Source organism: Caretta caretta, chromosome 4 (assembly GCF_965140235.1).
Source record: "Caretta caretta isolate rCarCar2 chromosome 4, rCarCar1.hap1, whole genome shotgun sequence".
NCBI lineage: Eukaryota > Metazoa > Chordata > Testudines > Cheloniidae > Caretta > Caretta caretta.
Window position 1 is genome coordinate 41,339,309 of NC_134209.1, and position 456,669 is coordinate 41,795,977.

Genomic DNA, 456,669 nt, shown 5'->3' on the forward strand with positions numbered 1-456,669 from the left:
CTGAGTACTTTGTCAACAGCAGTTTTCATCCTATTCAAATCAAAATAATACAAAATTTTTTGCAGGTGGCAGTGTCACCCCTTTCCAGTTATCACAAATAAGCTTGTCCCCCTTTTCAGGAATTTTGCAGATGATAATACCTCTTCCTCAATCTTTAGGAAAGATCTCCTTTTCCCAAACCAATCTGTACAACCTGCACATGTAATTTACCATCATTTTCTCCCTAGCTTTTAACATTTCAATATCTATATGGTCATAGCCTCATGCTTTACCACTCTTCGGTTGGTTTATAGCTTCATTTACTTCATCAAAGGCAATTATTTCTTGTGACATGAAGAAATAGCAGATTTTCCTCTCTCTCAATATGTGTTAATGGTTCTGGCTGGTCAAGCAGAGCCTGGAAATGTTTCATCCAACAGGCTCTCTGTGGTTAGAATTGTACCAACTCAAGCCTTCAACAGGACACAATGGTTCGAGAACTGTGATACCAGTTGTGTAGATACTAAAAAAAGCTTTTTAGAATCTCCTCTCTTGTACACCTCCTCAGCTTCTCTTGCTTAGTTTTCCATTCATTCTCTATTATCTCTTCTAGATGATCCTTTAACTTTCTTGTTTGTCCACATATTCTTGTTGCAGAATAGCTCCTTTTCTGCTGTCTTGTTCTTGAATTAGAGAATCCAACAAATCTCCATGTATTTGTTGGCACCATTCTTCTTTTTGAAAGCTTCTCACCCCCATTGTATTCCTGGCTGCATCCACAGTTGTTTCTCTGAAAAACTGTCATTATTCTTCTATGTTCTCCATCAGTGTCTTTAACTCTTCAAATCCATTGTGAAGTTGCAGCTCAATATGTGCTTACACAGATGGATCTACTAACTTTCTCGTATCATCCATATCCTCTACCTTGCATGCTGACACCTTTCTTGAGTTTTATTTTGATTGTCCCAATAACAAGATGGAGGTTACTTTTGATATCAGCACCTATAAGCACCCTGGCATCCAACAGAGATCTTCTCCACCGCCTACTAATAGCGACATGAGTATGCTGTTTCTGGGCGAAGCATCATTTGCTATCCATGTCAGTTTCGGGCTTTCCTTGTGTGGAAAAGTGTAATCCCAATGCAAAGATTGCTTAGCATGCAGAGTTCAACAAAATCATTCACCATTGTCATCTGTCTTGGGAATGCCACATCTGTCCATAATGTATTCATATCAGTATTATCATCACCAACCTGTGCATTTTGATCTTCCATAAGACAATGACATATTTACAGATCTTATCAAGGAGGCTCTGCAATCAATAGAAACTGTCTTTGAACCATCCTTTGCTAATGTTCGCTGGCACATACTACTGAACTGTGACTTTTGCGAGGTTTGTCACAAAGTGAGTAGTCATTATTCTTGAGTTTACAGGTTCCCATTCTTTCAGTAAGTTCTTTGCTAAATAATAAACCTACACATTCCCTGTGTGCATCATCCTCTCTTCCAGTATATAAAACAATCACACCTTCCAACAATAATTTGTCTCAATTTACCTCCTCTTACTCAATCCAAGTATACTTAGGCCAAATTTTCGTTTCTCTGATAACTTGTATCAGTCTACCTATGCTCCAAAGTGAGCTAACATTCCAACACCCAGTTCTTGTCTTAACCTTAATGCCATTTCAGATTAAGAACTTCCTTGCAACTTTGATTTTCCATCATCATCGTTTTGGCTGGATTGCTGGTTGGCCAGTAACTTGTCTTTTGTCCAACAGACTGTGGTTCTCCACTGTTAATGCCTGTATTGTCAAATCTGTGGCAGACTGGTCTTCTCTCTGCATTGTTTCTGTAACGGAAAGTATTTTTGCATAGATAGGTTGTTAGCCTCATTCACAACTCCCTACCAGGACTGGTGGACTGCCTTTAATCTGGCTCCTATTCTTTGACCTGTCTGATTTGGATGGCCCTTCCAGGAATTCTGTTCCCTCAAGCACAGCTCTCAGGGTCACTGGAGCATGCAAGCCTCCCACCACCTCAAGGTGCAGTCCTGGGGAAAAATGATTGATTGGAACCTGGCCTACATCTGCCTTGAGGTGAGTGGCACATCATAGTCATTTTTGGCTACTCCTAGATGAGTAAGGACCACCCTGAATTGGCAACATTTGACAGGACCATGGAGAACTTTCTCTGGAATCAGAGGAATGAGGTTGAGGAAGGGACAAAGTTATAGCCAGAAAGGAAGGGCCCTGCCAAGCATAAAGGCAGGAGAGAAATCAAGGATGTGAGAACTAACTGCCTTTGCCCAAAAAATTCACTACACAAATATCTTTGGGTGCCAGAAAAACCTTTGGAAGGAGAACATAATGAAAATATCAGAGGATGGTTCTGGGCCGAGTACTGGGGCTGCGGAGAACATATTGCAGAACAGCAATTACATAATGGCCTGTAAAGGCCAAGGGGGAATGGGACTGCTAGAAGAAGGGCATAGTGGATGTCATTTTTCTATTGCTTTCATTGGACATCCTGGCAGTTTGGCATACCTCCATGCCAACAGCAGGACTTCCCAGCAGTGCCAGAACTGGTGAAATAGATGTAGTGTGAGAATATCAATGACCAAAACACAGGTCTACTTTTCTCCTTTAAATCAGATAGCATAAAAACAGAACTCTGTAGCGAGAACAAGTTACCAAACAATTACAAGAATCTCACACTTCTAAGAGGAAAAGATAAAATCAAATTTTGTCACTGAGTGCTGGAACTGGCATAACAACAGAATCCAGATACACAAAGATTTCCATGAAGAGCTCTCAGACTGCAAGACTGATTGTGTGTGGTGATATTTTTTTAGTTGTAACAAATACTTATCTGCAGAGATGAAAGTAAGCCAGTAAGGTCTGGTATGGCATACCAGCAAGAGTCGGTGCGCCGTACGAGACCGGCTTCCCCAGGTGGTGATTTAAAGGGCCTGGGGCTCCCAGCAGTGGCTGGAGCCCCAGGCCCTTTAAATTGCCACCAGAGCCCTGCTGCCAGAGCCCTGGGGCTCCATCGGCGATTTAAAGGGTCCAGGGCTCCTCTGCAGTAGCGGTGGCTGGGAGCCCCTGGCCCTTTAAATCACCACCGGAGCCCTCAGCCGCCGCTACCCCAGGGCTCCGGCAGCGGGGCTCAGGCAGTGATTTAAAGTGCCCAGGGCTCTGGCCGCCACTACTGTCCGGGGCCCTTTAAACCTCTGCTGGCTCCAGCAACAGGGCTCCAGCAGCGATTTAAAGGGCTCGGGGCAGTAGCAGCAGCCAGAGCCCCGGGCCCTTTAAATTGCCGCCCGAGCCCTGCTGCCGTAGTGGCGGCTGAGGGCTCCGGTGGTGATTTAAATGGCCCAGGACTCCCAGCCGCCGCTACCACAGCAGAGCCCCGGGCCCTTTAAATCTCCGCCAGAGCCCTGAGGTAGCGGTGGCAGACGGGAGCCCCCAGGGCACTTGTAGGCAATTTAAAGGGCCCAGGAGCCCCAGACCCTTTAAATCACCACCAGAGACCCCGGCCACCGCCGCTACCCCAGGGGCTTCAGCAGCAGGGCTCGCACAGCAATTTAAAGGGCCCAGGGTGGTAGCAGTGACTGGAGCCCCAGGCCCTTTAAATCACCATCCGAGCCCTGCTGCCGGAGCCCCTGGGGCTCCTTCAGCAATTTAAAGGGCCCGGGGCTCCACTGTGGGTAGCAGTGGCCAGGAGCCCCGGGCCCTTTAAATCACTGCCGGAGCCCTCTGCCACTGCTCCTACCCCGGGGTTCTGGCAGCAGGGTTCGAGTGGTGATTTAAAGGGCCCGGGGCTCAGCTGCGGTAGCGGTGGCCGGAGCCCCAGGTCCTTTAAATGGCCCCCCGCGGCTCCCAGCCACCTCCGCAACTGGTAGCTCCGGCGGTGATTTAAAGGGCTCAGGGCTCCCAGCCGCCTCTACCGCAGCCGGAGCCCCATGCCCTTTAAATCTCAATTTAATCTCTAAAGGCCCCACCTCTTCCAGTCAAGGCCCCGCCCCCTGCTCAGGACTCCGGTGTAACGGTAAATCCTTTATATTACTTTCACCCCTGCCTATCTGAGACACACCAATAAAAGTGGAGTCTAGAAATGATGTGCAATTCCTTTCTTTAAAATGTCTCAAGTTTTGCATATCCTCATTCCATCTATTCAGCCTTTTAAAATGTCAGTAACAAAGTAATAAGTAGTGCTACACATTAGCAACTCAATCTAGTCCAGTTTAAGTTATACAAGTGTTAAGGTAAATGGCATAACACATTTCTAATTGCTTCACTGTAATTAGATGTTGCTCAATGATTCTGTGCATTTCCTGGTCTTGCACGTTTCTTTTTTTGTGACTCCTGTCCATGTAAATAATTTTTTTCTTGACATACATTTCCATGTATGAAGAATAATGCAGTATATAGGGCTGCTCAGATCACAGTCACCTGGTGATATCAAGAATTGCTAATGGTGTGCCACAAGTGAACCTCTGAAGCAACTTCAGAATAAAACTTTCTGCTCATTGAGCAGTCCAGATCCAAGTGCTCTGGTGGAACAGCTCCCTCTAGGACGCTGATCTTCCACGGTTTCAGTTATGAGATAATCTTGTCGGCGATCTACAGAAGAGCACATGGTCCGTATTTAGCCTTTCTTCAAATGGCTTAATATTGGAAATTAATCTTTTATGACATAAGGAAAGAAAAAATGTAAATATACTGAGCTGCTGCAATGCTCTATTTGCAAAGTTAAAACCAAATCATCACATGAATTCCCAAACTAGGGCAAGCACTAGTTTTAGTCACTTTTTCCAGAGTAAGTCCTTGTATACTAACACTGTACTTTTATTGTAAACCTTTATAGTTCATGGACCACTCTAAAAAAAGGAACATTGTGTCAACTCAAATGACAAACTCCCATCTGCTCACACTAACAAATCTTTAATGCTTTTTTATTTTACAAGCTACTTTAATATCTACAACCACATTATAAAATCAGATAATACTCAGAAGAATGCACAAGGAAGTTTTCTAATTTTAAAGTTATAGGAAGATTCTTAGTACCATCTCAAAGTTTTTTCCCTTTACACATCAGCCCTCCCTCACTGGCTCTTGCTCTCAGGGCATTAGAGCACAATACATTTATTTTAATGCTATTGATTTAGGGAGCCTACAGCCTGCATCACATCTTTTGGGATTAAAGATATTGTACTTTTATCAGTGATGTACAGGAAGATATAGATTATTGTAGATTTTTAGAGGTTTTTTTAAAAATTTTACTTAGAAAAATGAATTTTTGGAACCATAGCAAAGCTGGGGCTAAACTGTGGTTAAGCTAAAATTATGAGGCATAGAATTCAGATATTTTTCACCATAATCAAAAGGTGAGTCTCACACAAATAAAGCCTTTAATCAAACAAACAACAAAACAAAAAATAAAGTCACCCTCCCTTTTAGCTCCTTGGCAGCAGACAGACCCCATTTCCTGTTCCTATCTCTGATTTTGACACTCTTGGCTTCTGACTTCTGACAAAAGATTAATTAGCCAAACAATAATAATAGTGGTCCATGTTTGAAACACTGATGAAGGAAAAAAAGCAGTTCTGTTTTTTCACACGATAGGACTCCCCAACCTTTCATAGAAATGTACATTCTAATTGAAGGTGGAAAAGGTGTACTGGGTGATCTACTTTATTCCACCTGCCAATGTAGTCACTTTTTGAAGTCATTTCCAAATTCTCTTTACCCAAAACCATCTCATCCCACTTGTGGTACTTGGTTTCACAAAACTGCAGCACTGGCATATATTTTATTTTAGAGATATGACTGCTGAATCAGTGTGTCAGTTTTAAAGTTCAGACTCAAGAAGTGATCCTTCAAAAAGTGACTACATTGGCAGGTGGAATAAAGTAGATCACCCAGTACACCTTTTCCACCTTCAATTAGAATGTACATTTCTATGAAAGGTTGGGGAGTCCTATCGTGTGAAAAAACAGAACTGCTTTTTTTCCTTCATCAGTGTTTCAAACATGGACCACTATTATTATTGTTTGGCTAATTAATCTTTTGTCACTTCCCACAGTACAGTCAGAAGCCTACTTTTCCTGCATATTTTAAGAATTCTCATGTTTCAGGAAACGTCATTAAATTATTTGCACAGGATGAGGCCTACTCTGCAACAGCTACGGTAATAACAGAGCAAAGGAAATCTGAATGAACAATTCTCTAAAAGAAGGTATATATCTGGATATATTCAGCAGCACTCCGAACACTGATTTCCAGTTTGGGATTTATTTATTTTCTTTTCCTGCTCAGATCAGAAAACAGCTGCCCAGAGCAAAAGTGGATCATTAAATGCAGCATTTATTCTTTAAAGATTTGATAGAAAAAAAGTGTTCTTTGTAGTAAGATGTGTGTGATACAATTTCAGCCTATTACTTTCAATGTTCACTCTCTAAAATATTTCTAAAACAATCTATTTAATGCAACTGTGATCTCTCTGGCAATGGTTTCTCCTGTTTTGCTGAAATATGTATAGACCCTAAATATTTACCTGAGCTACACTGCTTTTCTACTGGAATCTGACAATGCTCGATGCAGATTTCATTGCTGCTGAAAGAAGTCCCTTGCCAGACTTAAAGCTTCACATTTTTCATCCAGTCCAATTGAAGTTCCATGTCAAATGATAAAATCAAAAGCTCTTTCACTCCAGATCCACATGGAAAGACACTAATAATCTGGATTTCTTGTATACTGCAGATGTCTTAATGCCCTTAGGGTTTATGATGCTCACACACAGTCGACAGAACCCTCTAACTTTAAATTCTCTCAAAATTTGTAGTGGTTCATATCTGTGGAGAAGGAACCGTCAGAAGACCAGTTGGCTTGATCTTGTTTATGCCTCCATCCAGAATGCAGACTCTTGGATATTTGATTTGCACTAGATGAGCTGCAAACTGAAACAGATACACATCGTTAGTATGCTGTCTATTGCACTCCTTTTTCTGAGCTAAGAAAGCGAAGTGAAACAGAGGATAACCTTAATAATATCCCTGTATAATATCTGCATTCACCTGTGAACCCCACAACAGAACTGCTTTCCTACTAACTACTATGGCATAGCAGCCTATAAGAGTTTGTTTGTTTGTATGCATTGCATTAAATTTGGTGGTCGTGAAAAGCCTCACATTGGTCGCTCTGAATTCTCTTTACAGATGATGTATTGTACAAACATCTGCAGGTCCAGTTTCCTCACTCATCACTATTCCTTAACATCTGATCCAGAGGAACCATCCTCTAGTGGTTTAAAAGTGGAGATAAAATTCTCCATAGTCATCCAATTGCCAGCATCTGTCATTATGATCAGTGCGTTACCCTGACATTCAATTTTCCCAACCAAATGTTGTTTGGAAAACACACAGCCAACTCCCACCCCCACAATTTAACAAGTCTGTACAACGTTTGCTTTCTTCCTGATTTTTTACCATTTACTATCCATTTGCACAACTCACAGGAAGTATAAAGCACTAAGAATTACTTCTGCCAGCCAACTAAATTACCAACTCCAACAGGGCAATAACTTCCATTCTAGTGCCACCATGTGAACTGAATTTGGCACACTAAACTGTAGCTGGAAGAATTTTTTTTGTCTACTTCCCATTTAAATGACCAGGACGCTATAATAGCTACCAAGGCTTAAGACTACGTGCTTCAGCATTACCTGCTCAATGCTAAAACAGAAAGACCGGGGCATTTCCTTTGAGGGCGACAAACAACAACAATTAATAGTAGCCAAGTATTAAACTTCCCCAGCTGGAATTTTCACCTTGTAATGTGTGTGTTTTATGTCACCCTTAAAAGGCATTTTAAATATGCACATAATTCATTTTTGTACATCTGTATGTCAAACAAAGTTACTGCATTCCTTTCCAAGTGATTCAGGTTAGACGTGAATAGGGAGTGAGAATTCAGCACATGCTCTCTGATCACTGAAGATTTGTTCAGATAATATAAGGGGTCACAGCTGATCAGTGTCAGGGAATTCCTAGGGTCATGTCTCGTGGAGGTACTACCCTAGGGAAGACCAAAGTCAGACTATGTTGATGTGTCTTTCTCCTTCCTCATTGGCTTCTGTCAGTCAGTGGAAGATTCAAAGGATCAAAAAGAAAAACATTACAGGCATTAAGCAAGATGGGATATGTAGCTGCCAAGTGATGTCAGCTTGCAACAGAGGAATAAATACCCCGCATCCATGGAAAGTTCTATGAACCAGAGCTTCTTGCGATATGCATTTGAACTATTCCTGAGGCATATTCAGACTCCCCCACTATCTTTACAGTCACTAACCACACACAAACACATATATGGATGTGTTTCTTTTTTTAAAAAGAAGTACCTGTGCTATATTCATCAAAAATATGCTGGAAAAATTACCATACGCTCTTAATGACATATATTTATCTCATCCCGTATCTATACCTCGTCATACCTACATCATATATCTATCACGTTTTACTCATCAATAACTCTTCAAAAGCTACATACAGTGTCTATTAATATTTTAAATTTTAACTATAAATAGGGATTTAGCACACATTGGTCTTAATATGACTGCCATTTCATTTTATTTAAAAAGTGAATCTAAATCACACATAATTGCTTCTCATTTAGGGTTTGTACATCATAAATCTTGTGCTACACAATACTTTTGCCATGCCCCAGTAATCAGGGTATAGTTAGAAATGAGCTTTCACTGCATATTTGACAAATGGCCCATGTAAATCCTGCTGGTGTGCTGAGGGAGCCCCATGGTAACCAGACTGGAGAGGCCTGTGACAACTGGGAAACAGCAGTTGGAGTGGGGAGACCATCAGAGAAACAGAGTCTGCTAGTTGGGTGATTTGAAGAAAGACGTGATATTGTAGAGAGAAGCAAGTATTCAAATAGTTAGGAGAGAGGCAGGGCAGCAAAAGTAACCGTGAGATGGGAACAAAGTGGCAGAGTAAGAGCTCTTGTAAGTAAAGAGCTGACAGGAATTTGAGGAGGAGGTACTGATTCTAATGAAATTTTAACAAAAAGTATATGCTTGTTCTGGGGGAGAGGCTGAAGGGGTCACGGGTAGATACGCTGGAGGGTAGGGACAGGATACAGAGGGCCCTAGACAAATTAGAGGATTGGGCCAAAAGAAATCTGATGAGGTTCAACAAGGACAAGTGCAGAGTCCTGCACTTAGGACGGAAGAATCCCATGCATCGCTACAAACTAGGGACCGAATGGCTTGGCAGCAGTTCGGCAGAGAAGGACCTAGGGGTTACAGTGGACGAGAAGCTGGAAATGAGTCAACAGTGTGCCCTTGTTGCCAAGAAGGCCAATGGCATTTTGGGATGTAAAAGTAGAGGCATTGCCAGCAGATCGAGGGACACGATCGTTCCCCTCTATTCGACACTGGTGAGGCCTCACCTGGAGTACTGTGTCCAGTTTTGGGCCCCACCCTACAAGAAGGATGTGGAAAAATTGGAAAGAGTCCAGCGGAGGGCAACAAAAATGATTAGGGGACTGGAACACATGACTTATGAGGAGAGGCTGAGGAAACTGGGATTGTTTAGTCTGCGGAAGAGAAGAATGAGGGGGGATTTGATAGCTGCTTTCAACTACCTGAAAGGGGGTTCGAAAGAGGATCGATCTAGACTGATCTCAGTGGTAGTTATGACAGAACAAGGAGTAATGGTCTCAAGTTGCAGTGGGGGAGGTTTAGGTTGGATATTAGGAAAAACTTTTTCACTAGGAGGGTGGTGAAACACTGGAATGCGTTACCTAGGGAGGTGGTGGAATCTCCTTCCTTAGATATTTTTAAGGTCAGGCTTGACAAAGCCCTGGCTGGGATGATTTAGTTGGGGATTGGTCCTGCTTTGAGCAAGGGGTTGGACTAGATGACCTCCTGAGGTCCCTTCCAACCCTGATATTCTCTGATTAGCATTTGGGAGAACTGTAGAGACCATTCATCAGGACACTCAAAGAAATCCATTGACAGGACTTATCAAAGACCACCAGGGACAAACATCTAGGACAATATCACGAACACAAACTGAAGCAGTTAGATCACATCAACCACCACACACTGATGTTTATATAGTCAGCTGCTAGTAGGCCTGGCCAGACAAAGGACACCCTGGTCAAAGCCTAAATCATAGCTCAGTCACACAGGAGCAAGACATATATTAGCCTTCTACCTGCATGTAATCAAGCTCCTCATAAGTCAACTAACTGAGGACAGTTGTTCCCAGTGTAGAAAGATGACAGAGGGGCTTTGTATTCAGTCTGCCAGAGCAAGGCACAGAATCTTTCAGGTTGGGGACTTACACAGTGACATTCCCACACCCTAATTGCTCTCTGAGGTTCCCTGTCCCCATTTTTCCATGTTTTGCCTGTGGAGGTTATTGCAACTCTTCCAGAACTGCCAGAGGGGAGAGCAGGGACCATAATCCTGGGTCCTTAAGTAGTATTTAAAATAAAACACACCAGAGAGTTTTGAATTACCATGCATGTGTTTTTCAACTCCTGATAAGCATAATAGGATGTTTTTGCTCTGCCAGACTATACCAGTGTAGAGTGGTCAACCAGGAGCTTGCTTTAGGTGCTGTTCAACCTATCTCATTTAACCACCAGCAGTCAGAGACACCCCATACTCTTCTTCTGGGAAACTGGAGATGTACTGTCTTCCCTTGATGTCATCCCCAGCACTCTCAACTTTGTGGGTGACAGCTGGAGGACAGGGGCACAAACATTACTATGAGGGAGCTTCCTGGCTATCATACAAGATCCCTCTCTAACTCCTAATCCCAACACACCAAGAGAACTCTGCAGCCCTGGGGAACATTTGTGCTCCACAGCATCAGATGGCTCCATGCTGCAGAGCTGGAGTGGGCCAGGGTTTGACCCTAGCTTAACAACTACCTGATCTGATTACTGGAGGGGGAAAAGAAAAGACAATGCCAATTTCATGTTCTGTTATTTGTATATTTTGTTCTAAAAGCAGAAACAGCTGTAGGATTCAGCATTAGATTATATTTGAAGTGTTTTGTTGGCATTATCAAAACTTCCTTCAGTCTCCCTAATTAAAATATTAACTTTTTATATTTCTCTTCTTGTATGCATTGGTTCCTGCTTCTTGCAGATAGGCAAGTCAGCCAGAGAGAGAAGAACAGGAGTTGTGCATCCCACATTAATTATAAGATTGGAGATGGAATTGTATGGAAAAATGTTCTAATGCCACCTGGAATCTTATCCTGCCAAGGTACACTGTATGCAGCTTGTATTATCAAAAAAGGTGAAAGGGTTATTTCTGGCATGTATACTGCTCAAAGGAACAGGGAGGAAAGATTATTTCAAATATTTACATCAACTTCAAGTCTTTTTCACAACTTAACAGTTATGAACAAATATCACGTAGTAAAACTTTAAAGACATGAGAAAACAAACAATACAAAGAGAAAATTAATGTTGCTCAAACACAGACTTTAAGAATTAACAGTCTAAAATGAGTAAAATTCCTGACATACAAATACCATGAAGTAGTGTGACCTTCTGAGCCACCGATAGATTTCTTCTATGGTGTCAGCAGCAGAAACTAATTTCAGAATGCTAAAAATTAGTCTCCCCCCATGTCCTCACATGATTGTGTCATTCTACCATATTATTCATTGTAGATGGGCTGATATTTTCTTTTTCAAATACTAAGACACACTATCAAAATAGGGGCCTAAAGTTAGCACCTAAATAGTTTATTTTGCAACTAAATAAAAGTAACCTGATTTACAGGGTACTGTGAGCACAGAAGCCAATTGGTGTTGGGGATGCTTAGTTTGGAATAACCTGTAAAACTTTTTTTTTTTTTAAAAAGGCTTCTTGGAATATACATAAATTGTGCAAGCATTATTCAAATCTCAATTCCAACTATCCTTGTGACATGTAAAATTCTTGTGTCCCCCTTTCTTATAAATCTCAATGTTCACAAACAGATCATGGTTTCCTCAAATGTATCAGTTACTCAGATAAAACAGTTATTTGCAAGAATTCACTAGTTAATATTCAAAATTTGAGGTATGTTTATTTGTCATTGAACAACAAAAGTGGAATGGCATTGTTTTTATTCCCTGACTGGAGAAGTATAACTTCAGGAAAAGGGCTTTAAGTCTCTCAAGGAGAGGCACCAGATAAATAGGATTTAGGAAATACTAAGAAATACTAGAAAAATTGACTGACTCTCTTTTCTAGGTCACATAGGCTTTGCTGAAGTCATTGTTCCAAAAATGTTAGGGCACTATGAAATTTACTAGCTGCATGCACAGTTCAATTTAATTTCCTCATGTCACATTCGCAGCAAATAATTGAGTGTGTGGAGGGTGCATGGAGATCTTTGAATGGATTGTTTAGCCACTACCATCCCAGGTTTCTGGTGACGGCTTTGGGAATCTGCCCATTTTCTGGGTTAAGCACCAATTAATTCCGCATAAAATACGCCCTTTTCAGTGTGAACTACTGAGCCTGCAAATATTTAATATTTAAGCATTCTTGTGACTAAAACTCCTTTACTCAAATGCTCAAAAAGAGGCACAGGCACAGCTGAAGCAAATTCATTTTAATTTAGTGTTGGATGCCATATTTCAGCAGCTCTACATAGAAATATACACAGTACGTTTGACCCTTCTTTCCATCATTTAAGTACCATCATGTATCAGGAGCCATAATGATCTCCATGGTTTAACTGGGAACCTTAGATCCCCCTAGGGATCATTTATCAAACTGTGTTTATACCAGACTACTCAAAGCAGTAAAACCACACAGCTTTCAAGGGTACCAGTTGTATTACACTAGACGCATCATGGTCTCAGAATGTATATAGTGGAGATTCCTGTGACAGAATGCAGTTTGAGCCATAATGGATTACAGTCAATTCCCAACTCTCTGCAGGCTGGCCATCATGATAGTGCTGTTTAAATTTCTTGCTTTCACAGACATTCCTGTGGCCAGGGAAAATTAAAGGGTGCATGGGGAAGGAAGGAGGAATAGCATAGTGTACCAGAATACTAAGTGAAAGAATGCTGTGACCAATCATCAGTACAAGGAAGCAAAGCCACACAAAGAATCGGAAGGCAATGAGATACTCACGTCAGATATCTCTCTCATCCAAACTTTGTACTACCTGTAGATTGTTACAAGATTCCTCAAATGTTCATTTCTTTCTATTGCTTTGTAAACATATGTTACAAAAGCTTCAGCTGGGGGACTGCAGGCTGTTCTACTGTAAAATGGAACCAGTAGGCTGCCCTTGATTCTAGTGAAGGAGAGTAGACATGAACCAAGCAAAGAAATTATTCACTAGTATCCATGAACAAGCTTTCTCTGTTGCACTAGCCAGACACTGAATCCCACTGCTTCAGAGAAGGTGTTTTTAGTACAACTACTTCTAAACACTAAGGGCTTGTCTACCTGGAGCCTTAGTGAGTTCAAGACAGGGTGCACACTAGCTTGCCACCCACAAACTGGCCATTTGGATCCTGCTATCGCATTCTGCCATGGGCTTTCACCTATTGCTGTCAAGATACTCCCGATAAATGACATTGCACTTTGATATTCAGGTGATGGACATTAAAAAATGCAATTAGCTAGGCACTGTTACTTGATAACTATTAAAGTAGCACCATATACTGAAAAGGAAGAAAGGGAAGGAGTTAAGGTATAAATTTAGTGTAAACACACAGTATGTTAAAAATGCACTTATTGTTCTAACAAGATCAAGGAAGAATTCTTTGCATACTGAAGATACACTTTCCATTCCATAACTTCAGCTACAAAGTGATAACTGAAAGGTGCTACACACAAGAGTTTGAATGAAAATATTCCATTCATCTACATAGATGGACAGCTATTATCTGGAAACAGATAAGGTTATATGAGTGTCAATGTACATGAAAGAGAATGATGCTGCCCTAAGCGTTGAATCTTCAATTTAGGAATGTGAAAATGCAATAGCAAACACAAACATTCCTGAGAACAGCTGAAAGTGAAAAGTAACCCAATTCCTGAGAATGTTCTTGTAACGCAGCTAATTTGTACCAACCAAAGCACTTCCACGAAATCTAACATCTCATATCAATATGGTTGAGTGGGCTGTGAAACAATAATGGGGAAAAATACCATTTTAGGATTCAACAGAAAACGTATCAATTGATAATAAAGTGTTTGGTATTTTTTGGTTGGTTGTTTTTTTTTTGTTTTTTGTTTTTTGTTTTTTAAGGCCCTTAGACATCCAGAATTTCCAAGAAGTTTCGTTTAGGGGATTTGTTTTTAAATGGGATATTGTTCTTTTGAAACATTTCCCCTCCCATCTCCAGCCCAAAAGTCAGACGTATGCTGGTTTAATTTTAACTTCAGTTATTTTCTTTTTTGTCTAAGAATTGCTTTATTTGTTTAAAAGTGTTTAAGAATTGCTCAATGACAGAAGTCCATCCAGGGCTTAAAGTTCCTGCTCAGAGAAGAGATCATGTTGAAGTCTAGTCTCCTTTTTCTGTACCATATGGATAGTGGAAGGCAAGGCCCACATGGAGCTTCCTAGTTCCAAAACATAACCTGCAAGGTTGACATCTCTGAAGGAACCCTTCGAGCATGGCATCTCCAGATCAAACTACTGGCTCAGCCCCATCAATCTTTCATGCCCTCACAGAGGGCTCAGCTCGCGGGAGGTGAAGCACCAGTCTCGCTTCCCTTATGTCAGTGTTTCCCCCAGAATTCATGGAAATTTCTGGGGAGGTAAAGCTCAGGGCTCCACAAGTGCCTATCAGTGCCTCCTAGAACCAGAAACATCTAATAAAACAGACAGACAGATCAAACTCCTCCTTAAAATAACCCAAACTTTCTAATAACTGTCAGAGGCATTAACCTCATCAGGGATAACAGAATAATACACATTTGGGGTTTCTAGGCCAGGCTGCTTTTGATTTATGAGCTGGCAAAGGAACAGCGGGGAAACTTCTCCTGACTCTGTTTCTTTTTTAACTTTATTTGTTTAACCTACTTGCTCAGGGCAACGTAAAGCCTAACTAAATAATGTCTGTGTAGTACTGCAAACTGTAAGTGCAAAGTAATTAAGGCCAGTTGTAGGGGTGAGATAAGAACTCAGGATGACCTCCTGGCTCACAGCCCTGTATCACTCTCCTGTGATCCTGTGGTGTTTGGAATTATAGAGTGGGGATGACAGCAGCTCTTTTTTTCCCAACTTCATAAAATGTCCACTGGGAATCATAAGGACTTTATCGTATTTGCACTGTGACCATGCACATTATATATTTGCTCCAGGGCCAGATTTACAAGGGTATTTAGTTGCTGCTAGATGCAGATAGGTGCCGACGAGTACGTCTACACTTTGAGCTGGAATTTATACCTCCACCTTGAAGAGACAGCTAAAATCAGAGGTGGTGCAAGTGACCTGAGGGGTCAGCCATCTTGAGCGTGTACCTAGTGTCTTGGAAGGATATGCTCTCAGGGCAGCTAGTCCCTCCCCCATCACTCACGGTGTCCAGCTACATTCTACTTTTAGCATGCTAATAGAATCAGAGCTAGCGCAGATATATCTCTTCAAGCTGGAACTGACATCTCCAGCTCAAAGTGTAGATGTACCCTAAGATGCTTAGGCTCTTTTGTAAATCCAGCTAGGCGCCTACCTGCACTTGTAAATCTGGCTCTCAGTCTTTTAAAAAAAAAAAAAGTGACCCTTGGTTAATATTTCACCCATGTGAAAGTTCAGAGATTTCTGTTTGTTTTTTAATTAAGTTAGTAGGGTGTGCATGTATCAAAATATGGGTTTTTAAACATGAAAGTAGCACCAACCTTTACCCTGAAGAGACTAGCCTCTTTGGCTGGGGTTTTCAAGAGAGCAAGTTAGGTATCAAAATCCAGTTGCAATTCAATGGAAGCTGGGCACTTAACACCCTTAGGTTCCTTTTAAAATTCCCAGCCTCCATATAATCGAAACCATCAAACTTTTCAGTAACAAATTCAATACTTTAAACATACAATGCAACATCTTTAGTGCAGTACTAAGATAATTAGGAACAAGAACATTCATTAATATTGGAAATTATACACTGACTACCTTACCTGCTGACTTGAACATAGATTTAAATGCAATGTAATTATTCAAAAATAATTATTTTAAAATTTAAATGTAACAGCTAGATGCTTATGTTTTAAATTTTGCTGACTTTCAGAAGTCTGGCAAGTAATTATCTAACAGTACCATGCTACACTCAGTCTTCAGTCATGTAAAGAATGTAGTCAGCAAAAATGCATTCTGGTAATTGTCTCTCAATGCTATAAAATAACCTGTTTTCAGTTGCTACCTATTTCCTCCCCACCTCATTTTTTTTTTTTTTTAAAGGAAAAGGAAAGGTTGCCATGTGAAAGCGTCACCAGGCAGATTCAGACAATATGTCATTTTCGTAAGGTAGAAGACATCATCTTGGGCCAGGAATGGGTCATACTAAAGAGAGGCTGAACTTAAATTTTTCTTTGTGCTTTGTAAAGAGTCAAGACCACCTCATACAAAACCCAGATTGCTTGTCTTTGCTTTGGGGATAATTCATAGATCTTATCTCATAGCTACTCTTGACTGGTGAGAATTATTACAGTATTATGGTACAACAGCTTGCAAGAGGAATTTAAAAAATGATCTACATAATGGATTAATAATAAAGCAATGACTTTACCAGGTCAAAATAATCAATGTAAAAACAATCAAAAGTTCAAACTCCATGACTGAGGATTCACTGTACAACTATAAAAACACAAGACTGATGGTTCATTTAGTTCTGCTCCATGGCTGACCAGCCATCTCTCTGTAGTGAGATCCTACACTATTCCCAGCATTCCATCCAACAATATTTTCCCACAGTAAGAAAAAGTCAGAGTCTAATTATTATCATCAACAGATTAAGAATGTTACTATATTAACATGCCTTCTTGTTAAAGAGATTGCTTCACTGCTGAGAAATGATCGGCTGGTGATTTAAGATTACAGAGTTAGGCTAATATAATCTGTGTATTTGTATTGCTATCAGGGAAAAAATGGTCTGAAAACATTTTTTTTCCAGTTAAACATTTAACTAAAAATAAGAGATGCATTAAATAATCTGGGCAAGTCAGGAAAATGGTAAATTTTCTCCAAGGACACCAGCCCAGGTAGAAGTGAATGTCACTATTGAGGCTAAGCCACTAACTCTCTCTCTGACATTGGTCAAGTCAATTGATCTCTTCTAACTTCAGTCAACTTGGCTGTAACACAGATAAAAGCAGGACTTCATTAAAAATAAACACCCCCCCCCACAGATAATGCATCAGAATTGATATTTTTGGATAAGTAAATAGTGACCTCCTCCCCACAAAACTAGCCCCTCGCCACATTTCTGTGACTTACACCATTGATCCATCTTTAGCTCACTGACTCTCAAACTTCGATCACTGATTTAAATATGTATTGAAATTCTATCAGCCACAAATTAAGCAAGAGCTGCTGTTGTGCATATCCAAATATCAGCTTAACCGTTATACACTCCACTTCAGTTATCCAGTATCCATGCTGGAATTTAAGAGTCCATTTCCCATGTACAAATGTAGGGAGGGGATATTTAAGACATAAATTAGCATGAGAATGTAAGGCATAAGAAGCATAAGAATATAATGTTATTTCAATCATTTAAAGGTTGTTTACTCAGACTCAATTCAGACTGTTTAACTCTCTCCCATCACCCTTTTTTCTTAGTGGTTTCTTGCTGTTGCAAGATATAGGCTATTATTTGGCCAGTAAGGAAGGCTCAGTAACCACCCAGAAGCGGCACATTCACATAAAATTACAGCCATCCTCAAGGCAACAAACATTCCAGGGGGGCCAGAACGCAGTGCATTGCATTAACTACACTCAGCTTCAACCTCAGTTTCTTTCCATGCTAATATTACTCTGCTAACAGCACATTCAGTCAGGCTCTCATATATCAGCCAACCTATTCGTTTAATCTTCAGGGTGAGTTAAATTAAGGGGTTATTGACAAGTAGGATTTAGCATGGCTTAATCCTGGCCTACGGAAGTGTTTAAATGAAGCCAAAACAGAACTAGTTTCTTTACCATTGCTGTGTTCCTGCTTCTCCTGCTGAAAGCAAATGTTTTTGTCTATATGGGAAGAAAGGACTTTCTAAAGCTAGTCTAAGTGTTTCATCATGTGGAAGCTAAACCAATAACAAAGGATGCATGTAGAAAAGGAAGAATTCTCTACAAATCAATTCAGGGACAGTCAACTTTGGATGCATTGTAATGATATAAAGCAAGGCATTAATGCAAATTAAAATGAGATCTTCCACTTTCTAATTACAGTTATTCAGTCACTTTGTTCAGCAGCATTTTTCATGTCCCTTCCTTCTGTCCTGTATTTAATCAATACATTTAAACATCTGATCATTTTAGTGCCTTTTTTGGATTAGGCACTAAAAAACACTAATTTCTTTTTTACTTGGAATAGTTTGACACAACACTTAAAATTAAGAGTTTATTACAACTTTTCATTGTGCAAAATTTTGTTTGGTTTTACACTTTTATTTTCTGTTTTTCATATTAGTGACTTTAACTAGCTCATTGTTCCATGTTCAACAATAAATTAATAGCTACTATTTTGGACAAGTTCAGTCCCATGCCCCCAATTTCAGCTTGGTGAAATACATCTTCAAACATTTGTATAGGATGAAGTTGGTATTGCCATGGTTTTTATAGAGAGATGCAGAAACACAAGTCGTTGAATTTATGAACCTTCTGAACAGAGGCAATCTGATACAGTTTTAACATGTACCAGCCATAAAGAGCTAACAGAGACAGTTTTAATCAGGCTCTACAAGTGAGGTTTCAGTACTCGAGTGATTTTTGGGGAAAAAATATTAGTCAGTGCAAGTATTTTATGAAAATCCTTTTCTTTGGTCAGTTTCTCTGTTGCTATTTAGAAAACCTCCCTGGACAGCAGTAATGTTATCAAGAATCATAAAACAAAACCAATATGAACAGAGTAAGTTACATTTTTCAAAATATATTAAATAGATTACTGACAATGGTACAGATAAACACAAAGACTGTTTTCTTAGATTGCAGAGAGCATGGCTTTGGGGACGGGGAGGCATCTTTCACCCTGGTTAGTGGGTTTAGTTCTGAGTCTAGTAGGGTGGGGTAAATTTTTCAAGCCCTGCCTACGGCAGTAGTGGACAATAAATAAAAACATGAATTTGAAATCGGATATGGCAGCAAGAAAGCCCAGGTTACTCTGGTTGGTATACAAAGCGGCATCATATCATGCAAAAAGGGAAGTACAGGACCCTTCATACAAATCTAGTGTGACTGATGGAGAGGTCAAATCCCTAAGCCTTTACCCAGTCTTTAGTTAAGACAACTCCCACTGGTAGCTTGATCAGTTTTTTTCTTTTTTTCTTTTCTTAAATTAGTACCCATGTTGCCTCTGTGTTTCAAATAAAGTGTTTCCAAAAATGATCCTTCAAGACAACTGCTGAGAACTGATTTGCAAATGTGTGGGATGTCTTCAATAATGAGACTCATCATTGATACACCAGGGCATTTTTATTTCCCTGTCCCCTTTTCCCAGGAAGTCGTTGAATGGTAAAGCTCTTATTAAGATAGATGATGATGTTTAGTGGTTTAAAATGTAATTGTTGAAAGCTTCTGCGTAACCCACCATCAAATGCTTAAAACTTCCATTAAATCATCTCCACTTGGCATTGAGCATTTTATGCATTCTGCACTTGTTCCTCCGGGAAAGGATTTATGTGTTCAGGCATTTAGTGAGCTACTGTGATTATTTAAATTGATTTTCACATTGAAATATTTATCATAGACTTATTCAGTTGTAATGCACATAACTGCATGTGCCAAGACACTCACTGATCTGAGACTACTCTAGATCTGCTGTATAGTCAGCCCACATACTACCTCTGTTTGGTACCATCCAAGTGAACAGATATTTATCACTGAATGTATCTTGTAAGTGACCAACACGGACGCTTCTATTTATTTTCCTCCTCCTTTAGGGATATAGTGAAGTGCTTCAAACAAATCCAAAAAACAGATGCATTCTGTTGCTATAAGCCATGTGAAGAGTCACTGGTAATTCACAGCATTCTAATCTTCCGTATCAGGCCTTTAACTCATGTCCTTTCTGAGTGCAGAGACTTCGAGATTTTGATGAAACTAAGTTATACTCTTTCTCAGAAAGGAATTTAGAGAGGGAAGATAATTTGTCAAAGAACTTTACTAACAAAAGGAAAGTTTCCAATTTAATTTCCCTTCAGAAGAAAAATGTCAAGAGAAGCACTTCCACTCCTCATTGGCTTGTAAAGTCATTAATGTTCAGCCACAGAAATAAAGAGGCAAGTCTGATCACTGCCTCCAAATGCTTAAAAACAGAGACACTTCACCACTGTCACCCAACAGTAGCATATTTAAAGGGATGTGCCTTTTTCTCCTTAGCACTTGGGGCAGAGTGGCCCAAGGATGCCCAGAATATTGGAAGCCTGATCAGTAAGTGCCAGTATTCTTCCTGGCTGGGTATAATATTTCATTTTGTTTAGACTTAAAACCGTTCTTCTTATTCCCCCTTTCCATGGATGTTGGAAATTTGGATGAATTTTATAATTCTACAGAGATGGCAAGATCACCAAGCCATTTCACAAAACTAGCTCTCTCCATTGCAAATTCAGAAATTGGTCATTTTGAAAATGAACTTTTTAAAGCTGTAAGACAATTACCTCTTTTTTAGCAATCCCTTTTCATCAAACACTGACATTTTCCAGACACTAAATGTTTAAAAGAAATACAAATCCTTTTCTCTTTAACTGGAAAGAGGCCAAAAACAAACAAAAAAACCCCACACAAACCAGGGCTTCCCAAAACATGTGTATGGCATCCATTTGCTAAGTAACAGACAGGGATATTTATTTTTTGGTGCCTAAAAATTAATATTCAGGGCCTGGACATTATTTAAGAAAGGCCATACTGAGTCAGACCAAAGGTCCATCAAGCTAAGTGTCCCGTCCTCTGACAGTGGCCAAAGCCATGTACCCCAGAGGGAATGAACAGAATAGGTAATCATCAAGTGATCCATCCGCTGCTGCCCACTCCCAGACTCTGGCAAACAGAGGCTAGGGGCACCATCACTGCCCATCTTGGTTAATAGCCACTGATGGACTTATCTTTCATGAATTTATTTAGAGTGAGTATATGTTATAGCTATAAACTTACAGAAGCCGTGCTCTTCACCACATGTCCTACAATCACAACAACTCTTCCTTTGAAGCTCTGGAGTGTGGCAGTAGCAGGGCACTGGACGAGCTCTCCTTCCGCAGTGAATGCTGAGCCAAATGGAATGTTGATGCTGCCTGAAATGTGGCCGCGATTAAAGCTGACGGGCAACACAGTTAAGGGAAACATGAAAAAAGAAACTGGATACACCCACACCTGCTGTAAAGCACATAGGTCAGTGGGGCTGGGGTCTCTAAGTGCTACCACAATATAAACAAACAAACCAGGAGTGAACCCAGCTCTCAGATTTGTATGTACGCACCACTCCCATTGAAGTCAATGTGACTTTCAATTTTAGCACAGAATTTGGATGGTACAGCTTTAACTCATAACTAAACAATGAACTTTTTTTGTATTTTTCTTTCTCTTCATTGCTAATGCCAATGATCTATGTAAGTGAAACAAACTATCTAATTTATAAGCAGCTCCCGCCTCCTCCCCAACGTCTGATGTGACACAGGCTAATTTGTTCTTACTGGATTAGTATATATCAAGAACCTCATTTATTGTTTACCCATTCTGAAAACAACAGCTGCCACCTCACAGGAAAACTAATAGCATGAAGATTTATTTGCTGTTTAAAAAGTGACAGATGGAATCATTTTGAATTCTGCAGTGGTCAATGAGTACTTAGTTTCACATGAGGAAGCAGAGATTTATGCTCAGGGACACGTCATTCTGTCTGTTTTATCAGCATGCAGCCTTGTAAAGGTTTAACTATGCTTAAACAGCCATGAAACTCTTCCGCGTAGAGCAACTACTTTGCCCTCACTACAGTAGTTAACCCTTTAGATATCAAGTACTATGAACTTTCCTCTAAAATCTTGAATACAGGGATATTCAGTCAAGCCGAGTAGCGTCTCACATTTCTGCATTGTTTTACGTTAGTTCTGCCATTCTGAAATTGCCCTCATTTAAACTTTAAGGTATGAAGTATGAACAAAATCTCAGCTAACTAAAAATGGAAGAACATTTCCCAAACTGAAATTGAACTCAAAACAAGGGCAGATTTGATTTAAATCACTAGTTAGGTAATTGAAGCAGATATTTATAAAGTCATTGGGAGGTGAACTATCTCCAATTCAACAGGTTAATCATCAATATTTGGAGGATTTTCTTGCCATGCTGTATTAGGAGGAGAACATCACCAGACAGACGTTTACATTGTTTTATTTAACGAAAACAACAATGTTAAATATTCTGGATTTTTTTCTTCAACAGCAAACATATAATATTTTAGCAAAACAAGCACATGTCCCTTGCTTCTCACATTTAGCTCCAGATTTCTTTTCCTTCTCTGGATCTATTCTGCTCCCAACAATCTTCTATTCATTGAACTTTCTGAAACTTTACACTTTTAGCGAGAGATAAAGGACTGACTCTGTGTACACAAATTTGCAGAAGGACAATAGAGTTGAGGTCTGTTATTTCTCACCTCTATATATTTATTTAAAAACATGTTTGCTGTTAACAAGCATGTTACCTCTGGAGACACAAATCCACAGTTTGAGAAATGCAAAACTAAGCATCTCTGATGGTATCTTCTAGACTGACCACTGAGTCCCACTGGGTAGATAGAAAGATCAACCTAAATAATCTATACAGAAGCCCATGGAACTACAAGATTGGGTCCCTAATCCATGAACTACTGGAAGTCATTTACAAAACTTTTCTTAAACATTATATGAATACATTGTGTCATACTAGAGAATTAGCATTTATAATCCCTATTCCATGATGAGATATCTTTGAGCTATAATGTATCTTAATTAAAACTATCTTTAGATAAAATGTTTTTTGAGGGAAAAACCTATCGAAAAAATCCAATTTAAATTAAAAAAATCTTTTTTTTTTTTAAAAGTCATTGATTTTTATCCACCCTGCTCAAAACTGCAGTTTGAAAGAGCTTGTTTAATTTATTATTTGCTTATTCTTAAAATTTTCACGAGCATCTGCATCTCTTAGTTTCAACAGAAACTTAAGCACTACAAGAAGGACCAATGAAATGTAGGACTGTTCTGGGGTTAATACACTGAACTGGGAATCAGATGATTGGAGTTCTATTCTTGGCTCCACTACCGACTAAATGAGAAGCATTTACTTCGTATATTTCAGTTTTCACATCTTTAAAATTGGGATATTATTTGCCTATTTCACAGAGGTTTTATGAGTGTTATTTAATATTTTAAAGTTTTTATAGGTTTTCAGACAAAAGGTGCTAGACAAATTCTTATTTACAACCTTATTAAAATCAAGAAATTCTGTGCATCGTATGGGACACACATGAAAGGGTTAGTATGTAAAAGCCAACAACTCCTAGAAGTTGTTAGGTAAAATCTGGATGCACAAAAGGAGTTACATGCCTAAATCCCAGTTTTGGCACCACTATGATGCACAAAACCTCTGCTGAAGCTTGTAGGTGCTTACCCTCAGTTTTTGTAGTTCAAGTTCCCTAGCTACCTATGTTCCTGTCTCTGCTTCCTCTCTCTGGGTGTCCAGACACCTAAGTCCCAGAATGATTCACAAGTCAAGGGAAGACAGGTGTTCAGCCACCTAAGTTGCCTGAAATGGTAGGTACAATCTGAGCATGCCTGCCAGATCAGTCCTCTCAGGGGAGTTCATACAAAACAGCTGGGGAGAAAAAGGAGAACCTTCCACATAAAACTTTTAGCCCAGTCATTAGGGTACTCATCTGGGATGTGGGAGAAACCTGGTTCAAGTCCCCACTTCATCTGAGGGAGAGAAGGGATTTCATCTGGTATCGTCTACCTTTCAGGTGAATGAATGCCTTAACTATTGGGCTATGGGATATTTTGGTGCTAATGTAAACAGTGAGTGGGCGACATTACACAATACCATATATCAAGCTGCTCTCGCCACCTTGAGTAGAGCAAAACAACGCCATCAAGATCAGTTTGATGAGAATGAAGCAGTAATTCAACAGCTACTCACTAAAAAACATGAGATGTATAATCACATTTTTTATCCCATGTCCCTGTAGGCACAGTTTTAACATACAGGCATCTGTGTCATGATATCCAATCTTAGCTCAGAAACATGCAAGATCAATCATGGAATGCCAAGGCAGATGAAGTCTATGCTGATTGTCGGGAGCCCAAAGATTTCTATGCTGCCTCAAAAGATGCATATGTCCTACATATAGCACTACAGTCTCTTTGAAGAGTGCAGATGGCCTAACACTGGTGACTGACAAAGGAGAAATCCTTCAGAGGTGGTGACAGCATTTCAGTGATCTTTTGAACATGCTGTCCAACATCACGGACAAGGCACCAATAAAAGCAATGGATCAGCCACCTTGTAATGACAACATGGATGCAGCCCCATCCTTTGATTAAGTCAGCACTGCAATCAGTACCATGAAGAATTACAGAGCTTCCAGATCTGATGGCTTTCCTACAGAAATATTCAAGTATGGAGCTGAGATCCTGCTGAGGTGACTACATGGACTATTTCTCAATATATGGAGCAATGAAGATTTACTGTAAGACTTCAAAGACTCTACTTTGTCATCATATACAGAAGAAAGCTGAAAAGTCTGACAATGGCAACTATTACTCTCCATCACTGGAAAGGTTCTGACTAGAATACTCTTTGATTGTCTGCTATGCAAAATCACTAAATGCGCGTTACTGGAGTTGCAATGTGATTTTAGGCCAACAGAAGGAATGGAAGACAAGATATTTGTAGCCTGCAAGAGAAATGCAGAGAACAACAACGTGACCTTTTACACTGTCTTTATTGAACTGACTAAAGCATCTGACACCATCAATAGACGTGGGTTTGGTGATTATTACATAAGTTTGGTTGTCTAGAAAAATTCACCAACATTCTGAGGCTATTTCATAACGGAATGCTCGTTTAAGTCTGCGTAGATGGTGTTCTGTCTGACCCATTTCATGTCACTAAAGGTTTTAAGCAGGCTGCATAATTGGTCCACTCTTGTTTAATATCTTCTATACAGCAATGCTTGATTATGCTACAAGAGCCCAGAATGCCAGTATCAAAATAGGTTTCCAGTTCTCTGGAACAGGCTGCGATCTTCCACAAAGGTCTTCGGGCAGTTGTTCATGAGCTGCTGTGTGCCAATGACTCTGCTCTAGACCAGATACAATTGAATATGAATGGATTTGCAAAGTCTGTAAAAAGATACGGGCTTATATTCTGAAAAAGACAGAGGCCATGTATCAACCTGCACTAGGGAAACCCTCCATGAAATCAAAAGTCACCATCAGAAACACACAGCTAAATGTTGTTACAGACTTCTGCTATCATGGTAGTATATTGTAGATTTATGTTAGTATAGACAAGGAACTGACAAATCATATCAGCAAAACCAATTCATCATTTGGTTGACTATCAGGAAGAATTTGGTGGCAACATGGTATTAAACTTCAAACCAAGTCTATAAATCAGTTGTGCTGTCCAACTTACCGTATGGGTGTGAAACCTGGACCTGCTACAGGCATTATATTAAGCTTCTAGATAAGTTCCATTTACGACATCTGCATTCCAGACTCTGTATCAAATGGCAGAATAAAGTTAGCAATAATGAAATTCTGGAATGTAGTCACTCCACAGGGATTGAAGCCAGGCTTGTCACAACACAGTTATGCTGGGCTGGTCATGTGCTGAGGATGGATGACACCAGGATGCCAAAGGAGTTGGAAAGCGAGCAATCACAAAGGAGGTGGCCAGAAGAAATGCTTCAAAAGACACACTGAAGCATAACTTGAAACAGCACGACATTGAGACTAACAGCTGTGAGTTATCAGCAACTGGAAGACCACACTGGCGAGCAGTAGTCAATGATGGGGTTACCCAGTTCAAGGTTAACTGTCGTATGGATCTTGAGGCACAGAGACTGAGTTGTAAACAGTGGCAGATTCAACAAGCACAGAATATAATCCCTTCCTCAGCATCAAGCTATGCACTTCATGTGGAAAGGACTGTCACTTGCGCATCGGTCTTTTAAACCACAACTGTACTCATAACCCATAATACAGTCATCAGCATCATCTTCCATCACGAAAGACAACAACATGCCATGTTCTGATGTCTCTCTCTCTCTCTTTCTCAATCTCTTCTCTTAAAGCTGTTCCACTTTGGTTAAATAATCCAAGAGTTACTTGGGCTAGAGAGCGCAACCCAGCAATGACTTTATAGCCTGGTGGTTAGAGCTTTCACCCAGGATGTAGGACACCCATGATACAGTCCTCTTGCTCCAAAGTCACAACAAACAACTCCTTTTATATATCCAGACCTAAATGTCCTGCTCCCAAGGTACAATAGTCTAATAAAGATTTTATGAACAGTTAATGAACATGAAAACCTGTGTGAAATCTTTTGGCTCCAATTAACAGAAAAACAACAACACTGAGCCATTCTTCCACTAGTTTGAATAAAATTATCAGAGAATTTACAACAGAAATGACTATTTGTGCATGTGAGCATGACAGATATCTTTTTTTCCCTAAGGTACAGGAGTAGGTTTGGGGGAGCACGGAAGTAAAAGTAGAATTTGCTTCAAAAGTATACCAGTCCCAAGTATGGAGATTAGTCACTATTTATGGCAGTACTTGTAGAAGGCTAGTAGACTGCAGGCTTTAATTACAAGAAGTTGCACTGGAAGGAGCTAAGAGTTAATCTTTTAAGATTAATACCGCAATACCTTTCTTAAATGTGATTAGTGTGAACAGTTCCAGTTTGATGACTATCACTGTTACATGATGGGAAAGCATTACAAAAAAACTTTTGAAAGATTAATGAGAGCAAGAACCCAATACCATTAATTACTGTCGTTTATTCGTGTCTAATTGGAAAGAAGAATCTCACCCCCACCACAAACTGTACAAAAAGTTCTTATTCACAGCTCCATTGTAAATAGTACTAAGTAAGATAAAAGTTTAAAAATAGGACAGTTCTTTTAGATAGAACATGACTTTGCCCATATTGAGTATGCTAAGCTGCTCAATGCAACAACTGACCTAACCTTTAAATAGAATAAAATACATTTACTTAGAGTAATGACATTAGTATCTAACTATGCAGACTGTTTTTTCTTGTGGTTTGTATTTCTAATCTTAAGTGACCATCTTAACCATTCCAGTTCTTAGCTGATTACAAAGGCAGAGATTTTGTGAAAGGCTGAAAGACCATAAAGTACTTAGCTAGGACCTTCATAAAAGGAATGGAATACTGCCAGTATTTCTGTTAACATGTTTAATCAAAAGAGGCTACGACAGAACTGTTGGCTTTCTACTGCAATAGAGAACGCTAAGAGTACATTACCTTGTCATTACAAAGTTTTCTCTTGGTAAAATAATCTTGGAAGAAAGGGGTCACTAGATCTCACAATATGTACTTCATTACAATACAGCAATTCCTTAGTATCCAAGGACAGCCTTATAGTGAAGTTATGCTGGACACTGTTTAAAAAAATTTAATGAACAAGAAACCTGTTGAAAGTCCTCTGTTTCCCACCAAATCACATTAAAAGCTACTCTGCTCTTTCTTTCCTGTAAAACAATAAAGTTGTGTATGAAAGGGCATCATATGAGTAAAATATTAAAATAAATTACAAAATGGTTCTCTTATGGAGAGATTCTCTTATAATTGCGCATATTGAGATATTCTCTTATAAAACTCACAAAGCGGTATAGCATTTTTCTGAAGATAGGTAACAGTAATATATAACAGGAAACACAGTGATAATATACAGACTTTTTTGCATTGAGATGAAAATATTTGAAGGTTGAGTACCTCCCATCCCTGAGTGGATATACAATAGCATAGGTGAGGCACTCTTCTTCTTCGCATTTCACCTACATGTTCAGAATACCCGACAGTCAGTCAACTTCTTATGTATAGTGTGTTCTCCAGGAGATATTGGGACATTCCCAGACAACAGGTCAACTAACTCAGTGGATTATTTTATTTCCAGTACGAGCTCACTTTTGAGCAAGGAGACTCCTCACTTCTTACAACCCTGGAGACTGATGTCTGTCTGCTGTTTATCTACAGAATAGGTACAGCATGAGTAACTGCAGCTTCCCACACTGAACCACCCATTAATATGCCTCAGACGGACCAGAAAAATAGACCAGGGTCTTGGAACAGTGAGTCTGATAACAAGAGAACCACTTAGTGAAATTCGGATGAGGATTTATTATGAGAATAATAGCTACATTCTTTATGATAAAGAGTCTATTTCCTGTATAATAGCTCAAGTTTCTGCTGGCCTTCTAAATAACACGGTAGATAGAAAAGAGGACCAAATTAAAAGTCTTTCCTTTGACCTTTACTATGAATATAGCTTAAAAATTAACCTTAATTCTGTGAGGGAAAAAAAGTCACTGAAGTTCGGACAATGATGAGTCAAATGATTCAGATACTTGAGCCTTTGACTAACTTGAAAATCAACTGATTCATGAAATTAATAAATACAAGGAAAAAATTACACTTCCATGCTTTGATCTTCTTTATTTTATCTAGACAGTAGATCGTGTTGAGCATTCAAGTTTCGGCATATTTCCAGTTATGCTTTGGAATAGTCTCCCAATTCTACCAAGCTCTGTTTTGCAGTAAAAAGTCTCAAATATTAAACACTGAGGAAAATACTTTTAGCACTGCTTCTTCCTAAGTTTACCATTCTCCTTAAAAGAAAGGATTTATCAAGCTGTAAACTCCTGAAAAAGCCAGTAACAAAGATTTTAAAAGATTAAGACATTTGATACGTATGTCATGGGACACTTTCTAGCAATCCTACTCTTCTAGATCACCATACTTGTGTAAAAGAAAGCTTATATAGGTATTCTATAGTTTAAAATTCACAGCTCTTTTCTCAGATGCATACAGCATGGTACATTTTGCATAGTACAGAATATATACTTGCAATATGTATTAATTCTGTGGATGTCTAAACTGCAATAAAATCTGCACTAACATTTTGTGACAAGTCATGTTACTGTGAGCTGTTTGCTGGTATACAAAAGAAGGAACTTTGGACCTGACCCTTTAACTGAGACATTACAGCCTGTTACCTAGAAAAATGAGGTACATATCCTTTAAAAGCAATAATCTGCATCAGCTTTACTGTTATGAAAGGAACTTTTTATAAAATGGTACATAAGTAATTACAAATAAATAATTATACTGTAAAATGCTGCCTAGGACATTAAGAGACTCACCTAACAATGTGTTGTGATTTATCCCACTTTTTGATGGAAACTGCTGACAGAGATATGCTCCTTGCTGAAAGAATCACATAACGGAAGGAAGAAAGAAGGAAAGAAGGAAAGAAGGAAAGAAAGAAAGGAAAGAAAGAAAGAAACCCAACAAAAAAATCCTTGAAGTTGTATATGTTGAATTAAAAGCCATATTTGAAGGACATAATGAAAAATATATTGGGTACAGTCCTCAGCTGCACTGAGAAAAAAGGTGGCTGTAGGCTGCCTTTATACCTTCCCTGATTGTGAGTCAGCTGGGTAGCTGAACAAGCCTCCCTACATAAGTCAGAGCAGCCACAGGGCTACTTTAACTTATGCCAATACTCTCCTTAGGAAATTTTTTTCTAGATGAGGATTGGCAGAACACATCATATACCAACGCTTCCGCTTCCCCTCTAGCCCCCAAAAGCTCATCCCCTCTTTGCACACCCATTGCACCAATGGAGGGGAAGGAGTGGAGCAGAGAGCTACTGATGTAAAACCAGCTATGCCAACTTTCCACCAGTCCAAGATTCTATCATGTCAGGAGAATCCTTAGGTGCCCCTGGCAGCTTTAACGTCACTGTGTGCTGCTCCAGTGGTACAAAGTGATCTCATTGGGATCGAGGATCCAGCCCACAGCCTGAGGAGCAAGAGAGACTAACTTATAGGGAAAATTCTTTGCCCTCTTTTCCACAGAGAAAGTGTTTCCACTATCAACCCTACCTTCAGACTCTCTGCTGCATATCTATAGCTCTATTTAAAATATTTATCATGCCCAATTAAAATAGGTAGCAGTAGTGGTGAATGGGCCAATTTGAAGGATACTCTTCGCTATTACGGATGTCAACTACAAGTAGTTTTGGCTTGCTATTTTTGGTTTTCTTTGTAGGCGTTTTGAAGTGACTAGGTCCCGTCAGCTCACACAAGTCAATCAGATCTTCTGCTGAAATCCGCGGTGACATTTCTGCCTTCAGGTCATTCAACTGGATAGAGTCCCTAGACTTTAAAGAGAGAAAAATAAAATCTTTACAATGATGTAACTATTTATTTGTGGTGTTACTGTAGCTGTTGGTCCCTGGTTGTTAGAGGGACAAAGTGTGTAAGGTTAATATCTTCTATTGGTCCAACTTCTGTTGGTGAAAGATGAGCTTTCGAGCTTACAAAGACCTGAAGAAAATCTCTATGCAAGCTTGAAAGCTTTTCTCTTTCATTAACAAAAGTTGCTGCAAAAAAAAGATATAACCTCACCTACCTAGTTTCTCACTTAACTGTTTAGGCATTATCCAGCATTCATTGCAACTTCTGCTTTATATGATTATCCTAAATATAAAAGTGAAGTTTTGCATAGAAACATTCCTTTCTTGTAACTACAGACAAGTTTGAGATAAGCCATATAGCACTGTATCTAGAACTTTTCAAATTATTCCTTGTAGACAGTTTATCTGAAAAACTTAGCTCTATTTTCTGTTTGAAAATTATCCATAAATAGATTTTTTACGAACATGTCATTTACAATTGTTTGAGGAATAGCTTGTGAAAACAAATTTTCACCTGTTCTTGGTTCATGAAGTGTTCACATCTGATGAAGTGAGCTGTAGCTCATGAAAGCTTATGCTCAAATAAATTGGTTAGTCTCTAAGGTGCCACAAGTACTCCTTTTCTTTTTGCGAATACAGACTAACACGGCTGTTACTCTGAATACTGATAAGATGTTCTCCTTCACTCTGGCCACTTTATGCAAGGTAAAGAGGCCCTAAAAGCCTTGGGACTCTCCAGTGGAGGACTTTCCCAGTTCAAAAACTGATGTAGACAGCACAAGTTGTCCTTCAAGGATCCCCTTGAAAGCCCTCATGTAGAGGACATGTCAGCAATGGGATGGATGTGTAGTGAGTGGGGAGGATATTCTGGGCAGCAGGAGGGCCCACAGATCAACTAGGAAACCCACCATAATTTAGACTGTTCCATGGAGCTGTCTAAATTACGCCAGAGGCTACTCCAGTCCCCAGAGGATGCAAAGATGACTTAAAGCTACCTTAACCTCCCCTTATCTGTGAGTTCTGTCCTGCATCTTTGAGGTGCAGCACAGAATCTCTCCCTGTGCCCTTTCACTATTTATTATTCCCTCACTGAACCATACTATTTGTCAAATAAGTCACTTGGTATTGTTTCTGGATGAGCTAAGCTTTATAAAAATTATTTGGGAACACTTAGCTAATTTATTGTGGTGACACAGAAATACTCTATTATTTGCTTAACAGCCTTTCCATTGTGAATGTTCTCACAAATATTCACAAGCACTAGAATCCATGGTGCTTTTGCTTTTTATTATTGTGAAAAAACATGTAATTGAGCCCGCACACACAAAAAAAGAACAAAATAATGCATCCTGAATCCCAGAAAAGTGAATCAGTGCATCTTATTCACAAATATATTGATAATTGATGATGAATACAAAACCACTAAATTATAGCCGAGTTTATGTACAGTGAATTTCAGTGAGAATTACAAAATGCAGAAAGCTGGGCCACAAAGTGTGGTAGAGCTTTCCCAGCCATAATCCCTATTTATAATTGTGAAATTGCTGAATTTTTAAGAAGTTAACTTTAAAACAGCTCCTCACTGTAGAAGAACCACCTCTACCCAATCCAACACATTCCATCAAACCTCCCCCCCCGCCAAAAAAACCACACCATGACACACAGATATACTTTGCAGAATGCTCAAAAGGCCAGGAAACTCAGGCTCTGTAAGAGTGATGCAGGGACGTGAATTCCAGTCATGCAAACTCATGGAGAATGTTCAGTTACGAACACCCTGGTGTTTAAATCTAGGGACTGTTGAAAATCCCAGCTGATCTCATGAGAGATGGTAACATATCCAAGGACTTAAAATAGTAGAATGCATTACACCCACCGTGTTATCATCTCTAAACAGGACTGAGCCAAAGTGAGTTAGATCATTTTCACCAGTAACCCCTCTATGCAGAGCAATTTTGCCTCAGCAGCTAATGGAACCCTATGGGGAAGTCTCAATACTTCAGCTTCAAATGTTACCAGCTTTTCAAAGCACCCATACCGAGGCAAACATTAATTTTTTCTACATTTAGAAAATCCAGCACAGGACATGTGGTTCAGAGGCTTCAATGCACCACTGCATTGTGCTTTACTGTAGTCTGCAGAAGTAGCATGTACCTACCACCACTTTGTCCAGCTTGTCTCATTGCCTAGTAATGAGGTGTCTGATCTGCATAATATTTTATCCTAGCAGTAAAGAGTTAATGAAGTCAGTCACCAATGGACAAAGGCTAAATTCAGCTCCATTGTGCCAAAATGTAGCCCTGCTGTATGTGACTCCAGTGGAGCTTTTATTGCTTACACCAGGGCTGAATTTGTCTCTGTGCAACTGTTGTGCTCCTACTGTGTTTGAGGTCAAACACAGGCAAAAGTTGTTTATAACTTCTGAGTGTTCAGCTGTTTCCAGTGAATTATTCTGGCTTGTCTGGAGATGAATCTGTATGGGATAGCTGGGAACTGCTACAGTGAGCATCTTCTCGAAGCTGTTCAGACTACTGTTTTGGTGACTGTTACTGGTGGAATACTTTTTCTGTGTAAATTAAAAGGTAGCTATTTTGTTTAGAAAATCCAAACGTGTGCTTTGCAATTCTTCCATACCCAACAAAGATGCTTGGGCCACTTCTCCCCAGTGCAGGTATTACTCCCTTTTACATTACTGGACATTATAAGCAGATTATACAGTAAATACAGCCCAGATGTAAAATACAAAATAGAAAAATAAAAAATTTAAAAAGTGTTCCTACATTACTGGTGAATTTTACTGGATTGATTTTAAGAGTTAAATATAGAAAGTGCTGTTTAAAAGCAGGATTATTCTAAGAGTATCAGGGGGCTGAATTTTATGCTTAGAGAAAAACAGAACCATAGTTCATAGGATTATTTTTTGCCATCTAGTCTCTTGTATATATGTAGGAAATGTTCATACCGATTCAGTACCTAGCTTATCATTTGCTTTGCAATTTTCACTTCTCAATGAGGAAACAGTAGTGTTAGCAATCAGGAGAGCTGTAGCTCACGAAAGCTTATGCTCAAATAAATTGGTTAGTCTCTAAGGTGCCACAAGTACTGCTTTTCTTATTGAGGCACTTGTAATCAGAGTATTAAATAGAGCTGAGGAGAAGATGGTTTTCCTGTCCCATGAATATTTTGAAGATATCAAAACATTTTCCCATCTCAAATTGGGATGAAAAGTCAAAATCTTGACAATTTTTGCAAATCAAAAATTCGAAAAAAAATTTGCTCTGGTTCATTCAAAACAATTTCAAAACATTTCATTTTGGTTTTGATCTTCTTTCTTTTTTTAAGTTTTAAGTCTAAATTCACTAAAACGTCAAAATAAAAAGTAATTTAAACTCAGAAAAATGAAATTTATTCCCCCCCAAAATTTCAAGTCAGATTTGTCAAAACCATCAACTGTTTTGCAAACAGTTTCAGTTCTTATGAATCAACATTTTCCAGCAAAAAAACCCCAGTGCAATGAAAAATTAGTGATCAAGTCTAGTGTTAATTAACTCAAGTAATTACTGCTAGCGCTAGCCCTTGCTTCAGTGGTGCATTGTAAACATGTGCCAGCTTCCATTGATATAGCAGAACGTCAAAGATATGAACACCAGAGTTACAGACAGACCTATCAACTGGACACCATGTGACACCAGAAGTAACCAATCAGGCAGCAGCAGGGACCCCCCCACCCAAAAAAAAAAAAAGAAAGAAAGAAAAAGCAAATACTATACTGTGCCTGTATTGAATCTTAAAGGTAGGCACATCTGGGCTGCATGTCCCTACATGCAGGACAGCCATTTACAGCTAGGATGTGAAGACACTGGGGCTTCCAGCCCAAGGCAGCTGGAGTTGGCAGAGCAGGAGCAGCGCTGGGATCTGTGCTGCTTTCACACACACACACACACACACACACACACACACACTCCCCGCCGAAATGGGGATGCGCTGTTTTACCCTCTTCCCCTGGCCAGGAGGGGGACAAGGTTACAAACTCAGTCTGAAAGAAGCTGCCAGTGCTGAGGAGCGAGCAGAGCTGCTGCTGGACCTTGGCCTGGAGTGTCAGCTGCTGGAGCCCAAATTGCACTTTGTTTTGAGTTACAAACATTTTAGAAAAAGAACAGGAGTACTTGTGACACCTTAGAGACTAACAAATTTATTAGAGCATAAGCTTTCGTGAGCTACAGCCCACTTCATCGGATGCATAGAATGGAACATATAGTAAGAAGAAATATATATACAATCAGATAAGTTGGAAGTTGCCATACAAACTGTGAGAGGCTAATTAGTTAAGATGAGCTATTATCAGCAGGAGAAAAAAAACTTTCGCAGTGATAATCAAGATGGCCCATTTAGACAGTTGACAAGAAGGTGTGAAGATACTTAACTTTAGGGAAATAGATTCTATATGTGTAATGACCCAGCCACTCCGAGTCTCTATTCAAACCCAAGTTAATGGTATCTAGTTTGCATATTAATTCAAGCTCAGCAGTTTCTGGTTGGAGTCTGTTTTTGAAGCTTTTCTGTTGCAAAATTGCCACCCTTAAAGCCACGAAAGCTTATGCTCTAATGACTTTGTTAGTCTCTAAGGTGCTAAAAGTACTCCTGTTCTTTTTGCGAATACAGACTAACACGGCTGCTACTCTGAAACATTTTAGAGTTACAGACAACCTCCATTCCCGAGGTGTCTGTAACTCTGAGGTTCTACTGTATTATTGATTTCCCACTCAAATTGTAGTTTATGACCTTCTGTACAGTTTTGCTACTAACTAGGAAAAGAATTACATGAATGTGCTGGAGAAACAGTAAAGGCAAAATTAAGCTACACAACAAAGGAATATAGTGGTGTGGTACAGTATACCTCCAAAAACAGTCCTTAGGCAACCTATGTACAATTACACTTACCTTTGCTATGATCAGGGAATCAAAAGGTATTCATAATTATAGACAGCATCTACTGGACTAACGAAACCATGCTAAATTACTACACGGTTTTTTCTGGTCTCTCTGTTACAGTCTGCAGAACACAATGACTTAGAAATCTGTGGTCTCTATTATGAGATATACTCAGCGTGCAGGATTTTTTTACCCCAGTGAAAATAATAAAGGACACTTTATGACAAAAAGACACCCCTGAGTTTCTAGATACTGTACTGTTAATTTAAGTACAATAGAATACTCAAACGTGAAAGAGTATTGTAACCTTAATTCAAGCACCCAAGTATCTTTGCATTAGAACAGTTTTTAATTATATGACCACATACTATTCCCTCCCCCCCACCAAGATACCTGCCTAATTCAGTGCACAGGATGGATGCACACAGGGGAAGAATTAAGGTTGAATTGGCAACCTTAAATGTGGCATTTCCTATGCTTGTATAATAGAAGTCATAATCATCAAAATTCTACATTATCCCCAAAGGGTAAACAGTAAACAAGTGCTCCATAAGTAAGACTATGGCTACACTATGAGCTAAGGATGCCATATCCCTGCTCACATACATATACTCGTGCAAGCACTCAGTGAGCTACCAGGAGAACAAATAGCCTTGTAGCCACAGTAGCATGGGTAGCAGCAGTAGAAGCATGGCTGAGCTGTGTTCAGTACATATTCAGTGGTTTCAGGAGAGTTTGTATTTGACCCAACTCAGCTGTGCCTCCGCTGCCACTGCCTGGGCTACCCATCTATTTGTATTCAAGCTAGCTTGATGAGAGCTACCCTACACAAGCAGGGAAACCATATTCCTAGCTCACAGTGTAGACATAGCCTAAGAAATCATCTCCAGTTAACAGCTGAGTAACCACTAACATAACTGCAACTCAATTAAAATAAATATCCTAAGTGGCGTTAGCCACCTGTAAAGTTCATTACTATCTTTCTTATGATTCCTTCTCTTCCTTTTCTGATCTAGGATACCCAATTTCCATCTGTACTGTATGATGTCCCAGAATATCAAGGTGTGGCCCGTAATTCATGCACAGTTTTGCAGGAAATAGAACTGTTGAATCAATTCCTTCATTTACAACTGTTTTAATTAAAGTCATTTCTTCTTTCAAAGACTGTGTTAATGAAAATACAACTGGAAAAAGGAACAGCTCTACTCTCCATATATAAAACTGGTGTTTTTTTGGAGGTGGGGAGGGGGTTGGCTACCTTTAAAAGTTTGTCTGTATCTGCTAATGCCTGCATACTTCTCATTCACAGAGAAAGATTCTTCATGGAGATTCTCTAAAAAAACTGTCAACATATAAAGCACTTTTCTCTAAATTTATGTCTAGAACTTGAGTTTATAACGTCTCAAGGAGTCTACCAAGTCTGTTCAGTTCTTCTTCTCAGGTATTTCCTGTATATGTTTTGTATCACTTCCACTCCTCAGGGCACTCTAGGTGCAAGAGAGCAATATGGGCACAGAGCCCTCACTCCAAAGACTATTGCTCACAGCTAAAAAATATGTTTACTCTCAAGCTTGATTTTCTGCTTGGGACAGTCCAACCAAAATCTTTATACTCTTTTCTGCACACTAAATATAGTTTCACATCTTCCACAATCTGCTGTGACAGCAGTGATATTTGGTTTTAACTAGAGCTCCACCTGATTATCATCATCATTTATTTGCATTACCATAACGTCTACCGGCCCTACTCAGGGGCCAAGATCCACGTGCTCGGCTCTGTACAAACAGAACAAAAAGACGGTCCCTGCTCCAAAGCACTTATAGTTTAAGAGCATGTCTAAACGAAGCATAAGTGTGAGGCAAGCTGTGGTGTAAATCTGCAGTGCACTTACATGCTGCACTCTAACTGTCCATGTGGACCGTGCTGCTGCACCCTGAATGTTTGAAACAGCAGTATGCAAATCACACTGGGGAACTTTCAGAGTGCAGCAGCACGGTCCACATGGACAGTTAGAGTGCACAGCATGCTGGAGTACTGTAGATTTGCTATGTGCTAATTTGCTGTTTAGACATGCCCTAAATCTATGGCAAGCAACAACCAATATAGAAAGGCAGACAGAGAAGTTCATGGAAAAAATAAGACCGTATTGGTCAGTATAACAGGCAGTGGTATTAGTACACCAGCAGCATAACTATTGTCATATTTACTGTAGGCATCACGGAAAAGGAAAGTTTTAAGGAGGGATTTGAATGAAGGTAATGAGGTGGCTTTGCGGATATTTATGGGGAGCTCCTCCCAAGCACAAGGGGTCTGAGAGAAAATATGCTTGTCTGAAAATTTAACAAATGGGTGATAGAGACTGCTATGATTGACCAATTGGAGGCAGGAATTGACCTCTTGATGCTGAATGAGACACAGCAGGTAGCTTGGGGATTGGCTGTGAAGGACCTTGATAATGAAGACAAGTTGCTTATGTTTGATGTGATAGAAGGGGGAGCCAATGACAGGACAAAAAAGAGAGGGGTGACTGTGCTAGGCTAGTAGAATAATCTTTTCAGCAGCATTCTGAATGAATATGAGCGGTGCAAAATTGCATTTGTCAAGGCCAGAGAAAAGGAAGTTGCTGTAATTGAGACATGAGACAACAAGAGCCTGGCTGAGCATTTTAGCTGTGTGGATACATAGGAAAGGCCTTATCTTAGAGATGTGATGCAGAAAGAATCTTCAAGATTTAGACATAGCCTGATATAAGGACTTGGATACCCGAGTCGAAGATGATGCCCACATTATGGGCCAGAGTGACAGGCAGGATGGTGGTGCTGTTCACAATGACTGAGAAAGAAGGTGCAGAGGAGGTCTCAGGAGGAAGATTAAGAGCACCGCTAGAGCCATGTTTAGCTTAGGCTGACAGCTAGACTTTTAGACAGAATTCTTAACTGTACCCAGTGATTGGCCTCATTCCTCGTTTAGGTCTTTTGGTGGTGTCATAGCTAGGCACCAGTTTCCAGCTGTGGGGGAAAGGAGTACTTGTGGCACCTTAGAGACTAACCAATTTATTTGAGCATGAGCTTTCGTGAGCTACAGCTCACTTCATCAGATGTTTACCGTGGAAACTGCAGCAGACTTTATATACACACAGAAATCATGAAACAATACCTCCTCCCACCCCACTGTCCTGCTGGTAATAGCTTATCTAAAGTGATCAACAGGTGGGCCATTTCCAGCACAAATCCAGGTTTTCTCACCCTCCACCCCCCCCCACAAATTCACTCTCCTGCTGGTGCTAGCCCATCCAAAGTGACAACTCTTTACATAATCAAGTCGGGCTATTTCCTGCATAGATCAAGGTTTTCTCACATCCCCCCCACCCCCATACACACACAAACTCACTCTCCTGCTGGTAATAGCTCATCTAAACTGACCATTCTCCAGGTTTAAATCCAAGTTAAACCAGAACATCTGGGGGGGGGGTAGGAAAAAACAAGAAGAAACAAGAAGCCCACATATCTATTCAGGGGACACCATCACAGGGCCTAATAACATCAGCCACACTATCAGAGGCTCGTTCACCTGCACATCCACCAATGTGATATATGCCATCATGTGCCAGCAATGCCCCTCTGCCATGTACATTGGTCAAACTGGACAGTCTCTACGTAAAAGAATAAATGGACACAAATCAGATGTCAAGAATTATAACATTCATAAACCAGTCGGAGAACACTTCAATCTCTCTGGTCACGCAATCACAGACATGAAGGTCGCTATCTTAAAACAAAAAAACTTCAAATCCAGACTCCAGCGAGAAACTGCTGAATTGGAATTCATTTGCAAATTGGATACTATTAATTTAGGCTTAAATAGAGACTGGGAGTGGCTAAGTCATTATGCAAGGTAGCCTGTTTCTTCTTGTTTTTTCCTACCCCCCCCCAGATGTTCTGGTTTAACTTGGATTTAAACCTGGAGAATGGTCAGTTTAGATGAGCTATTACCAGCAGGAGAGTGAGTTTGTGTGTGTATGGGGGTGGGGGGGATGTGAGAAAACCTTGATCTATGCAGGAAATAGCCCGACTTGATTATGTAAAGAGTTGTCACTTTGGATGGGCTAGCACCAGCAGGAGAGTGAATTTGTGTGGGGGGGTGGAGGGTGAGAAAACCTGGATTTGTGCTGGAAATGGCCCACCTGTTGATCACTTTAGATAAGCTATTACCAGCAGGACAGTGGGGTGGGAGGAGGTATTGTTTCATGATTTCTGTGTGTATATAAAGTCTGCTGCAGTTTCCACGGTAAACATCTGATGAAGTGAGCTGTAGCTCACGAAAGCTCATGCTCAAATAAATTGGTTAGTCTCTAAGGTGCCACAAGTACTCCTTTTCTTTTTGCGAATACAGACTAACACGGCTGTTCCTCTGACAGCTGTGGGGGAGGGGAGAGAGAGACCATTTGAAAATAAGCCTCCAGAAAGATTACTTGTCCTCTCAGCAGCAATTTGTGATCACCGGACATTTTAAATTCATTTAAAAAACCCACCAAGCTGTGAATATAAAACAGCTCCCAATTAAGAGCCTGATTCAGCCAGGTACTTAAGCACTTGTCTAACGTTAAGCTGCAAATAGTCCCATGGACATCCTTGGGACTACTTACATACTTAAAGTTAAAACATGTACTTGCTGAATCAATGCCTACTTAAAAAAAAACAATAGAAAGTGAGAGCTGAAAGAAGCCACTAGGCTACAAACTGCAGCTCTAAGGGCAGTAAGGCTCATTGGCAGGCAGGTGTAAAAAAAGAAGGGGTCCAATAGACCAGGACACCTAGGAGAAAAAATTAACAAATACAGTCCAAATAGCATAGGAGGATGCATTTATAACTTACTCTCTTCTGTTACCCTTCTGATATGACCTATTTAGGGTTTTCCATACTGCATACAGAGAAAAATTACCAGAAAAACTTTTTTTTTAAAATAATGGAAAGTAATGACACATCCACTCCCAGTCTTTATTCAAGCCTAAATTAATTGTATCCAGTTTGCAAATTAATTCCAATTCAGCAGTCTCTCATTGGAATCTGTTTTTGAAGTTTTTTTGTTGAAGAATTGCCACTACATGCATCCGACGAAGTGAGCTGTAGCTCACGAAAGCTCATGCTCAAATAAATTTGTTAGTCTCTAAGGTGCCACAAGTCCTCCTTTTCTTTTTGCGGATACAGACTAACACGCCTGCCACTCTGAAAAGTGAGCAGAACGTTGTTGTAAAAGCTCTATCTACTGTCTTTCATTTTTCTGAGCAACGTTGTTTAATTCATCCCTATATTTTGGTTGCAGTTTTCTGTCTGCTAGTTTTGACCTTTAAACACATCTTTTTAAATAACTATAACCCACAACTCTGTGTGTGCGTGCATGCGGCTTTTTAATGCATACCCTGATATTGCTCACAGACAACAGATTCTTAAAAAGAAAAGGAGTACTTGTGGCACCTGAGAGACTAACCAATTTATTTGAGCATGAGCTTTCGTGAGCTACAGCTCACTTCATCGGATGCATACCGTGGAAACTGCAGCAGACTTTATATACATACAGAGATCATAAAACAATACCTCCTCCCACCCCACTGTCCTGCTGGTAATAGCTTATCTAAAGTGATCATCAAGTTGGGCCATTTCCAGAAAAAATCCAGGTTTTCTCACCCTCCACCCCCCCACACACAAACTCACTCTCCTGCTGGTAATACCTCACCTTACCTGATCACTCTTGTTACAGTGTATATGGTAACACCCATTGTTTCATGTTCTCTGTGTATATAAATCTCCCCACTGTATTTTCCACTGGATGCATCCGATGAAGTGAGCTGTAGCTCACGAAAGCTTATGCTCAAATAAATTTGTTAGTCTCTAAGGTGCCACAAGTACTCCTTTTCGTTCTGTTCTTGGTAGTGACCTTACTGCCTGAGCCGGGAAACGCTTGCAAATCACTGACTATCCTGTCCTTTTCTTTAAAAGTCCTTTCAAATCTGCTCCTAGTTACACTGTAGTAAAATTTCTGAACTTTTAATTTTCCCGTATCCTAACGTTAGTGTGGAATCTCATTTTAGAAAATTCACCTATGAGAAGTTGTTCACCAGGGAAGGTTGCTTAACAGACAGCACGATTTAGAAAAAAGATTTATATGGGCTGGCTTTAGAAGTCTACTCTCATCCTATGTGTTTCCTTGACTACCCCCTAAATCCTTTAAATTAGAGCACTTGTTCTTCTCACCCCATTAGCTTTTAAACAGGACTGGGAATTACTAAGCTGTATGCATTTACTGCTCTTAATAAAAAGGAGGCATTAGGAATTTTAATGTTTTTAATATTAGAAATTAAAGCTACATAAATATTCTGAAATTAGAAGTTGAGCTTCAGAAAGATTAAAGAGCTCTAGCACCGGTAGGCCACACAATCAGAACTTCCATCTCAATTTCCATTAAGCCGTAATTTCCGATTCGCATTTCATCCTGGCTTTCACATGCAGATACACCCTTTATGGAAAAGAAATTAAGTTTTTCTGATTCTGCTGGACCTGCACTTAGCAGTTCCATCTGATAATAGCTCTTGCATTTAGCTGAGTTTTGGTCCAGGAAACAGAATGGCTTAAAATAGGCTGCAGGTTTTTTGCTTTTTGTTTTTAAATGAACATGGCATTCCTTATCACATTAAAAAAAAAAAAAGCCTTTTTTAAACAAAGGTATTTCAGCATTGAATTAAATCAGCAGTTCTCAACCTGGGGGTCAGGGCTTCAAAGTGGGTCACGACCCCTTTTTAATGGGGTCACCAGGGCTGGCGTTAGACTTTCTGTGGCCTGGGGCCGAAGCCCCACCGCCTGGGACCAAAGATGAAGCCTGAGGACTTCAGCTCTGGATGGCGGGGCTCAGGTTACAGGCTTTGGGTCAGGGTTTGGGCTTTGCCTCCCCTCCACCCACAGGGCGGTAGGGCTCAGGCTTCCGTCCTACCCTCCCGGAGTCGTGTGGTAATTTTTGTTGTTAAAAGGGGGTCATGATGCAATGAAGTTTGAGAACCCCTGAATTAAATCAATTTCTATGTAAGCAAGGGACCAAGTACGATTTTTTGCATAATTTCAAATGCCTTAGGAACCGTGTGTTCTGCTGAAGGTGGCATTCCACACAATCTATTTAACTGTGCAATACCTATGTGTCTATGTTCAGAAACGAAAGACAATGACTTTTAAAGTTGAGATAAGCTTATACCATGTTTTTAGCCAAGTAGATTTCCTAGAGCTTGATCTGATAATTGCTTTTTATTTCACCCAGGAAACAAGAAAGCAGAAGACCACAAGCAACTACGAATATACTGTAAACTGGAAAAGACTGCTGCAGACCAATGATGACTCTTACTACAAAGATGTCACTGACCATACCAGTTGCGTCCCTCTCATTTAACATATACAAAACCAAAGAAGGCTCTCTTACCATGCATGATGCTTTACACCTAAATGTAACAGGCTTTAAAACAAGTTAGAGCCCCCCTGTACTCGGTGCTGTACAAACACACTGTATATGACAGCCCCTTCTCGGAAGAGTTCACAATCTAAACAGACAAGACCTAACAGGTGTGTGAAATAATAAGGAGACAGGGGAGACGGAGGACGGGGGGTGGAGTGCTATATTCACAGCAAAATGCCAATCAGCACCAGTCAGTCATCATAATCACAATTCACCATTGTCACATAACAGAGTGTAAGCGGTGTGACCTAGTGGTCAGAACCGGAGTCTGGCCTAGCAAAACCAAATGACAAAGAACCAAAGACATGGGCAGGAGATAAGTCAATGGTTGGAGTCAGGAGTTCTAAGGAAGGTAGCAACTAGGGCTGGAGCGCGAGCAGGCACAGCTTGGAACAAGGGCTGGTGCGGGAAGATGGTCTGGCACAGCTGCAGGTACGGAATGCATTGAGCAGCCACTGTACGGTCATTGCTGCAAGGCTTAAGTGACCTGTTGGCCCTTTTTTCCCTGATCAGGGAACACAGCCATTTAGTGAGGGTTTATTAGGCCCAGCCAAGTACGCTGGTTTGCTAGGCGACTGGGCCCAGAGCCAGCTGACTTCCTGTCAACTTATCTAGATATTATCAGATGGCAGTTTTCTGTATACATCACAGGTGAAGTCAGTCTTAAGGATGAGAAGGTGGTAGCTTTATGCATTTTGCCTCTATCCCAAAAAGAGCGTTACACATTCTAAACTCTCTTCAACAACTACTTGGATGTTGCTACTGCATATTATTCAAACGAATTCAAAATCTGTAGTCTCTATAATTAGGCAGGTATAGTCTGCTAAGAACTTCTGCAAGGGGTAGTGGGCCCTTACTAATAATGTCCTTTTTGTTTATAAACAAAATACTTTTAATATTACAAACTGATGGCCTTGAAATTGTAAAGTGCTTTACCAGCATACCACCGCTGAAGATGTTCATGCTTAAGTCCACTATTAATGACATTAGGGAAGGGGAGGTAAGTTAAATCAGAAAAACAAGAAAAGGATGTCTGGCAGAAGGGACAAGGAGAAAAAGTAAATTGTTAAAGATGAGTCTTAGAAAGACACTTTCATGTTATTCTCTCATATTCAATCAAGAATGCACAGATCTTATAAAATGGTAAACAACACACACACTTTTCACAATATACAAAGCATGAACAAACTCTGCCATTTTGCCAGAACTCCTTGTTACCAAGCAAATCCACCTCTTTCTCCTTGGAATAAAAAAATTGGATGATTCGGCTGATTTTGCACAGCAGAAAGGAAAATACTCCACTATATGCTGGGTGGGCATGCTGCAAAGTCTCATTTACTGCTGGTTCAGTAAAAGGTTAAATACCTCTCCCTACCACTGTGGGAAACCATTTTAAATTATAAAACTTAGCTGCAGTCTAGCTGTGTCTTAAACACACAAAGCACAGGTTAATGTAAATCAACTCAACGGGAAACCGTGCAAGTGATGACACTGGAATGAAGTGACAACTTCCTCTTGCACTTTCAACCAGTGACTAATTTCTTACATTGCTGGATACTGTTTCCTTTGGAAATTATAAGTAATTAGACTTATTAGCAAGTTATGCTACTTAGCTTTAGGAAAGAAATGTTCCTGGAAGAATACTTGTTTTGTTAAGTAGTTTTAAATTGTTGTTTTATATCCCACTTAAAAAAACTGTATTAGCATGAACAAAGATTCCCCCCTCCAATTATGACCAGTTCCATTTGGCAGATATTTATTTTTTCTGGGGTTCTAATAGAGTCCCTTCTATTTTATGGATAAGCATTAGCAACATCAGCACAGCTTTGGAAAGTGTGTTAGCTGCTACTAGGGCCTGCTGAAAGACAACAATACACTGTTTATGTCCTACATTAGCAGTGACAAATTTAAATATTTTTCAGTAAAGTATTTAGGATCCATACTTCATCTGCAGGATTCTCAAAGTTTAAAAATATGGTTATAATCAGAAAAGGTAATCAAAATGATATCCGTGCTCCACATTTATCCTCTCTGTGACTTTGATATATTTTCTCAATTTACAAATTAGGGTCTCAATACTATGAACTTTTACACATATGAATAGTTCCATTAATGTCAACGTGCATGTACAAAGTTAAGCATGTGCATAAGTATTTGCATGATTAGGCCCCCAACCAAGATTTTTCTGCCTACGTTTATTGCAAGCTCAGCCTGGAATCTGAAAACCAAGCAGGGTTCTTTCTTCCACTTACATTGCCATCCAAAGTACAGAACTTTAGTTGATAACGTTGCCAGATGAGATGGAGATGCGAAAATACAGCTTCCTTTTTCACAGCTTGACTCACTCTAGAATGTTCACAGCAGTAATAGTGTATTGCTAGTGTATTAAAAGGACATGAATGCGATAAGATAGACCTTGTCTACACCACAGAAATTTTGTAAAAATTGCCCACCATTCTTAACACCAATTTAGATCCTTCAACGTTAGAACCCCTATTCCAGACATGCTTTGGTTGCTACTGGTGTTTTAAGTCCCTTGTCATCTAGCTCTGCTTGTGGAAGTCTAATTGACAGCGTGCTTCAAACACCAGTGGCTGCTGGTGGAGATATACTGGTATTACTATTGGCTAAAATAGGGAGAAGACTGATGCAGAAACAGTGTTACTTTCACAGTACTGCTTTTTAAATCATCACAAAATTTTAAGGCATAGTAAATATGATCAAAATAATTTCAATCAAAAACAAAGCAGGTTAAATCATGGATAGTTCAGCCACCAAAAGACAAAGTGTCAATTAAGGACCTGTGTATTCAACATCATTAATAATACCATGGCTTCTTTCTATCACAGGTACACAGTTACAAGAGATTGGCACTGGTGTGGTGTATCAATCCAACCTTACCTTGGCTCACAAGCTCTACAGTTTGGATGGGTTTCCTTCTTCCCACACTGTCTTTGGATATTATGCAATATTGATTAAAATATCCTGTTTATTATTAGAGGACTGTTAGTCAGGGAGGTGGTGGAACCTCCTTCCTTAGATATTTTTAAGGTCAGGCTTGACAAAGCCCTGGCTAGGATGATTTAGTTGGGGATTGGTCCTGCTTTGAGCAGGGGGTTGGACTAGATGACCGCCTGAGGTCCCTTCCAACCCTGATATCCTATGATTCTATGATTTGAGAGTAGTGATCAGCTGTAGTTAGAAAAATGGAAGTTGTAGGTAGGGAAGAACTGTATTTATTTATTTTGATAATCCAGATACACCAGTCTGGAAACCCTACCAATTATCTTGAGTTTGTTTGTTGCTAAAGCACATTAGACTGTTTTGATCCCTTATAAACTAACTGCTACAAAACTCTTCAGTAGTTATAACCAAATGGTTATACTGCAGAGTTCAGGAATGATCACGTCCCTCCATCTGCTGGCAATGCCTCTACTTTTACATCCCAAAATGCCATTGGCCTTCTTGGCAACAAGGGCACACTGTTGACTCATACCCAGCTTCTCGTCCACTGTAACCCCTAGGTCCTTTTCTGCAGAACTGCTGCCGAGCCATTCGGTCCCTAGCCTGTAGCGGTGCATGGGATTCTTCCGTCCTAAGTGCAGGACTCTGTACTTGTCCTTGTTGAACCTCATCAGATTTCTTTTGGCCCAATCCTCTAATTTGTCTAGGGCCCTCTGTATCCTATCCCTACCCTCCAGCATATTTACCTCTCCTCCCAGTTTAGTGTCATCTGCAAACTTGCTGAGGGTGCAATCTACACCATCCTCCAGATCATTTATGAAGATATTGAACAAAACTGGCCCCAGGACTGACCCTTGGGGCACTCCACTTGATACCGGCTGCCAACTAGACATGGAGCCATTGATCACTACCCGTTGAGCTCGACAATCTAGCCAACTTTCTATCCACCTTACAGTCCATTCATCCAGCCCATACTTCTTTAACTTGCTGGCAAGAATACTGTGGGAGACAGTGTCAAAAGCTTTGCTCAAGTCAAGGAACAACAAGTCCACCGCTTTCCTCTCATCCACAGAGCCAGTTATCTCGTCATAGAAGGCAATTAGATTAGTCAGGCATGACTTGCCCTTGGTGAATCCATGCTGACTGTTCCTGATCACTTTCCTCTCCTCTAAGTGCTTCAGAATTGATTCCTTGCGGACCTGCTCCATGATTTTTCCAGGGACGGAGGTGAGGCTGACTGGCCTGTAGTTCACAGGATCCCCCTTCTTCCCTTTTTTAAAGATGGGCACTACATTAGCCTTTTTCCAGTCGTCCGGGACCTCCCCCGATCGACATGAGTTTTCAAAGATAATGGCCAATGGCTCTGCAATCACATCCGCCAACTCCTTTAGCACTCTCGGATGCAGCGCATCCGGCCCCATGGACTTGTGCTCCTCCAGCTTTTCTAAATAATCCCGAACCACTTCTTTCTCCACAGAGAGCTGGTCACCTCCTCCCTATGCTGTGCTGCCCAGGGCAGTAGTCTGGGACCTGACCTTGTTCTTGAAGACAGAGGCAAAAAAAGCATTGAGTACATTAGCTTTTTCCACATCCTCTGTCACTAGGTTGCCTCCCTCATTCAGTAAGGGGCCCACACTTTCTTTGACTTTCTTCTTGTTGCTAACATACCTGAAAACCCTTCTTGTTACTCTTAACATCCTGAAAATCTATTTAGCTTTAAGGAAGCAGTAGAAGTCCCATTTGTTTGAGACATTTTAAATTAGAGAATGTAAATATAGCCTAAGGACCCATTCTGCAATGGCAGGAGAAGGACCTGGTTGACCCAGTAGATTTTTCCTAACCTGATTTTTACGAAGAGCTTCTATCCTGGGATACTTGGAACCAGAGTGATCTATTGATTCACTCCCATCTAGCATGGTATGCAGTGCATGCTCTCTCTATTACCACATGTAATAATATAACAAGTGTAACAATTCAAGTGTAAAAATTCAATCATTACAGAGTGCTCATTAGAGGTTTAAAAAGATAAAAGGGTGGTCCTAATAAGCGGAAGTATTGTTTCTCATATTCAGAAAAAGATTTTTTTTAAAACACTACAAATTAAAATTCCAAGTTTGGTTAAGAGAGTTTTCTGTGTTGTCCCTGTCACAGTTTGCTGTGGGTTGCTAGAGAAAAATTTTTATTGGCCCAATCATGGGATTACTTGTAATGCAGTAATCCCCAAACTACGGTAATAGAAATGTATATCTCACAACCTCATGTTTGTATATGGTGCTAGTAAAGCCTCGAGAGTAAAGACTGTTCAACATTTTCCATTTTAAGACACTGTTTTCATTTACTTATAACTTAGTAAAACTTCACCATTCAGGACAAAGTTTTCCATGCTGGATGTCTGCCTCAGGCTGACTTATTTTTTTTAAATTTCAGAAAAACATGCTCAGGGGTTTCTCAGAATGAGGTTGCGGAGGGGAGGGGGGAGAAATACATTGCTTTTCCCGTGTTAACCAATTTTTACAACCGTTTTGTTGAGAAGCTCTAATGCCTTCATGCATTTGAGCAGGGAGTTGAAATTTGGAAGGAGGGTTGCCCTGGTCTCAGGGGTGCTGCAACAATTTTCATAGTGGGGGGCGCTGATGATGGAAACCATATATTTAGTGTTTGTTATTACTACTTCAAGAAAGGAGTTGCGGAAGCCCCCAGTACCCGTAGTTCTAGCACCACTGCCTGCTGTTGCGGGATGTGCCTTTTACTATTCCTGTGAAAATATGCCTACATTTGGCCAAGTTATAAACCCCTGAAAATCTCAGTTGCCATGTGTTTAGCAGAGACTGGTTAGCGATTGACAGCTAAATTCTCTGAAGATTCCATCTGCACTGAGCATGCCTAATCCTGGGGGTACAGGGGATAAGCAGGACTTTCCTTGCAATTTCTTGACTGCACAAGGCTAGCTGTGGCATCAAGCAAAGAAATTGAGAACTGGGAGACTGTATCTTCCATGCTCTCAGTGCTCCTCCTGCTGGCACTTAGACACCAAGCAGGAGAAAGCAGAAAAAGCCTGACTCAAACGCAGGGAGGGGTGAGGAGCCAAGTCCAGGACACAGAGCCATAGGATGCTGGAAATGGAATCTGGAGCGGAGGCTGGATGAGGGGAGGACTGGGACAAGAGAAGGGTGGAACTGAGAGAAGGGGACAGAGAGGTTGCAGGGTGCACAGGAACGGAGACATGGAGCCTGGGGAAAGGGGCACATTGGGGGGATGGGAGAAATGAAACCCTATTGTTCTTTTAGTGTAGGGTGGTTTTATTTATTTATTATATTATACATATTATCCCACATATTACCCAACTTCAACTGTTTGCTCCACCACACCTTTATTATGTCTTTACAACACTAGCTATATCTAGGACAGGAATCTAGGTCTTCACTAAAATGACCCCCAAAATCTAGTGATGATACACGCTGCATACGAGAAAATTATTCCAGGCTGATTTGGGGGTGGGGGGAGGGGTGTGTGTGTGTTTTTTATACAGTTATTAGGACTCTGAAAGCCATTTTCCCATGTCACCTTACACAGAAAAAACTGTTTCTGTTAATCTCCAATATTTTACTATGCTATCGGTATAGAACAGAAAATAACAAAATGGACCAGGTCTGTTTTTGGAAACAAACTTGGCTTACCAGAAGTAGATCAAAGCTGAAGGCAAATTCTATAACCAATTCCAATCTTAAAGCATATTTTTAGCACACCCAGTGGATTTACTCAGTGAATTATTTCTGAACTAAAACGAAACCTAATAGGCACTGTGGTGCTCTTCTCGTTTTCCTTTTGTAGACACAGACTACTATTTTTATGATAAAAATATGGCCTCTTTAATCAAATATGAAATAAAACTGTCATACTCAGGAAACTGCGCCACACACACATATTAGCTGCCAAAAGATTTATTTCTAGTAGTGATGTCTCTCAAAGAAATAGCCAGGGTTAATGCTCAAATGTAAGAAACGTGTATTCCTTAAACAACTATGCATCCAGTTCTGAATCTGGCACTTCCAACAGGCTTACACAAGTATGCTATCTGTTGGTTCCCATGGGCATATTTTCTTATGTGGTGTTCATGACATATTTCTAACTGTTCTTTTAAAACAAATGTCAGAGAAAAAAAATCACACTATTTTCAGTGTTTCACGGTTTGTTGTACAATACCTGTGGATGGAGAGTAACATGAAATAAAGTTATACACTGTAGAGCAAAAAGCACTAAACAATTATTTAGTAAGTCGTTATCAAAAGTAATGCACTTTAAAAAAAATTAATTTTGTAATTAAACAATATGTCAGAATGGAGAACGTGCCCAACAGCTATTAGTCAAAGGATTACACAGCTAACACTACCAAGTTATTTGATTTCAGGACAAGAACCTCTAATTATTTTTCTTCTTAATGTGTCTCAGGCTTTAATGATGAACATTTTCAGTTCTAAGAGAAACAAGTAGAATTTATTGCTGCAAAAACAAGGGATAGATAAGAAGCATACAAAGCTGTTTGGACATCTTCAGAGAGTTATAGCATTAGAAGATGCCATAGAGAAACAATTCACTCTAACTGGCAAGTCCAGTCCAAGATATGCCACAGAATGACTTTTGCTTACGACAAACCTACTACTTGCTTGGTCAAGAAAGCAGAAAGGAGACTACCTTCCTTCTACCAACCCAGCTAAAACGTCTGCAGGATCTTGATCCAGTTGCAGTGGTACACAGTGAGATCCACACAGCGTCATATCACCAAGAGGGGACATAAAATAATTAATCTAGCAATTGGGCACCAGCTGAGAAACAGATCATCCAGTAATTAGCAGCTAGTCAACGAGCATTAACCAAGATAAATGGCAAAAACCACCCTTGTCATTTAGCAGAGCCCACAAGCTAAACTATACCTGTGACCATAATTAAAATTCAGTGTGCATGGGCATGCAATTTATTGGCCAGAGAGACTTTCTGGATTCTGGAAAGCTTTTCTAACATCCTGATACTATATTTTCTTGTGCTGCATGTGGTCAGAGACTGTCATCGCTGTGGTAACCAGCTACGACCAAATTACACAGGAAGCTCGGAGAATGACATAACCCATTCAGCTCAACCATGATGAATATTTTTATTTTAGTTCTTTCAATATTTGCCATCAACATTTCTTGGCTGTGCATGTTTAATGCACGTTTAATGTATTATTACAGACCTGATCCTTCATTTCTCCAGCATACAACTCCTTCCTTCAATGAGTTCCAGGCATGGGAGGAGAGAAAGATTAGGTCCCATATTTTTATTCTCCACTATACCAGTTACCGTTTGTTCCTTCTCTTCCTTGAAATCCTGCAAAATGAAACCCTGAAGCAGAGGGGAAGGAGGCCAGGAGGTGGAGCATCCAGAAGGACACACAGCTCAAGTAGCTCCAGTTACTGAAGAAGGTGGAGTAACCCCTCCTTCTCTGAGTAGTGTTCCAATGGGTAGTCCACTTTACCAAACTCCTGAGCAGTATGCCTGGAGAGAAGAAGGGGCTTCTGAGTGGATCTAACACTGAAGAGAGATTACTACATTGCCAACCACAGTGTCTGATCTGGAAGTATGAACCAAACCATAATGCTTGGAGGAACTGTGTACTGAGGTCCAGGCTGCAGCTCTACAAATTTCAGAAACTAGAATATCTTTCAATAGTGCCACAGAAGTAGATTGGGATCTTGTAGAAATGGGCTAGTACTCTAGAAGGAGGTTGAATGTTGGGAGCCTCATAAGAAGAGACAATACACGCACTGTGAGAGTCTGGAGTGGAAACTGTGGCTCATTTGGATCTGTTTGCAAATGAAACAAGACAGTCTGGGAGATTTTCTAAATGGTTGGTTCTGACAAGATAGAAGGTTAACACTCTTCTGACATATAAGGAATGGAGGCAGCTTCCTCCTTGGTCTGGTACAGGTTCGGGGTGGAAAAAAGACCTGGAAGGTGATTAATCGGATTAATTGAGAAAATACTTGAGAGGTAAAAAACTAAGGATGTGTTTGCAACAAAACTTCTTCTCTGAAGAATACTGTAAAGAGAGAATTAAAGCTCACATTTCACCAATTCTTTGAGCAGAAGGGAGAGCCACCAAGAAAGCCATCTTCATAGACAGGTGAAGGTATGGAAGAGGTAGCCAATGAAGGGAGCATTCATAAGGCAATTAAGGACCAAGTTTAAATCCATTACAGGGGCGGTATCTCTAATCTAAGGGAAAAGGTTGGTCAACCCTTTGATGAATTTTGCTGTCATGGGGTGGGCAAACACTGAGAATCCCTCTACAGATGAATGAAAGGCTGTAATAGCCACTGCGTGAACCCTGATAGAACTCATGAAAGGATTTGACATTTTTAATTCCAACAAATAATCAAGAACCATGGAGAGGGAAGAATGAACAGGCAAAAACGGTAAAAAGACATACCAGGGGAAAAATCATTTTCATTTCTGAAGGTTTTTCACATAAATACCTTCTTACAGGTTAATATTACCTGTCGTACTTCTGCCAAACACAAAATCTCTATCCCTGAGAACCACTGAGGAGCCAAGCTCTGAGTCAAAGAATGCTCAGGTTGGGATGGAGTGTCTGACTGGAATTCTGCAACAGCAGATGGGGAATGGTTGGGAGGAGTAAAGTTCATCAAGAAGCAAGATAAATCAGGTAAAGGTCTCAGGCAAATCGATGCAGTTAGAAGGAACCTGACTTTGTCCTGCTTGATCTTGTTTAAGAGGAGGGGTGTGGGTGGATATATGTAGAGGAGGCCCTGTGTCCAAGAATCCAAGGACTAAAGACCCAGTCTTCCCTTCAAGCAGAATTTCTTGAACTTTCTGTTGGAAGAAGTTGCAAAGCAGTCCATTTCTGGGAACCTCAAAGTTAGAAATGTCTGTCTGATAGTCAAGTTCCCGCTCATAATCTTGAGAGAAGTGCTGACTCAAATTGTCAGCCATGGTAGTATGAATGCCTGGAAGTTAAGAGACTGAGATGAGGATGTGGATGGCTATACACCAGTTCCATAGTTTTATTATTTTGGCACTGAGGGATGGAGATCTCACTCCCCCTGGTGGTTTATGTAAAACATGCAGGCTATGTTCACGATCATGATTTTTACAGATTAGCCCCTGAAGAGTGGAAGAAAGTCTAGACAGGTGTTCCAGACTGCTCTTAATTCCAGGAGGCTGACGCAGAGATGTCCATTTGCCCTGAATGATTGTGAAGGGGCAGAGGGGCAGGTGCACTCACCATCCCATAAAGGATGCATCTGAAGTTATGGTGACAGAGTCGATTGGTTGAACAGAATTTCTGCACACACTTTGGATAGGTTCTTCCACTAATTGCATGAGTCCAGAACCCAATGAGGGTCAGAAACCATCCCGTCCACACTGTGTGCGTTCTGGGTATAAACTGTTTTTAGCTGTCCATGGAAACAGTGCAGATGTAACCTAAAGGTACATGCTGCCATGTACCCTAGCAGTTGGAGGCAATTCTTTAAAAATGTCTGTGGACTTATTTGAATCTTTATAATATCGTAAACCTATTCGAAGAAAGGTAAGCCCTGGCTTTTATGTCATCTAGAGAGGCCCCTAAAAACAGTCAGTCTGTTGAAGTGGACTTTTCAAAAGTGAGTTGAAGACCTAATCTGTCGAACAGGGACATAGCTGTCTTCGCTGCAGAACAAACTTAATTGTAAGACCAGCCTTTGCAAATCAATCATTACAGTATGGAAAGACTATTATCCCCACACAATGAAGGTAGGTGGCACCTACTGCCAGGACCTTTAAGAGTACCTTTGGGGAGGCAGATAGGTCAAAAGGAAGCACTTAGATACTGAAAGTGGTCCTGATCGACTGTGATGTGGAGAAACCTTTTGTGAGAGGGGTGAACTGTGATGTGAAAAATATACGTCCTGAAGGTCAAGGGCCGAGAACTGATCACTGTAATCTAATGATAGAATTACCGCTGCGAGAGTCACCATCCTGAATTTCTGTGATTTCACAAAGGTGTTCAGGAGTCTAAGATCTAAAATCGATCTCCATTCCCTGTTCTTTTTTGGAACCAGACAATACTTGAAAAGAAACCATTCCCTCTGTGCTGGAGTGGAACTGGTTGTGTGGTCCCTATGCTTAGGAAAGGGATGAATTCATGTCTCAGCAAGTCTGTGAGATGCGTCCCTGAAACGGGACAGGGTTAGGAGATAGGATGGGGAGATGGAGGTAAAATGGATGGAGTAACCGGATGTTATAAGCTCCAATGTGTTGTATATCGACAACGTGTTCCCATGCTGGTCAAAAATGGGAAAGCTTATCTATGAAGGTAGTGCAGCTGAAGCTACTTGACATGGGGAAGTTCTGGACCCTCGACCCAGCCATCAAAATAGTCATTTGGTTGAAGATGACAGTTGGGTAGTGTTGTTAGTTGTGGTAGGAGGTTTCTTCTTCTGATATCTCAGCCTCTTTCTAGGTGGTTCTGTAAATCTATGATAGTTAGAAAATTGGGCTAGTCAGGGTCTCTGCACTCTACTAAATTTCCTTTTATTTGCAGGCATATATATTCCAAGAGACCGGAGTGTGGCCGTGGGATCTTTTTAAAGGATATACAAATTTGTCTGTGGAGTCTGAAAAGAGTTCATCAAAAGGGAGATCGTCTGCAGTATATCGGACCTCCCAAGCAAAACTGGACATCTGCAGATGCTCAACACATGCAACCACAGTGGAGACTGATTTAGCCATAGCATTAGCTGCATCTAGGGAGGTCTGCAATGAGGTTCTTGCTGAAAGCTGACCTTCGGCTATGATGGCCTTGAGCAGTTCTCAATGTTCCCAAGGAAGATGTTCAATAAAGCTGTTGGAATCTGCCATAATTGGTGTGACTGTGCTTTGTCATTAGAATTTGACAATTCGTGATCCTGAACTGCAGGGTTCCTGAAAACTCTTACGACCTAACAGATTGAGTCACTTCAGTTCTGATTGTAAGGCGTAGACTTTGCATGGTGTTGGCTGCCACACTCATTGACTGCCTCCACAACTAAAGAATTTGGTGGTGGATGGGGGAAACAAAAACTGCCCACTTAAATGGAAGGGGAGCCATGGCAAGAGTCTTCCAGACGGTAGTGGCAGTTTCCAGTAATAAAATAACTAATTCACTGGTAACACTACTTGTGCAGAAAGCATCAAGTATATATGCTTTCTCAGCTCCTAAACCTGCTTAAGTCATCTACGAAAGTAGGTAATGGAGGCTTTATAGCCTCATCTGGCTATGACAATGAGATATTTGCTTAAGGTGTCACCTCTTCGTGATCCTTTTGTGATGCCTTGTTCCTCAAAATTTTCTTCCTGAGGCTGAGGCTGTTGAGAAGTGAAGGAACAGGCAAATGTCTTTCTCTGCTCCCTACAGGAGTAGCTAGGAGCTCTCAAGAGCTGCTGGCAATAAGCAAGCCACAATTCTCAATGTGGCCGCTGAGGGGAACCATAAGGTACAGAAGGTGGCATCCAGCATTGCTTAAACCAACGAGAAGGTGCACAAAATTGTTTCTCCCTTGGAAATTTCTTTTCTGGGTAGGTGACAGAAGAGACATCCCTTTTGTGGTACACAGAGATCCCTGGACAGAAATCTGAGAATCAGAGGAATCATCTTCAACACAGACCACAGGTGGGGCAGACAATATGAGTTAAGATGACTGCCTGCCCCACGTGATAAGTACCAGGGAGCTGAGAGGTACTGGAGAAAGACGAGGTCTCGGTGAGCCACTATATTTCAGTACCAGCAAATGTTTGATACCATTACAGATGAAGACTATAGCTCATCTGAAACAAAGATGTGTCTGGAGTATCTGAACCCTTGCAGTACTGGAGCATACTTGAGCTGAGGTTAAAGGCTCCGCAATTTGCATAGAAACCAAGGGTGCTGACTGCTTTGGTTGATCTGCTCTGAAAGATGGTGCTGGTGCCAAGTACACTGCTTGGATGGAACATGTCTGATGTTGATGGTTTCTGGGGCATCAGTTTAAGTATCCTGGGTAGTTCAGAGGGGTCCAGAGATGGCACCAGTTTTTTAAGGGCAGAGTGCTTAGAATCGCTGGTGGAGCAATCATATTTAGTTTGCACTAACAATGGATTGGATACCGAAGTATGCTTGGTACTGTGGCTCCTGGGGAATGTGCCTCAATGGTACCTGAGGTCTCCAAAATTATTATTTTTTTGAAAAAGGCTCTCGGGTGGGAGATCTAGAACTTCTCTTCCTTGGAGACTTTTAGTTCCCTTTGGTGCCCTCCTCTTGCAAAGATCTCGGTGAGCAGGACCTGGTATTGGATGGAGCACTGAAGTACATTCAAAAGCCATTGTATAGGTTCCTCTGAACCTGGATCAGAGGCTGGCCTCAGGGCTTGCTCCCTCATGAGGGGTCTAAATTTGATTTTCCTGTTTTTTCTAGATCTGCTTTTAAAAGATGTGCACGTTACACTATTAGGTATGTGGGTCTCTTTCAAACAGTGGAGGCACCTAGAACATCCATCACTAACTGAAATGAACTCCTGGCAGGTGGCAGCTCTTCAAGCCTGGGGATCCTGGCATACCATGGTGACGGCAATGACAACAGCCCCCAAGAAGAGAGGTGGGGAAGGAAGAGGGGTCTGAAAGGGGAAAAATGGTCACCTTTAGTCAAATAAAAGACCCACAAACCAATAAAATAACTAAACTACAATAACACTAAAAGGCTAAGCTGTACCTAAGCTGAAAGTAGGCTTGGTAGATACTCCATCTGAGGCCATATTGCATCCTCTTGAAAGGGGACACATTTCTCTCTCCTTTTTAGATAATATCTCAGTAGAAACATGTTTTATGGCTGAAAGAGTAAAAGATTAAGCTACATATTTGGGACGTCTAGGGAGGAGGTAGGTTTCTGAGCCTTCTAAAGCAGCTGCAATTATATGTCACTAACAAGAAAGTTAAGTAAGGGTAAAAAACAGGTTTAATTTTACCAGCTGATAGTTTGGGGAGAAAAATACTTACCCGGGGCAAACACTTCTAATTTTATTGGTAACCAAAGTACTGTAACATTCTGACATATACTATGCAAATATTTGGATCGTCAATAAAAAGCACTCAAGAGACCAAGTCAAGCAGCTTAAAGAAAAATACAAATACATGGTGAGACAGTCAGTGTTTAGAATTAAACACTGAAATTTTAAAAAGTCATAATAAAGCCTGTGTTTTTTCCATCAAGGGTGCTATTTTCCATCTGTTCCCACTCCTAAACACCCAACCTCAAAAGATAAATGTCATTATGAAACTGGAGACCAGGTTAGTGGAGAAACAAGCATACTGCAGAAGTAGTGCCTTGTTTCAGGGAGTGGAAAGGCAGTTAGGAGGGGTCATGAGAAATTTGCTTGTAAGAGCTAGATTTGCAATACATTGGATTTTCTGAAATCCACTACTGATTGTGCTGTACACTGAAGATTAGAATCTGGCCCCATTACTGGCAATGGCAGCAAATTCTCCCTGGCAGCAAATCTTATTACGAAAGGTAGGTGAGGAAGTCAAAGGAAAGATGGCCCTAGGATTAAGAGAACAACAACATTACTTTGTACTTACATATACCTTTCATCTAAAGATCTCAAAGAACTTTTAGAAACATTACTTGAAGACTAACATGACTCCTGCTGGCCAGTGACAGACTAAATTGGTTTCAGGAGTCTAAACTCCCCAGATGCCTCTTATGATCACTAGACACACTAACTTCCATACCCGCATGACTGGAAGTCTGCCAAAAAACTACAGTACATAAAAATGAACATGTTTATAGACTACACCTTCCTATTGAATAGCTCCCTCATGGTACAATTGTCCACATTATTCATATTCTCATAATCATTAAAACAACTGAGTATATTCATAAGTCTTTACCATGTTAGAATGTACAGGTAAACTAGTATGCTGCAGTAGTACCTGGAAAGCCTGATTTCCCTTCAGTTTCAGAAGGGACACAGCCCTCACACTGAAGCACTCCTCATAAAATACAACATGTGTTAGGAGGGAGAAGGAAAAATAAAAACAACAAAAAGGAAAGCAGCTGAAACTACAATACTAATTTTTTCTCTTTTGTGTTACATAGCATAAACATTTGCTTAACTCCTTGGCACTGGTAGATTGGATGAGTCTATTGCTGGCTTCAGGGGAAATACAGCTCATGGCATGAAAAGAATTATATAAAAATAAGAGAGTTCCAATATAAATCTAGTATAATCCAGAGTCCTTTAGGGGTGTGAAAGGAATTGTGGAGCAACATCAAAGAGGCTTTTCTGATAAAACCAGTACTTTGGCTCAGACAGTGGAACTTTTTTCGAGGTTAAGAAAAATGTCTTACCAGACTATTTCACACATGCCTACTGTTCTCTTAGTTTTGGATCTCCTTGTGCTGACTGACCACAGGCAAGCAAAAGTTGTCTATATGGACAAGCCCTCTGCAAAGAAGGCCCTTGTTCACTTACTACCAGAGGGAACAGTTTTAAAAAAGCTATTATAATCTCTTTGCATCCCTCCATTGGCTTCCCCTTCTCTTTCGCATTAAACACCTGCAACTTGTCTTCAGTTTCAGGGGTCTTCAAGGCTCATCTATCCCTACCTTACCTATCATCTCTCATTCACTATGGAGAGGTCAACTCCTGCCTTCAATTGGCCAAGGATGCCAGCCTCCATCTCTCACTTGTTACATTTTCAAACAAGCACCGTCAGGGGAAAACCCCACTACCCATCACGCTCAGGGGGACTCCTGTAACCATCCAGAAAGCTACCTCATCATCTCCTTGAAATCCCTCAACACTCTGCTTTGTCATGATGCCTATAAAAAGCTTGACAACAGTGAGGCTGCAAGTGTGCTTTGACCACTGCCTATCATGCTGACCAATGACTCATTGCTTTCTTGTATTCCCAGGTGTGTCTGTATCCCTGTGTTGTCTCTTGTTAGGATATAGATATTCAGGCCTGTCTGTAAAGGCCTGTACTTTAAGAATTTAGGTGTATTCTTATCACTTGGCTAGTTAGAGGTATAAAAGAAAGAATCAAAATCACTGTCTGCCAGTGTAAGGTCCTTCTCTTACTGTGACAGTCTGAAGCCCTGTTCTTAGGCTAAGGCCTTTGGGTAAGCGACAGAGGCAGCCATAAGCTGGGAAGCGACCGGTCACATCCTCACATTCCAAAGTAGTCACACTGAAAGAAGGTGCTATTGGGCTGTTAGGAATACAATGCTGTCCTGATAGTGCCTATCACCTCCAGAGAAAGGGATGTGCCTAGAAGATGTAAAAGAAAATTGAGGTTGATAGTTTTCTGACAGGTAAGAACTCACTTATCAATAGACACAGCTGGGAAACTCTTATGTCTTTATAGATGTAGTTGTGAAATCCTCACTTCTGTATTGTTTTGTCATTATAGTTCCCACTTTGCTATTGTTTATTGGCATGGTCTCTGTCTGGTTCTGTGATTGTTTCTGTCTGCTGTATAATTAATTTTGCTGGGTGTAAACTAATTAAGGTGGTGGGGTATAATTGGTTAGCTAATCATGTTACAATATGTTAGGATTGGTTAGTTAAATTTCAGTAGAATTAAGGTATAGCTAAGAATATTACTATATAATTAGGGGCAAACAGGAAGTAAGTTGGGATTCGAAAATAAGGAAAAAGGAACTTGTATTGAAGCTTGCTGGAAGTTCACCCCAATAAACATTGAATTGTTTGCACCTTCGGACTTCGGGTGTTGTTGCTCTCTGTTCATGCGAGAAGGACCAGGGAAGTGGGAGAGTGAAGGAAGAAGCTCTCTAACATCTCTTACCTTATATTTCAATTGTAAGCTCTCTGGAGCCAGGACCCTTTTTGTTCTGTGTTTGTACAGCACCTAGCAGAACAGAGTTCTGGTCCATGTCTAGGTAATACAAATAAATGTATGCTAGATGTTGCAATAATACAAATCATAATTTAAAAACAAATGTGGTTCAGTGGTTTAAGCACTGGATGGGGAATCAAGAAGTCCCAATATCTGGTCATGGCTTTAACAATAGCGTTCTCTGTGGCCTTGAGCAAGTTACAAGCTCTATGCCTTGGCTTCCCCCTTCTGTAAAACACAGAATGGAAAATTCCTTACACAATAATTTCCTTTCTGCTAGCAGCATCCCCCACAATTCTGTTATGTCCGGGCTGCTCCCCAACACACTGAAGTTTCCAGAAGTGGATCAAAGCTGCAGCACAGTGTGTGCTGGCCATGTCTCCTTTGTCGCCAGATGAGTCATTCCAAAGCCGGGTGAAACTTGTAGAAATAGATTTACATCATCAAATGCCAACTTATTAACCACGTACAGCAGGCAATTGTCTTTATTTGGACATTACTATGCAAAGCTGACCCCTTGGCTTAAGAGCCATGCAGGCTGGGTAGAATTGTGGGAGATGCTACTAGCAGAAAGGAAATTATCTGGTACGAAATTTTCCATTCTGCAGCCCAGCGTCTGCCACAACTCTGTCTGGGAAGTAGTAAGCAGTGAAACAGTAGTAGGGAGGGATAAGGAAAAAGTAAATAGAATGAGCTAGAAAAGGAATCCCACCCACTAATGTTAGTCAAAAGGCAATACTGGGCCACCACCTGTAGCACCTTCCTGCCAAAGAAGGCCTCTGCAAATGACTGGAACTCCACTTTATAGTGTCTGATAAACATGTTAGTCGATGCCCATGTGGTGCTCTGCATATCTCCATGGTGGAAGCACTTGCTTGTTCATCCCATGAGGTTTCTATAGATCTCCTGGACTGTGCTTTGATTTCTTCTGGAACAGGGATGCTTGATACCCTTATAGGCGCCCAGGATGCACAGTGTGAGCCACATAGCAATGGATAGCTTGAAAGCTCCGAGTCCTTGACACTTTGGATGAAAGGAGACAGTGTGTCTGCCCTTCTTGTGGATTCTGTATGTTTAGTGCAATTCTTTAGTGCTCCTCTGATGCTCAAGTTGTATCACGGCTTCTTGGCCGGATGCTGTGGCCTGGGACAGAACAAGGGAAGAATAATCTCCTGAGAGGCATGGAAAAAAGAGTGAACTTTGGGGAGAAATGATTGTGGAGTTCCCAGCACCACTTCGGCATTGTGGAACATGCATGGAGGACGTTGCCACCCCTGACACTCGCTTTGCAAATGTAATGGTGACCAGAAAACAAGTTTGGTTGGAGGGACAGAATGCCGATATTGAAGTCAGAGGTTCAAAAGGGTGAATTGTTAAGGCTTTCAACACCAGTGATTAAGTGAGATATACCCAGATCATCCTGGCAAGTGACATACACCCATACATACACTGCAGGGAAAGATGAAAAACAAGCTCATTGCCAATCTGATGTGCAGGGAAATGCCTTCCCAACCCCCATAGAGTGATCTGTTAGATCCTCAGCATGTGAGCAAGAACCAGCCAGACAAGAGCCTGAGAAAGAATGCTTACCTCAGAGCCCCTCTCAGACACTGTCTCATCTCCAGCCATAGCCATCCCTAAAGCTTCAGAAGGAGGGGACAAACAGAATTAAATGGAGCAGGGAATCCCTTCCTGACTCCTGCAGGTGGCCAGCTGAAGCTCTGAAGCATGAGCTTTTAGGACCATAAGACAAACCAGAAGTGAGCTTGCAGGGTTGCTGAGCTCTGTCTGCCCTCTACTATCACAGGCAACCTAGTCATACAAGCAAACTCACACATTTGTCCTGCTCTCTCTCAAAACTAAATTACGTATTTTGCCCCCACAACACCTACTGGGAGACTGTTCAAGAACTTCACCTCTGAAGATTAGAAAATTATTCATGGCCAGTTTATATCCATTTATTCTTCATCCTTCCTGGTATTTACCCTCCCTAATGTATTAACAGAGAACAATCATATCTCCTTGCAGACTTCTTTTTGCTAGCCTAAACAAGCCAGTCTCTTTCAATGTCCTTTCCTAAGACAGGCCCAAAAAATTGTCAGGACACTCTCCCATATGGTTCAAGACATTCCCCCATCCCCATCTAGCCATAAGGAAAGGGGAAAGTGTCTGCAACTCCTCAGATTGGAAACAAATGTGCTACAGGAACATTTTTATTATAACAATTACATTGATGTGAAAATTACTGAAATGATCGTAACTATGTACACTATGGATAAACATACTGGACAAAGCCTTGCATGAGAATACAGCTCTGTCAGTGAACAGTAGACACTTGAGGTGAAAAAATTCAAAAGAAAACCTTCTCAAAAATAAAAGGGGTCAGATCATTGCCATCTCAGAAAAGAGAAAAGGACAGTTAGGATAACATTTTCTTTGGATTCAGAGTAACAGCCGTGTTAGTCTGTATTCGCAAAAAGAAAAGGAGTACTTGTGGCACCTTAGAGACTAACCAATTTATTTGAGCATGAGCTTTCGTGAGCTACAGCTTTTTCTTTGGAGATGCAAGTCTCTACATCCTTTATTTTTGGGAAGCAACCAGTTGTGGTTAATGAACAGAGAGCAAAAAAGAGATTGTGTCTAGCAGAATAGGGAAGGGGGACACAGGTTATCTGCACATTACTGAGTCCTGGACATTGAGTATGTAGTGTTTTAAGAATGTTGGGCCTTGAAGGTCTTCGAGACTATTCAGTCCAGGATATCATAACTGATCTGGAAGAGTACATGCTGTGTCAGAAGGTCCCTTAGCCTTGTACATCTCCCTGACACAATTACATATCCATTTGGAAATAGAACCCTAGTGAATTCTTTCCTCTGTTTCAGCTGGAAGCTTATCAATAAGTCAGTAGTTTTTCCAAATTGTTCAGTTTTGTTGAAGTACAGTACATCTCCAGTGTCTGGCCAATGCCCAAAGTATGCCATTTGTGTTTCTTCTTGGAGTTTGGGTTTGAGTAAAAGGTAGAAGTCTTATAACATGTGAAATAACTGCTCCAGGTAGTTAATTTTTCCATGTTTCTCAGTACTATTTTACCTTAATGGAAAATAAAATATTCAAGTTAAATGGATAAAGACCCTGTCTTTAAAACCCTTGTAGCTCAAGTGAGGACCACTAACATGGCCACCTTGATATTTCAGAAATAAAGAGATACCATCTTTAGGAGCTCATATATATTACAGGCAAGTGCCCAAAACACACTGATGTGACTCCACAGCCAAATATTTCATGACCTGAGCAGGGGATGAATTCTTCAACTTAAAGAAGCAGATCCCACGACTATGATATGCTAAGCACTCTTCCATCTCAGAGCAGAGGACTGACCAAAATGCAGAAATGTGGACTTTTAAAGTAGTGCTGCCAGGCCTAGGGAAAAAACAGTTTGAAGAAACTGTAAACCTACTGGTATTTGAACCCTAATCTCAACTGTAGCCTTAATAACTATAATGAGAAATAAGCAGCTGGAGCTCCTGTTATTAAGTTATTACTGTGAAAGATTATAGTCCACAAGGGCTAAGCCAATGTGTTGCTCCTCTTCAGTTTTATATTTTGCTTTTCACTTTTGTAAAGAGATTATAGAAGTTCCATCCTTCATTTTTGTATTACAATGTAAAACAAAAATATTGAAATATTTGTGCTTGTCAGAGGATGATACTGAGGTTGAAAAACCTATTTGCGATAGTAAGGTACATTTAAGCCACACACTTTATTGCCTTGACTTCTGAATGGTTAAGAAAGAACAGATGGAAGCAACTCTAATGGCCTAACATAACTTACTGAATAATAATGTACTTTGTGTAAGCAACTGCAATGCCGGCTCTGCAAAAATTCTGATTCAAGATGTGATACAAATTCAAATTATTTTAAAATCTTTTGCAAAACTCAACAGGAGATTTGAGCATTTGCTGAAGAAGGAAAGTTTAAAATAGCCCGATGTCCTTAATCTAAGGTGGCATATTTGACAATGAAATAACTATCAGGCTAGAGTAAGAGAAGCTACAAGGGAACATCTGGAAATTATTTTTGCCAAGCAAAATTGCTACAGAATACAAATCTATTCTTTGTGAAAAAATGTAACAGAAAACACAGGGACTCATTCACACACTATTACCCAAGATCTGCTCACTTACAAGATTTGAACAGCAACTGTAACGTGACATGCCAGATGGAAAAAGCAATCAAAAGTGACCACAGCCTGTCTTGCATTAGTGCAAAGTTTCCTGACCCTCTCAAGGAAACTTTACTCCCTTCACTATTCTTCTTCAGTAGCAAGAGCTTGCTCATAGTCCTGCAGACTGGCCCTTGATAATACTCTGTTATGGAAATAAAACGCTTACAGAGCCGAAAGAGTGGAGATGGGGTAGGAGGATGTCCTGGCACAAGATAAAATAATTTTACTGGCACATTTCTTACAGCAGCTTTAGGATCAAAATGGTACTGAAACAAAAATTAAAAGATCACCTTGATATCAAAACCAGAGCAAAAATCAGAAGGTTCAACACGTACAGGTGGGGAGGAAGGCACTGCCTCCCACAAGGAGCTGTTTTCATTCACTGCAATAAACTGTTCCTCAAAACAAACACACCTCTCAACCTTCAACAGTTCCAGGTGTTTGGAGCAGCAGTTGCAGGCAGGACTCCCAGCCCCACAGATTTGGCAGAACAGCAGGCTGAGCGGAAGAGACTTGGGTCTTCTGTACTGGAGACCTCAGGCTCTACTCCTAGCTCTGCTTGAAATGAATTTGTGCAACTTCTGCATTACCATATTTGTAAAATGTGCTAGAATGACACTTTGTTACCTTGTAGGGAAGGTCACGAGGTCTTACTCATTATGTAGGACAGGAAGTACATAGACATATACGCAGCAGGTATGCGAGGACTTTGAAACTAAAAGCCACGATTGGGGTGGGAAAAAAAATTCACATAGCAGAGGAAAATAAGGGTGATACCCAATTGGATCCAGTACACACACCAATGTTGTCCCCTTTCCATTTTTACTGTTGAGGCACATACTCCAACAATAAAATATTTTAATCAAGTAAACCACCATTCTCTCTCTTAGAAGTACACACTTTTCACTCACCACTCATACGAGTGCTCTTTGAAGGGAAAAATTTTGGGTTTTGTAACCATAAACGTTATTGGGACTGTAACAATATCAGTCATGAAAACCATGATTACAGAGATGTCAGGTTAAGCAATACTTTTCATCTATGGAGAGTTAAAATCTATCTTGGGTCACCAGGGGAAAGGAGATAGGTGTAGTCTCATCTGGTCACATCACAAAACCATTCAGAACAATTAGTCTCTGCTTGAGGAAATCCAACAACAAAAGAGTAAGGATGTTTCAAGTAAGGATTGAAGTGCACTGGCAAAGCCAAGTGGAGAATTTTAACACATCCCTTTTCTGCACTGTGGTTAGATCAAACCAACACCACTAATCCCTCACTTTTATGGGCACTAAATGCAATACAAAGTGTAGAAAGAAATCAATTAATATACAAACAGTTTATTACACACACATTCTTGTCAGTTGGTTAGGATAATCGGTGCAACTCATTTCTAGTTTCACTAACTCACAAGTTGTAATACTGCCAATCTTGTATGATGAACATAATACACCTTTTCCAGAAAACCTGTTTTAGGAAGATCTAAGGCATTTTAAAATATTACATTTAAAGATTCTGTATTTTAGACCGCAAATTCTTAGGGGCAGGGACTGTCACTTATTATGTGTATACATAATGACTAGCACAATGAGATCCCAACATATTTGAGGTCTTTAGGAGCTAACAATATACATGTTTATTAATGAATAATAATACAGTATTGCATTAAAAGAAGCCAAACCTGAATTACAATATAACAACAGATAATAATAACAACAACAACAGAGGTGTGATTTTCTTAATAAAGTTTTTTTTTGTAGTGTTACCCTTAACACTACACCTTTTTCTCAAGGAGCCAGGAAAGCATAATCCCAAAACACTCACCAGGTCACTTTTAGGTGCATCCTGATAATCTGTTGTGAAGCAGGACATTGAACCTCTTGAGCCATTGCCCTCACTGGCTTGCTTTGGAGGCTGTGCATGTTGCCTGTATGTTGCACTCTTAGGGGTCCAGCAAAAAAGGTTGACTGATTCACGGACACAACGTTCAATGTCAATTTCTGACCAAGGATTGAAGAACAAGCAAAAACCCAGATGTGAAAGTTAGTAAAATCAGAAAGTTAGACCAGTGAAACAACTGCTGAAAACACATCTTCAATTTTTAGTAACTATTTAGTTAATTTTTATTCAAAAGACATCCAAGAGACTTTACAGACAAATTATATAGGGATTAATTTTATCCACCTCTGAAATGCTGCCACCTCAGGAATGTAAAGTGGCAGCAAAGTTACATTTATACAACTGTTTAAGACAGGAAGTGAAAAAGTACCATAACCAATTGAAGCTATAGGGATATTTTAATAGATTAATAGAATTACTTATATAGTAAAGATACTTCAGTAAAATTTGTTGGCATACTGTAAACCAAAATGCTCATAAATGTAGATGTACAATGGAAAGCAAGTCAAGTAACATCTATTTACATGATGCATGAACTTTCAGCTGATCCAAAAATCAATGCCCTCTTTGTCATGGTTACAGTTGTTAAAAGCTATTACTTCCCAGATTAAAAGAGTCCAGTGAAACTTGACTTTGAACTTGAATTTGAACTTTGTGTTGCCTGCTATTTTTGACAAAATTATATGCTGTCTACTGGAAAACAGGAAATCTCAACATTATTTCGTGCTTGATGGCACACAAAATGGATTTGTCTTAGTCTTACTTTGAATTCAATCCAAAAATGGCTGCAGCTCACAGGGCAGCATACTGGTTGAAGTACATGACACAACATGACTGAACTTGGGAATGTTTTAAAATATAAAATAAGCTATCACCAGTTGCAAATTATCAAAGCAGAATGAAGAAATGTGTAACCAAAAGTGATCCTATGACAAACATCATTTCAGAAGTGATAACATCAGGGCTATGTATGTTTTGAAAGCAAGGGTGTTGCAGTTCTGACCAAAGCAGTTAATAAGAGTATATGGTTTCTTGAGCACAGCAAAAGGACCAGTTGATTTGTTTCACCAGACCTTCAGTCTCATAAACGGGACAAATTAACAAGTGTGTAGAATTACCATAACCTTCATCTTATAACAGTGCACAAGACATGACATAAGTACGACCGGCACTGGATGTATCAGTTCTAGATATCTCTGGGATGGACAACAATTCATTATGACACTACCAAGTTTAGGCTGGAACTTAAGGTAGAATATTTTAGTTAGACAGGACTACTTACTCCAATTTTTTTTTTTGATGTTTAAAGAGAAAGACTTGGACTATTTAGGAAGCCATCCTTATTCAGGAAAAGTACTTAACTTTTAAGCACACGCTTAAGTCCCCTTAAAGTCACTGTGTTAAAATGCTTTCTTGACTGAGGGACTTAACGAGTACAGGCTGGGAGCTAAGAATTCCTGGGTTCTAATGCCAGCTCTAACAAGCATCCTGCTGTGGCCATGGATAAAATCACAGCCTCCGTTCTTCCAACTCAAGGGTTTTCATGCAGGATCATTCTTCTCAGGGGTATTGTATGTCAAGTTCTTTGACAACAAAATGTGCTCTTTTATATAATGTATTACTAGTCAATTTAATTACTAATTTTTCATTTTACAGGTGACTTGGTAAAAAGTTTCTGTTTAGTAATATCTTCCAGGAAAATCTGAGAAAGTGGCAAAACTAATGCAGGCTTTCTGATTTAAGCAAAGTTTGCAAAACTTCACCAATTCTATGGCTCAGAATACAGGTTCCAAGTCATTGATATTACACAGATTTTGCTCACATTTTAAAAGGCTCAGTTTATTTGTATGGAGATGAGAACTTCAACTAAATTCTCTGACATGTTTACAACCTCTTATTTTTCCGTAGGGAGACAGTTCCAGCCTGATTCTATCATGAATTATATCCCCTACACCTGGGATTCTTGGCATGTTTTACACGACTGTTAGGAAAACTTCAGCAATACTTGTGTGTGAAGGGAGATAAAAGTAGGATGCCTTAGCAAGTGTAAAAAGGCATCTGAGCACCTCCACCTCCAACAGTGCCCAAGTAAACAGAGAGAATTGTGGGAGGACATAAGAGTCTACATATACCCCTAAGCTGTTAAAACAAAAAAGTCAAGGAAGGAGAGGAATTTTAAACCGGCATGAAAATATTTGACATTTGGGCTTAGATTTTCAAAAGTGACAAGTGATTTTGGTTGCCTACATATTTGGTGTACACCTGGAGACATCTTAAGGGAGCCTGCTAAACACATACTCTCTGAAAACTGAGCCCCTACAAGAAGTCTCAAAAGATGGGCATCTAAAAATTGAGGCACTCAAAAAAATCACAAGTCACTTTTGGAAATCTTGGCCCGTAGCAATGGCCCTCTCCTCCCTAAATTTTAATTTTTTACAATAAACCAACAACCTTCTAGTAAAAAGGAATTGACTGCCCTTTAATGTAGAGTAGCCACTACTCTACATTAAAAACTTTTTTGTCTCCTAAATTTACTAGAGTTTTACATTTATGAAAATAATTTGGTCAGTAAAAGAGAGAGACCTTTTTGTGTGCTGCTAACATTATATGTCAAATGTCATTCCCACTTCCAAATATAAATGATCTAACACACACAACAGGCATTTTGCTACACTTTCAAAAAATACTAAGCCCACAAAAATATTTCACTTATTTTCCTAAACCTTATTTTCCTATTTTGTTCCCCTTTTGAACCTTATATACTGAATTCTCCTCTCCAGACATAACTACTGCCTCCTTCTTCTGTTAACACAATCAATCTGAAGTGAGAAGGATGCCTCAGTGTGACGACTGGCTAATATGGACACGGCTAGTTTTTATGAATATGTCTAATGAATATTATCACAGAAAGAGGCGAGCACATTTAGGGCATTCTGTCATAAAAAAGATGGATGGCTTTTCTTCTGTATCAGGATGTAAGAACTTTCTTCCACAAATCAAAACATTTGTCGTCCTATTTTTGGGGCAAAATTAAAATATAACCTCAAGCTTTCTCCCCTAGCGGCTCCTCTTTAGGCTGGAAAGTTGCTAAAGGCTATTGTGTACCATTAAATATACCCAGTTAATAAATTTATTTCCTGAAGGTTTGATGAGCTGGATAAACTAATCTTTTAAGTAAACACGGGCAAATTAGCTGCTATATTTTCTAACAAAACCAATCATTAATCTCTCTAGGTTGATAAAGTCTGGAAGGCATGGATGACATGCATTGCTGCTCTAACTCAAAACCGTGTCATTAATATAACTCCATCCAATAAGCCATATATTCTATTCACAAACTGAAGTCTTAAAAGCTTGTGAAAAATAACTGATATCAGTAATGCAACATGAACTTTATGGAATATCTGAGATTCAGTACAATACAGCAACCTTTGTAAATCTCCAACTGTCTGCATTTTGAGTGGATGTCAAAAAACACAAAGCACCAACTTAAGGGAATATGCCTGGGTCAACTGCATATGGAAGATTTTTTTGTTTTTTGTTTTGGTTTTAACTGTTCACAGAAAAAGCGTGCTGAACAAATGATTACTCAAGCAAATCCTGTCATAAATGGTATTTATTTAGTGAAGAATTATACTGAATAGGTCTTTGTGCACAATTTAATCCATCTCAGAAACCTTTTCCTTTGGGTTGAGGACACATGTCAAGAAGAAATGTGGACAAGATAAATTGCATCTACTTATTTTGGAGAAAAGCTAAGGTTAAGATTGTGGTTTGACCTCTCTCTCACAAGCATTCTACTACTGTCCTGCCACCCCTCCCCCCGCACACCCAAAACACCTTATACTTATGTGCCCAAGGACACCACTATGCTGCAAGCAAAGGAGTTGAACAGGTCAGACAGCTTGATCTTGTGACCTTTCCATAGAGAGGACAGCATAGAGATAAACGATTACAAGCTACCTACGTATGCCATACAAAAATACTAAGGTAACATAATGAAAGGGACACAATCAATTTAAAACAAAAATCACATTTCGATCTGATATTTCTTTACTTATTATTATTGTTACTAATACTTGAGGACTGTAACTGAAAGGCCAGAGAAAAACAATGTCCTCTTTTTTTAAGCTTACTTTCTGCATTTGTGAACATTTTGTGTAGTTGTCTGTCTCCACTGCTTTGTTAATGGTCATTTGCTCTTCCTCTCTCATGGACTGGCATGATGACATAAGTCTCATGCACCATGGACGAAAGCTGTCACCAGACTTACTCCTTTTTTTGTTCATTTTTTAAATCTCTCACTCTGGCTGGTAGGTGGGGAAGGGATCTGAGCCTAAAGATATATTCAGATTCTTAGCTGCATACAGAATGCTTAGTTCTGGATTGCTGTGAGGGAAGAGTAATATTTTTTTCCCCTTAAGGAGCCATCAGTCTTTCTGTCTACAGCATCGGGAGAAGAGGAATTGCTTCTTTTTAAAAAATGTGAACAGGAGATTAGTTTAGCCCAGAAACAACAAAGGAATCAACCATAGGATTGTGCCCCCAAATAAATTATAAATTGTCCAGAAATGAACACAGTTCAAAGGCCGGCTTGTGGCAAAAAAATTTATATCTGGATGTTTCTGGGTACAGACCCTTGGGAAGTGACGGCCCAATGGACTGGGAGCAGTTTCTCGGGGGGGGGGGGGGAAGAGGGGTGTCCCTTTGGATTTAACTGGTGGGTGTTAGAAAAGAGTTAATAAAGGTAGGCTAAATCTTCATATTTAAATATTCTCACTGACTTTTGAGAGTCTGCAGGCTCCACAAGTGAATCTCAGAAACTACCCTCCTTCTTGGAACAGAATGGAGAAAAAAAAATCCAGAATGTCTGTTCTTGTGTGTGGAAATCTGTAAATTCTAAATATTAGATGAGGCTTACTTCAGCTACTAGCCATCAGAACATTCTACTTCCCTCTAACTCTACTCTGCACAGAGGCACACATGGGGAGTGTGGTTTCAAAGCTCATCATGCCTATCACAAAGTTTATGCCAGCCAGACATCAGGTCTCTAGCCGGAGACAAGTAGGGTCTGCTGTACCACTGGTATAGGTCACCTGAGCTGCGTCATGGATCCTACACCGATCTCTTAGTGCATAATTGGGAAGTAGGCCCAGGAAAATCCAGCTGGCTGGAAGACTCCCCAGATCAGTCCAAATCCTTGCAGGCTGAACCAATCAGTGAGGCTCCGCATTTTGGGGCTTTTTTTTCCACTGTCTGGTGCGCTGTTCAACCCGATTAATTAATTTAAAAAAGTAAAGGAGTTTAGAACTGCTTCTCTCTCTCTCTGAGGAAGAAAAATAATTGAGCTCAAAAATTAGGATGCAGGGAAACGATGAGCACACCAAAATCCTCAACCTCGGATTTGTTTTGCTGCCAGCTGCTATACTGAGAATGGAGATGGCAACTCAGGCATTCTGAATCAAGTTACACGTGAAAATATTGGTCTAAAAAGCACACCATTAAAAACATATCTGTCATAATTGTAACTGAAACTGACAATCATTTATTCTTTATCTTTCACAATGTTATTTTAGGGTGGGTTACTAGCAGATAAGTTTATGTTCATCTTTTTTTCCTAGCCTAACTGATTGCTGAAGACATTTGCTAAAACTACTATAATCTTACCAGTTAGATATAACGGTTTTAGAAGGCAGTAGCTAGGAAAATGTTGAGATTAGGTAGAAATCACCTCCATATAAAGATACTTTGCTTTTTTTCTTCTTGAAATATATTTCCAAATAAGCACCTCACATATAGCTGCAAGTTCATATATTCATTTGTGCACAGTGGAGAAATAAACCAAGAAAGAAGCAATCAGTACACATTTAATTGAATACAGTACAACATATGGCTATATGAACAATATGCAAAATGCTATTAATTTCAATTCAATTTTTCATGCCAACATTTTTATAACTTTTCCTTCATTACTGCCATTGTGTCAGCAATTCCTTGGACTATCTGTATTAAGGATACAACATAAATTACTTAAAGTGAAAAAAGTATGTCTAAGAGTACTAATATCACGACACAAAATACTATCCAAATGCTGGCTTTTGTGCATTTAATGAATAGCATATCGGATTAGAAGGATCTATGGATCCAACAATTACTTGTTATGCTTTCAAAACATTTTTGACTCCTATGTATAATTCATAAAATGAGAAATTAAATACCACCACGTGGCATGTTCATAGAGTAAGAATTGCAGGGCTGGAAGGGACCGTTAGAAGTCACCAACTCCAGCTTCCTGTGCTGAGGCAGCAACAAGTAAACCTAGATCATCCTTGACAGGTGTTCGTCTAACCTGTCCTTAAAAACCTCCAATGATGGGGATTCCACAACCTCCCTTAGAAGCCTATTCGAGAGCTCAAATTCCCTTATAGTTAGAAAGTTTTTCCAAATACCTAACCTAAATCTCCCTTGTTGCAGATTAAGCCCATTGCTTTTTGTCCTATCTTCAGTGCACTTGGAAAACACTTGATTACCTTCCTCTTTATAACAGCCTTTAACATATTTTAATACTGTTTTCTGGTGTCCCCTAAATTTTCTTTTCTCGAGACTAAACATGCCCAGTTTTTTTAACCTTTCCTCATAGATCAGGTTTTCTAAACCTTTTATCAATTTTGTTGCTCTCCTCTCTCCAATTTGTCCACATCTTTCCTAAAGTGTGGCACCCAGAATTGGACACAGTACTCCAGTTGAGGCCTGACCAGTGCTAAGTACAATAGGAGAATTACCTCCCGTGTCCTATTAATATACCCCAAAATAATGGTTTGCCTTTTATGCAACTGCATTACAATGTTGACTTATATTCAATTTGTGATCTATTATACCCCCACATCATTTTCAGCAGTATTATTGCCCAGCCAGTTATTCACCATTTTCTAATTGTTCATTTGATTTTTCCTTCTTAAATGAAGTACTTTGCACTTGTCTTCACTGAATTTCTTTGTTGATTTCAGACCAATTCTCCAATTTGTCAAGGTTGTTTTGAATTCTAATCCTGTCCTCCAAAGTGCTTGCAACCCCTCCAAGCTTGGTGTCATCTGCAAATTTTATAAGCATACTCCCCACTCCATTATCCAAGTCATTAATTGAAATGCGGAATTAACTGAAATATTGGAACCAGGACTGACCCCCTTAAGGATACCACTAAATACACGTTCCCAGTTTGATAATGAACCACTGATAACTATTTGGAGTATACTCTTTCAACCAGCTCTGCACCCACTTTATAGTAATTTCATCTAAACCAAATTTCCCTGGTTAGTTTATGAGAAAGTCATGTGGGACTGAATCAAAAGCCTTACTAAAAAGCATGATATATCATGTCTACTGGTTCCTCCCTATCCACTATCCACTATCAAAGAAGGAAATTAGGTTTGTTTCGTATGATTTGTTCTTGATAAATCTATGTTGGCTATTCCTTACAACCCTATTATCCTCAAGGTGCTTAGAAACTGATTGTTTAACAATTTGTTCCAGTATCTTCCAGGTTTCAAAAGTTAGGCTGACCGGTCTGTAATTCCCAGTGTCCTCTTTGTTCCCCTTTCTAAAGATAGGTCCTATGTTTGCCCTAATCCAGTCTCCTCACCTCTTCTCCCTGAGTTCTCAAAGATAACTGCTAATGTTTGATTGTTTCAGCTAGTTCCTTATATACCGTAGGATGACTTTCAAAAGGCCCTGCTGACTTGAATACATCTAACTTATCTAAATATTCTTTAATCTGTTCTTTTCCTATTTTGGCTTGCAATCCTTCCCCCTTATGGGTAATATTGCTAGTAACCTGCTCGTGGCCCCCTAAGGGGCTCCAATCTATTCACACATTCTTCCTTTTGCTGTAAAGAAAATACAGAGATAGTATTAAAAAAGGAGAGATGTAACCTGTTCAACAACAGCTGTTTTAAAGAAGGCTCTAGCTATATAATGACTTTTTCCTTGTTTACTGTCTACCAACCTCTTTAAAATGAATATACCTTTTAGCTAGAGCTGTCTTTTAGAAAAAAGAGTATACATGTGATTTTCTTCTGCTAGTAATAACTACACAGTAACAAAAGCACAAATAAATATAAATAAAATAATGGATGTTTCTTTAGTGTTTTTCCTTTGTTTTTTTAATCCCATCATAGTGAAAGTTATAAATAAAGATGCATGAACATCATGTAGCTACAAGTGGAAAATGTGAATAATTAAAGGAGTTGCAGCTTCAGGTAAAATTACATCAATCTTGCAGGTTTTGACACTGCAGAACAACCTTGGTGAGCAGGTGTGCACTAACAAATCGCTCTGCTCCTGTACCAAAGCCAGCTCCCCACCTCATTTCTACCAGCAAGCAATAAAAAAAGAATTACTGGCAAATATGCATGGCTTCTGTTTCACAAATACCATTATTTATCAGTGATGAATCTTCATAAATTGCTTTATAAACACCCCTGCCACTTGCATCTCAACAAAGCCATCAAACACAAAACAGGTACTGGGAATATGTGGGACCAAGATGTTTCCACAAATGTCAATCCAGACTGTTTCTTCTTCTTGAAATGGAAAAATAAAGAATGCAGCATTGTTTGTTGTTGTCTTATGGTATTTTCAATCTAATTTTTATATGAAACTACCAAAGTATAGTATAATACCATGGCTACTGTATGTGTATGTATTTGACAGAGTCCAAAATTGTTTTTTTCTTCACAGGTATACAGTCATTTGGTACAGCAGGATAGCCCCACTAACTCTGTGACAATCACCTTGCAAAACGTTTTGCACAAGAGGCAAATTTCTTTAGCTTGGGGACATTATTTCGGAGATGCCTGTCGTGACTGCATAGTTAAGGTGTTACAAGGGCTTCATTATTAAAAGACTTGTTCTAACCTCCTCTTCCCTCAGCCCCTGAATCTAAAGGAGGAAATTTTTAAAGATTTTTCAAAAATGTAGTACAAAAAGTTGAAAGAAGCCCTTTTAAAAAAGGTAAAAATACTCTGTCATGATCCTTCAACCCCTAACTTTAAAGTTAAATACTCTACAAACTTCAAAATTCTCACATATGCACATTTCTCTACAACATACAGGCATTTAATAATATAAAACATTAATATCTTCACGGTTTTTAATTAGAGCTACACTAGCTGCTTAGAGCGTTGCATTTTAATTACCTCACAATTAATATCTTAATTGTTATTGGGGAAATGTTCAAAAGGCACAAAAGGAAGTTAGGCACTCATCTGCCACAAACTCCATGGGAGCTGGGCATTGGATAGCCGTCTGTGCCTTTGACAGACTTCCGCAGTTAGAGCTGAATGGGTCATGGATAGGGGTGAGCAGAGCATGTCCCGGGAGACAGGGAATTAGAAGTTAGGTGGCTCACCAAAAGGGAGAGATTCTCACCTCAAGGTGTGCACCCAGCAGACCCAAGCTCTGATGTGCAAGTATCTTTAGCAGTTAGTTCTGGTTCCGTCAGTGAAAATGTGCATGTCAGAATTGTTTATGTAACCTCAGTTTAGAATTTCCATAGTTTTTTTTAGTATTTGGGTTCTTTTAGAGCTGTGAGATCCATCTAAGTGTTTATTCGACCCTCACCACCACTGGTAGTGCATCTGTGGTAAGTCAATTTTTGAACAGTTAGCAGCTTTAACTACAACAAATTTTTAATATTCAAATAACTCAGTTTCTGGAGGAATAACCTATAGTCATGATTCAGGGCTAGCTGAACCTTTGCCCCTTCTTCGGTCTCTCTCTGAGTGCACCCCCTTCAGTTTTAGGCCTTGTGTCTGCTAGTGAGAGAACTCAATATATGCATATGCAGTGAAGAATAGTAACCTGGTCAAGATACAGTAGTAATAAATTACAGGCAACTCCAAATCCATCACACCAGTGTTAAGGGTTCACAGTTAAGCACTCTGATGTGACAAATGCCAAAGCTGTGTTTATCTGTACAACCTTATCTCTGTCTCCTTGTGCACACACACCATTGGATGTGCTGGAGTGAACTGTTCTAAATCTCAAATTCTCACATTCTACAAACAAAACAAAGTTTGCAGCTGAAAGGTTGGCTTTGCTTTTTGGTCAATTGATGTTTTTCTGGTGCTTACATTATTGGAATGAATAAGAAACCCGTGGACCTGTGTTACACAAGTCTCACAAAAAGAGAAGAGGACTTTTGCATATTTGTATGGTCTTTCTGAAAGCAAAAATTAGAGTAGACAGAAAGACAACGTAATATGCATAAACATTCCCATAAACTTAATCTAAGTTAATATAATTTTATATATATTGTACCAGCCTTGTCAGTATCCTTTTAAAGCTAGATATTCCAATCAGGATACATGGTACTGGCACCTCATTATAGATAGTTAAAAAAAAAAAAATCTGTATCTTGTCAGAAACTTGTAATACAAATTACTAACATATGAGGAAATTACTATTATGCTAAAACTGCATAGATTACCAAAGAATGTGAAGTGGCTATTGAGTGGCCACAAATTTGCTGCTTCTACAAAACTGTAATACTACAGTTAATTACAAGTCTTATCAATAACATGACTGACTTGCTCAGAAAATAAAAGTCCACCTTGAACTAAGCAGCATATTCATATCTACAGGTTTCAGAGTAGCAGCCGTGTTAGTCTGTATTCGCAAAAAGAAAAGGAGGACTTGTGGCACCTACAGTTATAGGCATGGAAAGTTAGAGAATGAGAGAGAAACCCTGATAAACTGACAGAGTTGTCAGAAACTGTAGGAGACACGTCTCCCCAAAATGCTAGACATGCATGCAAGTATAGGAAAAGGGGATGGATAACAATGAGCTTGGGATGCTGCTTGTTGGTCACAAGACAAGGAATTCATGGGCCAATGAAATGTGTTTTGACAACAAAGATGTACCGTCCTAGTCAAGAATATGGCTAGCACCTATCTTTACAACAAGGCCAAATATTTGTGTGGAGCTATTTCCAACATGTTAATTTTTTCTTGGCTTGAGGTAAACATTGTAATATTATGGGTTCCATTAGTAAGATTTGTGTTCAGATAGTTTAGCTTAGAGTACAGTGCTGTCAGACGCGGGATTCAAAACTTTAACAAACTGTGATATTACACAATACAGGCTCTCTCAGTGCTGTGGCATCTTAATGGTTTTACTATAGGTATTGTTTGAGTAATGTGATATATACGGCTTGACAGCTGCACGAACTGAAAGTTTACAGACAAGCAAAAGAGCAATAGTCATTTTTAGAAGAAAATATAGCGGGATGAAATCTGACTTTTTTTTAAACCTTTACAGGGGAAACACTCCCTTTATACAGAGTCAATTTTAAATGACTGTTAGAAACAAACACTTAATGCATTTACAAAGATGGATTACCAAATAAGAAAATCAAACCCTAAAATGTGATTTACTGGTGGTATGTTTCCAAAATTAAAGTAAGTATTTTTAATTAGCCTGTTTCTCTCTTGCTCATAAAGGTTAACTTTACTATGAAGCCATGTGATATAAATTGCATAAAATGGTTTGATAACTTTGGATGAATATTCTGTCCCCAAAATTATTCTTGGCAGATTGTTAAATTCAGGTATAAAGAGATCTCCCAGAAAATACCAAGCACTGTCCATCATAGGAAAAAACACAGCCAACACATCAAGAAAGTCACTGCCTTTGTAAAAAGTTTTCAAGATAATTTTCTAGTATCATATGGTGACATGCTGTACCACAGAGTAGCACCCTGTAATGCCCATATCCATCATTTATATATGGGTATGATATTTCATATGAAACATGCTATGTAAGATATCATATGAAAGGTCATGATCTGCTGAAATCCATTATTCTGTTAAAATATGTATATTGTTAGCATGTATGAAGTCATGAAAATTTGCTATATGGTTGTTATTGAAATATGTTGTAAATTTGGGAGTTGTCCGCTGCTATTTCTCTAGTGACAACAAAGGAAGTGATCTACACACAGGTGGGTGTTAAACCACCATTAATCAGAAGGGGTGTTGTAAGCAAGGGATTTATAGTTCTGTAAGAGAGTTGCACAAGCATCACACAATGGGGGACTGTTCAACTCTGACTCAGCAAAGCACACCAGGACATTTCTGGGCTAGCGTTTTCCAGGCACCTGGACTGAGGATATATCATAGGGGACAGTGGCATCATGCTTTTACCTTTCTTTCCTCCCACCTATACTGAAGGTTGGCTCCAAGGTTAAAGGGAAAACCTGTGTATTAAGGTGTAGGAAAAACTGCTTGATCCGAATACTGCTTAGTCTAATCAGGGTTAGGATTTAGACTGCATGCTTACCTTTCAGTTTCTTTGGTAATTATCTCTGACCTTTTGTGCCTACCACTATAATCACTTAAAAGCTATCTTTCTGTAGTTAATAAATCTGTTTTATATTTTACCTAAAACAGTGTGTTTTGGTTGAAGTGCTTAGGAAATCTCACCTCAGTTTACAAAAGCTAGTGTGTGTCCCCCTCCACGTGGAGGTAGGGCCGGACTGGGTAATGAACGTACGCACTGGTTAGGCTTCTAACCAGGGCAAGATGGTACAGTTCTGGGGCGCAAGGCTGGGGGCTTGGAGATTTGCTGGTGCCTTTTACTGTATTATTCATGAGTGGTTCAGGGAGCATTCATGCAATTTAGCAGTGTGGGGCTCCACGTCCTGTTGTACTGAGTGATAACAGCACCTGGAGGGGTTTGCTGCTTGTCACTAGCAAAGCATTGTGAGAGACAGCCCAGGCTGGAGAGTTAAGAGGGCACTGCACAGTTCCAGGTTGCGCCCCAGGGATCCCATCTCACACATAGGATGGCATTACATATGCCCCTCCTTTTACTGGCATTGTTAACTTTCCCAAACAGCTATGGAAACTGCATTATTACTCAGTGGCCTGGGGAAGGTGGCTTCTGCTCTTGGGGGTTAGACTAGATGGCCCTTGAGGTCCCTTCTAACCCTGTGAGTATATAATTACCAGTGCACCGGATAGAACATGTGGCCCTTTGTTATTAATATACAGATTTTGAGAACTCAGTGAGCTTTTATTTAAATTATAAAACAAGAAAATGTTAAAAAACTATAATCTTACAATTTTGAGGAGCAATAAAATAGACTTAGACTGGAAAGCAAGTAATTTTCACTGGCAGTCTGAGATAATCCATTCAGGTATGCAGCAAATTTAAAACCACAGGAATTTTAGGCTGCTGAGTAACAATTGATTTTGGATTGAAATTATTGCAGATGTTTTCAACAGTGTAATTTTTTTCTCAGAGTGACCCAGTTTTAGGTGAAAGCTGTCTATGAATTAGTCTCAGAAAAATTTCAGCCATGGCATAAAGGTTATTTCAATCAAAATAGTGAAAACCCTGCTTGGGGCATACAGATGACTAAGAGCATAATCAGGCTATTCCTTTAAACCAAAAATAAGATTTATGTAGGAAAGTCAGACATATAACCATAATCATTATATGTTAAGAGAAGATATTGATTACTTCACTTTTAGCTATACTAATGGTGTATTTTATTTCCAAATAATGCTGATATTGTCTTACTTTATGATTATCTTACTGGTTTTTTTTTCCAAGACGCCAATTTGGGTTGCATTTTGAATTCACGTCAGAACTCTGATCTATACTGTGTTATTACCTACGATATTTTCTATGGCACAAAAAACCCCAACTCATACAATCTGCATTTGTTATCACCTATACCTCCTTTTAAAATGCTTCTCAGAGGTTACCTGGCATATTATCATGCTACTGCAATTTGATTCCTCCAGTAACATCAGAAAAATTAATAAAAAAACTCTGTTAACAAATAGCTTAGTATAATGTGATAACCTTGCTAAAAGCAGTGTATGTCATAATTAATATTTATTAACATTCCCATATTGACAGTCAGTGAACTATGACAAGGCTCACGGGCATTCATGGCAGCTTGAGGCAAAATTAAGTATGGGCAGACATGGCTGAAGTTGAAGTTGTATTCTATTACACACATGCAAATAGACATGTTTTCATAAATAAGCAGCTAAGATGGTGTAAACAAAAGAACTGTAAAGATATTTGTTGAATGCACCCCATTCTGTGATGCAGGTCATTAAGAAAGGTCAGAAGCACTCTTACTGGCATCTTTGGAGCACCAACGATTTTCTGCAACAGTTACTATCAATGGAGCTCTTCACATATTATGGTTCTAAATATGTGTTTTCAATCTTCAAAAAACAGGGTCAGATATTTCATACAGTCTCTCTCTTTTTTTTCAGTATACATACATTGGTGACTCACTATTTCTCTGAATAGAAAGCCAACTAGTAATTCCTGGTGTAGTCTATATTTAATGTGTTCTAACACAGGGTGGGGTGGACAGCGTTCTTACTTGACGTATCTAATATTTTATTATAAAATTAATAATGTTTTGAAAGTGCTTTGAACATGACATATTTATGGTTTCTGGAACTCTTGCACCACACAAAATAAATCTCAATAATCCTAAATAATTTCAGGGTCATACACCATAAGATTAAACAATACTTCAGTATATCGTACTTTAAATCTTCAAAATTCCTTACAATACTCTATAATTTGAAAATGGTTATCATAAAAAGAGTCATAAGCATATTTCAAGTCTATAGTACTATGAAAGCTAATAACTTCTTATTCATACACAATGCTACTACAATGTACAGTACACCTATAAGAACGTAAGAACAATTTATTTGGCTTAAGATTAATTGAACTACTTAATTAAGATACACTCAGGGAAATAAATCAGGAGAAATGACCTGGGCAAGAAAATAATTATAATATTTTTCAACTGAGCTCTAGCCAAAGCATTTAGCCAAACAGCCATGGAATGGGAGAAGGAGATCCTCTGAACTGGCCCACACCTTCCAGAACTTCAAAGGATATTCTTGAACTTTAAGAAAGGCATTTGAATTGACCAAGAATGCAGAAGGAAATTAAAATACAATATGGAACAGGATATCAAATTAAATTAAGGTTTACATAAAATCTGATTTTGTTCTTGTTTCTTTACAAAAAAAAAAAGAACCCACAATTTTTATTTAACCTGCAGCTCCCTGTTTTGAGAAGTTTAGCATCTTAAAGCCCTGATCCTGTAAATACTTATGAATTTGCTTAATCTTATTACTGGGGGTAGTCCCACTGATTTAATTTACTCACAGTAATAAAGTTTTAAGCATGTTTCTGTTTATAGGACTGGGGTATACATGACAAAATTAACAGAGAATCAACAATAAAATATATACCAGGAAGGAGGGGAGTCTAGAAATGACTGATTATGGAGACAAGATTATTTAGTTTTAACTTGTGTGTGTCTTGATGAATCAAAAAAGGTATGTTTTTTCTTTTACCACTGAACATAGTGGTAAAATTGGGGTGATGCTATTAAAGCAAATTGCTGTGCCAAAGAAATAACAATGTATAATTATGCAGTGTAATGTTTTACATGTTCAGTGAGCTATCTGAATGTTGATTAAACACAAGTGCATGGAAATGCATATTCCAGTCTACTTAAGCTTATTTAATTCAAATGTTTTTTTATTAACCAGTAACGCTTTTGCTCACAAGTAAGGTTGAAGCCTCATGCTGGACTATTATATTTTCAGGAGACACAAGTTTGTACTGAGCTAAGTCACATCAGTATCCATTGAATAAGATGGCAGAGTTGCTGACCAGTGGCTAAAGAAACCTGAAGCAGCCTGCACTTTTATGGCTGTAGCTCACGAAAGCTTATGCTCAAATAAATTGGTTAGTCTCTAAGGTGCCACAAGTACTCCTTTTCTTTTTGCGAATACAGACTAACACGGCTGCTACTCTGAAACCTTTTATGTAAACAGTCTCATAAGTTTTGAATTTCAAGTGCAGACTGCTTTAAATAGTGCTTCTTTATTGGCTTTTAAACAACTTTTTGCATTTCTGCTCTAGTGACTGCTTCTGTAGCAAGAAATGCACTCCCAAAGGAGGGAAGGATAGAGCTATCATCATATAATGAGATAACCATAGTAATAGCATACGGAGCAAATCTGAACGAGTAATTCATTGAGGATAAATTTGACTAACTGCACCACTTCCTGTTTGTAGTATGTCAATCAGTGATTCAAATTTTTCAATTCATTAATTATTTTAAATTATTCTAAAGTTGACTGAGTTCTCCATGCTTTACTTGAACCCTGATAATGGACCTTACCCAAGCACTAGTGAAGACAATGGAGACTTTCTTGACTTCAGTGGGCTGTGATCCAGGCCCCAAACACTATCATAGGTTCACATAAGCCTAATTTTCCAAACCTATAAAATATTTGACATAAACATACATATGTTCAACAGAATGCTTAAAAATAGGACACCAGAAAAGAAAAAAAAATTGCCATTTATATACCTGGTAAATCTGAAAAGAGCAGAATGCATTCATTGAATCCATTAGCCAGAAGCCGGTCCCGCAGCTGTTGCAGAATAGCCACTCCAATACAGAATGGGAAGGAAGAATTGCCAAGCAGTAATGTATCCCACAGATGAAAAATCTTGTGCAGTGGAAAGACATCTGCAAGATGGCACGGGCAACAAAATATTAATTATAACACACAATGTTAAGGTTTAAAAATATACATGACTAACCTTCTATAAGTTTTATTGTTGCCTCAAAGTTACCGCTTTTTAATTTGGGAACAAACGAGACTAAACTTGCTTAGCCTCAGATTTGTTTTCATATGTAGATTTATTACTCCCTATGGCAATCAACACTTCATTTCAATATTAAATATCTACTTCTGCGGATTATTTTCTTTTTTGCTGCTAAGTACACACTTTAGTGATATTTCTTTCTCTTTTGGAACAATCTGTAATTATGCATGAGTATACTACTGGAGGTGGGGGGAAGGGTGAGAGTGAAAAACAAATGTATGCAATGCTTCTTAGCAGACTGAGCTTTCAGAAGGGATTTTTCTCCTTTGAAAACAAACGGTTACTTACTTTCTCGTAACTGTTATTCTTCAAGATGTATTATTCACGTCCATTCCACATTAGCTGTGCGCGCGGTGTGTGCACGAGCGTTGGAAACTTTTCCCCTTAGCGGCTCCCGACGGGCCCCCCCGAGTGGCGCCACTGCGCCGTGCATATATACCCCCGCCGGCCCGACCCCCTCCAGTTCCTTCTTGCCAGTGACTCTGACAGAGGGTGGGTGGTGGAATGGATGTGAACAACACATCTCAAAGAACAACAGTTACAAGAAAGTAAGTAACGTTTTTTTCTTCTTCAAGTGCTTGTTCACGTCCATTCCACATTAGGTGAATTACAAGCTTACCTCTGGAGGAGGGTAGGAGTCATGGAACAACTGCTTGGAGGACCGCTCTGCCAACTGCCGCATCTCTGGCCTGCTGGTTGACCACATAGTGGGTCATGAAGGTGTGCACCGAGGACCAGGTGGCTGCTCTGCAGATCTCCTGGATCGGGACCTGTGCCAGGAATGCTGTGGAAGCCGCCTGCGCCCTGGTCGAGTGGGCCGTGACCGGAACACCTGCGAGCTCATAGAACGCCTGGATGCAGCTTGTAATCCAAGATGAAAACTGCTGCGCTGTCACTGGGAGGCTTTTTACCCTCTCGGCTACACTCACAAACAGCTGTGCGGATTTGTAAAAGGGTTTGGTGCGCTTGAAATAGAATGCCAGCACTCGATGCACATCCAGGGTGCGCTAGGTGTGGTGACTCAGGTCCGTATGGGGTTTCGGGAAGAACACCGGCAGACAAATGTCCTGGCCCAGATGGAATTGGGAGACCACCTTAGGGAGGAACTTGGGATGCGGCCGGAGCTGCACCTTGTCCTTGTGAAATACTGCGTATGGTGGCTCAGAGGTGAGGGCCCTCAGTTCGGACACCCTTCTGGCCAAGGTAATGGCAACCATAAACGTTACCTTCCAGGAAAGGTGGAGGAGGGAAACAGGTAGTGAGGGACTCGAAAGGGGGTCCCATGAGTTTAGAAAGGACCAGGTTAAGGTTCCATGGAGGGACTGTGGGGTGGGAGTACGGGAACACCCCCTCCAACCCTTTAAGGAACCGCCCCACCATTGGGTGGGAAAACACCGAGCCCCCCGAGAACCCTGGATGGAAGGCGGAGATGGCTGCCAGGTGCACTCTGAGTGAGGTCGGGGCTAGCCCTTGCTGCTTGAGATGCAGGAGGTACTCCAGAATGGCTTGCACCAGGGCCTGGCCCGGCTGCACCTGTCGGCGTTCACACCAACCCAAGAACCTTTTCCACTTGGCCTTGTAGGCCACCCTGGTAGAGGGCTTTCTACTGCCAAGCAGAATCTGCTGCACAGGAAGGGAGCACTGGCTCTCCAGGGCATTTAGCCACAGAGCCTCCAAGCCATCAGATGCAGTGACTGCAGGTCGGGGTGGAGAAGCCGCCCGCCGTCCTGTGTAATGAGGCCCTAGTGTAGGGGCGGCACTACTGGGGCCTCCACCGACAGCTCTAGGAGCGATGTGTACCAGTGTTGGCAGGCCCAGGCTGGGGCTATGAAGATCACCACCACCCTGTCCCTGCGCACCTTGAGTAGGACTTTGTGCACCAAGGGGAGCGGGGAGAAGGCATACATCAAGGCCCCTCTCCACAGGATTGCAAACGCGTCCGCAAGTGAGCCCGGGCTGCGGCCCTGGAATAAGCAAAACCATGGGCACTGGGCATTGGCCCTGGTGGCAAACAGATCTACCTGGGGAAACCCCACCTGCAGAAGAGCGAAAGCACCACGTCCGCCCTGAGCATCCACTCATGCATGTGATACGACCTGCTGAGGGAGTCCGCCAGCTCATTCCGCACCCCAGGGAGATAGGACGCCTCGAGGTGAATCGCATGGGCTATGCAAAGGTCCTAGAGGAGGAGACCCTCGCGACAAAGTGGCGAGGAAGGAGCCCCGCCCTATGTAGTGTTGTCTGTCAGAACTGTCATGCTGTGACCACTCAGAGTGGTGTGAAAGATCTGGCAGGTGAGACGAACTGCCCTGAGCTCCTTCACGTTGAAATGGAGTGACCACTCTGCCTCGGACCACAACCCCTACGTCATGAGGTCCTCCAGGTGAGCCCCCCCATCCACACCAGCGTCAGGTCCGGAAGTGGGGCGGCAAAGGGTTCCCTTCGCAAACCACAGGTTGGGACTGCCACCACAGCAGGGAGTCCAGCACATCCCTTGGGGCTGTCACTACCAAGTCCAGGGGGCCCCTGCCTGGGCGGTACACCTGAGTGAGCCACACCTGCAGAGTCCTGAGTCTCAGTCTGGCATGCCTGACCACGTGCATGCATGCTGCCATGTGGCCCAGCAGCCGCAGGCAGCACCTGGCCATTATTGTTGGAAACTGGCGCAGGGAGGCCACTGCTTGTTGGATAGCCCGGAATTGGGATACCGGAAGGCTTGCCCTGGCTTGCATCACGTCCAGGACCGCCCCTATGAATTCCACTTTCTGCGTGAGTACGAGCATGGACTTGGAGACGTTGACCAGGAGCCCCAGCTCGCGGAACAATCTCAGGGCCACCTCCACATGGCCCCGCACCTCCACCTCGGATTGGCCCACCAGGAGCCAATCATCAAGGTACGGGTACACCCGGATTCTCTGCCTCCGTAAGAAGGCCACCACCACCGCCATGCACTTCGTGAACATGCTTGAGGCTAGACCGAACGGGAGAACCACAAACGGATAACGTTCTCAGCCCACGGTGAAGCGTAGGAACCGCCGATGTGCTGGGAAAATGGCGATATGAAAGTATGCGTCCTTCACTTCGAGGGCGGCTTATCAGTCCCCCGGATCCAGGGAAGGGATGATGGTGCCCAGAGAGACCATGTGGAACCAGGCCTTGATCAGGAATTTGTTGAGCCTGCGCAGGTTTAGGATTGGGCGAAGGCCCCATTTGGCCTTGGGAATGAGGAAGTATCGGGAGTAGAACCCTTTTCCCCTTAGGCCGTGAGGCACTGCCTCTACCGCCCCCGCCCATAGCAGCGAGCGGACTTCCTCCTCTAGGAGATGCTCGTGAGAGGGGTCCCTAAGAGGGACAGGGAAGGGGGGGGGTCGGAGGGGAGGAGGAAGGCGAACTGCAGAGAGTACCCGTTCCGCACCGTGCGTAAGACCCAACGGTCCGATGTCATGGTGGACCACGCATGGGAGAAACGGGACAGGCAGTTCAGGAAACAAAGGGACGGATCCGGTGACTGGTCTGGTATGCTGTCGTCGAGCACACCTTCAAAAGCCTGGCTTAGTGTCCGGCTAAGGTTTGTGCTGGCCTTGGTTCTGGCCTGGCGCATTACTGTTATTATTGTTGTTGCACCGTCGCCTGTTATCCCTGCCTCGCCTACGGTAAGGCTCATGCCTATGGCCAGGCTGGTACTGGCGTTGAGGGGGAGGCTATGGCTTAAAGGGCTTCCTCTGGGTCGCTGGGGTGTGCATACCCAGCGACTTGAGCGTAGCCCACGAGTCCTTGAGGCTATGCAGCCTCGCGTCTGTCTGGTCTGAGAAGAGCCCAGACCCTCCAAATATGCAGCCTCGCGTATTCTGGACTTCGTGGGGCAGCCTGACTCCTGGAGCCACGCAGAGCGCCTCATGACCACCCCTGAGGTGACTGTTCTAGCCACCGTGTCTGCGGAATCCAGGGAGGCCTGGAGAGAGGTCTTCGCTACTGCCTTGCCCTCATCCACCAGGGCCGTGAACTCCTGTTGGGAACCTTGCAGGAGGTTGTCCTTAAACTTCCCCACAGCTGCTCAGGGGTTGAAATTGTGCCTGTTGAGGATGGCCTGCTGGTTAGCAATCCTTAACGGAAGGCCCCCAGATGAGTACACCTTTCTACCAAAAAGGTCCAGGGGTTTCACCTCCTTGGCCTTAGGGGCCGGGGTCTGCTGTCCATGGCGCTCCCTTTTGTGCACCGCCGAAACCACTAGGGAGCATGGGACTCAGGTGGCAGAACAGGAACTCATAGTCCTTAGATGGGGCAAAGTATTTATGCTCCACTCCTTTAGCCGTTGGAGCGCTGGAGGCCGGGGTCTGCCATATAGTCTTATAGTTAGACTGAATGGTCTTAATGAGCGGGAGCGCTATTCTGGATGGCCCTTTGGGGATCAAAATGTCCACCATGGGGTCCCCTGCTCAACCGTCTCCTCGGCCTGCAACCCCAAATTTTGGGCAACTCTGTCTATTGACAGAGGGCCGGATACCTCTGTACCGGCCACTGCCTCATCGGGGGAAGACGAGAAGGTCAGCTGCTGCTCGATCCCCTCTGGTTAGTCCTCCTGCTCCCCATCTCCTGTGGCAGGGGCCCCCGGCTCAGGCTGGGGCGGGAGTCCATGGGACAGCACCGGGCTCGGTGCCAGACTCTCCGGTCTACGCTGGGGAGATGCTGGAGGCCTGGATACTGTTGCTCCCGGCACTGTCTGGCGTCGGTGCGGGGACTGGGACCGCTGCACCAAATAACTTGCCCTGGAAGGGGCCCTTTGGTGCTCCTAATAGGCCCAGGGGGTCCCGAAGGGCCAATGGCCTGGCGGCCCCCATTGAGGTTACCAGCTCCCCTGAGGGTCTCTGCTGTCCGGGCCCCGGTACAGGTAGCTATAGCGGCCGGAGCCAGTGCCGGACTGTGGAAACGCTGATCGCGAAGGCCATGGCGGTGCCAACAATCTGCACCAGTGGGAGAACGAGTGGCTCCTGGCTGAGCAGGATCGGGAGCAGTACCAGTATCCCCAGGACTGGGACCAGCGTTCCCTGGACCGGGACCATCTGTGGGAGACCTCCGACGAGGGTAGTCTCAACTCCTCCTGGTGCTGGTCTCTGGGTGGTGCCGGAGAGCGGTGTGCCCTTCCTGGCGCTTCTTCGCAATTGACCCACTGCCGGTGCTGCAACCTCCTTCTGGGCCGCTGACAAGTGCGAGTCTGCAGAGTCGGAGCTCGACCAGGACCAACTGCAGGAGCAGTGCCGGGACGGTGTCTTCGAGCGGCACACCATTGCCGGCTTACCCCTCGACGGTGCCAGAGGAATGGGTGCCAGAGGGTTCTCCCCATACAGGAGGGGACTCGCCGCCGAATGCTCGATGAGGTCCTATGCGGCCTCAAAGGTGCCGGGCGTGGAGGGCTGATCCCATTGTCCGCACTGAGCTCACTTAGGTCTGGGCTCGGTGGGGCTTGTGCCGCCGGGACTGCCTGTGTCAGCACCAGTACCGTGGCCTTCCCGCTCTTGTCAGTGCTCGGGGCCTTGGGAGGCGCCAGCCTCCTGTGCGGGGAACGACCAGGCCTTCCTTTCGGCTGCGCCGGGGGCCGCACCGGGGAGGACGATCAATGCCGGGGCCTAGCCTGGCGCTCTGGGGCCAACAGTTTACGTTGCTTCGCCAGTGCTGGGTCTCCCGACGGCTCCAGGGCACTACGCACCAAGGAAGCCTGAGCCAGCGTTGGGTGCTCCGGGCCCGGCGGCTGAAGTGCGGCCTCCATCAACAGTTGTTTTAGGCGAAAGTCTCTTTCTTTCCTTGTCCTTCGCTTGAACGTCTTGCTAATCCTACACCTTTCAGTTTGATGTCCGTCCCCCAGGCAACGTAGACATGAGTCGTGGGGGTCACTAACTGGCACAAGCTTTGAAGCCGTGGGCTTGTGACATGCCCCACAGCCGGTGCTGGAGGCCTCCAAGCACCTAATCACTTAAGTTTTCACAATCTATATGTAAACGAACTGATAATAGCTACTCTAAAGGCTAAGGGACTGCTCTTCTGCCAGAGAGAGAGAGAGAGAACTTGTTCCAGTGCCGCCACAAACCGTAAGAAGGAACTGGAGGGGGTTGGGCCAGCGGGCGTATATATGCGAGGTGCAGTGGCACCACTCAGGTGGCCCGCCGGGAGCCGCTAAGGGAAAAAGTTTCTGACGCTCGTGCACGCAGCGCGCGCACGCCTAATGTGGAATGGACGTGAACAAGCACTCGAAGAAGAACCTTTTCTTTCAGGAAAAAAAAGACTAATGGCAATCTGCACATAAAATACTCCAGATGACTTTATCCTATCCAGCATGCTTAAATAATCTTTTTTTTAAACTATCTGTGAATAGAGGAAAAATGGGTAGAATTGCTATGCTCACAAAAGGTTTAACTGAATGGACCAACAGTAGTCAATAGACAACACTGCTTCATTGCACAGGCAATCTTTAACTCTTTGATATTTCATCAGTATATAAAACTTACATTCTTTTCCTAATAGGAAAACTGATCAATTATTTTTTAATTAACTCCAGTGCCATCTGATATGAAATTGGAAACCATATCTCAGAGGGGAAGAGGAAGTATAATGGATTATTCCTACTTTACAATTGAAATAATGCATTATCTCCATATAGAATCATCTCTATCATTTAACCTTACTCAGGTACAATACTCCTTTTGTCCAAGGAACAACATAAAATCATGGTAGGGTAGTAACAGATCTGTGCAATAGTAAAGTATTGGTTTATACAATTAAGGTGTATTTGCATATGCTGGCCTTTAACCCAATAAAGTCACTATCATTTTCTCACCTCAAAAAATTGGCTCTACTTTTTTTAAAATGTGACAAATTATATATGAAGGTTTTCTGTCTAGGTAAGGGCTTCCTCCTTCAGTACTGATCCCTGGTTTCAGGAATAAGAAAAAGTACCAGTTGCCATGGAATCTATATAGAGTATGACACAACAGAGGTCTATAAAATCAGGAACAGTATAGAGAAAGTGAATAGGGAAGTGTTACCTCTTCACATAAAACAGAAGGAGGGATCACCTGATTAAATAAGTAGGCAGAAGCTTTAAAACAAACATAGGGCAGTTCTTCTTGACATAATGCAGTGAATTCATTGCCATGGATATTGGGATGTATAACTTGGTTCAAAAAATAATTAAATAAGTTCATGGAGGATACAAATTACAACTAGGGGAAGCCTGGAACATGTAACAGATCTCTGAAATGGGAGGCTCCCCCCTCCCAAAAGCTGGAAGAGGCCAGTTTTCTCATAGATGCATGGAACTGAAAAGACTGGTTTTCAGTGTACTAAACCAAAGTCCCTGTGGACTCCAGTTAACCTGGGGTGAATCTGAACTAGCCATCTAGGAGTGAAGGGTCTATATTCTTCCCTTTTAAACTGAAATGTATATTCTATGGAAAAATGGGAGAAGTTAAACATACAGTGTTGATATTTAACCAAAGAAAAAAAATATACTCACGTGTAAACATTGTGAGAAACCAAGGAATAGCATACAGCTACAAGAGAAAGAGAAGGGATAAAAAACACATTTTGTTATGTGCTGAAGGCCTTGTCAAGGTTGATTTTCTATTACATTTAAAGCTGTATAGCATTTCAAGTTTCAGTGATAAGACCATTTTCACATAAATGTAACTTATACAGAACTTCACGTTTGGGGCTGAATTTTCCTTTGCTTAAAGGCTGAGCAGAATCGTCTCAGCCACTTTTAAGTTTCATGGAAATTAAAAAACCAAAGCCTTGTTTGATTAAATGATCACAGTTCCCATCCCACTTACACATACAGATAACTCAAAAATGACTGATCTTGGACATCTGAAAGTTGGCATTCAATGAATCTTCATTGAAGAGTACATAGCCAAGTATGAAAAACCACACAGTTTAGATAATGAAGTTATGAACAACAGGAAATTGTTCCTTGCAGTAGAACATTCAGCAAGATGTGGGTATTCACACTTATTGAGAAGAGCACTGGGCATATCTGCTTCCCCCCACACCCCCTGTATGGACATCTATTAAATGTGATCCTAATGTACCAAGGGAACATTTTTCAATGAATGGCAATAGGTACAATTCAGCCTTAAGGACTTAAAGCACTTATCAACGTATTGTATGCATTTAGCAGTTTAGGTGTTTATGCCTAATGTTTATGTCATGTGAAGGATTTGAGGTGGCGTAGGCACTTATCCTGCTATGAGGAGCTTAAGCATTTATGTTGCTTTAAGGGCTCTCTGGGCTGTAAAAACTTTATGCTACTGTAAGCTTTCGAACAGTTTACGTTATGCATGTATAGCACTGTAAATATGAAAGGCAGTTAAAAAGGTATGCCCTCTTCAGTAACTGAGACAGTTTAAGTGCTTATGCCACTTCAAGCATAATTCTTAATTTTAAAGAAAATACTAAGAAAATTAAATCTATGTGGATACTATGTTGAAGTTGCACAGAAAGTCACTGCAAGTCAGGAATGCAAAAGTTAAAAATCCAATATCAAATTTAATTCAACTGTACATACAGTATTTTCCATTTCTGGAGAGGTTCTTTTTAGTTAGTTAAATGTATAGCTTAGTATATTACTCTTTATGTCATGAAATGCACAAGTTAGTGTTGCTAATGAACCTTCATTTTGCATTTCCTTATGTCTAGTGACTAAATGAACAAGCTTAATATTGCAGTAGTGTGTTTTTTGTATTAAATACACTCTTAACTGGTCAGGCTGATAAATGTATGTCTGTTGCAGTACTCCTTGGCATAGAGCTCTCCAAAATTTATTATAATAGCTACTCTATGTGTACCTTTCTTCTAACCAACTATTCATAACAGCAGCAGAAAAGCTGAGAGGACTAAACTTGCCAGTATTTTCAGCATTCACACAGGTCTTTATGAATGGACCTCACTATACAGAAAGGTTCCGTTTCTGATAGTAAAAATTCCTCTACCATTGTTGATGGGATACACCAGCACAATCCACTTCCACACGTGTATTTTTGTAAAGCATTCCATCAACAACTTCATATTCCCCACTACCATCTGAAAAGCCTGCAATAGTGCTTTTGCCCTGCCATTACGTTTGAAATAATTTGTTCAAATGCAAGAATGTGCAGTATATCCACTAGAAAAGACGACTCCAGATATGCTGAATGCTTTGTCTTTAGGTATATCTACATGGAGATTAAAGCTCCATGGCATGGACCTGGCTGACCTGGGTCAGCTGACTCAGGCTTGTGGGGCTTGGGCTGTGGACCAAAAATTGTTGTGTAAACATTCATGCTTGGGCTGCAGCCTGAACTCTGGGACTCTCCACCCTCACGGAGTCCCAGAGCTTGGGCTCCAGCCTGAGTCCGAATATCCACACAGCAATTATTCAGCCCCACTGCCCAAGCCCCATGAGCCCAAGTCAGCTGGCTCAGGCCAGCTGCAGGTTTTTATCCCCATGTAGACATACCTTTTGCTTTCGAGATAGAAATTGACCACAGCAAAATACCTGAGCCCCCCTTGTTCATAAATTATTTTGTTGAGAACTGGAAGTAGATCAGTTCAGACTCACAATTTGATTTTTAAAAAAACTGTATTAGCCAAGTAGACTTGCATACATTCAAAATTACACACACAGAAATGTAAATACCAACACCTATAGCTTTAGCTGTGTACACATTTTTTCAACACACAAGTAAAAGAAATATACAAAACTATTGGACATAACAGAAAACACTAACATGCTATAAATATGACAAATAGTAAAAAACTTTATCCCTAAAACACAGACCTGGCTACAAATATCACTCACCAATCCTGACAACTACCTAATATGTCAAAAAATTAGGCCAGACAATCTTTAAGTAGTAGGTAGTTATTAGGGAAATTGCAATAGGAGTTGAAGGGGAAATTATCCTTGTTATTTTCTACAATATAATGCTACAACAAGAAGGGGTAGAGGTAAGAATAAAAATATGATAATTTATCTCCAGTGCTTTTATTGCAAAGAGAGCTACCGCATTGTTCAGCATCCCTCCTTCATGTCTTATTATTCCACTGTAACAGGTCAAAAGTGGAAAATGAAGATCCAAAAGGAGAACAACATGTATCTGGTTTAAAGTACTTGCCTCACAAACGTGAATTTAAAACAAATATGCTGCCATATGTACATAGTCAAACCACTATACTCTAAATAAAGATATTCTTAGTAAATATTGCCCCCTAGCAACATCTGGGAAGAATAACTGCATGGTAGGACTGGCTAAAACTTTCACCGCAGTGATTTTCAACCTTTTTCCACTGGAGCTCAAACTGCAATGGGTTTGCAGACTGGTGGGTCTCCCTGTATCTTCCCTTCAAATGAGTATTGCTCAGTATTTTAAAGAAAATTTACACAGTACTCAATAAGAGCAATATTTGAACTTCATAGACACTAAGTCACATGAAAAAACAGATCAGCTGAACTTCCACATCAAAAGAGAATTAGTAAAAACAATGAATCAAAATATATACTTTCATTACAACTGTAAAAGTACATTTATCTGAGAAACAGCCTGAGATCATGAGTTGCAGTCCCATAATTATCAATGTTTAATAGATAAGGTTGAGTTCAGCTGTACACATAAAATCAGCGATACAACCACTTTTTTTAAATCTATGAAGAATACGGCCTATCCTCCCCAAAATTAATGCAATCATCATTTGAATGCACAACGAGTTTTCTGAGAATTTACAAAAAGTAGATTTACCCATTAGGTATACATTTTGAGAAGGAAACTTCCAGACAAAAACTTTGTTAAGATAGAGTTAAGGTTGAGAGTATCTATTACTACTTAGGAGTAAAATATATTACAGGATAATCATCATCAACATAATCTACAAAACAACCCAAGTCTGAAGACAATTGGTTCAGTATTTTTTATTAATTGGCAAGGCAATTCTTAAAAGAGAAAACTTAATTACTGTAACTGCCAACACATGTGATATACATTTCTTTAAGTAAGTGGCAAATTTATAAACTGAACAAACATATCTACTATACATATTTAGTGTGATTTTCAAACACTCACAACTTTGGTAAATTTAAACATTTTTCCTCACAAACCAAATACAGGAACATATGAATTGCCATACTAGATCAGACCCAAGGTCCATCAACTCTCTGTACCCTGTCTCTTAAAAAGGCTACTCCAGATGCTACAGAAAGCATAAGAATCCTAAAGAGGACAAACGTAAGATAGTCTGCCTCCCACATCAGGTCTCCTCCTCCTAGTTAGAGACTGGCTTAAACCCTGAAGCATCAGGTTTAATGTCCCTTCCAAGGTTTTTATAATTGTGACAACCCCGCGTATTCCTGATAGCCATATAAACATTGAGTCCTTTTCTGAATCTTGGTAAGTTTTTGGCCTCACTGACTTCTTGTGAAGAAGTGGAAGCCAAGCACAGAGAATTAAAAATTACTTGCCCCAGGTTACCGAGCAATATTGTGGCAGAATGGCAGGACTAAAACTCAAATTTTATACCTCCTATTTCAGTGCCCTATCCAGATACTGGTAATGAAGGCCCTGAAACTCTAAACACTTTAGCACATGCTTAATTTTAATTTCTATAGCACTGTGTAAGTGCTTAAATGAACTATTCATATGCTTAAAGTTAAGCACATGTATAAATGTTTGAAGGACTGGGGACAGAGTACCCATAAGCGGGCAAGATAAATGTAAAGGATTAAACCCAATTCCATCCATCCCCATCTCTCATTCCAAATATGTAAAACACAAAACAATTGCTTTCCTATTAAATAAAAATTAAAAACCAGCCGTCAAACACTCCTGACTGAACAAGTGCGTGCTTGCAAGACAGAAAAGTATATTTCAGTAAGGACAATTTAATTCAGGCTTCCAAATGTAGTTACAAACAAACAGGAAAATAAAAAGAACGAAAAATATGTTGGCAACGGTGTTCTTTTAACTCTAGTTAGATAAAGCCTTATTACAGATACCTCCTGCATATCACTGAATCCAATTTGAGGTCTGTCTACAACAGCACCATTACCAAGATGATATTAAGTAACTGCAGCCAGACCTTGTCATCTCTGTTAATGGCCAGCTGACAACTGTGTCTAGCTTCTATTATTTGCAGTTGAAAGCTATTCAGAATAATTTATGGATACAGTTTCCCTTATAGTAAAGTGGCTCATTTCCTTGTCTCTCTTCCCTTAAAAATGGACGGATTTTGATGTTAGAATTATTTAGTAAAATACAGAACAGATGTTATAAAACATTATATAAGTTCATACTCCACAACAGTGAAAAAGAAAAAAAACCCTGTAAAATTCACCTTACGGATATCTCCATTTACATGTAAATCACATAGCCACTGCAATATATTTAATCCAGGCACCACATCAGCTAACAATATTCACAACTATTCAAGCTTCAGCAGCGTTCAATATTCTGAGAGCTACATGACCCAAAGTAAATGGAAGGGTGCCAGGAAACACAATCCTTCCTGCAGCGGGAGCCTGCCTTTCAATGATGAAAGATTAATCAGGGTTTACTTTGATAGGATTAGTACTCAAGCACGAAACTCTGGTTCGGATCTCATTACTGAAGTGCATATCCTTCACCTTGATGGATCTGGGCTGTCTTGCTACAGGTGCAAAAACACTCCTCTCTCTTACTAATCTAAAAGGCAGAACCCAGAACAGAAATATTTTGATGTGACAGGTGATTTAGGAAGAATGACTCCTCTTAGGAGGTGTAGCTAGCCTTTAGAACAGTCGGGGATTGCCAATACATTTATTTGTATGATGCAAATACTTTTTAAAAAAAATTTATAGTTGTACATCCTAATTGGTATATATTTTGGATTCTCTAGTCTACTCCCTTCATTTGTCATCTATCTTAGGCTTTCGGGTCTCTGGGACAGGGCCTGAGTATGCCTGTGCATCTGTATAGCAACCAGCATAGTGGAGTCTTGATACTGATGAGGACTCCTGGCTACTACCATAATACAAATAATTAAAAATATGTACAAATAAATGGTTTGTTTATTCATATCTCATCTACAATTTGTCTGAAGGCCCATAAGAGGCCCATGATTGGAGTCATTGTCTGAGGAGCTCTGCAGATGGTTTTCTGCAGTGGGTCCACGTAGGATGGTATGGATGGCAATGATAGGGATAGGCAAAAGGATGGGTCAGGGAACGTACATATGTACACGTTCTATATTGCTATTCCAATTCACATACTGAATTAATGGCCAAAGTGTGTTTGGATGGCTATGCTGTAGCCCTGTGCCCCAGCCCCATGTTGGGAGCTTGCATTTTGCTTTTTCAAAGTCCTGTGCATTTCATCTACATAAAACCCTGATTTCACCGGCTTTATATAGATGAATAGATTTCTTCCCCCCTTGACACTAGCCTGAAGTGATGCATATGGCCTAGTAAGGTCTTTTCTACACCGAAGTAAGTTTAACCCATCCGTGTGTAACCCACTACATTAGCCGGTCTCTTCAGCTGACTGGACGTATTACGTTAGTTTTTAAGTGTCGCAATATCCCGTCTGAAGTTGGATCATTTATAAACAACCCTATTTATCACCCTGAAACACTGTTATCAAAAAGAAAAAAAACTGTACAACAGACTTAATTTACGCTTTCCTGGCAAAAGCTTCATTTGAGGCCACAAACCTGATAATTACATGCATAAGTATCCTTTAAATATGAAACTCCTGATCACTTCATGAGTATACACAAATTCATACAGAAGTTGTGTTTGAAAAAATCAGTTCTGCAAATTTGGCCCTGTAACAGCAGGCAATTTCTGCAAAAGCACTGATTTACCTTTAACATTTTTGAAGGAACATAGTTTTTTAATAAAATGATAATCATGACTGTTCAGAAAATATATTCCTGAACCAAACACCTTATATTTCCCCTCTTTCCACTGAACCTGTATTCCCCTCTTCCATGGTGATGATTCCCTCCTTTCTCCCCGCCCACACTGATTATTACATGTACTGTCATGAAGCTTGCCATGTATTTTTAATGACTTCTTTTTATAACCTGACCAGACTTTTTGAAGAGTGCCGCCCGTATCAGTTAACAATGCTTCTCTTTAGAGTCTTCAATGTGTCACCTCAGTACAGGCTTAAGGTATATCTACAATACAGAGACTATGTCACTATAGCTATGCAGGCATAATCCTGTAGTGTTGATGTAGCCTAGTTTGATGGAAATGTTTTTTCCATTGGTGTAGGAAAACTACCACCTTGGAATGAAAACATTTTTCTACCAACATAGCTGTGTCTACAGTGAGGATTAGGTGAGCATTATGTCGTCGATCAGGGGTGTGATTTTTGATATTGATATTTTTCTTTTAAGAATGAAGTTGAACAACAACAAAAAGTTTAACTATCTCATCATAAGTGAGGCTACGATTTTGACACGGAGGTCGCAGAAGGTATGGAATCTGTGACTTCCAAAGAGCTCCGTGACTTCAGCCCCGGCAGCTGGGAGCTGCATGGTCCTGCCGCCTCCCGCAGCAACAGGGAGCCACCTGAGACAATGGCCCCCAAGCCCCCGGCCGCCGAAGGCAGGGGAGTACCCTAGCAGCTCCACTGCTGCCGCAGCAGGGGACACCGGCAGTTCCTCCCCAATAGGGAGTGGACAGGGGAACCCTGCAGCTCTAAGCTCCCTTGAGCTCCCAGCCACTCCGCATCTGCCCAGTCCCTTCCCACTTTATCATGGATAATTTTAGTAAAAGTCAGGGACAGGTCACGGGCTAATGTGAATTTTTCTATCTTGCCCACGACCTGTCCATGACTTTTACTAAAAATATCCATGACAAAATTTTAGCCTTAATCATAAGCCCTTCGAGAAGTGCCACCCACCAGAATCAACGGGTAGGGGCCAGCGGTGAAAGGGAAGCAGTCCCAGTAGCAAGGGAGGGAGACACTCGCCAAGGGACAATAAATAGCTCCTACCCTGGGAATCTCCAGCACCCATTGGCCAGCTGTGGGAGAGGCGTGCTGATTGGACAGCACTCCCCAGGTCCCAGGGTTTAGCCCAAGGCAGGGACCATATGGAGCATCTTTTGGCTCGGTTCAAGCAGACCATTCTATCCACCCAAAATAGGGATGGGAACCTGGCCTGACAGATGCTGTGGGACTATCCCATTGCCTGTTCAGGGGGTCATGAAGGAATTTTTTCTCCCATGGGACAACTGGCGGAGGACCATGAAGATTTTTGCCTTCCTCGTAGCACCTGCAAGCCACAGTGGGTTGTAAGTAGGAACTCACTTAGGCCTGATCTACACTGGGGGGAGAAGGGGTGTTGATCTAAGCTACGCAACTTCAGATATGTGAATAACGTAGCTAAGTCAACGTACTTAGACCTACTCACCGCGGTGTCTTCACTGCGGTGAGTCGACTGCTGCTGCTCCCCCATTGACTCTGCCTGAGCCTCTCGCGGCAGTGGAGTACAGGAGTCAACGGGAGAGCGCTAGGGGGTCCATTTATTGTGTCTAGATTAGATGCAATAAATCGACCCCCGCTGGATTGATCGCTGCTTGCCGATCTGAGGGGTAGTACAGGCATATCCTTAGTTCCTACTGAGGTTCTGGGGTAGAGTTGTTTATTTGCTGCAACTTGTAGCCAGTTTCCAGTGTAGTTAAGAGAATAAAAATGAACAGTTCCCAGGAGGTAAAAGACCTGGGATTTTGGTGGTGAGCTTTGGGCTCATGTGATAGGGTGAGACCTTGTGGCCTTCATTGTCTGAGGTCCCCACCCTGCTGCACCCTCGTACCTACCTCGAATTATGGTAAGGAGTCCTGTAATCCTGGTGCCAGCTACCGGGTTATATGGTAAGGAGTCTTGTAGCCCTCTCCCCTGCTGCCCACATGAGCTAAGTAAATGCCTAGTATAAGAGATTATGAGTAATGTCAGGTAGTGCCCCTCCCTTGTGTTGAAATTTAATAAAAGCTGTGGCCTGCCACTTAATTATATGCATGTCTCTGTCCTCATTTTGCCACTGTGTCCAGATCAAACTTCCAGTGACAGAGGTAAAGTTCTTCTGTAGGCAACTTTCATTGTGTCAGCAACAATCTAGAAACACCCTATTAGAATTACCCTCTCTTCCTTTTTTCTTCTCTTTACCTTTATTATACAGCATTTACAAGAACCCTTAGCACTTACATCTGGAATAAAGCCAATTTCATTGAGATGGTTACTCAGCTCTGGGTCATGGAATGCAATCATCTGGGAGAACACTGTCAGGTATTCTGAAATGACAAAAATGTTTAAGATCATTGCCAAAAAAAAGAGAACACACAACGGCACACTTAACTCACACACAAGGAATACACGTGCTTAGAACAGAATTAATTATGAAGCTTGCACTTTTCTTTATACATACACCACCATTTTAACTATTATATTACCCATTAGGACAAATATATTTTTTAAAATCCATTTAAAGTTTTTTCTCCACTCCCTGTTTATACCATGTGCATCTTCAACAGTACACAGCTGCTATCTTCTTTACACTTATGCTTGGTCTAAAACACTAGGAACTTATGCTGGTATAACTATGTTGCTCAGGGGTATGGAAAATCCATACCCCTGAGTGATGTAGTTATATCGACCTAACCCCCAATGTAGACAGGACCAGCTTCTCCTGTCGACACAGCTACCATCCTTCAAGGAGATGGAGTATCTACGCCAACAGGAGAAGCTCTCCCATCGATGTAAGAAGCATCTTCACTAAGCGCTACAACGGTGCAGTGCTGTACATGTACATAAGTCCTTAGGACTTTCCATACTTCCTTTTCCACTCAGATACAGCTAAAACAAATGGAATACTTCATTGGTGCTCATAGCCTGATGTGTTACACACTTGCAAATTACACAATTTAAAAAACAGCAAATATTTCAGCATGAATATGAACTAGGCCTTGGGCATATCACACTGATTAAAGTAAATTAGAACAAGGTTCTTCCAGTAATTTCCAGGAACTGACATGCACTGAAAACTACAAAGATATCACCATACTAAATGTATTTGCTACAAAGTGAACTTGTTTACATCATTATGTGGATTGAAGTGTTAAGTCTCTCCTCCCTTTATTAACACCTATCTTCTTTATTTTCCTTTCTGGAGAGGGAAAAGAATTATTACAGGACAGATTTAATAATATATCCCCAGTTCTACACATCAAGCTGAAAGGCACAGTTTAACTCAATCGCCTCAATCATCATTCACATTTAATTTCGGAGAAGCCAAAATGGAAACTCATCCCCGAAAGGCTTCTCTCCTCTTCCTCCCCCTTACACACAATTTCATTTGCCTTCTATCTGCAAGTGGAGCCTTTCTTAGGCTCAGAATCAAGAGACTTTATCCTTGCAATTTCATGACAGGTTGAATTTCCCTTTCCCTTTCCCTTCCACAAAGTTCTCAAATTTCCAACAGTGCTGCTGCCTGACACTACATAACCCTGCCCCAATGGCAGAGATTTCCAGGCCCCTCCATCAAAGACTCTGCTAAGGCAGCATCTTCATGCGAAGGAGTCATAGCCAGGCACCCTTTAATAAAAGCTTCTGAAGTGAACGGTCAATAAGTGCTGCTACAGTGCCTTAGGAAGTCCCCTAACTGCCCCTCCTTAATTTGCAAACATTCCATGTACAAACACCAGCATCAGGGCTTGTCTTTTGTCTTGAGTTATCTTAATTTAGGGTGACCAGATAGCAAGTGTGAAAAATCGGGGGGGGGGGGGGGAAATAGGTGCCTATACAAGAAAAAACTTGATCTGCACAATGGATCAGCAGCACAGAATGACTGGATGTAGCAATATAGGGCTTGATTTCACTGACCAAAAAAGTGTGTGTTTTACCCGAGGATAACTAATGCCCATCAGCTATCCCACTGTAAAACATAGTGAACACAAGGCACTTTGGTTTTACTGTGAAATAAACTAGATGAGGTTAATCACAGGCTGGGGGGGGGGGGGGGTGGAGGCATAATGCTGACCTCACCAATCTATCTCGCCATGAATACTACAAGTGCCCCATCTCCACTTAAGATTTTGCAACAAGATAACAATCACGTGTTTGCTGGCCATAACATCACACCTTTTTAAGCAGTGAAAACTATGACAGCGTAGCTGCATCCTCACTGCATTACTAGCTCCAGTATCACTCAAGTTTTAACTCACATATTCTGATAGAACAGCTAGCTAAAGTTTAAAGTACCACTTAATTTGAGCTAGAGATTTTTATGCATCAACAGGAGTCATGTTAGGGGCAACACTCAAGTTATACTTTGAGCTAATACTGCAATGAAGACAAGCCCCCAATCTCATTGTATGCATGTATTATCCACATAAGCTGATTGGACAAGCCAGGCTTAATTTAGCTTTTCCCACATTCAGTGCTGACACATTTGAGTTAATAAAATACCCAGCAACCATAGGTAAGGTACAGGGCTTTTCTACACTTACAGCACTGCAGCGGCACAGCTGCACGCTCTGCGCTGCTGTATCGCTTAGTGAAGACGCTACCTATGTCGACGGGAGAGCTTCTCCCCATCGACATAGCTCTGTCTACACCAGGGGTTAGGCTGGTATAATAATGTCACTCAGGGGTGTGGATAGCATAGTTATACTGTGATAAATTGGTAGTGCAGACCAAGCCATATAAAGCCAGTAATCACATATAGTCATATGCGTGCTGATGAAAACAGATTCACAATTAACTTCCTTAAAGCACATTTCCTTTTAAACAAGAAATTTGTGCCTATGGTGGTTCTGCACAGATATACTATAGTTTGTTAAATATCGTTTTTATTTGTATAGCCAGACTCATAAAATATAATTATTGTGTGAGATTACATGATTAATGAAGGGTCTATTGAAGACACACAATCCTTCATGAAAACACATTATTTAGGTCCTGCCAAACACTGTTGGCTGGAATTTTATGATATGAATTATTCTTTTGCATAATCTGATATTCTATAGCTATAAACCTTTAATTGCTCTTACATCTTACTTCATATGGGGAAATGCATCTGATAAATCTGACAAACTGTGCTTTAACTGCTTAGGGCAGGCTCAGAAATGAGATATGCTGAACCTTTCTGCACTGGGAAAGATTTTTATTCCATTAAGGGGTGAGGTGCTAAAATTGCAGTGATGTAATCAGACACGATCCATCCTGCCATGTTCCTCACAGTGTCTCCAGAGAACAGGAAAAAGCTCAGCACACCAAACTAAACAAAACCATCACAAAACCTTCCTTTAAAACTATATTAATATGTTGATATTGAACACCAACAGCTAGAAATCAAATCAGAACACACCAACAGTCCAGCTAGTCTAATATCCTCATACCAGATGCTGCAGTGCAAGATGTAAAGACCACATCATACATTTACTTGAGCAATATCATACTATGTGCCTATCCCCATCTGGTAATTTTTTCAGGTCTGGACACATGACGATCAATAACTCTCATTGTATCCTAGTTAGCAACACTACAAATGATATTCTTCTACATATCACTGTCTCAACCTTTAAAAAAAATCTCACTAAGCTACACTGGCCTTAAAAAACCCTAAAGCAGTTAATCCCACAGGCAAATTATTTATTGTATAAAATAACAGTTTACTTTATTCTTTAAAAATATGCTCCTTTAGTTTCATCAGGTGCCCCTTTGCCTTTATATTATGATAGAGTGCAAACAGGAAATCTCCTGACTGGCCTTCTCCACGTCATTCATTATGTCATATGTCCGGGTCACACCCCCACTCTCACTTATCTCCATACCAAACTATGCAGTCCTAATCTTTTAGTCTCTCCTCATATTACCGCCTACCCCAAATCTTAATGTCCAATCATTTTGCTGACCTTCTGAGAACTTTCCCATATCTTTTTGGAGATGAGGGGAGGAAATAAATGCTGTTCCTCAGCAGAAGACATACAGGGAAAGTATTGTAATAACGTTTATTTGTGGATTATAAGTGCATATGGTGCATTTCAGTAAGATGTATTATTTGTTAAACAGGTACAAATCGTCGTAACCAATGAAAAAAAGTGAGAAGCTATGCATCATGATTATTAACATCTACCTTTTTAGCATTAATTTTCCATCTCTCTCTTTCTCCCCTCTGCTAAAAAAAAAAAAAAAAAAAAAAAAAGGGCAAGAGACTTCTTGGAGTCTACACTTGGGACTACAGGAGTATTTTCCTGTATGCTCTAACTAAAGTTTCTGAAGAATAATTTTTTGTTCCTTTTCATACAGCTGCCAACTTGACTCCCAAGACAAAAAACATTGTTAGGTCAACAGAGACAATGCCCTAACCAAGCTATTAAGACACACTTCTGACTCACGAATCTCACAAACAGCACGAGGTGTTAAATCATTCAAATCAGAATAATGCTTGTTAGAATTGCTGTCAACTGCGCATCTGATGGCTAGTGATGCGGGAAAGGATGACAAGAAGGACATCAGAGTGTGGATTGAAGTAAAGATCCTCTATGTTTTTAAATTTGTTATTCAGATAGGATGGCTTCAGCAAATCTTCTCTGGGAGGCTTCCTAATCCTCCCAAATTTCTTCTCCACTTTGTCTCCATTTTAAAAGGAACTGACAGCCCACTCCTCCTCCTATTTACTTATAGGGCTGTTGAGGCTAAGAAACAACAACCAGGAGCTATGGAGCAGTTTCCTTAGGAAGACTTGTCCTCAGATCAGTCATACAACTGATCTACTAACTGGTTTATGTTGAAATGTTACATCCACATAGCTAGTTCTCTCAGGAGTGTGAAAAATCTACAACCCTGGCAGATATAGGCTATGGTTACACTACAGCTTAAGTTGACACAAGTTATGTCATTCAGGGGTATGAATTAGCCATTTATTAATTTATGCCAATTTAAGCGCCAGTGTGCATGGTGCTATGCCAGCAGGAGAGCTTCTCCTGCCGACACAGCTACCATTGCTCATGGGCACTGGAGTAATTAAACCGACAGGAGAGCTCTCTCCTGTAGGCGTAGAGTGGCTATACTAGACTGACACTAGATGCAAGTTAATAAATGGCTAATAAATGGCTGTAAGCTCTCTAGTGTAGCTATAGCCATAGTTAAGCCAAAATAACCTCTGGAGTAGACAGGACTAGGTACACCCAAAAATTCTTCCATACACCTGGGCCACCACCTTTCAGGAAGGTGGATTACCTACAGTGAGGGGATGATCCCTCTGTCGTAGCAAGTGTCTTCCCTTAAATGCTGCAGCTGTGCCACTGTAGCGTTTTAAGTATAGGCATAGGGCACTCCCATCAAACTCTTGACCCTCTACTAAAGTAAATGTATTCTCTAAACACCCACTGATATCTGCTGCTCCTCTCACCTTCTGTTCTGAAGCAGAATGGCAGTCTGCAATAAAGTGGCTTTGAGTTGCCTCAATGATAGACCACCATGATACGAAGTGCAGAGAGAGTCTTTTTAGCATTCTTATTTCATTACATTGATTGGTTCCTGCTTAAAACTGCTTCAGAGAGCAACAAGTGTTTTTTTGCTGCTGCTGCTTGGTTAGTTTTTCATCTTCACACACTTTCCTACTTATTTTTGTTTTGGTTTTGCCGTTGTTCCTTCGATTACTACCCTGGTCTCCTAATAAGCTACTTGAAGATATAAGTGGGTATTTCTATAATACTGAAAGGGTATGCTTCTACTTCTGTCAATTAAAAAACCACTGAAGAAAAAACAAAATTTACTTGAAAACACAGCATTAATAACTACTCCATAAACTCTCTTATTAGAAGAAAAGGGAAACAAACATCAACCTACCTTGAATGACATGAGAATTATCCTTCAAGAAGAAGTTATACAGGTACTTGGGAATAAAAGCAGACATGCAGGCATATGCAAGAGCTAAAAGAGAATTAGGACAAGACACCATTAGCTAGGAAGGTAGAATCTGCAAAAAACATCTTTACACTGGAAAACATTCATTACTAAAGAAGTGTTTATACCTGATTTGTTATCAGTCTGTGCAGATGGTAACTAACGGTGTAAAATGCATGAAAAACAACACTTTTCCTTTTAAAAAATATTTTAAAAGGTACTCAAGAAATATCCTATTGCTACTGACTATGGAATGAACAATCCAAATAAATTCAGTTTTACCATGTATTAGTTTTGAGGCGAAGTACAAAAATTTGGGACTTTCAGATCAGTAGTGTTCCCATATCAATTACTGTAATATAGGCATTAACCTTGTCCAAGTTCCAAAACTTGAGTGACCACATCTGTCTACCTCAAGTCTGCTTGCAGTTGCAATGGAATTTTTTAGAAAGAATTCTTTAGGAATGAAGGATAATCTTGTGGCTCTTGCGCTAAACTGAAACTCAAGAGATCAATTACACATTCTGCCACAGACTTCTTGACACTGGACAAGACATTTCATCTCAGTGACTCAGTTGCCTCACATTTTTTCCTACCTCTTCTAATTACATTTTGATTGTTAGACTGTTTCTATTATATAGAAATTCTTAGTCCACCCTCACCACCATAGTACCTGGGTGCCTTCCAAAAGGCGCAATAAGTGATGTGACTAACATCTGCCCTGTGTGATTTGGTCTCCCTCGCTCTCTCCCTAGTACCTACAGCATCTAGCAAAATGGGATTCTGATCTAGGTTGTGGCGTCAAGCCTTACTAGAACACAAAACTGCTAAATCAAATCTTTACTTCCAACCCTACACTGTTATATTTTTACTATGCACTGATAAAAGTTGCTCTTGATTGGTTTATGATGTCCTAACAATGGCAAAGAAATGACAAAGTATGTGTAACTGTACCGCTGTCTGCAAATGACAGGAAAGTTACAACTTCTAAACTAGCAGAATATGAGAGAGAGACAGCTTTGGAATGCTGCAGTGATATAAGAATCCAGGGGCTGGGATGGCCCACTAAGCCCATCAAGATTGTGAACCACCAAGACAAAAGGTAGATATATACTGTTGATAGATGGAGCAGTCACAACCCCTCTCAATTCCTCTCTCCCAACAAATCTTTGTTTTGCCTGGACTGAGACTAAGCTATCTGGTTTTCATGTAGGATCTTACTTGAGCTAGGGACTTGGAAAGCTAGAATCAAGAAAGTAGAAACCAGGCTCCACTACAGAACATTCACAGAAAAAGAGGCATATGTATATTATGGAAGTGCTGCTGGCAGGTCTATAGGTAAAAACAAATTTTGTACCTGAAGTAGGGATTCAACCACTTTGTTACCTGAAGAATACAGTGTATTATCCCCCAAATTTCAGCACTTACTCTTTCAGTAAGAAAAGAGACAGTTACCTACCTGTACAGTAACTGTTGTTCAAGATATGGGTGCAGACATGTATTCCACTTAGGCGTATGTGACCCCGTGCACCAAAGTCAGAGAACTTTCCCTAGCAGTACCATAGGGGTGGTGCGAACACCTTCTGAACCCTTCTCCCCGCCCTTTCCTGGCTAATTAAGGGCTAAACCCCAAACCCCCTCAGTTCCTTCACACAGAACATCAGAGTTGAAACTTTGATTCAGAGGGGAGGAAAGGAGGGCCATGGAATACCCGCCTGCACCTGCATTTCAAAGAACAACAGTTACCTGACAGGTAGGTCTTTTCTTCAAGATGTTGCAGACGTCTGTGTATTCCACTCAGATGACTCTCAAGCAGTATCACAAGGAGGTGACGTGCGGAGTTAACTGAACTAATAACTGCCTTCCCAAAATTTACATCTGATCTAGATGCAGTTGTAATAGCATAACGCTTGGTAAAAGTATGCATGGAAGACCAAGTCTACAAACGTACAATATCAAAAAGTCACTGAAAAATGCATTTGATTTCGCAAAGGCCTTTGTCAAATGAGCTCTTAAGCCAGAGGTGGGAAAACTATGACCCGGGGGCTGAATCCGGCCCTTAGGACATTTTAATCTGGCCCTCAAGCTTCCGCTAGGGACCAGGGTCCAGGGCCTTCCCCGCTCCAGCCAGGAAGTGGGGTCAGAGGCTTGCCCCGTTCCGCGCGGCTCCTAGAAACAGCGGCATGTCCCCACTCTGGCTCCTACACACAGGGGCAGCCAGGGGGCTCTGCATGCTGCCCCCACTGCAAGCACTGCCTCCACAGTTCCCATTGGCTGGGAACTGTGATCAATGGGAGATGCAGGGGTGGCACCCTGCAGATGGGGCAGCGCACAGAGCTGCCTGGCCATGCCTCCGTGTAGGAACTGGAGAGGTACATTCTACTGCTTCCGGGAGCTGCTTGAGGTAAGCGCCACCCAGAGCCTGCACACCTGACCCCCACTCGCGCCCCGACCCCCTCCCACGCCCCAGCCCTGATCCCCATCCCACCCTCCAAATCCCTCAGTCCCAGCCCAGAGTACCCTCCTGCACCCCCAACCCCTCATTCCCAGCCCCACCCGAAGCCCACACCTCCAGCCAGAGTTACACCCCTGTGCACTCCAACCTCCTACCCCAGGCTGGAGCCTCCTCCTGCACCCTGAACTCCTCATTTCTGGCCTCACCCCGGAGCCCTCACCCCACCTACACACCTCAACCCCCAATTTCATGAGCATTCATGGCCTGCCATACAATTTCCATACTCAGATGTGGCCCTCGGGTCAAAAAGTTTGCCCACCTGTGTCTTAACCTCTGTGGAGGCCAATTCTGAGTTGTCCCGCTGTAATACAGGATGTTATCCACCCAGAAATTGTTTGCAGGGAGACCACTTGACCCTTCATTTGAGCCACAAAGGAAACAAAAAGATGAGTGTGACAAGCTGCTGGAGATACCCAGAGCTGTGAGACACAGTTATTCCTCTCAGCCTCAGGAAGTAGTGGGAGCTTTGCTGCAGTTAAGCTATGCCAGCTCCCTGACACACCTTTGTCTTTGCCTTGCCAGCAAATGCGCAGGGCTCTCCAAGCCCCAACCTTACCTAGTAGGTAACAGTCAGCTCTCCAGCACCTGAGTTCCTCAGAGATGTCTCTGCAATGCACAGCCCTATCACTGTCCATATACAGCAGATTTTAAGTTTGGTGCTCCTTTAAACAGACAAACAGCTGCTTGACTGGAGTTAACAACCACTTCAAGTCAATCAAAGCACAGGTTTGGTTTAGATAAAAAGTAAAACAGGTTTATTCAATCAAAAAGAGATTTTAAGTGAGTTCAAGTTATAAGAGATAAAGATAGAAAAGGTTACAAACAAACAAAATGATCAGCTTAACAAGTATAGTCTTTGTTCAAGCTCATTTCCTGGCCAATCTTCCTTTTCCAGCAATGGCTGAGTAGCTCTTACCTAGGATGCCCACAAAGCCTAAGGTGCTGGTTTTACTGGTCTCTTCAAGTGGAGGATAATTTAGGGGTTCACCACTCCTCTCTTTGCAATCCAGTAATCTTTTGAAAATCCTCTCTCTGTCAAAGTTGATTGCCTCTGCTTCAACAGGCAGGAAGGGTTCCTAGTAGTGCAATTTCCAATCCCCCATTGAGACTATTAAGTGATCAGTTTTTCTCCACTTGCTTTCCTAATAGCTTTGTTTGCATGGCATGCAAATATGCTTTTCTTTGTCTTTGGTCACAACTTGCTCAATTACTGCATTCCTTTGTCTTGAAAAAAAACATTTAATGCCTGGTTTAAACATATTTTAGCTACTGTATAATCCTTTGTAGGTTGAATGTACAAACATCACACAAGCATATTAATGAGTAGTGAATTATTGGTTTTCCAATGACCTATTACATGACACCTTATAGATATAATAATAGTGAGTTGGGGTACACTGAGCTGGTCAAGCCAGCTGAAACTCACTGCTAGACACAAATAAGTCTCTTACATTGTGGCACAGAGATGCTCTTAGGGACACACTGAGATGATGAAAGAAATGACTTTGTTCTTTCCGAGTCAAATGCCAAGCATCACCTCATATCCAAGGAATGAAGATGCTGCATCTGCATTTGAATGAGGCTTGGGAAAAAATACAGGTAAAAATTTGTCGACTTAACATGAAATTGTGAAACACCTTTAGACAAAAAACTTAGGATGAGGCCTGAAGGGTATTCAGAAGGTTGACCATTAGGGCCTGCAGCTCACTAACTCTTCTTATAGAAGTTGTGGCCACAAGAACGCTGCTTTTTGGCACAGGAGAGAGAGAAAACAAGTTTCCAAGGGCTCCAATGGAGGACCCATAAGGACAGTCAATTCAGTGTTAAGGTCCCACTGAGGAATCATTTCCTTTACTGGAGGAAAGAAATGAATGATTCCTCTCAAAATCTGACTACCACGGAGTTCAAGATAACAGATTTCCTGGCGTAGTGAGATGCAAAGGATCAGAGGCTGAAACACCAAAATTGCCATTAAATGGACTCTCAACGAACTGACCGACAGACCAGAGGACTGACGAAATAACAGGTACTCCAAAATGTCCGGAATGCAGGCCTGCACTGGTTGAATTCCCCAGGCCACGGATCAAATAGAGAAACATTTCCACTCACTCAAATACGTAGCTGCAGTAGATAGCTTTGTACTAACAAGTAGAACTTGTTGAACAGCTTTGGAACAGTGCTCCTCTGCTATCTAGCAACACAGCATCCATGCTGCGAGATGCAAGCTGCTCAGCGCTGGATGCGAAATCCGACGATGGCCCTGTGTCAGTAGATAGAGACAACAAGGAAGAGGAATAGGCAGATGAACAGAAGGATTGAGAAGGTCAGAAAACCAACACTGTTTCAGCCAAGTTGGTACAACAAGAATCAGTCTGGCATGATCCATCTTCAGCTTGAGGATGACCTGAGGAATGACTGGGATTGGGGGAGAAGCATATGTCGGAGCATATTCCCAATTCAGATGAAATGTGATGGCTGAGACTCACTCAAAAGCAAAGTTGTTGGCACTTTTTGTTGTCCTTTTGTTGCAAACAGGTCAAGAACAAGAATGCCCTTATCCAAAGACAAACCTCAGCACACTACTCTTCAGAGACTACTGGTGATTCTGGGACAAAGTCATGCCAAGACAATCGGTCAAGCAATTCTGGGACCCTAGTAAATGAGTAGCTGTTGGGAAAGATATTCTCTTTGATGCAGAACTGCCCGAACTTTATCACCTCTGGACAAAGCTGGCTAGAGTGGGCTACTCCCTGCCTGTTCACATAATGTATCATGGTGGTGTTGCTGGTGAGTATATGAATCACTGTGCCTTTGATCTGCACTTGAAATACCCTACGCACTCTGTAAATGGTTTGACATTCCAGGATGCTGATATGAAAAAATGGTTACTAACATTTCGTAACTGTTGTTCTTTGAGATGTGTTGCTCATGTCGATTCCACAACCCACCCTTCTACCACTCTGTCAGAGATAACCCGCAAGAAGAAACAGAGGGTACGTGGCCAGCGACGCTCCCACCAGAGGGCAGTAAAACTGGTCTGATGGGTACAACTGAGGAAAAAAATCTCTGGCTAGGTGTGTGCGCACCGCATGCACTGTTGTCAAAACTTTTTTCTTGGTGGCATCCATCAGACCGGTTTTACTGCCCTCTGGTGCCACGCTCTTATGCGCCGGTTTAAGGGGCGCTGCTGGCCATGCACCCTCTCAGTTCTTTCTTGTGGGTTAACTCCGACATAGGGGTAGGAAGGTGGGTTGTGGAATTGACATGTGCAACGCATCTCAAAGTACAACAGTTAGAAAATGTTAATAACCATTTTTTCTTCTTCGAGTGTTTTCTCATGTCCATTCCATGGGTGACTCACAAGCAGTACCCTAGAAGATGGGCTCAGAGATCACGGACATGCTGACTGCAACACTAGTCTCCCAAAACTGGCGTTATCTCGGGCCTGTTAGGTGATGGCGTAGTGAGATGCAAAGGTATGCACCAACGACCAGGTTGTGACCCTGCAGATGTCCTGGATTAGGACCTGCAAAAGAAATGCTGCTGACGGAGCCTGGGCTCTTGGGGAGTGGTTAAGATGGCTGGAAGCAGGACATTTGCCTGTTTGTAGCAAGCCCAAATACAGGTGGTTATCCAGGACAAGATCTTCTCGGCTGACACATAGCCCTCTCATTCTTTCTGCTACTGCTACAAAGAGTTGCATGGATTTGTGGAAGGGGTTAGTCCTCTCGATATAGAAGGCAAGTGAAGCCGCTGTTCCTCAGAGTTCTTGTGAGGCATTGGGAAGAAGACTGGCAGGAAAATTGCCTGGTTGCTATGGAATTGTGACACCACCTTTGGCAGGAAGGCCAGGGAGGGGGGCAGTTGGACCTTGTCCTTGAAGGACACCATGTAAGGTGGTTCTGACATAAGGGCCTTGATTTCAGAGACCCTTCTAGCTGAAGTGATCACCACCAAGAAAGCAACCTTCCAAAAGAGAAGCAGCAGGGGGCACGATGCTAGTGTTTCAAAGCTGGAACCCAAGCTTTAAATGGAGGAAGTAGTCCAAGACAGACTGAAGGGAAAAACAAGTTGGGGGGGGGGGGGGGGGGGAGGAAGGGAGAGAGAGACAGACAGAGAGATAGATTGAGATGCTCATATCGAAAAAAGTGCTTCCACTTGGTCAGGTAGGTAGCCCTTGTGCATGGTTTTCTACTACCTAGCAAGAGCTCCCTAACCTGTTTTGAACAGGCCTGTTCTTCTGGGTTCAGTCATGTAGCATTCATGCAGTTAGGTGTAGGGAGACAAGGTTCGGGTGAAGCAGTCAGCCGTGGTCTTGTGAGATTGGGTCCAGTCGGAGTGGGAGCAAGAGTTGGATTGCTATTGACAGATCCAGGAGCATGCCGAACCAGAGTTGACATGGCCATGCTAGGGCTATAAGAATAATTCTCACCTTGTCCTGCTTGACTTTTAGGAAGACGTTGTGAACCAGAGGGATTGGTGGAAAAGCGTGAAACAGGCAACCTGTCCATGGAAGCAAAAAGGCCTTAGAGAGGGATTCCGGGCTGTGCATACATAGTGAGCAAAACTGATGGCATTTCCTGTTCTGCTTGGTCGCAAACAGGTCTACCTGGGGAGACCCCCACCTTTGGAAGATGAATCTGGTGACCTCCAGGTGAAGGGAACACTTGTGATGAGAGGAAACGGATCTGCTGAGATGATCCACCATTACATTCTGGGCTGCTTGCTTGATGATGGGCGGGCTGGCTGGCTAAAACTGGATTCAGAAAGCCTCCTTCTCTGTGAAATATGTTCCTTCCTGCTGCCTAACAGGGAAGGATGAATGTCCAAAAAAGAGATGTGAGCAATATTACTGCAGTTGCTCTTGCCCTCCGTAATGACATCTCTTTGTGGCTAGGGTATAAACCCCAACGAACGTAAACTAAGTCCTCTATGCTCAGACAGAATTCTGTAACCATAAGGCCCTTCTTATAGTCACAGCTGATGCCATAATTCTGGAGAAAGTGTCTGACGTGATCAGAGCCAAATGCAACAACTTTTTGGCCACCCGGTAGCCCCCTGCAATAAATGCATCAAACTCTTCTTTGGAGGATTTCATTAACTCATCTGCAAATATGGACATAGTATCCCAATGGACAAAGTCATATTTAGATAACAGCGCCTGCTGATTTGCAATACACATCTGTAATGATGAAATAGAGTAAATTTTTCTCCCCATCAAGTCCAGCCTTTTAGACTCTTTGTCCTTAGGCATGGACTTGTATCTCCCCAGCTGTAATCTGTTATTCACTGCTGTCACAAAGAGAGAGTTTGGGAATGGATGGGAATACAAACACTCAAAGCCCTTCATAGGGACATAATACCATTTCTCAGAATGCTTTGTGGTAGGTGGGATATGCTAAGCTTCATATAATCGGTAGAGCCATCTTCCCTGGAGCTAAGGACTGGAGAATATCTAGCAATTTATGCATATTCTCCTGCACAAACTCAGCCTGAATACACAAGGCAGAAGCCATATGCTTCAAGAGGTCCTGGCATGACATCTTCAGGGACAGGAAAAGAAGAGTCCGGTACCATGGAGTCAAGCGGTGAGGAGGAAGAAGGGAGCAGGATGAATGGAGGTTCCTGAGGGAGAACTTTGTTCCTGTATGATAGGATCAGGCTGGAGCAGCTCAGGAGGAATGACTGTGTCTGAAATAGAGGTAGCTCGGGAAGACAGACTGCAGCCAAGATTGGTGACCTTGTCCCAGAATGGGTCGAAGAACGGGATCTTGCAGACTGAGGAATGTCCCAAAAATTCCAAGGCCAATGGGAAGAAGGGTAAGACAGTAGTAGTCACTAGGTACTAGACCAGGAGTGTCTACCCCTGCTGCAGAAAAGGTGCAGATCTTAGTACCAATAGTGAATTGAGGATGGTCTTAAGGATTTCCAAGAGCATTGCTTGCAAGGTGAGGGAGAGGAGGAAGATGACTCTGAACTTGATCTTGATATGCGCTTGACGTCACACAATGGTAGCAGAAGAACCACCCCTAACGGAGCAAGCAAATGACCAGCCTTGTCCAAAAACCATTATAGAGATAGTATTGATATGGAGGATGGACGAGCAGTTGACGCTTTCAGTACTGAAAGAAGCATCGCACTTCCACTCAGAGCAAACAATAGTGCAGGAGCAGAGAGTGGTACCAATCCCCAAAACAGTGTCAGTGCCAAGGGAATGTCTGCACTGCTGGACCCATGAGTGCTTAAAAGGAGGATGACCTCAAGTCTGCACCGAGATTTACATGTTGTAGAACATGTTGCTGATGAATGAGACAACTCTGTGACCAAACCAGACGGCACCAAGGACACAGCAGAAAAAGCAGCGGCAGCCATGGTAGGCGAATGCTCCTGGATTATTGGGGAAATCAGGAACAGAGAGGCAGAGCAAGTCAGATGCCACCTGGTATGCCAATGGCATAGAGACAGTTATTGCTGACACCAGTACCATCAGTAATGGACTCAATGGACGCCCCATGGTCAGGACCAGAGTTGATGGTATGGTATCCAGCTGATCTTGGCATGGTACTGGGGCGCAGTTACACAGCCTAGCTCTATCCTTTGTCCCCGAGGAATCACAGTGCCGGTCAGCACTCCTCTTAGAAGACAAAGAGGAATATCCCTGAGGCCTGGTATGGCCTCAGTCCATTTTAGGGGACCGCTTCCTTGGAGAATAAGAGGAAGGAGAATGACTCATCTTCCTAATAGGGGAAAGTGACCTCAAATCTGGAGCAACATCTTGGGTTGGTTCCGAAGGGTTCTGTGGCACTGAACAAAGTGACGAGTGCTGAAATGGGCCTCATGGCCTGCTCCATGAGGTGCTGCTTAACAAGCCCCTCACCACTTGCATTCTCTTATTTAAATGACTTGCAGAGAGAGCACCTTTCATTAATGTGTTCCTCTCCCAGGCGCACACATGATGGGCAATATTTAAAACCTGGTGAGGGCATCCCACCAGGCTAAAGACTGCTGCTAACGAAAAACCTAAGGTGGTACTACTAAGCTGCTAACTATGTACAGAAAACTCCAAAAATACTGGACAGAATGAAAGTTGAGGTAAATACCACACAGAATGCTCCGAATCAAACACGGGACATGAAAAGGAACTGAGGAGAGTCCAAGTGGCACCAACCTTAAATAGCCAGGGGAAAGACAAACCAGAAGGCACAAGAGGCAGCCCTATGAGTACTACTAGACAAAGTTTTCTGACTTTGGTGCACTGAGCGTGCACACACTTAAGTGGAATACACATCTGCAACCACTCGAAGAAGAATAAACGTTCTCAGTATCTGCAAGTGAATCTGGTAATTAGTTTGAGAGTTAAAATGATTTAAAAATAAATCCTTCAGGAAAATTTAGCACTGGGCAACAGACCATTTGTTCCGAATGCTTTTAGCTTCAAACTTCCCTTGTAGTTAAAAACTCACTGAAATCTTGTTTATACCTGTTTGTGATATATAACGTGGTATATATAGCACATGTGTACATATGTATGTGTGGGCACACGAGGCGGATGGAGATATGGTTTTATTCTAGAGAGAAGGTACTCACCTTCATTGTTAAAATTCAAGTACAGAAATGGTGCACAAAGCGAATCAAGACCTGAGGGAAGAAAAAAATGCGAAGAAACTATGAAAAGCTTCTCTTTCACTATCATAACACATAAGATAAATGCATTCATTTATCAGAGAGACTTACATATTTAAGATGGATTAAGACACCTGTAATGTTACCCTTAATGTACTATACAGAGAAAAAATATGAAAACTGCAGGCAAATAAAAATATTTTAAAACCTAGAAGTACAGCACTTAGTAGATTATTTGGACTTTTTCCAGTTTCGTCACAGTTTTCAGGAATGCTCCAGCAAATTACTCTTAAAAAAAAATCTAACTTAATAACTGTTCAGTGCAGTTTAACTTTGCACTAAATAGCATTAGCCAACAGAACATTTTAAAAACAAAGTGTATGAAGTTTAAGGAATGCTAAAATGCACGACGAAAGATCAATTTTTATAAAACACAATTGAGGCAAATTTACATTACAAATAGAATGGAATATATAAGAATACTAAATTTTCAGTAATTCACAGATATATTCTCCAGACATTTCTATATTGACATCTGTAAATGAACAACTGAATCGAAGTTCAAATTCTCCTGAACAAAAAAAAAAAGAAATAGCAGAGAAAAGAAGTGTGTGTGTTTGGTTTTGATCTACTTAGGAAGTGTCTATATATTTTAAAGTAAATCTTCCCTTTTATACAGATTTTCAACTGAATGGTTAAACTTACTAACGTGTTGAACGCACCTTGCCAGTACACAAGATCAGGATGGGAAACTACCCATGCCTTTAATACCCGTCTAAACTTTGCATGACCCTCTGGTGATGACAGCAGCTCATCGTACTGATGACAGCGAGGAATATCAACCTCAATCTGCAATACAGACAAACATTTAAAAAAAAAAAAAAAAGAACAGCGATATTTGAGGTGGCACCACAGAAGTTCCACAACATTGACAGAACTGGAATGCAGCCAATGCATTTAGGTCAAACCACCGACATAAACAATCTGTTTTCTTCCTCACCTTCCAAAACAGAACTGGGGGAAAAGGGAGCATTCCATGAGCTGCACACACAGATTAAAAATACAAAAGAACTCTTGAAATACAGCTCCTTCCCCTCAAAAATAAAAAGGGCATTTTTTGCTGTACTGATTTCTAGCTCAACTCTCATATTGCGTCTCTCAGGATGCTAATGTCACTTTGTTCTTTATTACAATAAAAGGCCCAATTCGATGAAAAAAATTTCTTGGGCTAGTTGAAAAGCCATTTGGTAGGACTTTAGCCATTTACCATTTGACAGAACTTCTTGGAGAACCTAACTGAACAGGAACCCATTTTCGCCAAGTACTGTGTGCCTTCAGCGTCAGTTGAAGCCGATGGGATTTGGGGATGACGTGTGTCTTTCAGAATCTAAATCCAAGGTGCATAATAAGTACTGAAGGGAAAGGGACTTTTTTTTAAATGTTTGCTACGTTGTTAATGACATCTTTACCTTTGTTGTTTCAAAATACTGTTTTTGACTCAAATGCAAGATTTCATTTTACGTATTTGTTAAATTTGGGTTACTATTGTTTGTTTTTGGTGGCCCTCCAATTTGCTTTGTGCTGAACAAACATATTACAAAACTGGGAGAAAAATTTTTAATATTAAATAATAATCAGCAGCATCAGCTGCAGTAAAACAGCTGACTTACAGTTAATAGGAGGAAAAACCTTTGGCACTATCTTAAGTGACAGTACTTGAAACTAAAAAGGAATCTTACTTGTCTATCTGTAGGAATTGGAGTGTCCTTATCAATGGCATCATACTTTGCTTGAATGGCACCCTAAAGTGTAAGAAGAACATGTCAAATAAACAAAAAAAGCCCTTACAATATATAGAATCATAGAAGTGTAGGACTAGAAGGGACCTCAAGCAGTCTTCTAGTCCAGACCACTGCACTCACAGCAGGACTAAGTATTATCCTGACAGGTGTTTGTCATCCAAAGATGGAGATTCCACAACTTCCCTAGGCAATTTATTCCAGTGTTTAACCACCCTGACAATTAGGAACTTTTTCCTAATGTCCAACCTAAATCTCCCTTGCTTCTTGTCCTAGCCTCAGAGGTTAAAGAGAACAATTTTTCTCCCTCTTCCCTGTAACAACCTTTTATGTACTGGAAAACTGTTATCATAACCACCCCTCAGTCTTTTCTTCTCCAGGCTAAACAAACCTATTTTTTCCAATCTTCCCTCATACATCATGTTTTCCAGACTTTTAATCATTTTTGTTGCTCTTCTCTGGACTTTCTCCAATTTGTCCATATATTTCCTGAAATGTGACACCCAGAACTGGACACAATACTCCAGCTGAAGCCTAATCAGCATGGAGCAGAGCAGAAGAATTACTTCTCGTGCCTTGCTTACAACAGTCCTGCTAATACATCCCAGAATGATGTTTGCTTTTTTTGCACTGTTGTCTCATATTTAGCTGGTGATCCACTATGACCCCCAGATCCCTCTCCGCAGTACTCGTTCCTAGGCAGTCATTTCCCATTTTGTATGTTTGCAACTGACTGCTCCTTCCTAAGGAGAGTACTTTTCATTTGCCCTTACTGAATTTCATCCTATTTACTTCAGACCATTTCTTCAGTTTGTCCAGATCACTTAAAATGTTAATCCTATCCTCCAAAGCACTTGCAACCCCTCCCAGCTTGGTATCGTCCGCAAACTTTGTAAGTGTACTCTCTATGCCATTCTCTAAATCACTGATGAAGATATTGAACAGATTCGGACCCAGAACTGATCCATGTGGGACCCCACTCAATATGCCCTTCCAGCTTGATGGTTAACCACGGATTACTCTCTGGGAATGGCTTTCCAACCAGTTATGCACTCACGTTATAGTTGCATCAAGGTTGTATTTCCCTAGTTTTTTTATGAGACGGTCATGTGAGACAATATCAAAAGCATTACTAAAGTCACGATATATCTCACCTACTGCTTCCCCTCCTATCCACAAGGCTTGTTACCCTGTCAAAGAAAGCTATCGGGTTGGTTTGATGCAATTTGTTCATGACAAATCCATGCTGACTGTTACTTATCACCTTATTATTGTCTAAATATTTGCAAATTGATTGCTTAATTACTTGCTCCATTATCTTTCGGGAGTACTGAAGTTAAGCTGACTGGTCTGTAATTCCCCAGGTTGCCCTCATTCCCCTCTTTATAGACTGGCACTATACTTCCCTTTTCGGAATCTGTCCTGTCTTCCATGACTTTTCAAAGATAATAGCTAATGGTTCAGATATCTCCTCTGTCAATTCCTTGAGAATTCTAGGATGTATTTCATCAGGCCCTGGTGACTTGAAGACATCTAACTTGTCTAAGTAATTTCTAACTTGTTCTTTCCCTGTTTTAGCCTTTGATTCTACCTCATTTTCACTGTCATTAAGTTAGATGTCCAATTGCTACTAAACTCATTTAGCACTTCTGCCATTTCCACATTTTGTGTTATTGTCATCTCCCCCACCCCACCGCACCCCCCGGCCCCCACTGAATAACAGACCTACCCTATCCTCTGTCTTCCTCTTGCTTCTAATGTCTTTGTAGATGTTTCCTTGTTATCCTTTATATCTCTAGCTGGTTTAATCTCATTTTGTGCCTTTATGATTTTGTCCCTACCTACCTGTGTTATTTGTTTATATTCACCCTTTGTAATTTGACCTAGTTTCCACTTTTTGTAGGACTTTTTTTTCAGTTTCAGATCATTGAAGATCTCCTGGTCAAGCCAGTGTGGTCCCTTGCCATACTTCCTATCTTTCCTACACAGTGGGACAGTTTGCTTTTGTGCACTTAATAATGTCTCTTTGAAAAATTGCCAACTCTTTTGAACTGTTTCCCCCCTTAAACTTGCTTCCCATGGGATCTTATCTTACCTTAAAAAAGCAATGGACCTAATATATCTGGACTGTCCAGAAGAGGTTTGCACACTCCAAAACACATGTTTTTTGGGGAAAACCCAGGACTGGGAGTATGGTGGGGTCACCCTGCAAGTAGTAACCAAGGCTGCTGGAAGCCAGACTGTGGCTGGTGTTTGCTGACAGGCTGCTGGGGTCAGAGCTATTGGACCAGGACTGTGGATATAAACAGACACTCAGGATATGACCTGCATGCTGTTTGGCTGTTTGTAAATAGCCTAGGTTGGGAGCTACAGCAGAAAAGCATTGAGAAGCAGCCCAGGTTGCACGGCAAATAGTGACACAACCCTTCAGTGGTCTGAATTGAACCCCGGAATGTCATAGTGGGATGGAAAGGAGATTTTTTTTTTCCTCAGAGTTTTTATTTTTTTTTTAGCCCTTGTTGATTGGGCAGGAGATTGCTAAATGTATTTGCTGGAGTTATTATATTATAATAATAATAATAATAATATATTGTTTTTAAACAGCAGTGGCATTTTTAAATATTGCCAAGGATGCCTAGGCACTTATCATTTTTGGAAAAGTCAAAAATAAACTAAAACCCAGGCAAGTTCAACATTCCTTGACTGTACAGAAAGGAAATCATGAAGTGAAGCAAAAATTGCCCCAACATTGTATTTATTCACATAGTTTCAAATATTATTCTCATTTCATTTTTCCCTAGTATGCGTAATTAGTGTGAATCATCCTTTCTCTTACTCTTACCTCAACACCCAGCAGGGCAGCCCAGGTTAAACCTCTCATAAGTGGAGGAATGTCAACTCTGGCTTCCTTCCAGACTTGATTTTTTTTGTATGGATAAGCCTGCAAAAAAACAAACAAACAAAAAAACCCCCCACGACTTCCTTGAAATGAACAAGATCCTTCCTTTAGGAAAAATTTCTCGGCCACTGGAGACAAACACAGTAAATCTGCTTATACTTAATTAATGTATATAAATTTTACAATCTAAAAGGGGTGCAATTCCTCTCTAAAAAACAAGGATTAAGCATCTACTTATATTGATTCAGATAATCCAGTCCAACACCTTTTTACAGGAAAGAAAGTGCCTATCATGTTTTGTTACATTTGAAAGGTTTAAATATAAGTAATGTCTGCAGAGTTTCTAATTTCTTCTGCATTAAGTATTCCTTTTCATAGTATATATACCTGACTTCTTAAAAAAGTCTCAGAGTTAGTGCAATACTTATTACAATGTGTAAAAAAAATCTGAATGAACCCATCACTTATCTCATGAGTACTTATGTGTATTCTTACACACACGAGCCACACGAAAATGTGTACAATCATATTGCTGAGAAAATTCAAAATACCCTGGCATAAGAATAAACCTCTCCCCCTCCACAGTGATATCACAGTTTTGACTAGTTTGAATGTGCAAGACCAGTGTTCAGTCCAGAATGTGCAATGCAAAAGTGTTACTGTCCTATCTGAGGATACACCACTTGTGTTTAATTTGGTAGCTGTGTGCACTGCCCACTGCTGTTAGAAAATATACGAGATGCTTCAGTGTCCTCTCTCATATGCAACTGTGTTAACAGTAATGACTCATTGTATTTCTATTTTTAAGGCCTTTCTTATTGTAGGGGTTTCTAGAATTGCCTCTTCTTTTTGTAGTTTCTCCTAACTCCTATTTTCCCTCTTCTCTTGGATTTACTTCTGCATCTAGTTCTCTTCTATTTTCCTCTCTCCTTATTCTCTCTTACTTCTCTGCTTCCACTTGCAATTGCTTAGTTCTTTAGTTAATCCATTCGATTAATGGATAACTGAGGTTATTGCAGTACTGTTAAGAATCCATACCTTCAGTAGCCTGTCAAACAGAACAATTCTGTGTAGCTGGTACTCTGTGTCCCTCTCTCGGATGATCAGAGGAAGATTGGTCGCTGCAGATAGCTCATTATTACTGTTTGAATGGGATAAATTTGACTGCCTGGAATAGAGTGAGAAAGCAGTGAAGACTGGCTAAATAACAATACCTGCAATCAGATGTAAAAAGAAGAATGTATAATGGAAAGAGTTTTTAAGTTAGAAAACAATTTTGAAAGGAAAAGTTACTATCTACTGATCAGCATTTGTGCACTCAGTGCTATACAGTAAATACCAAAGTCCAGATTTTCAAGACCAAGTAACTAAAGTTACACTTCTCAGTTCACATTTAGACACCTAAATAAGCAGACCTATTTTCTGAAGTGCTGAGCAGACAGCAGCTCCTATTGGCTTCAGGAATCTAAATAGGATATAGGAGGTTAACACTAGATTTCTCTTTATGAAATCCTTGATCCAATTGTGCAATGTTCTGCTAGAATACAAACCACCACTCAAAAATAATTAATGCTATTATATATACTTACTCGTCCTCAAGCAACGGATAAAATGCTTCCCCACCAACATCTTTCAGTCTCTGAAATTAAGATTAAAAAAAAGTATTTAATATCAAAATGCTTCTCAGTACCTTAACTGGTACAGTTGAGGAATATGAAAAATATTAACTTAGAACTAGTCACTTTTAACTGTTTGTACTAATATTTGCCTAAATATTAATTTAGTTCTGATAAAGAAGGAATGTCCACCCTTAAATGATAAGTAGCATGCAAAATTTAATAATATGACTCTTAAAAAAAAAAATCAATGGAAGCCATTCTGTTTACACTTTGAGCAACTCTGAAAATTAATCCTGTTCACATAAACATCCCCACATATTAATAGGTTAACACTGTTAAATGGCTGGTTTTTTTTTCTTTGACAAGGACTTTGATTCAGGTAGTTATAAACCAACAACAGAATCTGGTACTTCTTGTTACATAAAAATTAAAATTATGCTAATTAAATCTCTTTTAGTAATGACTTCTGAGAGACAGACAGTAATAGAGACGTTCTGGGGAAAGGTGACAGGCAGGTGAGACGGAAGTTTATAGACATCAACGTGCTTAAAGTTTAATACCATCTTCCCTGTAGTGTTCTGTTATGCAGGTCAATCTCTAACTTGAAGGTATAGTGCCATCTCCCCTGGGGATTGACAGAGCAGTTCAGAGTCTCAGTTCACTCATCACTGATCCTTTTTTTATTACAATCATTGTGCTCTGTTCCATGAGTTGTGTTTGGAAGATTCCAAAAGATAAATATAAATCTTTCAACTAACACTGCAAGTTTGGCTAAGAGATTAGCAAGATTCAGGCTAGTATCCTCTCAAAAATGAAAGCTCTGTATATTTATCCACTACTGCATTTGTATCTGTAGGCACAGATATTTGATTTTATATGCCAGAAACTCACCCCAATGCAGTTGCTGCATGTTGTAATAAAACACTTATTTGATCAGTTTTCATGTATTAATGTAAAATAGTGCAGTTTTGTTGGTTCATCAGCATGTTTTTATGCAGAGTGCACAGACTTGATTACCTCATGCTTCATTTCCTGTAACACTCTAGAAAGTAAAGGGATTCAAGCCAAAATGGACCAAAATTCTGAGTTATCCATTTGTAACATCCATTTAATTTTTGTATGGCATCTTCCCTCAAACTAATACTGGATACTATTTATTGCTTTAAATACAAAATACCAATTGTGCAGCGTTAACATAGAACTCTAAAATAAAAACCGCATGTGAATGAACACGTAAACTGACAATGAGAAAAAATAACATTTCAGTAAGAAATATGGTAAACCCTGGAATCAGCAATCACCCGAAGCACCCTAACAATAATTTGATTAGTTATTGTTTAATCAATGTGGTTTTCTAATGGAGGTGAAACAGAACTATATTCAGTAATTTTGAGGGAATCTTTGAGGTGATCTCTTAAAACCGGTTGCCTAACAGCTGCAGACTTGATTCAAGTTTCCAAAGACTGAGGTTAAACCATGGGAAACTCAGCAACCGTAGTAAACATGTCATTTAGTAAAGTCAGCTGATCTGAGACAGAAATGAAACTTCTGAAAGATGTATCATCTGAAGCAAAAATAGATAACTCGTTCTTTATTATTAACTTAAGCCACCACTGGATGTCACAATTACCCAGTAAAAACATAGCTACTGCAACATAATGCACCGAGTAGCACACACAAAACAAAAAAAACCCAGTTCAGTAATTTCTCCCAGACAAAATGGTTTCTTTTTTATTTTATATCTAATTCAGAATCTAATTAACTTGGGGCAAGGAGTTTTCCACTGGATCCAGAGCAGCCAAATGCCCAGGAGAGAATGTCTGAAATGGTATTTTGAAAGAACAGCAGCACTTGTTACTCTTACATTCTTTCAAATATAAACTGTTTCTGCAATTGAGTTACAAGCAGCTAAGAAGGTATGCAGTACTGTTTTAGCCATGTCCGTTTCAGGATATTAGAGAGACAACATGGGTGAGGTAGTATCTTTTACGGGACCAACTTCTGTTGGTGAGAGAGACAAGCTTTTGGCTTACACAGTGCTCTTCTTCAGGTCTGGGAAACGTACACAGAATGTCACAGCTAAATGTATTTAGTAAAAAGTAAAATGTATGTAGCTGTGACACTGAGTACATTTGCCAGCCCTGAAGAAAAAAGCTGTAAGCTCGAAAGCTTGTCTCTCTCACCAACAGAAGCTGGTCCAATAAAGGTACTACCTTTTCCCCCTTGTCTCTCTCTAGGCAGCAGGGAATGCATTTTGCTTACATTTCTGAGTTGACACAGCGACAGTATCACAGTTGTATCATCTAGGAGAGAACTTCTATCTCGTCCTTGCCCAAAGCTCTCACCATCTTCAAACAAAAAGCTTCAAAGAGAAAGACAGAACCCCAATTCCTGGTTATTTTAAAGGACATAATAATATTGCATACTAAAAAACAAACAAACAAAAAGAGCAAAATTCTACAATAATCAGCTGTTTAACAACAACAACAAAAAAAACCACTAACTCCTAGAATTATACTGTACTGTACTCCTGACTACACTGAACTGCCTTCAAAAGCAGTGTGCAAAAAGCTAGTAATATTTGAATAATTCTGAATGAAAAAAATCTTATTCATCTTTTTTTCTAGATACTGAACACATATTAGAATACCATTTACACCTTCTTCAAAGCAGAACAGAACTAGATTAACATTCCCTTCTGTTCCTCATCCTTGCACACAACATGATTAACAGGGGGAAATACACGAGCTTCTTGCATTGTGAGGGAAGGAGGAAATAAATATCTCTGTCATTCAAAAGGATCTTATAAGGTGTTTATCTGTGTGGCTGTAGCAGAGTAATTCTTCAGAACTATGGATACATCCAAATGAGGGTGATCCAACAGAATGAGTATTTTAGAACATACTGTACTGAGCTGTTTTTCAAGAAACTAAGTTCACATGGATCTAGGCAGGCTATGGGCACAGGTGTAAGGCTCCCACCTTCTACACCAGAAGTCACGGGTTCAAATCCTGGGAGCACTTGGCCATGTCGTTTTTTTTTTCCCCTGTGTTATACAGGATGGAGGTCAAACTAGATCACAATGGTCCCTTCTGGCCTTGGAAACTATGAATCTATAATACCAGAGTCTCTATTTGCTTCTCACTAATGAGATGAAATTAGGATCTGCCCATTGAATGAAGAAATATTTCATCGTCAGTATAGATATTAATGGGACTAATTAAACTCAGAGGCAGAAATGTGTGTGTGTGTGTGTATATTTTATATATAAAAAATAAAGAGAGAGAGAGAGATTACAATCCAAATAATACAGAAAGTCATTTAAATGTAAAAAATGTGACTAAAAACAAAAGGATGGAAGTGTGTTTTAATGGAGGCCAACTAACCCACAAAATGATTTTCATCACAAAAATTCTACTGCTTAAACACACTCTCCACCCCTTTCCCCACCCTGAAACTCTGGAAATTAACAGATAAAGAGCTGAGTCAGTTATCTGCTGTCATATAATCACTCATAAGAACAGCCATATTGGGTCAGATCAATGGTCCATCTAGCCCAGTATCCTGTCTTCTGAGAGTGGCCAGTGCAAGATGCTTCAGAAGGAATGAACAGAACAGGGTGATCTTGAGTAATCCATCCCCTGTCATCCAGTCTCAGATTTTGGCAATTGGAGGTTTAGGGACACCCAGAGCATGGGGTTGTGTCCCTGACCATCTTGGCTAATAGCCATTGGTGGACCTATCCTCCAGGAACTTATCTAATTCTTTTTTTAACCCAGTTATACTTTTGGCCTTCACAAACCCTCTTGCAACATGTACCACACGCTGACTGTACATTGTGTGAAGAAATACTTTGTACGTATAGTTGGGGTTATTTTTTCTAGTGTGTGTTATTTTGTACTAATTACTTTGCACTCACTAAAACATCACTCATCTCATGCCACCAACCAAACCCTAACTTTGTCGTTATCTTTTGCTCTGTAAAAATAAATATGCTGTTGGAAATACACAGTTGATTTTACATATTACTTAAATACCTGATCCTGCAATCTGATCTGCAGGGGCACAGGGATCCACCCACTTATATTATATTGTAGGACCAGAGCCTAAACACATTGTAAAGATTTCAAAAAGGATATAGTTCCAGGGTACATTAAGTTATGTCATAATTCCATAAATCCTGCACAGTAGAATATCATTTTTATGAAAAGAAAATGATTGATCAATCTCTGGTGAAATGTGTTGACTGTATGGGATTGTAGGTCTATGTAAATGTAAACAGAACTGGCAAGTTTTTATTTTAATTTACTATATTGTATAGTAACTAAATATGCAGCTTTTCGTACTGAGTAATGTAGCATAATTTAGTGCTATGGTATACTGGAAATGGATCATGCGATTAAGAAATGGAATCTTATAGCCTGTTGATAATTTGTATTTTGAACCTTCCAGACACTACTGCAAATTTTTCAGAGGCAATATTAAGCGTGTGTGGGTGGTGTAAAATCAAGTGGGATAACAGTGATGATAGTAGCTTATATGGGGAAGTGTTGAGGCTTTTACTATTGCTCAGGATGTTGTTTTCAAATTGCTCTCTGAAACTAAGAAGTTGGAACTTCTAAAAACACTTTTTTTTTTTTTGGAAACATTACACTTCTCTGTCCACCCCTTTCCTCGTGTTTCCATCCCCAAGAAGTGTTTTCCTTTCCTTACTTGGGGAGCGTGCAGATGGGTGGTTTTGATCGAATGATTTCCTTGTTGACAAGTTCTTTCTCCAAGTCTCCTCCAGCCAAACACCAGAGATAATACACCTCTTCAATCGATCTTTCTGCTAGGTAGTCACAGTCTTCATCTATTAACAAAAGCCAAATTAAAATGAATTACAGCTTTTTAAGCAGTTCATATTTTTCATAATCATTCTAAACACATTTTAGTTAGAGGTTATTAGATTTGAAGGGTCATATGGCCTACTGCAGAGTTAGAAGAAAAGTGATCTTCCCATTGCAATATCCTAAAGCAAGGCTCATGGGAAGACAAAGGCAGCTGGACACACTATAGGGTTGTCTTGCATTCGAAAAAAAAAGTGAAAGAATGTCTGCAGTTTGATTTGGTGCCAGAAAACTGAACAAGTCAGATAAGTACACTGAGTGAAAGTGTGTTTTTTGCTTATTTTACCCATAATATAAAATTTTATTTCTTTTCTACAATACAAAGAGCTAAGAGTAAACAGCAACCACTGAACCAGTGATTCACATTTAAAAGCCTCAATTTACCAAAATATTACATGCAGCACACACATGCTGGTACTGGCTTCAGCTTCAATTTTAACAATTGTAACTTTAGCTTCACAATATTAATAAACAAGAATATCCAAAATAAAAAGAAACTTCTGAGCTTATCGGAAAGGGTAATGGCAGCCCATTCACTCATGTGGGGATTTCAAACAAGGGTAAAAGAAAATTCCATCTCTTTTGAACATACTGTCAGGTAAGTGCAAAGTTTTAACATAGACTTTTATAAATGTAGCCTCTCCCACACAGATTGTGCTTTATAACAATTGCTAACAGCCTATAATTTCCACTACTTCCAACACCTGCTGCCTATGTAAATTTTAATAATGGAGCTACAGCCAATCTTCACATGATATTTCCAAGGAGCCCCGTCTGCAAATGACCACATAGTAATATGAGAAAAAAAAATAATCAGCACCTCAGAACTATGCTGAAAAACGTCATAAAAAAACCCTCACCCTGCAGATCAAGGACAATGAATAGGTGACTATTATAGAGGATCATGCATAAAGTGAACATACCCTCTCTCTGTCCTCTAGTGTCCCCACAGACACATAAGCCCTTAATACTACTCACTAACCATTAGGAAACAATAAGATCTTGCTACAAGAATGTAATATTAATACTTTAGCAATCTGTAAGCAGAAAAAAAAAATCAATTCCTTCATGTTCTGTCCTCTACAGGCAACATTTTTTATTTCCCTTTTCTCTCTGCCACACCCCATCCCTGCTACCCACCTTTACCTTTACACAGCTGAGTGATGTCCTCTGGAAGAGTTAAATTAGCACATCTCAGAGAGGATGAGAACAGACTGGCAGGTTTGTGGAAGGGAGGGTATACAGAGGCCACTTCACTGAACACATTGTCACACAGTAACTGGTCTGGAGTTGGCCTTGAGTAAAGCATTTTAAAAAGTGGAAAAAAGAACAGTAAGAAAAAAAAAGTAAAGCCCTTTTAAAAAAATCTAGCTAATATAAAAAAAATGAAAAGTGGTAAGATCGTGGACTCTCATATCACTAAAGAAATGTTCTTGTTAATCAAATCAAAATGTAAAGCTTCATATGGTAATCAGTTCACTGTGAGCCATTTTATTTACAATAATTCTGTATATTCTACATCTTACAGCCTATCTATGATCAAGCATTCTCAACCAAAGTAAGGCTCTTCTGTCTTTACTGAAGATATAAACTAATTAACAAAGGTAACGCAATGAGATATTCCAGTGTTCTTTTGGTCATAAATGAGACTTTTTTCACCTTTGGTTAGTGAGTAGCTCTATGCTGTAGTTAAAATGTTTTTTTAAAAGAGAGGTCACTCATGCCAGTGCACATTAGAAACAATGTGGATGAGATAGTATCATTTATTGGACCAATTTCTGTTGGTGAGACACACAAACTTTCAAATTTACACAGAGCTCTTTTTCAAGTCACCTGAAGAAGAGCTCTGTGTAAGCTCTGTGAAAGTTTGTGTCTCTTTCTCCAACAGAAGTTGGCCCAGTAAAAGTTATTACCTCACCCACCTCTTCTTTCTAATATACTGAGACCAAGAATGCTACCAATCATGTTGGTTATGGTACAGCTACAATAAACACCTCAAATTTCCAAAGAGGGAAAACCTGTCAACTTAAAAGTGACGAAATAGTTTACTTCCAAACACCAAGATTCAATCTTGCTTTTTTAAAAAAATAAAGCTCGTCTTACTTTTCATTAAAATAAAAATAAACTGGAGTCCTGATTCAAATAACTCATTTTTAGACATCAAGCATCATAAATGTGCTTATTTCCCCTTTTCCCCAAACAAAGTTGATTAGTATCAGTTCTGATTAATTACCCACAGCGCTTCATCCTGCAATGCAATTGTTCCAAATATTTTTTCTTGGAGTTTAAAAGAAACAATCATATATGGTAAACCGCTCTATTGGATGGTCATTTTTGGTACTGTTCTGTTTAGTCATGGGCTGGGAAAACACAAGCCTGTTTGGAAAAATTCATCCAAATTTTTGGATGCTCTAATTCTGGTTTAATCTAACAGTATTCTTTCACTTTTTACTCACAATATATTATTCCAACACATATAAAAGAAATGTTAAATGATGATGGAAAGTAGTACACAAGTAATAAATTGATGTATTACTATATGGATGAGCATACATGCATACACTTTTATGTAACTCATGTCAATATTAATACTGAATGCAGTTCAGATTCATCTAGTTAATTACTTTAGGCCCAGAAGAAGTATTCAATTTCCTGTAAATCTGTATTGACTATTTACCTTTTGGAAGGTTGAAATGTAAGGAATTTCTTCAGTAGAGCTATGGCATTTTCAGGAAGCTCCTAGAACATAAAAGGTGAAAAAAATAATAGTCAACAATTGATTACTACTACACTGATCCAGCAAGCCACATAAGCATACATGAAACTTTAAGTATGTAAGTAGTTTTACTGAAGTCAATGGAACTACATATTTACTTAAGGCTTTAGCTACTCTGTCATGCGTATAGTTTTTAGTTTGGACAAAATGTTCTAGAAGTCAGAATTAATATATTAAAGCCAAGATTTTCAAAACTGACTAGTGATTTTGGGTGTCCAATTTCAGAAGCCTTAAAACATGCGGCATTCTCACCCCTGAAAAAAAACCCATTCTACCCCTTTACAGTTTTTCAGTCCAGTCACCCCAAAACTGAGCCACACACAGTCACAAGTTGCTTTTGAAAATCTGGACTCAGCTGTGTAATTATATACCAATAGAATTATTACAGCATCGCGGATTAGCTCACCAATCATTACAACACCAAAACCAGATTTTAAAAATCTGCATCACTTGAAGCCTGGGTCTTCTACTAATGTACCATGAGAGTCTGAAAAGTATTGTCTACATTTTATTTGGATTGTCAGTAATTTTGGGAAAGGATGGAGGTCTTCTGAATAGTGATGGCCCTACGCATTTCAGCATCTAAAGTCTAAACTATCACTATAGTAAAAAAATACTATGGAAATCAAAGTAATCAAATAAGTTACAAATCTTTTGGACTGAATTCACTTCAGCAAAGAAGAAAAAAGTATCCCATAAAATGTACAAAACAAATAATTTCAGTTAAGAAAACACTGATGAGTAGACTAGTTCACCAACCTTAATGATGTCCAGACAACCATGTTCTTCAGCTAATACGATTACAATGTCATCCATGCAGCCTATAAAATAGAACAGTAGGAAGAACAAAGGTTATAATGAAAATGTGTTACTGTTTAAAAAGACACAAAGAAAGTTTCCTCTCCTCCCAATTTCTTAAAGTATTTATTTGACTGACTGGCTTTATCTCAAGTATCAGCAGGATAGCCGTGTTAGTCTGTATCCACAAAAACAACGAGGAGTCTGTTGGCACCTTAAAGACTAACAGATTGATTTGGACATAAGCATCTAAAGAAGTGGGTTTTTTACCCACAAAAGCTTATGCCCAAATCAATCTGTTAGTCTTTAAGGTGCCACTGGACTCCTTGTTGGCTTTATGGTGGCTCATCATAATAGCATCTGAGAGCTTTACAATTTCTAGGTTTTTTTCCTTTAAAAACAGGAATCCCATGAAATATCCCATGAATCCCCTCCACTGTGTGAGGTTTACCACAACTCTTCTGGGAACCATAGACAGTATGTGTATGGGAGGGTGGTTAAGGTGAATCACTTAGTCTGTAAACACCTCCAGAGAGAAACCATGGCCTGGGGAGGCTTGCATATCCTGGCTCAGATTGGGTTTTCCGGAGACCAACAGTCTTTTGGCATAAAAAGGCTGTGTTTAAACTGACTCAGGACCTTCTTTCTGATCCTACACACCAACAGGACCTGCTGTCCAATGGGGGCACAGATCCTTGAGGAAGGATTGGACAGTCTTCGGCCTCCTTGAGCTCCATAAGACTGCCAGGTGCCTCCTGATATATTTAGTGTGTGTTTAGTCTGTGTATTGTTTTTATTATGCTTTCTTCATAATACTTTCACCTTAAGAATAAATGTACTTATTTAGAAAGAACTGTGTGGTAATTTGTCACTGCCCACAATACACTGTTCATAATCCTCAGGGAGAAAGCAAAGCACAGGTGCTGGCCTTTAGGCAAACTGACTTGCTGGGGATATCACAGTGTAAGACAGGGACCTGGGCTGTCTTAAAACCCAGCTCAAAGACAGGTAAAGGCTAGAGACCTGACTAGGCTCTCTTGGAGTGGACCATGGTGAAGAGGAATATAGGTGCATTCTGAAACAGTGACAGATTCCATGGGTTTTATTTTGTGATCTAATAACTATTCAAAATAGTGAGAGATTTAGAAAGAAAACAATTTGCTGAAGAAAAAGGATATTTGCATTAACAGTAGTTAACCTTACAGGTACTGCAGTCAGCTTTAGACCAATTTAACATGCGTCCTCAGGTCTCAATTTGAGGACCTGCCTCTTTTCCCTCACACTTGATCGTTCCCAGGCCAGTCTGTCACAGCAATACTTTGCTGCAGGTCTTTCTTTTTAAAGAAGCTTGAATGTCATTTCAAAAACTGCTAGTCTTTCTACGAGCCTCGTCTCATTCAAATCACGCCTACACCTCCATGTCTACAGCACTATTGACAAATTAAAAAAAAGAAGGACTATAAGAAAAACAATCTGGAACTAGCAAGACATGCCTGTCACTGCCTGAACAGTTATCTTTCCATTCAATCCTTTATCTGTTTAGTGTCTTGCATACTTATATCTTTGGCACAGAGACCGTGTTCTTGACTTGTTCATACCAAGTAACAAATAACCATCAGAACTGGCTCCTCTCAGCAACTCCTCCTCTACCCCACCATTCACCACTCATTCAACAGACTACAAGCACAATGCTCCTTTGCTGTGCATATCTGGCACGCAGTTGCTGCTTCTCCCCTATACCAGCTCAAGTGAAGCTGCTAGATGCCCATGATCTTTCCAAAATTGCATCTCCAAAATTAATTTATCTTAGGCCTGTGCATCCTGAGCTTACTTATCGCCCTAGTTACAGACTTATTTGGGAAGTTAGGAAGACCAGCACTGAACCCTGTACTTACATTTAGGTCACTCACCTAATGTAAGCAGAAGTTTTAGTTTTTCAGCTATATCCAAGCTCTGGAACAGTTTTCTACCCTAAATGGAACAGAAAATTATGTCAACAGTTAAATGTCAGTCTGTCACAAGTACATGCCCTGTGCAACTTTAGGTATATATAAAGAAAATCAGAGTCAGCATGTAGATTTTAGAGTTCTTAGAAGCTACCATTCCACTATCATGACCGTAAGGTTTATTTTTGTTTGTTTGTTTACCTTTTGGGTTGCTGTTTTTTAAAACAGGAAGTAAATTCAGGGAGGTGAATGAGCTTTCTTAATGTATCTGATTTTTTTCTTTAACTCAAAAAGAATAGGATTTTAAAAACCACACACATTACCATGGAAATATTGTGTAATCTTTCACATCACTATGAACAACTACAATTAAGATTTAGTTTTTAATGTCTATGACAAATAGTCATAGTTTGCTCTTATATAGTGGCTTTCAACTAATGTTATTCCAATTTTACAGAGGAGGAAGCAATTCAAAGAGGTTAAATAACTTGTCTGAGGTCACAGAGCAAGTTAGCAAAGCAGGAAACCAAAGCTAAGATTCCAGATTTCCAATGGCTTGTTCTAACCATTAGATTCCACTGCCCTGACAATGCAATTCAGATAACTTAAATTCTGTTTAATGTAATAAGATTAAAGACAAACATTTTTACTGTCTGAATAATAGTACATCATCATCTTTGTGATAAAGAAGTCCAATTTATCATGTACAGTTAGTGAAAACTAAGTAGCTGGAATTTATCTGAAGTCACAGAGCCAACAGGCAACATCTTCTGTTTAAATCCGTGACACCATACAGGAACTCAATGCTTTGGTAACAGGATGAGTTTTCCCAGTGTTATGCTCCAATAGTAAGCATCATTAGTATCCACTGAATAGTTATTGTTAATTTAACCATTACTTGCAAAACAGCTTTTCTTGAGTTGACATAGGTATGAAGTGAAAACACATGTACACAAAATTCTTCACTGAGTGTCATACGATAAAAACACACAAGAATTATTCAGTAACATACCACACAAAGCTCAAATAATATAATACCAAGAGACCACACGTCTGATTTAGGGCCAGAAGGCAGCAGCTTCTCACACTGAGTGTGATCACTAGGTTTGACAAATCCCTGTGCAATTACTTCAGGTGCCAGGTATGATGGGTACCTATAACAATGCAACAAGAATTTGTACATTAAGACATTTGTCAACTACACTAGTTAAAATAAGTTCTTGTACTGAAAAAAAACTGGATAAAAGCAAACTCACTAAAAGTGCACAGCAACTTAGAATGCCCAGAAAGCATAGTAGGTCAAACTGTGCAGACAGAGCTACTGTAATATCTACTATATGAAAAATCAATTTTTTCTTTATATAAGTGTTTTTTGTGAGGAGTGAATGGTAGCAACATTTTAAAAAAAAAAAAAAAAGTGTCCTACACAACACAGAAAATGTTCATTAAACTTCACCATATGCTTGTATTTAACCTAATATTACAAGTGCTTTTTCAGTATGTGTTCTTCCTTGTTGATTTCTTTATAATGTCACCAGTTATATCATTCCCAATATTTAGTTCATAGCCATCAAACAACTATTAAGTTAATTTAGCAACAGATGGAAAATAAACCAAATAAAAAACAACAATGGCCTCAACAACTCATCTTAATTTTTTCCATTTAAAGTTCAGTATGAATCAGCCATAGATAGTACAGTACTTAAAACTGAGAAGTCAACTTTTTGGGGTAGAGAGGCCACAGCTGCTGATGTATGTAGCTGCAGAAGCCAAAGGTCCATTGTTAGTTAAAAAATGTCCCAAAGATTACAAGGCATCAAAAGAAGCCTGACTACAGAAGCTAGAGAGATACTGAAGTGAAACAATTTCATTTTGTGTGTACAAAAAGAGACATATACAGGAAGTTACTAATAAGGACAAAGGGGAAAAAGCAAGGGGATAACAGAGAATGAGACCATAAAACTTTGAGGACCAATATAATTCAGAAGTTGAAGAAACCGTTCTCTCACTTACAGGGAACTACAAAAGATTTTGAAACAATAGGTTCTTGGAAGTGAACATGGAAGAAGCAACCAGGGGGGCAGCCCTCCTCATGCAAAGAGGAATTGGTTGCAAATCTGAAGGTAGAGGACCATAGACAAATTGCTAAAGATGAGGTCCAAAAGAATAATGCCAGTATGTTGGGACAAAGAAAAGCTAAGACACAAAATGAATTACACATACCAAGGGGCATAAAAGAAGTTATATTCATATATTAGGAGTAAGAGAAAGACAAAGAAAAGGAGAGGACCACTACTTATTGGGGAAGGAGAACTAATAGTGGACAACACCAAGATATCTTTTTCTCACTCATGGGCACATCAATACATGAAACATTACCCAGAAAAATGAAGTGATTAAGTAACATGGAAAAAAATAAAAATGAACCAAAATAAATTTGCAGATGATTAAAACATAAATTTTAGGCAAGTTAAAAGTAACTTAAATCTTAATATCTAAGGACACTTTTAGAACTAGAAATTGCGGTTTATTTAAGCTGTCCAACTGGTTTATTGTTAAAGTATTTGGCTAAATGGTGGTGAAATTATGTGAGATTTGCCTTGCCATCCTAGTTACTCTCAAAAGGCTAAAGTTTAAAATTGTATTGTTAATTAACTTTTTTTTAAACTTTGTGTTTGAAAAACAATGATGAAACTGTGGGTGAAAAAAATTCCTTAATTATAGTTACCTACATTGTTTCTATTACAGTTAGACAGCCCAGTGTGATCCCATTCAGGCATCTCAGGTTGGACACCCCAAATGAATAGATTTAAGCATGTTGCATTCAGCTATAACTTGAATGGGTGTTTGTAAGTATTATTTAATTTCATTCTCTTTTATGTATTACATTTCTTGGTGTACTCTGATTTTGTAAAAGTTTTGTTATTCATTTTCTACCCATTTCCTGTGTCTGGCCTGCATACCAGGCTCATAATTATATTATCTGGGGGCTGAAAGTAGATGTCACATTAACAACTTCTACAAAGGAATATAACTACTGTTATATAACACAGCGGATCAGACAAGAGGGCCACTGTGTCTGAAAGTGGCCAGCAACAGATGTTTCAGAGGAAAGTGTGTAAGAATCCCACAGAAGGCATATGTGGTATAATCTGTCTCCACAAACATAAATCTAACCTCTAATAATTAGTTGTTAGGTTAAGCCAAAACTTTGTAATTGTATTATCTGGATATTCTTGTTATCCATATATGTACCCATTTCCTCTTTGACTCTTATTAGGTGTCACAGTTACAGAGAGAACTGCATCTTAACTCCTTTTAGTCCCTCCGAAGAGTATCCCCTCAGCTGACAGGGATGGTTTCCTGCACCTCTCATTGGGTAGAACCCTGTGGTCAAACCACTCCTAGATTGGATCTCCAAGCTGCAGATCCCTGGTTCCCAACCATGTTAATGTGACAGGCCCAGCCATCTTTAGCACCTCAGACTCCAGGAACCAATGACAACTGAGGTGGTTGAAGTGACTCAAAAACATTTTCTTCAAAATGAATTATTTATTCACTCACCCAAAAGTACGAAGCACACAGAGTTACAGATTAAAAAAAGTTCTAAGGGAATGTTTCCCTTTAACTAATGTTTAATCTTTCCTTGCAAGCTTTCATACATTTCAATGCGTGCGCCCAACAATTTACTATCAAATATACAATGCCTAAGATGTCTATATTGCATGTATGTATCCTTACCCTATAGGAAAATCAACATCAACACCATGAGCTGTCATGTGGTATAGTCCAAATTTAGCCAATTTAATATGTCCCTGTAAAACAAAAAATATATTAGCAATGGAACTTTACATATTACATAAGCCACAGAAAAAATTAAAAATATATAAATTCTTTTAAATTGTGCTAGCAACCTGATGAGTGTCAGAAAGAGCTGGAGACTGACATTTTCTAGTGTCCCAAGTGTTTTTAAAAAATACAAAACCTAGCTTCTCAGGTCCCAATTCCTATATGCAGACAAAACTTTACTGAAAATTAATGAGAGCCTTTACTTGTGTGGGAAATAAAATGCACACCACACTAAAAGAATATTAAGCTAAGTTTCCTTACTTTCTATGCAGTCATAAGCAATGTTCCTTCATTCTTTTCTTCTTGCATCCAAACTACATTTTTTCCCCAACTACTTCTACTCAGGTTTAAAAATCTGAGTGCATTCTGTCTTCTCTTCTCCCTCATTCCATTTATCACTTCATTTATTCAGTCCTTCTCCTTCCTCCATTCCCATTAATTCCATACCTAACTTTCATTACCAGCCTCCTCTCCAGCACTAACTCATTCCTTTTCATTCATCTCCCATCCATAATGATGTTAGAAGAACATTTTCTGCATATTACCCCTATACATTACCACAGTTCCTTCCTCTCTGAAGTCAGAGCAGTGACATCTGTGCTGCTTTAGAGAAGGTTACGTTAACGCTCCCAATATAAAGCCAGGTTTTCCGGGGTTATTTAGTTATAAAGAAATAACTGCAGGCCCAAGCCTGACATACAAATTCTCATTTTACCATGGTCACAAGTCAGGCTGCACCCAAATGACTTTGATGTCTGGGTGAAGACTACAACACATCAGGTTTTTAAGCAATTTAAGGGGGGGTGGGGGGAATCAACCCTTTAAAAGTCCATGTAACTGCTCTCTCCAGTTCCCCGTCTCCTGTCATCTATTTTAAGTCTTTAATATCATCTTAAAATCCTGAGTATTTTTGTTCCTCAGGGATTTCATTTTCTATTAACTCAGTTTTCACCAAATTGAAATACATGTCATTTATCCAAAGCAAGGAAACAGAACAACAGAAGTGTTTCTGCTTGTTCCCTTTCCCACTTTATTGCAAAGGTAGGATTTGAGATGAGAGGTACTGGTAGCCCCATTACTATCTGGTTCCTTTAAAGAGGAGTTTAAAAAAAAAGCACAATTAGGCTCCTTAGTTTCAGTGCACTGATGTGACTGCTCTGACTACATCCTTATGTTTTTCTTGCTTTTTGTGCATGGCATCTATATTCCTTTCTGCAAACTAGAAAATCTGTGACAGATGAGAGAGAGTGATCAGAATTTGGGATTGTACTGATCCACTCAGATTATGAAACAAATAAATACACCACCATTTAAAAAGCAAATACTAAATTCTGTTCGCGAGAGAGAGAGAGGGGAGGAGATATACGCAGCATTACCCACAACTACACTTAAGGGTTAAATTATCCTACAGCAGTAGTCAAGGTGGTCTAGGAATGCCAATACAAAAAAAAAAGAAAAAGTCACAATTGTACAACTTCCTTTAAAAAAAAAAAAAAGACAAAGGGTAAAAAGCCTGGGCTGGGAGATGTGGACAAAAGAGACGAAGCTGTAAACACATCTGAAATTCTATACATTTTGAGAACACTTGTTGTTTTGACTGTAAAAATGTCTCAATTATAGAAAAATTTCATCCAGAAGGATCCCACAGCTATTTCTCACTGGCCAGGCCCCAAAATGTACAACGTGGCACTAACTTTGATTGCTTAATAGGATATTCCAGTAGCCTTACCTCTCGATCCAGGAGAATATTGTGAGGGGAGAGTGCTCGGTGGACCATTCCATGTTTGTTCATATATTGCAAACCCTGCAATACCTCAAATGCTATGCGTAAAATCCTTGAAAAGCTGCAAAGTAGAACAACATTCTGTACCCATTTCCTTTTTAAAAAAATCGCAAATAAGTATGTAAGTTATGGACACCGATGATTTGATTTCCTTTTGTTACACTGCTACTCTAATTGAGCTATTCCTTCTCATCTGACGATGAAGTTTTTGTGAGCGGGGATTATTTGCATCAGGTTGAGGGGGGCAATTTTTTTCCACACAATCCTCCACACTTGCAAAGTTTAGGCTTCATAAGGAGCTTGCAAATCTCTTTCCCAATCTGAGGCAAAGTTTAAATAAGCAAAACCAAAATATATTTTTTCATATTGTTCAGTTATGTTTGTTTGCTGCTTCCTAGTTGTAGTTTAGTTGATGTCACCAGATTTCCTCAGCCAGTTTATTTTTCACATCTAGCAGCAGCACTCATTCTTCACCAAAGGTGGTGGTGGTGGTGGTGGGGGGGGGTTCAGTCACCAAAAAACTAGTACTCAGAACATTCTGGAGCATATCACAAGCATCAGTGAGGGTAGAGGTAGGAGGGGAAGGTAAATAGTTGATCAGCTAGGGTAGGGAACACAAGCAAGAGGTGCAAAGCAAGTTTGCTGGGATAAAGTAGGTGTATAATAGTAGGACGGTGTCTGAGCTATGGCAATTATATTGGGGAGAGGGCAAGGAAAAACAAAAATAATGCCAGGAGAAGCAGCATCCAGAAAGTCAGTTAATTACTCCATCTTGCAGCTCAGTCCCGTATTCTACTTGAAGCTAGATTAATTCCTTAAATCTTTTGATTCTCATATTCTTCATACTCAGACTGAAGGATTTGTTCTGAATGCTGTGCACTCTCCACCCCCGCGAACTCTTAATCACCCCTTCATATAATTGCCCTTGGCCAGAGACAGTTCCTCCTACATGGTATTACCAACTCTACTTTAGAATTTACCTCCAAAATGAACCAATGAAATAAATTCAAGTGGCTGGAAGACGGAATCCCCCCAGGTTTAATGGAGGTGGTACACAAGGTGTATCAAAATGGTTAGCCTAACAAGAGGGGAATAAAAAATGTTACTCCTTCAGTAACTGCAGTAGCACACTCCTCCAACTGGAGTGAGAGACAGCATATTGTCTAAGCTGGTAGCACAGAGGGCAGGAAAAAACACAGTGATCGCTGCAATTACTTGAGACGCAGATAACTAGAGTACTCCATTTCCAGAAAGGTTATAAGACTGTAGTATGTACCTCGTATATTAAGTGCCATTTATAAATCCTCAGTATTCAAAGTACAAATTCTCCATCTTGCCTTAGTCATCAATATCCCCTTAAGGAGAGGCTGACATCAGTGACAAATTGTACTGAATTCTGTGCAATTTTATCCCACATATTATTAACAGTATTATCCCACAAGGAACTGAAAATGAACTACCACACTAATCTCACTTGCAACAAAATAGACTAGTGCTGCTGCCAGCCTCCCTGGACAGATTTAATTTGAACAAATGTTCTACGGCACCCATACACTACGGTGTTGAACTTGTCAGGAATCTGCAGGATACAGCATAGTTTACGTGCTTATAAAACAGTATGTAGCACACTCACCTCACCTTTAAAAAATAAAAATAACTGCATTAAAACTGATCCTTGTTTTGTGCAATTTTTCTCCGTGGATATAATAGTGAAACTTGAAGTAGTCACTCCAACATGTGCTTGCACCCCAAGAGAGTTACCAATTACTGTGACAGCTTTAATAGACTCTTATTGCCTTCCCTGCAGTAAAAAAGAATCTCTCTCTCTCTCTCACACACACTCCACAACTGTGTGGTCAAAAACCATGGAAAACATCAGAATGATAAACAGATTGCTCTTCGCTAGCCCTCTGCACAGATACTTGTTTATAAAGAGAGACCATCAGAGTTAGGCCCTTAAATTTAGAGGGCAAGATCCAGATGCAAGTCTTCCAGATTCCAATAATTTATTTATTTTTATTTTGAATAAATTCTCACACTGTTTGGCCACTCAAACTTTCTAGACCAGTAGTTCTCAAACTTTTGTACTGGTGTCCCCTTTCACATAGCAAGCCTCTGAGTGCGACCCTCCCTCCTCCCCCCATATAAATTAAAACACTTTCTTATATATTTAACACCATTATAAATGCTGGATGCAAAGCGGGGTTTGGAATGGAGGCTGACAGCTTGCGAGCCCCCATGTAAAACCTCGTGACCCCCTGAGGGGTCCCGACCCCCAGTTTGAGAACCCCTGTTCTAGACTTTAGATGAAAACAAAAACCAAACAAATATCCACATTTCAGGGCCTGTCCCTGATTTAAAAAAACAAAACAAAACAAAACCAGCATGTCCCAGGTTGGCTGATTGTCAAGGTGAGCCTCTTGTTTAAGATACACACTTAGATGTTGCTAATAACAGTTTTAAACCAGTGAAGTCACATAGCAGTTCCACAGCAACAGATGGACATCATAAATAAAAATTTAAAATTTCATTGCAGACAGAGTAAGAAAACATTGTGGTTTGTTAGAGACATCTTCATTAGTAACAAAGGAAACAGAAGAGCACTAGCTATTTAAATTCCCTTATGTATGAATATTCTCAGTCTCCCAAGTAGTTCCAGCAAAAATGTTTATCTTTACTGGATGTGACAGGAATTTTAAATTTATGAAGTCTTTAATAATGGTGCAACAGACACTTGTTTATAAAGAGACACCACCAGAGTTAGGCCCATAAATTTAGAGGGCAAGGCCCACATGCAAAAGTCTTCCAGATTCACTAATTTAATTTTTATTTTTAATAATGGTGCAAGGTAGCGAATACACAAATGCAGTTCTGGAAGCAATGCTACCACCTGAACACCAAGGGTGAAGAGCTTGATCAATGTAAGGATACCAGGTCCCTCCTAGTCATTCCTGGGACAAACACAAGGAATATGACTACTGAAACTTAGCATTATGTAGTTGATAGTTGAAAAAATAGTTTCTTCACATTTTCAGTGTGCTAGTCGTTCCTAAGCTCTCATAATAAAACACAAAATAAAAGCTATTAAAAATCTTCTTTCATTCTAACAGAGCTTAAAAATATTTATATAATTAGAAAAGGGGTCTTTGGATGACCAGTGATTTGTCAAGCAAAACACTGAGAATGAAGTAGCAGGTAGAAGATTTCACAGTCAGGTAGAAGATTTCACAGCGAAGTAGGGATATGGTGTGAATGGTAATCTATCTTACAAAGCGGACAAATGCACCATGTAGCTGAGCTATATAGATATTTTCATCCTCTGAACAGATGACAAACTCCTTCATAGATTTTCACCACAACTTCAACCACCACCACCCATCCATTAAACTCTCTCTGGAACACTCACATACCAGCATCAACTTCCTGGACACCACGATCTGCTTCAGCAATGAACAACCACCCAAGAAATCTTATCTTCAGCCAGGCACTCAGATACCACAGAATATGCTCCGAGGAGAAAGACCAGGATATACACTGTAACACATTCAAAATCACTTTTACCAAACAAGGATGATCCACAGAAAAGTAGATCGCACCATGGAACAGGTCACCCAAATACCCTGAGAGAACCTGCTTCAATACAAGGAATAAACCCCCCTTCAACCGCCTACCCCTAGTTGTCAACTACCACCCGACACTGGAACCCAAACAGGGTATCATCAAACAATGACAACCCATACTCGATGGAGACCCCATCCTGAAAGAAATCTTTCCTGAACCCCCTCTTCTGGCCTTCAAACAACCCCCAACCTCTCCAAGTTCATCATCAGAAACAAGCTCCCCACAGACCAGGACACACCAACTCAAAGGGGCACCAGACCCTGCCAGAACAACAGATGCAAAACCTATAGACATATCTCCACTGCTACAATGATCGACACCCCAATAACGCACCTTTCAAGATCAATGGCTCCTTCCCATGCCTATAAAAACATGTGGTTTACCTCAAACAGTGTACTAAATACTCAAACAGCAACTACAGGGGTGAAACCTGATAATCACTATGCTCTCAAATGAATTCACACAGGAAAATGATAAAAACACCGTATTATCTGTGGATATATATATGGAGTGATCACAAAGTGATCTCTCTATATCCAACCTATTAGTACTCAACCTCAAAGAAAACCTGCACAACACATTTAAAAGATAAGCCTGGGACCTTATATTAAAGTTAAATTCATACCTTTGCTAGACACTAAAAATTATGGACTGAATAGAGAGACTGGATTTATGGCTTATTACAACAATGTATATAAACCCATTAACACAACCCCCGGCCCCTCTGCCAACAGCTCTCCATTCCTTCCTTTCCCTCCTCTGACTGGGGGCTAACTAACCACTTCACTTTGAATGGTCCCTTGAAAAATGTATTGACCATCTGTTAAACAATCTGTTCCATCTTGTATTTAGCTGTGACATTCAGAGTAAGTCACCCAGATGTCAAGAAGAACTCAAAAGTTTGACTCTCTCACTAACAGAAGCTGGTCCAATAAAAAAACATTACCTCACCTGTCTTGTCTCTCTTAATAGGTCATCAGACACATTGTAGGACAAAGTGGTCCCTTGAACAGAGGGCCTTAGAATGACTGCATTTGAAATAAATTTCTTAAATGGGTATCTGCCTGAGTAAAGATATACTCAACTGTTACACTAGAGGGCCTCAGCTGCACACCTATCATTCTTGAATTGAGTGACCACACAGAATGGGTAAAAGCGTGGCCACAAAACTACTCCAAGAATGCCTGAAAATGTCTTCAGATTTTTCTGTCATTAAATACCAGTTCCAGAATGATGAAACATAAAAGTATCAGAGGGATAGCCGTGTTAGTCTGTATCCGCAAAAACAACAAGGAGCCCGGTGGCACTTTAAAGACTAACAGATTTATTTGGGCATAAGCTTTCGTGGGTAAAAAACCGACTTCTTCAGAGGCATGGATAAACATCCATACACTCCATGCATCTGAAGAGGTGGGTTTTATTTTTTTTACCCACGAAAGCTTATGCCCAAATAAATCTGTTAGTCTTTAAGGTGCCACAGGACTCCTCGTTGTTTTTAAACATAAAAGAGAAGGTCTGCCATCCTGATCTCTGTAGTTTCATTGACTGACAAAATGGATTAAAAATTTATATGTAAAAATACGAGCACATTTGCTTTTCATATTGATCAACCTTTAAATGGTGAAAAAAATAATCAATTCAAACTCCACTGCATCCCAGTAGCCAAAAGCTATCACCATAGCATCTCAGTGCAATGGTCACTGAGAAACAGAGTATGCACATCTTCCATAAGTAAACAAATACTCTATTACCAAAACTTTAATGCTGTGCATATCAGATACCCTTCTTTAGGAAAGGGTATTGCTTGTGGTTATTACCACTATGATTTACGTTTAACTTCTATTAGCCTGACAATCGTATGCAAACTTGAATGATTGCAAGTGAGTGAGAAATAGGCAGAAGAGGCACTTTATGCACCGACATAAGGCTGGTCACAACAGCAGTCCTTGTGCTCCCCAAGCAAACTGCTTCAGGCTAGCGATGCGTCTGGCCTCCTCAGATTGCTTTGGGTCCTTCCAAGTCTCTCCAGGTACGAATGGAACTGTCCCACCAGTGGGTGCACAAGCTGTACCCTCCCAACTTACACTGCCACCTGGAGATCCCACTGACCTTGCATTACCCCTTCGATGATAATGGGTTTTAGTCACATTTGATTCCTTAGTAAGCATTTACTTACTTGCTCCAAGTGAATAAGATGACTTGGGCTACATCAGTGTTCCTCAGGATGGGGAGGGGCCTGAGAAGCGGTACTTGTCCAGAGTACCGCTGTTCCAAAGTCTTTAGCTATTACAGACATAGAGAAAGCTTCAAAACACAAACAAATGTAACTTATAAAGAGAGGTCTGCCCAAATTTGCAGAGAGTTTGAAACAATAGCTCCATGGTGTAAACTGCCCCATGCATTTTAATGGATGCTCACTTAGCAAGTGTCATAATATCATCATGTCAACCATCATTAATATCATCATGTCAACCACTTCATTGCTCATCAAAGCAGGTAAGAAATAAGTACCACCATATTATGAAGACCTATCCCAGCCTCTCTTAAAAGCAGTGGTTATCAAACTTATTTGACTTCTTTGTGTCTGTAGTGATTTATGCTCCCGCCCCCCCCAGTACATATATTGCCACCCAGCTCTGAAAGCAGCGCCATGCCAGCAGCAGCACAGAAGTCAGGGTGGCAACGTGAAAAGTGATATTCATCAATATCACTTTTCACAGCAGACTGAATGCCCCATTGCCACCCTTACTTCTGAGCTGCTGCTGCCACCCTGGGGTTGACAGCCAGAGCCCCGCCACCTGCAAATGAGTGATTGGGGATGGGGGGGGTGCAGGAAGGAGAGCCTGAACTGCCTCCTGGTGAGGAACTGAGGGGGAGGACAGCCCGAGCCCAGATGACGGGGCTCTGGCTGTCGGCCCCAGAACGGTGGAGTTCCAGTTGTCTCCTTTATCCCCGCCTCCCAGGTGTTCTCAACCCTTCTGCACAAGCCACAGCCACATGGGACTGAAAGCCAGAGCTCTTTAAAAAAAAACAAACAAAAAAAACCACACATAGCTTCTGCCTCCCTTAACACATTCCCGTGCCTCCTCTGGGAGGCCCACCCTACAGTTTGAGAACCACTGTCTTGAAGTTTGTACGCACATGTGGGAGGATATATGAAGGACTAGCAAGGGGGATCGAAGATATATAAATTAAGATATGTAGGCCTTTAAAGACCACATGTTAGGGTGTCAGGTGAAGGTCACCCATGGTTTCCCTTTCCTAAGGGGGCAAGGAGGAGACTTCTAATGGGACTTGTGATCTTAAGTCACTTAGATGCTTCTGAATTTACCACCTTCTATAACCATGTAAAAAAAATATTTCAGAATTCATCTAAAAGTATTGTTCTTGCTTAGAAGGCCATTACAGATGTTAATATCAACAAGATAAATTGTCAGTACACAAACTACAACTAAAGCGTCTTTGGAAAGCCTTAAAACTTTTTTTCACTTGGGCATCACACTACAAGAGAGACAAGAATGATATTACTGAACACTCCGGCCTACCATGAAACCTTGCTTCTGGGAAGTAAAATGGATTATGGATCTTAAAAGTTGTTTAACAATGAAATTGGTGTGTTAAAAAGATGTGCAACGTTTTATACAGTTACCATTATGGCACGTGATTAAATATGAAGACATTCTGCATATATATTTATAAAAAGATGACACCCATTAGATCATCCAGCCAATGCAGGGTATTCCCTCCAGAACATACATTGCTGCTTAAGCCAATCTATTTTTAAGTTCCTCAAGGGTCAGAATTCTACTTTTTCTGGGAGACTGTTCACCAATAACATCATAGCATGAGCAAGTATTGCCTAATGTTCAGTCTAAATCAGAGGTGAGCAAACTACGGCACGCAGGACCCTCCTGCCCGGCCTGGGAGGCTCACCCCCAGCCCCTTCCCCCTTCGGGGGAAGGGGTGGTTGGATGGGGCAGGGGTCCTGGGGGGGGAGCCTGTCAGAGAACGGGGGGGTTGGATGGGGCAGGAGTCCCGGGGGAGGGGACTGTCAGGGGGCGAGAAGAGGGGGTGAGGGGGCACGGATAGGGTGTGGGGGCCGGGCCACGTCACCTTCCCCTAACCGGCCCTCCATACAATTTTCGAAACCCGATGCAGCCCTCAGGCCAAAAAGTTTGCCCGCCCCTGGTCTAAATAAACATACACCATTACATTAAGAACACCACCCAAGCAATACACTTTGTACTGCTATAAATGATTCTTCTTCATCCTGGAGGTTTACTTCAGTCACTTCAAGAATATCCTTGAAGCAATTGGCTCAATGTAGCAATAAACCATGGTAGGCTTTTGGGGGATACCTCAGATGCAGTAGATCAGCTTCATGCCAACCACCCATGAAGTGCACCAATATCATACTCACTAATGAACACCACTGTTTTTCTTGTTACAGTGGAGCAGGATTTTTTTTTTAATTAAAATTAAGTTTTGAATTTTATTATATATATAGATATATTCAAAAATTACATATAGAATTTCCACTTATAGCTGTTTGCAGGAGAAAGAAAAGTAGGGAAAACTTATAAAAAGAACCCACATACTAATTTTCTACTATTAATGTTTTTCAATTTTTTAAAAATAGGTGTTGGATTAATCCAACAAACCTCTTTCTCCTGCAACCTCCAAAGAATTCATCTAATGGTCAGATCCTCCAATGGTCCTTCACTGCCAATGCATATATTTAAATTTATATATTGTATCCTTGTTGATGCACAAAGTTAGATGTTACATTTATCATTCTTTATTAGCATTCTAAACCAGCAATCTTCCATCAACACTGTCTTCAGTGTTATTTTTTGCACTAGTCCAAACATTTCTTGAAAGATGGGATGTCTGAGTGGTATTAATATCAGGTCCAAAAATCTTAAATTCCCTAGAATTATAGATACTGACAGGACCAAAGACTCAAAGATCAGAGTTTCATCCTTATGGAGGTAGATAAGTGAAACACCATGCAGTTTACTGTGTGAACATCTTTCAGGCAAGACCTCAAGAGGTATCTATGCTTGGTGTAGTCTTAACAGTCCATAGCTTTGTTTGGGTTTTGCCACAGATAGGTGTTTGCTATACATGTTGTGCATCAGGTCTTGTCTACACACTTAGGTCATAGCAAACTGGGTGGTAAATCTACCCTGAACAAGCCTTCCTCACACAAAGTGTCCATATGGACCCTCTTGAGGTTCACTAAAAGTTCCATAAAGCACTCTGATCTACCCTGCTCTGAAGCGAGATAGATCAAGACACACTATGGACATTTTAGTGCACAACACCATGGTCCAGACAGCATGCAGAAGGCTAGTGCAGAGTAGATTTACATCCCAGCTTGTCGCAGTTTGTATAGACAAACCTTAAGTGAGACTGTGCTCACCCATCCCAGAGACAACTGCATTTTCGTGGTGTTGTATGAATATTCTTTGTGAAACATTTTTGGAAGTTGGGATGAAAAGCGAATTTTTCTCCAGGGGTTCCCGAGAGTTGCCCCAGTAAGCCTTATTATTGGGTTCTTCTCTCTTCACAATAGACTGACAGGCAGTTGGACAGTCAGAAGAAACGAGTTTTTCTGCAAAGGGGTGCTGCACAGATGAACCAAGAATACAGATTCTCAATAATTTCCAACAAGAGTTGTTTTTTTTTGGGGTGGGGGTGGGGGGAAGAGGTTTGTTTCTTGGGGTTTTTTTAATTTTTATTACAGTTCCCTCCCTCCAGCCCCAGTCTGAAATACTCTAAATCTGTTAAAAAGAAAAAGAGTACTAGGGGCACCTTAGAGACTAACCAATATATTTGAGCATAAGCTTTCGTGAGCTACAGCTCATTTCATCTGATGCATGTTGAGCTTCAGGACGTGCTTCAAATGTTATCTCTTTATTAAGGCTTTTTGAGAAGGGAGGAGCAATAACAAGGGATGATATGTCTAGGTGAAGGCAGAGTACTGTAGGTTTGATTTTTATCTCTGGGTAGGGGATGAGGGGAAGTATCTAAAAGGTGCTTTATCTTTTATGTCACCGCACTTTTAATTATGTCAAAAGATACTTAAGGTACAGGATACGCTTTTTAAGAATTAGTTATAAACAAAAATAAAAAAACTGAACTGGGTAACATCAACGGTACAGAACACCAGCAGAATGAGTACAGGGATTACTGGAGCTGCTCTCTCAGAAATCCATTTTAGAAGGAGGAAAAAAATTCCCATTCTTAAGCAAGTAGCTCCAAAAATCCATACTAGCAAGCTCTCAAAAGTAATATAAATGAGCTGAATTAGACTGGGGAAAAGAAGAGTTTTTAAGACTAATAAAAATGATGAATACTATATTACAGCCTTCAGAATTTATCAGCCAAAAACTGCACCTAATGATTAATGTGTCCACACTCATGATTAGAAAACAAATGGATGGAATTACAGATTTATAGAGGCCATTTCCATTTCTATCCAGGAGTCAGCCTGACCTCTGGTCTAATGAGTTTTTAACAGACTGGAGATAAGAGAACCTTTCCTGGAAGTATGCTCAACTAAACCACCAAAGCAACAGTTGCTTTGGAAGTGGTTTGCCTTTTTGTGCTACTTCAAAGGAAATGATAGGGTAATCCGTTTCTCAGAGCGTTTGTCCTTCCCAGATAACATTTAAGAGTTCAGACCACATATTCAAGATTCTTCTTTTGTCACATTTTGTGTTGAGGGAGAGATACTGCTTGATTAATGTCTAGGCATTTTTCTTTGGAATGAACCAAGGCACAGTTCTAAACTCTGCTGTGTCAGGATAAAAAAAAAAAATACTGAAATCCAAGTATGAAGTAGAATGAGAAGCAACAGACACAGAGTGCTTACCTTTTCCTACAGGTCTTATCAATCTTAGCGAGAAGTCTGCCCCCTTGGAAGAGGAGAAGAGGACATTACAGATTGTACATGTGGTTAGGATTTTGGGTTAGACATCTGACCGTCTACATTTCAGGACAAACAACATGGTGCATCTGGTTGCTGTCCATTTTAGAAAGATGTTATCAAGGGCCCTTTTAATTTTTCTGCATTTTCAGGCATCTTCAAAAGAAAAACAAAAGTTGTCCTTAAGACCAGCATGTCAACATCTGCTTCTCCCTAAGCTAGAGCAGAAAGTAACTCCTGTGTGAACTAACAGCAATCACCCTTTATAACAGGTCACTCATTATTCCAAGTCCTCCATCTCTTTGGCAATTGACTGTGCAGAGGATGACCTATTACTTTAGCGTTATCTGAAGCTATTTTCTACAGAAAGACACTGTATAAGAGTCAGCTATTATTATTACCATTTTTTTTTTTTTACTATTCAGTTTCACAACAGTATTTGATGATATTACCAGCACTGTCCATTTTATTGTGTGACATTCCATTGTTCTAGCTTCCAGGAAGTTATTTCAAATACCACTGTTTAATGAACAAAGAAAACAATTTCTTTTCCCGGGAGTGGGAAAAGGGAATTTGCAAGATACATTTGACAGCTGGCGGCAGCACCACAGATGGCTCAGAGGCTGAAGTAAAAATTCCTCAATACGTGCATTATGAATTCTTAGACCGCAAGGACCAGTAATCACACAACTGGAATTCTGAGATAGTTGGATTCAAGAGATAGACCTATGAAGTTGTTGAAAAGAAAATGACATGAGAAAATAAATAGCCAAAAGAAGACAAAGCAAATATTTTTGCAAGCCAGAATGATAATAAGCAGGTTGTAGGTTCATACAAGCACACTGAAAAAGAAAGTTAATGGCAGCCTGAATATGGAACCTGTACATTGTACCACTTAGCAAAAGCATATTCAGAGCATTAACTGAAAAATATACTCCTTTCTTTTTCAGTCCTAACATAGCTGTCTGCTCCCACACTTATGTGATGCCGCAACATACAAGCTGGACCCACAGAGATTTTTGGGCTGTAATAATCAGAAGACACACACCAGTTTAAGATTCCCAGCAGCACTTCCTTTTCCTAGACAAAGCATTCACACCATTGTCAAGACAGATGAATACTGGGTGCTGCAGAACAGCCAGAGCTGGCGTCATAATCCTACTGGGATTAGGAGTTGGTTGGAAAAAAAAAACCAAACGCCTATATTCTTTGGCAGTGGCTAGTACACTATGGGAAAGCTAGTCAGAATGCACTGATAGACATACGCTAAGGTGATCTAGTACTCGTGGCTGCAAATACAAGGTTGGAACAGTAGAAAACATGATGTACTAACACAAACCAAATCACGTTATTTGTAATTGGTTAAGATGACTGTCTTTCACTAGCTACAATGTCATGACTGCTGTGACAGTTTGAATATCTCTGTGTCCAGTTATGAACCATATGTGGTTTTATTAATGCTATTTGTAAGCACAATAGTCACTGAGAATTAGATCATCCATTTTGTAGCAGGAATTTGAAACATGAGGAAGCTATGTCTGGAAAGTGGTGAAAAAGCAATCAAGGGCCATTAGCATTAACATTAATTGGCTCTCTCATGCTTGAACAATGGGTTTTTGCCAGCTGGGCCTTTCCTTTGAATGGACTCTTCACCAAAACCTCATTTGGGAGAAGGGAGCTGGAACTCTCTCTGATCCACTTACATAGATGGGAAAGCTGCAGCTTTTTCTGCTTGACAGACACAGAGATTGGTTTTAAACGTGTGCTTCTCCAAGCCAAAGGAAGCCATTTCATCACCTGAAACAAGAGACCCAGGAGGAGGACAGCTTTCAGAGGGGTAGCCGTGTTAATCTGCATCAGCACAACAAGGAGTCCTTGCGGCACCTTAGAGACTAACAAATTTATTTGGGCATAAGCTTTCGTGGGCTACAACCCACTTCATCAGACACATGGAGTGGAAAATACAGTAGGCAGGTATAAATACATAGCATATGAAAAGATGGGAGTTGCCTTAGTGAGTGGGGGGTCAGAACTAACGAGGCCAATTCAATTAGGGTGGATGTGGCCCATTTCCAACAGTTGACAAGAAGGTCTGAGTAACAACAGAGAGAAAATTATTTTTTGTAGTGACCCAGCCACTCCCAGTCTATTCAGGACTAATTTGATGGTGTCAAGTTGCAAATTAACTCCAGTTCTGCAGTTTCTCATTGGAGTCTGTTTTTGAAGGTATTTTTGGTTGAAGAATTGCAGCTGTTAAGTCTGTTATTGAGTGTCCAGGGAGACTGAAGTGCTCTCCTACTGGTTTTTGAATGTTACAATTCTTGAGGTCTGATTTGTGTCCATTTATTCATTTGCATAGAGATTGTCTGGTTTGTCCAAAGTAATGGCAGAGGGGCATTGCTAGCACATGATGGCATATATCACATGGTAGATGTGCAGGTGAATGAGCCCCTGATGGTGTGGCTGATGTGGTTAGGTCCTATGATGGTGTCCCTTGAACAGAGTTGGCAACGCAGTTTGTTGCAGGGATTGGTTCCTGAGTTAGTATTTCTGTTGCGTGGTGTGTAGTTGCTGGTATTTGCTTTAGGTTGGGGGGCTGTCGGTAAGCGAGGACTGGCCTGTCTCCCAAGGTCTGTAAGAGTGTTGGGTCATCCTTCAGGATAGCTTGTAGATCCTTGATGATGTGCTGGAGAGGTTTTAGTTGGGGGCTGTAGGTGATGGCTAGTGGCATTCTGATACTTTCTTTGTTGGACCTGTCCTGTATTAGGTGACTTCTGGGTACCCTTCTGGCTCTGTCAATCTGTTTCTTCACTTCCCTAGGTGGGTATTGTAGTTTTAAGAACGCTTGATAGAGATCCTGTAGGTGTTTGTCTCTGCCTGAGGGACTGGAGCAAATGTGGTTGTATCTTTAGAGCTTGGCTGTAGACAATGGATCATGTGATGTGGTCTGGATGAAAGCTGGAGGCATGTAGGTAAGTACAGCGGTCAGTAGGTTTCGGGAATAGGGTGGTGTTTATTTGACCATCGCTTATTTGCACAATAGCGTCCAGGAAGTAGATGTCTTATGTTGACTGGTCCAGGCTGAGCTTGATGGTGGGATGGAAATTGTTGAAATCCTGGTAGAATTCCTCAAGGGCCTCCTTCCCATGGGTCCAGATGAAGATGTCATCAATGTAGCGCAACTAGAGTAGGGGCGCTAGGGGACAAGAGCTGAGGAAGCATTGTTCTAAGTTAGCCATAAAAGGAAGGAACACAGAAGGAACACAGAAGGAACATGCCTATACAATTCTGGGGGTTGGGAGGATTGAGACACTGGTTCCAGGGTCTAGGTGGCAGGATTGCGGGGTTCCACAGGGTCTGCACCTAGAGAGGGCGCCTGAGTGACCTGGAGCAGAAACACTGACATTAACTACACCCAGATCCCAGGAGCTTAGCAGCACATGGGATCTGATCACAACAGACTTGAATCTTCTCCAAGAACAGGACTGGACGAGGCCGTGACTGTTGTAACGGGAATAAGTCCTTTATGTGACATTACTGTAGCACATGCAAAACTATAAGCAATAGGAAGGGAAGTTTGCAGTTAGCTTGCAGAATACCATGCAGATAGACTACTAACTTGTTCACCCCCTGTAGAGGAGTTTAGAATACAGAGTTTGTGTGGTCCAATGGTTACAGCAGCCTGGTTCTAATCCCAGCTGAGATGCTGAATCACTATGTGACCTTGAGGAAGTCATTTGACCTCCTTATGTCTTCATCAACCCAGCTGGAAAATTGGATAAAAAGCAGGACCTGGTTGAAAACCAGATGTACATCTGACATGAGTCTTCCTGGGTAAGTAAATTACAAAAAACCCTACACAGAACAACAAGAGTTTGATGCAGGTGGGAATGCCTTTATTTAGCACTTTATTATGTGTTTGATTAAAAAAGATGCACTGAGATTGTGACGGTAAACATAGCTAATTTAGTTGGGAAAGAATTTATACTATCAATTATATGAACTGGAAGGAAATGTAGCAGACAGAATATAACACAAAAATTAAGTTTATTATAGAACTCCTCAGGAAACCTCTAACTTATGCACATGGGTATTTGGTGTACCACATCTTCATCTGACTCACACCAATTGTGATGAGAGGATTCAAAATACTGCTGGGTTTTATTATACTTTTCAAAAGCATAAGGATGACTTTGAAGGCAATATTTAAGTGTCTAAATGAGTGAAATCACATCACAGGCTGTGAAGCATTCAGCAGGCAGACCTACCACTCTACAGTATTAATCCGGTGCTAATGTAAATCATGAGGAAAATGAACAAAGGTATAATTAGAAAAGGAAAAGTTGCTTCCAATACATAGCATACTGTACTTCAGGATGTTTTAATAAATGTGCTATTTTTCTTTTTCACTGCATTGTCACTATGAATGTTTTAAGGGGCCTGACTGCTTATAAAGCAGAAGTTTTAAAGCTTAACACCTTGAGTTTCTTTAAGGTCTACAGCATTCATCCTACAAAAAGGGCAAGTGAATGAATAAAGTCCTTTGGAAAACAACAGATACTCCTTATAAAGAATTATCCTAATGACATCTGCAAAGCCATGTGGTTTAGTGCTTAGACCAAAAATACTTGTGATCCATGTTACCAGTTTTTGATCCTGACTCTGCCACTGACTGACCAGGGACAAACCACTTCTCCTACGCCTTAGTCTGAGTCAGCCCAGATGTATAAGGTAAAATAATAAGATACTTTTTATTGGACCAACAAATAAAACAATGCAACCGACAAGATTTTCGGCCAAAACGGTCACCAGATGGAAAAATTAGGTAAAAACAGACTTCTCTGAAAACCAGATGCTGGTCTACGCATTCCTAGGTAAAAAATTTACCAATATGACAGGATGTGATGGGGACAATAGGGGAAAAAACATTAAATAAAATCTCTCACTAAAAGGCCATGTAATGACATCTGAACATACAATAACAAGCTAAATTTAACAAGGATTATTAACATACCTCACGCTTCACATGGACACCCTTTCCTTAATGGAAATGAGAGCCATACAAACCTCTCACATCCTCCTGCACTCCCCTCCTCCAAAGAGAGCAAACTAGTGACAGAAAAGCAAAACTAACATCAAAGAGGGTCAGGGTTTCACCCCATTTTAGAGGTTATTTTATCGTGGGCTTCAGCTAAATCAAAATATAAGTACATCTACTAGGCCTGCACATTTTAGAGTTAATGTTGCTGGCATAGTTTCCATCATGATTCGATTACAACCCACAAGCAAACACAGCAATTCTCCTTAATACTTTCAATCGCCAGGATACACTTACCAGGGAGACTGTGGTTAAGGATATTCTTGTTTTAAAATAAAACTTTATTGGAGAAATTAAACTCCACACGGATTCCCAGACTCTGAGGAGTCTCATCATCTGTAGTCTGGCCTGGCCCGGACAACTAGACCTATTCACCAGTGTGAAGGCTATGAGGCACACTGTGCTGCAATGCACTAGCCATTTACTTATAAAGCTCAGAATTTTAAATCCCAACTGAGGTCATAAGGAAAAAAAAATTGTGATCTCCCTTGTAGTCCCTAGTGGGCATCTGCCCACAAAACAAAACCACCACACAACTTGGTACAATTAGCAGTCTTATGAGAGTTTAGTACTGGGATAGCAGGGGTTTTGAAGGACAAGCCTCAGGTTCTGTGGGGAGGGGGGGAGGGAAGCCTGCACAGTGCCTGTGTGTACCTATTAATCTCTCTTTTTCCTCAAGATAAAATTACATACACTTTTGAAAATTAAGTCCAATCTGCACCTATAAATCCCAGTGGCATTAGTGGGCTTTCTGACTGTAGATCAGTTTTCAAAAAGTCATTGGAAGACAAAATTGACAAATGACATCAGGGAGAAAGTCACAAGTCACAACCATTTTCGGTTATTTTATAAATATTAACCCTTCTCTTAAAAGTACAATTATCAGAGTAACGTACTATTGCCACAGTTTCAAACTTCAGTGCCTAATATTAGGCACCTAAATCCTACTTAAGCATTTACATGAAGAACTGGCCCAGATTAAGCCTAAATTAACTTAATTTGGGGGTTTTGGAAAAATAAACAAGGCTTTTGATTTTATAGTATAAGTCTTATTAGTGAAAAAATACAGTCACATAATTTTGAACTGTTGGAATACAAAGCAACAGAATCACTATTGCCAATCACAAGTATTCAAAAATAATGAATCAGGCCCCCAAAATCATAACTCCTCTTACGGTTGTTAAGCCAAAAACAAACTCCTCTGGGTTTCAAGGCTTTTAAGGTGCACATTATCAAGCTTTTCTCTACAACCAAGAGGACTAGAAACTAACAAAATAAAATAAAAGATTCTCACATGATCAAATAACTCTAGAAGCTTTTCAAAAGCACCAAATATCATGAGACTCACAATAAGGTGGCAAAAGTTGGCAATGTAATGAAGTATTACATAAAAGAATACGGGGCATTCCAGAGTGCATAAAGGATCTGCAATTCCATCTCAAACCATTAGTGAGATCAGAAAGCAAACAATCCCAACCAATTAAAAAGGTCAGCAGAAACCAAAGTGGAATGACAAGTTTATAAGAAGTTTTGATGTCCTGTATTCAGAATACACAGCCACAAATAAGTGCGAAACTGCCTATTCCCATTTTGTTGATGCGATGCACTACAAGATTCCCACACTATGCCCCCATTACCAGGAGAACAAAGTTCACCATCAAGAGAAGAATGGCATCATTATATTAGGAACACTGAGAAAAGAGGGTCAAGGTAGAAATAAGTCCCAGTACCCATACGAACCCCAAAGCTCTCAGTGTAGGAGGAGATAAAAACTAAGCTGATACAAATGAAGATATTCCGCTTTGGTTTTTTTGCAGTTTGAACGGTGAAGTTTGGGGGCAAGGAGACAAAGGCAATTATAAGAAGCAGTAAAGATGAAAAATAAGCAATCTCCACCTTCTTTTGACACTACTTTGTATATGTACAAAAATAGAGATACTGCTTTGGAATTAGTGTGTCCTTGTGACTTTTACGCGTTTCATAAAAGGGTCCAGGATTCTGAAGTACCCATAGCGTCTGGACATTTTCCACTGCTGTTTTGATTGACCCAAAGTTACATATGGAAGAGGACAACTTTTGCTGGTACTCTCACATCTCTGCATATTAAGTTCGTCTTGAGAAGGCAGTGAAAAAAAGTCAAGATCACTGAATTTAAACAGGGGATAGGGAAAAAGAAGGAAGAGACCAGGTCTCAGGAATTGCTCCCACTGGGCCAAAATCTTGCTCTTAGTTACATGGATGCAAATCTCACTGAGATCAATCATGGTCACATCCATGTAACAAAACAGGTTTTGGTCTATTATTTCTATTTCACCACTGATGATGAAACTTCAAGAATATTAAGTACACATCGGATGCCAAGTCTTTCAACATTGTAAATCTGATATAATTATAATAGGTGAAACATCCATATAGGATCATCACAAATGAATACATTCTTCCAGGTATCAGGAGAACTATAATTGGGAGAAATAATACCTTACATTTACACTACTTATCAGCTAATACCTTGTGTCAGCATCAAGTGTGGCTTATTATGTTATTTCTCAATTAAGGCAATACAACATGATCCAGCCACCTACAACCATCACAATATTTTGTGTTAAAAGTTAAAAAAAGTGGTACAGTTTCCTTTCCTCTCTCCTCAAATGAATGGTTGAGCTCAAATGATATTTTAAAATATTGGCTGAAGTCTGTATCAAGAAACAGGAATAGTAATAACTGCTCAGCATCAAGACAGGTTTGCCACAATGAACCAATAAGGACAGTTATCAGAAACCATAACGATTAAAAAAAACAAACCTACCTATCCTTGGTTACTCTTCAGCTGAATGAATACCCAAAAACCACTCAAAAGTTTTAAATAGTAAATTTTAGAACTAGAGGAGTCCATATGCTTATTCAGCTGTGAAACTGTTAAAACAGCAAACCTTAGTATTACTTGCATTAGTCAACCAAAGTTATTACTTTTCAAAAAGATTTCCTGCCAGGAAATTGCTGATTAATTCCATCACTATTTTTCTTGCCTCCCTACAACCACCTCTTTTTTTTCCTTGAGAGAAAGAGAAAGAAATTATTGCATAGAGTTACCAGTTGCAGCCTTTGCTGCAGCCTCTTCAAGAAAAATCACCAAATATGTTTTACTGTGCCATGGTTAATTTAGCACAGCTTCTCTCTTTATACTGAGGCCAGAAGGATTATATTTACTTAATCAAAGGAAAAGCCATGAGTGAATGAAAGAGTGTTGTCACAGAAGGCCGCCAGGGTTATGTACTGGAAGTCTTGTTTTAATGTAACACATTTTAATAGCTGCATATAATTTTGAGTTTAAACTTATTCCAATAATTTCTCTTTCAAATCCCAACTGCCTTCACAACTACTATACCACTCAAGCTTAATTTGATGCAAGTATAAAGAAAAGGGATATGTGGATATTATCTTTTTTTCTTAAAGTAAGGAATGACCAAGAAGGAACTAAGTCTTAGAGATGTAATGATAAATGTACTTATTCCTAAGGAATTCTAAAGACAGGACTGGGGCCATAGTGAGATCCTTTATAGTACGTGACCAACAATGAAGTAACAGTTTGCATACTGTCATTCTGGCAGCAGGTTTCAGATGCTTCATTTGCAAAGGAATATAGAACTTCCAGTAGGACTATGCAATCTGTGCCAATGAGACTTGAGTTCACATGCCATATTGTATTTACTGGGCACAGTATTTATTTGATGACTTCACTAACAGGGCATGGGTCTCTGGAGAGTTTATATTTAGACTGATACCTTATTAGAAAAGCTTTAAGAACAGAAGAACAGCCATACTAGGTCAGACCAAAAGATCCATCTAGCCCAGTAACCTGTCTTCCAACAGTGGCCAATGCCAGGTGTTTCAGAGGGAATGAGCAGAACAGGTAATAATCAAGTGATCCATTCCCTGTCACTCATTCCCAGCTTCTGGCAAACAGAGGCTAGGGACACCATCCCTGGCCATCCTGGCTACTAGCCATTGATGGACCTATCCTTCATGAATTTATCTAGTTCTTTTTTTGAACCCTGTTAATAGTCTTGGCCTTCACAATATCCTCTGGCAAGGAGTTCCACATGTTGACTGTGCGTTGTGTGAAGAAATACTTCCTTTTGTTTGTTTTAAACCTGCTGCCTATTAAAAAATTTAGTGATATGTGCAGAAGACTGTGAGACCCTACAAACCAGCTTTGAACAGTGGCAATACAGTTTTGAACCCATGGGACTTAGAGCAAACATTGGTAAGACTGAGGCTATGATAACCGAAGGAGGAGAAATCACCATAAAAGGCTATTACAGATCTAAAAGAGTGAAAGAATTTAAATACCTAGGATCAATGGCTGCAATCAATGGTGTCTTCATGAGTGATGCCTGGCATTGTACCAAAGCTGCTTAGTGCAAATGGCGGAAGCACCCCAGTTCTCTGTGACAAAGAAGATGCTAATAAAGTTAAAAAGTAGAGTGTATAAAACTGTAAGTCAGCCCATCCCAACGTATAGACAGATTTGGCCAGCCACAAGAAAAGAAATCAATATGCTCTCCTCAACAGAAATGAAGATGTTGAGATGGTCAAATGGTTGGACACACTGAGTTAGGAAAAAATTGAGGCTGTGAGGGACCTAATGAGAGTTGCCCCAATTGAAGACACGTTGAGGCAAGATACGCTATGTTGGTATGGACATGTCTAGTAGAGACCTGAAAGGGTTATATTGGTAAGATGGCCCTTGCAATGATCGTGGATAAAAGAAAATCAACAGGGAGGCCAAGTATTTGGTGAACCTTAGAGAGACAGCCAGGTGTGCAGTGATAAGTTTTGGAGGAAGGCTATAAAAACTGCCAACCTGAATAGCGAAGTGGCAATAAGGAAAACAACATCCTAAGGAAGAAATAAACCTACTGAAAGAAACTACCAAATATACCATTTCTAGATATGAAGTATTTTTTCAAAATCAATAATTATCAATGAAATAAATCTACTAGAGAATACCAACTATATTCTAAATCTGTTTTATCCACTTTAACGTTGTACTACTAGTGAAGTAATAAAATAAAAGCAAGGTAAGTTTAAGGCCAAAATGGTAATCTAACTCTGTGTGCATTTTTTGCGATTATAAAAATAGCCTTTGAACAGCTCCTTTCATGAAAAAGTTGAGAATGGCTGGCACTAACGGTAATTGTTTAGCATCTTTTGACCAAGTTAAAAAGGTAGATGCAGGGGAGAGGCTTTTGGGGAATTAGTACATATAGGTTAGAATATGAGACCATGATAGAGCTGTCTCCTCATGGATTTGAGGGAAATTTTCCATATAAAGGCATCAAATACCCATCCCCGATATAAAAAAAGAGCACGTCTACAGCACTCATTTAAAAGCTTGCTGAATTAAAAGTTAATTCTGTAGATCTCCAGAGATCACAGATCAAAGCATATCATTTGCAATTGTATCACAAGCTTATGCAAGCAGCTATAGGATGTAGATTTTTTTACTTTCTTTTTTTTTTTTTTAAAGCAAGAATAATTTCTTTTGGAAACTACTAAAATTACCACTAGCAGACAGTCACTATATAGGATTTCAGTCATCTAGAAAAGAAGATTGACATGCATGCCCTTCATATTTTCATCATAATCTACATTCATGAAGTTAAATCATACCTGGAAGCCAAATTACTCACAGACTAAGTAAGCCTGACACTACCCAATACATCCCCTCATCTTTCAAGCTCTCCCAACAGCAAAATATATGCCACCCTTTACTATGTTGAAGGAAAAATGTATTTAACTCATTCCTCAATATGTAAATATTGAGTTCCTCATTCAGGCACATAAAATTAGGGTTACTAGCTCAGCACTCAAGCACTTAACTGAATTTCAAGATCACTAAAATTGTTTTGGCCACTCTCAAACATTCTATATTGGGGAACAGGGAAAGGGAAAAATTACTTATCTGTAATTCTGCTTCTTTGAAGTTCCCACAGGATTTTCTTAATACTTTCAGCATAAATCTAGAGATTTTGTTTTGTTTTTCTTAAAAGAAGATAATGTTCCTCCCCAATTCAATAAATGGTGAAAGAGAATAAGCCCAAATGAAGAAAAACAAAACTATCAAAACTTGACCAAGAGACATCTTCCCCCCTCCCACCTCCAAGAAAGGAGCAAAGCGCTAAGAAGCTTCCTTAACTTTGAACCACGTTGTTTTGCACTGAGAAACAAAACTGACTCCTTGCTCCAGAATCAAACACATGCTAGCCATGTCATCGTAGAAGTGAGAAATAAGATCAGACAACCACAGAGACACAGTTCTTATTATGACAGCAATAGATAACGAACCAATGCCAAAGGAAACAAGAAAAATTACAAGTGCCTTGGATGGTCCAAAACACAACAAATAAACATACAAAAGAAAATCAACAAAATGCAAGACAAACTTGGAAGCTCCCAAAGCTTTCACTCTAAGTGGCACAACAAGACTAAAGCATGAGAAAATTGTGCCAACAGTATCTTTAAAGAATGGAGAATACATAGAGGTATGGAAACAAAATTATTCTAAAAGCACAGACTAATGGGGCTGTCACACAAGGAAAATGCTTATTTTCGCCCCTCCTGGAATAAATTATGTAAGAACTAATTTATTTGACCAGTTTTCAGTATTTACTTTACTATTATTCAAAGTATTTTGTAGTGAAGTCCCTGGAGAATTATGACATATTATGGAATACCAGCAAACATAATTAGAAAAATCAAGGATCTACATGATAATGCCAAATGTGCATTTGTAGACAGCAACACTTGAGTCAATGGTCTGAAATGACAGCTGTAGTAAGGCCAGGTAGGTCTCTACTCTTGTCTGAATTGGTCATTGACCACGTTATGAAGAAAGTAACTACAGAAGGCAACAGAGGAATTTTATGGACAAATAATAAAACACAATTGGATGACCTCATTGTCCTGCTTAGTTCAATACATCACTTAAAGGAAGAAAAGAAACAGCAAAACAAGTTGGTTTGTTCATCAACAAGGCAAAAACAAAATATATGGCTATCACTGTCCCAAAAGTAACCATTAGAATAAACGAAGAAAAAGTCCTTTTGCCTATCTATGGAGTGAAATGTGCAATGATGGGGACCCCATGCTACATGTCAAGCAACAAATAGCAAAAGCAGCAAACAACTTGCATAAACTTGAAAAGATTTAGAAAAATAAAGTGTCTGGCACTGACACAAAGAATTTTTAACACTGGCATAAAATCAGCCTCCCTTATGAAGCAGAGTAAGAAATCTACAACAGAGATTGATAAAAATCAACTCATAAGAACAGCCACACTATGTGAGACCAAAGATCCACCAGCCCAGTATCCTGCCTTCCGACAGCGGCCCATGCCAGGTTCCCCAGAGTGAATGAACAGAACAGGTAACCATCAAGTGATGCATACCCTATCACCCATTCCCAGCTTCTGGCAAACAGAGGCTAGGGACATCATCCCTGCCCATCTTGGCTAATGATGGACCTATCCTCCATGAACTTATCTAGTTCTTTTTTGAACCCTGTTATAGTCTTGGCCTTCACAATATCCTCTGACAAAGAGTGCCACTGGTTGAGTGCATTGTGTGAAGAAATACTTCCCTTTGTTTGTTTTAAACTTGCTGCCTATTAATTTCATTTGGTGACCCTCATTCCAAAGTAAATGCCTGCGGGAGATCTTCAGAGTCGATTGCAAAGAGTTTTTTGCAATGTCAGAATTTCTAAGAAGAGCAAATCGATCTAAAGTATCAAATATGGAAAGAGGATGGAGGTGATATTTAGGGCATGACTTAAGGATGCCACCAACATGGCTTCCACAGCAACTGATAATATGAACACAACCCAGAAAAAGAGGGTGACCTAAAGAAACATTACACAAAATAGAGAAAGAAGTCATATTCCTCAACGTGACACTCAGAAGCCTGAACAGATGAGCACAAGACTGAAATAAATAGCAGAAACTGGTGGACCCCTTGCACCAGAAGGCGTTGGAGGATAAAGAACAGAACAAAAAACTTTTTCCTTCACTGCTCAATTTCTTTTGTTCAATTCTGCAGTTAAATAATAATCCTGCATTTATTACTTTTTTATATTAATGACATTTAGGAACCTAATTTAGTATCATGTAATTGAAGAACCAAGTAGGAAGAGGAGAACAGAGAGAAGTGAGTTACCCTTGCTTAAAATAAAAGTCTTTTTGATAGATAATGAGCAAAGATGGCAAAGGAAATTATGAGTGACATATGAAAGGAGCTTGGTTTAACTCTAATCATGTTGAAAACTTCCCGCATCTAATTTTGGTACAGGAACCACCCACCCGCCCACACTTTATTTCCACTTTTTGTCCCTAAGCAGTCAGCAGAGTCCCACTAAAAATCTCACTAATGAAAATGTTTCTTCAAAAAAAACGTCACCAATTTAAAAATAAATTACTGCAGTGTTTTTTGTGGGGTTAAACTGATAGTACTGAAAACAATATCTCCCATCAATCATATACTAAACAATACTGCATTAGCAGGGAGATGGTAAAATCAACTAGATCTCGTCTAGCTCTGGTTTCTGTGATTATGTGAAGCAGTGCCAGTTCATAAAGAACAGGCCCGGTGGACTCACTGTAGACCGAAAACATTCGAAGAGAATTATTATTATTATTTTTAATAAAGGCAGCTGAAACCAAATAAAATAAAAAAGACAAGTACAACCTTAAATAAAAAAGGTTAAATGCATAACCTTAGTTCTCTGTCATTTCCTAATTTTTGAGAACTTGACTTTGTAACCTTAGTGTTCTTTTAATGTCACTGACCACCCAATATTAAGATTAAAAGCTAAGCTCGGTGCACCTGGCAGGCTCAAAATTGAACCCATGTGAAATGGCATGCAGGCATAACAGATGCTACTCAGTAGTTTGAACTAGTGGAACAGAAAGTCACATGTGCTTTGGTTGAAGAACAGTCTGCAAGTGCAGGTGATCGAGTGGATGCATAATAACTTACCAACTGATTCAGATTTAAATTCTTAAAGAATTTAATAAGGTGTTTAACAGACGAAATGTGTTAAAGAATAAATCACACTGATATAGATCCCAATGTTTTGCCAAAAATACAAACAGATACACAGTGATTAAGGAGTTTGACTGCACCCAAGAAAAGGGGAGGCAAATGTACAAACAAAAAGATCACAAATCAAGAAACCCTTAGAGAGGCTCATGAGCATGCTAACATATCCAAATAAATTCATCCCTAATTTGTAAGTTCAGTGCTCCATTCAGAATACTATTTTAGGAACATATGTAAAGAACTGGACAGAATACCACAAGAAATACTTTTGGGAATTTTACAGAAGAACTGAGACAGACCTATTCTGAGATTCACAGAAGACTTAAGGTCTGAGCTGATGTAAACTCACTTGGGTTCAGGACTTCCCTATAAGCATTTACAATTAGAAGTCATTGATGGGTACAAATTCATTGACCAAAAAAAGTAATCTGGACTTAGAGGGAGAAGGCTAGATACGCATTAATTGAGAGGCTGTTCTCAATATGAGGGGCTACACTGCAGAAAGCACAAAGACAGACAAAGCAGAAGGTGACTGATATACTGCCACCTTTACTTAAAATCTCAAAACCCTGGGGCCAGGGAGGTGAACTAATGGAATGTGTGCGCACCTATTTACATTTAATTTTAAACAGCAAGACACAATAGCAAAAGCAGGTTCATGAGTCAAATAAGAGAGTGGTGGCAGAGTTAAATTTCAAGTTATCTGATGCACATTTTAAGTTGTGTATCCATTAAGTTAGTGAGTGATGCTAAATTTGATGGTGTTTCTGTGTGTAATGTTCTGTGATCTCACTTCTCAGGAGACACCGTAGCTTGCAAGTTAATACTAGTCACCAACTTGCCACTTGCTCAAGAAGACAGAAACAAAGGTAAAGCATACACCATGTGTTAAGTTTAATGGGTTGGTCAGTTCCTCATGCTAGATAACCTATATAGAAAAAAATAGGACAAGCATTGAAAACTAACCACTTCTTGGGATCTCAAGTTGAGATCTGAAGTTTATATTACCCATTGACTCAATGAATCAAGCTGAAAAACACTACCAGCTTTCTATGACACTGTAGCTTATGTAAACTAGTAAGATTTCAACATTCACAAATCTGATGTTCATTGGCACATTATTTGTCCAGTCTGGTGGTTTGCTAGGGATAACATGCGCACTTATACAAAACGGGATTCTACTTATACCCTTACAAAGTCTGTGGCAGAAACGTGTCAACAGGATCAAGATACCTCCCCTCAGGAGGATGGCGCTGCTCTGCTAGGATTTTTGGAGAGAGGATGGTTTAAAACTCTGTCCACTCAAAATTTCTGACAGGAGCATTAAGTATATTTTCCTTCCTCCACATTTGAATGAATGAAAAATTGTCCCACTGATCTTGACCAACTTTTCTTCCTCCAAAAATTGGGCACTGACAGTTTCAGCACAAAAGAAATTTGTTAGAATATTTGTATTAGTTCCTCTATCATCTGAGGAAAGAAAAACTATACCCTGAATACAGGTCTGTGAAGAGAAACCCTATAGTTCACACACAGGACATGTTTAGAATGAAAGAAAAGCGTAACTTACATGGCATATAGTAAATTGTATACACACACACACACACACTCTCTCTCTCTCTCCCCCCCCCCCCCCCCCATGGCTTACTACTGCACCCATTGTACAAAACGGTAAAACACCATTGACTTAAATGGAACAGAACTGGGCAAGTATTCAATACCTCACGTATGCAATACCTCATGTAAGCTACTTTTTGTTGTCGTTGTTTAACACCCTGAACATTCGTAATTACTCACATAAAAGACCAAATGCAAAATATATCTATTATATAGAAGGAATGCTACAGTTAATTATATTTTACAATATAGCTCCAACTCCAATTTCTTTGGTTACAAAAGTGTTTGATTTCTATATTAAGAAAATTAGCTTTAGATAATGAATAAACAAGCTTTGACTAATGTTATTCTTACATCGTGTTTTCACTAAAATACATTTTGTTTTGGAAATAAACCTCTGGTAGAGAATTAAAAGGAAAACTCGGAAGCTAGTAAATGCCCCAAAGTATACTATCTTATACATGGCAAGAGAGAAACTACTTTTTAAAAGGTTCTGTTTGTTAATGCTAGTGTGTTTTACTACTCCATCACCTACCCTTGTTCAGTATACCTTCATTATAGCACATGGGTTTCTCATGGAAAGTTTGAGCCCACTGTCTTGATTCAAAGCAGAGAACATGCATCCCTTGATGCCCTGGTCATGTGCAGCTTTTAAACTCAAACCATAGGAAAGACTTTAGAAGACCTGCACCCATCTGTAAGTCCAGGTTTTTTAAAAGCGATAGCTATATGGAAGTTATCTTTTTCTCTACAGTATCTTTCATACTGTAATTTCACCCCAAGAACTGCATTCTTTCCAGAACAGAATGAAGAAATCTAATCGAGTAGACAATAGTTCACAAGCGCAAATAAAAGTTACTCATCCAAGACAGTCAGATCATGTTTTCCACCAAGCAAATAAGCAGCTGCAGACATAGCCTGCTTCCTATCAAAGAGTCCATGTACAACATACTATACCTCTGTATCTCTGATGGTTCGCTGGTAGTTTTTTAAACATAACTTTCAAAATATATGAAAACTGTTTTGTATTAAAGAAAGAAATATGCATAGACTGTCCTAGTCACAAATTTAAGACCAATCCAGAAACACTACTGGAGGTGCCAGAAGTCTGCTAAATGTCTGAATGCTACATTTGTTGGCATTTTTATTATTAAGGATACAAGTGCAGATCAACTTCATCAAAGAATGAAAAAGAAAACCACTTCAAGTATGACATGCAAGGAAAAATACACATATTTCATATTATAACATCAATGAAGTGTTGTTTATAGCTTCTTTAATATTGTCTGGAAAAATGATCCCAAAGGAATAGTTCTAAAATAGCTTTAAAAAAAAGTTAATTTCCCATCTTTTAATATCTTAACTTGTCATCTGTTGGTATCAAAGTGGTGGTAAGCAGACATAACTTTACAAACCTAATAAAGCTTTAAACAATGGTGAGAACTGACCTTACTGAACTTGATGGACTTTGGAATTTTATTATTCCCCCTTCAGATTTTTCAGGTATTTTGTTTAGCTCATTTTGAAGATGTTTGAGAAGCATATTCACAAGAACCCTTACATACACAGGCATTGCTACAGGCAATTCACTAGATGCTTAGGGCCAAGTTTTTGGGGCCTAATCTCTGCACATACAAATCAGGAGTGCAACTATTGTGTATACAAATGCCAGGCCCTTTAAAAAAAACTGGTAGTAAGATGTCTCCAGAAGATACTTCTCAAAACTGATTTTGTGTTAGCAATTGTTAAGAAAATTAAAGCTACAGTGAGGAAAACTACACTGCAAGTTACTATGATTAGGTGAAAAAGAAACTATTATCTAGATCATGCCTTCCCATACTGAGAAGCCCATAAACACTACCTCTAGAAACTGAATGGGTTACGTAGAATAATCTACTTGTACATGTTCTCTCAAGAGGACAAAATTGGTGGACAGGTGTGGCATAAAAAGAGGACATGGCTGCCCAAATGCTCCAGGATAAGAAAGTCACCAGAGACTCCCACATCAATGCCTATCACTAGACCATTGCTATTGCTTACCTTCCTGATGGCACTACAGTTTCAAATGGAGCTGTGCTGCTGCTACCAGAATCCCATGTGATGTCATCACAGCAGCCAGGAAGAGAACTCACAGGAATTAATGCTGCTTCAAACAGTACTAATTCCAGGTGAACTATCCATATGAATATTTCCATGGTAAACAAGGGAGAATACTGAAGAGAGTAGATGGTCTAACTCCAAACCTTCCTGCACCTGGCTCCACCCCAAAAATTCTACAAAGCCTGGCCACGCCAAAGCAGTGGCAGGGGAATTCTAAGAGTTTCCAAACGTGTGAAGGTGGCACTCTCTCCCTTCTCTACTCCCACCATGCAGCATGATCTTTCAGTTTTTCACCTCCTCTCCTCAGAGTGGAGGGATCCGAACTATTACCACACAAATAAGAGTTATTTTAATTAGATTTTGAGAGAGCAGATGAGTTGGAGTAACAACCCATTTTACAGATGCTTAGAAGAGAGGCAAGATGGGTGAGGTAATACATTTTATTGGACCAAATACTGTTGGTGGAAGGGACAAGCTTGAGCTTCACAAAGCTCTTCTTCAGGTCTAGAAAAGGTAATCTGAGTGTCTGAGCTAAACAGAAGTTAGGACACTCATACTAGTTAGGATACTCATTTGCAGCTCCAACCATAAAAGAAAGTTCTATCAAGCTTTCTGATTGTTATTTATGTTACAACAATCCCTGGAAGACCCATCGCATAGCCACATAGCGAAAGACAACCCATGCTGCAGAACATACTCAAACAGAAAAGACAAAGGATGGAAAAAAAGATTATCATCCCCATTTTACAGATGGGTAACTGAGGCCAGAAAGAGAAAGTGATTGATCTAAACACACACTGCGTCAGTGGCTGAGCCTGGAACTCAGCAATGACTAACTGAACTCCCGTCTCCTGAGTTCCAGTCATTGCTATGAAGGCCAACCCTCCCCAACACAAGTAAAGGCTAATCAACAGTCTGGAATAGGCTAGTTCATGATTCAGCAGTTAACAATACAGGGAACTAATATTGTTGTTTTCTAGAGATGAACAACTGCTTTGTTATTTAAAATACAGCAGGCTCCCGAGACATATGACAAACCAGAGAATATAGAAAAAAAGAGACAGGACGGAACAAAGCCAACCAGTGTTCTGGACCACACCTCTGCAGTGTTATAGAATAGTGCATGGAAGCCTAATATGCAATCCCAACTCAGTACTTCAAAAGGTGACAATATTGCCAAGTTCCTGCCAATGTGCCCCAGGGAAATTCTTTCCCATCCACAAATTTGGAGAACAGTTTATTCATAGATTCCAAGGCCAGAAGGGACCATTGTGATCACCCAGTCTGAGTTCTTGTATAACACAGGCCATACAACTTCCCCCAAATAATTCCTAGAGCATGTCTTTTAGACAAACATCCAATTTTGATTTAAAAATTGTCAGTGGTGGAGAATCCATCACTGGTTAGCCATAAGGACTCTTGACCATTTGCACAGGATTCTTCTCCTAACCCCACTCACACCTCGATCCACTGTTGGAAGTTGTTAATTTATTCTCCGCTAAGGGGATTCTGAAAGTCGCAGGATGTGAGGCATTTGCCCATATGTGATAGGAAGGAAGTTCTCAGAACTTTTGTTCTGTTTCATTGGGAGGTATCTGGAACCTAATGTGTGTGTGAGCATGCGTGTGCACACATTTGACTGGCTTTTTCTAGTGTCTCAAGGTCCTGTGTAGCCATGCTGCACATTCTATGGAAATGTTGTCATAAATGCAATGTAATGTTGATCTTCTCTGAATCTATCGACTCCTGGTACTGCCTGAACCGTACCCCATGACTAACATAACTGAGATATTTTTAATTTGTCTCCCAGGCTATAGTGAGCATGGAAGGGATAGTTTTGTCTCTGTCTCTTGACAGAGTCTGGCCTGAGCCATAGGACAGTGGTGGTAAGTATCGGCACTTTGCAGGCAGCCCTTCATCATTTAAACTCTCCTTTAAAATAAGAATTAAATTTCTAATCCTTCAGGTTCTGGAAATCTCCATTTCACACAGAAAAAATTAAGACTGTATGAGTCCAGCAGCGTGGTCAGCCCCAGGGCCAGCAGCAGCGGCTCCATACTCCCATTTCCCAGTACAAGTAGTTACCACACTGTGCTTATCCCACAACAGAGCAGAGCCCAGGAGTCCAAAAAACTTAATTCTGATGAACACCTCCCCCCCCGCCCACAGGGTATGAGGTCCTGGTCAAACTTTGAGGATAGTTAACCTTAAACATGAAGGATGCTCTTGTTCACTTTTTTAGAAAAAAATGTAAATCAGACTGTAAGTAATGTATGCCGTAAGTGATGCATGACTTTAGATGATTAACTGCAAATAACTACCAGACAGCTGGACAGCCTGTTGTTTTGCAATATGTATGGAAAGCTGGACAGTCCACAATGGTAGGTCTTGAATTTCAACACTAACCTAATAGAAGATTTCCTGCTGACTTTACATCAAAGTGTGGTACAGGTGCAAAGGACTTAGTTTCTGGCAAGTGTGGGAAAAACTAATCTAGAAACCATAAGAGCAGCTCCTCCATTCCATAAACAGTTTATGAAATTAATTACAATAGCATACTCATCAGCTCTGGGTATTAAATGTGCTCTGCTATCATAGACTAATGCAATCAGAATACGTGGAAAAAGCCAAACAGTTCTCTATAAAGCTAATAGACATAGACAGATCAAATAACTGGGAATTGCTCCTGTCCAAATTATTTCTGGCTATTGATGGGTCTCACAAAGGACAAGTAAAGGGAAAATATTTGTCTTAGTCTAACTGGAAACGTTGCTTGAAGAGAACTTATCTTTTAGCTTCTACTACATATGCTATCAACTGCAACGTTTGAAGCAGAAGCACCTACTATACTGAGGATATAGGAATTACTTTCCATTTCATAAGCTCGTTATTTCTTTAAAAATTCCTGTTTGGAAATAAATTTCAATACCTGAACTCAGATTTACTTTAACGTCTCAGTAGAAACTTTTCAGCATTTTTGTGTTAATGGAAAAAAATCCAAACCCCTACATCATATTTCCTCCCCACTCAAAAAAACCCACCCAAAAAACAAAAACAAAAAAACACCACACAAACTTCTCCCATTTTTGGGACAAGGCCACAGCAAAAATGGCTGAAATTCTGAATACTAATGCAGTTAGCCATTACTGAGGATGAACTTTGCCTGTTGTGAAGACAAACCATAACAACTGAACAAAGTTAGGGAATTTCAAAAATGAGGTACTAAGATACCTAGCAAATCTTCAAGTGCTGTAAAAATGAACAGTAGTCGAGGGGCTTGAGAAATGCATTGCACAAGCAAATGAGCCAGGAGCCACTGCTGCAAAAGCTATTACTTAATTGAGAAGATTTTTAGAGAAGACTGAGGCTATTTTTCTAAAAGGAGAGAAAACAGGATTTTGTTTTTGATTTTTTTTTGGAGGGCTGGGAGAGGGTTGTTTGAACAACTGTTTTATTGTTGCTGGGGTTATTGTAAAATTAACTGCCAAGGCACCTACGCCTTTGTACAGGCATCTTTTTATTATTTAATTCAAAACAAATAGCTATTTTGTTTTAAGTGGACTTTCAAAACTAGCTCACAGGCAGTAGTCAATCTGTGCTCCCTCGCATCCCAAACTAAAACATTCGTTTCTGGGAGGACCATGAGAGAGTGGTACAGTAGAGCAAGGTGGGGAGGGGGGAGGTTTTCCTCCTGCTTTAATTATTTCTAGAGCTTTGTAGGACTATGAAAGGGACTGATCCAAAACCCACCAAAGTTAATGGAAAGTTTCCCATCGAGTTTGATGGGCACTGGATCAGGCCCCATATGAATACACAGCATATATACAGGTATGAAAGCATTAAAGTTAAGGTTCTGCATTCAACCTTTAACTTTGCTCCTTAAAAAGATATGGTGTTTAATTACCTTACAGAGTACCAAAAACTTTATAATATTTGAGAATTAGTATTTAATTATGTAAATACTGTATTGTAATACTTATGGATATGCACAAAGGGAAAATGGCATGTTCATTCTTTACCGTCACAGATACAGACCAGCATGGTTAACTGTGCAACCTTAGAGTTAACAATGAATTATTATGGAAATATAATATGGACACATAGTGCCCACAGAAACTACTTAACTCACATAATAAATAGATTTCAGAGTAGCAGCGAGGATGGTTCATGTTGTATATAAACCTTCTACATATACAGATAAAGTCAGATTTATGTGCTAAGTCATAGGAACATATCTGGATAGTACCTTACCTGAAATATGCCCTTCTGAAACTACTAACGATAATATTTATTTCCTTACAGTAATTACTTTAAAGTTGCAATAAAAGTCACAGTAGTGACCATGGAATGCATTACTGTAGTATCTTCAATGACCAAACTTGATGGAGATCTTCACATTGGAACTGTGGTGTGTGAGTTTTTGCACACAGCTACATTTATATTACTTGTGTAGAAATGTATTGTGAACTTTTTTGTATTTGTATCAGAACTGCATTTTGCAAATGTGATATACCTGGCATAAAAATGAGCAGAGAAGCAATTAATATTTTTAATGCACAGAAATGCAAACGAAAGATATCAGAATAAACTGTTTATAATTACTTTTCCTTGAAAGTGGTATTTTCATCAAGAAGATTAAACCTCAACTGCCAAATCTTTGTAAACACTGTTTTTACATTTTAATTTATGTAAATTCTAACCCCTTAACTTTCACTCTATTCCAAACAGCATTTATTAAAATAAAAACAAGGTTTAGTGTGCAGAAAAGTATTTCTTAATTTTAAACATTTCTCTTTAAAATTCTTCACCTTTTAGACTCTGAAGAAATATACACAAACCCTCCTAAGCAAGTGTTAAGTCTGGTAGACAGTGCTTTAAGGGTTAAACATTAGCCAATATAAGTATTAAATTCATATGGACCTATAAAAGTAGTTTGTTTTGTTAAAGAAAATTTGTGTCTGGACTTTAAATGATAAGGTATCTGAAGCTTTTAATTAGTGTGTTCTCTTCCTGTGTTTTCCCTGATACTGTACCTCACAGGTTTCCTGTCTCGCAGCAAATCTTCCAGACTCTTTTCACAGTGTTCAGCAGTCACCACCAGCCTCTCTAATTAAAAGAATATACCAACAGCAATTTTAGAATCCGGACACACAGCATTATCTCAACATTTCATAAGCTAGTGACTAAGAGAATGCCTTATTTTAAAGAACTGTAAATATCTTGGCATACACTGAATATAGCCACATTATACATCCTTCAAAATGCTTACAACTCAGATTGCACAGAAACAAAATTGCTTTATTTTTATATATAAAATACAGCAGATTTTTTTAAATGCTCACAGATAAATTTAAAACACCAAGACCTGTCACCTTTTCAATTGTTACTAAAGAAACATTTTTGTGAATAGTGAAGACTACCTATATTAGAGATGCCTCCATGTTTAATTTTCACTACAACATACCTTTCTGACAGCTTTCTGTAATATGAAACACACTTGCAAAAACAAAAATACTTTCCAAGAACATATCAAAATTCACCAAACATTGACCTTGCTATTTTTAATGAGGAATGCTCTGCACCTGCCAGGCATATTAGTGTCAGCCTAGTCACCATACTATTTTAGTAGGAAAGTGTTAGTTTATTTGGAAGTATAACCTTAAATAGTTATAACAGAGTTATCACAGAGTACAAGCACAATACATCCATTGTTTCTGCCTTGATAGTTAATAGTTTTAAAAAGGGCTGTGAAACAATTAAAAAAAATAATCGTGCAGTTAATCACACTGCTAAACAATAATAGAATACCATTTATTTAAATAGTTTTGGATGTTTTTCTACATTTTCAAATATATTGATTTCAATTACAACACAGTATACAAAGTAGACATTGCTCTCTTTATACTGTTATTTTTTATTACAAATATTGGCACTGTAAAAATGATAAACAAAATAAATAGTATTTTTCAATACACCTCGTACAAATACTGTAGTACAATCTCTTTATGGTGAAAGTGCAACTTACAAATATAGGGGTTTTTTTGTTACATAACTGCACTCAACAACAAAACAATGTAAAACTTTAAAGCCTACAAGTCCACTCAGTCCAACTCCTTGTTCAGCCCATTACTAAGAGAAACAAGTTTGTTTACATTTACGTGAGATAAGGCTGCCTGCTTCTTATTTACAATGTCACCTAACAGTGAAAACAGGAGGTTGCATGGCAACTTCCATGAAAAAGAGATTGCACTACAGTACTTGTATTAGCCGAACTGAAAAATACTATTCTTTTTGTTTTTTACAGTGCAAATATTTTTAATCATAAATAAATATAAAGTGAGCACTGCACACTTTGTGTTCTGTGTTGTAATTGAAACCAATATATTTGAAAATGCAGAAATCATCCAAAATATTTTAATGATATTCTATTATTGTTTAACAGCGCGATTAATAACGATTAATTTTTTAATCGATTGACAGCCCTAGTTTCTACTTTAAAGTCAATTTGCCTTACAAAATTCACACTCCTTTTTAAGATTCAAGACATAATAGAAGATTGGGAGGGAATTGCTGGGCTCTCCTTCTGTAGAACATATTTCTTTTAAAGGTTAAAGATTAAAAGAAAGGCTAAAGAAATTAAAATATGTAAAAAAATTGAGACAAATTGATGAATTCCAGAAACCCACAAGGCAAGTGAATGAAGAAATCTGCAGATTTCAATGAAAAAAAAAAATTGGACGGGCAGGGAGGGGCAGTGAAAGAAAAGAGAGCGATGAGAACTTTGTGAAAAAGAAAAGGAAATACCTAAAAGTTATCACTCCTTGTTATGCGGATAACCAGATTACAGAGACCTTCAGCCAAACCACCTACATCTGCTTTTATGGAGCGTTAAGGTAGCCATGTCAGACTCAGAATATTAAAGAGACAGGGTGAGTGAGATAATATCTTTTTACTGGACCAACATCTGTTGGCGAAAGAGACAAGCTTTCGAGTTACACAGAGGTCTTCTTCAGGTATGGGAAAGTTACTAAGAGTGACACTTGTCTCTTTCATCAACAGACGGTCCAATAAAAGATATCACCTCACCCACCTTGTCTCTCTTACATGTGCTTTTGTTATGTGTAATGACAGAGCAATAAGACTGCTACAGAGTCAGTCCAGATAGAGCCACACTGCTGTCCTGAAAACAAAATGTGCACGCTTTCTCCAATGTAAGCCACAAAGGAAAAATTTTTACTGGGGCAGTTAACTTCAAACATCAACAAAATCATTACTGTAAAATATCTTCTTGCATAAAAATGCAATTTCCCTAGGAAAGAAAACACTCACCATGCTTTCCTCTAGAAATGTCCACATACTGACAAAGTCTGGGATGAGTGATTGTCTTAAGGATTTGAAAACGGCCCAAAATTTTGATGGAGTTTGGTGTCAGAGGAAGACCATTGCTTCCACAAACATCGTGTGGCAGAGCTGAAGCAAAGAAAGTGGAGGCACCCATCACAGCATCCTTCAAGGGAAACATTTTTTCCCCTTAAATTCTTCCAAGCAGTGCACACACCTGAAAAGAAAATGAAGAATTTCACCTAAAATCTGAAGTATGGCAAAAAGGGTTTTGTGATTAACAAATTATTAATACTGCCAAAATATTAGATAGAATAGATTTAAAGTAATAAAGCCACTAAAGCATAATTCTTAGTAAAACAAAAAAAAATACACTTGTGCATCAGTATCACAATTATGCAGCCCTGTTGCATTACAAAAGTAATAGGGAAGCTAGACAGTGTTAAACAATGTTCAGGGATTAAAATAAACTTTAGATTTATAGTGAAGACTGTGTTAATATCAAGTTAAATAAAGCAACCAACAAAAGAAGCTAAGCAGTCTTAAAATAAAACAGAGTCTGCATTATCTTGATGGTTAAGGATGGATTTTAAATGGAATGAAAGAAAAATATATTCTTAAAACCACATCACATACTAGCAGACCACAAGTTACGTTTCTCAAAATTCAACACCGTTTGTTGAGGTGTCCTTAGTACCTCAAATAACCCTTCATCACTGGAGTATATTAACATCTCATAAGTATCCAAAAATAGAAAATAAGAGTTTCTCTTCCCCCTCCCCACTTCTTTCCCAGCCAAGTATGAGAAACAGCTTGATTAGGTGGTAGGTTTGGTTTGCTTCTTTATGTTCATGTGTAAGAGTGGCAGTGAAGTGTCCGTATGTGAAAAAGTTATTGGAAACACCGATTCAAAGAAATGCGTTTTGCTTTTAGTTCCAGAAGTGGTGAGTTCCATCATCATTCTTATCTCTTGGGGAAGCAAGTTTCCTAGTCTGGGCCAAGCATTACATGGCATTTCAATTAATTTACAGTTAAAATTTCACTCACGCTTTTTTGGAAAAATATGTCACCGCTGTGCAATACAAGAATAAAACAAAAACAAAAAACAACATGTCCCCCGCCCTCCCCCCCCGCCAATAAATACATGTTTGACAGGTTAAGTCACAAATTCTCCCTCTTCAGCTGGCCTGCTAACATCTTGACATGAAGGACCAAGTATCAGAATCTAATGCAGCTGAGGGTATGACTTTGCTTAACCCATTTCCCCAATCAGTTTTGGGCTGTGAAGCCTGGCAGCATAGGCCATCGTTAGACATGACTGTCCCTGTTGCCAGCATGTGTGAAAGAGACAGCATGTGCATGTGTGTGCACATGGCATGTGAGAAACAGATTACAGAAGTGAGTGGAAGGACAGAAAGGAAGATAGAGTAAGGAATAAAATAAGTAATACAGAATTTTAACTTGGCATTCAGGGTGGACGGATTTTAAATCAAGGCGATTTAAATCACCAAGTGGAATGTCTCAATTTAAATAAATGATTCTGATCAACATTTCAATTTGTACTTCAGTTATTTTCGAAAGAAAAAGGTACATTTTTTTCTACTTAGGAGGCGACTCTATAAATATATAGATCTATTTAAACAACTCTATACCTTAATATTTCAGATGCTTATTAATTGTACATTTTAGTATTTAAATACGTAATAATTCATTCATGATTTTCTATTACATAAACTTTTTGCTCATGATTTGTGTCAAGCCGCATTAGGAATTTAATTAAACACACAAGACCGCATATAATATTTATATTTATTAAACAAAACCACCTGAAATGCTTTGAATACATAAACTTCTCTTATCAAAACATGTTTCCTATTTACAACTAAAATGATTTATTAAAGAAACAGAAGGATTAACTGCAGTCAGTGAACCAAACTGATCATTTCAGGTCAGCCTGGGAAAACTTTTAAATATGCCTAAGTAAAAGTGACTAGAGTTCCTACTTGCCAAAGGCCTGGTCTATAGTACATGATTACTTCGAAATTAGTCGAGTTGCTTCGAAATAAAACTGATTCCATCCACACGACGGAACCAGTTTTTCCGATATAAAGGGCTCTTTAATCCAATTTCTGTACTCCACCTCGGCAAGTGGAGTAGCGCTAAAATCGAAATCGCAGTTCTGGGTTACAGGTAATGTGGACACAATTAGACGTTATTGGCCTCCGGGACCTATCCCAGAATGCTCCCTTGTGACCGTTCTGGACAACACTCTCAACTCCGATGCACTAGCCAGGTAGGCAGTAAAAGCCCCGGAAACTTTTGAATTTCCTGTTTGGTTACCACCAACACAGGTGACCATCAGCACAGTCCACCATCACAGGCGACCATGCAGAATCCACCATCACAGGCGACCATGTGGTCCTGGATTCGCAGATGAGCTCCAGCATGGTCTGAACGGGAGGTACTGGATCTCATCGTATGTTGGGGAGATGTATCTGTTATGGCAGAACTACGTTCCAAAAAAAGAAACGTAAATATGTACACTAAAGTCTCCAGGGCCATGATGGAAAGAGGCTACTCCAGGGACACAGAGCAGTGTTGTACAAAAATCAAGGAGCTCAGGCAAGCATACCAAAAAGCCAGGGAGGCGAACAGGCGCTCTGGGTCACAGCCCCATACATGCCACTTCTACCGTGAGCTGCATTCAATTATGGGGGGGTGACGACCACTACCCCACCACTGTCCGTCGACATCTGCAAGGGGGGAGTAGCACGGAACGAGGAGGAGGAGGAGAGTACACATGCAGCAAGTGGGGAATCCGTTTTCCCCCCAAGCCAGGAACTATTCTTAATGCTGGAACCAATAGCTTCCCCCCACTCCCAAGGCATGCTCCCAGACCATGGCCCTGGAGAAGGCACTTCTGATGAGTGAGAGCTTGATAGGAGCCACGCGGTGGGGGGCGGGGGGAAACCGCGTTTGCGTTTAGTTTAAAGGGCTCATCCCTGCTCAGAGCCTCATCAGAGCCATGTGGTGGGTCGGTTTGTGTGGGGGTGGGGAGGGAAAGAGGGTGTTGTGTGAAGTGATCATCCTAGAGAGCCCACAGGCTCTCCTTTTAAATGGCAAATCCACCAGGCATTGCTTGCTATGGGAAAGGGGGCCCAGCAGTTTGAAAGCACTGAAATGAATGCGGAAGAAGCAGAACCCCGCATGCCCCTAGGGCTTACCATGGCTGCCTGCAAGCTGAATTCTGTTGCCCAGCTGCATGTGATGGCTTGCAAGTGGCAGGCACTTCAGTACAAAAGGCAAAATGCGACCTTGTACAGAAAGAACATGTGCTGTGTACTATGAATTGCCTATTTCACTGAGAAAGAGAGTGTCCCCTTTGTTCTCTAAAAATGTATCTTAAAATACTACCCTCCCTTTTTCTCCTCCCGCAGGGGCAAATGTTTCAACGCGGCCTCTATCTAGTCCGTCCCACAGGCTGGTCCAGATTAAAAGGTGGAAAAACGAAGTCAGGACGACATGTTCGCCGAGCTCATGCAGTCCTCCCGCACTGATAGGGCCCAGCTGAATGCATGGAGGTGAACAATTGCCGAGTCCCGTAAAGCGTTACATGAACACAAAGAGAGGAGGGACATGCGTGATGAGAGCAGGCAGGATGCTATGGTCAAGCTCATGGGGGAGCAAACTGACATGCTCTGCTGTATGGTGGATCTAATGCGGGAAAGGCAGCAAGACCACAGATTGCCGCTGTAGCCCCTGTATAACCGTCCTCCCTCCTCTCCAAGTTCCATAGCCTCTTCACCCAGACGTCCAAGAACATGGCAGGGGGAGGCTACGGGGACCCACACACTCAACCCCAGAGGATTGCACAAGCAGCAGAAAGCTGGCATATCCGAAGTTTTGATTTGGTTTCTGGACTTGTCCTTCCCTCCTCCTCCTCCTCCACTCCCCTCCCCCAGTAACCCCCCCTCCCCCACGGGTGTACCTTCTTATTTCTCTAAGTGTGTTGTGCAACAAATAATAAAGAACAGTTTTTAAACAATTGTGACTTTATTTCCTTTCATATATACAGGGGTCGGGTAACTTAAAGAGAAACAAACAACTCTCACACCGTACCCTGGCCAGTCATGAAACTGGCTTTCAAAGCTTCTCAGATGTGCAGTGCGCCCTGCTGCGCTCTTCTAAATCACCCTGTTGTCTGTCTGTGCAAAACTAGCCACCAGGCGAGTTGCCTCAACCTCCCACCCCACTATAAACATCTCCCCATTACTCTCACAGATATTGTGGCGCACACAACAAGCAGCAGTTACAATTGGAATATTGGTTGTGCTGAGATCTGAGTCAGTAAACTGCGCCAGCACGCTTTTAAACATCCAAAAGCACATTCTACCACCATTCTGCACTTGCTCAGCCTATAGTTGAACTGCTCCTTACTACTGTCCTGGGTGCCTGTGTACGGCTTCATGAGCCATGGCATTAAGGGGTAGGCTGGGTCCCCAAGGATAACTATAGGCATTTCAACATCCCCAACAGTAATTTTCTGGTCTTGAAAGTAAGCTCCTTCCTTCAGCTGTTCAAACAGACCAGAGTTCCTGAAGATGCAAGCGTCATGCACTTTTCCCGGCCATCCCACGTTGATGTCGATGAAACGTCCCTTGTGATCCACCAGTGCTTGCAGCACCATGGAAAAGTACCCCCTGCAGTTTGTGTACTGGCCGCTTTGGTGTTCTGGGGCCAAGATAGTGATATGCGTTCCGTCTATCAGCCCGCCGCAGTTAGGGAAGCCCAGCGGATTAAAGCCATCCACAATGGTCTGCACATTTCCCAAAGTCACTACCCTTGATAGCAGCTGGTCAATGATTGCGTTGGCTACTTGTAGCACAGCAGCCCCCACAGTAGATTTGCCCACTCCAAACTGATTCCCGACTGACCGGTAGCTGTCGGGTGTTGCAAGCTTCCACAGGGCTATGGCCACTCACTTCTCAACTGTGAGGGCTGCTTTCATTTTGGTGTCTTTGCGCTTCAGGGCAGGGGACAGTAAGTCACAAAGTTCCATGAAAGTGGCTCTATGCATACAAAAGTTTCGCAGCCACTGGGAATCATCCCATACCTGCAATACTATGTGGTCGCACCAGTCTGTGCTCGTTTCCCAGGCCCAGAATCAGCATTCCATGGCATGAACCTGGCCCATCATGGCAAGAACCTGGCCCATCACCACCATGATCTCCCAATCGCCACATGCTGTGCTTCTAGGAACGTTTGTGTCCATGTCCTCATCACTATCGTAATCGCGCAGTCGTCACTTCCTTGGCCGGTTTTGCAGGCACTGCACATACTGCTGAATAATGTGCTAGGTATTTACAATGGTCAAAACTGCAGTGGGAGATCTGAGCGGGCTCCATGGCTATGGCACGTGTATGGGTAATCCTGGAAAAAGGGTGCAAAATGTAGGAGTGCAAAGTGGCAGTGGAAGAGGTGCTGTTCGGTTCATGATAGCCAAAAAGAGGTGGAAAATGGTTGTCTTCTGTAGCTTTCACGGAGGTGGGAGCCCAGGACAGACAACATGGAGAAGCTCAGAAGCGCAGCAATGGCAGGAGAGCAGAGTTGGCGGCGGAAGCTGTGCTGCTCGGTTCATGATGGCCGAGCAGAGTTGGCAGCGGAACCGTTCGTTGAGGAAGAGAAAGAGTAGATAGTAGAGATTACGTAGGAAGATGAGAGGAAATGAGAGGTGGATTCATAGAAGCAGGAGAGCAGCGGTGCACCGTCTGCTGAAAGCAATATGATGTCTGCACACCAAAAAGGCGTGAAACAATTGTCTGCCGTAGCTTTCACAAAGGGAGGAGCGACTGACGACACACACCCAGAAACGCCCGCGAGAATGTTTTTGCCCCATGATGCACTGGGAGCTTAACCCAGAATTCCAATGGGCGGTGGGGACTGCAGGAACTGTGGGATAGCTCCCCACAGTGCACCGCTCCGACATTCGATACTAGCCTTGGTACTGTGGATGCACTCCACCGAATTCACGCGCTTTAGTGGGGACACGGAAGACCGAATATATAAAATCGCTTCCAAAAATTGGAATAGAATAATTTCGAAATAATTTTGTACTGTAGACGTACCCTAAGTCTCTTCAAAATGAGACAGTCTCAAACACAATACTCCTTCAAACTTTTACAATTAGTACATCCCCACCCTCCTTGTTTTTATTCATACACTGGAAGAGAAAAACCAAGTATTCCTCCTTTTTCAACCCTCTAGGTGCTTAGCTAGTGACTTTCACCAGTTGAATGGGGACTCTCTAAAACATCAGCAAAAATGTACTACTTGAATGGTTCACCTCCAGCCCTGAAATTTAATATGGTTGGCATAACTGATGAGTGCTTATTAGATGCCCATGGCATAGCAGCAGCAGCATGTTTTTCAGCAGTTAGGCACCTACCCGTTGTACTTTGGGTTGACAATACTGGCAAGAAAATCTGCTTCTTTGCTGCCTACAATTTAAGTTTGTTGTTGGGTATTTCTTCCATGTTTCTTGAAGTCCTTTCCAAATTTCAGCAGCATCAACCAATACGGCAACAATTTTTCTGCAATTTGTCCAGGGCTATGGAAATATGTTTCAGTATATTCAGCGTATCTTTACATTTCTGTTTAGTCCCATGTTAACTACTTTGCTTGTGATAGTTCCATCAATTTTGTCACAGTTTTCTTCACAAATTGTCATCTGAATAGGCCTGCTCCTAATAAATAGCTCAAAACAGTCAAACACTGAATTCCATCGCACATCTTGGGGAAGAATTAATTTGGATCCTCCTGCTCTCTTCAGAGAAAATGAAACAAAGTGGTTGTTGTAGAAATAATTTCAGCAACTTTGTCCATTATTCTTAAATTGTACTTAAGTCTTTGGGTAAAAGATGCATCAAATGAGCACTGCACTCGTAGGTTATAAGTGTCAGGTTCCTTTCATTCTTTTTATCCTAAATTCCTTCTTATCTTTGCTACCAACGCTTTGCGGCATTATCTGTGAGAAAACTACACACTTGAATTTTAGTTCACAGTTTTAAATATTCTTCGAAATAGGCCTTTCCTGATGTGTCAATTGTTTCTGAGAGATAAACAACCCCATCTTCTGTTGTCACACAAGCACATAATACTAGGTCATTGTGTACACTGAGTCTTGATTGATGGAGAAGATTAAGAAATTTTCCCATCAATGTTTTTTGCACTCTGTTCAATTTCCTTCTTATACGCTATATCCAGCAACTTTCTAGCAATGTCTACTTTGCTAGGTAGAGAGTAGCTTGGTCATAATAACTGAACTAGGTCACTGAATTGTTTGTTCTGAACAAGACAAAGAGAAGAATCTGTTGCATAAATGAACTGAACAATCTATGGAAGTTTGCTGCAATTTGCTGGTCCTGATTATGATCGGTGGTTTTACAGGATGATGTAGCTTTTGGGGTTTTTTTAAACACAAACACAGGTAATTTATTGTCTGACATATGTTTAGTTGCAGTACTGTTGGTGGTACAGTAGAACCTCAGGACTTATGAACACCTCAGGAACATTTGTAACTCTGACATGTTCGAAACTCTGAACAATACATCATGGTTGTTCTTTCAAAAGCTTACAACTGAACGTTGACTTAATATAGCTTTGAAATTTTACAATACAGAAGAAAAATGCTGCTTTCCCCTTATTTTTTTAGTAGTTTAACACAGTACTGTATTTGTTTATTTTTTTTCCTTTGGTCTCTGCTACTACCTGGTTGTGTACTTCTGGTTACAAATGAGGTATGTGGTTGACTGGTCAGTTTGTAACTCTGGTGTTTGTATCTTTGAGGTTCTACTGTACCTGCAGATGACACTGAAGTTGTAGATACTGCAGATGATGGAGATTTAGATTCTTATGCTAAAAGAAATCAGTAAAAAAAAAAAAAAAAAAAAGAATTAATTAAATTTGTGACTGAACTCCTTGGGGAGAATTGTATGTCTCCTGTTCTGTTTTTCCCACATTCTGCCATAAATTTCATGTTATTGCAGTCTTGGATGATGACCCAACACATGTTCGTTTTAAGAACACTTTCACTGCAAATTTGACAAAATGCAAAAAGGTACCAATGTGAGATTTCTAAAAATAGCTACAGCATTTGACCCAAGGTTTAAGAATCTGAAGTGCCGTCCAAAATCTGAGAGGGATGAGGTGTGGAGCATGCTTTTGGAAGTCTTAAAAAAGAGCAACCCTCGGATGTGGAAACTACAGAATCCAAACCACCAAAAAAGAAAATCAGCCTTCTGCTAGTGGCATCTGACTCAGGTGATGAAAATGAACATGCGTCAGTCCACTCTGCTTTGGATCGTTATCAAGCAGAACCCATCATCAGCATGGACGCATGTCTTCTGGAATGGTGGCTGAAGCATGAGGGGACATATGAATCGTTAGCGTATCTGGCACAAAAATATCTTACGATGCTGGCTAGAACAGTGCCATGCAAACGCCTGTTCTCACTTTCAGGTGACATTGTAAGCAAGTAGCAGGCAGTATTATCTCCTGCAAATTGTAACCAAACTTGTTTGAGCGATTGGCTGAAGTAGGACTGAGTGGACTTGTAGGCTCTAAAGTTGTACACTGTTTTACTTTTGAATGCAGTTTTTTTCTGTACATAATTCTACATTTGTAAGTTCAACTTTCATGATAAAGAGACTGCACTACACTACTTGTATTAGGTGAATTGAAAAATACTATTTCTTTTGTTTTTTACATTACAAATATTTGTAATAAAAAGATAAAGTGAGCACTGTCCACTTTGTGTTCTGTGTTGTAATTGAAATCAATATATTTGAAAATGTAGAAAATATCCAAAAATATTTAAATAAATTGCATTCTGTTATTGTTTAACAGCGTGATTAATCACGCGATTAATTTTTTTAATAGCTTGACAGCCCTAAAAAAGAAAATCACACTCACCCACTGAAGTGGTACTGAGTTCACTGCTTTAAAAAACTAAGGTTGTAAATAAACAATTCCTCATACTGCAGCTGCTTGTACCACTGATATAATTTATTCTAAAGCCAGTTTTAAAGGGAATATAATTAACAAGAAAGGATTATCTATATCTATTTAAACCCTTATCTCTAGCACCATACCAAACAGTTTGAAAAAAAATTAAACCTTAAAATTAATAACTTCCCAATAAAACTTTACTTTTAAATAGGAAATCTTCACCTAGGATGTCTGATCATCAATAAAATAAAAATTAGCAATAAAATAAGTAAGTTGAGGAGTAACAGTAAAAACGTAACTGATAAATACTCCCATAACAAAGTAACATACCAATTATATTTTGAAAACATTTTGAAATTCATAAGTGAAGAAATCCACCCAAAACACAAGTATATAATAATAATCTAAGTTATCATTTACTAGCATAATAAAATATGGTAGGCAGTCCATAAGAATGGTGCAAAATAAATTTACTAACTAGCTGATCCAGACTATTCAAGCATGTCCGCATAATCATCTTCAAAGTCACTGCCCTCTGAAGAGCCTTTTTCATAATCTTGTTTTATTCGGACAGCCAGACCTTGCATCTCTTTGTTGCACTGTTTACGTTTGGCATGTGTTCCTTTTTTACCTAGCGGTACAGAAATTTCTTGAAAATATTCCCAAATAGGGTCTTTTTTACAATCTGCAGCCACAGCAGGTTTTTTTTGGTCCAGTTCCCAGGTACTCTGAAGATTGTGGTCCCTTCTTCCTATTGTTCTGCTCTGATATAAGCACTGCTTCTTTCTGGCTGCACACTCTGCTATTTCTCCCTTTTTACATAACTCCCACCCCCGAAAAAATCAAAAACAATCCACATACCTTTTGCATTGCAGAATTTTATTTATTTAGAGACAAAGGGAGGTCGCTGAGAAATTAACTGTGTTTGTTTGTATCTCTGTCTGTGTACACATGCAGTAAGACACAGTAAGACCATTTACCTGAAGTGCCCAGAACCATCCAGAAGTTAAGGGCTGGTAGTCATTGGGTGGATCAGTATTTCCATGATCAAATTCCCCCGGTATGTGGAGTCATAAATATTCAAAATTTGAGAACTGAGCCATCAGAGCTCAGGTAAGGAGAAGCTATAAAATAGGTCAGGCATGCTCAGTAGATGATTCTGATGAGATACATGCTGGAATCAGAAGCTGAGTTCCAATGTGTGTGATGACTTTGCCAGTCTCTTGCACCCAGAAGCCCAGCCCCCCGTGTTTCCTACATTTCAACAGTGACATGAAACAACACACTTAGTAAAATAAAATTGTTTAGAAAGAACTGAGGAGTCTGAAAACTAGTTAGTTTTTTTCCTTTCTGTCTTAATATTGCCCTGTAGCATTTCACTAACACTGAGAAAGTTATCCAAGAAAAATAAAGCACATAATACTAAAAAAATATGCCAGTCAAGAGTAGCTCTTTACTGAAGGAATGCCACCTTGTTCATAGCATGGGCTTCTCAGCTTCCCTTTGTGAATCACTCTCCCTCCAGTTAAAAAAAATTGAACAAACATACACTGAATGTAGAAACAATAGACTAGAGTGTAAATATAACAAATCTATGGGCTGTATATTTAATGTTTAGCTAATGTGTGCTGTATTTAAGCTAATGCTGCCTAACTTTACACACTGAAACTTATGTTGGACAAAAGAAATTGAACTTCTTACTAAAGTTTCAGATTTGACTTTTCTTTATATTTTGAAAATCCTGATTTGCAACAACAAAAATTAGAAGATGTGGCACCATTTTGGTTTAAATTTTAAACAAGGTTGTTGTACACAGCAAATATAATCTACAAACACATGACAGAATTAAGCATTTGTTCCACCACAAATGAATGCATTAAAAATACTAACTTCAGAAGTAATCAGATACATATTCTGTGCCATTATATAGTTGCTATCTTAAGAAAATAAATGAGAAACAGCATAGACTAAGGTTTTTATAGTAATGCTTTATTCTATTACTCAACACAGTTTTAAAAAGATATACTTTTTTTGTATTTCTTCAGTTAAGTGTATATTTATTTGACCCTGATCCTTCACAAATAGACATTAGCGCCTCACTGACTTCAAAGGGGCTCTGTGTGAGTGCAAGGGTCTGCCTGTTTCGAGTAAGTCACAATATCAACACTTTAACTGTATGCCTTCTATAAATTAAGGCCCTGATCCTGCGAACACTTACACACACAGTCTTACGCTTACAGTTAAGCACATGCGTAAGTGCTTGCAGGACTGGAGACTTAACATATTCACCCCATAAGCACTTGTTTGGTTTTGATTGTACACAAAACCTTTTTGCTAGAGAAATTTAACAATTCTATAAGTTATAAGAACCAATTATGATAAAAAAGAAGAAGATGCTTTGCTTTTTTTTTTTTGCAATACAACTAGACATGAATAAAACTTTAAATAAGCAACTGTAGTTGGGTGGGGGAGGGAAAAGAAGATGATTATGTTTACTTGTACTTTGGCATTTTCAAAATGGCAAAAAACTAAGTAGTTGCTTCCAGGTCTGATATGCTAAGTATCTGAGGTAGAAAAGAGGCATGATAGGCTAACACAACTGCTAAGAAGATCTTGCACAGAAACTTTAGTCTCAGAAGTGAACTATGCTGCATCCCATGCCTAGAACATACTCCCAATTCCATTATCTCCATTCAAATACATCTTAAAATTCCACTTCCATTACAGGACCCACAAACACTAACCAACACCAATAATATCCTATTACAACCCTAATATTTTTTAAGAGGTTCATATGTGAGGTGAACACTATCTTATGGGTCTCACTGTACCTTTTTCTTTTAATGCCAAATCCTGCAAATACTTACTACAAGGTAGAGCGCACACTACCATAACTAGTCCCATTTAGTGATTATTACAGCTGGCAATAAATGTTTGCCGGCTCAAGCCCTAAGCTGGAAAGTCTCCACAGTACACAAACCATGGATGAATAAGTCTTCCTCAGCAAATGTAGTAGGTATTAGGACTTGAATGTCCACCTCTAATTATAGGAAAAGGAAATACAAATATAAGTTTCAAAATTTTGCAAATATAGGTATTTTGTTTCTTGTTTAAAGCATGCAGTTTTCTAGAATTAAAATAGACTAAAACAATCCTGCCTTTAAAGTGATAATTTAAAAAATAGTTAAGGAACAATTCTAGGAGCAACTAAACAACGTGTCTAATGTAGTTGATTCTTTTAACCAAATCCATAACTTAATAGAAATTGTATTATGAACCATCCTCTGTTCCATTCCCAATCCCAATAACATTCCCACTGTAACTACAGCAATTGCAAATTTAGAAAAAGCAAGATTAAGAAAAAGCATTTTTAACTGTCTATATTAAAATTTAGCAGCTGGAAGCAAGAAAGGACAACCAGACCATGTGATCAACCAGCTATCAATGACCATGAGCAAGCACTCCACAGGCCTCAGTTTGGGAAGCACTCATTTAAAATGGTATTCATAGTAAAAATATGCAAAAATAGTTAACAGGCTGGACAAAACTCAGTTTCAATAATGTTCTAAAAGTACAAGAGATACAGAAGAGCCTCTTTGGACATAAAAGACAGTGAATTGGGCTCTGGTGGTCAAATGCATCATACGAACACTTAAAATTACTACCTTGACATTCCCCCCCCCCCTTGTAAACTAGTTAGATATACTGAAATGGAATTATGAAGTGTAAAGTTTAATGGAAACAATACTGCTTCATTAAATCGCTTTTACCGAAAGTTTCAGAAATCTGAATGTGCCCAAGAACTTGTCACTGTAAAGATTTTTCTTGAGAATGAAAATGTGATAGCACTTAAGTATGCTGAAATATGCTTACCATATATACTCGATCATAAGCTGGTTTGTTTATAAGCCGACCCCCACAAGATAGACAAGTAAAAATGGTAAAAATGAATGACTCTTTCATAAGCCGACCCTATATTTCAGGGATTGGCAAACTTTGGCTCCCAGCCCGTCAGGGTAAGCCGCTGGCGGGTCAGGACATTTTGTTTACCTGGAGCGTTTGCAAACATGGAGCCCCTCAGCTCCCAGTGGCCGCCATTTGCATTCCCAGCCAATGGGAGCTGCAGGAAGTGACTGGGAACAACTGGGAATGGCAAACCGCGGCCACAGGGAACTGAGGGGCTCCATATCTGCAGACGCTCCAGGTAAACAAAAAGACAATGTATTAGATATTCAATTCAATGATTTCATAGAGCTTAAAATCATCAAATTTTGGTGTAGACCCGTTTATAAGCCGACTCCCGCTCTTTGATGAGTCACTTTTTTACCAAAAATATTCGGCTTATGAACGAGTATATATGGTACTTCCTCTTTTTAAAAGTTTGTTGGCTATCCAGATGATCTTTGAAATTAAAAGCCTCTTTCTCAATCCACAAATATTCAGGGAATAAAAGACATGAAGCAGCTTCCCAGGGTGAAGATTTATTTTAATTAGTTTGTTGAACTGCTGCTGGAAAGCTTGCAAGTCTCAGACTGGTCGAGGACATGATACACGTAGCCGTTTCCTACTAGCTAGCAGCAGATAGGAATTTGAGAGTAGGCCCAGCAGAATAGCCAAAGGCAACACATTGTGACAAGGCAGTCTCACCCCAAGAATATGGGCAATGGAAATATTGTTTTCCCTAGACCCCGATCGGGGGCCTCTATCTTGGTTTAGGTAACAGTTGGGTGATAAATTTGATGCCTCTCCCCTCATTATAGACTGCTGGAAGGAAGTAGCTCTCTGCCCCTTCATTCTTCTTGGCAGTTAGGGATCCAGTACTGCTACTCCCCAAACTCCCCTCTACTCCAGCTGGGGTCATTTTGGGGTCATCCTCACCCATAAATAGTTGGACTCCGTCTCTGCCCTTGCTCTCATATTACCAGGCAACAGCATTAATTGACCTGAGTCTTATGAGTTTCGCTGTGCTTCCTAGGGTTTTGAAAAGCAGAAGAGAAAGTGACAGGAAGTCATGTAAATTTACTCTGTACCTACTTGGCAAAGCTACTAAGGCAATAGCGTCTCTGGTTTCAGAGTAGCAGCTGTGTTAGTCTGTATCCACAAAAAGAAAAGGAGTACTTGTAGCACCTTAGAGACTAACAAATTTATTTGAGCTGTAGCTCATGAAAGCTTATGCTCAAATAAATTTGTTAGTCTCTAAGATGCCACAAGTACTCCTATTCTTTTTAATAGAATCTCTGTAGCTTTCTATCTGCAGACTCAGGAAAGCAGCTCACTACAAGCTTAACCTTCTTACCATGAAGTGCATACATCTTCCAAAGGATAATGACCTGAAACTTCTTTTCATTAGTTTTGCAAAAATTAATGCACTGGCCTCCACACTCTCGAGATGGTTTTCCCCTCACCACTAGCAGGTGGATTTCTTCAGTCCTTGAAGCAATTAGCAAGAAAAATCACTTCTTGAAAGACGGATAGATTTGTCGTGGGGGAGGGCGAGGGCATACCGAAGTGCTCTAAAGGCATCAGTCTGAAAAGCACAAACAGCAACATCCTGCAAGGAAGAATCCTGCACTGGCTCCCAGGAAGAGGATAGGCTAGATACAATCATATACATCTTTTCTTTCTCCAAAGAACATAATTGTATTCATTTTAATTTGGGAAAGGGGAAAAAAAGGGATCAGAAGGTGGAAAGCTTTGGTGAACGGGCACTAGAATATGGTGCACAGGGCGCATCAGAGCCTGGCTGCAAGGACACCCCTTGGGGGTAGGGCGCGCGGGGCCCAGCAGCGCAGTGGCTGCAAGGACCCTCCCCGCCCGGGGAGCACGGCGCGCGGGGAGCAGCGAGTCCCTGCAGCGGAGCTGGGCGAGACAGGGCACAAGGGTGGGTACCTGCTACAGCTGCTGGGCGTGAGGCACGAGCCACCTACAGGGGCCCTCGCGCCGCCGCTGCTACTCCAATCATTGCCGTGTGTCTCCGAAACTCCCCGACCCTTGACGAGGACGCCACTGCCTCCCGAGCGCGAGGGCCCACCCCTCTGTGCGCGACTAGGTGCCGCCGAACTGGCTGCCCGCCCTCGCGTCTCTTACCTCACCACTCAGCGCCGGCGCTAGGAGAAGGACCCTGGTTTCCGGGAAAGCGGGCGACACTGCGGATGCCTAGCAACTGCAATTATTTGTAACGTGAGGTACAGACGCGGGCTCTGTGCGGAGGGTATGTAACTGCTGTAAATGGCTCATTTGGGGAGCTAAGGTTGCACAATCCATTTTAATGGCAGGCGCCTTTCAGGGCAGCCCTGAAGGGTCCTTTCTCTCGTGCCTCCTCTGGGCGCTGCGGCGGAGGCGGTGACCTCGGTTCCGGCTTCCCCCGGTTCATGTGAGTTTCTTTCGGGCCGAGCCGTGTTCTCTCGTGCTGATCCGCGGGGGAGAAAGGGATGAGACCTCCATTATTCCTTCCCCTCCTCCCACCGTGTGCGCGCGGAGCCGCGAGCCGGGCTCAGCCCCGCCCTGGAGCGCGCACATCCCAGGGGACCCCCCCGGAGCAGTTCTCGAGCGTAGTGGCTCGGCTCTGCCGTCGGAGGTGTCGGCACTGTGGGCATCGTGGGGCCGGCCGTTACTGAGCCCGGCCCGGCCCGGCCCTTCGCGTTGTGACGGGCTCTGCAGGCCGCTTTCTCGGTGGTTGTGCTTCCCCGCGGCCGGCTGCGCTGGCGGTTAGGAGCGCTCCGCTCAGCCGATACTGCGCCAGAGCGGCGGGGCTCCGGCTCAACTCGCCGCTGCGCCGGCCCGGGCGCCAACGGCAGCAGGCGCGCGCTGCTGGCATTGTTGCTCGCAGCGCCTGGTGCTCGCGGGGCAGGCGGCGCCTACTCTGTCCTGCCTCCTGCTGCAGGGACCTGGGTGCTGCCGTGCAGGCGCCACAGTAGCTTCCCTTTCATCAGACCACAGGCTCCAGATGGAGTGTGACAGTCGGTCGCCGTTAGGGCAGCCCCCGTGTTACTGTGGTGTTTCACGCTATTCAGTGACCCGCATGTCTTTGTACCAGCCGCCATAATAGGAGTTAACTGGGGAAGCTGTAGGCTTGGACGTTTTAAGCAGCTGGGGCTGTGTGGGACCACGTGTGGGAACTATAGAGGTAAACACCTTAGGTATATGTTTAAGGTTAAACGATGAGTAGTGAAATAGTTAAACGCTCACGTTTATGTTGTTAATCTTCACGTTTCAGGGCTAACAATCCACCAAATGACATAATGCTCCTCTGAGTTACCCTTTCAGACTATCTGCAGGCTCAGGAAGTCAATACTATTTTGATTAACATTTGGGTTATAGTTTTAAGGTTCTTTTTGTATTAGAGGCATTATTTTGTAAATGAAAGCTTAAATTCTGGAAGACAATGTGTGCTGAAGGATGGATGAGTATCTACCATAGCCACAAAATACATGGGGCCTTGAATGTCATTTAGAACGCAGACACAGAACAGATCTGCTGACTGCAAAGGCATCATTTTGTGTACGAACTTTTCTGACTACAACTATGTTTTTATACATTTGAACTGTTTTGCTTAATATAGTACAAATATGAATGAATGAAGTAATATCACAGCTCCTTCACCCCACCCTCAGAAGAGACATTTGAAAAGATTTAAAATGTATGAATACATATATACATTTTAAATCTTAGCATATATTGTGGGTTACGTAAGTGATATGGGAATATGATTTACTGGGAGTCAGATGTTAAGGTTCTGTTCCCAGCTCTGTCACTGGCATCCTTTAGGCAAGTCAATTAATATATCTATGCCTCGTTTTTCCTATTCCTAAAATACTTATTTTGCAGTAGTGTTGTTGGGATTCATTCCACATCCCATGCAGTTTACTGTGTCAGAATAGCAGCCTTGTTAGTCTGTATCCGCAGAAAGAAAAGGAGTACTTGTGGCACCTTACTACAAAAGGTTTCCCCCCCCCCCCGCTTTCCTTGCGGTAATACCTCACCTTACCTGATCACTCTTGTTACAGTGTGTATGGTAACACCCATTGTTTCATGTTCTCTGTGTATATAAATCTCCTCACTGTATTTTCCACTGCTTGCATCCGATGAAATGAGCTGTAGCTCACGAAAGCTTATGCTCAGATAAATTTGTTAGTCTCTAAGGTGCCACAAGTACTCCTTTTCAGTTTACTATGTGTGGCTCTTTTATTGGAGATCATAAAAAACAATTTCCCTCTGCCCTTCATGAATAGACAGATGTCGTGAATGCTTTTAATAAAACTTTGAATAATCCCCAGTGCCTTTGGTCAGAAATATCATCTTGCCTTTGTTATGCACTCTTGATGTTCTCCACCTGCTGGCTGCCATCCTCAATTGAAAGGATAGTTGCATTTGGTTTAACATGGTTTAATATATATGTGGATGTAAGACAGGGCATAAGTATACAATTTTATAATATTCAGTAAGAGAGAATGATAGCTGCCTTGCTGTGGCCTGCCAAGATCACCTTTCCCTCTCCCTCCAACGTGACCTTGTAAGAATTTCATTTCACTGTCTTGCAAGTTGTAAACATGACACTGGTCATGGCCAATAATCAGGTTTCCTGTTTTATTGCTCTTTACTCTCACTTCTAATCTTGTCATTTTAGCACAGTTCAGTCCACAGAATTTTCATTATGCTTTGAGGAGGTTGGAAATTATGAAGAAAGAATTACCAGAGCCTCCATTAGGAATCAAAGTGTTTGTCTACACTACCTGCAGGATCAACGGGCAGCGATCGATCCAGCAGGGGTCAATTTATCGTGTCTAGTATAGACATGAGAAATCGACCTCTGAGTGCTCTCCTGTCAACTCCTGTTCTCCATCAGAATGAGACGTGCAAACGGAGTCAACAGGAGAGCGTCAGCTGTCGATTTACAGCAGTGAAGACACCGCGGTAAGTAGATCTAAGTACGTCGACTTCAGCCATGCTATTCACGAAGCTGAAGTTGCGTATCTTAGATCGACCCCGTGCGGTAGTGCAGACAAGCCCCTTGGTTCATAGGTGATGCAATTTATGTATAATTAGCCAGCCATTAGTCTGTAAAGCATGATGTGGCTAATCTTTCTTCAGCTGTTATGTCCAGTGTCTCCAGAAACCTGTCTAATCTTAATTCAATACGTGATTATTTTTCATATCTATGGTAGCTATTCTATCCATCCCCACCAGAGGTATCAGTACTTCCCATTACTTTAATTCCATATAGAAATACAGGACTTGAAGATGTCATATGCTTCACTGGTTGTGGGTAATGACAAGATTTCCTTTCAGAACTTGGAGGGACGGTATTTTAAACTGAAATGTAATAAGGTTATGCAGCCTTTTTAAAGTGATTTTAAAATACACTTTTGTATTTGTTATACAATATTCCACTTAATATTTTGCTAACTCCAGTGAAGGGGCTGGTAGCATAAAATGTTCCAGTTCTGAAACAGTGAGTGGAGCTGCATGTTTAATTTTAACAGATGTAATTCAGAAAATTAGTAATGAAAATCTTAGAGCCAATCAACTGGGGCATAGTTGTTTCCTTTTTCTCTTGCTACCTTTACTTCATTGGGAGTTATTTTGTTTCTTTTGAGAGAATAATAGGGCCCTATGGGTCTTGAATTGTCTTGCGCATCAGACATGGATATGTGGTGATATAGGATAAATGTTCCTATGATAGGAAATGACGTACTAGCAAATATTTCATAAAATTAAAGATGTTAGACATGGAAAAGACCTTTGGCCTTGTCTTATTCCCTATTATACGTTTTAGTACCTTCTGTAAAAGCTATTTTAAAAAATATTCGGGATAAAATGGGAACACAACTTTTCACTCCTAATGCTGAGACCAGGAGATAAATTTAGAGGGACAGATTAGAAATGAAATATTATGCTTTTTCAAGAAGGAAAATAAAGATGTCTGGCATATATGAAAATAGCAAGAGAAGCAGCTGGAAATATTGTAGTCTTCTCTGACTTTTTTGTAGTTGCTTATATTCTTTATTTCAAGATTCAGTGTTACAGTTCATAAAATTTGTGAGTTGGAAATAAATTTGGGCATAAAATGGACAAGAAAACAATTAAACTTGGAAAAATAGGAGCCTTAACTGAGGTAATTTGACATGATTATAGCTATAATTTTAACATCTGACTCAACAGTGATAGTCTATGATTTGAGACCTTTTATTAGATGAGAAGTCTATAGGATGGAAAAGGGCTAAACAATCCAAGTGTCTGTCCATTTTTGCAAGTTAGCCGATGTTCTCCATAATAGTTGCATGAGTTCTTAAATCCATTTAGTTAAGTTGTTGTTACTGCTATGTATTTTACCTGACAGAGATTGGAGCCACTACAGCTACAAACTTACATCGATTTCATACCTGAGTGATGTAGTTATACCAACCTAACACCGATGTAGACCTTCTCCTGTTGACATAGATACCGCATCTCGTGCAGGTGGATTTACTGCACTGACAGGAGAAGCTCTCCTATCAGTGCAGTAGCATCTTCACTGAAGCACTAGAATGGCGCAGCTGCACTGGTGCAGCTTTTTAAGTGTAGACCTGCCCTAAGTTAATTGCCTGACATTATAAAGAGAAAACCAACCCCCTCCTGAAGCTTACCAGGCTCTTGCTAAATGCGACAGATCAATTCAGGCTATCTTAAAATTCCATGTGAACTTGAGTAAAGGAGATCCCAGTATATTGGAAGCTTTTGTGGCATCCTAGTTAGTTAGTGGTATGCCTTTGCCAAATTTTGCTGTAAAGTAAATTTTAATATTCAATGTGGTTGATGCCATATAATGTAAGCTGCCGTGCATTCCTAGAATTTCTCTGGTCACGTCCTTAATGTTAGATATCCTTGTTTTATTTTTTAAATATTTTTGAAGAGCATGAAGTCTTATTTCAAAAACATCTTACCATGCAAATACCACACTTTATGCTGATTCTCAAAACTGGTAATTTTACTGATGTTGACATCCTAAAGAGTTTGAGCAACTAGTGGTGCAAGAGGGTCTCATTTTTCTTTAATTTTCTTCATAAAATCAGTGAAACCCTGCTGTTTGCAATTTTTGGATAATAAGAATTCTAATTTATTTAAGCATTCTGTAATTTTTTAGAAATGTGTTCCTCTCTCCGTAAGTATGCAGGCCCATCTAATCTGCCTTCCTGTCCCCATTTCCAATCCTGGCTTTTATCTTTTTTCTTTGATGTGTCTTGCATGTAATAATTTATTTGCTCAGCAACTCATAAACAGTCTCTGCGTATATAACTCTGGATACAATTTTCAAAAAATGTCTCTTTGGAGCATACTCCAATGATTCCCTTTGTTGATTTATGGCGATTTATTTTGTATATTTTGACATGACATTGACATTGTTTTAACTGTTTATAAAGTTTTAATTTTTTGAACCTCAATGTCTTCCATCATTAAATAATTGTGTGCCCCCCCCATAATTTCCTGCTATTAAAATTTATATTATAAAAATCTAAAAAGTGCTTAAAATAAACGTTGATTAATTTCAACAGATAATACAAAATAAATTCAGCTAAGCCTAATTATAATGAAAATATGTTGCCTTCAGATTTTTTTTAAAAAAAGCATATCTACATTAATGGTTGTTTCCATATCTTTTTGTCAAATATAGGGCCTCTTCATGCATCAGGAAGGTATAAAATCCACAAAATGTAGCTTAGGACCAGAGTTGAAAATAGCAAGTCTCTTGACCTTGCAATCTTTTACTGGCTGGATTTAGTTTTTCCATTGATCTGTAATATATATGAGAAATTTTCTTGGCCAAAAAATGCTGTTTGCACTTTGACACTATCCTTCAGATACATGTAATTGTAGGGGATGTTAAGACATAAAACAAACCAAAAGTAAATAAAATAAGGATACTGGACTGATTTTAACAGATTGAACTGAGATGGAGGAGGAAGAGTGAGAGTGCTAGGAGGGTCAGTTCTTCATGAATCTTTCTGCTGAGGCCTTGATTACTGCTCAATGCATAAATTGCAAGGGATTAGGTTAAACCCCACACCTAGAACATAGACAATCTGGTTTTGGTAAGCTGAAAAAGTTGTTTTGATTCTAGGAAATTTATAGCTTATAATGCTCTTCTGTCTTCGCCGTTGAATAAACATATGTACGTTGAAATGATGTACCTTAAAGAAAATGGCAATAGTTCTTGCTTGGTTTGAGCACAAGGTTACTATTTATAGATTGTCTTGAAGAGATGAGAATGTCCAGCAACCAACGTCTTGCAGGAAATTGGGAGCAGAAGTGGAAGTTGCTGGGCTACATCAGCCAAGCTTGGAAGGAGGGATGACAGGGTGTAAGAACGTTTTCCTGCTGAATGCTTCTGACTCAACCACCCAGTATCCCCAGAACATGAAAAGAAATGAGAAACGTGAATAAACATCAGCAACATGAATAAGACAGGACAATGCAATTAGAGTTGAAATGTATAACATAAGATTATGGTCACACATTGTAGTCCTAGCTCAAAGTATCTGTTCACCAGTAGTATGTGTGGTGTTTTCCCGGGAATACAAGGAAGCCTAATTCATCATTTCTACATAATTTAAACTTCTAAAAATGAAGCTTCTGTTCATTATATTTGTTGATGCATTGTTTTCTCCCTAATCTGCAGATGGATCTGCCAGTCATTAATGGAGTGAAATTAATGAGAGAGTCACCAGTTTCTTTGCTGTTAGTCTAATGGAAAGGTCAAGAATCTTGTCAGTTTCATGTTGGGCTACTGCACTTTGAGGTTGCTCTGAGGAGCAGAGCCAGATGCTGAATTACAGGGGATGAGGATGCAGAAAATGGAATGGGAATGAGGAATGGAGATTGGTCACTCCTCACAGCAGCCATGAGTCGAGGGGAAGGGCTATAGTATTGGAATCCCATCTCTTCACAGCAGTGGGGAGTATCTGGGGGAAGAGAAGCATGAAGACCTGTACCTATTTCAGTACCCAGGAGGCTCTGGGACTAGAGAAAAGACACAACAGTTGTGGGGGGACAGGGAGGAAGACGGAGCTTTAGGTTTATCAGAGACCCACTAGACAAAGAGTGTTATGAAGGATGGCCCCTCAGGTGGAAATCTCATTACCTTTCCCATTCCCATCATCTGTGAATAGTAAGGGATTCTGGATTTCTTGCCATGGCATTGCTTCGAATGTCTTGAGCTAGTAGTTGTTTTAGTCATCTCATTTGTTTCAAAAGAATGTCTTTATTGGATTTTCTTCCAGTACACCTGTGTATGTTTTCTCTATTTTATGGACTTTTCAGTTTACCAGAAGTGTTACTACTTTCCATTTTGCTTTGCCAGCAATGTCCAGACAATCTTTAAAGTGGTCTTTTCTGTATCTTACATTACCAACAAATCTTTATTGCCAGGGATTAACACTGCATTATATGCTAGTCTGCTGTTGATAATGAGCCAGTTGCAGCCTTGATCTGGAATTCAAACGGAAAAAGTAGGTGATGGACTAAAGTGTCGTATTTCTGCCAGAGCCATGTGGAAATGATTTAGGTTGTAATGCTTCAAATAAAATACTTGTTGAACTTTAAACAGCAGAGTGTCTTTTTCATGTATGTCCAGGATTACCACAGGATTTTTAAAAACTCAGACTAACTTTTGAGTAGGAGGAAGGTTACCAGCTCCAAAAGAGCAAGATATGTTAATGAAAATTGTTCATTTTTTAATTACTGAATTGAAGCATGAAATGGGAGTAAGATGTAAAATGAGGTACTGTAAGCAGAAGATGTAAAAGAGAACAAGAAAAAAGTTTTTAAAGTATATTAAAAGCAAGAAAATGGCAAAGGAGAAGTGTAGCTTTCCTATTTCATCGGGAAAGAAAGCAGAGGACTGAAATCCTACAGACTTACATTGGTATAGCTACGTTGTTCAGGGGTATGGAAAATCCACACCTCTGAGTGACGGAGTTATACCGACTGAGCTCCCAGCGTAGACAGCACTATGTTTATGGGAGGGCTTCTCTTGTCAGCATAGCTACTGCCTCTTAGGGAGGTGGAGTACATATGCCAATGGGAGAAGCTGTCCCATCAGTGTAGGTAACATCTTCACTAAGCACTACAGCAGTGTAGCAAGCCCTTATTTTGCTTCAGTCTTCACTTAAAGGAATAATAGCAACAGGAGGTTAAGTGTGATAGCAGTTAATGAGAAATGGGAGAGGTTACAAGATGAAATTCAGGAAGGAACAGGTTAACCATTAACTTTGTCTGGAGATGAAGGATGTTTAAAGCAGGGGACTGGAAGTCAGCAGAGACAGAGACAGAAAGAGAAAGATTGGTATCCTGGAAAGCAGCAACTTTGAACAGGATATAGGGGTCACAGTGGACAAGAAACTGAATGTGAGCTCCCAGTACATTGCTGTGCGACAAGGACTAATATGCTCCTTAGATATGTAAACAAGGAAGTAGTGAGGAGGAGTAGATCTACAGCATTGGTTAGACCAGTTGTTCTCAAACTTTTGTACTGGTGACCCCTTTCACATATCAAGCCTCTGAGTGTGACCCCCCCCCTTATAAATTAAAAACACTTTTTTATATACACCTCTACCCTGATATAACACTGTCCTCGGGAGCCAAAAAATCTTTCCTCATTATAGGTGAAACCGCGTTATATCGAACTTGCTTTGATCCACTGGAGCGCACAGCCCGGCCCCCCTGGAGCTCTGCTTTACCACGTTATATCCGAATTTGTGTTATATCAGGGTAGAGGTGTATTTAACACCATAATAAATGCTGAAGGCAAATCAGGGTTTGGGGTGGAGGCTGGCAGCTTGCCACCCCCCATGTAATAACCTCACGACCTCCTGCGGGGTCCCGACCCGCAGTTTGAGAACCCCTGGGTTAGATTGATTCTGAAATACTTCAATGGCTGGAGAAAATTCCTTACAATGAGAGATTTAAAGAGCTCAATCTGTTTAGTATATGAAAACTTATAAGAGGTGACTTGATTACAGTGCAGAAATGCCTTCCTAGGCAGAAAATACCAAGTACAAAAGTGTTCTTTAAGGTAGCAGAGAAAAGCATAACTAGAACCAATGGCTGGAAGCTAAAGCTGTATATATTTAAATTTAGAAATAAGGCACACATTTTTAATGGAGGGTGGTTAACCAATTGAACAAACTACGAAAGGAGGTGGTGGATTCTCCATCTTTTGATGTCTTCAAATCAAGACTGTATGCCTTTCTAGAAGTTATGCTTTAGTCAGACATAAATTGTTGGTTTCAATACTGGGGTAACTGGGTGAAATTGTATGTCCTGTGATATACAGTATGACCGAGTAGACAATTTAATGGTCTCTTCTGGGTTTAAAGTCTGTGAATCTATGACTACAACCATGTCATCTCATCCCAGCACTAACCAGGAGATTCTTAAGGATGAGGGAGAAATTGAAATATATCTTTCTTCCAGCAAGAGGGGCTGGGAAGAAGGGAATTTTAAATTTATCAGAAACTATCCAACCAGAGGCCAATATAAAAGATGGAGCACCAAGCAGAGTCTTGACACAGCCTCCAATATATGGATCCTAACATTCTTCTCCTTATTGCAATTTGTAAATAGTAGTGGGGCAGGGCTGAGCTTCTCGGCAGGGCATTGCGCACACACATGTATATATCTGGTAAATATGTTTAGTCCTCTGGCTAGTCAGTTTCTTGTACAGCAGCTTTTCAAAAACTGTTTTAAGCATTTTAAATGGAGCTATGTATGGACTATTAATTTCAGTCTTTGGAAGTAGTTGGATATCTCAGGTGCACACAACCAGCTCTTCTAAATTGTTAACCCCATTCAATTCTGCAATTTCAAAGATGTAGAAAAGAAGGATAAAAGCTACAGGGCCCTACCATAGTGGCTTACACTTGCTTACTATCTTCCCTGACAAGCCATGGTTTGCACTAAGGCAATGGCTACACTGGCATTTTACAGCACTGCAACTGTCTCGCTCAGGGGTGTGAAAAAACACCCCCCTGAGCACAGCAAATTACAGCGCTGTAAAGCACCAGTGTAAACAGTGCCCCAGTGCTCTAAGCTAATCCCCTCGTAGAGGTGGAATACCAGGAGTGCTGGGAGAGCTCTCTCCCAGCGTTGGCGTGCGACCACACTTGCACTTCAAAGTGCTGCCGCGGGAGCGCTCCCGCGGCAATGCTTTGAAGTTTCAAATGTAGCCATGCCCTAAGACTAAAAGGAAGTGTTAAATAACAGAACAGGCTAACTTGGGAAATACTGAGGAGGGAAAACAGCAACAAACTGACTTCTCACGTAACACATTATTAGTGAACACTGTTATTTATTAATACATTACACCTCCATAAAAACTGAATTTTAGCCAACATGTTGTTCTACAATGGTAAACTTTTTCATGCCTAACAGTTTAAATTGTTTTCATGTGTCACTCAGTTTCTGCAAAGCATTATACCAAGTAGATGCTGTCTCAATGAAAGGATTATACAAATACAAGTCAATCCTGGTATTGTCCTCTATTTGGTCAGAACTACGGAATTATCTGATTGTGTCATTAGCACCTGTTTGGCTATACATGTAATTTCTTTTATTCATTCTCACTTTCATAAAATTAGCAAAGATGTTGCTTCTAAATGAGTTCACTTTCTATTTTTCCAGCACCCTGGTGGTGAGATCAGATTTTCCAAATCATGTAGTTGAGGATCCTTGTTCTCCCTTTCATATTGAATTCTTGGAGGAAAACTTTCTAAAACTGCAATAATACAAATTGTATTTATAAAGTATCATCCTAAATGAGGTACTCTGAATACTGTGCAACATAACATTTTAAAATATAATAATCTGATTAAAACCACCACCTTAAAATTCAAATAAATAAGAAAGAGGGATATAGTAGAGGGACAGTTTTGGAGAGATGATAATATGTGATTGACTCCACATATTGGTCACACCAAAAAGACTTGTAGAAACATATTATAAGATGCTTTTTAAAAGTGGGGAGAAATTTATTGAGATCAATGACAGAAGGAAGAAAGTTCTATACCCTAGGGCTCATGACAGCAAAGCATAATTTTTTGCTGACCTGAGATGTGGCGGTAATCGCATAACATCTTGTGTTATGAAGTAGTCAAAGAATCAATAAAGGTGTGTCCTGTACAAATTGTGTAATGGGGGAGGGAGAAGAGAGAGACATCAAAACCTGGTACCATGTTTGGCCCATGGGGTTTGCAATTGAAAGAGCACTGCTGAAACCTTAAAATGAGGACATTACATAAGATGGAGCCTCCTCATAATGTAGTGGACATGGGTGTTCAGGACTTCAATTTTCTCAGTGATATGGAAAAGGTTGTTCTGGCCTGTCCATCTGCCAGTATTCCTTCAAGACCACTACTGAACTTGCAGGTTTGAAGAGGCAAGATATATAAAGTCTTACAAGAGCTGTATATCGTTCATCATCCTGATGAGCAGTCATCACTCCAGAGCAAGGACAGAACCCAGGCTGGAACTTATCTTGATTATCATTGGTGTAAAGGGCATCTGAACCTGTGAATAGTCACTGCTTTCTCATTGCCTCCTGAAAAGGAGAGGAATGGGTCTGAAGCTGGGCAAAATTGGCATAACTCTAGCGTTAGGTTAGGCTTCTGAGTGTGGCAATCCATTGACTTTCCTCTCTCTAAGCAAGGCACAGTGATAATGGCAGTACAGCCACACCACTTGAAAAAAGCAACCAATAATGGTTATGTTCTGAATGACAGATGACCACAGATACCACTTTCCAAACCCCTGATCAAACTCCACAAGAGGGAGATTGGCCATCCTTGGCTTTCTCAGTCAAAAGGGGGTCAGAAAGCCCTATATTTGATTTCCTATCCAAGCAGAATATAACAAACTAGTCACAGTGATTAGCTGAAGAAAGCATTAGTAAATTGAGTAAAACTGCATTAATCTAATGGTGTGCTTCCCAAAGATTGTCTGGACTTCTTGCAGTGTCTCTGAATGAGGACAAGTAACATCTCCTGACTTAAATCATGCTAAGAATTCAAGTGCCATAAAAATGACAGCTGGTTTCTTCAGAGGAAACCAGAATGTGTTTGTTGCTTTCTCGAGTAACATTATTGGAAATACTCAGAGGTTTTTTAAAAAAGAAATTGCTCCTCTACTGTTTGTCTGCAGGTAAAAGGACAGGGATAAGGATCTGTATTGGGAATTGGCTTTTAGAAGAAATATGCATGCAGAAAAACATTTTCTCCATCTCTCAGAGAGACGTTCATCTGTGTCCCAGTCTAATATACTGAGTCATGGTTTTACTAATGCACTTGCCCCTGAGTTTTTTAGTGAAGAAAAGTTTTGCACTAACATGGAAGTCTGTTCCCCCAATTTCCTCCTTTTAAATAGGAGGTAAAGAAACATTTTCTCCATCTTAAATACTTGTCTTTTGTTTGCTGCTTTGTACTTTGTAATAAGATGAGGGTAAATGTTATCTGATCACTTCTGAGATGAATATTAGAAATTTGTTGTGCTATTGGCTGATAGTTTAAAAACTGCAGAATACACCATAGAATTGTTAGCCTTGTTAAATACTTTCTGTTGCCAAGAATGCTCTATCTTGTAGATTGTATAGAAATTATTTTAACCAAAAGAGTTGTCAAGATATAAAATTAAAATAAAGGTTTTATCTGAACATTTTTGCTGTTAAGACTATGAAGTCTTTAAAATGACTCCCATATATACTTTTTAGAATATTTATTTCACTATTAAGCATCTCTCCAATTTTATGCAAATATATGTATGTATGTATGTATGCAGGGGAAATTACTATAAATAAACAGAGCTAAACCTACATGTCAAATTATGAGTTTCCTAATAAAAGAAGGAAGTGTTAAACTGACTGTTTGGATTTTTTACACCTGTGGCCATGCAGGAAAAGAAAGCGGGAAATATCCTCATATAGTCTTACAGAGGTTTTTATTATTTGCCAAAGAATGCTAAATAAAATTACAGGGTGCCTGAATAATTTTTGAGAGCATCGTTAAATATAAAAAATGACAGTAGAACCACTAGGCTGCTCTAGGTGAAATGTATTCCAAATACATTTAAATATATTTAAATTTAGGATCTTTAGACTGAGATCAGAGTCTTATTAAGAATATTATATTCCACCTAATATATTTTTAAAGAGGGCAAATAAAGCAAGCAACCAACCAACCAACCTGTTCCCCCCGACACCCATTTTCCCCAATTTTAGTTACAGTTTTTTGGACACTATCCTATTGTTCACTGTGATCTGGAAATTCCTATGTTTACAATTGATGTGGAAAAAGAGGCATAATTATCAACTCTCTGAGGGTTAAGACTGTTTTCAGACATCAAAGAGATCTGTCTGGGTTGGGGAGGGACTGAGGCACCAGTGTAAGGGTAGTGATGTTTTTCAAAACCTCTGATAAGACACAGGGAAGATGCTATCTTATATCAGATTCTTGGAAACTTCAACCCAAAATTTAAAAAGTTTGAAATTTGAACTTTGTGACAGAGGTCCAAGAAGTTTCTTACTTTGAAGAGTATTTCTTGATTGTCATCTTGTCAGCCAAGAGAGTAAGAGAGTGCTACAGCCTTTATTAAGAAGTAAGGAAATAAGGAAACAGATCAAAAGAGCCAGGCGTGTACCCAGAAGTCTCCTGCTGCAAGACAAGCCCAAAACAGAAACCAACAGAACTCCACTGGCCATCACATACAGTCCTCAGCTAAAACCTCTCCAACGCATCATCAGTGATCTACAACCCATCCTGGACAACGATCCCTCACTTTCACAGGCCTTGGGAGGCAGGCCAGTCCTCGCCCACAGACAACCCGCCAACCTGAAGCATATTCTCACCAGCAACTACACACCGCACCGTAGTAACTAACTCAGGAACCAATCCGTGCAACAAACCTCGATGCCAACTCTGCCCACATATCTACACCAGCGACACCATCACAGGACCTAACCAGATCAGCCACACCATCACCGGTTCATTCACCTCCACGCCCACCAAGGTAACATACACCGTCATGTGCCAGCAGTACACCTTTGCTATGTACATCGGCCAAACTGGACAGTCCCTACGTAAAAGGATAAATGGACACAAACCAGATATTAAGAATGGCAATCTACAAAAACCTGTAGGAGAACTCTTCAACCTCCCTGGACACACAATAGCAGATTTAAAGGTAACCATCCTTCGGCAAAAAAACTTCAGGACCAAAAGTCTTCCTTTTCCTATTGTACATCTGACAAGCAAGAGAAATCTCTGTAGGCTCTCTGTGTGAAACAAACATTACAAATTTTGTTCTTGAGTTTTAGGGAAGTCTGATCATTCTTTGTTCTGTTTGTCAGCTTTTTTAAATGACTTGCAGCCCCTCAGAGTTCTGGCTGCAAGACTATCAGAAAATCTTACATTTCAAAGAATAATGAATTTTCTGCTACCATCATGCCTTACTTATAAGAGCAACCTCTGCTCCATGGGCAATAAGAACATAAACTTCCTAAGGACTCTGCACACACAGCTCTACAGCAGCCTATGCCATTGGCATAGGTACTCCACCTCTCTGAGAGGCGGTAGCTATGTCAATGGGAAAATGACATAGTGTTGTCTACATGGGGTTAGGTTGGTGTAACTGTGTCGCTTGGGGGTATGGATTTTCCATACCCCTGAGTGCTGTAGTTATACCAACATAGGCTTGATCTGCACTCCAAACTTATGTCATATATAGATTAGTCACATTTCTGTCATAGCAGAATAGATGTCACTTTAGAAAGCTGGGTTCTTCAGACAACATTCACGAGTAGTTTTCAATCCACTTTTTGATCTGTTGGATGCTGTTGTTCACTTTCACTCTTTAGGGCAGGTATAAGAAGAAGTTGAAGAAGAGTAATCCCTCTAAGTTTGTTTGGCTTATACATGCACCCTACTAAGACACTCCTCCCTTGCTGGTTTTTGGTGATAATTTTGCTCAAGTATTGAACAGAGATACGAGTGTTACATTGCTCAGGAAGTTTCCTGGGAGGTAGTGAGGTAGCCCACCTTCTGTGTAAGGAAGGACATAAACAGTTTTTTTTTTCCCCTCTTTTGTTCTCCATCTGCTAGTTGGAGGAACTAAACCTTATTTGCACGGGAAGTCTACTAAGAAGTAGCGAGACAGCACAGAGTTGGTGTACTACAGGGAAGGACATGACAAAAAGCTTAGTGCCCCTTCTTATCTTTCCCCTCCTCTGCCCGCGTTTCCATTCCTGTTCTGTCTTCCGGTTGTAGGAATTAACTAGTTCATCTGGGTTGGCATATGAGATCTAGGAGAAATCTGATTGTCAAGTAAGAAATTATGCTCCTTTAAAGATGTTCTTGGTGTGATCTGTCCATATTCATAGTCAATTTCCAAATACTTTTTTGTATATATGATCAACTAAAATATGGAATTGGACTTTGAATTGCTAAATTCACAGCAGGTATACAGCATGTTTCAAGCAGGTGTTTCCCCTTTAAAATGTAGCCTCCATGTTTCCTGTCAGCATGATGCAAAATAGTGACCTAATTGACATACAGAACAGGGAGAGCACTTATTGGAGGTAATAAAGTATTATTTTGCTTGATATGAAGCAGCTGATCCAGATATTTTGAAATAGATTGTCAGAATAATCATTCAAATATTCCTAAACTGTTAAAAGCATATTTATTTAGACTTATAACAAGAGGCACCTGTCTGAACACTCGCTACGCCTCTGATAAATACTTTTACTTTTTTTAAGCTTTATTTTACTTTATAAAATGCAATAACTAAGCAGCACAAAAATTAAACCAAATTCCTTGTTTTTTCTAAATGTTATTGCTTCAGCAACCCGTGCAGGATCAGTAGTTTGAGACTATTTTCAAACCTTATGGTTTTCCCAGTGTTTTACTGCAGGTTTTGTAAACCATTTTGATCGTTTTCCTATGTGAAAGACAATGGCTTGGGGAAATACAACACTTAAAAAATTCCAGTGTTAATACTTTGAATATATTAAAAATCGTAAATAAAATAACCACCAAAACAGGGCAGGATCAAGGCATAGATTAATCAGTTGGGAGGGGCAGAGACCTGAAGTAGATATAGTTGATATATTTCAGTGCGATAAATTTTTATTAAATCTTAGACATATTTAATAGTTTGTTGCTTACAGTTTCTAAAGAAAATAATCTATGGTATATTGTATAAAAATGTTTGTGAAATTTGGATTTATGTATTTTTTTCTATTCTGAGAGCATGAGGGCTGATAAATCATGCGAGTCCAAGAATAATTTTGAAACAGAGGTCATTCTTGATAACCTAGCATTTCATTTTTTTAATGATAAACTCAATCTGTGGAAATATTTTTCTTCTACCCCATTTTATAGTATATCAGTTTGCAAGTTGATCAGCTGCGGCAGTCAAAAGTTTACAGGGAGGTTGAAAATAAGACTTATATTGGATGTCTACATGCAGCCTTAATTGTGGAGTCAAAACTGATGTTTCTATAATAACCTGTTTGTTTCCATTTAAATAAAAACAAATAGGAAAAGTACATTTGAAAATAAAAGTTCTTCTTATTCGGCTAGCTAGCTAATTAGAAATTATTGGTCTTTGTGTTAAAGAAAATTGGATCCATGTCATAAGTGACTCTCTGGTGTGTTTTTGCATATCCTAATTAGGTGAGAATTTTGCGGGAGAGGGGGAACGAGGGAAGGTTGTGAAAGGTGCTGACAATGCATAAAACATACTGATGATCTTAAAAAAAAAAAAAAATTATTGAGCCTGTAGACTTCATGAGGATATTTGGTACAGTTTTTTTGGCTTAAATTTCCTATTACAGAAGGCTTTTCTTTCAATTTCCTTCTCTCCAGGAGCTTTCCTGACATGATCTTCATTGAGCATGAATTGATGTTTTACTGCTTAGTCTTTTAGTTCAGGACCCTCCTCTCAGAAGCACCCCTTGGCTGTTGGGTTTAGTTTCTATTCCAGTGCGTTTCTCCATTACAGTGTAACACACAGCTTTGTTGTGGCATCTTATTTCAGACTCAGAAGATAAGCGAGTGGATCGTTCCAGCAATCTCAATTGGCTTGGTCAGCAAGGGATTGCTAGTTCAGGAAGAATGTACTTCTTTGCACATAGCTGAACATAGTATAGTTCCTTTTAACAACAGCTGCTCTGGAGCTGAAGGCCATAAATTCATGTCCCTGCTCAGCTTACTGTAAAAAGGTTTGAAACTTTCTGCCTGAAATGGTTTTATAGCTGCTAGAATTTACACAATATGGGAATCAACATAGACAGGGGAAATGGCACTGAACTGGGAGTCTGGAGAATTGGTCTATCCCTTGCTCTTGTATTAGCCTGCTGTCTGACTTCTTGCAAGGGGATAGTGATATTAAACTTACTTTTGTCAAACATTTTGAGGTTCTCAGATGAAAAATGCAACAGGTATTGACTGTCCTTAAAAAAGTTGCTTTCTTTTTGACAGATATTACTAGTTCAAGTGGCATTCATCCATCCTTTCCATCTCCAGTGGCCAAGACGGGAATGTTGCCTATTGTACATTTACGTATGCTCTGCCCAAACTGCACATAAAGGAAGCCTGTCAATTTGAAATCAGCTCAGTTTAAAAAAGAGTTAGTTCAAAGCATTTGCCTCCAAATACCTTCTCTCATGCTCACTCTCACTCAAAATAGAGGAAACTTTTGATGTGCAATGGATGTAAAAGCTGCTGATTTATTTTATACTATGCTGTTGTTTCCTCTGATTATGTATTCATGTTTTCCAACAGATGTAGCTGTCCTGTAGTTACCAAAGCTCTAATAATTCAGCTAAACTGGTCCACCTTACACACAATAAATAATAAAATTCCTTAGGGCACAATCCTGCAAACATTTGCTATTGGACATACTGCATGGTCCCTTTTGCAGCCAGGTAGTATGTGTTTGCAGGATCAGATCTTTAGAAATTAGTGGAGTGAAATTCTTGGTTTAGTTCTCCTTGGATCCATACACATGAAGACTTTTCATTAAGACATCCACTGAATGTCTGTAATATTAATTTAATGGGGGGGGGGGAAATGATATCAAATTGTACCAGGTTTTTGCAGCTAACATTACAAACATTTAACAGATGTTTTGATGGTGTAGTGTGTGCAGGAGTATTACAAAAATTAGAAGCAGACTCTTGAAAGGGTTGTTTTATATGTGTAATCTTTGCAGTTTGGGATATTAATTTTTTTACTTCCTCTGTTTGCCTGTGAGGGAAGATTTGCCTGCCTTTTGCCATTGTCTTAATGATTAAAACTTCAATTGCATCTTCTCTGTTTTAGATATTCTATTTTTATAGAAGGCTTTCAATTTATATTTGGTTACTGTTTGATTTAATAGGTTACACTTAAGTGGTATGTTTCATGAGCAGGTGAACCATGATTAAGTAAAAAAATCTGTGTTTCCCATGGTTATAAGTGTGTTACCTGTCTATTGCAGCCCTCCTAAGTTTTACAGGAGTGGAGATCCATTCTTCAGCCCTACTTCTACAAAATTTAGGAGTTTTGCAGGTCTGAAACCCATCTAAGGACAGGAACCAAGAAAACTGGACCGAGCCTCTACTGTTAGGGATGCTGGCAGCCTCAGCCAGCTCTGGGTCAGCTGGAGCAGCCAAGATGCGGAATCCAGGTTTGTGCGGCAGGTGACAGTGGAGTTCTAATGGTGTAGTTTGGATGGGCCACTTTAAAACATGCTCTTGCTCAGTCACTTCTAGTCATTTTGAACATATCAACAAAAAAATTAAGACTGGGACAGAACGATTTGGAAGAACATTGCAAAGTTTAAATAGCATGTTTTTAAAGATAAATGTTCTAGCATTACTAGTAAAACCTGACATTCTTTGTTTTCATAATGGAATTGGACAGTTAAAATAGACCAGTCAGTTTCGCTTTTGTTTCTCATCAATTCCTTGTTTGGCTTATCAGTAATAGCAAAAGGTCAAATGTTTGTGTTGCAAACATTTTAAAGAGAAAAGTTTAAAAATAAAAACAGATAATGAAAGCAGCGATTTGGGTTAATTTTCATTAAAACTGTTGTAATAACAGTTCCACTCTAAATAAAAACTACAAAGTCTTTCTGGCATAATAAAGGAAAATTTGAGCATCTGATCTCTGCCTTGCATATATCAATTTCACTGAAAGTTGCATATCTCTATTTCAATGAAAGAAAGTTTAAGTAACACACTATAGAAAAGAGGGGAGTGTTGTTTGTGTAGTGAAGGGACGGCTTCCTATCATTAATCGTCTTGTATTCAAACTAGTATATATCTGAAATGTCCATGCCACAACATTGCTTTTTATTTTACACCCAATCCATATGAAAATAGGCATTTCTTCCCCAAACATCCTTATATCTATACTTAATCCACCACATTAACAAGCAGATGTGTTGCTTTTGTATAGTCACAGCTTCTGAGTTCTGTAGTTTTTCTATTCCTGTTGGAAAGAAATCGTTTCCATCCAAAGAAACTCTAAAGCTTTTATAACAGTGTACAGGGAATTCTGAATGAAAAATAGAACATGTAAAATATCTCTGAAATACAAAATATTTCAGGATGGATTTTCTAAGTGGAGGGATTTTTTGTGGTTGCTTTTTATTTGTTTCTTCCTGAGGACCATAGCAATCATTGATCCAAGAAGCACTGTTGTCAGTTTATATGTGGACATATTCATTTTTAGAAAATGTACTTTTTAGGCAAAAACATTACAAAATTTGGATTAATCCTGCAGGTGACATTCTTGCAAAAGACCAATTTTGAAGATGATGTATCTTTCCAAAAATATGAGATGGCAGATACCACTGTAGTATGCTGTTGAAGTGAAGTGTGACTACAAATGACTGACAAGGACCAGTTGCTGGCAGCAGACATTAGCAATCAGTGTGACTTAGAAACTAGTGTAGATTCTTCATTCGCAAACTGAATAAATAATTTGTTCTTCATTCGGTAATGTAGAAGATTACTTTTTTTTTTCTGTTTTGCCTTAAAATATTGAACTGGTTTTACATTTGAGAAATTGAATTTTACTTGGACAAGGTAGTGAAAAGGGGAAGCCGAGTGTTTTATTTTTTAATTATTTTATGAATGGGACAATAAAACTGCAAGTCAGATATTTAAAATTGATTATATTTTTATAAGAGAGACTCATTGCTGCTCTTTAAAATGTGTTTATTGCCATTATTTTTGGACAGATGTTTTTGCTTTCAATTAAATTTCACATAGTTCTTAATAAACTTATTTTATGTAGAAAAACATCCAAATTAGATATTTTAATATATAATGGAAGTGATGTTGAGTCTTGATGTACTTATTCATTTTAGATGTGTTGTTATACAGCTGCGTATTACTTGCTACACGCTTTCATGAACTGTTAATGGTTATTTTTAGATCCTGGCATTTGGTTTACCACAGTGATTAAAAACTACTTTTTCTTTTTACCTTGCATTATCAGCTTAATGTATTTTTCTTATCCCCAAATGTTAATTTGGGGAATTTAAAAAGGCAAGAAATTTGGAAATCAGTATTTTTTGTTTAATATTTTTAAAAGTAAAAAATGCCAGCAGCTGGTACCAAAAATTATAGCTCACAGGATGACTCTTGTGATGAGATTTCAACTTGCTAGGAGTATTGTACGATCTAGTTGAAACAGATACCTTTTGAATTAAGCGTAAAGACGTTGTTGTTCTTTTACTGAATCTATATTTAATGCTGAGTTGGCACTTCCTTTCTGCATCTGTATTTCAGCTCTTTATAGGTAAGTGTGTGTGTTGGGGGGGGGAGGGGGGAATGGTCTTTGAAATGTTCCTTATCTGCTGGAAAGAATTTTTAAACGTTTTAAATATAAAATAGTTATCATTGAGAGTTCCTGCATACCCAAAGGGAAACTAATGGGAGCCCCTGCAGTTCCCATTGGCCAGGAACGGGGAACTGTGGCCAAGGGGAGCAGAGGGGGCAGTGCCCCCGCTCCCCTTCCCAGAGGCCACAGTTATTCCCTTCCGGGAGCGGCATAGGGCCGGGGCAGGCAGAAAGCCTGCCTTAACTTTGCTGCACCGCCAGCCAGGAGCTGCCCACATAAGTGTGGCCTGCCGAGAGGCCACACCCCAGCCCTGAGCCCCCTCCTGGAGCCAGCACCCCATAACCCCTCCTGCTCTCCGAACCCCCTCCTGCACCCCAACCCCCTGCCCTGAGCCCCCTCCCAGACCAGCACCCTAAACCCCATCCTGAACCCCAACCCTCTGCCCCAGCCCAGAGCCCCGTGGGGGAGAATGGAGTGAGCGGGGCAGGGCCTCAGGGAACGTGTGGGGTAGATCCTGGGTTGCCCTTAACTTCAAAAAGTGATCTTGGGCATAAAAAGGTTGGAGACCACTGGTCTACACTAAAATACTGCTCCCTCAAGTATAACTCGCCCATTACACTGACTTAATAACTCCATTTCCACAAGAGGTGTGATGCTTAAGTCGATGTAGTTAGGTGGATGCAGTGTGAATGTAGATGCTGTGTTGCTTACACTGACTGTAACTGTCTTTCAGAAACTGTCCCATAATGCCCCACACTGGCAGTTAAGTCAATGCAATAGCTCTTGGTGACGACGTGCACTGCTGACACAAGGAGCCTAGCGTGGACGTGCAAAACCGATTCAATTACTGTGGTTGCTGTGTGTCCACATAATTTAGGTCAATTTAATTTTGTAACGTATCATAGAATCCTAGAATATCAGGGTTGGAAGGGACCTCAGGAGGTCATCTAGTCCAACCCCCTGCTCAAAGCAATCCCCAACTAACTCTAGGCTTTCCCCGAGTCTCAGTGCCCGATGTAGTCTTCGGCACCTCTGCTGAGATGACTAAAAAGGGTTCAAATTATGGTCATGGTTTTTGTGAGGTGGACAAGCATGCACTGGGAATTGGACTGAGAGCAACAAACAGCAGTGAAAGCTTTTGGTCCCACTTTACTAATCTGGTTTATACTTGGACCAGCCACCTAGAAGTGTGGAAGGTTGCCATATTCTGCCTTTCATCTGAGCAATGTGGTACACCGACTAAAGTATTATTCGGATGATAGGTGCAATTAAACTATGAATGATTACTACACTGAAGTATTTGCATATAATCCCTGCACTTGAAATGGGCAATACCACAATATTTGTGGTAATTTTGTCTACTGCAGGTGGTAGATGTTCAGTTTTTAATGTCTATTGTATAGAGATTTCAAAGGAAGCTTTTCATTCATGTTAAGCCCGTGATAAGGCTTTAAAATCTATTCATATATCTATACCATACTGTATATAAACTCATTCTGTGATTTCTCTGATGTTGTTAGCTAGTGGTTTGGCTTGGCTTGCCCTTTAGTTGCAGGTCATAGAATCATATAGAATATCAGGAGGTCATCTAGTCCAACCCCCTGCTCAAAGCAGGACCGATCCCCGACTAAATCATCCCAGCCAGGGCTTTGTCAAGCCTGACCTTAAAAACTTCTAGGGAAGGAGATTCCACCACCTCCCTAGGTAACGCATTCCAGTGTTTCACCACCCGCATAGTGAAAAGGTTTTTCCTAATATCCAACCTAAATCTCCCCCACTGCAACTTGAGACCATTACTCCTTGTTCTGTCATCTGCTACCACTGAGAACAGTCTAGATCCATCCTCTTTGGAACCCCCTTTCAGGTAGTTGAAAGCAGCTATCCAATCCCCCGTCATTCTTCTCTTCTGAAGACTAAACATCCCCAGTTCCCTCAGCCTCTCCTCATAAGTCATGTGTTCCAGTCCCCTAATCATTTTTGTTGCCCTCCGCTGGACTCTTTCCAATTTTTCCACATCCTTCTTGTAGTGTGGGGCCCAAAACTGGACACAGTACTCCAGATGAGGCCTCACCAATAGAATAGAGGGGAACGATCACGTCTCTCGATCTGCTGGCAATGCCCCTACTTATACATCCCAAAATGCCATTGGCCTTCTTGGCAACAAGGGCACACTGCTGACTCATATCCAGCTTCTCGTCCACTGTCACCCCTAGGTCGTTTTCTGCAGAACTGCTGCCGAGCCATTGGGTCCCTAGTCCGTAGCAGTGCATTGGATTCCTCCGTCCTAAGTGCAGGACTCTGCACTTGTCCTTGTTGAACCTCATCAGATTTCTTTTGGCCCAATCCTCCAATTTGTCGAGGTCCCTCTGTATCCTATCCCTACCCTCCAGCATATCTACGACTCCTCCCAGTTTAGTGTCATCTGCAAACTTGCTGAGGGTGCAATCCACACCATCCTCCAGATCATTTATGAAGATATTGAACAAAACCGTCCCCAGGACTGACCCCTGGGGCACTCCACTTGATACCGGCTGTCCACTAGAGATGGAGCCATTGATCACTAACCGTTGAGCCCGACAATCTAGCTAACTTTCTATCCACCTTATAGTCCATTCATCCAGCCCATACTTCTTTAACTTGCTGGCAAGAATACTGTGGGAGACCATGTCAAAAGCTTTGCTAAAGTCAAGGAACAACACGTCCACTGCTTTCCCTTCATCCACAGAGCCAGTTATCTCGTCATAGAAGGCAATTAGATTAGTCAGGCATGACTTGCCCTTGGTGAATCCATGCTGACTGTACCTGATCACTTTCCTCTCCTCTAAGTGCGTCAGAATTGATTCCTTGAGGACCTGCTCCATGATTTTTCCAGGGACGGAGGTGAGGCTGACTGGCCTGTAGTTCCCAGGATCCTCCTCCTTCCCTTTTTTAAAGATGGGCACTACATTAGCCTTTTTCCAGTCATCCGGGACCTCCCCCGATCGCCATGAGTTTTCAAAGATAATGGCCAATGGCTCTGCAATCACATCCGCCAACTCCTTTAGCACTCTCGGATGCAACGCATCCGGCCCCATGGACTTGTGCTCATCCAGCTTTTCTAAATAGTCCTGAACCACTTCTTTCTCTACAGAGGGCTGGTCACCTCCTCCCCATGCTGTGCTGCCCAGGGCAGTAGTCTGGGAGCTGACCTTGTTCTTGAAGACAGAGGCAAAAAAAGCATTGAGTACATTAGCTTTTTCCACATCCTCTGTCACTAGGTTGCCTCCCTCATTCAGTAAGGGGCCCACACTATCCTTGACTTTCTTCTTGTTGCTAACATTCCTGAAGAAACCCTTCTTGTTACTCTTAACATCTCTTGCTAGCTGCAACTCCAGGTGTGATTTGGCCTTCCTGATTTCACTCCTGCAAACCCGAGCAATATTTTTATACTCTTCCCTGGTCATTTGTCCAATCTTCCACTTCTTGTAAGCTTCTTTTTTGTATTTAAGAGCAGCAAGGATTTCACTGTTAAGCCAAGCTGATCGCCTTCCATATTTACTATTCTTTCTACACATCAGGATGGTTTGTCCCTATAACTTCAATAAGGATTCTTTAAAATACAGCCAGCTCTCCTGAACTCCTTTCCCCCTCATGTTATTGTCCCAGGGGATCTTGCCCATCAGTTCCCTGAGGGAGTCAAAGTCTGCTTTTCTGAAGTCCAGGGTCTGTATTCTGCTGCTCTCCTTTCTTCCTTGTGTTAAGATCCTGAACTCGACCATTTCATGGTCACTGCCTCCCAGGTTCCCATCCACTTTTGCTTCCCCTACTAATTCTTTCCGGTTTGTGAGTAGCAGGTCAAGAAGAGCTCTGCCCCTAATTGGTTCTTCCAGCACTTGCACCAGGAAATTGTCCCCTACATTTTCCAAAAACTTCCTGGATTGCCTGTGCACCGCTGTATTGCTCTCCCAGCAGATATCAGGGTGACTGAAGTCTCCCATGAGAACCAGGGCCTGTGATCTAGTAACTTCTGCGAATTGCCGGAAGAAAGCCTCGTCCACCTCATCCCCCTGGTCTGGTGGTCTATAGTAGATTCCCACCACGACATCACCCTTGTTGCTCACACTTCTAAACTTAATCCAGAGACACTCAGGTTTTTCTGCAGTTTCATACTTGAGCTCTGAGCAGTCATACTGCTCTCTTACATACAGTGCAACTCCCCCACCTTTTCTGCCCTTCCTGAACAGGTCTCCTCTTTAGAACTTGTTGGGTAAGCTCTCCTTTCAGAGAGATTTATTTCTACATGTTGGAATATGATATTTTATTGAATTATATGGGTAATCAATATTGCCGAGTCAAAAATTTTAGGGGAAAAAAATCAAACTAAGTAAAACATAAGTTGTTGATAGTGCCCGAAAACCAGTCATAATTTTAAAGTCTGTTTTCAAACTCATCTTAGACTGGTATCAAGCTAATATGTCATGTGAGCATTGAGCCCAGATTCTGTTTTTTGCTTTTTTGTTATTTAAAATGTTTGACAAATTTTCCCTAATGTGAGAGAATATAGTGGCTGTTGGGGGGAAAGCGGGGTGACTTTCCGTCATTTAATGTCAGGACACTACATATTTCACCTTTCTAGATGAAGGGACTTTACTTCTGTGAGGAAAAGGGTCAGTTAAGAGAAAAGAGGAGTACATGTCTGGGAAGGAGGATAGCCTTCTGTCAAAGTAAATTATATTCTAAAATAAAACTTTTCCAGGAGAAGTGGCAGACAGGCTATGCAAACAAGGATGACTTGTCATATATTTCTTCAGTTAGCTAAATATTACTGTATGCGTTTAGTGTTACAAAAGCATTTGTTTGTTATCTTTTTTTAAGTTACATCATGAAACTTAAAGCCTGAAACCTACTTTATAGATAAAGGCAGGGACAAGGATAATCTAGCAGGATTACTTTGGGGCTGGTGTCCTGATGCTTAGAAGAGCTGTTCCCAATGTGGTCTGTGAGAGATAAAATGGTCCATTGATAATCAGGTTTCTAGAATAATCAGAAAAGGAGGGGGGGAATAGAATGGGGGAAATCTACTAATAATTAGTAAAAACATAAAGTTAGGTATTGAAGTCCTTCTCTTAAAATGACATTAGAATGCCTTATGGCCACTTTCAACCTGTCTGAGTTTTTGTAGTCAACTCTTTGTTCTTTAGTGTAAATTCTGAGCAGTTCCTAGAAAAGCACTTTTATTTGTGTGGTGTTTCTTCTAACGGGGTGGGTTGGTTGGTTGGTTTTTTAGTGTTTCCAGCTTTAAGAAATAGGGAGGGCAAGGCTCTTAGGACTAGGAAAGCAAAGTTCTGCAGCTGGGGTAGTGCCTGATAATCAGGAGAAGTCATTCTTCAGGCCTGACGCTTTCTTGGGGATTGTATTAACAATTTGGAAATTTATAAATCAGTAACTGTGACTCTCTTATTGCAAAAGTTTAACATGTGAGTTTAAAGTGGCAGAAGTATACAAGTATAGTTGTTTAATAATTCACTCCTTAACCCTCTTCGTTATTGTAGTTTGAACATTGACTACACAGGAGTTGAAAGCTTGTGAATATTTTAAAAAACTAAATTTACATTTTAGATTTTGGAGGCACTAAATCTGTCTGGAAAAATGCTGTATAACTAACTACGGCCATGATTGCTGGGAGAAAAGGATTTTCAGATCTCTCTACTGGCAGCTAAGTCTTTAAGTTTGATTGTTCAGCAGGAAAACGCGGTTGTCGCAATTTTCAGGCTGTAGTCTTATTTTTCTCAGATAAATAAAATATTATTGCTGCTTTGATTGTTTAAAGGCAGTTCTCTTCTTTCTGTTTGTTCTGTCTTGGACTATAATGGACGGGTTTCTAATTTATTATTGTTTCTATTATCTCTCTCATTTGATAGCCTTACAGCTGGTTCAGTAAGTAGCTTGTCAGATCATGCATGTTCCAGAGTAAAGGACAGCAGAGTCTGGAAAACAGATGGAATGTTTTATTGTAATATATATGGTCTCTTCTAAGTTTGTCTGCCAAGAAGCCTTGCGTATAGGAAAAATAAGCATCCTAATAAAAGCTGTTCCCTTCCTTCCTCTTATTTGAACAAAGCATTCTTTTTAGAAGCAAAATGATATTGTTGGTGATAATGCAGCAATTTAAAATACGTAGAGTAAAACAGTGCATCACTATGCAACTTGGCCAAAATGAAGAGCTTAAAAAGCCCTCATGGGGAAAAAATATTGACATCTGAAACTGTTTGAGAGCTATTTGTTACAACAAATTAAAGACAGAAAAAGTGATTATCCATATATAGGTAGTTTTATAGGTTTCCCTGTATTTTAAATTAGTGATTTTATTAGTATTTGTGTTGAAGGAATTTTGTCTTCCTCATGTTCCTCTCAATGAGTTACCTGCAAAATGTAATTAGTCCCATGTCTGTAATGAAACAGTGCTGTAATAACAACTTTTAATGCGCTCAATGAATATGCATGGAATGTTCTAAATGGAAAACGAAAAATGTTATTTCATTGTTTGTATCGCCTGTATTTTTCTCTGCTAACAGTTCTTAGCCTTGTCCTAGGCCTATTGAGTTGCCTGTCCATGAAAGTGCCATGCACTAGGAGCAATATATTTTGTAGCAGTCACCACCCCTCCTGTGTTTACTGTCTATTTAGTGTCTGTACATGGCTATTGATTGTGAACAGGATTGACTGTGCCATGACAACACTGAATCTCACCGTGGCTAGAACAAAATAGATGTAGAAACTTACTTTCTGTGACTGACGCAGAATGAGAACACTGAAAGTATATGGTTGAAGCACTAACTGATGGTATCCGTGTGCTAAGTCTGTGCCAACCTGATTCTTTTATTGTGGAGAAGTGTGTGTGTGTGTGTGTGTGAGAGAGGGGGGGGGGGAAGCAGTAATAATGAAGGGTTTCTGAGGACAAATATTAATCTGAAAATCTTGCTCTTAGCAAAACTCCAAGCTGACAAACACAAATGGTTATGACTTTTGTTGAAATAAGTAGAAAGGTTGGAGACACATTTCTGTAGGAAGAGGAAGTGGGGACATTGTCTATTAAGTGATGGGATTTGTATTGGTACTTCCCATACCCATCTAAAAATAAAGGTAAAGTCGTTGGAATAGACTTCAGTGCAAATATACCAAGAAAAACATATTTACATATGGGAAATGATCCTTACAGTCATGTGGAATAAGTAATGCTATTTTTGTAGTTCGTATGTGATTATATGAACTAGGCAGTCCTCAGAAAAGTTGAAAAAAAGTACAATATTGGAAATTCAAGTTTTGTGGGGGGTTTTTTGTTTTTATTTTTTTTTTTAAGTTTTTAGAAACCAGTTGGCTTCTAAAGCCTGTTTCTTGATGAAATGATCTCTCTCCCAAAAACACAGTTTAATTGAATGCATCTCAGGATTGTGGATAGGTTCAAAAACAGTTTATTATTTCTCCATTTTAGAACCTTAGCTTTAGCTCTTCAGTATGGCAAAGGGCATTTGTAATTGGCAACACTTTAAAAAGGGAGAAAAGGCTACTTTTTTAAAGCAGGGAATTATAACAGCACAGTCATCTTTTTGATTATGTGTTTTCCTTATTACTACTACTTTTTTTTTCTCTCTTCCCCTTTTTTAAAGTCAGAACCATTGAGTAATACATCAGTTCTGGTCTAACGATGTTAGTAGGCACATTGAAATTCTCTGATAGTGCCTCCTGTGTAAATGCAAAGTATTATTTTCTTATGGAATATCTATTTTAATTTTGTCTTGTTTGGGCCCCTCCCTAATTTTTTCTCTTTTATAAACCAGTAAATAAAATAAGCCCTTCTCTTTGCTTATGACATACGGGACTGCCGAAGCATGCCAGAGATGGTACTTTTTGCTGAAGAATGCAGGCAACTATTTAAAAAAGCAGTAGGTAAGAAAATCTGCATATAGGAAATGAAGGAGTAAAGACCTCCAGATCTTTTTATTTTCCCTCCATAGTTTTTCAAAAATTGGAAATTTCTCTCATTTGGACCCTTCATTTGCATTCTATATCACCTATGTTTTGGCAGTGCTTAAACCTGCTTCCCCTGGAGTTAAGCTTCTGATACTGAAAGAAATGCGGGTAAGGAAATGTTGAAAGTCCTTACTAGCCCTCTTCAATTAGTGGGTAAGCAAAGTTACTTTTGATTTTCACATGAATAATCTTTATAGAACTGAATTAGCAACTGACTCTAAATCAGTTTTCTAACTGTATCAAAATAGAAATTAAGCAGCTTCTGGATATCAGTATACATTTTATTATATCTACAAGACATACATGTCTTATCCATGCACTGTCAATCATTCTTCATGTAATGAAAACGAGCTTTTCAGCCAATTCTAGATCTCTGATATGTAAATGATTTGATAGAATGCCAGACGTTTAAGATTAACTGAAGAACTTTAGTTAATCAGATGACTTCACTGGACACACTTAAAGTATACTTTTTTTCTCTGCTCAGGTTAGTGATCTGATTTCCTTTTTCTGATTTGGCATCTTCTAGTTCAAAATACTCCATTTAATAATAAAAGTGCCCCAGAGTTTTTTCTACAGACACACATTCCAAATGAAATTTTTCCCTGCCAAGACACTGGAGTTACACCGGGGATGAATTTGGCCATAAAATTTACCTGTTTCATTTCAAGAAACAAGAGCAGAAGGAGATACTTCTAGGTTGGAAGGGATCTTTACTGTATTTTCTTCCATGCTTATTATTTTCCTTTTGCTGAATAGATTGATAATAATCCTGTTAACATCTTGGTAAAGACCATTGACTATAACATTGATTCCAAGACCTCTTGGCTTCTCTTATTTCTATAATCTATCAAGAAGTGACATTTTCCACAGAGAGAGTAAACTGCTTATTCTAGTTGGGCCTTTTAGTTGTCAACCCAGTTAAAGGTTTGACATCTGTAGATTTTCATGAAAATTATTTCAGCCAATAAGGATACTCTTACACTTATTTACATAGCACCTTGAATCTTAAAATAGTATACAATTTGTGTACCCAGTCCAAACTCCTTTTCAAGGCTGTGAACATGTGGCCTGCGCCTGGACTGTAGCATTGAGCCATATCACTTCACAGGCTACTTCTGTCACTGTGGAAATGCAAACACCTGTAGGTTAGAAACAAGGTAGCAGACTTGCAATAAATGTCTTTAGAGAACAAAATGATATACATTTGAGTCAACTGGAGGAATTAAGGTGAATTTAACAACTGTATGCATTTAAATAAATGCTTAATATATTTTAACAAACATAGATTTGAATTATTTGCTTCTAAGATCTATTGCAGTCAAGGAATATCCCCCTCTGAAAATAACTTTCTGCTTATCTGACCTGTTGCATTTCAAATTACAAGTAGAACCATATGGATACGGTTAGGAACTCGTGCTTTGAGCTTCAACTATCCATTATAAAAGAACTTTAAATAAAAATTAGGACCTAACAAATATTTCTTCCCACTGGAATTTAAATGCATGCCTAATAACTCTGTGTCAACCTATTTTTGATATAGCTGTTTTCAGGAACCTTTCTTTGAATATAGGTTTTTGTGTTCCTCTGATTATTGTTAATGTAGGATGAGTCTGAAGTCCAGGTGTTAATTTGTAGATCTCCTTATGCTTCTTTTACTTACAAGGCATTAATCTTACATAGCAAGGATTCATTTAGGTTTAACGGTGGCTTTAACACAGGGCTTATCAAAAGATACGTCTTCACAACCTTAAAACTTGAATGGAGTAAACTTCATAATAAAGTTTGTAAATGGAAAATCCTTCAACAAAATTATTTAAGCAGGACAAAAGACATCAAGAAAACATACTTGATCACTTTTCTAACTGTAAAGACTTTTTCAGAACCAGGACAGTCAGGTCTAGTGCTCCTAGCAGTCAGGTCTAGTTGTCAGAGCCAGAGTTAGAAACCAAGCAAGGCTGGTAGCAAGGCAGACACAGGAGCAATTGCAGATGCAGGCATAAACATTGAGCAGCCCTTCACCTGGTGCTGATACTGAGCTTAAGAGTAGGCTTGGTGATTACTCCTGAGGGCATGTTTTCTATGTCTACATTTTATATGAAAGAAGGGATAGCAGCCTTTCAAATGTAGTTTTCTTAAATCTCAATGACTTGATTTTTCTTGAGTGACTTTCTGGACCTTGGGCTCAGTTGAAGGTCAGAAGATCTCTCTGTTTTCCTTTAGGCTCTGTCTTCTACCAAGTTACAGTATTCAGTTTTTTTCTTCTCTTCTTATAGTCTTAGCATATTATCCAAAGATTACGCAGGCAGAAAAACAAGTGGTAGGAAAACATGAATATGCAAATCCCAGCTATTGATTGTCATAACATTAAACCACAATTTTATTAGCCTTCAGTTAATGCTTTTAATGTTTTATATTTTACATTAAGTACACAATTTTAAACAAAGTTTTACCTATAAGAAACTCTGTTTTTTATGTATATCTTATTATCTCTTCATATTGGCAAGTTCTTGCAGTTCTTGCATATTCTACAGTTCGTTTCATTCTGTTGGCTCTTAGTAACAATATCTCAAATACCGGTTTCTCCTCTGTTTATAATATTAGATCTCTGGAAATTTATTTGACAAGTGGGGAAAAGTCTACCTGGTGTAATTATGTAACTTCATTTCCCGATCCTCAGTTCATTAGCCGACTTGGCAAATAACTATAAAATGTACGAGTTCTATTCACTTTGAAGTTTTAGTAGTGTTTTATTGTTGTTGGCTAAGCTTATGCTGTTAGTATTACACTCCCTTGAGAGAATTATAGTTTACATATTTCTCAACGATCACTAAAGTTTAGTTAGCCACCTTGTATAAATTAAGCATAAGATGTTACCTTTTAATGCTGTCTCAACATTTACATCTTATAAAATGTAAAGGAAATTTATGTCCGCAAACATCTTTAAATGACTTTTAATTCACTACTATTAAACAGGCAGGAGAATCAGAATTAAAATTGAAACTCCATTCTTAAAATACCCATGCAGTGTGGATTCTGTTGTCAGCCCCAGATAGAAAGTATTATAGTTTCATTTTCAAAGAAATAGATGTAGATTATCGTGGCAGAATCATTGTCCAAGAGAAGCAGGCTCAGTTATCTTGCTATTTGAAATGAAAAAGGTGTTTCTGGGCAATGCTACAACCTAGGAGTCTAGTCATAGAATCCGAGACCATACACCTGTGGGATTGATGGACAGATTCCCTCAGCTGATGGAGCTGTCTTTTGTCCTGGGAGATCTTCAGAGTGCTTCTCCCTGTCCACCAGTGTCATCTGCTTATTTCTTTCATTATAATTCAGTTAGCTGTAATTCATAGAAGTGCTTATTTTTTCCAGGTAGATGGGAAAAGCATAGTCTGTTGCAGAGGAGAGTGATTATATAGCTGTTCGTCACCAATATATAGCTGACATTTGAGTAGCATCTACTGTCTCTTAATGGTTAGACATAAACATTGAACAGGAGAAGGGAAAGGACTAAGCCCTGTTGGATTTAGCAAGTGAAGGCTCTCAATGAGGCAGAGCAGGGGCTCACAGATCCTCTGTACTGTGTTAGGGAGGAATTTTCAAAATTATCTGAAAGCAGATCTCTTGAGGATCCTGAGAGAGGAGGTAGAGGTGACTAGATTTAGATGTGCCATTGTCCCTGCATCACAGCAAAGAGACAAAAAAATATCATATTGCCTCTATATAAATCCATGGTACGCCCACATCTCAAAAAAAAGTATTGGAATTGGGAAAAGGTTCAGAAAAGGGCAACAAAAATTATTACGGGTATGGAACGGCTGCCATATGAGGAAACATTAATAAGACTGGGACTTTTCAGCTTGGAAAAGAGGCGACTCAGAGTGGATATGATAGAGGTATATAAAATCATGACCAGTGTGGAGAAAGTAAATAAGGAAGTGTTATTTACTCCCTCTCATAACACAAGAACTAGAGGCTACCAAATGAAATTAATAGGCAACAGGTTTAAAACAAACAAAAAGAAGCATTTTTTCACACAATGCACAGTCAACATGTGGAACTCCTTGCCAGAGGATGTTGTGAAAGGCCAGGACTATAACAGGGTTCAAAACAGAGCTATATAAATTCATGGAGGATAGATCCATCAAAGCCTATGAGCCAGGTTGGGCAGGGATGTTGTTCCTAGTCTCTGTTTGCCAGAAGCTGGGAATGGGTGACGGGATGGATCACTTGATGATTACCTGTTCTGTTCATTCCCTCTGGGGCATCTGACATTGGCCACTGTCGGAAGACACGATACTGGGCTAGATGGATCTTTGGTCTGACCCAGTATGGCCGTCCTTATGACCGTCCTCTTATCTTCTCTGTTTCTTTCCTGTGTCATCAACAGAGTGCCCTCAATCTCTGCCTTCAGTCAGAAGGTGGAAAAGAAGTGGTGAATTCAAAATATTAACTAAAATAGCTCTGAAAGTGGAAATAAAAAAAAAAATGGGGATGTGGGGGGAATTTGGTTCCTCCTTTTATGGTATAGTTAGGGTTGAGAGTTGCCCTTAAGAGAAACAGAATGTGATTTTCTCTGCTTTTAATGCTTATGGACAACCATAAATGTGTAATATATCCTCTACCTTCTAACTCCTTGACTTATGTGGCGGATTTAGAAGTTGTAAGAGGGCACTGGATGACTGAGATGCTAACGGAGCAGTAAAGGAAGAGAGGGCTTTTGCTGAGAACAGCTAAACTAATTCTTTCCATCAGTCTTCACTGCAGAGGAATGTGGGGGGATCCTCACACCTGAGCCATTCTTTTTACCTGAAAGATCTGAAGAACTGTCCCAGATTCACGTGGCAATAGAGGATGTTATGGAATAAATTGATAAATTAAATAGTCATAAATCACCAGGACTAGAAGGTATTCTCCCAAGGATTCTGAAGGAACTCAGATATGAAATTTCAGAACTACTGACTGTGGTATGTAACCTATTGCTTAAATCGGCCTCTGTACTAGATGACTGGAGAGTAGCTGAATGTAATTCTAATTTTTTTCACACACCCCCCTCCCCCAAAAGGCCTCCAGAGGTGATCCTGGCAATTACAGGCCAGTAAGCCTATCTTCAGTGCCACACAAATTGGTTGAAACTATAATAAAAAACAAATTTATCAGACACATAGATAAACACAATATGATGGGGAAGGGTCAACATGGCTTTTGTAAAAGGAAATCATGTCTCACCAATCTATTAAAATTCTCTGAGGATATCAGCAAGCATGTGGACAAGGATGATCCATGATATAGTGTAGTTGGCCTTTCAGAAAGGATTCTTGTCCACATGCTTGACACAGTCCCTCACAAAAGGCTCTTAGGCAAACTGAGGAGTCATGGGATAAGAGGGAATGTCCTCTCCTGGATCAGTAGTTTATTAATTAAAAGATTAGAAACAAAGGGTAGGAATAGTCAGTTTCCCCACTGGAAAGAGGTAAATAGTGGGATCCCCAAGGATTTGTACTGGAACCTGTTTCTGTTCAACATAATCATAAATGCTCTTGAAAAGGAGGTGAACAGTGATGTGGTAAAATTTTCAGATGATACAAGATAGGTAAGTCCAAAGCTGACCAAAAGCTGAAGAGTTACAAAGAGTTACTAAACTGGGGGCAACAAAATGGCAGATGAAATTCAGTGTTGATAAGTGTAAAGTAATGCACAATGGAAAAAATAATCCCAACTACATATACAAATTGATGGGTCTAGATTAGCTGTTACCACTAAAGAAAGAGGTCCTGGAGTCACTGTGGATAGTTCTTTGGAAACATGCTCAATGTGCAAGGCAGTCAAAAAAGCTAACAATGTTGGGAACCATTAAGAAAAAGAGAGAGCTAATAAGACAGACAATATAATGCCACTATATAAATCTATGGTATGCCCACACCTTGAATGCTGCGTGCAGGTCTGGTCACCCTATCTCAGAAAAGGTGTATTAAAACTGGAAGAGGTACAGAGAAGAGTAAAAAAAAAAAAAAAGTGATTAAGGGTATGGAACAATTTCCATTTGAGAAGACATGAACAGTCTGTCTTTTTAAGCTTACAATAGAGACAACTAATGGGGAATATAATAGAGGTCCATAAATCCATGAGTGTGTGAAGAGGAAAGTGTTGTTTTCACCCTTCATATGACATAAGAACTAGAGGTCAAACGATGAAATTAATAGGCAGCAGGTTTAAAACAAAAATAAGTAACTCCTTCACACAATGCAGTCAACCCATTGGATATTGTGATGTATAACTGGGTTCAAAAAAGAATTTGATAAGTTCATGGAACACAGATCCATTCATGCCTGTTAGCCAAGATGATCAGGGAGGCAACCCCATGCTCTGTGTGTCCCTAAACCTCCCAACTGCTGGAAGCTGGGGCTGGACAACAGGATAACTCTACATTGCCCTGTTCTGTTCAGTCCCTCTGAAGGATCTGGCACTGGCCATTGTCAGAAGACAGGATGCTGGTCTAGATGGACCATTGATCTGACCCACTATGGCTATTCTTATGCATTCTTACTCTTCTTAATAGAATTTTTGGTTAATAAATTTCATAAATGTTTCATATACAAATATGAGACATGTTTTCCTTCAGTCTAAACTTATTTCCCTTATCTTTTTCCCTCTTTGTTTTTAATTTGTTCCCCATTGCTCACTGATTCATTCTCTGTCTCGGGAATCTGCCTTTCATTCTGGGAAGGTAGGGTTTGGTGCTCTGCTGTGAAGCAGGAACATGTTTTCTACAGATGGGTCTTCCAAAATACTTAAACGCAGCTGGCAAACATCAGAATCTGGTTAACATTGCTTTTTGTTTGTTTGGGTTTTCATTTAGCGGGAGGAAGCCCTGCTTGCTCATTTAACAAATGTTCCTACTGCATCAGCAGTTGATTTTAGTGCTGATTCATGTGGCATAAGAATGTAAAGTTAATTACATTAAGGCAATGTTCACATTATTCTCGCTTTCCTGTTTCAGGTTTTTAGCCCGTTCCTTGGTAAAGATGGCAGCCAATAATGCAGTATTGAACAGACTGGAGCAAAAGGGTGCAGAGGCGGATCAAGTCATTGAATACCTCAAACAGCAAGTTGCTCTTCTAAAAGAGAAAGCTAGTAAGAAAGCAATGTCTTAAAGCAAATTTACTAATCAGGAATGAAAGGGAAGGAATGAGAAAGTGCTGTGAAGTTATGTTTTTTCTATTCTGGAAGCAATAAAAGGGGATGGCTTCAATGACACAAACAGATTGTGGAAGCCCTGGAGGATAGAAGTGAATTATTCCAAGGAGGGACATGACTCAACACACTTCCATCATTGTGTGTTGCTGTATAGGATTCTCTGAAGCTGTCAGCAAGCTCTCTGCCTGACTCTTTGATGTAAATGTTAGATCACTTTCTGACAACGGAATACTCCATATTTGTAAATATATGCCCCAGCTTGTTTCCAGAAACCAGGATTTATATGATTTGGGTGTGTCCTCAGTAGTCTAATATTTAGCCATATATTCTGTGTATATTCATGAAACAACTCCATTTCCATTTTTTAGACTGTCATAGTTACTACAAGGCTTTTCATTCTCAACAGAGAGATACTTTTATACACATTCATTTCAAAGGATGAAGGTGCTCCATCAAGAATATCTACTACTATTTTCAAGCTTTAATCTTAATAGGTTTTTTTTTCCATTTCTCTTCTTTCTACACTGTATTTGGAAACGGCATTTTTTAGTCTTGCATAAGCATTTTCTGCTTATGAGCCAAACCATTCTTTTCATTCATGGCTTTGATAAATTTAGCGAACACTTGACAGCTGTCAAAAATTTACTTCTATTGTATTGATAATGAAATAGTCTCATTCGTCTCTTAAATCTTTCCCAAAACTTAGTGTCTAGTCATAGAATCATAGAATATCAGGGTTGGAAGGGACCTCAGGAGGTCATCTAATCCAACCCTCTGCTCAAAGCAGGACCAGTCCCCAACTAAATCATCCCAGCCAAAGCTTTGTCAAGCCTGACCTTAAAAACTTCAAAGGAAGGAGATTCCAGCACCTCCCTAGGTAACGCATTCCAGTGCTTCACCACCCTCCTAGTGAAAAAGTTTTTCCTAATCAGTATCAGAGGGCCAAAGACTCCTCTTTTGCCTTGTCTTCTTTACAAAGCAAAGTCTTAATACATACCTCCATAATTTTTTAATACATTTTTAAGATATATCAACTTCAGTGCTGCCCTTCATAGTTCATTGTACACTGTCCTGATACTTATCATAGAAGAAATATCACTCCATAGATGGGAATCTTTTCTCTTACATTCATTCATCACCGTCTGTTTTGTTAACAAAAAAAAATTAGATATGTGTGCATAGGCATTATTGCAGCACATTGGTTTAAGTTAGTCTGTCATAATCCTGTATATGACATTCCCAGAATTTCTGCTTTGGTAGATGGACTGACATTTCTTCCTGAATGCCTCACCACCCGCTGAAACATAACATGCCCAAAACTCAACTTCTTATCTTTCCTCCCAAGTCCTGCCCTCTCTTCCATTCTCTGTCATTCTGTACAGTAGCATAATTCTCCCTAGCACTCAGGTCCATAAAGTGAGGGCTGTCTTTGACTTCTTTCCTCTCCTACTTGCTGCAGTCAGATCATATTAAATCCTGCCTCTTTTTTCTCTATTACACTTCACTTCAAAAATCCATGCCACTAAAACTTTTCCCAAGTTCTTATCAGATCACGTCTCGATTACCATAACCACTTCATCAACCCTCACACATACCATTTCCAGTCCATACAAAATACAGCTACTTAATTCATCTTCCTTACCCATGTCTCTGACAGTGTCACCTCCCCACTTGCTTTGAATCTCTCCACTGGCTCCCTGCTTTCCAGTATTAAGTTCAAATTTCTTGGTCTCTTTAATTATTCACTCTTGTCTCTTATTGCATCGTCCTCTTCCCTTTCCTCCTCCTCTCCCCCAACCCTCGTCCTCCTCCTACTGCCCGGTCTCCACTCTATAAGTAAAGAGAAAAATGGGCAGTCAAGACTCTCTTAAAACATTTTTCATGTTTTCTTCTGTCACTCCTTTTGCATGGGATGCCACCCTGAACTGTTTTGCTAGTTGTCATCTTCAGAACCTTCCTCACTTCTGCTATGACACCTACCAAAAATCAGACAACTCATAATGATTGCTCGGTTGTAAGAAAAAATTCAGTAACCCCAAAACAGAATATCAAATACTTAAGTTGTATGTTCTGAATCATTTAATTGCATGAATTTACTGTTACCCATGTCCTCATTCTCTCCTTGTTTGTCATGCTTACTCTTGTCGTCTTTTCCTTACTATATTTTTGCAGGGTCCCAAACCTGATTGGGGCCTTTAGGCCCTACCACAATCCAAATAGAAATATTGTGTTTGCCACCTTTTTGATAGTATTATAGTTTAGAATTTAGACTGCTAACATTTTTAATGAATGCATGTGGACCTTACATCTTCTGAATTCCTAAAGAGTTCCTCTTGGCATGTAATCTAAATGTTTTGCTTATAAATTTAAAGTGATCACACTTTTCAACACACATTCTGCATAGCCCAAAGGTAATGCCACAACATCTTATACTGAAACATTTTGTCATCTTTCTTATACCCCCAGCTTTTTTCTTTAGTCAGAAACAAGGGGGCTCTAAAGATTAAAACGTTGAGCCATTATTGCCAGTCTTTTTTTCCCTCAAAACAATTTATAACCATATCAGCATTGTTTCAGTTAGTTAAACAAAATTACAAGATACATTTTTAAAATACAAAGAATGAATCAAATACCATTCGCTCTCAAGTTTAATCCCAATGTTACCCCACATCAACCATTCAACAAAATAGAAAGTATTATTAAAAGCTAGTGCCAAATTTAATCTGTGAATCAAGTCCATTTGTATTTATTTATTATCTTTTCTATTATGCTAATTTATGTAATATCTTGAATGCCTCACAATTATTAAAAAGAATAGAATAAGTCTCTCAGCATCACCGTTTCAGAATAGAGAAATGGAGGCACAGAGTTGAGTGACTTGCTGAAGGTCACCCAGGAAGCCTGTGGGCACACTGGGAATAGAACCTTTTTTCCATTGTTTAAATAAGACTGTCCTTACTTTCACAGCAGGCAACCTCATTGTACATTCTGTATTTAGTTTGCCAACTTCAGTGGGGTTTTTTATTGTATATCAGGACAGAAATCTGGGTGTTTACAAATATAGGTTATTTTGTTGAACCTCATATAGTTGATTACAAAGTTATAGATTCAGTTTGCTGCCACCAGAGGAATTTGAGAGGGGAACAAAAAGTAGCTTGATTATGATTTAGATGTAAATCCATTAGGAAGGCATGAAAGTTGATATTTGAGAAACCACTGTCAATGTTCATTAACATGTGTGATCTCTTCTAATGATAACTTTGAATTATTTTTAAAATATTTCCTTTATTTGCTTTTAATATGTAACAGTTTTAACTATTTTTGTTCAGATAAGTGACATTCAGCACTTAGCAAATGGATGCGTAATGACTGGAGCCTGTAGGTTCTAATGTAAATTGTGTCAACTCTAGTCCTGCAGGCATCTCTCCGAGAAGAGAAGAAGCTTCGTGTAGAAAATGCTAAACTGAAGAAAGAAATTGAGGGACTGAAACAGGAGCTGATCCAAGCAGAAATTCAGAATGGAGGTAAGAGAGAAAGGAAGAAGAACTATATCTTCACATGTGTGGGCATAGATCCTGTCACCATCTTTGACTGCTGTTTTGATCACTTGTTTCATACTTCCTGATTCATATTCTTGTAGTCACACCCATGGCATATTTTTTGGCTGCTTTGGTGACACTTTGGAATACCATACCTCTGGGTGGTTAACCACCTCTGTAATTTAAGTTCTCTTGTAAGTTGCAGAAGTGACAATTACATATGAAAAGTTTAGTCATGGTTGGGACCGTGCCTTTCTAAATGTCTGTACAGTGCCTGGCATAATAGGGACCTAAATTTGACTGAGGTTTCTGGGTGCTCTTACAATACACTGGAAGATGTTTGGTGACGAATGCGTTTGAAACTCTGTGTACCTCATTTAGGTACCTCATCTGGAACTGAGCTCCTTTGAAGACCTAGCCACAGTTGAGGGTACTGAGCACTCTGGGAAAGCTGCGCCTAAATGACTTACCAAGGTGGTCCAAGGATTTTGTGGTGGAACTGAGATTAGAACATAGCTTTTCTGAGTCTCAGCCCTGTGGCTTAACAACAAAGACTTTGTTATACCACTGTTCCTCCTCTGTCATTGTCCCACAGTCTGGGTCTATCTTTTTAAGCCTGGGGCTGATATAGTCCTCACCCTTATTATGCAATTTTACTTTTGAGAGAAAAGGAACAAAAAGAGGAAGCTGCAGTGTTCCAAATACAGCATGAGGGTTTCATTTTCTGCAAACAAATGTTCTTGAAGAATATATCAAAAAACAAAACAAAAAAAAAAACATTTTTAGTCTATTTGTTTCACACTTCTAGTACTGGAAACCAGATAAGACAATATCCAGTGAAGCATGATCTTACTGCTTCCCATTACTGACTTGTTCAGGTGTTAAATCAGCATGTGCAGTCTTCAAAAGAACCACCACTTCATAAATGCAGAGGTTCAACCTCCTCCTTTCACATGACTTAATCCCTTTAATATGCTAGACTATCCATGAGTCTGTTTTTTTCCCCCAGTGGCCGAGAACCTACAATAGTTCACCTTAGTATTCTTTTCAGATGTGGGATAAGCAGGTATGGGTAAGAGGTGTCTACTGATATTTCACAGAAGTATTTTACAGAAAAATATTCCTATTACACATAAGGGACAAGCCTCTATGTATACAAAGTTTTCAGGTTGCAATTGTAGTGTATAAAAAGGATAGAGAATTAATATCCTGTTTAACAAATGTTTTGGATAGACTTTACTTCTTCATTTAGGCAATTTATGTGGATGGAGAGCAGAACTAAATGTAAGGCCTTTTTCTACTGAACAGAAGAATGTTTTATGAGTCTATTATGTATTCACACTACAAGGAACATATAAACCAGCATATGGAATGAGGCATCTTTTAAGAATGGGAGGAACAAGAAGCCTTTCCTGAACTGGTGACCAAAGGGCAAGTTTAACTGTTGGCTGCTTAGCCTGACAACAGTCCAAAGCAAAATAATGGAAAAGCTGATATGGGATCCAGATGATAAAGAATTAAAGGGTATTTATGCTAGGCTTGGATATATAAACAGGGAGTAGTAGGTTAAAGTAGGAAGATGATTTTACATCTGTATACGACATTGGTGAGACCAGTATTGGAATACTACATGCTTTTCAAAATGTGGACACCAGAACTGTAAGTTGAAAAACTGGAGTTCATGCAGACAAGAGCCACAAAAATGATTTGAGGTCTGGAAAAAAGGCCTTACAGTAAAAGACTTAAAGAGATCAATCTGTTCATTTTATTGAAAAGAAGATTGAGAAGTGACTTGATTACATTGCATAAGAGCCTTCATGGGGATAAAATACTGAGTACTAAAGGATTCTTTCTCTTTACAGAGGAAGGCATAACAAGAACCAATATCTGGAAGTTTAAGCCAGACATATTTAAAGAAATAAGGCACAATTTTTTAAGTGTGGATGATTAACCACTGGAACTAATACCAGGGGAAGTGGTGAATTCTCCATCTCCTGATATCTTCCAATCAAGACTGGATGCCTTTTTTAAAGTTTATGCATTAGCCCACGGGTGGCCAACCTTTGACTCCGGAGCCACATACGGCTCTTCAGAAGTTAATATGCGGCTTCTTGTATAGGCATCAACTCCGGGGCTGGAGCTACAGGCGCCAACTGCTGGGGGGTGCTCACTGCTCAACTCTGGCTCTGCCCCAGGCCCTGCCCCCACTCCACCTCTTCCCTGAGCCTGCAGTGCCTTCGCTCCTACCCTTTGTCCCCCACCCCCACACTCCCGAGCCTCCTGCATGCCAGGAAACAGCTAATTGGGAGCTGCGGGGAGGGAGGAGGAGGCGGTGCTGATCGGCTGGGCTGCTGGTGGGCCAGAGTCGCTGGGAGCAGGGTAGGGGAGCTGATGGGGGGCTGCAGACGTATTACTGTGGCTCTTTGGCAATGTATGTTGGTAGATTCTGACTCCTTCTCAGACTCAGGTTGGCCACCCCTGCTTTAGCAAAACACAAGATATTGGGCTCAGTACATGGGTAACTGGGTGAACTTTAATGTCCTGTGATATACAGGAGATCTGACTAGACAACCTAATGGTCTCTCTTGGCTTAAAGTCTATGAATCTAAGGAACTGATCAACAGAATGGCTTGTGATGTCTTCTCCAAGTAAAGACCAAGGGATCTTTAACCCTTTCCTTTCATCTTGGAAGCGCATGAATAGTTCATGTGCTTCCATTACCTTTTTGTGGAATGTGCAGTGAGTACTTACAGGACCTGTCATAAATATAAAGGGAAGGGTAAACCCCTTTGAAATCCCTCCTGGCCAGGGGAAAGCTCCTCTCACCTGTAAAGGGTTAAGAAGCTAAAGGTAACCTTGCTGGCACCTGACCAAAATGACCAATGAGGAGACAAGATACTTTCAAAAGCTGGGAGAAGGGAGAGAAACAAAGGGTCTGTGTGTCTGCCAAGCTCTGCGATACAACCGCATTTGCTCCAACCCCTCAGACAGAGACAAACACCTACAAGATCTCTGTCAAGCTTTCTTACAACTACAATACCCACCTGCGGAAGTAAAGAAACAGATTGATAGAGCCAGAAGAGTTCCCAGAAGTTACCTACTACAGGACAGGCCTAACAAAGAAAATAACAGAACGCCACTAGCCGTCACCTTCAGCCCCCAACTAAAACCCCTCCAACGCATTATTAAGGATCTACAACCTATCCTAAAGGATGACCCAACACTCTCACAAATCTTGGGAGACAGGCCAGTCCTTGCCTACAGACAGCCCCGCAACCTGAAGCAAATACTCACCAACAACCACATACCACACAACAGAACCACTAACCCAGGAACTTATCCTTGCAACAAAGCCCTTTGCCAACTGTGCCCACATATCTATTCAGGGGACACCATCACAGGGCCTAATAACATCAGTCACACTATCAGAGGCTCGTTCACCTGCACATCCACCAATGTGATATATGCCATCATGTGCCAGCAATGCCCCTCTGCCATTTACATTGGTCAAACTGGACACTCTCCACGTAAAAGAATAAATGGACACAAATCAGATGTCAAGAATTATAACATTCATAAACCAGTCGGAGAACACTTCAATCTCTCTGGTCACGCAATCACAGACATGAAGGTCGCTATCTTAAAACAAAAAAACTTCAAATCCAGACTCCAGCGAGAAACTGCTGAATTGGAATTCATTTGCAAATTGGATACTATTAATTTAGGCTTAAATAGAGACTGGGAGTGGCTAAGTCATTATGCAAGGTAGCCTGTTTCCCCTTGTTTTTTCCTACTCCCCCCCCCCCCCCCCCCCCCAGACGTTCTGGTTTAACTTGGATTTAAACTTGGAGAGTGGTCAGTTTGGATGAGCTTTTGCCAGCAGGAGAGTGAGTTTGTGTATGTATGGGGGTGGGGGGGTGAGAAAACCTGAATTTGTGCTGGAAATGGCCCACCTTGATTATCATGCACATTGTAGGGAGAGTGGTCACTTTGGATGAGCTATTACCAGCAGGATAGTGAGTTTGTGAGTGTGTTTTTTGGAGGGGGGTGAGGGGGTGAGAGAACCTGGATTTATGCAGGAAATGGCCCACCTTGATTATCATGCATATTGTGTAGAGAGTTGTCACTTTGGATGGGCTATTACCAGCAGGAGAGTGAATTTGTGTGTGGGGGGTGGAGGGTGAGAGAACCTGGATTTGTGCTGGAAATGGCCCAACTTGATGATCACTTTAGATAAGCTATTACCAGCAGGACAGTGGGGTGGGAGGAGGTATTGTTTCATATTCTCTGTGTGTATATAAAGTCGTCTGCTGCAGTTTCCACGATATGCATCCGATGAAGTGAGCTGTAGCTCACGAAAGCTCATGCTCAAATAAATTGGTTAGTCTCTAAGGTGCCACAAGTACTCCTTTTCTTTTTGTCTATATGCTGGGTTTCTGCCGGGGATAGACCAGGAATGGAGTCTTAGAACTTTTAGTAAGTAATCTAGCTAGGTATGTGTTAGATTATGATTTCTTTAAATGGCTGAGAAAAGAATTGTGCTGAATAGAATAACTATTTCTGTCTGTGTATCTTTTTGTAACTTAAGGTTTTGCCTAGAGGTGTTCTCTATGTTTTTGAATCTAATTACCCTGTAAGATATCTACCATCCTGATTTTACAGGGGGGATTTCTTTATTTCTATTTACTTCTATTTTTATTAAAAGTCTTCTTGTAAGAAACTGAATGCTTTTTCATTGTTCTCAGATCCAAGGGTTTGGATCTGTGGTCACCTATGCAAATTGGTGAGGCTTTTTATCCAACATTTCCCAGGAAAGGGGGGGGTGCAAGTGTTGGGAGGATTGTTCATTGTTCTTAAGATCCAAGGGTCTGGGTCTGTAGTCACCTAGGCAAATTGGTGAGGCTTTTTACCAAACCTTGCCCAGGAAGTGGGATGCAAGGTTTTGGGAAGTATTTTGGGGGGAAAGACGCGTCCAAACAGCTCTTCCCCAGTAACCAGTATTAGTTTGGTGGTGGTAGCGGTCAATCCAAGGACAACGGGTGGAATATTTTGTACCTTGGGGAAGTTTTGACCTAAGCTGGTAAAGATAAACTTAGGAGGTTTTTCATGCAGGTCCCCACATTTGTACCCTAGAGTTCAGAGTGGGGGAGGAACCTTGACAGGACCACCTGCTGTTACGTGTGAAAATAACATCTCATTTACTATTGATGTTTGTAGGATGAAGTACCCCTGTCTCATTGTCTGGATAACAGGCTTACAAATTGTAGTGGTCCTGTGATGAAAGCAGCTTTAATTTGTTGGCTGTCAGTATATTTCACTTTGCCAAACAAATATTGCAAGTAACCAATCTGAGAATAACTTATCAGAAAGGTTAAGATTCTGTCATGGTATTTTTAGTAAAAATTAGGGTCCGGTCTCAGGCAATCAACAAAAATTCATGGACCCCCACAATCTGTCCCTGACTTTTACTAAAACTTTTACTATCCTGCGGGGGAAGGGCAACAAACAGCGCGCTGTCTGGGGCTGACTGCCCCGACTCAATCCCAGCTGCCGTTCGGGTGGGCCCCCAGGGGTGGGCTGCCAGCCCCTGCAGCAGTGGCTAACTGCTGCTGCTCTAGCCCCAGAGGGATGACCTAACCCCAGCCACTGCTTCAGTTCTTGAGCCGCGGCTGACAGCTGCTCCAGCCCTGCCCTAGAAGAAGTCAGAGAGGTCCTGCAGAGTCACAGAATCTGTGACCTCCGTGACAGAATCATATCCTACTTATCAGCAAGTGTTGCTAATATGAAACTAATATTGCTAAGATTTGAAAGAAAACTGTACTGTACTTTATTCATGACCACATATCTTACTACTGCTGTAGTTACCACACACTTCCTGTAACACATGCTTCAAATAAGTTTAATTATCCTCTGCTTTACAATATGCAAAATTTTCTGCACAACATACTTCATTATTATAACAGTGGGTCATCTCATTTTATGCCACCATTCCCTCCATTTGTGGCCTTTCTTAAGGTACAAATCACTGCCTGTCTAAAAGATAAAAGGTTTCCAGAGATAGTCAGTGCTTGTTTCTCAAAATTAACAATCAAATATAAACTATGGTTGCATTTAAATAAAGCAATGTTTATATGGGAGGGGGAGAACAGAATAAAGGTTTTTCTTAATTCTTGTCTAAGAAAGGCTGCTCAAACCTCATTAGAACCTCATTAGGTTAGATGTCTTAGTTGCAAAGGCCAAAATTTGGTAACAGTAACTTTACATATCACATTACATGTGATCTCCTTTCATTTTTTCTGTCTCCCCAGTTAAATTTTTCTTCTTCTCAGACTCTCTCCTGTATCTCCAACATACATCCTTTGGGGCTTGTTAGAAGTTTCTTCTTCCAGCTCTCCGTCACTGGGTGCTCTTCCTACATAGAAACCTCTAGTCTGTTTCCTCAAAGTGTAATAACAAATGTATGTGGTTAAAAATATGACTTACCGAATATATTATTTATTTATTAAGCACAGTGCAACCAGTGCTGTACAAAACACAAAATAAAGACAGCCCTTGCCTAAGAAGATTACCTTCTAAAAAACAGACATGGAGAGGATTGGACATGTTAGTCTTCATGTAACATTTGGGAATGTCTTAAATTGTCACATTGGTACTTACCACATATCTGTGGAGAAATGTTTTTGATGCCCCAGAACGACTTTTTTTTAGTTGACTGAAACAATGATTGTTTAAATTCTCTCTTAGGCTCACAGTCCTGTACTCACTTAAACCCCAAGATCATGTCTTTATCTCTCCAGTTCTCCCCCACCTCAAAAATGGTTTCTGGGTTCACATTTTTTCTGTATGTAAAAAAGTGTTTTTGCAATCTTAATCAATCATGTATCATTTTAGCAAAAAAAACCAACCCTGTGATGGTAATAGTCTCCATTATATTTTGCCTCCTACAACTTTTATATTCTTCATAACAACATTTAAAAATTATAATTATGCTATAACTGCTTTTCAAATTATTTTTGTCTCCTGGTGATTTAAGCCTCGATTCTCTAAAGATTTACATTTGTGCTTAATTTTATGCACATGAGTAGCCTCATTAAAGCTAATGGAAGTAGTCACATACATAAAGTTGAGCATAGGCATAAATTTTTGCCGGGGCCTTTGCTTCTCATTTTCTCTTTGAGTATGTGTGTACACAAAGTTGTGTTTTGCTTTTAAGAGTATACTTAAACCTCAGATTAAATGGAGATGGGGGAGGGAAGGAACAGGTAGGCATAGGATTGATGGACTCACGTCTCTTGCTTTTTCATTTTCTTGTGTATTTTTAAAGTTATCCATTTTCTTTGAGGAAAAAATATTAGGTTTCCCAATATAAAAACAATAATACAGCTATTTAATCAGAATAAATTTTGTTGTAGGTTTGTATGGTGTGTGAGGTCTGCTTAGTAAAGTGACATAGTTGGATATTTGAAATATTGTTTATTTTATTTTCTGAAGCACTCATTTCCTATGTTGTTTTCCTTTAAATTTTCTTTGTATTTCAGATAAAATGCCCTGATTTCAATTATAGTTTTAAGGAACTTAAATAGCATTTTAACTTCCATCATGTTTAATTTTAGTGAAACATATCCCAGTTCCATCCAGTGGAACCATTTCTACAGCTTCATTTTCGGAAGACTTACCACAGCCTATACCTGTCACATCCTATCCTTCTGGTCCCAAAGACCAAATTAAAGGTGGAAGTGAAGAAAAGAAAAAAAAGGAGAAAGCAGAAAAAAAAGGTATTTCCATTTTTTGAATCCCTTAGGCATCTACAACAGTTAGTTTGCAGACTTGCTGTTTAGATTTTTATTGGAGAGGATAGAAAAGAGCAATCAGTAGAGCTACAGTAGGAAAAGTCATACACATTAACTCTTAAACTCCTGGAGAAAGGAAGTATTTACAACTAATGAAAAAAAATAATCAAATAGGTTTGGGGCACTTAAAATTTAAGTTGGATATTGGGCAGATTTGTGTCAGTGTGGCTGAACTGTAGGTTGTCTTCCCTTTCAAAATAATAAATAAAATGCTGAATTTTTGAGGTAGTTGTGTGCAACACAGCACATGAAATTAAATAACTCTGAGGTTCATAGTTCAATTTTGATTCTACCATTGATACCATGCAAGCAACAGCCCATAAACTAGCTTAGAGAATTTACTTAATAAAAAGTAGTAATGTGATATAACATGAAAGGGTAGAACCCAGTGTAGTTTGACTGTTTCTTCTGCTTCTTTTCGGAAAACTCTCTTAGCGAATGAGCTTCAACATCCTATTTAAATTCATCCCTATCAACACTAGTGGTATTATTGTTTGGGTAGGGGGAAGTACATTGAAATCAGCTAGGCAAATAACATTCCTGGAAATTAACACCGTGTGTTGGGACTTTAAATATTATACCCAAATATATTTGACTCAATTTGATATTTATTAGCTGCCTGTAGTAACCTTCATGTAAGAGTATTTAATGAAGATAATAATTTAAGAAAGAGGAAAAAATATAATTATAAAATACTGATTACATTTCCACAAAGGTCTGTTTAGCAACTCAGTGCATGATTAGGAAGGGTCAGTTTATGAATAGTACAATTCACTATTGATGGAAATGAATTTATTTCTGGACCTTCTTCAGAATTTGGACATCCCTATGGCAGTAAAGGGACCGAAAGGTGGGTATAATCATTTTCCTTGTCTTCAGTATGCAACCACTTTTGTCGCAGACTAGGATATCACTGGGATTCATAAAATTTGAAGCAGAGACCAGATGGCATCTCTAAAGCAATAAAGTGATGCACAATTTAGAGCATCTTTTGCTGGGATCTAGTGATTACGGGTTTAATAAAGAATTGGTAAGTAAAAGTAAACATATATTTAACTTTTGTATCACTTTTTTCCCCCTTGTCTTGGTCAGCTGTTTAACAGTATGACAGTAATTTGGAAGGGAAGAAATTTAATTTGATTATCTTTGAAACATACTATTGTAATATCTTAAGAGACAAGGGATATATCTAGGGGCTTATGTATCACTGTGATGGGCATTTACTCAACTTGCAAACCAGCTAGTGTGCTAGTGTGCAGCATCACGCCATCAAAATGTGTGACAAATGACTGAAATATGTAACACCTGTTTGCTTCTCCCACGATTCTCAATTTTTCTCCCCAGTTGTTCCCCTCTTTGTTTTTTCTCTGTTTGCTCCCATGTTCCCCTTTGCCTCCTTGCTTGCAAACCTCTTGTCTTCTGTGGGTCTGTGGCTTGCAGTGGTGGTAGCAACAGCTCTGGGCTGAATATGGTAGCATCAGCAGGAGGCTCGCATCTGCTTCCTGGAAAAACAGAAAAGGAGTGAGTGTGGCCTGTGCACATGTATATACAGAGATATGCACAGAACCTCTTCTTCCTTTTTTCCTGCTGACAAGCACTACTCTGGCTATGGCCAAGGGCAACCTGAGAAGATGGAAATGTGGGACAGGGAACCAGAATTGGCTCCAAAGTTCATTGTACTGTGAAATGCAACAGTTCAGAGGTCAGGTGATGAGTATGATGTAAATACATAGGATGTGGGAGGCAACGCTGTCATGTCGTCATCATCATATTACATTACGTGTTAATTTGTTGGAAATTATTCTATGTGCTCTCTTATAATGAGCTACTAAATAACCTTATTTACAGTTACTTTTTTGGTGGGCAGAAGGTGGTCATGATTAGAACTCCCGATTCCAGTTCCTTACTCAGAAAGTTGTATGAATTTATATGTTTCTGAAGATGAGCTGTTGCCTAATGTATAACTATGTTCTTTTTTTATGTTATCTTTGAAAGTTGCCACTTTGTACAGGCACGGTCCTGTACTGGAACATTTATAAACCAAAATTTATAGACAGTTATTTACTGAAATTACCAGTGAAAAGAAAGATGCTTCACTGTCCCTTTTTTCCTTCCTGAAGATGATGTTTCATCTTTTAATTTTACATATCATGGTAGTAATGACAGAAAGATCCAGCTTCTTTAGATGAAAAAATTAGCATCTGGAATACACATGTCTTAATTAAGATGCTACTCCCATGGATTGTAATTCAGTAAACCAAATGTGAACGTCTCATCTTCAAACCAGCATACGTGTTCTTATGTACGAAATCATTAATTACAGCCCTGAGAGTTTACAAAATGGGAGTTGTTAATTTAAAAAAGAGAAGAATATCTGTATGAGTCCTAATATGAGCCAATTCTTAAATCAATATGAGTAACAGCTATGAATCAATTGAAACTTAAGATGCCTTTTTGATAATTTCCCATCAAACACACATATTAATTCTTCCTTCTGAATATGGCAAACATTTGGGCAGGTCAGCAATTCAGATTTTTTTAAGATAAAGGATGCAATACCTTAAACCAGCTTTCCAGCAATAATTTGATGAGAAGTGATTAAAATATCTTTGTATTGGTGCAAGAGAAATATCAATTTATTTTATCAATATACAACATTCTTGGAGGCTTTTTAAGGCCAAGAAGACTATAGGGATCTTGCATCACTTTTTTATTAGGTATCATACTTGGTGTCCATTTTGCTGGTGAATTACTAGTACTAAGTGTGCTGCTGCTGCTGTGACTGTTTGCAGATCATACATAACACTGTGTGTTTTCATACAAAATAGCCATATTTAAAATCAAGATGACTTTTAACTTAAAAAAGAAAATAAACAGTAGTTTTGTTCGTAATGTTAAGTTTTAATATTTATGGGAAATAGTTACCAGTGACTGTAGTTTAGGTCTAAGAATGACATGATTTGAAATAATGGGTGCAGGTAAGAAGTTACATCTTTCCTTTGTTTTCCTCTTTCAGAACACAGGTATCCAGTGGTGATACTAAATGAACTGAAGTACTGTACTTATACCTCACACTGAGATTGTAGTTTCTCTTGTCCATACAAGTTGGTTTATATGTATAAATCTTAGGGAGTTATTACTGCATCTAATTAAACTCACTACTACAGGAGAGAAGAGGGAGAAGAAGCAGCAGCCGCCAGCAGCTGGGAGTGATGGCTCTAGACTGATGGATGTTTCTCGTCTGGACCTTCGTGTCGGTTGTATCATCACTGCAAAAAATCACCCTGATGCGGATTCTCTGTATGTCGAGGAGGTGGATGTTGGAGAAACAAACCCAAGAACTGTTGTTAGTGGCTTAGTGAAGCATGTGCCTCTTGAACAGGTACAAATGAAATTACTTTTACACAGTATTTGGCTGTGTAATGTATATTGTCTTAGTCCCAAAGAATGCTGGCTAATGCTAATTCTGTTAAAGTGACTCCTGGTTTATAGGAAAGACATGTTCTTCATCAGCGATCTTAATCTTTTATTTTGTTTATTAAAAATAATATTTTAACTATGGAAGGACAGATTTTAAACTAGATGACAAGCTGTACTTGTGCATCTGTAAATACTGTTTCTGTTACAAAGTTTCTCGCTTTTAAAGGAGGTCAGAGTCTCATTGAAAATTTTTGAAAGGAAATTTTGATATTTCACTCAGGCGGCCGGTGTAGGGGAATAATATAGATGGGCACGTAATGCTGTAAGTAAATGATTCAGGATTGATGGATCCCTTCCAACTCTAACTTTTATGAATCTGTGATGATTATTTTTTTCCATATTTTTCACTTATTTTTATTCCTTATTTTGTTTAAATTATCATATCGGTGTTTAAAATGCAAATTTATTCTAAATATAAATGTGTTAATGAGATTAAAATTTCTAGATTCATATGTTTTATTTTGCTTCCATAAAATAATTTGTGTGTTTATAAGCAATTTTATTAGAAAAATGCTGACCTTTTTGATTTTTCAGATATTTTTATGTGATCACATAGACTTTTGGTCATATACTGATGTTTATTTTAGTCTTTGGATCTAAAGCTGCTTAATTATTATCATATGGTTCCTACTAGGGAGAGGTCCAAGCTTTAAAGCCTGTGTCCAAATCTGAACTTTTTTTAACCTTGAGGTGTTGTAGAGGGATAGTTTGAATTCCAGCTTCTGGATTTGTCTGTTATAGAGATATTGGTCACCAATTTCCCAACTTCACAAGATTTCCTGAGTGTTGGATCTGAGGTTTTGTCTTGGGCCATCTAAACTATATGCCAGACACACTGACATTTAAAATAATTAGATCTCTTTCCAGAACTCACTTTTTATATTAGAATTGGAACATCCAGCAAACACTTAAAAAAGGAATATTTTAAAGTTATTTAAAGTAAAAGCAAATTTTATGGTAATGCTCCCTGTCCGATAATTCTGTTTCTAATGTTGTAGTGAAGAAGTAATGTGTTTTTTAAAAGTCTACACAAAGATATTTTCAAATTCTTCTGTCACACCTGTAACATTCCAAGTTTCATTTAAGTGTAAGCTGCATAAACAGCACACATGTTTAAAAAGTGTGTGTTAGGCATCTTGTAGTCCTGAGATGTTAACTGGAATGAGAGCACATAAAACAATCATCTTCTTGTGTGTATCCAGAAAATGTTTAGTTTTGTTAAAGTCTTCATGCCCATTCTTTAAAGTTCCTCTGAATCATAATCACATGTGGTACAATATAAGAAAATAATATAATGAGAAACATTTGGAAAAGTAGAGTCTTAGCCAGTCAGAAAAGGATACTAGTTTGACTTTACTGGAAACATTAATGGAAGAAAACCATCTGGATATTGAAGTTTACAAGTGTGTACATCCTTTTCTAACCTGTACCATTGTACCTAGAAACATTATTCATGAACTCTTCAGAATATAAATAATATTAAAGCTCTCTGGTCACTCACCACAGCCACTCAGGGGGTGTATGAAGAAGGTAATTCAAAACCCTTCCCCTTTCCATTTTGTTTCAATCTAAATTTGGCTATATGCATTTACAACATATTTCCATTTGTTTCTGCACTTCAGTGTTAAAGGCTATATACTGTCTGTCCCAGGATTGTTTTTGTAATCAGTCAAAACCAAGCATGAATAAAGAGCACAATACTATTGCAATGTCCCTTTTATTCTGTACATTGGTCTATCTCGATTGTTATGCAGCATTCAGGACCAGGCTAGCTCAGATATTTGCATTTCAAATATTTAAATAGAACCACTGACATTTTACATCATCATATGTTTCTGGAGATTTACTTTCATAACAATGGCTTAAAATATACAACTATCATCTGCAAAATGTACTGTATGTACCCAGTAGATATATTATATCAAGAATATATTTAAATTGTCTATTTTCCATTATTCCTTCTTGTTTTCAGGGATTTGTATCTTAATGCTAAGAAAAATTTATTTTTGTTAAATTTTCTGACTAAATATTCAGAATTTTGCACATGTGTGTAAATTTTATTAAATTCAAAAGGAGTCGTGGTCTTGCTTTAAAAAGTTATACATTAATATGCAGCAATCTCAATCTGAGAACAATTTTTTGTGGGATAGGGCGAATTTGAAGACATTTTTGTTTTGTTTAAAAAAGTTTTGCTTCAGTTTTATTCAACTTAAAAATTAATTTTTCTAGGGCAAAATAGTCTCTAATGGGGTCTGGTTGCAGTACTTACTCTCATTGTTATTTATTAATTAAGAAAAACAGAAGTGTTTATTGTTTTAAATGACCAAGTTGGTGTGTGCAGTACATACAGCCATTTTCATTTGCTCAAAAAATTTCTATTATCTTTGGTATTTGGGCTGAATGGGAACATACGGCACAGCTGTAATCTGTATCCTGAAATTTAAATCACCCAAACGTTTTTATATAATTACATATTTTATATAGTAACTTTAGTTTGTAGAAGTGGGTTTTTTTGTTTTTTTTTTTTTTTTAAAAGGAAATTCCTCTGCTAACAGCACTGTACTAAAGATGGCCTAAAGTTGTGACCCAAAACAACAAAAGCATGGCAAATGAGTAAAATATGTATTACCTAATATTTTGGCAAATCAAGGCTCAACCTTCGAGACTTTAGTATGGTACCCTGTTGTGTCTAGGTGCTGGAGGACAGCCTGGAATGTTTCATCCTTAATTGTCTGTTTCCTGGCTTTATTGACTAATAGTCTAAAAAAAATAGTCTAATAACCGAGTGGTTATTATTTCTGGTGTATTATTGTTGTTGTTAGCATAGTTATATGTATACAAACAATATTCAGTCTACTGTATATATGCATATTACATGTATTAAGCTTTCTCCCTCATAATCAATCCTCTTTTTTCTATAATAAAATAACTCCCAAAACCTTAACTCAGTTTCCTTACAATTTTTTTTTTAAATGAATATCTGTTCTTTTTTGTGCAGATGCAGAACCGGATGGTAGTATTACTCTGTAACCTGAAGCCTGCAAAGATGAGGGGAGTGGTATCTCAGGCAATGGTGATGTGTGCCAGCTCACCAGAGAAGGTGGAGATCCTTGCTCCCCCCAGTGGGGCTGTTCCTGGAGAAAGAATCACCTTTGAAGGTTTTCCTGGTAAGCAATATGTATTATTGGGGAAATGGGGAAAAATGCATAGCCAGGAACTTACGTATAAGTGCCATAGTTGTCTCTCAGTTGGAGCTGATTATACAGTAAGTATTATAAATTGAGTTAAATTGCAGACATTTTTAATATTCATGTGAAGAATTCATATTTTTATAAGAATACTCTAGTATTCTTTGAATACATAGCATAAAGAAGGATTAAAATATCTCACTGAAAGCCAAACATTGAGGATTGTGGGAGAAATAATAGTTCTCATACCTAACACATAGTGCATTCTCATCCATAGCTCTCTTTATGAACGTGGTCATTTTCAATATTTCCATTTTGCAAATGGAGGCGTGGAGGCATAGACAGGCTAAGTGACTTGCCCAAGGTCACATAATAAGTCAGCACCAGACTTAGTAATAGAACCAAAGTTTCCTGACTCCAAATTCTATATCCTTCACCTCATAAACATATGCACAATGTTTTCTGGGAAACATCTATTTCTAAGGTGAATTTTGAAGAAAAGTTTTTAGTATTGTGTTCTTCAAATAATCTTTGGCTCCAATAAACATATTGTATTTGGTTATGTTTTTACATTTTTTTAAATGTTTTTTTTTTAATTCTGAAAATGACAGTTTGCTATGATAGAATCAAACCTGGTCTTGCTAATTTGTATCCTGAGTGGGAGAAAGATACCTCCAGCCCCCAAGTAAAGTGTGTGTAGAGTTTGTGAAAGGTGCTGTACTGACATCCCAGTATGGTACAGTTATTGTATTCTAGTTGCTCACAGATAAGCATCACACAGGTAATGGTACTGAGTGTTTCTCCACCCAAGTGTATCATCACAATTCTGTCAGACCCACCACCTGAGGATGAGAGGGATATTCAGTTTCCACTTCTTTTCTGAGCCTTCCTGTTGACTCTATCAACCAAGATGCCAATATATTGTTTGTGGTGGTGGTAGAGCTTATAACCTCTATGTCATGGGTTCAGCTTAACCCCAGACAGGCAGTGATGAGCTCCACAGTTCATTATCAGTTCCCGGAGCCATCCACTGTCAAGCACAAGTTGTCATCTTCTGAAAACGATCATCCAGATAGATGTGGTGTGTATGTGTCAATACGGTCTGATTCCTTCCTACAATACCTGTCGCTTAAAATTGCGTTGCTATGTGTTGGAAATACTGTGCCATACTTGACGCACTACTTAAAAGGTAGGACACTCGGCTTATTGAATATTTATCTCCACAGCATACCTTTTATATAAATACTTCTTAATGTAATCTTCTGGTACTTACAAAAAAATTTTGGATGGCATATCACTGAGAAAGTGAAGTCTCTGCACTGGTGCTTTTCAGATAGATGAAATGTACATTTTATTAAGACTTAGTTGCTGTACCTTGTTGCTGTAATTCAGAGTGTATTACAAATAATATCCTGTTTAAAGACGAAATAATTATTGGAGCATTTTTTTCTTTTTTGGCTTTATATATTTAAAAGATAGCATTTTATTGCTGAAGAAAAATCAGATGCACTGTAGATTATGTACAATGTGAACTAAAATCCAGAAATCTCCAATAATAAAAATGACTTTTGTTTCCTTTACCTTATAGTATTGATCAACTGCACCCCAAATCTGCTGTTCAAGTGTTTTGTGTTTGAAGGGTGAAGAATTTCTAAAGAAAATGGTTACATGGCAGTCTCAAAATATAAACAGAGCTAGTCATTACAAATATATCATAAGAGATATGCACACATACTTACCATGAAAAATAGTTCATAACCTTAAACCAAATTAACTCATTAGTAAATGCCAAAACTGGAAAGAACACATAATTGCCCGATATTAGCCACTTTTTATTTGAAACCAAGGAAATCCCTGAGATGAAACATCTTAAGTCACATTATTTTTTTCAGATCTTGGATTCCTTTTGCTTTGACATTTTCCCAGTGTGGTTTAGCTGGCACTCTGCTGATTCATTCTGTTGGAAAATGTGCTATTTAATTATGTCAATCTATTTAACTGGCAGACTTGAAGAGTGCAAAACACTGAAATAATCTGCCTTCAAAAAAAAAAAGCTGTTGTGAGAAACACATTGTTGTGAATAGAAAACATATATGTTTTCTTTATTACTCATTGTTTCCAAAAAATGTTCAAACTCCCTTATGCTAGTGGGTAGCACAAGCTGCAGAATAAGCTTTGCTAGTGGGAAAATCCTAGTGACAGGATCATGAGGATCAGCCTTCACTGCTCTTTCTCTTAAGCATATTTTATGCTGAGGTCAAACCCAAAAATCTGGTGTTCATGCATACTGGTATTCTATTGACACAGTCTCTTTCTCGAAAGCTGTATTATAAATTAAATGTGGTGTGATAGTTCTAAACCTTGGGCCTGCAGCCTGTGATAGAAGACTCTGTATGTTTTACAACAGCTTCCTTCTGATAGGAGCCATGTGTCTACAAAAGTAGTAAGGTACGGGAAGCGGAAAGTTGGAAGAACCCTGCTAACCCAGTAGTAAATGGTACCCCTTCATTGGCCTTACATCCTGCAACAATTTTTTTTGTCATTCACTATCATAAACATTTGTTTCGTAAAAGAATAATAGATTGAACCAAAATACAAAAGTAAAAATTTCTGGGGCACACGGAAGTGTGATTCATGTGACACTTTTTCTCCATTCCCAATCCACCCAAGTAGATGTTTTCCATCCCCAATGTTAAATTATAGAAATCCTGGTTCACATAGTATGAATCAGAATTGTAATTGGAAATACATTGGATGTTATGGCTGGTAATTTCTTTCACTATGGGCTACCTTGGAGCCTATCTCTAACTTTCAAAGAGATTTTAAAATCATATCCTTCTAAACTGCTCCTCCTACAGATTAAACTTAGTGAGAACGGGATCCTGCCATTGTCCTTTGTGAGCTGTGTGTTAGACCGTTCGCTATCTCTTAAGAACAGTGATCAAAACAGTAAACATTTAACCTGGAACTGTCCCACATTGTGTCTTCTTGCTAAAGCTACTTAAGTAGTGATTTTATTTTTTAAATCAGATGGGTGAAGAGTGTCTCCCTTGGGTTGACTCCTGCATTATCTTTATTACCCATTGTTTCCAAAAAAATTCAAATTCCCGTATGCTTGTGTTAATCCTGCTGACAGCTTTGAGGGGTCAGCCTTGACTTGCTCTTTATCATGTCATATTTTATGCTGAGTCCAAACTCATAAATCAAAAATAAATGATCAGAAATAACATTTGAAAATGATCACAGAGCTATGGAGCTCTGTTACATTGCATTCCGTCTGTTCTTGCACACCAAGCCACCTGCCTAATGGGGCACTTCTGTAGCAAAACAGTTAGAATTACTTTTAAGGAAAGCTTCGATCCATCATTAGATTTCCAAAAGTCTTTTCATAGTGAGAATCAGCTATGTCCGCCTTTGTTATAAAATTGTTCCCAGGTGTTGGTGCATATTGATATTCTATTGACCTATTCTGTTTCACAAAAGCTGTATTATAAATTAAATGTCGTATGAAAGTTGTACTTTAGAACTAAACCTGTGGCCTGCAGTCTATGATAGAGCGTTTGTTATGCTTTACAACCAGTTCCTTCTGATATGAAGCCAGAGACATCTGGGGAGATTTGATGCTGCCAAATGAAGATTTTTACAACCATTTTTTCTTTAAATTGACTTCTGGAGATAAACATTTTAGCTACAAAATATGGCAACTATTCCCTAAAGCACCAATGGAAAAAATATTTTTTTTCAGAAAAACTGGTAGCTACGAGACAAAGCCAATAACTGTTTTTTGAGGATACACCACTCATTCTTAACAGCACAAAATAGACATTCTAGAATAGAACCAATCATTACATATGAAAACATACAAAACATAGATCAATAAATACGAGGAAAGGCTAGAGCAAGCCAACTTGATATAAAAGATATTCTTTTGCTAGTTATGAAGGAAACACTTCTAAGTGACAGTCAGTTTTTGGCAGGAATCAAGAGTATTTATAAATCGCAATAAGGTAATTGGTATAAAGCAGCACACAAGATGGAAGGAATCATGCATTCATACGGTATATAGACTAAAATTTTGAAGGATATTGTCAATGTTTATTTTTAAGCTTTTCTTTTTTTATCAATTTTAAATTTTCAGTTTTTCAAAATTATGTGTGTTAAGCTTTCAGATTTTGTCCATATAAATTTTCACAGTTGTGGGAGATTGAGGGATCAGACAGTAGGGGGAGTCAGATAGTAATTATTTAATGACAGTATATGTTAAGATTTAAAAAGTTTAAGCTTCATAACCATTAAAATACAAATTGTCAACATATCACATGTCCACAAAGTCTGTGTCTTCAAATCAAACTCAAGTCCTCAAGCAGCATTTTTCTTGCTTTGCCCACCTATAAATTTCAAACATCATCAATGGAAGTATTTTTCCTCAGTTTGTGTGTACTGTGAAATTGACATTTACCATTAAAAAGTCTAATCCTTCCAAGCCTAAGTGTAAATAATATATAGCGTGGAAGGTTCGTTTTGTTGTTTAAGAGTAAATAATTTGCAAGACTTCACATAAAATGTAAATGCAAAACAGATGTAATTTAGTACATTTCACTAGGTTCATTTTTAGGGATGAGGAAGTAGGACGGGGAGAGAGTGCTGATTTAATCACAGTAAAAAAAAACAAAAAAAAACCTGTGAAACACACACAGACAGGCATGTGCATTATCCCCAGCCTTCTGCAGGGCACTGATCCTGCCTAACATGATGGAAGGTTTGTTCTGAATCATTAGGTCAGTAAGATTCAGTGAGGGCAAGTCTACACTACAAAATTAAGTTGACCTAAGTTATGTCAACATATAGCCACCACAGTAATTAAATCGCTTTTGAATGTCTGCACTATGCTCCTTGTGTTGACAGCATACATCCTCACCAAGAGTGCTTGTACTGATTTAACTGTCAGTGTGGGGCAATGTGGGATGGCTTCTGAAAGGCAGCAACAATCAATGTAAGCAGTGCAGCGTCTATACTGACGCTGCATCGGCCTAACTACATCCACCTAAGCACTACGCTGCTTTCAGAGGTAGAGTTATTAAGTTGGTGTAGTGAGTGAGTTACATAGGTGGGAGCTATGTTTTAGTGTAGATGTTAGTTAGGTTGACCTATGCTGCCTGAGACATAAGCTGCCCGAGAGCCTGACATTATCATACCAGCTTTTCTCCCCATTGTCTTTAGCCACCAAAGTTTTAATTTGACAGAACACTGATGACTGTTGAACAGTCTTATCAGAGTTGTTTCTGATGGCCCATTGACTGAGACACTGTCCTAACTTTTGGGTCACATTGTTAGGAGTGGCTAAACAAATTACCAGATGTTGGAGGCTAATTATTCATTCTGTCATATATTTGTGCATACAGTTTTAACTGCCTCTTTTGTGCTAAAAAATTCAGTCAGGTTTAACAATTACTAGATTTTAATTTCTCAAGCAGTGAAGGGCTGGTCCTTTGAGTCCTCTGGTCCGGTGGCTCTCAACCTTTCCAGACTATTGTACCCATTACAGGAATCCGATTTGTCTTGCATTCTCCGAGTTTCACTTCACTTAAAAACTACTTGCTTACAAAATCAGGCATAAAAATACAAGAGTGTCACAGCACACTATTACTGAAAAATTGCTGACTTTCTCATGTTTACCATATAATTATAAAATAAATCAATTGGAATATAAATATTGTACTTACATTTCAGTGCATAGTATACATAGTCACTGTATGAAATTTTAGTTTACACTGACTTTGCTAGTGCTTTTTACGTAGCCTGTTATAAAACTAGGCAAATATCTAGATGAGTTGATGTACCCCTTGGAAGACCTCTGTGTATCTCTAGGGGTACACCTATGAGTGGTTGAGAACCACTGCTCTGGTCGTTAGAAGATTGCATAAGGATAACCAAACACAATGTAAGCAATGTTCAATCTTTAATCATTCTAAATGAGTGCTGGGGATTATTCAGCGATTGGTTGCTTTGTCTTTATCAATGTGATAGTTGCTTGTACATGTGTGGCTGTTTCAGACATCAATTAATTCCTGATGGATTTTACAACTTTTAAGAAGGTTCCCTAACCCAGTGTCATCTTGCATCATTGATAAAATCAGCACTCAGTTCTTTGCTGTTTTAAATTCATTGTCTAATGGCAGTAATTAGCAGCTGTTCAAAACTGTAATTTACACATAATGTATGTTCTGAACCTAAATTTTAAAGACTGTCATTAAAACCTAAAATGTGAATGTTACCAATTATTAGTCATTCAGATTTTTAACAAAAAAGACCCAAATTGATATAATTTATCTCCTTATGTATATCCAAGCAATGCAGTGATTTTGCAGATTTTTGGTACCCTTTTTCAAACCTCAACTGTTTTTAAAATGAAATATTTTGATTTTGGAAAGAAATTTATGTTGAGATATTGAAAAGCTGAGCAGGAGATTTAAACTCATTTTCCATTAACATTAATGGGAGATGTGTGTCTAAATCTCCTACTTGGCTTTTGTATACCAAAATCTCAAGGTTGGCTGAGCCACTGCTTTCTTAAAAGCAAAGCTAACCAAGCAGTTCAAAAATAGCAGTACCAGGAACATGGAACTCACATTATTTATTTCAAATTCATTTTAATTTCCAAGACTAGTTATAATAATTTTAAACACTGATAGATTTTAAGTGAGTAGTTTAAACAATGAACATTCAGTTTGAGTCACTGAAATTAAAATAGAAAGGACAGCTGGGTCTGATTTTAATTTGAAGACTGAAAGCTTATGTAGCAGCAGCGGCAACAACAAAAAAACAACCCCAAAGCAGATCCAGCTGTCCCAAGTCAAGCAGAATGGACTCATGGTTAAAAATAACAGACTGATACTGTATATGATGAAGGGGAATTTGGGGGGGCGGCACTGGGTAACTTTCCATGTTCATTTTAGTTGTCATGAACATTAGCCATTTCCGATCTAATAACATTTACAATTTACAAATTTTTTTCCCTGTAGAAACTGGAGAATTTCCTCAAATTCCCCTCTTTCTGTATTTGTAGAGAATATCTTGCTAAGGGACATTGGGCTATGCAGTCACTATTAATAACTGTAATTAAATTTTACTTTACAAAAATGAGAAAGTAGTCTTACACGTTTCATACCCAAAACCACAAGAAATTGCAACTTTGAAAGGGTCTTTTTCATATTAAGAACTTCATAAAGTTTCCATTCTACTTTAGTGAAATCACCTGCTTGATGAAGGTCATAGCAGAAGTTTCCACACACATACAGACAGTCCCTTCTCCTCCACCCCATTTCACACACACAGCCATTTTTAATAGTTACAAAATTTGCAATAAAATCCTCCCTTCTCTGTAACAGTACAATACAAGCTTTTAAAAGAAAAATAGGGTGGAGAAATGCTGCAGCAACCACAAATTTGTCACTTGAGGTGTATGGTTCAAATGCTAATTTTGGTCTAAAACAGTTGATGTTTCAATTGATGGTTCACCAGTTACAAGAGAAATTCATATTATTCTAAACCTGCTGTGCAGTGGATAGGCTGTATAAACAACTTCCTTTATTCAAAACGTTGGTGTGTGGATGCTTTCCACTTTTGCTCAGTTACCTCTCCTAGTGATAAGAAACTAACACCATTGTTGTAAGCTCTATCTTCCGTCCTAGATTTTTCTCCCCAGTGGTAAATTAATCTATATTTCTGTTAAATTGCTTCAAGGTACTGGATCATACTTTCCTTACCTTCTTTGCACCTAAGTGCTGTGATGATGGCAGCATTATAAAACCCTAAGATATAGTCTAATGCAAATCACTGAGCTATGATGGGATGGAAAGATCTCTCTACCACAATTACAGTGCATGGCCAACTGGCTTCTCTCTTGTTGTAGTGTTGCCTTGCGGATAGAATACTCAACTGGCAATCAGAAGCCCTAGATTCTGTTCCCGGCTCTGCCACTTTCTGCTGGGTGATCTTGGGCAAGTTACATTAATTTTCTATGCCTCAGTTTCCCTATCTCTAAACTGGGGATAATGATACAGACTGCTTTGACAAGACCACTCGGTGGCATTATTATTTTTATCTTAGGTTTTTAATACTTTGATAGCACTTGTACAGTTTGATACATTTCATTTGGTTCTTTGGCAGATTCAGCATGTTTCACATCCATAAGAAGAGGGTGGGAAAATCATTGTGGCCATAATTTTACTCCATTTTATTTTTAGATCTCCTTTCAAAGGATTATTTGTCTTATGAGAGAAAGGGATGCAAAGCGGCAGGGTACAGGAGAGGCTCTGGTAATGTTTAAAAGTGGTGCCTGTGCTAATCTAATACAAGCTCACCACAGATCCCAGGAGAGCTCAACTTGGGATTCCAAAGACACTCTTAATAAGATCCAGAAAGCGTTTGTGTAATAAAAGTCAGATTTTAGTTTATCCTCGAAAAATTCATTTGCTTTTTGTAATATTGGGGGGGTGGGGGGAGGAAACAAGGTAGATTTCACCTTCTGAACAGTACAATTGTTTAGCAGCTATTCTGCTTAATAACTTTATTTAGTTGGTATGTATCCATTTTGGTATAAAGGAATGACTTTTTGTGAATTTAGTACAGGACAGTGTTCTAGATATTTTTTTTTTTTAAATCATACAATTAGTTCTACAAGTGTTAAGACATTGACGTAGTTAAGTGCTCCATTTGTGAGAAATAATTTCTGACTGATACATTGAATCTTGGCGCTGTCGCAGGCCAACCTATTCAACAGAGAAGTTGGCCTGCAGTGGAAGCCCATTTAAAAAAAAAAAAAAAAAAAAGCTATGGAAGTTAGAGTCAGAACCAGGCTGAAGTAACTTTTCTTTATAATTATCACCAAGGGTACACAAGCTGAGCACCCAGTCTTCTGAAGTGTCTAAATGACAAACATTAGCTGGCAGTGTTGGAATGGCAGCTGTCCACTCATCCATCTGAGGACAATTGCTTGTTTTTTCCCTTCCTTATGCATTTTGGGACCCTCTATTATTATTCTTTTGCTTAATGAATGTTCCTGATGTAAGCCAGTAAGAACCTTAATGCATGTACAAGATAATTTTATCTCGCCATCACAACTAAGTAGTATGTAGCTGTTATTGGCTAATGTTAATAATAGACCCGTTGGTTAACCAGTCAGGAAAAAGAATCTTATTGTCTTAAAACATCTTCCTGACTGAGTTTGCTGAAGTCTTTCTCAAGAGCTTCTTCCTGGGCTGGCAAGGACTGAATAGAGGGGATGGAATGAGAACACGAGAATGCTCATCACTGAAGTATGTTACTACAGAGAACATAGCAGTTTCCCCTTAAGTAGAGCGCAGCTTGTTGATTTGATGAGTCATGTTAGTTCCTAGTACACTGGCTGTTGTCCTACCTTTTGGGGATATAATTTTTTCCCAATAAAGTAGATATGTGCTGTGAATTTTGAAACATAACATTTTAATTGTATGTGCAATAACTGGGCTGAATTGAAACTCTTAGCAAGTTGAAATATTGACAGTGAAATGGCATTAATTCCCCTGGAGGCTATTTATTATTAAACTGGGCCCTAACCCAGTGGAAGTGTTTATAATTTCCCTTGTGCTCTTCAGTCTACTAACATGAATCACATAAAAAGGGTTAAAAACACCCTAAGGCATTGTGGCTAAATGACGGAGTCTTGTTTTACTTTAGGAGATCTGAAATCCATTTGGTCTTTGCAAAGGAAAATAAATGGTACAATGAATTGATTGTCATGCTTTATTTATATCATGAAAGATGATGTTGGCACACAGCAGTTCATTCAGTATAAATCATCTTTAAACTGGCAACAGAGGAATTTATTCAGGTTAATTTTTTGGTTCCCTTGTCATTTTTTAAATGGTCAGGCAAGAAATGCAAACAGGAGGAATATTTTGAACAGGTATAACGTTTACAGTTGTAGATTGTCCACGTGCCTTTCACATTTACTCAGTACAAATTTCATGTGCCTACACTGTCTACAACAAATAATTAAAACTTCACTGCCCAGTGCTGTAGATGAGCCTAAGCCTCTCTGGACAATGTGTTCCTATGTTCAATATTTACTTTGTGTTTCTGACATATCTCAAAATCATTAAATAAAATTTTTTTCCCCTTTTTCCTTTGTAATCCCAGTGCTTACACAGCATACTGTTACCTCTTTGTGATTATGTATTATAGCTAGCTATATAAAACTTTCTTTTCCAGGGACCTACAGTACTATCAAGTAAGGATCAGAAAGTACCCAACCCAAAAAACACAATTAAGATTTATGATCTTGACAATTTTCACTCTGAGGCTTGATGAAGTGATAATTTTTTGGCAGCCAATATCACTTCAAATAAATTCTCAAAGGAAAATGTTACTACACTCTATCTCACACATACATACAGCCCATACTCTTCCTTTTGTTTCATGTCTGTTACTTGTTTTTATTTATTTATTTAAACAGGAGAACCTGAGAAGGAACTTAATCCCAAGAAGAAGATCTGGGAGCAGATCCAACCTGACCTTCATACTAATGACCAATGCATTGCTACATACAAAGGAGTTCCATTTGAAGTGAAGGGGAAAGGGGTCTGCAGGGCTCAGACGATGGCCAGCAGTGGAATCAAATAAATAAAACCACTTACTGAGAAACTGTTCAAAGGCTTAAATGGAAAGCTGTGCAAGCACAATAAAGACATGAATATATTCCCCCCAAGGCATGATTGATTCATTTTTCTTTGATCTCTTTTTCTCCAAAGATATGAACTAATTAAATAATGTGCATAGTTATTAACTAAATGCTTGAGCCTGTTTCAGTGGAATAAGGGGTGCAGATACTGAGGATATTTGGGCTTAGTTTAGAAAGGGATGGAGAAGTACTCTACACTCTAAAGTGGTTCTCAACCTGCAGCCCATGGTCCACTTGCGGCCCAATTAGCACTGAGCTGCGGCCCATGTGACATCCTCAGGGCGATACAAGTAGTACTGGATGCGGACCACAATGGTAGATAGATTGAGAACCTCTATGACCCACAAAATTACTCAGGAACCAGGGGCCCTCATAGAGAAAGGTCCCTAATGCCAGGTATTCAGGTAGTGTAGAGTCAGTGATCTGAGAGTGGATAGGTGGAACTCTGTTCCCCTCATGATATGTCATAGTCCTCTGCCCATGTAGTTTTTGGCTGCTCCTAAGCAGAGACTGCCAATTTAACTGAAGTGGGTCTGGCAGATCAGACCCATAAATCATAAATGAAGAATGGACTCTGACCAAGGAAATTAATTTTAGTTAAATTTTAGTACTGCACTGATGCATGAAACAAAAATCAAGTGAATCCATTTTGGTGTTTTAACTTCTACATGAAATTTCTTCAGACATACATTGTATACAGAATCACATACTTTACTGTAACAGGAACAGCTAATTTTATTTTTACACTTTAAAATAAGCTATTTCACTGCATCACATGTTAAAAGGAAGTAGCCACAATTAATATAAAGTCATGAGCTGAGAATGGCAGCACTATATCAATTCACAACTAACCTTTTCAAATCCCCAATAACTGTTTAAATATACTTCCAAGAGTTTGTGTTTCATTTACTGTCCATCTATTGTCTAACCACTGAAATAATAAATTTCTCAGTCTCTGAATTTTCCAGATTTTGAACGTCATCCAGTAAGACAGGAAAACAACAAAATGACAATGATATAAAATTAAAAGAGACAAGCACAAAGGAGAGAGTAACACACATTTTTTTAGATGTGCTTTGTAGATATACCCCCACAGTACTAATTGTGCATGCATCTAGGAACTAGCAGCAATAATTAGTTCTTCCAAATACTCTGAATAATCTTCAAAACATGGGAGCTATTTAAACTGCCTTATAATCTACTCAGCCAACAAGGTCTGATATTCTTTAAGAAGTTAAAACTGTTTAAATTAGGATTCATTATGAAGCACAGTGGGGAAAAATAGATTACAGTATGAGACTTTCAGCCTGTAAGATCTGAAGGGTCTTTGCAAACTATGTGCTTCTGTCTTAGTAAATAGTGCAGAATCAAATGCAAAAAAAAATCTGAAATGCCACCAATTGACGTAGGATGTGGTAGCTATTCAATAATGCACAACAGCACTACAATCATTGAGAATGTATTCTTATTTTATGCTCAGTAACCTGCTCTTTGTGAGCTACAATATAAAATGTGATGGCCTGTGGTGTAATATCAGTAAACACAGTGATAGAGATACTGTCCAGAATTCAACCTGAATCTGTGATCTGGTGTGATAATGGCTGTTAGATAGTAGGGTGGTAGGCATACTATAGATGTTTATGGTAGCTAATTTGGTAGTCTAAATGGTTTTAATCTATTTTATGAAAAGTGAAATGCAAATGTTGATTTGGGCATGAATACGCCACACATTTAGTGCTGGCTGCTAGAGTCCTCTTCTCTGCATGTCATTTTATCCCAAAGTAGAAAAGAAGATGGCTGTCAGTAAATGAGTACGTGAGAGGTAATTTGTGTTTGTCACCATGCATTTATTTAACTAGAAGCACTTGGTAACTATTTTTTCTTATAAATTCCATGATTTTTCTTAAGATTGTTTTTCTTTCCTGTTGGAGTGTGTTTGCCTGGTTGTCTACAAAAATGTATCTCTGTTGTACTGAGCTCAAAAGGTTTAACAGGGCATCTGAGGCAATATGAAAGTATTGGTCTCCATTTAATCCTGCCTCTTCTACCTTATCTGCGTGCGTAAATAGAATTGCAGTGAAGTTTTTCCATGTGGGACCCAGAAGTTCCTGTAATGAAAAACAAATCTCAAATAGGTATCATTTCTTGTTTCCATCTCCATCCGCATTCATCAAATTAGATTCAGTAAACACTGAAAGTATGTATGTATTGACAGACCAGTAAGTATTCTCTTTCTGGCAGAAAGCCAGGTCATACAGTTTGAATTGCAAGTAAATGGCTACAATTCCTTGACCTTCAAAGGTGTTAATACCATTTATAATTAAGATAGGTGGTCAAGAGACTTTTTTTGATGACTATAAAGCAGATTGCATAAAGCTCTCATACGGAATTTGCATTCCACTCCATCCAAAATTAAAAAATAACTTCATCTCTTGATCCCACAAAGGCTTCTGAAATACAGGAACAGTTATCTTTTCCTACTAAGATATGAAAGTTGATTATGTAAGACATTCACACTGTGTTTGTGAAAGCATAATCTGATGCCAAGCAATACTAAAAATACAGTTGAGAACTGTTAATATAGTATGATGGACTCAAATATCTGTAAATAGTGTTCCTATCCCTTTTTTTAATGTAAAATCATAGATGAGGGGAGAAACAACAACTTTCCCTGGTAGGCTTGCTAATTGAGGCTTATGTTCCCTTTTTATATGAAGCTCAGTTGGGTCTGTTTTTATGAAATCCTTTAAAGCTCATTGCCTATACAATTAATTGTAAGTTTTCTTTTTGGTTGATTTGCATTTCATTGTTTTACAGTAAATTGTATTTACTGTGCACATTTTGTTTAAAAGTACACTCAAGAATCAGACTCAAAATGTGACACCTTTATTTTCTTATCTGTTCAGCATGTCAGTATAATTCTTTGTGTGCTTTTGCTGCTTCATTGCTCTTTCGTCCCCCCTGCACCTGTTAGCATCCATACAGTAAAATGGTTGCTAACATGGTGACACCACAAGGAAAACGCTATTCAGTTTTAATCTTCCAGGAGTTACTGGTAAATAAAGGAAAATTTGAAAAAAAAAATCTCTTGACAATATTCTTTCAAATAAGTATGCAAAGTGGGTGATGCAAGAGCAAATTTATGCTTGTAGCGTACATTATTCATTTGGGTTTTTATTTCAAAAGCACCTGATGCTAAAATGTAATTTAAGCAAAGGTGTCTGCAACTCGGGACATGCAAGGCCGTATCTTTCATCAACATCTTCTTGCCATTGCAAAGTCCTGTTAATCTCAGTGATGCTGTGTACAAACTCTGGGGGCTATGCTTGCAGATAAGACTACAATGTACAGCCAAAATTGAGGGAACATAAGGAATTCTAGTCCATTATTTTTCCATAAAAGCGAGGCATCAATTTCTGCTGTCAGAGCTTAAATCTAAAAGATTCAAGGCCCAATGCTTTACAGACTCCGGTCTTTAATTTCTTATATTTTGAGAACTCTAATTTTTTAGTATTTTTAACATAAATAGTCTGTGATCATGAAACAGGTAAGACAAATACAGTTTTTATTCTTAAAAATCCAAATATGAATGCTCCAATAGGCTTTTATCAAGTAATTTAGTAGCTTAGGTTATTTTAGAAATTAGAGATAGAAAACATCATACAGTCTTGCTCCTTGAAGGTATGTTTGAGAACCCAGTCTGTTCCTAAAGTGGGATTGGTATGTAAATTTTCAGAGAAAACTAATTTGAATTCACGTGGTTAAGAATTGTCACTTTGGATCTTGGTATTGGTGCCTTAAAGGAACTCTGTGTTATACACAGTTGATACAGAAGAATTTCTTCACCCACCATGGAAATGCAGCCACTTCTCAAGGTGATGTGATATGCATGAGTGGTTTAACTTCACACAGCAACAATTTACAATATATTGACACAAAGTAAAGACTATCATGTTCAATGGGGAGTATTTAGGTGTGTGCGGAACATAAATTATGCCAGCCAAATTGCATCAAGTGACCCAATATTGTGTAAATACTGAAAGTTACCAGTTTTAAATCAGATTAAAGTGCTGTAATAATTAGGTTGATTAGTTGATTTTGTTTCAAAAAATCAGTGAGGTCTGAATTCTTAATACATAGTGTCATTAGAAATATAAAGGTTTTGCTTATGTACATCTTTCCTATCTACCCCATGTTTCTTAAATATGAACCCTTTATGTATGATGAACCATGTCAAGCACCATCTACAGCTAGAGACCACATCACCATTTATGATAGTCAAATTAGTTCTGTTCTTCTGGGACGAAGTCCACCAAAGCCCAGAACAAGACACAGAAGAGTTGATTATAAGGAATGCTTGGTCATGGGAATCTGCCTGTGGAAAGAGCATTAGAATCAGAAGATTATGGTTGGAAGAGACCTCAGGAGGTCATCTAGTCCAGCCCTCTACTCAAAGCAGGACCTTCCCCAACTAAATCATCCCAGCCAGAGGTTTCTAAGGCCTGGCTTGACAAAGCCCTAAGGATGGAGATTCTACCACCTCCCTAGATAACCCATTCCAGTGCTTCACCACCCTCCTAATGAAATAGTTTTTCCTAATATCCGACCTAGACCTCCCCCACTGCAACTTGAGACCACTACTTCTTGTTCTGTCATCTGCCACCACTGAGAACAGCCAAGCTCCATCCTCTTTGGAACCCCGCTTCAGGTACTTGAAGGCTGCTATCCAATCCCCCCTCACTCTTCTCCTCTGCAGACTAAATAAGCCCAGTTCCCTCAGCCTCTCCTCACAAATTTTATATGCCACAGCCCCTAGTCATTTTTGTTGCCCTCTGCTGGACTCCAATTTGTCCACATCCTTTCTATAGTGGGGAGCCCAAAACTGGACGCAATACTCCAGATGTGGCCTCACCAGTGCCAAATAGAGGGGAATAATCACTTCCTTTGATCTGCTGGCAACGCTCCTACTAATGCAGCCCAATATGCCATTAGCCTTCTTGGCAACAAGAACACACTGTTGGCTCATATCCAGCTTCTCATCCACTGTAATTCCCAGGTCCTTTTCTGTGGAACTCCTGCTTAGCCAGTCGGTCCCCAGCCTGTAGCAGTGCATGGGATTCTTCCATCCTAAGTGCAGGACTCTGCACTTGTCCATCAGATTTCTTTTGGCCCAATCCTCCAATTGGTGTAGGTCACTCTGGACCCTATCCCTACCCTCCAGCATATCTATCTCTCCCTCAGTTTAGTGTCATCCGCGAACTTGCTGAGGGTGCAATCCATCCCATCGTCCAGATTATTAATGAAGATGTTGAACAAAACGGTCCCCAGGTCGGACCCCTGGGGCATTCCACTAGATACTGGCTGCCAACTAGACATCGAGCCGTTGATCACTCCCCTTTGGGTCCGATGATCTTGACAGCTTTCTATCCACCTTACAGTCCATTCATCCAATCCATACCTTTTTTAACTTGCTGGCAAGAATATTGTGGGAAACTATCAAAAGCTTTTCTAAAGTCAAGATATATCATGTCCACCGCTTTCCACATATCCACAGGGCCAGTTATCATATCTTCTCAGCATTCAGGAGCATTGAAATCTAATCCAGAGTCTGATACCTTTTAGATCATATTGCAGAAGCTTTCTCTCTGATTAAAGATTTTCCACCACAGCTATAACAACGTTTACAACAGTTGCCACTCCCATCTTACAAAATAAAACCTATTGCAAACAGTTTCCTATATTCTGAGAAAGGAGGAGAGCAAAAGACTTAATGAAATCTCATAGGGATCATGCTACGCCAATCTTATTTTCCTGGGAGGTGCTTATAGCCTAGGTACGGTGGGAAATGGAGAGGCAGTCAAAATCCTAGGTCAGTATGAAATACTTGGTTGTGTCAGCCACACTCCCTTTTTTTAGAGCTGACTCCTTTTTCAGTGAAGTTGAATTATTCACTTTATGAATTTTGATATTTTATGTATTCAGAAAACAGGTCACATGAAATGTGAATGTAAAATTAATGAATTTCAAATACTGTATTTTTAAAGTGAATTTACACCTCAGACCATGCCTTCTTATTAACCCTTCCCATTGTCTAATGCACTCATTGAGCATCTGGATAAACAAGATGGATGTCTGAGAAGTATAATGAATAAGAGCTCTTGGGGCTGATGAGCAATTGCTCCAATACACCTGGAAATGTTCAGCAAGAGCCTATGATCATAGTCAAGCCAACACCAACTTACAGTCAACAGCTTAGAAGGCAGCTGTCAGATGTAATGTGAACTCTTTATATTAATCAGTTTCCCAGAAAGGACAATCTATAGGGCAGTCTCTGCAATACCCAGGTCTGAATCTAAGTTGCAGACGATAAACCTTAACTTCCAGTTATTTCTCCTAAGCCATGTGGTAAGATAATTAACATAACTAAAAACAGTTAGGGGTGGGAGACTGCAAGAAAAATATCAGAAGTGGGAGGAGCTGGGAAAAACAATAGGCCAGAACCTCTATTCCGGTATTTCTCAACCAGTGGTCCGTGGAGTTGTTTCAGGGGTCTGTGAAAGGCTTAAGCTGAAAAGTGATTGAACAGAATTCAACTATATATACTGACAATAGATTTGAAAAGGGTCTATACCTCCATTTGAAATTATTTAGGGGTCCGCAAATAAAAAAAAGTTTGGAAGCCACTGTTCTATTCTACATCTTGAACCAGAACTTATAAAGGTTAACCTGGATTCGGTTACCTTTCTACAGAGAACTTGGACTGAGCTATAGTTTTTGATGTAGGTGACTGGGCAGCTGTTAGGTAACTACTGTCAACATAGGCAGCTTTAAGCCATTCCAATTATAATATAAAGCAGTGGTCCCAAACCTGGGGCAGGGGATGGCATGGCCTGCAGGCAGGAGCGCACCTAGCCCCTCTGCCTCCAGCTCTGCCACAGTGCTGGTTCTGGCTGCAGCTCCACTCCTGGCCCCAGCTGGGACTCCCGGCCTCAGCCTCAGTCCCTGGCCACAGCTCAGTTCCCAGCTTCAGACCCACCCCCATTTGTAGTCGCAGCCTTGGCCCTGGCCCCCTTATCCTGTCTGTGCCCTTCCCCCACCCGCAGGGCTCCCAGCCTGCAGGGGGGGAGGAATGTGAAAAGTTTGGGGACCACTGATCTGAATGATGAGATACTGTGGTGAGGGGCATATACAAATACCAGACAGAGAGAGGCATGTATGACAGTGTAAGATCTAGTACCCTGGGCTCTTAGGTAATTGTATATAAGATCATGAGCTTAACTGGAATCAATTAACCAGTAATGGTGGGGATTGCTGCCAGCTGGAGGCAATGGTGGTGCTAATGAGGTAATTAGTTCAAGGGGAAGATATAAAGTTGGTAGGAACAGGCAGTAAGGAGAGGGAGTTTCTGCTATATAGCTGTGTTCTGTTCCCCAGGGCTTAGAACCTAAAGATTAAAGGTATGAGGCAAACTGTATATTGTGAATAAGAGACTGTGCCAAATGGGCTAGGTAGTAGGGCACATTGGGTAGCTGCGGAAGCATGCTGTAGAAGAGGGCAAAGTTTTACCTTTCAAATTAAATTTTTTAAATTGCATTTTAAAATAAAAATGTCACAGGTGCAACACTAATGTGCAATTCTGTCAATTATATTAACTGCTCTATGCCATAATTATTAACTGGATAATTATTAACAACTAAGGAAAATGCTTTACTGTTCTCTCTCTCTTAGAGTAAGCAAATAGGCATCTGCTATTGACTAAAGGACTGTGGAGAGGGAGAGAAATCAACTTCTGCTATGGGGGGACTGGAGAGTGCAAGGGTCTTTTTATATTGCCTTGTGAACATATATGAACATCGCTAATGTAAATAAAGCAGTAGGCGTTTATATTTCAACAACTGCAGCTGTAGTTATGGTGCAATGTGTGTGTGACTGTGTCCCTCCTACTTCACTAGCAATCATATGGCCTTTATGCTGGTAAGAGGAAATATAACACCTAAATAAAAGAAATGTGTAGATCCATAAGTGGTGGCTGATGCTTCCCACTGGGGAGGTTAGCTCCCTCCTGCATGCTACCTCCCTCCCAGACCCCACACAACCACTTGCACCCCAACCCCTTGCCCCAGGTTGGAACCCCCTCCTGCACCCCAGAGCCTATAGCTGGAGCCTTCACCTCCTGCCATACCCCAGCCCAGTGAAAGTGAGTGAGGGTGGGAGAGAGAAAGCAACTGGCAGGGGACTGGAGTGGGAGTTGGGGGGGCTCAGAAGTGGTCAGGTGGGGCCTCGGGGAAGGGCTGGGGCAAGGGTGTTCAGTTTTGTGCAATTAGAAAGTTGGTAACCCAAAACAAGAGCTCCTCCAGCCCTGGGTCTGTGGCAGGGGGAGATTTTTCAGGGGGCCCCAAATCTGCCATGCCCTCCCACCCTCCGATAGCATGAGGTGTGGGGAGGCTTAGTTTCCCCTGGCCTCCATTATGTGCTGCCTATGTGTAGGTCTAACTGCTGGAACATGACCTCCTTATATTCTGCTGTACTTAGGAAGATAAAAAGCCCTAGCATGTTGATAGTGATGGGTCAATTTTGCCATTTCTTACACGTAAAATATAAATTTCAAGGAAAAGTTCCCAAATTAGTTACTTAATGCATTTTTGCATAGAATTTATAGCATGCTGAACATGTTTGTTGTGTGATGGAGGGAAATATACTTGCGCTTTGCATTTTCAAAACGCTTTAAAATATTAACTTATGAATTCTCAGTCCACCTGGGGCAATGTGGATAAGCATCATTCCGGTTTTACAAAGAGGGGTGGGGAATTACAGAGGATAGAATGTAAGAACAGGATCAGACCAATGATCCATTTAGCCACAAGCGTTGACTTTCAAAAGTGCCGTGGGGTGCTTGACTCCTGGCTGTGACTCAAGGCCCCACCCCTGCCCTGTCTCTTCCTGTCTCCACCCCACCGCTGCCTCTTCCCACCCAGTTCTGCCCCCTCCCTTGTGCATGCCACGTCCTCATTCCTCCCCGCCTCCTTCCCAGCTTCCTGTATGCTGCGAAACAGCTGTTTGCAGTGGGTGGGAAAAGGTGCCGATCAGTTGATTGGGCTCGGCAGCGGGCGGGAGGTGCTGGCGGGGGAGGTTCTGATGAGGAGGCTGTTGGTGAGTGCTCAGCACCCACCATTTTTTCCCCATGGGTTCTTCAGCCCTGGAGCACCCACTGAATCAGTGCCTATGCATTAGCCCACTAGCCTATCTTCCAACAGTGGCTGGTGCCAGATGTTAGAATAAAAAGAACAGGGCTATTATTGGGTGATCCATCCCTTGTCATCTAGTCCCAGCTTTTGGCAGTTGGAACTTTAGAGACACCCAAAGCATTGGGTTGCATGCCTGATCATCTTGACTAATAACCTAATGGAGGACAGGCTCATCAATGGCTATCTAATTCTTTTCTGAACCAATTTATATTTCTAGCCTTCACAACATCCTCTGGCAATGAATTCTACAGGTTGACTGCGCATTGTGTGAACAAGTACTTCCTTCTGTTTGTTTTAAAGTAGCTGCTTATTAATTTTGTCAGTTATGTGGTTTGCTTAGGGTCAGGCAAGTGAGCGGGGAAGTCAATATTAGAATTTGGGAATTTCTGGCCCTGAGTCCTGTGCTCAATTCACAGGACCACACCAATAAAATGAAAATCCAGAAAGGTGTAAATATATTCTAGGTGGTTTATCAATCTGTGACCTCTGATATGGAGAGGATTGCTGTGATTTATCAAGAATTGTTGCTGATTGCTAAAAGGTTTTCATGGTCCTAGTGTCCTTCTGGGACAGTTAAGTATAAACATTATTGTTCCGAATATGAACGTTTCCCCAAGATCCAGCTAGCTGCCCTGCCCTGTTTCGTTGATGATATCATAACATCTGGGCTTTTAGAAATAAATAGCTAACCATTGTATCAACTGTGAGCCATAATTATAACAGAAACATGAAACAAAAGTATTAGGTTTCAATTCAGATGGGGGAGGGGAGGGCAGGATCATCTTCTATTTGCTTATCTCCTAACATCTTTCATCTCCTTTCCAACAGAGAGAGTTAGTCAGCCAATAGCACATAGAAAAGCTAAATACAAAGAATTCTGATTCATTTCTCCTTTTCCTTGCCTGTGGGCCTTATCCCAAAAGCACCTGGTATTGGGAGCTTGATTTTTCTCTACTAGGTCAGAGTAACATCATGTATCTCTTTAGAAAGTTCATTCCTATAGTGCTCAGTATAGACACTATGAAAATGATGATCAGTGTTTACCCGCTGGCCAACTTTCAAAGAAGCTCATTCATATGAGAAGTATTTGAGAAATTTCCAGTGGAAAAGTTCAAGGGAAAGGAATTTCTTCTCTCTCCGCAACCTCCCTCACCCGCAGTATGCCTCCAAAACTATTTTTCCCCCTAGAAATCCAGAAAAAATCATTTTCAGTTGTCTGTGAAGAACAGAAAATAATTTAACTTTTAGCAGTGTCCCTCCCCACTCCAAAAAAAAGTTAGTCCTGCCTGAGCAGAAATTACTGTAGTCAAAGCAAATATATGGTGACTCGCTAACAGTTTTCTATTGTGAAACCATTGTGGTTTATTTTAAATTAAATTAGATTTAGATTAAAGCATGGGATTGGGAACCAAATGTTTTGGATTCTTGCCCCAAGTCTGCCAATGTCGTCTTGTGTCCTTTTTTTTTTTTTTGCGGCAGTCATTCTGTGTATGAGCAGATACTTGTATAACACCTGCAGTGCGAAGGCCAAGTTTGCAGACCTGCTGCCACAGGACTCCCATGCGGAATTCTCTGCACTGGTGGAGGAAGGGAAACTAATTGCACAAGCTTCCCTACAGGTGGCGTTGGACGGGACAGACGCTGCCTCCCACGCAATGGCCACAGAGGTGGCAATGAGGAAGAGTTCCTGGTTGCAGGTCTTGGGTCTCCTCTACGAGGTCCAACAAACCATTCAGGACCTCCTCTTTGAGGGTTCAGCCCTCTTTTCTGAGAGAACAAATAATAGACTCCACAGTTTAAAGGACTAGAGGGCCACCCTCAAGTCCTTGGGCCTCCATACTCCTGCGACTCAGCACAGGCATTTCTGGCCGCAGCCTCCATCACAGTTCTACCAACCACAGAATGGGCAGGACGCTCCTTGGAGGAGGAATAGGAGTGGCAAAAAAAGGCTGCATCCATCCTCAGGGCAGGGTTCTGGCCAGCCGAAACCACCTTCCGGCCCCAGACTGGCCTTTTGAAGATGCAGTTGAGCATAGCGCACCAGGACAAGAACTGGATCTACCCCACCTTACCTTTTCGTCCTCACTGTCCCCTTTCTACCGTGCATGGTCCCATATCACTTCAGACTGCTGGGTGCTCCGCACGGTAGAGAGGGGATACTTCATCCAATTCTGTGCACCCCCACCCCGCCCTTCCACCACCCCTTCCCTGTCCTTCAGGGATCTCTCTAATGAGCAATTCCTTATATAGGAGGTGCACTCACTCCTTTCACTAGGAGCAGTGGAAGAGGTTCCTCAGGAGCAAAAGGGCAAGGGTTTCTATTCTCGGTATTTCCTAATACCGAAAGCCAAAAGAAGGCTCAGGCCCACCCTAGACCTGCGAGAACTAAACAAGTTCATGAAGAAGCTCAAGTTCTGCATGGTCTCTGTGGCCTCTGTCATTCCTTCAATGGATCCAGGAAACTGGTATGCCACCCTTGACTTGAAGGATGTGTACTTTCACAGAGCAATAATTCTGTCCCTCAGAAAATACCTCAGGTTTGTGGTGAACACCACCCACTACCAGTTCACAGTCCTCCCATTCAGCCTATTGGCAGCACCTCGAGTATTCACCAAGTGCATGGCAGTTGTGGCCATGTTCCTGTGCAGATGGCAGGTACAGGTATTCCTGTACCTCGACGACTGGCTTATCAAGGGCCAATCCAGGTCTCAAGTGGAGGCACAAGTTGACTTCTTAAGAATGACATTCGATGAACTGGGCCTCCTTCTGAATGAGGGGAAATCAATTCTGTCCCCGGTTCAGCAGATAGGGGCAGTACTAGACTTGACTCAAGCCAGGACATACCTCCCAGAAGCAACGTTTCAGTCCCTCAGCGACATCATACAAGGTCTCTGGCAATTTCCCACCACCACGGCAAGGAATTGCCTGAAGCTCCTGGGGCACATGGTGGCTTGTACCTACATAGTACAGCATGCCAGACTCGTACTTCGACCTCTTCAGTTATGTCTAGCCTCGGAGTATCAGCCAGTCCAGGACAGCTTGGATAAGATCGTAACCCTACCTTGTCTGGTACTCTACTCCCTCCGGTGGTGGCTCGACCCACAAGTAGTATGTGCAGGGGTCTCCTTCACCAGCTGTCTCTCTTGCTAGTGACGGATGCGTCAGTCTTGGGCTGGTGAGCACATTTGGGAGACCTCAGGACATGAGGCCTCTGGTCTCAGGTGGAACTCGCTTTCCACATCAGTGTCAGAGAGCTGAGAGTAGTCTGCCTGGCATGCCAGAGTTTCTGAGCCCACTTGACAGTGAGATGTATTAGTTATGACAGACAACACCACAGCAACATTTTATGTCAACAAATGAGGGTGCACGCTCCTCTCTCCTGTGCCAGGAAGCCTTCATGCTGTGGGACTTCTGTGTAGAGCATTTGGTATATCTGCAAACATCGTATCTCCTTGGAGTATGGAATGAGTTGGCGGACTATCTCAGCAGGTCGTTCCATGGCCACGAGTGGTCCCTTCACCCGGAAGTTGCGATCTCAATCTTCCATCAGTGGGGTTTTCCCCGGATAGACCTGTTCGCCACATGACGCAATAGGAAGTCCCAGCAGTTTTGTTCCTTCCTGAATCACAGCCCAGGCTCCATCACAGATGCATTCCTCTTCCCATGGCGAGGCCATCTCCTATATGCATTTCCACCTATCCCTCTCATCCACAAGGTGCTCCTCAAGATACAGTGGGAACAAGCCTCGGTCATATTGATAACTCCAGACTGGCCCCGCCAGGACTGGTACACATTACTCCTGGAAATGTCCGTGGAAGCTCCAGTCACCTTGCTGCTCTTCACGGATGTACTAACACAGGATCCTGACAGTCTCCAACACCCGAAGCTTGAGTCGCTGCACCTCATGGCGTGGAAGCTCCATGGCTGAACCTGATGGAGCTCGTCTGCTCAGACCTGGTTAGACAAGTCCTCCTTGGCAGTAGCAAACCTTCCATGACAGCCACCTACCTTGCCAAGTGGAAGAGATTTTCAATCTGGTCTGCGCAGTACCATTCATCCCCGACGCTTACCTTTGTACCACTTATACTGGAATATCTTCTCTATCTCATCAATAAGGGTCCAGTTGGCCTCCATCTCGACCTTTCACCAAGGCGCAGAGGGCCACTCGGTCTTTGCTAATCCTGTGGTCAGCCATTTTCTTAAAGGTCCTGACAGCCTGTCCGGGCTTGGGACCTCAATCTGGTCCCTTCCAGACTCATGGGTCTGCCCTTTAAACCTTTTGGCGATCTGCTCCCTGCTCTCAAAGAAGGTGGTATTTTTGGTAGCAATAACCAGGAGGGTGTCTGAGCTCAGGGCCCTAACATCAGAAGCTCCTTATACTGTGTTCTTGTAAGGACAAGGTTCAGCTCAGGCCTCACCCAGCTTTGCTCCCAAAGGTTGTCTTCCAGTTGTACGTGAACCAGGACATCTTCCTCCCAGTGTTCTAGCCTAAGCCGCACTTGAGCGGCAGGGAGCAAAGGCTTCTTGTTGGCTGTCTGCAGTGCAATAGCCTTATACGTTGAGAGAACAAAGCCGTTCCAAAAGTCCATCCAGTTATTTGTGGCAGGGGTGGACAGAATGAAAGGTCTTCTTTTGTCTTCTCAACGGATTTCGTCATGGATCACGTCCTGCATCCATGAGTGCTACAACCTGGCAGGTGTACCTGCTTCCCCAATCGCTGCGCACTCCATCAGGGCTCGGGCTTCTTTAATGGCATTCCTGACACAGGTTCCCACCCAAGAAATCTGCAGAGCAGTGACATGGTCCTCCATACGCACTTTCACCATGCACTGCGCAATCACCCCACAGGCCTTTAGAAAGAGCAGTGCTCTAATCAGTGGATGACTCAGACCCCACCTCCAGAACTCAGGCTTGTGAGTCACCTGATTGGAGTTGACGTGAACAAGCACCCAAAGAAGAAAAAATGGTTACTCACCTTCTTGTATCTGTTCTTCGAGATGTGTTGTTCATGTCCATTCCAATGCCCACCCTCCTACCCCTCTGTTGGAGTAGCCGGCAAGAAGGAACTGAGGCAGTGGCAGGTGAGCTGGGGTCTATATTGAGCACCCTGAAGGCATGACTCCAGGGGGAACCCAGGCCGACCTGACTGATGCTGTTAGGGGAAAAGTTTTCCAGCTGCCGTGCACACCTGTTTGGAATGGACATGAACAATACATCTTGAAGAACAACAGTTTGAAGGTGAGTGACCGTTCTTGTTGTTGTTGCTAAGTGTCAGCAATTTTTGGGTGAATTTCAGCCACCTACAAAGGAGGAGGAGGAGTCTCCATCCCAGAGCAAGGGATTGAAACTCTCATTTGTTATAGTGAATCCCCACCAGAGGAAAGTTGCTAAAGAAATGTAAAGTATATTACTCCCCGCTTAGCTTTGAACACTATTGGTATTATAAGAGAGGTAGATGATCTGAGCTATACTCCCAGTTCTACCTACAAGGTACCTGTGTGGCCGTGGGCTATTCACTTAATATCTCTATCTGTGGTTTCCTTATCTGGTAAATGGGAATAACCTCTACCTCACAGGGGAGTTTTGACAATTTTTTCTTATTTGTAAAGTGCTTTGAGAAGATCAGATGACAACTGCTATAAAAAAGCAGAATAGTAGTACAGTAGCACCTCAGTTACAAACGCCTCTGGAATGGAGGTTATTTGTAACTCTGAACATGGTTGTTTATTGAAACATTTCAACTGAACATTGACTTAATACAGCTTTGAAACTTTACTATGCAGAAGGAAAATGCTGCTTTTAAACATCTTAATTTAAACAAAAAACCAAGTTTCCTTATCTTGTCAGATTTTTTTTATAACTTTCCCCCTTTATTTTTAATAGTTTATGCTTAACATGGTACTGTATTGCTTTTTTATTGCTGCTGCTTGATTGCATACTTCTGGTTCCAATGAGGTATGTGATTGACCCGTCAGTTTGTAACTCTGGTGTTCATAACTGAGGTTCTACTGTCTTACTAAAATAGCAGTGGCTTTGATCAAACATTCCTCTTGTTTTAACTATCAATTATTATATAAACATCGACAAACTTAACATTCACAAAGTACAATTCTTGGAAAATGCATATGTGTTTTAGGGGGCAGAGTTAAGGTGCTGGTGGAAAGTTTTAGTTTTTGAAGTTCCTCTGGGTTTTGTGCAATTCAAAACACCTTAATTCACCCCATGTTAATGTAGTTCTTTGCATATAGTTCATTTAGCTTCTAGTTGCAGATGATTAAAGTAGCATTTCTTCTCAACAGGTCTGGGTCCTTGATAATAAACCTCAAAAGGCAATACATGTAAATCCTATTATGGGGGTGGGATGGGGGAGAAAAACATTCTTAATGGTAAACCAGATTCACAGGCCCCTTTCTGCTTAGCCCTGCTATAATTAAGTGAATAATACTTGGCCACCTGTTCCGTGTTTAACTTTCTTCCATCAAATTTAAAATGAAAAGTTTGTCTGCAACACAGAAATGCTACTGAGTTTTAGCTAGAACAAGCCTGGGCTGTGGGAGGGAGGGAGAGGTGGGTGTGGGAACTGCACCTACCTGTCTCCTTTCTACTTCAGCTGATATCATTTGAGGGTTCCTAGTTCTAAAAACAACAGAGTTGCCAGGATGTAGAGAATTTTTTACCTGGACTAGCTGAATTGTGTGATGATTTTCTTCTTCACAAAGAGGTAAGTCAGCTCTCAGGACCAAGAGTGCTAGGTGAAGGCCCTCCTCTCCAAAGTGCTGAGCCAGAGCTGCCCTCACCGCTTGCCGCACCTCTTCTTTGCTCAGGCTGCTGTGAGGATACCCTGGAGTGTCCATGACATGAACCCGCAGGGCTAGCTCGTAGCCATTTCGGCGTGTGAAGCCTGAGATGCGGCAGCTGCATCCGAGACTGCAGCATGTGGTCACAGAGCTTGGGGATAGATGGCTGTCAAAGTCAGAGCTGCCCAGAAGGCTATTCCCAGCAGCACTTTTGCCACTCTGGGTCCTTCCAACCAAGAGAAGATTGATGGTCATCTCATCGGTGTCAGACATTGTATCTGCCTTTGTCCACACACCTGTTTCAGCAAATCCAGAACAAATACTATTAATAGCTGTTTTAGCTGGGTGATACCAAAGCAACTTTCAGAAATAACCAGTAAACCATAAGAACTGCACCTTGAAGCACTTTGACCTGCTCTGACTGAAGCACTTCGGCAGTGTGGGGAGTAAAGTGCCAATCAGAGAAGTACCTCTGACTGACCCCAAGGAGCATTCCTCTGTACCCACTGTCCACCCTTGCTATCCACAAATAGGGAACCCGGATTGAAGTGCCATAGCAGTTGTCCCACATCAGCAGATCTCCTATATCAAGAGAATCAGGAGGGAGCTGAGAGAAACTAGGGAGCACAAGTGACCAATGTAGGGGAAACAGTCCAACTAAGGAGAGAACAATGGGGAAGGGGGTGGGAGAGAGATTACAGAGGAGATGGTGACAGGGAGAGAACAGAGGGGAGAGGAGTAGGTTCTGTAGCTGTGTTTTGTGAGTTAAACTAACATCAAGCCCTAGAAACCTGATGGCATGAGGGAAGCAGCTCAAACCCCACAAAACTTAGGGAGCATGTCCTCCACCACGCGGGTAGCTCACATGCTGTTCAGCAGCCAATTTCTGAGCTCTGTCTTCACCTTCGTCTCCCCTCTGTCAAACAACTGTTTGGAGTTACACACTTGAGCATTACCACAGGTCACCAATTGTCCCAAAACTGCCAGTAGAGAGGGATCCAGAAGGGGTTCCAGTTCCAGAACAAACACACCAGAACAGGTGCCCTCTGCCCCTTTCCAAGGTGATGCTGGCATAGCAACATCTGCCATGGCCAACATTCCAGACTCTTCAGGTTGGAACTACAGAAATTTGTCTAATCCATTTTAGAGAGGCAAGGTAGGTGAGGTAATATATTTTGTTGGACCAACTTCTGTTGGTGAGAGAGACAAGCTTTTGCTTTTTTCTTTGCTGGTGTTGGTGTTTCCAGAGTTTTTAATGGACAGGTGGTTGAAGTTTGTCGTGTTAACAGGCTACTTCATCTTGAATGGTCCCTTGAAATATGTGTTAACTACAGTAACTCCTTAACACTGTAATTATATTCCTGAAAAATGCTACTTTAAGCAAAACCATGTTAAGCGTATCCAATTTCACCATAAGAATTAATGTAAATAGGAAGGGTTAGGTTCCAGGGAAATTTTTTTCACTTGACAAAAGACATCATATACATATACAGTATAAGTTTTAAACAATTTAATACTGTACTCACAAATGATGATTGTGAAACTCGATTGAGAGAGGAGCATAGCAGGGTTGGGACATGGGTACTTGACCTGCTCTGCCTGCCCAGCGCTCCTGCTGGGGAGTGGGGTCGAGGGCTTGCCCACTCCCCAGCTGGAATAGGCGGACGGAGCAGGGTGAGCCAAACAACATTATAACAGAACATTGCGTGACTTTAAATGAGTATGTTCTAATACAGAGGTGGGCAAACTACGGCCCATGGGCCACATCCGGCTCGCAGGACCATCCTGCCCAGCCCTTGAACTCCTGGCTGGGGAAGCTAGTCCCTGGCCCCTCCCCTCCTGTGGTCCATCTCCCCCCAACCCCCCCCCCCCCCCTTCTCCCTAGTGTGGCTTGTGCTGGCTGGACAGCACAGCTGCCAGTCCCGCCGCTCTGAGCGGCATGGTAAGGAGGCGGGGGGGTGGGGGGGTTGGATAAGGGGCAAGGGGTCCCGGGGGGCAGTCAGGGGATAGGGGGCAGTTGGATGGGGCAGAGGTTCTGGGGGAGGTAGTCAAGGGCCGGGGAACGGGGTGTTGGATAGGCGTGGGAGTTCCGGGGGGCCTGACATTGGGTGCGGGGGTGGATAGGGATTGTGCAGTCAGGGGGCAGGGGGGCTTGGATAGGGGTTGAGTCCCGGGGGGGCAGTTAGAGGTGGGGGGTCCAGGGAGGGGATGGTCAGGGGACAAGAAGTTGGGGGGGGGGTCAGAAGTTCTGAGAGGGGCAGTCAGGGGAAGTGGGAGTGGGTAGATAGGGGGCAGAGGCCACGCTGTTTGGGGAGGCACAGCCTTCCCTACCCGGCCCTCCATACAGTTTGGGAACCCCGATGTGGCCCTCAGGGCAAAAAGTTTGCCCACCCCATTCTAATAGATCAGCAACCGAACAACGAAACAATGTTAACCGGGATGACTTTAAGTGAGGAGTTACTGTACTTATGGTAAACAATGTGTTCCACCTGTGACACTCTGAGAATGTCTACACAGCAAAGAGAAACCCATGGCTGGCACAGGCCAGTCGTCTTGAGCTGTGGGGCTGTTTCAAGGTGTGTAAACTTCTGGGCTCCAGGACCCTTCCCCCTTGCAGGGTCCCAGAGTCTGGGCTCTGGCTGGAGCCCAGAAGTCTACACAGCTATACAACAGCGCCGCAGACTGAGCACCGCGAGCCAGAAGGTATCTAGTTTATATGTCGACGTACCCTCTGAGTACATTTCCCAGGTCCGAGGAAGAGCTCTGTGTACGCTCGAAAGCTTCTCTCTCTCTCTCTCTCTCCAACAGAAGTTTCCAGTAAAAGATATTAACTTGCCCACCTTGCCTCTCTAATATCCTGGCACCAACACTGCTACAACAACACTGCATGACACATTGGTGCTATAGCAATCTAAAATCACTTAGGACCCGGGGAAGGGAAAGATGAGAGGTGGTGATGATGATTGATGGTGATGGAGAGGACAGACAACTAATTATTTATTTTCAATATATACATACACAAATAAAACCACTAAAAAGACAGCTCCTCTTTATAGTGCCTATTAATTTAAAATAATGCAGTGTCTTAAGAGCCTTTACTACCTGGATCCAGACCACTGATTGTCTCAAAAGGACTTTACATACATTTTATAGTTAAAAATAATTAGGATTTCAGGGACGTGTCAAAAAAGACAGTGCCCGTATTTGGGAATAAAGTGTCGGTCTAGGTAAGCAGTGACACTAGAAACTTCACAAGCATTGTTTAAATGATTGTGATATTTCATATTCAGTGAATATTTTTAGAATGTCCGTCACCCAACATTGTATATTTATTTAGGCCCTCTTGTACCTGTTCAAGAGGTAATTTTAACTAGTCCTCATTTTACAGGAGGAACTAGATCTTACAGGTGGCGATAGTTAACAAAAGCCTGAGGATGAATCCATCCTCTGACGATTGAAGTACAGATATTGAACTTTCTAATTCATATTAATGAAGGGGGGAATAGTTGTCTAATCATTACGGAAAAACCTAGGAAAACAGGTACTTTATTAATTTCACTGAAAATGAACAGAGAAAATTGGGATAGTTGAATTAATAATCTCCCCTTACTCACTTCAGATTCATTAAACCTGTTTAGGAAAGTGTTTATTTTTAAATACCAACTGCTGTCCCTATTACCTGGGACTGTTTGTCACCATGAACTGGATTTTCAGAAGTGCCCAGGATCCCCACCACCAACTGAAGTCACACATGCTCAGAACCTTTGAAAATCAATCACAGGGATGCAGATCAGCACAGGAAAATCACAGCAAGATGGCTGCATACGCTTCTCTACAGTATTAAGTATTGCTTTTTATCACTGATTTTTGCTGATTCCACCCCCTCTCTGCCCACCCCATTCTTAAATTCATAACTTGTCTGTTTCAGTGTGTCACTTACCTCACTTTCCCTTAAGTCTTCCTCTACCCGGACTTCATTCAGACTCTGCTGGTTTTCAGTGTGAACTTTGAAACTGACAACGGTAGTGTACCACACAGAGACTGATAGCACTGATACTCTAGTTAATCTATTACTGAGAAATCCTCATCTGTACCTGAGAAGTCTGTCCAATAATCAGCATCGCCCATTAACTTCCTTTTACTTGCCTGCAGTTTTGAGGTCTGGTTTCCCTAGGGACCACTTGAAAATGACTTCTATAAATATTACCTTCATTTTTACCAACTGGTTGAACCAGCACTCTTTTTCTGGGGAGTAGTGAGGAGGGTTTTAGTGATAATTTCACCTCCCCATATTTTTAAACCATGCATAATAAAATACCAGAGATGTGTGTGAACAAAGCAAACATTTTCTTGTATTTTTATGATGACCTTATTAAACTTCCGTTTCACAGATCCTACCAATATTTCACAGCATGATTTAAAATAAATTACCTGAAACCTATTTAATCTATTAAAAATGCACTGAGATTGTTTCACAGCCCTAGAGACTAAGGCCCAGATCCTCTAAGATATTTTGCCACCTAACTCACTAAAATCAATTGGAGTTAAGTGCCTAGAATATGTTTGAGGATCTGAACTTAAAACCCTCCATTTAGACAGAGTGGCCATAATATGGGAAACACCAGACCAAGCTTCCTCATCCTGCCAATATGCTCCATCCTTGCTATGGAGGGACTATCACTAGGAGTGAAAGAATTGTTCAATCTCCACTAAATTCATGAGACTATAGCATTGTGAAAACCAAACCCTAGCCTTAATTTGGCCTCAACCCTAGCCTAACTATAACAGCCTAGGTCTGAAGCGCACCCTCAGACCACTTCTGTACCTAGTATCAGTTGTGTGTTGGCTGTAGCTCATGCAGTGTACTTTTAGTAGTATATTTAGCCAATATCGTGGTAACAGTGGGGTCAGAGCTCTTCTGGTGATCCATCCAATTAGCAGGTCTTAGCACCCTGCCTAAAGCTGAGACATTCAGCTGACTCGTTGTGGCAGCCTGCAGCTTGTTTCCTCCAGGATGGGTATAATGGACACAGGCGAAGGCTGTGATTGATGTTACTGCTTTTGAATTGCTAAGGCTATGTCTCGACTACAAAATTAAGTCAATGTAAGTTATGTTGATCATCTTCCACCGCTGTAATTAAACTGTTTGTGCACATCCACACAACTGTCCTTGTGATGGTGAAGTGTGTCCACAGTTGGTGCTCATGCATCGACAGATAGAGCAGTGTACTGTTGGTAGCTATCCCACTGTGCAACTCCCCACCATTTGCTCCTGGGTGCTCTGGGAAGAGATCACAGTGCATCGGGGGGGGGGGGTAGGCTCAGCATCCCACGATGCAGTTTTCTTCGACCCATCATTCTATGGGCTTCCTACTATGTTTCATGCCGCTTTTCAATTGCACCTGTGAACTGTGCATCTACCATCTCTGTCTGAAAGCATGGATCCTGCACTGCTCTTTAGTTTTGTGATGAGCATCATGAACACACCATGGCTGATCCTGTAGTACTTCATGAGCTGTGGATCTGATCATGACACGGTGGTGTCAGCCCTGCTACATGCCATGGAAAAAAACAATTCAAGATTACTGCTGGCATTCACAGAGCAGCTGCATGCAGTGGACTGTCGGTACTGGGCTTTGGAAGCAATGACTGCAGAACTTTTGCATGTGAAAAGCCACCTTTCTGGAACTGTGTGTGAGGTTTATCTGTACCCTGCAGCACAAGGACACCAAAATAAGAGCTGCCCTAATTGTGAAAAAGTGAGTGGCAATCACTGTGTGGAAGCTGGCAACTCCAGGCTGCTACCAATCAGTCGTGAATCAGTTTGGAGTTGGGAAGTCCACTGTGGGGATTGCAGTGATGTGAGTGTGCAGGGCCATTAATCACCTCCTGCTACGAAAGACTGACACTCTGGGCAATGTGAGGGAAATAGTGGATGGCTTTGTGGTAATGGGATTCCCTAACTGTGTTGCACATATCCCATTTTGACCCTAGACCGCCTTGTGATGGAGTACATCAACAGAAAGGGTTACTTTGCAATACCATAGAAAGTGTCGGTGGATCACTGGGGTTGTTTCATAGACACCAAAGCGGGGTGGTCAGGGAAGGTGCATGACACACTTATCTTCAGGAATGCTAGCCCATACAGAAATCTGCAAGCAGGGACTTTTTTCCAGACCAGAAGATTGTAACTGGGGATGTGGAAATGCCAATTCTGATCCTTGGAGACCCAGCCTCCTCCTTGCTCCCATGGCTCATGAAGCCTTACATTGGAAACCTTGACAGCAGCAAGAAGTGCTTCAACAAGCTCAGCAGCTGCAGAATGACCATTGAATGTGCCTTTGGCAGATTAAAGGGTTGCAGTGGTCCCTTTTTGGCAAGCTAGACCTCAGTGAGGAAAATATTCCTATGGTCATAGCAGCCTGCTGTGCTATGCATAATATGTGTGAAAGTAATGGAGGAAAGTTTCTGCAGAGGTGGAGCCTTGAGATGGATTTGGCTGGTAGCTGCTTTTGAGCAGCCAGATCCAGGGCTGTTAGAGAGGCTGAATGGGGAGCTATTCCAACGAGTGAGTGTTTGAAGGAGCATTTTGAAAATGAGTCTCAGTAATGTCTTTCTATATGTCTTTGCACTGAGCCAGGCATTGTTTTCTTACACTGTAGTATGACCCTTGTAATGATTGCTGTGTGTGCATTAAGTGTACTCTGCAAATACTCTGATTTGCCACTATGTATGAATTTCAGCAGCAACCATTGTGGGTCGAAGATCAATAAAGATTCATTGTCTGGGTGTATGTCCAACTGTCAATTTGAAACATGTCATAAAAGTGGAGCACACGGGATACTGCGGTATGTGAGGAATGTGTGTGGGGAGTTCGGGGAGGCCCTGGAAGACCATTCTGAATGGGCTGCAAAAGGAGGTGAGCATCGATGTGTTCCACGTGCAGCGCGGTCAGGGACTTCAGCATGTTTGTTTGTGTCTCGACCAGCTGAATCATCAACTCCTGCCTGTTTCTTCTCTTAGAATCATAGAAGATTAGAGCTGGAAGAGACCTGAGGAGGTCATCTAGTCCAACCCCCTGCTCAAAGCAGGACCAATCCCCAACTAAATCATCCCAGCCAGGGCTTTGTCAAGCCTGACCTTAAAAACCTCTAAGGAAGGAGATTCCACTGCCTCCCTAAGTAACCCATTCCAGTGCTTCACCACCCTCCTAGTGAAAATGTTTTACCTAATATCCAACCTAAACCCCCCCACTTCAACTTGAGACCATTACTCCTTGTTCTCTTGGCTATCCATTCTCAGTTTTTCATTGATAGCTTCTCTCCAAGGTCTGCTCACTATCAGCATCATCAGATGATTGCAGCACCTCCCTGAGCAGGTTGTCCTGAATCCTCTGGTTCATCTCCTTATCAGATGGAGGCATTTGGCCAGTGTGCAGGAGGAGACTCAAGGCCACATCTGCAGAAGCTGAAGAAACAATAGATTGAGGCACTATTGGGAGTGCGCTCACAGCCTTGATTCATAAAAGTTACATACACCACTTTCCCTTGGCAGGCACACAGCATGCCAAGAGCCCTAACCATGGTGAGTTCAGTTGGGCACAAGGGGGAGGGGGTAAGATAGGACAAAGGGCAGGGGAGTGTTTGAGAAGGACCATTACGAGTACCTTGGGACGCTATTCTGAATACTGGCACAGTTTTCCACAGGCAGGGGTGATAGAAGCTGATACCCTCAGGAGCAAGATAACCACAGCCCCTGCATGCGTGTGGTTGAAGACCGGGTCCATATACTGCTCACCTGTGTGCTGCTTTGGTGCCTGCAGGTGTAATTGATGATTGGCACAGCAAAGTTTCCTTCCATGGGGGAAGGAACAAAGCAGCCTTCCCAAGGAAACTTCAGCAAAGGATTTCTGAGTACCTTCATGAACATTTCCTAGAGATCTCTATGAAGGTTTCCTAGGACATCCAAGAGTGCATCAACAAACTTTTCCACAGGGCACCCCTCTGTTTAGCAACACAGAGGAATGCGAAGCAGATGCATACAGTGCTACTATTTCTATCCCTTTTCTACCCTGGGATGTGGCGGGAAGCTTTACTTCATTTCTCCCTGCAGTATCGAAGCACAGCAAGTACTTACCGGAGAGCCCCTCTCCTGCATTAGGCATGCCATAGCTGAAGTGCTGAGACTGGCTAGACCCCTCTGGAGTTAAAAACAGGTCCTGGCTCACCACACCACTGGACTGTCCTAATGCCTGTCCTCCATTCTCTTCCAACTCCACTTTCTCATCCATCATTTCATTCTTGGAGTTCACTCCATGGCTGCTGCCTCCAGCCCCCCTTCCCCAAAGTATCCACAGGGCTCTTGGGGGTGGAGTTGGCCTCCCTTTCCTTCTGATATGCCTGCCTCAGCTCCTTGATCTTGGCACAACACTGCTGTGTCTCCCTCTCGTACCCCTTGAGCTCCATGCCTTGAGCAATCTGCCTGTGGGTATCAAAGCTCCTACAGCTGGAGCAGAACTGCAACTGCTCAGCCTCCTCTCCCTGCAGATCCAACAACTCCCAGGGTCCTCCAGGCAGGAGCGTATTTGCTGCTGCCTGGAGGACCCTGGGACCTTGGTCAGCTGGGAAGATGCTATGTGAGCGGTTCATACTGAGAAAACAGGAAGAAGAATTTCAAAAATTCCCAGGGCTTTAAAAGGAGAGGGGTACATGCCTATGTACCTGGCTGCTGGGCCATGGAGTTCAAAATGGTGACCAACGCAGTCATGATGAGCACTGTGGGACATTTCCTGGAGGTGACATCAGCAATGTAGTGTCTACACTGACTCTGCGTCGCATATAACTCTGCGTCTTGTCCAGGTGGTTTTCTTATGTTGGCATAGCAGGAGAATTAAATCAGTAGGAGGAGCGTGGCAGTGCGTACACCTCCACTGTTTTGTTGACAAAACTATGTAGTGTGGATATGGCCTAATAAAGCTAAGCGGCAAGAAGAGGATGAGTTTGCATGCTAATTCAGGCTCTGGGCACCCTGTCAAAGACCAAGTAGGATCTCAATTCATTCGTGGTCATCTTGCTGGCAATACTAAACAGCAATGTTGAAGTAAAAGAAACACTGCTAAATAATCTAAAATGTAACTCTACTTCTCGCCACAAAAAAGGCATTTCTCTACAGTATGTATCCTAATGCCCACTGAACTGGGAGCCATCTGAAAGATCTTATGACCGCATGGGTAGAGAGATTTAAGAAGTCGTCTTCCTGCGGGTGTATGACGGGGAAAACATGAAATCAATTTATATGACAAACACTCCGAATCCTTGAACTATGTGGAAAGAATCTTCCCCAAGGTGGCAGTATCAGCCTGTTTCACAGGTACTGTGAAAGTAAGCAGGGCTTCCATTGCTCCAGAGAACCTTCACTGAAATAAAATATCAGATGTAAGGGTGCAAAAACACACTAAAATACAGGATAATTATGACAGGAATCTTCAAAGGGCTGCTGAAATAAAAGAAACCTGCAAATAAATCTCTCACCTTCCCAAGAAATAATTCTTATTTTTTTACATAATTTTAAAGAAAATATACACTTTATTAAGCTTTGAACAGTATGATGCAAAGCAAACCTCTATTTTATTTTAAAGGCAATAGTTACAAAGCAGTGAGAGTCAGTAAGTTTCTTTAAAAGAAAAGGAGTACTTGTGGCACCTTAGAGACTAACCAATTTATTTGAGCATAAGCTTTCATGAGCTACAGCTCACTTCATCGATGTAGCTCACGAAAGCTTATGCTCAAATAAATTGGTTAGTCTCTAAGGTGCCACAAGTACTCCTTTTCTTTTTGCGAATACAGACTAACACGGCTGTTACTCTGAAATAAGTTTCTTTAGCAATCCTTATACGCTTCCATTCTATGTTAGAGATCTCTGTTCTGAGCAACTATTTAGTTGTTACATTTAGAGTGGAGCTTCAAAGCTGAGATCCTCAACAAGATTGTCATTCTCACAGCACAAATTTTACAGAGAATTAGCCAAAGTGTTTCTGGTACAATAAAGATGTCTCTCCTGTTTTTCAGAGTTGGCTGAAACTGTTGCTATTGGCTGTCAGTGACGTAAACTATTGTTTAGTTTCGTGTTTTATAACTTGTTGGGTTGGTAGAGCTCTGAATGGCTGAACGCTTCTATTTATTATTATTACTGGAGAAATCCAAATAATAAAAGCTAGAATTTTCAAAAGAGCCTGTGGTAAACTAGGAAATATCTTTATTGTATTTTATTAATACGTGTGTGTGTGTGTGATGGGTGCCATGGGGTTACATCAAAAGGGGATGTTAAAAAAACCATAGAAAGGAAAGGTAAACCAACGGCCTGGATAAGCATCCAAATAAACACTCAAATGCAATAGCCATGTTCATAGCCACAAAAAGGTGACTTCTTGAGTAAGGCCCATGCATATAGGCCTGTTTTTGTTTTGTTTTGTTTTACTCTCTATTCTGTGCTTTTGTACCCTTTTTTGGGAGGGCGGGGGATGAATACTTAATGCTTAGTTTTGAAGAAGCTGTTTTTGAGTCACTTTAACCACCTCACAGGTCCTTAGAGAAAAAGGGCTCATAGGTACTATATACAGTTGGGCCTGTCAGGTTAACACGGTTAGGAAATAGAAGGCTGCAGCCAAGATTGGGTTAGACCATGTGGTTCCATCCAGAGTGAGGTGCAGGGAGCCAGGCATGACATTTAAAGGGTACACTCTAGAGGAACTGAAGGAGTGAACAGCACAGTTTGCCCTAGAACTGTAGTAAAGAGTAAGGTACATCAGCTTCAAATCCCATTGAAGAAATCTGTGGGGATTGGGTGCCTGAACCCTTCAGTCTCCTTTGAAAATCCTAGGCAAAACAAATACAATCAAATCTCTAGGTAGAAACTGGAAACTGCATTCTTATATCTATAGTATTAACTTACCGTATTACAATAGTATGACAGATGTATTGTAATCAGCTGTTTTGTTTTCCTTGGGTTCATCTGATCAGTTTGCAAGTAACTTAATAGCGTGCAATGCAATTTTTTACATAAATGAGAGATTCTATATTTTTGTAACCTACAGTGTCTCCAGATGGATGGTGTCTCCCACCACTCTTTTACTTTCAGTTCCCACACATTCCCATCCCTTACAACTTTATTCCATATATGCACTCTCATTATTTTAAGATAATGCCACAATAAATAATTGAAGATGTGAATTGGTGAACTCTCACTTAGGGGAAACCAAGTGAGGCCATTTGATGGATTACCACACACAGATGTAGGCTCCCACCCTTCCCTGAAATCATGAGAAACCCAGGGAGCTGTACAATGTCCTGTATAAATAGAATGGAGTCCAAGTACTCCATCTAGAAAGAATTATAGATTCAATTTTGTTACACAATAAGAAATGTGTAAACTCTGAGACGATCCAGGCAACTCTCAGTTTACTGAGTAAGGGATAAAACAGTCTCTTGCTACTCCCTGTCCTCGAATACCATATTATAATGGGATTATATACACCACTCTAGTTCTATACCAATGTGAAAGGAAAACAAATATACCAACCATACATTGCAGCAGAATTGTTTTCTTTTGCTAAGTCTAGTCACATCTATCAACTATCGGTTGGAAGTAGGAAAATGCAGATTTTTAAGAACAACTCTGATCACCCTGCACCCACATTCACTGAGTAACTGTGTGTCTTGGCAGCACACATCTTCAGTACAGATAGTATGAGCCAAATGATGCCCTGTACTGGATCATACTTGCTCATCTGAGGTGCTTAATGCCTATTTTGTCTCAGTCTTCACTAAAGAGGTTGATGACAAAATACTCAACACAATTAATATTTGACAACCAGGACAAAGGAATAGAAACCAAAATAGGGAAAGAACATCTTCTCTAAACATTCTTTAACCTGTATTGAGTCAGCAGGGCCTGATAAAATTCATCCTATAGTGCTTAAGGAACTAGATGAAGCAATCTTGGAGCCACTGACAATTATCTCTGAGAATTCCTGGAGGACTGGAGAGGACCCGGAGGACTGGAGAAGGGCAAACCTGGTACTTATCTTTAAAAAGGAGGACCTGGGGATTTGTAGACCCAGTCAGCCTAACTTCAATACCTGGAAAGATACCAAAGGAAATAATGAAACAATCAATTTGTAAGCACCTGGAGGACAATAGGGTTATAAGGAATAGTCAGCATGGATTTGTCAAGAACAAATAATGCCAAACCAACTTAATTTCCTTCTTTGATAGGATTACTGACCTGGTTGGGGGAGCAGTAGATTTGATATTCGTAAGGCTTTTGACTGAGTTCTGTATGACCTTGTCATAAGCAAACTAGGGAAATGTGGTCTAGATGAATTTACTATGAGGTGGGTGTGCAACTAGTTGAAAGACTGTACTCGAGTAGTTATCAATGGTTTGCTGTCCAGTTGGGAGGGTGTATCTAGTGGGGTCCTGCATGAGTCAGTACTGGGTCTGGTACAAGTCAATATTTTCTTTAATGACTTGAATAATGGAGTAGGGACTATGCTTATAAAATTTGCAGATGACACCAAGCTGAGAGGGGTTGCAAGCACTTTGGAGGGCAGGTTTAAAATTCAAAATGACCTTGACAAATTTTGGAATTGGTCTGAATTCAAAAAGACGAAATTCAATAAAGACAAGTGCAGAATACTTAACTTCAGAAAAATCAAATGCACAACTACAAAATGAGGAAAAACTGTCTAGGTCGTAGTACTGCTAAAAGGATCTGTGGGCTATAGTGGACCACAAACTAAATGAGTTGTCAATGTTACGTATCTGCAAAGAAAGCTAATATAATTCTGGGGTGCATTAACAGGAGGATTGTATGTAAGAGACAGGAGGCATTAGTCCCCCTCTACATGGTACTGGTGTGGCCCCAGCTGGAGTACTGTGTCCAATTCTGGGCACAATTTAGGAAGGATGTGGACAAATGGGAAAGAGTCCAGAGGAGAGCAACAAAAACGATAAAAGATTTAGAAACCTGACCTATGAAGATAGGTTGAAAAAACTGGCCATGTTTAGTCTTGAGAAAAGAAGACTGAGGGGTGAGCTGAGAAGGGCTGTTTTAAAAAGGGTGATCAACTGTTCTCAGTATCTACTGAAGGTAGGACGAGAAGTAATGCGCTTACTCTGCAGCAAGGGAAATTTAAGTTAGATATTAGAAAAGCTTTCTAACTCAGAGGTTCTCAAACTGTGGTCTGCGGCCCACCAGTGGCCCACGAGTTCCATTCAGGTGGTCCACGGAGAGTTTCCTCTAAGGTGCGTGCCTGGGCGACTACACACAAGAGAATGAAGGGCCACCCACCTAACTAGTGGAGCTGGAACAAACAAAAGCAAGTGTCTTCACTGGTTGAATACAGAGTACCCAAACATTTAAAGGGGAAGAACATCACAATGGAAAGAATTCCATTCCAGCTCCCTCACTTTGGGTATGTCTACCCTATGAAATTAGGTCGAATTTATAGAAGTTGGTTTTTTAGAAATTGGTTTTATATATTCGAGTGTGTGTGTCCCCACAGAAAATGCTCTAAGTGCATTAACTCGGTGGAGCGCTTCCACAGTACCGAGGCTAGAGTCGACTTCCAGAGTGTTGCACTGTGGGTAGCTATCCCACAGTTCCCGCAGTTTCCGCTGCCCATTGGAATTCTGGGTTGAGATCCCAATGCCTGATGGGGCTAAAACATTGCCGCGGGTGGTTCTGGGTACATATCATCAGGCCCCCGTTCCCTCCCTCCCTCCGTGAAAGCAAGGGCAAACAATCGTTTTGCGCCTTTTTTCCTGAGTTACCTGTGCAGATGCCATACCACGGCAAGCATGGAGCCCGCTCAGGTAACCGTCACCGTATGTCTCCTGGGCGCTGGCAGACACCGTACTGCATTGCTACACAGTAGCAGCAACCCCTTGCCTTGTGGCAGCAGATGGTACAATATGACTGGTAGCTGTCATCGTCATGTCCGAGGTGCTCCTGGCCACATCGGCCAGGAGCGCCTGGGCAGACATGGGTGCAGGGACTAAATTTGGAGCGACTTGACCAGGTCATTCTCTTTAGTCCTGCAGTCAGTCCTATTGAACCATCTTATGGTGAGCAGGCAGGCGATACGGATTGCTAGCAGTCGTACTGTACCATCTTCTGCCAGGCAGGCAAGAGATGAGGATTGCTAGCAGCCTACCCCTTAATGCCATGGCTCATGAAGCCGTACACAGGCAGCCTGGACAGTAGTCAGGAGCTGTTCAACTACAGGCTGAGCAAGTGTAGAATGGTGGTAGAATGTGCATTTGGACGTTTAAAGGCGCGCTGGCGCAGTTTACTGACTCGCTTAGACCTCAGCGAAACCAATATTCCCACTGTTATTACCGCTTGCTGTGTGCTGCACAATATCTGTGAGAGTAAGGGGGAGACGTTTATGGCGGGGTGGGAGGTTGAGGCAAATCACCTGGCTGCTGGTTACACGCAGCCAGACACCAGGGCGGTTAGAAGAACACAGGAGGGCGCGGTACGCATCAGAGAAGCTTTGAAAACCAGTTTCATGACTGGCCAGGCTACAGTGTGAAAGTTCTGTTTGTTTCTCCTTGATGAAACCCCCCGCCCCTTGGTTCACTCTACTTCCCTGTAAGCTAACCACCCTCCCCTCCTCCCTTCGATCACTGCTTGCAGAGGCAATAAAGTCATTGTTGCTTCACATTCATGCATTCTTTATTCATTCATCACACAAATAGGGGGATGACTACCAAGGTAGCCCAGGAGGGGTGGTGGAGGAGGGAAGGAAAATGCCACACAGCACTTTAAAAGTTTACAAGTTTAAAATTTATTGAATGCCAGCCTTCTTTTTTTTTTGGCAATCCTCTGTGGCCCCGGTGGCCCCCCCACCGCATTCTTGGGCGTCTGGGTGTGGAGGCTATGGAACTTGGGGAGGAGGGCGGTTGGTTACACAGGGGCTGTAGTGGCAGTCTGTGCTCCAGCTGCCTTTGCTGCAGCTCAACCATACACTGGAGCATACTGGTTTGGTCCTCCAGCAGCCTCAGCATTGAATCCTGCCTCCTCTCATCACGCTGCCGCCACATTTGAGCTTCAGCCCTCTCTTCAGCCTGCCACTTATTCTCTTCAGCCCACCACCTCTCCTCCCGGTCATTTTGTGCTTTCCTGCACTCTGACATTATTTGCCTCCACGCATTCCTCTGTGCTCTGTCAGTGTGGGAGGACAGCATGAGCTCAGAGAACATTTCATCACGAGTGCGTTTTTTTTTCTTTCTAATCTTCACTAGCCTCGGGGAAGGAGAAGATCCTGTGATCATTGAAACACATGCAGCTGGTGGAGAAAAAAAAAGGGACAGCGGTATTTAAAAAGACACATTTTATAAAACAGTGGCTACACTCTTTCAGGGTAATCCTTGCTGTTAACATTACATACATAGCACATGTGCTTTTGTTACAAGGTCACATTTTGCCTCCCCCCACCACGTGGCTACCCCCTCAACCCTCCCCCTCCCCGTGGCTAACAGCGGGGGACATTTCTGTTCAGCCGCAGGCAAACAGCCCAGCAGGAACGGGCTCCTCTGAGTGTCCCCTGAAGAAAAGCACCCTATTTCAACCAGGTGACCATGAATGATATCTCACTCTCCTGAGGATAACACAGAGAGATAAAGAACGGATGTTGTTTGAACGCCAGCAAACATACACTGCAATGCTTTGTTGTACAATGATTCCCGAGTATGTGTTACTGGCCTGGAGTAGTAAAGTGTCCTACCATGAAGGACGCAATAGGGCTGCCCTCCCCAGAAACCTTTTGCAAAGGCTTTGGGAGTACATCCAGGAGAGCCGCGAATGCCAGGGCAAATTAATCCTTTCACATACTTGCTTTTAAACCATGTATAGTATTTTAAAAGGTACGCTCACCAGAGGTCCCTTCTCCACCTGCTGGGTCCAGGAGGCAGCCTTGGGTGGGTTCGGGGGGTACTGGCTCCAGGTCCAGGGTGAGAAACAGTTCCTGGCTGTCGGGAAAACCGGTTTCTCCGCTTGCTTGCTGTGAGCTATCTACAACATCATCATCATCGTCCCTAAAACCTGCTTCCGTGTTGCCTCCATCTCCATTGAAGGAATCAAACAACACGGCTGGGGTAGTGGTGGCTGAACCCCCTAAAATGGTATGCAGCTCATCATAGAAGCAGCATGTTTGGGGCTCTGACCTGGAGCGGCCGTTCGCCCCTCTGGTTTTCTGGTAGGCTTGCCTCAGCTCCTTCAGTTTCACGTGGCACTGCTTTGGATCCCTGTTATGGCCTCTGTCCTTCATGCCCTGGGAGATTTTGACAAAGGTTTTGGCATTTCGAAAACTGGAACGGAGTTCTGATAGCACGGATTCCTCTCCCCATACAGCGATCAGATCCCATACCTCCCGTTCAGTCCATGCTGGAGCTCTTTTGCGATTCTGGGACTCCATCATGGTCACCTCTGCTGATGAGCTCTGCATGGTCACCTGCAGCTTGCCACGCTGGCCAAACAGGAAATGAGATTCAAAAGTTCACAGTTCTTTTCCTGTCTACCTGGCCAGTGCATTTGAGTTGAGAGTGCTGTCCAGAGCGGTCACAATGGAGCACTCTGGGATAGCTCCCGGAGGCCAATACCATCGAATTGTGTCCACAGTACCCCAAATTCGACCCGGCAAGGCGGATTCAAGTGCTAATCCAATTGTCAGGGGTGGAGTACGGAAATCGATTTTAAGAGCCCTTTAAGTCGAAATAAAGAGCTTCATCGTGTGGACGGGTGCAGGTTTACATTGATTTAATGCTGCTAAATTCGACCTAAAGTCCTAGTGTAGACCAGGGCTTAGTGTGTATTCAGCTGATGTTTACAGTTCCAGTCAGCTGTATCTATGCAAATCTGTAGCAACTTAATAACTGTATTGCTCATAATGGAGAAGGAAACCATCTAGCTTGACTCTCGGATTCCATGTTGAGTTTGCAGGGCTGGCAGTGAACTAAAACATTTTTTAGTAAACTGAGCAAGTCTGATCTAGAATCATTGTGAAAGGACACACATGGAAGTCCAGGGTGCCATTTTTAGAGTCAATTTTCAGAGCAGAAGTTGAAATCTTCATTCCTCTATATTTTGGTGTTTGTAAGCTTACAACACTCTATTAAGGTTTTTACCTTAAATTATATTGATACAAATGTACAGTTTTGGCAAAGTTATTTGTAAGGACCATGTGTTTTGAACATGCATCACTCTCCCTTCCTATCTCCTACAAACATATAGAGGGACTCTTCAGTTGCAAAGTCCCTGGAGTTGTACAGACAATATTTTATAGTGACATAGGGTAAACAAACTAGTATACTAGTTGCAAACACTGACATTTCCTATATCCTGATCATTACCAGAGTTTTTAGACCTATCAGACTTGAAATAGGTAGTTGATATTTTTCCAGTATATTTTGCAGTTCCAAGTCATTATGTGTTTCTCACAACATACACTATAGTAATTATTACACAAACCAAAGTGTCCTCCTTTGGTAATGTACTTTAGAAAGTTTAAAAGAAAACAATTACTGTAACTGGGATATTAAAATCCTGAGTAATACATATAATTGGAGGAAACAGATAAGTGATCTAAGGTCTGAACACAGTACATGACTCCAAGGAATCATAGGTTCCAGGTCCCAGCACATTCAACCCAGTTCTTCATCCTTCCGAGGTAGATAAATTCAGTGCCAAGTTATTTTGGGATGGGGGGAAAGAAGTATCTTTAAAATTAGACTTTAAAAATTGGTGCCCTTTCTGCTCTGTGTTCATTAAAAGTCCCAGGGTACTTTTCAGAGTGAGGTGTATGGCTTTGGCCAAAATTTTCCCTTCAGTGCTTTGCAGTATGTTGTAGACTCATTGCTTTCTTCACTCTACCCCAGAGACAGCTGCAGTTCTTGGGTGGTATCGTCTATTGTTTGTAGAGTGCTTTGGGATCTTTCACATATAAGATGTGAGATTTTTATTTTATTTAGGGACAGGACATAACCTAATACTGATGTAAAATACAGGGCTGGATTTTGTTTGCTTGGCTACAATCAACCAAAATGAGAAATAAACTTCAATTTAAACATTACAGGCCTGATTTTCAGAAGTGCTGAGCACACACAGCTCAAGTCCACTGACTTCAACTGGAGTTGTGAAAATTGGGCCCTATGTCTTCAGAGGCAGCATAGCAGCAATAGGGGGACAGAAGCATGTAGTACAAATGGGTTCCCTTCTTGAATCACCTGCCTATGGTATTTATATTGCCAGGGACACGAGCCTCCCTGGGACAGCTGCGTGTGCACAACCTGACCAGTGCTTACAGTACTAGCCTGGAGCTCAGGAAAACTGAGTTCATTTTGCTGTTCTGCCACAGGCTTTCTCTGTGACCTTGGGCAAGTCACTTAGGACCAGATTTTAAAAGGTATTTAGGCACCTAGAGATACAGACAGTCACCTAGTCCTTTCATAAATAATAGTTAATACTGTCTGCTTCCTCAGGATTTCAAAGCTTTGATGAGATCTCTTCATATTTTTCCAGCCTGTTTTCTCACAGCTTGCGGGAAGTTTTGTGGCCTGTATCATACAAGAGGTCAGACTACGTGCTCACAATGGTCCCTTCTGGCCTTGGAACCTAAAAATCTATGACCTATCTACTCTGTGTGACTGACTCTTTCTGGCCTGGGAGAGCAGAAAAGCTGGATGCAGCTTCTTCTGGATCCCATTCCCACCATTCCTTAGCTGACAACAGTGTGTGTCCCTTTTCTTTCACCAGACACACACCATCATAGTGTGATTTGCTGCTAGGCAGTGCTTTTAGCTCTGATCACAGCCTGGGATCATTGTACAAATGCTCCACTCTCTGGCTGACCCGTACAGTAGGTGATGAATGTAGGCTGATTATTACAGAGCCTTACTGAGGACCTGATCTAACACTCAGGGAACTCTATAGAGCTGTAGAAGGTAGGCTAGAGTGCATCCTGATAGAATTTTTTATGAAGATGCTGTAATTATGGTATAGCTGGACATAATTGTCATCTGGCCCCTCATAATAAGCCTCCTCAGTTTCCCTCCCAGGGACTTTATTCCATGCTAATTACTTTTTGCCAAAGATTTAGAAATCAATCAATGCACAAGTTTGTTTTTATTTCAATTTGACTTTGTAATTCTGTGAAATACATCAAAGTCACATACAAGTTTCCATTAGCTCTGTTAAATTACAAGCCCTGTGGAAAGCCCTGAGCCACAATGTTTCTTCATTTCTTGTCCCTTCTTTATGTAGACATTTAAGGGTTTTATCCACCTAGTTAAATCCCCAATGTGTACACTTAACAATAAGAAGCATTAAGCCAAATGAGTTTAAATCATGGGTTAATACAGACTGGCTTTTGTGGTAGAGATGAGTGGATTCCATTTTAGTGCATGTGAATTTAATATTGCTGTTGAAAATTTAGCTATAAATTATTGCCACACAATATTTAATAGATCTTTTATCAGAACGCAGACATAGAGGAGACAGCCCTACACAGTCACACGGCTGGAAGGCCACATGCTGACATCCCAGGAAAGCCAACTGCACAAGCAGCCAAAGCAGGGACTGGGGGGAGGAGGAGTAAGTAAAATGGGGCCTAGTCAAGACTACCCCTTCCCAAGCATCCCCAACTCTGAAGACACCGGAACCCTTGTACGGCCACCTCTCCCCCTGCCATGTGAAAAACTGCAGACTTTTTTACCTTCTTCTGCCGTGCCCTGTCCCTCATTTCTCCCCCCACCCCAATGTCCCTTCTCCCTTTGCTTTTCTTTCCACTGAGCCAGCCCACCCCCTCTCTCACTCCCCCAAAGTGTGCATATTCGCTGAGGCAAGCAGTAGTGTTCTTAGTGGCCAAGTGGCATCCTTGGAGATCGCTGGATTTGGTTAGCAGGCAGTCCTCCCACAACATGTATCCCTGTTTGATCTGTGCCACAGCTGCAGCTTGGATTGTCTCGTAGACCCCAACGGTGCTGGTTGGCTGCACAGCACCTTGCCCAGGCTGGAATCCGTTAAGAAAGGCCCACTGACAACATGGCAAGTCAAAGCCGGGCAGGCCAGCTGGCAGTAGAGTCTGTGACAAGGAACTGATTGGTGGTTGATGTTAAGCACCGGTCTTCCTGCCACAGGGACTATAGTGTCATATATCCTGGCGTGGCAGCCTCGACCCCAATGGGTGTTGTGATGGAAGACATGTAGCTGGTGGACTAAAAAGGTTGTTGAACAAGGGCAAGCTTGGGTTGGCATGTACCTTCTCAAGCAACTTGCTAGCTGCAGTCTCCCTCCTGTTGTAAGGGGGAGCAATATGGCTCAGAACTGGAAGCCATGGAGGACGAGTCAGTCGCCATAATAAACATGATTCATAATAATAGTAAAGATGACAAAAGACTATATATAGCCATTGGTTATGTGAAATGGGAGGAGCATTAATGTTTTCAAATGCAGTTTAGTTTTGCAATGAGAGCAAATTCATTACGTAGAGAAGTTTATTTTTTTGCACTGATTTCTCTATAGCTCATGTTTTCAGTGGTACTTTCTTCATATTGTCAGTGAAATTTTCCCAGAATGTTTTTGGTGTTTTTTGTTGGGGGAGAACCTAGCATTCTGATGTTTGCAGCCACACCCATAGCTGTTGCTCTGGAAATCATATTTGTCCTGAATGGAAGTACTGGTAGAAAAAAAAAATAAAAACTGTAATATGGTAACACAAACTTATTACAGGCAACATTTTCCATTACCTCACATGACTTATTTTAATTTGTCATCCTGCTGTAAGGAGAAAAAAAATTGTTTTTTTGTTTTTGTTTTTCTTTTCTGTTTCAAATTTGAATAACTGAATGATCAAAGCAATATATTTTCACTGCTTGTGAAGAAAATCTGTCATCTTCCTAGTTAAGATACTGGCACATGACTTCCTCCTAAATTATATTCTGCTGTGCCCATGTTTTGTCTGCTATACTATTTCTTGTAAATAAACCTATTTTTATACTTAAAATGTACATGTTCTTTTAATTGATTCTCATTGTAGAAGAGAGTAAATAGCCCCTGATTCAGGAATAGCATTTAGGATAGCATTCAAACGCACATGCTTAAGTTCCAATAAACATATGTTAAAGAGCTGTTCTGAACAAGGATGGACTTAAGCATATGCTTAGGTGCTTTCCTGAATTGAAGCCTTTAAAGTATAAATCAGCACATAGGCTATTTGGAGTTCTTGTGTAAAGCTAAATATCTTCTAGCAGATGTACAGTAAGTAGAATGCATTGTAACTAGCTGAGAATAGTAAAGATTCTGACCACTGCACACTGATTGCAGAGTGCAAGTGTAGAGTTACTACAGCATCTACTCTGTCTGTCAAGCGATAACCTCATTGTGAAAGAATGATCAGTTTCTCAAACACATCCAGGCCCAGGAAATTGCTACTTAGAGCAGCAGTTCTTAACCCACAATTGGGACCAAGAATCCAAACAAAGTATATAGGATTGACATACTATACATTAATGCATCAGGAAATCCATCCCATCTCCAACTGATTAGCAAAGAATCTCCCTATATACACTGAGAATTAATGAGTTCATTACATGAAAGGAAAAAATAAGACCCATATTAGCAGAATGGAGCTTGAATGTTTACAGGAAGCAGTAGAAAACACTATTAAATTGTTACTCAGTCAGTATTTTTTTCACAGTACTTGGCATTCTATTCCACTCCCCCCGATAATTCACTATTATGAAGAACTCTTGGCTGGTGGGACTTGGCACTGGTAGGGAGGCGAAAGGCTATGCAAATGAATCCACAGTGTTTTGAATTTCTGTCTTTGGAGAATATTACAGAAGTGCTAGCATATCAGTTTTTTAAATTGTACTGGCATGTATGCTTTTTCTGACCCAACATGTCCATGGTTATTCATGGAACACTGAAGGAATCCTATTAGCTCAAAAGAAAAACCTTTTTGTTTTCTGAATTCAAATGGCATGGCAGAACATTTTTATAGATGTTAACAGAATGAATTCAAAACTGAATGTCCAAAACACAATAAACCAACCCACTCTTTCAAACTGTATTTAAATGTAATGATCTGCCATTCTATTAGCTGGCTGGCCATGGATAGCATCTTGCTGATGACCACATCCTGTACAATTGATATGATGATAATGAGGGCTATTGGGGAAAAAAGAGACAAAAATGCCCATAATTCATTTATAGACATAAATAAAAATTTTGGAGAAAAAATCTGAATTGCATTTATAGAGGGTGAAATTAACCATTGTGCAGAGGTGTAGCACATTGGCTGTACATCACCTTAACTTTGGCTTAAGTGGAACTCACTGGTATGTGGGCCTTATGCCCACCCTTTGCAAGGCAGTGAATTTCACCATGGTCCCTTTCTTCAAGGGATTCCAAGCACACACAGTTATTTAAAAAAATGATATGTTGCTATATGGTGGTTGCACAACTGATTGGTTGAAAAACCATACTCAAAGAGTAGTTATCAGTGGTTCACTGTCAAACTGGGAGGGTGTATCTGGGGGGGCCTTCCAGGGATCTGTTTTGGGTAGACAACTAGTCAAAATTTTCATTAATGACTTGGATGATAGAGTAGAGGGAACACTTATAAAATTTGCAAATGGCAATAAGCTGGAAGGGGTTGCAAGCATTTAAAAGCCAAATTTTAGGCTGCTCTTGAAATCCTTGGCCTCAGTCTAAACTGGACATAAATAACACAGTGCAGACACATTCTCTCCAATATACCAGCTGAAGTTCCTTTAAATCATCAAGATTTTATTATTATTATTTATTATTTCATTTTATTGAAAGGCTTTGTGGAAGAAGTGTGTTTTAAAGGAGTGATTTGGTTCAAGAGTGAGAGTTCATTTGGTGTACAAGGAGCCTGATCCTACTACTCCCCTTGGCGTTGATGGCAGTTTTACCACTGACTTCAGCAGGGATATTATTGTACCTGTAAAGGAGGAGGGAGTTTTAGGCATGGCGTGAATCTGAAAATGGATAATGGGCCTTTAATACATCAAGTGTAGAAAGCAAGTTAGTAGTGGGAGGAGGAGTTTTGCAGAGCCTTGAAGGTGAGAAGCTTAACCTTGAAGAATGAGCACATAATGTGAGCATCTTGAACTGAGCAATTGAAAATAACTATGCTAAAGCAACATTGTGATTGCTATGATTTTCCATGCACAAAATTCTGGGAGCTGGAATTTATGCTTCCAACCAAAATCATAACATGGCCCTTCATGTGCACACAGGAGGCCAAATTCTCCTCTGGTGTAAATCTGTTGGCTTCAACAGCTTTAGCTACAGCATAGTTCTATTGATTGTTTTCAAATCATTGTAGTTACACTGGTGTAAATCTGAAGTAACATGGTGGTAAATCAGACCTTTCATTTCAAATTGAGATCACAAAATACAACCAACCTCCCATATGGCACAGACTGGCTTGATAGGGCATGCTAATAGAATAGATAAACATTGGGGAATTTCTTGTGCAGCTCTTTGTAAGACTATATCCTTTCACTTCTTATTTGCAAGTGTCCATACCGACTAACACCATTCAAAAAAGACATATGGATTTTTATTTTTCTTGCAAGTTGCAGTCTCATTTCTCCCACTCTCATGAGGAATGTTACCTTAGAAATGCTAAATAGGAAACATGTGCTTTGGGGCTAACAGTATTGCTGCTCTGTAAGGTCAGTTCCAAAGACTCAACATAAAGGCTTTGCTAATTTAAAATGAAATAAAAGCAGCTGTCATAAAGAATGTGATATATAAATTCTCATTTAAAGTTGTATTCTATTTCTTTTATTATTTTGAAAAGCCTGAAGTGAGAGAGAGAGAGAGAGTTTATTAAAGGGATAAAAAGCAGCCTATTCTTTCTTGTCCTTTTCTTGAGGACAGTATTTTGTACCAATGGGGAGACAATCTCGAACAATTCTTTACAGAGATGCCCTTATTCCCTCAAATAATCTAATACCTTAACCAATTCATTTTGGTTCACTCCATACAAGATGATACTAAAGATGGATGATACATTTTAGGAATGGGCAGACAAGGTAGAGACGTGTAAGTCTTTTGCAGGCCCATGGAGGAATATTTGTTATTTCTCAGTGAGTTATCTTTCCATTGCTCCCAATTTAAGGTTTAATTTAAGTTGATGTAGTGGAATGGGATACTCCTATGCATGAATGTATGTATTTAAAAATCCCAATGGATGTTAACCAACCAAGCCTTGTTATTCTCAATGAGACCTCTGTGCGAGCACTGATGAGTACTGGCACATCTCTGGCTTCAAATCAAGCCCCTTCTCTTTCCCTTCCCCCTTTTCTATTTTCTAGTTACTCTGTTCCCTGCCTCATGTCCCATTGTCAGGCTTGACAAAGCCCTGGCTGGGATGATTTAGCTGGGGATTGGTCCTGCTTTGAGCAGTGGGTTGGACTAGATGACCTCCTGAGGTCCCTTCCAACCCTGATATTCTATGATTCTGTGATAAGTAACGTAACTGATGAGGCTGAAGTACCCTCCATTATAAATGGTCATACAGTCGTATTGGAACAACTTTAGACACTACACCCTGGGACCAAAGGAGATCACTCATATTACAGAGAAGGTGCTGGTCAAGTGCCTTTATAGGATGACCGCTTGCTGAGTTCCTTGCCACACAGCAGCAGCTATGAAGGCCACAAATTCCTTACTGCATGAACAGAGATGGTGGTCGCTGCACATGAAATGTCACCCCATTGTTTCTTTAGTCCTCCATTAGTACTAGCACAGCTCTGAAAAAAAAATCACAATATTTTGATAATCTACAGGTGTCCCCAGTAAAAATCTTTTAAAAACATTTCCAACAAGGATAGGCTTAATATAGTTACTCTCTCTCTCTCTGTTGTTACTCTGAAAAAGTGTTTCATGATGAAATGATTAAAAAACTAAATACGTTTAAGGCCAAACTTTCTTTTCAAGGCCTCAGCAAGTACCCAAGCAAATGTTATGTGTGCATCGTTTGTGGGCACAAATGAGTATTTGCATGTATAAAGTGAGAATTTGCACATCTATCCAATTTGGCCATACAAAAGTGGGGTTTGAATGTGAAGTTTTAAAAGGCAGTGTAATGCTAGTTTGAAAATGTGCCCCTGAAAGTTTAACAATAAATTGTAGTAATTGAGGAAATTTAAAGGAAAGATTACTCTCTATTTATCATATGTTTTCTGGTCCTCCATGAACTAAAGGCTAGATATATTTTTATTTTACAAGTCATATGTTTTGGAATATATGCGAAAAAAGTAAATTTATTAAATGGTATTACAATGTATGTAATAGTTTATTTAATTTTTTTCTCTTAATCTAATTAGGTTTTGTTGAGTTTTATGTTGGTTTGCTAGTATATCACTGATAATTTGAGCAGTCTTTGATAGTCTAGGCACTCTTTTTAAATTAGTGAACACTGAAGACATTCTGCAAGAGCAAAATAAAAGCAAGAACAAAACAAACTTTGCTCATAAGTGGAAAATTTAACAATACACTTTTTTAGGATTTGTGAACAATATGAATTTCTTCTGCCTATAAGAAATATCAATTTGCAATTTTTCTAATTTTCTAATAGCAAAATTAATTGCTGTTTTATATTAAGTTATTCCACTTTGCTCATGTGATACTATTAATGTAGAAAAGCAGTAATTCCCCCCTACACAGCCAAACACCTCAGTATTCATCTGTTGAACTTTTTTTCCCAAGTGTGATTTTTGACTACATAAATGCCTTGATTTAAGTGTCAGACCATAGCTGCTTTGTATGAAGACCATATCAGTTTTATAATACACATCTTGAGATATTCCCAAGCTTGGTAGACTGGAATGGGAATATTCTCAAATCTTTTATACCTCTTCTGGATAATGTGTCTTCTTTTCTCTGGATAATCATAGTTCCTCTTTTTATAGTTCTTCAATGAAGCAGAAACCTTGTTAAACTGTCAAAATGGAAAAAAATGTGTTTTGTGTGAAACTGAAATAATTGTCTGTGCAAGTTGCGTCCATTGCTCCTTTATACAAGATCAAAGCACTAGCGGAGAAGAAACAAAGGATGGGGAAAGTAAGAAGTCATGAACATACCAGATCTTTATCCTATGACTCATTGTCCATAAAAGTTTTTGCACAATAGAACACTGAATTTTTATGTTCTCAGGTTTCACTGTGAGTTCTTACAGGACATCCTGTTCTGATGTATTGTCAAGCAAGTGAAGTATAGTGCAGAGAGAACTGTCAGCCACAAAATGTGATGGGCTTGACTTTAAATGGCTGGAGGTCTGTAAGAGGATGTTAATTTTGCTATTACTGACAGATTATCCTTTAACTTGGTGGTTGGATATGAAAGTTTCTGCCTCAACACTCAGCACAGAAAGAGCCCTTCAAGAATGTATGGGTGGCTCTTTATCTCTACTTGGGTGAGGCAGGGCCTCAGACTCTTTCTTTCAAGTATAGAGAGAAACTGCAGTATTTCACACCACTGTATAGTTGGTAAATGTTGAGTTTTTAACGGAGACTGATCCAGTTTACAATGAGCCTTGATGTGATGGAAAACAGCAAATTGTGGGCTTTGTTGACTGAGGTGGCATTTCTAGGCCAAAACTCAGTGATGCGACAGACCATAACAGAGAAGCTAACGTGGTAAGGTGAAGGGGAATTAGAGCTGAAAAATCAAACCAATGGAAGTGCAGATGCTTGGTGGATGGATTCTTCCTAGTATTTAGGCAGCTACATAACAAATAAAACTGATAAGGACCTATATGAAAGCTACATAGTGCTTTTTACTAGCTCTTAAAGACATGCACAATAGTTAGTATACTTCTGAAATGAGAAAGGGTTTGTCCTGGTCTCTGACTACATTTTTTTTTCTCCCCCACTACTGTCAGCTGTCTGCCTGGATACCAACCACCCAACTTCAGAAATGGCTGCATTTTATTAGTGGACGAAATGATTTTTATATGCCAGGAGCTGATAAAAGCACTTTGAGGTAATTCAGGATGGAAATTATATCAGTGTTTATATATTAAAATTATGATTAGAGTGGATCAGTTTTGTTCCCTGTGAAAAATTGAATTTTCAGGAAAAAAAATCAAGTACTGGAAATTTTTACCCCCCCAACAGATAATAAAATGTTGCTTAGAAACTGTCTTATGAGGATTGTAGTTTGGGTACATCATGCCCTTGTTATCTGCTGTGGGCAGGGAACCCTGCCCACACTACATCTCCTAGGATGCACCACAGACACCTCTTGCTGAGTTGCCATGATGCACCATGAGCAATTTACTTCAGGTAGAGAGCTTGTCCTATAAAGGAGAATGTGGGCACAATGCATGTAAACTTCAACTCCAACAAGGCACCAAAGCAGCATTTCCAAATCAACATTTTAGTCCAATCCAAAAAAACTTCATTTTTTTTCTTCAAGAGAAGTTAAAACTTTCTGCAGGAAGCAGACCCTTTTCACAAAACACTTCACTTCATTTTCTGGGTATACCAAAAGAAGGATAGGAGACACTTGATATGGATTTTAATCAGGCCACAACTTTATTATATAGATGTCTGGGACTACCAAGCAGATAAAGTGTACAGTGCAGGCAAATTCATGCTTATTCAAATCATTACATGGGGCTTCCACTAGTCTCCCTTCATTTTCCATCCAGGTTCCCACAGCCAACCCGTGGCTTGGACCTTACCATCCACCCCCCTAGTAGGAGGGTTAAGGTGGGCTATAAGAATGGGGGAGAGGAAGTGGGGTTGGCTCCCTGCTGTACCAATCATGGGAATCCCCAACCTTCCTCCCCCATTCTATTCCTTTAACCAGCACCTCCTTTTAAGTCCTTTACCAGGCCATTTTTCTGGTCACTGGATGCCTTCCCTAGGGAATACCTGCACTGGACATCCACTCCATACTTACAAAATAAGTTGCGACAGATAGCTTAATCACCTTTTCTCCTCACCAGGAATGGTCTATCCTGACACCCACTGTGGGCAAGGTTTAAAATCCTCACTCCATCAAAGCCAATCTGGTGGTATGGGAAAAATTCCTTCCCAGACCCCCTTAAAAAGGAGCAATGCCCACAGCAGGTCCTAGCCCAACCTGATATTTGCCATCTCTAGAGCAGGGAGGGTGGGTGCTGCCTTGCCTGCTGTGTGGGGAAAAGGAGCTTCCAATGCCCAGGCCTTACGCTTTTATAGCCTTCAGACCTCACATTCCTGGGAGATGAGTCAGCACTGCAAAGCTGACCACTGTTCACCTTTTGCAGCAGTTTGACCTCGTTCTTCTGTCCCCCCCAGCCATAACGTATAGCTATCTTCCCTCTGCAAGCCCAGACAAAGTTCCCGCCACTTTAGGTGTGGGGTGGTCATTGAAAACCCAACTTCTCCCCCCAAAATGTTTTTTGATGGAAAATTTTCACCTATCCTTAATCATTATATTGATAATCCATTAATACATGCATTAAGAGAGGGCAAATGGATTGAGAGTAAACTCATTCCTCTGCTTGCTACCTAAAGGAACAGAGCTGCTACAGCAAGTAGAATTTATTAGCACAGAAACATGCCTCCTGTTCTAGCTACAGTAACTTCACATAGATGTTCATGCACACATTAATTTATGAAACTATACATTTTCTTTAAAGGGTAGAGTCATGAAACTAAAGAATGACAGGTGAGAAACAACTAGGGAATAACTGGTGGACCTACAGTACAAGGGATCCCAGTCCATGACTAGAATTCCTAGGCACTACAGTAATACAAATAATAAGCTGTAAAATAGAAATCACTTCTTCAGTGAGACATATAAACAACTGCTGGGTAACATGTTAGAGCAAGTGGAAATAGATGGGGAATTGGCTGGCACTTGCTACAGAAGACAAAAGGCAAAATGTAAATTGTTATCTGGAATTGTTTTGTGAGATCCAAGAAGTAGATTATGCAATCTAAATTTAGTCAAGTTTAATTTCCTGGACTCTCCTGCTTCCAGGACTTACTTTATTAAAGTACAGTAATAACTGTACTAGAGATGGACAGTTCACTTCTTGCTGCCTCCTCCAAGTCTCTCTATGCATTATAGGCAATGTATAGTATTGCCAGTGGGGTTGGGAACTCAGCTCAGTTGTGGATAGGGCTTCTTGAGGTTTGGGAACTCAAACTATGCAGAAGCTCCAGGCACAAGCTTTGTGAGTCAAATGGTTAATCCAGCCATGATAGCATCAATCTTGCATAAAACTCCTAGTTTTATTTAGTCAGAACTCATTTCCAGTTCTATCAAGACACTTTTACAAAGAAAAGCTATAGAAATTTAAATGTATTTACAGTGCTTTCTAGTTTTTAGCATGGTATAGGAGGAATGCATTAAAATGATGGCATCAGTCACAACCCCACATTTTATGGAGATTAAGTCTGCATTGTCCAAGTATTAAACTGAAATTTCATGAATGAATGAGAGAACACACCTCCACTATAGGGTAATTTACATGTTCGGTTATGCGGTACAGAGATCATTGGTTTTACAAACTATTTTAATCGGTTCATAAAAAGGAAAACGAAGAGAATATAAACTGAATGTCAAACCCAAAAGAAACAAGAGAATAATAGCCTCCACTCCCACCAAAATATTGGAACTATATGCTGAAGCTAAATTTACACTCTTAGGTTTTTACCCACTCAGGGAAATGTTTTAGGGGTCAAAATTATCTGAATGATTAAACAAGTAGCAATATATTTTAGATATTTCTGTAAACCTCTATTATTTAAGCATTTACGTTCCAAACCTATTAGGTTTCACCCTGCTCCAGATAAAGTGCCAGTTATAATTAAATGACTTCCTAAAAAGAACTCAGTGCTATAGTCATATAGCCAAAGTTTTAGGAGGAGACTGAATTCTAGGTGGTGCCTACTGCAGACTCTTCTTTGAAAGGCTAATACAGATTTTAAAGAAGTTTCACAAACTATTCTAAAGACATATGGGGCCAGATCTTCAGCTGGTGTAAACTGGTATAGTTTCATTGAAGCTGAGGATCTGGTCCCATACAACAATGAAAGCTTCACAGTTAAATGTGATTCCAAGAGTATCCATCTCAGTTTGTACATATTTGTATTCCGTGTTTAAGGCTCATGATGCATATACTACTGATCTGCAGTCACACATTTCCTTCTGGGGGACTCCCACATACAATCTATTCTTTGAAGCATGGAAAATTTTGTAAGGCAGGATTCATCGAACTGTGGGGACACAGGTGAGTAATCGTGCCAGTTTTCTGGATCTAGTTTCATTCTCTTCAGCCCATTTCCATGTCACAGCCTACACGAGCAATCTTCATTCTTTGTTTTACTATATTGGCAACATCTTGGTTTCTACCAAGTGCATTAAAAAAAGTTTTTAATCACATACTATTTCCAAATAATAAAATATCATGCATTTCTTTTCCATGTGGAGTCTTATATTATTTAATATCTTGTATAATTACACTGACTTTTGCTTAATACGTTCTGGTTTCCTTGTGCCTTTAGGCCATATTGTGCAATACTCTTTTTCCCTGTCTTCCAACCTGATTTTTTATTTTTGAGTCAGACACAGCAGCCTCAGACCTGGATGTACTATCTATTTTATTTTGTATTGCCTGTATTGTTTTTAAAAGGGCTGAAATTGTTATTATTTATTTTTTAACTTGGTAAAATAAATTCACTCCTTCTCTGAGATCTTGTATGCAGACTTTCAGCTTGGAGTGAATTAGCCCAAGCTATTAAGAGTCAGTATTCACACGAATTATAAGGAAGCAGCTATTATGGTTTGATAGTGGTGTAAGGCAGGAGAACTCCAAATTAGAATTTGAAATTGAAACTCTTTGCATCGGTGAATCACACTAATTATGGGAAGCAAAGAATCAGCTGGTATCAGTTAGCAGTCAAAATCTATGCCTCCAGCTGGTTTGCTGCCTGGCACACACCTGTGCAAAAACAGAAGGCAGATGGGGCATAGGAATACATTAGAAGACAATTTGATTCAGAACCACATAGGCAACACAGGAGATGAAACAGATTTTTAGAGGTAAGCATAGAGTAAATTAACAAGCATTTCTCTTTTCCATATGTTTGTCGGGCCCTGACTTTATAGTCAATGAGTGTGTTTGCTGTTTTAAAATAATATCTGCTCATTGTGATCTACTAAGCATCCTGAGATTCTTGAAGTTTAAGTTCCCAGGTAACAGATTAACATGAATGTGGTTAGGCCTGCTCTTCAGAGCATGCAAGGTTTGTCTACAAAGCGCAAAAAAAAAAAAAAAAAAATCACAGCACTGAATCTCAGAGCCTAGATCAGCTGATGTGGGCTTGTGCTGTGGGGTGAAAAATAGTAGTGTAGATGTTCCCGCTCAGGCTGGAGCCCGATCTCTGAGACCTGATGGGGAGGGAGAGCCTCAGATCTCGGGCTCCAGCCCAAACCCAAATGTCTACCCTGTTTTTGTGTGTTTGTTTTTTTTTAAGCCTCTCAGTGCAAGCCCGAGTCAGCTGACATGAGCTCTGAGACTTGCTGCTGCAGGGTTTCTTTTTCTTCTGGGTAGATGTAGTGACTGGTTTTTGTACCAATATAATGTATGTTAGGTATGATTTGTTTTAACCAAAATAGTTATATGGTGCAATTCCTCATGTGGATTCACTGGTACTGGTATAAAGGTGCTTTAGAGCAGCACAGATTATTCTTCTTTCTGCACAGGAAGAAGCATTACTGGTGTAAGGCACTGCATTCACACTAGGGAGGTTATATTGCTTTCTTTAACTACAGTGTTATAGTTAGTGGCACAACTTTTGTTTGTAGACTACTAGTAATCATGTTTATTACAATAGTACCTAAGAGCCAACCAAGAACGGGGCCCCATTGTGCTAGGCACTCTACAATCAGAGTAGTAGACAGGAGCTGCCTGAAGAGCTTATTATCTAAATAGACAAGACAGACCCAGGCTGGGGAAAGGGGTAGAACACACAAGCAGAATGAATAGTGTGATGGCAGCAAACATCATGTTAGTTCCATGAATTTGGTTTGTAGTGTGTGGTGTTTTTTGGGGAGTGTGTGTGAATTTAGTTAGGAGGGTATAAGCTGGATATGAGGGGATAAGAGGGGAGCTGTGGAGTGAAGCTGAGGTGAAGAGACTGGGGATGGAATATGGGGAGGGTTGGCCCAATCAGCACAGGGCAGAGAAAGTCCAGTCAAAACTGTACAAAGTTCTCTGAATGCCCACAGGTCACTGCTTTGGCTGTTTCTGCTCTGACCAGCTGGAATCTCTGGAGGACTCCTGTCTGCAGTTTCCCCATGGCCACATGGTGGAAGGAAGCATCATCTGGCTCCAGTAGAGGGTGATGGACTTAGAAAGGCCTTACCTTCTTAAAAATTGATCTAAGCTGTTTAACGTGTTCAGTGGTTGTCACACATCACAGTAAAGAACTATTCTCACGCTGAGTGAGGGTTTTGTTCATTGGTTGACATCCACTTTAATTCCATACAAAGTAACATGCTAATGAAATGTTAATTGTGAGATTGTAACCTTGCAAAACTCAGGAAATTAAAGTTAGTGATTCTATTCTGAATATAGACTTTGTAAAATATCCTTCTTGTGTGTACTAAGGATTACTGGCTTATCTTACTGTCATATAGAAATGTCACTGTTTCTCCTGAACAGCGAGACACAGATTTGTGGGGGATCGAGCTTGATTTTATACTTGCTCACGTATTAACGAGAGCTGTTAATAAATTCAGAATTACAGAGCTCCCTTCTGCTCTGTTACACAAGGGGATTGCGCTAGTATAGGGAAGGCACTTAAAACAGTTGGCCAGCAGAATGTGTTATTAGCATAGGTGCTGGAACTAGGGGTGCTGGGGGTGCTGCTGCACCCGCTGGCTTGAAGTGGTTTCCATTATACACAGGATTTACAGATTGGTTCAATGGCTCTCAGCACCCCTGCTATAAAAATTGTTCCAGCACCCCCTGATTATTAGGCACTTGTATCAAATTCATCTCTATTGCCTAATAATATGTAATTATCTAGGGGAAGCCAATGTAGTAACTGGAAGGCTTATCTGATGTGCTCAGGTTGGTGATAGTAGCTTGTTTTTGGCTGATCCATATTCTACAAAATGTGGATATTTTAAGGCAACAGTTTAGTACTGCCACAGAATTTTTAAAAGCCATAGATGACTGTTGCCTTTGACTAAACAGTTTATTACATGCCCTTGATTTGACTTCTGACAAAAATTGTGAATTCTTACAGGGATGATCAAACTCAAGTTGGTGGTGTGAAACACCAGACATATAAACAAAAGAAACATGATGTTTCATTCATGTTATAGATCTCTTCCCAGAAATAACATTGAGAATTTGTGGACTGTAACTACTTTCCAGTAAAAACATCCAGTAATTGTATTAAATTAATGATTCACATTCACATGATCTCTTAAATATGTCAGCATTGATTTTTGTTGGACTGACTAATTTGACTGTTGTGGCATAGACTCCATTCTTTACAAATAACTCCTAATAATAATTCTGCCATCTCATGCGGGGATCCTGTCTGATCTCACAAGCCAAGCATAGCCAGGCCAGATTAGTACTTTAACAGGAAACCTAACATGGAACACACAGGATGCTGTAGGGAGGGATGCTGGTGTTTCAGCAGGTGGCATTTTCCTTGCAGTCTCTAGCATGCTGGGCTGCTGGAAGTGTTTTCTTTCAGAAGAGATATAAAACTAAGGTTCTGACAATTTGTGGTCACTAATGACCCTGTGGCCTTTTTCTTAAAAGAAAAGGGGCTAGAGTAGTTGACTGACAAATTCCAGCTCTAGTAATTGCTGTACATTCTCCCTACCTAAAATTCATTCAACTTCAATTGATTCAGTATTCTATATTCCTATCCTAAATGGTTGTGTAGTGTTGCTGTGTACTGTTAAAAGGTTGCCTTGTTTCACCCCAGATATGGTTGCATTTCAGTATTGAAGCAATCTCCATATTTCTCTTTCTTCAGAGGAGGAGTTTGAAGTTATAGCTAAATCTGTGTAAGTATTTTGAGGCCTCTTGAATAAAGGGTACTGTAAAAGTACAAAGTATTAGCTATTAAGAGTGCTACTTACTGAGTCACTAGTAAAATTTTTTGTGGCAACTAGGTTTTCCTGGGAAGTCTCCCATCTACAATTACTGACCAGACATGACTCTGCTTAGGGAAGCTTTGAGAAGATCATAACAAAGTGTTAAGACTTATTTAAAAGCTCTTTAGCTTTCCATTTGGTTTCATGCTAACTCTAGCTTCCTGTAAAGCTGTAATGATTAACCTGTTAGTACAGGCATTCAGTTCAGACTTCCATTAGCACTCGATGTGATCCACTAGAAGTCAGACATAAAAGGATATCTGTAGCAACTATTCACTGTTAATGCATAAAGGTCTGGTCAGCCTGTGTAATAACTTGAATTGTGAACGGAGGGTAATAAACAGTGGAATAAAAGTTATAGGGCAGAGATAATATAGCTGTATGGGTAGCCATAAGACAAACTACTTCACATGTACGATGTCCTAGGAAGAACAGAGAACACTGCAGGATGTGGCACCTGGCTAATCATGAGCTGAGAGTACAGTGGCCCAGAGAAACAAACTAGTAATTGTATCTCAGTGCTACATCCTAAGCAGTGTGTTTTCTCTGCCTTTTTTTGTTGATAATATTACAATATTCTTAATCACAGAAGCAATGTCTGCCACTGAAATATTTTAGTCTATTAGGTTCCTAAATACCATGAAGGATCTGGGCCTATCTGCCACTTCAATAACCCAGCTTCACCATTTAGGCACCACTGATCTTTTCAGAACTGCCATTCAGCTGCCTCATAACCCACTAGGCACATAAGTTTCTGCTTGTCGTCATTTGAAAATTGCCTAACCACTAATGCCACTCACAGCTAACAAGGTACTTGGAGACTTAGCTCAAGCTGAAGTTCCCAGAGGCCCCAAAGGAGGATTCTCAAATTAGGCAAGGAAACGCCGATCTTTCCAGCTGGCCCTAATACCATAGCTATGCTCTGAGTGTGCCTAAATCCTGTCATACCCCATGGCAGAAGGATTGGATGCAGGCCATCAGTGTTGGGGAGCAGCAGAACACTGCATAAAAGGGCACAGAGAAAAGAAGGGTCAGTGTGAGAGGAGTACTGAGCATGAGTGGGCAGGGGAGATTGTGTGTTGGTTGCTAAGTCATGGGCTAGCAGAATGGCTGACCTGATTTACGTGCCTGATTCCAGGGCATGGTTCAAGGCACAGGATTCCAAGAGGAGGGGGGCACCTATTTGTGACCCAGCAGCTGTTTAGGCACCTAAGACCCCTGGATTTCACTTCTGGCTAGCTTATGCAGCTCCCTGTCTTAGGTGCCTAACTCTTCCCAGGCATTGTACGGAGAGCCTAGGTACCTAGCTTAGGGTTTAGGATTGCATTAGGCAGCAGGCCCAATAGGGTATATATATCTCTACACAGCAATTAAATGCCAGTGGCTAGCCTGAACTATGGGGTTGTAAAATTGCAGTGTAGGTGCTCTGGTTGGAGCCCAGAGCTTGTGCTCCAGCATGAGCCCAAATGTCTACAATGCAATTTACAGCCCCACTAACCTGAGTCACCTGTCCTGGGTCAGCTGTGAGTGTTTAACTGATGTATAGACGTACCTATGGGGGATTAGGCATTGCAACACTGAGTGGAGGAATGCCAAAGTTCCTTTGAAGATCTGGGCCCTAGTATTTACCATAAATTTATAATAGCAATGCATTGAATTTAAAGCTCTCACCTGACTCATTCAGAAAAAGAGTAAAACAGTATTGGTGACAAAATTGAGATGCTCATCAGCAGAAGTGAGAGGGATTCAAAACTGGATATCGAATAGAAATTTTGCAAAAAAGAGAGATCTGGTAAGTATTGCTGTATTAATGTAAAATAAATAAAAAGTTTATCCTCCAAGCATTAAACTGGAGGCACACAAGATAATTAGAAAACAATTACAATGGAATATAGTTATGTAAGATAAAATAAGAATCCTGGTTGGGATATAGGTGTACAATACCTTGGACTTCCCTTTCCTTACAGGGGGATATAAGAAACAGAATATCCCCAATAAACTCCAAAATCTGAGACTATGGATTTTTTTCATGACTTTCAACAGCAGAATTGCGCCCTAAAACATCCGTTCCTATATCTCGGAGAAGAAGAGTGAACTATTATAGCTTACAGGTTGATGTCGCCGTTGTTAAAACTAATGGGTTTTTTCTTCCATTTCATTTTCATGTCCACTTTGGATCACATTTGGGATCTGGAAACTACAATAAGAATTTCCTATGTTTGCCTCCTTCAGAGTTATTTTTAGTGCAAGTTTCAATTCGCATTAGCTTGATCAATGCTTAGGTTTTTGAAAGCTAATTGCAAAGCACCATTAGTTGAGTGGAATGTGGAACTTAATGACTTCCTGAGATGCCAGAAAGAGCTCTTTCATTTCATCATGGTCTGTTCTTTCTAACAAGAAATGGATAACAATAATAAACAAAACAATACTGGCTTGTGGGGGTGGGGTGGGGAGGAGGGGAATGTAAGGAATGAGAAACTACAACCGTAGCCAATCAAAAAGATCTATGAAGTCCTTGAATCATATGGATCAGAATAAAAACAAACTTTTCTCTTTATTAAATATTTTTGTTCCTGGCATAGCCTCCTGCACCCACTGTGATTCCTATGAATATTGATGTGCAAGCTGTAGCAAATGACATTCAAAAACTAAAGACTTGGAATTTTTAATTCCCCCCCCCCCCTCGAATGAGAGGAGCCAGAAGGGTCTGATAAAGAATAGAGGTCATTTGCAGCATGGTTTCATGGAGCTGTCTCTCCATACAGGAGGATCTTATTTTGATAAGCAAAGCTCAGTAAATGCAAAGTATTTTGGTAAATGCAAATTTCTTAAGGTTATACCTTAAGTGCACAGCTTGGCTGCCAATGGCCTTGTTACGTGTTCTGAAACCAGTTACTAAGCATGTGGAAATGACTTATTTTCTCCAGAACAGCCACAAATACATACAACACAGTACCACTGTCATTCTTGTAAATTAGTTGTTTCTAGGTTTTAATTATTCTTTAGAAAACTAGGAAATATAGTCTAGATGAAACAACTATAAGGTGGCTGGAAAAAACAATAATTAAAAAGTAATTATCAATGGTTTGCTGTCAAACTGTGAGGATGTATCTAGTGGGATTCTGCAGGGGTCTGTTCTGGGTTGGTAATAGTAATATTTAATGACTTGGAAGATAGAGTAGAGATTACACTTAATCTGTGAACACCGCCATGCTGGGAGGGGTTGCAAGTGCTTTGGAGGACAGGATTAGAATTCACAATGGTCTTGATAAATTTAAGAATTGGTCTGAAATCAATAAATTAAAGAGAAAAGTTAAGTAATGTGCTTAGGAAGAAGAAATCAATTGCATAAAAACAAAATGGAGAACAACTGGATAGGCAGTGATACTGCAGAAAAGGAGCTGGAAGCTATAGTGGATCACAAATTGAATATGAATAATAGTGTAATACATTTGCAAAAAAGGAAACGTAATTCTCTGTATCAATAGAAGTGTCGTAAAAAGGGACAGTAATACTTCCTTTCTTCCACTCTTCATTTGACTTATTTGTTTAGAATGTAAACTCTTTGGGGAGGGACTTTCTATTTGTGTATATTACAACAATATGAAAATATGCATAAATTAAGTAACAAAGGGGTATAAACAAGACTCATGATGGTGTGATGAAGTATCTGTATTTTAAAGACACTTGTTTGGGAAGCTGCATAAATCAATAAGTGTTTCGCTGCTTGTGAATAATAGGATAATCCCAAACTCATTTCAACCATATTGCCACTCCCAAGCACCCCAAAATCATGAATCAGGTCCCAGAAATAATGAAGTTATCCTAAGAACCATGAGATTTTAAAAACATCATGGGTTCTTATTGCCTTTTTTTAAGCAATTAGGATTCTCATTTTTAAACTTTGTGTGTGTACTTGTGTTCTGCTTTACGAATGGAATACTACATATTCCTGTCCTTGAAGAGCTTGCAGTGTAGCAGTTAGACACCTAGGACGTGCATTAGTTGGCTCCTGTTGCATGCTGCCAGTGTAGGTGATACTCTCTTGGATGACCATAGAATCGTAGGGCTGGAAGTAACTTCATGAGGTCAGCAGGTCCATTGCCCCCATACTGAGGCAGGATTAGATACTGTCCTAGACCATCTAACATGTAGGTTTTTAAGAACAATGATGGGGATTCCACAACCTCCCTAGGTAACCTGTTCTAGTATTTAACTAGCTTTCCAGTTAGAAGTCTCCTTTGCTGAAGATTAAGCCAATTTCTTCCTGCCCTACCCTCAGTGAATATGGAGAACAGTTGATCACTGTCCTTTTTATAGCCTTTTACATATTTGAAATGTGTTTTCCTCTTTTCCCACTCAGCCTCCTCTTCTCTAGACTAAATATGCCCATTTTTTTCAACCTTTCCTCATAGTGGTTTTCTAAACCACTTCCTTTTTGTTGCTCTCCTCTGTACTCTGTCCAGTTAGTCCACAACTTTTGTAAGTTGGTGTGGTGCCTAAAACTGGCTAAATTGCTTCGGAGAAGCCTCATCAGTGCTGACTAGAGTGAAATAATTATCTCCCATGTCTTACGACACTGTGTGGGTGAAGTCCTTAAAAATTGTACCTACATATTAAAATTGACACTGGTTCTAGTCAAAAAATGTAATTTCAAATTTTCCCAATATGATCTCAGTGTTGTGGGCTTAAAAAAAAAAAGTGCAGTTCATGCAAACTCTCCATCTCCCTCTTAAAGATAAAGCTGGCTGCTACTTGCTCCATTTTATGCAAATTAGAGTTCCTCTACTTCCTGGCCAATCTTAGGTGGAGAAAAGTTTGGGCACTCTAACAAACCACTGTGCCTTTCCTTGCTCACTTTTTTAAACTATAACATGAGCCTTGAAGCCATGAGAAATATAAAAAACTTCATAGCTGCTAACCTGAAATATTTTTGGCACCAGCACATAAGTATTTCAAAACAATTAATGAATATTTCTTTAGGAATGAAGCATCAGGCTGTTTGGAGTGCTGGGGCTTTTCCATTCAGCTTTTAGGCTCCCACTGGAACACTCTCAGTAGTTAAGTTTTAAGCATCCTTTATGAACACAATTTATTTATATATTTATCAGCAGCAAAACATTTTTCAAATTCCTTAAGTTGTTTCTGCAACCTATTAAAATAGATGGAATGTTTTGGCTGGTATTAATTGTTTTCCCCTTGGATTTTCATAGCCTTGCTAGGCAGCAATTAGCAGCAGCAGCTCGAGGGCTCCCTACATGTTCATTATGTGGAAATTGATTTCCTCTCTTTTTCCAGTTATAAGTTTTCTTTTTTCCTATCTGATTTCTCCCAGACTAGCCAGGAAACTGCTGGAACCAGAAGAGTTCCTCTGACATCCTAACCCAGCCAACTTTCTCACTAACTGTCCCCAAAAAAGGACAGAGCACAAAACTACCATCTGCCTCATAGTGTTAGGCAACTTTCTCCTAAAGAAGGTTGTATTTATAGTACTCATCAATTATAATAGACTTAAGCTCTCTCCACTTGTTTTTTATGGGCCAGAGCTGATTTTTGCATCTAGTTCAGTAAAGATTGCCCAAACATCACAACACCCATCAGTGAGACTGAAGGAAATCCAACCAGAAAAGAGGGTCCTTTTCTCAATTCCTCTCCCCCCTCCCTCCCCACCAACACTATTCTCCATGCCAGAGGGGACTAGACTTTGCAAGCGCTATGTCACAGGAACAGGATAACCTTTGTCATCTCCAGGCTTCACTACTGTAATACGCACTATGTATGGCTACCTTTGGGGGTGGGGGAAAAGCTACTAATCATTCCTGCCTTTTAAGTGAGCTAGGCTGATATGCTGATAGCTCACCCTCGCTCTTTTTGACTTTAATTTTTTTTTTTAAGACAATGCAGAGAAACTGACAATTCAGGAAAATGTTTTGGTGTCCCTGTATCTGCATTTTTCACTGAAAATGTTTGTTTGAATTGAAAAAAAAAAGTCTCAGCTCTAATCACAATATTAACATGACATTAAAAACTGTCTACACTGACAAATGTGTTAACAAAGTGTGACAGCTAGAAACAGAACCATGTATTATGTATCATGACAAAAACTAAGGAAATTAAGAGGTCAGAAGTAACTAAAAGCTCAAGCTAAGTTTTTATGAAAGTGCCAATTGTGGTTCCACAGTTAAGGTTGAGTGTTTGTTTTTGTTTTTTTTAAAGCAGATATTAAGCCACTTTGATAGCTATAAAAAATACCTCCCCAAAATTAAAGCACTTACTCTTTGGGGAAATGCCATTCTACGTAACCCATATACCCTATTTCAAATAACAGGGTATCTGTTTATGCATCCTGATTCTGAACAACATAACTCACATATTATCAGACTTCAATAGATTGCTTTCATGTAGGACTTTTATACCCAGCATACCATTAAAGGGGCAAGGTTAATTGGATAGATGTGGATTTGATTTGGCAAGCAGATATGAGTACAGGCAATAATGCAATACCAAAAACCAGAGAGAGAGACCTAAAGCTACAGTGTGTTTTACTACATAGACAGGTTAATGGGAAGTGTATTTTAAATAGGCATGGCTGTGCAATTCAATTTAAGATTTTTAGACTGGGACTTACTACATCATTTTGCTAAAATAATTATATGGGGGATTAAGGTGATTAATGGAAAGATTCACAGTTTATTTCTAAACTCAGGATGCAGACTGTGGACACTTGTTGAGCCAGATTGTGACTCTCACTCACATTGGTGAACATGAGTTGAAATCAACATGAGTACTATTGAAGCCAGTTGCTTGTGTGTGCTCACCGTTGTGTACACAAACTAGCCCTTAGGAAGTCTGTCCTCACATAACTCCCATTGATCACTTTTACACCAGGTCTGAATAAGGTCCTTTTTTATCATTTTAATAATGGATTCATAGTTCTCATTGTTCAGTTGATTATATTTAGTTTAATCATCATAATTTAAAGATGAACACCACAAAATGCTCTTGGTCTTGCACTATTATTCTGTGCACAATAGACCCTGGTTTAAAATAATTGGAATTGATCCCTGTTAATAGTTTGTAAAAGGAAATGCAGAAGAATTGCAGACAATGTTTCTAAGTATTTAAGGCCAGGTTTTCAAACTGCTCAGTTTAAAAAATTCCATAGGGCAAACCTGACATTTCACGGAGATCTATCAAACCTGCTTAGAACAGATTACTGCAGTGGCAAAAAAAAAAATGTATTGACACTGCAAAATTAACACTCCTAAGGAAGAAAGAGACAGAGTCTATTCTGGCTTGTGCATCAGCAGCAGAAGCTGGAAAGTCACATGCTGTCCTCAGTTACATCTGGGTAACCAGATTAAGAATGGAGTTGCATAGGTGTGATGGGACAGAATTTGACTGCAGAATCTTCAGCATTGGCATGTGAGAAGTAAAGAACTCAGCTCAATTTTTGATTCCAAGTTGAGTTGCGAGGCTTGGCAGTTAGGAAATACACCTATTTCATAAATGAGCCAAATGGATCTGGAAACCATTAATAGACAGTAAATCTGGACCTCCCCAATGCCACTTTTTAGTCGCTTTCCAGAGTATAACTGCACCTTAATGATAAGTGTTTGTGCCGTAACCACTATGTAGACTGTGGCCTTTAAATGATAAAGAAAATATGGCTCCTGCTCTGATGAGTTATGTCTACCGTTCTTAAAGACAAAGGGCCACATTCTCTGCTGGTGTTGAAGTCAGTGGAGCAGAGTTACACCAATGGAATTTGGTTCAGAGAGAATGACAAGGTCCTGAAAGCACCAATGTGCTGTAACCAACACAAAGGATGAGACATGATGTCAGAGAGCGCCACAGTTGCAGTCTAAAAGGTTAGAACCTGCCAGTAGTGAAAGATTGAGATACAGTCTGTTGCTTCTTATAGCAGAGCTTACAACTTGATTTCCATCCTTTGGGCTCTCACATTTTAAAATGTCAGCACTTGAGAGGTTCATTCAGTTATTTCAGCCAAGTATCTATTACTGAAAGCACTCCTGAGTGCGAAGAGGCAAAAGATCAAAGACGGCTGCCAAAGAAACAGTAAATAAGATAGCATCCATACCTATTATAATTCCAGATGAAAGCTACGTAAGAGCATGTTAAGATAACATGGTTTAGCACTCAAAAGTCAGAAAATGCCAAAGCAAAGATTATCCCTTGTGCATGTGCATTATGATAGCCTTTAATTACCGGCTGGTCACATGCTATATGTATTAGTATTACACACCATTTGATAACCTGAGATGAATATGTAGCGTTTCATATTTTTTAGCTTGTACTGATTCATAATCAAGTTAGGGGGAGATATTGAAAGGCATAACTTTTGGGAGTTAATGGGAGTTGGGCATTAAACTGCACCTCATGCCTTGAAAATTTCTGACTTTTATATAATATGGAATCTTCTCTCTGCATGTATGTATGCATTTTATTTACATTTGTAGGGAAAATAGTGTGCTGTATTGTTTTATCTGAGAAAATGTGTAATCAGATAAAGATTGAATCTCAGTGCAAATACACAATTAGGCAGCGTTACGACTTCATGTGCAACTTTGACTTGGCATTTCCTAATTTTTGAGTGTTAAAAGGAAATTCCATGCAAAAAAAACTACTTTATCTTTACAAAGACCAGAGACTTTGCTTTCTGGGACTTCAAAACTCTGCTGGCATGCAAACCATTGTCAGCAACCTGTAATTTCTGTAGTCTGGAAAAAAATTTGACTGGAATTTGACCACTGGAAACCCTGGAGGTCCAAGGCGGGAGCCCTACAGCTACAGAGATGCACCCAAGCTTGGTTCCTTCCTACTCCCTTCCAAATTGCACAGCAACCCTCCCTAAATCCTTTCTACAAGACCCACAAGGTCCACTGTGACTCTTAGACCGTGACCGTGTGTAGCAGCCCAGACGACTAAACATTTTTCATGCAGGAGATAAAACAAGACTCTTTTGGCCATGCAAACTGTCATAAATATAAAGGGAAGGGTAAACACCTTTAAATCCCTCCTGACAAGAGGAAAAACCCTTTCACCTGTAAAGGGTTAAGAAGCTAGGATAACCTCCCTGGCACCTGACCAAAATGACCAATGAGGAGACAAGATACTTTCAAAGCTGGAGGGGGGAACAAAGGGTTCTCTGTGTGTTGCTTTTGCTGGGACCAGAGCAGGAATGCAGGTCAGAACTCCTGTAAAGAGTTAATAAGCAATCTAGCTAGATGTGTTAGATTCTGTTTTGTTTAAATGGCTGATAAAATAAGTTGTGCTGAATGGAATGGATATTCCTATTTTTGTAACTTAAGGTTTTGCCTAGAGGGATTCTCTATGTTTTGAATCTGATACCCTGGAAGGTATTTACCATCCTGATTTTACAGAGGTGATTCTTTTACTTATTCTTCAATTAAAATTCTTCTTTTAAGAACCTGATTGTTTTTTCATTGTTCTTAAGATCCAAGGGTTTGGGTCTGTATTCACCTATGCAAATTGGTGAGGATTTTTATCAAGCCTTCCCCAGGAAAGGGGGTGTAGGGCTTGGGGGGATTTTAGGGGGAAAGGTGTTTCCAAGTGGGCTCTTTCCCTGTTATATTTGTTGGACGCTTGGTGGTGGCAGCAATAAGGTCCAAGGACAAAAGGTAAAATAGTTTGTACCTTGAGGAAGTTTTAACCTAAGCTGGTAAAAATAAGCTTAGGGGTTTTTTCATGCAGGTCCCCTCATCTGTACCCTAGAGTTCTGAGTGGTGAAGGAACCTTGACACAAACCCTCACTCCCTTTTCACCATGCAGCTAAATTAGTCAAGCACTGCAGTGTGCAGTGAAGTTTTCCTTTAGGTGTGAAAGTTCAGTGAAAAAAAACACTAAATGCAAGAGCAATGTGCAATTTTCAACTCAATCAAATCCAAACTAATTTTCACTGGAACAGAGAGGCATTCATTTTCTGTGTAGAATATTTCCACTTCCGATCCAGAGTGGTTAGAAAAATATCTCCAGTATTTTTTCTAATGACAATTGATAGGGATATCACACTTCTGAAAACAAGGTCACTGATTTAGGCACCTAAATATAGACTTAGAAGTCTAACATTACATATCCATTTTTAAAGATATGTCCTTTGGATCCAGCAATCTAGTTTTTAAGGTAGTATCTGTAGTTTATTTTGTGTGTGACAGGCGTCGGTCGGCCCTCCGAGCCCCTAGGGAGGATGGAGAGCAATGGTCTCCGTGGCAGGCCTCGGCCCCACCTCCCGGGCGTTGGAATTAGCGGGAAGGTGTGCCGGCCAGAGTCAGTAGCGAGCCCCTCAGGCAGGGGAGCACCGGCAAGAGTCAGTAGCGCACCCCTCAGGCAGGGGAGCACTGGGGTAGGGGAACACAGGCCCACCCAACTCCATTGCGTTCCAGCCCAGGGCCCTGACAGTGGTGGGAGGCAAAGGTCCCGCCTCTGGGTCAGCAGGGCAATCCGCACCCGCTGACCAAACACACCCACCCCACAGTGTTGTTGGGCCCCTGGGCTACTTCCTACACGGTCTCTCTCAGGCAGGTCGCTCCGGTCCCTCCATCTCCTCTGGGTATTCCGCTGCGGGCAGCTCCGGATCCTCCATCTCCTCCGGCTAATCTGCTGCGGGCAGCTCCGGTTCCTCTGGGTATTCTGCTGCGGGCCACCCCTGCTCCCCCTCGGTATCGGACTCACACTGGCCTGGGCTGCAGTCAGGCCCCTCCAGGTCCTCTGGGTATTCAGCGGCCGGCAGCCCTGGTTGCCACAGGCCTTCCCCCCGGTCAGGCTCCTCCTTGCCCAGGCTTTGCCTGGGTCAGCAGCAGGATCACAAGGGAGCAGCCTGTGTCTGTCTCCCTCCCTGGTGCTCTTCTCACTGGGCAGAGGGCCTCGCCCTTTGTACTTCCTGTCCCACCCTTCCCCTTCCGGGGATTGGCGGAAGCTTGGCCTGGCCCCGCCCACTCAGGCTCAGAGGGTGGCTCTTTACCCTCTGGTTCAGAGGGGAGCCACCCTGGCTCCCTACAGTGTGTTATAGTATTCATTCTCCCTGCCATACTATCGATAAGGTGGATGGGATGAGAAAACTGTTACCTCAACGACTTCACTATTCTACACACAATTAACCTTGGTCTTGATGAACTAAAATCATACTAAATCACTGAAGACCACTTTGCTATATTTTTAACATAAAATCAGGAATTAAGTGTGTTACTTGTTTTATGGGTTTGTACTCTTTTGAATTTGAAAACTTTTATAGTGAATATTTTAAATTGATCAAAGATCCTGTAAACTGTGCCAGGAGTCAAGAGACAGTTTAAAGCAAAAGCTGGGTTCTTTAGATATGCGATTTGTTCCTTGCTGATCAAGTCCCCATTTTGTCTGTTAATGGGAAATAGCTCAGTGGCCCATTAAAAGCAAACAAATATGTTTTACTCAAAAAGAGAGGAAATGATTTTGGAGAAAAGTCCAAAAGTAACACAGAAATAGAAAAGTGATGAATTATCTGACAACTGCAGATACCTGATGACTGCAAGATGATAGAGGCAGAGATTAACAAAATAGAAGAGTAAGCTACAAATTTAATCAAATGTCAGGAGATAATTGCAACAACTGGGAAGATAAATGCTGTATGCATAGAATCGTGCCAAATGTAATTTACAAATGTCTCAATAGAGACCCGGATGAACTGATTTCAGAGAACTCCTGACAGCTCAATTGGCGCAAACTAGCTTTACTATGCATGTCAGAGATAGAGAGGTTGTTTTATGGATGTTCTGAATGTGGGAAAGCACACTGTTTTCATAGTAATGGTAGCTATTGACAGCATGATGGCACAAAGAGGATACAGAAAAATGGTCCTAGTGTAGAATGAAGGGATGTGAAAAATCCAATTGAGAACAATGGGATCTACAGTGCGCTGAACTCTCTTGAAAATCTGGTTCTTCAAATCTTAGTTATGATTCCCACAGTAACTATAACTAGGACCACTTGTGCATATTTATTATATTGTTGCATATGCTATTTAACATATGTGCTCTGGGGACATACAATGGTGCTATTGGAATGATGACTTTCATTTTTCTTGCGTGTTTTCTTTGCACTAAATTCTTATGTTAATTGACTTCTGAAAATTGAATTTCCTTCTTTGTTTTACTAAACAAGGAACAGAGAGGGGAAAGTGAGTGAATTCATAGTGAAACACTGATATCCATAGTATTACAATGCATGTGATGAGATTCAAAGGAATACAAAGAAAAAGCAAGGGTGCTGGCATAACCTGCACCCTGGGCAATTACTCAAGCAGCCACAGCCCATGCTGCCACAGCTTCACTGCTATTGTTGCTTGAGCTAGCTTTGATCTAGCTAGATCTTTGAGCTTGCTGCTTTTGCCCTCTCTGGTTGCAGTGTAGCCATATCCTTTGTCTGAGTGAAATGTTGCACATTCAGACAATCACATCTTTGTATGATTACTAAAATCTAGTTTCATGTGTGCTGAGCTTGTATGTGCAGGGTACAGCATGATTTAAAAAGACTGTACAAAATCTGAAATAGATGATGGGGGCGGGGAGGGGAAGGCGGTAGAATGAGCAGATTAAGCCATGAAATACACCTTTTTTGTGCTTTGGTAACTCAAATAGAATTTTACTTGGGCTGAAAACAAGTATGGTGAACTTCAGCCTAAAGGGTACAAGCATTAGAAAACATGAGTTTAAAATATAAGCTGAACTAGAGCATAATTACTGTCACTCTATACTGTAATGCTAACTGTTATACTAAGAGGAACCTTATATTTATATACGTTGGTATAGCAGGGCAAACTATGTACACAAACAGGCTGTCCCTTGAGAATTTTAATTCACATAAGATTAAAATGTTTTATTTCCAAGTCTTGTAAAGCTACTTGCTATAGATAGAATAATAAAAATGTGTTTCCACACATACAGATATTACTATGACTGCTTTTGTTAGCAAACAGTTCAATAACTTTTTTAGAAAATGTAAGTTACTATAAGGTCTTTTTTTGTGGTGGTCCTTACCTTTTCCTTCAGTTGACATTTCCTCTCTCTCAAATTGTCTTCTGCATCACAAAAATCTATCCTCCCTACCAACTTACTTGGCTTCCCTCCCCAGAATTTCTCTTCCAGTATCCGTTCAGGCTGCTCTTCATGAGTTCATCTCCCATTCAAAGCACCCTGGCCAGGCCTGCGTCTCTCTTGCTGCTGGTCAAGCCAAACCTGTCAGGGTGTGTCTGCTTCCAATTCTGGAGTGAGGCCACAAGGGAGATGAGCTAGATGATAGGAAACCGCTTGCAGGCCAAGAAGGAAAAGACTCTTTTTAGCTGCCCCCCCTTTTAAAAGCATATCTGCCATGCTGTAGCCTCTTGGGGACTAGAGAAGGGTCCAACTCAGCTGGAGAGAAAGCCAAAGATGCCAGAAAATGCACTGGTAACTAGGCTGGTCTGGTGTCACACATAGGCGTTGTGTATTTGGTTGTCATGGTAATAGAATCTTATTGTAACAGTAGGGTGACCCTTTAAAATCGGGACATCTGGATAGTCTCGATATTCGGGGCTTTGTCTTATATGTGCCTATTACCCACATCCCGGTCCCAATTTTTCACGCTTGCTATCTGGTCACCCTAGTCACATGAGATGCAGCGATAGAGTCCCTAGTAGAGTGGTCTTGCATGTGGTCACCCTAATCCCCACCCTGCTTTCTGCAGAGGGGTATCTCACAGATGCTAAAGGCCACAACTGAAGCCTGGGGTGGCCCAGTGCAGAGGCAATAGGATCCTCTGCTATATGGATACACTTTAAACTGTGAATAAAAAGTGTGGATGAGTTGTGGTACTTATTTCAGGCCTTAACCTGGAGCAAGGGGGTAGGACTGGTGTGTCTCTCTCTTTCCATTGACTTCAATCGGCTTGGACCAAGCCCTAAGTAATCTAGTTAGAAAAATTATTTGCTACTTTACTTATTGCTGATCTTCCTTTTGAGTTTTGGATTGTGTGTGTATTAATTTTAACTAAGAATCTTTCTTAATCTTCTTTGATTGAAGAGTTTTTGTTTTGTTTTGTTTTTTGGTGGTTGTAGATTTATAGCTATAAATTTGGGCTCGAGTACTGCAGTCCCTATGTAGGCAAAATTCCCATTGCCTTCATCAATGGGTGTTACATGATCATGCCCGCAGATAACTAGGATTCTTGCAATATAGTGAAAATATAAAATTTGAACCAGTCATGCTTTGTTCCAAAAGAACTTGAATATGGGGCCTGAGAAACACACAAATGTTCCTTTTAATGTTTTTATGAGGCTATCATAAGGTTTAAAAAAAATGAAAAAGGATCCATTTCTTTACAAGTGGTTTAATCCCACTTAGTGTGGTTATAATCCAGATGACACTCTCGAGGGATAGGGAGGAGCATTGCCAATGTTCCTTGTGTTGAAAGGTTCACAAAGGAGAAACAGATCATATTCAGTGGTTTGATAAATGGCTTAACATCCACAGCCAGAAGAAAGAACATTACTATAAAGCTATTTTGTTTTCTTTTGAGAAACAAAAAGATGGTGTCCCCACCTTTCAACTGAGGATCTTCAAACAGAAAAATCTTATTAGGGTAATTCTAAAGGGTAATTTACAAGCATTTGTTGGATTATCAGTCCAAATCCTCTTATATCAGGCAGTTGGTTTTCATTTAACAATAGAACAATTTAATAAAAATTGTGAGTTACTTTACCAAGATAAAAGTTTTGTTTGAAGAAGCTGAATCAGAGCCCAAAGCAGCAGGGATGCTAACCCATATAAATCATTTTATAATGAATTTGCATTTTCAATACCTGAACAAATATTTTATTTATTTATTTATTTATTTAATTTTTAGGGTGTTATGCTGTATAGGTTGTTCTGCAAGTTGGAAGTGTAGTTTATGCTAAAAATGACACGAGATGCTATGTCAGGTAAATCACCAACATTTTGTGAAATCTATTTTTGTGATTGAGTATACTTTTTAAAACGTTGCTGGTGGTAGCCCGTCATCTGCTCAGCACAGACCACAGTTTGTTGTGGTGGTATTTCTTTATTTTAATCAGACATTTATTTCTTACAAGTAATGTGATGAGGTAGCCAGGCTGAGCAGAGCTATTGTAAAGGATCAGTACTGATGTCCTCCTTTCCAAGAAGTATTCTTAATAAGCTTTGTTTAACAAACTAAAAATCAAATCCCTTTTCTTTAATATAATTAACACTGTTTCCTATTTTTAACAATTCCCTAGTAGAATGGGTTCTGAGTAAATAAATAAATAAACACATTCTAATGTTATTTCCAAAGTCCCATACTGGATGACCTGACCCTTCTTGTAATAAAAAGGATCATAATATTATCCAACCCAAGATGAACAGGAATTCCACTTATTAGCAGTGTGTTCACAGCTATCACAGTATTGGAGAAGACATTACTGGGCTAGTCCCACCGTCTGATGAAGGCAATATAATCACAACTACACAGTCTGATTTTACACAACCAGTGTATCTCCTACTTGCAATGTGTCCATTTGCTCTGCCAGATTCTTCCTCTGTCTCCTTGTAGTAGGAAAAAGAAGTGGGCTGAATAGGTATTCACAGATTACTCTGTTTAAACTGTTACAATTTACTTTGATGATGAACATTCTCTGTCCAAAAAAGCTTTAAATCTAAGAGCCTGCTCCTCCAAACAGATTTGGGTCCTATATGATCAATTAGTGTTTGGCTAAAGTAAACTTTAGTTTCACATTTTAGTTCTTTGGCAGTTTCCAGTTTCTACCAGTGACAGTATCATGCTTTTCCTCATCCTTCTGAAAAAGTGTAATACTAGACAATTCAGTCATAAAGATCAGAGCAATCGGACGATAATCTTTAAAGTTTCATTCACCTTCCCCTCTGCCCTCCCACCAGTTATATGTTACTCTGGAAAGATCACATTTCTGCAAACTTCTGTTGGCTGCAGTCACATGGAAATAATCACAAAAATGGTAGTCATCTTACACTGATGATATTGTTTCTTTATGGCTGGTGGGCTTTTGACTTCCATGTTGAATTTTGCTGTTGCATGGTAGAGGTGCCATTCTGTTCCAAGTTTTGCATATATCACTTTATGACTAAAGTCACGCTTGTGTGGACTTTGCTGTCAAGAACCTTGTGATCCATGTGTTGTGGCAATGGTCCAGTCACAAGTTGAAAGAACAGGATTATAGCATTAGCATACTTGAAAGTTTGAAAGCGAGAATTACAAAAAATGAGTGTTTTCTCTCTACTACGGGGCCTGATTCTGCACCACTGAAGTGTATGAGAATTTTTCCATTGACTCAAGTGGGAGCAGGATGAGGCCCATATACAGGATTAATCATACAGCAAAGATAAAGTTTGCCAAGTGTAAATGACTGCATTCTGTGTCTGCTCTTGACAAACATAATGCTTATTTGTCAGTGTTTAAAAATATTTTATTTCAGCAAAGAAGCTGTGCTAACAACTGTCCTTTTTGTGGTTTGATAGGAAATAAGTAGATACAGTATTTGAATAAATAGCTAAATTAACATAAAAATGTAGAATGATTGTATGTTGCTGAAATGTTCCTTTTTTTCTGCATTTAATTCACTTGGCTTCACAAAACATTAACCCTAGAGAAAAAACACAATTTTTACATCATGATTTTCAGCTTGCTTCAAAAAAGCCAATTTTAACAAAAATACAGAACTTATACCAAAATACAGGCCATGTCTTGTGACTGAAACTTTTAGAAGTCATGAACTCAGTTCTTATCTCGTATAAAGTGTTGAAACAACAGTGACATGAACAGAGCTACTCTTATTTACACTAGGTGAGGATTTGGCCCTATCTGACTTAAGACAAAAATCAAAGAATTATAAAACAAAATCATTTAATACAATATTTTGTTAAATTTAATGAACCTGAACTGAAGTCTACTGAAGTCCCTGGGAATCTTCTCATTCACTTAAATGGGCTTTGATTCAGGCCTTAAACAATTGCAATGTATCTGTTGTTTTATATAAAAAAAAATTTTCCGTGAATAATTTGAGATTGGATGTGTTCAGACCTAACTTTAGGAAAATGACTCTGAATCCAAACCTGATTTTCACAGTTGGCTCCTTTTTGTATAGTGGAGAAACATAACCCATCCTTATATCTCACAAACTTTTTGGCCAATTTCTGATAGCTTTACTTATCTTACGTAGGTAGCACATTACTCTGAGAATAGATCCAATGACTTCAGCGGGACCATTCATAGAGTCAAAGTACTATTCAGTATGAATGTGGTGTTCATAATCTGGACCTCTAGGAAAGTTCAGATCTGGAGAATAGTGAACCAAATCTGGAGTATAGTGAATCAAATTGTCACTACTGACATTTTAGCAGAGAAAATCTGAACTCATACTTGTAAAAATGTAGATATTTGATTTCATTCTGGCATTAACTTGCAACTGCTTATGGAATATTTTGAAGAACGCTTTTTGGATTGCTAAATTGCAACTAGTGCTGCAAAGTAATGAGTGCTGTTTGGCAGACTCAAAAATTCCCAAAGGGGAAAGATCGAGTAGACTTTAGGAAAAAGTAGTAGTATAACAGTAAAGGTCAATTAGATAATGGAATAATTTGTGGGAAATCATCATTAAAGCCTCAACAGTAGATATGGTCTTTACTGGACTAGATAATATACTATCGAGCATAGTGTAGACTAAAATCCTTTACTACTGAAATGGAAGCAACAGAAAGTTCTGATGATCCCTATTGTTTATCATTCAAAGCACCAGTTATTTACACATATGTTGTCTTGCATTCTTTCATTTTCTCTGTTAGTATTTTTAAATTATTCACTTAGTTTTCCAATCTTAACTTGCTACTATTACCTCTCGTTTGCTCTTGCTGAGTCGCAGTCTAAAAACATACCTGTGAGCTGAAATTTTCTGTTGTTGGCCATTGCTTAAATATGATGTGGGTTTAGTTTTGGTTGTTTCTTTGGTGTGTCAAAGTACAAGAAAAATCTTTTATCATTTTTGTCTAACGTGTACAACTAAGCACTTCCAACTATAGAAAATTGCCACATTTTCCCCCCTACATAAGCACATAGGAATTGCCACACTGTATGAGACTCATGGTCTGTTTACTTTGGTATTCTCTCTTGAACAATGGGCAGCACCTGATGCTTCAGAGGAAGATGAAAAAATCCCTGCTGCAGGCATACGTAGAATAATCTGCCTACACGAAGATCTCATCCTAATCCCAAATAGCTAGACATTTTTCTTAAATTTGGAAGCATGAGGTTTTATAACCTTTCCAACATTTTTGTTAGCATTAACTATTTTTAAGGCTATGATTTTGGCATGGAAATTTTTAGTAAATTTCATGACAGATGGTGGAGTGGGTGTGAAGATAAATCATGGAAAGGACACCAAATGTTGTAGTGTTTGATACATCAATGTACTCAAGAATATAGTGGGGGTACTGAAAGGTAAGGCCATGGCTGAAGAGTTGGAGATTGAATGCACCCCTCACTCACCACATAGTGATGGCTCCTGTCCCAAGGGGGATGGACCCAGCTCCCTGCTTTGGCAGTCTGGCACATGTGGTCACAATGCTGCTCAAGTTTGGTCCATTCACCCTTCCGTAGATAGAGACAGAAGGGCAGACAGGCCAGACCTGAGTGGCATTGCAACCCTGTTCATGAAGTAGCAATGCCATTTGGTTTAGGGCCTAATCAAATGTGCCTTTACAGCCATTTCTAAGATTTCATTGACTATTCAAATTTACAATTTCTGTGACCACCATGACCTCAGTGACAAAAATTATGACCCTAACTATTATAGGTGTCCATGCCCTCTTTGAATCTTGCTAAATTCTTGGTGTCAATGACATCCTGTAGCAAAGAGTTTCCCAGTTGAATAATGCATGACATTTCCTTTTATCAGTTTTGAATTTTCCACCTTCCCATTACATTGAATGTCCCCTTGGCTTTGTCTCTAACATTCATTTTAATTACCTTAGATAGGAAGTGAGTCAGAGGGGGAAGACATGATAAAAGTAAACAGTTCTAATCTCTTCAGTCTCTCTTCATACAAGAATTTTTCTCTGTCCCTAAAAATTTTCATAATTCTTCTCTACATTGACTCTAATTCTATAATATTTCCTTTGACATAGGATGACCAGTATTGCACAGGTGTTTCAGATGTGTGTGTACTATTGTATATAATCACATTTCAATTAAAATGCAGCTTAATTTAGGAGGTAAATAGCCCTCATTAAGGGATACCATACATCGAATATCAAAATGGAAAGAAAACTGGAAAGACAATGAAATAGTTCAGTCCTTCAAGGTTCAGAGCACTCTCGTTACAAGTGGGAGTTAAGGGCTCTCAGCACCTTGAAGGATAGGGCCAAAAGATGTGGAAAAATTGGAGAAAGTCCAGCGAAGAGCAACAAAAATGATTAAAGGTCTACAAAACATGACCTGTGAGGGAAGATTGAAAATATTGAGTTTGTTTAGTCTGGAGAAGAGAAGACTGAGCGGGGACATAATAGTTTTCAAGTACATAAAGGAGGGAGGAGGAGGGAGAAAAATTGTTCTCCTTAACCTCTGAGGATAGGACAAGAAGCAATGGGCTTAAATTGCAGCAAGGAAGGTTTAGGTTGTACAGTAGAAAAAACTTCTTAACTGTCAGGGAGGTTAAGTAAATTGTCCAGGGAGGTTGCAGAATCTCCATCATTAGAGTTTTTAAAGAGCAAGTTAGATGAACATCTCTGAGATGGTCTAGATAATACTTAGTCCTGCTATGAGTGCAGGGGACGGGACTAGATGACCTATCGAGGTCCCATCCAGTCCTACTATTCTATGATTATATGAAAAGAAATGGACATTTGAAAATTATATACTGAACGTGTCCAGGACAACCTTTCACTGTCTGAGAGTCTGCACTTCTAGAGAGAGACGCTATTCATGTGTGCATTTATTCCAGATTGTAGATCTGTCAGTGTTTTCTAAATTGCTGGTGCCTCTTAGTTAGACCACTGTGGACTTTGCTAAGGATCTGACCAATTGCCAATTGGCCAATGATACTCCTAACTCTGCCAATTAACATTTTCTTTGGATTTTGTTAGCTGCCTCTCTCCCTTTTACACCTTTTTTGGTTCTCCATTTTACTTTAAAGTTACCCTAGAAAATAAAATTCAAAACACCCTATCTTGCGACTGTTAAAACTGCATAGATAAAAATTGGAAAAAGTAAGAAAATAAAGAATTCCCACTGCAATCTGAAGATTGCATTCCTTTAAGGTGAGGTTTTGCATGCTATATATTAGATTTCAGTTAAGGTATTAAACTTCTAATTATAATTTTGCTCCTTACTAGATGAGAAGCAGAAGTAAGGAGCCCTATGTAAGCTAGAGTTGCCTTTGAAGCTGTGGAACCCACAAAATATCTGAGAGTATCCATCACTATAGCTACAGAGCCTGTATAGTATTCTGAAGGGCTCTTTCCCCCCTGCAGTGGTGCCTACTGAGTCAGAAATAGTCATTAGCATATGAAAGAAGTAGTAACTTCTTTATATTTTAATAATAAATAATATCAGTGTTACCTGTAGTGCAGAACTGCCAGAGTGATCAAGTGGAATTAAAAGGAGAAGGAAAAAATGTGACATCTGAACAAGAAAGATTTTGGTGATGGATAGAGTAATGAATATCGGCCAAGGTGTAGATAGGATGAACATCTGATGATGTACTGGAGGAAGATGCTATCTGTAGAGGAAGCAATAGACAACGAGGAATTTAATATCAAAATTACATGAGGAAGCATCCAGAGTAAAAGATCATCTGCTCATGACTACAAGCAATGACCGAATATGCATCCCAACTCAAGAAAACATGAAAGAAAGCAGAAAGCAAATTGTCAAAGAAAGACTCTGACAGGTTACATAGAAATCAGTGCATTAACAGTGGTGGAGAGAGAGAGAATCCATTAATGACTAAAGGTTAACAAACTCATGGCTTGAAGAAGAATACCTCAAAGAAGAGACAGCCTCGTTATGAGGGCACAAGAACAGTCCTTACGGCTTAATTACATTAGAAACAAAACTGACTAACGGAACTTGCTCCCTGAACTGAAAAATGTGTTCCAAAAAGGAAGAGACTATGAAGCACGTGTTCAGCATCTGCAGAAGCCTGGCTGGGAGAGAATATATAAACAGACAGAATGAGGTCTGCACTGGAGCCTCTGGCAAGTATAGATTTAAACGAGGCATGTAGTATTACAACTACCAAATTGAAAGTGCTCTAGAGCATGAAGAGGCTAAGAGTTTATGGGATCTGGCAATTGTCATGGTCTGAATGATTCAGGCAAACAGGCCTGATGTACATGATGTAGAAAAGAAGACAGACAAGACAATATTAATTGATTTTGCCATACCAACAGACAAACATAAAAGAGAAACAATAAGAGAAGACAGTGAAATATGAGTAATTCTGCTATGAAGTGGAACAATTATTGAAAACTAGAACAAAGATGATCTCAGTGATTATTGGAGCACTTGGAGTGCTCAATGAGCAGCTCAAGAAAACACTAGGCGTGCAAGACATCCCGATCAGTGACCTCCAGAAGACAGCATTCATAGGTGCTACAAGAATTGTAAGGAAAGTCAAAGGAGAACAAAATCATTTGAGCACCTAAAATGCAGAGACTGGGATGTGGGCTGTCATATCTTAGTAGTTGGAGCAGGAATCAGTGCTGAGGGTCAGAACCAAAGTCAGAAGCCAGATTTCAGAGCCAAGGGTGAGAGATGAAATCATGAATTGGAGCCCAGGGTCAGAGCTGGGTTACCTGGAGCGAGGCAAAGCAGGAGCAAGGCTGGGCCCAGGTCTGGGTCTGAAGCAGGAACAGGGCTGGAAACAAGCAGCTATAACAGCCATGGGGAAATGCTTTGAGGAGCCAAAAACTGCTGCTGCTGGGCTTAAGACCTGATCTGCTGACTCTTCCCTCCAGTCAGGTGGTGGTGCCAATAGGAAGCCTACTATAGGCCAGCTATACTTGTTAGATTGCCTGGAGATGGGCTTTTCTGCAGGCCCTGATTCCTGATGAGTTTAGCAAAATTCCTGACTACCCAAAACTACAGAGTTGGTTCATGATCAGGATTTATTGATGACTCATGGGATACATTTTAGATAGTAGCTTCCCCTTTGTACACTTAAAGATCTTGTATGCTGTGGAAGCTATTTATTTTTTATCCTCAAAATTTCATATAAATATACATCTTTTTGTATTGATCCTGGTTAAGTGACTTAGTAGTGCTGGTAAGAGATTGGGCCAGGAAATAAAAAAAACTATGTGTCACACATTCATTACACTCTCCTCCCTAGAGATGGAGTCTCTCACTCTGCGTTGACGTTAGTGCCAATAAAACATCCCAGCACAATTTTTCCTCAGATGATTGTCAGGCCTTTGGGGAAGGTTCTTAATGGGCCATTTCCTTTAAAAATATCTCCTGACTGACAGTTCCATTAGGAGGCTGCAACTGTCAGCCAGGGAGTGAAGAGGAGGCCATACTCAGGCCAAAGACTCCCGAGAGGAAAGATTGTTGGTTTTTTTTTCTTTGTGTTCATTGCCTTTTTTTCAGTTAGGTTCTTCCCCCTGTGGTCCCTGCTTAGTTCATGTTATAACCTCTACCTTCAAACTTTAATAAGGTAACAATGGTGGAGATTTACATTCTCTACTAGTGTGAGTGACCTTAAAACCTCACAGGAGCTGACTGACAGATGAAGCAAAATCTTTTTGACCAAAAGAAAATATTGAACTCTGTGAGATAAATGTAGGTAATTTACTTCCATAGTACAAATGAATGTAGGGTGTGTTCTAAAGTAAAGAAAAATTAAGCAAGACTGCATTTAGCAGAATAAAGAGAGGGTGGATGGGAAAGCACAACATCACATTATACTCTATTTTATTGTAGTTGTACATTGGCCAAGGTTCTTGATACAAATTCTTCACACTGGAAAAATGTTTCCCATGGGGATCCATTTTATTATTACTTTTTTCTGTTTTGATGAAAAAAGTAATGATATGTAGTGGAAAATGTCAAGAAAAATTAGTCTAAATATTGGCACTGTAAACCACAATAGAAAACACATTTTGCTGTATGTTGTTGCTATTCACTGAAGACCTACAATACAGGTGTGCCAAGCTGTTGGAATATTTTTATATAACTGATAGCTTTTCCTCCGCAAGAAAATATTGTGGTCTTTAGGGTCCAGCCTCCTCTTACTTTCCTTTTCTGAATTAGGAAATATCCCTATTCAGAACAGCATTTATACATGACTAGGGATGCTTTCCTATCTATTTAAAATTCTTATGTGGGCCCTCATTATTGTAATATCTGAGCACCTCACAGTCTGTAATGTCTTTATTTTCACAATACTATTATTCCTCATTTATAGCTGCAGAACAGAAGCACAGAGAGACTAAGATATAAGGTCACATAGAAAATCCTTGGTGGAGCAAGGAAGTGAACCCAGGTTTCCGGTCACAGGCTGACGCCCTAAATATTAGACCATCCTTCTTCTCAGGGCTGCCTCCTTGAATCAGGGCTTCAATGCTCATATGTAATTTTAGGGAACAATACAATAGATTTGTAAGCATCATTGAGAGGTGACCTATTGACACTCTAATTTTTCACATTCTAACCTAAGATGTTTTGGAGTATTAATTTCTTTGTTTAATCCAGGATTTTTGTGCTACAGATCAAATATCACAAATTAAATTTTGCGGTGTAGAAGTTGGATAATTCACAATCAGAATATGTTTATATTTAAACCAGGCTCACTAACATTTTCAAACACTTTCTGTTAGGTAATGCCAATATTTTATAAACATTCCCTAATTTGGTCGAACCATATTAGCCCATGTTGTTTGCAGTTGTCACTTAGCAATGTTTGTTGTTTTTTGCTATGTTGGAACCTGCTTGTTTTGTTTAAAATCATGATCACTCCACGTAAAAAGCATAGATTCACAAATTCAGGATAACAAGAAACCACAGACGTTCAAAAACGAAAAAGAATATTATGGCCACTGGACTTAATTCCTTCAGGGTAAGAGGAGACCATGCTTTCTGTGATGGATTTCTTTTCCATCTCTGCTAAACTCGTGCATTTATGAGACAGCCAGTAATCTCTAACAGACACCTAGTGGTGTGAATACCTGGCTTATATTGAACATACAAAAAGCAGTCTATTTAAATACAAATCAACTTCTGTTTCTCAGCTATTGAGAACCAACAGATTTGCCAACAATAAATATATTTTATTAATGTGCCTTCAAGAGGCACAGTGAGATTAAATCCCCATTAAACCAAGAAGACATTTAAAAAAATCAATTTAATTTTTAGGGAGGTGGAAAAAAAGAAACAAAAGAGAAAGCAGATGGGGAAATAAAAAAAAAAAAAGAAGATGAAAGGAAAGAAGGAAGTTGCTGAACTAGGTTTTCTCTTAAGTGAGCATTCCAAATTACACACTCTTGTTTTGTTCTTTTGTTAAAATAATTAGCTAAAGAACACCATCTGCGTACCAATCCGGATACCTTCTGAGTTTACAGTTGGGCAAATTGGTACAGAGGTGCAAGGTTCCAGGCATGCTTTACCCATTGCAACATGAAAAGAGAGTCAGGGTTTTTCCATTTTTTACAAATAAGTGACTGAGCAGGCACCAGCAAAAATTAAGTTAGCATTCAGTTTCTTTCTCACTTTCCGAAGAGTTCAAGTACTCCAAGATATAAGCTTTTGGAATATTGGGCACCAAAAAGCCAGTAATTTTTTTTTCCTAGTGTGATACAAAACAAATGAATGCTAAGGAGGTAATTCTGGCGATGAATCACATTTCTTGTGAATATAACAGTCCCCTTTTAAAAAGTATTTGCTTAAATAAGCTGATTCAGAAGTGACGAGTGTGAATTGCTGGTTGCTCAGCACTTCTGAAATTTAGGCCACAGGTGTGTAAATCTGGATATAGGAGGTTAACGTCAGGCATACATTTTGGAAAATCCTGGCCCCTACCTTTAAAGCACTGTAGAAGCATTAGGTCAAGGTTTCAATCCAACAAAGCACTTAAGCATGGGTCTAAGGCTCCGATCCTTAAAGGTATGCAAGTGTCTACGTCCCATTGAAATTAATGAGAGTAAGGCACCTAAATACCTTTTGAGGAGCTGGGCATAGATGATTTGCCCAAAGATAGTGTGGCAGTGTCTGAATCAGGGCAAAAGATCAGAATCAGGAGTTTCTGCTTCATCATACTGTACTCTGAGCATTTTGACCTCTCTCTCTCTCAATTAAACTGTTCTGTCCCTTCCCCCGCCCCCATGACTCCTTTCCATTTTATTTTGAAAACTCTTTTATAGTTTGCCTTTCCCCTGTACTTCCATACAGTCATTGGGGAAGGATTTCAGAATGGCAAATAGTGGAAAATTGGACTCCTGATTCTCATTTAAACTTAAATAGACAGGAAATACCCTATTTTAGGCTTAGTGGGTGCATACAAACTTTAAGAAAAGAACCTTAAGTCTTTAATATGGTCCACATTAAAAATATCCTACTAAATTAATCAGCTGTTTCCCATATGGTCTTAAAACCTTTTCCAATAAGGTAAAAATGAACAAACATGATTTTTTTAAAATTGAACAGATTATTTAATGTTTTCTTACTTTATATCTTTTAGACTGCTAGATGGCTATCTGAAAATGAAAAAGCTTCGAATTCTAAGTGACATTCTCAGGTTCAAATAACATCTCTTGCTTTTGATGTATTATTCAGTGATGTAACATATAAGGCTATTCACTAGCTTCAGCTGTAGTGAAGGTGGTGGTAGTGGTGACTTCAATGGAAATTTTCCTTTAGAAAAGACTTTAAGATCTGGCCTTTTACTGAAAACAAAAGCCATAATACAATTTGGATAAATCAAGCTTTTGTAATTACTTGCAAGTGAGACATTGTAAGGGTTTCAGGAGTCCTACTTTATCAGGTTCAAAATATTCAACATTGAGAAAAATGTATCAAATTTCCCAAATTTACATTTTTTCATAGAGATATCAGAAATGCAAAGCTTTAAGAATCTTTCAAGAATCTCACAGCAAATAAGTTTCAGTAAATATTATCACTACTTTGTGGATGAGGAAGCTGAGACCTAGGACTTCAAGGGATGTGATTTGCCTTCATACAGCCAACCAATGGCCAAATCAGGAATAAAACCCAGATCTCCTGAATCTGAGATCCTACTAGACCATACTGCCTCTCAAGTCATCCCAAGCATAACTGAGAAAAAACCTTTAACATTGCAGATGCAATCTCTGCCGGGTCATTTCCTTGGGTGAACCTTTTAAAAGTGCTAGAGATGGGGGAGTGGGGTGCTTAAGGACCTATGACAGATAGATGCATTATAATTTGTGTAACTTTTCTATGTGCAATATTCTAGCCTATTTCTGCAATTGTGTTTAATATGTGATGAGGTAAATTCCAGTATCCCAGAATCCTCTTTGCTCATGGTATAGAACAGCAAATTTGTAATTTAACAGGTTGAGACAAATGACTGTTCCTGGGACATTCGAGCCCTATGATCTGTCCTGTGCTGATCATGTGTTTGAAAATCCCTATCATGCTGAGAATGATTAATGAGTGTTTTTAAATGGTCTCCTCTTTATGAACCGCATCAAGCTGGCATTGGATGGCAGGTTCCTTTCATTTGAAACATTTCACAGCATTTACTCATGAAATTTGAAATATTTTCTCTTCCTCTTGGCACTTGTATATAGTAACCTGAGTACATAAATACCTAATGCACAACTTTGTTTCCCCCTTTGGGAGCTCTCTGTCTCTTCAGGCAAGCAGGCATATGGAGAACCATTTACCAGGAAAACTGACTTTCTAAGACAGCTGAGGCTAGTTCTGGAGGTACAGGAGAGAAAGAAAATTATAGGTGGTGTAATGTCAGTGATAAACATTCCTTACAGAGACCTAGGATCTAGGGGTGCTGGGGGTGCTTCCGCACCCCCTGGCTTGAAGCAGTAAAAACAAACACCAAATGCATAGTTTTCATCATCAGCATCTCCACGATAAAAATTGTTCCAGCACCCCAGGAGAAGCATGGCGGATGCTTGAAGGTCAGTGACTGTGACAAGGCACTGCCCTGAGTTTGAGAGATGCAGAAGTAAACAGCCACTGAATTTTATGGCCATGAATAAGGATCATTGAGGATTCTCTTTTTAGAAAAAGAGGTCCATATGCTTGTCTCTATTATGCAGCACAGAGGGAACAAGTGAAGGCAATTTAAAAGGTGAATGCCATGTGGAAAGGAGATGTGACTAGGCATTACTATTACTGTTGTTTATATTATGGTTGCACCTAGAGGCCTGAACTGGGATCAGAGCTCCATTGTGCTAGGCACTGTACAAATACATTGTGAAAGACAGTTCCTGCCCCCAGAAGCTTACAATCAGAAGAGACAAGTCAGTCAAAGGGTGGGATGGACACAACCTCATACCACTCCATGAGGTCAGCAACAATCAGGGTTCCCCTGCATCTTATACGTGTCTGGGGAGAACCATGTTAAAGTGTGAGGGGAGGGGGCTGGGAAGAGGAGGGCTTCAGGAGGGAAGAAGGGATAAGTGAATAACTGTTACAAGGGGCATCTTCTTCTTCTCAAAGATTCTTAAGATCCAGCTGGATACCTTGTGTAGCCAAGTCATTCCTGTTTGTGTATGGTAGTGAGAGACAGACCTGGGAATACAGAATGTGAATTGTAGAAGCCTGTGCTTCATCTTGCTGAAACCAGCTGCAGGTTGAGGGACATGTTTCTTCAGGCTCCCCAATGACACTCCTCAGTTTGGCACTAGAGTAATGGGTTTTCTGGCCCCATTTCTTTCAAAATGTATGATACTCTATGGTTGAAAGGCATGACGAGAAGCAATCTGTATGTTACTGTCATGGTGTATTTATGCCACATCTCAATACAAATCTGTGCAGAAGGGTATGATGTAGTCCATAGTTATCTAGTTCATCCTTGCCAGGACTCAATCATTTCATGACTTCACTCCCAGCGGCTGGGAGCTGCAGTGTCCCGCAGCCTCCCACAGTGGCAGGGAGCTGTGAGGTACCCCTGCCACCTGAGGCAGTGGGCCCCCAAGCTCCCAGCTGCCATGGGCAGCAGGGTTACCCCATAGCTCCCAGCCACTGCAGGCAGGGGAGGGTACCCCACAGCTCCTGGCCTCTGTGGGGTCTGGGGACCCCCGCAGCTCACTGGCAGCTCCTCAGCCACCACGGTGGTGGCAGGGGACCCCAGCAGCTCCCTGGCCACCGCCATGGGGCAGGTGGACCCTGGAGCTTTGAGTCTCCACGGGTGGTGGGGGGCCAGAGCTCCCAGCCACCCCGCAGCTGCGCAGTCCCTTTCCATTTTATCATGGATATTTTTAGAAAAAGTCACAGACAGATCATGGACTTCCATTAATTTTTCTTTATTGCCCGTGACCTGTCTGTGACTTTTACTAAAAATATCCATGACAAAATCTTAGCCTTACCTATGGTATATCCTCCAAATCTTTATCATTTTGGTTTAAATAATTCACTCAAGATACGAGATTTAATCTCTTCCCCTAGCAGATTATTCTACAGTACAATACATCACACTCAAGAATATTTCTTGGTAGACCATCTAAGTTATTATTTGTACAATTTCATCCCTATTAGTTCTAGCAATACCCCTTGGACCACCAGAGAGAACTTCTCTTTGTTGTCTTCACACTTCAAATACTTGTAGACCATTTAGCCAAACTACGCATATTTACTTTCTTTAAACTTTTCTTATAAGTCAGGAAAACCTATGGCTCCACCATAGAGATGTCGGTAATAATGAATCTCTTAGTGAGGCGTGACAGGCCCAGAGAACATGTGGCAGCTGTGATGAAGCTGCCAAAAGTCAAAAGAAGAAAAGCAAAAAAAAAAAAAAAAAAAAGCAGTCCTTCATTTTTCTGTTGTTCAAATCATTTTATACCCCGCAATTTTAGTTGCTTCTGTTTTAAGCTGTCAACTGTATGTGGATCACTCAGAGTTTACAAGAAGCAGCAATGAATTCTCCAATACTGATTGTTTGCTTTTTGGAATTGGCATTTTTATATACTATACTCCGGATGTATAATCTGATGTGATCAATGTCATGAGTTTAAAAAAAGCAAAATCGGAAAAAACAGTTTTTCCACATTAGGGTAACAAGGCCTGATTGCCCACACTCTGGTGTAACTCTTATTGAGTTCAGTGGATTTACTCCTGATTTACATAAGATTAAGGAGAATCAGGCTATTTCTATAAGCACTGTTATACAGAAAGATTAGCCATTTAAATGGTCAAACTAGAGAAGACAATACAGGAGCTAACTTGATCCTTCTCCCATTCAGAGCTCTCCTGTGGGTTTATGAATACCAGGAGGAAGAATTAACTATTAAATACTAAGATTAGAGTGGTCCATATTTCTGCTGCCCTCAAAAGACCATCTCTGTCAGCTTTTGTTCCTTCAGAACTATGTGGTGGAACTGATGATTCATTTTGACCATATGAAATACAAAACTGATAGGAAAAAACATTTAATTTCAGAGGTTATTATAAAAAGTAGAGCAAAAGTTTCTTAAATTTGATTTTAAATGGAGGGAAAAAGCTTAGAGTAGTTAATTCAAAAAGAATAAATTGAGAGGTATTTGGAATCTACATTTTTGAAAACCCTGGCTTTAGCAACCCAATCTTAGGCCCCACATTTAAAACTTTTGCCCTTAATCTTTCAAGTAGCATTGTTATATGAAGTCTTTGTTGTTTTATTGAATACTACTTGCATATGGCTCACTGAAAAGTATTTATTTAAAAGATCTATTTTTCTATCAAGTCAATTTACTATTTCTTGCCTTTTACTTTTTGGCACAATGGAAGCTTATTCTTATAAGTAGGTTACTTCTTTATCAGACCTTTATTTTAAAGGGCTTCATTGTATTCCTCTATATACAATATTTTGGTTGAGTGGATAAAAAATTATTTTAACTCTTTTTTCCCCCCCTTCATATGTCTCTCGTTGTTTATATGGGTTCTCCTGAGTCAAACACCTTACTGAAAAAGATGAGCATTTTTCTATTATCTGTTGATAAACTGAAGAAGTTGTTTTTTTTTAAATTTTATTTTACTTGTAATGAGAGTTTGAGGGGGTTGGAGTCATTCTAAACTCACTTGGTGCAGCTGGCAAGATAATTTATAACAGACGCAAGTGCTGATCTACAGCTGATACAATTTAAAAAATGTTTTTTGTGTGAAGGAAATTAACATATAAATGTTGATGTTCCAAAGCTTGTAGGCTCCATTATTTCTTCATGAACAGCTTGTCAACATTCAGATGTGATGAAATAGATGGCAATGTCGCCATTTTAAGTAAGTGCATGCATATGAGCAGTGGGAGGGTGAGAAAAGGATAAAGGTAAAAAAGTCTAAGGTGTAATAGCAAAAGCTAAACTGCCTTTGACAGAGACATCTTGTAAGCAAGGAGGGAAGTCCCCGCCTAGTGGTTAGTCTCTGAACACAGCCTTACCTAATGGTTGGGGATAGGGGAACCAACCTGTATCCTCCCACTCCACTGGGTTCTAGCCCAGGGGCCCCTTTTGAGCACTGCAGGGAGGGTGTCCACTATTTGTGGGCTAGCTAATACACTCCCTGGGCCTCTTCCTACCGCTCTGTCCCTTCTAGGGATGTGTCATGGCTTGTGGTTATCCCTTGGAACTCAGTCCATGGGCAGCTCTGTCTCTGTCCGCTCTCTTGTGCTGAAGAGACTGCCTTCTTCATGACCACCCATCCTGAATTGGCCCCCCATTGCCCGCCCCTGCTCCTCCTCTCCCTCCCTGAGGCCCCTCCTCCTGGCCAGGTCAGAAGCAGGACATGCCATTAGTAAGAGCTGCCCAGGGAGCCTGGGCTGCTGTGGGGAGCCCCGGACCCTCCAGCTGCTGTGGGTGGCATGCCACGGGGGTGGGGACATGGGTTGGAGGCTGCTCTTGGGACCTCTGCCCATGGCAGGTGGAGGGTCTGGGGCTCCCCACAGCAGCCCAGGCTCCCTGGGTGGCACTTACCATGGCCCAGCTCCGGCTTCTGGCCTGGCTAGGCAGCCTCAGGGGAAGAGGATGGGAGGGGACAGGTCTCCTGCATATGTCTTGCTTTTGTCTTTTGCCTATGCCTTCTAAATCCCTTCTCCACCAGACCATACCCAGCAGGCCTGCTGGGGCAGGACTTCCTGGGCCCAGAGTTGTTCCTGCACCCCTTCTCTCCAGTGTGGGGTTTATCAACCCACCACACTCCTATACATTCAAATAATAGATTCTAACTATAAATACAAGGAAAAAATTATCACTGTATGATTCAAATCAAATAGTTAAGTGTTTCAGTGAACAAGTTAAATTAAATCTTTATACTTCTAATGCAACTTAACACAAATCTAGCTATGATTCCAGCCAATCTGTCTCTTTAATTGTGACACCCTGAGGTGCACGGGATAATTATTTAATAAAAGAACACAAAACTGGTGTGCTTTTTAGTGCCTGGTGTGATACATGGCCTTTTATTGTTGACAGAAGGCAGACACTTACATATACTGCAAAAGTAAACAAGGATTGATTGCAGTGCAAAGTTCAGCACAGTTTGCTCAGGGTTAGGTTATTAGTTTGTCCTTTGGGAATAGCCCAAGACTCTTTCTAAGCCTTCTTGTGACAAGTTAGGGGATCTGTAAGGTTTTCGGAATAGTATACAGTGGTCATTATGCCATTGCAAAACAACGATCTTATGAGGCCATGCCATGGCTCTGTACTTTATTAAACTAGAGTAAATCAGTGCACATTGTTCAGTGTGCACAGAATATGCCTTATTCAATGTACACCTTAGAAGATTGCACAGTATTAAGCAGAGTATTTTGCACCTTGCTAGACAGAGACTGAGGCATGACTCATGTATACTTTTGGATGTGTGTATGATAACCATGCAAGAAGTCTAGCCATGTTTCTTTGGCAAAGCATACTGAGAGAAATTCTGAAAAATAAATAAATACATATCCAAAGTATTGCATATGTACAAAGAACTCTTTCAAGCCCTCATAAATTGTTCAAATCGAAATAATTTTCATCCAAACTCTCAAAATCACTTCTCACTGAATCATAGAATCATAGAATATCAGGGTTGGAAGGGACCTCAGGAGGTCATCTAGTCCAACCCCCTGCTCAAAGCAGGACAAATCCCCAACTAAATCATCCCAGCCAGGGCTTTGTCAAGACTGACCTTAAAAATATCTAAGGAAGGAGATTTCACCACCTCCCTAGGTAACGCATTCCAGTGTTTCACCACCCTCCAAGTGAAAAAGTTTTTCCTCATATCCAACCTAAACCTCCCCCACTGCAATTTGAGACCATTACTCCTTGTTCTGTCATCTGCTACCACTGAGAATAGTCTAGATCCATCCTCTTTGGAACCCCCTTTCAGGTAGTTGAAAGCAACTATCAAATCCCCCCTCATTCTTCTCTTCTGCTGACTAAACAATCCCAGTTCCCTCAGCCTCTCCTCATAAATCATGTGTTCCAGTCCCCTAATCATTTTTGTTGCCCTCCGCTGGATGCTTTCCAATTTTTCCACATCCTTCTTGTAGTGTGGGGCCCAAAACTGGACACAGTACTCCAGATGAGGCCTCACCAGTGTCGAATAGAGGGGAACGATCACATCCCTCGATCTGCTCGCTATGCCCCTACATATACATCCCAAAATGCCATTGGCCTTCTTGGCAACAAGGGCACACTGCTGACTCATATCCAGCTTCTCGTCCACTGTAACCCCTAGGTCCTTTTCTGCAGAACTGCTGCCGAGCCATTCGGTCCCTACTCTGTAGCAGTGCATGGGATTCCGTCCTAAGTGCAGGACTCTGCACTTGTCCTTGTTGAACCTCATCAGATACTGAAGGTGATGTCTCTGCCAAATTTCAAGTTCCTTTGTTTTTGGAACTAAAACTGTTCAAAAACAGTTAAAAAATTTTATGAAAGAGGAAGATTATTTTAGTTAATCTCCCTCACATCAGAAAAAGCTGGAACCATTTTTGCTCAGATTTTACACACACGCAAAATATTAAGTTAGAGGAAGGTGAACATATAGGAAAATTATGAGCTACTGGATATAGGAGGTTATCATAGGAAAGTTCACACACTACTAATTATAGCATTAGTGCACTCTCTTTATCTATAATAAATTCATCCAAGAGAAGGTCCTTCCAGGCTGTCATTGGAGGGCTTTTGCAAGGCAGTATAGGGAAGCTTGTACTATTGTGGCTGATGCTACATCTGGGATGAGGCGAATTGAGGGTTACATTTACCATTGCTGTCCATCTGGAACCTCCCACTAGGGGTAAAGAGAATGAGCATAAAAATTACATAATCAATTTTTAGTCTCACTGCTGAGACTGTCAACAAGGGTGCCAATTACAGAGTGTTAGAATTTAAGGCCAGGATGTACCATTATATCATCTAGGCTGACTTCCTGTATTTCACAGGCCATTACCACCACCCAATGCCTGGATGCTAAACCAACAACTGAAATTAGACCGAGACAGTACAGCCCTCAGAAGACTCAATTATAAGTTACTGTCAGAGAACAGAAGGGATCAAGGGGTGCACCAATGCCTGAGGCCTCTGTATTGGCAGGAAATTGATTCAGTAAGATACCCTGATGAACCCGGTAAGAGACCTGAACCCCAAGCTGGAAAGGAAAGCAAAAACCTCCCAAATTCACTGCCAATATGACCTGGGGGAAAATTCCACATAGGGTATACAGTTAGATCCAATAATCTGAGCGAGAGAGAATGCTCTGTACCACCTCAGGGCACTAGCCTCCCCATCCAGTGTCCCATCTCCAGCTGCAGCCAACTCTGATGCTTCAGAGGAAGGAGAGGAAAAAAAGATACATTTGGGAAGGGGGAATCCCTTCCTGTATTACAACCATGAGTGCTATTCCACCATGTTTCCGTAATCCCTATAATATTCAGTTTGACCTCCTGAACAAGTAATTCCAGTTCATCCATTTTATTGCCCAGTCTTCTTGACTGCACAAGAAGTCTGTGCTTTCATGCTTTCATGTACAAGCATCAGCTGTTTTTCTTGGACTTCACCCAGTTTTCTAGCTGGATTAGTCATAGTCATTTCACTAACTGAATCATGCACCTGATTACTACTGCCATAGATACTTATGTTTTTTTCTCCTTGCTGTCCATACTGTTACCTTCTGACGTTTCTTTATCCCTTACTTTATCTTCATTGAGCAGATTTTCCTCCTCCTGTGTATTGAAGGTGAGCATGAAGATTACATAAATGTTAATGTAAATTTTAATCTTGTGAACCTTAACTTTACTTGAAGAGTTTTTTGGGGGAAATTGTGGGGGAGTGGAGAATACAAATGCATGCCTTCCCTTAAGTCACGTCTTTGCACTTCCAGTAGGAAATGATGATTTATTAATAATAGTAAGCTATGGTTCTATAGATTTTGTGTGTTTAAGGTCTCTGCATTTCAGATTCACAATTATTCCTTGGTACCTAGTCACAAGCCTGTTAGTAAAAACAAAAAGTACAGAAAGCATTAGTCGCCCAACTATATAAAAGTCACACACACTTAAGTCAAAGAGGTGTGTAACTGTTTTACATAAATTAGGTAGTCACCTTGCTAAAACACATCCTAAATATTTGGTTACGTATCTACATGAAATCAACATTTAGATGCTAATAACCAGTTATAATGACAATTTCTTATTGGCGATAGGTAGAAACTTAGCTATGATGACGTATGGAATTAAACTATGGTACAGTTTTGGTATAAAAATGGGCTTTTCTATGGGGCTGGGAGAAAGATTAATAGTGTGCCTACTTGAAAAGGCCTTCCAACACTCTTCAGGGTGGCCACCCACAGCCTACATCTCAGTTTTCTTCTATCCTTTTCAAATAGCCTTGATCCCAGATGGTTAATACCGCAGCAACTCAAGTGGAGTGGAGAAGAATCTTCTTTCTGTGAATGACTCTGAATGGTTGATCATCCCAACTTTCTTCCTAGCTCCAGTCCTTGAGCCATCTGTTAATCTTCATTTTTTTGTCATGCTTTTGTCCAGCTTCTCTATGAACTGGAAATATTCTGCTGAAGATCACCTGAGTTTCCACTTTGAGTGTCTTATTCAGCCTAATGTAGTTGTCGTTGAGTCATTCCAGTGAAAATATAGCAGTCTCATTTGTCCTGACATGCAGCACAATTACTGGATTTTTCTCTGCTCTGATCAGGATCCTTTTCAGCCTCACATCCACATCTCAGATCCTTGCTCCATGCAAACAGCACAGTCATCTGTTCTCTTGATCTGGTCTGGTGACAGGCCTGTCAGTTCTTAGTATTGATTAGTTCTCATGTTGTTGGCTTGGACAATGTAGAGTCCATTAAATGCATTATGCACTTCCCTGATGTTCTATCCTGATCCGGTGTGTTCTGGGGTAGGATGCCTGTGAGGGACAGGTATCAGTTGATGCTGTTCTGCCATCATGTTTTAGGTCTTCTGGGGGCTCTTTACCATCCTTCTTTCATGGGTTAAAGATGAGTCTTGCAGGGAAGTTGGTAGGCATTCAAATCAGATGACCATACCCCCTTAGAAAGCATTGAACAACCATTTGAAAGTGGTACCTGTTGAGTTAGAAAATGGATGTCTCCACTTGAGTAGAATTTATACCATTTGATATTTTTATTCACTCAGAAATGCTTCATTTGAGTGGTGTCCAACTTCTTTTCAATCTTGACAGTGGGGGGCATGTTTCAGTCCCACAGGTCAGAACACTAACCACTGAAGCATTATGTACCCTCAGCTTTGACTCTCTACTTAACAGGATTTGGTTTGACAAAGATGTTCTTGATGAGGTGCCTCATTCCTGATTATGCTTTTTCAGTGCAAGCTTCAAGTTCTTTCTTGATGCTACCCATGTAATTGACAATAGAGCTGAGGTAGGGGAAATCACTGACAATCTCAATTGGATTGCCCCACACAGCATGGGCCCGCAGCATATTCAAAATTGCCAACTGGGAGAATTGCTCAACTTGCTGCTTTGAAGAGTTCTGGGGCAGCAATGCATCCTGTCGAACAGGCAACCTAATTCAGAAGAAGGAAGTTCTTTTTCCCACTAATGAGAACACAATATGAGGAGTCCTCAACAGACCCCTAACAGACAGAACATTCTACAGAGCTTGTCAGGCAGGCCCGAGAGTTTCAAGATCTGACAAAGTCATACAAACATGGCCTTGAATCTTAGAATACAATTCTTCTTAGTATGCAGTCCCCAATCATATAGACCTGTCCTTTTCTGATGTTGATATGAATCTGTCTTATATTCTGTCTCACAGTCCCCTGTACATCATCCTCATCCTTCCTTTGGCTCTGGTCCTTGGCTGTCTCCATTGGCTCTCCCTCTCTTCTGCAGGGACTGGCTTTCCTTTTTTAATTCCTTGCCACCCCATCTTCTGCCTGTTTTTCTCCCTCATTCCACAAGGCAGCAAACCTGTTACTCAACTCTAATTTACCTCCATTAGCTGGTTGTCTCTGCCTTCTCCTTGTGGTCACATTCTTCCATGGGTTTTCTCCTCTTCTGGCAGTCTGCATTCCAGGTTCTTTTGTTTGGCAGGTCTCTGCAAACATTGTTCTGTCTACATCATCAATTCTCCTCTCCCTCACTGTCTTCAGCTTTATCTTTAATCATTAGTGATGATGGCAGAGAAGATCTATCAGGTGGGATTTCTTGCATAAGCAGCTTCTGTCTGATACTCACTCAAGGGTGATATACATCCCACAACTTCTGCTTCCAACCATCTTTGTCTCCTCTCCGCTTTGAGTCAATTCTAGTGCTGTCTCAGTAGCCATCATCATCTTCTCTTCCTAGTTCCTACTCCTAGAGAAAAAGAGAGGACAAAAATCCCCTCACCACCAGATTCTCACCTACAAATTCCCTCAGAAACTCCACTGTTAGCTGCAAGCTGTTTGCTGCAATTGTGATGGTGGTTTTTGCAACAGAGATGTGGAACTGGATTGACTCTAGCTTGTTTCTATAGCCTACCAAACAACTATCAGATCATAACAAATTTGTTTACTAATGACTTAGGCAGAATGAATTCAAATTGGAAACCTAAAGGTAAAAATCTCTGTGTGCCAATTCCAGTTCCGGGAGTTACCCAGTCCCTCCTTTCTGTGCAATTTCTAGAAAGAGCTAAGTTTTCCTTCTTTTTGCCTTCCTCTGAGCACTGATAGGCGTATTCTCTTAGATGGATTCCTGAAGCATTCAGGGCTATTTCTGTGCTATTTGTCTCAAACAAAGATTGTCTCTTTGTACAAATACAAAGTAAGAGACAGGCCCTACCCTGAAGAGTTTGAACAGACAGGACAGACAAAGGCTGGAAGAAAAAAAATCCTAATTTTACAGGTAAGGAACTGAATCAGAGAGAGATTAAGAGCCAGATAATGATAGCAAACCACACTCCATATTTAGTCCCATTGGCTCCAATGGGACTATTTGTGGATTAAAGCACTATTCAACATGAACAGGAGGATCACAGTCTGTATTCAGATTTTTCTTTCTGTAACTATTCTCTAATAATAATTAAAAGTTTGCTGCTTTCATCAACATTCCTGCCAGTAAACCTATTTGCCATAGTAACTGCAGAAAATGCATATAAAAGAAACACAAACACAAAATAAATTTACTTAAAAGCTCAGTTGTTCACAGGATTTTTTGTACAGTTGTCCAATAGTCTCATAATTTGCTTCTTTTAAATATGCAAGGGTCACAATTTTAAATACGCAGTGGTCACAATTTAAAGGTCTGTATTTATCCAGAGTTATTACCCAATAATATCTGAGATACCACCTTATTTACAGATACTGGGGGAAATATTGTTCTGTGTTCTATGTAAGGAAATGCTGTGGTATCTCAGACACCGATGCAGAAAAGCATTGATTTTTAATGGCAGTCCTTGTATTATAATATGAAGAAATCAAGCATGGTTTTTCAATAAACCCTACCACTAGGGAGTTCGTCTGATTGTCTAGATGGGTCTCAGCACATGAACAGGTCAGCAGAAATCAATTCAAATCCTTTCTTGCCTATAGTATGGATCTTGCTGTTTGTCTCCTGGCTGTGGAGTGGTTTCCACATCTGCACTGATCAAATATATTGTGCCAAATCCTGCACGCTTTACTCATGTGAGTTGACATCCAGACCTCAACTGGATGACTCCTATGAGTAAATGAGCAAACTTTGGCCCATTGTCAGTGTGAAAACAAATAATAACCCCATGTCTGGACTCAGATTTAAGTTTGTGTTGTTGGTTCATGGTGTCTTGTTCTAGCTGCCAAACAGAGACTGTCAGCCTAACTGGAACTAAAGTTATCTAAAACACATTTATCTTGTTGTTGGAAGGCCAAGAACCAGATAGTCCAAAAAACTGTTGCACTATGACTTATCCCAGAAAATGTTTTTGCGAAAATATTCTGTATTGTACAAAGGCCAAAGATCATTTGACTTCTGTTCTCGGTTCTCTTTCAAATCCTGTTTACTGTCACCAGAAGGTTAGATTGCTGAAGGAAGCAGTGGGGCTTATAGCTTGCAGTCATATGTTTTATGCATCTCGCTCAAATTAAAGGCATGTGGCACACCTCATTTTCTGTTGTGGCATACCACATAGTGTGTGATATAACTATTATCTTGTGGTAGAAAACAGCTGAATATCAGATGCGTGACATGCCTGCTGTTTCACTGATGTGCAAGCAAAATGCCACAAAATTCTGCAGTCTCCTCTTAAATATTGGAAAAATGATTTCCATTGTAGTCTTTCATATATAGGGATGAATTTTCAAAGATTTATACGTAGGATACTTGTACGAAAATGGTATTTAGGCACCATGGCCTTGATCCCTCGAAGTATGCAAGTAGTCCCATTGACTCGCATGCTTAAGTCCTTGGCTGATAAAGGACCCATCAGTATCTTATATGTCCTCTGGATGCCCAAACATGATTTCCATAAGGGAGTTCCTAACAGTGAGATTTTCCCAAGAGATCTTGGTCTAACTGTCAAAACTCAGGAGTGAATTGAGGGCATATTACAGCCCAAAAGCATCTTAGTGGGGAAAAAACAACAATTTTTGGTTTTATTGGTTTTAAAAATACATATAAAATTCCCGTTTAAAGCATTCATTGAATGTTAAAATGAAATATTAAAAGTAATCCCATTTGCAGGAAGCAGCTGCACTTTTGCACAGAGGATGATCTTTAGAGGGCTAACAAACTTTTAAAAAATTTGTTCCTTCCTACTAAGAGGAAATTTACTAAAGAGGCAAGTTGTTTCAGCCCGAATGACTATTTACAGTGACATACATAGCTAGTATAGTCTAGGCACCTAACTGGGGTATCAAATATTCTAGTTGAGACAATTGATGGAGCAGGATGGATTATAAAATGACAATGAATCTGAAGCATTGAATTTAGCTTAATCTGGAGCTATCTACCATCACTTTTTTAATAGCTTGGCAGTTAAAGGTCTGCAATTGTTCATTTTCTGAACACATGCTTAGGCAAGTAACTAAGCCAACTAAGTCAGTTTATGCACTGGGTATCACACCTGCTGTTCCAGGGCTTAAGTGAAGCAGTTTCCACAGAAATGTACAAACACCAACTGGGGAAATTGAAATAAAAATGTTGGTTTGATAATACTGAACAAGGAGTCTATTAGCATGCTATAGAGAAGAAAAGCACCATAAGATCCCAAAACTTTGGGTAACCTGAATGCCTGAAATGTAGAGAACTAGAAATGGCCAGCTCAGAGAAAGGGAGGAGTAGTTACTGAGCCAGGAGCCTGACAAGTCCAGAAAAGTATGTATGTGCAAACAGCCCTTATAGGTGCATTTTGTGGGAAAGAGATGGGAGTTGTCTTCCAGCATCAGGAGGTGATATAGCTCCTTGGATGCCCTTTACCAGCTGAAATAATATCAGAGAGGCAAAACCCATTTGTATCCCAGTGAAAGAAGCCCAGCTGACCCAAAACACCCAGTGTCACAGAAGGACTGTCTGACCTTTCAGACATGACATTTATGTAAAATACTAGACTTTTAGGTGGTCAGAATGGGAGAATTTTCTTTTTAGTTATTTCAAAACAAATTGCTCCAAACTGAGCTCACTGTACACACTACTTGGCTTTATTAGGGTTGCACAAGATGTATTTCAGTGCAGAATTTGCCCTACTGAGTCCAATTTCCAAAGATACCATTTTGGATGACTTAAATACATCCTGGGTTCAGTGCAAAGCACATCCAAAGATATACCCAATAATATCACTTCAGTGAGGGCCCCACAACTGGAGGAACAGTTTGGATACTGAAGGACTGGATAAGCAGATTAAAAGGTGCTTGGCAATTTACAGGCAATAAGGCAAAGCTTTAGTTGTTTTGCTCAATGGGAAAATAGTAACCCTGCCTGTTAGCTGAAGGGAAAGAGCTGAGATTCTATAGTGAGGGGAGCTATACAAAAACCTAGGATGGCTAGGGAAGAGGAATATGGGATGGGAGGGAGGAGATAAGTGACACAAATCACAGCAGCACAAAGATTCTAGTTCTGGGTCTATTTTTTTTTAAATCATAACAAACCGGAACCTTTTAGGTACTTCCAAGAACAAAGAAAATCACTCAGCTTAAATACAGATGGTTATCCCTCTAGGTACCATAGGACATATTTTAGTGTAATTTATTACTAAAGCGTTAAGGATGTTTTATTTGACAGAAAACAGAATAAAGAATTAACATCCTAACTGAGAGAAACATGCTCCCTCTTAATAAGGGTCCCGCTGGTATCAGGCTACTGCACTTTGACTGTCAACTCCATAGAAGTGCAGTATGCTCGCCCCGACCCCCTGTTTCTAGCATGCCCTTGGCTATATAACACAGAAAACACTTGGCTCACAAAACCCACTTATGATGAACAAGGAAATGGAGCAGGCTTTTTGTACTTTCTGTAATGTGGTTCCAACATCCTGTCCTGCAACTGACCTTAAAAGCCTGAAGTTTTAGTGTGTAATGCTCTTCCTGACAAAGAACTTGGTATAAAGAATGGCCAGGTGATTTTCTTGCCATCATATTACACCTGATTAAGCCAAAAATCTTAATTGAGGACACAGAGCAATCTGAAGTGACTTTTCATTATGGTACCTTTACTTTTCTAGTATGTAATCAGTCTATCCAGGCCGCAGTAATTTTGCTTGTGTGTGTCAGTTCAATGCACAGTTCTATTGTTTCCATGAGAAACAGATGGCTGATCACCAGTTTATTGCAAGCAACCATGGATTTTTTTTTAATTTGTGTTTTGGTTTTGTTTTTGTTTCAGTAAATAGAAAGATTCTTCAAGTTCACAGGCCCTTCAGGATGTGACTTGGTTCCAGGTAGCTAATCTGAAGAAATAATTTTTTTTTTTTTTTATAGAACAGAAGATCCAATCCAAATGTAAGGGTGTTTTTTTCCAATGACTTCAATCAGAGCAGGATGCGGTGAGAGAATTATTTTAGGATTTGTAGTTAGACAATGAGATGAAAGATAAGGAGGGGTCGGCGTGAGAATGCAGGTGGTATAGATGCCTGTAACACTGTAGACCCAAAGGCTGCTTTGGTGGAAGAGATTTGGACCAAAGTGTAATGATTTGTGAAAGTGTGGATGGAACTCTAGGTTGCTACCTTACAAATGTCCTGCATATATCTGTATATACCTTATACCTGCATATATCCTTCTCGAAGATTGTGCTCTAGTGGAATGACCAGGGGAGGGAGTTGTGCCAACTTGTCAGCAAAGGACAGCACAGTCAGAAGTCAGTGTAGAGAGTTTCTGAACAGATATTGCGTATCCCTGTGCTCACTCTGCTATGGCAACAAATACTCAAGGTGATTTCCTAAACAATTTTAGGATAGATAATCAATGTTTGTCTGACATAGAGAGAATGAAGTCTTTTCTCTTTGCTGGAGGCATGAGGTTTTGGGAAGAATACCAGTAAGTGAATTGATTTGTTTATGTGGAACTCAGAAATTACCTTTTTGAGATGAATTTTGGGTGGAGGTGAAAGGATACCTTTTCTTTATGAAATGTAGCATATGGCAGGTTGGCCATGAGGATCCCCAGCTCACCCACCCTTCTGGCTGATGTAATGATGACTAGGAAGGTGACCTAGTAAATGTGGAAAGTATGAGACTGAGGTCCCACTGTGACACTGGCTTCATTACTGGTCAAAAGGTATTAGTCAAACCCTTGGGAATCTGGTTGATACCAAATGAGTAAAAATATAATGGTTATCTATCTATCTGAAGAATGGCATGCATTGATTGCTGCTTGGTGGACCCACAGCAAGCTAATGGAAAGACTGACATCTTGAGAGTGAGGAGGTAGTTCAAGATAGCAGGCATACCCGCTGACCCTGAAGATAAGTGGTTCTCTTGCACCCAAATAGGGAAATGTTTCCATTTGGCTAGATAACACTTTATGTTAGAATGTTTCCTGCTGTGATTAAGAGTAGTTTGTTCGGCCTCAGAACACTAACAGCCAAAGTGTGATGCACACCCACATACCAAGCCCTGGGGTAAAGAGAGCCCAGGTTTGGGTTGTCTGGTCTTGCCATTGTCCTGGAGTTTGTGAGTTACTTGATTTATCAGACTGCTCATGGAACGGAATTTGTTCACAGGGAGGTAGGCCTTGCTCTGGTTGAATTCAAGGTCACTCTTATAAAGTCTATGATCGGTGTGGGAGTCAGAGCAGCGTCTTCCATGGTTACGCAGATTCCCAAGAATGCAGAGGTGGAACAAGGTCCAGTGGCCAACTGAGCTTCTAGATGGGGATTTTCCTGTTCGAAGCCAATCTTAACATATGGGAAGATGGTGTGGACATTTTGTCTCATCTGTGCAGCCACCACTAAGAAGACCTTCATAAAGACCCTGGGTGCTGTTGCCAGACCCAGGCAGTGGAGAAAGAGAAACTCTATAGTGTAGCCAAAGTGGATATCATCTGTTATACGTCTCCAATTGTGGACACAGAATGCTAGATGGCCACCAAAACAGACTTCAGAAACAGGTGGGGATGGCATAATTGTTAAGTAACAACTTCCAAATGTCCTGTTAAAAGTAACCTTTAGCTGGTGGATGATGATCAGATTGGGGTGCGTGGAGCTGCATACATTGATCTCTGCACCCTTTGATGCTTGTGTGGCAGTCTGTATGGTGATTTGGTGGTAGAAGCTCTGTGGAAGAGGCCTTGACTTATATACCTGATTACAGTGCTTCCTCTTCGGGGCTAGAGCATACATGTCTGGTAAGGCGAGGGGTCTCCTGAAGTCTTTTAACAAGGGTAAAGACTCATCCATTTGCTTGTTGAAGAGATTGGTTTTATCAAAGGGCAAGTCCTCAGTGGAGTTCTGAACCTCCCTGGGGAACTCTGAAGCATGAAACCACGACTCTTGCTATAGATACTGATGCAGTATTGGCTGAAGCCACCTGTACCTGGTCAAATTTTAAATGCTATACAAAGGATTCAGTGAAGAAAGCTTATATATATATCCTATCATTACTGTGCCTTAGTCCATAAGGCCCCGAATCATCAAGACTCTTAAACATGTGCCAAGGTTTAAGTATATGAGTTTAATGAATCTACTCATATCTTTAAAGATCGGTATATGCTTAGGGTACCTAGGGGATTTGAAACCAAACACAGCAATAGTTTCTGAAGCAAAAGTTACTGGCCAGCAAGGAAGAAAGTTGTCATTCACATGCTTTCAACAACTGGATTCTGTCTGGCAATCCAAAAGTGAAACCAACAAATAAAGTACATAAAACAGAACTCATATGTATTTTATTAATATATATATGAATAACAAACATGAATTCTGATTAATTCAATCAAGGGGGCCTATGTTGGACTTCCAAATTCTTGAGGGCCCAGAACTTTTTATGGTGGTCCTGATGATGTAGCTGTGGTTGTTTTCCTGCTTTTTTTTTGTTTTTTAAGTGCCTTGAGGCTTTTCATACATTGTAAACATTTGTGAAACGTAAGATTACTTGCAAAACGATCCATTCTCTGCTTGCTTGCGATTGCAATGCCTGACAAATAGTCTTTGTTTTCTTTTGCAGTGTCTCTTCTTTCACAGGCCCCACCATTAGTGTTCCAAAATTTCATAATGTTTTTCCTTATGTTTATGGGAATCAATGCAAACCTCCCTTATGTTTCAGAAGGGTCATGTGACCGTGTTTTTTTCTTTTAACAAAACCACCAAATTTTCAATTTAAACACACTTCCATGGCTAATGATTTATTTAAACCTGTATTATTCTCTCCATATTTTTAAAGCCCTGTCAAAAACTCAAGAAAGACAGGATCTCTGTCTAGTCATAGTGCTGGTGCAAGCAGTGAAATGTGAGTCCCTCATTCATGTAACCCTGACCTGGGAAGATGACCGACTCTAGGGGTAGGAGATAATTGAATTTCCATAGATGTCAAGTTCTATTTTGCTTATTCAGAGAGACAGCAGATAAGAGTCGAATTCTGCAAAATAAGGTGTTCTGGTTTGGTGATGCAGAATAACATCCTCTATGGGGCTGAGCTTAAATCACCAAGTTTAATTCTCTTCAGACCCTGGGGTGGGCCTGAAATCAGATTGTGAAGTTTAAAAAAAAAATTCTTGTAAACTATTCAGTTCCCAGCATAATGGTTTTTATTTTATTATATTTTATATTCATGAAAGAATCAGCCAAAGGAACTTTGAGTGTGGGGAGTGAGGGTCACAGTTCAGACATTTGGATTTGCTAATTCATAGTTCTCAGTACAAAGGAAGTGGTTAAAAACATTAATCTGGAGCTCTGATATTTTGTAACTGGAACTCAAAATGAAATTAAGACAAACAAACAAGGTACCTGGATTTCCTCATTTTCCCCAGGACATAAATCATTTTATCATGTGAGGCTTTAAAAAAAAATTCCTTTGGTTCTAGGGGTGGGCAAACCTTGTGGAATTCAAGGTTTTTATGAACCTCTCAAAGTAATTTTTCAGCTCATGAAGTGAGCTCAGCCCATACCACAGGCGGCATCTCCTCCTCTCGGGGGAAGCCCTCCCCCTGCCTCTGCGGTGGCGGCTCGCTGGCAGGGCCAGCTCTAGGTATTTTGCTGCCCCAAGCGAAAAAAGGGTGGCCGGAACGCCACGCCTGGAAATGTGCTACTCCAAGCACGTGCTCGCTTTGCTGGTGCCGAGAGCCGGTCCTGTAGGTAGTACATCTTTGTTAGGTTACTGTTGAATCTATACTGCTCTATTACCAATCACTTCAATCTCAGAGAGAAAGAGAGGAGTTGAAGGGAAACTTGTGTATAGCTCATTTGGGGAAAGAATCTGTGATCGATTCATAATAAACGTAAGTGTGGCAAAAGTTGTCATTATTTGTAAGGACTACCAGAGAAATTTTCTGTTGAATAATCAGATGATATAAAAGGAAGTACAATCTTAAAAGTGACATCTTGGTTTTCCATGTCTACTAAGGGCTGGATAAGCAAGGGTTTCACCGTTTCATGAACTTTGTTGTTGAATTAAACTGTTCCCTGTGTTATGTTCAAATAATGCTGTTTCCCCATAGTCTTGCGAGTTCTTTTTCTGATTGTGCAAGAATGTTTTTATTTTTGGAAGAAAATGCTGTGGTGTTAGTTTTCTATTACAATTTTTTTGGGGAAGCTGTGGCCAGCAGCAAGGGAGTTGGGTCTCTGCTTTAATCTCCCTAATGAGAATAAATTATTGAGGCAGAGTTTCTCCCTGGGTCTCAAGCCTTACACCTGGAAAGAGAGTTCTCCCTGTGTACAGTGCTGGAACAGAAGAGTTCACAGCCAGATGTATATGTGTAAATACAACAGGTTAAACAGAGGGACAGCAACTGTGTGAATTGGTTTTGGATTTGGGCAGATATCTGAGCATCGGTTGGACCTATTAGGGATATTTGACAAAATCCTAAAGGCCTAAGTAAATACAGGAGGTTGCCTTTTTCAGTTGGCTATAACTTTGACAAACTGCCACCCTTCTGAGCTGAAAATATTCAGGTGTGGTCTGTGCCTTAGGGTGAATTTTTTTTTGAAAGTTTTGAGCAAAAATGGGTCAGCCATTATCTAAAAAAGAGGGGGAATCTTTGCTATTATAAATACACTCTCTCTCCTTCCCTCCTTGTATGGCCTTTGTATTCTAGTGCCTCAGCTGTTTGTGGAAGAAGCCTAAAATTTAGACTATGTACGTTCAAAGAAAATTTTTCCAGTCCTTCTGAGTTACTGTTGAGCAAAAAAACCCTCTTTCAATGCTGAAACAATATTTATTTGGTTTTTTTATATTTTTTTCCTCACTCTAGAACAGGTCAAAGATGTCTGGTTGGGATTTTCCTGAAGCTTTCCTAAATAATTCAACCAAGATAAAACAGGGACAGTTTTAGACTCTAAAGAGAATTTTCACAAACTTCTAAGCATGTGAAAACAGGAGTTTAATATTAAAGTCATGTCGTAACCTCTTGTATAGTTTTTATCATAATTTTGAGGAGCACTATTTTCAGTTGTTTGTGGGTGTTAAACAATGGTTTTGTTTTCTCCTCCTACAAGAGTGCCTTCCCTCAGAATTGTGTAAATGAACAGTGCCCTAAGCTGCCATTAGCATGCAAACCGGTGACTGTAGTTATTCAATTCTTTACCTTTAGTAGGGTAAGCAAGTTGTCATAAACTAGTTCAATTCATGATAAGCTTAGTGGAGTGGCTAGCTGATGCACCAGAAAAAGCCCCTCTAACAAACTAGTTTATCCGAGACTTTATTTTCCTCTTGATTGTCCGGTTTCATTGGTTATAAGGCAAGAAAGAAAAGGGTTTTATATAAACATGGAATCAAACAGAAATGTCACAGCATGTTCTACAGCCTGGCAACATTCTAGGAAATGGATATGAAGTTCTAACTCCTCAGAGACCCATCTTCTCCCCCACCAACACCATTCTAAGCAGCTGTTTTGATGGTTTCTTGCATGCCATATGAGTGTAGGAGGGCATAGGGCGTGGCAAGGGAGAGTGAATTTTATTTCCCACAGAAAGTACTGCATTCCAATTTTTTGTTATAATCTTTTCCCCATTTTTTCCCGTTCTGGTTCAGTGAAGAGCCCATGTGATTCAAGGCAGGGCTGTTGTATATCATGGCAGGCATATTTTAAGGCTTATTTAATTAGGTTTGTGACAAATATAAAGAACAAACCAAAACAACTACACACACAGAAATAATGACACACATGTCTTGATTCATTTTCACACAAAGCTGTTTTGTCCAAGACAGGAGTTTTCCTGGAGGGTGGGTGGGCAGTGTTTTAAACTGAGTCAGAGCTTCAATGGAAAAAACAAAGCACAATACCTGAATGAGTGCACCTGAATGAGTGCACCTTTTGTAGATGGACCTTCTGTCCATGGGGCCACTGTATTCTGGGAGTTACTTCAAGCATTAGAGAGGATATCAGGCTGAGTACATTCAGTCCTGCATACTTTATTTAAAGAGATCAAAATGGCCACTTGTTGATAATAGTGTTAGGTTTCAGTTCTGAATATAAAACTGGCTGCTTTAAGGTTTTTTTTTTTTTTTAATTTTACAGACCTCTATGAAAGGAGACCTCACCATCTCAAAAATCTGTGCATAGTATGCAGTCTTCTTCAATGGAATCAGACCCAACATTACATTACTTCTAAATTGAAATGTGGGAGGGTTTAATGGTATACCACTTTCTTTTATTTCCTGGGGGCACCATTTCTTAAGGCGACTGGCAGCTTTAAAAAAAATCATCAGGCTTTTTATTAAAACATGGCTGGAAATCTACATCTATAGTAACTGCTCCCATGTGCAATACAATAACACACACACACAGAAGTGATCATACAAGAAGCACTAGCTTGTCATCCCGAGAACTTATGGATAGACTGAGATCAGGAGCATAATGTGCCTTTTTTCAGAACACAAGCTACACCTGAGCTGGAGAGCACACAAGGGTATAATCCTGCTCGCTAATGCCTACAGGATAGGACTGAGAGTCAGTGTTGTAAGACTGGAGGGAGTCCTAGAGACTCTCCCGTATAATCATTAAACAGGCATAATAAGTATGATTTTGTTAGATTGTTCAGAACACTGAACATATGTGTAGCAGAATAACCATCCATTGTAGCAAGGAAATAGAATCTTGGGATAGCTCCTGGCAATTTAATTTGCTTTTTGTCTTTCAGTATCTGTTCTGATGCTTTTTAGGCAGGATTGATATTAAGTCCCATTATACAGCTGTTTTTCCTAGAGGCAGATTTCTCATGAAAATTTGAGTCACTCCTTTTTTTCTTTTAAAGTGTGTTCAAATCATAAAATCCTTGGGTGTTTCATCCAAAAGCTTACACTTTTTACTATTGTCCAAGAACTGCAAGCTAATACTAGGTAGTTACTTTATTAGCCTTTTGATAGTCCTTAGGGAAGAAGTAACTGCTGTGTTTCAAGGTTAGATGAATGTTGAAATTATCAGCTTGGTAGCTCTGGTTGTTTAAATTTGAGAAGAATAAAATGGATGTTTCTATAAACTCAAAAGAATGTTGGTAAACACCTTGGGCTAAATTCTGCTCTCATTTACACCAGTGAAAATCCAGAATAACTATTGTAGTCAGGACAGTCAAAAGGGATGGCAGAAAAGTCAGTCTTGATAACAACAGCCCCCCTGAATTCATGTGCTCCATACTTTATCTTGTTACAATCTTGCAACACCCTTCACAATGCTTTATTATGTTCACTATTTCAAAAGGCTCAGGGGCAGAAGTATGGACACAGATTCAGTGCTCGTACCAGCACAGGGACTGAGGGGAAGAGGCTTATGCCTCCTCTATTCAGGGTTTGCTGAAGACCAGGGCAGCCTTAAGAATAGGGTGAAGAAACTCTACAGAATCTGGCCTCTTTTCATACTAAATAGACTAATCATAGCCTGAATTTATCAGAGCTTCTCTTGTGTTTACAGAAATTTTTCTTTCCTGCGTGGTGGCATTGACATTTTGTACAAAATTTGATTAGAGTAGAGCATGCACTGTTCCCTCTAACTTTATGAATTCCTCTGTGAATTAGATTGTACATAGATTAAAAATCCTGATTGGTCTACATGTTAAAATCAGGAAGAGTACTTAAAACATCTGATACCTTTAGAAGAAAGCTATAGTGTATTGGAGTGTTGCTGTCATTTTATCACTGCATTAGTTTCATGGAAGATTAGGGTTGGAAGAGACCTCAGGAAGTCATCTAGTCTCACTCCAACTAAATCATCCCAGCCAGGGCTTTGTCAAGCCAGGCCATAAAAAACCTCTAAGGAAGGAGAGTCCATCACCTCCCTAGGTAACCAATTCCAGTGCTTCACCACCCTCCTAGTGAAATAGTGTTTCCTAATATCCAACCTAGACCTCCCCCACTACAACTTGAGACCATAGAGGAAAGTGCATATTACCACTTTTGCTTTGTTAGTTTGTGTGTGTTAAATGACTATTTTAAGGAAGGCAGACTTATCTAAATGCTTGAATAGATACACATTTTTATTGGAGGAAATGCTTGTGTAAATGGCCAGCTGACCTGTAGAGTAAGGAGAAAAGCTACTTGCACTTGTCCTGTATGAATATGAGGAGCCCCCCTGCTTCTGACTAAAGAGGACATGGATTAAAGGACGTTCCTGGATCCTTTCCTTGGTGAATTGTCTCCAGATCTAGTAATGGCTGGTGCTAGCTGCCATGTCTTAAATCATAGAATCATAGAATATAAGGGTTGGAAGGGACCCCAGAAGGTCATCTAGTCCAACCCCCTGCTCGAAGCAGGACCAATTCCCAGTTAAATCATCCCAGCCAGGGCTTTGTCAAGCCTGACCTTAAAAACCTCTAAGGAAGGAGATTCTACCACCTCCCTAGGTAACGCATTCCAGTGTTTCACCACCCTCTTAGTGAAAAAGTTTTTCCTAATATCCAATCTAAACCTCCCCCACTGCAGCTTGAGACCATTACTCCTCGTTCTGTCATCTGATACCATTGAGAACAGTCTAGAGCCATCCTCTTTGGAACCCCCTTTCAGGTAGTTGAAAGCAGCTATCAAATCCCCCCTCATTCTTCTCTTCTGCAGGCTAAACAATCCCAGCTCCCTCAGCCTCTCCTCATAAGTCATGTGTTCCAGACCCCTAATCATTTTTGTTGCCCTTCGCTGGACTCTCTCCAATTTATCCACATCCTTCTTGAAGTGTGGGGCCCAAAACTGGACACAGTACTCCAGATGAGGCCTCACCAATGTCGAATAGAGGGGAACGATCACGTCCCTCGATCTGCTCGCTATGCCCCTACTTATACATCCCAAAATGCCATTGGCCTTCTTGGCAACAAGGGCACACTGCTGACTCATATCCAGCTTCTCGTCCACTGTCACCCCTAGGTCCTTTTCCGCAGAACTGCTGCCTAGCCATTCGGTCCCTAGTCTGTAGCTGTGCATTGGGTTCTTCCGTCCTAAGTGCAGGACCCTGCACTTATCCTTATTGAACCTCATCAGATTTCTTTTGGCCCAATCCTCCAATTTGTCTAGGTCCTTCTGTATCCTATCTCTCCCCTCCAGCGTATCTACCACTCCTCCCAGTTTAGTATCATCCGCAAATTTGCTGAGAGTGCAATCCACACCATCCTCCAGATCATTTATGAAGATATTGAACAAAACCGGCCCCAGGACCGACCCCTGGGCACTCCACTTGATACCGGCTGCCAACTAGACATGGAGCCATTGATAACTACCCGTTGAGCCCGACAATCTAGCCAGCTTTCTACCCACCTTGTAGTGCATTCATCCAGCCCATACTTCCTTAACTTGCTGACAAGAATACTGTGGGAGACCGTGTCAAAAGCTTTGCTAAAGTCAAGAAACAATACATCCACTGCTTTTCCTTCATCCACAGAACCAGTAATCTCATCATAGAAGGCGATTAGATTAGTCAGGCATGACCTTCCCTTGGTGAATCCATGCTGGCTGTTCCTGATCACTTTCCTCTCATGCAAGTGCTTCAGGATTGATTCTTTGAGGACCTGCTCCATGATTTTTCCAGGGACTGAAGTGAGGCTGACTGGCCTGTAGTTCCCAGGATCCTCCTCCTTCCCTTTTTTAAAGATTGGCACTACATTAGCCTTTTTCCAGTCATCCGGGACTTCCCCGGTTCGCCACGAGTTTTCAAAGATAATGGCCAATGGCTCTGCAATCACAGCCGCCAGTTCCTTCAGCACTCTCGGATGCAACTCGTCCGGCCCCATGGACTTGTGCACGTCCAGCTTTTCTAAATAGTCCCTAACCACCTCTATCTCCACAGAGGGCTGTCCATCTCTTCCCCATTTTGTGATGCCCAGCGTAGCAGTGTGGGAGCTGACCTTGTTAGTGAAAACAGAGGCAAAAAAAGCATTGAGTTCATTAGCTTTTTCCACATCCTCTGTCACTAGCTTGCCTCCCTCATTCAGTAAGGGGCCCACACATTCCTTGGCTTTCTTCTTGTTGCCAACATACCTGAAGAAACCCTTCTTGTTACTCTTGACATCTCTGGCTAGCTGCAGCTCCAGGTGCGATTTGGCCCTCCTGATAACATTCCTACATGCCCGAGCAATATTTTTATACTCTTCCCTGGTCATATGTCCAACCTTCCACTTCTTGTAAGCTTCTTTTTTATGTTTAAGATCCGCTAAGATTTCACCATTAAGCCAAGCTGGTCGCCTGCCATATTTACTATTCTTTCGACTCATCGGGATGGTTTGTCCCTGTAACCTCAACAGGGATTCCTTGAAATACAGCCAGCTCTCCTGGACTCCTTTCCCCTTCAAGTTAGTCCCCCAGGGGATCCTGGCCATCCGTTCCCTGAGGGAGTCGAAGTCTGCTTTCCTGAAGTCCAGGGTCCGTATCGTGCTGCTTACCTTTCTTCCCTGTGTCAGGATCCTGAACTCAACCAACTCATGGTCACTGCCTCCCAGATTCCCATCCACTTTTGCTTCCCCCACTAATTCTACCCGGTTTGTGAGCAGCAGGTCAAGAAAAGCACCCCCCCTAGTTGGCTCCTCTAGCACTTGCGCCAGGAAATTGTCCCCTACGCTTTCCAAAAACTTCCTGGATTGTCTATGCACCGCTGTATTGCTCTCCCAGCAGATATCAGGAAAATTAAAGTCACCCATGAGAATCAGGGCATGCGATCCAGTAGCTTCTGTGAGCTGCCGGAAGAAAGCCTCATCTACCTCATCCCCCTGGTCCGGTGGTCTATAGCAGACTCCCACCACTACATCACTCTTGTTGCACACACTTCTAAACTTAATCCAGAGACACTCAGGTTTTTCTGCAGTTTCGTACCGGAGCTCTGAGCAGTCATACTGCTCCCTTACATACAGTGCTACTCCCCCACCTTTTCTGCCCTGCCTGTCCTTCCTGAACAGTTTATAACCATCCATGACAGTACTCCAGTCATGTGAGTTATCCCACCAAGTCTCTGTTATTCCGATCACGTCATAGTTCTTTGACATCACCAGGACCTCCAGTTCCCCCTGCTTGTTTCCAAGGCTTTGTGCATTTGTATATAAGCACTTGAGATAACCTGTTGATCGCCCCTCATTCCCAGTATGAGGCAGGAGCCCTCCCCTCACAGACATTCCTGCCTGTGCTTCCTCCCGGTATCCCGCTTTCCCACTTACCTCAGGGCTTTGGTCTCCTTCCCCCGGTGAACCTAGTTTAAAGCCCTCCTCACTAGGTTAGCCAGCCTGCTCGCGAAGATGCTCTTCCCTCTCTTCGTTAAGTGGAGCCCGTCTCTGCCTAGCACTCCTTCTTGGAACACCATCCCATGGTCGAAGAATCCAAAGCCTTCTCTCCGACACCACCTGCGTAGCCATTCGTTGACATTCGTCTTGTTTCTGTTTGGCAGTAGTTGAAGGACTGAAGCTTAATTTAGCAAAGAAGGAATTAACCCCATTTAGTTGAATACATACTTTTCTATTTCCTATCCACCCAATGCTCATGTTGGGCTGGAATTGAAGAGTTAACTGTTTTGATGGCGCTCAACACTACTTGGAGTAAGCAGTAGCCAAACTGACTCCTACAAGAGAACCTACCTTACAAGAACTTCATCTGAAATATGAGAGTAGGGTAGAGATTTTTGGTCAGATTATAAAAAGAAATGAACAAGGAGCTATAAGATGGCAATGCAAAGCTGCTGAGATTTGGTCAGCTTCAATAAGAGTGCTGACCATTTGAGGCAGTACCAGATGAGGTCTCAGGGGAAGAGAGGAGAGCTTTTTCCCCCAAGGTAGGTAAACTAAACACCTACTATCATTCTAATGGGAATTGTTCTTGACTAAGAACTTCAGGCTTAGGTGCTGAAATAGTTTATATGAATCCTGTTTTAAAACTGTGGTATTTATCTGTTTTCGGTATTCTTGAATACTAATTTGTGCTTTTGAACACAAAATAATTGTGTTGATAATCAAAGTGACTGACAGGTACTCTGCCTTTTAATATAGGTGAGAGCAGGAAAGAGAAGACCTCCTTCCACCACAGTTCAGTCTGGAAGCAGAATCAGGAAGAAAGCAAGGAGGTGGCACTGGAAGAAAGAGGCTGAATAAATGTACTTGAGCTACCACCGAGGATCGTCTCTTGAAGACAGTGCAGGTACCATCACTGTAGAAGACAAAAGAAGTCAGTTTTGCAAGCTTTGGTTTGCACCTAGCAGAAATTAAAGTTCCTGTTGTCAATCTATCTCCCAACTGCCTTTGTACTCCATAGAATCATAGAATCATAGAATATCAGGATTGGAAGGGACCTCAGGAGGTCATCTAGTCCAACCCCCTGCTCAAAGCAGGACCAATCCCCAATTAAATCATCCCAGCCAGGGCTTTGTCAAGACTGACCTTAAAAACTTCTGAGGAAGGAGATTCTACCACCTCCCTAGGTAACGCATTCCAGTGTTTCACCACCCTCCTAGTGAAAAAGCTTTTCCTAATATCCAACCTAAACCTCCCCCACTGCAACTTGAGACCATTACTCTTTGTCCTGTCCTCTTCTACCACTGAGAATAGTCTAGAACCATCCTCTCTGGAACCACCTCTCAGGTAGTTGAAAGCAGCTATCAAATCCCCCCTCATTCTTCTCTTCTGCAGACTAAACCAGTTCCCTCAGCCTCTCCTCATAAGTCATGTGTTCCAGACCCCTAATCATTTTTGTTGCCCTTCGCTGGACTCTCTCCAATTTATCCACATCCTTCTTGTAGTGTGGGTCCCAAAACTGGACACCGTACTCCAGATGAGGCCTCACCAATGTTGAATAGAGGGGGATGATCACGTCCCTCGATCTGCTTGCTATGCCCCTACTTATACATCCCAAAATGCCATTGGCCTTCTTGGCAACAAGGGCACACTGCTGACTCATATCCAGCTTCTCGTCCACTGTCACCCCTGGGTCCTTTTCCGCAGAACTGCTGCCTAGCCATTCGGTCCCTATTCTGTAGCTGTGCATTGGGTTCTTCCGTCCTAAGTGCAGAACCCTGCACTTATCCTTATTGAACCACATCAGATTTCTTTTGGCCCAATCCTCCAATTTGTCTAGGTCCCTCTGTATCCTATCCCTGCCCTCCAGCGTATCTACCACTCCTCCCAGTTTAGTATCATCTGCAAATTTGATGAGAGTGCAATCCACACCATCCTCCAGATCATTTATGAAGATATTGAACAAAACCGGCCCCAGGACCGACCCCTGGGCACTCCACTTGATACCGGCTGCCAACTAGACATGGAGCCATTGATCACTATCCATTGAGCCCAATAATCTAGCCAACTTTCTACCCACCTTATAGTGCATTCATCCAGCCCATACTTCTTTAACTTGCTGACAAGAATACTGTGGGAGACCGTGTCAAAAGCTTTGCTAAAGTCAAGAAACAATACATCCACTGCTTTCCCTTCATCCACAGAACCAGTAATCTCATCATAGAAGGCGATTAGATTAGTCAGGCATGACCTTCCCTTGGTGAATCCTGCTGACTGTTCCTGATCACTTTCCTCTCATGTAAGTGCTTCAGGATTGATTCCTTGAGGACCTGCTCCATGATTTTTCCGGGGACTGAGGTGAGGCTGACTGGCCTGTAGTTCCCAGGATCCTCCTTCTTCCCTTTTTTAAAGATTGGCACTACATTAGCCTTTTTCCAGTCATCTGGGACTTCCCCCGTTCGCCACGAGTTTTCAAAGATAATGGCCAATGGCTCTGCAATCACAGCCGCCAATTCCTTTAGCACTCTCGGATGCAACTCGTCCGGCCCCATGGACTTGTGCACGTCCAGATTTTCTAAATAGTCCCTAACCACCTCTTTCTCCACAGAGAGCTGGCCATCTATTCCCCATGTTGTGATGCCCAGCGCAGCAGTCTGGGAGCTGTCCTTGTTAGTGAAGACAGAGGCAAAAAAAGCATTGAGCACATTAGCTTTTTCCACATCCTCTGTCACTAGGTTGCCTCCCTCATTCAGTAAGGGGCCCACACTTTCCTTGGCTTTCTTCTTGTTGCCAACATACCTGAAGAAACCCTTCTTGTTACTCTTAACATCTCTTGCTAGCTGTAGCTCCAGGTGCGATTTGGCCCTCCTGATTTCATTCCTACATGCCCGAGCAATATTTTTATACTCTTCCCTGGTCATATGTCTAACCTTCCACTTCTTGTAAGCTTCTTTTTTATGTTTAAGATCCGCTAGGATTTCACTGGTCGCCTGCCATATTTACTATTCTTTCGACTCATCGGGATGGTTTGTCCCTGTAACCTCAACAGGGATTCCTTGATATACAGCCAGCTCTCCTGGACTTCTTTCCCCTTCATGTTAGTCCCCCAGGGGATCCTACCCATCCGTTCCCTAAGGGAGTCGAAGTCTGCTTTTCTGAAGTCCAGGGTCCATATCCTGCTGCTTACCTTTCTTCCCTGTGTCAGGATCCTGAACTCAACCAACTCATGGTCACTGCCTCCCAGATTCCCGTCCACTTTTGCTTCCCCCACTAATTCTTCCCGGTTTGTGAGCAGCAGGTCAAGAAAAGCTCCCCCCCTAGTTGGCTCGTCTAGCACTTGCACCAGGAAATTGTCCCCTACGCTTTCCAAAAACTTCCTGGATTGTCTATGCACCGCTGTATTGCTCTCCCAGCAGATATTAGAAAAATTAAAGTCACCCATGAGAACCAGGGCGTGCGATCTAGTAGCTTCTGTGAGTTGCCGGAAGAAAGCCTCGTCCACCTCATCCCCCTGGTCCGGTGGTCTATAGCAGACTCCCACCACTACATCACTCTTGTTGCTCACACTTCTAAACTTAATCCAGAGACGCTCAGGTTTTTCTGCAGTTTCGTACCGGAGCTCTGAGCAGCTCTGGGCAGTGAACCCTGTTCCCACCCTACACCTGGTGTGGAGTACATCCTCCAAATGAGGAGCAGAGCCAAGGTTCCACCCAGTCTGTGCCTTACGTGTGAGGTGAGACATAGGTTCCATGGTGGTTTCTTTCCTCTCCACCCTTAGACAATATGCGTACCTGGTGCTGGGGCATAAGGACACCTTGCACCACAGGCATTATCTGGTTTTAACTGAAGTTCTCATGTTCCACTGTATTCTGCTTTGTGTAAAATTATAGCAGGTTGCACATTTTCAGCTCAGACATAACTGGGCTTCATTTTTATTTTTTTATCTGAAACCCTTTGTGTACTCAGTTAAGGTCACTTGGATTTCTAGCTCCTTATTGCCCACTTGAATCAAGTACTTTGGTATCAAAGTGACCTTAATTTCAGCCACAAATAGATGCAGGCACAAAACTGCAATTGCACTTATTTGTGATTTGCAATTTAGTGGTAGAGACTAGCTTTACAAAATCTGGCTTTTCATTTACAAGGAAATGATAGGCATTTATTCAAAGAGTTGAATTGATCCCGATAGCTTTTTAGTGTCCTGGGGAAAAAAAATATTTAATAAGTGTTCTCAAGTTTTTATACCTAATCGCTCTCCAGCAACAAAGTATAAATTGTTTTGAAATAGGTTTTAAAATTTACAATGCTGCGACTATAAAGAAAGGCGTGCTGCCCATTCTTTCCTTAACAGTGAGCTGTAGCTGACGAAAGCTCATGCTCAAATAAATTGGTTAGTCTCTAAGGTGCCACAAGTACTCCTTTTCTTTTTGCAAAGACAGACTAACACGGCTGTTACTCTGAAACTCTGAGCCCAGTTCTTGTGCCTCTATCCGGAAAATAAACTTCAAAATCTTTGAAGCAATATGTTACAATATTATAATGCATAACCACTGACCCACAGACAGCATGGTTTTCAGGTTACTGCATACATAAATGCAACAAAAATTATTAGAGGGCTGGAGCACATGACTTATGAGGAGAGGCTGAGGGAACTGGGATTATTTAGTCAGCAGAAGAGAAGAATAGGAGGGGGGGATTTGATAGCTGCTTTCAACGACCTAAAAGGGGGTTCCAAAGAGGATGGATCTAGGATGTTCTCAGTGGTAGCAGATGACAGAACGAGGAGTAATGGTCTCAAGTTGCAGTAGGGAAGGTTTAGGTTGGATGTTAGGAAAATCTTTTTCACTAGGAGGGTGGTAAAGCACTGGAATGGGTTACTTAGGGAGGCGGTGGAATCTCCTTCCTTAGAGGTTTTTAAGGTCAGAATTGACAAAGCCCTGGCTGGGATGATTTAATTGGGGATTGGTCCTGCTTTGAGCAGGGGGTTGGACTAGATGACCTCCTGAGGTCCCTTCCAACCCAGATACTCTCTGATAACAGAAAAGTCTCAAACTTATGCTCAAATGACAGAGATCTGAACTGAGCTAAAGGAAAATCTCACTCTCCACAAGAGCAGGACTTTTATACATCCTTTGGCCAGCCACTAGAGGATGGGGCAACCACAAAATGATAACCATTTGAGCAGGTCCATCCAATAAACAGAGGAGAGAAGGCAGAATATTACAATATCATATTTATCTGGTCAGCCATGGTTATGCTCTTGATCGGGGGTTGAAGGGGAATAATGTGTGAATGTAAAACAAACAAACTAGTGAGTGGTCTAAAAAATACAAACATATTGCAGACAGTCAGAAATACAAGATTGAAAAATGAACTCAAGCTGACATGAAAAGAAAATTGGCTCCCAGATGATCTGCAGGCATAATCCTTTCTGACTGAAGAGCGCAAGTTCAGTTCCTCCACTGATTCATCAGAAATTTTATCCTGGAAGGAGATGTAACACACATTTTTCTCCCTAAAACAGGATAAAAATGTTAGGATAGCTTTAGCAGTTCACTTCCTCAAGCCACCACCACCACCTGAATGGAGAATTGAGAGAACTGACCTGAAAGCTGGCACCACCTATGTTGGTAATAACAAAAGACATGAAGACCATTAACTGTCTTCCTTTTTCAAACCAGAAGGGAGCCATTTTGTGTTACTGGAACAAAGAATATAGTGATACCATTGTCATTCAGTCTGGAGTGACTCATGACCATGAGTGCCAAATTTAGGACAGACTGTCAAAAAACCAGGGCAGAAACCCTAAATGGGTTATATGTTCTATAATTAGATTTCACCAACCACTAATAAGTATTAAATCCTAAAGCACTCTGTCTTACCATGGAGTTAATGGCAAGCTGGACTAAATAAATAAATGGTCACTTACACCAAACAAATTACAATACTCAACTTACTTCTAAAGGACCAGTCACTTACCACAGGTCAACTGTACTCACATCAAACCAAACAACACCTGGAATAAATCTTTAGTCAGTTTAACTACAAAAATAAATGTTGTTGTTTACAAAGTTAAAACAGGAAACACAAAAGAGTTAGAGATTTATAAAAGGTAATATAATCTACTATACATCCTTTAAGGCCGACCTGTGCCAAGCAGCATGGGAATCTCTTGCTTATGTTTAGGCACCTTTGCCCCTCAGAGTCCAGACAGTATAAAGGTCCCAGTTTCTCCTTGCAGGGATTTTTATCCCCTTCAGCCCAGAATCCAAGATGAAGGGATGAGTTCATGCACAAGTCTCCCCTTCCTTGAGGAGTCTATAAGGTCCCTGTCCTTTGATGCTACATAATGCCTCTTTTGCAAGATGAGCACTTTCACCAAACAGGGAAAGAAGCATTAATTGAGGTAATCACACAATTAGAGGTTTACAATGCAAACATTCTATATAACTTTATACAATGGGATACAGATAGTATAAGCAGGATTAATACATGAAGCATCCAACAAGCATTCTTAGTCTAAATACATTGTTATAATACTAATATCTATTTTAACTATACAAACTCCACAGGTAAGCCAGACTAGTTTCCAGCTATGCATTTGTCAGTATTCAGTGAGCCTCTGGGCCATTGGCATGAGCTGACACCTAGACTGCCAGCATCACAACCATCATTGGTCATTTTCTTTAAGTTTGCAGTACCTAACTACAACTGGGAAATGAGTAACTGCAGTTGCAGCTGGTGTTCATGATCAAATGAATTCTGAGAAGTGTCACATACTTGATCCTTTTGGATAATGACCCAATTATTTTTTCCATAGTAGATACTTAATTAAAGTCACAAAATCAGGTTCCTGTAATTGAAGGACAGACTATACTCAGCCTTTGTTAAAACAGCCATGAGCTAGAGAAGTGCTATTATTAAAAGGAGTTCTAGAGATTAAGACCAGAAGGGACTGCCAGATCATCTAGTCTGACCTCCAGCATCCCACAAGCCGACACCACTACCCAGCACCTGAACACTAAACCCAATATTAGACCAAAGTATTACAGCTCATAGGAGACTAAACTATTTAGTCCAATTGATTAAGACTTTAGTCTGGGAGAAGAGTTCTCCTGTTCTGGTACTATGCCCCTCTGATCAGGACCAGAAATTAGAAATGATTGGTATTTGGAAGGTCCTGCATTTGAGGACTTACAGTTAAACTAACAATAGAAGTAATATTCTGAGGTTATAAACAAAGGGAAGATATTGTGAAAATTTGGTTATTTTATATTATTTTTGTCGAATCTCAACTGATCTGGGTGGTGATAATTTGGAAGTTAATGTACAGTTAAAATCAATTCTATTTCTGTGGTCAAGCGAAAGAATTCCTCCACACTAGTGATAAATTTGGCTTGGTTAATTAAGTTTAGCTAACCATTGTTTCTTAGAAACATTATCATTCTTTCTCCATCCAAGTATTCTCTGGAGAGCTATATACTGAGAACTTGTTTGTAACACTCCTCTGGCTACATCTCTCCAAATAAACTGCTAGAGTATACGGGAGAAGGTATCTGAATACTCACCGGTCAATAGGTCAAGTACCGTAAGTCGGGGACTTTGGATCCAGCAGCACATTTCGGGTTTGACAATACATATGTTGCATTCCAAAGGATTCTTTGTGGATTCTGCTATGGTATTTATGACATAATCTCTTCCCATCACAGTCAGATAACTGAAAGTGTCCATCAATAAGTGAAGAGGAGAAACACTTGCATGTGTGATTTCATGAGGGAGGTAAGTCAACCATCACATGTTGAAGAATCTCAGCCAAATAACACACATTAAACCCGAGTGTCTCAGTGCTATCCCAGGAGGAGCTGTATGCAGATGTTACTAGGGCATTTACAATACAAAATCCCTTCTTAGAGAACTAAATCAAAGCTGCACCACTGAGACCCATGAAGCTCAAGTTCTTTGTGGCACAGTTTCCTTGAGCAATTTTTATAAACACTTCCTAAACACTTTATGAGCTATGAAAACAGTTGGGGAAACTGTGCAGCCACGTAAAGGTCACATGCTAAGTACATTCCTGGAAAATGTTCAGTAAGAATTGGGAACCAGCAGTACACTGACAAATGTTGTGGACCTAAGGCAAGCCTCTACATTCACACTGCATTCGGTTTAACCATTTATAATAAATCTAATACCCCTATTAGAATTTACAAATTTTTAATGTATAGATCTATAGTAAATGAGTTCCACTCACTAAACACTTATCTTAATTTCACTCACTCAATTTGATTCTATAAATCAGGCTGCTGGAAAAAGCAGCTGATGTGTTGGAGTATGTATATATTTTTCCCCGCTCTTGTTTCTGGTCTAGACTATGGACTAATTGTTTGTAAAATAATTCATTAAATAAATGCCATTTGTTGTATTAGCTGACTTACGTTTGCAATTTCTGTAAATTCCATTACTTGTATCATGTCCTCCTTCTCTTAAATTGCTGGGTTCTGCTAACTTGTTTTGGATTGTGTATGAGTGCTTATTGACACAGCTATCTGAGAGTGACAACATGTAACAGCATATAAGGTGTCCAATACCCTGTAGGCTACCTGAGATCAAATATTAACTGGGCTGATTACAGTTCAGAGAGGACCAAATCCTGCAAGGTGATGAGCATCTCTGGCAAGGTACTGAGTGTCCTTAGCTTTCACTGAGGTTAGTGGTAGTTGAAAGTGTTCAGCACCTCACAGAAAGAACTTAAACATAAGGCAGGATTGGACCTAGATTTAGGGCTACACTTGACTTCAAATATTGTTGTTTCTGACCCAGATCCCTGTCTTTTTATTTTCATAGTCTGCCTTTTATTGGTGATCTTGTCACCCAGGCGAGTAGACGCTACTCTTTACATAAGTCAGTGATAAGTACGTGTCTCTGTAGGTTGCATTAGGAACACCCAAGTACAGCACAACAGAGCGTACTTACAGGAATACAAGTGGTGACTCAGTTATCTTCAGACTCTCTTATCCAGTCCGTCTTCACTGGTCAGCTGAATGACTTGCATGCTGGAGGGAATGGGAGAATAAGGTTAATAATGGTTATGGTCAAGGGTTTTGTGGTTATGAGACTAAAATCTGTTTAACGGATCAGAACATAGAATGGATGAAAAAATAAGCAATGGGAAGGTACTTAGACACACCGGATTAATTTGGATGCTAACTCAGCAACCAACCTCTAGTTTCAGAAGCATGGGGGAGATGGGGTAATTCCCTGCAAAAGGGGTAAACAGCTAGCTAAAGAAACTTACATAGTGCTGCTGTTTAACCAAGACTTAAGTGGGTTGGGGGAAAACAGAAGTAGTAGATATAAAAAGAATTTTTACTCAAAACTGGCAACTTCTATGACCCTGCACAGAAATATACGATGAGGTAGAATTCTGTAAGTTTAATAACCCTGCCTGTAATCTGCTGCGAACCTCTTAAAACACTTCACAAGTAATAGAGAAGATTATCTATACAGTAGCTATATTTCTCACAATAATGTAGCAACCTTAGAACAAACGAATAAAATTGCAAAGATCCTAGAAATTTTTCAATCTTGATTTTCTGTTCAAGTCTAGGGGACTACTCACATGCTTAAAGTTAAGCACTTGTTCATGCACTTTGCAAGGTCAGGGCCAGAGTGCTCAGGACCAAGCAGGATGGAGCTCCAGGAGAGTTGGCCCCACACTAAGCAGGGGGTAGCTGTCTTAAGAACTGATTTTAAATGTATAGGGAAGAATTTTCAAAGTCACTTAAGTGACTTAGGATCCCAAATCCCATTGACTTTCAATTGGACTTGTGCTCTTAAGTCACTAAGGTGCTTTAGAAAACCCCATCCATGAATTATATATATCACAACAGTGAACCTTTAGACATTCACTTCTCATAGATTTGTTTTTTCTCAGCACAAGCTTAGTAAACTGGCAACATACTGATTTTCATTGGGAATCTGTGTTCTCAGATAGTGTAACTGAAAACTACATTCTGTTTTCATTGTGATGGTCACTAACTCTAATGCTAAATTTCCTTAATTTTGTCATGTTTTGGTCAAATTCCTCATCTGACTTTTTTTCTTTTCTTTTCTTTTTTCTGCATACAAAAAGTAAATGGGGCCACTGAGATCATGGCAATAAATCTGTCCCTACTCTAGAATGCTAACTGCTTAGTAATAATCCTATCTAAAAATTGCATTATAAATCTCAGTTTCTTGGCTGATTATTAATTTTTCTTTTTAAACAAAGGGTTCAGTCAACTGAATGGACAATACGCTAATCTCCCCCTTTTTCCTAAAGGAAGAAAAGAGATTCAACTGACAAATTAATTGAAAACAACAAATCCCCATGTACTGATAGTTTCAATCAAGTATTTTAGTGGTGCTTCAGGAGAACTCTTTCCCACACATTTCTAAAGTTGTGGCAGAAGTTAACTACCATGAAGCTTCCTAGGGGTGAAATTCACCCCACTTCCTCCCACATACAGGCTAAGTGATCTGACTTTTTGCAAGGGTTGGGCAGGTAAAGACCTTCCCACCAACCTGCGGGTAGGTGTGCTTCAGGGCTGCCACGTGGCCTCTCTGTAACTGTTACCCTATCTGGGCTGGAATAGCAGAAACAGTACCTCTTCATCTACAAGCCATGGATTTAGACTACTAGCATCATGTCGATACAAATCTAGTAGTCTACAGATCCCAATCTGTTGGGGGCTAGAATGGAGCCCTGCTTCGCAGTACAGAGGAGGAGTACAAAGCTACATTGCAAAGCTATTCCCCCTCCCAGTCGATGTGGTGCCCAACAGGTATAGAGGGTAGCCCTACAGGATCTTTCACTGAAGTTTATATCATGATAAATGAATAAAATTTGGGAAAAACTAACACACTGTATAATCTCTCTCAGGGGTGGGCAAACTTTTTGGCCTGAGGGCCACATCGGGGTTGCAAAACTATATGGAGGGCCGGGTAGGGAAGGCTGTGCCTCCTGAAACAGCCTGGCCCCCTCCCACTTCCTACCCCCTAACTGCCACCCAGCTCCTTGTTTCTTGACTGCCCCCTCCCAGGACTGCCTCCCAAGACCCCACCCCCTATCCAACCCCCCCCCTTCTCCCTGTCCCCGACTGCCCCGACCCCTGTCCACACCGCCAACAGGCCCCCTGGGACTCCCATGCCTATCCAACCCCCGTTCCCCATCCCCTGACTGCCCGCCCCCAAAACCTCCACCCCATCCAACCGCTCCTGTCCCCTGACTGCCCTGTCCCCCAGAACCCTTGCCCTGACAGGCCCCCCAGGACTCCCATGCCTAGCCAGCCCCCCCATTCCCTGACCGCCACCACCCAGAACCTCCGCCCCATCCAACCACCCCCTTGCTCCCTGTCCCTTGACTGCCCCCTAGGATCCCCCGCTCCCCAGCAGGAGCAGCAGGTCAGAGTGCTGGCAGTGCAATGAGCTGAGGCTGCAGGGGAGGGGGGACAGCAGGGGAGGGACCAGGGACTAGCCTCCCAGGCCAGGAGCTCAGGGGCCGGGCAGGACAGTCCCACAGGCTGTAGTTTGCCCACCTCTGATCTATCTGCTTATTGAATTCATTGATAGGATACCAAGATTTAGTCAAAAATATTGTCAAAAGCTTGGAAGTTGCTATTCAGGAAGTAATACAACCAAATCAACTGGATTTCCTAGAGTATTAAGTTCAAATAGTGCCAAACTTTTTCATTATAGGATAAACCTGTAGAAAAGCAGCCCTCTTCCCCATAGCTGGATTACTACTAGACACTGAAAATACCTTTGATCATTTCAGTGCATAAAACCTAGTCACAGTGGATATGGATTAATTTTGGCTAGTTTTTTTATTGACTTAATTTAGATTTCCTACACAAATCCATCTGTGGGAAGGCAGACACATATTTATAACAGAAAAACAGTAATATATTAGAGTGGTTTCTTTTGCATATTTCAGGATTATTAGCTTTTAGGCATTTGCCAATTTACAGCCGATGTAAAATCTTACAAACCACAAATGTGGAGATGCTTCACCACTAATGGCTAGTGAAGTGCAAAGGCTTGAGTGGATTCAAACTCTGTTCACATAAGCCCACAAAGATTTGGGTGCTTTTCCAAGCCTCTGTGGGCTGGAGATTTTTGGAGTTCCAGAGCTTCTTGGTTTTGGCAAGGCCAGAAATACCAAATGGGGCAGGCTTTCTTGTGATCTATCTATATTTCTACTTCTGGGAAAACAAAGATGTGCAGAGGTGCAAAAACACTTGTTTTTATTTTATTCTCACTAGCCGGCACCATGACAATATGCTTATAAGGCAGTCCACACAAGTTTCCATTAAAAGTATTCTTAAGTGGCAATGCTTTAGGGCTCTTTAGAGCATTTCTTGGTGTAAATGTAAAACATTTATAACCTTCATTTACAACTCATTTTACTGGGTATCACAGACTTGTAAAGCAATTTATCTGACAGCATAGGTAACAAAATACTGCTTACCATTAACTCTTTTCTTCTTGCCCTGTTCTTCCTTTGCCAGAAAAAGTCATTGCCTAATTGTCTTGCATACTGTAGAAATCAGTAGCTACAGAGGGATGTTTCTGTTCCTTGGTCCCATCAATGGATTCTGTATGGGTTTTTTTTGCTAAAGGTCCTGCTGTTTGAAAGTGATACATTTTCAGTTCTCTCATGGATTTCTTTCAGTAATAGGCTGGAGATAAATTCAATCTCCCTTTACTTGGATACACAGTCCACACACTGTGAGAAAAACAGTTCGGGCAGAACATCTTGTTGCGAAATCTCTAAGTCCAGTCCTCTATGTAGGGCAAACAGGAGGTCCTCCGCCATGTCTGCTGTGCTAGTTTTGTAAGCCACGAGGGAAGCATGTAAGAGTCACTGTCCTTGGTAGCCTGAAAGATTCAGAGACCATGGGATTGCCCAAAATGGAGGCATCCAAAAACTTAGTGGAGTCAAACAACGTACAGTAGTTTGCTGAAAATATGTGGGATAGTCTGTATTAATGGAACACATCCCCTGGACTACCTGTCTTTTCCTTCACTTCCTCTTTTCCCACCTTCAATCTTTGTTAATTTCCAGTGAGCAGTAGCTCCACCTACAGCAAATACAAATGTTTAATTGAAAAAGAGGCAGTACAATTAATTGGTTCCTGTTGTTTTTACAATGGAATAGACATACTTTATAATGCACACTGAATACAGAACGGTTATAAGTGAGCGCCTCCAATCAACTCCTTGTAGGATCAGGCCTCTACATTTAGCAAAGTCTCCAAACATACTACTCACTTATGGTACAATATCAGATGCTTTCTAAAATGTTTGCTTAAAACGAAAAGGAATTTGTACATAGTATAAAGTTTTGAAAAAAGCAGACTTCAGCTGCAGTTGCAAATCTATCTAGGAATTTCTATAGTATCTGAGCACCTCACAATCTTCAGTGAATTTATCCTCACAACACCCCTGTCAGGATGGGAAGGGATATCATCCTATCATACCTGGGGAACTGAGGCACAGAGAAATGAAGTGATTTGCCCGAGGTCAGACAGGAAGCCTGGGGCAAATCAGGGACGAGAACTAGGATGTCCCAAGGCCTAGGTTAGCACTCTAACCACAGAACCATCTTTCCTTGCTGCTGTTTTCTTTATGAAAGAAACCTTATGGAAGAATGGATAGTCATGAAGATGTGTCTTGACTATTGATAGAGAGAGCTCACCCCTCTTTGTTCTTGATTCAATATTACTTACATTGGTAAAGCAGGAGTAATTCCATTGGAATTAATGGCATTTGCACAAATATAAAACTAATGTGAGAGCAGAATCAGGCCCCCAGATGCTGAAATTCACGATGATTCAAGCAAAACAAGAACATGCTTTTAAAAAGTTAATTTAAAACCACACAGTAGATGCAAGGTTCAACTCTATTTTTATTTTTTCAAAATTAAATTATGGCCTCACTCTCATATAGATCATACGTATCTACGGAGTTGAAACATTGCTGATGTGATTCCCCAAAAAAAGCCTGAAATAAATTCTTCCTGCACTTGGTAAAATGTTGAGCAATCCCTATAAAACTTCTCTCTTGACTGAAATCTTGTCATGTTAAATGCTAATGAACACTTCAAAAAGAATGGAAGAGAGGGAATTCTGTAACAGGAGTGACTGTTTCGTGGAAATAGTTCAGGAAGATAAGCAGTCAGACAAGGACAATGATGAAAATCTATGAAGACATTGGTACAGATGTTCAGGGTACAGACTGAACATTGTTCTACTTTTTGTTGTCTACCTTTGAGACCATCCTTAGTTACAGCTAGTCCATTAAAAGCTATATCCATCACTGCAAATACTCAAGGGTAAATCTGAATAAAACTATAGGAAGGAAATTCTGCAGATTAAGGTTTTGGCAAAATGCCTTGTGAAGACGGTATTAGCGGAAATATTAGTCTATAGAATTTCCTTTCTCCAGTTGTGTTCAGTCCATTAAAGGTCACTGCTAAGAGACTATCCAACCAGGGTGTGCTGGTATAGATTGCAGTACGAAAGAGTCAGTTCATGAGACCTAGAAGGTTTAGTTGACTGAGGAAGGAAAGTGGGCAGCCTGCTAGGAGTTCTTTGATGAACTAAAAGAAAAATGGAGCATCACATTCACTTGTCCAAAAGAAAACTGAACTCAAAAAGCTGGCTAGTGACGGAAGCCAAAAGGAAAGCTGAGAAGTTTGAATTAAGATTAAAAAAAAGTCTACTCTATTTTCTAACACCAAGGTGCAAAAGTAGTCACTGGAATCTAACCCATATAATCTGACTGGGGCCTGGAAATAAAGCCCTGTTTCTTACTACCATTTTTGTGCATCAGACTCCTATTATTTAAAGCAGGCACAAAGCTGACGGTTAACTTCTATACCTATGGTTTATTTGCTAATTGTGCCTCACCTATAGTTTCCTTTTTTTAAAAAAAAAAAGATATTGCAATACATACAAAACACTACCAAAAATGAAACATTAAGAAATCATCATGAAAATATTTTCACACACATGGGGCACAATTTTTCATTTACCTGCCACGTGGATATACTTGTTTTATCTGGGTACAATGTGTAATCAGTGATCCTCAGGCTCCTTCTATGCTCCCAAATAGGATTTATTCCAGATCTGTATCATTTCCACTTTGGCGCAAGTGGGTTTCCAAGAGGTCTGGCACAGAGGGATTACTGAAAGAAAGAGTCATTAGATTGAACCAGACAGACTGGTTCACTGGGTCACAGCACATTCTTGCCTTTAGGTGGAATAATTGGTACGGAGCAACTTCTTCCAAATTAGGCTTTCTAAGGAGAGATAGATAGATAATAACGTTCTTGGATGTATATGAATCCTAGAACACAGGGTTACATGCCAACATTAGCTCCAAAGTTAGTATATGATGTTGGTTCTGAAAACACAATTTTTTAAATTAAAAAAAAAAAAGCATGCTGGAACAGATATTGTACTAATTTCATATTTCATTCCCTTTAAAACTACCTTTTTCTTAAGATAGGCACACTGAATTTTCAAAAGATAATAGCACACAGCAGCAAGAATAAATTCAGGAATACATACTGCAAATAAATCTCCATTTGAAATTATTTTTTGAAATGTCAGCATCAATGGAATAGAACTCTCTCCTAATTGTTTGAACATTTTCTGTGAAATGACAGAAGAGGCGGTACAGCTAAAAATTCAATAAACATTTTGTGGCATGTTAAATACATATCAGTAAACTGACTTTTGCAGTATGTCAACACCTCTACTCTTGTCTGCTGGGTGCTACAGGTTGTACCATGCCACAAGCTACCAGAGACATGGCATAATTTAGGTAGAAACATGAAAAGTAGGTCTGACATCTGCCACTTCATAGAAATACCTGCAACAAAACACTGATATCCTTACTGATTTCTTATGACAGATAACTTCGTGGTGACAACAAACATGATTAAATGGGAGATCTCCAGTACAGGAGGTACATGATCTTTTGCCTTTGTGTGAAACACAAACTTCTAATGGATCCGTTAAATACCAGGGGCAAGAGCCTCAGCTGGTGTAAGACAGTGTAATTCCACTAAAGTTGGTGGAGTTTCACCAGCTGAGGATTGGACCCAGAGCATTATACTAGTAAGAGAAAGACTTAAAGCACTCCACTTTGAGTTATTTTAAAATTTCTTTGTGTGTTTTTATTGCATTTGTGGCCCACACAATGGGATCTCTCAAGAGAAAAATGACAGACCAAAAAACAAAACAAAACCCCACACTACTCACACCCTAAAATCATACCAGAGCAGTGGTTACATGAATGTCTGAATAACTAAATGGACATGAGGCATTCTCTCTGCACTCACTCCAGGTGCAGCACTCCTGCTCCCAAGAGAACCTGGTCCAGAGGTTCTTTCCTCCTTGAGACTTTACATTCAAGTGGGAGGTGGGGAGGAAGAGATTAAAATTGCTACATTTTCTTCCTTAAAGGTACTATGGCCAAAAACCTTTACATCTCAAACTTAGGCTTTTCAAATATTTTGCTAGGTTCTTCCTGAGCAAGGTTACAGTAAGGAAGGACCTCTGTTGTTATATATTGTATCAATACATCAGATATTATATAAATATAGTGAACTAGTAAGGGAATTTGACCTGTCACTGTGGATAACTGACAGAGAAATCAGTCAATTTCTGCTCTCCAGAGGTTGGACTCCCCATAGAATGGATTTCTTTGCTTCTGGTGGTGAAAGAATTTCAGCAGGAGCTCAGCATTCTCCACACACAAAAGACCCTTCATCTCTTTTAGGTTCTGAAAACAAATAAACAAACCAACCAACCATTTGTCTCAGGCTGGGATAGGAGCTGGTATAGAGGAAAAAAATACTTTCTACAGTGAAAGAAAAGTTAAAACTCTAGCTCCTTCCTGCCCCATGCACCGTAATAATACCCCTTTTGTTCCCAAGTGACTGGATTTCCTGGAGACCTATGAACCCGCACAGATCCTTGTTATTTCCTCTCCCCCGCTTTTTAATATGGAAAGTTATTAAACTAAATGAGCGGCTTCTCTTTAGCGTGCCCTCTCTGGTCAGGGTGGCCTTGTTTTTGACAATACATGCAATGAAGGGAAGAAGGGGAAGTTAGGTCAGAAGACTACACTGGCCAAAGATTATAAGAACATCGGACGGAAGAAATGTTACTTAAATCAATTAGTCTGTAAAAGTGACAAAATGAAACCTAAACTTTGATGAGTCCATTAATCACTCAACTCCACAGCTATGGGCCTTGGAGCAAAACTGGTCTCCACCTATTAATGCCCTAATCTATAAGCTATTTTGTATGGGTGCCAGCATCTGCCAGCACAGAACCCTTTATAGGTTTGGGGTGTAAAATGTTCAGGTGATAATAACTTCCAGAATCAGAACTGGGTAAACAACAGAAACAAATATTTGAGATTTTTTTAAAGTGATTAAATGTGTATGTACTTGGGAATATTAGTGAATTGTTCACCAGATCACTAAAAGGAGTGACTACAATGAAACACTATTCAATTCATAGGATAAATTACTCATTGAATAGCATTCAGTAAACTCTACACATAACAAGTCTAGGAATAGAAAGAAGGAAACTCAGGCTCATAAAAAAATGCCCACACCAATTCTTCTGAGACCTCTCACTGCACACAAATACAACAGTAACAAAAAAATTAACCCAGGGGAGAAGCAGTGAATCTTCACCCCACTACAGTAACATTTCTGGACTTCAGAGTCTGGAATAATCCAGCATAGAGTAATCTTTGGGATTCTTTTATTATTGCAGTATCTGATGGCCCCAGTCAAGGATTGGGCTGGGTGCTGCATAGTTAAGCAACAAGAATAAATAATAGTCTCTGTGAGCAGAGCTCACAATCTGGTTTTATAACAAGAAGCAAGAGGTGAATACATAGCTAAATGAGGATAGGGATGTGATGAGGGGATAAGGCAATTGCAAAATAAGCATGCTTTGCATAATAGGTAGAAGCCTCAGTTTGTCATAGGAATTGCTGTACCAGATTAGACCAGCAGTCCATCTACACCAGTAGCCTGTCTCGCATAATAGTTGATCACAGACACTTTAAAGAAAGGTGCAAGAAACCCTGTAATAGACAATTATGGAATAGCATGCCTCTAGGGGGATTTCCTCATCTCCATCAGTTCGTGGTTGGCTTAAGCTCTAAAGCATGAAAATTTATATCCCTCAGAAAACCTTTTTTATTCATTCTAAAGTAACTGTAGGTATTTTCATTATCCATATAGATGCCTAATCCTTCCTGGAATCTAACTAAATTCTTGGCCACAACATATTCCCAGCACAAACATACTATAAATGTGTTTGAACAATTTTAGTTCCTGAAACAAGAATATTCTAGAAAATAACCAAGGAGCCCATTCTGTGCTTGGCATTCTGTGTCAACAACTATGAATTTAAATCTAGCCTCAAATAAAAGGCTAATTATTGGAATCCTGACCATGTGTTTAAACGATATGGATATGAACCAGGAAATCTCTCACATAGCAACATACTCATTCTAGGCAGAGAAGGATTCAGGGTTGGTTCTGCCATGCAGAAGTGTATGGACAGTTGGGAGTCTCATTAATAACAGACTTTTAACTCTTGGTATGTTGTCAAAATGATGTTTTAACACTGAAAAAGTGTGAAGGATCCAATACATTTCCTAAAAAGAAAAGGAGTACTTGTGGCACCTTAGAGACTAACCAATTTATTTGAGCATGAGCTTTCGTGAGCCACAGCTCACATCTGATTCACATCTGATGAAGTGAGCTGTGGCTCACGAAAGCTCATGCTCAAATAAATTGGTTAGTCTCTAAGGTGCCACAAGTACTCCTTTTCTTTTTGCGAATACAGACTAACACGGCTGTTCCTCTGAAACAATACATTTCCTAGTGAAGGTGAAGGCAAATTTCTCTCACATTCAGGATTTTGCAGTTCTTGAAAGTGTTGGACCAGATTCTTGGGTGCCAGCTTGGCACACTGTTGGCCCAGGATCAGGGAATGAGCTTTATGCCACTTGGGCAACACCCTTCCCCATGATCTATAGTATTTATAGTTGAGGATCTGTCACATTATATTATTTTCTCATGAAGTAGAGACAATTCACCATCAGATTTTATGGTATCTGTATTACTAAACACAAAAGCACCCCAAAACAGTTTGCGGTTAAAAGAGTCGTCATATTGCTACAATCTATATCCATTTATCAAACTTAAAAAGTTATTAAAAGCTAGACATGAACAACAATGCACAGTACATGAACTCAGAGGTGATTAAAACCTCTAGAGGTCCCTATGTCAAATTACAGCTGGGATGGATTTTTTACTATTGTAGAAATATCAAATGAGGATAATCTTTCATTGGACTATTAATCATTTGGTTACTTTCCTACATCATGAACTGCAAAACCTAATTTATTCTAACTCACTTAATGCATTCTTTCCAGGATACATTTATTCTATGTATCTGTCATTCTGATATGTATTAGATAATGTTAGCACTTCCTTTCAAATGTGCTAACAGGTGGACAGTTGAAAAGTTGAACCGTCGAAGACGGCTGATGTTGCTGGAAAAGGGCGCTCACCATAAGCCTGATCCAGCAACAATTTTACATGGCTTTCTGAGCTATGCAAGTCCCTGAAGGCTGCAGATGCTGGCCCTGGGGCCAGACAAACTATGAAAAGGAAAAGTCAGCCTGCTGCACAAGCCATGCCTCCCCCATAACGTCTCACCCCAGCTCTGTAGGCCAAACAGCAGAGCTGCTTGTGCTTTACTGCTCTCAACTTTCAATTCTCAAACCTCCCTGCGGTAGGGCTGAGCAGCTTAAAGCACTGGCCTGCCTAGATCAGAAGTGTGTTTTCTCTTTTTCTCACTTTCAGATTTATTCTGGTGGTTGTTAATAATCTATTTTGTAACATTATGTCCTATACTTCTCAGTGTTGGTTTTAGTTTACCTGTATTTCTTGATAGCTTAATCACTCTTGCCAACCCAAGGCATTAAAAAAAAAGTCAAACTCCCAAAGGTCATGAGATTTGCTTACAAATCATAAATATTTGTTGGGTTATTTATTTGCCTTCTTGTTTCTGAGCCTTTAAGATTGAGGGCTAGAAACTTACTTTAAAACAAACAAAAAAGACTCATTTAATTCCATGAATCCAGAAGCTGAGGCTTTAAGAAGAGATCCAAATATTTTAACACTCAAGACAAAATTATGCGAATTGACAACACTGGTTTAATACAAATACTATATAAAACCTCTCCATACAAAGTTACACCATCTTTGCTGAATAACATATCGCATTGCCCCACACAATCTCCTATCATCCATTATTTAAAACTGGAAGGAATGTATGATACTGTAATTTAGAAAACAAAGTTAGACCTGGATAAATGAGAGATCTGAGAAGAGAGAATTAGGGTGCCTTTAACAAGGAGAGTTGCAAATTAGTCCACAATGGGAATATTACCATAAATTCTAGCAAAAAGGCTGAAGACTGAATGTGAATGGAACCCGAACTATCCCCTCACATCTACAGGTGGCTCCTTCACAACAGGCTTGAGACACTTGAATAGGGTAGTATGAGAAGCTTGTATTTCTACTGTGCCTGCTTTACCTGTTCTATCTGTACTCTCCCCTGCTGCTAACTCCTCTGCTTCCTGCCTGTCCCGATTTTCCCTGCACAGCCATGCCTCTCGCCCCTTCCTTCCCTTTGTTCCTAATCTCCCCCCCAGCCCTCCATCTTCTGTCCCACTCTGCTCCCACCCATATCCCTCACGCCATATTGTCTTGCATCTCTTCCCCCTCCCATCACTCTCTACCTCTTCCTCTTTGCATTAGAGTCTAGCTGCTTTCTGTTCCACACTGCTTTGGCATCAACGAAGGGAGCACTGAGAGCACAGAGAGAGTCTTCCTGCTCTAAGCCCAGTGCCTGGTGCCACAGTGGCTCACAGCAATGAGAGCAATAATTACAAGTGAAAGTTCTGGACAGCTCATGCAGTCATAGGAACGGCACGTAGGCTTAGTCCAGTTGGCACATAGGATCTGTGCTGCAAGGGATCATGTTCAGTGTAGATGGAATTTTCACAAAATTTAGATGCTAACCTGTAACAAGTGTGAACTAAATATGTGCAAATGAGACTTTTTTTTGGAGGCTTATAACTTAGCCAAATTTTCATGGAGACAGGAAAAGGGACCTCCCTGCCACCAGACTGCCAGCCCTGCCAAATTTGAAACCCAAGCTAGGGCTTCTCAACAAAACATGTGCAAGAATTTTTTTTAACTTGAGCAGTATTTTTCTCTTATCTCATTCTTGCAATACGTCGAACCATTTCAGCTGAAACATTCTCCAAGACAGTCTTAGGCAGAAACCCACCATGGCAAATTTCAGCCCTAACAGTTTAAGTTTGTCAAAGTGATAAGCAATTGAAAATAGGCTGCTATAATGCAAAGTGTAACTACCTGCACGAGTACCATATGTCTGTATTCTTTAATATTTGCTGTGTTTCTGCTGTGACTGTTGGTCATTTGTCTATCGCTATATATTAGCAAATGAAAGTTAAGTTTAGTGGCAGTTAAGGTATCCTCAAGACACACTTCATCTACCCAAAACCTTAAAACAATGGAAATAAGTTGTTAAGAAGAAAGATTTGTGCGTTCCTTTACATCTTCACATGGGCCACCATGCTCTCAGGTTTAGTGTCTGTTTTTTGCCATTTCAATGAGATTTTTACAAAGAGACTTAGAGCTTCTTTTAATACTGAACTCTGTAATACAACCATAACTACGGTTCAGCTACTGGTGCTTTATAGGAAGGTACTGTAACACTGACGTGTAAGTACTCTTTCAGTCTGTGGAGGTCTGGAATACTCCATGCTACCCTCCAGCTATCATGGAGAGACTAGATACAGTGCCATCTCCCTCCCGCCTCCCCACTAGCAGAAGGCAAGTGTGACTACTGTGACAGCTGGACTTGCACATAACTGGCAAAGAGGGGGATGGGGTGTCTAGCATCTGCATGACTCAACAGTGATAGAATCAAGCACTTAGGGGAATGCAATGTCTACCATTGTGACTAGCCACAGCATCCTCTGATTCTTCTCATCCCCCTCCTACCTGCTTGCACACATACAGAGGGGCTTATCCGAACATTGCGCTAAATGCTTATAGAATGTTGATAGTGTTATTTATGCCTTTATTTGGCTGTTTCATCATCCACACCTTTATCATCCTATTTGACAGCAGTGCTCTGGGCACCTCTTGGTCAGAGCATAGCTGAGCCAATTTGGACTCTGCATTGCTGCTAAATACAGCCAATAAAACTGCTCCTCAGCCACACATCGACAGATGTTTCTGCTTTTTCCCCCCGACCAGTGGGAATTCCATAGATCTCTTCTCCTGTTTTCTATGTACAAATGCCAGAACAGTTGAAATCTGGAAAGTTACAACTCAGTGTCAGGAACTGACTGACCAAGAGTGCTTGAACCTAAAGAAGGGCTGTCAGGAATAGGGAGTCTGACAGACTAACACGAGGCATATGCCAACTTGGATTTCACGTCTGAAACGGCTTTATAATCTTTTACAGCAGTTGAGGAGTACTTTATCCTCAACAGCTGTCTTCCAATTACTTATTCAATATCTGTAACAAGTGCGAGAGAAGAACTTTCCTCCCACCCCTTCCCAATATCTGTAACACATGCACTTGCCTAGCAAGGCAAATTTAAAGTGACCTCTTATTTTTCACTTTTATTGTTTACATGTGGTAGTCTCATTTTGAAGCTTGAAATATATAATTCTGAAGTCACATAGGTATCCTTTCCAAGAATATCTTATTGCCATTAATAATTCGACCCACATATTTTAAGTCTCAGGATATTTTCCTAATATATTAATTAATGCTATACTACAATGTGACACTTCTGGCATATATCACCAATTTCCCCCCCTCCCCAACATTTTGTGTAAATCTCTATGTTTTATAACTAGAGAGAATTAAATCTGCTATCAAAACAGATTTTCATTCATCCTGGGAGTGCCATAAAATTGTAATGTCTTTATTATTTAGTGTGCTATATATGTCAGGAACAATTTTATGTTTTTCACAACACTGAGCAATTTCTTCAGTGCTGCAGGATGCATATTCCCTATGGTTTCCCCATATTGCCTAAATAAAGTGATTCTATATCAGACAGAGCTAGAAAGCTATTCTTTGAGAGATTACACATAATATTTTATGATTTTTTTGTGTTGTCAAATCAGTGGATGGTTAATATCTAGGATACTTTCTTTACTTATAATTTACTATTAACATATGCATTTTAATTTTATCATAATATGAACTTAGAATTCACCAACATTATCCAACTTCTCTCCTCTACAGCTCTGGCCATTTGTGTCTCTCTGCTTCAAACTACTATTTGTGAACGTTCACATCTCTTTTTAGAACACATAGACAAACATTTTCAATCCTGTCTGCCTAAAGTCAGATACCTTTTGTGCATGTTCAGGAACCTAAATAAAAGTGCCGTGATTTTCAGAGGTAAGGCACTCCCAGAGATCATTTTGAACTCACCAACCTCTTAGGATACTGTGACCGAATGCTCCACTGTATTCACTCCTTACACACTACTGTAATAATCATTGTACAAAATATGCCCTGTGAGCTGTAACAACTCACTGGTCAATATCATCATAGTGAAGTGTATATAGCAACACTGTGTGTAAGGTTATGAACCCCCGCCCACGCCATATGATGTTAAAGACATATGTTCAAACTCACGTAGCCCCAATTTGGCAGAACTGATCATGGAAGCCTCCATTTCCATAAAAGCTGTAGACAGAGTCCAAAGACAGAGAGAGCAAAGAAAGAAGACAAAGAATATCTGCATTTCAGCATACACAAGTGGAAAGAAACAACATAACACCTCTTCCCTACTAGGTTCCGTATCTCCTTGCTCTCAGCTGGATAGAACTTTATCTAAGGGTCACTCCGTCTCAGAAAAATGCATTTTAAAGGCCAACAACTATAAAGTAGGGGCAAAAATGCCAAGTTATGTCTTCCTAGCCATCTCTCTCGAACCTCAAATAACAAAAGAATTCAGCTCTTTGACTCTGGGAAGGATCCTGACCTGAAGATTGGTCTGTAATGCTGTTGGGAGCATGTGGTAAGCATTTTACCTTGAACCAAGCCTAGTTTTATAGTTTTAGTATCAGGAAGCATTTTATCTTTATTTCTCTTGTAACCATTTCTGGTTTTAATGTCTATACTTGTACCCACTTAAAACCCTACCTTCTTTTGTTAAATAAACGTAATTTTTTTTCTTTAATCAAAACTAATCCAGTGTTGTGATTAAACTGAGCTGTGTGGTAACTCCATTTAAAAAGGAACAAGTTGCTGTATATTGTTCCCTTACAGGGATAATGGACCTAAAATATCTGAACTAATATTTTTTGGGGGAAATTCAGGACTGGGCACATGTTGGGGTCAACTTGCATGTAGTAGCCAAGGCTGCTAGAAGCCAGAATGTGGCTGGGGTGTTACTGACAGGCTGCTGGGGGGGGTGAGAGTTTCTGGACCAGGGCTGTGGCTATACACAGACACTCAGGGTGTGACCTGCACACTGTTTGGATTTTTGTGAGAAGAAGAGGTTTAGACCCACAACAGCAAAGCATTGGGAGGCACCTACAGCTGCAGTGTGGAGGTGACACAGCCCCTCACTGGTCTGAAATGCACCGTGTCATAGATAGCTAATATTCAGTCTTCCAGTGAAGGAGGAAGGTTCAATATCTTACAACCTGATGGGCTAGAAACAGGAAGCTTGTTTCACCATTTTTTTACTTCAGTTTTATATCAGTGCCTTTTCCATTAGTTTCACTGGAATCACACCACCATAAAACTGAAGTAACAAAATGGTGAACCAGGCTTACAAGCTTTATCCCATTGGGACAAATCTAGCCGTCCCAAACTCCTGTTAAAATCTTTTTTACCACATTACACTATTTGTGTATTTTCTTTGTAGTGAGTTTTCGTGTAGGAAGCAGCAAGCCTAAGAAATAACTATGACCCTGACCACGTGTGCAGTTTGGTCAACTATGTTCTGATGAAGTGAGCTGTAGCTCACGAAAGCTCATGCTCAAATAAATTGGTTAGTCTCTAAGGTGCCACAAGTACTCCTTTTCTTTATGTTCTGCCTGCCTACATTCTACATGCAATTCAGCTGAAAACAGTGAACCTGATTGTCAGCTGGTGCAATGGGATGTAGTTCCATTCAAGTCAATGGAGTTATGCTGCTTTACACCAGCTGAGGATCTGGCCCAGTGTTGTTTACTTCCTGTCTTAAAGTGTAGTCTAGCAATGTTGTGCACTGCTGAACAGCAGCCATGCCCAGCTCATCACACCACTTGTCAGAAGCTGAATGTATGAGAAATAAATGCAGCCTCCACACTGGTCAATGCAATATCTAATGCACGCCTACCTGAACCTGGTTATAAGTTAGAAAGACAGGACGGTCTCTGTATGCTGATATTACATTGATGGCAGCTTCTTCACACCAATGCAACCACTACAGAAACATTAACATGCAGGTCTTCTTCACCCACTCTCTTGTGCCTCAATTCCAAAACTTGTTTTTATATGGTATTACACTTCAGTTTTATTTTAATTGGTTATCAAGGAGTAGGTCTGGATTGTAAAATATGTATGAAGTGAAGGGCACAGATAGTCTTCCAGTTTTTTTGAAAGTAAATCCTTTTTCTTTATTTACATTTGTAAAATTAATGATTTACTTACCATAAACAATGGGCCAAATCCACCTTTGTTATAACTTCATTGAAGGCAATAGTTACTCCAGGGATTAATGAGTTTCATGGGTATGCCAAAATTCCTGCCTCATTGTTCTTAGAAATAATGTCAATTAGTGTGTTTAAAGTAAGTCACCCTCACTTGAGTAATGACCCTAAGGGATGATCCAGAAAATGGGATGGGCAAAACCCCACTAGCAAGTGATAACAGCTACTGTATTGGAAGATGCTTTTCCTTTGCAAAAGATGTTATGAGGCAGGAAGCTGAGACACCTTAGCTATTCCACATCAAACAATAACCTTGTCTGAACTTGCACATAGGGGAATTGATGTCTGCTCCCAGTTGAGAGCTGCTGAAGTATGTATGGCCTGCTCTGATCTTGTACTCCATGCACATGAGAACCTTGTCTGAGGCTAATTGTGCTATGTGAAGATATCTTCATTGATTACAGGTCAAGATGAAGAAAAGGGAGCCCAGATAATCTGCTTTTCCTGGTTTGATCAGAGCCCGAGATAAGTTCCTTTCTTCAGAGCTTCAGTTAAGTAAGAGGAGTGAAGAACGATTAAAGAATACCAAATCTCTCACATACTGAGGAAAATATTGGAGGGAAAGGTAAGCTTACGGAATTGAGAAAACAAATATTTTTAAACATACTTCACATGAATTATTCTGAGGAAAGACAGACCCTGAAAGACTGAAGGGAAAAGAAAGAAAAGGTAGCTTAGAGGCACAGAAAGCAAAAGGAAAACAAAAGCCATTAAAATATAGTGAACAACTAGGAATTCCCATGGCCAACCGAGAACTAACTTTCTACCGTGAATGCATCTCACACAATCCATTCAGTCTGTATTTTCTAGCATTCTGGATCTGTAATTGTTCCCTGGTGCAGCAACACTGGTGGAATCTGTATTGTAGACAGGACTTCCTTCACCCTATCTACACTACAGTTTCCACTATTGCTACAACCAATGGCGCTGCACTGGTGGTGAATTACATATTGGATTTTTCCTCGCAGAGACAAAGTGCTGTGTGAGATTTGGCCTTTTCACGCGGATGCCACCAGAACCCAGTCATTTTAAAGCACTCCTCTTCTTCGGAAATGTATTTAGTGTCCATCTTATTTGAATCTTCTCCGATATAAAAACTACTTAGAGAACTTTATCGGTTCTCCTTTCCTGGTATAGTCATGGTAACTGGTCTGGTTCATCAAAGCTTTACATTTATTTTCCTACAGAAAGGATCACTCTTTTTATTTCTCTATTTGAGTGTCTTAGAAAAAACAGTACAGTATGAAGCCTTCTTTGTATTTTAGAACCATATTTAGGCTCTATTCAGTAAAGCACTTAAACGTTCTTAAATTCATCATTATCCATTATGGTTCAATCTGTGACTAAGCTGAGGCCTTACATAAGATATTTGACCATGCACTTTGAAATATCAAGAGCTATTTTTCACCATGGTCACGCTAAAATAAATATATCCAAAGCTGTAGCTCACAAAAGCTTATGCTCAAATAAATTTGTTAGTCTCTAAGGTGCCACAAGTACTCCTTTTCTTTTAACTTTTTACAGGAGTTCTGAAGAGCATTTCTGATCTGTTCCTGGAAAAAGCATCACACAGACAGACAGACCCTTTGTTCCCCCCCAGCTTTGAAAGTAACTTGTCTCCTCATTGGTCATTTTGGTCAGGTGCCAGTGAGGTTATCTCAGCTTCTTAACCCTTTACAGGTGAAAGGGTTTTGCCTCTGGCCAGGAGGAATTTTATTCTGTATACAGAAAGGTGGTTACCCTTCCCTTTATATTTATGACAGTGACCCAATAACTCTTTCCCACCTTTAATGTTATGAGTCTTATTGCAACGGTTTAATAAATTTCTAATTTGTGAATCCCTAATGTCTTATACGATGAAGGAACTAATATTCAAATCAGACATTTTTACAAGAAAATCTATTAAAGAAGCAGAGCTTCAAACTTCGTCCAATTTACCATGTATCCGGAGATTTAACCAAAACTATTATTACATGAAAGAATGGAGGAAATTGAAAACAGGATCTTGTAGAATGTTTACAAAACACCAGCTATGTACATGCAACATTTAGATTGTCAAGTGACAGTAGGAATCTCTTTGGTTATTTCTTTTTGTCTAATTAATTGTGTCAGGAGTTTGAAAACAGTTAGGTACTAAAAAGGATAAAAAAGAGTCTTACCTAATTCCTCTGCACATCTTAAACACTTCCAAGCTGTGTTGTAGTGATCTTCCATGATTAAAAGGACAGTAATTCTAACTCTAGAGGTGCAATACAGAATCTCATTCTTAATTCCTGAAAAATAGTGAGAAAAATCAATAGTTCAGTACAGTGTGCATACTACTTAATTTCCAGAGGGCTGTAGAGATGAAGATATTGCAGAGGTTAGATGATATTCAATGGGATATATTTTTTAAAAATACCTGCTATTGGGTGCAATCTGGGCCAATTCTAAGGCAAAACGTTCCTCTTCAGAAATGTTTTTATGAGCTCCAGGATTTCCATCACTGGTAGAGAGGGCTTGATTGTATCCTGAGAGAGAGCTACTCATCACAGGTTGTATTCTTCGTTTTTAAACACATCTGTATTACTTGAAAGTAATAAAATACCATAAATACCTGAAGCCACTTTTTTTGGGGGAGGGAGGGCAATCTTGCCCATATTACCTGCACATAAAAAATACTTTGGATGCTGTGACACAGCACTGTACCTATTTTATGATTTGTTGGTTTAAAGTAAGAATAGGCTGAGCAGTCTCATAATTTGTGATGACTGGCTATAACAAAACACGCTATGGGGGATTTTGTGGTAAGTAAGTACAAGTAACTTCTGTATTCACCAGCTGTGGGGAGCTGGGAGAGATAAAGAGTACACATTGCCCAAGATTTTCAAAAGTGACCAGTAATTTTTGGTGCTTCAATTTTTGGGTGCCCAGTTTGACATACTTTAAGATGGCCTGATTTACTGAAAGTACGGAACAGCCAACTTCTGAAAATCAGACCCCTTTTAGGTTTTCAAGTGGGCATCCATAAACTGAGGAATCCAAAACCTGCCTGCACAATTCCAGTTGCAGGATTGTGGCACAAGTCATCCTTAAAAGAATCTAATAACACTTTGGTCTTATTGTATAACTGCAGGGATAGCGTAATCCACTAAAACCTATTTTGTACTGTTGGATTAAAAATACTCTAGTATTTATTTTCATCCAGAAGAACCGATCACTAAGCCAGATAAAGATCAGCCCTAGTGGCCCCCTGATGGGAGAAACAGTCTTCCTTTCACGAATCCATTCTGTGACCACTTCCCTGGATTGCTCATGTTATTTCAGGAAGAGAGAGAGAGGACAAACTTTCCTTGCATAGAAATGTGACCTGTTTGGCGTGTAACAGCCCAGCACATGGTCTTTATCTGAGGCAAAAGGAAACACTGGCATACCATTAGGAATAACGCTATCTTTCAAGTTTCAGAGTAGCAGCCGTGTTAGTCTGTATCTGCAAAAAGGAGTACTTGTGGCACCTTAGAGACTAACAAATTTACTTGAGCATAAGCTTTTGTGAGCTACAGCTTACTCCATTGGATGCATGTATCTTTCAACAATACTTCGGCTTTCCTTAGAGCAGTGGTGTCCAACAGAAATTCGATGCTAGCCACACTGCTAGCCACACTTGTGGTTTTGAATTTTTCTTATTAGCCACGTAATAAAAAAGCCACATGCATTAGCCACAATTCAATAGCCTATTAGCCACATGTGGCTAGTGGCGAACCTATTGGACACTGCTGCCTTAGAGCATTAAGTAAGTGCTTTTAGCTTGCCCAGCGTATGTTTGACTGTTTGTTGATTAAATATTGTGTTTGGTTGTTATCCTGGGGTATTAGTACTTTGCTAATTTGTGTGCCCATGGCATGCTCTTGACAGTCAGGGTGGGGGGAATTTTTCTGTGCACAAATATGAAAACAAAAAGTCTTTCAGTGACATCAATCAGTTATATAAAAATGGAAGTATAAGATGGTGGCAATTTTATTGCCACCACTTGTTGAGAGTGCATTGAGTAATTTCTGTATTTTGATATTTTTTGTTGTTGTATTAAATATGCCTTGCTGTTACAATGAGAGGCCACATAAGTACTTCTGGTGTCACTCATAGTGCCAAGAAGGGACTCAGCATTTTAAACACGCTCTGCTTAAACAGGAGGATAGAAAGAGTAAGGTTTCACCCTACTTTAATCATCATCTCTGCTTAGGTTCCAAGAACATGGCTGCTACTGTTATTTATTATATGCATTATATGGGGATTTCAGAGAGCTCCATACTGAAATCATGGCTCTATTATGCTAGGCACTGAACAGACATAGGGTAATTGCATTCCATGGCCTGAGAGCTTATAATCTACATAGACAAAACAAGCACAAGCTGTGGGAAAGGGATAGTACGTGCAAGCAGAGTGATGGTGTGAAAGCATCATGGAAGTTCCACAATTTTGCATATTGTGTACATATACACACAATTTATGTTGTGAGATTATATTTACGTCATATTTTATATTGTTATTAACATAAAATGCATGCTAGGGAAAGAGTGGGAGAGAAAGGAAATTAACCAAAAGGAAGACAAAGGTAGGGTTTTGGGGGGTTAGGAGAGCAAGAAAGGGGAGACAATAGTGGGAAGGATGATGGCAGATATGTGAGGTGAGGCTGATGTGAGGAAACTCTGAAGGAGGGGAGTGGTTGGAGCAAACAACCAGTCAGCAGAGGAGTAAGAATGGTTCTTTGAGATTTCTGCTTTCCTGACCAATGTAGAACTTTCTTCACTCTAAGTACAGTAGATGACAATTTCTTAGGGAAATCATCAGTTTAACCCTTTATCAGAGTCACTTGCTAACTGAAGCTTTTGCTGTAAAGAATTCTCCAATAATATAACCCACAAACTCTAGATCATCGGTTTTTGCTTCCATCCTGTTTTCTACATTAGTAAATGGGGTTGACATATGGCAGTTTTTGAAAGAAATATCCACAGTCAGACGGCTGCAACTGAAAACTCCTTAGAGGACGTTACAGGGCAGGAGGGACTGTATGCAGCTGAGTCAGAAACTCTGCTAGCTACTACTACCTCTCTCAATAAGCCATAGTGAGACTCAAGGAAATAGCTATTTGTCCTGCTCTTGACCTTTAGCTGAGGTTTTATTCTTCCCTCTTCCAGTTGACATGTTAATTTACAAGCTAACAAAACACACACACCCCTGTTCCCCCACAAAAAAACAACAACAAAAAAGAGAGAGAGAGGGAAATGTCAGATATAATAATCTTGTCACCTCAGCACTGGAGACTGTAATGTGCTCTAAACGAGGTACACCCTCAAAGTCTATTCACAAACTTCAGCTATTGGTCTACTTGCATAGTATCATTTCCAGCAGGGTCCTGGTTATACCTTGGCTCTGAGATCTGCACTGGTCGCCAATTCACTTCTAGATGCAATTTAAGGTGCTGGTTTTAATTTATAAAACCCTAAATGTTTTGTATCTGGCCTAACAGAGATGCCACAAGTCTCCTTGTGTGATATGTCAGAGGCTGAGGTCAGAGCCCATGCAATTTAAAGGGAACAGTGTGTAGAGGCAGAAACATAGATCAGCCTCCCACAATATTTCCACTGCGGGGGTAGTAGCCCCTACTGCCCTCTTCTCTCCCCCACCCCTGGGTTAACAAAACAAATAGGAAAACCCTATGGTTTATGCTTCAAAACAGTATGCAAACATCCTGGCAATAATTACCGGAGAATAACAACTATAGTCCCTCACCACTTTTACTCTTTAACTGAATGCTCCTGCAAGGAAATCAGTGACTGAGTTCCAGTTCTGCTTTGCATAGAATTTCACAATAACTTATGTGATGTTACCAATCTGCTACATTCTGGATTGATGGTGGCTACTTGATGTGTACAAGGCATCTCCTTTGATCTCCCTTTTGCAAAAGGCTTCTTGTCAGGGTTCCTGGAAAATCTCTAGCTCCAGTGACCATATTCAGTAAAGCATATGCCTCCAAAATAAAAAAACAGAACTTACAGATGTGCAACATCCACCATCATTTACAGTGTGTTGCATCTGAATTTGCCTGTCTACTTGCCACAGAAGTAACTGTGAAACCACCAATTCAACAATAACACTTCGCGGCAGAATTGAGTGTGGCGAGCAGATGTCCTGTGAGCAAGAAAACCTTTTTCTAAACAGAAATAACTTTAGTTAAATGATGACATTAAATAATGTGAATTGTGACGCAGGATCTGGTTAAAAAGTTCCTCCTCTTCTTAGGGCAAAGATGTCCCAAAGGTCTTGTTCTAGGATGGCAGAGTTCAGGTGATGTCTAGCCAAATAATTTCACTATGGCATTTGCAACTGTAGTTGCAGTTTTTTCTTTTGATTTATTTACTTATTTATTCTGAAAACCAGCAGCTCTTGGAAGTCATGAGGAATGAAACTGTATCTTTTGAGTTTGTCCATTTTATCCTTTTTTCCCCTAGGAAATTAAATGCACGTATCTACATTAATTTAATATTAAAAAACTGTGAAGGGAAGATATGCAAAAGTTAAAGTTGAATGTGCTCACCTAACTCAACCCTTTCGTGTTCATTCATTGTTATAGAGTCTTAATTATATGACCATGTTACATTCTCAAATAATTCAACATAATGCAGTTGTCCTACAGCCTTAGACAGACATATATTCCACTTATAATTTTATGTATTATTTTGTGTATACCAAAAAGAGTTCAGGACAGTTATCTATGTGAAAAGTATACAGTAAACTATACTTACACCACATACTACATCTTAAATTGATTTGTCTTTTCCTGACTGTTGAGTGCCTAACTGAAAAAACTCGATATTAAATTAATGTAGTTCTTTATATGAGACACCTGCACCATTCATATCTGTGGAAAAATTAAAAGAGCAACAATATTGAACATCTGAAATATTGTTTTGAAAATTCTTAGATTATTCTTATTTAGCTAGCCACTGATTTTTTTCCTTATATTTCTTTTTATTGATCTTTTATAAATCAATATATAAACTGCCATTGGGATAAAAACACCACCAAAACAATAGCAGTAAAATCATTGGTGATTTCCTGGTCTTTTCTAACATTCTGTACTTCAGGGTTGTCATTTTCCCCTCAGCATGCTTTTCAAGTGGCTGGCCCTTTAAATTTAGCACAGCCAAGCAGTTACAATCTTTAAGTGGCCATTTTGCAACTGACAGGTTTGTCACTTTCAGCTACTAGGTAGCTGTTGTGTTTTCTATTTATTAATTATTATTATTTTAGTAAGAGGATGGCACATTCTTAGTCACTATAAAAATACATAAGTAAAACAATGGACCAGATACACCAGAAAAAAGGAAGTCAGTAGAACTCTGCTGATTTTCACCAGCTGAGAATCTAGCCCATTTTTTCACCTATAACTGTGAGAATATCTTCAAGCTTACACTGTAATAAAGGCTAAAAATGTGGGAAATTTAGAACATTTGCCTCTACACATAATGCAAAAGAATACTTTTTCTCACCTGTAGCATACGGTGATCTTAGAGAAAGTGTATCATTGACATCTCTTGTATTTCAAAGTTATCATAGGAATCTTTGGGGTTTTTTTTTGTTGTTTTTTTTGTTTTTGCTTAACAAAAACAAAAACAAAAAAACCAAGCAGCTTTCCTTTCCAAATGATCAATTGTTCTTTTTCTGATCTAAATGCTTCAGACCAAGTGATTAAAGTACCTTTGGGGAAAAAATGATAATTTAATTGTTATGGCCTGGCCTTAGATTGCATACAGAAATCATATTTATTGTATGGATTCCTAGATTTGACTCTTCAAAGCTTTTAAAATACTTGCCAAATCACCTTGGAAAAAAAACAACAAGAAAGAACTCTCTGACTCTCTAACTACAGCAGGAACGACTGACAGCTATGGGTCAAGAAGCTGAAGAACATCCGGGATCAATTATTGATGTCTGAATTTTATTTTAATCATCTTTGCATGTGAACATGGACTAATTTCTTTGTCCTCCATACAGATGTTTTAGTTGGCTGCCAAACTAGACTGTTTTGTTTGATTTAAAATAAAGGTCACAACAAGTTGTTACAAAAGGGTTGTGAGACGTTTGTGCAAATAATAGATCCAAAATCCTATTCCTTTATAGAATCCTGTTCCTATTATATTTTGTCCTATTCCTATTTCCTGGGAAAGGTGGATAATTTGCATCTGGAAAAAATGTTGGTGTATAAAGAATTTACAGATGTTTGAAAATGTGTGTTGTGAAAAATCTATCTGCTTCTTATTTCTCATAATGGAATTCAGACAATTTAAATGTATACACTTAGGCCTCTGCTGACTGGTGTGTGGGCTTTGGAAAGGAAAAAGTAGAATCTATGAGACACACACAAAGATATATAAGTCTCAGCTCCCAGATCCTAAAATCATGTACAAGATGTTCCCCAAGTACTTAAATCACCAGTTTTAAGGAAGATTCAGCTAAGCTCTATATTGGGAAACTCTGAGGTATATTTTCCCTCTGCGGCCACATAAATTGATAATTTCTAAGAACATGGATTGGATATGTGCCCAGTAGGAAGTAAAATGTAAAGTTTTATATACATTGCTCATTAATGACAAAATTATTTTCTGTGGTCGGCACCCTCGATCTCTATTGCCTATTTCACACTCTGAAGAGAATGTCCACAGCCATAAAGGGATGTTCTGTGCACAACACTAGGGCAGAAGAACTCTGCAGTGTGAATTGGAAAGGAAAAGTTGCCCTTTATCGGGAAACTGAAATCATTTCAAACATCAAATGAAAATTATTTCAGACATCAAACCAGCGTGCTAACACTTATTCACATAGTCATGCAGAAAATGAAGCAAGCAAAAATAATTAAGGCTACTAGTCCTAATAAGCTTAGTGAGTAATCATGAAATGTATTTTAAAAGCAAAAATACCATTAAATAACAGTATGGGTTTGTTGCAAAGGATCATATACCTAGATATTTGTGAAATGGGAACTTACAGTTAAGCTTCCCAATGCATATTTAGGCACCTAAACAATAAGTGGCCTGGTTTGAAATCTAATGAAAGCTTCATCCTTGGTCTACTTTAAAGTCTCTGATGCTAAGAAAAGAATTTGTGGTATTGCACAATTTTGCTAGCAGCTTGTTCATTTAAAAAAAATAAACCAAAGTTTCCATTAGGATAGGGGACAGAATATTAGGAATGCACTGCTGGACTCAGTTCTCAGCAGGATGCCAAAACTGTCTTGTTCATCATATTGCTCTGTATAATTATTTCATCAAAAAATTGTATATACAGTATATCAGCATGTGACATACCAGGGTACAGTCCAGACTAATGAATAACTGTGCCACCCTTGCCCTGCAACTTTGGGTGCCTTACAATGCTTTGCTGAAGTAGCTCTGAAGTGGGTTGCTCAGAAACAGCCTTCCAGCATGCAAGCCACACCCTGAGTGTCTGTGTATAACTGCATCCTGCCAGCCACATTTGGGTTACACTCTGACTCTCACTAGCCTTGGTTATACAGCAGGGTGACCCCAAAACATCTCCAGTCTTAGATTCCCCCCCGCAAAAATATATGTCTGTATTGCCCAGTACGCTCCTGGACAGTACAAACTATATAAAGTCCATTATTTCTTTAATAGAAATAGAATAGAAATTATTTAATAGAAATAATATGCACACACTTGTTACCCCAAATGGCGTTTCCCAGACACTTCAATTTAAACACATTGGATTAGATAAAACAAGTTTACCAAGTACAAAGAGACATATTTTAAGTGAGTACAAGTAATAAGGCATAAAAGTCAGAAATGGGTTACAAGAAAAATAAAGATAAAATGCAACTGGTGACTAACTAAAACTATATTAAATTCAAAACAAAGTTCTCACCATACGCTCTCAGCAGTCTTGCTGACCAAACTTTTTAGGTTAGGCCCCCTTCTCCCAGAGTCCAACAAAGGCTTCCTTTGTTGCTTCAGGTGCAGTTAATGGGATAGGCACAGAGAGACAGAGGGTGCCTTTGAGTGTCTGTCCCTCCCTTTTATAGTTTCAGTCCCCTCTCTTGAAAAAATGTCTATGTGGAGGGATGTCCCTGCTACTTTTTCCTCACCTGTTTGAGCTTCCTGTGTTTCCCTTTCTGTTTGATAATTCTGCTTACTGCTTAAATGCAAATTGAGCAGAGCACACATTTCTTTGCTTTTAGACAGACCTGCTTGCCAACCTCAGTTTGGAACATACAGTGGAATCTTATAACGTCACATACAAAGTTGCCATCCATTTTGTCAGAATGATACTGATCAGCAAATTATGAGTTTTCAAATGATACTTTACAAGGCATAGTTTGTACAAAGTTTATTACACTTGTATGTAAGGTGGGAATACTGGGGTATATTCTGTCACAAAGTGCTTTGGATGTTGCTCTCTAGTTACTGGCAAACTTGTAAGAGCCATTTTGTTGGCTTACCCATACAGATTTTAGGTAGAATATTTTGTTTCCATGTCTTTGTCTTCTATTGAGCAGTCTAGTCCCCTATTGAATTACAGCATAAAATATAAATGTCATGTATTGCTGAAAAATGAAACAATTGAATCAAATTTAATATGAAAAATAATCCCAACAACATGTATTTTGCAACTGGTACATAAGTTTTATTCTAGCAGTTCTGAGGGGGACAAAAATCCATAGAAATGGAAAAGGTTCTTTGTTGATTTGGTTTACAAGATGAACAAGCCAGAAAAGTTCAAACAGCAGCTGCTAAGCAATTCTACTTGCTTTGCACGTGTATTTCCGCAAAATCACAAATTATTTCTTTTGGCGGGATTTATACTGTCACTGAGTGTCTTTACTGAAGCCGCATTACTCACTATCTTGCATTTCTTTGGCAGACTTGCAGTACCCAGGCTGTCGAACTGACATCAGATCAAAACAATGTAAGTGCCTCCTAAAAAATTGTTTCACCAACGGATAAAATCTCTTGTTCTGCAAAAATCATCAAGTAATCCATTTATTTTTCCATATTTGGAGAGCACTGGACTGGTCATGTTGAAGTCAGTGCCCAAACTACCATTGACTTCAGAAGAAGCAGAGATGGGCCCTAGATTTGCAGTAAGTTTTATTAGGAATCATAGATCATTTTTCAGAGTGTGGCGGGAGGAGCCCAAAAACATCTCCATATTTATGGACTCAATTTCTTTATTGTTCCTGACTGTTAAATAAGTCTAAGCAGAACGCATTCCACTGAGCTTGAAGCTTTTCAGTCTGGTGTGCCCAAAGGATCAAGACTGAAATCCTGTCGCCAATGAAGTCAATTGTAAAACTTTCATTGACTTCAATGGGGGCCAGGTTTTCATGCCAGGGTATCAGGTTCAGTTATTGTTAAGATCTGTTGCAGACAATTTCTGGGTGCTGTGTGTATCCTTATGCAGCTAATGCTGTTGAATGCCTAACTCGCTCTCTAGGGGAATTTGGGGGATGGATGAAACATAACTGGCTAAAGCTCAATCTGAAGAAGACAGAGGTGATGCTGGAAATTGTAGGAAGCAACCACAAGATACAATGAAGTGTGAGCTCTCCCTTTGACTGAAACTGTGACAGTCATTTGTAGCGTAAGTGTGCAAGCTGTTGGTGATTAGTTGTTGGCTGATTACATTGCAGCAGAGCATAGGAATATTTTTTCCAATCTGTAACTGGCCTGGAGATTTTGTCTCTCTCTCAGATGTGGCTTTTGCTGCCCCAATCTTCTTATCTCAGGATAGGAATCGACAGTGTTCTTTACATGGGGCTACACCCTAAACCACTCTGAAAACTTAAGCTGGCAGCAGCTTGCTTGTTAAGCAAAATGTGTTACCAGTGCTCTGTGGTCCACATTGGCTGCCCACTGATTTCTGGGTGGGGTCTGAGCTGTTGATTTTGACTTCTAAATCTCTAAATGGCTTGGAACCTGCCAACTTGAAAGACCACCTCTCTCCATGTCATATGGCCTCAGTTCTCATCAGCAGAGGCCCCGGAACATAGATCACCCCATTTTAAAAGGGAAGGGACGTCTGGCAGAGTGTTTGTTGTAAGGTTCCCTTTCTTTTATAATGCTCTGCCACCACCCCAGCCCCCCAAGAAATAGCTTGAATTTGCTGACTTTCTGGGCATTCTGCAAGGTCTGTCTATTTGAGCAGGTATTAGCAGAAGGCTGAGGCAATGGAGGGTGGGAAAGCATAATGGGAATGCACATGACTGGTGATCAAATGTTGTTTGGAGGGTGAGAGGAAGAAACTCTGCAGTTCTGGTTGATATTATTACTTTGTATCTCCTGTGTACTTCTGAGTATAAATGTACATAAAGATATAAAGACATGGATGGGTGCCCGCTGGTAGAGTTTGCCTCAGACTGAAATCCTAATAAATAGTAAAACTGTGGGAAACTGTGCTGGCTAGACATGGAATATTTGAAATGGATTCAGCCACCATACATGCAGTGACCAAAAGAACCTCAGATGTCTGTAAATTGCTGAAGGTCTGTATGACCTTTCTGAAAAGCTACTGTAACACCTCTTTTATTTCTTTAAGATTGTGATATTCTACCAGACCATACTGATGCCATTGAAAGTCATGTCTAACAACTAACATTTATAGTAGGAAAGTGACAACTCCACTCATTTGGATTCAAAGGACACTAGGCTCTAGATGTTGTTTCTGGCTGAATAGTCAGTAGATATGTGGTTCAACAGTGATGACATAATTTTACTTTGCCAAATACTACTAGCTCATGATTATGAAGCATATGAAACAAATAGGTACACTAAAGCATAGGATGCATCTTAACTGTTAAGGATCTTCCCTGGTGCCTTGGAGGCTGGCACAAGGCATCTTGTTTTTCCATTACAGACTCCATAAAACTGATGGAATCCTATTAGTTTCCTTATTTTCCTGTAATAAAAATGCAGATTTTAAGCCTTTCTTCACGCCAAATAGGGTCCTATGTAGAGAGCCATTACAAGGCCTATGCATTAATACAGTTCTATTTTGAGGGGCCAAGTACAACTTATGTGCTACAGAACCTTTGCACTGACCATCTGCAGAGGGGTACATCTCACTTTATGGGGGTATCACTAACGACTGCTATTTCCCCAGGAACAGTGGCCTACATAGCGAGTGTAAGGATCTATAGTTTTTCAGCTGCTGATTGAACCAGCGGAATCTGACCACAAGAGAGAGCATGAGAAGCTGAATGCACCAAACCATGTCTGAATCAAAACTGGGTAGATTTTTGAAGTTCTGCTGAGCAGGCCTTGCACTTTAGGGTGCATCTGAAGAACTCCTTTCCTCCTCAAGATTGGAAAGGGGGTGGGGCAAAAGGTATACATGAAGATGGTAGAAATAATTCATTGAAGAAAAGCTTGGGGGCTCAAGAACCACTTGTGTGTGCTGGGACCTCTTCCAAACTACCCAGAAAGGTGGGAATAAGATGCCAAGGGAACCACTGTAACGGAAAAGACATGTTCACAACAGATTGTCAGGACTTTTGGGGGAAGAGTTCAAAGGAAAAAAAATCTCCTGGAGACTGCAGGGTCACTCCTGAGCTGGCACAGAGTAACGATTGCAAAGAAGGGGCATAAGTTAAAGCACATATTGCACTGAATCCTGAAATCTCTTTTTTTAAGGACTATGTTATCAAACTGTGCTACAGACAGTATGATAGTATGACAGTATGCACAGCCTGACCAGCATTGTTCTCAGAAAAAAAAACACCTGTCCATAATGCTCAGGGAAATCATGTTAGCAACTATGGTTTCCATTGATTAAACAAGGTGGTTTCCAGCACAACTTCAGCCAGAACATGGATGGTCCAGAGTTTATAGCAGCTGATAGTTTACAATTTGAAAAGAGAGCAGCAGCAAGAGAGGAAGGATAATTCAGTGGTTAGGGCTCTAGCCTGGGACTCAGGAGACTTGGGTTTAATTCAGTGCTCCACCATAGATTTCCTGCATGACTTTGGACAAGTTAATTAGTTATTCTGTGCATACAGAATAAATAAAGACCGTGAGACACTCAGATATTCTGAAAAAAGAAAAGGAGTACTTGTGGCACCTTAGAGACTAACCAATTTATTTGAACATGAGCTTTCGTGAGCTACAGCTTCATCGGATGAAGTGAGCTGTAGCTCACGAAAGCTCATGCTCAAATAAATTGGTTAGTCTCTAAGGTGCCACAAGTACTCCTTTTCTTTTTGCGAATACAGACTAACACGGCTGTTACTCTGAAATCAGATATTCTGGTAATGAGAATGATAAAGGACAGAAGAGTCCTGCAGTATCAGTAGGTTGCTCTCTCCTTTCTGAAACAAAATATCACTTTTCAACACTTAATAAAACTTTCTCTTTATCAAGTCTTCATATTGCTTGAGTTATACCAATACCTTGGCTCACTAAAGGAGAACCTAATATGATAGTGTGGTTCAGAATACATCACAAAATCCCAGAAACGGAATTCATGACCACTAAATTATGACCCTCTCAATAAATACTTAGAGAAATGTGGGAACTGATTAGGCCATTATTTAATGAGCAAATCAAAGATGATGAGTTCTATAAGCAATATTGAGCATCATGTCAGCAATAATTAGATTCAGATGATATTGTCTTCTTTAATGTCTCTTGACTATTCTCAGATGAGCTGGAACACATGATGAAAGTATAATTATACTCTTTGATATTTTGGTGGATTTCTCAACGCTTCCTGGAAGTTGTCCAACAGGTTGTTTGCCCAAGTGATTTATGGACTACTCATTTGCCTATACAAAGTAAAAAGGAGAAAAGAGGAAAGGATTGAGTTAATTATTCAAGGGATAAGATGATCTCCTACAAATAATAAACTGTATGTTTGTCATTTGAAATTGTTCCTGCTAGCTATGGGAAAAGATTATCTGACTGAAATAACAAATGTTTATTGTCCACATATAATAAAAATAATAATATGGAGATAAGAAAGGACCTTGAAAGGTCATTGAGTCCAGTCCCCTGCCTTCCCAGTGGGACCAAGTACCATCCCTTATTTTTGCCCCAGATCCCTAAACGACCCCCCTCAAGGATTGAACTCACAACCCTGGGTTTAGCAAGCCAATGCTCAAACCACTGAACTATCCACCCCCATGTATTGTAACAGTGTTATTTGCACATTTTCTGTGTTCTAAAAAGAGACAAGAAAGAATACATTAGTTTAAAAATGCTTAAAATACTTAAACCCACTGAAATGAAAATATTTAATAAGACCACAATCTGAGGACTTGATTTTGATCACACTTATAGTCGTGTCATTCTGTTGACTTTACGGTTGTTATTCTGAAATTATAGTGTGTACATAAGATAGAATCAGGCCCCAAGTCTCTTTGCAATACTGACATGGAAAATTTCAGCCTGAATGGTTAAAGTTATAAGTAATTGAAAACTGGGTCTTACAATGGAAAGTGTTAGGTAACCCTATCTATCTGGATCACTACCATCTCCAACTTTAATAAAAACACAAACATGGTATAAATTAGGACAGGTTAACTGGGGTCATGGGTGAGCTGTGGAGAGAAGACAGGGGCTGTAGGGACAGGGAAAGAAAGGAACATGCATCCCCTAGAGTAATATCAAGATGCTGGAAGTAGTGCCGGAGAGAGTCTCCAGTCAGAAGGCAGCCGAGAGGCGAGACCTAGAAGGAAGTCCATAGCCTGAAGTAGCATAAACATGGCTGGGAGAGACACCAGAGAAAACCCCAAATTGGTAACAGCATGAACTGGCTGGGGAGTGGGGATAGGACCAAGCCTTTGGTTGGGCACAATATAAAGTAGCCAGACAGAGAGCTGGAGAAAACCCCAAGGCAAGAATAAAAAGTAAGACAACTGGGAAATAAAGCAAAAAGAAAAGGAGTACTTGTGGCACCTTAGAGACTAACCAATTTATTTGAGCATGAGCTTTCGTGAGCTACAGCTCACTTCATCAGATGCATACCGTGGAAACTGTAGCAGACTTTATATATACACAGAGAATATGAAACAATACCTCCTCCCACCCCACTGTCCTGCTGGTAATAGCTTATCTAAAGTGATCATCAGGTGGGCCATTTCCAGCACAAATCCAGGTTTTCTCACCCTCCACCCCCCCACACAAATTCACTCTCCTGCTGGTGCTAGCCCATCCAAAGTGACAACTCTTTACATAATCAAGTCGAGCTATTTCCTGCACAAATCCAGGTTTTCTCACATCCCCCCGACCCCCATACACACACAAACTCACTCTCCTGCTGGTAATAGGACAATAGGACCATGTACATTGGTCAAACTGGACAGTCTCTACGTAAAAGAATAAATGGACACAAATCAGATGTCAAGAATTATAACATTCATAAACCAGTCGGAGAACACTTCAATCTCTCTGGTCACGCAATCACAGACATGAAGGTCGCTATCTTAAAACAAAAAAACTTCAAATCCAGACTCCAGCGAGAAACTGCTGAATTGGAATTCATTTGCAAATTGGATACTATTAATTTAGGCTTAAATAGAGACTGGGAGTGGCTAAGTCATTATGCAAGGTAGCCTGTTTCCTCTTGTTTTTTTCTACCCCCCCCCCCCAGATGTTCTGGTTTAACTTGGATTTAAACTTGGAGAGTGGTCAGTTTAGATGAGCTATTACCAGCAGGAGAGTGAGTTTGTGTGTGTATGGGGGTGGGGGGGATGTGAGAAAACCTGGATCTATGCAGGAAATAGCCCGACTTGATTATGTAAAGAGTTGTCACTTTGGATGGGCTAGCACCAGCAGGAGAGTGAATTTGTGTGGGGGGGTGGAGGGTGAGAAAACCTGGATTTGTGCTGGAAATGGCCCACCTGATGATCACTTTAGATAAGCTATTACCAGCAGGACAGTGGGGTGGGAGGAGGTATTGTTTCATATTCTCTGTGTATATATAAAGTCTGCTACAGTTTCCACGGTATGCATCTGATGAAGTGAGCTGTAGCTCACGAAAGCTCATGCTCAAATAAATTGGTTAGTCTCTAAGGTGCCACAAGTACTCCTTTTCTTTTTGCGAATACAGACTAACACGGCTGTTACTCTGAAACCTGGGATATAAAGGACAGTGATCTCACCCTAGTCCTATACAAGTCAAAACATCAAGTGACGCCTTCCCAGAGCTGCTTCCTCATGTCTCAGTGAGCAATTGGGGAAAGGCTTTCTCAGCACACAGCAGATCTAAAGTTTTGACAGGTCCTGGGTACACATAGGCTTTGGGTCCATGAGGCTTCATGGAGAAAGAGAAGAGAAGGGTAAGCATACTCAGAACTCTGACTCTCCAGCTCCATGCAGCAGCCTCTCTCACCTGGGTTCCCATGTCATTGAAGCTGCAGCCTGACAGAAGCAGCACATCTACAGGGTCAGTGAACGTTGCTTGATGGAACTCCGTTTGGCTAGAGTAATAAAGATTTGATAGCTATGTTTTAAACCATTCAGGAAAGTATTGCAGACAAATATGAAAGGCACATCCCTCCAGTCTCATTACCCTCCACCCCTTTGATGCACAGAGACTGGAGTATGACAAGGAATAGCAGAATTAAGTAAAACACGCAAACCATCTAGCAGAGTCCTCCCATTGGCCTTGCTCTACTGTGGCTGAAATCATGTGCTCAGGAGCTGATGGGTTCTGCACAGCTGGGGAAATTTCACCTCTGCTGTCAGGGACAGAATTTTTTGACATTTTTTGGCTGCCTTACACACCAAGATGACCACCATTGAAATACTGCAGGCAGACAAAGGAACATACTTCTACAAATATTTCCAGTTGATTGTTTTCTTTTGTTTGTGCCATGTAAATCAGGTTAAATCACAAACTAGTACAAGTGTTTCTGAAAAAAAAAGTCAGAGGACAATTGCTTTGGGCCAGCCTGGCGGAGCACTGGTACTACTGGTGGATACTGGGATAGGCAGGTCCAGGCCTGCCAAAAGCTAGAGGCCCACCCACCAGAGCTGAGGGGGGGAGCCGTTGGATCCAGGTTGCAACTGAATAGCATGGACCACAAATGAAAAAACAGGGACAGGAGTGAAGGTTAAATGTTTAAAATTCTGGTTGAACTCCCAACAGCACCTACTGCTCCTCACAGGTGTCTAAGGAGTCAATGGACACGGCCAGAGGAACTCTGCCTGGAGGCATGATTGGATAAGGGGCTGGAAATAGGCCCCATAGTCACAGAGCATCTCCCGCATCCAGCTTTCTCCTCCTGATATGATGGGTGGCCATCTTGACCAGTGCCAGGCGCCAGGCAGAGGCTGATGGGGAGGTCTCATGACTTTGTGGGGGCCACAGATCGGGTGTGCATAAATGAGCAAATGTGGGGAGAAGTGCAGCCAGAACCTCAGAAAGAGATTCTGGAGGAGACAGAAGACGAGCTGCAACTTGATGCACCTTACGTAGACGTGCACCAGTGTCTCCCTCTTGCCGCAGAAAAGAGGTGTCAGGGGAGTTTGTGAACCATGCCAGGTACATGTCTGCTTATAGCTCCGTGGAGGAGCCACCAACTAATATCCCCCATGGGCCGTGGAACCAAAGTGGAGTACACACTGGCCCAATGGAGTTCCTGGCCCTTCTCAGGTGGCAGCAGGTCCTGCTACTTGGTGTCGAGGTGAGACGCAAGGGCGAGGAAGTGGATGGTATGAAGCACAGGCATGTAAAGATGATGTCTGCGTGCAATTTGGAGGCAGACTAGCTAGCTATCATGCAGCCAGCTCAGGTGGTGAGTCGGGGGGCAGCCAAAGAGGCTCACAGGGGCCTGGGTCCCTATGACAAGTTCTGGAGGGCCAGGGCGAGGGGGGAGTGTGGCATATCTTCAGCAGCACTCCGGCCTAGAGAAGGCCCTGGTGAGGGGGGGGGACCTGTGTCCTGATATTTTGTTTCTTGTCAGCTGGTCACCCTAGGCATAAGTTAAATGCCCAGGTATCAGGACTTACGTGGTTAAGCTATTGCCTGATCTATTGATTGTATATTAGTTATATTGATTACTGAAGAATTCCCAGTTAAACCTCTGAGGCTTGGTAGGTCCTGCTCTTAAGATTAGGCCCAGTATTATTAAAATCACTGTACAGCTGGGAACCCTGACATGCATGATTGCAACTCACTCAGAAGGAAAAACCTTCTGTTTTTGTAATAGTTTTATTAACACAGGTTTCAGAGTAGCAGCCGTATTAGTCTGTATTCGCAAAAAGAAAAGGAGTACTTGTGGCACCTTAGAGACTAACAAATTTATTGGAGCATAAGCTTTCGTGAGCTACAGCTCACTTCATCGGATGCATTCAGTGGAAAATACAGTGGGGAGATTTATATACACAAAGAACATGAAACAATGGGTGTTACCATACACACTGTAACGAGAGTGATCACTTAAGATGAGCTAATACCAGCAGGAGAGCGGGTGGGGAGGGGGAAGAAAACCTTTTGAATGATAATCAAGGTGGGCCATTTCCAGCAGTTGACAAGAACGTCTGAGGAACAGTGGGGAGGGAGGGAAATAAACATGGGGAAATAGTTTTACTTTGTGTAATGACCCATCCACTCCCAGTCCCTATTCAAGCCTAATTTAATAGAATTGGAATTAATTTGCAAACTGGATACAATTAACTTAGGCTTGAATAGAGACTGGGAGTGGATGGGTCATTACACAAAGTAAAACTATTTCCCCATGTTTATTCCCCCCCCCCACTGTTCCTCAGACGTTCTTGTCAACTGCTGGAAATGGCCCATCTTGATTATCACTGCAAAAGGTTTTCTTCCCCCTCCCCCACCCGCTCTCCTGCTGGTATTAGCTCATCTTAAGTGATCACTCTCCTTACAGTGTGTATGGTAACACCCATTGTTTCATGTTCTCTGTGTATATAAATCTCCCCACTGTATTTTCCACTGAATGCATCCGATGAAGCGAGCTGTAGTTCACGAAAGCTTATGCTCAAATAAATTTGTTAGTCTCTAAGATGCCACAAGTACTCCTTTTCTTTTTATTAACACAGTTAGCAAAGTTTCATAAACGCTCCAACGTAGCAAGGTAGATAGAGAACACATAATTGGCACCTGAGCATCCACATACTCACACCACTCCATACATAATAACTTGAAGTGTCAGTCATTATCTTCACTATCATCACTGTCTTTGACACCATCCCTTGGTTGTCATCCTGGCTTCTCCTCACAGTTAGATCTCTCAAGACATGCAGACTGTGATACAACTTCTGTAATGTGTTATGCTGACACTACTATGCCTAATGCATATTCAGTAGGGGGTTATTTGTATTTATTCTTCTTCTAAGGTTGTGGTGCTCTTCTATAAGCCTTTTACCTGAGGTTCACTAGCATGGACATCAATTAGTTGCCATAGCATTCTTGTGGTCAGACATCTGCTGATGTTCCTAACTTCAAATATCCCAAGCTGGTATAAACTAGCATCTTGGGGTTAGCTGTCAACAGTTTAGCCATTACAGGATTGTATCTTGTGATATCATATGATCTAGACCTATTCTTTGTTAGCTGCTTATACTGAGCACTTATGGCTTGTTTAGCTTAGCTACTGTCTTACAGGTCTCAGATCTGCAGGTCTGTAGACTCATTTCTTTACTGCCTCAACTTTTGCCTAAGTTAGCAGATACCTAGAGTCTACAGCCCACGTGCCCACTAGCAGATTTTTAGGCACCTAGGGGCCTTTATCAGCAGAAACATAGGATGAGAATGACTCTACAGACTAGCAGTTAGGGCATTCTCCTGTCATGTAGGTGAGTCGAGTTGTCTTTGTTCTTGTCCCAGTGATTATTTATATAAAATAGAACAGCTTCAACGGGAGAAATTGGAAGAGCCTCAGCCTAGATTATCCCATAGACTAATGATTAGGGCACTCCCCAGAGAGGTAGAAGAATTGTGTCCAAATCCTTGCTCCACAGCAAGCAGAGGGAGGATTTGAACCTGTGGTCTCCCACAGCCTGTGAGAGAGCTCTAACCACAGGGATAATAGTTATAAAGCAGCCTCTGCAGGTGCTGTGTTTATTTATTTATTTATTTTTTGAGAAAGGGCTCCAGTGCCTAATTCCAGGCAAGGGTTCATGGCTGTGACTCATAAGTGGCAGGAGGCTCCTCCCTCCAGCTGGATTTAGATGCCCAAGTCCCTTTGAGGGACAGAGCATAGGCCACACCCATCTCTTCAGCATTTCCTATCGTCTCACTTAGCTGGCTTCCTGTTCAGCTTGCCTGCTATTGTGGCTCCATTTATTTAGTGCCTAACTCTCCCCATGCATCGTATAGGGAGCCAGGCATCTAACTTGGGGCTGTGGATTCCACAAGGCAGCTGGGCATTAAATGTTAGAATTAGTGTTTCAACACCTAAGTCTCCATTGTGGATCTAGCTGTAGGGTAAATTCTGGAGGCACTTGAGAAAGATCTTTTGTACTGGGATATTTGACACAATTTGTCTCTGTCAGTTTAAGCAAAATAATTGGATGACCTCACAGGGGCAGGCAGCACTATCTATTTCTTAGGTTTCATTTGAAGTTGGCCATTTACAGTTTCAGGACTTCATGCCATGGCTCTGTAGTCAATGGCAATGATTGTTTCCATTCCAAAAATCATGAAATTATCCACAAAAACAACAAGGGGTCCGGTGGCACCTTAAAGACTAACAAATTTATTTGAGCATAAGCTTTCATGGGTAAAAACCCCACTTTTTCAGATGCATGGAGTGAAAATTACAGATGCAGACAAATATGCTGACACATGAAGAGAAGGGAGTTACCACACAAGTGGAGAACCAGTGTTGACAGGGCCAATTCGATCAGGGTGGATGTAGTCCACTCCCAATAATAGATGAGGAGGTATCAATTTCAGGAGAGGCAAAGCTGCTTTTGTAATGAGCCAGCCACTCCCAGTCCCTATTCAAGCCCAAATTAATGATGTTAAATTTGCAAATGAATTTTAGTTCTGCAGTTTCTCTTTGATGTCTGTTTCTATAGTCTTTTTGTCCAAGTACAGCTACTTTCAAATCTGCTATAGAATGTCCAGGAAGATTGAAGTGTTCTCCTACTGGCTTTTGTATGTTACCATTCCTGATGTCTGATTTGTGTCCATTTATTCTTTTACGTAGGGACTGTGCGGTTTGGCCAATGTACATGGCAGAGGAGCATTACTGGCACATGATGGCATATATCACATTAGTAGACGTGCAGGTGAATGAGCCTCTGATGGTGTGGCTGATGTGGTTGGGTCCTCTGATGGTGTTGCTAGAGTAGATATGGGGACAGAGTAGGCAACGAGGTTCGCTACAGGGATTGGTTCCTGGGTTAGTGTTTCTGTGGTGTGGTGTGTAGTTTCTGGTGAGTATTTGCCTCAGGTTGGGGGGCTGTCTGTAAGTGAGCACTGGCCTGCCTCCCAAGGTCTGGGAGAGTGAGGGATCATTTTCCAGGATAGGTTGTAGATAGTTGATAATGTGCTGGAGAGGTTTTAGCTAGGGGCTGTACGTGATGGCCAGTGGTGTTACTTTCCTTGTTGGGCCTGTCCTGTAGTAGACGATTTCTGGGTACCCATCTCTATCTGTCAATCTGTTTCCCCACTTCCCCAGGTGGGTATTGTAGTTTTAAGAACGCTTGATAAAGATCTTGTAGGCGTTTGTCTCTGTCTGAGGGATTGGAGCAAATTCGGTTGTATCTTAGGGCTTGGCTTTAGACAATGGATCGTGTGATGTATCCTGGATGGAAGCTGGAGGCATGTAGGTAAGTATAGCGGTCAGTAGGTTTCCGGTATAGGGTGGTGTTTATGTGACCATCACTTATATGCACTCTAGTGTTCAGGAAGTGGATCTCTTGTGTGGACTGGTCCAGGTTGAGGTTGATGGTGGGGTGGAAATTCAAGGGCTTCCTTCCCTTGGGTCAATATGATGAAGATGTCATCAATGTAGTGCAAGTAGAGGAGGAGCATTAAGGGACGAGAGCTGAGGAAGCGTTGTTCTAAGTCAGCCATAAAAATGTTGGCATACTGTGGGGCCATGCGGGTACCCATAGCAGTGCCACTGACTTGAAGGTATAAGTTGTCCCCAAATTTGAAATGGTTGTGGGTGAGGACAAAGTCACAAAGCTCAGCCACCAGGTGTGCCGTGGCCTCATCAGCGATACTGTTCTTGACAGCTTGCAGTCCATCCTCTTGTGGAATATTGGTATAAAGAGCTTCTACATCCATGGTGGCCGGGATGATGTTTTCAGGAAGATCACCAATGCATTGTAGTTTCCTCAGAAAGTCGGTGGTGTCTCAAAGATAGCTAGGAGTGCTGGTAGCGTAGGATCTGAGGAGAGAGTCCAAATTGCCAGATAATCCTGCTGTAAGAGTGCTGATGCCTGAGATGATGGGGCGTCCAGCGTTTATGGATCTTGGGTAGCAGATAGAATACCCCTAGTCGGGACTCTGGGGTGTGTCCATGTAGATTTGTTCCCGTGCTGTACCACGGAGTTTCTTGAGCAGATGGCGTAGTTTCTTTTGGTAACCCTCAGTGGGGTCAGAGGATAGTGGCCTGTAGAATGTGGTGTTGGAGAGTTGCCTGGCAGCCTCCTGCTCATAATCCGACCTGTTCATTATGACGACAGCACCTCCTTTGTCAGCCCCTTTGATTATGACGTCAGAGTTGTTTCTGAGGCTGTGGATGGCATTGCATTCTGTACGGCTGAGGTTATGGGGCAAGTGATGCTGTTTGTTCACAATTTCAGCCTGTGCACGTCCGTGGAAGCATGCTATGTAGAAGTCCAGTCTGTCATTTCGACCGTCAGGAGGAGTCCACGCAGAATTCTTCTTCTTCCTGCGGTGTCGGTAGGCGGGTTCCTGTGGGTCAGTGCACTGTTCAGTGGTGTGTTGAAAATGTTCCTTACGTCGGAGACGGCGAAAGTAGGCTTCCAGATCACCGCAGAACTGTGTCATGTTCGTGGGGGTGGTGGGGCAGAAAGAGAATCCCCGAGATAGGACAGACTCTTCCGCTGGGCTAAGCGTGTGGTTGGCTAGATTAACAATATTGTTAGGTGAGTTGAGGGTACCACTGTAGTAGCCCCCTGTGGATACACACTAACATGGCTACCCTGATACTTGAAATTATCCAGGTACCTTTGTTACGAGGGTAGGTCCAGGGTGGGGCTGCTAACGCTCACTACATTAATCTCTTCAAGGTTTCTGGTGCATTTCAAAAGCCAAATGACACTACTTTTACTAGAGAGTAAGCTTGTTACTTCTAGTAATTGCAGTTTTTTCTTTGCCGCTGGGAAATTTACATAAAAATTATATTTCACATGGATTTCTGCTCGAGTACACTGGAAAGTCTTTCAGTATCACACAGCACATGAAACCCAACCATCTGTTATGCAACCGCAGCTTCAGTCTAATGAATTGTCTGTGGACTCAAATCATCCCCAGTTAATTAAAATGACCAATTTTAGCTAAAAATCCACTTGGGTTTTTTTTCCCTTCTGACTATCCTATTTCAAATAAGTTTCAGCTACAAGATTTTGGAAAAATCTTCTGGCTACATTCAGCACCCGGCTTTGAAATAAATTATCTGGGATTCACTGTCTCCAGTAAATTCAATTTACCCACTAATCTCAAACAGATCTTAAATTAAAATCCTCTTTTTCTGAGTGGGTGGTGCTAAAGGGAATACAAAAGCATTCAGGTGAGGTACTGAGTATGGTTGGACAATTTATGATTCAGTTGTAAGTGTATCCAGACAGACTTAGAAAACATGTCACTATTGTGGTATCAAAGCCATTTATTTGTTCCATTCTGAAGAAAATTCCAAAAAAAGCCTGTTTTCCAGCATTGCCTTGTGAGGAGTGGGTTTTTTTTTTTTTAAACATTTTGATTCATCACTGTTTTTTTGGTAAACATCTTTGCTATTAAGAAAAGGATTTTTTCTCCAAACTGCTACTTTTTTTTCTTTAGGAGTTTGAATGAGGCCTGATTTACAAGGCCTGGATTTTAAAACAGATCATGGACAACGGCGGACAAAAATGCAAGTGCACAATTGGGTATCTAATAGTTACTATGGTTGCATGCAGAGTATCAGGAGAGTATGTAACTATCCATTCCATGCCCAAGTATCAATTTGCTTGCTCACTCAGAACAGCTGCAAATGCAAACTAGTAACATAACTGTGTGTGCGCAGTATGGATTTACAGCAGTCCAGCCCTTATTTAAGAAAAAAATATGGTACAATACACCAGGTCACACTATTCATCATTAATAATATTCATTAGGAATTTATCCATTTATAGGATTAGGGAACTAATCCTGATTTCCTTTGAATGTGCTTTTGTTGTTGTTGTTGGTCAATACATTTAGACAAACAATTTAAAGAATATTGGTTTGTTTGTGAACTCTTCACCTGTTTGCTCTTTGTAATTTGTGCTTCCTCAAAATGTTATTGTTTCAGCTCTTTGATAGGATCATTGAAATGTTTTCAGCAGGAGACAAGTGAAAAACGTGTAACATACTCATGGGATAAATTTCTGGATAAATAAATATGTGATATTATTTACGCAGCTTAGAGATTCCTGAATATTTCCATGTATACCTGGAAGTAATGTAAATGGTCATCAATACCACCACCTCAGGCCACAAAATGATAACAAACCAAGAGTAAGTGTTTACTACTTCACCAACACCATTCCACAGCAGTGGTCCAACTCTTCTCCACCTTACAATAGTGCTGCTTTAGTGCTGTCATATTATTTCTCTTGGAAGACCTGTTTAAAACACAAGAAACTAAAATCAGAGTAATTGCTGGTTTTAGTCATTGGTTGGTTTGATTATGTGTCTATGTACAGTCTAACTCATTCTATCCACAGCTATGGTTTTTGAGATGAATTGGACATGTCTAGGATTTCTTGTGCCCACAGGTGGCCAACACATTGACAAGAAGTACCCAGCCACATTGCTGTACTCAGTTAGGATCCCTGCAAAGCTGACTGATCAGTCTCTACAGATTCACTCAACCTGTCTTCAAAGTGGTAATGTGTGCTAACCACAGTGCCATAGCTAAATGCTTACACCTTCACCCTCATTACAACGTGTTGCTTCATGGGGTTAGCAGCAGCGCTATGAGGATGGAGAGCTTCATCCAACCTGTAAAATCAAGGACCACAATTTCGTTTCTTTGCATCTGTTTCTTTTATTCTCCATGGACTGAATGACAAATTTACCACCCAAAGAGATGAAGGGGGATATCCCATGCCTCTTGTGTTTGGATACCAGCAAAAAAATTAGATGGTCTGTGGTGAAGCATGTGTGGTTTAGGAAACTATACCGCCTCTTTTATTTTTCCAGCATTGCGAACCAAAGAAATAAAATAAAAAATAATTATTTTCTATTTATTTTCTGTAACCAGCATCATTGTTTACTCTCAAGCATTCTTTAAAAATTTGTCGCCTCGTGTGGTCTGCTGCTACTCAGTCACCCTGCAAGGAGCAGGGAATTGCGTTAGTTTAGAGCGGTATTATTACTGCTAGCAACCCTTCATTCTTGTGTAGATTCATCACAGCTGTTTTGTGGTACAACATCAGCCTTCATTCAAACACTGAAGTTGAAAGCATGCCCCTGAGCAGCCCATAGACAATCAGCCCATCAAGATACTTCTGCTAGGGTTGTGGCTTTTGATTGTTGATCTGTTCCCACAAAGGTAAAGACATACCTTTTGGCTTCTGTGGATCTGGGTTGGTAGGAAGTTAAATCCCTTTCCATGGAGAAATTTGATAATCTGTCCCCTGAATTCAGGATTCAGTAATATCATTAGTGTAACTCTGACCATTTCTCCGCTAAACCACCTCTGCTGCTCATAGCTTTGTCCAGACTGCAGTTATGGAGACAGAGATTTATGTAATTATTTTTTATAAATATCACACACCCGTGTTGTTCCCTATGTGATTTAACTCTGTGCATTCAGGCAGGAGAATATCAAAGGAAGTTGTAAGAGAGAAACTGACAGGAAATGAAACAATGGCAAAGATAAAGTGCTATGATACACTATAGGAAGAGTCCATGAGGAAACAATGGGGAAACCATTAATTGGGGGGGAATACCCCCTGCCTGGCTCCAGCTAGTCTGGCGAAACATTCTTCCCAGACCAAAAATCCATGATCAAAGGGAATATTAAAGCCTTAAAGATGCTGGGCTAAAGAAGAAGGGGAGGGGGGGAAGGGTTGTAAGAAGATTGAGGCTGACACCCAGACTGAGACACATAAGCACAGAAAGTACTGCAAGCAGGACAGTTAGATCCTCCCATCCAGAGATGAGGGTTAGCCGAGCTGAGAGTAATTTACAAATACTGGCAAGGAAGGATTAATGTATAAGTAATGGGGAAATATGCCTATAGGACTCTGTTGTCTTAACCCTCTGTGTGCTATGTACCTTTGAGTGAAATAATAAATAATGATTTGTTAAGAAAAAACTGTTTTGAGTCACTAATCAGCCACTGTCTGAGGCTCCTTCAGGAAAAGGCTTACAGGTGCCAAACTCAGTAGGGTCTGTCACAAGAACATTGCTGGGAACAGGGAGGCCGCAGCCCAGAGATCTAGTCTGGGACTGGTTGTACCACAGAGAGGTGCAGGAAGCCAGGCCTGTCAACTGAGCGGGTGCACTGGAGAAGGACAAAAAGGGGGTTGGTGCAGTTTACCTGGTAAACATGAGGACAGGTGTGGCCAGCACCATTGCGACCTGTTACCATGCCTGCAGCACACCATGCACCAACACACAAAATCGTTTGCCATTGTGCACAAATGCTCCCACCACCATTGTGACTGCACTTGCTGTGGGCAAAGCTAAGGAGCATATGGTCCACGGCTGTGTCACTCTGTACTGTGCCATGCCAGTGTAAACAGCAAGTGCTGATCAGCTGCATTGGTGCAGTTACTCCTCTGTGTGCAATCAACAATATTCCCGCCTAACCTTCAGTTTCATTTTGGAGCACTAGCTTGCTCACATGTGAAGTCATTCCCTTAGTGACTGCATGCACAGTACTCAGCTGCTTTTGGCTATGACCGGTCACTCACAAAAAGAAAGAAAAAAAAAGGTAATACCAGTTCTTGCCATTTCCCCTACAAGTCTATGTCATTCAGGGAAAGAAGGGGTTGAAGGGTACAGGGAGTCCTTTATGTCGCGGAACATTATTATTCTTTTGTAACTAAGCAACAACACCATTGTACAAAAAAGTAGTTCAAATGCAGTTGTGCCTTTGGAACAGTCTAATGCTGTGGAACAATCTCCCATAAGAACTAAAGGCTTTAAGTGCAAGGCACACTTCTTCCACCCACCGCCTCTAACAGAAAAACACAGCATTATGTGCATGTAAAAAAATCCCCAAACCCAAAACAAGAGTATACTGCAAACATTCTATCCCTGGGGTGAGGACAAAAGAACAAACATGTGACAGATGTGAGTCATATTGATTGATGCACTAGTATATCTGAGTACCTTCCACAAGGATGGTATAAGAACCTATACAGAATAGGACAGAATTATACATTGCTATGGTCCCATTGCAGTCAACAGGACTGCTTTCCTAAATAAAGACAGCAGGGCTTGACCCTCAGAAAAGAGGCAGTAGGAGAATCAAAGTAGCAGCAACAGCATGTCCACTAGTGATGGATAAAGCTCAATGTTTGGAGGTCATATTTGGAACAGACCCCAAGGATTTGGATGCTAATCTCTAGGCTTCCCAGCCTCTTATTCCTCACCCCTCATCCGCCAAAAGACTCACTTTTTCCCACCTCCACACCCTCTTCCATCTCCTTTCCCCAACATGTCTATGAGCTTCCTTCTCCCCCAAACTCTCTTCCTCCACTTTTGGTTCTATTTTGGTCTTGCAGAATTTGGAATTGTGCAACTACATTCTTTTGTGCTATAAAGACCACGGTTTTTGTTTAGATTGTAAGGGCTTTGGGGTAGGGACTATCTTTTTGTTGTGTTTGTACAGCACCTACCACAATGGGGTCCTGGTCCATGACCAAGGCTTTAAGGGGCTCCAGTAGTACAAATAGCAAATAATTTATCAGAGTTTGTTTTCTCAGTGGTGCAGATTGTCTAATAGGCAAAAAGGGTGGTAAGTGCACTATTTTGAGCCTTTAAATAGGGTATGGCTTGTAATAGGTGTTATCTGGCAAAGGAACTTTAACAAAACTGAATCTGTGGAAGTCATCTGGCTGGTACTACAAGTAGCCCAAGAGAAGCCACCATATTGGAACCCATCACGGATACAGCATGTGCCTAATGTCACAATGGTTTGTAGTATCAGTGTGTTATCTGAGGATGCTTATACCATCATGACTTCTGCCATCATAACTAACCTGTGAATGATATCCTTTAATAAATCATCCTCACTACACAGCTACATAAAAGTGCCTAGAACTGCAAAATCATTTGTCCTTGGCACATTTATCATATGCAAATACAGTATAATGGAGGTTATAGAAAACACTGATGGGCCAGATTCACCAGCTACTTTCCACGAAGTCGGTGATGCAAAACAACCATGCACTCTTAGCTGCTACTTAAACCAGGTTTATAGCTGGTTTGTAGTCTCAGAACGTTGCAAAAGCAGCCAGAGGATAACTCAGCAAGTCTGACCCAAAAATCATAAAAAATTAACATAATCGCTTTTTACCTACCAAGAGCACATTATTTTCTACTTTTCATCTAAAAGTGGATAGCATCATTAGCACCTAAAGCAGTATAGAGAGTTTCTTTTTTTCTCTTTCACAGATGGTATCAGCTGTTGAAGAAGAAGCTGAGAAGACTGAATTCAGATCTTGGCAGGTAAAATAAAAAAAAATGAACTGATTTTAAATTGTTTGGTTTTAATTTTATATATGCACAACCTAAGACTTCACATATATTCTGGTATTGATTTGGGATTTTAATTAATTTGTCTAAAGCAGTTAGTGAAGTAGAAATGACTATAAATAATAGTTTTCATTACACACAGTCTTAATCCTTTCACCTCTGAGCCACTATTATCTTGAATAATTTTTATTTTAAAACCCACTTGTCATATATATTCCAATAAGCTAGAGCCAGCCCACTAATAGAAGTTCCACTCATGGAACGATGGCAGTTTATTTTGGCGAGTCTCACTGTGCCATAAATGTTTATGAGCAATGAAATTCAGATTCCAGTGAAAATCTGAGTTGCAAAAGCCTGCAAAACTAAGGGTATGTCTATGCTGCAAGTTGTACAGTGGCACAGCTCATACACAGGTTTTCTAGGCTTACACACAGATGAGTGAGTTTGTTTGGAGAAAAGAAAACCAGAAACTGCTGTACGTCACTGAACATATTGCTAAAGTGTGGATATACGCTACTGCCCACCTTGATGCTGGCAGACCAGGTGCCAGCTTATGCCAAGACCCTGGGGACTCACTGACCATTGACAAATGCATAGGTGGAAACCAGTCTGGCTCACCTGTGTGTTAGTACTGTTAAAGTAGATATTCGAGTTATAAGACCATGTTTAGACTTAACAAAATGCATATAGGATGCTGCATGTATTAATCTTACTTATAACATAGGATATCGATATTATAAGGTAATATTTTAAGTGCTTGCTCCGTAACTATAAAAGTGTTTCCTAAAACTGTAAAACCCCACAGTCAGGAGAGAAGCATTACCAAGTGGGAAATAATAGTTTACCACAAAAGGTGTGTCATCTCTTCCCCAACAAGAGAAGGCCTATAGACATCAGACAAGCCTTTGAAGAACATCAATGGACAAAAGACTTTGTTGATTGCTCTCCCCCTACCCATGAAGTGGAGATGTGCACAGACAAATCCTTGTCCCATGAGCTTGTGCAATATTTCTAAGCATAAGCAAGGGATTCCCCAGACTGCTTAGCTTAGGTTAGTTCTAAAGGACAGACAGAGCTTGCATATTATAGCAGCTACTATTAGTCTTAGATTCCAAAAGGTATCTCATTTGTGTATGTTTACATGCATTAACCTTGTATTGACATCTCTTTTACTTAGTATTATAGGATGGCTACAAGTATTGTCTCTGGTTTGAGATCTGAAGTACAATTGAGCTGGGGTAAGTGACTGGTCCTTTGGGACTGGGAGTAATCTGAATATTGTGATTTTTGGTGCAAGGGGCCCATCACAAAGGCAGGCTTGCCTGGGCAGCAAGATAGACTAGAGTGCCCAAGGGGACTGTCTCTGATTCCATGTTAAGGCTGTCATTATGCTTTAGGAGGTCACATGTTACTTGGTTGGTGAAATCTAATTACAGAACAGACAACCAGTTTGGGGTCTGCACCCTGTTCCTTGACAGGCTGCCGTGAGGTTAGCACTCTGGCTCATGAACTACTCTAAGCAGCTTGACAGCCACATAGTGAAGGTGTGGAGGAGGAGGTACGCTGCAGAAGGAGAACTCATACAACATTCCTCAAAGCTGGAGTGCCAACACCCTTTTGCATAGTGCGGAATACATTCCCTGTCACACCAGACCACCTGTCCTTGGCTAGGATAAAGGCAGTGGCAGTACTAAGGCTAGGAGAGTGCTTGTGTTAGACACATTCCGAAAGCGGCATAAAGGTCCCAAGGTGATGAGCGAGAGGCTTGTTCCATACTCTCCCCTACTTGTGCAGCACCAGGCTCAATCTGGCCTATAGGAAACAAACAAAATAAGAGGGGTGAAAAATGGGTGATCATTTCCTTCCTCTACTTTTCTAAAGGTATTCATGGTAATTACTTGTTTGTTACCAACAGAATTCTCAGGGCTGTATAAGAAATAAAAGAATTTATGGTCTAAGGCCCTGATGCTGCAAACACCTTATGTAACTTTCTTCCCGGAATATTCCCAGGCTCTGGCTCCAGGTGTACAACAAAGATGGCTATACAAAAGCATGAGAGATCCAGAACATTGTGCTACTAAAAGCCCCAGAGCTGCATTGAAGTAAATATGATTCCACAAGAGTGCAGAGATATTCCACAAAATTGCACAAGAGAGCTCACAGATTCCGGTGCAGGATTAGGACCTAGAGCTAGGCAAATTACAGCAGAAAAAGTGAATAAATATTAACTGAAGTGTATTAGTGAGTTTTCTTCAGCCCTCCTCACACCTATTTCATGTTGGCTGTCTGTAAACACACATAAAATAGAGATTTCTGACAGGGAGGAGTGTGAAAATGTTTCAAAGCTTCATGCACGAGTATCTGTGTGCTTATCCAGTCAAGGTATAGAAGCAAGTACCAATATATAATTGATTAGATTATAGAGGATACAAAGTGGCTGTCAAGGGACAGATTTCTGTCTCTTAAGTATGTGCAGTTTACTGCTGCTCAGTGGGTTAGGGCTGCATTTGGGAAAGACCCAACAGGAGAGAGAAATCAAGGTGGAAAAATTGGAGGAAATAATTTCAGCAAAGCATTAGACATTTTTTAACCTTAATAGTTGGTTGCACTTGTTCAACAGTACACTCTTACACTAAGTAAATACCTTATTGAATATTCTTGGCTAGGGAGTTGTGTTTGTTCATTTAGTTTTGAACATAATTGCACCCGTGTTATACACCAAAGAAGAGAAATGCCAGAATTCCATTGAACACTTATGGACTTACTGTCAAAAAGATGTGGTTGTCCCACTTTGGCTCACTCAGTAGATTTCATACAAATAAATGGACTCTATGCAAATTATGCATCAAAGTAGTGGTTATATTCTATCATCATAACAATCAAAATATAGCATAACAGGACAACAGAATATCTCCATCAGTGTAAACATCTTTACACTATCCTGCTAATGATACTGCATTTCCACAGGGTTTTATTTCACAAAATGTCAATAGTCCCCCGTCCCACCCCAGGCTCCCCATGGCATTTTTGATGGTGCCTGGGAAACATTTGTGATGTTTCTTCCTTAGCTGATGTAAATTAGCATAGGTCCATTAGCTCCAATAGAGTTACCCTGATTTATAGCACCATAGGATCTGGGCCTTATTTTTTAATCCAGAATGAATGTACAGTGTAATAATTTCAAGTTGTTGAATCCCTTTTCATGGAAACTATGTCAGACTTTCCTACAACTTTCCAAGTAAATCAAATTTGAGTAACTTTATTTTCATTTTTATAGAAAAATGTTAATGATTTGTGCAGAAAACCAAGAACGGATGTGATGCATGTTTTTTCTCCCAAGAACAGCACTAAGTACTATGTGTGCAGCAGCTTCAGCAATGGGAAAACGGAAAGTTATGTGCAAGTTTCAAGAGTGCAACTCTATTTGGCTTTTACAAAAGTTTCCCTCTACACACACCTCTTGAGGTTCAGAAGCTTGACATCTGTTTTAGTTCCTTGACGAAGAGTGGTTTAGATAAAGAATAAAACAAAAACAGTCAACTCCTAAAGATAGTTTGCCGAGTGAAAAAGTAGATACATGTGTATATGGGAGTAAGTGCTCGGACAATACCATATCCAAACATAGAACCATCAAATATGGGACTGGCTGAGATCTTAGGGGGCGGGTCTGTGTTTCTGAGGCTAGGGGTGGGGTGTGTGTGTGAGTGAGTGAGATCGATCGGGAAAAAAATTGCTCTTCTCTGGACAGGTTCCTTACCAGATGTTTCTTACTACATCAGATGACATCTGGCCATTTAAACATTTTTATAGGGTTGCATGATTTATTTAGAGAGCATGGTTGAAACTAGTGTGTGGAAAAAAAATTATTTAAATAGCTTTTACTTGCATCTCAGTAGAGATAATAAGCCACGGAATTTAAAATTAGACAAGTGCTATGCTTCCTTATAGGATTTTAAAAAGACCATTACATTTAAGCAACCTTCTATTCACATTTTGCTATTTTGTTATTTTTGCTTAGAGTCAGGGGACCTAAATAAACCTGGAGTCTCTATGGGTTATAGTTATGTACTGTTTTATACAGACTGGAGAGCCATATGCCTGCAAGCTGAGATAACTGCATAATAAACGTATGTTTTATGAAATAATACCTTTAACATGTATTAAAACCACTACCACCACCATCAGAGAAGTCTGTTCCCTACTATGTCTGCCACCCTAGAGCTCTATCAAAAATAGATTTTGAAGACCACCAATAATGGTCTTCATTTTGGAATGGAGATGGTTTTGGATGAAGTTTGCTTTTAAACCAAGAAAGAATATTTTAAAAAGGAAGGAGTACTTTTCATTATGCTCAGTCCTTTTAAGGACAACTCTTTCCATAATCAGAGTATCTAGCATTTTCACTTTCAGTGAAACCTAACTGTTGGTGAGCTGACATTTTAAACAGGAACGAGACACAAGGGGGACACGAAGAAAAAAAAAGTGGTGTAGCCTGTAAGATCTTGCTGTCATATCTGTCTACCATGAATAATGAAGTACTACAACGAACCAAATTTGATTATATATGGTTCTGATTTATTAAAAATACCCCCATCCTATTTTGGGGGCATGTGTACAATGTAAAATGCTGATTAAAGCAGAGACATGCCAGAAAGTCAATTCAATGGCCCTTTGTAGCCTACAAATAAAATTCTACCATTCAAGATGCTCGCTTTAGGCAAAAGCCTTTCAGTATGGCTGATAGGCTTGGGCTCTGGTGGATCACTGGAACTCATCTCCTTCATTGAGCAAGCCTAGCTTCTGGTCCCACACTGTTCATTGCTGAGTACTGTTAACAAAACATCCCAATGGATGCTGATTATCAGGACAAACGCACATGGAGAGAACAGGGATCTCAGACTGCAGTGAGATGAATGGAAAAGTTCAAACCTCTCAGAGTTGTTTGAAGCTCTCTACAAATAGTGACAGACATCAATGCATGATTTTATACTCAGTTCCTGCTTTTAAGGTTCCCCTCCCCCAACCATAATAGCTGGAGAGAGAAGGGGGAACACTGAAGAAGATGGCAGTTCTTCTCTCTTACTTGTTATTGGTTATAACATTTGGTACTTCCCTGTTCCCATGTAATTTTCTTTTTACTTAACTTGAACATATTTTAAAAAATCCACCAATTATGCAGCAGGTTTCTTTTCCAGCAGATTCAATTCCACTGAGTAACTTTGAATTTCTATGAGAAAGATGGCAGTTCTTCTCTCTTACTTGTTATTAGTTATAACATTTGGAACTTCCCTGTTCCCATGTAATTTTCTTTTTACTTAACTTGAACATATTTTAAAAAATCCACCAATTATGCAGCAGGTTTCTTTTCCAGCAGATTCAATTCCACTGAGTAACTTTGAATTTCTATGAGAAAGATGGCAGTTCTTCTCTCTTACTTGTTATTAGTTATAACATTTGGAACTTCCCTGTTCCCATGTAATTTTCTTTTTACTTAACTTGAACATATTTTAAAAAATCCACCAATTATGCAGCAGGCTTCCTTTCCAGCAGATTCAATTCCACTGAGTAACTTTGAATTTCTATGAGAAAGGCGGCAGCCCCTTCCTTCTGAAATGGCAAATGTTAAGGCTCTAGATCTAAATCAAAACCTTGAATTACAACCAGTAACATACAGGCAGATAATGAAGTTTATGGAAAACAGGTGTAAAATAATTCAAGCTGGTCAGAAAATGAAGTTTATGTTGCACAGAAAGTTTCAACTTTTGGCAAAAAAATTTAAAAATGAAATATTTTGGCCCAAAACTGAAATACTCTTATTCTGAAATGCTGTATTGGTGCCTTAGATCAGTAGTTTTGTGTTTCATGCGCCTGTTCCCCTCCATGGGCTGAGCTTAATAGATGGACTACATCTTCCATGATGCACCATGCTCTTGCCTCTTAATGAGACTTTTTGGTTTTCAGATGCTCAATTTCTCCCTCCCCCCCCCCACGATACCAATCAACATTTTCTGCACACAAAAGCAGATACATATAGCAAAAAAAAGCTTTGGCAAAAAAGGTCATTTAATTGAAAACCCAACTTTGTTATTGAAAAGCAGTTTCAATGGAAATTTTTCAATCAAACCTAAAAATGATGCACTTGAGAAGCAAAGCTAAGTGAGTAGCCATATTTTACACTAACTAATTTCTTTGTGACATCCAAGGGTAGTCTCAGTTAGAGCATGATTCTGTAAGCCATTGTGGAGGTAACAAAGGCACAGATGATGACTGCAGCATTGTTCATAGCTATGAAAATGCTTCTTGACAGATGCAGCTGAATAAAAGCATGCCCAGCTATTGCTACGTCTTGGGAATCCAGAAGAGTCCTGAAGTTGTGAACTTTATTACCAAAAGGCAATTGATACTATTGCTGCCATTTTGCACGGTGTCTGCCCCCACCCTACCTGAGCATTAGCCAACCCCCCATCTCAGTCGGACACTAGGACAAAGACAGTACATTGTCTCGGCTGCGTCTCCTATCTTCCCTTGAATGAAAAAAGACAAAAATGTCATCTGAACACTGATGGCTCTGCTTTCTTTATACTGCTGTACACTTTTGCTCTTATTTCAGATGAAAACTAGGGGCTTCTGAAAATATGGTAGAACTAATATATATATATAAGCTTGACTTAAGTGATTTGTACTGCTACTTTATAATCCTACACAGAAAGTAAATCTGTTTCAGTTGTTAATGTTTGAAACAGAAGTGGAAGAAGAAAGAGGACTCTGGTTGTAAAGCACAGATAGCCATACTTTTACATTTTATATGATATATATATATATATAAATAAAAAAGAGAAAGAGATATTGCCTTTGCTGAACAAAACATTAGCATTTTAAAAGTCCTCCGCATGAAACCTTGAGCTCACTTGTCATGCATCAGTGAGGTGAATATGGTAGGCAAGAGTAAGTTCCTTTACTGCAGGGAGTGTGATTTGAGAATGTTTCCTGAAAATTTGAGCCAAAGTGCAGCTGCACATCTGTTTACATTTTGCATGCAATGATATTTGACCTTTTCTGTTACTGAAATTAGTTGTCAATGTTTACAATACGTCAGCTATATTACAATGCTTTTAATCAAAACTTTTTGGTAATCCAATGTGAAGGCAGTCAGGGAATGCAAAAGTTAAAGTTTCAAACTCAGTTCTTGTTATTGTTTTGTTTATGATCATACCCATGACGTAGTAGGTGCTTTCCACTTAAAAGGATGGCTCTTGCCTCAAGGGGCTCAGTTATAGCTGCATTGCCTATAGAATACCTAACATTTTCTGTTTCTTTTTCTCTGGCTAAACATGTAGCTTAGTAAATTGTTGTTCATTATACGACAAACAGTAAAGTGTACAGATCTATAACATAGAAGTTAACTTTGCTTAACTTTAGGATTTCTTGGCTGTTTTCTGATTTTAAGTGTACAACCTAAATGGTCCTTTAACATTTAATTTGTATGTATACTTTCATCATTTTGTGTTAGCTGATCAAGATGCAAGCTGTAATTTCTGTTAAAACATGTAAGGCTGAAGTACAAGACCTGAGATCTGTGAGCACACAATACTGAAACAGCCAGAGCTTCACACATCAAAGTTGTACCTAATAATATGGCTTTTGGATAGACATTTTAATTTAAGTGTGGGAGGCTACTTTATTCTTTATAAATTTATGAACTGGGAATATGGACAAATATAGTAAAAGGAAATAAAAATACTTCACATCTCCTTTAACTGATAGCTGTTGAAACTATTTCAATGACTATCTTTCCTACTGTATATTGCAGCCTGGGATAGCGAGCGTTGCATGATCACATTGCACGGTTAGAAGTATGGACTACATGATTACTAAAAGCTAGGACTGTTGATTAATTGCAGTTAACTCACGTGATTAACTCAAAAAAATTGAGATACAAAATGTATTGCGATTAATCGCAGTTTTAATGGCACTGGTAAACAATAAAATACCAATTGAAATGTATTAAATATTTTGGATGTTTTTCTACATTTTCATATATATGGTATTCTGTTTTTTAATTGAAATAAAAGTATATATAATTTTTATTACAAATATTTATACTGTAAAAATGATAAACAAAAGAAATAGTATTTTTCAATTCACCTCATACAAGTACTGTAGTGCAATCTCTTCGTCATGAAAGTGCAACTTACAAATGTAGATTTTTCTGGTTACATAACTGCACTCAAAAACAAAACAATGTAAAAACTCCAGAACCTGTAAGTCCACTCAGTCCTACTTCTTGTTCAGCCAATTGCTGAGAGAAACAAGTTTGTTTACATTTACACAAAAAATAATGCTGCCCTCTTATTTACAATGTCACCAGACAAGTGAGAACAGACATTTGCATGGAACTTTCGTAGCTGGCAGCGCAAGGTATTTACATGCCAGATATGCTAAACATTCATATGCCCCTTCATGCTTTGGCCACCATTCCAGAGGACATGCTTCCATGCTGATGACGCTCGTTAAAAAAATAATGTATTAATTAAATTTGTGACTGAACTCCTGGGGGAAGTACTGTACGTCCCCTGCTGTTTTACTCGCATTCCGCCATATATTTCATGTTATAGCAGTCTCAGATGATGACCCAGCACATGTTGTTCATTTTAAGAACACTTTCACTGCAAATCTGACAAAACGCAAAGAAGATACCAATGCGAGATTTCTAAAGATAGCTACAGCACTCAACCCAAAGTTTAAGAATCTGAAGTGCCTTCCAAAATCTGAGCAGGACGGGATATGGAGCATGCTTTCAGAAGTCTTAGAAGAGCAACAGTCCGCAGAAACTACAGAACCCAAACCACAAAAAAAGAAAATCAACCTGCTGCTGGTGGCATCTGACTCAGATAATGAAAAGGAACATGCGTCAGTCCACACTGCTTTGGATTTTTGATGTGTTCTCCTCGATATCAGCATGGGGACATGTCCCCTGGAATGGTGCTTGAAGCATGAAGGGACATATGAATCTTTACTGCATCTGGCACGTAAGTATCTTGTGATGCCCACTACAACAGTGCCACGAGCACACCTGTTCTCACTTTCAGGTGACATTGTAAACAAGAAGTGGGCAGTCTCTCCTGAAAATGTAAAAAAATTTGTTTGAGCGATTGGCTGAAGAGTTGCAACTGTGCACGTCAGGGTTCCCAATTACATAATAATTTGAATAATACTGGACCTGATCTTGGGGCAAGAACCTGGCAACCCTCAAAGTGATAACTAGGGATTCTTAAGTAATCAATATAATACATACATAATCTAAAGATCAGGCAACACCTGCAACTCTGATTTTCACGTGTGCATACATGCAAAGTGAATAGCTGGCCTTATCTATACTAGAAAGGTTTTGCCAGTATAGCTATAGGGGAGACACAGCTATACAAGTTCTTTTGCCAGTATATCTTATACCATTCTCTGGGGAAAAAAAAAACTATACCAGCAAAAGGACTTTTGTACTGGTATAACCACCATGAGGGCTTTTCCTGGCATAGCTATGTCAGTCAGGAGTGTAGGTTTTGTTGCACTCCTGACAGTTGTTTTGGCAAAACTTTTAAGTGTAGACCAGGCCTCAAAACATCTAACTATCTGCCCTAGATACACAAAAGCTTGGGCACTCAAATTTAGCCTGAGAACATGTGACCCTAAAGATATTAAACCAGTGGGTTTAAATGGCTTTGAAGATGTTAAGTGGTAAGCAGTATTACGATGTTCTAAATATTAGAATAGTACATACTGTACATCACTGCTATTTGTACAACATTTTAGAAAAAAAGGTTATTTAATTCAATTCATTTTATTTAGATTTACTCTGTGTGTGTTTTGGAAACTAATGCTAAACATCATGGTGTCTGTAGACATGAACACAATTAAAACAATCTATTCATTTCAGTTTGTAATCACCTGCTCGTGCCTTTGACATTTCCAATGAACAGAGGATTGGGACATCATCACTGACCAGTGAGGAGGAAAGAAAATACTCCACCTCAGCTGTGGAGTAACCAGCATCTGTTACATTTTAGTGGTTATCTTTGGCCAGGGACTATAACTGATCTCACAACTGAGACAGCAGTCATATGCATGAGAAACACATTAACCCTCACATAGCCAGTGGGTCAGAAGCTTTTACTGTACTTGTTAATGAGAGATGCATTAACACTCTCAGCAGGATATACCACCTCACAGGTATAAAAGGGTTAATGCCTAAATACTTCCTCCTGTGTTTCTGATGATGCAGCAGCAGATGCTTTCTTTGTGTGACTACAGAAAAAGTAATGTGACCAGAAGATCTCATTTCAATTAATCATACAGATTGCATGCTTAATACAGAGTTTCATCTACCTCTTTCCAGCCCTGTCTTTGGGTTTGCCTACTGTTTTATTGATTCAACAGAATGTGTGTGTGAGAATATCAAAATGATTTGACCCTATTTTAACAAAGTTTGCATGAAAAGCAATGCATTCATTTAAATGCTACATGAATTAAACTTGTGGTTCAATAGGCTGCTGACATATTTAAGGTTGACAAATTGACGATTGGAAGGGTTTTAAAAATCAGAAAATCATATGGAGAACTCATGAAACCTGTAATAATATTACTAGATTCAGGATACTGATTTGTGAATCCAGACTTATAACAATTTGTGATGATTTTTCAAATTTTTAGAAACAAATTAATGTTTTTATACTCACATTCAGTACTTAATCATTTCCAATATACCAACATGGAAATTACCACCACTGTCGCCCTTGTAACGGTCAACAAAAAAGGGCAGTTTTTTATCTTAACTTTTTAATTTGTAGTTGGGGCAATAAATCCAAACACACTATAGAAGCTCCCAGGAATTGATTTAAAAAAAAAGTTCTTGACAGACACACCTAATCATCACTAATGTTACTCTTTTTCCATTGTCGTTTAAAGCCAGCATCTTATCCCGTCTTAAGGTGACTCCATAGAAGCTGGACTTAGATTGTCAGGGAAAAATATAAACAAAAATGAAATAGAGGCCAAAGTAAATATTAATTTTTAAACTATGAACTGAAGTCCAAAATGAAGTAACTCTTTTGGCAAACACCTGCAGTTTTGCTAAACGGTCTGCACTTACAGTAAATGTGGAGCGAGAGTATTTTTATAATAGGGATGAGAAGTGAGGATATAAAACACAATACAGAAAGGTCTATGAAATGTTTCATGTGTACTGAATTTGAAATTAAACTTATTACATTCTTTCTCCCCAACAAACTGACTTCATTCTGCAATCCTGACTAATACAAAAAAGGGTTTCAGGGTCAGGTCCCATAGTTTAGAAGCGTGGAGCCCTTCGATAGATGTTGTAGCTTGAAGAAAAAAGTGCAATAGTAATGGGTGATATTGCCTGACCCAGGATATTAGTACAGGATATCTTCAGTGATTCCTTTATATGCCATTAGACATTTGCATGAACACTTAACTCTATTCTCCAGGTGTGTGAAAGTGATGCCAGGTATGTGTCATGTTTAAGCTACTAAATGATTTATTTTAAAGTATTCATTTAACACAAAATGAGAACATGTTTTTCAGGTGTGTCCCTTGGGATGACCATGGGTTAAAACACAGTCATCCCAAGAGAGACACCTGAAAAACAAGTTGCCACATCAACTGCTGCTACTAATCAAAATGAGTCCCCCGGCTAAATGGCCAGAATTTGTAAATATAGTCAGTCAACTCAAATGATAGGAGATATCTCTGCGTACACATTGCAGAAAGACTGCATCCTCCTGAGGTTCCCTGTGCAATGTCTGCTGCTTGGTCTTAGATTAGAATTTTCGTGTTCAGTTGTTATTTTGACATGCTGCCAAAATTTTGCTGATAAGTTAGCAACAGAAGAGCAAAGGGAATTTTAAAAAGTTTATATCTCAGCCAGACCTGTATGGAATTTCATGGGACAAAGAAGAGTCATTTCACTGGGCTTTCTCCCTACCAAATTTCAAAGGCCTTCTGCAAACAATAGAGAAAAATTAAACTTATTACATTGTCAAGTACATGACTGACATTCTTTCTTCCCAACAAACTGACTTCAATCTGCAACCCTTACTCATACAAAAAAGGATTTTGGGATAATGGAAAACGTTAATTGACCTAAATATATGGGCCATTACCAGCTTTCCCTATTACATTCATTACAGGTGGAGTTGTGGCCCCAGCTTGTTTTACCCCTTTTTACCAAAACAAACAAAAAATTCAGAGTCTTGTTGATTGTTCCAGTTAGAAGGAGAAATTGGTGAGAGTCAGGTATTTCTTTGAGGCAATTTTGTTTATTTATAAAAAGAGTGCTTTGTAAAGTGCTGCAAGGAGAACCTTAATTTTGTTATTCCCTAACTTTTAAAGTTGCAAAGTTAAGTGTTGCACTTTCTTGGACAGACAGACAAGTGGACACTGTTGTCAAGACACTATAGTTAATTTTGAGTTGAGCTTTGCTATTACCAAGAATTCAACTTTGTTATGTATAAAAAATACAATGTATCCTTTCTAAAATAATCTAATTGTTTTGAGTATTGACTAATAGAGGGTAAATTGATAGCTCAGATCATTGAAAAAATTGTAGCTTAACAAAACAAAATACTTTAGTTTCTTTAAAAGTTATTGTCTTAAAAATAAAAACAAAGCCAAATTCTGCCCTCAGATGAAGTCGATGGGAGGCACATGCTTATCCAAGAACAGTATGTGACTTATATGTTATGGACAATTTTGTACAGAGAACAATCTATACATGGATCTCATGAATTCCAATGGACTGATTTTGCTCCCATCAGTCACTGGCATAATTCCCATTGAGTTCAGTTATGCAAGATCAAGTCCAGTGTAAGAATGAGGGGATAACATACCCAATTGTGAAATTTCCTGAATTGGGGCCCACTTGTTCATAACTGTGAATGGGACTTGAATGACTAAAAACTAAGAAAAAACACATATGCATCTACTAGCATTCATGCACAGGACTAAACTAATTTTTCAAGTGGGTGCAAGTGCTGATGGTCACTTGCACGTGTGCATTTTTAGTTCAGTGAAAAAATGGTGGAGGCATCAGTATGACAGTAAAGTTTTGCAAACTTCTGCCACCACATTGTCAGGTTTGAGACAGTCAATTTAAAACAAACAATGGACACCGTAGACACTGCATAAAACACTATGTGTTTATGGTCCTGCAGGTTGTGTGTCTGGAATGCATTCAAAGAACAATCAAATACTGAGTTCCAGATCATACTATCAGAAAATAATTCGACAATTGGTATTCTTAGTCTTGTTTATACCTTTTACCTTTGCATTTGTTTTTTCCTCGTGTCAATAAAAAGCTGCCATAGACTTTAACAAGTAAAATATCATGATTGACAGAATTATAAATCATACTATATGACCCAGCCATTTATAATTTCCCTGTCATATGCTAGAGGGAGTACCTATTTGCCAAATCTGTATTAAAGACAAAATGAAAAATAAATATTCCCAAAATACAATAAACAAAATTAAAAATATTATTTCTTTTTAGATTATTTCTGTTGAAATGATATGTGTAAGGTGGTTTTAGAAAACACTGATTTGAAAAACGTTACACTTTTCAGATTTTCATTTTTATCTCATTGAAGGAATGCTCAGGACTTTACATCTTTAACTATGTGGTCTTCACAACAACTGCTGTGAGGCAGATGACTAAGTATTTCTGTGCCCATTTCACAGATGGCTACACTGAAATTCAGAGATTAATTGGTTTTTTCAAGGCCATGCAGCAAGTAGATTTCAGTTTAACTGAAATTTAGGGATTTTGTTTTTAATCTTATGCTTAAAAAAAAAGTAGACCATGCTCCTTCTAGTCTGAGTTAGTTATCTGTCAAAACACACAATTGTGTGGTATAAATATCTGAATCAGTTTGACTGTGGAATGACCATAGTATATGATTGTAACTCAGATTTGCCAATCGAAGGTTTCTCTCAAACAAGTGTCATTAATATGCAGAATACCCGATACGGTAACAAAATTATAGAAATGGTTTAAAGAGTTTATAATATTTATACGTACCTTTGTCCTTATATATCCCCCATCTGTAATTCTAGGTAGATTAGTTACCATGAATCCAACTTTATAGACTTTTGAAAGAATAAAAGAAATATAATATAATACATTTTTAAACATGCTAAAATGACATTAACTTTTCTCTACATAAACATGTCACAGCTTTACAATCTGAAACCTTGCTTCCTACCAGGGCTAGAAGCAAGTGCTATGTCTGCATGTACTTTTGGGACTCTCTCTTTCCAGTGGCAAAGAGTCCCTATTTCTGAGCCTTCAAGATTTGGGGTCCTAATCTGTAACTGGTGCAGGACTGAATATTGGCCTTAAACCAGTACTGTGTTTTGTTTTGTTTTGAAAGTGGGGTTAGAGGTGGGAATTTCACATTTGGGCCAAAAATGTGAAAAATGACCAATGGTTTTGAGTAATGGTTTGCTCATCTTAAAGAGATCTGATAGTCAATGCATGGGTTCTCAGCGCTGTCTGGAAACCAGGCCTTTTTTACGGCATCTCAGGTTGGACACCCAAAATCAATTTAGAAAATGTTGACCTTTGAGGAGAAATGTTCTCTGACAGGATATTAAAAATGGCAACTGATTGACGCTGTTAAGAGGTGTGGAATGGATATGGATATGAACAAGTGGGCAAAATGGAGGTCTGAATTAATCAAAAGTGTGTGAAATTTCACTATCACATGGCTCTGCAATGAACAGCTTTTGGAGATGTTAGACTGGTGTGAGACTATAAAGAAACAAACGACACACACACACACACACAACCCCCCCTCTCCACCTGATTCTGCCTGGTTCTCCAATGGATAACAGAGGTTTCCTGGGGATGATGGGAGCACAAACTCAATTGGAAAGACTGTAGAATCCTTTCAGGAAGAAATAATTTTTCCTGATTATTAGAACAAAGTGGTCTCTTTTTGTGAGTTAGTCTATTGACAGTGAAACTATTCCACTAGAGGGCATTCAAACTGGAGTGTCATGCAACTAGCTAGGTTTCTTGTTTTTCTTAACCCCCATGTGGAAACTGGAGGACATCTATATTGCATATATTTAATTGCATAGCTAGTTATGATGGATGCAAAATTTGAAGAGAAGAATGAAAGAACCAATGAATGAAAAAGTAGTGAGAATGAAGAGAGGAGCTAGCTAACATACCTTCTAAACAGATAAGTATTGTATTTCACACCACACAAAGAAATTAGATAAAAATATAAAATACTCTTGCTGGAAGGTTTCAAGGTAACACTACTTTATTTCTTAGAATTCAGAACACACAAGAACCCCAAAACAGAGAAACAAAACAGGCTGCTCCTTAAAACAGAGAGCCACGATGCACCCCACTTTGCTTTAAGCTGGTTCTTTTCAGATGGAGTCCAATCACAGACTACAGAGCCCACTAGCCTGCAAGCAGGACCAGTAAAGCACCCCACTCAAGCAATAACTTTCAATTCCAACATAGTCCTCACACACCACAGTTATACTTCTGAAATTATTTCAGCTAGTACGTTTAGCAACTAAGTACACAATGAAATAGCTCATTGTGACCTTGACAAGCCCAAAACAAGCTCTCGCCAAAATAATTTTAACCACCCCATAGCTTGACAAACTTTTAGCTGGATAAACAGTAATTAATACTTTGCACTTGTACAACACCTCCTACCCAAGGATGTGGAAATCCTATGGTATCGGGAATAGAAGAAGCCTCAAAAAGTCCCATGAGGTGTGACTATACTGATATTATTTCCATTTTGAAGATAGTTGATTTGACTAAGGTCACACAGGGCTAGACTGTAACCTTACAATCTATGTTCAGTTAGGGGTAATCAGCATCTGCACTACTCCAAGAGCAGACTGGAGAATGGACTGTGACTCAGCCCCCAGTTACCTTGGTTGGGGAAAAAGAAAAGGAGTAAGTCATTTCACTTTTTGTAGAGCAGCTAACTCCTTGCTGTGTGCTCTACCAGCTAGTCTGACAAATGAGATGGGGAAAGGAAGCCAGGGTTCCTCCACTCCTTGCCCACTTGCTTGTAGGTGGGAGTATTGGGCAAGTACCTCTGCTCTCTACCCCCGGGCTAGTCACAAGCAGGGGATGAAGGGGGAGCAAGACCTTATGGTCCCATGGAACTCAGTAAAAGAGCTGTGATAATCTAGTCCATAGTTAGTGGCAGACTAGAACCAGATCTTTGCTCCAGAATTGCAGTCCATGGCAATGGGCTGGTAAGAGGGGACTTTGGGCGCCATAACTCAGAAGAAAATATGGCGTCTTCAGTGATAATTTAATAAAATAGCAATATGGCATTATGAAATTAAATTGTCACTGAAGATTCCCAAAATGCAAAATAGAGAAAAAGGTCAAAGCCTGAAAATTTCTCACAGGCTACAATGTAATCTTCCTCAAGCAGCATCCTTCTCAGATGGCAGCAAAGCATTTTTACAGGGGGCTTTGCCTTTTCCTCAGCTTCCTAATAATACCTTAAACATTAAAAAAAAAAGACTTTCAGAACACAGTGAATATGGTTATCTAATATTTGAGTTGATTTTATGAAGGTGGGTACCACGATTCCTTCTTTACAGTCAGAGAAACTAAAATGGCTGCTATAGAAGAATCAAGTTACTTAAATGAAGGGGCATTTCTTTAAACTCAGTTTCTTTAGTTCTCCCGGACTAATGGCAGCAATTAGGCAGATACTGTATTGCATAAAAAACATGTTTGTTTATTTATAGACACATGGGAGCCTGATTCTGCACTCAGTTAACGCCTGTGTAGAACAGAAGTAGTTTCACTGAAGTCAGTAGAATTATATTAGACTATTGTAAAACTGGTGTAAATCTGAGGAGAATCAGGCCCTCATCTTTTGACTGGTCCATGCACACAATCACTTTTGGTATAAGAGTCATTGGAGCTGCACCAGTTTCTATCAGGAAAGAATTTGGCCCCTATTTAAAGCCTTCCAAAAAAACTCCCATAGTAGAAGTTCTTTCGGTTCCGTGTTCTCTTCTCATCTCTTCCAGCCTCAGTCTGCCCAGTGCTCAGGCATTGGCTCAAACTCCTGAGAGAAACTCATTCTCAGAACATGCGCACAGTGCAGTAATTTCACGGAGAACGTTACCATATGGTGTCAGCAGCATTTTTGGTCCCAACTTTTGGACCGTTCAGATTTTCCAGAGACTTGGGTGGGAGGATTTTCTGTAGCTCATCCACCCCTCCCCCGCCCTTTAAATGCTCATTTTTCATTGTAGGCCTCATGGGCAGTGGGCTGTCCAGCCAGAGTATGTAAAGATGGAAAGGGGCTTTTCCACCAGCACAGCTTTTACAATAGATGCCTATTATTCAAAATAAGGAAGGCAGTTTTATAAGGCCTGTGAGTACACATTTCCCAGTCTGCTGCTTCTTAAATTACCAGGAATGCAAAAATAACCAATAGTTTGACCTCTTAAATCACAAATTGGATAGGCTTACCATTAAAATACACTGTAAATGTGTTTCCCATTATTTAGCTCATTTAGCATATTCAGCAGTGAGCATTCGGATGTTTTGTATATTTTTTCCACAGAAGGCATTTGATGATTTTCCAACCCATGGGCTGTTTAAAGGACTAAAGTATAACTGGCATAATGCTAATAGCTCATCATAAGCCTATGCAGAATAAAGGACACTGAAGATGCAGTGTCATTTTGTTTATATTGAAGGTTTGGGCAGTGAGGTACTCTTAACATGTTCAGTATAAAAACCCTTCAGTGTTTATACATATAGTATATACAATGTGCAGTATTTATACTGTACTTATTAAATGGGGATGAAGTTTATAATGGGTAAAATTGCCTCGAATTGAAAATAGTGTCCAAAATTGAGATATCAGTATATCAGATACAAATTTTCTGTCAGAGTGGAAATAATTTTCTTTTTAAACCTTGGCATGTGGGATTTTCAAAGCACGTAGACCAACGTTAACTCTGCTCCTATTGAGCTCTATGGTAATGATCAACTCTTTTGAAAATCCTATCCTAAGCATTTGGATAGGTTTCTCTTTTTTTTTTACGCCCTAGAAGATTCCTGTTTGTCTTCCAAGTGCTACATCTGCACTTTCTTCTTTGCTTTAGGTTTTTCGCTTTTAAAGACTTTGGCAGCTTGTGAATCTCAACAAGAAGCAGAGATCCAGTCATAGGTTGGGCTAGAGCTTGGGCTCTCCAGGCCCCTCCTGCCCCAAGCACTGCTGCACAGCTATTTTTAGTGGGTTAGTGTAAGCTTGGCTTGCTCCCAGATGCAGTGGAGATATACCTTTAGAGGCCATGCTATTGTCATTCCCCTGGCCCACACACAGCCTCCCTCCCCACATACACCGTGTTTCTGTTGAGAATGCCCTTATGAAATGACATTCAAGGGGCCAAGGAGTCCCTCTATAGTGTCTCTGCTTCCCATTCCACCACTCATAAAAATGATTCCCTGGCAGTAGTTCCTCTGAGGTTTTGGCCTTCCATGGGCACAGAATAAGTATGACATACTGATACGTATTTGTACACAGATGGTACAATTACTACCTAGATTAGCTAAAAGGGTAACATAGAAAATTATTTCAAGTCATATGACGTCTTGGCCCACTGGGCTATGTTTGATACTGTAGGAGATTCAGCCCTGATTTCAAAGAATAGTTTTCCCTCCCCCACCATCTGAGGGCGGGGGGGAACGAAAGATGGCCTACAGGCATCCAGAGGAAATGAAAGAGGGATGAGATCTAGACAATGAGAAGTGCAGGTGGTTTAACTGGTTTTGTGATGAAAATTCTGCCCTTGATTTCTTGAAGGGAAACATGTAACTAAGGAAACATCTATTTTACTTCAATATATAAAGGTAAAATGTGTTTTTGAAAAATATTTACATGACTAGAATATGGATTAGTGAAATGTGCATGGCAGTCTGTGACCAGATAAAATAATCTGTTTAGATATATGCAGTGCAATCCTCTTTTTAAAGTCTTAACAGTAAAGAATTAGACTTACTGATGACAATGTAATAGAACATTGTTCTAACATGACCTTCTCAGCAGAATGGAAGGCATGACCAGAAATAGATAATTCCAAACTCTGCAGCTGTTTTTAATGGAGATGTGTGGCGAAACTTGAACAATGCTGCTAAAACTTTCATGGCAGTTTCTTTTAAAAAGCTAACATTTATCTGCAGCACAGTTTCTATAACTTTAAAGTTTAACTTCAAGAATTCCATTTTTTAAAAAGATTTCCACAGAAGTTAAAATGCTACTGACACCTCAAGAAAAAATTCAAAAAATTATGAGCCAAATTCTGAGACCTTTGCAGCATTCTAATCCATTAATAGTTTCACTGAAGCCCTATATGGGCTATGATATTACTGAATGCTAATAAGGTATTAAATCCCAGGACCAAGTATTTAATTTCCAGTTGATCATTTGCAGGAGCTAGTTTTGCATGCACACCAATCATTGAATGCAAAATTCCCATTTTAACAACAAATCAGGTAATTTCATGTCCAAACACCTAACAATACACATGAGCAACAGCCCAGCCCCAGACAAAGAAAACTGGATGGTTTGCTGCCTTCTTGGTTTTAGGTCTAATTATATCAAAATAAGATTGCTAGATATCCCAATGAATTCTGTGGATTTCCTATTGATAATAGCTCACATGGGAACAAATGACAATAGTAAAAGGAACAGAAATTAACATGGGATGGGAAAATTGCAGCTGCAGTCAAGAACGGAGAAGAAGGGTACTGGATATACTAAACAATGAATGTAGGCGGCTCATGGGAGGGACACAAGGGGGGGGCGCGTGTTATTTCCCCATGTGACCCACCAAGTGACCCCTCCCCACCTCGCTCCCAGCCTAGGCCTCCACACTCTCCCTGTCCCCTCCCCACGTTACCTGGTGGGGCCTCTGTCCTCCCACTGTGCCAAATACTGATTTCAGGCAAAAGGAGGGCGGCCCCATGCTAGTAGTGTGGGTGTGGGTGTACTGCCCCCAGCCCTTCCATGCAGCTGTGTCTCCTGGGGTTTGCACAGCCCCACCAGAGAACAGGGCTGGGGGCGGTACCGATACAGCCCTGCTGGAGGAGCTGCCGGCAAGGGGTGCTGGCTCCTGGGAGCAGTGGCCCCATATTCTGCTCCTTGCGCTGCTGCAGTTCCCTGCGGAATGTGCTCCTCCCCCAGGCATCTGTGGAGGGGCACGTGACCCTTCTTGACCCTCCTGGGCATGGCAGTATGTCTTTCAGATGATGGCCTGGTTGAACTGGATTATCTCCACTTAAACTGAAGGGGTATGGACCTCCTAGAGCTGGTCTATACGGAGAGTGTGGTGTAAATCTAGTGCTCTAGCCTGCTGCATGACTCTAGGGACCCTACCGCTGTGCACTAAAAGTTTCCTAGCACAGTGGTTCTCAATCTTTCCAGACTACTGTACCCCTTTTAGGAATCTGATTTGTCTTGCATATCCCAAGTGTCACCTTACTTAAAGACTACTTGCTTACAAAATCAGACAAACACACAAAAAAGTGGCACAGCACACTATTACAGAAAGATTACTTACCTTACTTACTCATTTTACTTACTTACTCATTTTTACCATATAAATATACAGTACATCAAATGAAATATAAATATTGTACTTGCATTTCAGTGTACAGTATATAGAGCAGTATAAACAAGTCATTGTCTGTATGAAATTTCAGTTAGTATTGACTTTGCTTTTTATGTAGCCTGTTGTAAAACCAGGCAAATATCTAGAAGAGTTGATATACCCCCTGGAAGACCCCTGCATACCCCAAAGGGTATGTGTACCCCTCATTGAGAACCACTGCCCTAGTGTACATTGACCTAAGCTGTTTCCAACTAGCAAGCCACGTTGCGTGAAGAGGGAAAAGAAACAGTTTCTCCTAACTCACATGATCTGGGGCAAGATTTACAAAGGTGTTCACACTGGTTCAATGAGAGTTAGGCATCTAACCTGCTTAGGTGCTTTTGAAAAAAAACATACCCGCCTTTCTGCATCTTCAGCTACCTAAATACCCTTGAAAATCTGGCCCTCGGTGTATTTTTAGAACACTGAAAGCAAAGCAGGAGACATAATTCTAAAGCAAAGATGAAGGCTAAGAGGAGTATTAACCAGGGCCCTGTGCACTGACAACATAGAAGAGCTGAATTCTACTACAATCAGGAAAAGCTACAGAAATGTCAGGTAGATGTGAATCCAGAGGATTTTAATCTATATAATATGAAAATGAAGGAGTTTCAGTATTCCTTGTTGTGGCTATTGTGTACATTAAATTCAGTACAAATCTCTGTTTTGGATTTTTACACCCTTCCCCCTCCCCCAATTTCCTTCAATGTATTGTGCCAGAGGATATTCTATTTGGTCTGAATCAGTTTATCCCAGTGGCATTCTGGGATGGCCAGTTTCCAAATGGAAGAGGAGGACCCTTTCCTCCACAGGTGTAGAACCAATATGAGGTGCATGCTGTCAGAGAAGCTCTAGAGTTGAGATTTCTGTGCAGAATTTACAAAAAGGTAGATCTCAAAAGTTCTCTTACCACTGCTGGTCATCCCAGCTCTGCAGAATAATCATCTCCCACCAATCAACACTGGTTTTCTGGGCCCAGAAATGGTGCTGAACACTATGTAGGTGATCTAGGAATTAGTCCTCTTGTTCCAACAGTTCAGCCTCCTACTGTCTTCTGCTTCATCCTGCCACCGCTTCAGAGTGTTCTCCTGCTGCCGCTATCATAGACCATTTGCCTGCTCCCACATTATTGGCTCAGTGGTTCAACAGGCAAAGTCCAATGCTGAATTCATCTGGCTCTAAGTGCTGTAATACAGTCCAAGCAGTCTAGTGACAAGTGAGACTATATGCACATAGAAAAGGAGTACTTGTGGCACCTTAGAGACTAACCAATTTATTTGAGCATGAGCTTTTGTGAGCTACAGCTCACTTCATCGGATGCATACCGTGGAAACTGCAGCAGACTTTATATACACACAGAGAATATGAAACAATACCTCCTCCCACCCCACTGTCCTGCTGGTAATAGCTTATCTAAAGTGATCATCAGGTTGGGCCATTTCCAGCACAAATCCAGGTTTTCTCACCCTCCACCCCCCCACACAAATTCACTCTCCTGCTGGTGATAGCCCATCCAAAGTGACAACTCTTTACACAATGTGCATGATAATCAAGTTGGGCCATTTCCTGCACAAATCCAGGTTCTCTCACCCCCTCACCCCCCTCCCAAAAACCACACACACGAACTCACTATCCTGCTGGTAATAGCTCACGCAAAAAGAAAAGGAGTACTTGTGGCACCTTAGAGACTAACCAATTTATTTGAGCATGAGCTTTTGTGAGCTACAGCTCACTTCATCGGATGCATACCGTGGAAACTGCAGCAGACTTTATATACACACAGAGAATATGAAACAATACCTCCTCCCACCCCACTGTCCTGCTGGTAATAGCTTATCTAAAGTGATCATCAGCTGTAGCTCATGAAAGCTCATGCTCAAATAAATTGGTTAGTCTCTAAGGTGCCACAAGTACTCCTTTTCTTTTTGCGAGAAAACCTGGATTTGTGCTGGAAACTGAGCAATAGTCCGTCATTCTTTAGTTCTAAAATGTAGTCTAAGATACGTGGTGCAGGGTGTGAGGCCCTTCTGCCAGCACCACGTAGAGAATAGTTTCCACTTTTGTAGGTAAGTATTGCAAGTGGAGTTTCATCTACTGTGTAACATGTGTTTTACTTGCTCTGAACAGGCCAGCTCATGTATTTGGAATCACGTAGGAGCCACACTTTCAGACGGAGCTTCTCTGATTGTAGATGGAGGATATGACCGTCACTCTGCGAGAGGAAGTCCAGTCTCTTTGGGAGATTTCTTGGAGGGAGGATCGACATGCGTTGCAGGTTTGGATACCAAGTCTGCCTGGGCCATCCTGGAGCGATAAGTATGACCTTGACATTGTCATCCCTGATCTTGCAGAGGACTCTGTACCAGTGGAATCGGTGGGAATGCATACATGAGTGTCTTGTTCCACAGGATCAGCAACACTTCTCCTAGGGATGTGGTCCCGAGTCCCGCCCTAGAACAGAATAGATGGCATTTGTGGTTCTTTGCTGTGGCAAATAAGTCTATCAATGGGGAACCCTGTAGGGAGAATAGTTGGTGTAAGATTGAAGGGTTTTATTCCCATTTGTGTTCTCGTGAGAAGTGTCTGCCGAGTATGTCGGTGGTAGTGTTCCAACACCCAGGCAGGTAGGAAGCCGTGATGTCTGTGTGATGTTGGATGCACCAATTCCACAGTTTGATGGCTTCTATGTATTAGGAGTGTGATCATGCTCCCCCTTGTCTGTTGATGTAGAACATGCATGCTATATTGCCCATCAAGACTCCAATTGATTTGTTTCTTATGAGGGGGAAGAAGTGAAGACATGCATACCTGACTGCTCTGAATTCTAAGAGGTTCATGTGCAGATGGGCCTCCGTTGTGGACCCTCTGCCTTGTGTGGTGTGGTGGTCCAGGTATGCTCCCCAGCCTACCAGGGAGGTGTCTGTCATGAGCAAAAGCGCAGGAGGATTTAGGTGATGGGGAACACCTGTACATCTGTTCTCCCTTTTTGGCCACCACTGCAGCAGCTTTGTGGGTAGAATTATCATGTGGAGGCTGTGCTTGGTGGGTTTGTATACTGAGCTCAGCCAGTCCTGGAGGCACCTCATGTGTAGTCTGGTGCATTTCACCATGAATGTGGTGGCTGCCATATGGCCCAGAAGTTGTAGGCATGTTCTGGCTTCAACCCTTGGGCAGATGGACACCGTGTCTATGAGGTGTTTAATGAGGAGGAATCTGGTGTGTGGACATGAGGCTCTGGCTGGAATCGAGTCCAGGTAAGCCCCCGTGAACTCTATTTGTTGTATGGGTATCAGAGTGGATTTTTGGAAATTTATTTGCAGTCCTAACCTTTGGAAAAGAGTGATGGTACACTGTGTGGCCATTTGTGTCTCTTCGTATGATCGGCCCTTGCTAAGGCAGTCATCCAGGCATGGGAAAAATATGATCCCTTGTTTGCATAGGTGGGCAACAGCCACTGCAAGAGTTTTGGAAAACACTCTTAGTGCTGTGGAGACACCAAATGGTAACACTCTGTACTGGAAGTGGTTGTGTGCACTGTGAATTGTAGAAATCATCTGTGCGCTGGATGTATTGATACACCGAAGTATGTGTCTTGTTGGTGGAGGGCTGAGAACCAGTCCCCTTGTTCCTGTGCAGGTCTTATTGTGCCCAATGAGACCATCCTGAATTTTCGGGAGCGTACAAATTTGTTGAGTCTTTGTAGGTCTAGGATGGGTCACCATCCTCTGCTTTTCTTCTGGGTCAGGAAATGGTGGGAGTAAAATCCCTTCCCTCTGTGTTCTGTTGGAACTGGTTCCACTGCACCTAACTGTAGGAGGTGAATTATCTCTGTACCTCTGCAAGCAGCTGGGCAATAGAGTCAAAACAATACTAATGAAAAAAAATCAGTGGTAATCCATAACTAAAAGATGGGAGAAGTTAGACAGTGAAGGAAAGAACCCCTGCCCCAAAAAGCACAAAAGAAATATATAGAAATAAGACCACAGATGCCCAAGGACCACAAAGGTTCGGCACAATCCAAAAAGCGGCAGTGATTTGAGAAAAAGGAAAGAAAAGCAGATTGTAATTATATACTGATTTAGCTTGTTACCAAGGCAGCCTCCACTGATAGGAGCTTAAGATGAACACTTGATGTGTTTTAAAGTTTCCTTCTACCACTTGAAACCCCCAGAGCATAGGAGTGGCATGTAACACCAGCTACTCAACAATTTCCTTTACAGCCAAACACATTAACACAGAGTAATAATGTAATCTAATACTTCTATGAGACAGAGGAAAGCAATGCTTTTTTCCTAGGAATTTAGCAGAATCCAGTAATCACATTGATATACACTAGGCTCAGACCTTCTCCCAAAGAGAAAAGACAGGGGACTAACAACAGATGCTAGGTTGGATATCAGTCTCTTGTGATAATAAAAACATTGAAAGTTTCAAGGTAGGAAGGTCTAAATACAGAAAGTGTTGGAAGATCTGGTTGAAGATTAGTATTAAACCTCATGTGGGGGAAAGGGAGGTGAACTCTTCCATAAATCATCCAGATACTTAATTTGATATCAGACATGAACCTTAACATGTGTCATATAATCTGGTTTAATACACCTGGGTCTTATTAAAATTGTGATCGCCAAAGATTACAATGATTTAGACAAGTTTGAACAAGTCCTTTGCAAGGCAGGAAAATGTACCTTAAGTTATAGAGGTCTCAATTAGAAATTGTTTTACTAGTGTGAAAGTTTCTACCAGTTCTACCCTGGGCACCTACTATGGGTGCCCATTACTGTCAATGGAAATACTCCCACTGACTTCAATGGGCTTTGGATTAGGCCTTAAATGTATAGAAAAACTTTCCAAAAGAGTAAGAATTTTCAAAACATTTAAAGCTCTAGCAAGAGTGAACACATGGGGAGGAAGAGGCGGCCTTGTTGTCCTAAATGGAACATGAAATCTAAAGATCCCAACTCAAAACAACATTACACGAATAAGCGTAAACGATACTGTTAATCCAAGTATATCTAATATACTGTCAAGTTGATGGAGAAAAGAAAAATCTGATTAAAATGCACAACAAAAAGCAAGATTTCTTGAAAGCACAAATGTTGTCCGAACCCTCAAGTAATGAGCAGGCCTTAGATGAGCAGGCAGGAGAATTAGAAGACTTCAAAAAATGGGAAATTCTACAAGAAATTTTTTCCACAACTATGCAACTGGTGCCAAATTCTTTACATCACTAAGTCCATTGTCTTCTGTGGAATTGCTCCTGATTTTAGTAATCTAAGTTAGTTCAGAATCAGGCCCCACATGTCCTCCATGTTCTTGTTAATCAAAAATTGAAAAGTGTACTTTGGTGGCGGGTCCTTCAGTCGCTGACTAACTTTGGCGGCATTTTGGCAGCGGGTACTTCTGTCTTCGGCAGCAAGATTTATTTCCTGCTGCCAAACGTGCCAGGTGAGTGTAACAACTGAAAAGGCATTCCCCCTGTGGCAGTCCCGATATTTTGTATTTAGCATCTGATCACCCTAGCCCGTTCCCTACTGTAATTTGGTGGTGTATAGAGGACACCAACTGCTACCCAATCTTGCTCTTTTACAATGGATGTGTGATCGATTGTAGGTTGACTTTTGAACTACAGCTGACAAGCTATGGCCCACTAATGTAAGGCTTTATTCAGGACATTAAATCTAAAATTTAATTGAGTTAATTCTTTTGGTTAAAATGTTGCATCTTGGATCATATAAGGCTTTAAAGTGTGTGATTTACTTTTATGTATATAAATTCCAGTTTATCAAAAAGTATCCCCAAGAAGTGATCAACCTAGTCAATTCTTTTCTAACACATGCTTAAGTAGGTGTTATTTAAAGAGTCTTAGGCTCTACACTAACTTATTTACACATTTTCCTTTCAATTATGTCTTTAAACGTTATATAGAATACGTCTTATTTTAGAAGCTAAGAATAAATCATAGGATAAGCTAGAGTATAAATATAATTAGCAAACATTTGAGATTCAAGATTATTCAGTACACTGAATAGGGTATGTTAGATAAACACAAATATATTTTATAAAGCTGAGTAACTAATGTTTGACAGAAACAGTATATGAAACTCAGTCAAGTACATACTTCCTAAGACATTAATGACAGCATATGAAATAACTCTCAACAAAACTCTTGTTTATATTGATCATGCTAAATCTTATCTTTAAATATGAACCACCAACAGAGCTGGAGGATTTATAATTGGCTGTTGAGCCAAGAATAGACAGAAACGTTCTTTTTGTTTCAAATTACAAGGTCAAATCCTCACTGAAGTCAGAGCTATGCTGGTTAATAACAGTTGAGGATCTGATTCACTACTTTTGTTCCAGAATTGCGGTTTCTGTTTAAGGCATAACATTGGGAGGTAGGAAGCTCTGATCCCCCCTGCAAAAAAAAGTTTCCTGTGTGTATTTGGGCAAGTAACTTTTTACCTCAGTTTCTCAACTTGAAAAATGAGGCTGATAATACTTAACATCCCAGATGTATTAAAACTTTGATTAGGTATTTCTATAAACTGTTGCTCTTATATTGAATACTATTGTATTAGAACATGACTGAATCACCACTTAAATCAATCTTGCATGTGGGTTATTGGCTCAGTTAGCCACTTCTACTGAACATACTCTCTCACAAAACCTCCATATGCTTATGCGCTTTTTGTTAAAGTGCAACTGAGGCTTGAGACAATTATCCATTGGCCTAGAGCAGGGGTAGGCAAACTACGGCCCATGGGCCGGATCCAGCCCCTTGGGGCTTTGGATCCGGCCCACGGGATTGCACTGAGCTGCTCCGGGAAGAGGCCACATCGCGTCCCTGCGGCCCGTGGGGGTGGGGGGCGCGGCAGAGAGCTCCGCACACTGCTCTTGCCTGTGGGTACCTCCCCCGAAGCTCCCATTGGTCAGGAATGGGTTACCATTGGCAATGGGAGCTTCGGGGGAGGTACCCACAGATGAGGGAACACGCGGAGCCCTCTGCACCTCCCACTCCCACGGGCCGTGCAGGGACGTGGTTCCGGGCGCTTCCTGGAGCAGCGCAGCGTGGGGCCAGGGCAGGCAGGGAGCCTGCCCTGGCCCCGGTCTGCGCTGCTGCCACCGCAGAGCTGCTCTAGGTAAGCGGTGCTGGGCCAGAGCCTGAACCTCTCCTGCACCCTGCCCCCCCAACTCCTTGCCCTAAACCCCCTGCCACACCCTGCACCCCAACCCCTGCCCTGATCCTCCTCCTCCTCTACCCTGTACCCCTCCTGCACCCCAACCCCCCTGACCTGAGCCCCCTCCTGCACCCCATACCCCTCCTCTGCCCCAACCCCTTGTCCTGAGCCCCTTCCTGCACCCCGTACCCTTCCTCTGCCCCAACCCCTTGCCCTGAGCCCCTCCCTGCACACTGAACCCCCTCCCACATCCCGCACTCCACCCCTGTGCCTCAACCCCACAAAACAATTTCCCCACCCAGATGTGGCCCTCGGGCCAAAATGTTTGCCCACCCCAGCCTACAGCATCAGGCCATATCACAGCATACAGATCCAAAACAATCTCTCTATTCAGTAATCTTGATAGTTCAGTGATAAATATTTGTTCCCCAAACTGTTGCTTTAGATGGCATTTATATATTTGAAACCCAGGATCTTCTATAGGATTTGATCCAGATAGATTATAAATGGCTTTACGTTTTAAAAGCAACGTTTAATAGCATTACCAAGATGGAAAAAGAGACTCAGTGAAACCTGTTTTAGCCTCCTCTCATATATCATTAGATATTTCCAGTTCAAAATCTCTCTATTAATATTATTTATGGAGTATTCAAGGTAATAGGTTCGGTTTTGGGAAATAAAACTTTAGGGATTAAACATTGTATTTGTCAGTGCTCATTCCAGTGACTGTACTTTTCCTCCAGCTAACTCCCAAGGTTCTTGAGATAATAGCTTTTACTTGTAAATACTTATTTCTGTAGCCCTGATCTTTCCCCATCAAAGATGAGATAATTGTATTCCACAGATAGGTCAGCCAGGCTAGTTTCCCCACACTGCGTCACCAATGTACCTCTATTCTGACTTGGGGCTTGACTTCACTACAGTATGTTATTGAATCAGAATATAACTCTGCAGAATTGAGCTAGCTAGCATGATAATGCCCATGGCTTTGTGACCAGTATATATAAGAATAAGTTGTGTCCAGTTTCATGTCAGCTACTTTTGATTAAATTATACCAGGACTTCTGTTCAGCTCTGGACAGCTCAGATCGTTAACCACCACTTGTCTGGGTCCACAGTAACCTCAAAGTAATAGTGCATCTGACGTTAGCTAACTGTGCTTTTTCCAGTTGTGATATAGCTTGATATTTTTGTAATGAAAACAACACTTCTTGGAGAATGAAATCTTTCCTAGATATGTCCCCTGCAAGACCATTCAGTTACTGACTGCTTTAAGTCAAGTCTTCTTGAGAAGACAAATTTAAATGACAATTTTGCTGGTGACTTGATCTACATGTCCACCAAGAAATACAGAAAACATTTCCTAAAGGTCACCAAACTTCTAGATTTTTTTTGGTAACCACCGACCTAGAGGGAAGCATGATATATGCACTAGCCATGTGTAAGCAGAGTCAGGATGAGCTCCACCCTGACATCTGGTGGTGAGGTGTGGCAAGTTGTGGAAAAGAACTTCAGGGGCTGATCTCATTTGCATAGGCACACCCACCCAGCCTAGAATGAGGCCATAGCTACCCAAATGGTCACTTTGGCTGCTGTGGGATCCCCAATGTCTCTGTTATTGGGGCAGGAAGAATAAATTGTTATTACCCTGATTATGGGAATCAAGGACAGTGGAACTGTACTTGGCCTTTTGTTATGATGGAGGGACTCGCCATCAACTAAGTAGCACTCGCTAGGCAAGAGACATGGGTTCCAAAACTCTGTGAATTGAGAGAGGTTGGAGACAGGTATTAATACTTGGTGGCATGAGCCCCCTGATAAGGGCCTTACATGCTAATTGCACTTCCTCCTCTCTCCACTGTGGAATATCAGAGCTAATTTTGATTCCATTAGGAGTCTAGTTACCGGCTGCTGAGCTGAATTCACTTTGAGCTAATGGTGCACTAGTATTGAGGCTCCCTTATTACAAGCTGAAATCACAAGAGAGCTAAACTTATTAAAAGCTGAAATCACTGAGTGTTGTGTTAAGTAGTGGGGGAGCCTGAAGATATATGGTGGAGCAGTTTGTGGGACGGCGAGCTGAGCGGCTTGTGGAGCAGAGCAGTTTGCGGGACGGCTAGCAGAGCAGATCATTGCAGTTTGCGGGACGGATGGCAGAGCAGCTGGTGGAGCAGAGCAGTTTGTTGGATGCCTAGAGATGCTCATGGGGCGGCTGGCAGAGCGGAGCCCCATAGAGAGGTGGGGCCATCAGCTTTGGACCATGTAAGGTGCCCCTTAACCCCTCTCCCTCCCATCTCCACCCAGGTTGGGAGGTTAAACTCTGCAGATACACGTTCGAACTCTGGGGCTGCCCTGACCAGGGACAGAGACTTTTGCGTCGTTGGACTTTTGGGAGATTTTGGGTTGCTGGACTCAAGAACCGAAGGGAAAGAACATGCCCTAATTTGCTTGGGGTGGGTATTTTGCTCATGGGTTGTGTTATGAATCCTGTTGGTGGTGTTTCCCCAACATAATGCCACATTGTTTCTCTCTGTTATCAAAAGGCTTTTTGCTACACTCAGACTATGTGCTTGCGAGAGGGGAAGTATTGCCTCTTGGAGGCGCCCAGCGGGGGTGGTATATATTTGTCCCAGGTCACTGCGTGGGGGCTCGAGCCGGTTTTGCATTGTGTTATTGGAATGGAACCCCTAGATACTGAACCTGGCCCTTGTTGCTGCCAACTCTGACAGGCAGAAGGGTTACACATGTAAAACTATACAGAAAATGGCGAAAATGTACTAGACAATTATGGGAAGGTGTACATTTGGAAGAATCATGAGAATTTGACGACATGTTAACATCTTTGATCTACAACCCAGGCTCTAGAATAATTTGTCTGGTTGAGACAAATTGATTTTTTTAAATGGCTTATGAACCTAATGAGCCAAAATGAAAAAAAAGAGTCTTTGTATTTGTATTTACAACAGACCAAGCCCATGAAGGAGGAGAATAGTTGAAACATTCATGAATGACTAAAGTTATGGGAGTGAGGTCTGGAAGAGAGAAGATCTACACCACTCATTGTCATTTTGTATTAGCATTTAGAGGAAGGCTCTCAAACAATTTAAATCTAGGTATATGCAAAGCAAAGTAGATGAAGCTAGGTTTCAATAGAGAAATATGTTCTTTAGACACTTTCTGAAGACATTGATTAGAGGGACATGCCTTTGGTACTGACCAATTTCACCTTTCTTTTGCAATAGAGAAAGGTCTGGAGCCAGCAGCACATCTGAAAAGACAGATAATGCTGGGTCTGGTAATTTGCAGAGTATGTAGGATTGCATAGCAGTCCTGTCAGCTACAGCCTGGGTGAAACACACCAGTGAAAGTCAGCAAAAACTGTAAAAGGAAAATCAAATAATGTAGTCCCAAATTGGGCCGAACATCTGATCAACAGTCCTGTACTGGAAATATCTTCTAAGGAACGAATGATATTTCAGATTGCATTAGAGATCTCACTGAACAGAGGTAGTGCAATCAAGACAAAAGCCCATTTCCAGAACTTCACTCTCCCTGCCCCCTTTTGGGAATAAAATTCAGTTAGTAGTCTATTCTAAACATGCTACTTCCAAGCCCTTTGATCCTAAACTGGAACACAAAATAGATCTACAGTTTCAAGCTTAGTTTCTTGTCTACTCTGAAGCACTGGACAAATGCCCTCCCACATATATAAGGGGGAAAAGAACAGTTTCTCATTCTGCACAGGACAAGCAATGCAAAAAATTCACAAATCAAAAGCAAACAATGGTCTTGGTTAGTGTATGGAAGCATTCTAAATCTGACAATGCAATGGGCTCAGACAGGCAGTGCTAGTATGATTTTATAGTATGCAAATTACTGTGGGGGAAAAAACTTTGTCCAACTCTACGAAGATTTTATTCTTTAATGTTGATATGTTTCAACCTTTGCCCCCTGCATGCACTGAATGTATTTTGCATCATGACATAATAGTTGTGTGTTGCTATGGAAGTGCATAATGTTGTTTTAGTTGTCCTAGGAAACACAGAAACAGCATCTGATAGTGGTGGTCATGCTGTAGCTCAAGACAGACAATTGTATTTTCTGCTTCAGTCCTCAACTTCAGCATTTTGCCCTCCTCTCCCTTTTGTCCCTGCAATTGTAGAGGCTTTTTTGTGACTATTTGTGCTGTACTCTGATGCCAACCAAAATGACAACTCCACACCATTGAATACAGAATCTCTGCCCTAGGGAGTTCTCAGTCTATGGCATCAATTTGGCAAATCGCTTAAGCCCATGAGCAGTCCCATTGGCTTCAGTTGGGCTATTTACACATGAAAGTTAAACTACATGCTGAAGTCCTTTGCTGAACTGGGGCCTAATTGAAATAAATCAATGTTGCATCAGTTGTAAATGAGGATTTGTGAATTTAATTTGGAGAGTTTTTTACTATCACTTGTGTTTTAAAAATGGAAAAGGATGTTTTAGCTTTCAGTGATCCCCTACCACCCACAACTCAACTGAGTGAAAATAACGAGGAGTCCTTGTGGCACCTTAGAGACTAACAAATTTATTTGGACATAAGCTTTCATGGGCTAGAACCCACTTCATCAGATGCATGGAGTGGAAAATACAGGAGCAGGTATAAATACGTGAAAAGATGGGAGTTGCCCTACCAAGTGTGAGGTCAGTCTAACGTGACAATTCAGTTAACAGTAGGATACCAAGGGAGGAAAAATAACTTTTGTAGTGGTAATGAGAGTGGCCCATTTCAAACAGTTATAAGAAGGTGTGAGTAACAGTAGGGGGACATTAGGTTTAGGTTTTATGACCCAACTAGTCCCAGTCTTTATTCAGGCCTAATGTGATGGTGTCCAGTTTGCAAATTAATTCCAATTCTGCAGTTTCACGTTGAAGTCTGTTTTCTTGAAGTATTTTTGTTGAAGAATTGCCACTTTTAGGTCTGTTATTGAGTGACCAGGGAGATTGAAGTGTTCTACTTGTTTTTGAATGTTATAATTCCTCATTTCACACTTGGTAAGGCAACTCCCATCTTTTCATGTATTTATACCTGCTACTGTATTTTCCACTCCATGCATCTGATGAAGTGGGTTCTAGCCCATGAAAGCTTATGCTCAAATAAATTTGTTAGTCTCTAAGGTGCCACAAGGACTCCTTGTTGCTTATACATACTAACACAGCTACCACTCTGAAATATGTCAGAGTGAAATTATTTTTAAAAAGAAGGAAGAGACTCCTGAGGTAGCACCATGGAACTGAATGCCAGCTAGTGCTAAAGTGTGTGCGTAGATTGAAGCATGGGTCCAGCGTAATCAGAAGTTAAACATGTATGTCTTTATCCCATCCAGTGTGGGTAGGACTATTAATGGCATTATTGTGAACCCATTTTACTGATAGTATTGACTAGTTACTCCCAGTAGTTCTATTGACTCTATGAAACTGCTTGTGAGAATGACTGCTCATTATTATGAGTTAGGGGTTCACAAATTAGCCTTCAAAGAGGCCAAAGAGAAAGTAGGACATGGTAGTTGTGTATGCATGAGAGAGAGCTTCTTCAGAAGCTATTTCCTTTAATATATGAAATGATTGCTTTAAGATTCTTGTCCCAGCAACTCTTTTGGTTTGTCTTAGTCTGGGACAAGCAATGTGTGAAGAATCACATGGAATAAATGGTAGCCCAACTAGAACACTTAAAAAACATTTTAAGAAGCCTCTGTGAAATTAGATTTTTTAAATTAACAACCGTTTAAGGGTTGTGTTATTCAGGTAAACTGGCTGCCTAAGAGAAAGTACAAACTGGGGAAAGCAACAACACAACCAGTTTTTTTTTTAAGTGTGTGTTTGGTGGGGAGTGGGTACGGTTCTTGTCTAATTCTTGAGAGAGACTTCTGGGTGTGGACGACATTTCTGGCTGTAGTTCTCTGTGGACTCAGCACTGGGTGTCAATAGCACAATGTACACCTGCATTTTCTGGCCTGGGATAGTTCATTTCATTACCACATCCTTTTTTTGGAATTAGAGAGAGTGAATCTGCTCCTTTGGGGAGGAATCCAGTGAAACTGTTGTGCCAAATGGAGTTGTTTTGTGTTCAATGCATAACTGCAGAACATTCAAACCATCTCAGTGAGGACTGACTTCAGTTTATTGACTGACTGTGGCTCTAAAACGTATTTAGGGTATTTCAACAGAAGATTTTAATTTAGGTGGTATGATAAAGCAATATTTGATAAAAGACATTTGATAATTGAGGTTCTGATACACAGTTGCCTTCGTAACCATTTAAAGACGTGTTTTGAAGAAATGATTTTTTTCAAATTATAGGCTTGTTTTTTAAAATCAGTTGAGTTATTCTAGTGTAAAATCAGTGTGACAAGATCAGAATCAGGCCCAGTATTTGGAGGTGCTTAATCACATTAGTCAGCTGTTTTAGGCACAACTTGTTATTGGACTTACAATATATACACATAGCAGGAAATTCTAGCAAAATGCCAATTGACTTCAGTGGGCCCAGAATTTCACCCATAGTATACAAGTTGTGTGTTTAGGGCTTGATCCAAATCTCACCGAAGTTAATGAATACTTCCAATGGTATCAATGGATTTGGGATCATGCCCTTAAAGAATATGTTCACTTGCTCCTCTCTCAGAACCTTCCTCCGTATAACTACTCTTTTACCTTTTCTCACCCAGGTATTAGCATGCCAGCCCATGTTTGGCATTCCCTCCCATTTCTTATGAGTCAAGAGAAATCTTTCCTCTTGCGCGTGCAACCCTTCCTAACACAGGTCTTATCTACAGTTCCATGTTATCCTTCTACACATTTCTCTTTAAAACCCTCCTTTGCCATAATGCTTACCAAAAAAACCTTGGCAACAGTTAGGTGCCAGTGTGCTGAGACCACTGCCAATCAGGATGGCCAATTCTGTTGTTTGATAAAACTCATTGTTTCCTTTACTCTCCCCATCTGCCTGTCTGTATCAGTAGTTACTTGTCGGATACTTAGATTGTAAGCTTTTTGGGGCAGGGACCACCTTTTGTTCTTGTCTTTGGAGTGCACCTAGCACAGTGGGGTCCTAGTCCTTGACTAAGACTCCTAGATGCTACAGTAATGGAAATAATGGTGTCTACACCCCTTTACTTTTTTGAACACTTACCTAGTATATGGTATGACTAATTTAGATTGTAAACTTTTGGGGCAAAATGCTGCATCTACTTATATTTCTCTATTGTTACAACTAATGCCTGGTTTTTGCTCCAAGTTTTCATTACTGAATTTTGAAGAGCCATTAGGAGAGATTCATGGTGAAAATTTAACATGCTTTCAGTTAAATAAATTAATGAAACTCCCTTTCCAAAATAAGATTGACTCCTATCACGGTTAGCAAGAATTACTCTATTATACATGAGGAAGAATCAGATCCAAGAATATTTATATGATCATGTCTTTCTTTCTGTTTTCTGTTCATTTCTGGACACCTCTAGAAAGATTGACAAGTTGGAATGAGTTTAATGAACATTCAAAATGTTTGAGGGGCAGTAGGGAGTCACTTACTACATGGGGAGAGATTAAAATAAATGTAGACTGGTTCAGTGATGACTATGGGTGACAACCTACAAATATTTGATGGGTATTCATATCACCAAGGAAAAGAAATATTTGAAGAATACAAAAGGATGTAAGTGAGAACAGAATAAAATTAAGAATGTCTGAGTACCAGGAAAAACTACCTCACATTGATTTATAAGCTCATGGGATATTCTCCTAAATAAAGGGTTAGAAAGTCCCTCCAAGTGACACATTTAAACCTAGACTGGACAAAACACTAGTAGAAGTATTATGAAAAACAGAGATGGGATGACCCAAGGAGTTGTTCCCCTAATGAAATCATACAGCCACCTTGGAGATGTATGTTTATACAAACAAAGCAATTGTATAACCACTGTCTTTTTTGCCCTCCCAATGATTTCACTTCATTCCTCTGAATTACAAGCTACTCACTTGGCCTTGTCATCGCAATTTGTCACAATTCTGTGAAGTCCCCTCTCCCTTATCCCACTGCCCATTGGCGGGGGGGGGGGGAGACAATGATCCAAAACTACAGAGTAACCTCCAGGATAGAGGCATTAGTTTTTAACTTTATAGCGCTTAAAAAAAAAGTTGTAATTCAATATTTTTAAAAATTTCATTAATGGATGCCCCCTGGTGTCAAATACTACCCTAAAAATCATCATAACCAGAGACTATGTAGTGCATAAAGTCTCTTCCCCTTTATTTCAAAGGAATTTTAAACTTCCATCGACGCCAATAGGTCCAGGAGTTCACCCTATGTTATTTTCCCATTTTTTTCTTTCAAATGGATGAGTGTTTTAAACATCCCAAAATGCTAAGTTTAATTAAAACTATTTAAAGATTTTGTTGTTGAATGAGTAAAGCATGATACATAACACTGAGTTTGCATCTCACTAAATTTAGGATAGTTTGAGACTAGCATTTTGTTTACCAGTGATTCTGTGTACCCACATCATACATAACTACACATCAATATTTTCTTTCCTTTGTCACTTTGTTTCCCTTCCACTAATGGAAACAAATAGCCTTTCTTCGGTGGCTCATTTAAGCTGTACGGTTTCCTACCATTTTTATTGCTGTTGAGTTCTTATTCATTTTCTATTCCTTTCTTCCCAAAACAAACTGACAAGAGGTCCTATTTCAGGCAGGAGGTCTTACATTTGTCTCTAGCTCTCCCGTCTTTCTTTCCCATGTGCTGTTCTCTGCTTCTGTCCCCTTTCCTTCCATTTTCTGTCACCCTTCCTTTCCTTCACCATTTTCTCTTTGCTCAGCCCTTATTGGCCATCTTGCTTCTCCACTGTCTTTTTGTCACCTTCTGGACTCCACCCTACACATCTCGGTCATCTGACAACTGCCACTGGGTTCAGTAGCTTACCTGTTGTCAGGCAATTAAAGCACTGTTTGCATCATATGGCAGAAGATACATGTGAGCTATTTCATCATAGCTAATTAACAGAATAGACAAGTAGAATATTTTCATTCTGCTCCTAAGTATTCACTTGTTGACTACATTTTTGGGACACTCATCCCCCTTAGTTCCACCATTCTCAGGAGGATATTATGGGCCAGACTGACAGCCTGTTTAAATCCAATGAAGTCAATGAAGCTACACTGATTTACAGCAGCTTAGGCTCTGGCCCTGTGCACTTTAAAAAAACAACAACCCCCAAAACAAGGATGGAGATAAAATTGTGTGGAGATAAATACCTGAATATGAGCAGATGTAGGCATCTGCAACAGCACCACATCCCCCCCTTTCAAAAGGGTTTAATTGTTTGAATGTAACATAGTTACATTCAGTGAATTGTGCTAATAATGTGAAATGAAGGGAAGGAGCCCAGTGAATTAATAGCGATGAGTTGAACGCATAGGGCCTACAGAGGAGTCTAACTGTTGGGCTACTCAGCAGCACAGGATGCATATTTAGGACAATGCAGCTGTCATTTATGACAATGAAAGCCTTGGGATTTAATTGGTTTTAGTAATGGAAGTTTGCACTGACAATCATGCAAATGGCTCATGCATTTGACTAAGAGCTAATATAGACAGGCACAGGGCTAACTTATTAGAATGACAATGGCCAAGCCTACTATGAGTCAAGGAAGTTTAGAATATAGTAAAGATCTTGATAGCACAGTTTACCATCCCACCAATCTCAGGACATGTTGCTCAAATGCCATTTTGTGGTAACGCAACATGTTCCAGACCCCTGAATCCAGTTCAGCTTCGCTCAGCTTAATAGCCAGGAATCAGCTCTTAACTTATCCTCATAACTAAAATTAATATGAGATAAGATTAAACAAGATACTGGAGGATTTATCTGTCTTCCAGATGTGGGGGTGAAGAAAGTATGGGAGTAACTGCATGACCCAAAATATCCATATTCTGATGGCCACAATCCAAGTTCTGACAAACGATTTTGAAACACTGAGTACGGTAGTTAAACAGGCATCTAGATCTTTCACTAGGGAGCTCTTGATCAATGTGTGGGGGGCAAAAGGGAGGGAAGCTCTGAAACCTGAAGCAAGACAAGAGATTAAAACCCATAGAGTCTGTGGATATTGCGGGTAAGATCAAAAGGGCTGTCTTCATATGAAGGAGAAAGAAATAGTCCAAGGAAGGATAAATCAAGAAACCTGAAGACCGAGAACATGAAATTAAATGGACTTGCAGAAGAGGATTCTACTACAAGTTTTATTAGTGGCTTAGGAATGATGCAGTGTTCCAACAGCAGAAAGGATATACACAGAGATTTCCTGATACAATCAGAAGCCTTGGTCTTTGCTGCACAGGAATTTATGGAAGAATGATGATCGGTACAAGTGAGAGTCCTGAAAAGCTGTATGTGAGCAATAAGAAGTTAATGGGTAAGATCACTGGGAAAATATTGCAAAACTTGGTAAATGATGTTGGGAAATTCTGATTTTAAAGAGAATTATGGGGAATATTCCAATGTTTCAATGTTTCCAAAGAATATGGCAGAAGCACTTTAGACTACATAGTAAGTTTTTTAAAAGTGCATAATGGAAAATTATACTAAGTAATTGCAGGTCAATTAGAAGTGTGCAGAAAGGTCTGGCAAATTCTTCAGATGTTTTCAAAGATTTGCAGAATTTTGGTGATTTTTGACTTTACATCACATTTTAAGGAATGGGTCACTGACTCTTGGCAGACATGCATTTAAATGAGGATATCTGTGATACTTTATATGTCCAAGATCCATCGCTATAGTCACATTATTAAGAGTGTCTAACCATTTATGGAACAATTCAGTTTAAGCAACATTAAACAGCCAAAAGTAGGAGATTCTATCCAAGTCTGGATTCTGTCTTCCACTTGCTATGTCTGCAAGAGATTGAATATTGCCACTGCACTTTCTGAATTTCTAGGTGAGGCAAATCGAAGGATTTTAGACATTAGAAATGGAAACAACTTATTAGGTCATCTAGTTCACTACCAATGAAGGACTGCACTCTAAGCTATTTGTACAGCTTAAATGGCTGAAGATATGAGATTTACACCACTGATCTTGTGAGATGTTTGTTCTTTTAATAGATCTCACCATGATGAGATCATCCCTTCCACAGAAAGTCCGGTGGGAGGCGGTCCATGAAAAGGAAGCCCCCCTGTGAGTTTCTTCTTGCAGAGTTTCCTCTGATAGATAATTGTAAGGCATGTTATTTGTTGTAGTGTCAAGGGACCAACCAATATTATGGTCCCATTGTGCTAGTCCTGTACAAACACTAGTAATAGAGTCCCTACCCTGAAGAGCTTACATTCTAAATAGACAAGAGAGGCAGGGAGTAGGGGAAAGGATAAGAACACATAAGCAGAGCAATCAATGTGATGGTGACAACGGGCATGTTAGTTCTGCCATTTTTGAGGGTGGGAAAGTGGATGTGTTAGAAGATTAGCTACACAGAAAGACAAGGCAAGGAAAAGGAGAGAGTGAGGGGTCAGAGCAGGGGTGAAGAGGAAGATATGAGTGGCAGGCAAATGTGGAGTGAGACTGAGGTGAAGAGATTGAGACGGGGCAGTATGGGATTGGAGCAAACTACCAGTCAGCACAGGGCAGAGACAATCCAGTAAAAATTGTGGAAAATCCTTTCAGTGTCCATTAGTCCCAGCTTTAGATGCTTCTCTGCTGGGTTTGGCTTCTAGCTGGTGCTTCCTTGCAGTTTCTTTTCTTAAAGCCACATGGCAGGGGACAGAGGAGTGTTTTGCACATTTCTGGGTCCGGGAGATGCTTCAGGGAGAGGGTTGGCCACAGCAGCAGGATCTCCTTTGACCTCTCCCTTCCTAATGCAGCAGTCCCTGAATAAATTGCTCCTACAGCTGTTCTGCCAGCTTGAATATTTGGCATACAATACATGCAAAGTTTTACTTTAATGAATCTGTGATATAATAAAGGATTTATGGGCATAAATATAAGATGGCCTCATTACCAGGGGCTAGTCAAACTACAAGTCAGTGCTTTATCACATGGCGCTCCAATTTATATTATCTTTCTTTTCAATTACTCTAGTTAGTTTGTTTTGTGGTTTGATCCAAAGCCTTTTGGACTCCCACTGACTTCAATAGCCTTTAGATTAAGCCATTCATTTGTTGCTTTTATTCCTTTTTTCCTGTAGCGCCTGCTAGTAGATTGCTTTTGAAATCCAGTGTGATACTGTGTGACATTGTATTTTGATTTTCTTATCCATTTTACATACTATATTTTGTTAGTCTACTCGTATGCATTGGCAACTCATGTTTTTATCGTAAGAGAAATGAGCATTTTTTAAAGTTAGATGGATGGTTTGGTTTACCCAGTAAATTAGTATACCAGCATTTAGACAAATTCAAAACAGTTACAAAAAGTCTCTGTCATGGACAACCACAATCAATTACAGGGGTATCTTGTTTAATAAAATGGCTGAATCACCTTATTAAAGGGAAAGAACAAAAGCTTAAAGGCTAGATTTTGAGAAAAGCTCAGCTCCAGCCAGATCTAATTTACACACCTAAATCAAATGGCCAGATTCACATTGTCATTCAAAGTACATGGCATTTTTGGAGCAGGAGCTGATCACTTCTGAAAATCTGGCCCTAATTTAAACTGTGTCTGTTAAGAAGCTCAATTTGCAGCAAAGGAGCATTAATATTTTAAATCAGGTTGCTCTGGAGAAGTTTCTCTTCCTAGAATTCCGAATTCAAATAGGTCAACATCTTATTCAAATCCCATTCAAATACAAAAGGAAAGCTAGTTAATTTAAGTTATGGAAGAAACTGGGGACTTAACCCTTGCTATGTTATATGCAAGCTCTATTTCATTTGAATTTGTTGAAAAAGTTCATGCTGTGCTATTTGTTGGAGAATATGCTGAACCACATGTACTCAGAAGATACTGTAGATTTGTTTCTTCTGTAGGCATCTTCAGTGTATTGAAGGAGACGAAAGACACATGCAACACCTGGAAAGAGCAAACCATTTCAGAGATCTCTTTTTATTCCGTTTTATTACCAGTCATTCTAGAATGTATTTTTTACTAGACTAGACCTCCCCCAAAATAAAACTGATTACAAAATAGGTTACGTTACACTCTTTGATCAAGCACTCATTATGGAATTCCTCCTTTGATCTCCCTAAACCTAGTACACGGACATGATTAGTGAATAGCATTCTACTGCAGGACAAAAATGTGATGCAAGAAATGATTACTGTTCTTTATGGGTAAAAGTACTATGGAGCAAATTTATATCTACATCTTCACGGTGGAAGCTATGGCAAACAAACTGTGTACAAAGTCAGATGAGACTTTGGAAAGATGTAAAGATTATCCTTACAAATCTTGTTTTAAAGATAGTATTTAACAAGCGATACCTGCTTGTTAGAAATTAAAAATCTGAATTTAGATTTACTAAAGGATTTTGTGGGGAAAGTTCTCTCATTATCACTGAGAGCAAGTTGGCATGGATTATTAAAAACAAAGGATGCTAGCACTAGATCTGATCCTGGGAAATTATAGATTTAATGGGTATTTAAAAGGCTTTTAGGAATTGATACTAGGGGGTCACAGAAATTGTATTCCTCCCCCCAATTTGGAAGATTTCATTAATCCACTGAACAAACAAAAGCCCTCTAAACTAGGTTGTACACACAGGACAAAGGGTATGTCTACACTGCAGCTGAGAGGTGTGATATCCAGCTGAGGGAGACATCAAGCAGAGCTGGTGCATGTAAGTAGTGAACTAAAAATAGTAGTATGGTTATGGTGGCATGGGCGGTGACCCAGGCAATATGAGATCTGGGGTTGGACAGGACTGTACTTGGGTAGCTAGCCTGAGCCACCAGCTACACTGCTATGGCCACACTACTATCTGTGCATGTATATATATCTACCTGAGCTGAGAATCACACCTCCCAGCTGCAGTGTAGATATATCCAAGGTCTGTTCTTATACAATAGACCAGTGGCTCTCAACTTTTTCAAACTACGATACCCCTTTCAGGAGTCTGATTTGTCTTGCATACCCCCAAGTTTCACCGCACTTAAAAAGTGCTTGCTTACACAATCAGACATAAAAATACAAGTGGCACAGCCCACCGTTACTGAAAAATTACTGAGTCATTTTTACCATGTCATTATGAAATAAATCAACTGGGATATAAATATTGTACGTACATTTCAGTGTATAGTATATAGAGCAGTCTAAAGCCATTGTCTGTATGAAATTTTAGTTGCACTGACTGTGCAATTGCCTGTTGTAAAACTAAGCAAATATCTAGATGAGTTACTGTATCCCCGGAAGACCTCTGCATACCCCCAGGGGTACATGTACCCCTTGTTGAGAACCACTGCTATAGACAACTGCATGGAGTGCCATGAAACTGCCTGAGCATAACTGGAAGCAGAGTTTGTCCCAAAGTGCAGAACTTGAAGAAATACAAGAAAAAGTTTCAGGAGGAGAGTAGGCAAATGGGCTTTACAGTGCAAGAATGACGCTCACACACCAGACCTCCCCTTGAGCCCCAAAGCCCCAGCCAACCAACAGGAAAAGAAATGACCCGAAAACAAACAAAAAAAACCCAATCTGAAAACATTTAAAAGTAAATTAATAAAATTAAAACAAAATATTAAAATCCTACTCCCAAGCAGAGATTTTACTTCAAAAAAGGCTAGAAAGTCCATAAACTCTTCTGATCGCAATAGTGAAGTCGCTAGTTCTCTGCGGAAGGCACTCCACTATTACAGTGATGGGCTGAAGTGAAGTGATCAATAGAAATAGCACCTGTGGAAATGTATCACCCCAACCTAGGCTCAAAGGCCATAATGCAGGGTGCCCTGAATTTGTGTGTGCCAAATGGAGGTTAGTTTTGAAAATCTCCCTCAAATATTTCATAGCATTTCGTGATTTCCTAAGTTGCAAACCTTAGTGTGTCTATTGCCGTTTTTTCCACTTTCTTTCATAGCCACAATGAACACGTAGGTCAGTCACTACTGTAAATCTTCAGCTGGGCATGCAGGGAATCAAATGTGTAAGTTGGTTTAGCATAAACAGGATCCTGTGCATCAAGCCTCTAGGGCATTGTGCTGAAATTGTATCATCATGGGTTAGAGGATATTACAGCAGGCTGTCTGGAAACATGCAAATGCATAAATTTCTAACAAACACTAGAACAGTTCACTCTTCCCCACATATGAAAAGTCAACAGGTCTGCTGAACAGAATCTCTCAGCTTATTCATCACGTCTCCTTGTGGACTGTGTTGTGGTGGCCACAAATGAAATCATTCTGCTTTGCTAGATGAAAAATGTTGTGTTTCTGAAAGCTTGTTTTATGCTTTGATAAGGCTAAAAGTGTCAATCCTCCTCCTGTCACAGGTCAAGTGGAGTGCAGAACACTACAGGCTTCCCCACATACCTTACCACCATGTATCTTGCCATTTTACTTGGGTTTGATCCTGCTCCTATTGAGGTCAATGGCAAAGCTCTCATTAATTTCACTGTGTGTGACCAGGCCCTTGGAGAGCCTACGTGTCAATAGGAAAAAAAAAGTTCTCTTTGGTTTATTTCCACATTGGGCCTCTTTCTGAGAGAGCAAATGCTGCCAGTTGGACCAAAACTGATTTGTGCTAGAAGCTCTAGTTCTTTGGGACTGAAGCCAATACTGCCAAACTCAGCACATGAAGAAAATGTTACTGTCACATCATCAGAATAAGTTCCAGTCCTTTTGGTGACGCTGGATTCAAACCAGGGTGATTCAGGTGAAAGGTCAGAGACTGAAAATTAAGTTGACAAAGAGCTCTATTCCTTCTCCCTTCTTTATTATGAAAGAAATCTAGACAGAACTATTAACTAGCTCCCTGCTCCTCACTTGGCCAGCCAGCCAAGTATGCGTCTGTCCCCACCCCCCTTGTGACAGACAATTTTAAATTCACATCCTCATGGTCTCTGTTCAACAGGTCTGAGTTAGACTGCTGCATTTTCCACACAATAGATTAAAACTTGAAACTGAAAAACATCTTTAGCACGACTGTCACAAATCATTTATTTAAAAAAAAATGCTGACTGAGATCTCCATCTACAGCATATTCACCTCACTTGTCTGCAAAATGTAATTTAAATTACCATATTGCTTTAGGAGCATTTTGTAATCCTAGCTATACCAAAGGCATCTGGTTTCACAAGATAGGAATGGCAAATCTAGTAGGATTTCTGTTAACTGACAGTTAACTGCTGTCAAGTGAGATACACCTGAAAATGTTACCGTTAAGGCTACATATAGCCAAAAGAAAGTAGTCAGTGGTTCTACCACTCATGGTGTTTTGCCTCCTTTCCTTTACTGTTTGATTGAAGGATTATCACCATCTCTCCACTTCATTCTCCAGTTACGTGGCTTGTAAGATATTTAGGGCTTCAGTGGGTTATCTAAGTTAATGGACAAAGTCTTTCTATTGACCGCTGTGGATCAGGCCCTCATTTAAACCAGGAGTATGAGGTTCTCCTGCTCTTTGTTTTACTAGGAGACAGGGACACAGGCCCAGCTCCTCAAATGTATTTAGGTGCCACTGCCATTTTCAAAAACCTGTCACTCCGCTGCTGCCTAACCATGCAGGTGCCTAAGTCCTGCTAGGGACCCAAGTTTCTGCACTTGCGGCTCACCCTGACCCCACAGCTCTTAAGCTGTTTGGAATCCTAACTCAAACCAAAGCCCCAGAGGCCCTGAAGTGGGATTCTCAAACTAGGTGTGGGGATGCTTATCTCACCATT

General features: G+C 40.3%; 3 protein-coding genes and 1 long non-coding RNA gene across 11 annotated transcripts; 2 read left to right on the forward strand and 2 right to left on the reverse strand.

Moving 5' to 3' along the window:
* Window positions 1-4,093: 4,093 nt before the first annotated feature.
* TBCK (TBC1 domain containing kinase) lies at window positions 4,094-188,100 on the reverse strand. 6 transcript variants are annotated; one of them, XR_007356190.2, is made up of 27 exons: window positions 187,916-188,097; window positions 173,009-173,237; window positions 170,713-170,785; window positions 137,161-137,275; window positions 135,324-135,397; window positions 132,595-132,736; window positions 131,547-131,607; window positions 129,598-129,659; window positions 128,740-128,801; window positions 127,203-127,357; window positions 125,887-126,025; window positions 123,436-123,535; window positions 121,144-121,193; window positions 120,593-120,722; window positions 119,498-119,596; window positions 116,596-116,658; window positions 115,579-115,705; window positions 114,821-114,871; window positions 104,662-104,745; window positions 99,016-99,101; window positions 90,312-90,348; window positions 82,503-82,664; window positions 65,995-66,170; window positions 30,435-30,610; window positions 21,322-21,481; window positions 6,535-6,937; window positions 4,094-4,601 (listed from the first exon to the last, which is right to left on the reverse strand). XR_007356190.2 is itself a non-coding variant. In XM_048846659.2 (27 exons), exons 3-27 carry the CDS (start codon window positions 173,199-173,201, stop codon window positions 6,827-6,829), a joined length of 2,688 nt encoding a protein of 895 aa, XP_048702616.1. In that variant the 5' UTR covers window positions 173,202-173,237; window positions 187,323-187,456; window positions 187,916-188,097; the 3' UTR covers window positions 6,254-6,826. The 6 variants fall into 6 exon arrangements, 5 of the variants coding, with proteins under 5 accessions (XP_048702616.1, XP_048702613.1, XP_048702617.1 ...); XM_048846659.2 differs by lacking the exon at window positions 4,094-4,601 and adding an exon at window positions 187,323-187,456 and having other exon boundaries at window positions 6,254-6,937; XM_048846656.2 differs by lacking the exon at window positions 4,094-4,601 and having other exon boundaries at window positions 6,254-6,937.
* A 183-nt stretch (window positions 188,101-188,283) lies between these two features.
* On the forward strand, window positions 188,284-252,898 carry AIMP1 (aminoacyl tRNA synthetase complex interacting multifunctional protein 1). 2 transcript variants are annotated; one of them, XM_048846665.1, is made up of 7 exons: window positions 188,284-188,399; window positions 223,898-224,031; window positions 227,505-227,618; window positions 235,247-235,408; window positions 238,651-238,865; window positions 241,962-242,130; window positions 252,647-252,898. In XM_048846665.1, coding segments are annotated over exons 1-7 (963 nt in total). In that variant the 5' UTR covers window positions 188,284-188,397; the 3' UTR covers window positions 252,814-252,898. The 2 variants fall into 2 exon arrangements, with proteins under 2 accessions (XP_048702622.1, XP_074983664.1); XM_075127563.1 differs by lacking the exon at window positions 188,284-188,399 and adding an exon at window positions 202,033-202,037.
* Window positions 252,899-253,458: 560 nt separating this feature from the next.
* GIMD1 (GIMAP family P-loop NTPase domain containing 1) lies at window positions 253,459-272,920 on the reverse strand. 2 transcript variants are annotated; one of them, XM_048846666.2, is made up of 3 exons: window positions 272,854-272,920; window positions 268,794-269,209; window positions 253,459-254,979 (listed from the first exon to the last, which is right to left on the reverse strand). In XM_048846666.2, exons 2-3 carry the CDS (start codon window positions 269,184-269,186, stop codon window positions 254,719-254,721), a joined length of 654 nt encoding a protein of 217 aa, XP_048702623.1. In that variant the 5' UTR covers window positions 269,187-269,209; window positions 272,854-272,920; the 3' UTR covers window positions 253,459-254,718. The 2 variants fall into 2 exon arrangements, with proteins under 2 accessions (XP_048702623.1, XP_048702624.1); XM_048846667.2 differs by lacking the exon at window positions 272,854-272,920 and adding an exon at window positions 272,593-272,675.
* An 83,735-nt stretch (window positions 272,921-356,655) lies between these two features.
* LOC142071745 (uncharacterized) lies at window positions 356,656-419,863 on the forward strand. Its single transcript, XR_012667934.1, has 6 exons — window positions 356,656-357,008; window positions 382,424-382,584; window positions 392,934-392,978; window positions 411,828-411,881; window positions 413,086-413,146; window positions 418,216-419,863. It is a non-coding gene; the product is annotated as an uncharacterized LOC142071745 (long non-coding RNA).
* Window positions 419,864-456,669: the final 36,806 nt, after the last annotated feature.

Coding starts and splice junctions, on each gene's coding strand:
- TBCK (XM_048846656.2), bottom strand. CDS start 173,201: ATGTTTCCCTTGAAGGATGCTGTGATGGGTGCCTCCACTTTCTTTGCT. Junction 119,597..120,592: donor TGTTTGACAGGCTACTGAAG/GTATGGATTCTT, acceptor GTTTTTTTGCAG/GCTTATCCATACAAAAAAAA. Junction 21,482..30,434: donor GACATCCGTAATAGCGAAGA/GTATCCTTCAAA, acceptor GTTGCCCGTCAG/CTTTAATCGCGGCCACATTT.
- AIMP1 (XM_048846665.1), top strand. Junction 224,032..227,504: donor TCTTCTAAAAGAGAAAGCTA/GTAAGAAAGCAA, acceptor TGTCAACTCTAG/TCCTGCAGGCATCTCTCCGA. Junction 227,619..235,246: donor AGCAGAAATTCAGAATGGAG/GTAAGAGAGAAA, acceptor GTTTAATTTTAG/TGAAACATATCCCAGTTCCA.
- GIMD1 (XM_048846666.2), bottom strand. CDS start 269,186: ATGTCTGACACCGATGAGATGACCATCAATCTTCTCTTGGTTGGAAGG. Junction 254,980..268,793: donor ACACAATTCAGCTAGTCCAG/GTAAAAAATTCT, acceptor TTTTCATTACAG/GAACTTCTGGGTCCCACATG.